The sequence below is a fragment of the Mastigoproctus giganteus genome, chromosome 11, assembly GCF_048544385.1.
Source record: "Mastigoproctus giganteus isolate SK-2022 chromosome 11, ASM4854438v1, whole genome shotgun sequence".
In the NCBI taxonomy this organism is placed as follows: Eukaryota; Metazoa; Arthropoda; class Arachnida; order Uropygi; family Thelyphonidae; genus Mastigoproctus; species Mastigoproctus giganteus.
The window spans coordinates 17,268,292-17,720,997 of NC_143585.1; the positions used below are offsets into that span (position 1 = coordinate 17,268,292).

The 452,706-nt window shown below is 38.6% G+C and overlaps 1 protein-coding gene across 5 annotated transcripts; it reads left to right on the forward strand.

Moving 5' to 3' along the window:
- Positions 1–28,369: 28,369 nt before the first annotated feature.
- Positions 28,370–380,319, forward strand: LOC150077751 (cell adhesion molecule Dscam1-like). Of its 5 annotated transcripts, XM_090385498.1 has the most exons (29): positions 28,370–28,649; positions 91,264–91,593; positions 125,376–125,537; positions 174,176–174,325; positions 198,294–198,411; positions 198,621–198,796; positions 202,510–202,779; positions 203,579–203,986; positions 216,563–216,724; positions 226,429–226,716; positions 233,331–233,450; positions 246,810–246,983; positions 257,884–258,031; positions 267,639–267,787; positions 270,884–271,015; positions 278,375–278,542; positions 281,432–281,502; positions 288,704–288,950; positions 291,139–291,234; positions 297,078–297,263; positions 311,346–311,636; positions 314,476–314,655; positions 323,859–324,011; positions 333,973–334,073; positions 334,685–334,763; positions 357,545–357,682; positions 361,848–362,009; positions 363,896–363,980; positions 379,906–380,319. In XM_090385498.1, the coding sequence occupies exons 1-27, from the start codon at positions 28,535–28,537 to the stop codon at positions 361,922–361,924; spliced, it is 4,689 nt and encodes a 1,562-aa protein (XP_090241624.1). In that variant the 5' UTR covers positions 28,370–28,534; the 3' UTR covers positions 361,925–362,009; positions 363,896–363,980; positions 379,906–380,319. The 5 variants fall into 5 exon arrangements, with proteins under 5 accessions (XP_090241624.1, XP_090241620.1, XP_090241621.1 ...); XM_090385494.1 differs by lacking the exon at positions 361,848–362,009 and having other exon boundaries at positions 28,526–28,649; XM_090385495.1 differs by lacking the exon at positions 357,545–357,682 and having other exon boundaries at positions 28,526–28,649.
- Positions 380,320–452,706: the final 72,387 nt, after the last annotated feature.

The following is a 452,706-nucleotide window of genomic DNA, read 5'->3' on the forward strand; positions in this document are numbered from 1 at the left end:
TGACCATAAATTGCGGAATTCCATCCTCCCCAACAATGGCTGTTGTGGGAAGGGAAGTGATGGCACGTATGAGCTCCTGTTTCGTGATCTGGAAAGTCCCTAGGATATCTGAAGGGTTTTCATAGTTAGGCTGGACAGCTGTAGATGTGACTGTGGTTGTATTTGAAAACCTGGCGATGGCGATGTATTTCAGCCATTCTTGAGGATCGAGCATTTGATTTAATCCACCATGTGGGGGCAGCATAGAATGGCTTTCCTTTCCTCAGAGTGCTGTCAAGATTTACTTGGATTGCAACAGCTTTATTCCGATTAAAGTGGGCCCTGGCACGAGAAAAGGCGATTCTGTCTTGACTGCCATTCGTAAGCTTCCATTTCTTACGTAGGACTTGTTTCTTTTTTGTTTTTGAGGTCAGCAGTCCACCATGATCTGGAACGGGGAGTCACTGTTACTCATTTGTTAGCAGCATAGTCGGTGATGGATTTAATCCAGTTGGACAACAGTGTCACTGCGAGGCTGAGGTCGCAGTCAATGAGGACATCCCAAGGAATTCAGGATGCTATTTCTACACAGAGTTGAGGATTAATGTATTTAGGTGCTGAAACGTATTTTACTATTTTGTTTTCAGGGATGTTGAAGTTTGGTACCGCCAATGACCATATCAAGACTACAGGCTGGTGATCGGACAGGAATAATGCAATGGGATCATTCTCAGCTGTGCATGGTGTTGAAGCAAAAGCGAGATCCAGTAGATTCAATTGCCTGGTGGGGTTATCATTGACCCGTGTCATGTCCATGGATTTGAATAACTTGCAGATCCTGATAAAGTGGTGATGGCGATTTGGAGGCAGATTAAAATCACTGAAAACAAAGTGTTGTGCAGACAGACGAAAATGGTTTAAGAGCCAGTTCCCCAGAACTTCAATTAAATTCAATTTTAGCCCCTGGGAGAATATACGCGGAAGCGATATCAATGTGGCTGAAGTGTAAACGTAGCCAGACTATAATCGCTTCGAAAGCATGTCGTAGTTGAGGTCGAATTCTTATATGAGAATATGGAGGTGTTATACAGTATGGGTATTCCACGCCTATATATTGCTTCTTGGAGCCAGACATGTGGTAACCTGCAATAGCTGAGCAGAACAGTGTGTCCTGATTAGGTTGAAGCCACGTTTCTGCGAGGCAGAAGATGCCTCGCAGAATAGAAGAGAACATTCTAATCAGCAGGTGCTCTACTACTGCTCCCCATATTAAGCTACAAAGTACTCAAAATACACTTGTATTGTAAGGCGATCTCCAGGGTTAACTCTATTTGAAGCAGATGCCTCTCTCCACGGCATATGCCGAAGCCGGAACTTGTGTGAGTGCGTGTATGTTGTGTTGCATGTTCTGTGCCAGCACCTGGTCATTTCGCAGCCAAGAGGAGAGGAACATCTGGTTCCTAGCCCCCCTAACTGCCATCCTTAGCCACCTGGAGATGCATGAGGAACTACAAACTAGGAATGAGACTGTTATTGACATGCCAGGAATAGTGGCATCCGCAATATGGAAAGGATAAAAGGAAATATTAGAGGATAAATATAAGATGAAAGGAGAGAAAAAGAAACAGAAAGTTAGGGGAGGGGTACAGAGATAATGAAGAAGCTACGAAGTTCACCATTGGTATTGGGTTGACGTTGCCATCCCCATTCTTTTATTTCTTCTTCAGCCAACGAAGCACATAAGTCCACCACGGATTTTACATCAGTTGCACGGTTTAGTTACACACTGCAAATTAAAAACTACTCAACAATCATGCTGTTATTCGTTCAACAATCACAGGAAGCCAAAACAATAAATTACACTAAATTCATTATTTCCATTTTGAGGACATCTTTGAGGGGTGTCAGAATGACGTCACAATGGGAACAAATCTTATAAAAAGAACTCGTCATTTACAGAATCTTCAGTTTATCGTTTGATCAGGAATGTATGTAGCTATTGGGATTTATTACTTAGGACTCTGGTTTCAGCCGATTCTACTTATTGAAGATCAGATGATCCGAAAAACGCATACCAATTAGGAGAGGTGAGGTGAGGGGTATGAATTCGGAATTCGGCATACGACACAACTGTGTCGAATTAGTTGACACGACTGTGTCGAATTAGTTAATTGCATACTTTTCCCAGAAGTCGTTTTGAACGTTGAACTCTGCCATCAGCATAGAATTAGTGAATATGTAAATATATCGCGTGTAGGGTGTTGCTTAGGAAACTAGGTTTAGGGAATCTTCTTCACAGATTTGCGTATTATGACATGTTGTCGACAGCGTTCGAGGACTGTCACCGTGCGTTATCTCTGACGAAAATTCAGAAATTAGAATCCTAACGTAAGCGCTTCAACCGATGTGGTTTTACTTATTTTTGAAAACTAATTTTGTTGCAATGAGTTGAGTTGACTTCAATCATTTCACTTTGGGGCTGTATGTTATGCTATACCCCTAATACATATCGCGTCATTATGTATTAGGTAATATGTATTAGGTAATGTGTAATAATATGTTAGCTTGTACTAATCGATATTAACATGTATTAGGGATATTCATTGGCACTGACTTCCATCCACATTTGGTCTCAAATGGACATCTTGTGGGTGCAGTGTGCACGATGAGAAGTCCGAAGAGGTATACAGAGGAGAGGAGTGGCGAGGGACCTCTTATTTCGGCCTTAAATAAAATAAATTCGATTAATAAAAAAGCATGCTCTCAGTCTATTAGTAGAGTTTAGATAATTTAAAAAGAAACTAAATATTTTTCTTTTCCACACCCTTCACGTTAAGGATGCTGATTGGCCGATTTATTTTGCTCTGCTGTCCACGCATTCTGTTTATTTGGAAACAAAAAGCCTGCACGTCGTTTGTTTTATGTATTATACGTTTCATCGGGATTTCATAGAATTCTGGCATTATCTGTTATAATAAACGGCGTGAACGGATTATTCTGTTTATTGGAGGACAGGGTGAAGGTGCTATTGGCCTACTCAGTGGAAGTGATTACGATGTGGATGCTCCTCTTTTTAAATTATCAATACAACGCATTAACTCAGGGGCACTGTAAACGTGACAGGGGAAATTAAAATGTGAAACCAAACCAGTGTTAAGTCCAAGTAATTTCAGTTCATAGCCATCGGAAGCGAGGCCACAACCAGTCGTTGTGCAATTTCTTCATTTAGCAGCCATTTTACCCTGACCTCTGATTTCGCGGAAGTTCACATCTAGATTGATGAAAATCAGGTAGCGGAAGGCAGTTAGCTGGGCCTTTTTGCTAGATTCTAAGGCTAGTTCTTCCAGCAACATCGACCCAGTTGACTGGCTCAACTGGGTTGCTGACAACTTGTTCCTGTTTCTAAATCCGTTATCTTTGTAATAAATAGAAGGGTTATTAATGCAAATTAGCTAGATGTTTACAGATATTTCTTCTTTTAATTCTTTTTATTGCATATTTCCAAATAATGTTATTCCTAATTCAATTGTAATTCCCGACCCATTTTACGATGACATTTTAAAAATAAAAAATCAGCTAAATAAAAAATTCACTGGTTTTGATACTCTCAGAAAAGAAAAGCTAACAAGGAATCATATTGTTAATGATCCATTATCTTAATATTATCATAATCATTTTGTTAATGATCCATTAGTTATGTCATTCGCATAATTTAATTTTTAATAATTGTGTATACAGTTGGGAGAGATTTAATAGAATGAATTCAGATTTGCAATGTGACCTTCCTCAAATAAGGAAATAGATTCATAACAATCAGCTTTCAATAAGATTTGCTAAAACTAGCGCAGGACTCATTGCCTGGCCTCCACTAGCGTTTTACTTGTGAGACCATCTCGAAGCCATTGTTTATTGCACGCCAATCGATAACATTGAAATGCTTCTCCAATGTTTGAAACGAGGCAGTCAGCAAACCCGAAATACACCTTAAACTTTTGAGTGGGTGAGGTCTATGACGAGGCATTTGCCGGCTAGGATTCAGGCGCACGGTGGTCCTTTTGAACGTCTCCTGTAAACGTAAGTAGATAGTTGCTAGAGCATAAAAATGGCAGTAACCCGGAAACAAGGCAAAATCAGACACTTGTTTACATGAACTTTTAGGTCCTAAATCCATCCCTGATGGGTTCGACATGTGATGATACATCCTGTATGTATGAACCTTCAAAATAGGATGCTGTGTTCCATGCACAAGATGCCAGACCTAGAAAAAATGCGCATTAATAATCCATAAAGGGCACAGACTACCATAGCGAGCACCTTTAAAGTCCTAACCATGATAATCTTTGTTTAGATTCCACATGATACTGAAGCACAACGGGCGTGGCCATTTTGCCAGCCACTTGGGCTACATCCCGAAAGACAAGATTGCTTCTCTAGTTTAAGTGATAATTCATTGAGATAAAACTCAACATGACTACGATGGAATTAAAGTGTACGTGAAGAATATGAACCTCTGAAGAAAGTGTGGCTCGGCAGTACTTCGCTTCCCTTTTCAAATGCTACTAGTAATTCGGTCTAGTACAAAAGCCCTCAAAAGGGTCATTATTATGCTTAGTCTGGTCCGCTATCTAGCGGACTGTGGGTCGCTTAGGTGAAATAAATGCATCCGAAAGCATCCTTCGGGCATTCCCCATTATCCTCGGATGTATTCAAACGAAAAACTTTCAAAATTTAACACGCGTCGATTAGGGAAATAATAAAAACTGCCGCGTCACAGAAACTTTGTGGTATCTGTATAATTAAGCGCTTTATTCGCAATAAAATCGCCCTTCGCACTTACGATGGATTTCGCAAATATAAAGAAGTGGAACTCCCTCTTCCGCGAGGGACTTATGCTAATCTTGAACATGAAGAGAACTATTATGGAGTAAAGGAAGAGCTAAGCCTCGGGGATGCGCTGGGCTGCGTTGCATCGCATATACTTTACATAATAAGATTTCTCCTCACATACTACATTTTCTCTGACACGATAAAGAGGGGTTTAGCGCATCCCTTCAGGTGAATTACCGCGTGCAAGATGGATTCGAAAATCAACGAATACAAACGAGTGAAAGAATTTTTATGCAAAGCAGACTCGTGTGTAAACTTTAGTCGGTTCGTGTGGGCGCGCATGCGCCAAAACTCGTTACTCTCGGGAGGATATAACGTATATTTTTACAAGTTCGATCTACGTGCACCACGAACAGAATACAATTCCTAAAAAATATACAAAGTCAAACGTATTTACAAGACAATATGAATGTACACTGAAAGGACAGAATTCATGGGATACTTGGTTCCTGGGCAACGCGACGCTGTCACCCCTCTCGCTACTGGACGAATCCACCACTTGTGAGGTATATAGGCATCACTGCATTCACGTAGACGGTAATTCGATGTCAGTACAGATAAACTTCGTGAGTTAGCCGAATTTCAACGAGGGATGATAGCGGGTGCCCGACGCATGATTCCCCTCTATTGCGGAGGCGGTACAGAAATTGCACTATCCCTCTTCGATAGTATCAAGAGTGTATCGGGAATACACCATTTCCAGAATAACATTTCATTGTGGACAGCGCTGTGGGCGGAGAAAGATAGTGGATGAACGTGGTCGTCTCTCTCGCATTGTTTCCGCCAACCGAAAAGAGCGACAGTGGCAGAAATCACCGCCGACTTCAACGAGGGTAGTGCCAGAAACTTCTCCACCAAGCCAATGAGGCGATCATTAGCCGCAATAGGTTATGGGAGCCGCCCATCCACCAGAGTCCCGTTGCTAACACCACGACACAAGACTCTACGCGTCAAACGGGCGAAAGAACATGGGCACAGTACTTTGGGTGATTACAGACGCATCTCCTGGTACGATGAGTCCCTTTTCCAGTTATTTCGATCGGATGGAAGAGTATCTGAGTGTATCTGGGGGAAACCTCACGAAGCTATGCACACGTCATGTCAACAAGAAACTATTCAGGCAGTTGGATAGTCGGAAATAGTCTGGAGAGTGTTCAACTGGCACGCGTTTGGACCCCTGGTACGTATAGTGGCATCTCTTAGCGTTCCAGGTTACGTGTCCATCTTTGCAGACCATCCGCATCCGTTCATATTCACCGTGCACCCACAGAGCAATGGATTCTTCCAGGGGGACAATGCGTCTCCCCACACAGCCGTGGAAACTAGAACGTGGTTCGAAGAGCATTCAGCAGGGATTTTACTATCATGGAATGGCCTCCCCGTTCACTAGACATGAACCCTGTTGAGCATCTTTGGGATGCTGTAGAGAGGTCCATTCGAGCTTTGGATCCTCCACCCAGGAATGAGACGGAATTATGGACAACGGTGCAGCAAGCATGGATGGAAATACCTGTGGAAGGCTTTCGTGAACTAGTGGACTCAATGTCTCGTTGTGTGACTGCCCTTATCTGGGCGAAAGGTGGGCCTACCCGCACTGTATTAGTAATGGTCATATGGTGCAAGGAAGCACAAGGCTGATGCTGCACCAGCCAAAAAAAAAAAGTAAAATAATAATAAAATAAATAAATAAAATTAATAAATAATAAGAGAAAACGAAATAGACAACCTATTCATTTCCCTCCTCCCGTAGGTAATTATCCAGCTGACCTTTGAATTTTCCAATACTGTCGGCCTCTACCACCCATGATGGCAACTTATTCCAGTAATTTATAACTCGCTGGCTAAAATAAAACTTCCTGCAGTGCAATCTAAACATTTCTCCCCGTAACTTGAATTTATGTCCCCTAGTTCTAGCATCATTTATAAACTTGAAAATTTTGTCCTCATTCATTTTACTGATGCCTCTCAGAGCCTTAAACACCTCAATCAAATCTCCTCTAAGGTGTCTAGTTTCCAAACACTGCAACCCACATATTCGAAGTCCTTCTTCATAAGGACGCCCTTTTGCCGATCTCACCAGGCGATTTATCCGTCTTTGGACCGTTTCAAAAAACTCAGTCTTTCTTTAGGCGCAGCCTCCATACCTGAACACAGTATTCTAAGTGTGGTCTTATATAATGGGATTATCACGTCCCTATCTCTACTTGCAAAAGTTTTTTGCAACCTGTTTACAATGCTCAGAGAATTTCATGTCTGACCGTATTGTAACTCACAAGTCCTCTTCTTCCTCTACTGACCTTAGTTCGACTTCACCAAGTGTATAAGTTTTTCTGGAGTTACTGTTCCCCAGGTGTAATACCTTACACTTTGCTGGATTAATGGATAGCTGCCATTTTTCTGGTCATCTCTGAAGTCCATCTAGGTCACTCTGAAGAAGCTCTGCTAGGCGGTGATCATTAGCTACTCTACCAATCTTTACATCATCTGCAAATTTAGACATCACGCCCTCTATCCCTTCATCAATGTGGTTTATGAAAATTAAAAACAACAGTGGTCCTAATACTGATCCTTGGGGAACCCCACTTCTTACATCAACCCAATCTGAGGAATAGCCATTTATCACAACCCTCTGCCTCCTGACCTGAAGCCATCCTTCTATCCATCTAAGGATTTTCCCAGTGATTCCAACCTGTTCCAGCTTATAAAGCAACCGCTCATGTGGGATGAGTCAAAAGCTTTGCTAAAATTCAAATAAACAATGTCGAAATTATTCCCTAAATCCAGCTCACGAGTGACCCTGTCAAAATAGCTAACCAGATTAGTTAAACATGATTTTTCCTTTACAAATCCATGCTGAATATTCTTCAGAATTCCATTTCTATCAAATGATCCTGAATTCCATCCTTGTTCATTGCCTCCATGATTTTTGGGGTGGGTTAGATCCTAGTTAGATTGATCGATCTGTAATTTCCCACTACAATCTTATCGATACATTGGCACGTCTCTATTCCAACCGAATTCTTTGAAATCAGGAATATTTTATTTTAAAAAAATCAATTTAAAATTTGGAAATATTAAGACACCAATCCGCACTCGGATCAAAGATGACACTTTTCTTAAAGAAACCATTGGAAAAAAGACGTTTTTTTCTTTTCTCTTTATAACATCCTTCCAGTATTATCTCTCGTTTAAACTGTTTTTACGACCAGCAAGAATTCAAATTTAGAGATAATGAAATAGTCTTAATTCTCACAGGAGAATAAACTTTCCTCTTCAGTGAGTTACCCTGGTATTGCACTAATAATAAATATAATCTTTATTGTGTACAAAGGATGTATACAATTTACCCTTCACGGCAGGAATGCCAGGGGCTTCACATTGGCTGGTGTACAAAGGCCTTGAGGACGGGGCCCACATCGAAGTTCGGGTTCATCCCCCAGAGCCAATAATATAATACGTTTCAGTTAAATTATTTACAATATTCATAAAAATGTTATACAGTATTTTTGACATTATATACAATATTATACAGATATCCTATTTAAATTTATTATATTGCGACATTACTGTGCAGTTTGCCTGGTTGGGTGTAGGTCATCAAGGATCTCCCTCCGGTATTTGCGGTCCTTGACAAATTTGTAGAGGTCGCCTTCGATTGCTTGGACTGTGATAAGCATCTGCTTGGGGAGAAAGCGGTCGCTAAGGGCTAGTCTGTTATGGTTGGCTATAAGTGTTGGAGATGATCTCAGTCCGGGTTGAGGGATCCTCCAGCTGCACAGTTCCCATATCCTTGGCTCCGAGATTATTCCAGTGATCATTTTGACAGTTAGGGTGAGGCGTCTTTCCATTATAAGATTTGGCAGTCGGGCAAAGTTCAGTGCGGTTGCCATCGCAGTTGTTCTTTGCTGGGGTGGACGATGATGTTTATGTGTGACCCAACGAAGGAGCCAGTATTCGGAGGAGTACACACGCTTGATATTCGTGGGGGCTGCAGATGCCCATATTTCTGAGGCGTATAACACGACGGAGTATACAGAGGTGTATATGTACCGCCGAGTCACATCCAGATCCTTAACGTGAAGTAGTTGTTGTTTGGTAATCCACCGCATTTTGGAGAATTTTGTTATGAGCTTGTCAATGTGGGGCTTGAAGGTCAGTTTGCAATCGAAAACTACTCCCAAGTCTGTATGTGTATTTACCACTGGAAGGAGAATGCCATTTAGAGAAACTTGGACTTCAGTGGGTTGGTGCTTCAACGAAAAGACAATTTGGGCTGATTTTGCAGGATTAATAAGTAGTCCAAATTGATGGAGATAGGATTCTAAGTCGTGTAGCTTTCGATTGATCTTTTCATTAATTTTTGAGATATGTTCCCCCGGGTTAGTCTGGGTGTGTAACTTAATATCGTCAGCATAGCAAATTATGTCTTCTCTCTCTTGAACAAACGGAATAATGACTGCAGCAAATAATGCTCCGGAGAGCACTCCGCCTTGGGGAATTCCTGCAGTGATTTTTCTTGAGATTATCTCTTGATCTGCTGTAAGAACAATGATTCTGTCTGATAGCAGGGTTGTTATAAACCACAACAAGTCACCTTTTATATGGAAGTAATTTTCTAGGAGGTGAACGAGTGAGGGAATGCTGATTGAGTCGAAATCAGCTTCCAGGTCGACATACGTAGCGGCAAGTTCTGCTTTGGCTTCTAGTGCACTGAGAATGGTGCTGGTTATGGAAGTTAAATTGGTGACTGTGGATCTTCCGGAAATGGCATAGTGAATTTGTGGGGGTTTGTGAGGCATGATTTGATTTGTGATGGTTGAAAGTAATGCCTTCTCCATAAGTTTCAAGAGGCTGGAAGAGCGAGAGATTGGCCTGAACTGTTTAATGAGGGATGCAGATTGGCATTTAGGATGTGGTCTCACAGCATATCTGTTCCAGAGAGGGGGGAAGTAGTGCTGCGTTAAGATACGGTTAAAAATTGAGAGTAGTGGATCGATGATAAACGTGCTGAGACACTTGATCATGAATTGTGGCACAAGGTCAGGGCCTGCGGTTGCGGTGGGTGGCAATCCATTCATAGCAGTTATAAGCTGCTTCCTGGTGATGCTAACGGTGGCGAGCATATCCGTAGGGATGTTGTTGACAGGTAAGTTGGCTGGATATGTCGGGGCCACCTTGTTCGAGAACCGTGCAATGTGGTCCATCCACAGTTCAAGATCCAGTGTTTTAGGGATTCCTGTATGCCGAGAGTCGTAAAATGGTTTGCCTTTTTGTAGGGTTGCTTTTAGATGCTCTTTGATTGCAGATGATTTCTGGCGGTTGAACACTGCCCTTGCTCTGGAGAAGGCAATCCGATCTTGTACAGCGCCTGACTCTTTCCATTTCTTATGCAGATTTTGTTTTTCTTGGAAGGTTTTGTTCAGTGGAGGCGTCCACCAAGCTCTTGAACGGGGAGTGATGTAGACAGTCCTTGTCGCTCCGTAGTTGGCAATGGTCCGGATCCACCTGGTCATGAGGTCCACTGCCAACTGGAGATCGCAATTGTTGAGAGCTTCCCAAGGGATGGAGGATGCGGCTTCGAGACATCGTGATGGATCAATGAATTTGGGTGATGTTATTTCTTTTTTCTTTTTTGGGCCTTGAATATTGAAGTTAGGTGCGGCTAAGTGCAGGAGTATGGCAATGGGTTCGTGATCGGATTGAAAGAGATCGTGAGGGTTGTCTAAGAGGTCGCATGGTGCTGAGGAGAATACCAAATCTAAGAGATTGGGTCCTCTCGTGGGGTGGCAGTTGAGAAGGCTGATACCCATTGACTCCATACTGCTAACGAGTATCCTATTAAGATGTGCGAGAGTAGGTGGAAGATTGAAATCTCCACAAACAATGTGCTTAGCAGAGGCGTGGAGGTGATTCACTAGCCAATGGATTACATCTTCAATGATATCACTGTTTGGACCTGATGGAATATATACTGTTGCTATGTCTATCAAGTAGGTGTTAAGCTTGAGGGACACCATGGCAGCTTCAAATGCAAGGGATTGGCTTACCACAGAATGTACCAATGAAAAGAGGGTGGTATTGTAGAGTATTGCGACTCCCCCTCCTCTACGATCCACTCTAGAGGAGCAGAGCATCTGGTAACCAGCCTGAGGTGCACAGGCAATGGAGTCCTGGCCATTCCCAAGCCACGTTTTAGCGATACAGAGGACATCCAGGGTTTTCGAGAGTAGAAGCTGTTCGACAGTGTTTAGCTTGTTACAGATACTTCTTGCATTTTGAAAGACAATTCGAATGGTGGTAGCCTTAGCAATCGGAGTTCGTACAGGTGGCAGGTTTCTTTTTTGGGGCCGCATTGGTGTACTGTGCGTTGTGATATGTACAGGGATATTAGAGACAGGTTTGCAGCCTTGGGAATTGACATCATAAACGGCTGGTAGTTGGATTGATTGATATTTGGACATGTTGTTTCCTATAGTAGTTTTGTTCTCAGTAGATTCATTTGAATTCTTCTTTGTTTCTATGGCTTGGCAGCTTGGTAGTTTTAATTGCTATTGTATTTGTTGATTATTTTGGTGGTTTATTGCAGTTCTTGGCGTCTGGTCTAGGAAGGGTTTGACGAGAGTTCCAGGGGGCCATAGCCTTGGATCCAACACGAAGCTCATCATCTCTGGGTGGCAGGTAAGGATGAAAGATGCGTAAGTTGGGTACCTAGTTCTTCTCTGTCTCACATCAATATTTATACTGTGACGTTCTGCAAACATGGCCTTAATGCTGCCTGGTTTAGTAGTTGGTTCCAGTCGAGAAACAAAGATTTGCCCGCGGGTCTGGACCGCTGTGATATTGTACGAATATGAGTGATTCCCCTTAATGGAGTGTTGTGTGCCACCTGTTTTTCCCTTTTGTCTTCCACGTTCCATATTCTGATGGGTTGAATATATGATCCCGGTTTCTTTTGAGTGAACCTGTTGATCGGAGAAAAGAGACTTGGGCAGGGAGTGCATGCAGTTTGTAAGCCTTGCTGGTGGGATCTTTTGGATTTTATGATCGTCTTTTTGGCTGGTGACTACTTCTGCCAATGTGGGTATTAATGGACTCTTTCCAGTTTGAATTGTCTGCTCTAACATTTTAGGTTTGGTATTATTTAGGGTCGATACTGTAGAGGGGGCCACTTGAGAGGTCTTTGAGCGGCTATCTCCGGTGATGTTAGATGCAGGTTTGGTAGAGTTATCTTCACTGAAATCTGCATCTTTCCTGTTCAGTTGATTAGTGGGTTGTTCTCTTTTGCTATTTTGAAGGTTGTGTTCTGTGGTAGAAGGCTGGTTCACTACAGTGAATTTATTTGCAACTACTTGTGCCTTGAGTTGTTGTATTTCTTCAAGTAGGCTTGAGTTTTGGGCTTTGATTTGCTTAATCTCATTAATAAGCATATTCAGCTGCGTGTTTATGAGCATTACATAATCATCACTTATCTGCAGGCAGTTTTCCCTGTGCATCAAAGTTGTTACCGTTTGGCAGCACTTTGTGGCCGAGGTAGCTACATCATATATTACTCCTCCAGGGAGTCGTGGAACGGCTGTGCTTTGCAACAGAGACGTGGAGGTAGCGCTGTCATCTGTGGGGGAATGATTGTCGCCATCGGCGATTTGTATCTGCTGATCGGAAGTTTCCGGTGTGGTGCTTATGCTGGGGTGTGGTAGGATGGCTTTATTTTTCTGTGCGGATGATGTAGTTTCGGTTGATGTGCTGGGTATCTCAGTACGTTGGGGAGGTGCCCTTGATGCACCGTTGAGGGAGTCACTGTCAGGTATTTCCTTGCAAGAAAGACATGAAAAATTGCGTCTCCGTTGTTTGTTCATCTTTTTTAAATCAATTTTGAGGCATGATCCACAAAAAGTTTCTCCAAAAAGTTAATTGGCCATTTCTTTAAAAGATGAGACTGTTTCATAACTAACTGTAAGGTGATATGAAGAGATCTGTGGGGGAGCATATTGAAGATTCAGCTCAAAGTTAGAAAGGATAAGGTCTACAAAATGTGAAGTATATCTAAGAAGTGTTTACAGTTGAACTTAAGAAAAATAAGCTCTAAGACAGTTAGGATCGACATGAGTGGGGGCTGGAGTAAAAATGCTTCTTCAAGGTTTAAATCACCAATAATTACAATTCATTGAAAGGAATAAGAAAAGTTGCATATTCATCAGGATAGCGAGAATTTAGGTCGGAGGCTTTTAGATCGATAAGAAAAAAACTCATCAAAGTAAGATTCTGTACCATCTTCTTCAGTAAACAGATTGTTTACTAGTAAGTGCAACAACTGCAATAAGCACACCTTGTAATTCACAATTCATTTTTATAAATAGTACAGTAATGATGTTGAGCTGCCATTCTAAATGCATCTTTGACTGTTTTTCACTCCGAAATTTGCGTGCATTCCTATTCATTTCTTGGATTAGCTTCACGTCACTTGAGGAGTTTGGTTCCGGTTCTTTTTATCTAAGACACGTTGCGAATGTCAGAAAAGATGCTATGTTAGTAAAGTAATTATGTATCTAGTGAAGACAGATAACTGTTCATCCATGCTCTCTTCATGGTTAATAGCAATTTAAAACAAGATTCGCAGTCTGAAGCATTTGCAGATAATTAAGTCTCTCTCAGAACGTTTTGCGAGGCCTTTCTCTGCTTGAATGATGACATGGTACAATTAAGTGATTTTTTTCTTCCTGAATGCTCCTCACATGAATAGAAAACGTCTGGCTAATCTAATGTTTGTCTTCGGATGATAAATGAACCAAAGCCAGCTTGCGTCTGGTTGCAGCTAATGACAAGAATATTGTGCTGGCACATCTAATAATGTTCAAAATACGTACATCCTCATAACAAACGTTGCTGGAAACCCACGTGACCAAACAAGGGAACAGAGTTATTAGCACAATGTCTCTCAAAGGAAGAAATTTGTTGAGAAGGTTGAGTTTAACTTTTCCGTGCTTTCCCATCTACACTTTGGCCATGAAGAATAAATCAACCCACAGGTTTTAGCTATAGTTAAAACCTGTAGATTGATTTCTTCTTCGAGTATATATACACTGATTAGCCAAAAAGTTGGAACTGTTTTCAGTATCCAGTAGGACCACCTTCTGTGAATTACAGCCAGTTTACTTAGTGGCATGGATTCGACGAAGTGTCTGAAGGAGACTAGCTCCATATTTGACCATTCTTTCATCATAATGTTTGTTGGTTGCTGTATTCTGATCAGAACTTGCGAAGCCGAAATGCCCTTTCCAATATAATCCACACATTCTCATTTGGGTTTAAATAGATGTAAGATTTAAGCTTCTAGAATAGATGTTGGAAACTTTGGGAAGGTTCCTTGAACCATTTGGATGCAAATTTTGAGTGGTAGGTACTTGCTTTATAATCTTAAACAAATCCATCATAATCTGGGTTAAAAGGAAGCGAAGCAATGCAAGGCGAAGTTGGTCAGACCCGATTGGAAAATATTCATTGCAGCTAACGCAATTTCTAACGGTATTGCTGCTCGTCACTGATTTCCCATATAGAAAGAACGGACGGATTCAGCTGGAAATCTAGATGCATGGTTGTACCGTATATGGATGAAAACTATTAGACTATCCAGCTTCGTCAGAATCTGGAGAGTCAACATTATAGATCGCCTTCCTGTGAGTCGTGATGCCCCAACAGCAGGACGCTTGTACTATACGTAGAATAGATTCAAATAATCTTGAACTGTCTTAAGAGGAATATTGGATCATTTTCAGCAGAAGAAAAAATTCATCAGTGCATGTTCATAACCATACACACACACGAGGGACGTTTGAAAACTTCGTGGCTTAAGTATGAACGGTTTATTTGAGGAATCGGCTAATATTTTATCTTTAACATAGTCTCCTTTTGGAGTCAATACAATTTTGTCACAGACGCTGCAATGCGTTGATTGCAGCTGCTAAGAGGAGCTTTCTCTTGGGCCTCCAGAAATGCATCTACTGCAGCAATGACGTCGCTGTTGGTGGAAAAATGGATGCCAAACAAGTATATTTTCATATTAGGAAAATAGGTGAAGGTCCGATGGTGCAGGATCTGATAGTCCAAGATGCCAAAGCCGCAGCCATGGCAATGTCAGACTTGTGAGCAGGTAGTTTCACCTGGTTGAACAAGACTCCTTTGCTAAGCTTTCATCTTTGATATTTTTACGCAAACGCTTCACAAGGTCTGCGTAATATGCCCCTGTGACTGTCTGATCTTTCTTATGGTAATACACTAGCAACACGCAAACAGAATTTCAAAAAAAATCGAGGCCATCGCTTTGCCAACAGAAGGAATTGACTTATTTGAAGGAGGAGAACTGTTTCGTCTCTGGCTGAAAGTGATGAACCCGTGTCTCGTCCATGGTCACAAACATTGCAATGAAACTTGCTGTATCTGCTTGAAGATTGCTGTATCTGCTTGAAGATGAAGAAAATGTTCACGCGACAACTCTTGCGCGTTTTTGATCTGCTGTCAACAACTTTGGAACTTATTGTACTGAAACTTTTTTTTTTTTATGGTGAGAGCCTCTGTTATTATGAGGTACCGACAACTTTCGGCGTGCTAGACGTTGTGGGTCTTCCACAGTGCAGGTCATCTTCCAGGCTCTCCCTCCGTCGTTTAAATTCTGCTGCTCACATCTTAATAATTGAACAGGAAGGGGCATACTCCCCCAGCGTTGTAACCATATCCTCAAGAATTGCCTTTGGCGTTAGTCCCTCTTTTCCCAAATATTGGATGAATACACGGTGACTAATTTGGTCCATCTTTCCTCGTTTAGAGAACTTGTTGACTTCAGGACTTGTAATTTAAAAAATGCCTTAATGAAACTTGGTTGGTTGCTATTTGAAGAGTTGCACATTAAGTACAGAAATCCACAGTCCCCCTTCCCTCGTATATAATAAAGTTCAACTCTGCCAACTTATTCTTAGAGCCATTAAGAAGGTTGTTCACCTTTTGTGACAGACAGTGTCTTCTTACTTTGGCTTCTGGGCAAATATTTCGCTGTCATTACCGAGTGTTTAGATCCGTAATATCTTAATGGATCCATTTTCTTCCTGCGACGTTTTATTTCTGAAAATGTGCAGCTCGTCTTTGAGAACGTTTAAGAGACCAAACTGGAGGACAGCTAAAAGCATGCCAGACACTTCGCGACCAAAGATAATTCCCAGATTAGTTAATCATAAAGATTAGAACGCAATCCGTAATAGCCTTTTAATGCATTCTCTGTTAACGAATAAAATCCAAAGGAGTGTCCTCTTACGTCTTTGTAAGAGGACAGTCATTTCAGTTATTTTATTGTTTCACAATGGAAGAACTGAAAATTAATAACTTCTGTTTCTTTAACATAAATTTGAAACTTACTTATATACAGCAATTGCGTTTTTATTATTACGTTCAATTTGAGAGCATTGTCTTAATATACACTACACTTAAAAAAATTAGACAAGAAAGTTAAATAGACACCCAAAATAACATAAATCTCGTTTATGACTACCTTTTTGATATGTTGCGATACCGGTGGTGACGTCACGTTTCAACTTCCTGCTCTGATAACGAGGCTATAATGAAGTCGTTTCGAAGGGTATTTTATTATTATTTTTATGTTCAATTTGAATATTTTCTTAATATACACTCCACGTCAAAATATTAAATGAGGAAGTTAAAACGACACCCAAAAGTAACATCAATCTCGTTTATGACTAACTTTTTGAGATGACGTCACGTTTTAACTTCGCTGCTCTGATAACGAGGCTATAATGAAGTCGATTTAGAGAGTTTTTTGCCGAAGATCTACGGAAAGTAATTGAGGTCAGCTAAATAAAAGTCAGCAAACTGCCAGTTCGCTTGGGGGTGGACGGGACGTTAATCACCGAACAGAAAAGTCCTTACGGCAAAGCCTATTGTTTTACCTACGAACCTAATTTAGGCAATCGGCGAGTTTATTTTTACATTCGATCATTCAAAACGGTTATCTCTACGGTTGCTATGGTTACCAGCACGCTCTCCGCCGTCCTTCCCCCCCCCCCCCTTCCGTTGCGTCTGTTCCGTATCTAAATTGGCGGAGAGATGCTATCGGATAAACCCCCCCTTTGTAATTTAGCTTAAACAGACGATCCTCAAACCTTTCAAATAGCGCTCGACGTTTTATCTCGGCGGGTCCATTCGTTCCGCCGCCGCTAACACCCCGCCATAACCGACTTTTCATGAGCCGTTGCCTGAAGGCGAAGTGACGGTGATGCGAGGACCATCATCTTTCGTGTGCCGTTGTAAAAGACGTCACGTGGCACCCAAATTCCCTACGAAACCATAAAAGCGGAAATTATTGGATGCACGACGAGCATTCGTGAGTCCGGCGAGGAAGTCGCGCATGAAAAATACTTTTAAGTATCGCGCAGCATTTATCAGGCATTTGATTCACAACGACGCGCAGATCATCTCTCTCTGCGTGTGCAGGCTGCTAATGAAACAAAAGCAGTTCGGTGAAACGAGAGATAATAATTGAATTTTTTTTTTTTTTTATCTGATGGGCTGCAATGTAGGCGAAACAGTACCGACAAATGCAACACGGTAAAGGTGATTCACGATAAATTTTGGTCGTGCAATTTCAAGAAAAAACAGCAGGACTATGAGGGCAACCGGGCTAGCCGGGTGGGTAAAGTGCCTGCGTGGCAACCCAAAGGTCGCGGGTTCGAATCCCACCTCGGGCTTGGATCGAAGTAAATGCAAAAACTTTAGGAGGTGCATTATGGCCACAGAAGCCGATGCGCCAACTACTAACAAAAAAAAGGGATCATGAGAGAGAGAGAGAGAAACGTAGAAAGACAGAGAAAGAAAAGAGGAGCAAAAGGTGGAAGACTAAAAGAGGGGAAACATAGAAAGAGAGAATAAAAGGGGAGAGCAACATCGAAAGACTGGGGGAGAGAGAAAGGGAGAGAAGCAGGTGTAAGAGACAGAGAAAGGAAGAGAAACGTGTGAGAGAGAGAGAGAAAGGACAAGAAACATGAGAGAGATAGAGAAATATCTCAGAGAGAAACATGAGAGAGAGGGAAAATTTTTCCTTTACTGAGTGAATTGTAATTCGGAATTAATACCAAGGAAATTGAGGCTACGAGGAAGCCTCTGGACGTAGCCTTCACTTCGTGCGGCAAAACGAGTGCACGCTTGGAGCAGGACGAATGCTTGAGGTTGTCCTTTTCGTGTGTTCTAAGGTCTGTTTGTGTGTTTGCTGAAACTCAGGGCCTTTAGTTGGCCGCGATTTTTCTCATTTCTGCGCATCGCGTAGCAGAAACGAAGCTTCTTCTGGACAAAAACCAGTTGCCGGCCCTTTAAAAGTTAATTAGCTTCACACTTTAGCACGCCATGCGCGCGCAATCTTCATCGTTACAATGAGCCGAGCTGCTTTCAATTATCTAATTACACCGCGGTTGCCCGAAATGCTTAATTTCATTTAATTGTTACGTAATTTGCGTTCATGGTCAGTGCGCGAGCTACTCGTGAGACTCGTGTTGCATCCACATTGCCAGGCCATATCACTCGATAATGTCTACGCCAATGCTCTCGGCCAACAATCGCATTTATGCCCAATTATTTGAGGGCACAGTCGAAGCCACTTTCGGCGTGGTCGTGCCCGGGTTCCGTGATCGAAAAGGGACAGTCGCAAATTAGAGAGTGCTCGTACTACACTTGTCTTTTCGCGGATGGGGGGGGGTCCTCACCAGTTCATTTCATCCAGCAGACCCGGCTGGATGAAAGAGAATCGCTAATCCAGTTATCCTCAGAATTTGAGAAACAGATTATGACGTCATCCACATGACGTCACAAACGGCTAAACATTTAGTTGGAGAGTATTTATTGTTGCCGATAATTCGCGTCGCCTGCAGGCGCGTGCTGGGGCGGATTAAAACGTTGTTTTCGAGCGGATCGACGCGGATGTTGATCGGCTTCTGGCATTTTCCCATCGGAGCTCATCAGGATGCGGAAGATTCCGCCCGCCGAGGGAAAAATTGTCCTCATCCTGATGCGGACAATTTCCTCGTGAGAATTATCCGCGTACTTAGCAGTGATCGTCTGGCAGAGAATCGATGTAAGCGATGTCGCCCGGTAAGTTGGCGCGCTGTAAGGCGACTGCCTCCTGCATCGCTAATGACCATTTGCGTCGAGCACTTGTTAGGGGACTAATAAAGTTCACGCGCTACACACGAGATCGGTGAAATTCGATCGCGGGTTATCGATCGAATTTCGAAAGATAAAAAGATGATTTCCACGATGGGGTTACTCGCGGGAGACAGCGTGCACGAGGACTTGTTGAAGGAGCGCAAATCAATGCAAGACGCAAACTTTAATCTCCAATTGCAACGATTTGTTTGCTGCGAATGCGAAATGGACTTTTAAATGAAGTCATCCTCCCAGAGAAGTACAGAAAGGGAAAGAGAGGGAGAGAGAGAGAGATACGTTGAAGGAGAGAAAGTGAGGGACAGACACGTTGAAAGACAAAGAGAGAGATACGTTGACGTAGCCGAGTGGTCAGGGGCGCGAGTGCAGTAGCACACGCTCTTTGAGTGGACCGGGGTTCAAGCCCGTGACTACTAAATACGATTACCATTTGTATCGATTGATTGATTGATTGATTTATTGTGGACTCCACTGACCTGGTGGCCGTACCGGAGTATAAACAGGAACATTTATTTATTTTAACCAGAGAGAGAAAAGAGATACGTTGAAAGGGGAGAGAAAAGAGATACTGAAGGAGAGAGAGAGAGGGGGGCAGAGATACGTCGAAAGACAAAGAGAGAGAGAGAGAGAGATACGTTGAAGGGGAGAGAAAGAAAGAGAAAAGAGATATCGAAGGACAGACAAAGATACGTTGAAAGAGAGAGAGAGGGACAGAAACGTTGAAAGATAGAAAGAGAGAGAAAAGTGATACGTTGAAAGCGGGAGAGAAAAGAGATGTTGAAGGAGAGAGAGGGGGACAGATACGTTGAAAGACAGAGAGAGAGAGAGAGAAAGAGATACGTTGGAGGAGTGAGAGAGAGAGGAAGAAGTACGTCGAAAGGTACAGAAAGAGAGATACGTCGAAGGAGGAGGGAGAAAAGGAGAGGTACGTTGAAAGGACGACAGGGAGAGATATGTTGAAGGAGATAAAAGAGATACGTAGAAAGAGAAAAACAGAAAGGAGAGAGATATACGTTGAAGGAAAGAGAGAGAGAAAAGAGATGCATTGAAGGAGAGAGAAAAGGATACGTTGGAGGAGAGAGAAAGAATGAGATAGAGAGAGAAAGAAAAGAAACGAGTACAAGGCAGACAGAAAGAGACGGAAACAGAAGAGCAAAAAAGAGAGATAGAGTGAAAGAGAAGAGAAACGTTAGAAAAACGAAGTGAAAATTAGAAAGAAAACTGTAAACGTGAAACAACAGACGAATAAAAAAAAAATAGAGGAGCCCGGAATAGAAAAACAATAGAAAAAAACAGAAGAATGAAGAAAGAAGACAAAATACGAACTGAGAGAGAGAGAGAGAATCTCTTTCTCATCTTGCAGATCTCCACAACTAATGAATACGGAGTATAGTATTAACTCTGTGATCATCGAAAGGTGTGACCAAGTTAACGACTTAGGGATTCTCTTTTCCAGCAGTGCTAAATTCGATGCCCATGTCCTTAAAATCACCAGCAAAGCATTCAAAACACTGGGATTCATCAAACGGAACACATACAAGTTCAAAAACTACAGATATGCGGTTATCCTCTATAAAACTATTGTTCTGCCAATCCTTGAATTCAGTTCACCCATCTGGAATCCTCACACAAAGACTTTAACTAACAAAATTGAAGCAGTCCAAAAAAACTTTATCCGTTACCTTACGTACCGCAATCCTCTATTCTATCACTCAGTGTATTATGAATCGCTGTGTGATTACTTTCATCTAAGGCCTCTGTGCACTAGAAGAGTTACTGCTGACATCGCCCTCCTAGCCAAAGTAATCACTGGAATTTATGAAGCATCTGATATCCTGAGTAAAATAAACTTCAATGCCCCCTGTAGACAAGTCAGAAACCTTACACCGTTTCGCCTTGACTCTGCCAACACGGACTTAATGAAGTTCAGTCCACTGAACAGAATCAGCAAATCAGCAAATGACTCTCGCATTGACTTCTTTGACAACTCCCAATCACTGATGAACTCCATCCACAAGTTTGCCTCTTCACTTAAACTGCAAAGTGACTAGCTCACATCTAATTATTGTAGCTTATTATTTGTTATATTATTTTTCTGTTCTCTAACGGATTAATTATTACTTGTTTTACCGGTAACTTAACTTAATACAATCCTCTTTTGTACATATGCTTCTATTGTTTGAATCTATATCAATGTTTATCGTCCTGTAGGATTTCACATTATTGTTATTATGTTTATTGATCTGATCTCAGATACACTGTTAATGGTTAACTGTTGTGTATCTTTTTATTAATAAAATAAAAAATAAAAAATAAAAATTTAATGTTTGGCCAATGTGTGGGAAATATACGCCCGTGAGGTCCGTTGTGGTACGTTTGGGAAGCCCCTGGTCACCCCCTTCTCTCTTTCTGCGCGCAATAAGCGACGTGTGTCTGTGCAAACCAACTTCGCGTAGCCCCAGGGTCACTCGCTGGAAAGCCACGTGTCTGTGGACTGTCACTGGAACGACTCTGCTCGTTCTCGGCACCCCCGGGCCATTTAGGGCACGATGAAGCCAAATAAAGAAATATCCAAACACACGCGCACCGAAAACCCTCCCCACCGAAGAGAACCAACCCGCGCTGTTCCCCCATAATCGCGATCGCCACAGCTAATGGCAAGGAAGAAATTGAAGTAATTGAAGGAAGAAAGAAAGAAATGAGAATGCACGACAGGAGTAGCAACCCCTTGCCACACAATCGAGCGGTCTGCTGCTTTCCAGCTACCGAAGTGCGCTCGAAATTCCCTCAACTGTTGCCTCCTCCTCCACCCCCGCACCCCCCTCTGCTGACACGTGTTTCTCAGCTTCGTAGACGGACGGTTCAGTAAACACCCTCCCGACGCAAATCGCATCGAGTCCGCGCATCAAACAATAGAAAGTTTGATATTCCCCTCCCCAACTTGCAACAACCCCCCCCCCACCTCCTCCGTGCACTTTCAGAAGTGCCCATGTGTCTCCGATGTGCGCGTGTCGCTGTCGGTCATTCCCAGAAAGAAGTTCACCTCCGTCCGGTATTGCGCGTGTCGCTGTCGGTCATTCCCAGAAAGAAGTTCACCTCCGTCCGGTATTGCGCGCACGTAAATATTCCAGACATGTCAGTCGCCATGCTCGGTGAAGCGAACACCCTCGCGGAACCGGTGGATGGAAAGAAAGAAATATTTATGCATCTGTAAGACATCCGTGTTCGCCTCGTGCGGCATTAGGCTCCCAAGATTTCGAAACACTTCCCGCAGCTTTCTTCCGAACTCGTATTCCAAACGCGCACAAAGCGTTCTGCTTTTCTTTACTTTTGTTTCGTGGAAATCGCATCGTCCCCCGCCCGTCTGTCCGACATCCCCTCTCCATCCTCCGCTTCTCAACCCTTCGTGTGTTTTCCGAAAATAGCTTTAATGTATCGAGTCGGTACTCATCTGAGTAGACAGCAGACGAGAGAGCGAAAGACAGAAAGAAAAAAGTAAAAAAAAATTGGGGGAAAATAATGAGAGATAGAAAAGTAAAAGAAAAACACTGCATTAATTTCAAGCTCGGGATTTTTTTCTTAAAATATTTTTTTTGTAATTTGAATATAACCCTATCTTTAAAAATAAAAACATTATGGAAACAAAGAGAGGGTGAAAGATTGGAGAAGAGAACGAAGGGAAAAAAATGAAAAGCCAGAAATACTTTGTACATTTGAAAATTTAAAAAAATTATCCAGAACGAAAAACAGAAACCAAAACACGAAATCTGACAAATAAGATTTGTCAACAAAAAGAAACAAATACACGCACTGGCCAAAAAATTAGAAACATTTTGCAATCTGTCGTGTGGTATGAAGGTAGGTTCTGTGGTATGAAGTAGGGTACGCTTTCGCGGGCTTCTTAGTCGCTCATGGGGACACAGCTGATCCTTCCGATTTTCAAAAAGCTGTAAACAAAGAGAATCAGTGGTCTATCGAAAGCAACAATCTCTTGTTGGAAAAATTGTGGGCTGAAAGTACGGACTCGACCTCATGAAGCTGTGAATCCAGACTGTCGTGGAAGTAGTACCATGGTTTGAGGTATGTTCTAGTCTTACAGACTGTTTTCTCTCATACCATCAGAAGGTCATCTTACATCCAATGAGTACCTTTCAATCGTATCGGATCAGCTGCATTCTGTGATGCTTTCTTTTTACCCAGATTGTGATGGATTCTTTCAAGAAAACAACGCAACTGTCCACCGGGCCAAAATATATCTGAATGATTCGATGAATTCGCAAGTTTACAATAATCCTGACCGCTTAATTCTTCAGATCTGAATCCATTTGAGAACGTCCAGGACGTGTTGGTAATAGCAGTTTGCCTTCGCAGTTCTCTGCCTACCACAATTCTGCGACTAACAAATAACCTGTTGGAAGAATGGTCAACTGTGGAGTGAGACTCCTTGAAATAGAAAGCAACACAAACCACATTAATAAGCCAACTCTAAACTATTCAGAAAATTCCATTTGATCAATGATGTCCAATATGAATTCCGTTAGTATCAATCCACTGGCTTATGTTAACCATCTGTGACAAGTTCAATGGAAACGTTTGGGGACACTCAAGCAGTTGATCTTGTCATTTCTAGACATTTTTCTTGTTTGTCATAAAGATCTTAGCAAGCTTCCATCTTGCGGATTGCCATCTTTTGTAATTGGGTGTACCTCATTTTCTCTCTAACCGCTACCTACTGGTAGACCTCTGTTTTCTGCCTTTTTCTGCTGTCATCAGCAAAACTATGGATTGGATTTCCGGTCAATGGAAGAAGGTCATTAATATACAAGAATAAAAGAGTGGAGAAAGGTATGAACCTTGTGGAACACCAGCATTAGTGGAGAAGTTCGAGGACAGAGAGCCATCTACCATTATCGCTAATGCTGGTACTCCCTTAGGTTCTGTTCTTTCTCCCACTCTTTCCCCCTCTTGTATTTTAATGGCTGGAAATCCATTTCCATTGACTGGAAATGCTATCCATAGTTTTCATCGTCTGTAGGTCGTTTGAAGTAAAATTAAAATAGAAAACAAAAAATTCAAGTCAGAAAGAAAAGAGAAAAAACTAAGGAAGGACGCTGAGAGATTCAAAGATAATGGCTTAGCAGGAATACGTCTTCTTTCTTAGTTGTTTCGTATCCTGTTCAAGGACCTTCTTGCGTGTAATTAGGAGAGCAAGTGGTCGTTGTTGGTGTTTTTTTCCTCCTCTTCGCTCTCTCCTCCCTCTGTCCATCAAGCGACTCTTTATCGCGTTACCCCAACAAGATTTTCTTGGGCGCTGTTTCGCTACCTCTTTCGTCCCGGGAGGCTTTTCAAACAAATTAAGGAATTTGAATAATTGGAGTGTTAACTTTTATTTACTTTAGAAGGGGCGGGCCGAGCAAAAGAGGGAAGGTGGTCTCATTGTGTCTACTTGTTGAGTGCGAGCATTATGCGCTTAATGGTTTCCCTCTGCCAGCAGAGCGACTTAATGGAACCAATGTTACATTGCAGCTCATAAAAACGCTTTCAGGATGCCCCTCGGGGGATGCTCACGCTGCTGCTGCTGTCTCTTAATGAAAGAGCGTAAATGTTACGCCGTTGTCGGGGCTGTAATTTGAACTCCCGTCAGCCCATCGAACTCTCCGAGTCACCAGTAAATCAGACACTCCCATAAATAACGCACCGCGTGATTAAGATGATCACAGAACTAATTTTCAGTGGAACCAGAACTCGGGTTGGACACCAAAAAAGCAGTAGCACTATTTTAATGCCATCGCAATTCATTGAGAAATGAAATTCGAAGTGAATCGGAGACTAGACAAGCCTTAGTGCTATCTTCAGTTATTCAGATTAAAGTTCGAACCCGGACTGGACACGAAAATGTCGTGGTGATTCCTTAAATATATTTTCATTGAAGATCGAACTCGGAATGGAGCATCACAGAAGCTGTAGGGCTTTCCTTATTTCATTCAAAGCGAAACTCGAACCCAGATGTGATTAGACACCATATAAGAATGGCGTTTGATTAATTGTCAGTGAAGCCGAACCCGGATTTGCGCCATACGTGCCATACATAAGACGCTTTCTTAAACTCTAGCGAACAATTTTCTTTTACAATCTTCCCAAATTGCCCCTTCTCCTCTTAGACTCTGAGAACCTCTTTTGATCTTTCGAATTGATCCTGACGTGGTTTCCATCTAAGAAGTGGAAAGATTTTAATTGGAAATTTCGACTTGGGGGAATTTATGTGCTCGGTCTTATTATCTGTCGACTGGCATCAAAAACGAGGAAGGGCCTTCAGCCATCCCGGGCTATTCTCTCGATGCTTCTCTCCTGAGAGAAATCCAACCCTTTCTGTTACATAATTCAATTTCCTTTTGAGCCCGATTTTTTTCATTCTTTCGTTTTCTTCTCCTCTAAAAATACATCCCAACTCCCACCCAAACTCAATCACTTCTTCTTTGTTTTGCGAGGTTAATCCCGGCTGTTTCACTTCAGAAAGTTTATGATACGCGAATACCATCAGCCATACTAGAATGGAAGAGCCAAATAAAGAGGACAGAAGTGGACAAAATTGTACAGATTTGTGTACTTCTATTTAATAATAAGCTCGTTGATGCTTATTAATTTCGAAGATGTCTGGATCTTCATTAAATTGTCCTAAGTTTTGAAGTTTTCCTTTCGAAGAATGTAAGCTGTCTCTACACCTTACTAATTAGGCGAGAATGCACCGGACCTTCCCTCCCAGACTCTACTCCGTCCCTTAGAATAAAGATACGTGTTTGTACGCATCATTTGGCAGTACAGTGAAAGAGATTAATGGTTTCCTCGCTACAATTAATTAGATTTCCTTTTTCATTTTGACATCGTCAACACTGAGGTAATTAGGGGGCCACAAAGATTCACTCCCCCCAAGTTTGGTGAGAGCCTCCCTATTAGTGAAAAGAGTTGGATGTCCTGTTTACTGCTGAACCTACCATTAATCATAAAATAGGAGGTCATCGATTTCATTCGGGCTATTTGGCAACCTCACGCTGGATAAAAGCCAGCTTCCTTCTTACACTTAAGTGCTAAAATATTTTCGCAAAGCCCAATTTCTTTCTTTGGGATCTTAATGCTGCGTCTATTACTCCCTAACTGCGTGTATTCAAATATTAAAAGGATTCGTGGGATTTGTAGAAGACGTAGAGAACGTTTACAAATCCACTGATTATTCAGTTGCATCTTCTGCAGTTTCTTAATTATTTATTAGGAAGGAAGAAGATGGTATGTGGTCAAAAGAACATGCGTTTGTCTTTCTGGAAGAGTTCTTAGAGTGAAGACTTCATGAAGACTGGACATTAAAATTAGCGTTTTATTTAAACATCAATAAATCCACGAATCTTCGATGAATCCATGAATCTTTTCGTGGAATAAATACGCCACCAGCATTTAGCAGAGTTCCTTCGATGCCCGATTCGAATAACTGATGAAGGTCGGCTGACAGAAGTGGAATCGTCTCGAGTGTAATATTTTAACCACGTGATGCATTCACGTGCGGCGCGATGCTGCCTAACCCTTTTAGCGAGTCCACTAAGTAACACACAGGAGAGAGTAAATGCACGCGCGAAAAAAGGACGAAACCCATTAAGAGTTCGCTGGCGGTGCTGAGGAAAGGAAACTGGGTTTGAAAACATTCCGCAGTTCGCATTACTACTTCCAACGGACATTGTGTGGCCTGCAGGGACTCCACAGAGTAACCCCGCACTAACAGCCCTTTAAATCATGATAATAGTTCTCTCCGACATGTTAATGGCATGTACGGGCAACTATTGAGTAGAGCAGGTTGAATAGCAAAGGAATTATAAGAGTTTTCCATAACTCACTGAGCATCTTCCCCCACCCTCCACCCACCTCCTTCGTGAGTACTCGCCGGAGGGCGCCGCTGTACTGGAATGCCTTATCGTATCGCTATATGGCAACGAGCGAGGATTATCAGCGAACGAACGCTGATTACGTCTTCCTCTGGACATAATTTTTCAGTTCTCAATGTTACCACGTTGCGTGGGCAAAGATAATAAGAGGTTAATTACTCTTGATCGCTTCCAGCTGGCTCAGATGAAGGAATAAAAGATGCTGGATCGTGGACCACCTAAATGTTGACCTGGAACCCACAGTGGAGATATTAAGAATTATGTCTTGACTTGTTTCTTAAAACAGCTTTAAGAAGTTGCCTTCAACACACTAATTGCATTTCTGGTGGTCCATATCCTTTCCCTTTTCGCAGTTTCACCTCAAACGAGAATTAATGAAGGGTCAGATGGAGTTATGTAACCTTCTTTGATAGGCTGTCATCAACCAATTCGTTGTTTTAAAAGTTTATAAACAGAAGCACACCTCAAAATCCCTCCCAGATTTAATAAAAACTTGAGGCTGACTGAGCAAAGTTTAATGGAGTCAACATCCGATGATCGCAGTTCCTCTCATCCACTTCGAGTTCTTTCTCCGGTCAGTTATCTCATACTGGGACTGGTGGTCATGATGATTCAAGACTGCAGTGGGATGCAACGTTTCTGATGTTTTTCTGTCTCTGACCCCTTCGTGGTGGGGATCCAAAAGTGCTCAGATCCTGTCCAGCTTTGCCTCCCAGCCACCGCACTACTCTGGCGCTGCTGTTGCCGGAGAGCGCGTTCTTGCATCGATTTCTTGAGCAGTGGCTTCCACCCTGGCGTACATTCAGTGCCTGTGTCGAGCAGACAGGGAGAGGGAGGTGAAACTGCGCGCTTGTTCTGGAAAGCGGTGATGCGTTAGGCAAGGAGGAACAAGTTAAGCTTACGTTAGCGTTTTCCCGGGACTTTGTCTCCATCCCCTCGGAATTCAGTGCACGAGAAAAATAAAAAAACAAACAAAAAAAAAGTCGGTGGATTCGACGGTGAAGTGCTTTGTGTGTTTTTAGCATGTCGGTGAATGCCCACGGAGAAGTTGTTGGAGCACGTGTTTCAAATCCGTCTTAATCCAGAGCAAGATGTGCGTTTCTGGAGTCTTAGGAAAGAGCAAATCTTCGTTTACGACCCACTTATCTTACCGAGGGCTATGATCCCAAGTAAGGAACTTTTTTCTTGGAATGTGTCCAATATTCGCTTTAATGGAGATTGGGAAAATGGAAACATTTTTTTCTTCTAGTTGAAAAACTTGGCACTGAGTAGCGACATCGGAAAGTTTGGTTTCATTGCCCCCCAGAACTCGCCCATCGATCACTTTTTTTGTTTAGCTTACATTTTTCCACATTCAGCAACCATCGCATTCATCCCACTATCCTCAGAGACATGAACATCTTCCTGGAAACGTCAGATGTCGGTGTAACTTAGCAAACACCCCAGGGCATTGCGCGCGGTCCCACTTTGTGAGAATATCCCAAAAATCAAAAAAAAAAAAAAAAACCAACAGCACAAATTGTAGAATGACTTGGAAACATTTAATCAAATTTGTTTGCTGTGCGATGAGAAAAACTTCCATGTTTGTAGCTATGGTTACGTTTACTCTAATCCTTTCGGAGGTAGTGTGTACAGTACCAGGTAAGGATTTCGTTTATATTTATTTATTCATGCAAATAATATTGCGAAAATGCACTCTGCACTTGAAAATGCCAAAGAAAAGTTTCTTAACTCTCACCAGCGACATTGTTTACCAGAAGTTGATTTCTTTTCGCGAGCGACATTAACAAATGTTGCAGATTTCTCTTTCTCACGTGCTTTATTGTTAACAGAAGCTGCAGATTTCTATTTTCACGAGCGACATTGTTTAACTAAGTTTGTTTCTCTTTTTCACGAGCAACATTCTTTAACAAATTATGTAGATTTATATTTCTCACGAGCAACATTGTTTAACAAATGTTGCAGATTTCTCTTTTTCACATGCTTTGTGTTAACAGAAGTTGCATATTTTCTATTTTCACGAGAGACATTGTTTAACATGTTTCACGAGCGTCATTGTTAAAAACTGTAGATTTCTCTTTTTCACGAGCAACATAGTTTAACAAATTTTGTAGATTTCTCCTTCTCACGAGCAACATGTTTAAGAAATGCTGCAGATTTCTCTTTTTCACGTGCTTTCTGTTAACAGAAGTTGCAGATTTTCTTTTTTTACGAGCGACATTGTTTAACGTAAGTTTATTTCCTTTTTCACGAGCGTCATTGTTAAAAACCAGATTTCTCTTATTCACGAGCAACATGTTTAAGAAATGTTGCAGATTTCTCTCTTTCGCGTGCTTTATTGTTAACAGAAGTTGCAGATTTTTTTGTTTTCACGAGCGACATTGTTTGGCCTCTGTAGCCGAGTGGTCAGGGGCGGGAGTGCAGTAGCACACGCTCTTTGATTAGACCTTGGTTCAAGCCCCTGACTGCTGAATACGGTCGATCTGCCAACCCGCACTGGACCAGCGTGGCAGATTATGCTCTATTTTCCCTCAGCATGAATCGTTGGGGAGGCTTCAATCCTGCCGTGGGTTGATAATGGCTGCACTTTTTTTTTTTTTATTGTTTAACAGCAAAATTGTTTATTTCCTTTTCACGAGCGATATTGTTTAACAAATTTTGCAGATTTCTCTTTCTCACGAGCAACAAATATTGCAGATCTCTTTCTCACTTGCTTTATTGTTAATAGAATTTGCAGATTTCTCTCTTTTGCTTTATTGTTAACAGAAGTGTCACATTTCTCTCTTTCACGTGCTTTATTGTTAACAGAAGTTTCAGATTCTCTCTTTCGCCTGCTTTATTGTTAAAAACTACAGATTTCATAAATTATATATTATTGTATTACTTATCACCGAATTTTAATTAAACAATACACACATTAAAGAATAGTTACATTAATTAGAAATAGAACAACACATGAACGATTTCGTCTTTTTTACCTTGGAGCGCAATACTAAAGTTTCATTGCATTTTAACTTCCGATTGCGACTGTGACTGAGTGGATTCTAACATGTGCATCAACAATGGATTCTAGTCTGCTTTTCCACTGCATGTTTGCACCTGGAAATTAATAGGACCATTGTCGGAACGAGACATTCGCCAAATACCTCGTGAGCCACCCAAAGCGCAAAACTCTTGCAGCAGACGTGGTAACTGTTGTAGGGCAGCGCGTGGCTTTTCACTCGCGATACCAGAAATGTACATTGTTTGATTTTTAGTTACATACGGAACATTGCGTAGAAAGTTCAGACAGGGAAAACGAGAAGTTACTATGGTAATAATCGCACGGCTGGTTGCTATGGTGACGTAGGCAGTTTCGGGAAAGTTAGAAATGTAATTTGTGAGTTTCTCTTAAAGCTGATCATCTCTGTTCAAATGCACGGGAAGGGAGTGAGGCTCTAACAGAAATGCATCAGTAAATAATGAAATTGAATAATAAACTTCGATGCAGCAGTTTTAATAGGTAATGTCAAGTTAATTAATTCACAGAGCGCTAAAGAGGTCGAAACTTCTACAGAATTACGGGAGCATTTCATTATCCTACTTATTTAATATCGAAGAGAAGTGATTGAGCTCAATATCAGTTTAACAGAAGTTGTAGATTTCTCTTCACGCGCTCCATTGTTAACAAACGCTGTAGATGTCTCTTCACGCGCTCCATTGTTAACAGACGCTACAGATTTCTCTTCACGCGCTTCATTGTTAACAGAAGTTGCAGATTTCTCTTCGCGAGCATTATTGAACTAACGTTGTAGATTTCTTTTTTCACGTGCATTGTTGTTAACAGCAGTTAATTTCATACATCTGAAAATCATTTTCAGTAATATAAATAGGGTTTTAAACAGTAATTACGTAGAGAAACGGCTTTTGATTGTCCTCTACGGCCCAAGAGGGTGTGTAGCTTGTTTTTTATCAGGTCATTAGGAACAGATTTTTACTTTCTTGTAAATGGGAGGCAAAAAAAAGACGCAACAATTTGCATAAATTAGTTAAGTAGGTTTTAATCAAGACCTGACTTGTCCTTGCAAAATCAATTTTTTAGTATATTCTGGAACAGCAGATTGTGTTGCTGATAAGAAACACAGTTGCCACCTGGTGTGCAATAATCAGTGTACTTCTCCTTTAGATTTTGGTCCCTCTTTCTCTCTGGTTTCTGCAGGGAATATACACGACATATTATACATTCTTACAGTGTATGTGTGTGTGTGTGCGCGCGGTAGATGTGATTAAACCTATGCTGGTCACGGTTGTTCCTTGGTTATCTGAGTTTTAGGCGTGCCCCTTAAACATCAATAGTAACTCGAGTGGCACACCTGGCATAACATAAATCCTGGTGATCAAGATTTCAATCATTTTTAGCTCACTTTTGACTTTAATGAACTATTCTGGGTAATACCCAATAATTTTTCAGGCATCACTTTCTTTTCGAAAGTTTTGACCGCTTGACAGTAATTGAAACGTATCACTTTGTAATCCTCCAAACCTACTCGCAGCATTAAATTTTATTTACAATTACTATCCATCTTTCTCATTTCCAAATATTGTGTGGGGATCTAACAGCGTGTTGTTAAATAGGCAGTACATGAGTATTTTAGAGGAGAATGGAGCTACTGCAATTCCTTATTCGATTCCCTTGCCCATTATAGTGAAAAAGATTGATCTAAACGTGCGCAAGGAGGGGACGTAACTAGAAAAAAAAAAAATGTGCTGGCATTACTGTCAGTTATTTGATCTTCTTGGTCACACAGAATCTACAATCGCAGACAGAAAGTATTATTAACTGTCACAGATGACCAATCGATTTCAGGAAAAGAGAAAAAAATGAATGGGATTAGACCGCAAAGCCAAAGCGGGGTTTTTCACACTCCCGGAAAAGAAAGAAAGAAAACACCTTAATTGGTATAAATTTCTCCCACAGATCCTATCATCCACTAGATCTCGGATGCTACAGGGATGACTAACGACATACACATCCCATCCTCTGAATTATTTATTCCACTAAGCACCTCCGAGAGATTGCAGTAGCGCTGGGTAGTTCTCCTGGAAGTTGAAGGAGAAATGCTGGCTCTCACGGAAGTTTTACTTTGGTGCCTGGATTGAACCTCCTAACAAATAAATGAAATAAAACATCTTTATCGCACACCATCACAATTGCTGATGTTTTATTTATTTATTTTTTATTTTAAAGTAAATCCAGAACGCTGAGACTTTATCATTCCTGAATTACAGCGATAGATGTTAAATAAAAAATATAATAATAAAATAACAATAACAGCAAGCTTGGCGTCTAAAATAATTGATGATATGAAGTATTTTTAAAATGAAAAGGTGTTTTAGAAATGTATTAATAGTCAGTAAATATTAAAGCCTAAAATTAAAAACTTTAAGCGTTTTAATTAATTTAAATAACTAATTTTTTTTATATAAAAATTTTTACATTAGTTTCATTAAATATTACGTAAAACGCTTTCCCATTTCATTCAAGGTTACGTAGTCAGCAATACAATTTACCAAATACCAAACTACAAAATGGTAACGTTTCTGGATTGTACATTGAAACCTGTGTCTTCAGGCCATTCATAAATAATTAATTCACACTTAAAGAAATCACGTAACGTTCTCCTTCAATCGACATATTCATTACTAAGTAACTAAACTCGGGTTTGGACTTAACCTTTTAAACAAATAAAAATTCCGAAACAAATGCAGTCTTTTCAATGGAGAGGAGCAAATGATTTCAACTGTCTACTTATCTGGAAAGTTAAAAATTTAGCTTAAATAGTGGACGCAGCACGGCGCTCCGAAATGGGGTTCCAGGGCTATTTAAAAAAGTCTGTTAGTAGCAAAGTTCTTCGTGCCATCATCTTTCGGTAAAATCTTTTGAATATGAAAGAGAATATCGTGAAAAATTCACCACAACTACCTACATAAACCTACTTAGTGTGTGTCCGTTATGGGCTCTCATACTTTCTACGAATTTTGTGCTCTTTGCGATACCACGTTGCTTGGCTACACTTTTATTCTACATATGTGATAAGAGATAGTTAATGGACGTACGTTTTTTTTTTTTTTTTTTTTTCCAAAAACAGGTTAACCGCTATCGCGAAGTGCTCCGAGGTAAAACTTTCAATAGATAAAAGAAACCACGGCAAGAAGGCAAAAAAAAACTATTCATGTATCTATGGTGTCTTCTTGCACAGAAATATTACTGCCTTAAAACGGAGTAGCCAACAGGAGGTAAAAATAGTTAGGAAGAAACGATCATTTTATTAGTAGGGAGCATCTGCGCCCCCCTTGCATCATTTTATTAGTGGCGAGCATCTCAGCCTTCCCCCCCCTCTTGTCTGAACACAAAACCAAACTTATAAGTCTTCCTTTAAACCGATAAACACATTTTTCAGAAGTTCTACAACGTAAAGCGAAATACGTTAAACGAATATGAGATTCCCATAGGAAATAATGCAAAAATGCTAATTGCGTTCAAGAAGTTTTATATTAAAGGAAAATGTGCGGTAATGAAGCTAAACAAGGAATTGCACAAGAAAGTGGCCCATTCTTGACAGAAATAAAAGCCAATAAGGGTTGTTTTCCCACTGATTGGTTTCCTGCTACTAATATCGATTTAATATCAGCGAATCTTGCTAACACAATAAACATGATAAATTATTAAACAAAGGTTTGATTAAAGTTTCTAAATAATTAATAGGGAATATATTAACGTGGTAATTAAGGTGTTGACTCGCTGGGCGAGTTGATTTCGTGTATCAGCCCAATTTTGTATAATGAACTTCATTCGCAAAGCGTACGATGGCCAATCCATGCATCAATAATCGGCTGGAAGTAATTAGGATTACGTTAATCCTTACGCAGACTGTTTCCTTCGTTTATTCCGATAAAGTTCCTGAATCGGCGTTCCCGAAATGAGAATCGTAAATACGTTTTGTTTTGTTTTTTTTTTTCGGACAGAAAAACAATGGCCTCCGTGTTTATTTGAACGATTTCTTCCCAACATAAAACTCAATTTTTTCCAATCGATTCGAGTCACGTTCGTGAGTACGTGGAACGTGAGACGGGCCTAATGCGATTTGCGTTCACCTCCCCTAACAACGTATTGTATTGGTGGAAACAGCCACACGGATAAGTCAGAACGACTTTTACAGTAATGCTACCAATGATGGACAAATAAGATGATCCACTGTGACAATCGCTTGCCAGAATGACAAACGATTAATGCTCACCTCTTAGAGGCGTGGCCTGCATATCATTGATTGACGTTTCTTTCTCAAAAAACAAACACTGGAGAAATATTGTCAGAAAATAACTTTTTTATTGCTTAAACCATCAAATATATGCGCACACACTTTTTTTATCCATAGTATATAAAAAACATCGCAATTGCATCAGACAACGTCGCTTAGGACGTTTTTTAAATATTTTCCCGCATAGTACGTTCTCTTGTATTGCGCTAAATCGTTTGGTCCCTTAATTTGTCCATAAAAACGTCTATTTTTCCCCCCCAAGGAAGAAGCAACGCTAAGAAAAACAATATTCCGTATAAACATTCATTTAAGGGGTCGTCTCTACCTCCCTTTCCCTCAATCTCTTTCTGGAAATCATAGAACCATCCAGAAGTCATATTCAGTTGTGCTTCTTTTAATCCGAATTAGTGAGGTTGTGCTACAACGAATTAGCGAGGTTGGGCTATTTTAAGCATTAATAATACTTTTGTAAAGAAGGATATCACTCTTTCCAAACACTACGATTTTAGTCTGGCCTCCAAGCAGAAAAATTCTCTGGCATCCCAGAATTAATGACCAAGAATTGGTTCAACCATTCCTCGCCAATAAGAAAACCTTACTTGACCTTATTGACTTTTACGCCCACTCTTGTAAGTTCGGAAAGGGTTTTATTAGCAAAAAGTAGGAACGCAGAGAGGCAGCTGTCCCCTATAAAGGATGTTACGTCAATAATCCAGATACGTTGGGAATTCTTTGTGGCAGGTAACGAATGTGTTTCTGTTGGTGGCTCCAGCTGATGTATGAAGTCACAGTCGCGGACTCAAGTGCGAGCTGAGAGGGTTTCCGAGCAGTGTTCTGTTACGAAGGTCAATTGATGACTTACCTCCGCTTATAAAGACTCAAGTATCGGGAAGTAAGTTGTTTGAGGCGATTGCTCAGAGGAATGATAAATAGATTTATCCTGTTCTCTATTGACGGAGCTCTTGAACAGTTCCTTCGCTATCCGATACTCCTTGAACTCATATCAGATTAGACGCAGAACTAGATATTGGAAGAATTAGATTTTTCATCGAATCTACCATAATGATGTTTTTGTCCCCAGAATGAGTTTATTCTCATTTTTGATGAATGGCCAGTTAGAAAGAGTTACAGATTATAATCTGGCGCGTGTACATGCATGTGCGCATGCTCTTGCAATTGAATAACGCTCAAGCACGCAGTGGTATTTAGCTGCACGATCTTTGTCATCTAAACCCGGAACTAATCTCCCAATCACCCAACTTTTATTAAAAACCGCCAACTGCTGGGAATCCCGTGCATGGAATGATCAAAGCAGAGTAGAGAATATGTCGTTATGGAAACGGAAGATAATCCAAACGTGTAGCGTCCATTGCAGCGACTCAAGTGAGACGATAGGTCATTTCACGCTCTGTTGGTGCAGATAGGGAAGAAGCCTTACGCTGATATGGATCAGTTACTCCTGGTATTGGTTTCCATATTGGTCTTAAAAATCACGTCTGCCAGTCCCGTTTCTGACTTCATCCCCGGTTTTCATCTCCGCATCCGAGAGAAAAGATTCTGTTCGAGTAAACAGTTGATTCCTTGTGACCTCCCTGATTCGATTTTTTTTTCTAAAGAGCATTTTTGTCTCTTCGAGCAAAATCTATATCTGAACGCATTTGTCACTAAACACTGGTAGCCGGGAACTGCATCCAGGGTCCTTACTTATCAGAGTAAGTGTCCCCGTTCTTCAAATTCAACGCACCCCAGTTGATCCGACTCGTAAATGCTCGCCATCCTCCTCTCCAAACGTCTTATTGGCTCAAGACACAGAGTGAGCTCGCGATGTTTGGCTTACCCGGATGGTCTCTTATCAGACACAAAAACAGACACACATACGAAAGCACGGAGGAGGTGCAATCCCCTTGCTTCGTTCGCCCGATTGTCTCAGGGGATTCTTTGTCTACAACAGTTGACAAATTCTTCTAATGGTGTCTCTAATGGATTTCTTTGCGCGTGTCATTTGGGATGCTGGACTGTCTGCTACCATCAAGCAACCTTATTTAGGCATTCTGTACCGTCCGTGGATTGGGAACACGTGCCCAGTTTCTGTAATGCTGCCGAACAACTGTTTTGTTTTATGGGTCATTTCCATGGCAACATTGCATCCCACTGTATATTTTTTCCCCATATGTACTATGATTTTTGCTTGTGTGTTTGAACTCCTGGAATATTAACCTCCAAACTAAGCTCAGGGTGAAATGTGGTTTATTTACTCTTTTGAACGCCGATGTACCTATCATTGAACAAACGCTTAGATACTGTTATTATGATTAAAAATACACTCCCTCCTAAAAGTTTATAATCTCAGCGTATGACAATATACGGTTTAATATAAAAAAACAACAGGCTACAAAAAATATTTTAAGACTTTTTTATTAATCATTGAAAAATTCGCAGCAAAAAACATACATTGAAATGATTAATATTAACAACCATACGGGTTTTTCATCAAAATATCCTCCACGAGATTTGTCACAGACATTGCATTCTGGCGATTCATTTTATAATAGTGTCTTGACTAACATTATTCTTCTAACGGTCTGTAAGGTCCCCCATAAATTTTGTGAAGATGGGCAAGGACTTGACTACAGTCTAGATGATCTCAGCAACCTCTGTTGGGTTCAAGTCAAGCGATTGTGGTGGCCACACTATAATTTACAATACTCATCCTGTTGTTGTTGCTAAAATGTCCTCGTACAGCTTAACTGTCACGTCATTCGTTGTAATATAAAATTTCTGCCATAAAGTCGAAGTCCAGAGGATATTGCATTATGTTCAAGAATCTTCTTACAGCCTACTTTTTTAAAAATTCCTTCAATTCTGACGGTCACCCATTCCAGAAAAACAGAAGCAACCATAAACCGTTCAGCAACCGTTCTTGAACGAAAAATTTCAAATTTGGATTCATCTGTCCATAACACGTTTTTCCATTCTTCAGTAATCCATTGTTGATGGCTCTTAGTACAAGCTAACCGTTTCTTTTTCCAGTTTTAATAAAGGTTTTCGGACCACTACACGAAGTCCTCTTTGTTTAAGACGGAATTTTATATTGGATGTAGACACCAGAGTTTCTCTGTTCCTATTGAACTCTGCTCAGATTTCAGGTGCTAATAACACTTCTTGTTTCAACTCTCAGTTCCTGGTTTCTTCCCATGTTACGAAATGCAAAACTTGCACAAAACACTCTTTCTGAATGACGGGGTGTTCAGTTTTATAAATTGCAGCTTTTACTCCACAATTTATATCATTGCAAAACACACAGTTGGTACCACAGTTGAGAAACAAAGGAAACCATCGACGTACCAAAAGAAACTATCTCAAAAGTATATAATGAGTGGAAGACAAAAGGAAATTGCAGCTCTAAATGGAAGAAATGCTGCAAGAGTAGGTATTCCATCGACCAGACGCAGCAATTTAAAACGAATTGTGCATCAAAATATAAGGTTCAGTGTGAACAAATTACTGAAAAGTTCAATTCAGACAAAGGAACGCCCATTTCCAACAGAACTATGTGGCGGGAGTTGAATAGTCTGGGATTTGGTAGTAATGCTCCTGTACGAAAGCAACTTCTTTCTGTAAATCAAAGATTCGACTGGAGTAGGTGCCAAGACTGGACTGCAGAGCAGAGGAAAAAGATCATGTGATCTGACGCGTTCCGAATTACACTTTTTTTACACCAATAGTAGGGTGAAAGTGTGGCGTGAACCTCATGAAGCCATCCAGACTCTCATGTCCGTCACGCAAGTGGATGGAGGTGGTATCATGGTGTGGGATAGTTTCTGCTGGTACGAACTGGATCCTCCTATCGGATCAACTTCACCCTGCAGTGCTACATTTATGCCCGGAATTCTAAGGTCTTCTTTCAAGATGATACTGCAACTATCTGGTGCAAAAATTGTATGTGAGTGGTTCGAGGAACATTCCCAAGATTTTCAATATCTACATTGGCTGCCTAATTCTCCAGACCCGAAACCAATTGAGAATATCTGGGATATGTTGGAAGGGCAGTTCGACTTCTCAGTTCTCTACTGAACCCAATACAGCAGCGGACAAATATCCCGATGGAAGAATCGTCAAATCTGAAGCCACACTCCCTCAAATAACATCTAGTGGAACCCATACCAATGAGTGCAGACTGTAATTCAGGCAAAAGATGGCCCTACTAGATTTTAAAAAAAGTTTCTAACTTTTTGGACAGTGATAATATGATGGCATGATAAAAAAAGGTTAATTAAAATTATACAATAACTCAAAGTTAGTATGATTCCTATTCAAAATGATGGCATTAGTCAAAAACAGAACGGGATTCTTTTGATACCAGGCTGGAATGTTTTTAGTGTTTATATTTTTTTGTCTTACTACGCTCCATTTTTAAGATAAGCCCCGCAATAAAAGTTTACTCCACCGATCTTTCTGGCCATTGATACATTCCAGAGTATATTTCATCTAGATATCGTCTTACATCAATCCAATGAGGGTCAGTGTCATCCTGCATGTGATAAACATATTTCCCTTGATTTATGGATAGATAAGAAAAAAAAAAAAAAAGAAAGATTAATGTGCTTACGACCTAGGAGTCTGCAATAATCCTACCATAAAAAGTAGTCCAAAAAATTCCTCAGATATTCTTCCCCAAGCAATAACTCCAGGACAGCTAAATCCTTTTTCAACTTAAATGCTGCCCAATAACGCACGCAATTATAGTTATTAACATGTCTGATGAAAATGAGGAATGCCTCGTCTGACCAAACGATTTGGCTGAAAACAATTTTGTTTATAAAATAGTTTTGTCGCCTCTCATCAAACAAAACTTTTCTGTAAATTCAAATTTGGTCAAGGCCATCTTCAGTAAGGTGGCTTAAAGCACATTCTAATGTGCTTTACGATCAACATTAAGGAAGTTTCATATCCGCAGTTTATTGGAAAGTCCACAGTCAACTTTAATGGAGTTCTTTGTGAAATATTTTGTGGGGGACCGTTCTCAACGTTAAGATCCACCATCTACAGGGACTCTGCAACTACACATAATTAGGCGTTGCATGGGTTAATTTTGTGCTGTCTTTGGTCCTCTCAAAAAATAAGAAATGAAGTTACGAATTCGGGGATAAATAGATAAAATATTCTTATATTTAAAAAAGATTATTATATTTAAAATCTTTTCCCCTTTTATGCAATTCTTGTAGATATTATCCTTCATCATAATAACACAACGAGAACAGAAAAGAACAGCGTGCTTCACTTTTATGCTTACTGATTATGGAATTTTTTTAAGAAAATTAGAAGATCAGAGCAGGATATTTATAGCTAATGGGACGAAGAATCATTTACGATTTTATTTGCAGAATTACAACCATTATTTTGGTAACACTGGGATTATCATGCAAGAAGCAGTTCAAATTACACAGCTGAAATGTATTTGTGAAAGCAGCAGTTTGGCGTTCTCCGTTAAGGGCTTTTTGAGCTGGGTGGATTTAAACTGCCTCATAAATGTAATGGTTGCTCACAGCAGAAAGAACTTTCCCACGTTTCCTTCATATTTCACTAATTTTAAATACATCATTTATAAAAGTAGTGCAATATCTAGGCAACTCACAGGAAAATGCAAAGTTCGTATTATTATTTCTCCTGACGTGAGTTGTTTCCATTGCGTGACAGGTACTGGTACCATGCGTGTGAGGTGGTTGTTGTTTTGTCCGGTTACTATTATTAGTTGAAGAATCCTCTGACTATTCTACGGGTATTCGGGACTGCGCGTTTTTGGAATTCAATGTGGATGTTCTCTGGGAGGCTCTTTGGCACCATGCCTGTGGTTGAAACGGTGATGGGGATGGTCGTTATTTGTTCCTTATGCCACATTTCTTTGACTTCCTGTCTTAGGTCTGAGTATCTCATATGTTTTCAGATCTTGTATGTCATTATGGCACGATCCCAGCATAGTCCGTCAGTAGAAGTCTCTTGTAATACAATAAACTTTCCTCGATCAACTTATAATTTTCGCTAGCTTCTGATGTACTTGGACCAGAGCTTGGAGTTCTGGTCGTGTCTGTGAGTGCATTCCGTCTGCGTGGTAACCCTGAATCCTGCGGTGATGGCTGGATTGTTTCTGGGGCAAAGTGGCATCGACACCATATGTCTTCTGTTACCCCAGGGTCCTTGGCGACGTATTTCCTATAGTTTCTAGTATTAATTACCTGGTCTGATGGCTAGCATGAATCCTTCGGTCTTCGGGAAGAATCTTCTGTTCGCGAGGCCATGCGTTGGAAGCCATGTTATCTGTGTAGTCTTGATGGAAGTCATTGTAGTGTCTGCCATGGGGTGTCTTTTTCGCTCATTTCTCTGACTTTGTTTCTTCTGTCTGTATGGACGTTGTCTCCTTATTGAGGTTGAGGGTTGTGTGCCGTATGTCTGTCTTTCTTATGGCTTGTTAGATTGGTGCTGTGTTTTCCTGGACGTAATCCCGCAGGTTTTTAATCGCCTTCTTCTCTTGTTCAATGAGGTTAGTTAATCCCTCCCTTTTTTTACTGGCCACGGTCAGTCTCTTGATGATTGATTTCTGGTGGTGTTGGTGGCTCTTAATCATCATAATCCTGGCCGATGTCATAACCTCCTCACGCTCAGTGTTGTTCCCATCTATGACCCCGAAAGAGTACATTAGTACTGGGACTGCGTAGTGTTCTGCTGCTCGGCCATCATGTCCTGGCATTCCAGATGGCCAGGGTCTTGAACATTGTTGGAGGACAAGTAATTGGTGTGTACTTTGCCGATTTTTGGTGTCTTTGTTCTTAGCCTTAAGGTAATTGATTCCTTGGGTCTGCAAGTCTGGAATTATGTCAGGGCGTCTTATTATCTGGATGAGCTGCTTTCCTACGTGCTTGTGGGTGCAGCTGAACTCCTTTTGCCATTGGTTGTGGATGTTATCTATTCCTAGGGTTCTCCACTTGTGGGACTTCCTGATCGACTGTTGACTTCTTCCTCCCTAATCTCCCATTCTCATATTTTGTACGTTCCTGGTTTTCTTTCTTTGTAGATCTATCGAGGGTGCACGGCCGTTATGGCTAACTTCGCTTTCCACAGGTTTCCCCAGAGCTCCTCGAGTACCTTCTCCCTTTGTCCGATTTTCCTGTCTGCACGGGTAGCACAGTGGTATCGTCACCGTCCTCCCCACACCGGGTGGAAAAGGCCCGGGTTCGAATCCCGTCGATGACGCGAGGAATTTCAATGGGCTTTTTTCGTTCCGTGGCTGAGTTAGTCGGTCTCAGGCGTAGATAGCAAGGTTTTTCGTCTAGCAAAACAGGCAAATCGACCAAAGAACACAAGCAATTTACAGACACAAATACGGGTTAATGTATTCAATTATGGGCAACCCTAAAATAATAATTTTTTTGTCCGATTTTCCTGTAGAAGGCCCTGGTTTTCATCAAATATACAGTTGTCCGTTTACCTATGGGAACCCTCCCTGTGACGGCGAAGTCGTTTGCTGAGTACCAGGAGTTTCTGCTTGAGGGTGTCAAAAATATTCCTCGATCCTCTGATTATAGGTCTCTTGTTTGCTGCTGTGGATGTTGTCTCTTTTGAGGATGACCTTCACTTTTCTGATCATCTTCTTACTTCTGTTACCCTGTTGGCTCTGGGCCAGTTTTCCTCTTCTCACTTCTCCCTTTTGCTGTAGCCTTCTTTTCCAAGCAGGTGGTTTCTTGTCTTTGCGTTTTGTGTTACGTTTTTCTCTGTTTTTCCTTCCATTCACCCTGGTGGTTGTGAGGATGGTGTTTTGTGTTACTTCGTTGTTGTTAAGATAATCTGGTATTGTTCCCATGTTAAGGTTGTCTGAGTTGCCACAGGATTATTTTGAGTCTGAGCTTTGATGTGATGTGGGTCTTTGTGAGATCCATCCCCTCGAATTCTTCTAGAGCTTTCTTCCACCCTTCTTATATTCTGAATATCGCGATCTCCTTTGTTTCCCCTTCAGCTACTCCAAGTTGTTGTTGGATTTGTTGGTGCCTCAGCAACTTAGACTATAATGCACGCTCTAAGTTGTAGTTCTTGTACTTGCTGTACCTCCTCTAGTTCTGGTTCGGCTGTGTCCGTATTCGTTGTTGCTTGTAGTTGGTCCCTCACATCCTGCTTGATTTTGTCTAAGATTGTAGGAGATGTCAAGTCCTTCTCTGGTCTGCTATTCATTGTCCAGTAACCTGACCAGCCGGGAACCATTCCAACCACTCGGTGTGTAGTTTTGTCCTATACGTTGTCATATCTGTCTCTAGCTTCGTTACTTTGTAGTATGCTCTCAAGATGAATGTATTCATTTGATACTCCATTTCATACAAAAGAAGCTAATCCATTTCATACATTAGCTTCTTTTCCCTTGCTGGGTGGTCCCTAGCGCAGTTGCGCAGGAAGCACTTCCAGTTGCTTGTGCCCGATGATCTTGCCCTTCAGTTGTGGTGGCCATACGGTTGACAGCAACACTCCCTCCACTATTGTCCGCTGGAGATTGTCTCCTTCTCTAACCAACACTTTTGCCTAAAGCTTCAACGCAGGTGACTTTATCCTGTGCCACACTCGATGCAGTATGTTCAGTATTTCTCGTCTTCATCCAGCTATGGAGGTGGGCCTGTTTTGGGAGTCTCCGTATACAGGTAGCGATGGTCCTCTGAGGCAACCTAGTGGGCGCTCGTTTGGAGAGGTTGCGTTCTGATTGCCGTCGAGTTTCAGGTGGATGAGGTAGGGCTTTTCTCTGTGAGTTATTCTGAGCTTTACAGCACATAACATGTACTTAAAGAAAAGAGCACATGCTTGGGAATCTTTAAAACCAATGTTACAGGCAGTTCAACTGCAGTAATGGGAAGCCAGAATGGACAATACGAGTGAACTATCAACCTTTGAAAAATGTCTAATTGTGAATGCACTTCTAGGCCGGGTACTCCACTCAATAGAAAGGGCAAGACATAAAGTGGTTTCTCAAAATCATCCATCTCAAAGGTTTTTAATGACTGGAAAGTAATCGGTTCTTCCATATTTCAAAGGCGTGGCAGAAAAACTACATCAAGATCGAAGCCGTCATACTCTAAGGAAGACTGTACATAAAAATAGGACATCTAGATGCACGCAAATTACATCTGATTTCAACCAAGCCCAGAAATGCCCTATTTGAACCAGTGCCATGCTCAGGGAATTTTAGAAATTGGGTATTGGCACTCGCCTGCCGTTCGGAAGCCACTTTTTTCAGAGAAAAACAGAAAATTCGGCTTGCAGTAGTGCCAAGAAGATTGCAATTAGACAGTGGAACAATGGAAGAAAGTCCATGTGGTCAGACGAATCACGGTACACTTTGTTTTGCGCTGATGGTAGGCAGAGTGAGACGAGAACCACACGAAGCGATGGACCTGCTTGCCTTGTTAAGACAACCAAAGCATCTGGAGGTGGTATCATGGTATGTGATATGTTTTGTTGGCACGGATTGAGTCCATTGATACCGGTGGAAGGGCCTGAATTTTATATAAAATATATTGCACCCTGCAATGTAGCACCTTAATTCCGAAGGTGATGGCCACTTTATGAATGACAATGCAGCAGCGCATCGCGCAAGAATGTTTCGGAGAATATGACTCGGATTTCCAATATCTTCCCTAGTCCTCACACTCACCTGATCTCAATCCTATTGAGAATGTTTGGGATATGCTGGAGAGAATTATTCGGCAAAGAAGTCCTCTTGCTTCAACTTTTTCGCAGCTACGCAATAGTTTGCTGGAAGAATGGTTACAATTACACCAAGATGTATTAAAACACCTTGTAGATTCCATGCCCACTTCTGTTATTCGAAACAAAACAGTCCCAATTCGATACTGAATAAAGGGTTCCTATTTTTTTTGGTCAATGTGCGTATATACACATAGTAACATGACACTTTGGTAATAATCATAATAAATGAACTGGGATTGAATAAAAAGATTTTAAAAATGAAATGCGAGTTCTTGTTTTAATTTAAAAATTATTATATTTTTATTTTCAGTAGTTATTACATAATTTGCATTAAACACCGTATTGTGTTCATCAAACTTCGCATGAGCTGTAAATTAAATGACATCCAGAAGAAAAGGGGACCCATGTCTGTTCAAAAGATTTTCTCCCTCTCATTAAACCTGTGCAACTCAAAAAATCCCGTTGCAGCAGCTCCAAGTTGTCGAATATTGTATCGGTTTGATGTCCCATTATTTTGTCCCTTTATTTTGCTGTTATGGGACACGCATTACTAACACAAAATATAACAGGCGGGTGACAGAAGGCGCGATTCAATTTGCAATTATCGATGTCATTCCAGTCAATGCTTTTTTCGTATGACACGCGAGCCATTTCGCTGGTGTTGCTGCTAATTATCGATCTATCGATTTACCTCCTCAGTTTTCCAATCTCGCATCTCAGAAAGAACAAAAACATCTTTTCTTCTTCTTGCCTTGCTGTTTACCAAGACTGATCATTCAGACAGGGAGGCCTTAGCGTGACAATTGTGGCCACGAGTCGATAGAGAAATATCGTTTCTTCATCCCTCTATCACGAAGCATCGTATTGCTGCTTCTTCCCCAGACTGATGTGCTATAGCTCCATGTTAAAATCTCACGCGATGTCTTGGAAGAATGAAAGGCAATCTGAGATTGCCTTTTCTTCTTCCAAGAATAAAGTTTGAGGTTCGAGTCAAAGAGCTTTCCAGACTGCGCATTCCAACTCGCTCATTAGTGCCATAATATCTTGATGAAAAATATTTTCCTCAGGATATTTTTCAACAGGATTTCCTGGTGAAAAATATTTTATTCTGATAAAGAAACTCCCGAGCTAACTCTCGAAACGTGCTGCAGTTTATGATACCACTGAAACGATTTCTAAAGAGGAAAATATGAGCTACGAAGACATTTTTCTGCCATCCAAGTACGGAGTTAATTGGACTGCAAGAGGTGTTCCGTAGGCCATTTTCAGCATCCCTTTCCATCGACTCTCTTGTATCGATCTTTGTGTGGAATCGTAACTAACTGAGGGAGTGCACGTCTGAGAGTGACATAAGGACTTTGTTTTTGTTTCTCATTCCGGTCTGTTCGGCTGGAAAATATGTGAGGGAGATGGCCCGGACAGCTATTACTGAGCTGGAGTTGGCTCAAGACCTGCCAGAAGAGCGCACGCTCAAAAACAGAGCCGAATGATTCGGGTTAAGTGAAGCATAGCACTAAGATGTAACTTTAAGTGTTCATCGCCCTCAGCTTTGGAAACTTTTAAGCTGTTTTGCTGTCCAAATATCTGTCTGCCTCTTAGAATAATCATCCTTAGAGTAATGCGCAGTACCAATAAACTTGTAATTATTGCCATAGCAACCTCGACTTGGCGACATCTTTTTTGTAAAACAAGCCACATAACAAAACCTAAATGACCCAGTTAATAAACGAATAGAAAGCACTTGAACTACCCCGTCCACTTGCGGCCACCAAATGTGGAACCAACTCCTATACCATGAGTTGCCTTGATATTGCACTCGTCACATCTCTTAAAAAAATATGGCAGACTTAACTTTGGTCAAGTCCGCCATATATTGATGATATCATGTTTGAAAGTAGTGCAATGCTTAGGCAACTCGTGGTTTGGAGTTTTCTATGTTGTACGTGCTAAAACCATTGCAGTATTCTATGCAGTTTAAAATTTTCTGGCTGCAAAAACACATAAGCGGACAGAATACTACAAATGTTTTTTTTTTTTTTTCATATATAAATAATGAAGTAATGCGTGAATGCATTTTACATAAATTTTATACATGTGTATGCATGCGCGTAGGCGTACAGCTGTGACAAGTCACAAGGAAAAAAACGAATACTTAACTAAGTTCTTGTTTCATGTAGTCTTCTCCATAATTGGATTTTGTACTTAGCGTGGGTTCTTTCTTCGTCCATTACGCATGCAAATTACTGAAAGTCTTTTTACAAAACGCCTCACGATGCTGTTTCATTCATTTGTTTTAAAAGAGCAAATTATGGCGCGGAGAAATGTAGTGCCTCTTAAATCAATCCGCAAGATTATCAGTCTGGGTTTTATACGGATTTTATATGGATCACTTCCTTTATCCTTGACCCTCTTCCACACCTCTCTAATCAGATCATGGAAGAGGAAACCAAACCAAGGATAAGGAACCGCTGCTATGTGAGACCAGTGTCCAAATTGAAAAATCCAGAAGAATCTAGAGACTTCAGGCTCATAGCCATTTGCTACTCCCTCCTAAAAATATTTGAAAAATGATACAATCCAGTCTAGCTCAGCACTGTTTCCAGTACAGACCTCCCTACTCGCACACATTTGTCAAGGGCAGATCCACCACCACCAATTTGCTGGATACCTTGCTATGAATTCAACAAAAATCGCAACTGAATATATAAGCTGCTTTTTGATAATTTGGCGATACCTCCTCTACCACATGTTCTCAGAGGATATTTACACATGATGGTTAACCGCTTGACGTCATTAAGGCGGTCATTGGGGCTAGGCACCTCTTAGTCACCCATAAAATCCTCGGCCATCATACACAATTAATAGAGGTGTGTTCCAGGGAGAGGTCCAATCGGCAGCCCTATTTGCGGCTGAGCTAGAACCTTTCTTAGCAATATCTCCAAACTTCGATTCTTATGCAGACGATATGAAATTCTTCAAAACCTCAAAAGATGCTCAGCAAATTCCATACTTACAGGAAAGGGCAAATCACCAAATACAGATGCTTAATTGGTTTTGAGCTTAACCCGATCAAATCAGCCCAACTGGAAGTAACTTAAAAAAGAAAGTAAAACAATACAGAAACCCGAATAGGTGGCATCCTAGTCAAGAAGGCTTCCTCTCACACGTATCTTGGCTTCATTTGGGATAAAAACCTCTCTTTTGGATAGTACTTTGAGTTTGAAGACCCAAACCTAAGCAGCTATGTGGGCAATTAGTCCTCATCTTCTCAAGCACAGCTCAGCAGATTCTATGGACTCTAATATTGGATCCAGATAAGTGTCAAGTGGCTAGCTGGACAACTTCCTTTTGTGATGACAACAGCTACAGGAATCACGCACTCATGAATACTTACCACTTCATTGATATCTATCACCTATCTCTAATCTAGGACAAGCTCCAATTAATTGTGAGGGCCGGCTTTTCTTAAAACTTAGAATAATCCTAACAGACTACCAACGTTAAACATGTAGTGAATCCATTGTGCTGTCAGAAGTGTTAATGAAACTTACATGTTTCCATGATCCCATAAGTGCTCTTTTACATATTTTGGTCTATGTTGCCATACCCTTGCTAAAGTTTGGGCTCATTTCAATGTTTCAACCATATTTTTAAACAATCGACTGCGATTCAAAGTACAGAATTCTGGAGATATGCGATACCTCTTTATGAGTAGCATGATCTCGAAGAATTCTATGAGATGACATAGCAGTAAATCGTACAACCACTTTCTTTCGCTTCATCACTTGTTTATGAGTCACAAAAACCAGTTTATAATGCTCGGGAGCTGTTTTATGCTTCCAACGTAGAAGAAAGTCTGGAGTCTGTAACTGCAAATACTCTGGTGTCTGTAGTAAGAAAACACATTTATGGGTTTTAAAGAAGTAACCCGCGTTTTAAGGGAGGAACTTCAGGGATAGCATCGTCCTTCTCGACAGGACTAAAGGAACAGGAACGCTGTTGGTTTTTTTTACGGCCCACTGGCTTATGAGACCAACTTGAAAATTTCTGATTTTGTATATTGGATAAAACTCGTCTAACCCTTGAAAAGCGTAACACTGATGAAAAGGAGAAAAATATGCAAGTGTGAAGAAATCACAGATCGCCATAGTTGGCCAAAAAAATGCAACGTATAGGAACAAAAAGAAACAAACCTCCGATTTAGACAAGGCAGGAGACCAGAAAAAATTCCCTTTTCAATAGTAACTCCTCTTTCAAGGGAAAGATTATTTTGGACTTTCACCTGAAGATGATCCTCATATTAGCGACAATAATGAACACAACGTCCCGGTTAAAGATGAATCCGTTGCTGGTAGGGTTCAGGATGGGAGTTGTTCAACTCCATCTTGGATGAAATGACCTAGCACAATATACAAGAGGCACTTAAAACATATCCAGGAACTTTTTCAAGACTCAGTCCCAACACAAAAGAGGAAAATGTTTTGTCCTTTTTAAGCGCGTTACAATATATTGTCTTCCACCTGTCCGTCCGTCTGTCTGTTTCTTCTCATGAAATAGAGGGACTCTCAGTTGATGGATGTGCATGAAATTTTATATTTGGCTCCTATGGAAAGATTTGTCGAGACTTGCCAAATTTCATTAAAATCAGACAAATAGAAATCCAGCAATTATTATTTATTTTTTTCCGTACAAATTGTATGGCAAAAAAGGAAAAGATCTCAAGTCGTTGACGCGAGGAATTATATGCCTTCTTCAAAACGTAGCTGAGTTAGTTGTTCTCGTGAGAGGGTAGCATAATTCCTTCCCATGGTGTTTCGTCCAGCAAAGCAGAAAGTTGACCACATGACACACGATTACGGACATGTTATATATGGCCCAATATGGCTTAAGTTGCCGATGCACAATTTAGGCCATAAAACCCCACTACAACCAACCAATAACAGCAGGAGCTAGTGGGGTAATGGACCCAAAATGGATGCCACAGTGTATATTGAAAGATGCTTCTGTTCGATCCCATTGTATGCTTCTGTTATTTGGCTCCACAGCTCAGCAAATTCCATGGATTCGAATACTGAATCCTTACATTGATCAACTGGACAAATGTATGCTAACTCAAAGCTCTTCTCTGCTCTAACCTCGGTCTAACCGTAGTTGGAGTGGAGAATGCAAACCAATCCATCCAACACAATCTCTATACTCCTCTCTCGCCACAAATCTATACTGAAAAGCTATATGTACAGTAAACCCTTGAAAGTGACAGACCAGCTTTGACTGTTGGAGACCACTGTTTTCTATTATTTAAAAGTAGTGTAATACCAATGCAACTCGTTGAGAAAGCAAAGTGTGTTCTGTGGTGAACATAAAGAATTAGAATAGAATGATTCTAGTTACTTAAGCCTTGCTTTTTACAATACTGTTTGTTTTATAATGCTATGTCCCTCACAGATGGAGGGAGGAGACATAGAACAAGCGTCTATAAACAAGGCAACGCGCAATGCCACAGGGCTGGCAGGTTACTAATTGGTTTCAGGAACATGGCCATGAATTCTCCGTCATCCTATGGCCATCCAACGAGGCCAATTTCTACCCAACTGAGCATGTTGGGGACTTACTAGAAAAGGACATTCGATGATGTCTGATTCCCGTCGCCTAAAAGTTAATAATAATAATTTATAGAATAATAATAAGAAGAAGACGCTGAAGATCTGCAAAGTCAATCCGATACTGACACACTTCTTAGAAGCAACCGTGGAGAAATGAAGTACCATCAAAGTCGAGAACAACACAACGAGATTGATCCCCATCAGAAGAGGAATCATTCAGGGAGATGCTCTGAACCCACTGTGGTTCTGTCTAGCACTCAACCCGCTATCCACCATGCTCAACAACAGCAAGTATGGATATAACCTCAAAGAAGGAAGGAATAAATTGTGCTCCCTCACTCACCTGATGTACATCGATAACATCAAGCTCTGCGGGAACCGAGAAACAATTACTCCGGATCATCGAAGAATTCAGCAATTATATCAGAATTAAATTTGGCGTAGACAAATGCAAGACCCACGGATTGCATCAGAGGAAATTAGTCGGCCGAAATGATCAGCTACACACTGGTAAAGAGATCGAAACCATGACAGAGGAGGAGACCTCAAATACCTTGGGATGACGCAGGCTCAGCAGTTAGAGCACAAGAATATCAAGGACTGCCTGACCGAAAAATACCATCAGAGACTCAGAAAGATAGACAAGCGGCATACCCCCACTCAACCTAGGCGAGGATTCCCTTCCCACCCAGACGGCACAGACGAAGCTGGAAAGACGAAAACACACGAGGGATAGAGCACAGGAGAGAGAGAGAGAGAAAGAGAGAGAGATGTGGCTAATGGAACAAGTAATGACCATCCCAATCACCGTGTCAACCACTGGCATGGTACCAAAAAGCCTCCATAAGAACTTATCAGCAATAGGCCTCCCGGCGAACTCTTACATGGAACTCCAGAAATCTGCAGTTGTGGGACAATCAGAGTTCCTCGACCAATAGTAAAAATAATAACCGGACACAACCAACCACCCTATGCACTCGATAGCTGTCTCCGTCATGGGGTGGACCCCAAACTCCAAGAAATTTTTCCGTTTAGGGTTCCTGAAAGGAGACTGCTGTGGCTATCATTAACACAATTAACTCAATCCTATTAGCAGTTCTCAACTAGCAGTTAAAAACAAATTGATAATATACTACCTCGGTTATAACGGCCTCGCTTAAGTCGACTAATTCGACGAAATATTTTCAACAGTACCTGCAACTTTTATCTCGCTATAATAATATATTTTATAAGCCACCCTCCAGATAACGGTCTTCAGATCGTTTGCTTTTATAACAATTTCTCTTTTAAATGGCTTACTTTAGATGGAGGAAGATTAGCTCGCTACCATCTTTATCATACAGCAGATTTTATCTGTAGCGTACGCCAACACAATTCGACTGTGCTCCATAAAACGTGGTGACAATGTGGCGCCACCTGGTAATCGTTAAAATTTTTTGGTTAATATTTTTATCAGATTAAAAATTGTTTTTTTTTTTTTTGGAAACGCTTAATTTACAGCAGTTGGACTACTTGATCGTCCATTTTTGGCGGAAACGTATTTTATGAGGCTAAAAGGAAATTACCATTTCCGTCTGGTTGCCCTGCTGAGATCATAAATAAACGTATCCCTTCATCAGCGATGACACTGGAGCAGAAAACTGCGATCTTTTTTATTGATCCCCAATTCCGTCCCTAACGACGGTGTGTAGGTGTGCGCGCGCGCTCTTGGAAGCGTGCGGGCACGTCGAATGTGGTCAGTCCACTTCGGCGGAAACAAGGTGACCGCTCTCTGGCCGACTCTTTCACTAGGGGGGATTATTTCCTATCTGGGGGAAGCTATTAAAGCTGACAGGCGTTCCATTAATCACTCGAAACAGGACCAGACAGCCTCGTGCGGAACAATGAAGATTTCATGAAGTCAAACTGTATCGGTGCCGGTCCTTGTTAGCCACCTAATATCTCACTTGTTTGATGGGATAATGGAATTCAACAGCTGAAGGAGTTCGAGACTTCGTTGTTACTCCTTGGAATTCTTTTAACAAAATATAAAATCATTCTTTGTTGAAAAGACGCATTTTTAAACATTCGGAAACGTTCAACTATTTTTCTAATATTTAACAATGAATGAAATGTTGCCAACGATGAAATGTTGCAAATTTTTTCAGCTACCAAAAGATAAAAATGCTTTATTTTTATCTGTTGGCAACTGTCAACAATGAAACGTTGCAAATTCGCAGCTGCGAACAGATAAAAATGCTTTGGCAGCTGACAACGAAATTCCAACAATGAAATGTTGCAAATTTGAAACTGCCAACACATAAAATTGCTTTATTTTTGTCTGTTGGCAGCTGCGCATTCATTCGATTGTTTCACGAGCAGTTTAATTCTTGGATCCAACAATTCGTGTCATTTCCATTGTTGGTGCGCAGCAGAAGTGCTCAGTGTCAATAGTTTGCCTGTGTGAGTTTGTGTGTGTGCTTTGTTAATAATGAACCACAACCAAGATAACACGTCGTACCGAGACGGGTATTATCAGAATAACGGTCAATGAGTCGTGAAGTGGGCACAGAGCGTGAAATGGCCAAACTGGCCAATCGGATGAGGGCCCTTGTCCAGTCAGATCTGGGAAGTAACAACCCGTTGTTGGAGAATTAACTGTAGTTCCTTTCCTTTTCTCCCTCTCTGATACGCTCCTTCATTAGTGGCAAAGCTACAGCGTTCTCTGGAGACCGTTGCAACCATTGATGAGCAGCGCATGCGTAGAAAATAACCTAGTATTACCGAAGCATGTTTAGAAAAGGGAAGGTTTCTCCTGCAAAGTTATACACTTCATTTCATGGCAGTATGACGTAGTATAGGATTTTAGAGAACAATCTGACACCAGGGGGCGCGCTTAAAGCCACATCTAGCGCTTGAATAATCTTTACAAATTACCATTTCTGGAACTTTTTTTAAAAACCGCACGAATGGTACTTTCGAATCAAAGCGGCGTTCATCGCTATTATAGCGCCGTTTCCATGGAAACTCCGAAAACAAGAATCCCTTAAATCCTTCCCTGCAAATGTTCCACACACACTGATTATCAGATGAGGGGTTCAGTTAACATTAAGTCCTGCGGGCAGCTTCCTTAGAAAGTGATTACGAGGCAAGTTAGTAACGCTGGGTAATTAGTTAACAGCGCCCAAAGATTTATGGCCTGTCATAACTAAAGGATCAACTTGTAGTAACGAATGGGAAATACTAAATGGGAACACAGTGTGGAAAACTATCCGTCATAGTCTACGAAGATGACTTCACAACTCACAGTTTCTCGGGGGGGGGGGAGGTAGAGGGGAGTGCACTGAGTCATGTTTGAACTTTAAGACTGCTAAAGAAATGAACGAATATTTTTGTTTTGCAGCATTTTATTTTATTATTTGATATGGAGTGTTCGTTGATATCTGAAGAAGAGTCTGAAGTATTTACCGAAACGTCTTACCTCTTTGAAATAGCGATTACAGCCTTAAATCATTTTAAGGCGTGGCACGTGGTCCTCTCGCCTCCTTTTTTTTTTTTTTTTTTAATAAATGAAGCTTAAGTTAATGGACTTGTGGATTGCGAGCAGAACGTGGACTTCATGAACAGCAGGAAAATTAATGGCGGAGGTTAAAATGGGAGAAAGGGGATGCGTATGCGGCTCTTGGGTTTCATCGTAGCTATGTCTGCACCGAGATATCGCAAGAAATAAATCTTTGGCTGTTTTCTCCTCTTTGCGCGGGTTTTTAGGGTGCCATGTGTGCCGTTCAGAGTACATACGATCGTTCAGGGACTCATCCCCTTATTCCTACCCGGTTTTTCCTTTCTCAGTCATCATCCGAGTTGGATAAAGCAGACGGGCAGTATTTGGCTCGCATTTTTCTTGTTATTTCGGATGGAACAATGGAATTATGGCGCGAGAATTAAATTGGCCCTCCTAAGTCGTTTTTCGCGGATTCGAATGCAAAACCAAAGAGGATAAGGGAGGAAAAGAAAACAGAAGGGAATATAACCAAGCGTGAGCTTGTCATAAAACCTTCCTGCCGTGATTTGGCATTGTTTTTTCTGGTGACAGAGTGATGCCAGACAGGCGAAAAAGCGCTGCTCAGTAGTGCTCCCTCTTGCTTACAGGATTTTTCCGCTAGAGTGCACCACTAACCGCTAAATTTCCTTGTCTTACACGTGTTTGATGACACCAAACTCACCAATGACAGATCTGAAATAAATTTAAGAAAGTTAGGTAATCGACTGATATTTGCTTCGTAATCGACCAGTCGATCGCGATCATCCATTTCCCTGCTCTTGATCTAATATATAAAATCAGCAGTCTAATGTTCCAAATTAATGATCTCGTATCCAACGTTTTTGGATTTTCTTTGTACGGAAACTCCCACGGACTACTACCATTGATTATGAGAAAGGAAACATTGATGGGATGGGACGGGATTTATAGCAAACAACAGTGCAGCGATCGCAATTACGGAAAACACATTTCCCATCACAATCAGTGCTTTTTCTTCCAGCACCTCTCAGCGATATTCGGTCCTTCCAATGATATAAAAGGTTAATTGTAAACAGAATTACGTGAATGAAGGTGTATCCCAATTAACTAATTACAGTTATCAGCCGAGCCTGAACCGTTATTTTCTGAGTCACGTGTCAGAAGTGAAGGGGCAACTGAATAGGAAGAGGAGATTTCTTTTTGCACGTGAATCGTAATTAATAATTCACCCTCATCCCGAAGGCAATCAGAGTTCAAGAGCCAAGACATGACTCCAAAGAAAGCTTTCATAATTAATGGAGCATTCCCGAAACAGAAAAGGCGAGGCTCAAGAATTCTCGTGCGTATCGAAATTTGCAAATCTTGTTTCATTGTTGCGTTATTTGCTGTCTACGGAAACTTCCATGGACGACTCCAATTTAAAAAAAATGTGCTTTTCATTGTATATCTTTAAGAATAATCGAAATTGAGTTCGAGAGTTCCTTTGTACGGAAGCCTCACTGGAACACATCCTTCTAAAATGCAACTTAAGTTATTCAGTTAAAACAAAGCTAATGACTGCGGTTTATTGTGTTTAAAAAACAAATTCTTTTCTTAACTTAAGGCTTGTCAATAGGGTAATTATATTAATACCCTTTCGTTTCGCTGGGTAATAACCCACATTAAAAAATTCGAAATTGCTTCATCACACGAATACTTTTATCCACCATCAATCAATATACGAAATAGGGGGGGGGGGGAGGGTGTACGCAAACCTTATGCTGCCCACACCGAGAGACTAATGATTACAAATCGACCACAGAAAAGCGCTGATTTTTTTTTTTTTTCTTCTTTTCTTTAACCAAGAGCAAATCACGCGAACCTCAAACTGCGATTCAGGTTCTCCCATTATTTTGCAATAAAAGAAAGGCTGTGATTCAATATTAGGAACATAGTGAGATATCGTTTTATTACTGACAGCTGCCTAAATCTCTGTAATTCGTGGAGGCGAGCCTGTTCGCCTCACGTTACCTTTCGGAGATGTGAAAACTTTATGAAAGAAATTATTGCCGTTTTACAGAATAAGTATTATCGTGACCAGAAGGCATTTTCGCGTGTGGCTTAAACCATTTTTCTCCAACGATTTGCTTCCAATCGTCTGTTCATCATCTTAACTTTCCCACTTCCCATTTTATCTCTTACGAGCAGAACACTAATAAAAATTCTATCGGAATAAGTTATATCTACGAAGGAAAAGAAATGATGTTGGTAGTGTAGAAGGCGCTGCAATACGCAAACAATTCGAAATACAAGACTGCTTTTTATCTAACTTAAAAGTTAGATAAAGAATATTTCAATTCAATTTTAGATGTGAAAACATCTTTGGCAGCACCTACCTGCTAAATTTTTCGGGCTGAAATTAAACAATTGGTAACGAAAATGCGAGACGGAAATAACGCAAATGACGTCACTTCCTAAATTACGCTAACTCAGTCACTAACGTTGATTCTTGTTATTTTTATTATTTATAGTAAATTAATCATCATTAACCATATATAATGCTAAGTAACATTAAGGAACTGAGTTAGCATTAACAAAGGCACATGATGCAAGAAAGCAAGCTTATATAGCATCAGCAAAAAAAAAAAACCTTCTCATTTCACTCATCCACTCCCTCCAAATGTTTGTCTAGTTTAGCCTTCAACCTATTTAAGCTATCAACCTCCACAAACAACAGCTGGAAGTTTGTTCCAGCAATCAACCACCCGCTGGCTAAAGGCAAACTTCCGCACATCTATCCTACAACTGTCTTTCCTCAATTTGAATTTATTCCCTATCAGCCGATTATTCTGAGCAGGAGGCAGAATCCCATAAGCACTGAGCAGGCTCAAACCATTCCGAGCATTATACAACTCAATCAGATCACTTGGCAGGTGTCAATTCTCCAGACACAGTAATTTGCAAAACTTAAGCCTTTCTTCCTAAGAGTAACCATTTCATCCATTTAGCAATCTGCTTGCACTTCTCTTAAAATGAGGCCTCCACACCTATATCCTGTACACAAGGTGTGGTCTGACCATTTCCTTATACAAGGGGATAATCACCTTCTGAGCCCTGCAAAAAAATTCCTATATGTCATTGCCAAAACACCGTGAGCTACTCTTTCGGACCATCTGCACTGCCCAGAAAACTTGATATCTGACTGCACAATTGCGCCGAGGTCACTTTCACCACCACCACGTAGTTGGTACTTTTCTCTTGGGATATTGTTACTCATATGCAGTGTTTGCATTTGTCAATTTAAACTTCAGTTGCCATTTCTCAGCCCATCTCCACAACTTTACCAAATCTTGTTGCATACTCTCATTACTGTTATTAGCGACCCTACTAACCTTTGTATCACCTGCAAACTTTGATATTAAGCTTAATATACCTTCATCAATATCATTTATAAATACAGAAAACAACAATGGACCTAACATTGAACCCCGGGGGACTCCACTAGTAATATTAGTCCACGATGAGCAGTGTCTATTGATTACCACTCTCTGTCTTTTCCCACTCAACCATCCCTTTATCCATAGCAGCAATTTGCCTCCAATGCCAAATTGCCCCAATTTGTGCAGCAGTCTTCCATGTGCAACAGTATCAAAAGCCTTTACAAGATCCAAGTATATAATATCAAAGCTATTCCCTGCATCCAGTTCTCTTGTGACTACATCGTCATATCCAATCAAATTGGTCAGGCAAGACTTTCCCTTGACAAACCCATGCTGTGTCCGAGCTATAATTGAGGTCTAGTCTAGATGATCCTGCAATGCTTCTTTAACCAGTGCCTCCGTTAATTTCCCCAGAACAGAAGTTAAACTAACAGGTCTGTAATTACCTGTGTCCCCTTTGATCCTCCTTTGTGGATTGGGATCACATTTGCACATCTCCAGTCTATGGGTACTTCCCCTGAGTGCAAGGAAGCTCTCATAATTATGGCGAAGGGTGGCTTACTTCCTTTGCTGCCTCCTTCAGTATAACTCGATAGATCCCATCCACCGCGGGTGCCTTTTTTATGTTTAACTTCAACAATTTATCATCTGGATAGTACCTTCGAGTCAGGGAAGCGCACAGGATGATAAGTTTAATTTCCTTTTCTTTTACTAATTATTATTATTTATTTATTTTATTTTATTATTTTTTTATCATTGTTTTATTCGGTTTTTTTTTTTTTTGGCCGGTGCAGCATAAGCCATAGGCTTTCTTGCACCATGCGGCCATTACTAATACTAATACTAAATTCTCCTCCGCTTTGCTCTAAGTTAATACAAAATCATCTAGCTCCTTGCCAGAGTTTAATTCACCTCTGGCATTCCCCTCACTGAATAACTCCTCATGTGTGAATGTAGATGCAAAATACCCGTTTAGTTTGTTAGCCACCTGAGCAGGATCATGAACAGTTAAACCTTCAATATCCAGTGGACTAATCTGATTCATCCCTTTCCTTCTAGAGTTTACATAAGTAAAGAACTCTTTTCTGTTTTTCTTTGCATCCTTTGCCAAGAATTTCTGATAATCTGCCTTTTCCTGCCTAACCTCCTTTGTGACTTGGTTACAGACCAGCTTATATCTATCATAGGCTTCCATGTCACCCATTAATTTGTATCCATCCCATGCATTTTTCTTCTCCGCTATATGTCTCATTAGTTCATCTGACATCCATTTAGGCCTAAACCTTGAACAATATTTCTTAGTTGTTATGTAAAGCCTAGTATCTTCCAAGATAAGTTCTTTGAACGCTTCCCATTTTGAATTTGCTGTTGGTAACATCGTCAGTTGGTCCCTCTGTATAGAATTTAAATACTGTCTCAGTCCATCGTAGTCGCCTTTACGGAAGCAATAACCCTTCCCTTTACCCCTAATGGTAGTTACCTCTTTGAGTAACTCCCACTTCAGAACACTGTGATCACTGCCACTTAGTGGTTCATTTATCTGCAGATTCTTAATGCATGAAGAATCACTGCTGATAATCAAATCAAGAGTATTCCTCCCTCTAGTTGCCTCCCGAACATGCTGATGTAGAAAACAATCATCCAATAAATCCACAAAAGCTTTGCTAGTGTGTGAGTGACCAGTCCCCCAAATTCCAGTCAATATCTGGGAAATTAAAATCCCCCATTATAAGACTCTCTGATTTACTGGCCCACTCTGTTTCTCTGCTCATTTGCTCATTATACTGTTTAGATTCATTAGGCCTATAACACCCCCTACTGTCATTTTTCCTTTCGCAGTGCTTATGTCACATCAAACAGACTCAACATTGCATTTTCCACCAACATCAACTGGATGCACTTCCTTAGATTTCATGTGTTTCTTAACTAACAGCATAACCCCTCCTCCCTTCCTATCCTGTCTATCCTTTCTGTACACATTGTACTCCACCAATTGCAGTTCTACATTCTTTATATCTGTGTGACACCACGTCTCAGATATCCCAAAAATATCTGCCTTTGATGTCTTGACTAGCACTTCAAGCTCATCGAATTTATTAACTATACTCCTATCTTTGGTGTACATGCAAGAATACATGCACCTGTTTCTACTCTCTTAGTTATCCTAACACAGCCCATGTATTTACTTGTTCCACTATGACTCCCAACAGTCCTGGAAATCTCCATTGCCTTGCTTTCCAGGCTGCTGATCAATTGCATTCCAATAGAAGCAGTGCAAGAATCACTTTCACCTCTGCCAGCGGGTACTGTTAATCTATTAAGCTATGAATCCCCCCAAGCTAGTAGTTTTCCGACCCACCTAACTCTGCCTCGATAGCATCCGCAAACATTCTTGCACCTTTTCTGTCTAAGTTTGTCCCACCCCTGTAGAAGCAGTCTCTCCTGTTAACAAGCACAGACCATGCAGAGAACATTTCTACCCCTTGAGCCTTGCACAATCTCTCCAGGGCTAAATTGATAGACAAGACTCTCATCATATACTCCCTCCTATCGTGTCTGGGCAGAATTGCAGACACTTTCACATTCAACCCTAACTCACGGCTTTTTTCAACATTTACCGCTATTTGTTAAGTAATTCTGCCTGCCTCCTACTCTTAATATCATTAGTGCCAACGTGTACAACAATATCACCTTTTGTGCCCTTCGGTATTTTATTCGGTAGAGTAAGTAGTGGGTGTGAGCATAAAACGTTACCTCGTTCATTCTAAATATTTCGGACTGAAACGAAACCGATTGGTAACGAAAATGCGAGATGCAAATGACATTCTTCCTAAATGACGCTAACTCAGTCACTAATGGTGATTCTGTAAAGTAAGTAGCGGGCGTGATCATAAAACGTTACATCGTTGATAACTTTGGTTATAGTTGTTCAATTTTAAAATGTTTTGATTTTCCTCAAAGATGTTTTCACATAAAATAAAATGTCTTTCGTGAGTATTCATGATGTTTTTTATAAGATATTATTTAAAGTTTAATAAAATCTTGAATTAAAAGATATTTTTTATATTTTCAGAAACAATATATATATTTTATTATTTTACCTTAGAGACTAATCTTAATATTTTATTAGAGTGCTATTTAACAAAATCCTTGGGCTTTTACGACTTTTGTAAAATTTAATGCGCGAAATATTAAATGAAGAGTTTGTAAAACTGAAAATTGAAGCTAAATTTCGTTATGTTCTGAAGAAGAAAAGACTGCATTTTAATAACGTCCCAATTCATTTTAAAGGGTTCTTAGCTTACGCAAATTCTTCATCGCCATAAACAAACTGAGCAAATTACATCTTTGCCCCGCTTTCTCCCATTTGCATCCCAAGCATGGACGTGTAGACTCTCCTCGACAGAAACAATTCTCCGAAGAATTTCAAATTTCGTTTTGATTTTGAAATGCGCTTCTGGCATCTCGAGGTGCATTGGCTCAAAGATTTATTAAAGCGAAATTTAAGGAATTTAATGAATAGAAGTACCCACCGACAGGCAACCCTCGTGCACACTTCGCATCGGAGGGGGAGAAAACTGGGGGTGCAATTTGCGCTGCTCATAGAGAATGTACCGAGAGGGAAATGTTTTTATTTCAATTTAAATGCATTGGTAGTTTCGTAGTTGAATTCCACCGAACATAGGAGTGTAGAAGAAACATTTGTGCTTCAAAATGAACATTTGATCTAACACTGGAGAGAAAATAACGCAATTAACCAACTCTTGTCGTTCTATTTTGATTTCTCCTCTCGCTTCTCTAACTCTTCTTTTCCTCCAGCTCTTCCTCTGTTCTCCTTACACTCGCAGGCTCTTTTATTTCTCTTCTTGTCAATTCTTTTTCTCTTTCATGTATGTGTGATAATAAAAGTCAAGAAAACTAAATGTCAAACTCCAGAAACATGTGTCTTCTTGTGATGTACGAATATACGTGTGTATTACAACGACTTCTTTCTTTCTTTTTTTTGTCGCACGTTCTTGGCATCGACCACCAACCTTCGTCCAGAATCTAATAGGACTATTTGGCTACCATCCAGTTAAATTATTTTGTTGTAAATAGGGGAGTATTTTTCGTTCTGCATCGTGTGAAAAGCCAAATCATGAACTGAATTCTAATGTTACATCTTCAAATATTTTTCTATTTTTTAAACGAGACTTCAGAAAAATGTGACAATTGCTTTGAAGGAAATGAGAAAGGTTGTAACAAGTTAATTAAAATATCAAACAGAATAAAAGATACACAGACTTATTTTGTGTCCAGACCGTGGTTGCAAGTTTTAGCTTTGAGTGCCACCTCCTACTAATTTTAAATACATATGTTTTTCTTTTTACACGCGAAATAGTTTAAAAGATGGTCCTTCTGGCGTCGCGGGAATGATAATGATATGATCGTTTAGGATTGTGGCCAGGTAACTCGGACGATGAGTACAGTTGATGAACCCTATCATCAACTGTCTCTTGAGGTTGCTAAGGACACTGGCAAAAACATTTCCAAACGGACTCAATTCAAGTGGCCTCTTCGCAAGGAAGCCAGTTGTTTGTACCCCACTAAACGCAGAGTTCGTCCAAACTGGTGCCATACATGTAACTTGGAACCCTGACAAATAGGCCTACAGTTCTATTCACTGCTGAGTCCCATATTAGACTACAAACAGATTATACGCGTTATTTCATCTGGAAACAACGAGGAATACGGTCGGTACCATCCCTCCAGAACCACAGAAAGAGACACTTACGGTGGAGGCCGTGTTCTCGTGTGGGGGAATAATAATCAACAGTTGCACCCCTCCATGTTTTTGATAAGGGTACTATAACTGCGCAGAGGTACCGAGAACAGATCCATTAACCCTATATGGGACTGCTTAGGGATACGGTTATCCCAGATTGTCTTTTCATGCATGACAACGCCACTGCACATATCGCTCAAGTGGTGGAGGAATATCCTAAAGCTGAATGTCATTTGGTAAGCTAAGGTCTGCGCTGGCTGAAGAATGGGATATTTTGTCATAGAATCTTATAGAAACCTTTAAATCGAGAATGTCAGCCTCAACCACCCATGAGATAACTTATTCCAGTAACCAACAACTCGCTGGTTAAAAGAAAACTTCCTGCAATCCAGTTTAAATCTCTTCCTTCGTAATTTGAAATTATGGTCCCTAGTTTTGGAATCATTTATAGCAGTGAAAATTCAACCTTCATCCATTTTACTTTCGCCTCTGAGTCTTATACTCTTTAATCAAATATCTTCTGAGGTGCATGGTTGCTAATCTCTGTAGCCCACATATTAGAAATTTTTCTTCAATATGGACACCCTTTCGTCGCTTTCACAAGGCGCGTTGCCCATCTTCGGATCCTTTTAATACTCTCAATGCCTTTTTTAGGGTTAAGGGCTCCAACCCTGGACAGTATTCCAAGTGCCGCTTTGCAATTTCGTTATACTGTGGGATTATGACATCCCTCTACAAGAAAATGCTCGATAAATCATCGATAGGGCACCATGAGTATATCTTGCCGACTGTCTACACTACTAAGAGAACTTCGTGTTCGACAGTATCGAAACTCCCAAATCTCATTCTTCCTCTGTCATTTTTATTTCATGCCCACCAAGTGTTCAAGTCATTAGGTTTGATATTCCCCAAATGTAAAACCTTTCATTAAAACGTAGCTGACACTTTTCTGACCATATTTGTATCCTATCTAAGTCGTCCTAAAGAAGAGTTGCTTGCCACCCACCATTAACCACTCTTCCAATCTTTACATCATCTGCAAATTTTGACATCACGCCTTTTGTCCCTTCGTCGATGTCATTTAAAAAATTAAAAACAGGATTAGTCCCAGTGATTCTCACTTGTTACTTTAGACCAACCTGCAGAATTACCGTTAATTACTGCAGAATTGTGCAGGTAATTCTCTGCCTTCTGCTTTGCAACCATTCTGCAATCCATCTAAAGATTTTTCGTATGTTTCCAACACGTTCCAGATGATACAGTAACCTTTCATGTTGGACTGAGTCTTCCTGAAATTCAACTAAACAATGTCGAAATTATTCAGTCAAAATAGCTTACCAGATTGGTTAAACACGATTTTTCCTTGCAAAACTGTGCTGTCTTTCATTCAGAATTTCATTTCTATCTAAATGATGTAGTACTGCACTACTTGATCATTTCTTCCATGATTTCTCCTACCACTGAAGTCAGACTGACCTTTCAGTAGTTACTCACTTCATTCTCAGAACAGCCTTTATGTATTTGGCGGAATCTTTGCTTTCTAGTCCAAGGGAATCGCTCCAGAATCCAGTGACATCCGCAAAATTAACCTCAATGGTTCAATGCACTCTCTCACCTCTTTCATCGAAATAACTGTGTATGTGCCATCAACTCCAGGAATCTTATTCTCCTTTAGGCGTGAAAGTTTTTTAACACATAACCTTCAGAAAATTCAGTCTCTTCTCTTTCTCCGGAAATCCATTATTTCTTTTTTTTTGTGATTTCTTACTTAAAAGACTTGAACATACTTAACGATAGAGATTCAATTTATCTAGATTTCTTCCGGATAGTCCTGGAAATGCTTCCAGTCAGTAAGTAACCGAATATATCCGACAGGTCAGATTAATGAGATCCTCTAAGGGCAGTGACTGTTTTCGATAGACCTGCAATCGCTCAATAAACGGATTTAATGATGCGTCTTTGGTGCCGTGGAAAGGTAGAAAAGTTGATTAATCCCCTTTTAATGAACTGCATCAAGTCATTGAGATCGAGGACAGTCGGTGTGCGTTGGATAAATGCTAGGATAGTTTTAGTTCACAAAAACAAGAGTTGCCATGCTGTTAATACAGACAATTACAAGCTAATTAGTCTCAAAATCCTGATTTTTGATGGGAAAATGGTGACCAACATTGGTTTCGTTAAAGAAGGTTTAATGAAGAGGTGTAATCCTCTTATAAATCCGAAACAAACGATAAATACATTAATAATCTAGATGTAATTTTTTTATGGTTAGAAAAAAAGTAAAAAAATATTGAGTTTTATTTGTTATTCCAGAAAAAAAATCCATAAATTGTATGATTTATATTGAGCAGAGATATCAGGACAAAATACCTAGAAGACCTCAAAAGCTGACTCTGAAAAGATTGGTCTGCTGGGAAAGCAGGTCGACGTATTCACTGCACATATATGACCTCAGTGAGACGACTGGGACACATGGCTCCATGATATAAGTTACCACGATCGTGCAACCATCCACAAGCTACTAATCACCCCAACTAATGCAAGACACCGACTTGATGTAAGGTAGTCGAACTGTAGACCAATGGAAAATTGTGCTTTGGAGTGACAACTACATGGTCGTCTTTCTCTGGCGAATGCCCAGAGAAAGCTACCTTCTGGACTGTGTCGTCCCAACAATCAGGTTTAGCGGAATCAGCTTGATGGTGTGGACTGTTTTTGATGGTTTGGCCTTAGACCACACTGGTTGTTTTGTTTTAGACAAACTCAATTCTAAAGTTTAACCCAGACGCAATGGACGACAATGCATTATCCATATTGTGGAAGAACGTTGGAGAAGGCCCATATACCTGTACCAGCAGGACTCTCCATGTCATTACTGCTTACGTTGTGAAGGACTGGTTTGAGGACATGAGCGTGGAAAAGTTGAACTCGCTAGCCCAGTTCAACTTTTCCTGACCTCAGCCTTATACAGAACCTCTTGGACGAACTGAATGGTCGACTGCCCAAAAGACAGCACCGAACTAGTCGCCGCTTTACCTCTTCGTTCAACATGACGAATATTGGAGCCTATTTTATTTCGTTGATGTGTACGTAGGAGCTACCATAAATTTAATTTCGACTATAAATATAAGATTTATGTGTGTGAAGTGTGGTTGAAGATGATGGGGGAAGATTAAGAGACGATGTACTTAGAAGAAAATTCTTAAAAATCTAAATAAACCTTAAATTATGATTTTAAGATTTTATATATGCCCCGTGGATTTAATTTAGTAATTCGAATCTGCAGTTCGTTTCCAGACAAATGCATCCAGCTTAGGTGAAAGGGCTCGCGCGATCGAATAACCGGAATGAAAGGGAAGGTGACCTCAAAAGTCTTCGCACCGCTGCCGTAACGCGTGAACAAATTTCGAAGCCGAAGAGAACATAATTAAAGCTGTATGTAAATTATCTGTACCTGACAAAGGTCTTTCATATGCGGCCAGGTATACTTGTTAAGAGACAAGCTCCAGCCAAGGGGAAAGAGCGTATTGCACAGAAAACTTTCTGAGGTAGCCGATGAACACCCTGTGTTTTCGTCAACTGTGTAACACATATCAACGAGGGGCCATCGCCGCTCTTTACGATCGGATCCCCTAGTGGCGAGAGTAATAATTGGGAAGCGCTGAATGGATCGTGTTCTTCCGACGGCTTCAATAAAACAAGTCACTAATAACATAAAGGGATTCCATCAGTGATTTTCTCTTCTTCTTTCCGAGTAACAACGGACCCGATGGTTTGCCGAGATAGGCGACACCTAATTGTTATCGGTACACAGAACACGCCGAGTTCGTAACCATTATTTGACGCCTTAATATCCTCCCATCCAAAGATAACAGGCCAAATGAAACTGCACCAACAAATAGATGGGCAGCAGCAGCGAACGATTCAGAGGAGAAACAAAGGAATGACGACCTCTCTGCGAAAAGAAAGGATGGAGGAAAGTAAGATAAAAACCTCCAAAAAGCATCTCTCTGAAAAGATGAGTCCCTTGGTGTACTCAATAGTTGAATACGGTTTCCTAAATACTCTTACTACTGTGGACATTGATATCAACACGAACACACTACATGAAACCCTCTTTACAATCGAGAAAAAGAAAAGAAAAGAAAAAGAAAGAATAAAACGTAAATTTAATTATCAAAATGATACACAACGAAATCATTATGGACATCATTTTGGCAATGTGAATATATCCTTTCTTTCCAAATACATTTAAAATTACTTCCATCTTGCATCTTTTAATACTATGTGGTATACTTATTAAAATAAATTTTAAATATTTTTCAAAACAATTTTATTAAAATTAAATAAATAAATAAAGTTATTTTTTTATTTAATTTTATATAAAAATTATTATAATTATTTCCAGTTCATCTTTAGGTTAGTTTATTATTTAAAACTTAAAATTTCGAAATCTGCTGTTGTACCTATTATGATTTAAATGAATTGACTAAAAGTAATCAGTTTGGTCGTAGCAACCTGGGCGATCTTGGTCAGCTCTTTTTGTAATGGTTCCTTTCTTCTGAAACTGTTTCCATAGAGACAAAACGACACCGCGTGACACTTTAAGCCAACGGGCCAACTCCGGCTGCTTCAAGTCGTCCAACGCCCGCCATCTCAAAGAATCATCTAAACGACAATGGTTTGCCATCCTGAGCGCCCATTGGCCCTCCATTTCAAAGAATCTTGTAAAGGACAATGACTTACCATCCTGATTGACGTGGCTATCTCACTCAGCAAGCCAAAAAACGAGAATGAAGTGATGCGGTCACAACCCGTGTTTCTATAGGAATGAATAATTTGCATAATGTGCAGTTCTGTAAGGTGGTAGATTGATTTCCATTGGATACTCGGAATGTGCATGCCAGGATGCAGATTATATCAAATATTTGCCTTCGGCGCACTGTTCTCAATAAAATATTCATGAAAAACATTTTGTTCGGTTAATTTTGTCGAATATATATATTATGTAATATTTTTGCATCATGTGAACAAGAGGTACTGGAAGTGATCTCGAAACGTCTTAAATTTAACAATTTTCAGTGAGTAAATAAAACGAAATTGGTTGCTTCTCAGTTGGTGTCGTGATGGTTGACTCCACCATTGAAAGGAATATGGCCGATTGAGAAAGAAACTCGTTTGGAAAATAGACTCCCTTCGACTCTTATAATTTTCTTTGAAGACTCTCCTCGAAATATATATAAAAATATTTTGATGTTTGTTTATTAGATCCGATGGAGAAATAGCATCGTCCAGGCTCAGATAACAGTTTATTTGTTGGTTTATCATTTTCAGAATGTTATTTACACAACAAAAGCTCACTGAGAGGGTCGCTTTTTCCATGTTATCAGAATTTTCGTCATGACTTCTTTATATCCATCTTTCTTCATCTCTATTTCTATCTTCCCCTATTTCTTTTTCTCTCTATTCATTCATCTCTCTCTCTCCTTCTATGTCACCGCCTTATACTGCTCGTTCGTGTCTCAGGGATCAACTAAATCCCTCTAAAGAAGGATTTCCATTGGGGCTGCAAACTCTTTTTAAATCGACATAAGATTGTTGATGAAATGTGAGGACGTTGCAGAGCGAAAATCTGCGCGAGGTGTTCTTCGCCGACTGGCTTTAGAACGCTGGCGAATTTCCTGCTCGAGAGAACATTTTTGAAATTTCCACGACGTCTACTCGAGACAGAGCTTTTGGTCCCTAACAAAAACACGCTAAATTGGGGTAATAAAAAACTCTTTAGACGGAGGTGTTCAATCTTCGGATATCGCCCCTGCACTGACGGCAGGTCACACGAAAAAAAAAGAAAAAAGAATTGTAATCTGATCGCAATGAAGACGTTACGCACGCATCGAAGCGGGCTCGCACGATTAACTCTTCTTGACCTGTAATAGGAAACGTTTAGTAATCTCGACTTGGTGTCATAAAAACGGAGAAACGAAGTTCAAATTTGCTCCGTCTTTATCTGATTGAAGACGCATGAACTTCTTCTTATGAGTTAGAACACTTTATGCAGTTCAATGTGTAACATTGACTGCTAGCTACCCTTATTGCCATAAGGATCTTTCCAATCAGACAAAACTATTGGAATAAACAACAGCACAGCTCCATTGTGTCAATAGGCAGAAGCCAGCCTGCGATAGTCCCCTTTACCTCATCATCCAAGTAAAAGCGATAACCTTTTTCAAGTGTATGGGCATATTGTCTGAAAATAACAGATCAGGGCTGCAGGGCCGAGTTTACAGCCTTCTTACCTGAGATTACTGCAACTGAACCTGAGTATGAAAAGCTGTATGTGGTTCTTTGGGTAAACCGCTGTTCCTCTTTGACCTTCTTTCACCATTGAAATACCATGGTACGTTTCAAACAGTCTGTCTGTACGCTAGACAGTTGAGTCCTCGTGGATAACACACTTGGTATAATCACCGTCTTCTCCACTGCAGGTGGTAAAGATCTGAGTTTGAATCCTGCCAATGACGGGAGGAATTTTTATGGGTCATTTTGAAAACATGGCTGAGTTAATCGGTCTCATATGAGAGTATCATGATTTTTTCTCCGGGAAAATCTTGTTTTTTTGTCCATGAAACAGCAAATCGACCTCAAAACACACCTAATTTACAGACATATGTCGGTAATGATTATGGCCAGAGTTGCTAATGCGCCTACAACGACAACATTCGGAGATGAATGCTCGTTGTTGTTCACTTTCTCAACCCAAAAATTGCACTGCTGAAATTTGAGAACAGATGGATCAGTCCAAGTTGTTTGTATCATGAAAACTACAGCCACTGTTCCTGCCTCTGGTTAATTACCTATATAAATACCCCTGGTTGTAGTAGGGTTAGCAGCTTAGGCCTTATTGTGCCATGTCATATGTCTGTAAATTGCGTGTGTTCTGTGGTCAATTTGCTGTTCGCTGGACAAAAAACCATGCTACCCCCATTCAATGTGTGGACGACCGTGATTATACCAACGGCGCTCCCCAGGAGGGCTATAAATATCCCTCTATCAGGGAGTAGTATCTGTTCCACAGGTCTGTTCATTTCTTCTGCGTATATTCCAAAGTCTATTTCAGTTGAACGACATTTGCATCTTTGCTGGATCTGTGATTAAGCACACTGAGGTCTTTACGATGTCTCGAGAGATCTGCTTAAGCATCTTAATGCAGTCCAACCTCAGTGGTCATGGTCGGGCTGCACTAAATAATAAACTGGATTATTTTTCCTTAGACCTTTGATTAGTCCTCTTTCGCTGGTCCTCTTACACTGACGTTCTTTAAACTTCGATCTTTTGTCATTTTCTCGTAATAATTAAAAATTCCAAAAGCTCTTATCGAAATGGTTCAAGGAAACTCCAGGAGCAACACAACTGACGTTTTATTGGAACATGACACAGCAGAAGCAAAGTACTGTAAGCTTGTAGGAGCATATTTTGTCGCCGCTATGGAGGGACTCTGCACGGAGAGATGCATCCATAAAATCCAGGTATTTAAGAGTAGATGGGAAATCAGTCACCAGTCTTCTGTGAGTGTAGTTTCCAGCTGATTAAGAATTACTGGACAATTCAGAAGATTTTGTCTTCATAAGGCGTCCCAAGCATGCACGATGGGACTCCGATCTGCGGATAGGGTAGGCCAATTAACAAGATAATATCCTCGTTTCAAATTGTTGCCCTCGGGTTGAGCCTTAATTAAATGTGAGGACGTTATATTTCCTTCACCTAAAGCACCAGTATATTTCCTTCACCTCACAGTGTGGAGGTTTTGTATAACACAGAAGTTAATGCGCCATTCCCTTCCCGCATACGAGCAATCCATCTACTCCAAAATGGCTGTATTCTTGTACAGACACAGAGTTGTTTGGGTTCCTTTTTCACTCGGCACCAGGATCTGAAGAGAATCCGACTGCTGACTGTAGGAAGAATGATCTGTGAAAAGCATAGGGCGCCATTCCTTATCAGTCCATTTATAACGTTAGAGTGGCTATACATTCTTCTGGCATTGCGAGGTTGGGCACACAATGGAACATACATCATTGGTCTTCTTGCATAAAGTCAATTCTGTAAAGACTCTTTGGATGGATTGGGTTGACACCCGTTGGTTGGCGTTCAAACATCCAGAGGGGGCAGCCTGATTTTTCCCCAGCCGTTGTTAATAGTTTATGGCCCTAATCTTGTCGTTGTGACCATCTCGCCTCCAGTCCTCCGATGGCCCTCAACTGTCAACCCGGATAAATCAATTTGCGATGGCATTTTCACTCTTCACTACGATTTGCGTGTTATCAGCCTATATTATTATTATTATTATTATTATTATTATTATTATTATTATTATTCAGTTTATTAAGTTTGCTTTTACCTCCATGTTCAGCTGGTTAGCTAGAAGGATGTACATAGAATTTTAAAAATATATATTTTAAATTTATAAAAACATAATTACATAAGCATATACATTAAAAGGACTATTGGGCACTCAATGGAACGTACACCATTGGTCTTCTTGCATAAAGTCAATTCTGTGAATACTATTTGGATGGTTTGGGTTGTTTTACAATGCACTTGACTGAAGTTTGTATAGTTTAAGTATATATATATATATATATTAACATGAGGGAGATAAATTGGGGGATTACCATAAAATGTGAATAAAAGAATGTTTAAAATATACAAGAAAGGTTAAATATACACGAAAAGATGAAATATAAACTGCATTACTCATCACTGCATTTCTTTCAAGAGTCCTGGAAATTGTAATACGATTTCATCTTAACATCACATCCACTGATCAACTTGTGCGAGATATACAATATTCAATTGCATACGCACAGTTCTTGACAGAAATTCACACAACTACTAAGCAACAGTAGCCTCAGCGAACCACACTGCGGTTTGTTTCCTATATTTCGAATCTTCTATGAGCCTTGGTAGGTCAATTCCGATATGTGTTAGGAACTGAATTGATTCTAACTCACCGGCCGGTATAAACCTGTCGGCCATCTTCAGTCTGTTGGTCTTCGTTCTCAAGGATTTTCTGCTTCTTAATGCAGATGGCGGGATGTACCACTCACAAAGCTGCCAGAAGCATGGTGATGATATCATGCCAGTCATCATTTTGATTGTAGTTATTAACCGTTTCCAGGCAATGATGTCTGGTAAACGCTGCAGTTTAAGCTGCTCAGAGAGTTGCCTGGTCCTTAACTGTTGAGGGAGATGGTGCTTATGGTTTGCTCACTTCAGCAGCCAGAATTCACTCGCATATATTCTCCTAATGTGGGTAGGAGTGGCTGACGCCCACAGTTCGGCGCCATACAAAATGGCCGAATACATTGTGGTTCTTAAATATCGTGCGGTTGTTGTAGTCTGTTTCACGTGCAAGAGGTGCTGTTTTGTTGCCCAACGTAAGTAGTTCATTTTCTTTACAATCAGGTCAATATGAGACTTGAACGTAAGTTTAGTATCAAAAGTTACTCCCAGATCGCTATGCTTCTCAACAACTGGGATAGGTTTGCCATTAAGTTTCGGGTGTACGAGTACACCATGATTACAGTCTTCTGTGGATTTAGGGCCAACCCAAATTTGTCTAAGTACACGAATAAGTTCAGAAGCTTATAATTAATCTGGTCACACAATGCCCTATTGGTCATGGACGGTTGGATGGGTGTTATAATCTTAATATCGTCTGCATAAGTGCGTACATCATCCCTACCTTTGCAGAACGGGATCATAATGGCGGTAAAGAGGAATCCAGATAAGACTCCACCCTGTGCAACTCCTGCATGGAGTTAGCGTTGGAGGATCTGACTATCTGTGCGGTTAAAAATGGACCGACAAGTAAGTAGGGCCTGTAGGAATGTCAGCAAATTTCCTTTTATTTGGAAGGCGTGTTGGAGCAGATGAAGTAAGGCATGTACATCCAGACTATCGAACGCTGCTTTTATATCGGTATAAATTATTGCAATTTCCTTTCTGGCTTGAAAAGCATTTAGTATCGCGGCTTGAACAGTGAGGAGGTTAGTAATAGAAGATCTTGCAGTTATTGAATAATGAATTTGTTGAAGCTGCCCAGCCAGTATCTGATTCTACAACTTTGGCAATAGAGCTTTCTCCAGTACTTTTAACAGGGTAGATGCAGTAGATATGGGGCTATAGTGCTCCACAAGGTTAGGCTTTGTAATTTTCGGCATTGGAATTACAGCGTACTTATTCCAGTTCTCAGGGAAAACTCGGCAAGCAAGGATAGAGCTATAAATTGCTTGGAGTGGTTCAATTAGGTAAGGGCTGAGACACTTTACCATGAAGTGGGGGACTCCATCAACTCCAGCTGTGTTAGTTGGCCTGAGGGAGTTAATACTCTGTATTAGTGCTTCTTTAGTGATAAGAACAGACTCCATCTCATTGTCAACTAATTGATCCCACTCAAACTACCTGACTTGAGACTCATGATATATGCTGGGGGAACTGCTGATGTGGTCCATCCACGCTTCTTTGTCAAGCCCCTGATTTGAGTCACTTTTATGTGTGCAACGAGGTAGCTTTTCTCTGTCAAGTGTGTCTTTCATGTATCGGCTGATTGCTCTAGATTTTTCCCTATTAAATATTGCTCTGGCCCTCGAGTAGTTAATTCTATTTTGTGTGCCATTAGACAGTTTCCACTTTCTGTGCAGAGTTTGCTTTAGTTTAAACAATGCAGTTTAGGCTAGAGTTCCACCAGGTTTTAGATTTTGATGACATCCTTATTACTTTGGAAGCCGCAAATTCTGTAATAGAGTTGATCCAACTGATTAAGAGAGTTGTTGCAAATAAGGCATCACATTTGAGTAGACATTCCCACGGGATACAGCTGGCAGCAAATAAGCATTTATTTAGGTCCAGAAAGGCTGGCGAAGTGACAAGCTGGCACTTAAGTTTTTCTTTGGCATTGAAGTCCACATACGGTAGCATTATGAGCATTGCAATTGGGCTATGATCGGATGGAAAGAACATTTCGGGGGGTACATCAATTATACATTTACCAGAAGACAGAATTAGGTCAAGTCTATTTTCACCTCTTGTAGGTTGGTCATTGATAAGAGAGATGGAGCATGGCTGTAGTTTATTTAACATGGTATCCAGTAGGTTATTGAGCTGTAGTGGAAGGTTGAAATCTCCACATACTATATGGGTGGCTGACACATGTAATTTGTTGAGAAGCCAGTCTACTACAGTATTTATCATTTCTAGACTATGGACAGGTGGAATGTAAACGACTGCTATATCTAAGAGTGCTGAGTGGACTTTTAGAGTGACAAGTAATGCCTCATAAAACTCTGAATCTGAGTAGGCGACCGAGATTATTTGAAGTGCTATGTCACGTACAAAGAGGGCTACTCCTCCACCCCTCGCTACAGATCTGGATTTGAAGTAGGCATTGTATCCAGCAGCGTCAGCAGAGACTAGAGACTCTTGATGTGGCTGGAGCCAGGTCTCGGTGAGACAGATAACATCAGCAGACCGTGACAAGAGCATTTGTTCTAATGTGTCCAACTTGTTTCGTAAGCTCCTAACATTCTGATAAAAAATCCTCCCTATGGATAATGGTTTTATCTGTATCCTAGTAAGTCTTCTACGGGACATAGTCTTACTTTGTATCATGTGTCGGGTAGTGACTATTGTAGAAATTCGATTGACATCAGACTGGCGATCCGGTAGAGGTTCATTATCCTGTGTAACTGACGTGGTGCGTATATTCTTCAATGGCCTGGTTTCCTTCTTTTGGCGTCATACTTGTGAGTTTGTGGTTGGCTTACTGGGATATACATAGCGAGGTAGTTTTAATCTCGGCTGGCCGTTGTGATAAAAAGGTCTGATGAGAGCTCCCACTGGCCAGAAAGAAGTGGCGGCAACATTATCAATATCTTTTTCATCACACTCAATTTTGAAGGACGCATATGTGGCTGCCCTCTTCAGTAGGGTGATTCTTACAGTTATATTCATGAGTCGTAGACATTCAGACACAATTTGGTCTGGAGTAGTCTGAGGGGGCGACTCGGAAAACAAAGATGGCTTTAGATTGTTGGATGGGTCTTGTGATCATGGGTTTTATTCGAGAGGAGAATGATGCACCTGACAATCTAGCGCAATTGTTATTGGTAGGTATTGTGTACCAGCTGCCAAAATGGAGTTGTTTCGGCTGTACCAGCTACGACTAGATGAGTATGATGGCACGGGAGGTCTTTGAACAACTTTTCTTTTGAAGAAAATTTCATTTCTGTTCCCATATGATTTGTTATTCAGTCTATTCGGCATAAGGCTACTGAGACAGTGTATAGCATTCTGGATTGGCGGGCAATCCGGCAGACTGGTGCATGAAGTATTAGCTTCTTGATACGGCCACTCAGTAACGTCTTCATTAAGGCAATTTGTCACTGCATTATTCGTTGTGGATCTGTCGATGCATTTTCCCATATGAGTTAATGTGGCACCCACAGTAAAAGTCGAAGTAGTTGGACATTTTTCTAGGCCTACAGAGGTCAGGGTGGTTCTGGTTGTACAAGGTGCCTCGGCAACTGCAGGAGAAACAAGTATTCGCGGAAATGGCAGCTTAGTAGAGTAGCATTTCTGCTGAAGGACTTGCTTTAGATAGGGAGTTGCTTTTTTCCGAAATTCCACACATTCATTAGTTTTCTCTTCTTCACACATATGAGGTGGAGTCACAGTGGAATCAGGCTTACTCCCCAGAGTGGACTCTTCGGAAGAAGTATTGGGAGAAAGATAAGGAGAAGGGTGGTGCAATATTGGTTCCATAAATGAACGTTGACTTGTTGGTAATCCGACTTGACTAACATACTGTTTCAAGTCATGCAGATGTGTTTCTGCGTCATCTAATTTGTCTAATATTACTTTTTTTTTGAGAACTTTGATGTTCATTTTCTATAGTTAGGTTTGCAAGGTTAGTTTTCAGTGGCGACGACAGCTCCCTAATTACTCGTTCTGACCGGCTCTGAGAGCTGTGCGAAGTGAGCAGGACATAGGCAATTATGCAATGGTATTCTTCCCTGGAAGGAGCACTCTGCAGTCGAAAATTGATCTTTGGTGATCCGATCTGTCCCTTGTCGTTTTCAAGGTTTGCTGGCTCTCTTCTAGTGACAGTTCATTAGTCACATCAGTATTGGAGAGATGCTGAAGATTAGCTAATCTTTGTAGGATGATATTGTGGTTTGACCGAGATGAATCAAAGAGATCCGTTATCGCATTGCCTGACAGCTTTATTTTGTTCACGCATAGAGTAAACTTTATCCCTTAGATCTTCTAATTGTGCTCCTAGACGTTTCATCAGAATGGTTAGGTGACTAATACTTTCAGAGTAGGAGCATGTTTCCTCTGGCGGGAGTCTTAGGAAGTTAGAAAGGGCTGAATATAAAGTCATAACTCCAAAAACACGTAGTTCATCAGTAAGTGACCCACACTTACAATATCGTTTGTTCATTAGTTTACTTAAGCCTTCTGTTGGATAACATTGTGGGCTTGTTTGGGCTATCATTTCTCAATCTTAAAGTTGATATTTCTCCTCATCTATTGGTCCTTGGGACCCCGTTATTGGTAGGTGAGGATCTTATAAAAATACTTAATTTTAAGAATTTTTCTGGCGCCCTCAGGCTATTAGGGACTGAGATCTAGACACTGCTTTTCGAAGATTTCAGAACTTCCCTTCCACTTTCCATCCAGCTGGATAAGTGAAATACATATTAAACATAGACATATTGATATAACTCTGCCTTTAGGGTACTAATGAGTATCCTATTAGGATTGAGAAGACAAGTTTAGAACAAGAGGATAGAACAATAGTCGTGTGGTTTTTTTTTTTTTTTTTCCTACACTTATCTGACATGGATACTGACTTGGACCATGACCAAGTTAGGATACTGACACAAGATATTGACATTGAGAATTCTTCTGGATCAGAGTCTACGGATTCATCTAAGAAAAAAAAGGGGTGCAGGGGGAAGAAAACTCCCAAAACTCCTAGAATTACTCAAGCTCGAGGAGATAAAAACATTGTGGTGGAGGAGAGTCCCTCTGTTTCGTTGGCTTCTGAGCCGCCGATGGTCATTGTCGATAGTAACTCGATTCCAACGGAATCTTCTGAAGATCTTTCTCTAACAGAGGGATTGGACCTGGGTGGGTCTTTGAATGCTTCAATTGTATATGCGACGGTTGCCAAAATCAGGAAAGCTCTGGGAGAGTTTCTATCAAAGGATTCTAGCAAGATAACTAAGTCTGCCTCTAACCGCATTCATAGTCTATGGGCAGATCTAGAGGCAGTTACCACCGCAATCTTAATTGACAATGAACGACTTAAGACCAAAGCATCTGAATTGGAAATCAGAGCAGGTCTTTTGGACAAGATGATACAGATCCAACGTGATCTACAGCCTCATAAGACTTTTACGGAAGTTGTTGGTGGTGGTACAAAGCGAAATAGTCAGACTCCTGAAATAACAGAGATTCCACTGCTAACGTCTTCAGTGGAGGTGGCAGCTTCTTCGGGCAGACCAATTGCTGGTGAAGATAGGATGGATTCCGGAAGTGGGATCTCTGATTCCGAAAACATACTAATACTTAGGCCCTCAGCAGAATCTTCCCTGGCGTCTAGCCAGGATATCAGGAAGGCAGTTTCTGAAGTGATTAAAAAAGATCACAAGGACATGAAAATCAAGGGTGTACGTCTTTTGAGAAATAAAGGTGTGTTGTTAGAGACAACAAATCCTGATGATGCCAAGAAGATCTCAAGTGCTTCTGCATTAAAAAAAGCAGGATTATCAATAGAAAAACCCAGATTGTCCGATCCTACAATTTTGATCTACGGTGTCCCGAAGGAATATTCTAAGGAGGATATTTTGGAGGATTTAATTAATAAAAATTTAAAAGACTTTGGTTTTAGCCAGGAGGAAGTTAAGAATGAGATTACATTCAGATTTAACTCTGGCACCGGAACCAGAGTGACCAATTGGGTTATTGGTTTCAGCCCACGCCTTATGGGACACGTGATTCAGAGTGACAAAATTTATCTAGGTTTTACGTCACACAGATTTCGTAAGTTTACACTTGTAAGCAAATGCTTCAGATGTCTGGGATATGGTCACAGTGCGCAGTTCTGTTCCCATAAAGCTGTATCTTGTGGCCACTGCGGGGGTGGAGGCCATGTTTTTTCTGACTGTATTCACAAGGAGGAACCACCTCAGTGTGTAAATTGTAAACGTAGAGGTAGGGATTGTAATCACTCGGTCAGGGATAATAAATGCCCTGAGTATCTTAAAGCTGTTGAATTGACAGACCGAAGAACCAGACATGAATAATACAACGGTAATTGATTCAACAAGTGTTAACCTGCAATACGGCGAAATAAAAATTCTTCAAATTAATGGCCAAAGATCTCGTGCAGCGGCGGACGAGATTAGGAAAGCTGCTGATGATCTGGGGTTTGATATTGTATGCTTGCAAGAACCATATTACTCTTCTCAGGTAGGGGGTTCAGCGTATAAAGTTATAGGATATCCAATTTCGGCGAGGATTATTGCCTCAAGTGACGATCGACCCAAGGCCGCCATAATTATCTTTAACAGTGAACTAGTAATAACAACTATCTCAAGTGAATGTTCTGCTACCACAGTTTGTATCCTGGTTTCCTCCAGGGACCAGTCGTTTTATCTGGTTTCCCAGTATTTTCCTCCTTCAGAAGATATTCAGCCAGCTTTACACAGACTTGACAGGGTATGTAGCAGATTTTCAGCTAAACACTTACTAATTACAGCAGATTTCAACGCTAAGTCTACACTTGGGAACAGCGGCTTTTCTGATGCTCGAGGCGAGCAGTTGGTTGATCTGATCTTGGATCATAATCTCTGTGTAAAGAACTTGCCAAATAAACCATATACATTCTCGACGACAAATGGTGAATCTAATATAGATGCTACTTTAACCTCCATTAATCTGGTGGATAGGGTGCAAAATTGGGACGTCAATCCGTATCTAATTAATAGTGACCATCGAGCAATCACCTTCTCGATTTTACCGGAGGATAGGCAAGTGAATATAACAATAAGGGATTTAAGGCGTTTTCGGATGGACAGGGTGAACTGGACCAAGTTTCGTGAATATCTGAATACAATTTTTAATGGAGATGACAAAGTAATCATTAACACCTTAACAGCAAAAGAATATGTTTTTCTGGTTCAATATCATTTATATCAGGCGATGGCCTACTCGACGAAAAGAAAACAGACAGGAAGAACTTCTGTCCCATGGTGGTCTTCGGCACTAGCTGAATTGAGACAACAAACTCAACAAGCACGAAAAGCATACCAAAGGAATAGGCATCTATCGGACGCAGACACTGAGGCTTTGAAAAATGATTACAGAGACTTGAGGAAGAGGTACCATAAAGCAATTGCTGATAGCAGGCAAAATTGTTGGCAACGTCTGCTGAAGGAAACAGGAAATGCTGACCCTTGGGGTATAATCTATAAGCTTTCAAGAAATAAACTTTTGTGTGGTGAAATTTACAACACGATAATTAGAGAGAATCAAGAAACTTCGGACTGGGAATCTACAGTCGAAGGGATAGTGAGTAGCCTATTTCCGGAAGATTTGCCGTTTATGGACAGCCCTGATCAAGCGGAAATTAGACGCATTAATCGTGAATATAAGGGGACAACCGAAACTGCCATTTTTAATATGCTTGAGCTAGGTGCTGCAGTAGCTAAATTGAACCATAAAAAATGTCCTGGCATTGACCTCATTGAGAATCAAGTAATTGAAAAATTTTATGAATTCTTCCCTGAGATTTTATTAAACTTATTTAATAAATGCTTGCTAGAAGGGCTTTTCCCTCTCGAATGGAAGCTTGCGCTCTTAAAAATCTTGCATAAACCGGGAAAGCCAAAAACAAACCCCAGAGCATACAGGCCAATCTCTTTATTGGCAAATCTTGGCAAATTATTTGAAAGGATGATTGCCCCAAGGATTTTTAAATTACAGAACATAAACTCTCCTCTGATTGCCAGTTTGGATTCAAAAAAGGACGTTCCACTGAGGACGCAATCTCAACCCTGCTGACTTACATTCAGGAGGCAAACAGCAAATATGTTCTTGCTGTTTTTATTGACTTTGAGGGCGCTTTCGATTCCCTTTGGTAGGAGAGTGCTCTCAGGTCACTGCAACTGGCAAAGTGTGATGACTACCTGTTCAGAGTCCTCAGATCTTACTTTAAGGATCGACAAATTAGAGTATGTGCAAAGCATTTATCATACACGACTACCGTTTCAAGAGGATGCCCTCAGGGTTCAGTCTTGGGACCTCTCTTTTGGAATGCAGTGCTAGACCAGTGGCTCACGAAGGATAGCGATGAGTTCATCAAAGTTGCATATGCAGATGACTTGGTGGTGGCGGTGCAGGGAGGATCAAGACAAATTCTCGAACAAAAAATTCAGTCAGTTTTGAATAATTTAGTGGCATGGGCGGGTTTGAATAAACTAAAGATTTCTGTCACCAAGACCAATTTCATGGTGTTTAAACACCACTTCGATTATGGAAGGCCGCCAAAGGTAACCCTATATGGTACTCAAATTCCATATGTACAGAACACCAAGTATTTGGGTTTAACTTTAGATGATCGTCTCAGGTTTCATGTACATGTCACTAAAATCAACGAAAAAATCAAAAAGTTCGTAGCTGCAGTTGTTAGAATTTCCCGCAAGGAATGGGGTTTATCCAAAAAAACTCTGGTATTGTACTACAAGACGATATTTCTTCCCATTGTAGATTATGGTGCTGGTATTTGGTTTGCGGCTGCTACCAAGGTTACAACTAAAGCCAAGCTTCTGTCCCTGCAACGTACAATGTTGCTTACAGTAATACGCGCTCCAAAGACAGTGTCAACAAATGCCTTACAGGTTATTGCAGGTACCATCCCCTTGGATTTACACATTATTTTCCGAGGTATTGTATATAACTTAAAGAAGGGAAGGGCGTTACAAATATTGAATATCACCTCTAATCCAAATAACAACATAAAGGAGGAAAAACGTAGAATTTGGGGCGAGCTTGTGAATTGCTGGCAGCAACGTTGGGATTTCAGTGAGTATGGAACCATTACAAGAGGCTTCATTCCAGCCGTAAGCTTTGCAATGGACAGGAGGGTGTTGTCTTGGTTTGCTCCCACCATGACCACGAGTTACTTAATCACTGGACATGGCTTAAGGGCCAAACTATTTGAAAGAGGATTAGAACCTGACCCCTACTGTTCGTGCGGTGAGGTGGAATCTTGGAGACATGTCATCCTTGAATGCGGGCTGTATACTTCAGACAGGCAGGAATTACTAAATAGGTTGCCAAACCTCACGGAGAATAATTTACCTCTCTTGGTTCAGAGGTGGGACATCTTTGCTTTGCTTCAGGAATTCTCGGCCCAAGTTTTTAAAAGAAGACAGGAGCTACGAAATCTATTGCAGGATACCAATTAAGGGAAGTGCTGCACATTTGACGACAGAACACTTCGTGTAATGTCATCTTTATAGGATGTTTCTTGTTTACAGCGAGATGATCTTCTGCTCCTGGACACCCAATTGCAGGCTTGCATTTGTGGATGAACTCTAAAGTGGAGATAATGTTAATGTTAATGTTAATGTTTCTAAGTGTTAAGTTAATGTCATTCTAAGTGTATGTATTTGCTATTTACATGTAGATAATCGTATAATGTTGCTTTTGTTCAACAAGTGTACATTGTTCTTAGTTGGAAAATTTTTATTTTATTTATTTTTTTATTTTTTATTTTATTTTTTTTTCGCTGGCCTCCAAGTTTGGGCAGCCTTGGGGGCGGGATTGCTGGCACCTACCAGTATAGCACTACTTCCGGTAGGTGCAGGATTTGTGCATTACAGCACACATAGAGAATGGTGGATCCAGGTGTTAGTTAATCCCTGGTGGCGAAATGGCCTGACATAATGCTCTTTTTTTCAGGCCTGTTTTGCAGACGTTCTGAGCTTTCTCAGGAGTAAAAGGTGGAGATGGGCTTGTGTCTAGGAGCCACCCTTCATATAATGACACACACAATCAATGTACAGAAAGACTACAGTATATATAAGAGCTTGTATATAAAATCTGTATATAAATATTGTATATAAATTGATTAATATTGTATATAAATTGATTAAGATATCTTGAGAATGTATATACAGTTCTGTGTTAATAAATAAAAAATAAAAATAAATAAAAATCTAGCAATGTATCAGACCTGTGCACAGGAACCTGCAGTAAATACCGACGCATTAGTTGAGTGCAAAGATTAATTAAGACGTTTGTAATAATATTTACGTGATCACTATAGTTATGCAGAATATTCCCGTCGTCCTTAATTTCATTCTGAGTAAGATCAGGGCTTTTATCTGCGATGGACAGGCCAGGTTGATGGATTTCTGCCATGGCGACTAAAGAGCAGCACCCTCTGGATTGGCTGGTCGCCTTACCAAAAGGCGCACACTACTGTGGACGAGATGGTGATAGTTGAGAGTCAGGCTTTGATTTGGTTGTTGAACCCAAAGCAGTTGGCTCACATACCGATTCACCAACCTTTTCCAGCAGCAGTATGCAGTAAATTTAGACTTAGGTGAGAAAGGCTGGAGCAGCTCTGACAAATTAGGCATTTGCATTTGGAGCATTTTATATATTCTCCTTTGTTTTCATGAAGAATTACTTTTTCGCATAATTTACAGGCATCAGTGATTTTAGGAAAAGTTGCTCCTTCCATGATACAGCAAAATGAATGAAAGGTAAACTTGCTCCAATTCAGAACTGTACGGACGTATCGCATTCCCAAGGGATTATGTAGATGACAAGAGAGTACAGACAAGATAATCCTCGTAATAACAAAAATTTCTCACCCACGTAATCCTTATGCGAAGTTCTTTGAGCTGGTACACTTTTCCGGTGGAAGAAAATATTTTAAACACATTAAAATAACTCAACATTCAGGAGCTCCAGAACACGTGGCTACACTGAATGACGGCCATTAGGTTTGAACATTTATACACAAGAAAATTAAGTTTGCAATATAAATTAAGTTCTACCCTTAAAAAGACAGCCAAAGTCTTCAGTACAGGAGTTCCTGAATGTATACGTCCATAGATGGCATGTAATGGACTTGTAGATGGACTGATATGATCGTGTCAATATTCAGTGTAGGCAAAGGCTTCGATGCAAGTCTTCCAGCATATTCTTCTTCTATTTCTTGTCATCCAATGGTTTGTTGGGGTCAATTTTCAGCTGGTTGAAATGTTCAATAATATTTACTGGGAACGTGTCTCTAAGGCAGACGAGGTTGGCAAGAGTCGACCTATAACATCGATTATGTCGCTCTCTAGGAGGGATAGTTGATGCTGAGATGATTTCTTGGACGTAGGGGGAATCAATCCTATTAGTCAGTAGTTTGGTAAGAGTGGTGAAGTTCTTTTCCAGAATTTTGATTTTCCATGGTGTCATATTCATGTCTGTATGTAGTATAGATCTAGACAAGGTGAATGGGTTTACCATGGATCCTGTTCAATCACCTCAGAGCCCAATATTCAATTGCCAGGAATTTCTTTGCAAAACTTGATGGAGCCAAGCGATGGGCGTGAGGCACCTTTCAATGTATTTGCAAATGAGGGATGGATTCTGACAACCAAGAAGCTCCTGGCGGTGAACTAAACAGTTTACACTAACGGAGATGCCACAGTTGTTTTAACCAGTGTAGATTCAACAGAAGTTAGGACGGATTATTGAGTCGCTGATATTCTGGTATGGCAATATAGTATCAAAAAAGCGGCGTGGCACATTTATTTTCGGATCCATTAGTGAGTAAAATATTACTCATTTCTATCTCTGAACGGGGTTGCTTATATTTTGGTAAAGTGCATTCGTAACTCAAATTGTTGGAAAGAAACAGAGCAGCACGTAGAAGTTCTCAATCCTATTGTAGTCTTTCGGGTAAATGGAATACAATGAAGAGCCCGAAAGCTCTTTCACGCGCTGCAGGTGAACAGGAAGACAACAAAAAGAGAAAGAGATCGCAGCTGCCGTTGGAGAAAAGGAAAGTTCAGATGAAAATCATCAACTGTTCCATTAGTAGCATTTCTGCCGTGGATCGAGTCATCAGCTTCCACGGGGCTCGATCCGAAGCTGTCTTTCACCCAGACGGCCTGTGACATCGTTTGCAGAAACACCCCGGGGCAGCGAAACAAAATGTGCGCTGCTTAGAGAACAGAGAGGGCCCTCACCTTCATTGCTACCTTTTATGTCGGCTCAGGCGGCATTTCTCCAGCTCATAAATGCCGCTTCTTAGGCGACAGCTGACAGCACTTCTCCTTTCTAAGCCCTCCTCTGGTGTTTGCTGTAAAAAAGAGAAGTTTATCATCGAACTGATGCATCTGTGCAGGTGGAATTGAACAAAATTCGTAAATAACCTTAGAATATCGTATATCCGACCTCGGAAATAGGCGCGTGTGTGGAGCGGCGAGAGCGGAATCTAGCGTCTGTTATTAGCCCAATTCATCAGAGCGATCACAGGGCTCCGCGATAATTTACCAGGTGAGGGAAACAGGCTATTATTGGGGAAACCACCGAGGGATCTACGATCTATCAACAACGACTGCGCTTGACCTCATTTCCGCATCCTTTATTACATTTACATTTACATTTATTTACACACACAATTCTATATACATTCTCAAGATTTATATACATCCATTTATATATACATGATACAAGATTTATATACATTCTCACATATATATCCATCGCGACATGTATACAGAAAAAGTGTATTTGTAAGTTATTAGCGGCTTCCAGGGTTCCCCCTATATCCGCCGTTTGTTAGGCTTTTTGCCAAGTTGCCGGCTCAGAAAAGAACTTAAAAGAGCATCAAAATTTCACGTATATATTTAACACAAAAAAAAAAAAAAAAAAAAAAAAAAAAAAAATTTCTTCAAATTTTTTAAGTTTTTGAATTTTGAGAAGAAAAAAAAAAAAAAAAAAATGCATCTGATAGATGAAATATGTAATTAGGTGTGCATTAGTGTTGTGTTTGCGTTGTATGTTAGCCGGCACCTGGCATTTAGCAGTAGGGGGCTGTGGCAGGTTTGTGTCACAGCCCCTCACTCCCATCCCTAGCCACATGGAGGCAGCCAGGATCTACTTTATCTTAAGAGGACACGGACTGATCCAGTCCTGTGGTTAAGTTTTTGGACGTCTGATGTCCCATCAAGTTAATCCTGTGTGGCCGGGTAATGCATCAGGGAAGGTCCCCTCAGAATTACCAGGGCACACTTTTTGGTTTTATTTCCCCTTAGATATGAAATAAAATAAAATAAAATAAAATAAAGTAAAATAAAATAAATAAAACAATTAAAATAAAGTAAAGTAAAATAAAATAAGATAATTAAAATAAATAAAATAAAGTAAAATATATTAAAATAAAATAAATAAAATAAAATAAATTAAACTATAATAATATAAGGACTATCATTTACTTTTCGATATCCCTATACCCCATCTCTCACAGGGCTCAGTCCTGGCCAAGAGTGGGAGGGATGTACTATTCCATCTCTTGCAGGGCTCAATCCTGACCAAGAGTGGGAATGATGTGATCAGTTCATATTGGTACGCAATCTGGCATGGTAGTGTTCATTTCTTCTTGTCTTTCTTTTTCCCCTCTCTTCCATTTTCCTTCTTCTTCTTTCTTCCCTTCTTCCCTCTCTTTTCTTTCCTCCTGGATATGTCCTTGTGTGTACCTTTTCCTATGCAGTCTTAAGCATGGGCACTGGGTATGTTGTTCAGTGTTATGCCCCTTGGTATTAGTCTTTTCTTTCCCTTTTCCTCTTGTTCTTCTTCTTTCCCTTTCCCTCCTTTCCCCTTCTTCCTTCTCTTCCCTTCTTCCTCTTTTCTCCTTCTCTTCCCCTTCCCTTCTTCTTTGTTGTTGTTCATGTCTCAATCTTTGCTTGCTGTCCATGTCATCCTATTGTGACCTGGGAATTTCACCCCATTACCTCTGCTCACTTGATGTGCCTTTGGCTTTGGCAATGTTAGGGTTAACTGGCCTTATTGTGCCTGGTACTGTTGTGAGGTACAAAGTTTTTGGCCCTTGGTGTAATTTGTGATGTCAGTGTTGCAGTCAACCTGCTTTGTTCTCATTGGCACTTAACTGCTTGCAGGGTGAGATGTCTGAGGCATGGGCACTGGGAATGTGATTCAGTGACCTGCCCCTTGATTTTATTCTGTCTCTCTTCTTCCCCTTTTCCTTCTACTCTCTTTCCTTCCCTTTTCTCCCTTCTTGTTGTCTTCTATGCCTCAATCATTCCTTCTTGTTCTTGCAGTGCTACTGTGATCTGGGACAAATATTCACTACTTCCTATACCTACCAGATGAGCCTTGGGCCCAGGCACTGGCAGGGTTAACTGGTCTTAGTGAGCTTGGCACTAATAGTTTGTGGTTCATACTGTGATCTAGGACACTTATTCACTACTACCATGATCTAGGACAATTATTCACTGCTACCTATACCTACCAGATGTGCCCTAGGCCCAGGCACTGACAGGGTTAACTGGTCTGAGTGAGCCTGGTACTGATAATTTGTGGTACATATAAGGTTTATGACCGTTGTTGAGGTTCCCTAGGAAGGTACTATTGTAGTCAACATGTATTTTCTTAATGGTGCTAAACTACTTGTGTGGTAAGTGCACCGTGTTGTCTGAAACATGGGCACTGAGGATGTAGTTCAGTACCATGCCCTTGAATTTATTTTTGTTGATTTCCATGTTGCAATCATTACTTCTTGTTATTGTCATATTTCTGTGGCATAGGGTATACTCTCCATTTGCCTTACTCACTTGTTGTGTCTTAGACTTTTGCCATGTTGGGGTTGACTGGTCTTTTGTTCCTGGTACTGTTTATTATGGTACATGTACAGTTTATGTCCATTGTTATGACTATCTGAAATGACAGTGCTGCAGTCAGCATGTATTCCTTTTTATTGTGGTATTTTTAGCATGGGTACTGAGAATATATATCAGTCCCTTTCCGTAGGTTAGTCTCCATCCATGCTGTGTCCTCTCTCCCAATTTTAGGTATGGGCTTGTGTGTTGCCTCTTGCTTTACTCCGGCATACCGAGGAGGGTTCTTCTTCTTTTGAATGCACTTGTTGCAAAGTTTACTAATGCTTGAAAGTTATCTGGTGATTCCAGCACTTTGGGGAAATCCTCAGTGTGATACACTTCTGTTACAAGCTGGAATGGTTGTCTCAGGTCTGTGTAGTTTATGCATTCGAGCATTATATGTTGTACGGTTTCCAGTGACCCGCATCTGCAGTTGGGGGAATCAGCCAGCCCCAGAGCATGCAGTCTTGCATTTATGCTTCCATGACCCGACAGGAGGAAGGTAGTATATAAATCTGGGCTCAACCAGGGTTTATTGTTTTTATTTATTTCCTGTGCCAGGGGGATGAACTGGTATGTTGTTCTCCCTTTGGTGTCTTCTCTCCATTCTCTTTGCCAGTCTGTAATGAACATTTCTCTTAATCTTCTTTTTTCTTCCTTATCTGTCTCATTTGGATCTGTTGTATATTCTCCTAGGGAATGTGGGGTTCCTTGTCTTCTATAGTATTTTAGATATACCTGTATAATTTCATATGTTATTGGTACTTTACCACATATTATCTGGAGTGCTGATGTAGAGATGGTTCTACATGCTCTGGAGGAGGCCAGCAGGAAAATTCTCTGTGCCTGCATTAAGTATTTTTTTACTAGGCAGTGTTTAATGCTGGGTGCCCAAGCACCTGCTCCGTAGCATATAATGGGTAGGAATAGACATTTGTAATACATTGCCAGTGTAGATGATTTTATGTTCCACTTTTTCCGGGCTATTCTCAATAATTTTCCTGTTAATTGTTGGGTTTTATTTCTTAGATATTTTGCGTGCTCTACAAAGTTTAGTTTCTCATCTAGTATGACTCCTAAATACTTGTAAGTGGATTCCCTACCTATACTCTGTTCATTGATTTTTATTAATGGGGGCCTGTTTCTGTTGAGTTTTCCCTTAAAAAGGACTTGTTTTGTTTTTTCTGCAGACAATTCTAGTTTGTTTGTTGCACACCAGGAGATTAGATCATTTAAGGCCTCTCTTGCTCTGGTTTCCAGCTCAAGCCGTGAGTTACCCTGTAGGAGCAGAACAAGGTCGTCTGCATACCCTATTTTAGTTATTTGGGGGAAATCTTTTGCGAGCCACTCATCAAGGACCATGTTCCAGCACACTGGGCCAAGAACAGATCCCTGTGGGCAGCCGCGGGTCACCGGTCTTGTTACGGAGCATGCTCCACTTGAGACCACAAGGTGCCTGTTTGAGAAGTAGTCTGTAATTAGACGATAGATCGGAATTGAGACCTCTGCCTCTCGAAACCTTGCCAGCACACTTTGCCACCATAAGGTGTCAAAGGCACCTTTAAAGTCTACAAAGAGACCTAGGACATATTTAAATTCCGATGAAGTGATAGTATTAAGAACTTGTTTGATAGCTCCCACAGCTGACTTGCCAGGGGTGAAGCCGAATTGGCAGTGTGAGGAAAGATTTTTTTTGGTATAGTATTGTAGGAATCTGCCTACTATTAGTTTTTCTAGGACTTTGCCTATGACAGGAAGTAGGGCAATGGGGCGGTAGGAGGAAGCTAAGTTGGGGGGCTTATCAGGGTGTTTAATGAGGACTTTAAGGTTTGCTGTTTTCCAGGGGGCAGGAAAGGTGCCCTCATGTAGACATGTGTTGAAGAGGATTTCCAGTACTGTGCTATTTGTTTTCCACAGTCTCTTCATTATTGCTACCTCTATCAGATCTAATCCTGGGCATTTTCCATCTGTGAAGGAGAGTATTGCTGCATTTATTTCCTCATGTGTGAAGTCATCCTCTCTATCTGTTGCTTTGTAAGTCAGGTGCTGAATTCGGATGGTTGTCTGTGTGGGGCTCTCAGGGTTTGTTATGTCCTGCTTTATTAACCCATCCAGGATTTCATTTATTGTCTGTTCCCATGTCAGTGTTTCATTGTTTGGGGAGCTTATGATTGAGGAGAATACTTCTCCCGGGCGTATTTTCTCAAATACCAGCCTATAGACCAGGCCCCATTACATGGTGGTGAACTGCATTCGGCTGTCTCTTGTAAAGACCGAGATGAACAAGAAAGAATTCAAGATCCCCAAGGAAAATACGAAGCAGCCGAAGCATGGTGTGGTAATAAGAGAAGGAAAATAAGAGCCTTTTTCCTTCTTCCATTGCTTATAATTTCCTTACAGTTGAGTTAGGTTTTTTTTTTTTGTGTGTGTGTGTGCATTCAAATTCCATCGCACGCAAAACGGAGAATCTTATTTCAAAAGAGTGGTTCTGTTTACTCACAAAATTTTCTATCTCTGTATTTCATTGTTTCTCCTTTATTCTTTCTTTTCAAGAAGAACAATCTTACTTGTCAAAAAAGATAGTTTGTGTAAATTAATATTGAGTTTATTGATTGGAAACATGTTAGATACTGATACATTCACTCAGTGATAACTAAATTATAACCACCTACCTAATATTTGGGCAACCATTCGCCTAAACATTGACTCCACTAGAAGATGTCCATAAGGATCTGCTGCCATGCTGCCTGAAAAATGCCTCACTTCCCGTTCCAAAACATCCAACTGGTGTTCAACAGGATTTAAGTCAGGAGTATTTGGAGCCCAATCAAGATGGGTGGGGTCTCTACTGTGTTTCTCGAACCACTCATGAAAAGTATGAGCCCGAAGGCACTGGGCATTATCATCTCGGAAGATCTCGTTTCTGTCCTGGAAAAAATGCAACATGGCAGGTTGCACATGGTCTCCAAAGAGCTGACGGTAGACCTAGCCAGTGAAACGTTGGTACATACGCACCAAGGGTTCTAGTTATTGCCATCAAAACATGACACATATTAAGCAACCACCACCATCTGCCTGGATCGTGAGCACCATGCACGATGGATCCACAGACTCCTGTTGCTTGCGCCACTCACGAAAAAATTGAAAAAGATAAAAACATCTGAGTACTGTACCAAATGGCGATGAAAGTTGGCTGTTACAGTGTGAGTCGGAAACTTTAAGACAGGCAATGAAATGGAAGACTAAATAGCAATCGCCCATACCAATAAAGCAAGAATATCAAAAATGAAAACTATGCTTCTTGTTTTCTTCGATATTAAAGGAATTATTATGGCTGAATACGCCCTGCCAAATCACACTGTCACTCCAACATTGAAAAACATTGGAAAAAATTCGAAGAAAGAGAGTTGAATTGTACAAGGATGGTTGGATGCTCCATCACAACAATACTCCGGCACATAACGCGCGCTCTCTGTGACTCTTCGGCCAGTTTTCCAGTTTTGCTTGACGAAAAACCCTGCCTAGCATAATTGAAGGGATTTGAACCCGCATTTTCTAGCAGCTGGGGAGGACGGTGATTATAAGCACAGCTCCACCAAGAGCTGACAGAAAGGAAAAGTTGGAATAAAAACAGGCGTGGGAATAAATGATGTGTGATGTTTACGTAGTAAGGCGAAAGGCGCCTTCGCGAGGAAGGATTCAGCGCAGCAGTTGTCAAAACTCCTTTCTCTTGCCTTTTCTTATCGGCATTAAAAGAAATATTCGGAGCGAAAAATATGAATGAAAAAAAGGAAGGGGAGGTGGATGCGTGTGCACTTTTCGTGGCTTCGGGTCTTTAAAGTCCCATAATAGCAGCGCTGACTGTGCATGCACAGGTACGAGCAGGGAGGGTCGTTAGCAATGTGATGACTCATCCATAAATTGCCGCAGGAAATAAGACCTCCGTCTTGGCTTTTTTTTTTTTTTTGGTGCCTGAGACCGCGCATCGATTTCTGAATTGAGACTTCGCTTGCAGACGCCAAAAAGGAAAAGAATTTTGCCTTTCGCTTTCTCACTCCCGCGAATTACGCGCCTTCCTCTTGGTTTACTAAGATTATCGATAATCCCCGACAAGGATTAAGAATGTCCAAATCCCTGAATCGCCTAAGACAGGTAGGAAAGCGCTGCCCAAGAGCAGATACGAAGCAAAGTGATCGTTAAATGAACCCCGCGCGGCCGACCCAGGTACATCAAGAGGTGGAACGGCACCGAGTGGGTGCTTGGAAGCAGATCTCCGGAGGGGGGGTGGGATGGGGGGATGTCTCGCATCGATACGCTAAGGCGGAAAGCTGGAGATGCTGTTAAGCACAATGTCGGCGAGTGAAAGATTTCTCCTCGTCAGGTAAACCTGAAGGGTCCATTTATGGCACGCGCATTTCGCTACCAAACTAAACGGAAATAGATCGGCGGAGAAATGGGCTCGATGCTGCGGAAAAAAGAATCAGATTCTTTGTTCGTTCGTTCGCTCTTTTCTGTTTCTGACAGACGAAATGTAACGAAATATTCTTTCGGATGTAGGGGCACGTGCACACGCATCTGTCCCGATTTTAGCGTGCAGAATGGAAGGAGAGAAAAAGATAGGAAGAGTTTGTTTTTTTTTTTTTTTTTTTTTTGGATTAGCACCAAGAGGCCGCTCTAAATGTCCTTGTGTTTTAAGGCTTGTTTGGTTCTTTTTTTTGTGAAGCCGAGACCACCTCCTAAAGATACTCCATTTCTTCTTGAGAATACTTGTAGTCTGTGAATAGTCGATGGACTCATGGTAGGTTTCAATAATAACGTCGTTACTTTTTGGTGACCTAATATACATCTATTTTAACCACTCTATAGATGTTTGGAACCTCATCTGACCTACTCACTGCTAATCCAGATGCGCATGTACCATTTTCCCATCCCTTTCCTTTCACAGCCTGTATAACGTGTTATTAACTTCTCGCCGTCCCTGAAGTGCTTCTATTTTGGACCGTGACTCTACAGGGTGTCAACGCCCTTTAAACTTCCCCTCTCTTCATTTTCCAGCGTCGCCTTAGCGGTTATTAATGGCATCGGTGACAAACTTGTTTGTGCAAGATTGATTGGTGGAAGCACACTTTGACGAAAGCAATATTAAACTGACTTCGACTCTGTGGCTTACTTCCTACAAAATAAGATTGAATAGTTTTTTCAATTTACCATGTACTTCCAGATTCATATATGCACAACAAAGTATACTTACCTGCACTGAGTGTCCACTTTATTAGACATACTGCATAAACGCGATTAGGTCCTACTGTGGCAAACTTGTTACAACTCATACAGCACCCCAAAGGAGGTCAATTAAATTGAGATCTGGTGATTGGGGCGGCTAACTCAGTAATGACATACATGCCCTCCTTTTAGTGTATTTAATACAACTCTATGAACAATATTTTTACAATGGTGCGAGTGCACTTCTCGATGTTTTGCTTCAGTCTTGTTTGGTCATTCATTACTGGATGTCTCTTAGTATTCAGACACAAGATAAGTTTTAAATAAACAGACATTCCTTTCGTAAAAACCCATATTACGCACTGCTCTAATAAATGTTGTACTGCTCCTCAAATACTACTACTATCGCAATTGCTTTCTGGTACCTGTCTACAAATATCTCGTTGCATATCCGATAGGATCTTGTGCTCTGTTGTCATAGCTACCTCGATCGATCGTTGGCCAGTGGATTGTCCAATAAGCGGATATTGTCCAATAAGTACGCAACACTTATCGGACACCAGAAAGGAAAATTTACCTCAGGTGCTTAATTACCTCGTATTTAATGTCTTTTGAATGAAGACACTCTTTTAAAATGCAATTCAATAACGAGTCCTGTTAGGATATGTTGTATATAATAAAGTTCAATGTGTGCTTTGTTCTCATTAAACTCAATTTGTCTTGCAGCTCTAGCCAGAACTGCGTCAGTGGAAAGTCAGCAAGGACCCACTTTCCTCCTGGAACCTCCGAGCCATGTTGACTTCAACAACAACACAGGGACGGTCATCCAGTGTTCAGCTCAGGGCAACCCCTCGCCTGTGATCACATGGTCTCACCAAGATGGAACACCCTTACGCGATGTTCCAGGACTCCGGCATGTACGACCCGATGGTTCTCTAGTCTTCCCGCCTTTTTCTCCACAAAAATACCAACAGGATGTCCATGCCGCTGTCTACAAGTGTATCGGCTCCAACACAGTCGGGGTTATCGGGAGTAGAGAGGTCCATGTGCGAGCAGGTGAGTACCTCTTCGAAAAAAGAAATTTTAATTTATAATATACCACAGTTAAATTCCAGGACTGAGTCCATTGCACGTAGGACCATGATGCAGTGCTCTCTATAAACTTACTCAGCTTGGAACTTAACTATCAAACGTTGTAGTATAAGTCCATCCAAAGCAGCTGCAAGAAGTCCCCAAGGTGGAGACAGAAAATTTTAATGAATTTAAATTCATATTTGGGTAACTTTCTCAAACATTTACAAATATTAATTAGGGTTTTATTTTTGAGTCAATTCTGTTCAGTTTTAGTGCGAATTTAATTAATGTGGAACTGCATTCACTCCTAGATGGCTGTTGCGAGATGCCAGATCTTCGTACCTTAAGTGTAGAATAACCGCAGCCGCCGCTGGGATTTAAAATCCCTGGCTTTACCTCTGCAGCCAATCCTTTATCCACTCACGTGGTATTCCCCTTAATATACTAGGAGTTCCCTAATTACTCGTGTATCGCTAATACCTTCTAAATGACTGGAGGCAGGGAAACAGATCCATGGCCATTTATATTGTAGACAGTTGTACGAAGAGTGCTAAGCCCGAACTGGACTTTAATGAGCCCAGCTCAGCCTGGCTCTCATCAATTAGCATACAGCCATGCGGTAAATGTGGTTTAGTAAAAGTCGCATCAGAGAAAGCATTAAGCTCTCATTCGGACTGTCCATAATAATACCAGCGCACTTTAACCACAGCCGAGAGAGACAAATGAATCATCTAATGCTTGTTATCTCCATTGCTTGGAAGCTATCGTTCCCCGCATCATCAATTTATGTAACGGGATGCATTCGGACCAGCGAGAGGTCAAGTTATCGGTGGGGTCACTTTTGATCAAAGAACATTATCTATACGCTTGTAATCTGTGTTTGTAGACACTCAAACCTGAATGCAGCAATTCTGCCTTCAACTCCAATTCTGTTTTCCATTAAAGGGAGTTTCTATTTTGATTTAAACATTTCACGAACCACTGTTCTTCGCATATTATCCCTATAAGTCAAGGGAAAAAGTCTCTTATCAAAGAAAGCGCTTGTAGGCCTAATTGATTCCACAAAACATCTTACAGAATTTCTCTTAATACTTCATGATACGGTCCCTAATTTATACCATATTACTCACACAAGTCCCTTTCATTTCCATTTTTTCAATGATACTCAGTACCCTGAGTGTAGTACCACACAGTTGGTACGTTTCTCTTGGGTTATTGCTACCCATATGCAGTACCTTGCATTTGTCAAAGTTAAACTTCAGTTGCCACTTCTCAGCCCATAGAAGCAGTGCAAAAAATCTTTGTTGATGCTATTGGGGCAGGATTAGGTGGATCGGAAAACTACTAGCTTGGGGAATTCACAGAATAATAGATCAACAGTAGGCGTAGGCAGAGATGAAAGTGATTTTTGCAGTGCTTCTATTGGAATGAGTAGCAGCTTGGACAGCAAGGTGCCAGGGATTTCAAGGCATGTGTTGGTCATCATGGAACATGTAAGTACATGAGCTACGTTAGGATAACTAAGAACAAGAACAGGTGCGTGTACACCAGTGCTAGGACTATAGTAAATAAATTTGATGAATTTGAAGTGCTGGTGAACACATCAAATGCTGGCATTGCTGGGATATCAGAGACGTGGTGTCACATAGATATAAGCAGTGCAGACTTGGAATTTGGGGAGTACAATGTGTACAGAACGGCCTCCGTAGTCGAGTGGGCAAGAGCGGGAGTGCAGTAGCACACGCTCTTTGAGTAGACCGGGGTTCAAGCCCCTGACTGCTGAATACGGTCGATCTGCCAACCCGCACTGGACCAGCGTGGCAGATTATGATCCATTTCCCTCAGCATGAATTGTTGAGGAGGCTTCCATCCTGCAATGGGTTGATAATGGCTGTACTTTACTTTTTTTTTATGTGTACGGAAAGGACAACTAGGATAGGAGGGGGAAGGGATTATGTTCTTAGTTAAGAAGCACATAAAATCTAAGGCAGCACATCCAGTTGACATCGGTAGCCAGTGCAATGTTGAGTCAGTTTTTATGATACTTTTGCACATAAAAGATTGCTGTACACACTGGAACAATGTATCATTAAGGAAAAGTTACTGCTATGGATGAAGGGATGGTTGAGTGGGAGAAGACAGAGCCGTTAACAATGGACACTGCTTTTCGTGGATTAATATTATTAGTGTAGTCCCACAGGGTTCGATCCTGGGCCCATTATTGTTTTCTGTAATTATCAATGATATTGATGAGGGTATATGAGGTTAATGTTTAAGTTTGCAGATGATATAAATGTTGGCAGGGTGGTTAATGACAGTAATGAAGGTATGCTTCTGCAAGAAGGTCTAGAAAAATTAGGAAGATGGGCTGAGCCCATCTGCCTAAGAATTCATGCTTACCATCCGAGGCCAGGTAATCAACACTAGGTACTTCAGGAAATACATCGCCAAGGACTCCGAGTAACAGATGACACATGTTGTTGATGATACAATGGAGCATATGACTGCAGGATGTAGGGTGATCACTCAGACGGAGTACACTCTACCAAGATAATAAAGCAGAAGCTCACCCAAAATGCCAGTTAATCAAAGAAAGTTTACCGTATAACAAGTATGAGTCTCAGGCTGTACTGGAGACCTCTACTCACAGACTATGCTGGGACTGTACTGGGACCAACGGTAATAATAGTAACCGCACACAATCAATCGCTCCATGCATTTTGCACCAGTACTCTTCACGGGCCGGAAAAATCTCATAAATCTCATTTAGATCATAAAGGAGAAAAAAGAGCAGTAGATGAAGGACCGTCTCGATGTTAGGTAGGTGGTCCAATTTTAGTATCTTCTTAGTGTACTGTACGTATTAAAATCATAGTCAGAATGGCGGTTAACATCCCATACCTCTTTGAGGAAAAAATTAACCTGCAAAATTAGAATTTTCCGTGTCTTCTCTTAATTTCTTTTAGACATTCTTCACTGACATTTTCGTTTTATCTAAATCTGTTGTGTTAAGCCTTTTATAATTCTAACACTGTGCATTAACTAAATTAATACTTTCCAAAGAGGCATATTTAAATTTTCTCCCAAATCACATTCGATCTCAAGAGATTTGGTATAAATCTGAGGCCGAATTATGCGTTTTCCACCAATCTTACACAGGTCTAGTGCAAGCCCTTTCTTCCTAACACACGAAAACGTGGAAGTGCAAATTTGTCTCACTTAATATCAAAGGAAAGATTGTTAAGAGGGGAAAATAGCGGAGGAAACTGGTCCCTTTTGGCCAGACCTCTATGAGAAATGCCTCCCTCATTTAAGCTTCATTAATTAGGACCAACGCTGGGGATTCTACGAAGTTAATGAACATTCTGTTGCGAACAGATAACCGAGATGACATTGTACTTTCAAGCATCCCCTCTCTTAGAATCCTCTTTCGCTTTATTAATGAATCAGCATCCCGTAGAGCCGAGGATGACTAGTTGATGATCACGGAAATCCACGATGGCTCAGAATCATCTCCCTCACCCTCCCCTACCAAAGAAAAAGAGAGCCGACGTTGGATTTTCTTACATATGACGCCAATAAGATCGAGAATATTCTGAATGTTTTAAACGCTTGTGGAACATCTAGATATACTACTCTGCCAAAATATTAGCCAATGAAACACCGGCTAAGGAGCTTTGGTTCATGATTTTCATGGCGAGACACAAAAATCATGAAGACCGCATTCCTAAGGAACGGTTAATATGACATTTAAATTAAATATATTTTCCATATCTCATTTTAAGAAGTCTGGCTGTCCTTAATCTTAAAATACGCATTGCTCTAAATCCGGATTCTCTCGTGGTTTCAAAGGAGGTTTTTCGTCTGTTGTTCAAGGACTCTGATTTCTTCTGTCTCTGCTTGCCTCCTGATGCCTCCTTACTGGAAGATTATGTAGGAGCTGGGGAAAATCTAGAATTTTACCACCCTTAATCACCTTGGTTGAAAAGTTAGTTAAGAAGAGGTTTTCTTCTAAATGTTTTGATCTAGTTACGTATTTTTAATACCTAGTACCCGGGATTTATGTACCACCTCTGGTTTTCCCTCAATTTTGTTGGTTATCGGCCAAAATGAAATTTCTTTCAGAAGCGATGCTGCCCTTTTTTGATTCACTCGCCTTATACCGATGTTCTGCAGCTTAATGTAAGAGTGCTTTGGATATTTATTTATTTTAAATCAAAGATATAAAAAAGGCATTCATGACATCATAAGTCCAGTGCCATGAGCAAAATCGCAGAGAGCAAGTAGCTGCAGGATACATCGTCATGTACACGCACATACGAACTGATGGACATCTTAAACATTGAATTCATCCGCCAACCACCTAAACATTTATGTGAAACTCTTTTTTGTCTATAGCCATATCCAGATCAGACGTTTTCATGAGTGACAATGTTCTTTTAAAGGAGTTCCTGGATATTATCTCTAATCTACAGTTACCGATGGGGAATGTAGTCTTCTATCTAGTAGCCATAGCTGGAGCGTGAAGATCAATATGGCATAAAAGATCCGGCTGGTAGGTTGAACTAGTGAGGTTGTGGTACAACAGTTTCAGATCGAAAAACAGTTCGCCGAGTTTCCAAAGGTTGAAACTTGAAGTAAGAACACAGATTCGAGTAGAAATTCGGTGGTAAAACACGGGATTACCTCAGGAAAAATAGAGGATGAATTTCATCTGCGGCGATTCTATTTGCTGTATGAAGTATGCATAGTGTGGGTTCCATATAGGAGAAGCAAACTCCAGTTAAGGGAGTACAGTTGTTTTGAATAAGAGCACAGAGAGTAACTCCCAGATCTCTTACCTTGATGAAATATTGGTTTACTAAAATCTTAGCGTGAAACAAAGTGAAGAAGTCTTATCTAACTTTCAGAGAAAGAATGGTCTTCAATCACCAGTTCTGCAATCAAAAAAAAAAAAAGATATTTTTAATATTCAACGTCCTTTACTCCTACAATAAGGGCCAATCCATTTAAGACGTAGCGATACACTAGTCAAAGCCATTTGAGCAACTGATCACTCCCCTGTTTCTCTGCGATACAAGAATCCTTGCCCTTTGAGTCAGATAACCTCTGCGAAATCCTTGTAAGGCGTTAACCTCAGAAGCATCGGTAAGAACTCGTAATAACTTTCTGGTGGGCTTTTCAAATTGAAAATCCATACGAACACAATGCGACACACACACACACACACACACACACACACACACACACACACAGAGGAAGTAATCAACGGCAGTTGTACGGTAAGCACGATCGATTTCCGTCTTTATCTAACTAAATATCTGTAATTAGAGTGTGTCTGAGGAGGGTGTTAACGGCTGCAAGGTGTTTAGACAGAACTATCCCCTCGTTAAATGCTTCTCATCCATCATTCAGAGACAGGTAACACGCTGCGACTTGGAGGAGGTGACACGGCGCGATCAAATGTTTATTTAAGTCGAGGACGGAGGTGATGAGACCATCCATCACGGCCGATGAAAAATGACTCCAAAAACGTGAAAGGCTACAAAAATTCCACCTTCGCTTTATTAATGGGCGACAAGGAGGACGCTAAAAATCGCCTTTCTTCGAAAACACCGACATGTTTAGCGTCGATAATCCGCGGAGTAAGAGTCATACGATAAGGTGGCACAGCCTCGCTCCCAGAAGCTTTTAGAAAAATTCTCTTCGGAACGCCAGAGTTTTCTTTTTGGACAGTCTTCTCTGAAGAATGCCTGCCTCGATCGTTTCGACAATTTTTGGTTTAAAAAAATTTGCTAATTGGGGGGTCCATAAGAAGATAAACGCGTCTTATTAAACATTCAACGTCCTTCCGATGTCCGAAGCCAATTTCACTGGGAGGACGCGAAGTGGAGCGACTTGCCCATCAACCGCTAATGCGCGCACACACGCTGGGGAGCACGTGCATCTACAGAATACTCTGGAAAAATAAGAAGAAAAAAGACGGGTTTGTTAGAGAAAAGAGACTTCGAATGGACAGACGTGTCACGATGTTTTGACAGACACTGATGACGATGTCAAGCGAAGTCGAGGATGAAATACGGAGCAATCGGCCGTAAGTCGGTTCTCCGCAGAACGCCACATGGGCGTGCTGAAGGTGTGGTCGTCGGTGTTTGGAATGTTGTCTTGGGGGGGGGGGCAAATAATGACGGCGCGAGCTTCGCTGTTGTGTTGTGGCCATCTTGGCGTTCCGTCTTTTGTTCGCTATTGCGCGGCGGCCGAGAAGGTGGCCTCCTGGTGGGCTTTTGCATCTTTAACGACCCCCGTAAGTCTCCCAAATAATGACTGCGTGTGTCGGCGTGTATTAGTCGGGTGAAATGTGATCTGCGTGCAGAGTGACAACCCTCACTTTGCATGGCGAGCGCGGTGGTGATTGTGGCTGTAAATCTTGTCCTCTGCGCTGGTGGCTCGTGCAGTTATTCCCCTCCCCCCAGTCATTTTGCGAAGCTCTGTTTATGCCGTGTTGTTCATCGCAACGCTGTGCTTCTTGCAAATGAGGTCGTCTGAGAAGCACTGAACAAAAAGTATTTGATAAGCAGGTGCGCCGAACCAAAAAAAATTCTAGTTCCTACCAAGTAACTTCAGCTTGACTTCTACTCTACATACACTCACTGCACAGAAACTTAGATACCTTAATTCAACATCTAGTAGAGCCACCTTTCGCCCGTTTTATAGTTCATACACATTGTGGCATGGATTCCACTGGGCGTCTGATTGTCTGGCTGAACATTTGACATTCTTCCATCAGGACGTTTGTCAGTTGCTGTATTGTGGTCGGTAGAGAACTGAAAGCCCTTTCCAACATAACCCAGACTCCTCAGTTGGATTGAGATATGGAATAGATCTTGGAAATTTTGGTGGTGTTTCTCGAACCATTCAGGTACAATTTTTTCAAGGTGGATAGTTGCGCTGTCGTCTTTAAAGAATCCATCGCATTCCAGGTAAAAGTGATGCATTGCAGGGTGAAGTTGGTCTAAAACGACAGAATGATGTTAATTGAAGGTGACATAACCATCTAAAGATATGAGTGGAGCCAGCACGTACCAACAGAAAATACCACTCATCACGATGTCACTTCCTGCCGCTTGAGTAGTGGACAAGACTACATTCACAGCAGACAAAACTACGCAACGAGCTGTCCTTTTATTTATTTTTTTAATAAATAAATGGGCAAGCACGAGAGGTATTAGAACCTATAGTACTTGTACCGTGCATAGGTTGAAGGTTGAGAAGCTGAAAGAAGATAATTGTTGACATTAGACTTGAATTTCTGTAGATTGTAATTTTCATCGAATACGTAAGAAGGAAGGTCGTTCCAGAAAACAGAAAAGAATAAATGTGGAAGAAGAAAAGTTGGCTCTGTGAATTTGAAGTTCGACAGTTAAAGAATGCTCATTGGTCGTGGCACGTTTTCGGACTGGTTTGGAATAGAGAGCGGGAATTACAGAAACCAATTTGGAAGAACAGGGCCCTTGGAAGTATCTGTAGAAAAAGCATGCAGCAGAAACAGATCGTTTATCAGAAAGAGAATGGAGAGACTTCGTTACAGATGGGTCATTAATTAACCTGACTGCCTTCTTTTGAATGGAATCTAGAAGACTGAGAGGTTTTGGGAGCACCACCCCAGATGAGGGAACAATTTTCCATGGTAGATAGAGCGGATTTACGAGTTGCACAGAGTGAGAAGCTGTTTGAAAGAAAAGCAACGCTGGGAGCGAAAGCGAGTTTTTTTGATGCAGAGGCAGAGGCGTAGCTAGGTTTTTGACGCCCTTGGCAAATTCGTGGCTACGCGCCTTTTTACGATAATTAGTAAAACCATCGTACAAAGGCGCGTAAATAAAATTATCATAATAAATAATAATAAGTACAGTCTGACCTTTGTTTAACGAACTTCTTTATACCAGATTTTTCTGTTTAGCGAATTTTTTTGAATTCCCCTTCGCAAATTACATTTAAAATAGTGTTTGTAGAACAGAGAAAATTTTCTATATGAGATTACGTGGTTAATGAATTACGAGAGACTTAACTGGGTATGCGTTGTTCGCTCCTCTCGCCTTCAATAAATTTAAGCAACTGCTGTTGCTAAGCACAATAGTAATCTCTTTGGCTTAAAAGATTACCATCGGCAACTTAGTGGTACCCGTAAAACCTATCAAACTTCTTGTCCCACATTTGATTGGATACTATGATGTGGTCACAAAGGAGCTGGAGGCAAAAAATAATTTTGATGTGATACTCTTGGATTTCAAGAAAGCTTTTGATACTGTTACACATGGGAGACTATTGTACAAATTGGAGCAGTATGGTATTAAGGGCGTATAAGGTTGAGCAGGCTTAATTCTGATGGGATTAAGGGCCTCCTATTGTTCAGATTATGAGCCTGAGGAAGCATAAATTCAAATTGAGAAAGACAGTTATAGAATAAATGTGCGGAAATTTACCTTAGCCAGGGGGTAGTTGATTGTTGGAACAGACTTCCATCTTTTGTTATAGAAATTGATAGTTTAAATAAATTCAAGGAGGAACTCGACAAACTTTTGAAGAGAATGGATGTGTGAAATGGGATTTTTTTTTTTTTTTTTTTTTTTTTTTTTTTGGCTGATGCTGCATAAGCTTGCTTTTTTGTATCACATACCTCTGCTACTACGTACTACATACCGAGAAGTCGAGCTGGTCAACTACTTTCTGTGTATCCATAGCCAGTGGACAGATCAAGGGTATTCCACATTCGGACAATAGGCCTTGGTCAATCTTCTACTGTAAGCACCCTGTTACAGTTTTATGAGAGAGTGGTCTTCCTGTACCCCAACAAAGGGTGATCTATTGTTTCGCTGAAGTGAATGCCTGATATACCTTCATCAATATCATCAGTATCAAAAGCTTTCCTAAGATCCAAGTATATGATATCAAAATAAATTTTTACATCCAATCAAATTGGTCAGACAAGACTTCCCCTTAACAAAACCATGCTGTGTCTGAGCTATAACTGAAGTCTTGTCTAGATGATCGTGCAGTGCTTCTTTAACCAGTGATTCCATTATTTTCCCCGGAAGACAAGTTAAACTAACAGGTCGTTAATTACTCGTGTCACCCTTTGATCCTCCTTTCTGAACTGGGGTCGCATTTGCACATCCTCAGTCCATGGGTACCTTCCCTGAGTCCAAGGAACCTGTCATAATTATGGCTAAGGGTTTACTTACTTCCTTTGCTGCCTCCTTCAATATAACTGGATAGATCCGATGCACTCCAAGTGCCTTTCTTATTTTCATCTTCAACAATTTCTGCTCCATTTGGCTCTCATTTAGCTCATTTCCAGGGTTTAATGCACCTCTGACATTCCCCTCCCAGAATAACTCCTCATTTGTAAATAGAGATCCAAAATACTGATTCAGTTTGTTAGATACCTAAGCAGGATCATCAACAGTTGAACCCTCGACATGAAATGAACCAATCTGATTCATCCCCTTCCTTCTAGAGTTTACATAAGTTACTCTTTGCATATTTTTCCAAAGATTTCTCGTAATCTGCCTTTGACTGCTTAACCTCCCTTTTGACTTGATTACAGATCAGCATATATCTACCATAGGCTTCTGTATCACCTAAATTAAAAATCACAATATTCACGATCATCTGTGTATATAGCGCAAAAGTAGTATATACACATTATTTATAACTTCGAACTTATTCAGTATCTCAGAACGTACACAGTTCTTGAATGGCGAAGTGCTGTGCATTCGAGTATGTACCGATGAAGCGGTCGCCTGATTGGTCCCTTAAAAGTTGCGTTCTGGACGGCAAATATGAACTATTTACTGAGATTTAAGGATACACGCAGGCTTGAATCGCCCTCTGAAAACGCAAAAATTAATTTTCGCCCCGCCCTCTGCTCTCATCCTGATGCGACATCTAAGGGCGCCATTTCGTCAGCTAGCCTCGAATGTCGAAATAGCTTGACACGGACTGATATGGTCTGTCAGTGGTGCCCCTCTGATACCAGCGCCCTTGGCACCTGCCCCAATATCCAGGCGTTCCTACGCCACTGTGCAGAGGAAGCAATATTTGTAATGTGCTTATGTCAAGAGATTAAAAGTCAGGGTAATCCTCAGTAGAGATATATGATCTTGCCTGGAAATCTGAGTGTCATTTAAGATTGGAGCAGAAGAATCTGTTGCAAGATATAAAACAGGACTGAGTTTCAAAGGATTAAAATCAACTGAGTTATGTTTGCTCCACTGGAGATCAGCATTTAAGGAATTTGTAGTGGATATTTGGGAAGTTGAAGCCATTTGAGCATGGCAAGGTATCTCAAACAGGAAAGTGGAATGCAATGTGCTATCATCAGCAAAACTGTGGATAGGATTTCCGGTCAATGAAAGAAGGCCATTAAAATACAAGAGAGAAAGAACTGAACCTTGGGGAACGCTTACATTAGGGGAGAAGTTAGAAGACAGAGATCACCCGCAGAAAAGTGGATACCCAATTACAAAAAACAGTTGGAAAACTATAAAATGGGAGCTCATTTAGGAGACCTTTATGCCAAACACGATCAAATGCCTTTGAAATGCAAGTGCAACTGCTTGAGTTTGATGAAACGTTTCCTTTGAATTTATCTATAGATGAGTAACATAAACCAGAATATCACCAGTGGATCGACACTGACGGAATCCATACTGGCGATCGTTGATCAGGCGGAAGGTTTCTAGGTAGTTTAAGAGTTGGCGGTTAATTGATTTCTCCATTCCTTTAGAAAGAGTACAAGTAATTGCAGTAGGATGATAATACGATGGAACGGTTTTTCACCCTTTTTTTGGAACTGGCTGAATATTAACAAATTTCCAAGCGGAAGGGAAACCACCTTTGGAATAAGAAAGTGAAAAAAGGAGGCAAAGAACAGGAATAACTTCAGCAGCACAGATTTTTACAACAAATGGAGAAATGCCATCAGGAACTGGCCTTGTTATTACACTACTTTCCAACAAACGACATCTCCAAATGATCTCTTGTCTGCTTTTTTCTGTCATTTATTTAAAAGAGGATGCCTGACTTGGGATCAGCGATTCGTAAAAGAGACTATCATATCAGTGTTGCATCTTTTAACTAAACGGCGCATTAACCATTTGTTTGAGAGTAGCGCAATATCAGGGCAACCCAATGCAAAGCTGTTTCGGTTTCTAGAGGAATCGGCAACTAAGTTTAAATCCCCCTAAACGCAGGAACACATGAAAGGGAAAGACAGTCCACCCACTTCAAAAATGCCAAATCACATTAGCTGTTTTATAAGTTTCTCTTTATAAGTCTCTCTCTCTATATATGTATCTGTCTGTCCCTTTCCGTGTCCCATTTCTATTCTCTCTCTCTCTCTTATCCTCTGTGCCATTCTGTCTCTGCTTATTACTTCTTTTTCTCTTTGTCGCTCTGTCTAGTTTTCTGTTTATCTTCTCACTCACTCTGTCTCTCTTCTTATTTTTCTGTCTCTCGTCGTGTTTCCCTCTGTTTCTTCTCCTTTTCTTACGACAGATGCAAATGTCCTTTCGGATTCACCCCACGCGCTCCCCTCCTATTCCACGTAGGCCCCCACTCGCAGTTCGGGCCACCGCACTGCTGGCGGACAGCTGCATCTGCGGAAGCAGTCGCGAAGCGTGCGCGCGTGTTGTTGCAGACCTGACAAGGGATCACTTCCTTAACGCGACCCAAGGTAGCGAGAGGAACACGAAGCGTTGTTAACATTCGACTCACGTGAGGGAACTAATAGAAGGTGACTTGTAACACAGAATCGATTGAAATTCAACACTTCCGTCTGATAGAATTCGGCAAATCCGCGCACTTCTTGGCAGAAACGACTTTGGGAATGCGATTGAGATAAACCGCAAGAATGTCGGCGGGGTTTGTAAGGAAATAAATCAAAGCGAGAATTTACACGGAACTCACTGAAAATTAACCCCTTGGTCCGAATCTCTTTACATCGTATTGTTAAGAAACTGTCAACAGACTTCAGGAAATTCCTCAGTGATTTTTTTATACTTTGAGTTGTTGATTTGGATTTTGGCATTTCCGGTGTTCCTTTATTAATCTTGTTTATTCAACCATTTCTGTTGCAACTGGAAAGTAATCAGTTAAAAAAATAAAAATATCCACAATTATGGACCCTATCACGAGATCTCCATTAGGAAGCTTCGATCCCAGTTAGGAAATCTTATCAGAATCTCCCGATTTAGGGAAATCCTATCCGAAGATCCTCATCGAGTAGATCCAATCAAAAATTCCCCATCCTGAGGGCTTTACTTTATGCACAAAGTAGCTTTCAGTCCGAATCCGTTCCTAGCTCGGTATGCGAAATATTGTATCATCATTCACATATCCGTGAGGGGGGTGGGGTAAACCACGATATCAGTTAGCTGCTCTGGAGAACAGATAATCAATCACATGATGTGTGGAAAACTAAATTGTAGCGTATTGGATTCAAGTACTGTCCAAACAAGATTAACATGGTGTTAAAGAGTTTTGGCTTCAGAAAGCTGCTTGGAAGAAAGGAGAGAGATTACCACATTATCAGCCACACCACAAAACCATATTAGGACAGGAGTATCGCGCTACAAGATCTATAGAACATTGTTGTTCAGATTAGAACAAGTGCCTCAAATTTGTATTTACCTATGAATTAACTGGATTTGCTAAGTGTATCAATCTGATTTTTAGGAGGTACTTCACTACAGGTTGCCTCGGTATGGCACTACTCTAAATAATAAAGCACTGCGTCAGAGGAAGAAGCAAGAGCATCAGCGACTAAGCAATTAATTTTCTGTTTGCTGGATGGAAAACTACCCTACCCTCGCCTGAGACCGACTAACTCGGCCATGTTGTTAAAAAAAAACCGATAAAAATTCCTCCCATCATCTATAGTACTCCAACTGAGGTCTTTTTCATCAAGTGTGTCTGGAGGAAGAATATTCTACCAACTGTGCTACCCACGAGGGCAGAGGGAGACGCATACTGTGGTTCCAGCACTTAAGGTGCTTCCTAGGTACCGTAAAATCACAAGTACGAACATATGTATTACTGTTTTTGTGAAGCTCAAGTTTAACATACAGTATGTTCCAAAATAAAATGCACAGAAATAAAATAGCACTACTAAATTAAGATATTTTGCCGCATATTTTTTGGCACCTACTGTAAAAGCAATTTTATTCATTGTTTAAAATACTCCTTTGTTTTCTTTGCTAATAATTTCTATCAGTTTTTTGTTCCTAAAGAATTCATTTCCTTCTCGGAGTGAATGAGAAAGGTGCAGCTTCACCAAGAAGAGATTCATAAAATGCGATTTATCGTCCAAAAGCCATTCGTAAAAAGCTTTCTTCTGTTTTGGAAAGGCTTTTCATCAACTACTTAATATCTTTCAAGTGCTAACAGCACAGACGTTTATCTCTAACGTGTATGGGATGCGAGATGCTGAAATTTGTCTACTTTCATTAGGAAAATGCATTCTTTTTTGCGAGAACTTTTACTTCGTAAGCTGATCGGTCGAAAATCCTATTAATACTGGCAACGTTGAGAGCATTTGCGCATTCCATGCATGCCACATAAATAATGGGATTATCTAAGAAATATGAACTGTCACTGTTGCAAATAACCTCGATCCAAGATCTGCTCTTTCAATAATTGAACACGCGATAAGCATTTTCTCTTTTTGACAACCAATAATTTCAATCATCTTCCAACTGCACGTACGATAAAGAAACTGAAGTAAAAGTACCCCCTTCCTGTTTCTGTCTATCTTTTTTCTCCTCTTCTTTTCATTGGAGTTCTTCGTCAAATCGTATCAAGGCTACTCTGAATGCTTCGTTAATGAAACTGATCGAAGCTGCCTCGTATTGACAGAATCCTCCGTCACAGACGTGCAAACACAACTTTTGCTTGTTTTTCTACTACAAAGTCTTAGAAGATTTAAAACCGGGACCGATAGTAAGTGTAAATAGAATTGGATTATTTTCATCGTAAATGTCCAAAACAGTTTTCAGCTTTGCTCTGTTACAACAGTACTTTGTGATATTTTTCTGCCATCACCCATTTCGCAAGAGTCCTAAATGGCAAGTTCCTGAAGAAAAGGGGGGGGAAGGGAGAGAAAGAAAAAAGCTTCAAGAAACTTCGATATATTTTGGTCTTCTTTATTTTTTCTTCGAAGCCGTAAAGGCACTACCAAATCCTTTGTTATTTAGTGTTGAAAGAACGAGAATCTCTCTCTCTCTCTCTTTCTCTCTCTCTCTCTTTCTCTCTCTCTCTCTCTGGCCTTTCTTCTCTTGAAAGTGCTTTATATAGGTCGTACCTGCCCTCCAAGCTATAGTTTGGTAAAGAAAGACGAGAAAAAAGCGCAAAAAAAAAGATGCTTTCAATGATCAGTGGTCCCCGTTGTCCTGTGTCTTGCCACGTTCTGTATAGATAGGAGGTCTGAAGTAGCCCCAGGATATAATGTTCCTATTTCCTGCATTTTATTCCTGATGCTCCACAGCGCAACTTTTTCTACGTTCATCGGAGCGAGTTGATCCTTCGAGAAAATGTAGACCCTCTGTTGTTTAGCTCCGACATAAATATCAAACGATTCCAACTTTCTTTCTTTCCTCAACGCTGTCCAATAATGAAAACCTGGCGAGATACTCTAATTTCTCGAATTAATGATTTTATTTTGCGCAGTTTTCTTCATCTTCATTGGTCAGTTGAAACTGTCCAGGTTTAAATCATTAAAGATTAGCGTATGCAATATTCACGCATGAATACCGATAAAACTACCCTACCATTAATATCCGGAAACATGCAAAGCTACAAATAATCTTTATTTAAAAAATATTAAAATTTTATTCATATATATATATGTTCAAAATATTATACATATATATTTTTATATATTTAATCCATAAATATGTAATACATAAATATTAAATATATACATTTAAATATTACAGGCATATTTATTTATTTTAAAATAAACTATAAGTATACAAGACCGCAGGGTGTCTCTTGTAGCGTATTTGTCAAGATTCTCGACACAGTTTCGTACAAACTTTAGCTCCAGAATCACAAAATAAATCATTGAAATCATTCAAGCAAACGGATATAACATTGTTTGCAATTTATGAACTATTTAAATTCAAACTTAACGAGGTGAATACCATCATCGAAGCACCCAAAACACAGCTTTCTACTTTAAATATTAATTATATATTTATACGAAAATATCTCTCTCGCTGGTGAGTTATTTAACGTAGGCCTGAATAAGTTGCAACTGCGCAGAATCCGAAGTTATAAACTTGGAATAAGCGCGGAATAGACTGTGACGTCATGCGAGTGCTGCGCGCGCAGCACTTGTATGACGTCATACAAAGTATATTATCGAGTGAAGAGAATTTTTGCTATTCTACAAAGCGAAATTGGAGAAAATAATACAGTTTATTTATTTATTTTGGAGTAGAAACTACAGTGACCCCTGGTGTGAGTAAAGTTAATGAACTCAGTTAAATAAAAAAATAAATAAATGAACGATTTATGGATGGCTCCTTAGAACAAAAGGTGGCGCCACCTAACGGAATGTTTAATATTCTAACATAAATCATATTTCTACGTTATTCTCTTTGAAGAACTAGAAAAAGTTTCGCGTTCGTCCACTCGAGCAACGGCATCGAGCACGTATGTTCGTAGTCGGGGTCGGTGTGATGCGCGCACGCACACACACGCGTCCGGTACCCTATCGGGAGGGAGGTTCGCAGCCTCGTGACGGTGGGCGCAGATATGACAGCATTATTACAATTTCTGAATGTTTGCCAGAATTTTGTCGCCTGCAGCAACACAAGTGGCGCGTGTTCTCTGTCACGACGCTTGTTCGAGTTCTGTCGGTGCGTTCCCCCGCAGGAGTCTTCCACTCGAACGCACATCTTGGCTCGGTGACGGCTGTGAAGTCGCCACGCAAAGAACTGCGGAGAATAAAAATGTTGAACGGAGGATTCTTTGTACACGTTTTGTTGACAAGTGGATGAAGTGCGGCCACGTCTGTCTACAACGGCACGCGCCTGCAAACAATACAAAAGTCAGCAGAATCGGAGTGCAGATAGCGACCGAGCGAACGAAACAAGGGGTGGCTGCTTGTGACGTATCGTTTGGAGGTGCGCGTGGAAGTCCGAATATTTGATCGTTCATTAAAAACAAGAATTACGAAAATGTGTTTAGTTTCGTTTAATTTTCTTCTTCTTCTACAACCTCTCTCTCTCTCTCTCTCTCTCTCTCTCTCTCGCTCTCTCTCTCTCTCTCACAAACACATCCTGTTTTCCTATTTTTCCTTTCCTTCTTTCTGTTTATTTATCTCTCTGTATCCTTATACTCTTTCTTCTTTCTCTGTTTGTCTCATGCTGTCCATCTGTCTCTTATTCTCTCTTTTCTATTTTTCTTTCTACCTCTCTCTATCTCTTGTCCCTTTTAATTTTCTCTCAATCTCTCTTATATCTTTTATTTCTTATTTATTTCTTTTAATTCTTATCCATTCATTATTTTCTTATTCTTTCTCTTAATGTTTTCCTTCTCGACTTCAACCCCCTTCTTTCTCTCTTTTTCATTTTTCTTTCGTTTCTTCCCGTTTCCTTTGTGTTTATTTAGTATTTCTCTCTCTCTTTATCTCTCTTTCTATTTTTCTCTCACACGCGCGTACACGCTCACCGGATTTGTCACTCTCATTCGCTAAATCCATCATTATTTTTTCTCTCTTGCTTTCTTTTTCACCCTTCCCTTCACTCTGTCGCCTAGTTTATCTCTGTCTCTGTCTCTCACGCTATCTGTCTATTCTCTAATTCTCTCTTTTCAGTTTTTCTTCTTTCTGCCTTTTCTCTTGTCCTTTTTATTTTGCTCTCATTCTCTCTTATTTCTTTCATTTCTTATTCTCTCTTTATTCGTTTCTTAGTTATTACATTTCCTCGTTCTCTCTTACCCCTCTCTACTCCTTGTTTTGCTTTATTTTTCTCAATTTTCCGTTGCTTCTTTTGTTTCTCTCGCTCTCGCTCTATCACTCTCTCTGTTTTCCTTCTTTCTGTTTCTATCTCGCCCTATCACTCATTCTGTTTTGATTCTTTCTGTTCTCTATCTCGATCTATCGTTCTTTGTTTCGCTCTATCTCCCTGTTTTGATTCTTTCAATTTCTCTCTCGTTCTATCACTCTTTCTTTTTGTCTCTCTCTCTCTCTCTCTCTCTCTCTCTCTCTCTCTCTCTCTCTCTCTCTCTCTCTCTTACTCTTTCTGTCCCTCTCGTTCTTTCTATGTGTCTTCTGTATTTCTGCCCCCCCTCTCTATTCCCCTGTCAATCTGCACACAGAAATTGCCATTTTCCTTCTTGCAGCTCAACCCGGAGATATCCTTCAGACGACTGCACGAAACAACCCACTTTAATGCGAAATTCAATAAAAAGCAAATACAGTATTGAGGAGGGTGGAGGCATTTCGAAACAGCCCAAGCTGCTCGCGCATTAGCGAGAATTAAGGCGGCATTAACATTCGAATAACAGCGTCCCTAATAAGAAACGGGCCGAAGTATCGGGATCTGTTGCGCGCATTAATGACCGGCTTTCACGTGAGCCAAAAACCGACTTCGTTGTTTCGTTCTCCACACTCTCCCTCTCCCTCTCTGCAGAAACGTAACGAAATAGCGAAACCGGTCCGACGTAGAAACGTGGACGTAACTACAAATAAAAATAAGGATGGAATGAGAAATAGAAACGGCGCCGAAAAGCGGCTGACATTTTAAATGACCCCAATTTGTAACAGAGCACACGGCGAAACGATCGGAAAGTTGAAATGTAGTTTTCAATTTACAAAAGTGAACATTAGAAGGCCCTGCCGGCAGCAATTTTATTAAAATTTCTGCGTCAAGTAACAAGCAGAAGCGAAACTCAGTTAGTGTGTGTGTGTGTGCGCAACCCTCCAAGTAGCGAGAGGTTTAAGGAGGATTGTGGTGTGGCGTTATAACATGGAAATTAGGCGACTTCCACACGACTTATTAAAACATCACAATCTTGAAGGCAGCCGCAAGTGTTTGCTGCTAAAGTGAAAGGAATGTGGCCGCCTTTATTAGCTTCCACGAATCATTCCGCTCCAACTTCCTTCAAACTTGGTGATAAACACCCGGAGAAGAAGAAAAGAGAGAGAGTGGAAGTTGCAGGCCGAACGAAAGAATGCGTGATATTATAAACACCTATTTTGAGAGATTACAGCGAGTTCCTGTTCTTTTTATTTCTTTCCTTCCCCCTTCCCAGCTCACAACTCTTTGTCGAATGAGTTCTGGATGGGTGGAACTCTTTCTTGCAATGCGCGTGTTTTATTCTGCTTCCGGAACCATTCTTTAAGTTAAAAAACCAAGAAAAACAGAAAAAATGGATTCAACTCAGGTTATTTTGTTAAAGGAAAAGGATACAGTTAGGATATATTACAATGGCCATTCAGTATGAACAGTGGTGATTCCAATATGCAGTGGAGGACGTGACATGTGTGCCACTTTCAGGCGAAGGAATAGAGTCAGCAGTGTACATCGTCTACAAAAGACCTTGCCAGCAAACGGTTTTAATTGAGTGAAGGTATCTTTGGATTGTAGACGTTCAGCCTTGTGGCCAGGAAAGAAAAGATTGTTGGAGGAAGCCAGGGGATGACGAAGGTCTTCGCACTAGGGACAATGATACAGGACATGAACCTAGTCTTCAAGTTGCTCACAGAGAGAGTGAAGTATCAGAAAGGTGGAAGGAAGCAAGCCTAACCCTTATGGAGATAAGTCCGTGAGAAATTAATTTGGAGATAACACTCCCTTGCATGTTAGACCAAAGATCCTGCCTTTGCTGAAGTAGCGTTTTTTTCTTGGTCTTAATATTATTTTGTAGATGAATGGTAATGCTACAATAACTAATTGAAGTTCCATGGATGTAGAAGCAGAGTCTCCTCTAAGCAAGACACAAGTCAAGAGGCATTAACCACCTATAAAGCAGTGGTGGAAACAGTTTGGCAAGCTCGATACAATGCAAGTAGCGTGCTCCTTTGGTTATAGAAAAGCTTATTTTGGATGTCCCTGAAAAGTCTACAGAATTTGCCAGTATGTATCTTCAACTGCTTAATTTAACCAAAGAAAGGAGGTTCCCCAAGGCCTCTTCAGTACCGCTACCTGTACGAAACCAAACTGATTCGAGGATAGTGAGGATTGTTCGGAAAACAAAGTACTATGCCTTGTAGCAATCAATCACTCTAAAGTCTTCCCCAAATTTCGCAGGAGAGTCATCGGATTATATGTTTTTGCTGAAGTAAGCAAGATGTAGGGAATCAATTTAAGAAGAGCTTGCTTCCAAATATTCCGAAAGTTCCCTTCTTCGAAACATTTATTACACAGAGACAATAGAACGGTAGGATAAAGACTGTGGAACTTTTTGATAAATATCCCGTCAAGACGATTTAGACTGGGACAAATTTTGATTTTTGACACTACATAATAACAACAATGATCATCATTTAAAGGCCAAATGAGCCGATGAGAGTCTTGACCAAGAGTTGAATCGTCTGTGGGAAATAAGGGATCCAGAATAATACCAAGAGTATCAAGCCGAGTGATAATTTCTGCCTCGTTGACCATAACAGAGTTGTGTACTTCAGGGTCCGTGAAGCTTGCTCCTACTAAGTTTATGTACAAGACCCCAACGGTCATTGCCAGATGCATGGACAAAATTCTGCAATATTTACTGTCACGAATAGCCTCGATATACCGCTGTTTCAGAGTTCTGTCGATGTCGTTCGAAGGCACGACGAGCACGTAAAACGTCTTGAAGATTCAGGTTATGATTCCACCAGGGCGTCGAACGTTGTACCAAAACCTTCTTCCTAAGAGATGCAAGTGCAAGTGCTGAGAAGGACATCATTTATTAAATTTGCAAAAGCTGTGGCTGTAAAGCCAGATTAGACAGTAAAAGTGATGGCAATTGCAAATGGTTCTAATTTTTTGGCCATTGAGTGTACTATTGCAATAAGGAGCTCCAGAAATAGTTCCTTAAAAGTCAGAAAATCAGAATTCAATCAGGATTTCACTGCTGTTTGTTTGAATATATAAACGCGTTGTCCCACTCATAGGCAGAGGAAATAAGTCAGATATTTCTCTCCATTCAAAAAAAAAAATCGCTCTGTTATAAACTCATTTCTTATTTCTATGTAGGAACTATTACTCTCGGAAGGAGAGATAAGTTTATGTTCAAGTGGCTGGATGCGCAGAAAGGATGCGCAATCGTTCAATTTTATAATTTAAATCAATAAGAGAAATATATTTAAACGTAAAATTACATTTATTATATATATAAAATTATCTCAATTTCTCCAAATTAAAATGACGCTCGCAAGCTTATTACAGAAAGAAAAATGGAAACATTAACTTTGATGACAATATTCTATTGAAGAAATTTTCCTCTTGGTGAGTTTTCCAGCAATGTCATTTATGTTTACCGAAGAAACGTTTTGTTTGTGCGTGTGCGCGTAATTTTTTTTTTTTTTTTTTTTTGCCTTGTATATGTGTGCTTTGTTAAAAAAATAGAAGTTTGAATTATTCATTTTTAATTTGCATGATACGCAGTTTTCGATAGAATACAGGATTTTAATGTAGCCTTCCGAAGTTAAATTTGAATAATAAATCAATTTCGCAAAGTGACAGTAGATGTGCGCATGCGCCTTCCACATCTAACGAGAATCACAAAACAGCTACAAATGGTCTCCTATTTATATTTACATTTAAACACTATAAGTAGCCTTTGTTAAACAATATTTACCTAAAATGCTATATTAAATTATACTTTTATATTTTAACTTTATTATTACACTTAGTTTTGTTAAGCAATGACAGTATTTTTTGGACTAAAGACATTTCTCTGAAGTTTACAAATAACCCTATTTTTAGTTTACATAATTATTCTATCTATTTTCTAACTGTACCTAACGACGATTCTAAATGGTGGCGCTGCTATAGTTTTTGGCGAAATTAGTACACGCGTGTTGCTTCTTGGGTAAGTATTTTATTTTATTTTTTTTTTTTTGTTTGTACCTTTATTCATTTGCGCATGTGTCGTGGATCTCTCTTCCTGGTAAACAGTGAGTTCATATAAAACATCCATTACTCTTCTCTACTAAGAGTTTAAAAATACCATTTTTTATCATTTCGAAAGCCCACACGAACATGCTGTGCAGAAGCCACTATTTCTTCTTCTTCTCTCTATCTTGTCACTCTCGCTTTCTGTCTTTCTACACGCCGAAATAGTTTGCGTGATAAATACAAAACCTCCTTCTTAGTAATAACGTTATCCTTCAAAAACAGCTGTCACTAGCGACCAGGAAATTGCGTAAAAGAGTGAAGGAATATTTAAGCTTTCTATAATTGGATTTTTGGATTTGAATTAAAGCTACCTCGCAACGATACATTTCCTCAAACAGCCCTTTTAAGAGATGAACATTCGATTTAACCCACGGAGAACCCAAGTTGATGTATCTGTTTAATAATGCCCATACATTTCCTCAGATGTATATTAGATGGAGTTTTCTTGTTAAATAGCGGGTTAATTGGTTTATCTTAGGTTTCTAATCTATAAGACTTTATAAGTTTGCCCTCCTAGAAGAGAGTGAAGGGATTTGAGGAAATAATGAAACTCCTTCAAAGCAAAAGAGGAAAAAAGTAATTGAAAATGAAGCAGACGTATCAGCAGAAGACATGATTAAAGATATTTATCTTTCTTTTCGGTTTTCTCCCTTAACTAGACGTATATTGTAAGCCAATCTTCAATAATAAACTCAAGACTAACACGTAATTAAATCTCTCTTATTACTGCAAGAATGTAAACTTCACAATGGATTATAATCGAAGTAAATTAACTTTCCCGGAGAAAAGTTAAACGAACAGATCTACAGAGGACTAACACTATTGACAAACTATTCAGATAATTTTGATTGGTTTAATTAATTTCAACAAAGCGTCCCATTGCTGCTGCGAGATCGACGTGCTGTGTGTGTCTATAGCTGGTTGAAGGACATCCGTGTGGTAATATATTGCCCGAGTTCATTACCCAACAATAGACAAACAGATGCAAGAGTCATGCAGGCTTATTGTTGATTCATCAACAATTGATGAATGCCTGCAGCAGAGCGACCAACAATGGGCGAATCTCGTGACACGAGCCAGCTACGTGCGGTGTGCAGAATCTGTTACAGCGAATTTCTAACCAATACGTCACAACTGTGGGAATTCTATTGCAAATCTATTCAATGTAGTGGAAACTGGAGACAAAACTTTTAATTGCGGCCTTTATGTAATCCTCAATATCTTAAATTGCACCTTTCGGCTTTTCCATTTACATCTGGCTCCATCTTTGTTTCTCCAGCTCTCGCTGTTCTTTCGATGCCGTTTTTATTTCACTTACGATTACCCATGACCATTTTAGGCGCCTCCGTAGCCAGGTGGGAAGGAGCACACGCTTCTTAATTAGACCGGGGTTCGAGCCCGTCACCACCGGATGCGGAAAGGTCAGGGAATGACCACCGCATATTCCCGGAGCAATATGGCCTTAGTTTATTTATTTATTTATTTATTAAATCTGTTTATTGCTCTGCCAAAGATTGCTAATGCTCCTAAAAAAACAAAAAAAAAAAACCCATGACCAGAGGGTCGGGTCCAGACTACATTTTTTGGCGGTACAAAGCGGGACACATTATACACTGTCCAGTAAAAACATTATGACCATCCCATGTTTTAGCAATCGGCCCCTTCCCGCGTACTCGTCGTGGTGAGAACCGATAAATTTCATATTACAGGTTCGTGGCATGCGATCCATGCGAAGTACTTGGTCGACTTGGACAAAGAACGCGATCTGAGGGACTTCGAAAAACAGATGATTGTTCGGTACGGGTGGAAGGGTGGCTGTATTACGAAAACTGCGAATCTTGTGGGCTGTTCGCGGAGTCGCCTGGACAATAGCGAGTCCTCACGCCTCATCGAGGGTGGAACAGAACGATGTACTTTAACCAGGGGATGACCGGTAGTGCTTCCAAGACTACGATCAAACGAACCGTTATGGTTCTCTTGTAGGCACCAATACCAATGGAAGGACGACATACCCGCCATTGGGCAGGTGGTCATGTTTTGACTGGACAGTGTATTTCGTAATATATTAATTTTGAAACTATAGTAGCTTCTCCTCCCCTCCTTGATATGTCAAAAATTCCGAGGTACAAGACTACCTTCTCCAAATAGAAACAACATATCCTGTCCTATCCAATGAAGAATATTTTCGAATGTTTTATGCAAGGTAGGAATAAGTTTAAAAGTGTGAACGGCAAGAAGCTTATGGCGTTTTAATGAGGATTAATTAGCGGATGAACTGCCAACAGCTTGCCACCTACAATCTGTAGGTAGCTGCCCTGTATGGGTTTATCCATGGCATAGCTGAGCGCAAGTCCAAAGATCACACCGACGAACACCACCGCAACCGACATTTTGGTGCATATCGTTCTTGGATCATGAAACATTTCCAATGCGGCAGCGAGTCTGGTTGGGAACGTCATCTACTGTAGCATACTGTGGCCGAATTAAAGTTAGGAGGAAGCTTGATTATGGGTGGAACTGTTTCTCGTGGCTCGGACTCGGACCGTTGATTGTAGTGCTAGAAACTAATTACGAGTTGTACAATGACATCTTGGACAATTCGGTGGTGCCCATCCTCTGGCAGTTATGTGGAAATGGGCTATCTACGTTCCAGGTGATAAAACCTGGTTTGAAGAAAACAAGTCCAACGACTCGTCTGTTCTGCCAAGGGTTCATTTGAATGAAGGTTAGGGAGTGACCAATACGTGCCTCTTTTACAACGGAACTGGTTACATCACTGAAGTCAAAAAGACAGCTGCATGTTACAACAAGGAACTGGTCTAAAGTGCTCTACAACAAATCAATGATATCATTGATTTTTTTTCATTTTTCTTTTCAGAAGAGTACTGGCTTTTTCGAAATAGATTATTCCGCATACTTTTGATAAGGTAATTTATGCTCGGTTGCCGATGACAAACGTTTTCTTAATTTTGTTTTAAATTTTTAAACTTCCTAAAATTTAAAATTTTCGAAAACAGTTTGACATTTCTCCACCGGATGTCGCGCGGGTTAAAATAAAACTAAATACAACGTTTTCTTGGAATATTCTCGAAGAGTTCCCCTTATTAAAAACAGATGGATATCTCAACTGAAGCATAATCCTCTAATTCCTAAGGCTTTCATCTAGAGAAGATTGTAACGATTCGCGATCAATTTAAAGAATTTATGCTGCACCCCCTACTAATCATTCCTAACAAGGTTTCTTAAACAAGCGTACTTTTCCCTAACTGTGCAATCTTTCTACCCGGAAAAATGTAACCGATTAAGACTACAAAAATCCGCTTAAACCAATTTCGTTGCTCGCTAATGAAATCCCCGGATGTTAACGAAGTTAGGGCTAGCAGTTGCAGCAAATAATCATCTATCTGTGGCCTAAATCGGGGGCCCTGGCGGAAGACTGTTTCCGTACATTAAGGACCTTTTTCCGAAGCCATTACTCGGCAGCGCATTTCACATCTGCACTGAATGATGGCAGAAGGGGAGATACTCAAACTTTGACAGTTTCCTGTCACAGGTGTTAGGGCAAAGGCGTGCCTGCCCTGCCGCTTTAAATCTCCGGGATCACGCTAAATCTTGAGAACTAGCGTTGCGTGCACGAGGCGATTACCTCGGCGCGTTTTTCCGGAGAGAGCAGCGTTCCACAAGTCTTGAGAAAGTAATGAGAACTAGCTGTTTCCAACCATAGAGATACTCGCGCTCCCTGCCCCCCTCTTCTCCTCCCTTTGGGCCCTTAATGAGCCGTATCAATCACAGCGTTGTCAACGAGCCTAGCCCGGCAACAGGCTACGTACGACAGCCGCGAATGAACGCGGGAAAATCAATCTGCAACCGGGTTTTCTCATTTTAGAAGATGTCAGGACGTTTTCTGATTTCATCCCGGAGTTAGATGGAGTTCGCCAACCAAGAAAAGTTCCCGGATTTTTATCTGTTATGTTTAGGGAGTGGTGCTGTTTCCACTTGCCTGGTTTTCTTGGGTCGTGTGCGAGATTCGGGAGAAAATAATAAGCGAGATATTGGAGGAAAACTGAAATTAAGTACAAGGAAAAGTCAGAGGTTGCATCGGAGAGAGATTTTCATCGCGCTGGAAAGAGAATACAAAATCGATCTCTGTTTTATATCTAGCTGTCACATCTTTGACTATCTGTCTTTCACTTAACCTGTCACTTTCCTCTTCTTTCTTGTGCTTATACCAATCTCCTATTAGCTATAAATCTACACTTACTGGCCAAAAAATTATAAGCCGTGTACAGTTCGTGTTGGTTTTGCAGTAGGGTTTTTAGGGACATCAGTGACTAAGGCCATATTGCTCCGTATATACTGTCTGTAAAATTGCGGGTGGTATGTGGTCGATTTTCTGTTTGCTGAACTAGAAACTCGAGTTTCCGGGAGAAAAAACCATGTTATGCTCGCATGAGACAGACTAACTCAGCTATGATATTGAGAAAGGCCCATAAAAATTCTCCACTCCATCGACAGGATTCGAACTGAGGTCTTTTCCACCCGATGTGGGAAGGACAGCGATTCTAACAACTGTGCTACCCATGAAGGTGACTGTCTCGTGTGTACCACTCAAGCGACTAGAGATGGTATCGTGGTATAGGGTTTATTCTTTTCTTACGGACTGTGTTCACTCGTACTGTTAAAAGGTTGTGTTATGTCCACTGAATAACTTCTGTCATATCGAACCAACTTCACCCTGCAGTGCATCATTCTTACCTGGATTGGGATGAATTCTTTCAAGATGACAATATAACTATTTACAGTAAAAAATTGTATCTGAATAGTGAGAGCAACGGTCCCAAGATTTCCAGCATCTATCTTGGCCGCCTAATTGTCCATATCTGAATCCTATTGATAATATCTGGGATAAGTTGGGAAGGGCAGTTCGGCTTCGCAGTTCTCTGTCGATCACTTATAGCAGCTGACAAATATACTGATGGAAGAATGGTCAAATCTGAAGTTAGACTATCTCAGACACCAGTGCAATCCATGCTATAACATGTACATGTTGTAATTCGAGAAAAGGTGGCCCTACTAAACACTGAAGGTATACTCAGTGATCACTGAATTATGAAAACGTACCTAATACCGCGTTGGGCCACTGTTCACACGAATGACCGCAGCCATTTGCCTAGGCATTCACTCCACTAGATGTGTAAAGACATCCATGGGGATCTGCAGCCATGATGCCTGCAAGACTTTCTATAGGGTCAGAATAAATGACAGCTGTGTGTCCATACGCCTCACTTCCGGTTCCAAAACATTCCACTGGTATTGAATTGGATTGAGGTTAGACGAATTTTGTGACCAATCAAGATGGGTGATATCTTCACTGTGTTCTTCGAACTACTCGTGAACAGTGAGGGCCCGATAACAAGATTCATTATCGTCTTGGAAGATCCCGTTTCTATCCGAAACAAAATGCAACATCGTAGGGTGCACATGATCTCCTAAGAGCTACCAGTAGATGTCACCAGTGAAACGGTCCTCACGTACCGGGAGTCGTAGTTCTTTCCAGAAAAGCATGCTTCATATTAAGCAACCAAGCAACCGCCGCCACTTGCCTAGATAGTGGGAACCAGGCACATAATCATTTTCAGTTCTGTCGGCAAGAGATGGTTTGACCATTTGACACCATTCTATATACTTTAACCACAGTGGGCCGTGAGCGGCACACAAGACGTGCCGTTTCACATATGGAAGCACCCGACGCACTAGCTCCCACATTCATATTCTTGTCCTTTTGAAACTCCGTAATATCTTTACTACATCCTATAACTGCTACTTTATCATTTTGACTTGCACAACCACATGCAAATTACAACTGCTCGAGCATACGAAGCTGTTGGTCTTTTTATACTGCGAACTATGATTTACCACCACCCCATGAATCCATTAATGATGGGGTGGTGATAATTCAGTGATCACTAAGGTTTCAAATATTTGGCAAGAGAGTGTATCTACCCATATACATAGCAAAATCGCTCTTTTCCACAGGATAATACAATAATACTGCAGTTCCCAAAAGTCCGGGTTTTCCCTCAAGTTCACCAGTTTATCCTATATATCTGCTTCTCTTACCTAACCACTCTTTGCGCACCCTCTTGTTCTAGCTGTTAAGGGTATTTCGTTGTTGCCATTTTCCAACATGCCTTGCAAAGCGTTAATTGGTTACAAGTCACCATTAACAGATTGATCTCAAATTTATCGACTTATAATTGCATGCCCATTACTGTTAGTTTTGGATCGGTATGAATAGACGCTTTCCTCCAATTTCCTCCAGATCCACCAATTGTTTTTTTAATAGTTCCATTCTAATGGATGAATCCTACTGTTTCAGATATCAATGAAGTAGATGTCCATAAAAATATCGCCTTCTCTGTCGGCGAGGTATTTTTAAAAGTACTTCATCTTTATTGAATATTTTGCGAATAGTGTAAATAGTTTAATGCTATCTAACGTACGTATATATGCATGGTTTCCACCAGAGAAGGCAAGCACATCAGGCTGACCTTTATCCAATGGTGAAGCATTCCTGTATTAGAGAGGGAGCCGAAATTTGAGCATTAATGGACGAAATTGAGTCTCTGAGAAAGCAGGTATATGCCCTGGAGAGTAATAAATCTGAGGGACCGGCAGTTAATTGAGTCGCTACTATACCAAGTAATTCTCACCGAGATGATTGGTCCACAGGGATGGATCATCAGGCACAAACTTACAAATTAGGTAATTTTAATGGGGAATTCGGTTCTTCAGGAAACTGGAATATTTTCTGTATTAGAGATGGAGTGAAACAGAACCAATTAGGTCAACCGGGTGCAGCTATCTGTTCTTAAGGATACTAAAGCGTGTGTGGTTATTTACGTGGGAAACGATGACTCAAAACAAAAAGAGAACTTGGGATTTGGTTACAACATATAAAGTCCTGCCGGAAAAATGTACCAGATAAGGTAAAATAATCTTGAGGTCTGCAGTTCTATCCAGATAATATGAGGGTACGATGGTCTTATATGATGATCTTATTAACTTTCTACTCAAGGTAATCTGCAAAGTTTGTGGCAGTATGGTTTCTCAGCCTGGTCTGCTGTAATTTGCATCAGTAATCTGTGTATTTCATATGTCGGAAATATGGAATTCGCTTGAACGGTGGAAATGCAATTGTCTTTGCTAACGCCAAAGAGTGAACCTTAAAGATTCAGGAAAACTGCTAATTGACTATGGGGAGAATCATTGAAGAGATGAAGATTATATAATAATATTCTTATACTACTTCGAACTGTCCTGACCAGACATACACTAACTTGGAAGGGTTAGTACAACACCTGCTGCGAGTTCATATTATCAATGCCACAGGAGCTGGAATTGACTATAGGACTCTCTCTAAGGCTAGGATAAATAATTTTTCTTTAAAAAAAACCCACCGAGCTGATGGACTCTGTCCTGTTATAATGGAAGAAGCGGCTAAGAAGGTTACTAAATCCCTATTTATAATAACGAAGATATCCTTATATTCGGGTAAAGCTCCAGGTGCCAAAATATTGCATGTAAAGGTTAACAGGTGGAAGAAAGAGTGGATAAGAAAGTTAAATGCTCCAAATCGACTCGTACCAATGAGAAATGGCACGCACACGAATCTGGGATTGTCATATACTCTGATATGAAGTTCTCAAGAGTTGGGTTAGGCTGCAAGTCCATGGTAGAAGATCAATGATAAACAGAAATCTGCCAGATCTCATCTCGAATATTGTATACAGCTGAAGGGTGCTTATTTCACGAAAGAACTTATAGTGATAGCCATCTAGTGCAAGGAAGCCACAGGCTTTTTCTGCACTTGGCCGGAAAAAAAAAAGAGTTCATAAGAAAATGCAAATTATTTGCTTACCCCTTTCACATAGGAAACTATCCAGTTGACCTTTCAACTGCATAGTTACCTGTATTGACGAGTCGTTGACCAATCAACGACTCGCTGGTTAAAGAAAACTTCCTACATCTAGCCTAAATCTCTTCCCTGTAATTTGAATTTATTCCCCCGAGTTCTGGAATTCCTCTACAAGCTCTGCAATCCACATATACGGAGCCTTTCCCCATATGGTCGCCCTTTTGCCAATATCATCATGCGAGTTGCCCCTCTTTGGATCCTTTCAAGAAGTTCAATGTCTTTTTTTCAGATGAGATCTCCATGTTTGAACACAGTGTTCCAAATGTGGTCTTCCAATTGCTTTATACAGTGGAACTACGATCTCCATATCTCTACAGCATAATGTTCGATAAATCATCGATAGGGCACCATGGGCTATTCTCGTTGCCTGTTTGCACTGCTCAGAAAACTTCATATCCGCTTCATATTTATTTCAAGAAAGCTATCGGTTTCCTTGAAAGGGTAAAAAAGAAAACAAGATTACTTGTAGATGCAAAGAGATACTTGTACACGAAGCGAAACCAGTTACGTGAGATTAAAAAAATTCCGAAATTTGGATTCTGATTGAAGTCCCAAAGGTCTCAAATGATGGGCGTACACTTTCTCTTTCTAATATGACGGACATGGATTCAAATTAAAGGATCTAGAAAGAATAAAGTGAAGATCTAGATGTAGATTCGGAATGGAGAAAATATTTAACAGATTATAAAATTTGAAAGACGTTGTTTTATCTCATTTTTATTTCATTTTATGACTTCCTTTTTAAGTCAAAACTACATAAACTTTGCTTGCACCGTTGCTCTGCCATCTTAATACTAATACCAATACAGCGTGCTGACAAAAAGAGAATTAAGAATTCATGAAAGCATTTTACTGTCTGTTCATTACACGTACTCACGAAACTGCTGTCATTTCCATGTTTCTGTATTGTAAAATCCCATACATTCTCTCTCACTCTGACTGTACAAGCAAGATTGTAATCATTTCTTTCCTTCCAAAATGAAAAAAAAAAAAGAAAAAAAAACCTCGCCACTAATTTCTCCTTTGGGATTTAATGCACGTTCAAATACCTTCTCCGACTGCAATTAAAGTCAAAGTTCTCCGAACAAAATTCCAAACCTTAGAAATAAACGTGGGGTCGTTTTTTATCATCTCACTTAGCCGTTATTTCGGGTGTCAGATGTTGCAGTCACACAAGCATCTGGGTAATAGCGCTCCGGGAATTCAAAGCTATATACGAAGTATTTTCTAGCTTCCTCTTAACCATCTTTGATTAACTGCTTAATTGCATTCTTGCAGCTACAGCAATTTGCGCCAAAACATTTTTCAAACTTTCTGACAAATGGTTAGCTTTAGCGAACAGTGCAGAGGCCTTGCGGGGAAAGATACATTTACACTATTTATTGATTCCGAGTAAAATAGTTTAGAGATTGCAACGAAGTTTTGAAGAAGTGTAATTTCCGATGCAAAACACTTTTCTGGCACGTGAAAAAGAGCGATCTTTTCCTCTTCAGAGACATCGGTGATGCATTAGACAAGAAACAGCGGGCCCGCTGTAATTTTCAGACCACTTCTGATTTTTGTTGCTCTTTTGAATCACCGAGTAAGTCGCTCTGTCGAAAAATCTCTAATATTCCTAGCCGAAGAATTGATACGATCGCATTTTTAAAAATCATTTTGATGTCCACTGCTTTTATATTTTTATTTAACTTATAAGATGCATTTCTCTTTATATATATGCATATTTATTTTAATTTTAAGTAAATATGAAAATTAGAAAATTATTTTTTATTTTCTATATCTTCTTTACTTAATATTTATGAGAAAGAGACTCTTTGTTCATATCTGATTTGGCTATTCTTTCGGACTTCCTTCGTTTGTCAACAGAGGACACATTTCCACAGTGAAATATTGATATCATTATTATTATTTCTCCCTGATTGGGGATTCCACCTCGTGAAGGGCATTGCTACAAAGAACACAGGGTGGTTGTTGTTATGTCTGATGTTACTGTTGGTCGAGGAACTCTTTGGGGTAATACACGTGGAGTTCCTTGTAGGTGTTCGCTGGGAGACCTATTGCTGCTAGGCTGTTATGTAGGGTCTTTGGCGCCATACCTGTGGTTGACACGACGATAGGGATGGTCGTCACTTGTTGTATATGCCATATCTCTTTGATCCCCTGCCTTAGATTCGTGTACTTCCTGATTTCTGCAGGTTGCAATGTTGAGTACGGCTATGTCAATCAGATAGGTAGTCTTTTCCTTCTTATTCACGAGGGTTATATCCGGTCTGTTGTCCTGGATTGTCTTATCCGTTATTATGGCGCGGTCCCAGTACAGCTTGTGGGTTGAAGTCTCTAGTACTGCTTGGGGGTTCGTATTTGTAGTACGGTACACTTTATTTGATCAACTTTTATTTTCTCGCTTGCATCCTGCAGTGGTGCGTTTGATCGTTTCTGAGGCAAGATGGCATCGTCGATATGTGTCATCGGACACTCCAGGCTCCTTGGCGATATATTTTCTATAGTTATTGGTGTTGATCACCTGGTCTTGGATGGAGAGCATGAATCCTTCAGTCTCGGGGAAGAGCGTCCCGCTCGTGAGCCATGCATTGGAAGCAATTTTATCTATGTGATCCTGATGGAGATCATTGCAGTGCCTACCATGGAGTGTCTTCTCTGCCCATCTTTCTAGCTTCGTTTGTGCCTCCTGGTTGGGAGGGAACTCCTCGCTTAGGTTGAGTGGGGTATACCGCTTGTCTATCTTCCCTATGGCCTGGTGGACTGCGGATGTGTTTTTCTGGAAGTAATTCTTCAGGTTAGCAATCGCTGTTTTCTGCTGCTTGATGAGGTCTACCCCTTCCTCCCTCTTTCCGATCTATTTTCAGTCTCTCTTCACTGACTTCGGGTGATGTTGGCGGCTCTTGGTCATCATTGTCCTTGTCTTTCTCATGATATCCGCCAGTTCGGTGTTAGTCCAATCTGCGATCCCGAAGGAGTATGTTAGCACTGGGACTGCATAGGTGTTTATGGCTTTAACTGTGTTCCCTCCGTTCAGCTCTGCTTTCAGCAGGCTTCTGATTCTTTGATGGTATTATTATTATTATTATTAGCCATATGGTGCAAGGAAGCCTCAGGATTACGCTGCACTAGCCAAAAATAAATATTCTGAGTTACCCTGGGGGTAGAGAGAGAAGGAGAGAGAGTCAGAAGTAGAAGGGAATCATCAAAAAAGAGAAGAATGATGATATCCAGCTCAGGATCCTAGGTGTGCCATGCCCATACTCACCAGATGTGAGCCCCTGGGGTAATACACGTGGAACTTTGATAGCCAATAAAGATTGGTGAAAAATTTGCCTTTGAGATTTTTCTAAATTAATTACTTTGTGCGCCTCTGGTGGTCAAATTTCGAAATAAATTTGTTTAAAAAACTCCACTGTTCTAGTTACAACGTAAAGAAAAACACTTTCAGTAAAACCTATAGTTTTCTAGTTATTAATTTTTAAAAAATGGCTTATTTATCATAAAATAATTATGTACTTCTAATTTTTAATCATTAACATTTATATTTGCACTGAAATATAAAAAAATATATACCAAATCATTTCTTACGATCACTTTTTAAAAATTATTTTTGTTGACTGCTTTTATATTTTTCTTTTACATATAAGATGCATCTCTCTTTCTTTATATGCATATTTATTTTAATTTTAAGTAAATATGCAAATTATAGAATTAATTTTCGTTTTATTTATCTTTTTTTACTTAATACTTGTACAACCCCAGGAGCTCACATCTGGTGAGTATGGGCTTGCTCTCCGCACGCCCAGGATCCTGAGCTGGATATCATCATTTCTCTCTCTCTCTCTCTCTCTCTCTCTCTCTCTCTCTCTCTCTCTCAGGGTAACCCGGGGATTTTTTTTTTTTTTTTTTTTTGGCTGGTGCAGCATAGGGGTTTCCTCGCACCATACAGCTAGTAATAATAATAATAATAATAATAATAATATCTGATTCGGCCATTATTTCAAGCTTCCTACGTTTTTCAAAAGAGGGCGCTCTTCCACAGAGAAATACTGATGTACACGTAGGGCTTTGATAACCAATAATAATTTTGGTGAAAAATTTACCTTTGAGCAATTTTACTAAAATAATTACTTTGTGCGCTTCTAGTAGTCAAGTTTAGAATTAAATTTGTTTTAGAAACTCCACTGCACTAATTATAATGCAAAAAAAAAACATTTTTAAGTAAAAATTAATTTAAATATAAATTAACTAAAAATTAATTAATAATTAAATTAATCATTGATTTGTGCTTGTGACTGAAAGAGAAAAACCAAACAAATATATAAAATGTAAGGGCTTAAATAAATGCAAAATCATTTATCTGCTCGGTTTTTTAAAAATAATTTTGGTGTTGACTGCTTTTCGATATATTTTTTAATATATTAGATTCATTCCTCTTTCTATAAATGCATATTTAATTTAATTTTAAGTAAACATGAAAATTAGGAAAGTAATTTTATAGAAAATTATGTGCTTGTAATTTTTAATCATTAACTTTTATATGTACACTGAAATTTGTGTTTAATGTAACGAAAAGATATTTCTTTATTTAACGTTACTTCTTCTTCTTCCAGTGGTTCAACAACGATACAAGGCTCACGTATACGATGAATTTGTAATCAAAGGCAACACCGCTGTTCTCCGGTGTCATGTTCCTGCCTTCGTCAGGGACTACGTGGCGTTCACATCTTGGCAAAGAGATGACGGTGTCACCATAACACCTACTGGAACACGAGGTGAGTGCCACACTTCCTTCTATAAGATAATTGAAAAGCTCTGATGTCCGTCACGACAACTAATTGCATGTCCGCTTTCATAAACACAGTTGGCACGAAACCAAATGCTTTTATTGCCATTAATGCGATTAGTAAAATTATATTTTTAATGATTACAGATGTCAAATAATGTGGAAAGGCCGATTACTTCATACGCCATTTGATATCTCTCGTATTTTTCCTTTAAATTGCCACTCGTTATGTGGTGCTCATATCCGTAGGTGTCTGCATCAAACCACCCTCATGTTAATTAGAAGAAAGCTATTTTTCATGCTTATTTTAGACAATTATAATGGGTTAATTAATCTATTACCACTCATTGCAGTTCTCCGAAGTACTGTAATGCACGTTTCTCCTGGAATAGATTTAGGAGCGTTTAGGCAATGAATATTTTGTCAACTATAATAGCGGATATATAAACTATCCCCTCCTAGAAGGACGACAGTTTCTATCTGCACCGCTTTGGTAGCTTTTTTTGCTTATTGTCCTTTGGAAGAGGATAATTTTAAACAGTTTTTCTAGGACTAAAGAAAGTTCAGATTTTAACTGATGATCGATCTCAATAAAAAATAGACGCGGTTCTCTGACAATCCTTTCATGTCTTGTCTCAAAAGTGCATGTCCAATGACATTTTACAACTACCAATGAATATGTAAAAATCTGAAACGTATCAGCGACACAGTGTCCTGCCATCTGCCGGCAGTTCTCAGAAACTAAATTGGTTGTCTGCTGGCGCTGCCATTCAACTAATTAAGTGATCAGCCGGTGTACATTATTTGTACCAAATACAGGGTACATCCAATACACTCAGGTGGTCAGTTCCAGTTGTATGATGCTCTGTTCCTCTGTGCTGCAACTTGACAACGTTAGAATAAGAATTTACTCCAAAACTGCTTACTAGACCCTGTTCTTTCGTAAATTAATTGTTTCTTGGACGTTTACCAAATTGATAGCAACCTCTCCAACTCTGATGACCTCCCTCTGAGCCTTTACTGAACATTTAAAAGCCTTTCATCTACTTGGAAGCGTCTAAGGTTACAAGCTGCCAAAAGTGTCACATTTTAAATTATTTAGCTAACCAACCTCGCACGAAGCCTACAGCAAAGAGATCTTTTTTTATTATTCAGGAGGAACTTTTATGTGATTTACGCTACGCTCTCTGCCCTCGGGTCATGTTCTCTATTCTTGCCTGTCTCCTTTTTGTAGGTATATACGAGACTGATTTATGAACAGAGGGATGAAAAATCGCCAGTTAATTCTATTAACCAATCTTCACGTGTAAAAGAAGCTAATTGTTTTAGTACACAGAAACCTAAATATATATATACACCCTACAAATTATTAAATGTATTGATTTTAAATGTTGCTAGGGTGTTGTTCTGGTTTTGTCTTTCTGGATCATCCAGCAAAGAGTATCTGAAAACAATAATCATCGAATGCAGTACATTCCCATCAGATGCTGTCTTTTATCCACTCCGTGTAGGAAAAAAAAAAAAGAATAAAAAAAAAAAAAAACTTTCGCATCAATCCCACTAAAGCCCGAAGATAACAGCGAAGCCTCGTGGTTTTTCTCATTGCAGACGTATCTTTTTATTGAATTATGTGACTTGGAAAAGCGGTATTTGGTCGGATAGCGTCTACAGACCATCAAAGTTTCTGACATCGCATATCTGTAAGAGGAGGCCCCATTTGAAATCGTTAAGAATTTCATTGTTACATCCGCCAAATTTTATTCATAGGAGAGCGTTTTTTCTTCGGCACCACCAGACATTCGGTTGTTTATCACGGTGACAATGGTTGCAGAATGGTGCATCCATTCAGCCGGGCACTGCATAACCCGTTTCGTCTGTCGTGACAGAGAACAAATGACACTCATAGTTTTGTGCCATTCGCAGAAATTGTCATTAACATCACCTACCGAATGTCGCTCATTGTAAATGACTGCGAGGGTTCGCCATTTCTCCTGCTTGTCGTCCGCCGAAGTATTTCACGGGCAACGGACAGAGCGAATAAGTTATTTGCAGTTGCTTTGATGGATGGTCAGAAACATCGATGTCTTACACGAGTGGGTTGGAGTTATTAAAAAGACAGCCGCAATTACAATAAATCTCCTCTTAACAATGAAATCGAAGCGCCAGCTATAACTGATGGGTACACAATAGCAAATGCCCGACATGGATCACAGGCATTCTCATTTACAATAATTTTTTATTCTTCTCTCTCTCTCTCCCCCCCCCCCCCGAGTTGATGGCATATACCCTATAGTTTTGAGGGAGAGCACAAGGGAGTGTATTGAACCACCATTATCATCATCAGCCATTTTCGCTGATGATGATAATGGTGGTCCACCGCACGATGAAGGTCTCTCCAGCAACTTTCCAGTTGCTTCTGTTTTGTGCAATACCATCCATTTACTTACTACCCACGAACTCGTGAATTTCATCTGCCCATCTTCGTTGTTGTTTTCCAGGTTTTCTGCCAGCTACTATTGGATACCATTCTGTTATTTTCTTAGTCCATCTGTCATCATGTCTTCGAGCTGTGTCCTGCCCAAGACCATTTCAGTTCTTTAGTTTTGATACGAATGTCTTTTACTTGAGTTTGATGGATAGCATTCAGGAAATGTGACTATATTTCCTGAATGCTATCCATCCAAAATTTATTCTTCTCTTGACTTCCAGCCGTTTATCATTATTACAGATAATCACATGTCCCAGACGTGTATGAATCCACCTTTTCAATTTCTGCTCCTTCAATGATTATATCCTTTCCTTTGGCATACCTGTTCATCAAACCACAACATGTCACATTTTATGTAGTAGTAGTTTTCTAGGAGGTGAACAAGTGAGGTGATACTGATGGAGTCGAAGGCAGCTTCCAGGTCGATGTAGGTGATGGCCAACTCTGCTTTAGCTTCTAGTGCACTGAGAATGGTGTTGGTTATGGATATTAAATTGGTGACTGTGGCTCTTCCTGGAATGGCATAGTGAATCTATGGGGGTTTGTGAAGCATAATTTCATTGGTGATGGTGGAAAGTAATGTCTTTTCCATAAGCTGGAAGAATGAGAGATTGGCCTGAACTATTTAATGAGGGTTGCAGATTGGCATTTAGGGTGTGGCCTCACAGCATATCTGTTCCAGAGAGGAAGAAAGTAGTTCTGCGTTAAGACACGGTTGAAAATTGATAATAGAGGATCGATGATAAACGAGCTAAGACATTACTTCAATATCATTCACTATAGCTCACCCATTCTACCTTAATTACTCTCTGGTTATCATCTTAGTCAACCCCTTTACCACCCTTAAGTTATTTCAAAATCATTTACATTAATAACAAATTATCTCAACCTTAGTAACTAACTTGCCTAATACAACAGGATTGTTCTTTTTTTAAAGGGACTATCACTGAATTGCTTACAGAGCTAGCTTAATGAGTCCTTGAGTTTAGGATTCGAAAAATAAAATAAACAGGAACAGATTTACGTTCCGGAATGGCCGCTACTTTCACTTTCCTTGCGTTCAGGCTTTCTTCCATTTCTTGGGTATACTGCCTTCCGATGCCAGACCAGGTTTTCTTTCTGTTCTTGGCTCACTTATCTTTAAACTTAACCACCGCCTTCACTGTTCTCTGCTGCCAGACCAGGCTTTCTTTCTTGCACGTTTACCTTAACCTTAAACTTAACCATTGCCTTCTGATGCTGGACAAGGTTCTCTTTTTCTCACGTTTTTTTTTTCTTTTTCTTCTTCATCATGCTACCATGAGATATGAACTCCGACCACCAAAAAAATCTACTCCACGTCAACCCGCAACTCACGACTTTCTCCCCTTAGACTACAGAGAAGTCAGATACAGAGTCGACACTTTCTCAAATTACTCTCCCCGAACTTTAATCTTTCCCTCAAGTTTGGAACGCCTCCCCCAAGGACTCCAACCAATCCCCATACTGTTTATTTTTTTTCATTCCTTCCTATTTGCTGAAACAACTCACCCCAGCTGTCTCCCTAGTGCACAAATCAACCCTTCTCTAGAAATTTCTTATTATTTTTCACACGGGAGTATGACCTTTTCATGTTTGCCAAATCAACTCCAAAACACTCATATTCGTGTTCACACTTCTGCTAAATATATCGAGCTTATCCCAAATTCAGTTGCCCTGATGCCGTTTTCTTTTGAGGGAACACTGGACGTCCACTCATTTCCTGTTTACTTCCTAACGGTGGCTTAGATCAAAAGAGACGCTTCGTAATCGGTCCTATTGTTCTTGCCTCCAGCAACCCCTTCACGCTGTTCTCAAATGGCAGCCTCTACCTAGTCCTGCTGTCCCTGTTTGGTCTCTTACATTACTCGAAAATTTTTGTTTCCATTTAGCCACTATTTTAATTCCCACGTCTAAAACTGTCCATTACTAAATCCAGGGTTGTTCAAACTTTAACCTTATTTACATTCAAACTAAATATGCAATCTTAATACTTACTATCTTTAACTTAATGCTCGTGCATAACGAAACAGGCCTACGCGCTCTGGATTCATTGAGGAATTTTATTGTGGCTTAAACACAGAGCGTACAGATAAAGCAGAAATATATGAGCTTTCGGCTATATGGTAGCCTTCGTCAGAATTAAAATACATGAATGGCAGTTGGAATGAAGATGTGCACTGCCAGGTGCGTGAGACGCGAGGTTTAATTGTTTGTTGACGTCTGTGGCTGTGACGCATGATGACGTGGCCAGCGCTTGTCCAATGACAGAACTACTGACTCTGTGATCGGGTTGACTTGGCAACCACTGTTCCTGTTTAAGGATTTATCCGAAGATTTTATATTTAATGATTCCAACCAGGTACGCTTTAGGTAATGGTGGGATCTGTCTACCACCACGACATCGCGGTGTGGGTCGATGTCGTGGTGGGTTGTCCAGACATGTTCGGCGATAGCTGAGTGTTCTATATCCGCTAAACGGATCGCTCTTTTGTGCTCCGAGAGACGTTTCTCGAGTCGACGTCCAGTCTCTCCGAAGTAGCAGCTAGTGCAGTCACGGCAAGAGATGCGGTAGACTAAACCGCTCTGCAGAAGGGTGGGGACAGGTGTTTTCACGTTGGAAATGAAAGAACGCAGTTTCCTGCCTGGGAGCTGGATGCACTTTATTCCGTGCGTTCTCAGGATTCTACCGATCTGTTGTGACAGGTTGGGGTAGTATGGGATGAATGCCCTTGTGGATGGCTCGTCACTGTTGGTGTTGTAGCTGGTCGTCACAATGTCACGTGTCTGTAGATCACACCTGTCGAGGACGTCAATGGGGTAGCCACACCTCGTAAGGTCTACTTTGACCCTAGTGACCTCTTTGCGTCTTTCATCAGCGGAGCTGGAGTGTGTCCAGGCGCGAGTAAGCAAGGTTCGGGCCGTGGAGAGGAGGTGGCCTCGCGCGTGTGCTGACCGGAAGTTGGTAAACTGGCCAGCACACATGGGCTTACGATAAACTGTAGTCCTCAGGTATGTGCCTTCACGTCGGACAAGTGTGTCTAAGTATGGTAAAGAGTTGTTCGACTCCAGCTCAATCGTGAATTTTATGAAGGGCGATAGTGAGTTGAGGTATGATAGAAGTCGCTGACCTGAGTCTCTAGGGATGACCACGAACACATCGTCAACATAGCGACACCAAAAGGCGATGTGATCAGGTGCGTGTGCAAACGCACGTCCCTCTAACTCCTCCATCACGATGTTTGCTGTGACTGAGCTGACCGGGGAACCCATGGCCGTGCCATGTATCTGCTGGTAGACTGAGTCATTAAATATGATCGCACCCCCTGTTAAGCACAGTCTGAGGGCGGTGGAAATGTCATCGGGTGTGAGACCAGTTCTTTCGTTGAGGGTTCTATCATTGTCCAAGAGTTGTTTTTGCACAAGAAATGGCAAGTTCCACAGGGATGGAGGTAAAGAGCGATATGACGTCGAACGATGCCATAACTTGATTCTGCGAGATGGATACAGTGCGAATCCTCTTTATGAATTCAACACTGTTGGAAACGGTGTGGGTGGTCTTGCCAACCAGAGGAGAAAGAAGTCTCGAGACAAATTTAGACAGCTCGTAAGTCGGTGATCCACAGCAGGATACAATTGGTCTCAGTGGTGTGTCTTCTTTGTGCACTTTCGGTAGGCCGTAAAACCGTGGGATCTGACATCCGGAAGCACGGAGGTGATTACGGGTTGACTGTGTGATCTTCCCTTGTTTCAGCCAACTGTTGACGAGGATATTCACCTCTGATTCCCATCGTTCTAAAACTCTGTTGGGGTTGATGGTCAGGGGTTTGTATACAGTAGTATCCCGTAAAAGTAGTAGTGCTTTCGCCATGTAATCAGTATGATCCATTACAACCGTACGGCGGCCTTTGCTTGCCGGTAGAATGACGATGGACGAATCCTGTTTCAATGCCTTGAGGGCAGAGAACTGTGTACGGTTGAGGTTAGAAGAGACGGGGCGAGCACGGTGTAGAACTGCTGCAGTCTTCAAGCGGATTGTGTTGGCTACATCTTCTGGGAGGCGTGATAAGCTGGCTTCCACACCTAAGGCGATGTCGGTGATCGGCGGTTGCTTAGGAAGAACGGCAAACGTCATGCCAAGAGTCAATAAGTTTACTTGGTCCGCAGATAACTGTTTGCTGCTTAGGTTCAATACGAAGTCCGTGGAATTAGTGAGAGGGGTATTACATTGGCTGCGCAATTGACGGGATTCATTAATCAAATTACAAAACTTACGTTTCTGTCGGGTACAATAAAGATCTGATTCTCTGATGGCCTGGTGACATAAAGTGTTGACCACATCGGTGTAAACGGGATCGGGAATCAGAGTCTTAAGGTCGGCTAGTAGGGTTGCCTTGCTCGTTGAAGCACGTTGTATGTCATGATGGAGGCAGCCGATCCATATACGTAGGGTTTTGAGGCCGAAGTTCCGACAGGCACGTCTCATGCGCTCATTAGAAAACGGTTGTTTGTAGCGAAACCCTTTCGGTATAATCTCGTTAGCTTTGCACCTATGTGCAAACCTCAGGTGTTGTCTACTACGGGCTATGAAGATAAAATCTTTCTGTAGTCTCACGACCATGTCGTATGCTGGTTGGCCAAGAATAGTACGAACATAACGAAACAGGCCTACGCGCTCTGGATTCATTGAGGAATTTTATTGTGGCTTAAACACAGAGCGTACAGATAAAGCAGAAATATATGAGCTTTCGGCTATATGGTAGCCTTCGTCAGAATTAAAATACATGAATGGCAGTTGGAATGAAGATGTGCACTGCCAGGTGCGTGAGACGCGAGGTTTAATTGTTTGTTGACGTCTGTGGCTGTGACGCATGATGACGTGGCCAGCGCTTGTCCAATGACAGAACTACTGACTCTGTGATCGGGTTGACTTGGCAACCACTGTTCCTGTTTAAGGATTTATCCGAAGATTTTATATTTAATGATTCCAACCAGGTACGCTTTAGGTAATGGTGGGATCTGTCTACCACCACGACATCGCGGTGTGGGTCGATGTCGTGGTGGGTTGTCCAGACATGTTCGGCGATAGCTGAGTGTTCTATATCCGCTAAACGGATCGCTCTTTTGTGCTCCGAGAGACGTTTCTCGAGTCGACGTCCAGTCTCTCCGAAGTAGCAGCTAGTGCAGTCACGGCAAGAGATGCGGTAGACTAAACCGCTCTGCAGAAGGGTGGGGACAGGTGTTTTCACGTTGGAAATGAAAGAACGCAGTTTCCTGCCTGGGAGCTGGATGCACTTTATTCCGTGCGTTCTCAGGATTCTACCGATCTGTTGTGACAGGTTGGGGTAGTATGGGATGAATGCCCTTGTGGATGGCTCGTCACTGTTGGTGTTGTAGCTGGTCGTCACGATGTCACGTGTCTGTAGATCACACCTGTCGAGGACGTCAATGGGGTAGCCACACCTCGTAAGGTCTACTTTGACCCTAGTGACCTCTTTGCGTCTTTCATCAGCGGAGCTGGAGTGTGTCCAGGCGCGAGTAAGCAAGGTTCGGGCCGTGGAGAGGAGGTGGCCTCGCGCGTGTGCTGACCGGAAGTTGGTAAACTGGCCAGCACACATGGGCTTACGATAAACTGTAGTCCTCAGGTATGTGCCTTCACGTCGGACAAGTGTGTCTAAGTATGGTAAAGAGTTGTTCGACTCCAGCTCAATCGTGAATTTTATGAAGGGCGATAGTGAGTTGAGGTATGATAGAAGTCGCTGACCTGAGTCTCTAGGGATGACCACGAACACATCGTCAACATAGCGACACCAAAAGGCGATGTGATCAGGTGCGTGTGCAAACACGCACCTGATCATACAGATACATGGCACGGCCAGCAGATACATGGCACGTGCCAGCAGATACATGGCACGGCCATGGGTTCCCCGGTCAGCTCAGTCACAGCAAACATCGTGATGGAGGAGTTAGAGGGACGTGCGTTTGCACACGCACCTGATCACATCGCCTTTTGGTGTCGCTATGTTGACGATGTGTTCGTGGTCATCCCTAGAGACTCAGGTCAGCGACTTCTATCATACCTCAACTCACTATCGCCCTTCATAAAATTCACGATTGAGCTGGAGTCGAACAACTCTTTACCATACTTAGACACACTTGTCCGACGTGAAGGCACATACCTGAGGACTACAGTTTATCGTAAGCCCATGTGTGCTGGCCAGTTTACCAACTTCCGGTCAGCACACGCGCGAGGCCACCTCCTCTCCACGGCCCGAACCTTGCTTACTCGCGCCTGGACACACTCCAGCTCCGCTGATGAAAGACGCAAAGAGGTCACTAGGGTCAAAGTAGACCTTACGAGGTGTGGCTACCCCATTGACGTCCTCGACAGGTGTGATCTACAGACACGTGACATTGTGACGACCAGCTACAACACCAACAGTGACGAGCCATCCACAAGGGCATTCATCCCATACTACCCCAACCTGTCACAACAGATCGGTAGAATCCTGAGAACGCACGGAATAAAGTGCATCCAGCTCCCAGGCAGGAAACTGCGTTCTTTCATTTCCAACGTGAAAACACCTGTCCCCACCCTTCTGCAGAGCGGTTTAGTCTACCGCATCTCTTGCCGTGACTGCACTAGCTGCTACTTCGGAGAGACTGGACGTCGACTCGAGAAACGTCTCTCGGAGCACAAAAGAGCGATCCGTTTAGCGGATATAGAACACTCAGCTATCGCCGAACATGTCTGGACAACCCACCACGACATCGACCCACACCGCGATGTCGTGGTGGTAGACAGATCCCACCATTACCTAAAGCGTACCTGGTTGGAATCATTAAATATAAAATCTTCGGATAAATCCTTAAACAGGAACAGTGGTTGCCAAGTCAACCCGATCACAGAGTCAGTAGTTCTGTCATTGGACAAGCGCTGGCCACGTCATCATGCGTCACAGCCACAGACGTCAACAAACAATTAAACCTCGCGTCTCACGCACCTGGCAGTGCACATCTTCATTCCAACTGCCATTCATGTATTTTAATTCTGACGAAGGCTACCATATAGCCGAAAGCTCATATATTTCTGCTTTATCTGTACGCTCTGTGTTTAAGCCACAATAAAATTCCTTAATGCTCGTGCATTAATGTTCACTCTCCATTGCCTTTCCTGGATATATTTTAGCAAAACAAATATTTCTATTTTAATTTGTAAAGTCTACATCTTACACCATCTTCTTCACTGCTGGTATCATTCCCAGGCTGCTTATATAATTCTCTATAGTAATCCTCTGCTATTTGAGCTATGCCTTCTCTGCTATTTATAAGTACACCATCGCTATTCTTCAGTTTCAGTATCATTTGTCTTTCTGTATTACTGCTCTTGAGTGCTGATTTCAGTTCTTTGTTTTCCCTTAATGCTTGTTCTACTTTTCTTGTGTTAAATCTTCTTATCTCCTCTCTGAGTCTCTTTCTAATGGCTTTGCATAACTCAGTATACTCAATTTTGTCCTTGTCAGTCTTTATTTTGCTCTTCATTTGTCCTCTTCGGTTCATCATGTTTCTTGGCTATTTTTTTCTTCTTTGGATTTCTTTTTATCTATAGGTTTCTTGGGCTTTATCACGTTCAGAAAGTTGTAGTATTCCTAGTCGATATATTTTTTCTGAGAGGTCTGCAGAAGCTCAAACTTGTTCTTAAGTTCCAGTACATACTGCTTTTTCTCCTCTTCTGTTATCTCAAATACCTTTGTATTATTTACTTGAGTTAGTTTTTTCCTTTCTTTTCTTACATCTATATCGAGTGTGCATCTTACCATTCTGTGATCACTTTCAACATTTACCTTGTTCAGGACGGTAACATCATTCACGATATATCTTCTGTTAGTGAGGATGAAGTTAATTTCATTCTTTGTTACTCCATTAGGACTCTTCCATGTCCACTTTCTGTTCACCCATTTCTTGAAAAACTATTCATTACTGACATTCCTCGAGATTCTGCAAATTCCACGAGCCTTTCACCTCTTTCATTTCTTTCACCAATTCCGAAATTTCCTATAGTTCCCCTTTCTGCGCTGTTTTGTCTCTTTCCAACCTTAGCATTGAAATCCCCCCATAATGATGATGTAGTGGGTTTTCTGTTGATCTAGAAAGTAGTCTCTCAAGCTCAGTGCACATTACTTCAACCTCTTCATCAGCATGACTCAATGTTGGTGCATTGATCCTTATAACCTTCAGTTTGTACGTCTTATAAATCCTCGACACCCTTGGTGATGTACCTTTGAATTCCAAAATGTTGTTTTTTATATTTTTATGGACCAGAAAGTCAACTCCACCTTCGCTCTCTTCACTGTTTCAATTGGTGTACAGCAGATTTCCATTTATATTAACTTATAAGTTATTCATTTCTTCTTCTTGTTTCAGTCAAACCGATGATATCCCAATTCACATTTTCTAATTCCTTTACCAGCTCTAATATCCTGTCTTCACCGATCAGCGATCTTACATTGTAGCACAAACATGGCCAGAAAAGTGGCAGCTATGTTTTAATGCTGCTAAATGCAAGGCCTTGCACATGGGGTATAAATTATATGGTGGTGCTGAATTAAAAACAGTGGAGGAGGAAAGAGATCTGGGAGTTACACTACGGACAGATTTGAAATTTTCTGAACAGTGTAAACAGGCAGCCAGGAAAGCCCATGGGATACTATCAATGATTTATGAAAAGCTATCCTGTAGAGATAGGGAGGTCATAGCCCACTGTATAAGGCAATTGTAATACCACATTTAGAAAAGTGTTTTCAAGTATGGTGTCCTCATCTGAAAAAAGACATTGAACTTCTTGAAAGGGCCCAAAGACGGTCAACTCGAATGGAGAGACCGAGGGAAGGACGACCGTATGTGGAAAGACTCCGACCTCGGAAGTAACCTGATTGAGGTTTATAAGCCTCTGTAAGGGATTAGTGAAATGAATGAAGGTGGAATTCTCACTGTTTTAAACAATTCTGGAACTAGTGTCATAAATTCAAAATGCAGGGGTGGAGGTTTAGGTTGGATGGTAGGGAGTTTTGTTTTAGCCAGCGAATCTTTGACTACTGGAACAAGTTGCCCTCTCAGGTAGTTGAAGGTGACAGTTTCAATAAATTCAAAGATCAATTGGTCAGTTACCTGTGTGAGGAGGGAAGCATATATTTGGGTTTTCTTACCTATCTTTCTTTCTTCTTTTCTCACTATCTCATTTACAATCTTTCTCATTGTCCATATACTCTCCTTTCTCTCTCTGTCTTTCATGCCCATAAATTTCTTCCATAAATCTTATAATTCTTTGAAAAATAGAATTATGGTTTCATTCACACGCTTATTCTCTCTCTCTCTCTCCCTCCCTCCTTTCTTCGTCGTTTTGCTCATTTGCTTACTCTCTATATATATTTTTTTCTTTCTATATATTACTCTCTGTTTCATTCTTTTCTCTCCAGGTTGTCTGTCTGTCTTTCCTTATCATCATCGTTTCTCTCATTTTTCCCCTCTCTGGTTCATTAATCACTGACACTTACCTTAACGCTACCTTCTGTCAATGCCCCATCTCTCTCTCTCTTCCTGCGTCATCGCGTTTGAATGTGAATGCCACCCCGGTGTTCCCTATCACTGGATTTCCAAGATAAGAAAGCCAATTACTGCAGCGAGCGTACGAATGAACGAGAAGCCACACCTTTGGACATTGCGGCAGTCCATTAAGGCGGATAATAAAGCGTGCATGTACAATAAAGGGCCGGTCGTTGTGGCAATGTTTCGCAGGAAGCGGTAGTCGCATTGCAAATATGTGCGAAAGGAGGCACCATTGTGTCACCTCTCCGCACCAAAAAATGCCACGCGAGATCCGTCACTCAGACCCCCCTCCCCCTCTGTGATGGATGTTCGGCGCAAAGCCTTCAATGAATGAACGAAAACCTCATTTGAAAAGTTAGAGTTTACAAAACAACGAATTTTTTTAGTGCTTTTCCCCCTTTGTTTTGTTGTCTTCTGTTATTTTTATTTATTATTATTATTTTTTATCTTCCATTCTGAATTTCACAATCTCGCGCAAATTCAAATCCAGCTTATTTCGAGGCATTAAACTTATCACGCAGGGCCGGGCAGCACGCGCTAATTTGCAGAAGATAATCGCACACTGACAACGGGCCCATTCTGCTTAAACCGGAGTGCAAACAAAAGAGCCGAGCGCGTGTTGAAATTCCCCACCGAAAGCAAATGACCCGGAGTGATGTGATGAACGTCATGACCACGATGTTTATGAAGGGTTGAGTGCGAAAAGATGCCGTAAATGATGTCGGCGATTATCATAAGAAATGGGAGATTACGAAGGTGCCCCGGATAAAAGAATGCGTGTCATTAGCAGCTGACAAAGAAAGCAGAGACGAACAATCCCCGATTAAATAAACAAGGGAGAGGGTTTCTTAAGGCGCGGTGTACCTTTCAGATGGAAGCGATTAATTTCTTTGACACCCGCAGAAGAAGTTGTTCTTGTTTTAAGAATCGACTGAAATTATCTAGTATAACGACGTCGGAGCAACGGATTAAACGTGAAAACTTCGCGTGGATTTAAGTTATCGTCGATTATAATTGATAAATAGGGCGAATCATTTATTTTAAGATGGCGGTGAAGGATACTAGTGACAAGATCAGGCAACAGATGAGATGTGAAAAACCTACGCCAGAATTTGGACTTCTTTTAAGCAATATTAAACAAATCTGAAGACCTTCCAAAGAATTTGTTCACATATTTATTTATATATTTTGAAAGTATAATACGAAATGTATATAAAAACGTATTATATTATTCGCGGAGGCCAGGTTTTGATTCATTACTCACTGAGTGGCAAAAAACAAGAAGATATGGCCAATATGGGGTCAGAAATACTAACACTGGACAGCGAAAGATTGGAGAAACGATGCCTTGTGGGACTAATCGCGGATTTCTGTTGGTTCACACTGATGGGAAGAACAGAATATTGCAAAAACAGGATGAGCCCATGCACCTATCTTACCAGTTGTCAACAATGCACGCTGGTGATGGAGGTTTAATGGTGTGGAGAGTGTTTACGTGCACATTGGTGGTACCAGTGTCATAGGTCTTTTGGAAATTGTTCCCACCAAATGTGTCCCATCTTGGCCGCATTAAATCCATCTGCGAATGGGTTCCTCCAATAGGATAATACGCCATGTCACAAGGTCAGAATTCTACAGAACAGGTTACTGGAACGTGCGAGTTAATTCAGCTTACTGCGGTGACCTCTCCAGTCACAGATCGAATGGGATATCTATAGAAACAGTTGAGCCCACATTTATTTTTTGCTGCACCAAAAGCCTTTGGTGCAGCAAAAAATAAAATAAAATAAAATAAAATAAAATAAATAAATAAATTTTCTGTTTATACTCCGGCACGACAACCAAGTCAGTAGAGTTTACAATAAATCGTCAATACAAATATTTATCGTATTTAGTAATCACGGGCTTGAACCCCGGTCCACTCAAAGAACGCGTGCTATGCACTCTCGCTCCTGACCACTGGGCTACGTCAGGCCTGAAGTAGATAAGAAACAAATTATGCACTTCACTCCTCACACAAGTAACTATGTACGAAAGCAACTTGTTCCAGCAATCAACCACTCACTGACTATCAGCAATCAACCCTTGCAGAGCCTTATAAACGTCAATCAAGTCATCTATGAGGCGCCAGGTTGTCGTGATCTATAGTAAATAATCTGTCTTTCCTCATACGGTGGTCCTTCTGCCGATCTCACCATCCAAGTTTCCCGTCTTTGGACCCTTTCAAGAAGCTCAATGTCTTCTTTCAGATGAGGTCTCCATACTTGAACACATTATTCCAAATGTGATTTTACAATTGCCTTATACAGTAGGATTATGACCTCCTTATCTCCACAGGATAGCTTTCGATAAATCCTCGATAGGACGACAAGGGCTTTCCTAGCCGCCTGTTTACACTGCTCAGAAAACTTCATATCTGCCCGTATCATAACTTCCAGATCCCTTTCTTCCTCTATGTTTTAAATTCAACCTGACCAAGTGTACACGTTATTTTAGGGTTGTTCTGGCCAAGTGTAAGCCCTTGCAATTTGCTGCATTAGTTGCCACTTCTCTGACCATCTATGAAGTCTGTTCAAGTCAACCTGAAAAAGCACTGCTTGGTACCGATCACTGATGACTCTCCCAATCTTTACGTATTCTGCAAATTTTGGCATCACATCCTTTATCCCTTCTTCTATACAGTTCATGAAATTCAGAAAAAACAGTGGTCCAAAAGCCGATCCTTGGGGGACCCCACTTCTGGCGTTACACCAGTCTGAAGAATATCCATTAATCACAACCTTCTGCCTTGCAGCTAGTCCATCTTAGAATCTTTCTAGTAATTCAGTAACCTTCTCGCTGTTCAGTATGTACACTTAATAAAGTGCCACTCTCTATATTAACAACGTCGTGTATATACGAGGGAAGACTGTACCAGGAAGGCTCAAATGTTGCGTTCCATGCGGTACCATTTCATTTTAAACTATTCGGTTTTAACGGTTGGCAAATTACAGCCTTAATTATCTGTAACAGCGTGCAATTCCCACAAACAGGCACGCTCGCACGCGAGCCTAAAATATGAGCCGGTCCTTAAAGTTACAGCGACATCTTTTCGCATTTATCAGCATTTTCCCACATCGTAACGGCACCTTTGCCGTAGGGTTACCGGATTATTAGCTCTCTGGCTACCACTTTGACGCGTTCGTGCTCGTGAATGATAAGACAATACTCATTAGAAGGGGGCCCCTTAACGACACAAAAACTGCCATTTCTTTTACTCCTACGAAATAGCGTGACTGTCTTTCGTTAGCGTGCACGCCACCTCTTATCGTCCCCCCCTGCAATTCTCTTGTTTCTCCATCCCATCTGTCTTTCTTATCTTCGACAGTACACGACATAAACTTGAGAAACCACAAAATCAGTAAGAAGGAAAGGGCCGCCAACAAAAAACAAACTGTTCCGAGCTGATCGATGTTCAGCTGGTCGCCTTAAGCACGTTTGCGAAGAAATAACAGTTCGTTAGTTTGAGGCCTTTCTGGGGGTCTCGTTTCTCGTGCTTTACACCGAGGTCATTAGCTGAGACAAAGCTACGAGGGTCACAAGGGATGGGCTGTATTGGACAGCCTTGTAAGAGGATGTTTATTTGTGATGACAACTTGTCGTACGAACGATGCGCCAGATGAAAGGAAAGAAGTCGTTTCTGACTTTGAAAAATTACTCTCTTAACTAATTTTAAGTTTTGCTTCTGTCAGAGGATTCAGTTGGTTCCTTTGCTCTGCTCTCGAGTATCTGGCGTTTATCCAAGGCGTTCTTGAAAGGTAACTCAAGACATGACGTTAATTAGCTTTTCCACACTACTTTTGAAGACATCAAAGAAAGAATTCGTGTACAAAAAGATTTCGTCATAACAAACTCACTCACGCATCTTGACTTCGTGGTAAATCTTAGAAAACTTGAGAATTGCCTAACAGAAATTATCCGAAGTCACTTAGTATATCATTAATGTAAATGATGAAGGAATTTTATTATGGCTGGTACTGGCACGTGATCCGCTGTTTTCTGAGTTGAATAATGGTAGGTTGGAACCAATGTGTCTTTTCAAAGGCTTTTAATAAATGGTGAAGATGTGAATCTCGGTTTGCAGGATAAAAGGGGCAATTTAAAAAAAAAAAAAAGTGTAAGCATATCACTTGGAAATGGCAAAAGGGATATTTAATGGAATATTTCCGAATTTCTCAATGAATGGGAAACTCCTTTAAAGAAGGACCTATGCACTATTTCAAAAGATTCAAAATAAGTATCCTGGTCCAAATGTAACCAAGAGGGAAATACTTTGCTAAATGGTAGAAACTTAGCAATTAGGACATTTGTGTGTAATATCAAAATTACCGAAGAGAACCACTTAATACCATTGAATAACGTACCCTACAAATCCACAGTTGATCCAGATAAATTTTACATTTTCATTTTGAAGATAAGTAGTAGTAGTAGTATTAATGGCAAATGATGCAAGAAAGCAAGCTTATATAGAATCAGCCAGAAAAAAAAAATAATAATAAAATAAATAAATAAAATAAAAGTTCACCCACGTTCTCCCATGAATTTATTCAACCCATCAACTTCCACAACAACAGATGGAAGCCTGTTCCAACAATCAGCCAGCCTCTGGCTGAAGGCAAACTTCCGCACATCTATCCTGCAACCATCCTTCCTCAACTTGAATTTGAGTCCCTTCATGTGTGTAGTCTCAGCAAGTGCAAGAATACCATTAACAATCAGCGTACTCAATCCCGTCAAGGTTTTAAACACTTCAATCAGATCTCCCCGTAGGTTGCTGGTTTCAAGACGCTGCAATTTGCAGAACTGAAGCCTTTCTAGGTAAGGCACCCTTTTGTTTCATTCACCAATCTAGTTTCCCTTCTCCGCACCCGTTCCAGCAGATCTACACCCCTCCTAAAACGAGGCCTCCAGACTTGTATAGAGTACTCAAGCGCGGCCTAAACATGGTCAAACAAAGAAATAATCACTTCCTTATCCCTACTAGCAAAGTTACTGTATATCATTGACAAAATCCAAGAGCTGTCCTGGCAGCCTGTCTGCACTGTCAGAGAATTTCATGTCCGACTGCACAATTACCCCCAGGTCTTTTTCACTCTCCACTTCCCTGAGTATAATAAGTAATTTCAAAGAAGCAGACTTTTCCTACATCTACCAACAAAAAATCTATTATTCATGCCTTCCTCGTTGCCAAAAAAGGGACTATCCAATTCCGCTTTGATTTTTCTCAAACCACCAACCTGACTGTTGCTGGAGGCAGTTCCTTGCAATGGAAACATCGTGAGATCTAGCCTCCTGTTAACTTCTCAAAATTTTGTATTTGTGATACCCTGGTTCTTATTTCCCTCCTATTAGTACAAATATCCCTCCCTCTTTCAATTTAATGATTCCTTTCAGGACCTCATACTTCTCTTTCAGGTCCCCTCTTAGCTGTCTAGTTGCCAAGCTTTAGTGGAAATGCCCAAATCGATATACTCCATTTCAACACTAATGGATACTTGACATTGTATTTCAATAACCGAGGAAACCTACAAATCATCAAACCCATCCTTTTGCCAGACACTTAACTGTTCACCGTTCCAACTTAAAAATTGAATCTAAATACATAGTGTATTGCTTTTAATTGTTGATAAACATGGAGTTAGATGGTAAATATAGAGCAATTTTCCAGAGGTGAGTACGTTTACAAATATAACTTCGTGTTATATCTATGAATTGTCAACTGTGGAGATTACCATATCATTTTATCTCCACACAGCAACCGGTACTGCCACGTGAAAGTAGCAGATATATCGGAGAATGCTTCTCGCGGTAAAGTTGGATAAAAAAAAAGGATGAAATGATGAGCATTGAAGCTAGTAAAGCGGATACACCAAAGTTTTTCAATAAAGTTTCAATAGAAAAGACGGTATCGGAGAACTGAAAGAAAGAATATCCTGCTTTACTCTACAAACAGAGCGGTACCAACTGGGATTGTGGAAATACCCTTTTAGTGTGACACGTATCAAGCTAAAGGAGAGATTATTGGAGACTGTGGAAAGCATAACAGATAAAACGTTAAAACAGATATTCAGGATATTGAGCTGGCGTTTTTCAGAGAAAAGGAAACTGTTACAAATGGGATTTGTATTGCGAAGATGAAATAAAAGGTTCTGGAGAGACAGAAGATAGAACGGTGATTTTATACATATTGAAAAGGCATAGTTGATGGCGTTATCACTTTAATTACTACAAAAGAGATTTTGTAAGACAGAGAAGATTGCGAAAGAGCAGATAGTTTATTAATGTGCTCTTGAAGTCAGATCTCTTCATCGCATGGAAGTGTGGTCAAGGCACAATCTTAGTATACTTATGTGCAAAACTTAAGAACCAACACTATTTCTAAACGTTACAACCACAAAATCTTTACTTAAGGCACTCTTAAGAGTAAATGATGAGAGTAAATTCAGTCTCAGCAGCGATTCTGGACGTCAGCTAATCTGGCGAGAGGTTGGCACACGGTATCACCCCGCAAACATCACTGAAAGGGATCGATATGGCGGTCGAGGTGTTCTCGTCTGGGGAGGCGTTATCTTGGATGGATGAACACAAGTCCAGATACTGGAAGGCGGTACTGTAACCGGTGCACGTTACTGCACTGTACTGAGGTAATCCTTCCCCATGTGCGTCTGTTCCGAGGTGTCATTAGCCTTGAGTTCGTGTTTATTGATGATAACGCCACACCCCATCGCACTGCAGCTGTTGATATGCTTTTGGAAAGTGAGGGCATTGTTCGTACAGATTGGCCTGCCCGTTCTATCGATCTAAATCCCATCGAACACATATGGGACGCTCTGGGGAGACGCCTAGCGGCACGTCCATACCCACCAGAAAATGTTCACCAGCTGAAGATGGCGCTGACAGAGGAATGGACGATGTTACCGCAAAAAAGTTATCAACAACATTGTTCTAAGCATGGACAGGCGGTGCAAAGCCTGCATCGACATTAGGGGTGACCATATCTCTACTGAGAACCACCTCTTCCCTTTGTTCCATCTTTGGCAGTGATGCATCTGTATCATGGCAGTCAGTGCTATGTTGCATTTTTGAATAAAGTCCCTCTGTACCGTTTTGTTTTCGTTGTTGTGTCGGTGTTGCTTCCTTCATCATTTCTGTACCTCACGAGGTTCCTTTGGTATGCTTTTCCCATATCCAGGTCACTCTTATGAGAAGCTACAGGTGAAAACCTCACTGGTCCTTAAATTTTGCACACCAGTGTAGTAGTAGTAATGGCAAATGATGTAAGAAAGCAACCTTATATAGCATTGCTAAAAAAATTCCCCCGTCTGTACCCTCCAAGAATTTGTCTAGTTCTTCCTTGAATTTATTCAACCCATCCACTTCCACAACAACAGATGGAAGCCTGTTCCAACAATCAATCACCCGCTGGATAAAGGAAAAGTTCCACACATCTATCCTGCAAAAATCCTTCCTCAAACTTGAATTTATGCCCCCTCATGCATGTAGTCTCAGCAAGTGGAAAAATACCACTAACATTCAGCTTACTCAATTCGTTCAAGGCTTTAAATACCTAGATCAGATCTCCCCGCAGGTGCCTGGTCTCAAGAAGCTGCAATTTACAGAACTGAAGCCTTTCTATGTAAGGCATCCTTTTATTCCATTCACCAATCTCGTTGCCCTTTTCTGCACCGGTGCGAGCAGATCTACATACTTCCTAAATTGAGGCCTGTAGACCTGTACACAGTACTCAAGATGAGGCCTAACTACGGCCTTATACAAAGAGATAACCGCCTTCTTATTCCTACTAGCAAAGTTTTTGTATATCAATGACAAAAACCTATGAGCTGTTCTGGCCGCATGTCTGCACTGTTCAGAGAATTTCATGTCTGACTGCACAATTACTCCCAGGTTTTTATTATTATTATTATTATCCACTACCCTGAGCGTATCACCAAACAATTGAAGTTACTCTAGTGAAATAATGTGAATAGGGAAATCCTCACGACATCGATGTTTTCTTCTAGCATCTACATTCCAGAATCTGAAGGAACCAGGTACTCCGCCAAGAAAAGTCTACACCACAAGTAGCTGCCTAGAACAGAACTGCCAGCACGAGGAGCTGGAACTCTGTATCACGAACCAGCACAAGGAACTACAGTGACGATCATAACAGTGCTGGTTCGTGATACAGAGTTCCACGAACCAGCACTGTTATGATCGTCACTGTAGTTCCTTGTGCTGGTTCGTGATACAGAGTTCCAGAACCAGCACAAGGAACTACAGTGACGATCATAACAGTGCTGACGTTCATGGTGCATCGATGATCAGGATTTGCAATCTACTTTAACCGAACTGACTGTTCACGTACATTCAACGGATTCTTCGGGTTCCTCTTTCACGCCACACGAAGATCTAACGAGAATCCGACTGTAGCTCGTACCTGGACTCATTTGTGTAGAGCACATCTCACCATTCCTCGCCAGCACAGTTACGATGTTAGAGTAACCACATTATTGTGGCTCTACGATGTACGACACTCGATGGAACACGCGTCATAGGTCTTCTCATATAAAGTCCATGTCCGCGCAGATAATTTATAATAGTTTACCTTCATGTCACTTTTACAAAGCGCCCCAATAGATGGCAAGGAGAAAGAGATAACGATCTTGCCTCGAAGTTGTTGATGGTCTGTAACCCTAACCTGGACTTCTATGACACTTTGATACACACCAAGCCATGCTGCAACTTAGCGTTGTAAGTGTCCTATCCCAGTGTCCCAATGCTCGGCAGACCGAGGAAAATCCGTTTGAGATCACATTTTCACTATGATAATCGAGGCGTACTGTCTTTTCCAGTTACAGTTCTTGAATGAGACCCTTCTGCAACATGGTTGAGTATTTAAGGAAGCGGCTCTACGCCTGAATTTTCATGTTCTCTGCATTGTAGAACTCAACAACAAATACAGGCTGTCATTGCCATGACAATGGATATGGACCCTGTACAGCGATGCCCTGATTGTTTTTACTAGTGTGTTTATGCGCTCTCTGATAACTTCACTTTACCCCTACCTAGGTTTTATACTTTTAGGTTAGTACAGCTCTTTCGCAGCGAAGTTACTTAACGAAAACGCTAAGTGTCTGTTTTGGAGTCACCTGTAATAATCCAACTTCTTTCAACTTGTCCACTCCAGCTACTCATTCCAGTGTTTCGTATATATAAATTGAAGAAGTGAAAAGTGGAGTATACTCTCACTAAAGTGGAACTCATTGCCTGCAATAAGAAGCTCTCGATAAAACTTCAGCAAAAGTATTTGAGTTTCTTCGATAACTTCCACAACATCACCGCATTTGGCTGAATCCGAGAAAATCGCGCACATTTCGCACGGCTCGCTACTTAGATGCTATCTTTATAATAACACACCATGAAGTACGTTTCTCTACAAGGGGGGTTTTCTACCATAGCCATTACCTGCGTTTTTTCCCTTAAATAGATGAATAAGTAGGACGAAAAGGATGAACCATACACGAATTCTATTAATGCTTGCTCGGCGAAGATTCGCAGTCTGTAGCAGATCCTATTTGTATGCGAAAGTTTCAAATTTTTATCACCATTCTCAGCACCTCCTCTTTTATGTCTGAAATGAGTCCTCCGAGAAGTTGGCGCTTTGCCAGCAAGCCTCCCTGTGAAAACATTTCAATAACACTCCACCAAGATTTCGCTTTGATAGATGCAACTCAATACGGTTAGGTAAACATGAAATATCTTAAACAAATGCACTTCGTAAAAACACAAACTGCAGAAGAGAGATAACGAGGGCTTTCGGCTTATTTTCTTGTACGAAGGGTACTAATTCGCAGCGTCCATAAGATTTCCGTTGAATAAACTCGGTTAATTCTGTTTTGACGATGTCGAGTTGGCAAAAGAGAGTTTTCTTCTTCATCCTCTGAAATCAAATACGTAAACATTAGCAGTAATACTGTGCATGTGTCGTACAAAGCTGTGACGTCATACAAATTTTATTATTATTAAAATTAAATCCATTTATTGACCCAATAAATATGGTGTGAACCCCTTACACGGCCATTCAGCCAGGAAGGAAATTTAGGAACAGCTTTTCCGGTGGGAGTAAATGTTATAGCTCCATCCACGTGAAAGTTCCCTGTAGTTTTTCTGATCTGTATACTTTTGAGTCACAGAACTTGTCTACATCAATCGCTAGTCTGTTGATTCTGATGTTTCCAAGGCATCACGTCTAAATTCGAGTAGAGCACCAATCTAGAGATGGTATACTGTTTCCCCTTTGTTTATTTAAGCCATTTAAGAATCCAGTACTCTAGCTCAAGAAATTTGATGAAGAGGGTTTTAGGCGCTGAGGACCAGATGATGGAGGAATATAATGTAATGGGATAAAGGCAGCGTTGGACATATCGGATGATAAGCTGAGGATCACGTATTCCTGTGAGCTCTTAGCGTAGCAGCCACTTTTCTGCATAGGTCTTCGTTTTGGTGATGCTCAGATGCTGTTGAATTGTGAGCTCCTCATCCCACGTTAAGCCCAGGTCCTTATGTGAGATGACTTTTGCTACAGGTTCCCCTGCGATACAGATTTGTATATTGTTCCTTAACCTTTTGTTTGAATCTAGATACAGTCAACTGATTGAATCTAGACGCATTTCTAGTTGTATTTTTTGATTGGACAGTTTACTGATGGCAGCTGCTTGATTAGGGTTAGATGGTGTTATGTAGAATTTAATCTCGTCCGCAGAAGGTCCTGTTGTGATGCAAGGAAGGGTTCAAAGGCTGCAGAAAACAGTAAAGGGGAAAGGACCCCACCCTGTGCTACTCCTCTAGTGACCATGCACCTATATTGATAGTTTTGATGCGTGATTAGAAGCTGTCTAGGTTTTAGAATTGTTTGTAAAATTTGTAGACCATTCTTCATTCTTCTCTTTCTTGGTGATTCCCTCCTACTTCTCTCTCTCTCAGGGTACTCAATTTTTTTTTTTTTTTTTTTTTTTTGGCTGGTATAAACTTTTGGCAGCATAAGCCTCAGGCTTCCTTGCACCATGTAGCTAATAATTATTATTATTAGCTATATGACTTCCGGCATTAAAATTACTGCGCATGTATCGTATAAAGCTGTGACGTCATACAAATTAATGTTAGCCTTCCGGCATTAAAGCTGTATACTGCGCATGTCTCATTTATAGATTACAAAGTGGTGGTAACAACAATTTTCATTTTTTTTTTTAAATTTGATATAATTGTTGGTGTAGAAATATTTTTTGGTTTAATATTTAATCTATTAAGAATTCTTTAAATTTGTTTTATATTTCTTATCTTCTTTTATAACTATTTCTTCTTTTTATTTAAATATTCAAAAAATTATGATAATTTAATGAAAAAATTCCATCGACTTCCCACATTTAGAAGACAGGTTTCTGTTGGCTCAGACTGTGTTATCTGCACGAGTTCCTAAAACCATGGCCCGATCGCACGACGGCAATCGATTTTCGATCGATCTTCGGGACACTTCTGAATGTTTCCTGGAAAAAAAGAAAAAAAGAAAAACAGAAAAGCTCGGCTTACACTCTCTCTCTTTGCCGAAACTCCGACGATATCTCGTTTCGTAATCTTCTGTGATTTTCTCGGCTGAAGTGCGAGGTCTAAATCACAGTTCGGGGAATACGAGAAAAATGATAAGTATCTACCATGCATACTCGCAGCCAAGTTTCGAGGTTGCAGTTACCGCGTTCGCAATGGTTGATGGTCGAGTTCGAAGATGAACCCGACTCCTCCATAATCTCAAAGTTTTCTTATGCGATGATAAGAAGTTGGAAATAATGATCACCAGACTTGGTAAAGTTTCTTCGACACATACAGCTTTGCTTACACCTTAAAAAAAATCCACCAAGGATCGTATTTCAATTTACGTATACACTAACCTAGAAAAAATATTCGGACACCTCGCTCAATTTATAAAACGAGGTGTAGGCGAGGTAGGAACGGATTAAAAGGGCGCAGACGAGCACAATGAGTCACGGTAAGACGCTTATGATGCACTAAAGGAGAACACATAAAGTGAGCTGTCTGCCATAAGGGAGTGCTGGACTTGATTCATAGTGTTGGGTCTAGTGCTCTGGTTAGTTGTTTTTTGTGCTGTGATCAGGAATACTTCTGGATTTTGGGGGCTGGACCTGATTCATTGTGTCTGGTCTGGTGTTCTAGTAGTTCTGTTTTCCATGGTGGGCAGTTGGACAACTGCTGGATTGTATCTTTTTTGGACTTTGATGTTCCAGTGATTGTGGGACAGCAAATGAAGAAATATTCAAATGGAATGTGACTATTGGAGTTTTGTTCTAGGTTTTGGGAGAACCAACTTGAATTGATGCAACACACGCGTATTGCACTACTTCTCGTGGGTGCGGGATTTCATGCGTGAATTGCTCTACACTGATAATAGACCCAGGTCACACAATATACTCTTCCAGGCCTGTTCTGTAGAGATTCTTTACCCTGATTCAAACACACACACACACACACACACACACACACACACACACACACACACACACACACACACACACACACACACACGCGCGCGCGCGCGCTCACGCATGTAAAAAGTTATGTACAGAATGCATTTAAATATATCTTGTATATAATTTGATGGAGGCCATAAGGAACTCGTCATAGTCTTGAGAGAGAAGAGGACTAGAATGGGCTTTTTGCTCCAGGGAACCCCTTACTATCACCCTTTCCTAGTAAGTGGGCTCCTTTGCTCTAGCCCCCCTTTGTCTTCCTCTCCCTCCTTTATCCCACTCTTAATTATCCAGCCCTTTGCCTAGTGGCTAAATCCACCACCCATTTATAATCCCCCCACAACAGGATGGACTTCCTGTTCTAGAGGGTTCCCTATGTCACCCCTTCCCAACAGGGCAAACTCCTCTGCTACAGCCCCCTCTTGTTCTCTTCCCCTTTATTCCACCTCTGTCTATTTCCTATCCAGTAAATTATTATATATATATATTTTTTTTTTTTCATTCTCTGCTATGATCCTAGCCCGCCTCCTCGGGGCAGTGAAGGAAACTGGGGGTGTTCGTGGCTCTCCACGGTCCCCAGGCTAAGTGGCCAGAAGAACAACAGAACCCATACTAATACCTCACAAGAAAGCAGTTACGAGGATATAGTGACGTAGTATTTTTGTCAAGTGGCACCAGGGGTATCCCCCAACTCCGCATTGTTACTCTATGTAGAATACAATACTCTGTATAAAGCTAGGGTGTGTGTGTTAGGGGGAACCCCCGGTGCCGCTAGACAAAAACATCATGTCACTATGTGCTCGCAACTGTTTCCTTGTAGCTGATAAACCAGCGCAACAGTTTATGGTATCTAGGGGTGAGGGGTGTAGGGGGATAAATGCGCCCCCGGCACCCTCATTTTTGCCTTAAATGGCGCCTATGGAAGGGCGCACAATTTCTTGACAGTGAAATAGACCACATTACACAAACAGACATCAAAGCGCCTATTTTGTCATCCTCGCTCTCTCTCTCAAGCAAAAACCTGGGTACTTTTTTTTTTTTTTTTTTTTTTATGAAAACCCCAAACACGAAAGGTATCAAAACCTATAGTACTTAGCACCATGCATGGGTTGAAGGAGAAGTATGGGGGGGGGGGGATGCCGGAAACTTTGCTCTAGAGACTAAACATGGGTTTCACCACTTCAAGCCTCCAATAAGCAAAGTGGTGGTATTTCACCGGTTGATGAAAGTCATCTGCCACCTATTGAACTACGCTGGGTGGGTGCTGCATTATTGGTGTTATAAATACCAATAATCTCTTCACTGTTGCAAGCCAGCAGTGACAGTGTCTGCAAACATTAACTCCGGACCTTGGACAGTGTGTTAATATTTCATTAAAACTCGCGACTTTTTACAAACGTAACGGTGTCCTGGTCCTTTTGGAAGGGTAGTGTATTGCTTTAGTAGTAAGGTTTTAGGAGCACCAACGACTAACATATTGCTCCGTGTAAACTATCTATAAATTGCGAGAGTTCTATGGTCGAGTTTCTGTTCGCTGGATGAAAAACCAGAGTTTCCGGGAGAAAAAGCCATGCTACCCTTGCCTGAGACCGACTAACTCAGTCACGTTGTGCCCTCGTGGATAGCAGAGTTGGTAGGATCGCTGTCCTCCTAACACCGGGTGGAAAAGACCTGAGTTCGAGCCCTGTCAATGACGTGAGGAATTTTTATGGTCCTTTTTTTTACAAAACGTGTCTGTTAAATGCACGTTTTCAATGGTCCGTCTTAATTTTCTGGATGAAAAACGTAAGGAGAAAAATTTGTGAGATTTTTCCGTGGGTAGCGGATTCTCTGGAAAGTCCATGTTTACAGAAATAGTTTTGCCTGGAACGAACTCTTGGACATCCGACGCCATCTGCAAAACTCCTTGACTGCGGCCGAATCCAAAATCGTCGATGAGAAATGTCAATGGAAAGTTGACTCCTCTAACCGAATGAGGAATCCTGTACTGGGGGTTGGAGGAGGGGGAGGCAGCCCTGAGCGAGGACAAAAAAGGCTATTGGTAGATAAAGCAGAGCTGGAATGGAAAACAGATGATGGAGATGAACAAGGAGGAGAAAGAAAAAGTGGCGATGGAAGGAGAAAGATCAGAATCGGTCTTATTGTTATTCGCAGAAAAACAGAGCGAAAAAAGGAGAAGCGGAAAGATAAAGAGAGGTGAGGCGAATGCGAAGGGGTTCTCCATAAACATGAACCACCGACGAACCACTTCCTCCCGGCATCCCTCACGCGCGATCATTACTCACCCCCTCCGCAATCCCCTCGGTGACATCGGAGTGCACACCTGCAAATAGACGCATATTGCAGCCACGGCGACCCCCTTCGTTGCCGCAGATCCCAACTATGACCGCTTGATTTGCACGAGCCGTGGCGGGGATAGGGCGGCGTGATTTAGCGACCCTGTCAGAAAGCGCCATTATGACGGAGATAAGGTGCCGTTACGGAAGGAATAACATAAGCCACCGGTCATTACACGGCGGGCCACCCTGATCTATTGATGACCGGGAATTACGGCCTCGTGCCGCACTCAGCGTTGGAAGGACGGAGCGACACGATCAGCGCGCGGGCTTCGTCTATCAGCGCCATCTCTTGCGAAACAAATGAAATCGATGCTGACGGCCACCTCGCTGTCGTCTGTCTGCTCTCGTTTGCCCACCCCTCGGCTGCCGACAGAACGTCCTGTACTTCTGAATCCCTTTATCTTTCATTCCCCGTAGCGTTGTCTACCTCTCTTTATCTCTCTCTCGCTCAATCCCTCTCATTCTCTTCTCTCTTTTGTTCCTTCATATTTTTCTCTCTGTTTTTCCCATTCTTGTATATTTCTCTTCTCCCCCAAATTTCCATTTTCCTCCTCCTCCTTTCATATTTTATCTTCATTTCCATGTGGGGGTTTTCTTGAAATCCTCCCCCATTTGGCTTACATTCGCTTAGTGTTTTCACATTCTCCCTCTCTCTCGTCTTCTTAATTCCCTCTTTTTCTCACGCTGTCTATTTTTCTTTCTCTTTTTCTTTCTTTCTTCTGCCTCTTAAATATTTTGCTACTCGCCCTTCCACATTCTCTCGTATTATTTCTCTATCTGTCTCTCGTCTCGTTTTCTTTTGCTTTTTCATCTCATTCTCCTCTCTCTCTCTCTCTCTCTCTCTCTCTCTCTCTCTCTCTCTCTCTCTCTCGCTCGCTCGCTCGCTCACTCACTCACTCACGCACGCACACTCCATCCGCTTTCGAGAACACTTTCTCCTATTCTCTCTTTCATATTTTCTCTCCTTTCTCAGTTATCCTCACGTCCATTTTTCTCTCTTTCTGTTTCTCATAATATTCTTTCTTGCTCTCGTACGTTCTTTATCCTATTACTCCTTTTTCTCTTTCAGATTTTTCCAGGTTGTCACTGCTTTATTACCTCTCATTTATTTATTAAATCAGTTTATTTCCCAAGAAACCTTGGGTCACCCTGGGACGGCTCTGTGCCAGAAGGGTGTGAATATTTACAGACTAAGGTGCGAGGAACACATGCACAATAAACAAGAGTACATGCGTGCTCGACCCGAGACATTTACAGGATTAAATATACAATAATATACAAGATATACAGTAATATACAAAAAAAAAAAAAAAAAAAAAAACAGTCTGTCATCCAGGAGCAGGTGAGTATTATAATTTCATAATCTGGTAGCAGTTCTTGAGGATTTCCTTCCTGTAGGGCTTGTCTTCACAGAACCTATCAGGGTGGATCCTAAATTTATTGAAGCTCCGAAGACAATTGACTGGAAACATGTTCCTCAGGGAATCGATGTTTGACAGCATAAGACGTAGAGGGAGACAGGAGTCGGGGTGCTCCCCCTTGCCCTCCTCGGGCCAGACATTAATGTGGATACCGATGGAGCATCAATTCGGCTCGTTATAAGCCGTGCAAGCGTGAGGACATTTTTTGTCATGATGATATGTCTCCAGGGAGTGGTGCCCAGATTTGCTTGTAGGATAGATCTGGAGATAGTTAGGGGGTGGCCTACCACCCTGTTCATCCATCTAAGCAACCAGTACTCTAAACTGAGATACTTCTGAAGGTATGAGGCAGATGACCAAATTTCTGAAGCATAGAGAGGAATCGGCGAAATACACCTCAGGATGTGCCGAACAAGCAGCGCTGGCTGCTTGTTCGGCAAATACACCAACGTCAAGAACACCAACGAGTTCTTGACGCACTGCCGAAAAAGCAGCGTACGTCTTCTGCCTCATCCTGGCAAAGTGAGGCTGAAAAGTGAGTCCAACATCCCAGGTGAGGCCAAGATCAGTATGAGAGGTCACCTTTTGCACCGGTTCCCCACTCACAAAGATTTGGATATCATTTTTGACTTTCTTCTTGGTTATCGTCAGTTGCGCTGATTTGGAAGGGCTCAGATGCAGCCCAATTGTGGCAAGATAACTTTCGAAGCTTAATATCTGCCTAGAAGCTTGTTGGTTGATATGTTGAATCTAATGACTATGATCTGAGCTCAGGTAGAACTTCAGATCGTCGGCATAAGAGACAAAGTTCGGATTCTGAGCAAGGAAAGGCTCCAAAACTGCTGCAAACAGGATAGCTGACAGTACACTTCCTTGTGGAATGCCTCTTGAGACGTCAATAGTTACTTGAAAGTCATTGTGGGTCACAGACAGATGTCTATGAAGTAAAATAGACTTCAAAATTTGAAGTAAGGTATCCGCCAGGCCGAAGTAGTGTTTCAGAAATTTCTCTCTATTTCACTCCCTTCCCTCAAATTCCCTTTTTCTCTGTCTCTCATATTCTCTTTCTCTGGCTCTCTTATTCTCACTTTATCGCTTTCTCTTTTTTCTTCTCTTATTGTATTTTGTATTTATTGCAATCTTTCCCTCATATTTCTCTCTTCCTCTGTTTTTCACTTATCTCGCTCTCTCTCACCCCCCCCCCCCCCAAATCAGTCTTTTCCTCATATTTGCTATTTCTCTCTGCTTTCATCTTTTCTCTCTCTCTCTCTCATATTACCTGTCTTTCTCATACATTAGTTCTTTCTCTTTGTTTTCCCTTCTTTCTCCCCCTCTCGCTATCTGCATGTCTTTCATATTACATTTCTTTCTCTCATATTCGCTCTCTCTCTCTCTCCACCTGTTTTTCACTTACTTCTCTCTCTCTTTCATATCGTATTACCTCTTTTTCTCTTATTCACTCTTTCCTGTTATTCTCTCTCTTTCATATCATATTACCTCTTTTTCTCTTATTCACTCTTTCCTGTTATTCTCTCTCTCTCTGTCTATGTCTCTCACACACACTCGCTATTTTTCCCCTCACTCCTTTTATTGTCTATATATCTATCAGTCTGTCTTTCATATTACTTCTCTTTTTTTCTCACAATCCCTCTCTCTCTCCTTCTTCTTCTTCCATGAGTGATCGCCCTCTGTTTGAATTTTTTTCCACATCTTTCAATGAATATAAGATTAACAGCAAAGCGAAGCCAGTTTTATTAAGAAACACAAGCGTGCGTACAATGAAAGAAAAACAAGGTGGAGGGGGGGGTGTCAAATAATCGGTAACAATTTAAAAGCTAGCTAAATGAAAGAGACAATAGAACGAATGCGGTAGAAATGCGAGCAACATTTATTGGGCCATTTATTTGCACGATCCGCCGAAAACAGTGTCACTCGAACTCCCCCAATGAGTTACGTCAGCTGGCTGAGAAAGGAGCGATCCGACAAATAAATGGTTAAGTGAAGTGGGTTAACGAATGGCAAATGCTTATTAAAAACGTGATTAATCTGCCGGAAAAGTTAAACATTCGCGATGTGCGTCAGCGGAAGCGAACGCAGTTGGTAAACAGCAATTGATTGGTCGCTGCAACATTCATTACAATTCCTTTCTAAACGCTATTTAAATATTAAACGAGCAATTTTAAAAATCGCTGCCATTTCATTCTACTTCTTTCGCTCTCTGGCCAACTCCATTCTCAGTAGGTGTACGTAGCGCCATAACCACCCCCACCTCCTAAAAAAAAAAAAGAAAAGAAAAAGGATTTTTAATAATTTTATTCCTCTTGGAAGTCCAATAATAAGCTCGTTTTCTAGTAGTAAGGGAGCAGCGCCATCTGACGGCCGGAAAGGGAAACCGAAGCAATTTCAACGCGGATAATTTCGTTACTCACACGCTGACAGATGCGTTTAATCGACGCAATCTCGAACAAAGGATACGCCATTTCATCCTCCCAAATCCCGTCTAAATCCCCTCTCTGTGCGTGTTTTATCTTATCTCTAATGTTCCTTCTCATCTGCTGCGGGAATGAAGTATTTGCAGTAACTCGGAAAACGTAACTGTTCGTCTTTTCGTCAGATGGCGCTGCGAAAGGATTTTTTAGTTTGCACGCGAGATCAAAACGGATCATAATAATTCATCCCTCGCTACGATCATAAATGTATTCATAAGGGAACATCTGGGAACGTATGAGATGCGAATATCTTTGGATATATTACTTATTAATGCATTCTCGTTGCATCTTATTGTTTCTAGAAAACTGGTATTCGATAGGTGCACGCCCTCTTCCAGAGCCTCAAGACACAAAGCGAAACATTTTTCTTAATCTTAGCTTTGTCCTGATTTCGTTAACTTATTACTGAGCAATTAGACTGAGACGGGATGCAAAGATCCCATGAATATTTAAACACAGAATAAACTCGGTTAAAGAACACAAACCAGTGAAAGTTAGAATCAAAATACGCATGCGCGAATTCCACTTTTAAACGAAAACCTCTGAGTAAAATCGCAATTTATAATGCTGTAAAAATAACTCTTATTTAAAATAAATAAATATTTTAACTTTGACTCGGTTGCGAATTCGTGAATAAGCAACTCGGGTTCGACCACGCTAGATCCAACTAGACTGCTAATTGTATGTACGTGAGCATTCAAATGAAATTAAATCTTGCGGAAAATAGTTCATTTGAAACGTGCGCGGTTAGGTTAGTCCCAAGGCAGCTCCTGGAGCACGAGCACAAAGTTACGGCCCTGTTAGAGATTAATATGGATGCTTTGGAGAAATAATGGCCTACAATTAGGCCAAACTTAAGCTTCGAAATGCGCCATTAATTCTAGGAGTAGTATGCGTTTACGTGTGTGAAAATCCTTTTACGGGAACTCGATTAGTTCGAAATTGAAGATGAAAGTGGGGAAGCGACCAGCAGCGCCATCGTGCGGACAAAGAAAGATGCTGTTTAAATTCTTTAAATATCGCCTTATTATTAACACACAAAATAAGGTCACTCGAGTTTAATGAAGTTAACGCCAATTTATAGTGTTTTGGCTCGCAGTTTATACTTTATTGGATGAGACTTGAACGCCAGTTAATTGTTTTTCGTTAACTGGAGTTCAGAAACGGCACAGCACTTTGCATTTATTTTTAAACTCTTATCTGGGAAGGTTGATGAAGCAATTCCTTGTCGCATTAGAATAACAAATGATAAATGATGATCTGTGTGTGGCCAATGCCCATTTTATCTCTTAGAATTCGTGGGATGTGTTTCAATTAAGCCTGGAGATCAACATCTTTTTTATGCCACATAATTTGGATCCATTTAAATTCACTGACGGTCATTAGCAAGAAAAATTACTGTCGCTGCACTTGTTTTTTTCCTCCTACTCAGAATCGATGATAACCTCCAAGCAATTGTTAGCTGATATGAAGAGAACCATCATTTCTGGGATATCTATGTCATTACAAGTCTTCTCATCAAGCCATTTTTCTTTTAAAGTTGTTAATCGCCTCTCTGGTGTCTTCGGAGACTTTCTTTCTTTTCAACACGCCAACTAAGAAGTAAATACAAATCTTACAGGCCAATTTTTTCCCCCTTTTGGCTTCTTTTTCTTAACAGAGTGACGATCATTCAACCCAGCACTCTGATTGGATCTCTATTACGCCTTCAGCCGCAAGTGAAGACCCCCCTTAGGTGGTCATCATCTGGTCTAAGCGAGTGAAATAAATACACTTTTCGGAATCAAACACGCAATGATACCAGCGGGGTAGTTGGCTGAGAGCCACAGAATGAAAAGGGCCTGTTCTGAAAGAGGTAATAGACTTTAAAAAAGGGGAAGGAGAAATATCGCTTGAAGACGCACTTGTAGAGTTCAGATCATTCCCAACACTGAGATGATGATGGAGTCATAAAGAATCGACGTCTAATGGGATTATTAGGATAATATTCGTGTATCTTCACCCATTATTACTGACACATTAAAGTTTCCAAAGTCGCATTATGTTGTCAATGTGTCTGCCGTCTTTGAAGCTTAAGGGTTTACAGTGATTTCACTTTCAGTCTATTTTTCTTATTAACGCCACCTGCTGGCGCTTTTCTTATCTGGCGAGATCTGTTGTTTAGAATTTACATTCGGGGATTTCTTTTTCCTGAATGACGAAAATATTTGGTTTAAAATTTAATCTAAAATACACCATACAACCAAAAGTATTCGGACACCCCATTACGAATATTGTGTACCGTGCTACATATCCTCAGCATATGCTTATTGGCTTAGATGTAGAAAAACAAATCTCGTGGACCTGCCTGTGAAGAGGCAGTGCATTAAAAGACAGTAAGATTTGTGGATCGAATCTTTCAATGTACGATTATGGTCGGATGAAGCATCAGTAACCTTTCTCCGAGCGCAAATTCAACTCATCTGTACCTCCCAAAATCTACAGTGGCGGATGTCATTCAAAGATAGAAGACTTTACAATTTTCTGCGCATAGTACGGGTTGTTCTGAGGGCAGTTCTGAGCTTGATTGAAATCAGATGTTATTTCCTGCACACTGGATGTCCTTTTTTTTTCGTACAGTTCTCCTTAGAATTTGACAGCTTCGTTCTTAAAGTAGTATTAAGTTTTTCTGCAGCATTTACGCCTTTGAGACTTGGAAGAACCGTTTACTTTCCAGTCATTGAAAACCTTTGAGATGGATGCTTTTGAGAAACCAGTTATGTCTTTTCATTCATGAATCGTGACTTATGCTAATCGGGCACCTTGATAAGGCTTTTTTTGAAAGTAAAGTGTGATAGATGACATGTTTTCCCCATTCTGGCTTCAGATTACTGCAGTCGAATAGCCTATGTAGTTTTTATACTCAAGGAAGCAACACGTCATCACTCCATGCCACAGTTTTCTTTGCATCTATTTGCATTTATTCGCATTCCTTCCGTCTGTGACTGTCTAGTACAAAGGTTTGTATTTTTTTGGCCAGCGTGTAAACAATAGGCTCATCTTTGCTCTATATGTAAGTCTCGACATTTCTGGGCATACTTTCTACCAACTTCCGGCAGGTGTTGGCCGTAATTCACCTCCATTCCTCTTGAAAAGTAGCTGTTAACTCTGGGTTCGAGGTACACAGTTTTGGCTGCAGACTAATCCATCGATCCAATTCGTCCCATAATATTCGGTGGAATAGAGATCAGTCTGAGTTTTCAATGTCATTGTCCACACAGTCCTATATGACCCTCGTTTTTGGATTTTGATTTTAATGGCGCAAAAAAGGCGAGGGTTATAATGCGCCAGGCAGAGACCTTTGCTGTATGACACGAAGCCTTGTTCCGATACTGACAGGCCCTTTCTGTACTGTCGTCAGTGTATGGGGCACATAATTGTCCAACACGCCCAAGTTGGTCACGGCCATCATGGTTTCAGGCACCATCATTAACGGACCAAGCCCGATCCTGCTAAATCAGCCCCATACTATCAGACTGCCTCCACCAGATTTCATGGCAGAGACACCTGGAAGTTGTCTATAACAAATCCCACACCCAGACACATTTATCTAAATGATACACTGTGTGAAAAGATTAGTTTCTCCGGATTATTATTGTAGAGGTATCACCTCTACAATAATGTCCGCTTCTACAATAATGTCAATCCTTTGATGCCGGTGGAACGTCATCCAGGCAGTACCTGAATTCTTATCAGATCTACTGCACCTTGCAGTATTATACTTTTATCTCGAAGGTGATGGTCACCTGATGGATGGCAATGCAACAGTGCATTGTGCCAGAATTGTGCAAGAATGGTTCGGAGAACATGACACGGATCTTCACTGTCTTCCCTGACTCCACATTCAGCTGATGTGCATCCTATTGAGAACGTGTGGGATATGTTGGAGGTTGCTATTCGGCAACGCCGGCCTCTTTCTTCCACTTCGTTGCAGCTGCGCAACATTTTGCTCGATGGATGGTTACAATTAGACCAAAATGAATAAAGACACCTTGTAAAATCCATGTTGCGCTGCACACTTGCTGTTATTCGAAACAAAAGCGGCCCGATTCAATAATTAACGAGGTATTTTTTTGTTCAGTATGTGTTTATTAAGTTTTTGATTAAAAGCTATTTTTTGCAAATATTTTCCTTGTATTCTATGGTCGGTTTCCTTTTTGTGGGATGAAAAACCCAAGTTAGAACTTGGAATTCGAACTTGGGCCTTTTCCACGCTTTTGTGCAAGAACACCGATTAAAACCACCGTTATAGAGGCAACGGCCCCTCTTTGACGAACAGCTTAGCATATTAAGGACCCTCTTTCGACACGCATTACGGCATCTACTTGATTTTCATCACCGTGCAACAGAAAGTGTTTTATGGATGGGCGAACTGCACTCTTCTGCTGGTGATGCATTCATTATTCTCAAAATTTCCACTCCGACATGAAGAAGTGGATGGTTTTATGAAACCGTAATTATGCAAATTGCCACGTTCCATTTAATTATTATTTTTTTTATTCCGTCACCTAATTTTACTTTATTAGTGAGCTTCGTGCTGCATAAACACCCCTCACTTGCCATTATACAAAAATGGATCGCCAACATTCTCAATAAAAACTGAGCTCTGCCTCTGCTCGCGCGTGCCTGTACACATACCCGCCCGCAGTCAGCGCCGATTTAAAAAAGGGGGGTGGGGGGGATCCTATTATGAATGCAGCACGCAGATCGTGAAGCACGTGCTAATGAGACACGAGAAGACGCAATTACTGACAACTAATAACAATGAAGTGTCGGACAAGCTTAATAAATTACATTCTTTTCCGCTAGATGTCACTTTTTGCCAACTAATTTTCTGCGCTGGATGTAATTAACGTTCATAAGAATTAGCGCGGCGAGTTAAGTAATGGTAACTGCGTCGCCCTCTGGTGTGCTGTTTTATAAGGCGTGGAAGTTTACAATTCGCTTCACATTTTACAATGATCTCGGAACGAAAGAAGGATGAAGTTTATTAAGTTAAAGAGATTTCAGATGAGACTTAATGAAATGGTCTTGACATTCCCATCCAAGAGAGACTGCACGTAGCAATTAGGGAAATGTGTGAACGACGTCATCTGCGCATTGAGAAAATATGAGGGAATTTTCGGTTTCTCTCATTGATATCCATTATTTGTATTCCTTTTTCCCTGCATTTAATTCTTGGGAGATTTTTATCCTTGCAGAAGGGACTTGAATTTTGCACCATCGCGAGGTAACTCTAAAATATAGCCGTTGACAAAAGAAATCGCATAAGAACCTTAAAAGGGTTTCCAATTCAGTAATTCAATCTTTAAGCAATACCGCATGGATTCTACTTAGTGTCTCAGAGAGTCTAGCTCCAGATATGACAATTCTTCCAGCAGAATAGTTGTCAGAGGGTTTATTGTGGTTGGTACAGAATTAAGAAGTCGAACTGTCCTTTCTGTCCTCGGAATCTGTCTCAATCCGAGGAGAGACAGACATTCACTGGAAGTAGCACGACCTTCTAACGGTGTGATAAGAGCTAGCCCATAACAATAGAACCTACCCCATACCAAGATATCACCCCCAGCAGTCTGAGACAAGAGACAGTCAGGATGCATGGCTTTATGAGGATCACGCCACACTTTCACCCTCCCATTGGTTGGGTGAAAGTGTAAATCGAGACCCATCAGACCACTTGAACTTATTGAAACTGTTCCACAGTCCACTCTTGCGGTGGCGGTTACCACCCCCCCAGTCGAATCATTCGAGTTTTTACAGAAAGAAGTGGCTTTCATATAGATACACGACTACCAAATCCCAGATTCTTCAACTGCTGACGCATAGGTCGGGTGAAAAATGGGTCTTTCTTTGCATAAATTGAATCGTTGTCATTTGTTGCACTTCTCTTTTGACGAAAAATTCTATTTAAAGTTTTGCTGCCTTGTTCTTGGACTACCTTTCTTCTCCCACCCATTGTATACTTTTCAGATGGTTTCTTTCAACGCCAGTGATTTCCTTTGTTTTCTCAGTTATGGCTCCCGCTGAACCTGTTCTAACAATAACACCTTTCTGAAAACTGAAAGATCACCTATCTTCCCCATGTCCGAATCGACAAAGAAGCCACAAAATATAAGAAACAATAACCTATTTGAATAAAAAGGAAATATGACATTATATTACCAAAGGTATTCGCACACAGTTAGAAAAAAGAACTTTGAATTCAAAAATTTGACGAATAGCAGGGGGCCACCTTTGGCCAGAATAGCTATTTCTACCATTTGAGTTTATTTTCTACCAACTTCCGCTGTCGGCCAGAATTCGTCCTGTTTCACCTGCAAAGAGCCTCCCCCCCCCTCTCTCTCTCTCTCTGTTTTCCTTCTATATCACGTAACAACAGTTACAATACCTTCCGATGCCTATGGTAGATGTCCAGGAATGTCTGGCACCGCACATGCGCATACACACAAACGCACTATCTCTTCCGTTCCTCGTTAATCACGTGCCTTTCAACTGTACTCCCACCAGACCAAATTAATTAATCGTGCTTTTTCGCAACCCTATCAGCGAGTCCGTGTGCAAACACCATTAAGCGTGCGAACATAGTTTCACACTTCGGTGGTGCATAACCGTTCCCTCCCATTCGTATTCATTCATAAATCACTTCTAATCACGTGACATTTGCAGCGAGACGCGTGCAGAGATTTTCCATCTAAAGAAGCTCAACAAAACCTGCCACAAAGGGACTTTCCCTTCTAAACGAAAATACAGAATCGCTGTAGTTTAGCTGCTCAAACACAAAATAGTTATAAATCCTTAATTACGATCAAGGGATTTTAGGGGATCCCGTGGAAGTTTCGATTTGCTTTGTATTTAATTACAGGAAGACAATTAAATGGGCACGATCGCACAATAGTTGGGTATCTGTTCGCAGATTATTAACCCTGATGAAGTGAATAACATAGCTCCCACGAAACGTCTGTCAGAATTAGCTGATTTAAAATTATAGTGAAGTTATTGAAGTGGATAGCCTGGAGATCAAGAAGAATACTTATTTCCGAGAAAGCAAAATTATAAAATTAGTTGGACTCTTATTGAACCGATTGGCTGAAGGCGCTTAGATGGCACATGCGCAGTCAGAATCCTCGCTGACAGCTGCCATATGAAATTCCTCTAGTTAAAATCGACAGGCACATAAAAAGCAACGAAAGAAAGATAGATAGGCCAAGAAATTGGCGTTGAATTAAGAAAAAAAGGCATTAACTTCCCGTGAGTGATATGTGTAGGCTCGACCTTCCATCTGTCTTAGCCGAAACTGAAGTCAATGGGCCGAGCTGGTTTCTACAAATAAGGAAGGTGATTGATGAGGGGCTGTTAGTCAGGTTCTGAAGGGGGGTGCGTGGGGGTGAGGATAGCGAAAGAAAGAGAAATTTCACAGTGACGAAAAATGTAATGCGGGTCAAGTGAGGAGCCTCCTGCAGGGCGTTCCTCGATATTTAAACTTAAGCGAAAATCTAATTATGTGTGTGTGACAGGAAGTGTTTTCAGATGAACACGTCGTATCGACACTACAATTCTTCGCACCGATTTCCTTTACTTCCACATCGATTGTCGATAGTAAACTCTCACTACTGGAGTGGGACTTCACATCTACACGGTTTTTGCAGGTCGCATTTAAAGGAAACCTGAAGAAGAAATAGAAAAATGATATTTGCAATTAAAAAAAAATCCAAGATATTCAGTATCAACTGTTGAAACGGTAAACCTTTACCGGGTTGAGTTTTTGTGGGAATTCCTTAAAGAAAAACGCGCTTTGACCTTTTTATTTGTTTATTTAATTTCATTGGAAGCTATAACTTCGTCCCTGAACAACAGAATGAATCAGAAAGTAAATAGCGGATTTTTAGGTCATTTTTCACTTCCCGATGACATAAAAAGATAAATTTATTCAACTGCCCAACCGTCATTAACTTTCATCACTTAATCTACTCTGCCCGGCCATTTTATTTGGAGAATTATCCAAATATATTTAAATCGAGGAGGTCACACGCTGTGTAACGTGTGCGAGAAAGCACTATAAAGCGCTTAATCATACCACTGCCGAACTCAATTCACCCAGCAATTGGGAAATGGACAAAATGAGATTGTTGGCAGCCGTTACGCAGCACAGAGGACGGATGCACCTTTTCAGTGTTCAAAGACCGGTTATATGTATTGTCCAATATGCCTCGTGTCCCTTTTCAACACCCTGCTCACTCCATGGAACTTCGTATTGCTAGCAATGATTCCGGCCAATGGTAGTCAAAATCTGTTAGCTCAGTTCTTATTAAAGTGGCCAGGCAGTGTATCTCTACTCGTTCTTGTCACTCTAGAACGAAATACTAAACAAAAGTATGTGAGAAGGTATTAATAAACAATAGATCTATTATTAGCACGCTTAATGTTTAATAGTATTAGTTCATCAATGATGACAAATTAATTTAGCCATATTAATGAAAATGTCTGAATACGTCTAAGAAACCACTTACTCATCAGGAGGCACACATAGCATTAGCGATAAACGAAGTTATCTCTAAAGATTAATAGGACGCGAGAAGATGGTCCATGCCAGAAACCGTACCTTTTGTACGGTTTCTGGCATGGGCCATCTTCTCATGTGACAATTACCTAAAAATCAAGGGTATGGACCATTGATTTTTAGGTAACTGTCACTCTTTACTGCCCTACAGTTCCTCCATTTATATCCGCACACCTTCATATCTGTGCTAAAACCTTCAGTCTCCATGGAACACCCTCCAATAATCCCCGCCATTCGGCCTTCAAAGCGGCGACCAGTTTAGCTCTTTGGGAGGTAGACTCTTCTAACACGCAACCAACAATCCGCTTCATCTCAGAGGTTGTTCATACGATTGTGGTTAGGGCTCTGGGCTGGCTATTCCGATTTTTCGAAGCTCATGTCCTCAAACCCCAGTCCTTCAAAACCGGAGCAGTATGACATGATTGCATGTTGTAGGGTTTTTAGCGGCATTAGCACCTTAGACCATACTGCGCCGTACATGTCCGTAAATTGCATGTGTTCTGTGGTCCATTTGCTGTACGAAAAACCTGAGTTTCAAGGAGAAAAAAAACCATGCTACCCTCACCTGAGACCAACTAACTCAGCCACGTTGTGATGAAAGCCCGTAAAAATTCCTTGCATCATTGACAGGATTCGAACTCAGGTCTTTTCCACCCAGTGTGGGGGAGGGGAGGGAAGAGAAGGTAATTATACCAAGTAGGCCGCCGTAGCCTAGTGGTCAGGCGCGCGGGTGCATAAGTACACGTGCCTTGAGTGACCGGGGTTCAAGCCCGTGACTGCTGAATATGGCGCTGTTTCTTGTATTCAGTCTATCTTGTGAACTCTTCTGACCGTTTGGTCGTCCCGGAGTATAAACAGAAGATTTATTTATTTATTTATTATGACCTGGAGTGTTGTTTTGCTGTTACAGGTGGGCCTTCCTCGACGTGCTGGCCCGATGTTAGGTAACGCATTATTGCCCAGGAAGTCTGGACAGACCACAGCATGCATGGATTTGTTTAAAACAACAAATGATCCCGACCATGAAAATCAGCCCCAGACCATCACTCTGCCAAACATGATCGTTGGTACGATACAGTCTGCAGCTAGCTTTCTCCTGGTATCCACATACCCTTGCACGACCGCCAGACTGGGAGACCATGTATTGCAACTTATCACTCCAAAGCATAGCTTTCTATTGGTCTACGGTCCAAGAACGGTGGCCTTACACAAAGGTAGGGATGTTTAGTGACTTGTGGATGGTTGCACTGCTGTAGTAACCCATATCATGTGTCATCTTGTGCACTGTGCTGCCGATGACATGTCTCACTCGTTTCACTGAGAGCCTGTGTGTGTGTGTGTACTGCGACAACGTCGATCTTCGTTCTGAGTATACGATTCTTTGCACGGCTCAAATTTCCTTCCGCTTCTGAGGGTTTCCAGGTGTTTTCGTTACTGTTTCAGCACCAATCCGCATATTTTTGCAGATCACATCACCAGTCTTCGACCTAGGAATTTTAAGCCTCGTCACCTTGTGGGGGTTGGAAAAAATTTGGTCTTTACTTCTTATGGAGAAGGCATTACTCTCAACCATCACCAATCAAATCATGCCTCACAAACCCCCACAAATTCACTATGCCATTCCCGGAAGATCCACAGTCACCAATTTAACTTCTATAACCAGCACCATTCTCAGTGCACTAGAAGCTAAAGCAGAACTTGCCGTTACGTATGTCGACCTGGAAGCTGCCTTCGACTCAATCAGCATTCCCTCACTCGTTCACCTCCTAGAAAATTACTTCCATATAACAGGCGACTTGTTGTGGTTTATCACAACCCTGCTATCAGACAGAATCATTGTCCTTACAGCGGATCAAAATATAATCTCAAGAAAAATCACTGCAGGAGTTCCCCAAGGCGGAGTCCTCTCCGGAGCATTATTTACTGCAGTCATTATTCCGTTTGTTCAAGAGAGAGAAGACATAATCTGCTATGCTGACGATATTAAGCTACACACCCAGATCAACCCGGAGGAACATATCTCAAAAATTAATGAAAAGATCAATCGAAAGCTACACGACTTAGAATCCTATCTCCATCAATTTGGACTACTTATTAATCCCGCAAAATCAGCCCAAATTGTCTTTTCGTTGAAGCACCAACCCACTGAAGTCCAAGTTTCTCTAAATGGCATTCTCCTTCCAGTGGTAAATACACAAACAGACTTGGGAGTAGTTTTCGATTGCAAACTGACCTTCAAGCCCCACATCGACAAGCTCATAACAAAATTCTGCAAAATGCGGTGGACTACCAAACAACAACTACTTCACGTTAAGGATCTGGATGTGACTCGGCGGTACATATACACCTCTGTATACTCCGTCGTGTTATACGCCTCAGAAATATGGGCATCTGCAGCCCCCACGAATATCAAGCGTGTGTACTCCTCCGAATACTGGCTCCTTCGTTGGGTCACACATAAACATCATCGTCCACCCCAGCAAAGAACAACTGCGATGGCAACCGCACTGAATTTTGCCCGACTGCCAAATCTTATAATGGAAAGACGCCTCGCCCTAACTGTCAAAATGACCACTGGAATAATCTCGGAGCCAAACATATGGGAACTGTGCAGCTGGAGGATCCCTCAACCCGGACTGAGATCAGCTCCGACCCTTATAGCCAACCATAACAGACTAGCCCTCAGCGACCGCTTCCTCCCCAAGCAGATGCTTATCACAGTACAAGCAATCAAAGGCGATCTCTACAAATTTGTCAAGGACCGCAAATACCGGAGGGAGATCCTTGATGACCTACACCCAACCAGGCAAACTGCACAGTAATGTGGCAGTATAATAAATGTAAAAATGATGTCTGTATAATATTGTACATAATGTCAAAAATACTGTATAACATTTTTATGAATATTGTGAATAAGTTAACTGAAACGTATTATATTGTTGGCCCTGGGGGATGAACCCGAACTTCGATGTGGGCCCCGTCCTCAAGGCCTTTGTATACCAGACAATGTGAAGCCCCTGGCATTCCTGCCGTGAAGGGAAAAATTGTATACATCCTTTGTACACAATAAAGATTATTTATTTTATTATTATTTATTTTTGTTGTTTGTTTTTATTTAATGATAATATTAAATATTCCTTATTTTGTTCCCTTATTATATATATAGACCTTTTTTTTTCTTATGCCCCCACTTACACATCTGACTTTGGATTCACAGGAGAATTCCAGATTCAAGGGAACTTCTCAATTACGTATAATTCCCTTCGGAAAGGCTGAGTGTTCAAGAATGACAAAAGCACACATTAATTTATAACATAACATAGTTTATTTGCATATATATATACAACATGATAAAGTGATCAAAACTCAAGCACATACTAATATTATTCAAATTTGCCTATGTAGCATCAGATATATATGCAATTAAGTACACTGGCTTTGCACTAGAAGGGTTATTTCTTTCTACACAACATAATCAATATCCTTACAAAAAACTGCTATAGTTTCTTCTTTCTTCACACATGAACAATACTTACTTAAGAGGTTTAGTTAACACTCTTTCTCCTATGTAAATCAAATTCTTACCTTATAAATTGATTTAGGAATTTCACTCTTAACTTCTGATTTAATTAGTGCTCTTTTTTGTCTTGGGGAATATAAGTTCACAAACTTTCTCTAATCAAGATAAATCATACACTTGACATCAATTTCTGAACTAATGCTTGTCCAAAGGATTAGCTACATTCAGAAGTTCTTTTTCTTTCTCTGTATTTCTCTGCCCTTCCCTTCCAAAATATATCATACATATATGTTAGACAATAACTAATAACAAATATCAATTTCTCTCTTTTGCCTTTCTACATATGTTTAATTATACATTAATCAAAACCCATAACTATCATCTGAATTATCTCTATATTAATGTATATATATTTATATTTTTGTACAACCTTCCCTTAACATCTTTCTAAATTTCTACTAATCTGATATTAGAGTTACTACAGTTCCTACAGTTATAGGTAAGTGAGAATACCTTATAACTAGTCACTTACTTAATTTTACGAATCGGATTTCTCCGTTTTGGGGCCTTCAGCTCCTTGTCTGGGAATGGCATCATCGTTTGCCAAGGGCATTCATCTCAGGGCCTTTCTTTTCTCAATAGGCTGTAGTTTGCACCTGGATAGGGCATCACTGAGTCTCTTAGGAATTTATGGGCTGGTCTTCGATACTACTTAGCCTATGGTTCAGCTATTCTGGCGGGCTGAGGATTACAACTTTACCTTCTCAGCTCACTTATCTGCGCCTTTGCCTTTATCGCTGCCTTCAAATGATGGACTAGGGTTATTTCTCTCCTTGGCCTTTATCACTGCCTACAGATGATGGACTAGGGTTATTCCTCTTCTTACACTACTTATTTTCACGCTGGCCACTTTCACTACCTTCCGATTACGGATTAGGCTTATTTCTCCATACACTTCACTCGTTTACACACGGCCACTTTCTCTACCTTCCAAATACGGACGAGACTTATTTCTCCATACACTTCACTCGTTTGCATACGGGCCACTACCCTTGCCTTCCTCTGATGACGGACTAGACTTATTTGCATACCGGCCACTACCCTTGCCTTCCGATGGCGGACTACTCGACTGTTCTCTTCTATCATGAAACTCATCTAATTTTTCTTAACTTACTGACTGTACTTAAACATATCTAACCTTTCACTACTCCATCTTAACTTTGTCAGATCTTTCTCAACTGGCTGACAGGACAGGACAGGACTTATCTAACCCTACACAACTTATTACTCCATCTTAACTTTGTCAGAACTTTCTCAACTGGCTGACGCTCATGTCGTTATCTAGCCCTACACACTTACTAACTCATTTTCCTACTAACACTGTCAAAAACTCAACTCTGTGTCCCACTAACTCATTTTCATAAACACCCACATAAAAGTCAACTGTGTCCCTTCCTAACTCATATTAAAAGCACCAAAAAAAAATTAACTGTCTTTGACTAACTCATATTTACCGACACCGACAAATATCTCAACTTTCCCTGTCTTTACTAACCCATTTCCACAAACACCGACAAAAAACTGAACTTTGTGTCCCCTCTTGGCTACGCGTGCTCTCTTTTTATTTTCCGAATTTGTGTACCGCCCTTTTGTGTTGGCCCACCTTCGCTTAGAAATTTAACCACTCATACTTCAATATTTAAATTTACATCCCGACTATTCTCTAGCGTGGGTTTCCCATGCTATGTCCATCCCCGCTAGATTCACCTCTCATTTTAATATTTAATATCATTATTCCTTTCCCAGGCAGTCTGTTCTCTTTTGAAAAAGGTTGACATTCCTACAGACACGTGTTACTAGATTCGCACCTACCATAAATTTCTTGGGGACGTGCTATTGCAGACTACCAGACACTAGCCCTATTGTTTTGGACACAGTATTAGTCTTGTACTCACTTCCTGTTTGTCTCCGATCAAAGGGATGTTCCGACTAATTCGGCTCACTTCTCTATTGTTCTCGAGCAACCCCCTTGTTGCCCATTCACCGATGTGCTGTTTCTTGTATTCTGTCTATCTTGTGAACTCCTCTGACCGTTTGGTCGTCCCAGAGTATAAACAGAAAATTTATTTATTTTATTTATTTGTCGGTACTTATAGCTGAGTGTTTATCCATCTGTTGGTAGAAATTTCGTGCAGTAATTCTCACGACTCTCCCTTGCCTTCGATTAGCCCTCTCCTTAATTTAATCTCCCCCATAATTTTTCTACGATCCACTTTGTTCAATTTATTTGATTTGTTATATTTTATTTTACAATATAACTATTCCTGACGCATCCTTTCTTATTAAATTCTCAGTTTGGGAACGACGATCTGTTATCTTCATATACAATTTACTTGTAAGATTTTACATCTTACAACCTACAGACCGATTGCATATGTGGCACCCTATTATCATTCCCTGCTGGAAGTCTGTTAAATCCTGTTATTTCTGATACGTGGTGCTTGAGAAGGATGTGGCCAACTATGAACTGAGGAGTATCCCGATAATGGTAAATCAGTGTCTCGTTTATAATGCATGTGTCAAGAAAGAGAGTTCATGATTCCGTTTATTGCACATTATAAATTAAATTAACCTTTCTTTTAATTTCTTTAAATAGAAAACTATTTTGCATTAAATGCGTTTTTAATGCGTTTTGAAATTCATAAACCTCAGATAGCAGCCATATTTTGTGGCCATTATTTGACCATTACGGCGTGAAAATCTCACAGTCTAATATTTCACTCAGTAAGCACATATGGATATAGTTGCTGCTTCCACTAAGCATTTCAAAAAGAGATTTTCAGAGTTAAATCTGCTCCGATGTGCATAGCAGCTCATTTCTTTGGTGAGTATTGGTGTCAAAAGAAGATAAAAATCAATGTTGTTTGCTTTTTAGATGTTTCTGAACGTAAGGGAAACTCTGAAGATTCGTAAAAGATTGTCAATAAGAATACAAAATAACAAAGTGTTTTATGAAAGCGGTGAGAAGCATCTGCATTCGGGATTACTTTTTGATTACCAACTGACGTGAATGAATTAGGTTGCTTGGATGAAATCCAAACATATCTTTTTTAAAGAAAGATTTTTAAGTTATTTTTAACTGAATGGTTAATAGAATTACCGAAAAATTAATTATATATTTATTAAAGTACTCATTTCTGTTTATTTGTTTTTCTTTTTTTCTTTATAGCCAAATAAAGATTAGACACACAAATGTATAATGAATATCACAAAAATATAAATTATGAATGAAGTAAAAAATTGTAATTTGATTATTTTGCCTGTGTGGTTTAGTTTATTTATATTGTTACTAAATATGTATTTGTACTAAGTTGTTGCTATGGTGATTTTATTAAATAATATGTATTTGTACTAAGTTGTTGCTATGGTGATAAAGTATTGTTAATAAATATGTATTTGTACTAAAATGTTGTACTACACTGTTGGTAAATCAAGTTGTTTTACTAAACTAAAAATAGTTGGAAGCAGTTTTTCTGTAATCTTAATATGACGTGGGAGTTGTAGCAATTGATTTTACTTTTAGTTAAATTTTATTCGGTTACTATGATTAATTCTAATCTGAGCTGCGATTAGTACTAATGGGGCGTACTAATCTCACGTGACCAAGACACCTTTGTGTTTCTTTTCGACAGAAAATAGTTGCCATTAATTCTCAACTGAAGAACTGTTGGTATGGTTACCAATAATGAATCAACTTCGACATAAATCTCGCCTCTGCCATACCTTCATTTCCTTCGTGCTTAACGATTGGTTGGTTAAATCCCGACAACGGACCGCTTATCGCCCGGTTCTTCCTGTGGTTAATGACGTGCTAAATTGTCTTTCTAGAGCTGGTTGAACCTCGCGTTCCAGCATGTCACACTGAAATCGGAGCTTCCATTAGGAGTTGCTGAGTTGCTTTCCGCTGAAGGGGGGGGGGGGTTGTCGGGTGGAGGTTAATGCCTGTTGCCAAGCTACACCGCGCGGGATCTTTGGAGCGTTCCTAAAGACTCGCTGGATACCGTCTAAGTCCCTAATGACCGGCCATAAATAGCGTTAATTACGAACGAGCAATTTTCTACTGGCCACGCTTGGTGATTACCGGACTGGGATAATATTTTATCATCACCTTATTAGTTGGTCGGCTGTTGCAATATTTACGTCCAGTTTTTATTATGTACAATATCATTAGCTGCCCGCCGCCGCTTTGCCGTTCCCAAAATGCCCTCGTTGTTCGTATTATACGGGCGTGTGAGGTCGATGTCCAGGCAGGATCAAAAATTGCTATAAAATTTCGTCTTTTAGTACTAGCTTTGGGTGATTGTTAACAAACTGCCTCTAGCGAATAACACAAGCGCCACCTGTCGTGTAAATTGATGCTAATGAAGAAGTCATGGTTTACGGAAAATAGCTTTGGTGAAGTGTCGAGTTCTGGTAGCACGCATCACTGGTTTTCTCTAAGTTGTTTTAAAGTGTTCAGGACCCACAGATGTCTGAATATTTTGATTACGTGTGTTAACAGTCGAGGCGAGGTCAAACGTGAATGCTTCTACTCCATGGTTTCTAGGTAGATGTCTAAAGAAAGTGTTTCTTTCTGCTCAGTAATAAAAATACATTTACAAATTATAACATTTGTAAATGACTTTTTCTTTTTTTCTCTCTCTCTCATTCCAAAGAAAGAGAAAAAACTTAAACGTGTCACCTTGGATGCATCAAACCATTAATTTCAACGTGAGTAATTGACTTTTTTTTTCTCTAGTCCAGTAAAACTTCCAACGATAACGTCTTCCTTACCAAACAACAAAGAGAAATAATAAAGTACCTCCCAGAAGATACCGGTAGCCACATTTACTAGATAAACACGATGTTTTTTTGCTTGTTCCAGCAACGGAATATCATGTTTTTACATCCTTTCCTAACTACTCATTTCTCGACGAAAAAAAGAAAAAGAGAGAGAGAAAGAAGAAAAGAAAGAAAAACGCGTGAGCTATGTTAAGGGAGAATCGATCCCATTGTCAGGTGCTTTTAACAACGAAACCAAAGAAGGCAGTTTATGCAGATCCCACTGGCGATTCCTGCGATGGTTTTAAAGAAAGATATTTTTATTCCATTGGCGGATTAATCCCTTAATTAAAGTGCGCAAAAATTGGCAGACCATCGACTCGAGAGAGGCATGTATAGACGTACGTTTTTATTTCTATTACCACAAAGGAAAAATATAGATAAATCAATAACTTAATTAATTATAACATTCGCAATCTTAATTTCTGCCGTTGTGTCTATTAAAGACAACATCGACCCGCTGTGTGAAATGAATTTTTATTTTCATCCCGGTGAAAATGTGAAGCTTCTTTTCTTATCCAACTCTCATTAAGGTTGGTTAATTTTCGCTTTGTTGTTATGAACCGCTAACCTTAAAAGAAATTAAACTGAAATAGTGAAATAATTTTTATCTTAAATTCTGGCATCATGTGTGTACCAATAAATATGACAATTTATTTTAATATCCTCTGTTATTTTTATAATGGCCCAGGTGGAAAGTACAGTATTCTGCCCACAGGAGAACTTTATGTCCGGAATGTTAATCAAGCAGATAGTTCCAATAGCTACCGATGTCAAACACGCCATAGGCTCACAGGAGATACGGTAACCAGCGCTACAGCAGGAAGGCTAATAGTTACAGGTATGTGGAATTAAATATTGGCTAATGAACTTTGTGCTGTAGCATACCTATTTGATTTCTCAGTTTCAGCACATGAAATTAATTTCAATATCTGAACACTTCACTTCTGAATTAGGAAATTATAAAATGCTTTAAGATTATTATTAAATATAATACCACCCTTATACCACGTGAAATTAATAATGTAGTTTATTAAGCTATTCGCCTAAACTACTACACCTTAAGGTATAGTTTCAGGTGTCTTACCGATACCCATCACCAGACTGTGCTGTTGACAGACTCCTCCTGATGTGCATACCCTATAGTATTCTGGGTTTCTATACAGCAGTTTCTGGGAGCATCAGCAAGAGGAGTCTGTCAGCGTGCTCTGAGTCATAAGTATCCGTAAGATACCTGAAACGTTGTCTTAATGTATAGTATAGTAATTTGGGCTAATAGCTGATTTTACAATGTGTAAGAGTGGTATTATATTTACCACTATTACACCAATTCATCTTCCATTGACCTGCGCACTGTTTCATTTCAATCGAATCATATTTAAAATGTGGTGTGGCTTATTACTTCTGCTCAGCTATATAATTCTTCAAATTAAAAAAACAAACTTCCTTGCGATTTTAGTAGTTCTATTGAATCCATTTCATTATTTATCTTATATTCATTATTTCCTTAGTGAGTATGCAGTTTCAGAGTTGCGAAGATGACTCCAAATAGTTAAACTACGCCCTCTGGGATTGAAGCGTGAGCTTTATTTAGTGGTTGTGCAGTTTCGTAGGAGCACATTTCAATAAATATTAACCAGAGACAACTGAACTTATTATGACTATCTTGAACTTTCATCTGTCTCACAGTGGTATCGTCAGCGTCCTCTCCACGTCGGGTGGGGAGGACGGTGACGATACCAGCTGATGGATGACGCGAGGAACTTTTATGGGCTTTTCTCACTCCGTGGCCGAGTTAGTCGGTCTGAGGCATAGATAGCAAGACATTTTCAATTTCCCCAGAAAAATTGAGTTTTTTTGTTTAGCAAAGTAATTAAATCGATCAGAGAACAGACGCAATTTACAGACACGATACACATGGATAGTTGAAGTGACGGTCTAAGTGACCCTGATATAATAGTTTTAACTTTTATCTGTACTTGGGGGAAACAGAATTTAAATTGTATATATAATATGATGGTCTTGATTCATTCAGCAGAATAAACTTGAATTTTTAACGAGTTGCTCTGGTACTGCACTACTTTCAACTGATAGCTTTAATTATATTACAACTTAAAAAACTTGATTTCGTAATATCGCATGGCAACTCACATCAAACAGCTTCTTTCAACTACTTTGTCTGCGTGTTGTGACTAGAGACCACCTGCTGGTTGATGAGGGGACTAGTTAATGCGGAAACAGGCTAACACAGCAGTCTCACCTTTATAATAAATGGCCAAAATTGACCTTTCGAGGTGGCAATTTCTTTGAGAGTAGTGCAATATCAGGGCAACTCAATACATTGTAGATTACTCATAAGGAAATACATTTCAAAATTAAATAAAATAAATTAACTGAACATTGATATCAGAAGATATCCTAGCAGATATATTAACGTGATTATTTCCTGTCTCCCTAATCTATAAACTATAGGTTTCTGTCCCTCAATTGCAATTTGGACCTGAGGGATCTTGGTATTGTTAAACGTTAGTTGGCATATTCGAGTCCATACTTGCAAACGGTCCAAATCCTTTGCTGCATAGCTTTGCTGTAATCATTAACCACTCTCTAGCTTTTAAATCGATAGCAGGCTTTGACAGCTTCCCCTATACTGTTTCATCAGAATCATTTACTGGTAGATTTATTTCCTCTGCATACTGGATGAACTCCTTTCTGTTTTCCGACGTCTGGATATATGTGGGCAAATGATTTGAGTGTGAAGATCACTTATCATATTTCTGCCTTTGAAAATTATTTAAAGTTCTTTGTTCTTCCACTGAAAAGGTTCGAGAACCCAATCTTTTCGTTATACATAATTGTATAGTCCGTTCTCGAGACAAGGAGGTTCCTCTTCCATAGCAACTTGCCCAAACCACCTTAAAAATGGCGACTCACGTGATCAAAAAATACGATAAGCATGATCTTCACATTTGATCGAGACTACCTCGCTTTTTTGCTATTGGAGAAGACGGAGTCGTCCAGCAGCCGTACGTTGATGAGACGAAGATAATGACTTCCGAGAACTGGCTGCTCTCTGTGAAAATCAGTGAACACACAAGCCATTAACTTGGCTGAAACGTCGTGTTCTACGTTAGTTCAGCTTGTAGATTCATATCAACGAGGTGAGATAGGTCCTTGGACTTCAGCTGCGTCACGGAAAAAACGTTGACCCGCACAGCCATGTAGAACAGAACATCAAAACCAGTTAGGGAACAACGGCTTCTAGAGAAGGATACTGCTCGTCTTCTATGAGGCTTTGCCACATTTCAATCAAAAATTCTTTGCAAATTGACGGTTTCAACTGCCGGGTCTGTAACAACAGGATTTCAGTCTCGAACTCTGGCTTGTTCAAGCTAATCAGATTCGCAAATTTCTCCGATAACTTTTCAGTACTGAAACTAAGCGGATCTTTCAAGAGCAGAAATTCCGAGTTGAAGCTGTCGAAGTCGGTGACGCACTGTTCAGATTTCGTAGCCAATCCAAGTATTGCTGAAGCTTATCTAATTCTCTGAGAGATTCCACAAACTGCCAATGAACAAGCGTGCTATTGCTGCGCCAGTAATTCGCAATTTCGTTTTCATAAAGTCAAGTGGCATGTCATTCCCAGCCACAGAGACTTTCTTGGTGAAGTATTGTGGGGGGTGGAAAACAAAGATGATTGTTTATATATTTAGTTATTGTTTTATTGTTCTTATTTTTATTTCGTTTTGTTCCCTATTATGTGTTTGTCCACTTTATTCTTATTTCCCCCACTTACGCATCTGACTTTACTTCCTAGGAGAATTCCAGATTCGAGGGAACTTCTCAATTGTGTATAATTCCCTTCGGAAAGGCTGAGTGTTCAGAAATGACAAACAACGCACACATTAATATATAACATAACATAGTTTATTTACACTTATATATACAACATAATATACAATTGAATAAAAAAACATGTAATATGCATACAAGGTTAAGTCAAGGATACCTTGCATATATTATTCTTATATTAACAATCAATATTCTATTTTCATCATTATACTCTGTGTTCTCGCCATTCTGTTACAATACACTGAAGACCAATCTTAACTTTCCTAAAGTCTCTATTTGTTATTAGTCTTTCAGTTGGGCCAACAATTCTTCATTAATACAAACACTATATTCAATTATCTATCCTTAAAACATACAAAGTTTTTTATATAGTTCAATTATCCTTCTAACATATTATAATCATCTGAACAACAATTTAATCTATTACTTATCTTTCGTTTCTCTTGCATTTTACAATAACCTTTTTGAATTAATTAAACTCTGTTAGTATATATATATATATAATTACTTAAGAGATAATTTATCTATCAATTTACTTCTAGTGCTATCTCTGTTTTTCATTAATTAATCACTATACTGTTTCACTAACAGTCCTTGTTAACTTACAGTGCTTACTATTATCTATTTTCTTTCCTTTCCGGGGAGGTTCCAAGCTTTCCTGGCTCTCAGGGTACCTTCTGGGGATCTTTCCCAAGCACCGACAAGAATCTCAACTTTGGGTTCTGACTATCTTATTTTCTAACAAAAAAAAAACTTCAACTGTGTCTCCCCTAACTCATTTCCATACACACCCACATAACTCAACTCGGGGATCTGACTGTGTCTGTCTCCCCCTGTTCACTCACTTTTTGTTCATCTCAATTTCTGTACCGCCTACATATGTCAAAGCCGCCCTAGTTTTTAGTTTAACCAATCTTACTCATTTTATCAACTTCCACTCTCTTCTTATTTGCCCGTTTTATTTTCTCAAGCTGATTCCTTATTGCTCGATCTAACTTCTTATTTTAAGAAGTTTGTAAACTTTCTCAGGCTGTCAGTACCTTTGAAGTCAGCCGCTTATAGTTATACAGTAGCAGACTAATTTCCCACGATCTAAAAACCTGCCATCACTGCCAGCCAGACAGACTTAAATCTAATTCCCAGCATTTGTTCCGTTTTTACCACCTTATTATCCTCTTCCTGTGTCACCGATTAAAGAAATGTCCCGACAACACGTGGTCCACCGCGCTATTGTTTACCAGAGTTGACCCTTCTACTAATAGCAGTTGCTACTAGTTTCTATTGTTTGGTTTGTTTGTGTGAGCTGAGAGTCGAGTTTACCCAAGTTGCTAATAGCTTTTTAGCCTACCGCTCCCCTTGTATAGACGTTGTCTAATTTAATCCCTTGGCTGTAAGGTTCGCTCCCCCATATTGCCATATTATAAGTTTTATTTTAAATAAATCTCACTTTTCTATAAAATAATATTTTTGTACGATTTTACATCTTACAGTATGCTGTGGAAGGATGGCAGGTACTAGAAACTATGCTGCCAAGATCTTTCAAGTTACTTTACAGAAGCGCAACAAATCCAGAATTTTCGCCAGTCATTGATGGGGCTCCATCCGTTGTAATTGAAACAAACTTGGTCAAATCCAAACATATTTCGATAAGTAGCAAATTGCTACTAATTCGAAAATTCAGTTTCCGAACTTTTCTGTGACACTCGTATTTAGAAAAGATCGCTCATTTTTACGAGCATTAGCATATGCGTATAATACACCTATTGTCTTCTCCATGTGCGTCAGTCCGTTTGAATTATTATTATTATTATATTGTATTATTATTATTATTAGCTATATGGTGTAAGGAAGCCTGTGCCTTATGCTGCACCAACCAAAAAAAAAAAATTCCTGAGTTACCCTGAGAGAGAGAGAGAGTCCTGAGTATAAGGAAATCACTAAGAAAGAGAAGAATGATGATATCCGGCTTAGGACCCTGGGTGTGCCAAGCCTATACTCACCAGATGTGAGCTCCTGGGGATTCATGTAACAACTCGACTTTCAGAGAACGGATATTCAAGAAATTGTACATTTCAAACCAGTTCGAAACTAGTTTGAACAATCTCAATGCTGATGGGATTCTTCCTCTTGCTCAGATTACGAACCTGAGGGGGCGTAAATTCAAATTGAGGGAAGATAGTTGAAGAATAGATGTGCGGAAATTTGCCTTTAGCAATCGGCTAGTTGAATGGATGGGTGAAATTGAAGTTTTTTTCTTCTGAAGAAGAAAAACTAGAAACTAGTAGAAGTATACTCAACAAGGACAAATTCATTTTAGCACTGCTATGTTTTATTACTAAACCGCACTTTAGAGCAAACCGACGGAGTTTTTCCAAATCTTAAATGCGTAGATTGAAACACATATTTTAATCTTTTTATTTTATTATTATTTTTTTCAATAAACAGCTTTTTAAGACCTGTCATCCGTAGACCCAAGACCATACAGACAAATTTATAATCGATTAATTAATTTATTTATTTATTTTTAGGTGTAAAAAAAATTAAAATATTTTTCTAATTATCAAATTATATTTAAAAAATATAAGAAAACTGAAGCAATATAAATGTTGAAAATTAGTTATTTAGGAAAAATAAACAAATAGTGAATATAAAATAAACACTACGCATTATAAAAACAAAATACGATTCAAGGACAGTCCATAGCTTCTACTTATCCATGATGTCGGATAAGTCACTTTCTTTGTCACTGTACAATGGCATAATGATCGGGAAGAAACCAGTTGACGAGTAGTTGATTTATGAAAACTGAAGCAAATTGATTATGCTTCACCAGAATAACTCCAGTCAACAGTTCTTCCATGTTTTTTTAAATCTTTCCCTACGATAAGGGACCAATCCAGATTGGGAATGAATTCTTGCGACCAGTCCAGATTTGCAGACAAGGGTCCAGTCCAACTTGAGAATATTGAACCACCTTCATCCAAGTTCCTTTGCGCCTATTGGTAAGAAATTTTTTGTTGGGCCTATTCCTACCGAAAAACGCAGCCACCAAACCAATGAAATTTATGCAAATGTTACTACCTAACTCAGTTAATACTACGATTTTGATTACTATGAAGCTGGCAAACAAGGAGATCGTACCTCTTAACTAACCACTGATCATAGCCTTCGTTTTCTTTCTCATCTTTCATTGTAAGCTTTGGTATACCAAACATTGTTGTGGTGGTATCCGTAACAACTAATGGCTATCCGAGACTGATCTCAGTCTCAGAAACACGTCAGAAAGATATTTTGGCTGCTAAACTTCAGAACAAAACACTGCCCAAAAGTCTGGCAAAAGTTCGTAGCTTGTTTCTGGAGAGACATGATGTCTGCAAGAAGAAAAGCGAAGTCAACAGCACTGACCATAGACTTTATCCCTTGTCTGTTCCCAACATTATTAAGCTTTTGGATAAGCTATCTGTTTGAAAGTAGTGCAATATCAAGCGACTCGTTGCAAAGGTAAGTTTGTTCTGCTGCTATAAAGTGCTGTGCAGGTGGCCTACAGTCTCATTCTGTGCTACCTATGACCAAACTAAATGCTACTGGAATATTGAGGTAACCCTGATTCTTCCTCAATATGAGATCGATGAATTGGATTATATATAGTTTTCTCATACTACGTATAAACTGGGGTTTTTTATTTCCTTGACCTGTACAATAATATTCTATAACTTTTGATATAGAAAGTGAGTTTATTTTTAAATTTTCCCTTTTATAAAGCTATAAGGCATTAGTGTATTGTGCTGTATTTGTATATATTCTTTGGTCGGTTTGTTGGGTGAAAAACCGAAGTTTCAGGGATCAAAAAAATCAGGCACCCTCGCCCGAGACTGAATAACTCAGCCACGTCCCGAAAAATTCCTTACGAGATAATAACAATATGTTAGAAATTAGTGAGTCAGGTTTGTGGGGTTGCGAAGGGCTCTACAGTGCTTGTGATCGGATAGAACGCTGCAGTGCTGTAGGGATCGTCAGGACAGTGTAAATAGTAAGTAGCAACGAAAGCAAAAATATATTCTGAGTGACCAGTTTAATAGGTGCACCTCAACATCCAAAGCATCGAACATTCCCTCACAAACAGTCCTGCGTGTTTGAAGTAATCCGAAGAGACACTAAGGCATTTTTGTGTGCGCGCGCACACATTTTTCTTATCTGCCGCATGAAGACTGGTATTTTTTTTTTTTTTTTTTTTGTACTGCAGACAATTTTTAGTATGAACAGAGTAACAATTGACAAGATTCGGGACATAACTTTCATGAAGATGGTAGGAGTATGCTATTAGTCTTCAACATTGGAACTAAGGATGTCTTTCTTAAGAGTTTTCTGCGTAATGGAAGGGTCGTTGGCTGTTATTTTTTTGTAAATTCGTAACGATCGAAAGATACCCACTGGGAGGTTCCAGATTAGCTAGCTCAGAGCAATATGGCTATTAGATCCTAAAGGCGTAATTTGTAGGAGTTTTGAGCAGGCCAATCGTGGGGGAGAAGGGTGCAGATAAAGGAGATGTTGCACTCTATCGACTTCAATTAGAGCTTATTTAAGATGTGCTTTAGAGGAGCTTTGTTGTATATGTACGTATGTATATTTTTAATTAAAAATAATTACTAATTTATGCATATTTCTATTTGATTTGTTCGATTAATTTGAGAATTAATCGATTAATAGCAGTCCTTCATTCTACTTATTTGTTCTGTTCCCTTATAACTATAGACCTCTATTTCTTACACCCCCACGTACACATCTGACTTTGCTTTACAGGAGAATTCCAGATTCGAGGGAACTTCTCAATTATGTATAATTCCCTTCGGAAAGGCTGAGTGTTCAGGAAAAACAAACTCACAAATTAATAAACAACAAAGTTTATTTACATATATATATACAACATAATATACAATTGAATAAAAAAAACATGTAATATGCATACAAAGTTAAATCAAGGATACCTTGCATAAATTATTCTTATTCCTGTTTCCCTTCACTAGCTAATCTAAGTTGACCATTATATGAAAACACTGATTCATCCTTCTTGCCCTAACTAACTAACTCCTAAGACTTATACACCTTCACCATACCTATTTCACTTACTTCTGGATACAATTGTGTTCCTTATATTAACAATCAATATGCTACTTTCATCATTATACTCTGTGTTCTCTCCATTCTGTTACAATACACTGAAGACCAATCTTTATTTTCCTAATGTCTCTATTTGTTATTAGTCTTTCAGATGAACCAACAATTCTTCATTAATACAAACACTATATTCAATTATCTATCCTTAAAACATAATCAAAACTTCTCATATAATCCTTACTACCCTTCTAACATATTATAATCATTTGAACAACAATTTAATCTATTACTCATCCTTCGTTTCTCTTGCAATTTACAATAACCTTTTTTTTTAACATAATAACTCTGTTAGTATATATATAATTTATTTCAGAGATAATTTATCTATCATTTTACTTCTAGTGCTACCCCCTTTTTTTTAATTAATCACTATACTGTTTCACTAACAGTCCTTGTTAACTTACAGTACTTATTAATATCTCACCTACTGCTATCTTTTTTTCTTTCCTTTCCGGGGAGGTTCCAACCTTCCATTTTAGGCTCTCAGGGTACCTTCTGGGGATCTCCTTCATCAGCTACACCTGAATTTGCTACAGATAATTTTTAGGAACTCTTGGCTGCATGGGACTGGCATTCTTTCTCCACCTTATTCGGGCTACTTCTACCTATTCCATTCGCTGCTTCCTTCCTTCTCATCGAGCTACTAATTCCGCATTTTCGCTCCTTCTCTCGAGCTACTAATTCTGCGGATTTCGCTCCCTTTCTCTCCACCTTATTAAACCTATCACAAGGAAAAACTCATAGGGTATCTCACATTTACTCCATCTCCACTCCACTTTATTAAAACTTATCACAAGGAAAAACTCAGAGTGCTACCCTCGTTTTTACGCTCCACCTATTAAGAACTCTTTCAAGAAGAAAACGTCCCAGGGCGCTACCCTCCTCTTTTCCCACCACGACCAAACACTCAACTGTTAACTGACACACATTTCCTACCACAACAGAACCCTCAACTGTCCATGTTACTAACTCATTTTACTTATATCGACGAAAATCTCGACTGCTGTGTCCGCTGACTATTTCATTTTCCCTAGCACAAACAAAAATCTCAACTTTTGTCTCCCCTAACTCATTTCCATAAACACCCACATGAATCTGTGGGGGGTTGGTTTGTTGGAGGTTATTTATTTATTATTTATTTATTATTTATTTCTTTAATAATAAATCACGTTAACCTTCCAGACCGACCTCTTTTAACTTTGTATTTCTCAATTAAATTTCCCCCTTAATTTACCTCCCCTCCACGTTAACACCTGACTTGTATATTGCACAGAAGATCACAGATTCTGGGGGAATAATAGTTCGTGTATGTCTCCTCTGGACTGGCTGAGTATTCAGAATGACTCAATACTACACATGATAAACATATACAAATTTGTTTATTTCACAGTATATACATTAAAGAATTGTATCATACAACATCAATTGGTATAATGTTAATAACTGGCATTATATGTGTGTGTTAAGATGTAAAATTAATAGCAAATGATATAATATGTCTCTTCGTGTCTTTCTGCTTTTTCTCCTTCTGGTTTAGGTTACATCTCATAACATTATTTTTACTTTCTAACAGTTAAACTTCCCAACTGGAATTACCTCAGTGAGCTTAACACCTCTATGGATATTGTCCTAGATTTATAAATCCCCGCTATAATCTTTCATTAATTTATCCCTTCCAAAATAATTCAATCTTAATATCTTGTAACGTTTCAAGTACATAGAACACCTTTACTTCTTAACTTAGAACATACCAGTCTCAAGTACATGTATCTAAATCTTCCTTGCTTTAACTTATCCTTGAGATAAAGTACATATATCTATGAACCCTTTTCCTCCTTTTATACTAATCAATACCAAATCTACTATCAACTAAATAAACATTTTTCTAAAGTCCTTCTCTTCAAATCTAGCTTAAAATTATTATCTCGTACTTACATATTAACTTAGGGAATCACTCTTTACACTACCTTTTCTCAGTTCAGGGGCGACTCATCATCGACAGCATAGGGCATCATCAGGCTCCAACTGGAATTTTTCATCGGCAAAGTACTGCTGTTCATCTACAGGGATTCTCCTACGTTTAGGAACTCGCTCTTCTTTACATACGGCTATTAAATAAGTTGCTCCGGCCTGCTTTTTGGGCGTCTGATCAGTTCGACGAAACTGGGAAGCATAATAGGATTATCAGGACTCTTCTTACTGCTTTATTAAGAAGCCTGGCTATGTAGCTCTTCCTTATCGTTCTATGGTGAGGCTTTTCGATCCTTTTTACTCAGCTCCAGCATAGGTGTTTCCATCTTTCAAGGATTATCTCCTTCCTATTTCAACAACTCTTAAACAGCATCTCCCACAACTCATTACTCTGGCCGCTACTTTCTGGCGATTCTCCCGGCACTTCTCGGGATTTCTTTCCAGCCGCACATCACTCAGGCATCTCCACAGGAACTCTCCAAACTTCCACACTGCCAAAACTCACAACTCTCCCACAAAAAACCTTCCTCACTCCTTTCTTGCATCTGCCTTTTGTTTCAGCCGCTCATTCTATTTTGATCCAATCGTCGTTCGTTCTCCATCATCTCATTATTCTCATTCGCTCTCTCCCACTTCTTCCGTTTTTCTTGGCCCTTCCCTCTCCTGGGGTAACTTCCTGTTTACAAAATTTCCAGCAACTTCGATGAACTACAGGGCGTCTAGAAATTTCTCGATATTTTCTTGTGATCATTCCCGATTCACTTACCGCCATTAGTCCACTCTTTTTTTTTTTTTTTTTCTACCGCTCCTTGAGATTAATAAGTGCTCAAGGAGTCGGTCTCTTTCATCTAGCGGCTAGCCATTACCACAGGTGTATGTCGCATCCAGGGTCTCCTTCACCCTCTTAGTTCTTAAAATCTTTCTCTCCACAAGGGGGAGTCGGTTCCCTTGTTCTTTCCTTCCAAAGAGCTGCTCACTTTCTGTTTATGCGACCATGAACTGGCCTTACGGTGCTCGCTTTGTACTAGTGTTCCAGTGCTCCCATTGTCTTGTGTACCGTCCTGTTACCCCCCGTTGTTACGTTAATCCTCCCCTACTTGACTGTATGGTACGGAGCGATCGCAATCTGAGCTGAAAATCATCCTATAAATAATATTATTTAATATATACATCTTTTTTTTCTTGTTATGTTATAATATTTATAACATAACATTCGCTAGGATAAGTGTAAGAATTTTGTTCTTACAAATCTCAACTTTGGGTTCTCCCTCTCTCTGCCTGTTCACTCGCTTTTTTCCCATCTCACTACGTACCGACCTTGTTCTGAGTCTTAACCAATCTTTCTCATTTTATCAACTTCCACTCTCTTCTTATTTGTCAATTTTATTTTCTCAAGCTGATTCCTTATTGCTCGATCTAACTTCTTATTTTAAGAAATTTGTAAAATTTCTCAGGCTGTCTGTACCTTTGAAGTCAGCCGCTTATAGTTATACTTTAGCAGACTAATTTCCCACGATCTACCAAACCTGCCATCACCGACAGCCAGACGCCAATCTTAACTCTAATTCCCAGCATTTGTTCCGTATTTACTACCCTGTCTCTTCTCCAAGTATCACCGATTAAAGAAATGTCCCGACAGCACATGGTCCACCGTGCCATTGTTTTCCAGAGTTAACACCTTCTACTAATAGCAGTTGCTACTCGTTTCTATTGTTTGGTTTGTCTGTGTGAGCTGGGAGTCGAAGTGTACCTAGGTTGCTAATAGCTTTTCACTTACCGCTCCCCTTGTATAGACGTTGTCTAATTTAATCCCTTGCGAGTGATCTTAGTAATATTCTTGACTTGTGGGGTTTCGCTCCCCCATATTGCTATATTATAAGTTTTACTTTAAATTAATCTCACTTTTCTATAAAATAATATATTTGTAAGATTTTACATCTTACACTGACCATTGCCTTGTACAAGGGAATAATCACCTCCATATCCCTGCTAGAAAAATTCCTGTATATCATTGGCAAGACACCATGAGCTACTCTTGCAACCCATTGGCACTGCTCAGAGAACTTCATATCTGCCTGCCCCAGGTCCTTTTCATTCTCTACCATTGTCAGTGTAGTACCACAGAGTTGATACGTTGCTCTGGGGTTGCTGTTTCCCATATGTAGTACTTTACATTTGTCAATGTTAAACTTCATTTGCCACCTCTTAGCCTATCTGCTCAACCTTTCCAGATCCTGTTGCAGCAGCATAGTGTCAGTAGTGTCCTTAACAACCCTGCCAACCTTTGTATCGTCTGCAAACTTGGACATTAAGCTTGATATGCCATCATCAATATAATTTATAAATACAGAAAACAATAATGGACCCAATACTGAACCCCGAGGGACTCCACTAATAACATTAGTCCACGATGAGCAGTGTCCATTGATTACCACTCTCTGTCTTCTCCCCCTCAACCACCCCTTTATTCATAGCAGCAATTTGTCTCCAATGCCACACTGCTACAATTTGTGCAGCAGTCTTTCATGAGCAACAGTATCAAAAGACTTTCTAAGATACAAATATATAATATCAAAGTTATTCCCTGCATCCAGTTTTTTTGTGACTGCATCATAGTATCCAATCAAATTGGTCAGGAAAGACTTCCCCTTAACAAAACCATGCTGTGTCCGAGCTATAACTGAAGTCTTGTCTAGATGATCCTGCAGTGCTTCTTTAACCAGTGCCTCCATTAATTTTCCTGGAACAGAATTTAAACTCACAGGTTCATAATTCATAAACTCACAGTGTTCATAATAATAAAATCCTGTTCAAAGTAATGCAATATCAAAGCAACTCATTGCAAAGTCAAACGTACGCTGCTATGAGAGTTAAGACAATTGCATTTCCCATTATCTATGGGCTTTAAATCCTAATGGCTGAAAATCAGAAAAGGACAAGATAATCCTGCAAACATCTTATAAAGAAAATGTCATTCTTTTCTGCATGGATTCTTAAAGACAAATGCGATCCTTGATATGACTGCCGAATTGCTATCTTAATACATCCGCATTGTAAAAGTTGAGATATATATATATATATATATATATATATATATGTATATAAGTGTCATCGATGAAAGTAAAATAAAATAAAATAAAAATAAAAATAAATATAGATGGAGAAGTTATTAAACACAAAATGCCGAGCCTAGTTGAAGAAAAAAGAAAAAAAAAAAGAATGTTAAGAACCTATATAAAATTAAGTAGAATTAAATCTGAATTAATGCCGAATTAACAGGCCAATCATATGTTTTAATTCTAGTTAATTTTATATAGGTTCTTAACATTCTTTTTTTTCTTTTTTCTTCAACTAGGCTCGGCATTTTGTGTTTAATAACTTCTCCATTTATTTTTATTTTATTTTACTTTCATCGATGACACTTATTTATATACATGTATCCTGTTTTGCTGCTTTGCGCATTCAGGTACACGTACTGTTTTTCCTTTTTTTTTTTTCCACTTCTTCGTTTTCATATTTCATATATATGTATATATATACACTCTTTGAGTACACAGGGGTTCTAGACCCTTACTGCTAAATACGGTCGTTCTGCCAACTCGTACTGGACCAGATTATTGTCTGTTCCCCCATCATGACTTGATGAGCAGCATTTTAAAATACGCCGGATTTTAGATTTTATAGAGATTTCTGTAATTGTTTGTTTGCTCCCCCTAACAGGTATTCTTGCATATTCTTGTTTATACTCGGTGACTCTAGGTCATTCCATTTATTTGTACACATAATTATTTACAAATTATATACAAAACTTTCTCATTATACATATATAAGACACTATATTAAATTGAAATCGTGTGTGTGTGTTACCTGTATCGAGGGTGGCTCCTAGGCCTAAACCCATTTCCATCTTGCACGTCTGTGTTGGTGCAGAAACTCTGCAAAGATTTATGTATTAGTGTATGGTGTGTCGCTTGTGTCAGTCCACCTCGCCACCAGGGAGCAGCCAACACCTAGGCAGCCGCTGCCCGCCCCAGGCACAAGGAGCCAAGCCAGGGTCTGCTATTACCTTTAGGGCCTTGTGCACAAATCCCGCACCCACCGGAGATAGTTCAATACCGGTGGGTGCCAGCAATCCCGCTCCCAGGTTGCCCAAACTTGGAAGCCAGCAAAAAAAAAAAAAAAAAACTAGTGGAAAAATATCCAAGCCTCAGCAGATACAAGCCAATATGAAAAATTCCAATAAACTTAGCGAAGTAAATATTTACATTTGTACAAGATACTAGAATTTTAACTTTAATCCTAGAAATACAATTAAATTTACATATCTTACAACAAGTCATTCTGTTTATATTCAATGGGATACAAACACATATATATATATATATATATATATATATTATCAACTTCTCAGCTGCCAGATTTCTATTCGATTTTGAATTTGAGTTCTTAGTTCAAGTCTTTTCTTAAAGGCCGATTCTGCAAAGGTCTGAAAAGTCTTAAAGTTTGTTTTGTTCTCAACTAGTATTTTTACATTCTCCTCATCTAGACCTGGAACCTAATTAAGTAGCAATACTCGATGGTCTGTATACTGCGGACAAAATAGTAAAACATGGATCCTGGCCTCCATTTCACCACAGGTGCTAAAAGGATCCGGCTCCAAACCTCTGTCGAAAAGTTTGGCCCTCAAAGATCCATGGCCTGTTAACAAATACGTCGTAAACATTATTATTATTATTATTATTATTAAATTCCCTGAGAGAGAGAGAGAGAGAGGGGTAGAAAGGAATCACCAAGAAAGAGAAGAATGATGATATCCAGCTCAGGATTCTGGGTTTGCCAAGCCCATACTCACCATATGTGAGTCCCCGGGGTTAACATGCTTGGTGCAAACCATAAAACAGAAGGTTGAGTAGAAGCAAACTCAACATTTTCAATATACTTCTTTGTGACTTCATCATGCTCAGACTCATTCCATCTACTTTGCCATATACTAACCACTTCACTCCATAATATTTACCTTTCTGTCTTCAAGTTACTAACTGGGTCTGTTGTAATTCCCATAATAGATACCTGCAGTCCTTTCTTATGTTTTTTAAATCATGCCACGGTATAAGATAAATAAATCTAATTTATTTCATTTAATCAACTACATTCCATTTAATCAACTACACCTAAGGGCCCCCCTGAGCCGCAGCTCATCTGCCACTTACATCATAATTGTTACATTTGTTACAACCTTTATTTGGTCAATTTTTAATCAACAATTATAATAGTCTAATTTGACTAAACAGATCTAAAACAAGACAGAACAACCTTTAGCCTCGCAGTGGGGACGGCGTCTCCGCCCCATCACAAGTTACCGTCCCCACCACGAGGAGGTAGGTTGCCCTATCCAGGAAACCACGTTTGACAATCAGCCAAACAAATAATAATAAAATTGATCTATATACTTTGTTTTAAACATTACAACTCAAAACAACTCCACCATTCTTATTTACAATATCACTTGAGTCCGATCCCTGTATACCACAACCTCAGCGTCAACTATAACCGACGACCCCCAGTCACCACAAGGAGAAGCCACACATCTGTCTTTAGGAAAACATTTCACACTGCTTGCTTTACATTTCAGTTCGACGTTTGAGAATGTCGACAGCACGCAAATAATCAGGACACGCCAGATCATTTGCGGCATGTGCAGAGGGCAATTTCCTTTTCAGACAGTTAACGCATTGCGGAGTGTCCGCATGCTTACTGCAAGACTTAAATGTATGGCCTCTCCCGGCACAGTGACCGTAGAACTCGTCTGCTTTACAGTGCCGGGCCACATGGCCATACTCCATACATTTAAAACATTGCGTTGGGTTACACAGTTCACGGACTCGATGCAAACTCCACTTCAAGAACACTCTAGAACAATTTACCAATTGTCTTCTTATACGTGGGGAAACCACCACCACATAATTGTACCCTATAGAGTTTCTTGCTTTGTTCCTTGTCACAACCTTTATTTGTGAGTACTTGATCTTTGCTGACACACTCATCAGCCAAGTTCTTTCCCCAAAGCTCATTCTTTAAAATATCTTGACTTACGTCTGGGTCTACATCAAAAATCACAAATCTCGGCAATCGTCGAAGGGTCTTCTCAACCTCCAATTCGAGATTTTGAACTTCTGGACAGTTTTTAATCTTGTCAACATCGGATTCTGATGCAGCCTCAATAATCACTCGCTTTACAGTTTATTATTTTCTCAATGAATACAATCATTAACTGTATTTAGTTTCAACAGCAGTCCACTCAAACAGGGCCGCCGCAAGTGGGTAGGCGAGGTAAGCATCGCTTACGGGCTGCAGTTCAGAAGGGCGCCAAAAAAACTTTTGACATATACAAGTCGGACCTCTGTTTAACGAACTTATTTAAAACGAAAATTTTCTATTTAGCGATATTTTCTGAATTCCCCTTGGTAATTACATTTAAAATAGTTTCCGTAGAAAAGAAAATTTCCATATAACGAACGGATTATTATTAGCCATATGGTGCAAGGAAGCCTGAGGCTTATGCTGCACCAGTCAAAAATAAAATTCCCACGTTACCCTGAGAGCTAGAGATAAAGAGAGAGAGAGAGAAGGGAATCACCAAGAAAGCAAGAAGGAGAATGAGGTTGATGATTACGAGAGGTTTAACTGGGCATTAACAGTTCATACCTCTGGCCTTCAGGCAACTGAGACAATTAGTGCTGCTACTAAGCACGAATTAAGAGTTAAAGAGATTACCATTCTGTAACTTAGTGGTACTCGTAAAACCTATTCAACCGTCTGTTCCACATACCCAGAAGTCGCGCTGGTCATCTGATTGGTTAACGTTTATCAGTATTCAACACGGCAGGCAAATAATTCATTTGAAATAAATTCAGTACATGAAATTGCAGACTTACGGTAATTTTCTTATTTTCCGGATTTGTGTTCAGTACCGGATTTAGGTACGGGCTAGCAGAGCTCTTGCCTGGAGAGCGCCAAAAACAGAAGAACAATGAGATAAAATATATATACTGTACATCCTGCGTAAGGGGCGCCAAAAAATCTTTCTGCCAGGTCACGAAAATGCCTTAGTTCGGCGCTGTCTGTTTTGTATTTCGCAGGGTGATACTCCAGAACATGGTTACAACCCCGTACTTCGGCGAGAAAGATCGGAATAAAGCAGTGACAGGACGTGAAGACAACTCCCACTGACTGCTATCCCCCCTCTCCTCCTCGCCTGCATGTTGATGGGGGATGTCAAGTGATATCACAATATGTCGCAGCTTCTTTTCGATTTCGTAATTGAAGTAGAGATGAAGCTATTCGGGATCCGCAACAAAATTTTAAAATTAATCTTTTTTCTTTCAAATTATGGACACGACAATTTTCTCGTTTTATTAAATCATTGCAATAATTTACATATTAAGTTTTATTATTATTAGCCATATAGTGCAAGAAAGGAAGCGTGAGGCTTATGCTGCACCAGCCAAAAAAAAAAAAAAAAATTCCGAGTTAACTTGAGAGAGAGCGGAATCAACAAGAAAGAGACGGATGATGATATCCACCTCAGAACCCTGGGTGTGCCAAGCCCATACTCACCAGATATGATCCTCCGGGGTTAAGTTAAATGACATTGATGTAATGAGTCCGATATTGATGGTTTAACTTTAGCATAATCTGAAGAACTTAAGAGTACTTCAAATTTATATTAAAGACAATATTACTCCATTTGAAGTTTACAATATATTTTTAAAAACGATTTTACAGATACTTTTCCAAATGTAGCAGTTGCATTAAGAATTTTTCTAACTTTAGCAGTTTCAGTTGTCTCAGGTGAACGGATATTTCAAAATTAATAAAAAATCATTTACCATCGACAATATCTCAACAAGGACTCTCTAATTTGGCAATAATTTCAATATAAAATGATCTTTTGGAATAAGCATAAATGAAATAATTAATGAATTCGTATTTCTTAAAGCAAGAAAACATAAATTTGTATAAATTTTCCTTTTATTGTACGATTACTGTGATTTAGAATTTAAAGTTTATTTCCAAAACTTCAGAATGATTTTGTTATTTTTGTCTGTTGTTTCATTATATTATATGTGAGATATGTTGTTATTCTTTTCTTTTTAAATAAATGATTGATTATTTACGCCTTATTTTATTTTTTAAGGAAAACTGATTTAAAACGTAACATAAACCCTCATGAAGTATAGTGCTGCCCTCTGTTATCGATTATTTACGTTACACCTTTCATGTTGGAAACTCAACGTCAGATTGAGTTGAGAATGGGGTAATAACATGATGTCATGTGCATAAACGTATATCAACACATTATTATTAGCCGTGTGGTGCAAGGAAGCCTGAGGCTTAGGCTGCACCTACCAAAAAAAAAAAAAAAAATTCTGAATTACCCAGAGAGAGAGAATCACCAAGAAAAAGAAGAATGATGATATCCCGCTCAGGTCCCTGGGTATGCCAAGCCCATACTCACTAGATGCCAGCCCCTGGGGCCGTGGGCGTCCGCAGACAGGAGCAAAAGGGACACTTGCCTCCCCCCCCTCGGGATTGAGGATATTCGCCAGGTTTATGTATGATTAGTGTGCACAGGAAGAAATTAGAAGAGGAAGCGGTAAAGAAGAAATTTATTGAAAATGTCATCAATAGGTTTGCAAGCGATAGACGGAGAATTCAATTCTTATACAATACGTGATTATTGAAATTATTATTATTATATATATATATATATATATATTAATTCTTGTTTCCTTTATATTGCAAATTTATATACATTATGTATGTAATTTTGTATTGATGCAATACTGTATTCTATAATCTACATGTGGAAAAAAAATTAAATAATTAAATAAAAATTTATTGATGTAATTATTTGTCTCCAAGCTTTGCCGCCCCCCTGGAAAATTTTCTGTGGACGTCCATGCCTGGGGCTAAATAACACTCCGCAAAATTCGTAATAATTTACAGTGCCCTGTTGCTGTTGCTAGTCTTTACAGAACAAGGAAAGCTAAAGAACATAATATGCAAATCCTCTGAAAATTATTATTATTATTAGCCACATGGTGTAAGGAATCCTGAGGCTTATGTAGCAACCCTATGTGCCACCAGTAAGTGAAATCCAATTTGCCACCACAAAATATTTCAATTAAAAAATAAAATAAGACGTAAATAATTATTATTAATTTATTGAAAAAGAAAAGAATTACAACATATCTCACATATAATATAATGAAACGACAAGCAAAAATAACAGAATCATTCTGAAATTCTGGAAATAAACTTTAAATTCTAAATCACAGTAATCATACTCTATCACAATGATAAAATAAAAGGAAAATTATAATGTTAAAAATAATTTTAAGAGATGCAAATTTATTAATTATTTCATTTATATTTATTTGTTCCAAATGATCATTTTCCATGAAATTATTGCCAAATTAGAGAGTCGTTGTTGTCACGTTGTTGATCATAAATAATTTTTCATTAATTTTAATTTTGAAAAACTCCGTTTGCCTTAGCCAACTGAAACTGAAAAAATTGTCAGAAAATTAACATTAGTAGTGACATATGATGAAAGAAAGTAAGCTTATACAGCATCAGCAATAAAAAAAAAAAAAAATAAAATAAATAAAGGAAAAAAACCCATTCACCTCACCATCAGCTCCAAAAGTTTGTCCAGTTCTTGCTTGAATTTATTTAAGCTATCAACTTCCACAACAACAGATGGAAGTTTGTTCCATATTCAACCACTCGCTGGCTAAATGCAAATTTCTGAACAACTGTTCTACAAGTGTCTTTCCTCAATCTGAATTTATGCTCTCGCAAGTGCGTAATCTGAGCAAGAGGAAGAATCCTATCAACATTGAGCCTGCTCAACCCATTCAAGTCCGTGTACACCTTAATCACATCACCTCGCAGGAACCTAGTCTCCGGAATTTCTGCATTTTGCAGAAATTAAGCCTTTCTTGGTAAGAACAGCTTTGTTCTCTTCATTTGCATAAATTTTTAATGCAACTGCTACATTTGAAAAAGTATCTGTAAAATTGTTTTTAAAAATATATTCTAACACTTCAAATGGAGTAACATTTGTCTTTAATATAAATTTGAAGTACTCTAAGTTCTTCAATAATAAACCATCAATATCAGACTCGTTATGATCAATGTCACTTAATTTATTACATAAATCTTTACAAAGATTTAAGAAATCGTTATTACCATTTTTTTTTTTAATTCAGAAATATTATAAAATATTTTAAATATTGCTACATGTTCTTTCATATTTCTAAACCTTTCAATTAACCATAAAATTGTTGTGTCCATAATTTGAAAGAAAAAATTAATTTTGAAATTTTATTGGATCCCGAATAGCTTCCTCTCTACGTTCCTAATCGAAATGACGTCTTTGCAATGTTTTCCTCACATTGCTTACTTCTGGAAATGAAGCGGCAATGCCAGTGATAGTAGCCATATTATTAATTTTTTCAAATGCTTACTCTGTTCTATTTTCTTGAAAATATTCCATGATTTCCCATTGGTAGGGGTGTAAGGCAAGGATGTTCCATGTCCCCCATACTATTTGATTTATATTCAAAAGAACTTATGAAAGAGTTCAAAGGAGGTGTAAAAGTAGGAAGGGGGAAGATAAAGACAATAAGATTTGCAGATGACTAGATATTGATTGCTAATAATGAAGAATTACAGAGCTCCTTGGACATCTTGAACAGCACAATAAAGGAGTAAAATATGAAAATTAACAGCAATAAAACTAAGGTAATGTTAATTTCAAAGTGGCCAAGAAGAAGAAGAATCAATACAACATTAGATGGAATAATATTGGAACAGGTCGACAGATACAGATACTTGGGAAGCATAACGACAGAAATTGGGAAAAGCCTGGAAGAAATAAAAACAAGAATTACAATGGGAAAGAAGCCCTGAGAGGGCTTCTTTCCCATTGTTCCAATTAAAGATCCCATATCTGTGTTCCAGAAGTTACCATTTTTATTAGGCAAGAATGCAGCAGTATTGTGGGCATGCATACTGGTGCATTTTGTCCCCTCAAAAGAACTATCTCTTATGTACCAAGCCTACTGAGAAAGATTTTCAGTGGCTACTTCACCGAATCTAGATGTGTCCTTTTTAGGATTCCAGAATTTACAATTCTTACTCAGCAACACCACGTGAGTAGCATGCAGACTGGTGCAATCTTGTTCCCTCAGAACATTTATCAAGAATTTACGAATCCTACTGAGAAAGATTTTCAGTGGTGATTTCACAAAATATAGATATGTCATTTGCAGGATTCCAGAAATTACATTCCTATACAGCAAGAACATAGTAGTCATGTGCAATCTGATGAAATTTTTTCCCCTCAGAACAGTTATCTAGAACTTACTAGGCCTAGTCAGAAAGATTTTTGGTGGCAACTTCCTCAATTTTAGATAAGTAATTTCTCATGTTTCCGAAATTACCAGTCTTATTAGACACAAATTCTGGAGTAATGTGTGACTAATGCAATCTTGCCCTCTCAAAACACTTTTCTAGAATCTACCAGGCCTATTAAGAATTTCAGTGTCAGCCTTGTTGATGCTTGAAATATAGATGCTGAATACCATTCTTGCTAGACAAGAAGGCAGCAATACTGTGTGAACTGATGCAATCTTGTCTCCTACAAACATTTATCTAGAACCTACCAGGCCTAGTGAGAAAAAAATTTGGGTGTGGCTTTCTTTCTAGATATGCAAAATAGAGGTTTTTTTCAAAAACTACTATTTCTGCTTTGCAAGAATGCAGCAATAGTATGTGAAGTGATGTAATTTTTCCACCTCAAAACAGTTATCTAGAACTTATCAGGCATAATGAGAAAGATTTTTAGTGGAGTCTTCCCTGATTCTAGATACATCATTTCTTGGTTTACAGAAATTACCAATCCTACTAGGTAAGAATGCTGGAGTAGTGTTTAAGCTGATGCAATCTTGACCCCTCAGAACAGTTATCTACCAGCTACCAGAAGTAAGAATGATTTTTGGTGGTTTCCCCCGATTCTAGATATGTAATTTATAGGGTTCCATAAATTACTTATCCAATTAGGTAAGAATACCCAGTAGCGTGTGAACTGATGTGATTTTTCCCTCTCAGAATCTTTATCTAGAACCTACCAGGTCTAGTGAGAAAGAAATTTTTCAGTAGAAGCTTCTCAGATATTACCATTTCAGAAATTACCATTCCTGCTAGGCAAGAATGTAGCTGTTGTGTGTGTGAACTGATGCAGTCTTGTTCCCTCAAGAGAGTTACCTAAAACTGACCAGGCACAGTGAGAAAGATTTTTTTCTGGTGGCTTAATCAAATATAGATCTGTCATTTACAAGATTCTAGATTTTGCCATTCCTACTCAGCAAGCAGAAATATTGTGTGAACTGATGGAATCTGGTCCCTCTAAGAACAGTTATCTAAAACCTACCAATCTTAGTGAAAATTGGAAGTTGGAAGCTTTGCTGAGTCTAGAAATATACAATTTGGATACCAAACCTTATGTATGAATATTTGATGTCATCTTGTCCCCTCAGAATAGTTATCTAGAACCTGCCAAGCCTAGTAAGAAAAAAATTGTTGATGGCTTCCCCAACTCTAGATATGTAATTTCTAGCTTTACAGAAATTATCAGACCTGCTATACAAAAATACTGAGCAGTGTGGGAACTATTGTGATCTTGTCCTCTCAGAATGGTTAACTAGAACCTACCAAGTCTAGTGAGAAATTTGATTTTTGGTGGCAGCCTTCTCAATTCTAGATATATCATTTCTAGAGTAACAGGCAATGGTCTTAGACAGTTTTTAAATTTATTTCCTTGGGTTCAGCTGATGATGTTACCAGTGCAAATTCTGAATGGGAGGTATTCAGTGAAGTAATCACAGAACTGTTAATGGAAGCAAGTTTAAGGCTGCCGTAGCCTAGTGGTCAGGCGCGCGGGTATGTATGTACACATGCCTTGAGTGATTGGGGTTTAAGCCCGTGACTGCTGAATACGGTGCTGTTTCTTGTATTCTGTCTATCTTGTGAACTCCTCTGACTGTTTGGTCATCCCGGAGTATAAACAAAAAAAATAAATAAATAAAAATTTGGTTAGGTGCAGAGATGAAAAATGCATCAAATAAGGAAAAATTAGCAGGGTAATGAGAACCAACAATAGGTACAAAGTAATCTGCAATCAGGCCACAAGGAAGTTAGGTGAGCTACTCTACAATTATGAGAAGTCCTTCACGGAGAATGCAAAAGAAAGTAGCAAAGAATTCTTTGCTTGTGTTTACACTAGAAGGAAAGGCATGAACAATGTTGGCCCACTAGATATGAATGGCATGACTATTGATAGTTCTGTTCAAAGTGCTGCCAAACTGAATATTTTTCATTTACAATCATGCTTGAAGTTTTTAGGGATGGGAACACCAGAAGCATGCTAAGTTATAACTGGCAGCTAAATGATTTTGTTATAACTGAGAAGAAAGGAAGAGAAGATTTTTCACAAACTCCATAAATATGCAATCACTCCTGTTCATGTATAATTGAAGCTACAGAAATTTTTATGGCGGATAAGAAAAAGAAAACAACTTTCATTCTTAAGAGATTTTTTGAAATATAGAAGTGTTTATTACTACATGTGTATATTCATTTTTTATATAAACAAAATGAAAATCTTTTAATGAATTAATAGAAACTTAACATTGATCAATGTTCATATAGTATACCAGAAAAAAAAAAATTCTCTTCAATAGAACCTCATGGGAACTCAGCTCCAAAGATCACTCAAAGTCATTCAACTATATCAGCCCGTGAGGGAGAGACAGTGGAATTAGCATGTGCTGCCCACGCTTTTCCAGTTCCTGTGTACAAGTAAGCTAGAACTAGTTTTTATTTATTGTGTTTTTAATTGGCTTTGTCAGCAATTACATGTTTGTTATTTTCGAATCATTAACCAACTTATAACTGTTATTTAACTAGTTATATATTGGTTAAATAATGTATAACCAATAATTAACCAAAAAATGTGTTTTTTTTTCTTTTATTTTATGTTATTATTATTATTATTATTATTTACAAAGATGGCTTAAAGAAGAAGAAGGCCAACTAATTCCAGTGCCGGCTGACAACCGTATTACTCAACTAGATGGAACATTGGTGATTCAATATGTGGTAGTTCAGGATGGAGGCAGATATGTTTGTAGTGTCAACAATTCTGTTGGAGAAGAAAAAAGTAGAACTACATTAATTGTGACAGGTAAAATATAAGTTTATTGAACTTTATATTCAATATGTAGTTTTTCTCATGCATCACTGAAAAATTCAAGATGGCTAAGTCAGGAACTTTTTTTTTTTATTATTATTATTATTTTTTTTTTATATAGCTCTAGCCACCCAAATCATCATGCTCTAATATCCACTTTCCCAAATCTATATCACTTCCCCACACAAAATTCTAAAAGGTGACATTTCCTAAAAATTGGAATTAATTTATGAATACTTTTAATGACATAAAAAAAACAATATTGAACAATATTAATAAATCAGGTGATGCAAATTTATAACCAATAACTTATACAATATTACATAATTCAAATCTATCAGAGGTTAATATCATAATTTTCAGTTTGATTATCTTTTATTTACTTATGTGATCTGACCAACATTGACCAAAGCAAGGATTCTCTAGAAATATTGTTCATGTGATCAATGCTCAGTGCAGAAGTACCACAGAATAAATCATAGGCAATCCTCTATTATAAATGGCTATTTTGGTGGGAGAGTGCACTGGAATAGATTCAGAATCTCATTTAAACAGGTGTCATGTGCCAGTTTTAATGGCACATGACACCTTAATGGCACACAACAAAATACAGTATCTGCAGGGATGATCCTAGGTAGCAACTAAAGAGAGGATAGCCCCCCTTAAGATCAAAATAATTTGGATTTTTTTTTATTGCCACATGATTATGATTCCCCAGAACCACCTTTAGCCACCTGCCCTCTGGAAAATTCTGGGATCACCGCTGAGTACCTTGGATACATTTTATCACTATATATATCAATATAGTCAATATATAGGATACATTTTATCACTATATATCAATGAAACTACAGTTGAACCTATTCTGCAAAAGTATATATGAGTCAGAAGCATAAAAGGATACTTTTATGATGGATGAACCCAGTTCTACTAAAGTCAAGGTGGATCTTGCGAGGTGTGGCTATCCCACCAGTACCCTTGACAGGTGTGACCTACAAACACATGACCATGTAGTGACCAACAGGAACATCCAAGGTAATGACTCAACCGCAAGCGCCTTTACCCCATACTACCCAAACCTGTCACAACAGGTTTCTAGGGTCCTAAAATCACATAAGATAAAGTGCGTACAGCTTCCAAGAAGAAAGTTGCGATCCCTCATCTCTAGAGTGAAAACACTGGTTCCCCACCTTATTACAATGTGGTCTAGTCTACCACATCTCTTGCCGTGACTGCACTAGCTGCTACATCGGCGAAACTGGGAGACAGCTCGGCAAATGTCTTTCGGAACACGAAAAAGTCATCTGCTTAGTGGACATAGAACACTCAGCCATTGCCAAACACTTCTAGTCAATCCGCCACGACATTGACCCACACTGTGATGTTGTGATTGTAGATAGGTCCCACCACTACCGGCGATGTGCCTGGTTGGAGTTGTTGAGCATCACATGCTCTAATACTTCAGTCAACAGAAGCAGTGGATGTCGTATCCACCCTATTATTGAAGCAACCAATTTGATGAATGACAAATGTTGGCAACATTCACATATGTCACAGCCACAGGCTTCAACCTCAAACAATTAACTATTAACTATTGCATCACGCAGTTTCATATACATGACTGGCAGTACACGCCCTCATGTTCCACACTCTTAATTGTCAGTTTGACTGATGAAGGTTACCGTAATAACTGAAAGCTTTTATACTGTATGTATTTAAAATATGTGTTTTACAATTAGTATTAAACCTGTCATTATTTATTCTGTCTTCCATTTCACTCTGTGTGACACAATAATGATAATGGTGCCATCTTGCTCTTTCTTGGATGATGCACATAAGGGACATATTTAAGTTGGAAATGATAATTTCCAGCAAATAATTTAGTATTGGAATAAACTTCTATTTGATGTTATCAAATTGAGTAATTAAATAAATTGAAAGAAGGTTTGAAAAAAATTATTAGAAGAGACGGGCAAATGAAGCAGAGGCTTTTTTTTTTAATGGCTGATGTCCTATAAACTTGCTTCCCTGCATCATTTTTCCACTAATAATACTAATACTAAATAGTATTGTACGTGCATTTACAAGGCGTCTGATCTGTTAATTTAATATAATTATTTATGGCATTTATTCTTTGTTTGTGCATTGTCTCGAACAGACATACTTAATTTCTCTGCATTTAGTAAGAAATAAAATGAATAATTGTAAACTTCTCTGACCTAGGGGTGTGCCATAGAACAAAACAGAACATTTTATGATCCTAGCCTTGTCTGACATTGTAGCATTACTTACAATTAGGTTTAAGTGCTTTTTCAGTTAACTGTACTTTTTTGATGTGTAGACATCTTTGGCAGCACCTACTAAATTTTGGATGGTAGTAAATCAATTTGTCACAATTTTGAGACACGGAAATGATGTCATATGATGTCATTTCCATTTCATAACAAAGAAATGGAGTCGGGAGATGAGATCGCGCAAAGGATGTGCTCAGAGCTGGCATAAACCAGCTGGTTGAAGAAAAACATTTATGATTTGTGGCATACCACTTGGGTGGCTTTGGGCTAACCATTGCCACCCATGGCAGAAACCTTTTGGTAAACAGAGAAATGGATATCTTGAGGGCAGTGATCTTGGATGGGCTCAGAGCTGATTTATGCCAGCTCTGAGCACATCCAAGATCATTACATTACAAGTGCTTCAGCCTTACCAGTTGAAGAGCATGTAATGTAAGTGTTACAGTACCCATCTGTGTTACTGAAGCGGTTGTATTTTTCCATCAAGAGGCAAATCATAAACGTTTTTTCGCAACCAGCTGTGCCAGTCAAGAATATATGAATTGGTTCACGATTGGGAGATAACAGACTCCAAATTACATGTATGAGTAGAATTGTTGCTTGTCATTGGCCCTTGGCCATTCTCATTAAGTTGCAGAAGTCCTCATTGGATTTGGCTGAGTCGGCTGAGCGTGGCAAGCCTTTTGTCTTGACACATCGTCTTACATATATCAATCATTTTGCGAATGTCCAAGTCTAATTCATACAATTTACAATCTAGTATGAGCTCTTCATTGTCATCATAGATCTTGACATATTTCATCTCTGACACTATCTGTTTCCTCATTGTGAAATGAAATGTGCAGCATTACCATCACACACTTGTACTTGTTGAGATTCTAAGCCAAGTCATAGTTTCGATAGCTTATTATGTGTAGATACTGTCATTTCTTGTAGATCTCATAGCGCTGAATGTGTAATTTACGACAAAGCATGACAGAATAACATGATCCAACGTGACAGTATGATTGTAACAATACGAATACTTGTATTGTTGCAATCATACTATTCAACAAATGCCTACAATCAAATCGGTAATTAGACTATTAACCTCTTCTAAATGTTGATTTGGTAGAGTAAGCAGTGGATGTGTGTATCCTGTTTATCACTAACATTGATTCGGTAGAGTAAGTAGCAGGCACAAACATAAATTACATCATTTATGATTTCAGTTCTAGCAGTTTTTTGAAATTTAGTAGGTGTCATCAATGATGTTTACACATAAAACATCTTTTGTGCATACAGGGTACACACAATTTTTTTAGTTATCACTCACTTCAATGAAAAAAATTTTATATTAATGCAGATAATATTTTCTCATTTGTAGTAGTTGTCTTCCTAATTAATAACCATTATTGATAATTTGATTTATAGCTCCACTGTCAGCATATATTTATCCACAACGTCAAGTGGTAGATGTGGGAAAACCAGCCACCTTTAATTGTACCATCTCAGGACATCCAGTAAAGTCTGTATCTTGGATAAAGGATAACAAACCTTTACCAAGAGATGCTCGTCTAATGCTTTTGACTAGGGATATCCTTCGTATTTTAGCAGTTGAGAAGGAAGACAAAGGAATGTATCAGTGTTTTGTATATAATGACCTGGAATCTGTGCAAGGAACTTCGGAACTTAGACTGGGAGGTAGGAAATTAGTTTTGTGTATATTGTATTGTTTATTTGTTACAAATGCCATGCTGATTTGAATGAATGCGTTGTGTGCATGTTCTTTTGCACAGTTTATTACCAATATCTCACATTCATCTCTAGTATATAAACTATCCTCAAATGTGTATAAAATGTTATCAAATGTGTTAATAAGCTCAGTTAATAAAAACAAATGAATGAAACCAGTATGTCCTTTTTATAAATCGTTTTTAAATATCATATTTTATGCATGCTAATTCTGAAACTAAAAAATTTAGAGTTAATAATCTCTAGGTTACTGAAGTTGTACAATACTTGTAATGCAAAATCATTATTTTGTATGTGGTGTAAAGGCAAACTAAGTTGCTATTAGCATATCAAAAATTTTATATATGAAGCAGGTAAACACATGCTGTCTCAGTATTAAATTACAAATAAAGCTGTCTAAGGAAATTAATGTTGCTATATATTTGTAAGGAGTACCATTATGCAAATGACTGTTTCAGTCGTGGTGATTTGCTTCACAGTGAATGAGTGGTGTTGCCAAGTTTTGAAATGAGGGGAAGCAAAGGGATAAAATTGTTTGTTTGAATGTCATTTTTTTATAGTTTATGGATAGGATATGGGGAGCATTTGCTCTCTCCCCTGGCTACACCACTGCAGTGAATAACATGTTTCTTGTGTTAGTAGATAACTTAACATAAGTGTGCTATCACTACACTTATGTTAGTGCTACAGTTCCTAAACTTAAAAATAAATAAATAAATAATAATAATAAATTGTTGTTTCATTGCAGATGTCGCTCCTGTGCTTCACTCTTCATTTTCTGAAGAAGTAGTCCAACCTGGAGTTTTCATTTCTTTAAAGTGTTCTGCATCTGGAAATCCTCTTCCTGAAATAACATGGAAACTGGATGATAGGCAAATTGCTGATAGCTATCGACATCGACTAGGAGATTTTGTCATAAGAGATGGCAAGGTAGTCAGTTATGTTAATATAACTGATATTAGAGTAGAAGATGGTGGAGAGTATAGCTGTACAGCAACTAATATTATAGGCAATGTTACATTTGCGGCAAGAATCAATGTGCATGGACCACCTGTGATACGTCCAATGAGGAACATGACAGTTGTTGCTGGACAAGTGATTACCATCCAATGTCCAGTCGCTGGCTATCCAATTGAATCAGTTATTTGGGAAAAAGGTATAATTTACTATTTGATTACAAAAGTTTATTAATAAACATACATTTTACACTACACTATGCTGATTTTGAAAGAAAATTTTGAAGAGCCAATGAAAAACTATATATATACTTACTGACACTATCCAGTCTCCTCTGCAGCTAATACATTCAAAGGTAATACAGATAAAAATAAAATAAATCATAAGTAAAAATTTATATAAAATAGATATAAAAGTTATTTTATTTTCTTTTACAAATTTTCATGATCTTCAAATACAAAGTCCAAGGACATTGTGACTCAGATGGGAATACCTGCAGGCATTTCCAATGTGAGTCATGAGTTTGTCATTTGTATAGCCTGTGGCGTGTATTCTAAGTTTAGCCTGGTAGACAAACCTAGCTCAATTGACGATACTTTCCTTTGAACCGAAGTAAGGCGTGTACTGATCTCGCATTAGAACTTGATGCTTTGCAAGAATTTGAAACACCGAAGAAACGAGTGCTTGCCATAAAAACAAATGTAACTAGGAGCTTATCAGGGACTCAAGTATCTTATCACCTGTCAATTGATGCACCCTGATTTGGAACCCAGATAAGAACAATCATGAGCATACTGCTCTGGTTGAAAGTAATCTAGTTTTATTTGGAGACTATTGTCAGGGAAATGGGTAATATTTTTTGTAATAAAGATAGGTAGACCAGAACCAGAGTGTGTTTTCCAGGATGATGTTACCAACAGATTGTCAAATTTTATAGGGGGGATAAAGAGAGTATTATTATTCACATGAGGATTAATGATATTAAATGAACACGACCTGACCTTGGATAAATACAAGGTCATGCTGAAAAAATGCCACAAGTTCAGAATGAATGTGTATGTGTCTGCAGTTTTGACCAAACACGATAGGAGGGATTATATGCTGAAAGCCTTGTGGATTAACTCAAGACTTGAGGGAATCTGCAAGAGACTTTGGGGGGTGCGGGGGAATTTTTATCAGTGTGGCTCACACTTGTAGATAAAAGGAATCTATTTTGTACAGATGGTATTCATTTGAACAAAGGGGGTGCAAGGATTTTTGTCAGTATTATTGAGGATACCGTAAGAGTTCAGGGGAAATGATCCAGGATTCATTCTAGGTATAGAAAGTGACACTGAATGCCTGCTATGAGTAGAATAAGTTGAAATTTGATGTTATTGCATTAGTAAAAAATTCAGTCACTTCCTGCTTTTTAATTTCAAAAGATTAAATTGTATCTCACAGTGCTACATTTGGCTGTTAAAGTTATCATCTAATTATGATAATAATTTTAACATTTATGTGAACAAATTTAAATTTGCTGAAAATTTGTTTATGCTGGTATTCAACATTTTTCCTCTTCACACTACATAATTTCAGAATATTCCAAGACAGCACAATGACATCCTCCATAGCAGAGATCTCTGTTCCCATATAAAGTAGCAGTAGTTGGTGACTCTTGTCAAGGGAAATAGGAAATATATTATGCAAGAATGGTGGATGCAATAGCACCAAGGTATGTCTGCCATGGGCTAAAGCTAATGACATTGCTCAAAGATGATATTGTTGTACACATTGGTACTAAAATATTAAGATTATGATACTTGAAGGTTTACTTAACAGGTACATGGCAGTGTTGAGAAAAAAGGTTGCAAGTTATGATTAAATTTGAAAGTGTCTATTCGGCCCTGGAGGGATTGTGCAAGGCTCAAGGGGTAGAATTTTTTTCAGCCTGGACTGTACTTGTTAACAGGAGAGATTGCTTCTACAGGGATGGGATACACTTAAATAGAAAGGGTGCAAGAATTTTTGCTGATGCTGTCGAGGCAGTGTTAGGTGGGTCGGAAAACTGCTAGTTGGGGGGGATACAAGGACTAATAGATTAACAGTAGCCACTGGCAGAGGTGGAAGTGATTCTTGCACTGCTTCTATTGAAATGAGCAGAAGCCTGAAAAACAAGATGCAGGATATTTCAGAGACTGCTGGGAGTCATTGCGGTACAAGTAAACACATGGGTTGTGTTAGGGTAGCTAAGAATAGAAACAGGTGCATGTATACCTGCGTGTACACCAATGCTAGGAGCTTGGTAAATAAATTTGATGAATTTGAGGTATTGCTCAAAACATCAAAGGCAGATATTGTTGGGATATCAGAGACGTGGTGTCACACAGATATAAGTAATGCGGAACTGGAATTTGGGGAATACAATGTGTATAGAAAGGATAGACAGGACAGGAGGGGAGGAGGGGTTATGCTATTAATTAAGAACCACATAAAGTTCAAGGAAGTGAAGCCAGTCGACATCGATGGACAGGGCAGTGTCGAGTCAGTTTGGTGTGACATAAGCATAGGGAAATCAAAATTGAGAGTAGGAGTGTGCTATAGGCCTAATGACTCTGATGAGTATAATAAGATATTGTACAGGGAAATAGAGTGGGCCAGTAAATCAGAGAGTCTTATAATGGGGGATTTTAATTTCCCAGATATTGACTGGAATTTGTGGGATGGTCACTCGCACACTAGCAAGGCTTTTGTGGATTTATTGGATGATTGTTTTCTACATCAGCATGTTCGTGAGGCAACAAAGGGAGCAATACTCTTGATCTGATTATCAGTAGTGATTCTTCATGCATTAAGAATCTGCAGATAAATGAACCACTAGGTGGCAGTGATCACAGTGTGTTGAAGTGGGATTTACTCAAGGAGGTAACTACCATCAGAGGTAAAGGGAAGGGTTTTTGTTTTCGTAAAGGCGACTATGATGGTCTGAGACAGTATTTAAATTCTATACAGTGGGACCAACTGATGATGTTACCAACAGCAAACTCAAAATGGGAAGCATTCAAGGAACTAATCTTGGAGGCTACCAGGCTTTACATACCAACTAAGAAATATTATTCAAGGTTTAGGCCTAAATGGTTGTCAGATGGACTAATGAGACATGTGGCAGAGAAGAAAAATGCATGGGATACATACAAATTAATGGGTGACATGGAAGCCTATGATAGATATAAGTTGGTCTGTAACCAAGTCACAAAGGAGATTAGGCAGGCAAAGGCAGACTACGAAAAATCCTTGGCAAAGGATGCAAAGAAAAACAGAAAAGAGTTCTTTACATATTTAAACTCAAGAAGGAAAGGGATGAATCAGATTGGTCCACTGGATATTGATGGTTCAACAGTTGAGGATCCTGCTCAGGTGGCTAACAATCTGAACGAGTATTTTGCATCTACATTCACGCATGAGGAGTTATTCAGGAAGGAAAATGATGTAGTTAAAGTAAACATTGGCAGTGAGCTGGATGATTTTGTAATAACTGAGAGGAAAGTGGAGGAGAGATTGTTGAGGATAAACATAAAAAAGGCACCTGGGGTGGATGGGATCTATCCAGTTATATTAAAGGAGGCAGCAAAGGAAGTAAGCAAACCCCTAGCCATAATTATGAGAGCTTCTTTGGACTCAAGGGAGGTACCCATAGACTGGAGATGTGCAAATGTAACCCCAATTCACAAAGGAGGATCAAAGGCTGACACAAGTAATTATAGACCTGTTAGTTTAACTTCTGTTCCAGGTAAATTAATGGAGGCACTGGTTAAAGAAGCACGGCAGGTTCATCTAGACAAGAATTCAGTTATAGCTCAGACGCAGCATGGTTTTGTTAAGGGCAGGTCTTGCCTGACCAATTTGATTGGATACTATGATGTAGTCACAAAAGAACTGGATGCAGGGAATAACTTTGATATTATATACTTGGATCTTAGAAAGGCTTTTGATACTGTTGCACATGGAAGACTGCTGCACAAATTGGAGCAGTGTGGCATTGGAGGCAAATTGCTGCTATGGATAATGGGATGGTTTAGTGGCAGAAGACAGAGAGTGGTAATCAATGGACACTGCTCAACGTGGACTAATGTTATTAGTGGAGTTCCTCAGGGTTCAGTGTTGGGTCCGTTGTTGTTTTCGGTGTTTATGAATGATATTGATGATGGGATATCAAGTTTAATGTCCAAGTTTGCAGATGATACAAAGGTTGGCAGGGTTGTTAAGGACACTACTGACGCTATGCTGCTGCAACAGGATCTGGAAAGGTTGAACAGATGGGCTGAGAGGTGGCAAATGAAGTTTAACATTGACAAATGTAAAGTACTACATATGGGAAACAGTAACCCCAGAGTAACGTATCAACTCTGCGGTACTACACTGACAGTGGTGGAGAATGAAAAGGACCTGGGGGTAATTGTGCAGGCAGATATGAAGTTCTCTGAGCAGTGCAGACGAGCTGCAAGAGTAGCTCATGGTGTCTTGTCAATGATATACAGGAATTTTTCTAGCAGGGATAAGGAGGTGATTATTCCCTTGTATAAGGCAATGGTTAGGCCACATCTTGAGTACTGTATACAGGTCTGGAGGCCTCATTTCAAGAAGGATGTAGAGCTGCTGGAACGGGTACAGAGAAGGGCAACAAGATTAGTGAATGGAACAAAGGGTTGCTCTTACGAAGAAAGGCTTAAGTTTTGCAAATTACAGAGTCTGGAGACTAGGCACCGGCGAGGTGATCTGATAGAGGTGTATAAGGCTTTGAATGGTTTGAGCATGCTCAATGCCAATGGGATTCTTCATCTTGCTCAGAATAATCAGCTCAGAGGGCATAAATTCAAATTGAGGAAGGACGGATGTCGGATAGATGTGCGGAAATTTGCCTTTGGCCAGTGGGTGGTTGGTTGGTGGAACCGACTTCCATCACTTGTTGTTGAATTTGATAGCCTAAACAAATTTAAAGCTCAACTGGACAGGTATTTCGAACGAACGGAGGGGTGAAATGGGAGTGGTGTGTGTTTTTTTTTTTTTTTTGTTTTTTTTTTGGCTGATGCTGAATAAGCTTGCTTTCTTGCAAGCTTGCTTTCATATGCCTCTACTAATGCTAATGCTAACTCTGCCCAGACGCAATCAGAGGGAATACATGATGGGAGTCTTGTCAATCAGTTTGGCCCAGGAGAGCCTGTGCAAGGTTCATGTGGTAGAATTTTACTCAGCATGGTCTGTGCTTGTTAACAGAAGAGACTCTTTTTACAGGGATGGGATACGCTTAAATAGAAGGGGTGCAAGAATACTTGCTGATGCTATCAAGGCAGTGTTAGGTGGGGGTGGAAAACCGCTAGCTTGGAGTGGGGATACACAGAATAACAGACTAACAGACTAACAGCAACTATTGGCAGAGGGCAAAGTAATTCTTACACAGTTTCTGTTGGAACAAGCAAATACATGGGCTATATTATGGATATTAAGAGTGAAAAACAGTGGCATGTATAAGTGTATGCTAGTTCTAGGAGCATAGTAAATAAATTTGATGACTTTTAAGTACTGATTAAGAAATCAAATGCAGACATTGTAGGGATGTTGGATAAATGGGCCACTCATAAGGAATGAATAATTTGAATATTGGGAGTACATCATATACAGAAAGGACAAATAGAACATGATGAGGCTAGGGGTATGCTCTTAGTTAAAAGCACATCGAATCTAAGGCAGTGCATCCAGTTTATATGGATGACCATTGCGATGCTGAATTAGTTTGGTGTGACATAAGCACTGGAAAAACAGAAAGAGTGTAGGATTGTGTTATAGAAAAGTGTCAGTCATTTTAAGACTTCTGTGGTCTCCATGGAACAAACAAATATATGGGCTGTGTTAGGGTTACTGAGAGTAAAAACAGTGGATATGTACTTTCATGGTCAATTCATCAAATGTTGACATTGTGGAGATATCAGAGACATGGTGTCACTCAGATATGAGGGATTCAAAATTTGAATATAGGAAGTACAAGTGTAAAGTGTATTCATGTCAAACGGCACGAGAGGTTTCCCCCATCTTCACGTCGTATATGTTGTTGTGTGAAACAGAACACTCTTGAGGTCAGAGATTTAAAAGTGTGTGAATACTGTATATATGGTAGTGTTGTGTACCATTGTTCATCTGGCCATTTAGCAGTTGGACACCTGTTGGGACCCACCATTGCCCACATTTAGCCCTGTGGAGGCAGACCAGGTACCAAGTAGTTTTCTATTTTACTCTGGTAGGTGCTTTAACCTAATTTCCTGAGATTTCAGTGGCTTGGGCCTATGGTGAAAAAAAAAAAATGGGGTAGATGCTAGAGGTTTAGATAAGCCCGAGATGGATTTTAAATGAAGATTTGGTTAAATTTTGACGTTGGAGTTTAGCAGCTTTGCATCTGGGACATTCATGGTCGATATAGGTAGAGTGGGGGTGGAACAAGTAGAAGTGTGGGGGAAAAAGAGAAGGTGACACCAGAAGTGTCCGTGGGGTAAGCCCCACCATGGGAAGAAGGGGGCAGGGGGATACAGAGGCCCATCTCATCCTCTCCCTGCCTGGGGATGGGGTTTTAAAAGTGAACTGGGCAAGGGAGCCTAGTTCAGATCACCAGGTGGCATGCTAGCAGCAGAGCTGCTGTGGTCATGTCCAGTCTTACTGGAACAAACTTCCATCTGTCGTCGTGGAAGTTGATAGCTTAAATAAATTCAAGGCAGAACTAGACAAACATTTAGAATGAATGGATGTGTGAAATGGGAAGGTTTTTTTTTTTTTTTTTTGGTTAATGCTGTATAAGCTTGCTTTCTCGCATCATATGCCTCTACTAATTATTATTATTATTACTAGCCATATGGTGCAAGGAAGCTTGAGGCTTATGCTGCACCAGTCAAAAAAAAAAAAAAAATTCTGAATTACCCCAAGAGAGAGAGAGAAAGAGAGAAAAGGAATCACCAAGAAAAAGAAGAATGATTAGCATTAGTAGAGGCATACGATGCAAGAAAGCAAGCTTATGCAGCATCAGCCAAAAAAAAAAAACCCTCCCATTTGTTCCAAATGCCTGTCTAGCTCAGCCTTATTGTTGTTATTTGGTTTTTAGGAGCATTAGCAACTAAGGCCATATTGCTCTGAGAATATGTGGTGATCATTCCATGACCTTTCCGCATCCTCCGTATTTGGTGGTCACGGGCTCGAACACCATTCTAATCAAGAAGCATGTGCTACGCACTGCTGCTCCTGCCCACCTGGCTACGGAGGCGCCAGCTCAGCCTTAAATTTATTTAGGCTATTAGCTTTCACAACAAAAGATGGAAGCTGTTCCACCAATCAACTACCCACTGGCTAAAGGTAAATTTCTGCACATCTATTCTACAACTATCTTTCCTCAATTTGAAACTGTGCTCCCTCAGGTTCTTAGTCTGAGCAAGACAAAGAATCCCATCAGCATTCAGCTAGCTCAACCCATTCAAGGCCTTAAACACCTCAATCAGATCACCTCACAGGTGCCTACTCTCCAGGCACTGCAATTTGCAGAACTATTTGCACAAATCTTGTTGATATCCAGCTCAGGACCATGGGTGTGCCAAGCCCATACTCACCAGATGTAAGTCCCTGGGGTTAATGCTAATGCTAAGGGTAATATAGACATGCATTTAACTGATGATATGGGTCAAAGTAATGCTTACACTCACCTCAAGAAGTCTCATTTGTTGCTGCAACAGCTGATGTTGGCAAGATGTTTTGAGGGTAGCAACGTTTCAAATGAGCAGGATAATACAGATATGGCAACAAGCCTAAATCACTTCAAAGGGGTGTGTCAAGGTAGTAAACTGTAGGATAATAGGAGGGTAGGAGAATGTGCAAGGCTCAAGGGGTAGAATTTTTTTCAGCCCGGACTGTACTTGTTAACAGGAGAGACTGCTTCTACAGGGATGGGATACTCTTAAATAGAAAGGGTGCAAGAATATTTGCTGATGCTGTCGAGGCAGTGTTAGGTGGGTCGGAAAACTAGCTTGGGGGGATACAAAGACTAATAGATTAACAGTAGCCACTGGCAGGGGTGAAAGCGATTCTTGCACTGCTTCTGTTGGAATGAGCAGAAGCCTGAAAAACAAGATGCAGGATATTTCAGAGACTGCTTGGAGTCATTGCAGTACAAGTAAACACATGGGTTGTGTTAGGGTAGCTAAGAATAGAAACAGGTACATGTATACTTGCGTGTACACCAATGCTAAGAGTTTGGTAAATAAATGTGATGAATTTGAGGTGTTGCTCGAGGCATCAAAGGCAGATGATGTTGGGATATCAGAGACGTGGTGTCACACAGATATAAGGAATGCAGAACTGGAATTTGGGGATTACAACGTCTACAGAAAGGATAGACAGGATAGGAAGTGAGGAGGGGTTATGCTACTCGTTAAGAAACACATAAAATCCAAGGAAGTGAAGCCAGTCGACATCGCTGGACATTGCAGTGTCGAGTCAGTTTGGTGTGACATAAGCATTGGGAGATCAAAATTGAGAGTAGGAGTTTGCTATAGGCCTAATGACTCTGATGGGTATAATAAGAAACTGTACAGGGAAATAGTGGGCCAGTAAATCAGAGATCTTCTAATGGGGGATTTTAATTTGCCAAATATTGACTGGAATTTGTGGGTTGGTCACACACACACTAGCAAGGCTGTTGTGGATTTATTGGATGATTGTTTTCTACATTAGCATGTTCGGGAGGCAACTAGAGGGAGTAATACTCTTGATTTGATTATCAGTAGTGATTCTTCATGCATTAAGAATCTGCAGATAAAGGAACCACTAGGTGGCAGTGATCACAGTGTGCTGAAGTGGGATTTACTCAAAGAGGTAACTACCATCAGGGGTAAAGGGAAGGGTTATTGCTTTCGTACAGGCGACTACGATGGACTGAGACAATTTAAATTCTATACAGTCGGACCAACTGAAGATGTTACCAACAGCAAATTCAAAATGAGAAGCATTTAAAGTACTTATCTTGGAAGCTACTAGGCTTTACATATCAACTAAGAAATATTGTTCAAGGTTTCGGCCTAAATGGAAGTCAGATTAACTAATGAGACATATGGCAGAGAAGAAAAATGAATGGGTTACATCTAAATTAACACATGACACAGAAGCCTATGATAGATACAAGTTGATCTGTAACCAAGTTACAAAGGAGGTTAGGCAGGCAGAGGCAGATTACGAGAAACCTTTGGCAAGGGATGCAAAGAAAAACAGCAAAGAGTTCTTTACTTATGCAAACTCTAGAAGGAAGGGGATGAATCAGATTGGTCCACTTGATATCGATGGGTCAACTGTTGATGATCCTGCTCAGGTAGCTAACAAACTAAATGAATATTTTGCATAGACATTCACACATGAAGAGTTATTCAATGAGGAGTATGCCAGAGGTGTATTCAACTCTGGCAGTAAGCTAGAGAATCTTGTAATAACTGAGAGTAAAGTGGAGGAGAAATTGTTGAAGATAAACACAAGAAAGGCACCTGGGGTGGATGGGATCTATCCAGTTATATTAAAGGAGGCAGCAAAGGAAGTAAGCAAATCCTTAGCCATAATTATGAGAGCTTCCTTGGACTCAGGGGAGGTACCCACAGACAATAGATGTGCAAATGTGACCCCGATTCACAAAGGAGATCAAAGGCCAACACAAGTAATTATAGACCTGTGAGTTTAACTTCTGTTCCAGGAAAATTAGTGGAGGCACTGGTTAAAGAAGCACTGCAGGATCATCTAGAGAAGACTTCAGTTATAGCTCTGACACAGCATGGTTTTGTTAAGGGGACGTTTTGCCTGACCAATTTGATTGGATACTATGATGCAGTCACAAAAGAACTGGATGCAGGGAATAACTTTGATATTATATACTTGGATCTTAGAAAGGCTTTTGATCCTGTTGCACATGGAAGACTGCTGCACAAATTGGAGCAGTGTGGCATTGGAGGCAGATTGCTGCTATGGATAAAGGGGTGGTTGAGGGGGAGAAGACAGAGAGTGGTAATCAATGGACACTGCTCATCGTGGACTAATGTTAATAGTGGAGTCCCTCAGGGTTCAGTGTTGGGTCCATTATTGTTTTCTGTATTTATAAATAATATTGATGATGGTATATCAAGCTTAATGTCCAAGTTTGCAGATGATACAAAGGTTGTCAGGGTTGTTAAGGACACTGCTGACGCTATGCTGCTGCAACAGGATCTGGAAAGGTTGAGCAGATGGGCTGAGAGGTGGCAAATGAAGTTTAACATTGACAAATGTAAAGTACTACATATGGGAAACAGGAACTCCAGAGCAACGTATCAGCTCTGTGGTACTACACTGACAGTGGTAGAGAATGAAAAGGACCTGGGGGTAATTGTGCAGGCAAATATGAAGTTCTCTGAGCAGTGCAGACGGGCTGCAAGAGTAGCTCATGGTGTCTTATCAATGATATACAGGAATTTTTCTAGCAGGGATAAGGATATGATTATTCCCTTGTATAAGGCAATGGTCAGGCCACACCTTGAGTACTGTATACAGGTCTGGAGGCCTCATTTCAAGAAGGATGTAGAGCTGATTGAACAAGTACAGAGAAGGGCAACAAGATTAGTGAATGGAACAAAGGGTTGCTCTTACGAAGAAAGCTTAAGTTTTGCAAATTACAGTGTCTGGAGACTAGGCACCGGTGAGGTGATCTGATAGAGGTGTATAAAGCCTTGAATGGTTTAAGCATGCTCAATGCTGATGGGATTCTGCCTCTTGCTCAGAATAATCACCTGAGAGGGCATAAGTTCAAATTGAGGAATGACAGATGTAGGATAGATGTGTGGAAATTTTCCTTTAGCCAGCGGGTAGTTGGTTGGTGGAGCAGACTTCCATCCCTTGTTGTGGAAGTTGATAGCCTAAATAAATTTAAGGCTCAGCTGGACAGGTATTTCGAAAGAACAAAGGGATGAAGTTTTTTTTTTTTTTTTTTTGGCTGATGCTGCATAAACTTGCTTTCTTGCATTATATGCCTCTAGTAATGCTAATGTCAGGTGCTGCATATGGGTAGCAGTAATTCCAGAATAACATACCAATTGGGTTCTACCAAACTCAGGGCAGTGGAAAATGAACAAGAATAAATGAATAATTGATAAGCAATCTGATAAGAAGTTTTCTGAGCAATGCAGACAAGCTGCTAGAGAAGCTCATGGGGTTGTCAGTGATATACAGGAAAATTTTCAGCATGAACAAAGAGATGATTATCCCATTATGTAAGGCAATGGCTAGGTAGCATCTTGAGTACTGCATACCAGTCTGGAAGCCTCATTTTAGTAAGGATGTTGATCTGCTGGAACAGGTGCAGAGAATAGCCAGATTACCAAGAGACACAAAAGGATACTCCTATGAAGAAAGACTTTAATTCTGCAGATTGCAGCACCATGTCAAAAGTGACATAGGAACTGCAATTAAAACAATGTTTTGAGCACATGAATAATAGACCTAAAATTATTAGGTTTAAAACGGAACTACAAGTTGATGGGAAACTGCTATTTTTGGATGTTTTTTTTGGAAAGAGAAAATATTTCATTATTACCCAGGTGTATAAGAAAAAGATGGACTCTGTATATTATGTTAATTTTAATTCAAACCACCAGATGAATATTAAAAAGAGCATTATTAAAATGCTAATGTGCAGAGCAACAAGATGTTTCATCCAAAAAGATTAGAGGGTGAACTTAACACAGCTTTACATCACTTACTAACAATGTGTTTCCATGAGGCATGGCTGACAAAACCATATGCAAATACATGCAAAATTATGGGAATGCTGCTTCACATGAAAATAAAAAAAATGTTGAATAGAGACAAATTCAAAAAAGCAGTCACAGTGCCGTATGTAATAGGAATATGGGAGAAAAATATGAGAATTTGCAATAAATATTGACTTGCAGTATTTAAACCAATAAACAAAATGGGTTATATTTTAACTGATGGCATTCTCCCAACTTGGAGAAGGCATGTTTTATCCAAAAACATGTGCGGTCGAAAGAAAATGTACATTAGCGAGACAGAAGAGATTATTTAAAATGGGAATTGCTAAACATCATAAATATGTAGAGAAGGAAATACTAGTAAATCAAGGAGGAAAGGGACTTTATCAAAAGAAAAAAATCAAAGAAGCTATGTATATAAGAAAATTTAAAGCCAGGATGATAAATAAAACTTGGGAATGGATACTGGTGCATTATATGAATGCATCTATTTGACAACATAATATAAATTTATAAAATAAAATTGCTTCTTTCTTTTTTTTTTTTTTATTTAGAGGTAAGGGATTAAAATCTAAGTCCATAATTACAAGAGAAGCTTTAGAGGGTGGGGTTACTGGGTTTCTCCAATTGACCAGTTAGAGGTCAATCACTCTCTTTTGAAGTCCTTCTCTTTCTTTCCTGGAAATTCTGATCATTGAGAGTAGTACATGTGACCAAATGACTAATAAAAGTTTGAGAACATGATGTTATTAATAAAGTTATTAATTGTGATGCAATGTGATGGTGTAACAATTGGTAGTTATCACTTAAGAGAAATAATCTTTTAATGTTAATGAATGCCCTCATTTTGATCAGAAACATTGGTTGTTGAAATTGTGTGGATTTTAGCCTCCTTATTATTTTCCCTTTTCTTTTTGTAGAATATTACTATCATTTTGAGTGAAAATGAAAAACAGCTCTGTTTTATTACTTCTGTTTTATAGGGAGTTTAACATTGCCTGTTAATCATCGCCAGAAGCTAGAATCACTGGGTAAACTAACTGTGCAAAACATGCAGAGAACAGCAGATGAAGGTGAATATGCTTGTATAGCAAAAGGAAAAGAAGGAGAAATGGCTACTGGAAAACTCTATGTGATTGTACTAGGTAAGTAGTTCTAATTCTGTTTTTTTTTTTTTTTTTTTATTTGAACTGGGAGTGCAGGTGGCCTGGGCAAGGTTGTTACATTTGGGGTGATTTGCTATACACATTTTTAAAGCAATTAGTTATGTGCATGTGCGAAGAGAAATTAGCCTCATACAGTGAAGCTGTTATTAATTATATAGCAAGACTTGTTAATTTATGTAACAAGACTGTTATTTTATAGTGAACTGCTATTAGACAATTAGTAGCATTTTGCTGAGTTGAATTGCCTGCTTTTTATTGAAAAAAAAAAAAAAAAAGTTATATACATATAACAATTGCTTCTTTTTCAGTTACTGCCGCTCTAATGGTAAGCCACATAGCCATTAGTAAAGGGTTTCCAAAGTGGATGTTGTATCAAACTTTTATAGGTCTTTGCATACATTCATCAAAGAAGTATAATTATTTTTTTGTGTGAAAACTACACTAAAACATATTTAATGTTCTGATGCATCCTTTGGATTCACTAATTTCCTTTACATTCACTCCAATACAAGACATTCATGCCCTTCACAAATAATTTTTCTTTACTTATAAAATAAAAAAATACATTTTGGATAAAAATGGACCTAGAAAATAATTTATTATACTGAATTTTTCATAAAAGTATTTAATTTGAATGAAATTATAAAGTCTTGATAACATAGAAGCCATCTTTGATTTGGAACTGTTTTTCTTACAATGAAAGTTCTATGAAAGTGGTATTTTTCATTATAGCATGTTATTGAATTATTTTAACATATCAAAAGCTGTGTGGCCTAGTAAATTAATTAATAAAGTAATGACTGTTATTTCCTTTCATGTATTTTGTGACCAGCAGGATTTAAACTGCCACAAGCAAACAGATTTAATACTCAACATAGAAAACAACTTTTCTTATCCATAAGTTTCCTTGAGAATCATTACTTTATAAACAAATAATATCACTAAAAAGCTATTCTGTTGTCCTCTGTGATAGTATAAGTTTTGTCAATTGTCACATGTTTGGAGTGGTCTGGGTTCAATTCTCATCTACAGTTTTGAATAATTGAATAGTTTGAATAAATTCAAGGAAAAACTAGACAAACTATTGGAGGGTATGGATAGGTGAAGTGGGAATTTTTTTTTTTTTTTTTTTTTTTGACTGATGCTGTATAAGCTTGCTTTCTTGCATCTTTTGCCACTATTAATACTAATATTAAATACCCCCAGGGGCTCACATCTGGTGAGTATGGGCTTGGCATACCCAGGGTCCTGAGCTGGATATCGTCATTCTTCTCTTTCTTGGTGATTCATTTTTCCTTCTCTCTCTTTCTCTCTCTCTCTCTCTCTCTCTCTCTCTCTCTCTCTCTCTCTCTCTCTCTCTCTCTCTCTCTCAGCGTAATAGGGAATTTTTTTTTTTTTTTTGGCCAGTGCAGCATAAGCCTCAGGCTTCCTTGCACCATATGGCTAATAATAATAATAATAAAATGGGAGAATTTCTAAAGTTTTAGTACTGATGTTAGCCATGTAGTGCAAGGAAGTCACAGACTAGCTGCACCAGACAAAAGAAAAAAATTAAAAAGTACATAAGAAAATAGACAAATTATATGGGCGCCTCCGTAGTCAGGTGGGAAGGAGCAGCAGTGCGTAGCACACGCTTCTTGATTAGACCGGGGTTCGAGCCCGTCACCACCAAATACGGAGGATGCGGAAAGGTCAAGGGAATGACCACCGCATATTCCCAGAGCAATATGGCCTTAGTTGCTAATGCTCCAAATAACAAACAAACAAATTATATGCTTCCCTTCTCACATAGATAATTACAGGGGATCCTTGTTATCCGAGGATAATTGTTTCCAGAAAATTCCACTTAAAACGGGGACCAAATTTTCGTAATGTTTATTATGTACTTGTACATATGTATATAAAGTGCTTAGCATCATAATACACAGCCATTTCTGAATAAACAGAAAATTTTTAAGGTGGCATCGTTTTAGGTTATATCTCATATTGTGAATACCTTCACAACGAGTTGCCATGATATTGCACTACTTCGAATAAGTAACGCTTCACCTAAGGAGAAGACTAATGTTACTTATTCTCAGATAGGTACCACCACCCAGACAGCACTGTTTCAGGGCTATTTGGCCCTTCTTCAGTGAGTGGGTAGGTACCCAAGTGATGCAATGATGGCAAAAACAGTTATGAAGTATAACTCCACAATATGAGAGATGCCTGATGGTGTATGATGTATTTAGACTAAGGCGCATTTAGGGCTAGAGCCTCAAGCTGCAAACAAATTTAGACTATGTATATAAAGTGCTTAGCATCATAATACACAGCCATTTCTGAATAAACAAAAAATTTTTAAATTTTTAAGTCTTCTCCTTAGGTGAAGCGTTACTTATTCGAAGTAGTGAAATATCATGGCAACTCGTTGTGAAGGTATTCACAATATGAGATATAACCTAAAACGATGCCACCTTAAAAATTTTCTGTTTATTCAGAAATGGCTGTGTATTATGATGCTAAGCACTTTATATACATAGTCTAAATTTGTTCGCAGCTTGAGGCTCTAGCCCTAAATGCGCCTTAGTCTAAATACATCATACACCATCAGGCATCTCTCATATTGTGGAGTTATACTTCATAACTGTTTTTGCCATCATTGCATCACTTGGGTACCTACCCACTCACTGAAGAAGGGCCAAATAGCCCTGAAACAGTGCTGTCTGGGTGGTGGTACCTATCTGAGAATAAGTAACATTAGTCTTCTCCTTAGGTGAAGCATTACTTATTCGAAGTAGTGCAATATCATGGCAACTCGTTGTGAAGGTATTCACAATATGAGATATAACCTAAAACGATGCCACCTTAAAAATTTTCTGTTTATTCAGAAATGGCTGTGTATTATGATGCTAAGCACTTTATATACATAGTCTAAATTTGTTCGCAGCTTGAGGCTCTAGCCCTAAATGCGCCTTAGTACTTGTACATAGTAAAAAATGGATAAAGGAACTGAAAAATGAGAAAATAATTTTAATAGACATTTTTTATTATAATATGTTGCACAATGCAAAGTTAAGTAAAGTTTATTGAAGTTACACTATTTTTCAGTTGTACAAAATAAAGAATGAATCCAGAGATGTTCATGGGTTTTTTTTTTTTTGCTGTATTTTTTCACATAAAATTATGTCGTAGTAGCGTTTAGTTATGACTTTAACTTTGCACTTAACTTTTGTTACACGATCATGAAGAAGATCATTCTCATGAAAACTATTCTAGTGCTTGGTCAATTTTCTCAAGGGAAAAAGCTTTAATTCTTTAATTTTCAAATCCTTGTAACTGTGGGGACTCGGATAATGAATACTCGTATACTGGGGACCTCCTGTATCTAGTAGACCTTTGAATTTCTACAAATTTTCAGCCTCAACTAACTGCAGAGGCAACATGTTCCAGTAAACTCTTTGGCTGCAAAAAAAAAAATAAAAATTCTGTAGTCTAGTGTAAACCTCTTCCCCTGTAATTTGAATGGAATTCTTTATAACAGCAGAAATTTTGCCTTTATTCATTTTACTAACCCCTCTCAGACCCTTATAAACATCAATCTTGTTCCCTGTAAGATCCTCTGTAGCCCACATAATCAACATCTTTCCTTGTACAGTCATCCTTTTGTCAATATCACTATGTGGGCTGCCCATTCTTGGACCCTTTCAAGAAGCTCAATGTCATTTTTTAGATTAGGTCTCCATACCTGGACACAGTATTCCTAGTGCAATCTTACAGTTGCTTTATACAGGAATTATGACTTCCCTAATCGCTGTTGTTCAATAAATCATTGATATGATACCATGGGATTAGCATTAGCATTAGTAGAGGCATTTGATGCAAGAAAGCAAGCTTATGCAGCATCAGCCAAAAAAAAATAATAAAGTAAAATAAATAAATAAAAAATAAACCACTTCCACTTCACCCCTCTGTTCGTTCGAAATACCTGTCCAGCTGAGCCTTAAACTTATTTAGGCTATCAACTTCCACGACAAGGGATGGAAGTCTGTTCCATATACCAACGACCCGCTGGCTAAAGGCAAATTTCCGCACATCTATGCTACATCTGTCTTTCCTCAATTTGAACTTATGCCCTCTCAGGTGATTATTCTGAGCAGGAGGAAGAATCCCATCAGCATTGAGCATGCTCAAACCATTCAAGGCTTTGTACACCTCTATCAGATCACCTCGCTGGTGCCTAGTCTCCAGACACTGTAATTCGCACAACTTAAGCCTTTCTTCGTGAGAGCACCCCTTTGTTCCATTCACTAATCTTGTTGCTCTTCTCTGTACTCGTTCCAGCAGCTCTACATCCTTCTTGAAATGAGGCCTCCAGACCTGTATACAGTACTCTAGGTGTGGCCTGACCATTGCCTTATACAAGGGAATAATCACCTCCTTATCCCTGCTAGAAAAATTCCTATATATCATTGACAATACACCATGAGCTACTCTTGCAGCCCATCTGCACTGCTCAGAGAACTTCATATCTGCCTGCACAACCACCCCCAGGTCCCTTTCATTCTCTACCACTGTCAGTGTAGTACCACAGAGTTGATACGTTGCTCTGGGGTTGCTGTTTCCCATATGTAGTACTTTACATTTGTCAATGTTAAACTTCATTTGCCACCTCTCAGCCCATCTGCTCAACCTTTCCAGATCCTGTTGCAGCAGCATAGTGTCAGTAGTGTCCTTGACAACCCTGCCAACTTTCGTATCATCTGCAAACTTGGACATTAAGCTTGATATACCATCATCAATATCATTTATAAATACAGAGAACAATAAAGGACCCAATACTGAACCCTGAGGGACTCCACTAATAACATTAGTCCACGATGAGCAGTGTCCATTGATTACCACTCTGTCTTCTCCCCCTCAACCACCCCTTTATCCATAGCAGCAATTTGCCTCCAATGCCACACTGCTCCAATTTGTGCAGCAGTCTTCCATGTGCAACAGTATCAAAAGCCTTTCTAAGATCCAAGTATATAATATCAAAGTTATTCCCTGCATCCAGTTCTTTTGTGACTGCATCATAGTATCCAATCAAATTGGTCAGGCAAAACGTCCCCTTAACAAAACCATGCTGTGTCCGAGCTGTAACTGAAGTCTTGTCTAGATGATCCTGCAGTGCTTCTTGAACCAGTGCCTCCATTAATTTTCTGGGAACAGAAGTTAAACTCACAGGTCTATAATTACTTGTGTCAGCCTTTGATCCTCCCTTGTGAATTGGGGTCACATTTACACATCTCCAGTCCATGGGTACCTCCCCTGAGTCCAAGGAAGCTCTCATAATTATGGCTAAGGGTTTTGCTTACTTCCTTTGCTGCCTCCTTTAATATAACTGGATAGATCCCATCCACCCCAGGTGCCTTTCTTGTGTTTATCTTCAACAATTTCTCCTCCACTTTACTCTCAGTTATTACAAGATTCTCTAGCTTACTGCTAGAGTTGAATACACCTCTTGCATTCCCCTCGCTGAATAACTCCTCATGTGTGAATGTCGATGCAAAATATTCATTTAGTTTGTTAGCTACCTGAGCAGGGTCATCAACAGTTGACCATCGATATCAAGTGGACCAATCTGATTCATCCCCTTCCTTCTAGAGTTTACATAAGTAAAGAACTCTTTGCTGTTTTTCTTCGCATCCCTTGCCAAGGATCCCTCGTAATCTGCCTTTGCCTGCCTAACCTCCTTTGTAACTTGGTTACAGATCAACTTGTATCTATCATAGGCTTCTGTGTCACGTGTTAATTTGTATGTATCCCATGCATTTTTCTTCTCTGCCATATGCCTCATTAGTTCATCTGACATCCATTTAGGCCTAAACCTTGAACAATATTTCTTAGTTGGTATGTAAAGCCTAGTAGCTTGCAAGATAAGTTCTTTGAATGCTTCCCATTTTGAATTTGCTGTTGGTAACATCATCAGTTGATCCCACTGTATAGATAAATACTGTCTCAGTTCATCGTAGTCGCCTTTACGAAAGCAGTACCCCTTCCCTTTACCCCTAATGGTAATTACCTCTTTGAGTAACTCCCACTTCAGAACACTGTGATCACTGCCACCTAGTTTTTCATTTATCTGCAGATTCTTAATGCATGAAGAATCACTACTGATAATCAAATCAAGAGTATTACACCCTCTAGTTGCCTCCCGAACATGCTGATGTAGAAAATAATCATCCAATAAATCCACAAAAGCCTTGCTAGTGTGTGAGTGACCAGCCCCCAAATTCCAGTCAATATCTGGGAAATTAAAATCCCTCATTATAAGACTGTCTGATTTACTGGCCCACCCTATTTCTCTGTACAGTTTCTTATTATACTGATCAGAGTCATTAGGCCTATAGCACACTCCTACTCTCAATTTTGATCTCCCAATGCTTATGTCACACCAAACTGACTCGACACTGCACTGTCCAGCGATGTCGACTGGCTTCACTTCCTTGGATTTTATGTGTTTCTTAACTAATAGCATAACCCCTCCTCCCTTCCTATCCTGTCTATCCTTTCTGTAGACATTGTACTCCCCAAATTCCAGTTCTGCATTCCTTATATCTGTGTGACACCACGTCTCTGAAATCCCAACAGTATCTGCCTTTGATGTTTTGAGCAATAATTCAAATTCATCAAATTTATTTACTAAACTCCTAGCATTGGTGTACACGCAAGTATACATGTACCTGCTCTTCCTCTTAGCCACCCTAACAGAACCCATGTGTTTACTTGTACCCCCATGATTCCCAGCAGTCTCTGTAATATCCTGCATCTTATTTTCCAGGCTTCTGCTCATTCCAATAGAAGCAGTGCAAGAATCACTTTCTCCTCTGCCAGTGGCTACTGTTAATCTATTAGTCCTTGTATCCCCCCAATCTAGCAGTTTTCCGACCCACCTAACACTGCCTCGATAGCATCAGAAAACATTCTTGCACCCTTTCTATTTAAGTGTATCCCATCCCTGTAGAAACAGTCTCTCCTGTTAACAAGTACAGACCAGGCTGAAAAAAATTCTACCCCTTGAGCCCTGCACAGTCTTTCCAGGGCCGAATTGATCGACAGGGCTCTCATCATATACTCCCTCCTATCGTGTCTGGGCAGAATTGCAGACACTTTCAAATTCAGCTCTAATTCACAGCTTTTTTTCATCAGTGACCTGTACTTGTTAAGTAATTCCGCCGGTCTCCTACTCTTAATATCATTAGTGCCAACGTGTACAACTATATCACCTTTTGTGCCCTTAAAAGATGATATCCGCTCTACAACGTCATCAACCTTTGCCCCTGTCAGACATACCCTGGTGCTGTTCCACCTATCCTTTTTACAAAGCATGTTTCCCGTTATGTAAAAAGCATGTTTCCCGCAATGTAAACAAGTGACCAGGATTACCTGGTCCCTTGTTTACATTGCTCAGAGAGTTTCGTATATGCCCATATCATAACTCCCAGATACCTTTTATACTCTACCGTTATCAATTCAACCAAACAAAATGTATCAGTTATATTGGGGTTGCTGTTCCCCAAACATTAAGACCTCACATTTTGATGCATTAAAACATAGCTGCCACTTTCCTGATCATTTTTTAAACCTCTTTAAGTCATTCTGAAGGAACACTGCTTGGTACTGATCATTAACTACTCTTCCAATCTTTACATCATCTGTAATTTTGGCAACATGCACTCTATCCCTTTGTCAGTGTCATTTATAAAAATCAGAAACAACAGTGGTCCAAGAACTGATTCTTAGGGGATTCCACTTCTGATGTTACACCAATCTGAAGAATATCACAAGACTCCGCCTTCTGCCCTCCTACCATCCATCCTACGATCTTTCCAGTAATTCCAACATTTACCAGCTTATACAGTAACCTCTTATGAGAGACTGAGTAAAGTGCCTTGCTGTAATCCATGTAAACTATGTTGAAATTGTTCTCTACATCCAGCTCACCAGTAACTGTGCCAAAATACATAGCTTATCAGGTTATTTAAACATGATTTTTCCTTAATGAAATCAGTGATGTCCTAATAATTACCCTGAATGGTTCATTGCTCTCTGGCTGCCTAACTGGGTATATGTCATCAACTCCTGGAGCCTTACTTGCCTTTAAGCGCAAAGGTTTTTATAATAAACAGGCATCTGTAATTTTTAAATCACTAATTTCATATGTCTCAGTCTCACATGCACAACCTCCCTTCAGCATGAAGAGTTTTTTTGTCAGTAAAGATTGATAATAAGTGCTTACCCAATTCATCAGCAACATCCTAGGTTATCTAAGACTTTCCCACACCCATTACACAGTCCAATCTGATTCATTTTCTACTTATTTATGGCCACCATATGTTTTCTGTGGTACTATTGCAGAACAACTTGTAGCTGTTTGTAAGCTTCAGTACTTTTCATCACTTAGGAAGCTATGAATGCAGAACAACAGTGTTCATGGCTTCTGTGATTATTGCTTTAAATGTATTCCATAATTCTAATATATTCATCTTTCCTCTGCAGTCTGCTCAATTCAGAGATGCCATGTAGCATCTTAAACTGTCATAGTTCCTTTTCTGAAATTAAAACCTTTACCTTTAATTACTGAATCATCCTTCTTCATCCTCCAACTAATTATTGCACGATCACTACCAGCCCTACTTAAATGAGATGAAATGACATGATTCGTGAGTAATAAGTCCAGAAAATTCTTACTACTGGTATTTTCTCTAACTGAAAAATGTTTACCCATAGTTACTTTCCCTGCTGATGCAATAGCTAGCCAGTGTCTAGCATAGGAAGTAGGGTTCCTTCCCCCAATAAATTATTCTAGGTTTTCAACCTGCACAACATGCAAATTGGACTATGAACACACATTTCCACAGACATAATACACAATGGCACAATATGGTCTATGTCACTGAGGTACTTAGAGATCAACAACAGTTAACCTATTCTGTTATTTTTTTAGAATATGATTCACTATTATATATGCCTATTTCAAAAACTTACTTGCTTCTCTCTGGATAGTAGTTGTTCTCGATTAAAACATCTTTGATGAATTCTGTGAATAATGAAAATAGTTTTATGTGAATTTCTATGCTATAAAAAGAAATTAAATATTTGATTATTTTTAATATGGAAAAATTCTGTGGTGTACAATTGTGATGACTGCTATATGCATAGAAGGACAAGGCTACCTTATCCTTCTATGTATATAGCAACCATCACAATTTCACTGTTGCTGTGAATAAATTCTGCAGCCAGTTCAAGGAAATCAAATTTTTTTAATTATACCACATGATAACTCACTTAGAACTTCTTCATTATTCATAAGTTTATAATTTTCTCGATTAGCTAATCGAGACCACTTAGTATATTTGTATGATGAGAGACTATTAAGGTTTGAAACAGGCTATCATAATGATGTTTCATGTTTTAAACAAATAACAGAAACCCGTTTTTGTTTTAAAGTAGTGCTTCTTGAGGCAACTTGTGCATAAGGATGTTTGCATATCTTGATTATTAAGACAATAATGTTTACTCATGACAAATGAAATCCTTCTGTGCACTAGACAGAGGACAAGACTGACAATTTACTGAAGTACTTTTCTGTATTTTTGTAATCATTATTATATTGATTTAATTTTAATACTTGTATTTCATTGCTCCATTAGTTGCTCCCTTAATCGATCCACAGCTACTACCACAAACAAGATATGCAAATGAAGGAATGAAAGTGAAATTAGTTTGTAGCATTCTTCAAGGCGATCCCCCTGTGAGGATATTTTGGACCAAAAATGGACACCACCTTTCACCTGGGAAAGGCATTACCCTTCAGAACTTGGAAGACTCTTCTCTAGTTGTATTCCGTAAAGTGACATACAAAGACAGTGGTAATTATACTTGTATAGCATCAAATTCTGCAGCATCAGTAAACAGAACAACAGCCCTTGTCATAAATGGTAAGTATTTATTTTATTTTTTTATCATATATGAATTATTTTTAAACTTCTGTCATTCATTAAATAGAATTATTCTCATTAGTGATATTTTTTCCTGAAATTATTTCTTACTTCTATACTGATAAACTGTGATCAGATGTCATGAGCGTATCACATAATCACAATTGTTACGGTGAAAACACACTAAAATTTAATGCTAGAAAAACACATGGTGTCTTGTCTTGATTTAAAGAACCTTTGCAAGTAGGGAGAAAGATGTTATTATTCTTTTGTATAAGACTATGGTGAGCCTACATTTGGAATATTCAGGTCTAGAGGTTATACCTTAAAAACATATAGTTTTTAGAGAGTGTTCAAAATAGGGCAATCAGATTGGTGATGGGTACTAGTTTGATGTCCATGTGAAAAATGTGCAGACTGCAAAGCTTAGTAATCTCAAACCCTAGGGTACCAAATTCCACAAGGTAAAATGAACAAATTTAGTGTATTCTTATTTGTAGGAGAAATAAGAATCAGGGGGCAGGATAAATTTAAGAAATTAGAGAGGAACAGAGAGTTGGATCGTGTGAAGTTTTTCAGGCAGCATGTCACAGAATTTTTATAGAATTGGATAGTAAGTTTTTGGCCCTGGGCTAAATATGAATGAGCATGGATTTTTTTTTTTTTTTTTTTTTTTTTTTTGCTGGATTCAGAAAAGGTCTGCTTCCTTGCATCATTTAGATGTTTTAATACTAATAGTAACACAGGGGTATCACATAAAAAAAAACCCGCATGTGTACCCTGTATGCATGAAAGACGTTTTATGTGTAAACATCTTTGACGACACCTACTAAATTTCGAACAGCTAGAACTGAAATCATGAACGATGTAATTTCTGCTCATGCTACTTACTCTACTGAATGATTGTTAGTGATAAATAGGATGCACACACTGGCGCCTCTGTAGCCAGGTGGGAAGGAGCAGCAATGCGTAGCACCCGCTTCTTGATTAGACCGGGGTTCGAGCCCATCCCCACCAAATATGAGGATGCCGAAAGGTCAGGGAATGACCACCGCATATCCCGGAGCAATATGGCCGTAGTTGCTAATGCTCCTAAAACCCAAATAACAAACAAACAAATGATGCACACACCCACTGCTTACTCTACCAAATCAATGCTTGGAAGAGGTTAGGTCAATAGCCTAATTACCCATTTGATTGTAGCCATTTGTTGAATAGTATGTTTGCAACAATACAAGTATTTGTATTGTTACAATCATACTATCGTGTTGGATCATGTTACTCTGTCATGCTTTGTCACAAATTACACATGCAGCGCTAATGAGATCTGCAAGAAATGACAGTATCCATGCATAATACTCTATCAAAACTATGACTTGACTCAGGATCTCAATGAGTACAAGTGAGAGATAGTAATGCTGCACATTCCATTTCACAATGAGGAAACAGAGATACTGTCAGAGATGACATATGTCAAGGTCTACGACAACAATGAAGAGCTCATTCTAGATCTTAAATTGTATGAATCGGACTTGGACATTCACAAAATGATTGAAATATGTCAAGACAACAATGACAGTGACCCAGATGAAGCATGCGATAATGACCTGCATGGCCTTGTAACATGACTGCAAGAAGAACCCTTTTGAAAAACTTTTACAATCATCAAAACAGAGAGATAAATAAGGATCTAAAGCTCACCATGCTCAATGCACTCAGCACAATTTCAAAGAAATATGAAAACTTGATGACCAACGAGGACTTCTGCAACTTCTGCAACAAAAATTCTGTAGACTTTTTTTCAGCCTGGACTGTACTTGTTAACAGGAGAGATTGCTTCTACAGGGATGGGATACACTTAAATAGAAAGGGTGCAAGAATATTTGCTGATGCTATCGAGGCAGTGTTAGGTGGGTCGGAAAACTGCTAGCTTGGGGGGAGACAAAGACCAATAGATTGACAGTAGCCACTGGCAGAGGTGAAAGAGATTCTTGCACTGCTTCTATTAGAATGAGCAGAAGCCTGAAAAACAAGATGCATGGTTTTTCAGAGACTGCTGGGAGCCATTGCGGTACAAGTAAACACATGGGTTGTGTTAGGGTAGCTAAGAATAGAAACAGGTGCAGGTATATTTGCGTGTACACCAATGCTAGGAGTTTAGTAAATAAATTTGATGAATTTGAGGTATTGCTCAAAACATCAAAGGCAGATATTGTTGGGATATCAGAGATGTGGTGTCACACAGATATAAGGGATGCAGAACTGCAATTTGGGGAGTACAACGTCTACAGAAAGGATAGACAGGATAGGAAGGGGGGAGGGGTTATGCTATTAGTTAAGAAACACATAAAAACCAAGGAAGTGAAGCCAGTCGACATCGCCGGACAGTGCAGTGTTGAGCCAGTTTGGTGTGACATAAGCATTGGGAGATCAAAATTGAGAGTAGGAGTGTGCTATAGGCCTAATGACTCTGATGAGTATAATAAGGAACTGTACAGGGAAATAGAGTGGGCCAGTAAATCAGAGAGTCTTATAATGGGAGATTTTAATTTCCCAGATATTGACTGGAATTTGGGGGCTGGTAACTCACACACTAGCAGGGCTTTTGTGGATTTATTGGATGATTGTTTTCTACATCAGCATGTTCGGGAGGCAACTAGAGGGAGTAATACTCTAGATTTGATTATCAGCAGTGATTCTTCATGCATTAAGAATCTGCAGATAAATGAACCACTAGGTGGCAGTGATCACAGTGTGCTGAAGTGGGATTTACTCAAAGAGGTAACTACCATTAAGGGTAAAGGGAAGGGTTATTGCTTCCGTAAAGGCGACTACGATGGACTGAGACAGTATTTAAATTCTATACAGTGGAACCAACTGATGATGTTACCAACAGCAAATTCAAAATGGGAAGCATTCAAAGAACTTATCTTGGAAGCTACTAGGCTTTACATACCAACTAAGAAATATTGTTCAAGGTTTAGGCCAAAATGGATGTCAGATGAACTAATGAGGCATATGGCAGGGAAGAAAAATGCATGGGATACTTACAAATTAACACATGACACAGAAGCCTATGATAGATACAAGTTGATATGCAACCAAGTTACAAAGGAGGTTAGGCAGGCGAAGGCAGATTACGAGAAATCCTTGGCAAGGGATGCAAAGAAAAACAGCAAAGAGTTCTTTACTTATGCAAACTCTAGAAGGAAGGGGATGAATCAGATTGGTCCACTTGATATCGATGGGTCAACTGTTGATGATCCTGCTCAGGTAGCTAACAAACTAAATGAATATTTTGCATAGACATTCACACATGAAGAGTTATTCAATGAGGGGTATGCCAGAGGTGTATTTAACTCTGGCAGTAAGCTAGAGAATCTTGTAATAACTGAGAGTAAAGTGGAGGAGAAATTGTTGAAGATAAACACAAGAAAGGCACCCGGGGTGGATGGGATCTATCCAGTTATATTAAAGGAGGCAGCAAAGGAAGTAAGCAAATCCTTAGCCATAATTATGAGAGCTTCCTTGGACTCAGGGGAGGTACCCACAGACTATAGATGTGCAAATGTGACCCCGATTCACAAAGGAGGATCAAAGGCCAACACAAGTAATTATAGACCTGTGAGTTTAACTTCTGTTCCAGGAAAATTAGTGGAGGCACTGGTTAAAGAAGCACTGCAGGATCATCTAGAGAAGACTTCAGTTATAGCTCTGACACAGCATGGTTTTGTTAAGGGGACGTTTTGCCTGACCAATTTGATTGGATACTATGATGCAGTCACAAAAGAACTGGATGCAGGGAATAACTTTGATATTATATACATGGATCTTAGAAAGGCTTTTGATACTGTTGCACATGGAAGACTGCTACACAAATTGGAGCAGTGTGACATTGGAGGCAAATTGCTGCTATGGATAAAGGGGTGGTTGAGGGGGAGAAGACAGAGAGTGGGAATCAATGGACACTGCTCATCGTGGACTAATGTTATTAGTGGAGTCCCTCAGGGCTCAGTGTTGGATCCATTGTTGTTTTCTGTATTTATAAATGATATTGATGATGGTATATCAAGCTTAATGTCCAAGTTTGCAGATGATACAAAGGTTGGCAGGGTTGTCAAGGACACTACTGACACTATGCTGCTGCAACAGGATCTGGAAAGGTTGAGCAGATGGGCTGAGAGGTGGCAAATGAAGTTTAACATTGACAAATGTAAAGTACTACACATGGGAAACAGCAACCCCAGAGCAACGTATCAACTCTGTGGTACTACACTGACAGTGGTAGAGAATGAAAGGGACTTGGGGATGGTTGTGCAGGCAGATATGAAGTTCTCTGAGCAGTGCAGACGGGCTGCAAGAGTAGCTCATGGAGTATTGTCAATGATATACAGGAATTTTTCCAGCAGGGATAAGGAGGTGATTATTCCATTGTATAAGGCAATGGTCATGCCACACCTAGAGTACTGTATACAGGTCTGGAGGCCTCATTTCAAGAAGGATGTAGAGCTGCTGGAACGAGTACAGAGAAGGGCAACAAGATTAGTGAATGGAGCAAAGGGGTGCTCATACGAAGAAAGGCTTAAGTTTTGCAAATTACAGTGTCTGGAGACTAGGCACCAGCGAGGTGATCTGATAGAGGTGTATAAAGCCTTGAATGGTTTGAGCATGCTCAATGCTGATGGGATTCTTCCTCTAGCTCAGAAAAATCACCTGAGAGGGCATAAATTCAAATTGAGGAAAGATTTTGGCTGATGCTGCATAAACTTGCTTTCTTGCATCAAATGCCTCTACTAATGCTAATGCTAATGCTAAAACTTAACGAGAATGGTCATTACAAGCAAACGATTCTACTCATATATGTATTTTGAAGTCTGTTATCTCCCATTTGTGAACCAATTCAAATATTCTTGATCAGCTCAGCTGGTTGCGAAAATGTTTGTTTTGCCTCTTGATGGAAATATACAACAGTTTCAGTAATACAGGTGAGTACTATAACACTTGCATTACATATGCTTCAACTGGTAAAGCTTAAGCACATGTAATAATGATCTTTGATATGCTCAGAGTTGGCATAAACCAGCTCTGATCACATCCAAGATCACTGCCCTCAAGGTATCCATTTCTTTGGTTACCAAAAGGTTTCTGCCACGGTTGGCAATGGTTAGCCCAAAGCCACCTAAGTGGTATGCCACGAATCATAAATGTTTTTCTGCAACCAGCTGGTTTATGCCAGCTCTGAGCACATCCAAGATCACCTCCCATGATCCTTTGCATGATCTCCTCTCCTGATTCTGTTTTTCTTTGTTATGAAGTGATGTCAAATGACATGATTTCTGCGTCGCAAAATTGCAACAATTTGATTTTACTACTGTCCGAAATTTAGTAGGTGCCACCAAACATGTTTACACATCAAAAATCAGTAGAGTACAGCTTTCTTAAATAGTTTTGGACCAACAAATTACAATGAAATCACATTTTGCAAAGCTTCCTTTCCTGTGAAAAGTTCAGATTTGTTAAACTTGATTTTCCCTTTACAAAACCATGCTGAGTATCCTTGAGAATTTCAGTTCTATCCAAATGATCCTGAATTCCACCCTTGATCATTGCCTCCATGATTTTCCCTACCACTGAAGTCAGACTGACAGGTCGATAATTTCACACTTCCCTCTTAGAACCACCTTTATGTATTGGAGATACATTGGCACTTTTCCAATCCAACGGAATCTCCCCAGAGTCTAGTGATGCTCGCATAATTAGTCTCAATGGTTCAATGCACTCACTTGCCACCTCCCTTAAGATTATAGGGTATATTCCATCAACTCCAGGAGCCTTACTGGCCTGTAGGCTCGAAAGTTTTTTCATTAAATAATCTTGCGAAATTTCAATATCATTAATTACATATTTTAAACTTTGCTCCCACAATTTCCCATTGCCACAAAAGGTTTTTCATTTGTAAATATTGATGCAAAATAACTGAGTTCATCTGCAACGGAAGCTGATGTATTTAATACTATCCCCTTTCCCTTACATAAAGGTCTGATCTGGTTTGTCCTGCTCTTCTTGGCATTTATATATGTGAAGAATTCCTTATCCTTCCTCTTTGCTCTGTGTGCTAGTGATTTCTCATAAACTGCCTTTGCCTGTCGAACCTTTTCTGTGGCTCTATTACAGATAGAGCCACAGAAAAGGTTCATCTTGTAGCTGTTATAGGCTTCAGTACTTTTTGTTGCTCTGTAACCTTTCCATGCCACCTTTTTCTGCTCAAGTAATGTGGCAACTTCACTATTCATCCAACTTGGAACCCTCCTCGTTGAGTATTTTTTTAATGGTAAATACGCATTCAAGGCATCTGTGATTAATGTTTTTAAAGCATACCACAGTTCAATTGTACTCATTCTCTGTGTGATATCTACTCAACTAATAGAGGCTATATAGCACCTTAAGGCATTGTAATTTCCTTTTCTGAAATTAAAATCCATTCCTTTGCCTTTTACTACTTTTACTAGATGATAGATGCAAAATTTAAACTTTATATGTGAATTTTAACTTTCCCACTTTTCCAAAGCCTTTATTGACTTAACAATGAAATTATGTTTTTCTCCTATTTATAGTTCCTCCTAGATGGTCTCTAGAGCCTAAAAATTCTTTTGTTGTGCTTGGACAACATGTTTCTATGGACTGTGCTGCTGATGGTTTCCCTAAACCCAGAGTTTCATGGAAGAAGGCAAGAGGTAAGTTATATTTAAGGATGTGTGTGCATGTACACACATACATAGATATAAATATTTATGTCTAAATACAGGGTGTCCTGCTTAAGCATTTGCTTGGAGTAACTGTAAGTAGAAAAGTTCTTATAAACACAAGTTCTAAAGTGAACCATTTCAGAGTTATGGGTACATTAAAATCTAAGGTAGTCCAGTTACTAAATGAGATTACATAACTAATTAATATGATTTTTTTAAATCTTTGGAATAACATTCTCATTTACTGCCATGTATGTTATTTAAAAATGTGACTAAAAATGACCCCCTTATTATTGATCTACAGTTGGTTGCATCATGTAATTGAATTAACAGCCCTCACCATGATTTTTTTTTGTGCCTCCGTAGCTAGGTGGGCAGGAGCAGCAGTGCGTAGCACATGCTTCTTGATTAGACCGGGGTTCTCCCCCTTGACCACTAAATACAGAGGATGCGGAAAGGTCAGGGAATAACCACCGCATATCCCTGGAGCAATATGGCCTTAGTTGCTAATGCTCCTAAAAACCAAATAACAAAACAAAAAAAACAAAAAAATATATATATATATATATATATGATTTTTTTCACTTTTAATGTGAACAGCATCATCCATTATTTGGTTTGGCAGCTTAACTCTACTATTTGACTTTGCAGCACAGCAGAGAATTTATGTGATCCCAAAGAAAAAAGTCCAAGGTCTACTAGTGATCTTGTAGGCCAAGCAACCAAGTCCTGCCCATCCCATCCAATGGTCTGGAAACCGTCAAGTGAGAAATGCAGTCAGTCACCTCCCTACCAAAATGAGGGGGTGGGTATGCCGATCTTGCTACAGCCATATCTCCTGTCTGGTTTTTAGGGAATATTGTCTAATAGCAGTTTCAGCCTTCCTGTAAAAACAGTAGGTAGTACGTAGGTGTCAAGTGGTCTTCAAATATAAATGACTTGAATAAGTTTTTGAATGGAAATGCATTTCAAACTAACTCAGGCTTGAACTGCATTCTGTGGTTGCTCAAGGAGTCTCGTGAGTCCAGACATGGGCATTTCATAGGTTTGTTATTCCATTTGTGATGAGCAAAGCTTCAACTGTTGTATGTGGGGGGGCTCCAATTTAGTTGGTGACTCTTTGGATACTAGTAGTTGGACCACATTCTGCCATTTCCAGTATTTCTTCCTCCAATTAATTCAGCAGTGTGTCTTTATGGTCTTTCATGCTTTGCTTGCGAGTTGGCACCAATTACTCTGATTCACTAGAGAACATTACTGGACCTATCTGGCAGACTACAATCAGAAAACAATATGTTGTCAATATTCTTCTACCCCTACTGCTTGCACATGCCATCAAAAAAAAAAAAAAAATGTAGTGAATGTTGAAGTATTCTTCATTAAAAAATATAGCAATTGTACTGAGCTGTTGTTTTGACACACTCACAGAAGCAAAGCAGAACTGCATCTAACAGTTAATGTGTACCAGCTCTCATCTGTTACCTTAACTACATATGTTACATGATGTGCACTCTTGTGAAAACTTGGAAAACTGTAGTTGTACCATCAGAAACTTCAATTAACCAATAATTCCAAAGTGGTTCACTGTAGGATATGCATTTATAAGAACTTTTCTACTTGCAGTGACTACAAGAACATGTACTTGAACTATGAACATTGATATCATATATTTGGATTTCAGGAAAGCTTTTGACACTGTTGCACATTAGCATTAGCATTAGCATTAGTAGAGGCATTTGATGCAAGAAAGCAAGCTTATGCAGCATCAGCCAAAAAAAAAAAAAAAAAAAAAAAAAAAAAGTAACATAAATAAATAAAAATAACCACTTCCACTTCACCCCTCTGTTCGTTCGAAATACCTGTCCAGCTGAGCCTTAAACTTATTTAGGCTATCAACTTCCACGACAAGGGATGGAAGTCTGTTCCACCCACCAACCACCCGCTGGCTAAAGGCAAATTTCCGCACATCTATCCTACATCTGTCTTTCCTCAATTTGAATTTATGCCCTCTCAGGTGATTTTTCTGAGCTAGAGGAAGAATCCCATCAGCATTGAGCATGCTCAAACCATTCAAGGCTTTGTACACCTCTATCAGATCACCCCGCTGGTGCCTAGTTTCCAGACACTGTAATTCGCAAAACTTAAGCCTTTCTTCGTAAGAGAACCCCTTTGTCCCATTCACCAATCTAGTTGCCCTTCTCTGTACTCGTTCCAGCAGCTCTACATCCTTCCTGAAATGAGGCCTCCAGGCCTGTATACAGTACTCTAGGTGTGGCCTGACCATTGCCTTATACAAGGGAATAATCACCTCCTTATCCCTGCTAGAAAAATTCCTATATATCATTGACAATACACCATGAGCTACTCTTGCAGCTCGTCTGCACTGCTCAGAGAACTTCATATCTGCCTGCACCACCACCCCCAGGTCCCTTTCATTCTCTACCACTGTCAGTGTAGTACCACAGAGTTGATACGTTGCTCTGGGGTTGCTGTTTCCCATATGTAGTACTTTACATTTGTCAATGTTAAACTTCATTTGCCACCCCGAAGCCCATCTGCTCAACCATGGAAGACTATTGTACAAATTGGAGCAGAATGGTATTAAGGGTAAGTTGCTACAATGGATAAAAGGATGGTTAAGTGCGAGAAAACAGAGGGTGGTAATCAATGGGTGCTGCTCTTCTTGGACTAATGTTATTACTAGAGTCCCACAGGGTTCGGTGTTAGGTCCACTGTTGTTTTGTATATTTATCAATGATATTGATGAAGGTATATCAGGCTTAATGTCGAAGTTTGCAGATGATACAAAGGTTGGCAGGGTTGTTAATGACAGTAATGGCAGTGTGCTACTGCAACAGGATCTAGATAATTTGGGCAGATGGGCTAAGAAGTGGCAACTGAAGTTTAACCTTGACAAATGCAAAGTACTGCATATGGGTAGAAGTAACCCCAGAGAAATGTACCAACTGTGTGGTACTACACTTAAGGTGGTAGAAAATGAAAAAGACCTGGGAGTAATTGTGCAGGCAGATATGAAGTTTTCTGAGCAATGCAGACAGGCTGCCAGGGCAAGTCATGGGGTTTTGTCAATGATATATAGGAAGTTTGCTAGCAGGGAAAAGGAGGTGATTATCCCTCTGTATAAGGCAATAGTCAGGCCACGCCTTGAGTACTGCGTACAGGTCTGGAGGCCTCATTTTAGGAAGGATGTAGATTTACTTGAGCTTGTATAGAGAAGGGCAACAAGATTGGTGAGGGGAATGAAGGGATCGTCTTATCAAGAGAGGCTTAAGTTCTGCAAATTGCAGTGGCTGGAGACTAGGCACCTGCATGGTGATCTGATTAAGGTGTATAAGGCCTTGAATGGGTTCAGCACGCTGAATTCTGATGGGATCCTTCCACTTGTTCAGATTACGAACCTAAGGGGGCATAAATTCAAATTACGAAAGGACAGATGTAGAATAGATGTGCGGAAATTTGCCTTTAGGCAGCGGGTGGTTAATTTCTGGAACAAACTTCCATCTGTCGTTGTGGAAGTTGATAGGTTGAATAAATTTAAGGAGGAACTGGACAGGCATTTGGAGGGAATGGTGTGTTTTTTTTTTTTTTTTTGGCTGATGCTGCATAAGCTCATACATTTGCTTTCTTACATCACATGCCACTACTACTACTACATCCTATTATGGGACACTGTATAAATTTGAATGTACCTATTATTCAATATCATTTTATTAATAGGTAGGGAATACCTTTTTAATAATGAAAATTTACTAGGTTTGCTATTTTGGAGACAATTTTTTAGACAGTATTTTACTCTGAAATTTTTTTAATAAAATTTCAAAAAATCTGCAGAGAAATGCCATATTATGTTCATGTAATTATTAATTTATTACCTATTGAAGTAACTTTTCTCATTTTATTAAACTGATCTTTGAAATTCTAGGCTTTGGGGAGGAGCTCCCTAAATCTTGATTGTTTTTAAAATTGAAATACTTTGCAATGAATCATCAAAAAATTTATAAGGATCAGATAGCATGTAAAAAAGAACATATGTTTCCAATAAGATTAATATGTGTATAAGGATTATTTTAAGATTATCCATACTTTTCTGTATCATAGAATATGCAGATATTTATTTCTCAATTAGTAAGGAGGATTATGTAATATTAAAATATAGAAAAATTATAAATGATAATGAGATAAGTAAGTATTTCAAAACCTCTATGGTGTTTTATTGGAAATTAGCTGTTAACTTATATAAAACTAATTACCATACATAACAGAACAAAAATCAATACATACACAGCAAGTAAGGCCAATTTTATACAAGAATTATTAATTTGTACTCTGTTAGAAATGAATAAATCTACTATTAGTTTACAATTTTAGAGGACTTGCAAAGAAATAGTAATTTCTCATAGACTGTGCCTAGAGATTAAAGAGTTCATATGCTTCTTATAATAAAAGGAAATATCCTGATGATCCAGCTCAAGTCCATACTGATTCACAATTTTTAATTATCACATTATTAAAACTGCTTCACTTTCTCCAATTTCTGAAAGGAACAACAAATAATCGTTTATTGTTTTCTGTATTTATAAATGATATTGCTGATGGTATATCAAGCTTAATGTCCAAGTTTGCAGATGATACAAAGGTTGGCAGGGTTGTCAAGGACACTACTGACACTATGCTACTGCAACAGGATCTGAAAAGGTTGAGCAGATGGGCTGAGAGGTGGCAAATGAAGTTTAACATTGACAAATGTAAAGTACTACATATGGGAAACAGCAACCCCAGAGCAACATATCAACTCTGTGGTACTACACTGACAGTGGTAGAGAATGAAAGAGACCTGGGGGTGGTTGTGCAGGCAGATATGAAGTTTTCTGAGCAGTGCAGACGGGCTGCAAGAGTAGCTCATGGTGTATTGTCGATGATATATAGGAATTTTTCTAGCAGGGATAAGGAGGTGATTATTCTCTTGTATAAGGCAATGGTCAGACCGCACCTAGAGTACTGTATATAGGTGTGGAGGTCTCATTTCAAGAAGGATGTAGAGATGCTGGAACGAGTACAGAGAAGGGCAACAAGATTAGTGAATGGAACAAAGGGATGCTCTTACGAAGAAAGGCTTACGTTTTGCAAATTACAGTGTCTGGAGACTAGGCACCGGCGAGGTGATCTGATAGAGGTGTATAAAGCCTTGAATGGTTTGAGCATGCTCAATGCTGATGGGATTCTTCCTCTTGCTCAGAATAATCACCTGAGAGGGCATAAATTCAAATTGAAGAAAGACAGATGTAGGATAGACGTGAGGAAATTTGCCTTTAGCCAGTGGGTGATTGGTTTCTGGAATAGACTTCCATCCCTTGTCGTGGAAGTTGATAGCCTAAATAAGTTTAAGGCTCAGCTGGACAGGTATTTCGAACGAACAGAGGGGTGAAGTGGAAGTGGTTATTTTTTATTTATTTATTTATTTTATTTTTTTTTTTTTGGCTGATGCTGCATAAGCTTACTTTCTTGCATCAAATGCCTCTACTAATGCTAATGCTAATCATGTCTGAATTTTGAATTTAACTATTTCAGTACATAAAATTTCAGTTCCAGTCATAGAAATCTTTCTGAATAAATGAATTTATTGTTAGGATCCAAACTGTTGTACATGTGGCAATAGAACTGACAACAAAAAAAAAAAAAAAAAGTATGTATGATATCCTTATCATGAATTCTAGCCAAGCCAATTTTAGAAGACAGTGAACTTCCCTAATAATATATTTTTGTACTCTTACTGCATATTCTTGGAATGATAACAGTAACTTTGATTGCTAAAAGTTTTTACTTTTTACTTACCTTTTTAGTCCTTACCTTTTTACTAACCACCCCTTCTACCACCAACTAATACTTTGTATTCCTGTGTAATAATTAAAAAACAATATAACAAGTAGTTCATGGGGTTTATCAATGATACACAGGAATTTTGCTAGCAGGAACAAGGAGATGATTATCCCATTGTATAAGGCAATGGTCACCCTACATCTTGAGACCCGCATACAGGTCTGGAGGCCTCATTTTTAGAAGGATGTAGAGCTGTTGGAATGAATACAGAGAAGGGCAATGAAATTGATGATTAGCATTAGTTGAGGCATATGATGCAAAGAGGGGAACAGAGGGGGGTGCACTTACCAAGAAAGGCTTCATATTGCAAATTGCAGCATTTGGAAAGTAGGCACCTGAGAAGTGATCTGATTGAGATGTTTGAAGCTTTGAATGGATTGAGCAAACTCAATGCTGATGAGATTTTTCCTCTTGCTCAGACTATACCCACATGAGGTGGGTATAGTCTGAGTTGTGGGTATAGTGGTGGGTATAGTGGGTGGTTGATTGCTGGAACAAACTTCCATCTGTTGTTGTGGAAGTTTATTAGTTTAAATAAATTCAAAGACCTTAAACTTAGCAAACTATTGGAGGGAATGAATAGGTAAAATGGAATGTGGCAAGTTTTTTGTTTTTTTTTGTCTGATGCCATATAAGCTTGCTTTCTTGCATCGTTTGCCAATGCTAATGCTAAGTTTTTTTTGGGCATTTGATTTTAACTGATGCTACTCAAATACTTAACAGACTGAAGGGTGGAGACAGAATATTGCTTATTTGAACACTCACCATACACATACTGTATTAAATCATAAAAAAAATTATTTATAATATTCACATTCACAACCCAGAAGATACCTTTTTCATTGAAACTAACCCTCTGTCTTCTTTCCTGGGCTCTACTAAAAGGACAGATGTTACAAACCCAGTTTAACCAAGTAAATACTGATTATATTCATCATTCCCTTTTTCACACCTGTATTTTTACTCGATAATTCTTATTTTTCTACCAGGGATTGAGATCTGATGATTGGGCTGGCCAGAACTGCGGAAATTCTCTAGAAATGATGCAATCATTTTCGAATGTGGAATGCAGCAATTCCTTTACTTGTCGACCACCATCTTGCATGAACACTATGGTCTCCAAGCATTGCCTTTCTTGCAGAGCAGGAATAATGTGATTTTTTAGATGAGCGCAGTACTGTGCACTAGTTACCATACATCTTACGGGGCCATGAGGTGTAGACTCTTCAAAGAAAAATGGTCCGATTATAAACTCTGCTGTGAATCCACACCATACAGTAATGTATGGACTTTGTAGTGGTCTTTCATGCACAGCAGATGGACGAGAAGTTCCCCATATTCGGCTGTTTTGTGCATTTACATGAAGAGTGAAATGTGCCTCATCAGACCACGAGATCATTTGCATCCATATATCATCAAGTTCCATATGAGCCAGAATTCATAAAGCAAAGAATATTCATTGTTGCTGATCACAAGACTTTAGTTCTTGCACTATGTGAATCTTATACGGGAACCAGCATAAAATTATTCGAAGCACTTTACATACAGTAGACCAAGGAAGGTTCAGGTCTCTTGACACACCTCTGGCAGACACTACTGACCGGTAGTGTTTCACATTGTGACCATTGCAACTGCCATTTCATCCACTACCTCCATTCCGATACATGGTCATCCCCTGCCTGGAATTACACCTAACTCTCCGGTCACTTCAAATTTCTTTATTAGTTTTTGAAGCCCCACTGACGTCAAAGGTCCTTTACAGAAACTAAGTTTCTGATATTCACATAGTGTTGCATTAGCATTACTATTATTCTGATAGAACAGATTTACCACAGAGTTTTACTAAAAGAGCACGTTCCTTTTTTGTAAGAGACATAATGGTTATTGACAGTGGCATTGGCCTTTCTGCTTTTATCTAATGGGATGTCATTTGCATAAGCAGCATGTCTTGAAGTAAATTACAACTTTTACATATGTGCAGTGCCATTTTTCCCCTCGTGGCAGAAATTTGAACTATTTTTTTTTCTTCTACAAATCTCTTCCCCATACACTAAATGACATACCCACCGATTTTCACAGTGCTAACTCTAACCATTTTCCTGAATAGGGAAACTTATTTTATAACTACCCTGTATATATAATACATATGCATTTTCTATTTATTACTGTTCTCATACTCTATGGTTGTAGATATCCAAAATGGCTTTTTTTTTTAAATAAATAAATAGGTAATTGATACATTTCAATTTTTTTTTCATTTATTGAGTAAAGCGGCCCCTAGCCAAAAAAATCTGGCAAATCCACCATACATATATTATTACTAACTATATGGTGCAAGGAAGCCTGGCCGACTGGGCTAGCTGGGTGGGTAAAGCGCCTGCCTGGCAAACCAAAGGTCACGGGTTCAAATCCCACCTCGGGCTTGGATCAAAGTACTGCAAAAAAATTGGGAGGTGCATTATGGCCACAGAAGCTGATGCGCCAATAACTATCAAAAAAAAAAAAAGAGGAAGCCTGAGACTTATGCTGCACCAGCTAAGAAAAAATTCCCGAGTTACCCTGAGAGAGAGAGAGAGAGAGAGAGAGAGAGAGAGAGAGAGAGAGAGAGAGAGAGAGAGAGAGAGAGAGAGTCAAAAGGGAATCACTAAGAAGGAGAAAAATGATGATATCCAGCTCAGGACCCTGGGTGTGCCAAGCCCATGCTCACCAGATGTGAGCCCCTGGGGTTAAATATAAAAATAGTATAGTACAGTATACTATTATAGTACAGCATAGTATAGTTAATACAATTATTAACAATACAAATTTCACATTCATGTTACAAATCAACTATACTGTATCAACTATACAAATCAGCTACAGCACAACAACCTGGCAAGTAGCTAGAGCAGAAACCGATGAAGAGACACTGTCCACAGATGAGCACAAGCATCACATCCTAGAGACTGATCATTGCCGGTATTCTCCAAAAGATAGAGTTCAACGAACAGCCATCTACCAGCAGTCAGAAAGCTCAACAGAAGTTACTCATATTAACCAACAAAACCAAGCTAGAAGAAGGTGTTATTGCAGGATCAAATCTAAGAAAAATAACAACTAAGGCTTTTTGCCAACTGCATTGGCAGGAGCAAAAGTCTACACCCACCCATTAATAAAACAGAGCACCAACATCCTGTTGGTTCTCTGTCTGAAATTGCTTCCTAGACTTATTAACCTGTTTTTTCAATAGAGTAAACTGAGGTGTCCACCACTTAACTGGTCTATGTTTTACCTATTTCTATTTCATAGCAGCTACACATGCCACATAGATAAGTTTTTGTAAAAATCCCACAGAGTTCTCTGTTTGCATGCTTAACAGAAAAGTGCTGTAATTGATTCAAGCCAACACTGTTTTCCCTATGTGTATTTATTTCATAATATATCGCACGATGATCACTCAATGCCCAGTCAGATTTGACTCTCCATCCACAGACAAATCTAGCACCAATTGAGTTTGTAAGAGTTACATCTATGTTTTATTACTGTCCAAAAGGTGGACTCCTCCCCAGGTTGATTGTGAACCATAAGCTTCTGCTTCTCTATCATATCATCTAAAGCCTTCCCTCTATCATCAGTAGTGACACTGAACCAAAGTGAACTCTTGACATTAGAATCAATTGCAAACAATACAGGCAAATCTCCTAGCTTATCAAGAACACTATCCATATAAACTAAATATGGCCGAATGTCAGAGTTGTATTTAAAACATATTGAAACAAATACAAATGCACCAACAGTAGACTGAATGTTAACACAAACCACATGACTGCTATATAAGGATTCAATTTGTGTTAATACTAAATCAGGATTAAAAACAATTATTGCAGCTCTCACTTCTGGACAAGGATTATATATGACCCTACAGGAAAGGAGATAACCAACTATCTTATCATTCACATAATAAGGTTCTTTGATGCAAGCAAGATTGATATTTTCTCGTTGACGTACAATTTTTATTTCATCTGCAACAGATCGAGAATGCTGCACATTCAGCTGCATTATTTTCAAACCTTTAAACAAACTTATATTGTGAGTGTACTGATTTGAGTTACAGTAATTTGGACTGTTGGCCATAGTTACAAAAGGAATCAGCTGTACGCAGTTTAATTAGTTTAAGTACTCTTTGATATTCTGGAAATTTTTTGTCATGAACAGAATGGTCTCCTACATGATTTCTAGCAATACAGTTCGAACACGCAGCCTCTTTGTTAATGTCTGTAATTTTTATATGTATGGCCTTTCCCAGCATAATGGCTGCATAAAGGATCTTGTCGTCTACATGTTTTGGTAGTATGCCCAAAACCCTGACAATTGCAACATACAGTCACAAGATAAAAATCGTTTAACCAGTATGACATCAGTCCAACAAACAAGCACTGCTGTTGCATTAAAAGCATTCCAATTCTTTGTGAAACCTCCAAAATGTAGTTTTGGAGTCCACTAGCGTAACTACCCTTTTTCGGACCCAAAGGCAAAGAACATGTTTGGGCCCCTACTTAATTAATGAAAATTGCAAAAACAGGAGACAGCCAAAGATGCCAGGCCCCTAAAGGACCAGGGCCCAGAGGCAGGCCTTGCCTGCCTGCATGGTAGCTATGCCACTGCCGGAATCACTCCTGTTTCTACTTATGAAGCGAACAGTGACCTCAGCAACCATATCCTCTTTTGCCAATCCCAAATGCAAAAGATTTTTCTCATACATGTCACATAGATCATCCTTCTGAACTTCCTTACTTACATCATACACAGTTAACTTCATTCTAGGTCTTTTGGGAAATCCAAAAGCTAATCAAAGCCGTGTCAATAGTTCACACTTTTTTATTTCTACTACATCCTTTTTAGTTTGTGTTTCTAAAACAATGCCACGATCAAATGCTTTTCTTACCTTCCATATCCTGGCCCCTTTCAATGAGTTTCTCATTTCCTTATCTACAGCAATTCGGACATCTTTTCTACTTTCCAGTACAGAGTCATCATTAGCTTGAATTAATAAAACATGCTCATCATCATATGATCTAGCCACTTCATCATCTGAGGAACTCACTTTCAAGCCAACGTCCTTTGCAACAGAAGTCACATCACTCTTAACTACATCACTATAAAGTTCCAGATTTTATCGGTTATCTGTATCTTGCCTATAATTCTGAGTGGATTCATGCATACATTGTATCCGTTCCTTAAATTTCTCATTCTGTATTACAAGTTCCAAAACCATGGCTTCAAGAAGTTCCCATCTAGACAGTATCCCTCTGATTGAACTCCGATTGATAACACTCTCCTTGGAAAAAAGGAAATCTTCCAAATCCTTGCGTAATTTAAATGTTATTTCTGTACAGCTATGAGTATTATCTCCTCCGAAATTGCCATCTGCATGAGGCAGTTTCTCTCCCCAGAAGAAGTCGTGTTTTTGGACAAGTTTTCGTTCCTAATTTCTTTTGAACTCAGTGACAAGATACTCATTTCAGTGTTGTTCCCTATCTCGATTTTAGCTGAAGAATTTTCATTTTTCTCAGCCAAATCCAAATCACTCTGAACATTTTCTTAACTTTACATAATTCCATATCCCAATCATTTTTAGGCGCATTGATCTTGACTTTCCTCTTATTATTTTGTCTTAAAACAGGAAACCTACTGCACGATAAACACAGTGATCCAACTGAACTTTCTTCCCCACCATAGCATATCCACCTTTGAAAACATGTTTTGATGGAATATTCAGGTCTACGTGGTGCCAAAAGTGCAATGTCCTTATCATCCCTATTATCCTCCATATCCAATTCTGCTAACATGATAGCGTTACCCAAGAGAACCTCCTTCCATTCCAACATCTTCTCACCTATACCTTCAGAGATAGAGGCCTCAGAAGATTCTTTGCTTTGACTCAGTGACAATTTACCTTGAGATATTCTTGTATTCTGGAATTCTAGCTTATGCAAAGAATTTCGATTCTTCTTTAATTTACGTTTGAAATTTGCAGACTTAGTGGTCTCTCTACCAACGGTGAGATTAGACTCCTTAGCACTACTTTCAAGATTCATAGAACCTGCAACCTCATTCAATTCAATGCCACAATTTTTTTCACATGTGAGATCAACCCTGTGTGTATCTGACTCCATTTGATAAACAGTTTTTTTTTTTTTTTTTTTATGAGGACACTAATAACCATATAGGGGTGCTACCAGCCTTCTTCCGTCATTAACAATGGCTTTATAGACCTTTACTATATAAATCTAAAATTCTTTAAAATTATATATCTTTTCCACTAAGAAGATATTTTGTTCCAACTTAGATGAAACTAATCAGCCAGATATACCCTTCCACCTATTTGAAGTCCCCTTCATCCATACCTTGCAGATTTAGGTAATTGATACAATAAACTGCTGTATTTGTATAATAATTCAAACAAAATAAACAATATCTAAACTGTAGAAATAGCAAGAACTGTACTGGAAATAGCTGGCAAAAATCTTAATAGCACAATAACATATAGCCTGACCTTTTCATACAAATCCAAAGGACACAATAATGTCATGAAATTTTTAAATATTACTAATCCACTAATTCAGCTATTACTCAAATCAGATAAGCCACTAATCTTGAAGCAATTAATGCACACTAGATATTTTGCCTTTTTTTCCCCACAAAGCTGAAGGCAAAAAATAAAGTAATGTTAGTGATGGTTCTGACAGACCATTTTCATGTGTAATTGTGACAAAACAATAGAAAGATAGTTTGAACCATTAATCTTGAACTAGTGAGCCATAATAACATGCCATGGATATTTCAATGTGGGATCTGTCAGACCAGATGCAAATGAGGAGTTTGTGTCCTATTAATTAATTTATATTATTATGTAATGTAATGATATTACTGTGAGTTAGCAAAAGCCTCAGTTGTGTACTTAGCAAAAAGCAAATATTAAATGTTCAATCTTATACAGTTTAAAGCTGGTCACCAAGAGTTGCCTCAGTGCACTTCAAAAGAACATATTGTTTCCTAAAGGGATAAATATCATTTTGCTATTTATTTGAAATGCATGCCATTATTACCTGGATGGCCTTAGGAAGCAGTTCTTTTTATTTGAAGTGCAGGCTGCGATAGTTCTTGACCTGCTACACAATATGAGATTGACCCATTTTATAGCATACTTTCTTTGCTACTTGCAAAACTGAGATTTTTGCCAAAATGTGTACAGTAATGTTTAATAGCTTTCTTATGCCTGAAGCTTACTTTCTAAATGAACTAAGTTGTAGTATAATTATTATACACATGTATAATGCAAGTTCATATTGCAAGTTTTTATTTATTTTGGATCAAAATAATATCACTACTATACTATTTAATATTTTTAATAAACAGATATATGAAAGTATAATACATGATTTTACTAAAGTTTCTCCTTGGACTTAGGAAGACAGCCAGAAGATTTTCAGGGAATCCATTCAAGTTATCGTAGAAAGGTGTATGATAATGGAACATTATTACTTGTAGAAGCCGAGATTGCTGATGGTGGCTATTACCTTTGCCAAGCAACCAATGGCATTGGTGCTGGATTGAGCAAGGTTGTTTTTCTTACTGTACATAGTAAGTACCAGTGCACTTTTTTTTTTCTATAAAATTATAACTTGAATAATATTTGATCCATGGGCATTGCTAAGAGGTGTGGACTGTCAAGTACAAGTTGACACCCACCCAAAGAATAATATTTAAAGTGCAAGTCCTATAGCTGTGAGTGATGATTCATTTTATTGTTTTATCCTGCTCATTTCCTTTCTCTCATGAAAAAATTTTCTAATGTTGCCCATAATTTAATAATTTAATCATATATTTCTATATTTTTGTGCATGAACAAATGGATTGTTGCTTTTCCTTGACTGTGATTTTATTTTGGTACATTCATTTTTTACAGAAACTCAATACAATCTTTATCCAAGACATTATTAGTTAAAAATATGTCACAGTGATGTCTTTTTTTGTCTATACCTAAAATGATTTCCATTTTTGTTTATTTGATAGGGCTTTTTGTTTTTTTTGAAAACAAACAATTTTTTTATATAACAGATATATAGCCTAATATAGTGATAAAATTATAACAATGTTTTAGAACTATAGAGATAGAGTAAATAACAAATAATTCAAACAAGTTATTAATTTTGTGTATCTAAGAATAATCTTTATTAAAGATGGAAGATTAGGAATGGAAATAAACAACAGAATAAGTAAAGCTGGAAGAGTAGGAAGCCAATTAAAAAAATTCATTTTGAATTTAAAAAAAAAATCAAAAATGGATTGTTCATAACAGATTATGAACAGTCTATTACAGGATGACATACAAAAATAAATTATTATTTTAAATTATTTTTGAACATTTTAAAAAGAAGCAAGTGTTTTTTTTTTTTTTTTTTTTTTTGTATGGTATGTCTGCTAATTGACAAATAAGCACACCTACTGAAGGGTTAAATGAAAACAGATTCATTTGAAATAAAAGAGAAATTAGCAAATAGACAAAATTAGGCAATTGTAAGTAATTATACCCAACTACTGTAAACTTTCCAGTGTCTCAAAGTAGCATTTTTTTGATGAGAATTGATCAGGACCCATTACTTTGCATGGTAATTAAACTTCTTAAACTTATGTAGAAAAATTTTAGTTTAGGCTTCACTGACTTTCACTATGGATTTATTAAGAAATTATGAGTCTGAAGAAAAGGTGTCTGATTTGCATGTTGTTTCTGTGATTTAGAGTGCATAATTTGCGATCACAAAATTTTAATTTATTTGAGTGAGAATGTGGCATATAGCATTAGCATTAATAGAGGCATTTGATGCAAGAAAGCAAGCTTATGCAGCATCAGCCAAAAAAAAAAAAAAAAAACCACTTCCACTTCACCCCTCTGTTCGTTCGAAATACCTGTCCAGCTGAGCCTTAAACTTATTTAGGCTATCAACTTCCACGACAAGGGATGGAAGTCTGTTCCACCAACCAACCACTCGCTGGCTAAAGGCAAATTTCCGCACGCCTATCCTACATCTGTCTTTCCTCAATTTGAATTTATGCCCTCTCTGGTGATTATTCTGAGCGAGAGGAAGAATCCCATCAGCATTGAGCATGCTCAAACCATTCAATGCTTTATACACCTCTATAAGATCACCTCGCTGGTGCCTAGTCTCCAGACACTGTAATTTGCAAAACTTAAGCCTTTCTTCGTAAGAGCACCCCTTTGTTCCATTCACTAATCTTGTTGCCCTTCTCTGTACTCGTTCCAGCAACTCTACATCTTTCTTGAAATGAGGCCTCCAGACCTGTACACAGTACTCTAGGTGTGGCCTGACCATTGCCTTATACAAGGGAATAATCACTTCCCTATCCCTGCTAGAAAAATTCCTTATCATTGACAATACACCATGAGCTACTCTTGCAGCCCATCTGCACTGGTCAGAGAACTTCATATCTGCCTGCACAACCACCCCCAGGTCCCTTTCATTCTCTACCACTGTCAGCGTAGTACCACAGAGTTGATACATTGCTCTGGGGTTGCTGTTTCCCATGTGCAGTACTTTACATTTGTCAATGTCAAACTTCACCTGCCACCCCCCAGCCCATCTGCCCAACCCTTCCAGACCCTGCCGCAGCAGCAGTAGTGTCCCCGACAACCCTGCCCACCCCTGTATCGTCTGCAAACTTCAACACTAAGCCCGACATACCATCATCAATATCATTTATGAATACAGAAAACAACTAATAACATTAGTCCACGATGAGCAGTGTCCACCGACCACCACTCTCCGCCTTCTCCCCCTCAGCCACCCCTTTATCCACAGCAGCAATTTGCCTCCAATGTCACACTGCTCCAATTTGTGCAGCAGCCCTCCTTGCGCAACAGTATCAAAAGCCTCTCCAAGATGCAAGTACATAATATCAAAGTTATACCCTGCATCCAGCTCCCCTGCAACCGCACCATAGTATCTAATCAAACTGGTCAGGCAAGACTTCCCCCCAACAAAACCATGCCGTGTCCGAGCCATAACTGAAGTCCTGTCCAAATGATCCCGCAGTGCCTCTTTAACCAGTGCCTCCATTAATTTTCCCGGAACAGAAGCTAAACCCACAGGTCTATAATTGCTCGCGCCAGCCCCCGATCCTCCTTTGCGAATTGGGACCACATCCGCACATCTCCAGTCCGCGGGTACCTCCCCCGAGTCCAAGGAAGCTCCCACAACTATGGCCAAGGGCCCGCTTACGACCTCTGCTGCCTCCCTCAATACAACTGGATAGATCCCATCCGCCCCGGGTGCCCTTCCCGTGCCCATCCTCAACAATTTCTCCTCCACTCCACTCTCAGTTATTACAAGATTCTCTAGCTTACTGCTAGAGTTGAATACACCTCTGGCTTTCCCCTTGCTAAATAACTCCTCATGTGTGAATGTCGATGCAAAACATTCATTCAGTTTGTTAGCTACCCAAGCAGGATCAGCAACAATTGACCCATCGACACCAAGTGGACCAATCTGATTCATCCCCTCCCTTCCAGAACCTACACAAGTAAAGAACTCTTTGGTGTTTTTCTCTGCATCCCCCGCCAAAGACGTCCCGCAATCTACCTGCGCCTGCCCAACCTCCTCCATAACCTGGTCACAGATCAACCGGCATCTATCACAGGCCTCTGTGTCATGTGTTAATTTGTATGTAACCCATGCATGTTTCCTCTCCGCCACATGCCTCATCAGTTCATCCGACATCCATTCAGGCCCAAACCTTGAACAATATTTCCCAGTTGGTATGTAAAGCCTAGCAGCCTCCAAGACAAGTTCCTTGAATGCCTCCCACTCCGCACTTGCTGCCGGCAACATCATCAGTTGGTCCCACTGTACAGAACTCAAACACTGTCCCAGTCCATCGCAGTCGCCCTTATGAAAGCAACAACCCGTCCCTTCATCCCTAATGGCAGCTACCTCTTTGAGCAAATCCCACCCCAGCACACTGCGATCACTGCCACCCAGTGGCTCATCCATCTGCAGACTCCCAACGCACGAAGAATCACTGCTGATAACCAAATCAAGAGCACTCCTCCCTCTAGCTGCCTCCCGAACACGCTGATGCAGAAAACAATCATCCAACAAATCCACAAAAGCCCCGCTAGTCCTTGAGTGACCAGCCCCCAAACTCCAGTCAACATCCGGGAAACTAAAATCCCCCATTACAAGAGTCTCTGATTCACTGGCCCACTCCGCCTCCCTGTACAGTTTCTTATTATACTCATCAGAGTCACCAGGCCTACAGCACACTCCCACTCTCAATCCTGACCCCTAACGCCTATGCCACACCAAACCGACCCGACACCGCAACGTCCAGCAATGTCCACTGGCTTCACCTCCCTGGATCCCATGTATTTCCCAACCAACAGCATAACCCCTCCCCCCCTCCACCCAGTCTATCCCCCCTGTAGACGCTGCACTCCCCAAACTCCAGCTCTGCACTCCCCACATCTGTGCGACACCAAGTCTCTGACATCCCAACAACATCCGCCCTTGATGCCCCGAGCAACACCTCAAATTCATCAAACCCACCCACAAAACTCCCAGCACTGGCGCACACGCAAGCACACACACACCCATTTCCACTCCTAGCCACCCCAACACAACTCATGTGGCGCCTCCGTAGCCAGGTGGGAAGGAGCAACAGTGCATAGCACAGGCTTCTTGATTAGACCGGGGTTCGAGCCCGTCGCCACCAAATACGGAGGATGTGGAAAGGTCAGGGAATGACCACCGCATATCCCGGAGCAATATGGCCTTAGTTGCTAATGCTCCTAAAAACCAAATAACTAACTAACTAACTAACAACTCATGTGTTCACCTGTACCGCAATGACCCCCAGCAGTCTCTGAAATATCCTGCATCTTGTTTTTCAGGCTTCTGCTCATTCCAATAGAAGCAGTGCAAGAACCCCCCCACCTCTGCCAGCGGCCACTGTCAATCCATTCGTCTCTGTCTCCCCCCAAGCTAGCAGCCCCCCAACCCACCCAACACCGCCTCGACCGCATCAGCAAACACTCCTGCACCCCTCCCACCCAAGTGTATCCCATCTCTGTAGAAGCAATCTCTCCTGCTAACAAGCACAGTCCAGGCCTAAAAAAACTCTACCCCCCGAGCCTCGCACAACCTTTCCAGGGCCGAACTGATCGACAAGGCTCCCATCACACACTTCCCCCCATCGCGCCTGGGCAGAACCGCAGACACCCTCAAATTCAACCCTATTTCACGGCTTTTTTTCCACAGTGATTTCTCCCATCTCCGCGTATGTTCTCTGTATCGGACAAGCCAGAGATTTAAAAGTGTGTGGGATATGTACTGTGTAGTTTGTTGTGCCCATTGTTCATCCGGCCTGTTAGCCGCCGGGCCCCTAGTGAGACTCGATGTTACCAATACCCGCCACAGGGAGGCCGGCCGGGTGTTACCAATATTTGTACTCTGGCTGGTCTTGCCACTTACTTTCCTGGGATTTCAGTGGCTAGGACCAAAAAAAAAATAAAATAAATAAAATAAAATAAAAAATAATTATAATAAATAAATAAATCGAGGTTGATATTAGTGATACTTAGCAAGTTAGTATTAATAGTATGTGACGTGGGGCTGTGCGGTGAAAGTGAGTTTTAAAAACCAAATAGGTTCGGGCAAGAATTTTGATGTTCTCTTTTGATTTTGAAATGTAGGGCTAAACGCTGTGCAAGACAAAAGTTTGGGGGAAGGATGAAGACTGGGGGGAAGAAGTTGGAAATAAGGGGCCGACAGAGTAGATAGCCCCTGCAGGTAGTGAGGCATGCCCATGCCCCACCAGAGTGAGAAAATTGGGGAGGCAAGGAGAGGCAACCCTCTCCTCCCCAGGAGTTTGGAAAGAAAGATCCGCTCAAGAGAGTGCGGATTTGGGTCGCCAATAGGCTGTTCCGGCGGTAGAGTATACAAAAGATAGTGAGAAAGCCATAAGATAGTTGGCCAATTGGATGTGGAAGTTTTCTACCAATCAGTGCAAAAAATGACAATCTCCTGACAGGTGGCTGAGTGACATTTGGTAAAAGAAAACTGCCGCATTGCTCCCGGTCCCAAGCCAAACTGTTATGAGATCTGAGTAATGTTTTTCAAAAAACATGGTATGTGAAATATTCCTAGGCTCAAAATAATACACATTTTAATGAACTTTAAATCTTGCTATATGATTAAAGTTAATGATTAAATATGTAAGAAACAAACAAAAATTATGCAATGGAAGTTTAAAAGCATTTATTACATTGTAAAATGTAATGATGGGCATAGTTGAAAGGTTATAATTGAATAATCAATTATGGTCTCTAAATACATATAGAATGAACAGTAATCAATGCATATTTATTATATGATTTTTTAGCAGCCAAACCTCTTTAGTTCTAACACAATCACTGATGTAGAATGAAAGTGAAAGCTGCACTGAAGGAAGAATAAAATTTGCATTAACATAAGTCTAGTAGCTATTTTAATTTTTAAAGAATTTGCAATATCAGAAGTTTATGAGTCATGGATTCTTATAAATGCCCAGTCAATTAATAGGTTCTGAAAATTGTGTACTGTATTTATTTTCACTCTTTTATCTTTATTTATTTTCACTATATTCACCTTTCTCACTTTTATAAATTTTAATTAACTGAATAATATGCATTTTATGTAGCAAAAGGGAAAAAAAATACAGCAAAACAAATTAAATTGCTATTCCATTTATCAAATGTGCTGTTTAATGAAACCAGCATATTTCTTCAGGTAACTTTTCTTTTCATGCTATCATAATGAAAGCTGAATCCTGTGATAATCTGGGTTATGTTATGCCCTGTATGTGTATACTGATTTTTTTGGGGGCTAATTTTCAAAATTACTTCTGTACAACTGTGAGATACTGATATGGCACATGTTGGTTTAGCCCTGATACAAAGTTCCAATTCATCTCATAGACGTTGTGTAGGGTTCAGACCAGGACTCTGTGCTGGTAGTATGGCATATGACATTATCTTGTTGAAACAGACATGGTCTGTACCAAAGAACAGCTATATTGTATGGAGCAGCATGCTGTGTATAGTGTAGCAGTTGCCCGAACTGTTGAGGGGCATAAGGTCTTAACCAAACAATAAGAAACAGCACCACACCATACACTACCTCCTCTGAATTTCTTTGTTAACACAATGCACTCTGGCAGCAGATCTTTTCCAAGCATCAGCCATTCCTACAACTTCCCATTTGATCAGATGGTTGATTGGTTGGTTGTTTAAGGATTTTCTTGGCACATTATAGCATCTAAGGCTATAATGTGCCAAGTCAAACATTTGATCAGAACAGAGTATAACAAGCTCATCGCTCCACAGAACTGGTTTACCCAGCATTTATTGTGCAATGCAAAATAAAAACAAAGCTGTGGAGCTACATATGCAGTTTGTTCATTCAGACCTCAACCCCTTTTGACATCTTAAACTCCTTGTTGATGTTTAGCAAGCATTTTCTGAAGAGACTGTCTTATGACGTTTGAAGCACACTTGAAGTGCATCTGTAATACATGAAGTACACTTGATGTACATCTGGTCATCTGGAATGAATTGTGCTCTCTTCCTGTGCATTGCTGGATGGTGATTGTACTGTAACAGTTTGATTTCACGATAACATCACCAATGGTCAACTTTGGATGGTGTGGGCTGTCAGCAATTGCACAAATTGACAAGCTAGAAACATGACATCCAGTGACAGCCCCCATCTTTAAATCAGTCAATTTGGCTGCATGTCCCTTGACAAGAACAAGTAGGAGCAACATAAAAAGGTGCCTGGGGTAGATGGGATCTATCTAATTATATTAACAGAGGCAGCAAAGGAGGTAAGCAAAGCCCTTAGCCATAATTATGAGAGGATTTTGGATTCAGGGGAAGTCCTCATGGACTGGAGTTGCATGAATGTATCTCTAATGAAAGACTTCACAAAGTCAGATCAATGGGTGACATAAGATAACAGACCTGTTATCTTAACTCTGTTCCAGGAAAAATAGTCTCTGGTTAAAGATGTAATGCAGGATCATCCAGACAAGAATGCACTTATACTTATAAAGTAAACTGTAAGCAAAATGCCTTGTCTATATAAAACAATATGTAAAGATATTTTAAACAAAAAATATTTACTCTCAGTTTTATTTGTAGATGAACTCCATTCTTCTCTCTTTGCTAGTACTAAAAATATCAATCACTTTTTCGTAGAAATTGTAAGTCGGACTTTGCTCCATTTTAATTAATCTTTCCTTTTCAATGGAAATTAAAGCAAGTGACAAAAGCCTTTCATTTTTCATTCTATTTCTGGTGAGGCTTTTGATTCTTTTCAAAGCTAAAAATGACCTCTCAACAGAAACTGTTGTAGCTGGGATTGTTAATATCAATTGCAGCAGCTTCACCGCTTCAGGGAACATTTGTTCGAGTCCATTTTGAAACACGAAAGCAAGCAAATTTTGAATTGATTTATCCTGTAATGCATTATAAATTCCAGCTATATCAGTTTTGAGTCTTATGACATCGAAGACATCACCATAATTCTTTTCTAAACTTTCTAATGCATCCATATCAATTTGACTAGCTAGTTTTTGAAACTTTTAGTATTGACTAATGAAATAAATCAGAAATTTTTAAACCTTAAGTGCAGTACCACACAGTTGGTACATTTCTCTGGGGTTACTTCTACCCATATGCAGTACTTTGCATTTGTCAATGTTAAACTCCAGTTGCCACTTATGAGCCCATCTGCCCAAATTTTCTAGATCCTGTTGCAGTAGCACACTGTCATCAACAACCCTGCCAACCTTTGTATCACCTGCAACTTTGACACTAAGCCTGATAAATATACAAAACAACAGTGGACCCAACACCAAACCCTGTGGGATTCCACTAATAACTTGCATAGTGCGGTTTCGAACAGCACAGGTTTCTCTATAGCACGGTTTACAAATTGACCTGCCCACACATTTATTGCGAAGCGATGTTGTGCCACATGGGGGCGCACACCATGTGGGTATGCACCCCCCTGTGTGTGCTCCACATGAGCATTGTACTGATTGAATAAACCTTCCCGAGTGAAATAAGCTTCATCCATGAACAAAACATAGGCTGGAAAATTCAAGTCTTGAACACTTTCTTGGAGAAACTACTGCACAAAAGCCACATGTGCAGGATGATCTTGGACGAGCAGTAACTGAACCCTTTGGAGACGAAAGGGGTGTAAGGAATTGTCATGCCAGACACGCTGTACGCTGCAACGAGACACTCCTAAGACAGAGGCAGTGGCACATGTGCTTGTAGTAGGATTATTCTGGACGGAATTCAACACACTTTCTTCCATGGCAGGATTTTGCGTCAAACGTGGTCTGCTCGCACTACTCCTGTTACCTCTAAATGACCCATAATTGCACAAATTTTGATGCACACGTGCAAACAAACGGTGGTCCGGTACCTGTCTGTCTGGGAAGCGTTCTCCATAAATTCGTTGAGTGGCTTGTCCATTGCCCTCTGCTAATTCATACACTAGGTGCATGTCTGCCAGCTCACAGTTTGTATATCGATGCATGCTCTTCGTGCAGCGACTACTGCTTGAATGAGTAAACCAGAAATTTTTCCTCTCGCAAACTGATGAACAGCGCCTTGTACCGACTTATGGTGACGTTTCCAGTTATGGGTTCCTATGCGATTCACATTCCTTTAGATGTTACCTACCTCCCCTAAATGTTTGTACCAATATTTTTGAGACACCCTATATATATACAGGCATACCTCGAATAATGAATAGGATGCGTTCCACGAAATTACTTCGTTAAGTGAAACTTCGTTTTCAGAGGTAAAAATACTATGGCCAGAATAGGGATACGTTCCTATGTAAAGAAAATGAAAAGCTTTTTTTTTCGAACAAAGAAAAGTTTTATTAAATAAACATTCAACTTACAAAGTGAAATCACATTTTAAAATATGAGTCTAAAGTTGATTGCTTATGCTTTTTTTCTCTTTCATTTAACAATTGCCTATACGGAGTTATTGCATTTAACACTGATCGCTTAACAATAAAACGTCTTCCTAAATCAGGATCATTTTCACTAAAAAAATTTAAACGTTTTCAATGTCATTTAAGCAGCTTTTTAAATCTTTGTTTGTTAACACTTTTTCGGCAGGAACTTCTTTAACTTCGTCTTCATTATCTTTGTCTTCGTTGCCAACAAGGTTTTCTAAATCTTCCACTGAAAAACCATCATCTTCTGCATTCAATAAATTTCTAACATCCTCTTCATCGACATTTTCGAAACCTATTGATTGAGCCATCTGGATAACTTAATTTCTAATTTCTTGGATGCTATTTTCTTCTTCTAGTACAACTTCTGGCCATATTTTGCGCCAAACTCCATTTAAGCATTTCTTAGTGACTTCTTTCCAAGAACTATCAATGTTTTCAATTGCCTTTTTAATGGTGTAGGTTTTCCAAAAAGTTTTAACTGTCATTTCCTCTTTATCCTCTAGTTCAGTTAAATTGCTTAATGTTCGACGCAGATAATAAGCTTTAAATGATGCTATCACTCCCTGATCCAATGGTTGAATCAGAGAAGTTGTGTTTGCTGGAAGAAACACAACTTTGACAGGAATGCATGTGTCCAACGTGTTAAGATCAGTAGGATGTCCCGGAGCATTGTCTAACAACAAAAGAGCTTTTTCTTCAAAGTTGTTTTTTTGACAATACCGTTTTACTTCAGGACAAAAGTGGTTAACAAACCAATCAGTAAATAACTCCTTGGTAACCCACGCTTTTCTATTTGCTTTCCATATTACAGGTAAATTCATTTTTATGTTACCTTTTAACGCCCTCGGATTTTCTGAATGGTAAACTAATAACAATTTTAATTTATAATCGCCAGAGGTATTTGATCGAAAGAGTAACATTAAACGGTCTTTGGCTGCTTTGAACCCAGCAGCTGGTTTTTCTTCAATAGAAATGAAACTTTTTGTTGGTAGCCATTTCCAGAACATACCGCTTTCGTCAACACTGAACACCAAATTTGGTGGAAAATTTTCACGTTCAATTATTTCCTTTAGTTTTTCTGAAAACTTATTCGCGGCTTCTCCTGTTAATTTTACACTATGAACCCTGGCCCGTTTTTTAAATTTCTCGAACCAACCACGAGAAGCCCAAAAGGTTTCCGTAATTTCGTCAGTTTGTTTAGATTTCAGGTGATTAAACTGGAATATTTTTTTTTATGTTAAATGGGGCTTGAAATTGCGGACTTCGTTATATCGAAGCTTCGTTATCAGAGGTAACGTTAACCGAGGTATGCCTGTATATATATATGTGTGTGTGTGTGTGTGTTATTTTATAAAAAAATAAGATATAATAATTTCACTTTTATTTTTAAGTAATATTGATTATTTATATATTTAACCGATTCGTTATTCATTTTTAAGTTCCACCAAGGTTAGAAACCAATTTTCTAAGTCAATCTGCAGTGAAAGGAGAGGATATTACATTAAGATGTGAAGCTACAGGTGAACTACCACTTACTGTAAATTGGGAAAAAGATAAACAGTCCTTGGATATCACTACAAATAAAAGGTATGTATCATATCTAAAAATATAACTTCTTGATGTTTTTTTTTAATATAATGTATATATCAAAAATTATACACCTAGACTGTAAATGAAAGTTATTTCAGATGAAATTGAAGTCCTTATAGCACAATATAAAGAAATTTTGAAATTTATCTTACTTTTATTTTTTGATAATCTTATACACGAAAGTTATTAAAACCCTGTAGTACTCTGATAGTATGTGAGGGTTGAGAATATATTAGTTGTGATCAGATTTATTTCTGTAGATTGTAATTTTCAGGAAATACATATAGGAAGGTTGCTGCAAAAATGGTAGTAGTAGAAAGGATAAACGAGGAAGCGGAAAAGTTAGTATTTAGTTTTAATAGTATTAACGGTGCAAGAAAACAAGCAAGCTTATACAGCATCAGTCAAAAAAAAAAAATTTCCATATAATCAATGCATTCCCTCTAATGGTAAGTTTGTCTTGTTCTTCTAGTTTTAAAAGTTCTTTGTTTAATTCTTGAATTTATTCAAACTACGCAACAACAGTCAACTACCTGCTGGTTGAAGGCATACTCCTGCACATCTATCCAGCAACTCTCCTTCTTTAATTTAAATTTATGTAGTCTTAGAAAGAGGAAGAATTCCATCAGACTGTGCTTGCTCAATCCATTTAAAGCCTTAAAGACCTGTCATATCTCTTCACAGGTGCCTAGCCTCCAAACAATTCAGTTTACAGAACTGAAGCCTTTTCCCCCTTACTAATTTCATCGCTCTTCTCTGTACTCATCCCAATGGATCCAAGTCCTCCCTAAAATGAGACTTCTAGACCTGTATGCGATAGTCGAGGTGTGGCCTGACCATTGACTTATACAATGGAACAGTTACCTTCTTTTCGCTGCTAGCAAAATTCCTGTAAATCATCAACAAAACCCCATGAAGTGCCCTGGCTCCTGTCTGCACTGCTCAGAGAACTTCATATCTGGTGGTAGTTCAGTGAGTTTGGAGTTGAACTGTGAATGGATGTTAACTAGTTGATGCCTGTGTCGTGAGTGATTTAAAAAAAGAAGCAAATTTGCAGATTCTAATTCAGAAGAACAGTGCCCATAGAAATATACACAGAAAAGGCATGTAGCAAAAACTGAACATTTGTATAATAGGATGTGGAGTGATCTTGTAAGCAATGGTTACTTAATTAATTAATCTGACTGCTCTCTTTTGGATAGAGTCTAGGAGTTTAAGAGGGTTGTGTTGGAAGCACTACTGCTAGTATGTGGGATGCCATGGGAACAGTATTGCATGATTGAATGAATTTGTGTTGAGTCAGGAGCTCTTTAGAAGAAAAGTAACACACCTACAGAAATAGAGAAATTTGTCAGATGCATTAGCATTAGCATTAGTAGAGGCATTTGATGCAAGAAAGCAAGCTTATGCAGCATCGGCCCAAAAAAAAAAAACACTTCCACTTCACCCCTCTGTTGGTTCAAAATACCTGTCCAGCTGAGCCTTAAACTTATTTAGGCTATCAACTTCCACGACAAGGGATGGAAGTCTGTTCCACCAACCAACCACTCACTGGCTAAAGGCAAATTTCCGCATGTCTATCCTACATCTGTCTTTCCTCAATTTGAATTTATTCCCTCGCAGGTGATTATTCTGAGCGAGAGGAAGAATCCCATCAGCATTGAGCATGCTCAAACCATTCAATGCTTTATACACCTTTATCAGATCACCTCGCTGGTGCCAAGTCCCCAGACACTGTAATTTGCAAAACTTAAGCCTTTCTTCGTAAGAGCACCCCTTTGTTCCATTCACTAATCTTGTTGCCCTTCTCTGTACTTGTTCCAGCAGCTCTACATCCTTCTTGAAATGAGGCCTCCAGACCTGTATACAGTACTGTAGGTGTGGCCTGACCATTGCCTTATACAAGGGAATAATCACCTCCTTATCCCTGCTAGAAAAATTCCTATATATCATTGACAATACACCGTGGGCTACTCTTGCAGCCCGTCTGCACTGTCAGAGAACTTCATATCTGCCTTCACAACCACCCCCAGGTCCCTTTCATTCTCTACCACTGTCAGCGTAGTACCACAGAGTTGATACGTTTCTCTGGGGTTGCTGTTTCCCATGTGTAGTACTTTACATCTGTCAATGTTAAACTTCATTTGCCACCCCTCAGCCCATCTGCTCAGCCTTTCCAGATCCTGTTGCAGCAGCATAGTGTCAGTAGTGTCCTTGACAACCCTGCCTACCTTTGTATCGTCTGCAAACTTCGACATTAAGTTTGATATACCATCATCAATATCATTTATGAATACAGAAAACAATAATGGACCCAACACTGAGCCCTGAGGGACTCCACTAATAACATTAGTCCACGACGAGCAGTGTCCATTGATTGCCACTCTCTGTCTTCTCCCCCTCAGTCACCCCTTTATCCACAGCAGCAATTTGCCTCCAATGTCACACTGCTCCAATCTGTGCAGCAGTCTTCCATGTGCAACAGTATCAAAAGCCTTTCTAAGATCCAAGTATATAATATCAAAGTTATTCCCTGCATCCAGTTCCTTTGTGACTGCATCATAGTATCCAATCAAATTGGTCAGGCAAGACTTCCCCTTAACAAAACCATGCTGTGTCCGAGCTATAACTGAAGTCTTGTCTAAATGATCCTGCAGTGCTTATTTAACTAGTGCCTCCATTAATTTTCCTGGAACAGAAGTTAAACTCACAGGTCTATAATTGCTTGTGTCAGCCTTTGATCCTTCTTTGTGAATTGGGGTCACATTTGCAAATCTCCAGTCTGTGGGTACCTCCCCTGAGTCCAAGGAAGCTCTCATAATTATGGCTAACGGTTTGCTTACTTCCTCTGCTGCCTCCTTTAATATAACTGGATAGATTCCATCCACCCCTGCATTTCTTGTGTTTATATTCAACAATTTCTCCTCCACTTTACTCTCAGTTATTACAAGATTCTCTAGCTTACTGCTAGAGTTGAATACACCTCTGGCTTTCCCCTCACTAAATAACTCCTCATGTGTGAATGTCGATGCAAAATATTCATTTAGTTTGTTAGCTACCTGAGCAGGATCATCAACAGTTGACCCATCGATATCAAGTGGACCAATTTGATTCATCCCCTTCCTTCTAGAGTTTACATAAGTAAAGAACTCTTTGCTGTTTTTCTCTTTGCATCCCTTGCCAAGAATTTCTTGTAATCTGCCTTCGCCTGCCTAACCTCCTTTGTAACTTGGTTACAGATCAACTTGTATCTATCATAGGCTTCTGTGTCATGTGTTAATTTGTATGTATCCCATGCATGTTTCTTCTCTGCCACATGCCTCATCAGTTCATCTGACATCCATTTAGGCCTAAACCTTGAACAATATTTCTTAGTTGGTATGTAAAGCCTAGTAGCTTCCAAGATAAGTTCTTTGAATGCTTCCCATTTTGCATTTGCTGTTGGTAACATCATCAGTTGGTCCCGCTGTATAGAATTTAAATACTGTCTCAGTCCATCATAGTCGCCTTTACGAAAGCAATAACCCTTCCCTTTACCCCTAATGGTAGTTACCTCTTTGAGTAACTCCCACTTCAGAACACTGTGATCACTGCTACCTAGTGGTTCATTTATCTGCAGATTCTTAATGCATGAAGAATCACTACTGATAATCAAATCTAGAGTATTACTCCCTCTAGTTGCCTCCCGAACATGCTGATGTAGAAAACAATCATCCAATAAATCCACAAAAGCCTTGCTAGTGTGTGAGTGACCAGCCCCCAAATTCCAGTCAATATCTGGGAAATTAAAATCTCCCATTATAAGACTCTCTGATTTACTAGCCCACTCTATTTCCCTGTACAGTTTCTTATTATACTCATCAGAGTCATTAGGCCTATAGCACACTCCTACTCAATTTTGATCTCCCAATGCTTATGTCACACCAAACTGACTCGACACTGCACTGTCCAGCAATGTCCACTGGCTTCACTTCCTTGGATTTTATGTATTTCTTAACTAATAGCATAACCCCCCCTCCTCCCTTCGTATCCAGTCTATCCTTTCTGTAGACGTTGTACTCCCCAAATTCCAGTTCTGCATTCCTTATATCTGTGTGACACCAAGTCTCTGATATCTCAACGATATCTGCCTCTGATGTTTTGAGCCATACCTCAAATTCATCAAATTTATTTACTAAACTCCTAGCATTGGTGTACATGCAAGTATACATGCACCTATTTCTATTCTTAGCTACCCTAACACAACCCATGTATTTACTTGTACCGCAATGACTCCCAGCAGTCTCTGAAATATCCTGAATCTTGTTTTTCAGGCTTCTGCTCATTCCAATAGAAGCAGTGCAAGAATCTCTTTCACGTCTGCCAGTGGCTACTGTTAATCTATTCGTCTTTGTATCCCCCCAAGCTAGCAGTTTTCCGACCCACCTAACACTGCCTCGATAGCATCAGCAAATATTCTTGCACCCTTTCTATTTAAGTGTATCCCATCCCTGTAGAAGCAATCTCTCCTGTTAACAAGTACAGTCCAGGCTGAAAAAAATTCTACCCCTTGAGCCTTGCACAATCTTTCCAGGGCCGAATTGATCGACAAGGCTCTCATCATATACTCCCTCCTATCGTGTCTGGGCAGAATTGCAGACACTTTCAAATTCAACCCTATTTCACGGCTTTTTTTCAACAGTGACTTGTACTTGTTAAGCAATTCTGCCTGTCTCCTACTCTTGATATCGTTAGTGCCAACATGTACAACTATATCACCTTGTGTGCCCTTAAAAGATGATATCTGCTCTACAACGTCATCAACCTTTGCCCCTGGCAGACATACCCTGGTCCTGTTCCACCTGTCCTTTTTACAAAGCATGTTCCCCGTTTCCCTGACAATAGAGTCGCCAACAAGTACTAGTTCCTTTGGGACCAGCGCATTCTGCTTTGGGGGTTGCCGCTGTGTTTCACGATGACCAAGTGCAAGCTCTGGCGTTGATGTGGGCAGCTGAGAGCTTGATGGCCCCCTCAATTTAGTTCCTTCGAGGGCATCCACCCTGTCCTTCAAGCTCTCTTATAGGCCCATAAGAACGCTGAGTTGTTGCCTGATTTCGATAGACTCCTTGCATCGCGCACACACACAAAGACATCCCCCATGGCAATATCATGTCCCGTACCTGAGTGCTCCACAAACATCATGCAAGCTGTGCATTTTAGAAGGCTGTGATTCAGAAGGCAACTGCCCCCCTCAGTTCTCCTCTGGGCCACAGCACTTCCATTAGCTTGAGCCTTTTGTTTTGCTGCTCTAGTCTGAGTCATGATTACTTTTAATTTAAATAAAATTTCAATTTCAGTTTATATCCCTAACTTATCTCCCAACACAGTTATAACGGGATATATATATTTTTTGTGTCAAGTATTAATTATCTCCGAGTTCCCTTTATATAACTTCCGTATCAGTTATGTATTAATTAATTATGTTACGTTTGTAATCTAAGTCGGTATATGTATTTAGTTAAAAAGTATTAATTATCTTCGAGTTCCCTTTATATAACTTCCGTATCAGTTATGTATTAATTAATTATATTACGTTTGTAATCTAAGTCGGTATATGTATTTAGTTAAAAGTGCAATTTAAATGCCAGCTAAGTTCAACAAGTTTAATAGATTTTACCGATCGCTGAGATATTTTAACCTATACTATACTAACGCTATCTAGGTTCGATATATAACGATCGTATGACAAAGACAACGGCGGGAAGTTACGAACGGTAATCTATGGACACTTAAGTATTAATTAACTTTCAAATCTCGCTGTCTCAATTCAGAATAAACTAACGATCCTTACTAGGTCTATAAGCTACTTACAAAAAATAATTTGATGTAAAAAATATTCAATAAGCGGCTAAATATGGCTAAAAAACGTCTCGTTCAGCAGAGTTGTAACTTGTAACATGTGGATTTGATACCCTTACCGATACTTTTATGCAATTACAAGGCCGAGTAAAGAATAAATACACCAGATTAATCAGGATATCACAAAATAATGCTATACTACTAAATTTAAATCAAAAGTTTTAGAAAAACAATAATTTCAAATCAATAAATAAGAAAAATCCACTTAGCGGCTTTGAACCCGTCTGTGCTTATGCCAAGAAAGGTTAGAAGTCAAGATTATTCACCTATATAAAATTAATTATATGCATAAACCTTGATTAAAGAACTACTGAGACATTGATTATTATGTCTGTTAATATTAGTATTAGTAGTGGCAAATGATGCAAGAAAGGAAACTTATAAAGCATCATCCAAAAGAAAAAAGAAAAAAAAAACCTTCCCAAGTCACCTGTCCATTCCTCCCATTATTTGTTGGATTGAATTTATTCAAACTACGCACCTCGACAACAACAGAGGAAAGTTTGTTAAACAAACGACCACCCACTGACCGAAGAAAAACTCCCACACATCTAACATTAGCATTAGTAGAGGCATTTGATGCAAGAAAGCAAGCTTATGCAGCATCATCCAAAAAAAAAAAAAAAAAAAACCCACTTCCACTTCACCCCTCTGTTCGTTCAAAATACCTGTCCAGCTGAGCCTTAAACTTATTTAGGCTATCAACCTCCACCACAAGGGATGGCAGTCTGTTCCACCAACCAACCACCCGCTGGCTAAAGGCAAATTTCCGCACGTCTATCCTACATCTGTCTTTCCTCAATTTGAATTTATGCCCTCTCAGGTGATTTTTCTGAGCTAGAGGAAGAATCCCATCAGCATTGAGCATGCTTAAACCATTCAAGGCTTTATACACCTCTATCAGATCACCTCGCTGGTGCCTAGTCTCCAGACACTGTAATTTGCAAAACTTAAGCCTTTCTTCGTAAGAGCACCCCTTTGTTCCATTCACTAATCTTGTTGCCCTTCTCTGTACTCGTTCCAGCAGCTCTACATCCTTCTTGAAATGAGGCCTCCAGACCTGTATACAGTACTCTAGGTGTGGCCTGACCATTGCCTTATACAATGGAATAATCACCTCCTTATCCCTGCTGGAAAAATTCCTGTATATCATTGACAAGACACCATGAGCTACTCTTGCAGCCCGTCTGCACTGCTCAGAGAACTTCATATCTGCCTGCACAATCACCCCCAAGTCCCTTTCATTCTCTACCACTGTCAGTGTAGTACCACAGAGTTGATACGTTGCTCTGGGGTTGCTTTTTCCCATGTGTAGTACTTTACATTTGTCAATGTTAAACTTCATTTGCCACCTCTCAGCCCATCTGCTCAACCTTTCCAGATCCTGTTGCAGCAGCATAGTGTCAGTAGTGTCCTTGACAACCCTGCCAACCTTTGTATCATCTGCAAACTTGGACATTAAGCTTGATATACCATCATCAATATCATTTATAAATACAGAAAACAATAATGGACCCAACACTGAGCCCTGAGGGACTCCACTAATAACATTAGTCCACGATGAGCAGTGTCCATTGATTACCACTCTCTGTCTTCTCCCCCTCAACCACCCCTTTATCCATAGCAGCAATTTGCCTCCAATGTCACACTGCTCCAATTTGTGTAGCAGTCTTCCATGTGCAACAGTATCAAAAGCCTTTCTAAGATCCAAGTATATAATATCAAAGTTATTCCCTGCATCCAGTTCTTTTGTGACTGCATCATAGTATCCAATCAAGTTGGTCAGGCAAGACTTCCCCTTAACAAAACCATGCTGTGTCTGAGCTATAACTGAAGTCTTGTCTAAATGATCCTGCAGTGCTTCTTTAACCAGTGCCTCCATTAATTTTCCTGGAACAGAAGTTAAGCTCACAGGTCTATAATTACTTGTGTCAGCCTTTGATCCTCCTTTGTGAATTGGGGTCACATTTGCACATTTCCAGTCTATGGGTACCTCCCCTGAGTCCAAGGAAGCTCTCATAATTATGGCTAAGGGTTTGCTTACTTCCTTTGCTGCCTCCTTTAATATAACTGGATAGATCCCATCCACCCCGGGTGCCTTTCTTGTGTTTATCTTCAACAGTTTCTCCTCCACTTTACTCCCAGTTATTTCAAGATTCTGTAGCTTACTGCTAGAGTTGAATACACCTCTGGCATTCCCCTTGCTGAATAACTCCTCATGTGTGAATGTCGATGCAAAATATTCATTTAGTTTGTTAGCTACCTGAGCAGGATCATCAACAGTTGACCCATCAATATCAAGTGGACCAATCTGATTCATCCCCTTCCTTCTAGAGTTTACATAAGTAAAGAACTCTTTGCTGTTTTTCTTTGCATCCCTTGCCAAGGATTTCTCGTAATCTGCCTTCGCCTGCCTAACCTCCTTTGTAACTTGGTTGCATATCAACTTGTATCTATCATAGGCTTCTGTGTCATGTGTTAATTTGTAAGTATCCCATGCATTTTTCTTCTCTGCCATATGCCTCATTAGTTCATCTGACATCCATTTTGGCCTAAACCTTGAACAATATTTCTTAGTTGGTATGTAAAGCCTAGTAGCTTCCAAGATAAGTTCTTTGAATGCTTCCCATTTTGAATTTGCTGTTGGTAACATCATCAGTTGGTCCCACTGTATAGAATTTAAATACTGTCTCAGTCCATCGTAGTCGCCTTTACGGAAGCAATAACCCTTCCCTTTACCCCTAATGGTAGTTACCTCTTTCAGTAAATCCCACTTCAGCACACTGTGATCACTGCCACCTAGTGGTCACATGCAACCATCTTTCTTCAATTTGAATTTATGCTCCCTCACATGTGTAGTCTGAGCATGAGGAAGAATGCCATCAGCATTGAGCCCACTCAATCCATTCAAAGCCCTAAATATCACCATCAGATCACCTTGCAGGGCCTAGTCTCTAGATACTGCAATTTGCAGACTTCAGTGGATCTACATCCTTCCTAAAATGAGGCTTCCAGACCTGTATGTTTAACCTAGATGCTGCCAAACCATTGCCTTGTATAGTTGGATAATCACCTTCTTAACACTGCTAGCAAAGTTCCTGTATGTCATTTACAAAACCTCATGAGCTGTCCTGGCTGTGTGTCTGCACTGCTCAGAGAAATTCATATCTCACTGCAAAATTACCTCCAGGTCTTTTTCATTTTCCACTACCTTGAGTGTAGTACCACACAATTCTTTTGTTAATCTGGGATTACTGCTACTCACATGCATTGCCTTGCATTTGTCAATGTTAAACTTTAAATGCTATTTCCCAGCCCATCTACCTAATTTTTATAGATCTTGTTTCAATAGCTTACCCTCATGAACCACCATCATTCCAACTTTGTATCATCTGTAAACTTAGACATAGAAACAACAATGGGCCCAGCACTGAACCCTGGCGGACTCCACTAATACCATTAATCCATAACATATATCCATAGCAGTGTGCATTAATAACCACTCTCTCTCTCTCCCTCCCTCCCCTCCCACTCAACCATCCCTTTATGCAGAGACTAGGTGTAAATGTATCACTGAAGATATCTCATTATGTGATACTCATCATATCTAAGCTCCATTTCATGCAGAATTCTTTAATTTAGGTAGTAGAATTTCAATTCTGAAGTCTTTTGCTTTAATAACTTTTTTTTTTTTTTTTCTGTATAGGTACCATGTGAAGGAAGAGTCTTCACATGGAAAAATATTTTCTCACCTTACTGTCACCTCTACTGGTAGGCATGATTCAGCTCTCTACACATGCACAGTGACTAATAAGTTTGGTGCTGATGAAACAAACATTCAGCTGATTATCCAAGGTAAATTGATTACTGTATTTAATAGGAGCTATAAATTTATGTGTAAAGGAATTATATTTACTGATTACTGTATTTCCTAGTATGGAAGAACAAGACAGAGGATGTATCAACCTTTAATGTAAATATTGATGTATTTTTTCTTTTATATATTCCTCATGTAGAGAATTACAGTATTTACAATTTACATTGCTATTTCTGATTATTACAGTGTTAATACTCTCTGCTTTTAAAGTTTCTGGTCACTTTCATTCTCCACTACCCTGAGTGTAACACCACCCAGCTGGTACATTTGTTTGGGGATACTGTTACCCATATGAAGTACTTTGCATTTGTCAATGTTAAACTTCAGTTGCCACTTCTCAGCCCATGTGCCCAACTTTTCCAGATCCTGTTGCAGCAGCATACTGTTATTAACAACACTGTCAACCTTTGTATCACCTGCGAACTTTGACATTAAGCTTGATTTACCTTCATCAGTATCATTAATAAATACAGAAAACAACAATGGGGACTCCACTAATAACATTAGTCCACAAAGAGCAGTGTCCATTGATTACCAGTCTCTGTCTTCTCCCACTCAACCATCCCTTTATCCAAAGCAGCAATTTGCCTCCAATGCCACACTGCTCCAATTTGTGCAGCAGTTTTCCATGTGCAACAGTATCAAAAGCCTTTCTAAGATCCAAATATATGATATCAAAATTATTCTTTGCATCCAGTTCTTTTGTGACCACATCATAGTATCCAATCAAATTAGTCAGACAACACTTCCCCTTAACAAACCCATACTGTGTCCGAGCTATAACTGAAGTCTTGTCTAGATGATCCTGCAGTGCTTCTTTAACCAGTGACTCCATTATTTTCCCTGGAACAGAAGTCAAACTAGCAGGTCTGTAATTAGTCATGTCACCCTTTTCATTCCCCTTTGTGAATTGGAGATACATTTGCACATCTCCAGTCTGTGGGGACTTCCCCTGGGTCCAAAATTGCTCTCATAATTATGGCTAAGGGTTTGTTTACTTCCTTTGCCATCTCCTTTAATATAACTGGATAGATCCCATCTACCCAGATGTCTTTCTTATGTTTAACTTTAACAATTTCTCCTCCACTTTGCTCTCTCAGTTATTGCAAAATCATTTAACTCCTTGTTAGAGTTTCATAAACATCTGGCCCTCTCCTCATTGAATAACTCCTCAAGTGTGAATGTAGATGCAAAATACTCATTTAGTTTGGCAGCTATCTGAGAATGATCATCTACAGTCAAACCATTGATATCAAGTGGACCAATCTGATTCATCTCCTTCCTATAAGAGTTTATATAAGTAAATCTGTCTTTTCGTGCATTCTTTGCCAAAGATTTCTCATAATCTGCCTTCACTTGCCTAACCTCGTTTGTGATTTGATTACAGACTAGCTTGTATCTAACATAGGCCTCTGTGTTGCCTGATAATTTATATGCATCCCATGCATTTTTCTTCTCTGCCACGAGTCTCATTAGTTCATCTGACATCCATTTGGGCCTAAACCTAGAACAGTATTTCTTAGTTGGAACAAAAATCCTAATAGCTTCCAAAATTACTTCCTTAAATGCTTCCTATTTAGAATTTGCTGTTGGTAACAACATCAGTTGGTCCCATTGTATGCAACTTAAAAAATCTCTGAGACCACTGTATTCACCTTTATGAAAATGAAAAACTCTTCCCTTTGCCCCTGACGGTAGTTACATCTTTATGTAAATCCCACATCAGTACACTGCGATCACTGCTACCTAGTGGTTCCTTTATCTGTACATTCTTAATGCATGAATAATTCCTGCTGATAATCAGATCAAGGGTGTTACTCCCTCTTGTTGCCTCTCTAACATGCTGCTAACATACATTAGAGATACAAATAGTATTAATATTGGCAAAATGATGAAAAGAAACAAAACTTATAGAGTTGCAGAAAAAACAAACCTTTTACTCACTTCATTTGCTCATATATTTTAATAATTTTCCTAAACCTTTAATTTTTTTTAAACTGCCTACTTCCAAAAATAATATGTTAAAGTTTATTCCAGCAAACAATCACACTCTGGCTGAATACAAATTTCCAATGATCTATACTTCAGCCATCCATTTTCAATTTCAATTTCAGCCATCAGTGCCATGAGGAGGTGGGCCACAGCTATAGTCATATCATACCAATGTATGGACAAATCCCCACATCCACCAGAGGTTCTGCTATACTAGTAGATGCCAGCAAAAAGTACCAGAAATATCCCACACCATACAAAACTATGATCTGGAATTATTGCAATCCAAATGCAGCACCTTGCATTTATTAATGTCAAACTCAGGTGCTACTATTAGCCTATCTACCTAATTTATCCAGGTCTTGTTGGGGTATACTCTGATTAATGTCATTAACAATCCTGCTAACTTTTGTATCATCAGCAAACTTAGATATTAAACTTCATATGGCTTCCTAATTATCTTTCGTAAATACTAAAGATGGTAAGAGGTCCAGCACAAAGTCCTTTATGGACTTCACTAATAACATTGATCCACAAAGTTCAGTAGCCATTTATAACTACTGTCTCCTGCTACCCCTTTATCCATAGCATTAACACCAGTTATTGTCATTGAAGAGAAGCAGCAATTTTTGCTGATAAAATTCCTGCATCCCCAATACTTACCTCAAAACAATAAATATTTATCTCAACATAATAAATATATATTTTGTTTATTGATTTATCCTAACTTCAGTTAATACTGAGTATTATAAAATTAAGATTGATTTAATCAAATCCTGGAAAAGCTTTGCCTTCCAAAACTATGCTGCTTTTCATTTCCTTTTTTTTTGTCACAGTTAAGGATCAAATATCCACAATTTAATAAATATTTATTAAAAGTTTAATTTTGAGACTTAATATTTGCAATTCAAGAGCAATTCTTGATGCTCACAATAAGTTTTGATTTCTGCTAATCTCATTAATATATTTTAGATATCAAATTAGGACAACTTAAAAGCATATAAGTAAATGAAAAAAGTTGGCATAATATCAAAACAGTCTTTTGTGTCATGAATTATAATTAAGGAATAATATATTTTTAGAGGCCCCTGCACCCCCTGTTGATCTAAAAGTGAAAGATTTGACAAGTCGCACAGTTACAGTGATGTGGAGTCCTTCTTTCAGTGGAAACAGTCCTATAACAAAGTTTATTCTACAGTACAAGGATAGTACAGGCAAGCTTCTTGTTTTAATAAAGACATCCAACAGAATTTTTAAAATAACATTTATTATGCTCTGTTCAAACAAAGAGTAATTAGGAAATGAATCAAGTAATTACCTGTTTTAATGGAGTTACCTCATTGAAAAAGGTATGGGTTATTAATCCACATTTTTTTTTTTGAAAGTGCTTACTCAGTTGTTGTTTCTGTGTAAATTCATGTCACATTCGGTTCTTATCTCAGGGTCCAAGGAATGTTTCAAGTCTCCAGTGGAATAGACATTGGTACTAGTATTAGTGGATTTCTTAAACACAAGATTGGATTTCCAGAAATAAGCATGTAACTTGTATCCTGACATAACACTCCTATTGCATTCATGTCATTTTTAGTTGATTTTTCAGGTCTTGAAAAAGAGCATAGAATGGCATAGATTGTGCTGTAGTGTGGTTAGTGTAGAATTCTTCGCTATCATTACTTCGATTACTTAGTTTGATAATAGATCATTAACATGTAGGTTAGTGCAAAAGCATCATTTTAACGTAGCCATCTACCAAAGTAGTTAAATTAATTAATTAAATTGGCATCATTTTGGTTATATCTCATATTGTGAATACCTTCACAACGAATTTCCATGGTATTGTACTACCTCGAATAAATAACACTTCACCAGTGGAGAAGACTACTGTTATTTATTCTCAACGGATACCACCACCCAGATGGCACCGTTTCAAAGCTTGTTGGCTTCTCTTCGGTGGGTGGGCAGGTACCCTGGTGTTGCAATAGTGACAACCCAGTTATGAAGTATAACTTCACAATATGAGAGATGCCCGATGGTGTGCAGTGATATAGACTATAAAATATTTTAGGACAAAGGCCTCATGCTATGAGGTAGAATGACTAACATGTAGGTTAGTGCAAAAGCATCATTTTAACGTAGCCATCTACCAAAGTAATTAAATTAATTAATTAAATTGGCATCATTACAAATAGTTGCAAAATGCCATCATTGCAAATTGTCACTATTGCAACACCAGGGCGCCTCCGTAGCCAGGTGGGAAGGAGCAGCAGTGTGTAGCACACGCTTCTTGATTAGACCGCGGTTCGAGCCCGTCACCACCAAATACGGAAAATGCGGAAAGGTCAGAGAATGACCACCGCATATCCCGGAGCAATATGGCCTTAGTTGCTAATGCTCCTAAAAACCAAACAACAACAACAACAGCAACACCAGGGTGCCTGCCCACCCACCGAAGAGAAGCCAACAAGCTTTGAAACGGTGCCTTCTGGGTGGTGGTATCCACTGAGGATAAATAACAGTAGTCTTCTCCACTGGTGAAGTGTTATTTATTTGAGGTAGTACAATACCATGGCAACTCATTGTGAAGGCATTCACAATATGAGATATAACCAAAATGATGCCAATTTAATTAATTAATTTAACTACTTTTGTAGATGGCTACACTAAAATGATGATTTTGCACTTACCTACATGTTAGTCATTCTACCTCGTAGCGTGAGGCCTTTGCCCTTAAATATTTTATAATAGATCATTATTAACTGAAGTACTGTTATTCAGCTTTGCTCTATGCATATCTTTTAACAGTATTGATATAATGATTTGAATATTGCTTCATTATTTCAGAATTTGCTTTCAGTAAATTCTGAAATAATGAAGTTTCTAATAGTTTTTTAAATAAAAGAACAACCCCTACATAAGCTTAAAACCTTTCTTTAGTTAGTTTACTGATTGACATCCAAGGCAGTATTCAAAGTCACAGACTATGAGTTGCAAAGTAGCACGTTAATTACTGTGCTACTGTGATTGAATATTATGTACAGCCTAGTCAGTCCCAGGTAGTGCTAAAGGGGGCTATAGCCCCACCCCTTATGATCAAAATAATATGGATTTTTTTTTTCTTTTTGTTACTAATACATGATGATTAAATCTTAATGATTTACCAGAACCGTGCTTTAACTAATCTCGTTAGAAAATACTAGGACCACCCTTGGTGCAGAGAGTCTGCATTTCCAACTTACAAACTTAAATGATATCCACTGTAAGAAATAATTTATCCAGAAATAAAGCATTTCTGAGTAGGCCATGTATTAAGGAATTTTAAAATTTTAAGATTACTTAATTGCTGTTGTCTGTGAGACAACAGCAATTAAGGAATCCTGTAGGATGCATAGTACATTGGGACTATTTCTAATTCTGAATTGCCCAATTTCACAAAGAAATTGTTATTTATTTAGCACTATTTTACTTTCTTGGTACTCAACAAATCAAGGCTTAAGTGACTTTTAAAATGACATTTGATTGCATATTTCAAAATAAAAATAATTATTTTTGTGCATTTTTCAACTTGAGAGTAGTGGCATTCCCACTGGCCCATCAAATTGTAGTTGAATAATAATAATTTTTCATATAATTTTTTGTCTTATATACTTATTCAGCAAATGATATCTCTTTTTATTTGCAATTGTAATTGCTGTGTTCTCCACAATAGTCCTCTGTGGCAGCTTCATCAGCATAAATATATCTGGCACTCATTTCAAGAGGTCTGGGTTCAATTCCTATCAATAACTGTCTATAGTCCTCTTCAATTGAGGATGTAGTTAGTTGGGTGGAGGGAGTAGGGTTCCCCATGTTCTGAATTTTTCAGCCCACAAAACATGTAATAGCAAGCTCTGGTGCCATCAACATAATTTGAATTTGTGTTTCTTACATTGTGCCGCTGTTAGCATGTTTCAAGATAGATTCAGAGCTGATTCTCCTTTTGCATATTCTAGGGTTGTGTTTTGCACAGCAAACCCTGGTGTTGCACTTTAGATTTTTGAAACACATCATATTTATCAATGGCAAATTAATACACTGCAGTACTGAATTTTAACCACAGAATAAAAGGATATTTAATTTTTAATTTTGTTTTTCTAGGTTGGGTATTCCTTGGGCCATTATTAAAAAATTTTCAAGCAACACATGACTTTATGAATGAAAATAATGTGTGCCTGCCTTTGGATGATATAACCAAGCATCTGCTGTGGCAAATGTTTTAAGCATTCTGCTTAAAAACAGCATATGAAAATACTATGCTTCTAGTTTTGTTGTTCCACTGTGTTTTTGTTCCTTGGAGTTTTTTTTTTCTCAATAATCCCTTGGACAAATTGGTCAAAAATTTTCATGCATTATTCCTTAATTAAGTGAGTTTGTAATTCTAAGCTGTTTTGTATCAGAAATTGTCCATGCTTTTTAGCATATTAGCATTAGCATTAGCATTAGTAGAGGCATTTGATGCAAGAAAGCAAGCTTATGCAGCATCAGCCAAAAAAAAAAAAAAACCCACTTCCACTTCACCCCTCTGTTCGTTCAAAATACCTGTCCAGCTGAGCCGTAAACTTATTTAGGCTATCAACCTCCACTACAAGGGATGGAAATCTGTTCCACCAACCAACCACTCGCTGGCTAAAGGCAAATTTCTGCACGTCTATCCTACATCTGTCTTTCCTCAATTTGAATTTATGCCCTCTCAGGTGATTATTCTGAGCTAGAGGAAGAATCCCATCAGCATTGAGCATGCTCAAACCATTCAAGGCTTTATACACCTCTATCAGATCACCTCGCTGGTGCCTAGTCTCCAGACACTTTTGGATATGAAGCAACTGAAAATTTGGAATATTGACTGTTTACATTTCATGCATGTTAGTATTAGCAAGGGCACATGATGCAAGAAAGAAAGCTTATATAGCATCAGCCAAAAAAAAAAAAAAAAAAAAAAATCCCTTATTTCACCCATCCCCTTGCTCCAAATGTTTGTCAAGTTCTGGCTTGAATCTATCAACTTCTACAACGACAGATGGAAGTTTGTTCTAGCAATCAATCACCTGCTGGCTAAAGGCAAACTTCCACACATCTGTCCTACAACCGCCTTTCCTCAATTTGAATTTTAGCATTAGCATTAGCATTAGCATTAGTAGAGGCATTTGATGCAAGAAAGCAAGCTTATGCAGCATCAGCCAAAAAAAAAAAAAAAAAAAAAAAAGTAACATAAATAAATAAAAATAACCACTTCCACTTCACCCCTCTGTTCGTTCGAAATACCTGTCCAGCTGAGCCTTAAACTTATTTAGGCTATCAACTTCCACGACAAGGGATGGAAGTCTGTTCCACCCACCAACCACCCGCTGGCTAAAGGCAAATTTCCGCACATCTATCCTACATCTGTCTTTCCTCAATTTGAATTTATGCCCTCTCGGGTGATTTTTCTGAGCTAGAGGAAGAATCCCATCAGCATTGAGCATGCTCAAACCATTCAAGGCTTTGTACACCTCTATCAGATCACCCCGCTGGTGCCTAGTTTCCAGACACTGTAATTTGCAAAACTTAAGCCTTTCTTCGTAAGAGAACCCCTTTGTCCCATTCACCAATCTAGTTGCCCTTCTCTGTACTCGTTCCAGCAGCTCTACATCCTTCCTGAAATGAGGCCTCCAGGCCTGTATACAGTACTCTAGGTGTGGCCTGACCATTGCCTTATACAAGGGAATAATCACCTCCTTATCCCTGCTAGAAAAATTCCTATATATCATTGACAATACACCATGAGCTACTCTTGCAGCTCGTCTGCACTGCTCAGAGAACTTCATATCTGCCTGCACCACCACCCCCAGGTCCCTTTCATTCTCTACCACTGTCAGTGTAGTACCACAGAGTTGATACGCTGCTCTGGGGTTGCTGTTTCCCATATGTAGTACTTTACATTTGTCAATGTTAAACTTCATTTGCCACCTCGAAGCCCATCTGCTCAACCTTTCCAAATCCTGTTGCAGCAGCATAGTGTCAGTAGTGTCCTTGACAACCCTGCCAACCTTCGTATATAGGGTAGTTCCTTGTGCTGTTGGTGAAAAGAGGCTCACATCTGAGTATGGGCTTGGCACACCCAGGGTCCTGGACTGGATATCATCATTCTTCTCTTTCTTGGCAACTCCCATCTGCTTCTGACTGTTTTTCTCTCTCAGGATAATTCAGAAATAAATTTTTTTTTTGGCTGGTGCAGCATAAGCCTCAGGCTTCCTTGCACCATGTGGCTAATAATAATAATAACATTTCTACACAGTACTTGAGTCTCTAATTTTAACTGCAGCTGTTTTGCATCAGAAAGTCAGCTGTGCTTGCCCATGTCCAATATGACTGTTATCATGATGGCAAATTTATTTACAGGACTAACTTTTATTCCTATATGATTGTTTTGCATTTCTCTTTTTCGTTCAAGTATGATTTTTGATTTTTTTTAAACTGCCAAGCAATCTTAAAATGAAACTTTTTTTAAGACTACTTAGAGAAAAACACTAATTATCACAAAATAAATGCAGCAAATTAATGCTACAGTTAAGGTTATACTTGGTAAGGTGTGCTACTGAAGTACCAAAATACACTAATATTTAAAATGAAATTAATCATAAAAATAAGAAAAAGGCAAAGCAATGTTTTGCCCTCAGCAGTGCAAATGCATACCTTCTTGCACCCTCACACCTAACAATATATGAATATGCCACTTGCATAATAAATAAATGGAATTACATAAAGACAGGGAACTTGAAAGTACCACCTTTTCAATGGGATGCCACTTGTGAATTCCAGAATGGCTCAAATGAACGGAGGGGTGAAATGGGAGCGTTTTTTTTTGGTTTTTTTTTTGGCTGAAGCTGCATAAGCTTTGCTTTCTTGTATCGTATGCCTATGCTAATGCTAATGTCAATGAATGTCCCTATAGGATCCAAACACAGAAAGGAAAAAAAAAAGAAAAGAAAAGAAAGGCCAAACTAAACCAAAATTGCAAGGTATGCCATAGCTACCACCCTCTATAGGTTAAATAAGCAAAGACAACAAACAAAATGTGAATTTAAATGTCAGCTCAACTAATTGACAGGACTAAGCCAGAAAAAATGCAAAATAATATTAAAAAACTAAATCATATTAAATAGAATTAACATAAATGAATGAGAATCATAATTAATGCAAACCAATAACAGGATATGTTAAAACATACTGAAGAAACCAAGGGTGGTTATGAGCATTCAAACCAAAGGGCAAAGAATGGGATGAAAGAAACACAAATTAAAGAGGAGGGGAGAAGGAAACTAAAAGAAAAGAAAATGCAATGGATTTTTTGGTGATATACACAAGCATGGCCATTCTGAAGATTCATGTAATGACCATAACTTAATTTATAAATAATTTTGATATTAAATTACTTATTGGATGGACTCCACAGATTCCTATGTAATTCTGATGAATGTTTTACTAGATCATGGAAAAACTCTCCACTTAGTATTGCATTTTCTTTTATATGTGTGTTAATTATCATTGCTGAGTCATGTAACATACCTCACAATTTTATTACTTTCATATCAGATAGACAAATTATAGTATATGGAATGTCACAGCAGAGAAAAGATGAATAACCACTGATGTATAAAAAAACTGATTGACAAACCAAAGTTTGTGAACTAGCGTGTTAAAGTTTAAGTATCCACTAAACTATATAATACAAATGAAAAATAAGTAAATAATATACACTTTTATAAGCATTATAAGCATTAGTAGAGGCATATGATGCAAGAAAGCAAGCTTATGTAGCATCAGCCAAAAAAAAAAAAAAAGAATGGTCCCATTTCACCACTCCATTCATTCCAAATACCTGTCCAACTCAGCCTTAAATTTATTTAGGCTATCAACTTCCACAACAAACAAAGGATGGAAGTCTGTTCCACCAACCAACTACCCGCTGGCTAAAGGCAAACTTCCGTACATCTATCCTACATCAGTCTTTCCTCAATTTGAATTTATGCCCTCTCAGGCGATTATTCTGAATAAGAGGAAGAATCCCATCAGCATAGAGCATGCTGAAACCATTCAAGACTTTATACACCTCAATCAGATCACCTCACCAGTGTCTGGTCTCCAGACACTGTAATTTGGAAAATTTAAGCCTTTCTTCATAAGAGCAACCCTTTGTTCCATTCACTAATCTTGTTGCCCTTCTCTGTACTTGTTCCAACAGCTCTACATCCTTCTTAAAATGAGTCCTCCAGACCGGTATACAGTACTCAAGGTGTGGCCGGAATAGTTGCATATATCACCCATAGTAGTTCAAAAAATTTGTAATATTTCTGATCCTTTGCTCAATCCTTCCAATATTTCATATCCCATAATGTTTGATAAATTTTAATGACTTCCATAGTTTTTATTTTATTAAAGTTGAAATTGAAGACATATTTTAACTCAAATTTTCTGGTTTCTCATTGAAGTTATTATAAAAAGTTTGATATTTTTTGACATGTAGTAGACATAATATGACATTTAGATGTTTCCATTAGCTAGCTGGGAAGAAGACCTTTCTCAGTTGGTAATTCCCAGTACTGAAACCACAGCAACTTCAAGGAACCTTCTTCCTGTATCATCATACACCTTTCGAGTGGTAGCCCAGAATGCTTTAGGGAAAAGTGAACCAAGTGATACTGTTAGCGCAACTACGAAAGAGGAAGGTAAAAGGTGCATTCTTTTGTCTCACACATAATTAGTTATAATATTACTCATTGAAAATAAATATTAATAATAATAATAATAATTTATTTATCCCTATTTTATGTTACACTTTTTTGGGAGATAACAGCAAAAAGGAAGGGAGAACACATAAGCCAATGGCTTTTTAGGGGTTGTTCCCTTAAAAAAATTATGAATATACAAATATACAATTGAAAAATGCACAGTTCTAAAATTGTACAGGTAATGTTCAACAGGAAAGACATAAATAAATTGGAGTTTTTTTTCAGCATAGTGGAGAATGAAAGAGACTGGGATAATTGTGCAGTCAGATATGAAGTTTTCTGAGCAGTGCAGACAGACTGCCAGAGTAAATCATGGGGTCCTGTCAATGATATACAGGAATTTTGTGAGCAGGGATAAAGATGTGATTATCCCATTATATAAGGTAATGGTCAGGTCACACCTTGAGTACTGCGTACAGGTCTGGAAGCCTAATTTTGGAAGGATGTAGAGTTGCTAGCATGAGTACAAAGAAGAGCAACAAGACTGGTGAGGAGAACAAAGGGGTGCTCTTATGAAGAAAGGCTTAAGTTCTTCAAATTGCAACTTCTGGAGACTAGGCACTGCGTGGCTATCTGACTGAGGTGTACGACCTTGAATGGATTGAGCAGACTCAATGTTGATGGGATTCTTCCTCTTGCTGACAGTTGTAGAACAGATGTGTGAAAATTTGCCTTTAGCCAATGAGTAGTTGATTGCTGGAACAAACTTCCATCTGTTGTTGTGGAGATCAGCAACTTAAATAAATTCAAGACAGAACTAGACAAACCATTTTGAATGAATGGATCAGTGAAATGGAAAGGGGTTTTTTTTTGTTTTTTATTTGGCTGATGCTGTATAATCTTGCTTTCTTGCATCATATGCCTCTACTAATGCTAATTTTAATGCGAGAACCTACCAGATGCTATTATGAAAGAAGAAAGAATTGATGTGCAGCATCTTGGTTGGGTAACTGAAGAGTGCACAAGGAAGCATGATATACATCAGGGGTGGTCAACGAGTTGATCGCGGATTTAATTTCGGTTGATCACGACGAATTTTAAATATACAGTCATCCCTCGATTTGTGCACCTTGTGCAATGAAATTTTTGAGATGATAGATCACAGCACATTTTGAAGGAAAAAAGTAGATTGCATCACATATTAAGTTGGCCACTCCTGATATACATGAAATTATCCCAAGTCATTCTTAGAATTTTAATAATTTCTCATAGCAATGCTGAGGGACAGAGAATATTCCATCAGGTGAAAAAAAAAAAAGAAAAAACTGAATTCAGGTCTCTTTCTGGTGCAGTCTCATGGCTGTATTTTAAAATGTGTATTTTCTAGTTCAATAGAAAGACTTTGAAAAAATCTTCTTTTTCTCAAAAATATCCTGTTTTTCCTCCTGCTTTTTCTGCAAAGAACTGCCTTTTGAAAAAACCTCTTGTTTTTTTTCTTTTTTAGATAAAAAAAAAAAAACCTCCTGTGTTTCTCCTGCCACAGGGCTGCTGCATGCCATTAGGTGCCTTTATGTAAAATCATATCAGTGCCTTTTCCCAAAAAAAATAATTGTAGACAGTTATTTTTATATATATTTTATAATGATCAGTGAACATATAAGAAAATAAATTTGCAATTAAAAAAAAAAAAAACTACAACCATCCTCTAACACTTTATAACAGAAAAAAAATGTCTTTTATCAAAATGGTATCATATCCTTGCATTAATACATTAATTATTTATGAGGTGATAATAACAAAAAAAAACAAAAAGCAAATAAATTTTGCTTTAACTTAGTATAAGAGAATAAAGCCAACACATTTCACAGTTCAATATATCTTGTTCTGTAAATTTAACACAAAAATAAACATTTTCGAGATTATATTGCAGTATCAGTTTTTTAGTTGTTGTTATTTGGTTTTTAGGAGCATTAAGGCCATATTTCTCTGGGAATATGTAGTGGTCATTCCCTGACCTTTCCGCATCCTCTGTATTTGGTGGTCACGGGCTCGAACCCCGGTCTAATCATGAAGCGTGTGCTATGCACTGCTGCTCCTGGATATGGAGGCGCCTCAGTTTTCAGATGATGAATATCAATAGCTATAAAAAATAAAGTTCCTTCAAAGACTTCATTAGGTGAAAATATTATTAAAATATTTCTGAAAGTGAATACTGAGATTTAGAAGAGTGCAATTAATGTAATTGAAAGCAGGAGGAGAAAGTTCACCAAGACTGGTAGAGGAATATCTGGAATAGGGAAGATAAGGAATCTGTAGAACATTTATTCATGAGATTAGTTTGTATATTTTGCTTGTTGAGAAACTTAGAATAATTCATGGGGAGAGCTTTAAACCTCCATCCCAGGTGTAGGTCCCTTCTACAATAAAACAAATAAGCTTTCTGTCATGTGTTTAACTTCTGCATAAAAACTGACTCCCAGTATTTATATGTACTTGGTGTAATACCTTCTTTAAAAACTAAGATTCATATTGTTCCAAATAATTATTGTTTTATTAAATAAATATTTATTAATTATTGTGAATTTCATGTTTACTTCATTGTTTTATGAAATTCAGTTTCACCTTTAATGTATTTTTGATTTAACAAAAATGAAGTAACATTTTATGTTACTTCATTTTTGAAGTATCATGAAGTAATAATAATATAACTGCCTGTTTTATTTTAATTCTGCTATTAGACAGTTTTATCATAATTATGTGATTTCAGTTTTGCATTAAAAGGAAAATAAATTTCCCATTTGTTTGCCTAGTATATCTATATTAGATATACAGACTTAATTAGTTCAGTTTATCTGTTATGATTCCCTCTTTTCTTCTAATTTACAGCTCCTGGTGGACCTCCTCTGGCTGTTGAAGTCCATCCAGCCGGTTCTCAGTCACTGAAGGTTATGTGGAAGGTAGCCAATTTTATTTTGTTTCAGAAAAATTAAACTCATGTCTGAAAACGTATAGCCATTTCAGGAATCAGTTTTCTAATGTTGTGCATGCCCATAGATAGTTTTTTGTTGAATTTGAAAGTTTGTAAAAAGATGAAAACTACATACATACAGTAAATGCTTTGTAGGAGTAGTAATAGTGGCAAATAATGCAAGAAAGCAAGCTTATACAGCATCAATCAACACTTCAGATTTCACTTGCCCATCCCCTCTAAGTTTATCTAGTTATTCAAAATGTCCACCCCTACAACATCAGATGGGAGTTTGTTTTAACAATCAACCTCTCTAACTGAAGGCAAATTTCTGCATATCCAACCTGCAACTAACCTTCTTCAATTTGAATTTATGTCCTCTCATGTGTATAGTCTGAGCAACAGGAAGGATTTCATCAGCATTGAGCTTACTCATTCCATTCTATTAAATACCTCAATCAGATTTTCTCACAGGTGCCTAGTCTCCAGACACTACAATTTGCAAAATTGTACCCATTCATGTCCAACAGATCCATGTCCTTCCTAAAATGAAGCTTCCTAACCATTACCTCATACAATGGGTAATCACCTCGTTATCCTTGCTGGCAAAATTCCTCTATTTAATTGACAAAACCCAATGAGCTATCCTGTCTGCACTGTTTAAAGAACTTCATGTCCGACTGCATGATTATCCCCAGGTCCTTTTTCATTCTCCACCACCCTGAATGTGGTACTGCACAGCTGGTATGTTGATCTGGGATTACTGCTCCCCATGAAATACCTTACATTTGCCAATATTAAATTTCAGTTGCCACTTCTCAGCCAATCCGCCTGATTTGCTTACATCCTGTTGCAGAAGCACACCCTGATTACTATGTTTAACTGCTCTGCCAATTTTTGTGTCATATGCAAACTACGATATTACACCTCCTTCAAAATCATTAATAAATATAGAAAACAAAGTCCCCACATTGAACCCTAGGGGACTGAACTAATAACATTTATCCAAGAAGTGGACTAATGTTAGTGCAGTGCCCATTGATAATCCCTCTCTGTCATCTTCTGCTCAAACATCCATTTATCCACAGCAGCAACTTGCCCTTAATTTTTATTTAATAATGCAAATTATTAAATACAAATATTATAATATTTTGCAATTTTTTCTGATTTTTGAATCAACAACCCCACATTAGTTAAAATGGCATTATGATTGTTTTTTTTTTAATGAAAATAATTGATTTAAAATTACTGCTTAATTTAGGATCCATTATTCCCTATTTAAATTTTCATCTTTTTTAATTAGCTGTTCACTACTTTCTAATAGAATCACTTTTTCATTTTTAATCCCCTACATATATTTGTGTATTAGTAGATTCAATTTCAAATTCTGTACATAAATACCAGAGAATTTTTTTTTTGTTTTATTTCGTTTTACATAAGCCCCACAACATCTCAACATTTCCATGAGTAAAATAAGTATTTTCAAGGCTACCATGTAATTTGAACAGTACTAAAAGCTTCTACTAGAATATCATTGACTATGGTTACTAATAGACAAACCAACCCAATGAGCATGATGAGGATTAATAGTTTCTAAGGGCAGTGGAATGAAGATAGTCTAGACAGAAGAGTGGAGAGAAATAGAAAGATATTAAGGAGGGAGTAAGGATAAGATGAGATTAGTTAGACAAAAATAGTGAAAGAGAAAGATAAAAAAAATAGAAATAAGAGAGCTACATAAAAGGAGAACAATAGAAGATTGGTCGAAAAAGGGCGGGTGAGAAGAGAGCGAAAGTAAAGGAATGAAAGAGGGAATAATAAAAAATAAGTAAGACAAAAATAGTGAAAAAATAACAAGAGAGACAGATGAGCGAAGAAAGGGAAAAGATTAGTTCAGAACTCATTATGTAGAAAAACAGTAAAAAGGTAGAAAAGTGGGAGTGAGAATAGGAAGAGATTAGTAAGAAAACAACAGTGAAAGAGAAAGATAATAGGAAAAGGGATGTAATTAGTGAAGAGTAGTTATCAGGAGGGAGTATGAAAAATAGAAGGAAGGTAAAGAGGTATAACATGAAGATGACAAGAGAATAGATGGAATGAACATGGCATGTGGTACATGTAACATATAAAAAAGGTGTGAGTGTGTGTATATATATATATATATATATATATATATATAAGGGTCAGCCATAAATTTAAATGTGGTGTAGCATTAAATATGTATATGTATATTTATAATTCCTGCAATATATACATGCCCTATCCAACCACCTACATATGTAAAATAATCTTTATTTACGAGAAAGCTAATCATGTGTGCTTGAAACACATTTAGTGTATGACAGCCTCTAGTCTCCATGGAACACTTTCTTCAAGTAAATGTCCTTCAATATTTATTCTGCCATTTTTCCTTCAAAGCAGTGACCAATTCAGCCCCGTTTTGGATAGTCTTTACTCACATGCACCCAGCAATCCAATTCATCCCAGATGTTCTCTGTTGATTGAGGTCAGGGCTCTAGGCTGGCCAGTTTAACTTTTCAACACTTACGTCCTCAAACCAGTGCAAGCAGTGCAACATGGAGTGTTGTTCTGCTGATACAGGTATGTGCTGTCCTCGACATGCTGTCACAATGTAGGTAATATATTATTATCTAGGACCTTTAGACAGACTTCAGCATTCATGATTTTGTCCAAAACAACCAATGGTCCTATGCAAAACTGAGAAACAGTCCCAGACCATCATGTTGCCTCCATAAAACTTCATTGTTGGGATGATATAATTCAGCAGTTAGCTTTCTCTGGGTATCCACCACACCTAGGCACAACTGTGAGTGGTAGGCCATGTACCATGGCTCATAATTCCAAAGTACAGCTTTGTTGGGCTACAGTCCAAGAATAACAGGCCTTACACCAAGCTAGATGGCATCTGGCAATAATTAGGGTGAGTATTGGCTTGTAGACAACTGTACAACCATAATAACTCATATCATGCAGTGTCCTGTTCACTGTATTGGTGCTGAGATGGGTTCCAATCACCTCACTGAGAGCCTGTGCTTGCTATAACAATGTTGACCTGCATTCTGAGTATACAGTTCTTTGCAGGGCTCTCTTGTGTGTTTTGTCAGCTTTGGAGGGTTTCAGGGTTGTTTTGTGATGTTTTATCACCAGTCTCCTTCCATTTGCAGGTCATATCACCAACCATTGACCTAGAGATCATTGGTGCTATCAAAATGTCACCTAGAGACCAGGCGCCTCCGTAGCTAGGTGGGAAGGAGCAGCAGTGCGTAGCACACGCTTCTTGATTAGACCGGGGTTCGAGCCCGTCACCACCAAATACGGAGAATGCGGAAAGGTCAGGGAATGACCACCACATATCCCGGAGCAATATGGCCTTAGATGCTAATGCTCCTAAAAACCAAATAACAAACAACCTAGAGACCAAATGCTTATGTTATGTCTAATACTATTATCATTCTGTGCTTGAAGTCTATTAACTCTGTTTATTGCAATACCTTGCTTTCACAATCGTACTACTGTCTCCTCAAAGGCTTATGAGCATTCTATTTAGGAGTTTCAACCAGTCGACCCAGAGAGAGAAAGAGATGGAAAATTTTATGTCAGAGAAAGCTGCACATAGTGTCAATTAAAACAATAAATTGGAATTTTAGTAACAAAGGGATTAAGTTGCATTGGATTACTTTGTCCTAAAAGTTGTTGTTCTTGGACAAGAGAGCAGAAGCAATCCATTTAGATTCTGGAATCCCAGTAGAAAGGTTATTGTCCCTTTAGACATATTTCCTGCATCTGCTGATGGCTTTACATGGTGAGTTTACAGAAGGAATGACTTTGGCTCCAAAAAATTTTACAGAACATCACAGTCTGAAGAAAATTTGCTGAGAAATACCATAGTTTTGCCACCTTGAAAGCCTTGCAGCTCAGATCAGAAAGCATAATTTTTTTTTCAGGGAATGCAGTGATTAAATTAAAAAAGAGTTAAACTTTAGAAAAGTAGTATATCCTGAATCTTTAATGCACAGAGTTTGTAGACACTGAGTGATCTATTCTAGTGGACACTATTTAACTACACTCAAGAAGATGTTTCATTTCTATCTTCTGCACTAATAAAAAAAATTGAAAATCAAACAAAACAGTATGGTATGAGTGGCCAAATAAAAAAGTAAGTGCTTTATGCAGTAATAATGGCAAAGGTTGACAGAAAAGGTTGGTATGAATATTTAACTTATGATAGTCCCAACATCAGTATCTTAAATATTATGCTTTGTTAAAATTGTATTGTTATTAGCATTAGCATTAGTAGAGGCATTTGATGCAAGAAAGCAAGCTTATGCAGCATCAGCCAAAAAACAAAAAAAAAAAAAAAAACCCCACTTCCACTTCACCCCTCTGTTCGTTCAAAATACCTGTCCAGCTGAGCCTTAAACTTATTTAGGCTATCAACCTCCACCACAAGGGATGGAAGTCTGTTCCACCAACCAACCACCCGCTGGCTAAAGGCAAATTTCCGCACGTCTATCCTACATCTGTCTTTCCTCAATTTGAATTTATGCCCTCTCAGGTGATTTTTTGAGCTAGAGGAAGAATCCCATCAGCATTGAGCATGCTTAAACCATTCAAGGCTTTATACACCTCTATCAGATCACCTCGCTGGTGCCTAGTCTCCAGACACTGTAATTTGCAAAACTTAAGCCTTTCTTCGTAAGAGCACCCCTTTGTTCCATTCACTAATCTTGTTGCCCTTCTCTGTACTCGTTCCAGCAGCTCTACATCCTTCTTGAAATGAGGCCTCCAGACCTGTATACAGTACTCTAGGTGTGGCCTGACCATCGCCTTATACAATGGAATAATCACCTCCTTATCCCTGCTGGAAAAATTCCTGTATATCATTGACAATACTCCATGAGCTACTCTTGCAGCCCGTCTGCACTGCTCAGAGAACTTCATATCTGCCTGTACAACCACCCCCAAGTCCCTTTCATTCTCTACCACTGTCAGTGTAGTACCACAGAGTTGATACGTTGCTCTGGGGTTGCTGTTTCCCATGTGTAGTACTTTACATTTGTCAATGTTAAACTTCATTTGCCACCTCTCAGCCCATCTGCTCAACCTTTCCAGATCCTGTTGCAGCAGCATAGTGTCAGTAGTGTCCTTGACAACCCTGCCAACCTTTGTATCGTCTGCAAACTTGGACATTAAGCCCGATATACCATCATCAATATCATTTATAAATACAGAAAACAATAATGGACCCAACACTGAGCCCTGAGGGACTCCACTAATAACATGATGTTAATGTTTGAAACTCACTTATTTTAAATGCTCATTTTTGATTGCAATAATATTCATCTTTATGAAAATAAACTCAACAAATTATAATAATCATAATTCTTAAGTGTTAATAAAAGTTTAATTATTGTCATTGTTTTAAAGTATATATATATATATATATACAGGCATACCTCGAATAACGAATAGGATGCGTTCCACGAAATTACTTCGTTAAGCGAAACTTCGTTTTCAGAGGTAAAAATACTATGGCCAGAATAGGGATACGTTCCTACGTAAAGAAAATGAAAAGCTTTTTTTCGAACAAAGAAAAGTTTTATTAAATAAACAGTCAACTTACATACAAAGTGAAATCACATTTTAAAATATGAGTCTAAAGTTGATTGCTTATGCTTTTTTTCTCTTTCATTTAACAATTGCCTATACGGAGTTATTGCGTTTAACACTGATCGCTTAACAATAAAACTTCTTCCTAAATCAGGATCATTTTCACTAAAAAAATTTAAAACGTTTTCAATGTCATTTAAGCACCTTTTTAAATCTTTGGTTGTTAACACTTTTTCGGCAGGAACTTCTTTAACTTCGTCTTCATTATCTTTGTCTTCGTTGCTAACAAGGTTTTCTAAATCTTCCACTGAAAAACCGTCATCTTCTGCATTCAATAAATTTCTAACATCCTCTTCATCGACATTTTCGAAACATATTGATTGAGCCATCTGGATAACTTCATTTCTAATTTCTTGGATGTTATTTTCTTCTTCTAGTACAACTTTTGGCCATATTTTGCGCCAAACTCCATTTAAGCATTTCTTAGTGACTTCTTTCCAAGAACTATCAATGTTTTCAATGGTGTAGTTTTTCCAAAAAGTTTTAACTGTCATTTCCTCTTTATCCTCTAGTTCAGTTAAATTGCTTAATGTTCGACGCAGATAATAAGCTTTAAATGATGTTATTACTCCCTGATCCAATGGTTGAATCAGGGAAGTTGTGTTTGCTGGAAGAAACACAACTTTGACAGGAATGCATGTGTCCAACGTGTTAAGATCAGTAGGATGTCCCGGAGCATTGTCTAACAACAAAAGAGCTTTTTCTTCAAAGTTGTTTTTTTGACAATACCGTTTTACTTCAGGACAAAAGTGGTTAACAAACCAATCAGTAAATAACTCCGTGGTAACCCACGCTTTTCTATTTGCTTTCCATATTACAAAGGTAAATTCATTTTTATGTTACCTTTTAACGCCCTCGGATTTTCTGAATGGTAAATTAATAACAATTTTAATTTATAATCGCCAGAGGCATTTGATCCAAAGAGTAACGTTAAACGGTCTTTGGCTGCTTTGAACCCAGCAGCTGATTTTTCTTCAATAGAAATGAAGCTTTTTGTTGGTAGCCGTTTCCAGAACAAACCGCTTTCGTCAACATTGAACACCAAATTTGGTGGAAAATTTTCACGTTCAATTATTTCCTTTAGTTTTTCTGGAAACTTCTGTTAATTTTACACTATGAATCCTGGCCCGTTTTTTTAAATTTCTCGAACCAACCACGAGAAGCCCCAAATGTTTCCGTAATTTATTCAGTTTGTTTAGATTTCAGGTGATTAAACTGGAATATTTTTTTTATGTTAAATGGGGCTTGAAATTGCGGACTTCGTTATATCGAAGCTTCGTTATCAGAGGTAACGTTAACCGAGGTATGCCTGTATAGTTACATAATTCACATTTCTTTTATTTAAAGTTATTTGAAATTATATAAAAAATCTTTCTTCTGAATCTTTGAAAAGTTAAAAAAAATTAAGACTAAATGATTTTCTTATCTTGCACCATAAATGCATACCTTTGCATATGTTAATGGCTGTAAGAGGTCAAATAGTTTGTTTAAATATGCAGCCTCCCAGAAAGGAAGTTCAGCATGGAGCTATCCAAGGTTATTATGTTGGTTATAAAGTAGCAGAAGCATTGGATCCATATCAGTATAAAAATGTGGAGACTTTAGAAACCTCAGAGGATGAACATCAGATGAGTTATCTTACCAACCTGAAGCGTAACACCAAATATAGTGTTATTGTACAAGCTTATAACAATGCTGGGGCAGGACCACGATCAGATGAGGTGCTCACCACAACTCTAGAAGCTTGTAAGTATGATCATTCAGTTACCAGTATATTTACAAAGTGATATAAATGCATATTACTGAAAGCATAGTAACTAAATGCAGTGAAAAGAAAATAATATCTCCACAGTTGTAAAATAATTTTATGAGGTGTAGGATAGCAAAACAGATTTGCATCTGTTTTGCTATCCAAATCTGTACATATGACAGCTGCTGATACTAAAATGATCATTGCCAGTAATGCTGGAAGTATTTTTAAGGGAGTTAAATATAACAGAACCCTCTACATCCACCGAAAAAAACAAGCATGATACTAATGCGCAATAAAATTTTGTAACACAATTCTTTTGGACTTACTTCCATTTTCATCAGCTTATAGTTTCTAAAAGGGCATAAAAGCAAAAGGGTTGTGCAGAAAAGATTTCATAATGTAGCATTTTGAAATGTATCCTTTTTAAATGGGTAAGAGTGATATTGTAATATAAGAGTAAGGCTATATATATTACCATCTTTGATTACATCTACAAATTTTGCATCTGTTTTTCTCTCCTACAGCTAATCAAGCATCTTTTATAACCAAGTGTATGTGTTTTAAGTGGCTGTTGGCATGTATTTTAAAATCACTGATTAGGCAACAGTAGACTGAGCAAACCACTGCTTTATGCTTCCTTATTAGCATTAGCATTAGTTGAGGCATATGATACAAGAAAGCAAGTTTATATAGCAGGAGTGGCCAACTTAATTTGTGATGTGATCTACTTTTTTCCTTCAAAACGTGCCGCGATCTACCATCTCAAAAATTTCATTGCACAAGGTGCACAAATCGAGGTATGACTGTATATTAAAATTCGTCACGATCGACCGAAATTAAATCTGCGATCAACTGGTAGATCTCGATTGACTCGTTGGCCACCCCTGTTATATAGCATCAGCCAAAAAAAAAAAAAAAAAAACCTTTCCATTTCACCCATACGGTAGTTCAGCCTTAAATTTATTTAAGCTATCAACTTCCACAACAACAGATGGAAGTTTATTCCAGCAATCAACTACCCGCTGGTTGAAGGCAAATTTCCACACATCTATTCTACAACTGCCTTTCCTCAATTTGAATCTATGCCCCCTCAGGTTCTTAATCTGAGCAAATGGAAGAATCTCGTCAGCATTGAGCCTGCTCAAACCATTCAAGACCTTATACACCTCGATCAGATACCTCGCAGGTGCATAGTCTGCAGATGCTGCAACTTGCAGAACTTAAGCCTTTCTTCATAATGCACCCCTTTGTTCCTCTCACCAATCAAAGCACTTATAGCACTTATCAGCTGTCAGCCTCTCATGGTCAATTCAGTAAATCTTGAATTGGAGTCAAATAAATTTATAGTGAATGACCTACTAAGAGAGCTATATAATCATTGTTCTGTTTGTTTCTCTATAATTAATTCTCTTAGTTTTTCATTTCTAGTTATGATATATATATATTTTTTTTATTACAATCTCATTGCTGAACTTTTAGTTCTAAAATGTGATATATGTATAGTTACATCTAAACTCATACTCAGTAGCTTTTTTGTAATTTTATTTTTTTAGGTTGCAATGTTTCCAATTTAATTCATGAGCTGAATATCAGTGTTACTATAGTTACATTATGTTGGCCATTGCAAATGTAGATAAGTGATGATGGGGGAAAATGTAAGAGATGGTGCCTTGGGATTGGAATCATGATATGATTTTTCTTTTCTTGGTTAAGAAAATATTAATTTTAGTAGAGAAAAGATTGAAGGTGGGATATAAATATATTAGTAAGAAAGGAAGAAAAGTTGACATTACTAAAATCCAGTAATGTTTAGAGTTAGGTTTTTAATTTCTAGTAAATGACAATAAATACAATTACTGTGTCAACACATCCACTAAAACTGCATGCAGTCCCTCTTTCACACATACATCTGTGCATATTCAAGAATTCTTCTCCATATATGAAATTTGCTCTTCCTATAAGATTTTTCAGCTCTTAGACCAATTTAAAGTCTTTTTCCTAACCATTTACCATAATTCTATACATCAAGGTTTAAAGAAATTAAGTCCAGAATTGTGTGGTTAAAAATATGGTTTTACCATATTTTATTATTAACTTAATAAACATATTAATTTTGGTAGAGAAAAAAGTTTTAAATAATTTTATTAAAGACATGTTTTTTTTTTTTTTTTTTAAATTTAGCTCCTCCTACCTCTCCAGCCCTTTCTGTGACATCAACAACATTTAATTCTGTTACTGTTCAGTGGGATACAAATCAAGGAGACACCTCTGTAAAAGGTAATAGAAAGTTTCACTCAATTCAAGAGTTATAAATTGTTTCATATAAAATTATAGTTAAATACTTGATAAATAAATCCTCAAAAGGATAATTTGTCTTTTTTGCATCTTATGTAATGTATCTCTGTTAGCTTTTATTCTAAGCTGTGAGTTGGAACTAGATTGTTGTATTTATATAAGCACAAAGGACATATACCATATATTATTTTATTGCCATCTATTCCAGTTCAAGAGCCATACAAGAGAAAAGAAACGTTTTTATGTTTGGAGATTTTTATTTATTCCTGTTTATTTTATTTTATTTTTTTTTTATTTATTAATTATTATTATTTAGTTATTTATTTTATTTATTTTTATTATTTTATTATTTTTTTTTGTTTTTATCATTGTTTTGTTCGGATTTTTTTTTTTTTTTTTTTGGCTGGTGCAGCATAAGCCATAGGCTTTCTTGCACCATGCGGCCGTTACTAATACTAATTTAATTGCTTGAGTTTTTATGTATTTTATTTGTATTCTAACAATGTTCTGAAACATTCATCAGCATTAAAATTTAAAAGCAATGGTTACAATTTAAGACAGACAGAGCTAACAACATTCATCTTTTTTATTATAAAATTATTGTAGCATGCCCTGCTTGGAGACATTTAGCTTTCAAAGTTCTGAATGAATTTCAGAGGAATAAACATAATGCAGATTATATAATGAAAACAATAAAAAGATCATATAATAAAATATGATTTTGTTATATTACGTAGTGAACATTTTAATATAACCTAATAGAGATGACAAGAAGCATCTCTGTTAAAGACAGTTTGAATTTTACAAACTAATACTAATACAAACTAATGCAGATTATATAATGAAAACAATAAAAAGATCATATAATAAAATATGATTTTGTTATATTACGTAGTGAACATTTTAATATAACCTAATAGAGATGACAAGAAGCATCTCTGTTAAAGACAGTTTGAATTTTACAAACATCTGAAAAGTCATTTTTTGGAGTGTGATCAGAAGTTTAGACAAAGCTGAAAGGGCTTCCTGAGGAATATTTTTAATCAGGATGATTGAGACAATGCATAGAGAGGCTTAGTTTTTTAAGATGATCATCTTAGCCAGACTTTGTTACTACAACAACATACTGAAATCACTGAGTTAATGAAAGCATCATGTGTTCAGCTCTCAGGGCTGAACACATGATGGCCGGCTTAAGGCATGATTGAGTGGTTCCCTCGAACAGGGTGCCAAAATTTAGGGGGCACAATATTCTCTGAAAATTCACTGATTTGCTGTAAATTTCAAGTCAGAGGGAGAGAGCGCACCAAACAAATCTCGCACAAGGCGCTGATAGACCTGGAGCCACTTCTGTCAGTTCTTAATGCTTTTTGATGGTTAAGACAAATTTTTGAGCAATTTTCTGGTTACTTTCTGAGTTAGCTGGTCACAGGTTGTGAGTATAAGGCTTTCTCTCTAGGATTGCTCAGTTTTCCCCTCACAAAGAGAGGAACCAACCTCCATGTATAAAAATATGTATACATGGTTACTGACAAAAACATATTGAGTAGGACATTTTCACAGCTTATCTGATGTCAGAAAGAACATTTTTAACTCTACAATTATTGGCAGACCAAAGAAAGTCAGGGAAAAAGAATAATGTTCAGCAAATAAGGAGAAGTAAGTGTTAGCATATTTCATGTAAATGAAATTTGTAAAAAAATAATTAGATAAATGAATGACAGTGGAACCCGTTTAACAAGATCTCTACTTAAACGATTCTCTTGTCTAAATTTATTTTGGTAATTTTATAACCAACATTTTGAAAGCATAATATTTTTATGCTTTCAAAGCACAATATCTACATGCTGAAAATTTCCTATGGATGTTAGATAATGCATATTCTATTCTAGTCTTGTAATCAAAGATCAATATTAGGGAGAAAAAAGTTTTGTAAGAAGGAAACACGGAGTAAAATATATTTAGTTTATTATTATATCTGTAGTAAGTTTATAGACACTAACTCGCAATCCATGTACCTTTCTTACAGTTAACTAATCAGATTTTCACTTCATGTGGAGTTAGCATTTCTTTCACACAATACTTTCTTAAGTTTCTAAATAATTCTTTCTTTCAGTATAGTAAAACAGTTTTCTCTGTAGTGAAAGAGATCTCTAATATGGGGAAATTTCTCCTTTGCAATAAGTTGCCATGGTATTGCACCACTTCAGCCACTTAATTATTAATCAGTGACACAGAAGCTTGTTTACTTGATTACAGAGCACTCTCCACCATCACAATGGATTTATGAATTTCTTCAGAATTACACTACCTTAAACAACACCACTGATGGAGGGAAGTGCTGTTTTAAGTATTAGTATTAGGATAGCTAACTAATTCAAGGAAGCAGTTAGCTATTCTAATAGACTTTTTCTATATCGGCCAAAAAAAAAATATGCCAAACACTAGTACTTTTTACATTGTCAAAGAGTGAAAATACAATTTCACTTTGAACTTTTCAAGGCTCTCCACCTTTGCAGAGTAATTTATTTAAGTAATTTATTTAAGTGATATTTAAGTGATCTAGGGCACACTGTCCAAAAATAAACTTCACGAGATTCAACCATGTGTTACTTCCTTTAATCTTATATAAAACATAAAATTTTATATTTTACCCCTAACTGGTTTTTGTCTCTAGCAGTGAGAATATTGCTGATCCCCTTCAGGACTTCATACATCCCAATAAAATCTTTCCTAAGATATATAGTTGCCAAGCTTTGCAGTCTGCACCTTCTACGGCATGTGGATATTGATTAGCACTGCTTGATAGTCTGGTCACCTTTCTTTGAACTGAGAAGTAGGGTAAGCAACTTACTGTGAAGATGGTGAGTGCACTGTACAAGAGATTCCATTTACAGAAAAAAGTTTTGCATTCTCTTTTCTTAAACAAACATTGGTTTATTCATTTGAAGTAATGTAATGACAAATACCATGCAAATGGAGCTTGCTGCATATGAGAGAGCTGTGTCATTTACAGAAAAAGCTTTTGATTACTTTTTATTTTTGAATAATAGGCTTCTGTTAGCTTAACTTAAGTGACTGGGAAAAAAACTGTGATTGTAATCTTTTAGTAAATGCCTCTGATTTGGTACTCTTGAGTGAGAAACTGGGTGCCTTATCATTCGGGTGAACTGCTCTGCCAGGTGCTTGTGTGTATAAGTGAGCTTCTTGTACCAGTAGTTGTGGACATTATCTATTCCTTGAGTTTGTGAGTTATGAGAGTTCTCCATCGTCTATTTTACTTCTTCTTCTCGAATCTCCCACCCTCTCATTTCTTGTATGTCCTTGGTTTTCTTGCCTTCTAGTTTTATTCAGGGGGCTCGGCTGTTATGTCTTACTTCCCTGCTCCATATGTTTCCCCAGAACTCCTCAATTGTCTTCTGCTTGGGTGGTCCATTCCCTTCTTTCCCATCTCCTCTGAGACTCCTGTAGAAGCCCCTTTGGTCCTCATTGAAGATTCAGTTGTTTAATTTCCTCTGGGAGCTCTCTTTGTATCAGCGTAGTCTCTTGCTGAGTGCAAGGAAGCTCTGCTTCAATGTGTCCAAGTACTCTCCTATTCTCTGATTTTTTTTTGTCTCGTGTTTGCTGTGGACACTGTCTCTCTTGAGGATGCTCTTCACTTTTCCAATTAATTTCTTACTCCTATTGCCCCATTGGTACTGGGTAAATTGGCCTATCTTGATTCTTAATTCTTCAATCTTCTGCTGCTAGTCCCTCATTTCTCTTCCATTAGTCCTCGTGTCTGCTACCACAGCACAATACACGGTTGTGTGGATGGCCTCCAGTGTTGCACCATTGCTGTCGTGGTAATGTGGTATTATGTGCTGATTGAAGTAGTCTGTGACTCTCCACAAAGTTCTATTTGGCCTCTGCTTCTGTATCACGAGTTTTTGTGCAGTCCATTCAAATTCTGTTAGGGCCTCCTTCCACTCGTCCTCTATTCTCGATATCATGACGCCATCTGTTTCCACTTCAGCTGCTGTGGGTTGTATTTCTTCTTGCTCTTCCTCCTCTGGTTTGGTGGTGGTATGTTTTTCCACCTCTCGTTCCATATTCTTTATCCTTTGTACTTGATCGCTCACATCCTGCTTGATTTTTTCCAAGATTGCAGGAGCTATCAGGTTCTTTGTGATGATGGTCCTTCTCTGGTCCACTATTCACTGTTCGGTGACCTGAATATCTGGGAATCATTCCAGCCACTTGGTATGTAGTCTCACCCTGTAAGTGTTCATATCGGTCTCCAGCTTCGTTATTTCATAGTATGCTTACATGATGTATGTATTCATTTCGATCCTCCACTTCATGCATTGGCATTTTCTCCCTTCCTGGGTGGTCACTAGCATAGTTGCACAGGAAGCACTTCCAGTTGGTGGGGCTGGATGGTCTTGCCCTTCTCTTATGGTAGCCATACGGGGGGAGAGTGCCACTGTCTTCCTCGGGAGACTGTCTCTGACTTTTCGAACCAACCTCTCTGCCTAAGTCCTGAATGTGAGTGACTTTATCCTGCGCCACACTCAGTGCAGTATGGTTAATATTTCTCTGCAACATCATCCATCTATGGAGGTGGACCTGTTTAGCTTTGGCTTATGTCCAGTGGTAGTTCTTGGGAGTGACGCCAGATGGCACCACATTGGCCTTAACCGCCACTCCGACCTTGGGGTAAGTAGGCCCCTTAGAGAAACTTTCACGATGTTTATTTATTTATTAATTTTTATTACTATTAATTAATTTATTATTATTATTCTAACTTGTTACTATTATTATACCGATCTCCCACCGTGGTATGGCCACATTTGCTTCTGCCAAGGCGGTACTCGAGCCCGGATCCATCAGGCTGGCAGTCCAGTGTCATAACCACTGGGCCATCGTGCCCATCATTATTAGCCATATAGTGCAAGGAAGCCTGATGCTTATGTTGCACCAGCTAAAAAAAATTTTCAAATTACCTGGAGAGAGAGAGAGAGAGAGAGAGAGGGAGAGAGAGAGAGAGAGAGAGAGAAGTAGAAGGAAATCACGAACTAAGAGAAGAATAATAATATCCAGCTCAGGACCATGGGTGCGCCAATCCCATACTCACCAGATGTCAGCCCCTGGGGTTCTATGCCTTAAGGATGGAAGGCAGAGAGTGGCCATAACTGGGCATTGTTCAGAGTGGACAAAGAAATGTATAATTATACCGAGTTGTTAAAAGTTATTCGTTAATTGATTTTTTTTTAGAATGTAAGTAAAGGTTATTTTAATTCTAAGTGTGCTAAAAAACATCTGCAAAGAGGGGTCAGAATGTATGTATCTCTAAATTTTAAAAATCTTAAAGTCAAATTTAAATATTAATTGTTACCCCAGCTTAAATAAACCATTTTAAAATCAGTAAAATGAAGTGATTCCTCTCAAAGTTAGTGTTTATTCATCCCTGCTTAATAATTTATGATTTTCAAGATCTGCATTTTTTATTTATTATTTTTTTTTTTGTAAACAGACACATTTTTTGTCATACTAAATTTTTTATCAGATAAGACTTTCAAAGTGCTATTAACAGGGAAGTTGTCTAGGACCTGAATATATTTTTATTGCAGTCAAAAGTTTCACTAAAATGATATTTATTGTAATTGAATTGGATTTTCAATTAATATAAATCAATAGATTTCATTCAATGCATAAAGATAATGTATTATTTAAAAATAGTATTAATGTACATGTAAAGAGAGTATATTATTCTTACATTAGTTGGGTTTTTACATTTTATCTTTTACTGTTCTCATGAGGCATGTTTTATGTATTTCTTTTAGAATATGTTCTACATTATAAGGCAGAGGGTGGTGAAGGAGAGAAACAGCATCTTAGTACAAGTAGTGGGAAGTATGAGTTAGAAGGACTGCGCTGTGGGACACGCTACAAATTGCATATGACAGCATCAAATAGTTTAGGTACTGGGGAGCCAAGTGAGTCAGTAACTACACGCACGAAAGGAGCAGGTAGGATGGGAGCTAACATCTTTTGCATATCTACTCCATAATACTTTCAATTACTGCAATGTTTAAACTGTTACTGTTATATACAAATAGATGAGGCAGCAGATTAATTATGCATTTCTTTATGTACTTGTTACTGTTCAGTATTGTTGTCAATTAATTTATGAAATAGTTGGAATTTTGATCTTGTTAAAACTGGAGTTTTTTATGCTTCTGAAATCTCTCTCTCTCTCTCTCTGTGTGCGTGTGTGTGTGTGCATTCGTGGAACTTGTGTTACCTTGCTGCTGTTATTTGAATATGCTTCACATCATTGCAATTCACTTCAAATCCCTTTCCTTTATTATTACATACCATCAGTTTATATTTAGCAAATGTATTAACATTTCAACAGAACCAATACCACAGGAAATCTAGTATGATGGTTTTCTATACATGCCTTGAGCAGAACTTAAATCTTCAGCCAGAATATAATTCATTGTTAGAATAATTTCAATCTGATATTGAAGTGGGTAATTTGAATAAATTTAAAAATGGTTTGGGGAATTGAATTGAGTAAATTAATTTTTTTTTTTTTTACTTTTTGTTTTGTTTTCATTTTGCCAATACTAATATGAAGATTGTGCTAATATACTAATAAGATTGTGCAAGGCTCAAGGGGTAGAATTTTTTTCAGCCTGGCCTCTACTTGTTAACAGGAGAGACTGCTTCTACAGGGTACATGAGATACACTTAAATAGAATGGTGCAAGAATGTTTGCTGATGCTATTGAGGCAGTGTTAGGTGGGTCAGAAAACTGCTAGATTGGGGGGATACAAGGACTAATAGATTAACAGTAGCCACTGGCAGAGGTGAAATTGATTCTTGCACTGCTTCTATTGGAATGAGCAGAGGCTGGAAAATAAGCTGCAGGATATTTCAGAGACTGCTGGGAATCATTGTGGTTCAAGTAAACACATGGGTTGTGTTAGGGTAGCTAAGAAAAAGAACAGGTGCATGTATACTTGCGTGTACACCAATGCTAGGAGTTTAGTAAATAAATTTGATGAATTTGAGGTATTGCTCAAAACATCAAAGGCAGATATTGTTGGGATTTCAGAGACATGGTGTCACACAGATATAAGGAATGCAGAACTGGAATTTGGGGAGTACAACGTCTACAGAAAGGATAGACAGGATAGAAAGGGAGGAGGGGTTATGCTATTAGTTAAGAAATACATAAAATCCAAGGAAGTGAAGCCAGTCGACATCACTGGACAGTGCAGTATCGAGTCAGTTTGGTGTGACATAGGCATTGGGAGATCAAAATTGAGAGTAGGAGTGTGCTATAGGCCTAATGACTCTGATGAGTATAATAAGAAACTGTACAGGGAAATAGAGAGGGCCAGTAAATCAGAGAGTCTTATAACAGGGGATTTTAATTTCCCAGATATTGACTGGAATTTGGGGGCTGGTCACACACACACTAGCAAGGCTTTTGTGGATTTATTGGATGATTGTTTTCTACATCAGCATGTTCGGGAGGCAACTAGAGGGAGTAATACTCTTGATTTGATTATCAGTAGTGATTCTTCATGCATTAAGAATCTGCAGATAAATGAACCACTAGGTGGCAGTGATCACAGTGTGCTGAAGTGGGATTTACTCAAAGAGATAACTACCATTAGGGGTAAAGGGAAGGGTTATTGCTTTCGTAAAGGCGACTACGATGGACTGAGACAGTATTTAAATTCTATACAGTGGGACCAACTGATGATGTTACCAACAGCAAATTCAAAATGGGAGGCATTCAAAGAACTTATCTTGGAAGCTACTAGGCTTTACATACCAACTAAGAAATATTGTTCAAGGTTTAGGCCTAAATGGATGTCAGATGAACTAATGAGGCGTATGGCAGAGAAGAAAAATGCATGGGATACATACAAATTAACACGTGACACAGAAGCCTATGATAGATACAAGTTGATCTGTAACCAAGTTACAAAGGAGGTTAGGCAGGCAAAGGCAGATTACGAGAAATATTTGGCAAGGGATGCAAAGAAAAACAGCAAAGAGTTCTTTACTTATGTAAACTCTAGAAGGAAGGGGATGAATCAGATTGGTCCACTTGATATCGATATGTTAGCTGTTGATGATCCTGCTCAGGTAGCTAACAAACTAAATGAATATTTTGCATCGACATTCACACATGAGGAGTTATTCAGCGAGGGGAATGCCAGAGGTGTATTCAACTCTGGCAGTAAGCTAGAGAATCTTGTAATAACTGAGAGTAAAGTGGAGGATAAATTGTTGAAGATAAGCACAATCATTTATAAATGATATTGATGATGGTATATTAAGCTTAATGTCCATGTTTGCAGATGATATGAAGGTTGGCAGGGTTGTCAAGGACACTGTGCTGCTGCAACAGGATCTGGAAAGGTTGAGCAGATGGGCTGAGAGGTGGCAAATGAAGTTTAATATTGACAAATGTAAAGTACTACATAAGGGAAACAGCAACCCCAGAGCAACATATCAACTCTGTGGTACTACACTGACAGTGGTAGAGAATGAAAAGGATCTGGGGGTAATTGTACAGGCAGATATGAAGTTCTCTGAGCAGTGCAGATGGGCTGCAAGAGTAGCTCATGGTGTATTGTCAATGATATATAGGAAGTTTTCTAGCAGGGATAAGGAGGTGATTATTCCCTCATATAAGGCAATGATCAGGCCACACCTAGAGTACTGTATACAGGCCTGGAGGCCTCATTTCAAGAAGGATGTAGAGCTGCTGGAACGAGTACAGAGAAGGGCAACAGGATTAGTGAATGGAACAAAGGGGTGCTCTTACGAAGAAAGGCTTAAGTTTTGCAAATTACAGTGTCTGGAGACTAGGCACCAGCGAGGTGATCTGATAGAGGTGTATAAAGCCTTGAATGGTTTGAGCATGCTCAATGCTGATGGGATTCTTCCTCTTGCTCAGAATAATGACCTCAGAGGGCATAAATTCAAATTGAGGAAAGACAGATGTAGGATAGACGTGCGAAAATTTGCCTTTAGCCAGTGGGTGGTTGATTGGTGGAACAGACTTCCATCCCTTGTCGTGGAAGTTGATAGCCTAAATAAGTTTAAGGCTCAGCTGTACAGGTATGTCGAACGAACAGAGGGGTGAAGTGGAAGTGGTTATTTTTTATTTATTTATTTTATTTTATTTTTATTTTATTTTTTTTTGGCTGATGCTGCATAAGCTTGCTTTCTTGCATCAAATGCCTCTACTAATGCTAATGCTAAAGATTCTTAAAAAAAACAACCACATGAAACAGTCACAATGGAGAGGTAGCTCAACAACACCACTTGTGAAACAGTTATTAATCAGTTGGAAGTTAATTTTGAGCAGGTTAAGAATAGTACACTTGCTGCTTATCAAATGCTGGTTGAGCATTCTGGTCTCTTGGCAAGGCCACAATATTTGTCTATTAATGCTTTTACCTTTGTCAGAACCTTATCCTTTGTGGCATCCTCAGCCAAAGACAAAGCCAACTTACTTGCATCCTATTTAATTCTAACTCTTTTATTGATGATCTTTGTAAACCACTTTCTGTCATACCTAATCAGCTCTGTTTAATCCCTCCAGTGGTTTTCTCTCAGAAGGATGTTAGAAAAATTCTGAACAGTCTTGATGCTTATAAAGCTACAGACCCTGATAGCATTTGCCCACCTGTTCTCAAAGCCTGTGCTCCTGAGTTGCTCCGTTTCTCTCTTGCTATTTTTCATTTTCTTATTCTACTTGAATTTTCCCTTCTTCTTGCAAATTAGGTCACAATACAGCCAACTCCACAAAACTGAAAAATATCTGCCTTCCAATTATTGCCCTATTGTACTTATCTATACTCTTTCAGTGTCAATCCGCTGGTGATATATCAGCTTGTTTTACTCATCCTTGTAGGAAAAAATGGAGAAATTCAAGCAGTTGCACTTGACATTTCCAAATCTTTTGGACTTGTTTTACCTAAAGGTCTTCTAAGCTTCCATGTTATGGGCTGCATCCTGTATTTTGCAATTGAATATCCAGTTTTCTCTCTGAACACTCACTGTAGGTGATGGTACATGGCATGCTATCTTCTAACTTCTCAACTAATGCTACTGTTCCTCGCATTTCAGTTCTTTCTTCCACTCTTTTCCTCTTGTATATTAATGACCTCCTTCTGAGGATGGGAAATCCTATCGATAGTTTGTTGATGACAGCACACAGTATTCGACCTTCCAATTTGAGAAACCTTGTTCTGCACAAACGGCCTCAACTCTAATATTCACCACCAATTCCTTAAATATGGATCTCAAGATACTTCTCCAATGGACAAAGAAAGCTTAGTTAACTTCAATATTTCTAAAACTCAGTCCTTTGTATTAGTAGTGGCAAATGATGCAAGAAAGTTAGCTTATACAGCATCAATCAAAAGAAAAAGAAAGGAAAAAAAACCTTCCCATTTCACCTATCTATCCCCTTTAACAGTTTGTCTAATTCCTCCTTGAATTTATTCAAGCTATCCACTTCCCCAACATCAAATGGAAGTTTGTTCCAGCAATCAAGCACCTGCTGGCTTAAGGCAAACTTCTGCATATCTATTCTGCAACTATCCTTCCTCAGCTTGAATTTATACCTCCTCATGTGTGGTCTGAGCAAGAGGAAGAATCCCATCAGAAATGAGCTTGCTGGTGGGATGAGCTATTCAAAACCTTAAACACCTCAGTTATTGGTACAGTAATGGCGCCTCCGTAGCCAGGTGGGCAGGAGCAGCAGTGCATAGCATACGCTTCTTGATTAGACCGCGGTTCGAGCCTGTGACCACCAAATACGGAGGATGCGGAAAGGTCAAGGAATGACCACCGCATATCCTGAGCAATATGGCCTTAGTTGCTAATGCTCCTAAAAACCTAACAAACAAACAACAACAAACAAACACCTCAGATCACCCCACAGGTGCCTAGTTTCCAGATGTTGAAATTTGCATAACTGAAGCCTTTCTTGGTAAGAGCACCCCATTGTTCCCTTCACCAATCTCAATAACTTTCTCTGCACCCACTCCAGCAGCTCTACATCCTTCCTAAAATTAGGTCTACAGACCTGTATGCAGTACTCAAGATGTGGCTTGACCAACATCTTGAATAAAAAATTTATTTAATTTACTTTAAAATTTTTATTTAATTTTTTAAATGTGCATTCCATAAATTTAATTTAATTAACTTTAAAATTTTAATTAATTTAATTTAAATTTAAAATTTTATTCCTAAGGAAGCTATGGTCTAGATAGGGAGATGGTAAATTTGCATGTTTCCACACCCATTTAAGGGTCTGGGTCTCTATAGTGAATATATATTCCAGATTAGGGGCAGCAGATGTCCAGGGATTAGCAGTATACATGATTCCAGACATATATAAATATTTATGTATTTTTAAATAGAACTGCATGTTTTTAATTTTTACTAGACAGAAGCTTGTTCATATTCTTTTATTAAGGTACTCGGTGTGAGTTTTGAGAATGAGTTTCAAGTCTGAAAAAAATTCCATGAAACTGAAATTGCAAAACTGCACCTGCAGGTTGGCCTTGGACAAGAATTGTCAGCAGAGAAGACCTTGATGCTAGTGAGAAATTGACATAATGAATTTCAGCTGAATTCAGTTGCTGGTTAGAGCAGGTAAGATGATTATTAAAGATTTCATATGGAAGAAGAGATTTTAATGCCCTTTCTGTAATTACTGATGGGAATATCAGCCTTCAGGGTATAGGCCAAGTAAAGAAGGCAGCACTGAGATGAACAGGGCCAATAAGGAACTATTATGAGGATACCATAAGGAACCCCCTACCATGTCTTGGAATACTTGGTTAATAATTGATTCTCAAATTTGAAGTGAAGTATTCTCTTTGATGAAATGTGCTTAATGAAGGATAGGGCAGGATCTTTGATTGGAAATAATTTTTCAAGAACTGAAAGGAGGTAATAATAGGCAAAAAAAGAATGCTCTTTAAAAGACTGCTTTACAAATTGGAGCAGTGTCGTATTGTGGGTAAGTTACTGTTATGGATGAAGAGATGGTTCAGTGGGAGAAGGACTAATGTTATTAGTGGAGTCAATGCTAGGCCCATTGTTGTTTTCTGTATTTATTAGTGATGTTGCTGAAAGCATATCAGGCTAATGTCTAAGTTTCTAGATGATGTAAAGTTGGCAGGGTGGTTAATTAGTATTAGTATTAATGGTGGCAAATGAGGAAAGAAAGCAAGCTTATACAGCATCAGCCAAAAAAAAATAAAATAAAAATAAAAATAATCCAAATACACCTATCCATTTTTTTACATGGGGAGGGAACCAGCCTCCCGTGCAGCTCCCAACCTGGAGGACCAGTATGTTAATCTTCGTCTGATCCCTACCCTTTGACCTGTATGGCTAGGGTGGCCCTACCGGTAGTCTAACTACTGCCAGCATAGCTCTCTGGGTCATCGGGCTACTCAAGCCTCCTCACCATGACAAGGTGGTAACATTTCAGAAAAAATAAATAAATAAAATAAAAACTCATAAAGCTCAAAGAGGAAAACTGGACGGACAAAGGGATGCGACTCGGACTGGAAAAAGGAAACAAAAAGGAATAACAGACATTTTAAATATTGTAACATGGAACATAAGAGGAGGATTAGGATATAAAGAAGTTGAGCTACTTAAACATTTAAAACAGAAGAAAGTAAATATAGCAGTAATAACAGAAACAAAGAAAAAATTAAAAGGTACAAAAGATTATGATTCTTATACAATGATATACAGTGGAGTAGATCAAAAGGAAAGAGCTAGTGGAGGGGTAGCAATATTAATAGATTGGAAATGGAAAACCAAAATACAGAGCTACACATTTATAAATAATAGAATAATAACAGTAAGATTTAAATTAGACAGAGGTTATTTATGTATAATTAGAATTTATGCTCCAGAAAATGAAAAAGAGGAAGAAACAGATAAATTTTATTTAGAGTTACAAAAACAACTAGATAAGAATATAAAAAAGGACCATGTAGTTATTTTGGGAGATTATAATGCTTGGGTAGGGAAAAGCCAATAAAAAATATTATGGGATGTTATGGAGAAAATAAAGTAAATGGAAATAGATATAAATTAAGAGATTTTGCAACATTTAATAATTTAAAGATAACAAATACATTTTTTTTAGAAAACATGATATACATAAATATACATGGTCGACAAGAGGTACACAATCAATAATAGACTATGTAATAGTAAATCAAAAATTAGCAAAACAATGTTGAGATACTAGGGTGTTTAGAGGATATGATATTAATTCAGATCATTTTTAGTGGCTTCAAAAATATAGTTATGGGCTAAATGGAAGAAGAGAAAAGCTATTAAATAGGGGAAGGAGGAGTTGGGTTATAAAGTATATCTACTTCAAGAAGGAAGTATACAAAATTTATATGAAAAAAGGATTAAAGATGAAATAAGTAAAACATCGGAGAGAGAACAAATAGAAGAAGAATGGAATAATATTTGAAATATAATTCAAAAGACAAAAGAGACACTAGGACAATTCAAGAAACTATAAGAAGAGGGGAGTAAAGATATGGAATGAAGAAATAGCTAAAGCAGTACAAGATAAAAATATCTTAAATATATACAAAACAGGACAAGTGAGAATGAAGAAATATATAAACAAGAACGCAATAAAACTAAAGATATGATAAGGAAGGCTAAAGCAGAGTCATGGCATAGATTTATAAGCACAATAGAACATGATGTTCATGGAAGACAAATTTGGCATATAAAATGATGAAACACTTGAATAGCACAGAGAAAGACACTTCAAGAATAAATATAATAAAGGAAGAACAATGGAAAAAACATTATGAAGAATTGTGGAAAGACCCAACATATCAAACAGAAGAGATACAGTTAGACTCAGATAGTGACATAGATCTGATAGTGAAGAAAGAATTGGAAAAGACATTGAAAGCTACAAAAAATAGGAAAGCAGTAGGAATGGATGGTATAAATGCTGAACTGATCAAGTATGGAAGAAGTTTTTTAAAAGACAGGATACTAAATTTATTTAATAAATGTTGGGAACAATATAAAATACCAGAAAAATGGAAGATAGCAAAAATTATTTCAATATTTAAAAAAAGGAAATAGAAATGATACAAAGAATTATAGAGGGATTAGAGTACTAAATACAGTATATAAAATGTATAGCAAAATAATAAATAATAGAATTAAAATTATCTCTGATGAAATATTAATAGAAGAACAGGCAAGATTCAGAAAAGGAAGGTCATGTACAAATAATATATTTATATTAAAACAAATAATAGAAAAATTGAAAAGAGTTTAATTTAGAAACGCATTTAGCATTTATAGATTATGAAAAAGCATTTGATCGAGTAAACAGACGAAAACTATGGGACATATTGAGTAATAAAGGATACCCAAAGCATCTTACAAAAATAATAGTTTATATTAAGGAACAAAAATAGTAATAGATACAGGTAATAAATTAACAGAAGAAAGTATAATAAATCAAGGAGTTAGACAGGGATGTAGCTTGTGACCAATGCTGTTTAACATATATATTGAGGATATGATATGTAAATGGAAAGAAGAAATTAATACAGGTATATATTTAAATACAAAGAATAGGATTAATACACTGTTATTTGCAGGTGATCAAGTAATTATTCAAGATAGTGATGATAATTTACAAAGAGCAGTATTTAAATTAAACCAAATAACAGAAGAATATAAAGTTAAAATATCAACGATGAAAACTAGAACAATGGCTTTTAAAGGGAAAAATATGGTGAGAACAAAAATAGTTATATACAATAAAATATTAGAACAAGTAAAACATTTTAAATATCTAGGATGTGATATAACATATGATGTCGAAGAAGATATCAACCAGAAATTGACGAAATTTCAAAATATATGTGGAACAATAAAAAGAACTCTGGCTAAGAAAACAAGGAAAGAAACACAATTGAAATTTTACAAAGTAATGGCAATACCAACACTTCTTTATGGTTCTGAAACATGGATACCGAAACAAAGAGACATTAATAGAATACAAGCTGCAGAAATGAAATTTTTAAGATATGTTAAAGGATGTACAAAATTAGATAAAATACCAAACATAAATATTAGAAAGGAATTAAAGATTTATTCAATTAATGGAAAAATTATAGAATATAGACAAAGATGGAAAGAACATGTAGAAAGAATGGAAGATAATAGATTCCCTAAATTAGCTTATACATATAGAGTAAAAGGAAAAAGAGACAGAGGAAGACCAAAGAAAAGATGGGCAGACCTCTTCGAGATCAGAACAGGCGGGTCGCCTAATCCATGAAGGAAGATAAGGTAAGACACATATCCATCCCCTCTAACAGTTTGTCTTGTTCTTCCTTGAATTTATTCAAGCTATTCTCTTTCGCCACATCAGATGGAAGCCTATTACAGCAATCAACCACCCATTGGCTAAAGGCAAACTTCCAGCTCAGAGGTGCTTATTCTCCAGATACTGCAATTTGCAGAACAGAAGCCTTTCTTGGTAAGAGCACTCCCTTTCCCCCTCACCAATCTTGTTGCCATTCTCTGTACTTGCTCCAGCAGCTCTAGATCCTTCCAAAAATGAGGCCTCCAGATCTGTATGCAACTTTCAAGATGTGGCCTAAGTATTGCCTTATACAACAGTATAATGACCTCCTTATCATCGTTGGAAAAATAACTGTATATCATTAACAAACCCCCATGTGTTAGCCTGGCAGCCTTTCTGCACTGTTCAGAGATCATATCTGACTGCACAATTATCCACAGGTCTTTTTCATTTTTCACAATTCTTAGTGTAGTACCACACAGTTGGTACATTAATTTGGGATTACCATTACTCATATACAGTACTTTGAATTTGTCAATGTTAAACCTCAGTTGCCATTTCTCAGCCCAACACCCTAATTTTTCTGGACCTTGTTGCTGTAGCAGCATGCTGTCATTACTGTCATTAACCGTTCTGCCAACCTTCGAATCATCTTCAAACTAAAAATTAAGCCTGATATACCTTCATCAGTATCATAAATAACTACCAACAATCGGCCCAGAACCAAACTCTTAGTCCATAGAGAGCATGACAGTAAAACCATCGATGTCAAGGGGACCAATGTGATTCAATCCCTTCCTTCTATTGTTAATATAAGTAAAGAGGTATTTGTTGCTTTTCTTAGCTTTCTTTACCAGACAGCTTGTAATCTGCTTTGACTTGCCTAACCTCTTTTGTGACTTGACTGCAGACTCATTTATATCTACATACATTAGGCTTCTTTATTACCTGATAATTTATATGCATCCCATGCATTTTTCTTCTCAACTACATATCTCAACAGTTTATCTGACATCCGATTAGATCTAAGTCTTGAACTGTATTTCTAACATGGTATAAAAAGCCCAGTAACTTCCATGATTATTTTCCTGAATTATTATTATTATTATTATCATTAGCTATATGGTGCAAGGAAGCCTGAGGCTTTTGCTGCACCAGCCAAAAAAAAAAAAAAAAAAAAATTCCTGAGTTGCCGAGAGAGAGAGAGAGAGAGAGAGAGAGAGAGAGAGAGGGAGAGAGAAGAATGACGATATCCAGTTCAGGACCTTGGGTGTGCCAAGCTCATACTTACCAGATGTGTGCCCCTGGGGTTGAATGATTATTTCCCATTTAGAATTTGTTAATAACGTCAGCCCTAGGGGCTCACATCTGGTGAGTATGGGCTTGGCACACCTAGGGTCCTGAGCTGGATATCACCATTCTTCTCTTTCTTAGTGCATTCCTTCTACTGCTCTCTTTCTCTCAGGTTTACTCGATTTTTGCCTGGTGCAGCATAAGCCTCAGGCTTCCTTGCACCATATGGCTAATAGTAATAATAATAATTAGTTGGTCCGACTGTAAAGAGTTTAACAGCTGTCTTTGAGACATCTATAGTCTCCTTTAAAAGCAAAATCCCTTCTCTTTACCCTTGATGAAGTAAATCCCACAGTAATACACTGTGATCGCTGCCACCTAGTGGTTCTTTTATCTGCATATCCTTAAAGCATGGAGAATCATTGCTGATGATCATATCAAGATTATTGCTCTCTTTTGTTACCTAAAATGCTGCTATAGAAAACAGTCATCCATTAAATCCACAAAAGTCTTGCTAGTATGTGAGTGACCAATCCACAAGTTCCAATCAATATCTGGAAAGTCAAAAATCCCCATTATAAGACATTATGATTTACTGGACCTCTCAATTTCTCTGTACAGTTGTTCATTGTACTCATCAGAGTCATTAGGCCTATAACACACACACCTGTTCTCATTTTTGTTTTCACAGTGCTTATGTCACACCAAACTGACTCAACATTGCAGTGGCTACTCACATTAACTGGATACTCTCCATATTCAAATTCTGGATCCCTTATATTTTAGTGACACCAAGTCTCTGATATCCTTACAATGTGTGTGCATTTGATGACTTGACCAGCACTTCAAATTCATCAAAAGTATACTTGAACCTGTTCTTACTCTTAGTTACCCTAATACAGTCCCATGTATTTTGACATGTTAATGACAGTAATTAAGGTATGCTACTGCAACAAGATCCAGAAAACTTAGACAGATTGGCTGAGAAATGGTAACTGAAACTTAACCTTGACAAATGCAAGGCACTGCATAGAAGCACCATTAATCCTAGATTCACACACCAACAGTGTGGTGCTATTACTCATAGTGGCAGAAAATGATAAAGGCCTAGGGGTAATTGTGCAACAGATATTAAGTTCCCTGAGAAGTGCACCCAGGATACTGAGACAACTCATGCAGTTTTGTCAATGGCATACAGTTAGTTTACCAACAGGGATAAGGAGGTGGTTATCCTGTTGTATAAGGCAATAGTTAGGCTGCATCTTGAAAATTGCTTACAAATCTGGAGGCTTCATTTTAGGAAGGATGTAGATCTGCTAGAATGGGTGCAGAGAAGGGAATGAAGGGGTGTTTGTACCAAGAGAGGCTTCAATTTTGCAAATTTCTGCAACTTGAGATTAGGCACAAATTGAGTAAGGATGGTTGCAGAATAGATTCAAGGTGGTAGATGACTTTCATCAACCGGTGAAATACCACCACTTTGCTTATTGGAGGCTTGAAGTGGTGAAACCCATGTTTAGTCTCTAGAGCAAAGTTTTCTGGCATCCCCCCCCCCCATACTTCTCCTTCAACCCATGCACAGTACTAAATACTATAGGTTTTGATACCTTTCGTGTTTGGGGTTTTCATAAAAAAAAAAAAAAAAAAAGACGTGCAAAAGTTTGCCTTCAGCCAATGGGTGGTTTATAGCTGGAATAGACTTCCATCTGATGTGGTGGAAATGGATAACATGAGTAAATTCATGGAAGAACATGACAAACTTGGAGGATGGAAGGGTGAAATAGGATTTTTTTTTTTTTTTTTTTGGCTGCTGCTGTCTGTTTGTTTTCTTGCATCACTTGCTATTAGTAATACTAATATTGACTTCAAAAAGCATCATTGACCTTCACATGTTACTGCTCTGCTTGCCATTAAATTAAAGCTGCATTAAAGGAAGTTTTTATTAGCCCAGTGAATTATCTCTTAGCTAGGTGCTAATTCTCAGAAACTTGTAGTTTGCCTTCACAGTTCACCAGAGAAGCTCTATATATATGCACAAATAGAAATGTAAAGAAAAGTGTGATATATATATATTTTATTATTATTTTTTTTTTATTATTTTTTTTTTTTCACACACAAAAGCATATGAGGGAAGCAGCACGACTGTTATAGATAGGGGTTTAGAAAAAAAGATGTGAGTAACCTCATTGAGATATATAGTAGTAATAACGGCAAATTATGCAAGAAAGCAAGCTTTTATAGCTTGCTTTCTTGCTTTCTTGAACCAAAAAAAAAACAAAAAAAAAAAAAAAAAAAAAACAGTTCACCAATCCGTATCCTCCAAGAATTTGCCTAGTTCTCCCTTAAATTTATTCAGCTTATCCACTACGACAACAGATGGAATCCTGTTTTAACAATCACTCCAGTAGCGTAGCTGGGATTTTTTGTCACTAGAAACATTCACAAAAAAAGGTAGCAATTGCCTAATTCTAAAAAGGCACCACAATACCTGATTTTGGGGTCAGTGGGTACAGTGTACCTGCTAACCCTACCCTGGCTATGCCACTGAATCAACCACCCTCTGGCTGAAAGCAAACTTCCACACATCTATCCTGCAACCATCCTTTCTCAATTTGAATTTATATCCCCTCGTGTGTAATCTCAGAAAGTATAAAAATACCATTAACATTCAGATTACTCAATTAAGTCAAGGCTTTAAACACTTCAATAAGATCTCTCTGCAGGTGCCTGGTCTCAAGATGCTGCAATTTGAACAACTGAAGCCTTTCTAGAAGTGCACCCTTCTGTTCCCTTCATCAGTCTGGTTGCCCTTCTCTGCACCCATTCCAGCAGATCTACATCTACAGTGAGGCCTACAGATCTGTATACAGTACTCATGATACAGCCTAACCATGGCCTTATACAATGGGATAATCACCTCCTTATCCCTGCTAGCAAAGTTTCTGTATGTCATTGACAAAACCATGAACTGTCCTGGCAGCATGTCTGCACTGATCAGAGAACTTTATGTTAGACTGCACCCCCAGATCATTTTCATTCTCCACTATCCTGAGTGTAGTACCACACGATTGATAAGCTACTCTGGGGTTACTGCTAACCGTATGCATTTGTCAATGTTAAACTTCAACTGCCATTTCTCAGCCCATTGACCCAGTTTTCCTAGTTCTTGTTGCAGTAGCTCACCCTGATGACTGTCATTAATGGCCCTGCTAGCAAATAAAGATATGGAAGATATTCAAGAGAAAAAATAAAAACTTTAAATTTTTTAGTTTTAATTTCTTGATATAAGACTAGTAATAGTGCTGTACTTTTTTTTAATTATTTAGAAGAGGATGTGAAAGTAGAATTTACTTAGTCGCCTCTTTTTTTATTTCTATTGCAGCACCAGTTTCTCCTCAAAAAGAAGATTTCTTGTTGCCAAATACTACATTTGTGACCTTACACCTTGGTGCCTGGCAGTCTGGTGGTTGCCCAATCAAACATTTTTCCGTCCGTTATCGTTCTAGCTTTAACAGGCAGTGGAAGTTGGTGTCTGATAGAGTAGGAATACAGCAACAGAAATATGATATTCGCCACTTAGTGCCTGCACAGAGTTATAGTCTGAGAGTTAGTGCTCACAGTGATGCAGGTACCACTGAAGCCGAGTACACTTTTAACACATTGAACATAACAGGTATCTTGAAATTTGATTAACTTATTGAATAATAATGATAAAAAAAAAACATGTATATGTCATAAAGAGTTAAATGCAGTCATGTTAATTTAAATTTAATATTTAGTTTTCAGTCGAAGTTTGCCATTTGTAATAAAAGTTCTTGAGATTGCATCTTGTCATTGCAAATCAGGTGCTAAATCGTTTGTGAATATGACCTTGTTTTTTTCCATAATTAATGTAGATACATATAGATGCTTTTTGTAGATATATGCAAATTGAGAAAATGTCAGTTGTGAAGATCCTAATTCAATGGAAATCAGCAGAAGACGGAGAATTCATTTTTTGCAGAATTATGCATTTTTTGCAGAATTATGCATATGCACAGACTGTTTATTATATAAATAATTGTTTTCTGCATACTGAAAATTACATTATTTTATTTGAGATCACAGTATACATAATTAATGTTTTCATACTTTTTAATATTAAATAAGTGTGTCGCTAATTTGAAAGAGACATGTGGTGAAGGTGCCAGGTGGAAATTAAGAAACATTCAAGCATAAAAAAAAAACTCAGTGTTTGCTGAGATGGGCTAACTGTTTTTTACAAGCTTACAGGTCTTACAATGAAAATTATGTGAGCCATAACAATAGAACTTTGAGCAGTAATGAAAAGTTTTTAAGAGATAAGAATAAAATGGTCTAAGGAATACATCAATATAATAACTTAATGAAGTTTTATTGGCTGCAGGAGTCAGAAACCCAAAAATGTCAATTGAGACTGCCTGTCTTCTTACCAACTTAGAGTTCATCACCAATAAATAAGGTCAGATAATTTAAAATGATGCTGCAGTATGTTAACCTTTTCTCTGTGTAGTAGATGACAATACATCTAGTGAGATTTATTCTTCGATCAGTACTGGAAGTTCAAATTGAAAAGGTACCTTCAAAAAGATTCAAACGAGCTTCACCTGCCATAAGCAAGTTACTGATCAGGTCTTCATCTTCATTTTATTAAATGAAAATGGATCAAGAATCTGCTGATAAAAAGTTACTTGAACAATAATGTCACAATTATTCAGTTCATGAATAGCAGTATCCATTCAGATGAATATTTAAATTGTTATTACATGGAAGCACTTGTACTGGATATGTTCATTGTGACTAACAGTGGAATTCTACAGACTTCACTTAACAGCAAGTCTCATACTCATATTATATTATATTATATTATATTATATATAAAATCATTTATTGCCATCCAATAAAGTAAGAGCAATACCCTAGTACAGCTAAGAGGAGTTTACATAAAATTAAGTGATAATAATAACATATAAAATAGGTAAATGTTGCTTTAAAAAAGGAATAAAATAAAAATTTAACAAGCCCAGTAAAACTAGAAATAATAAGTCTGCAGAAGTTAAAACTTAGATATAATATAATCTAAATCACTTTTTCTGTACACCTTGTCATGAATCCAGACATCAGGGTCAAGGTCAAAACAGGTGGCTAGCTTGGAGTTGTTGATGAATGAAGAATTAAATCTGTTTATTCTTGTGAGTTTAGACTGAAGATACAGAGTGGCTCTGTTTGTCTTTGCTGAAATTTGCCACTGAAGAAAGTTCCAGATGTTAAGGAAATATTCAGCTGACGTGGGCTTGAAGGATGGAGTTTGAGAAGAAAGACAGATCGGCAAGATACATAAAATGTATCTTAACATAACTCCAAGTGGTATAAGAGTGGTTTATGATATATATTAATAATTCATAAAAAAGACAAGATTAGCAATGTGTATAGGAAGTGAGGTGAGATATAGATAATAAATTATTTCTTTACGTACAGCATTCAGATTATAAATGAGAGCAAGATCGTACTTCATAAAAATCATACCTCGAGGTTGTACTTCATAAACCAAAATGCTGTTAAAATGATAGACTAAAGCTTTTTTGCAATGGACTGAAAAGAGAAGTTTACAACCCAGATATACTCTTAAGTACCAAGTACCCTAGCTGCTTTTCCCAGAGAATTATTCTTTATTGTGAAAGAAGTTTCTCAGAAGTTCTGAATTCTGAATATTTATGGTTGTTAAAAGATGATACAGATCCATCATAATGAATATTAGAATTCCATATGAATACATGGAGTCAGAAATATAGAATTGTTATTTTTGAAATACACCTCACCAGCAAAAGCATGATGCTTTGGAGTCCAGTGATCCATGATTACTAATACTTCTTAAATACCTACTAAATGCCAAAATTGTATGGGTTTGGCTACCCCACATTCCTACAGTTACTGAAATATTTGATTTTTAAATGTGTCAGATTAATATGGCAGATGCTATATAAAGTTTGTTTAATACTGATGAAAATTATGTACTGAATATAAAGAAAAAATGTATATACCTGGAAAGAAATAAAGGGGGACCTACAACTGAATGTCACTAGATACAACAGTGAGTGAAGGGGGGTTTTAATTCCTTTTTTCCCCTTTCATTGTAAGTTCAACTCCATAAACTGTAATAACTATTTCTCTTGTTTCTGTAGCTGACTTTTCCAAATTTATAAAAAAATTTAATGTTTGTGCATTTTTAAAATTTAATTATTTGCAGCACATGCTACAAATGAAAGAAACAGGTGCTCACTCACGATAGCTTTCCCCTAAACCAACATATAACAACAAGTTAAAATTTGGTGTGCACATGCATAAAAAACTTTATTGTTGTAAGCCCTACTCACAATCCTTTAGCTACTGCTATGCATTCAAGAATTATAAGATTAATCACCAAGCGTTTTTGATCAAATTCTGTATTTTTAATATAATATATTAATATATCTTATATTTTTAATCTTTTTCAGCTCCTACTCCCAGATCTCATCCACCAATGTTTGCACAGGAAAACTCCATGCCTTTTTACAAAAACCTCACTGTTTTACTTCCTGTTGTAATTTCTGCCATTGTTCTCATCATTGTTATTATTACTGTCATTGTGTGTCTCAGGAGGCAGACAGATCTGAGTAGTAGAGGAAGTACCATTGGTAAGTAAAGGTCCACAAAATGTCATATATTTTAAATAGTTAAAATAGCTTTAATAGTTTGTCATTCATGTGATGAAAGTATTGTTTCCTGATATTTCCTTTTCGTGTATTATGTGAAAAATTATCAACATTCATTGTCATGAAAATATCTTTTTTAATAAAATATGCCAAATATGTATATTTCTATATTAATTTAATTCACATATAGTTATCAGTTTCTACTGAGAATTATCTGTATGGTCTAAAATGATGAAACAGGGAGAGAGAGGAAGAAAATGTAAATAATTTTTTCAAGAAATAATTAGTATTATCAATGGAAAAAATATGAATGGATGCAAGCTTATACTGCATCAGTAAGAAAAAAAACAAACTTACCTTGATTTGTCCATCCCTTCCAGTAATTAGCCTAATCCTTCTTTAAATTTATTCAGACTGCCCACTTCCACAATATCATATAGAAGTTTGTTCCAATAAGGGATTATTCTCTGTCTGAAAGCAAATTTTCACACATCTATTCTGCAACCATCCTTTTCCAATTAAAATTTGTTTCCATTGTCCATGTCATCCTAAAAAGAATAAGGATACCACTATAGTTTACTTAATCCATTTAAAACATTGACTAATCTTGTTGCTGTTCTCTGAACCCAATCCAACAGATCCATACCCCATCTAAAATGAAGTTCCAGACTTGTAAGAAGTACTCCAGATGCAGCCTAATCATTAACTTAACAATAGGATATTACCTCCTTGTCCCTGCTGGCATTATTGACAGATCCCTATGAGCTGTCCTAGCAACGTTAGCATTAGCATTAGTTGAGGCATATGATGCAAGAAAGTAACATTATACAGCGTCAACCAAGAAAAAAAAAAAAAAAAAACAACCCATTCCATTTCAACCATCCAGTCACTCCAAATGTTTGTTTAGTTTGGCCTCAAATTTATTTAAGCTATCAACTTCCACAACAACAGATGGAAGTCTGTTCCAGCAATCAACTACCTGCTGGCTAAAGGCAAACTTCTGCACATCTATTCTACAATTGTCTTTCCTCAATTTGAATCTATGCCCCCTCAGGTTCTTAATCTGAGCAAGCAGGAGTAACCCGTCAGCACTGAGCCTGCTCAAACCATACAAGGCCTTATACACCTCAATCAGATCACCTCACAGGTGCCTAGTCTCCAGATGCTGCAGCTTGCAGAACTTAAGCCTTTCTTCATAAGCACACCCCTTTGTTCCTCTCACCAATCTTGTTGCAGTTCTCTGTACTCGTTCTAGCAAGTCTACATCCTTCCTAAAATGAGGCCTCCAGACCTGTATACAGTACTCAAGGTGTGGCCTGACCATTTCCTTATACAAAAGGATAATCATCTCTTTGTCTCTGGTAGTAAAATTCCTATATATCATTGACAAAACTCCATGACCTGCTCTAGCCGCCCATCTGCACTGTTCAGAGAACTTCATATCTGACTGCACAATTACCCCCAGGTCTTTTTCATTCTCCACCTCCCTGAGTGTAGTACCTCACAGTTGGTACCTTTCTCTTGAGTTACTGCCACCCATATACAGTACTTTGCATTTACCAATGTTAAACTTCAGTTGCCACTTGTCAGCACATCTGCCTAACTTTTCTAGATCCTTTTGCAGTAGCATACTGTCCTTATTGTCATTAACAACCCTGCCAATCTTTGTATCATCTGCAAACTTGGACATTAAGCCTGATATACCTTCATTGATAAATATACAAAACAACAATGGACCCAGCACTGAACCCTGGGAGACTCAGCTAATAACATTAGTCCATGTAGAGCAGTGTCCATTTATTACCACTCTCTGCTGTCTCCCGCTTGACCGTCCCTTTATCCATTGCAGTAACTTGCCCTTAATGCCATACTGCTCCAATTTGTACCGCAGTCTTCTGTGTACAATAGTATCAAAAGCTTTCCTGACATCCAAGTATATGATTTAAAAATTATTTTTTGCATCCAGTTGCTTTGTGACCACATCATAGTATCCATTCAAATTGGTCAGACAAGATTTCCCCTTAACAAACTCATGCTGTGTCTGAACTGTTGTTGTTGTTGTTGTTATTTGGTTTTTAGGAGCATTAGCAACTAAGGCCATATTGCTCCGGGATATGCGGTCGTCATTCCCTGACCTTTCCGCATCCTCCGTATTTGGTGGTGACGGGCTCGAACCCCGGTCTAATCAAGAAGCGTGTGCTACGCACTGCTGCTCCTTCCCACCTGGCTACGGAGGCACTGTGTCTGAACTATAACTGCAGTCTTCTCTAGATGATCCTGTATTGCTTCTTTAACCAGTGACTCCATTATTTTTCCCAGAACAGAAGTTAAACTAACAGATTCATAATTACTCGTGTCACCCTGGGATTCTCCTTTGTGAATTGGGGATACATTTGCACATTTCCAATCTGTGGAGACCTTCCCTGAATCCAAGGATGCTCTCATAATTATGGCTAAGGGTTTGCTTACTTCCTTACTGCCTCCTTCATTATAACTGGATAGATTCCATCTGCCCCAGATGCCTTTTTTATGTTTAACTTCAACAATTTCTCTTCCACTTTGCTCTCAGTTATTACAAAATCACTTAGCTCCCTGTTAGAGTTTTATAAACTTCTGGCATTTCCCTCCTTCTTGAATAACTCATGTGTGAATGCAGGTGCAAAATACTCATTCAGTTTATCAGCTACTTGAGCAGGATCATCAATAGTCGAACCATCTATGTCAAGTGGACCAATCTGATTCATCCCCTTCCTTCTAGGATTTACATAAGCAAAGAAGTCCTTGCTGTTTTTCTTTGCGTTCTTTGCCAAAGATTTTGCGTAATCTGTCTTCGCCTGCCTAACCTTCTTTGTGACTTGATTACACACTAGCTTATATCTGCTGTAGGCTTCTGTGTTGCCTGATAATTTATATGCATCCCATGCATTTTTCTTCTCTGCCATGAGCCTCATTAATTCTTCCAACATCCATTTAGGCCTGAACCTTGTCCCTGCTGGCAAAATTCCTGTACATCATTGACAGATCCCTGTGAGCTGTCCTAGCAGCTTGTCTGCACTGCTCAGAGAACTTCATGTCAGATTTACAATTACCCCCATTTTTTTTTTAAATACACTACCTACCTATTATTTTGGGAATATTTCTACCCAGATGCAATTCTTCACATTTATCAATGTTAAACATCCATTGCCACTTTTCAGTCCATCAACATAATTTATCCAGCTCTTTTTTTAGTAGAAAGGGTTTGTGCATAGTATTTTTTTTTTCTCCACTGCAGGAGAAAAAGGTTTTGCAAAAATGGCAGAAAATAAAAGGAGAGGAGACACAGCGGAAGAGACCATATTATAACTTGTTTGTAATAAGGTCCTGGGTTTTTGTTCTTTCACAATAAATAATTTTCTCTTGAAACATCCCATAACTTCCCAATTTTTAGCATGCAAAAAAAAAACATTAGAATTTTTAATCTTATTATATGAAAAATAGTGTAAAATATTAAAAGCAAAAAGTAATGAATAAATAGATGAAAATTTGCATTAGGATATAGTAATAGTAGTATTAATGGAGGCATGTGATGTAAGAAAGCAAGCATATGAGCTTACGTAGCATCAACCAAAAAAAAAAAATTCACACATCTATTTCCTCTAATAGTTAGTTTGTCCAGTTCCACCTTGAATTTATTTAAGCTATCAACTTCCACAACAACAGATGGAAGTTAATGGATGGCAGAACTTAAGCCTTTCTTGGTAAGAGGACCCCTTCATTCCCTTCACTAATCTTGTTGCCCTTCTCTGTACATGCTCAAGCAACTCAACATCCTTCCTAAAATGGGGCCACCAGCCCTGTACACAGTACTCAAGGCTTGGCCTGACCATTGCCTTATACAAAGGCATACCTCCTTTTCCCTACTAGAAAAATTTCTGAATATTATTGACAATACGCCATGACCTGCTCAGGCAGCCTGTCTGCATTGCTCAGAAAACTTCATACCTGACTGCACAATTACTCCAGATCTTTTTCATTTTTTACCACCTTAAGTGTCATACCAAACAGTTGGTACTTTCTCTGGGATTACTTCTATCCATATGCAGTACTTTGCATTTATCAATGTTAATTAAACTTCAGTTACCACTTCTCAGCCCATCTGCCCAACTTTTCTAGCTCCTGTTGCAGCAGCACACTGCCATTACTGTTATTAACAACCCTATCAACCTTTGTATCATCTGCAAACTTGGACATTAAGGCCGATGTATCTTCATCAATATCATTGATAAATATACAAAACAACAGCGGATCCAACACCAAACTCTAGGGGACTCCACTAATACATTAGTCGAAGAAGAGCAGCATCCATTAAGTACCACTCTCTGTCTTCTCCTACTCAACCACCCTTTTATTCATTGTAGCAACTTACCCTTAATACCATACTGCTCCAGTTTGTGCAGTAGTCTTCCATGTGCAACAGTGTCAAAATCTTTCCTGAAATCCAACTATATGATTTAAAAATTATTTTTTGCATCCAGTTCCTTTGTAACCACATCATAGTATCTAATCAAATTTGTCAGACAAGATTTTCCCTTAACAAACCCATGCTGTGTCTGAATTATTACTGCAGTCTTGTCTGGATGATCCTGCAATGCATCTTTAACCATGACTCCATTATTTTCCTCAGAACAGAAGTTAAACTAACTAATCTGTAATTACTCGTGTCACCCTTAGATCCCCCTTTGTGAATTGGGGAGGGATACATTTGCACTTCTCCAGTCTATGGGGACTTCTCCTGAGTCCCAGTATTCTCTCATAATTAGGGCTAAGGGTTTGCTTACTTTCTTTGCTGCCTCCTTTAATATAACTGGATAGATCCCATCGCCATAGGTGCTTTCTTATGTTCAACTTCAACATAAAATCCAACATAACATTCACACATGGGGAGTTATTAAGGGAGGAAATTGCCAGAAGTTTATGAAACTGTAACAGGGTGCTCAGTTATTACAAAATCATTAAGCACTCTGTTACAGTTTGATAAACATCTGGCATTTTCTTAATAACTCCTCATGTGTGAATGTAAATGCAAAATACTCATTCAGATTATCTGAACAGGATCATCAACAGTAGAACCATCAATATCAAGTGGACCAATCTGATTCAGTCCCTTCCTTCTAGAGTTTATATAAGTAAAGAAGGCCTTGCTGTTTTTCTTAGCATCCTTTGCCAAAGATTTCTTGTAATCTGTCTTTGCTTACCTAACTTCCTTTGTGACTTGATTACAGACTAGCTTATATCTGCCATAGGCTTCTGTGTCACCTGATAATTTATATGCATCCCATGCATATTTCTTCTCTGCTACGAGTCTCATTAGTTCATCTGACATACGTTTTGGCCTAAACCTTGAACAATATTTCTTAATCGGTATGAAAAGCCCAATAGTATCCATGATTAGTTCCTTGAATGCTTTCCACTTAGAAGTTGCTGTTGGTAACATCACTTTGTCGCACTGTACAGAATTTAAAAACTGTCTGAAACCACTGTAGTCACCTTTACGGAAGCAGAACCCCTTCCCTTTACCCCTGATGGTAATTATATCTCTCTTTTTTTTTTTTTTTTTTTTTGTTTTTAGGATCATTAGCAACTAAGGCCATATTGCTCCTGGGATATGTGGTGGTCATTCCCTGACCTTTCCGCATCCTCTATATTTGGTGGTCATGGGCTCGAACCCCAGTCTAATCAAGAAGCATGTGCTATGCACTGCTGCTCCTGCCCACCTGGCTATGGAGGTGCCATATCTCTAAGTAAATCCCACATCGGTACACTGCGATCACTGCCACTTGGTAGTTCCTTTATCTGAAATTCTTTATACACGATAATCACTGTTGATAACCAGATCATGAGTATTACCTTCTCTGGTTGCCCCTGAAATGTGCAATAGAATATATGCTGGTGTTCAAAGAAAGTGCATCACCTCTTAAAATTGCAATTGTCATCCAAATAACATAAGTATATGGCAATATTTCTTACAGATTACATCAGATAAGATTGACACGCGTAGGTGATGATATAATATTGCATCAACTGTTACTTTCAGCTGTATAAGCATGCTCTGCATGAGTTGCAGTCATTCCTTGCTTGTGTCAGGATGGTGAGTTATGTGCAGTTGACGCCACAAAGAAAGAGTGCTATTGTTGCTTTACGTGAGGAAGGATGCTCTTCCCGTCATATTGCTTATAGAGTGTCTTGTAATCAGTCGAAAGTGGTATATTTCTTTACAAATTTAAGAATACTGGTTCTGCTGATAGGAAAAAGGAATCGGATGCAAATGAGTCTCTACATCAAAACAGGACCGCATTTTGAAGCGCTTATGCCTTAAAAACCGTAAAGCTTCTTCATCTGAGCTCAAAAGAGAATGGGAAGAACATATAGGAGTGGTAGCAAGTGCAGCAACAGTCAGAAGATGCCTCTTCAAAAATGGACTTGTAGTCCATCTTCCTAAGAAGAAGCCCTTCCTCACACAAAAATTAAAAAGTCCCGATTAATTTGGTGTAAGGAGCATGTCAAATGGACCCCCGAGCAGTGGAAGTCAGTTATTTTCTTGGATGAGAAGAAATTCAACCTGTATGGCTCTGATGGGAGACAAATGATTTGCCGTAGACGTGATGAAGGATACCATCCAGACTGTATGGTGTCTATAGTGAAATTCCCTACCAGCCAAATGATATCGGGGTGCATATCACAGAGTAGGTCACCTGCAGTTTATTAAAGGTTCTGTAAATCCCAACGGATACCTGCCTATATTGGAAGGCAAATTACTGCCAACCATTAGAGACCATTTCAACCTGCCAAGTAACTGCATCTTTCAGGACGACTCTGCTCCTTGCCATTGGGGGAAAGCTCATTTTGAAATATTTTGAGAGCACCTGTCAAATATTACTTAGCTTTGCCTTAACTATTAATAAATATCTTTTGTTTATATTTCTATTTGTGATGCTAGTCATTAATGTAACATACCATTGCAAAAAAAGGGTTAGAAATGTGAAATTCCTAGGTGATGCACTTTCTTTGAACACCAGTTTATCTATTGCATCCTATTTTTGAATTTCTGATTTATTAAAATTTTATATGATATTGCTTTTCTCATAAATAAAATATGCATTTAAAATATTAAATTATACAGTACAGGTAAATCATGTACTGTATAATTATAGCTATTGTGTTTATAGTACATATTTTTATTTATTTATGAGAGTTAGTAAAATAAAGCAGAAATTTCTGTTTCTGTATGTACAAAAATACAAAAGAACTTATTTGAACAAATAATGGCTCTTTTAAAATAAGTTTGAGCAATATTCATTAGCATGAAATTTTAGTACAATGAAATGATTCCTGTTCTCCCCCAGAAAGTTTTTTGTAATGTGATTTTACTCAGTTTTATATACTGAAAATGGATATGTGCTTATTATGATATGACATAAAATGTTATATGGTATGTATTGCACTAGATTCTAATCCAGTTGTGGCAAATGCACTAATTTTTTGAGTGTGTATTCTGTATTCTTTTCAGAGTTGTGTTTACTTATTTTATGCTTTCAAGAAATTATTGACTAGTCATCTATTCACTCTCTTTGACCATTTTTGGCAAATTCCATGTAAAAGTTGGAGAATGCCAAATAATTGCTCTTTTGACTTCAAAGGAATTTGATCACATTTGACATAAACAGCTAAATATTTCCCCCTCTTCTTTGGTCTAATTGGATGGCCAGTCTCACTTCTGGTTTCTCATTTGTGTGATAAAAGACTATCGGTTTTTAAACTTCTCACCATTGCTAATTATAGTATATTTTACTCTGCTTTCCTACTTGACAAACCTTGTGTTGCACCCACTAAAGCTAATAAAATGTCCATCTTAAGCTGCTTTAATGTCAATCTCCAGATCATTCTCCAGTAGGAGCAGATAACTTTGTTAATTTAAAATCCCAACATTGTCTTGTCTGTTTTAAAATGGAATCTGTTCCCTCTGTGCTTACTTTCAATAATACCAAAGTTATTTCAAGAGAATACATGGAATAACTTTAACCACCTTTCTTGGCAACAAACATCAAAATATCTCTTTCTTTTTTGTTCACAATATTATTTTGATTTCCAACAGATATGAACTCTGTGCAAATCTTGTCTTTCCTCAACATGCAATACTGCTCCCACGTTTGGGACAGCATCCTTAAAAACCCCTCTGAAAATCTTGGCTCTGGTCCAAAAGAGAGTGTCAGTCTAAATGGTAATCCATAATTGTCTCACAAATTCACTGTATTTTCTAATACACAATGTTACTTCTACTATTTACTTTTTCTACAGATTTTTATTGGTAAAGTTCTTCTGAACTGGCAACTGTAATTTTACTAATTTATTATAAACATTATAAACCATTATAAACATGTGCAGAAACCAGAAGGCATCTTCACAGTTCAGCATCAGCCTCACTAAACTAGTTTTTATTTATAAATTGATTCATTCATGTCATCTTCTTTTCTGGAATAGACTTCTTCTATGTGTATTACTTGAAAATTTCATTTTATAGAAATTCATTATTGATAAACATTTGTAAAATATTATTCTCATTATGTTTAAATTAGGTTATTCAGTCTTGATCTGCAGGACAGCCAGCAAGCTAGTAGGGCTTTTTCTCTTAAAGTAATTTTAAATATATATATTTTTTAATTACATTGCATACTTAAGTGCTGAGAACTAAATTAATGCAATACAAATTGTCAGATGTATCCAACACAGTGTGCATCATGTTTAATTTTTAATTTATTCACTGCCAATAAGTTTCATCTGACTATGCAACCCTTCACCCATCCATGATATCATGGTGTCACCAATCTTATATCTAGCATCACCATACAAAATAAGAAAATAACTAACTTGGAAACAAATGGTTAATTGCATTGTATATATATATTAGAAAAATAAATAATTATACAAAATAATGAGACCATATCCATCTTTGATAGACTCTTATAATAATAATAATAATAATAATAATAATAATAATAATAATAATAATAATCACGAGAAGAGAAATGAACTGTTATTCAGAAATGAGTTGTTTCATTTTCTGTAGAACAGAATCATATGATTCAATATTTTGTAATGTGCAGTTGTTTCACTTAAGAAAATAAGTTTGAATTTCAAAATATTAGATGCTCAAGGGAGAAAAGGAAGACCTAGTGAAACTGTAGGACTCTCTGATTTTTGTCAAAAAGGAACAAAAGAACAAGAATTATATGGAAAGGCTTCCTATTATTCATCACCTGCCCGCAAACCTTTGGCAGCAGCATCTGTCAGCAACCATAGTAGGTATAAAACAATATTTTTGCCTTTCATTTCTCTCTGATTTTTTTTTATTTCAATTGTAATAGACATTTACACAGTTAAATTCACATACACATTGCAGGGGGGAGAAAAATTTATTGTTATGATTTATTGTATTATTTTTATATTTTGTGTTCTTACTCATCAAGATTATTCCAACCCATGAAGCCACCTGAATTCAGTATATAAAGAAGATATCTGAGGGCTACAAAGGTAAAGTGAGTATAGTAGTATAAAGACATACAGGTTGTACACAGTTATGTACATGTCAATAAGATTTATTCAAACAATTTATAATGAACAATTGTTACATACAGACATGTAGACTAGTCATTTAAATTTAACCTGTATACTAATTGTGTTGCTTCACAATATGAGATTAATGCCTTTAGATTTTACAAATAGTAATAACCACTAGTGCTGCTTCAGCAGAGAGAGATAGAGAGAGAGAAGGTTAAATATGACTGTCAATGAGAGATTATCGAAAAAAAAAAAAAACTCAACAAGGTTGTTTGTTCAGGCATTTTCAAGGAGCCCTGTTTCCATAATAATAATTTTTTTATAGAAACAAGTTACATAGCTACATGGACCTGTCTTGAGAAAGCTGGTTTAAATATCTTAATCCATATACTATGTTTTGTATTAATAGTATACAATGAACAATTACAAATGATATCAAGAAGTTTATTCGAGGTTTTGAGTTGCCTCCAAGGTTGCAGGATGTTATTATTTTTGGAAATCCTTTATTTTTATGTTTTTAAGAAATTCTGTTTGGAAAATGAATGGTTAGTCTAAGAAACAGTTTTGATGCAGGTGACCTAAATCAGTATCAATCAACACTCTTAATAACATGGCCAATTTAAACTTTAAAAAATCATTAACCTATATTTATATATATTAATCATTAAGATATACAGTACATTAAAATTTTAACATGTACTATCTAACATGTATTAAGACAATTAAATGAAAAATATCTTGTTAGAAAAAAGAAGTTTTTAATATAGTGTATGACCCACATGGGTATAATGGCATCAGTTATCCTCTGGGGGATATGTACAAGTTTTTAGTATGTGGTGACTGGGCTTCTTGTTCTGGCTCTCAGTTGGTTTTCTCCAAAAAAGTTCACATGTTATTCTCCTAAAACCGCTATTGTACTGACCGTGCTTTGCGACACAGAATGATGCAGCTCATCTCCAAAGAATTGCCACAATGCAAGTAATGCAGCATTGTTCAAAATGTCATAGATAGCTGCATTCATGGTTTCATTGATGACAACTAATGGACAAAGTCCAAACCACATAAAATAAATGGTACTATCCTACTACCACCACAAAACCTCATTGTTGGTGAAATATTAGTCTGGGTGAGACTTTTCTTTGGGTATGTGCTACTCAGATGCATTCAGCTGATGCTTGGATTATGTAGTTCTGTTCAGCACTCCACATCACATTTTGTCACTGCTGTAATGTCCATTCTCTGCACTAGAATGGGCAGTGATGCACATTGCTGAGAGATTTTGACTTACAAACAGCTGTAAAACCATGGAAACCCATTCTGTGAAATGTTATTTCTGATGCTTGTTGGTCTTACACTTATTCCAATTCTATCAACTGTCTCTCAGGTCTGCTCATTTGTGATTTTTCCTCTCACCATTTGTTTTATCTGATGCCTTTTGTATCCTTATTTTAACTGGCATTGCCATCTACCTGTTATGTGTCATCTAGAATTAAGTATTAGTATTAGCAGTAAAGCAAGTTCATGAAGCATTGGGGAAAAAAATCTTAAGAGTAGCTAATGTCAGTTTTCCTCACTTCATTTCCTATTTCTTTCAAGTATTTATTCAATCCCTCTTTCAGTTTAGATAAATTTTCAACTTCTACAAGAGTAGGTGAAAGTTTATTCCAACATTTAATCACTATTTAAATTAAGGAACATTTTTGTATACTAAATTTTATTACCTATTCTACATTTTTATAATTATGCCCTCTCACCTCTCAATTTAAATTTATGTCCTCTTGTGTATGTTACTCAGTGTAAAGATGCCCTCTGTGTTTAGTTTGTTCATCCCTTTTAAAGCTTTAAATGTCTCTTGAGGACAATATTTTCTTTATAAAATCAATTTTATTTCTATAAAAATACTCCATTATGCTCTTAACCCATCTTTCTAATGTTCACATCTTTGCTAAAATGGTATTTCCAAGCCTGTATGCAATATTTAAGATGCTGCCTAACCATTTCTTTATATAATGGAATAATCACTTCTCTACTAGCAAAGTTCAAATATATCATTGGCAACATCACTACATTGTTTAGAAAACCTCATATCCCATTGCATAGTAACTTCTTTTTCATTATCTACAATCTTGAGTTTGGTACTCTAGTATTAATGCTACTCAGATGCAAGATCTTACATCTTCCAGTATTAAAACTCAATGTTTCTCAGCCCAAATAAATAATTTATCTAGATGTTGTTGAAGTAGCATATCCTGCTTACTGTTATTAACCCACCCTGCTCACCTTTGTATTATCATACAAACTCAGATATTAAACTTGATATACCTACATTGGCGTCAATAAATATTAGGAACAGTAAGAGGCCCAGCAATGAATCTTGTGGAACTCATTCATAATGTTAGCCCACAAAGAGTAGTGGTCATTTATAACTACTTTGTCTCTACCACTTTACTATCCGTTTATCCATAGTAGAAACTTGTCCCTAATACCACAGTGCTCCAGTATATACAACTATCATTCATGTGGGACTGTATCAATACCAAGCTTACTTCTCAGGAGTAGAGTGTCCCAGTTTATGTTGGAGTCTGTACATTTTAATGATTAAAATATACAGCAAATTACAAAAACTTAACTTATATTTTAATCATTAAAATATATATTCAAAAATAATTTAAAATAATTATAAAACTTTTCAAGACTGATTTCAAATCCCTTTACAGTTCACAGATTTAAAAATACTGGCCTAGATGGCAAGTCATATTGAATTATTAAATATAATTATATATACCAGTCAGAACTATAGGTTGGAACTACTTTTGGGTTGTGATGGAAGCCCACGTTATGAATTTTTATAAGTTTTTTTTTTTTTTGTTTGTTTGTTTAATGTTGATTTTCAGGTTGAAGTGCATGAGCCTTTAAATATTGAGCAGGATCATGAATAGTTTTGTAGTAGAATGATATTGAGAAGGAATTTACTAAAGTTTTAGAATAAACTTCCTTTCTGCAGTTGACCACTTCTCTCCTTGCAGAATGCAAATCAGGCATGAACACACATAATACACTAGTGTAATGTGGTCTAAGATGTTGATGTGCCATAAAGCTAACAACATTGTTCGAAAATCTCTATCGAACTTCCCTAATTGTGATTTTAAAAGAGTAATTTCCTTTGCAGGTTAATTCCATTAAGAGAACTACCAACTGATGTACTCTTACACCATGATTAGTACCTTTGTTAACAGCATTGCATTCTGGAATTTCTGCCAGTTAAGTGTGCTACTCTCAGTGATTGGGATATCCAGGAAAGAAAAGGAGGGAGATGATGTTAAAGAAGAGAAATTTAAGAGAGCAATTAAATCACTCTCTTATGATGTCACATTCTTTCCCTTTTTTTTCCTGGACACCATGATCATCAAGAAGAGTAGTGCATGTGATAAAGGCACTGGTATGAGTTCTGGAATATGATGCTGCTAATAAAGGTAATAATTGAAATTAATTGTGTATCAACTGGTAGTTGTCTGTTGGACTTTATGTTTATTTGTCTTTGACCTTCTATCCCTCATGCACCTAAATGGATGAGAGCTATTTGCATGGTCCCCTATTAGTGCCTTTTTTGTTTTTATTTTTTATGAAAATTAACTATTAGGTTTTTTGTTGAATTAGAAATGAACTTTTATTATGATTTACATAATTTGTCTCATTCCTCATTTCTTGAAGTTTTTTGTGTATATGTTTTTTTGCTTGTTATTTTATATTCCACTTCCTTTGATTGTCTAGTTTTTCATCCCACAAATTTACATTCTGAAATGCAAATTTCAATAAAATACAGACAATGGGTATAGTGAACCAAATTAACCAGCTCTATAGTAAAAAAGCATTAGCATTAGCATTAGTAGAGGCATACGATGCAAGAAAGCAAGCTTATTCAGCATCAGCCAAAAAAAAAAAAAAAAAAAAACCCACTCCCATTTCACCCCTCCGTTCGTTCGAAATACCTGTCCAGTTGAGCTTTAAATTTGTTTAGGCTATCAACTTCAACAACAAGTGATGGAAGTCGGTTCCACCAACCAACCACCCGCTGGCCAAAGGCAAATTTCCGCACATCTATCCGACATCCGTCCTTCCTCAATTTGAATTTATGCCCTCTGAGGTGATTATTCTGAGAAAGATGAAGAATCCCATTGGCATTGAGCATGCTCAAACCATTCAAGGCCTTATACACCTCTATCAGATCACCTCGCCGGTGCCTAGTCTCCAGACTCTGTAATTTGCAAAACTTAAGCCTTTCTTCGTAAGAGCAACCCTTTGTTCCATTTACTAATCTTGTTGCCCTTCTCTGTACCCGTTCCAGCAGCTCTACATCCTTCTTGAAATGAGGCCTCCAGACCTGTATACAGTACTCAAGATGTGGCCTAACCATTGCCTTATACAAGGGAATAATCACCTCCTTATCCCTGCTAGAAAAATTCCTGTATATCATTGACAAGACACCATGAGCTACTCTTGCAGCTCGTCTGCACTGCTCAGAGAACTTCATATCTCCCTGCACAATTACCCCCAGGTCCTTTTCATTCTCCACCACTGTCAGTGCAGTACCGCAGAGTTGATACGTTGCTCTGGGGTTACTGTTTCCCATATGTAGTACTTTACATTTGTCAATGTTAAACTTCATTTGCCACCTCTCAGCCCATCTGTTCAACCTTTCCAGATCCTGTTGCAGCAGCATAGCGTCAGTAGTGTCCTTAACGACCCTGCCAACCTTTGTATCATCTGCAAACTTGGACATTAAGCTTGATATCCCATCATCAATATCATTCATAAACACCGAAAACAACAACGGACCCAACACTGAACCTTGAGGAACTCCACTAATAACATTAGTCCACGTTGAGCAGTGTCCATTGATTACCACTCTCTGTCTTCTGCCACTCAACCATCCCCTTATCCATAGTAGCAATTTGCCTCCAATGCCACACTGCTCCAATTTGTGCAGCAGTCTTCCATGTGCAACAGTATCAAAAGCCTTTCTAAGATCCAAATATATAATATCAAAGTTATTCCCTGCATCCAGTTCTTTTGTGACTACATCATAGTATCCAATCAAATTGGTCAGGCAAGACCTGCCCTTAACAAAACCATGCTGCGTCTGAGCTATAACTGAATTCTTGTCTAGATGATCCTGCAGTGCTTCTTTAACCAGTGCCTCCATTAATTTACCTGGAACAGAAGTTAAACTAACAGGTCTATAATTACTTGTGTCAGCCTTTGATCCTCCTTTGTGAATTGGGGTTACATTTGCACATCTCCAGTCTATGGGTACCTCCCCTGAGTCCAAAGAAGCTCTCATAATTATGGCTAGGGGTTTGCATACTTCCTTTGCTGCCTCCTTTAATATAACTGGATAGATCCCATCCACCCCAGGTGCCTTTTTTATGTTTATCCTCAACAATCTCTCCTCCACTTTCCTCTCAGTTATTACAAAATCATCCAGCTCACTGCCAATGTTTACTTTACCTACATCATTCTCCTTCCTGAATAACTCCTCATGCGTGAATGTAGATGCAAAATACTCGTTTAGATTGTTAGCCACCTGAGCAGGATCCTCAACTGTTGAACCATCAATATCCAGTGGACCAATCTGATTCATCCCTTTCCTTCTCGAGTTCAAGTATGTAAAGAACTCTTTTCTGTTTTTCTTTGCATCCTTTGCCAAGGATTTTTCGTAGTCTGCCTTTGCCTGCCTAATCTCCTTTGTGACTTGGTTACAGACCAACTTATATCTATCATAGGCTTCCATGTCACCCATTAATTTATATGTATCCCATGCATTTTTCTTCTCTGCCACATGTCTCATTAGTTCATCTGACAACCATTTAGGCCTAAACCTTGAACAATATTTCTTAGTTGGTATGTAAAGCCTGGTAGCCTCCAAGATTAGTTCCTTGAATGCTTCCCATTTAGAGTTTGCTGTTGGTAACATCATCAGTTGGTCCCACTGTACAGAATTTAAATACTGTCTCAGACCATCATAGTCGCCTTTACGAAAACAAAAACCCTTCCCTTTACCTCTGATGGTAGTTACCTCCTTGAGTAAATCCCACTTCAACACACTGTGATCACTGCCACCTAGTGGTTCATTTATCTGCAGGTTCTTAATGCACGAAGAGTCACTACTGATAATCAGATCAAGAGTATTGCTCCCTCTTGTTGCCTCACGAACATGCTGATGTAGAAAACAATCATCCAATAAATCCACAAAAGCCTTGCTAGTGTGCGAGTGACCAACCCACAAATTCCAGTCAATATCTGGGAAATTAAAATCCCCCATTATAAGACTCTCTGATTTACTGGCCCACTCTATTTCCCTGTACAATATCTTATTATACTCATCAGAGTCATTAGGCCTATAGCACACTCCTACTCTCAATTTTGATTTCCCTATGCTTATGTCACACCAAACTGATTCGGCACTGCCCTGTCCATCGATGTCAACTGGCTTCACTTCCTTGGACTTTATGTGTTTCTTAATTAATAGCATAACCCCTCCTCCCCTCCTGTCCTGTCTATCCTTTCTATACACATTGTATTCCCCAAATTCCAGTTCCGCATTACTTATATCTGTGTGACACCACGTCTCTGATATCCCAACAATATCTGCCTTTGATGTTTTGAGCAATACCTCAAATTCATCAAATTTATTTACCAAACTCCTAGCATTGGTGTACACGCAGGTATACATGCACCTGTTTCTATTCTTTGCTACCCTAACGCAACCCATGTGTTTACTTGTACCGCAATGACTACCAGCAGTCTCTGAAATATCCTGCATCTTGTTTTTCAGACTTCTGCTCATATCAATAGAAGCAGTGCAAGAATCACTTCCACCTCTGCCAGTGGCTACTGTTAATCTATTAGTCCTTGTATCCCCCCCAACTAGCAGTTTTCCGACCCACCTAACACTGCCTCGACAGCATCAGCAAAAATTCTTGCACCCTTTCTATTTAAGTGTATCCCATCCCTGTAGAAGCAATCTCTCCTGTTAACAAGTACAGTCCAGGCTGAAAAAAATTCTACCCCTTGAGCCTTGCACAATCCCTCCAGGGCCGAATTGATCGACAAGGCTCTCATCATATACTCCCTCCTATCGTGTCTGGGCAGAATTGCAGACACTTTCAAGTTCAACCCTAATTCACGGCTTTTTTTCAGCAGTGACCTGTACTTGCTAAGTAATTCCGCCGGTCTCCTACTCTTAATATCATTCGTGCCAACGTGTACAACTATATCACCTTTTGTGCCCTTAAAAGATGATATCCGCTCTACAACGTCATCAACCTTTGCCCCTGGCAGACATACCCTGGTCCTATTCCACCTATCCTTTTTACAAAGCATGTTCCCCGTTTCCCTGACAATAGAGTCACCAACAACTACTAGTTCCTGTGGGACCAGCGCATTCTGCCTAGGGGGCTGCTTCTGTGTTGCCTGATGACCAAGTGCAAGCTCTGGCGTTGATGTGGGCAGCTGAGAGCTTGATGGGCCCCTCAATTTATTTCCTTCGAGGGCATCCACCCTGTCCTTCAAGCTCTCATAAAGGCCCATAACAACGCTGAGTTGTCGCCTGATTTCCTTGCACTCCTTACATCGTGCACACACAAAGACATCCCCCTTGGCAGTATCATGTCCCGTACCCAACTGCTCCGCAAACATCAAGCAAACAGTGCATTTTAATAGACTGTGATTCAGAGGGCAACTGGCCCCCTCAGTTCTCCCCTGAACCACAGCACTCCCATTAGCTTGAGCCTTTTGCTTTGCTGCTCTGGTTAGAGTCATGATTCCAATTTAATTCAATAAAATTAAAACAAAAATTAAATCCTTAAGTTATATTATATATATATATATATTGTTTTTTTTTTTTTTTTTTTCGGTATCTAGTGTTCCCTTTATACAACTTCCGTATCACGTGTAGCACTCTAGTTATGTATTAATTATTTGTTACGATTAAGTCGTTATATATATTTATAGAGTTAAAAATACAATTTAATTGACAATGAAGTTTATCAAGATTAATAGATTTACTGAATAATTGACAATATTATATTATGCACTATACTATACAAAGCTAATGCTATCGAATTCCGGATATGCTGTGTCGCGTTTCAGTAACGAGTGTTATCTACGAAGTCCCTTTATATAACTTCCGTATCAAGTTATGTATTAATTATTTATTTTTACTAATTATTTATGTTCCGTAACCTATGTGGTTATATGTATAGTTAAAAGTACAATTTAATTGCCAATGAAGTTCGACAAGATTAATAGATTTACTGATTAATGTTCACGTAACAATGGCGGCTGTCTATGAACGGTAAACACGTGTATTTGATACCCTTTCCGATACTAAGTAATACCTACAAATCTCTATCTAAGTTACTTTAACTTTAAGTACCGTAAATAGGAATATAAAGCTACTCTAGAAATAAGTTAATATGTCAATTTAAACTAATAAAGCAGAAAATAAATCAGAAAAAACTTCTCTGTTCCAGTAGCGGCAGAAAGGCACGTCCGTACAGGAAACTCTCGCCCTCAAGCTAGTAAAGTAAAGTAAAGTAAAGTGCAGCCATTATCAACCCACTGCAGGATGGAAGCCTCCTCAACAATTCATGTTGAGGGAAATGGACCATAATCTACCACGCTGGTCCAGTGCAGGTTGGTAGATTGACCGTATTCAGCAGTCAGGGGCTTGAACCCCGGTCTACTCAAAGAGCGTGTGCTACTGCACTCCCGCTCCTGCCCACTCGGCAAGTAAAGTAAGCTAGTAAAGTAAAAGTAAAGTAAAGTGCAGCCATTATCAACCCACTGCAGGATGGAAGCCTCCTCAACAATTCATGTTGAGGGAAATGGACCATAATCTACCACGCTGGTCCAGTGCAGGTTGGTAGATTGACCGTATTCAGCAGTCAGGGGCTTGAACCCCGGTCTACTCAAAGAGCGTGTGCTACTGCACTCCCGCTCCTGCCCACTCGGCTACGGAGGCCGTTAGCACAAGGATAATTCAGTTATTCATCTATGATGGGTGGAAGGATGGGTAAATTATGTTTGCTGAATGAGAGATGTTATATATGAATTGATATAAACTCTAATTAGTTACAAAAAAACTATTGATGCCATCATTCATGTGGGATCTGTAAGGTGCTAACTAAACATTTTTTTTTTTGTAATCCATAGTAAGTTGAAACTAAAATAGAAAGTATTGCATCATAATTTTGAGAAAACTGGTAGGAAAGGTATGTATAAGGATATGACCTTACTTCTAAATTCAGAAAAAAGAGAAATGGCACTTTTCAGATGCCATATTATTCATGAAAGGTTAATCAAGGCAGGAAGGCAAACAAAAGGCAAAGTTCATACTTTTGCAATATAAATAAAAACGCACACATTGTTTTTGGAATTCCCTCAGTGTGTAAATGTGCAATGAGAAATGGCACTTGTCAGATGCCATATTATTCATGAAAGGTTAATCAAGGCAGGAAGGCAAACAAAAGGCAAAGTTCATACTTTTGCAATATAAATAAAAACGCACACATTGCTTCTATTTTCGGAATTTCCTAAGTGTGTAAATGTGCAATTTTAAAATTAAAGTACTAGTTAGAAAGTAATATTGTTTATTTTTTTGTTGATGTGTCAAATAATGTGAAACTAATTTATTTTCAGCTCGGGAAGATGCTCACGAGTATGCTGAACCATATGCAGCAATGGGAAATCCAAGGTGTATAGTAGATGAGGGAGACTGCAGAGCATCACTATCTGTTCCAGTGAGTCACAGTTTTTGTTTATATTTATTTAATATGCTGATTTTACATAAGTAAACTAAAACAAAAATAAATATCTGAAACCCATAATATTGCAAATTATTAAGCAATCCGTTACAGTATGGAAAGTATTTTTATAACTAATAATAGGAATATGAGTAATGAAGTTATACAATTACGTTTTGTTTCTCAGACAGTGAGCAGGATTCACTTATTGGTTATTCTAGGTCTGCATAACACGCAAATTTGTTTGTGAATACCACACTTATACAGATATTACACATGATATTCCCAAAACAACTAATCAGCATTTTGTTTAGAGTTATATAGGGTAAATAATTTGAAGTATATTTACAGTTATAATTTTTTCCTATTTGTGTGAATAAGAAAGTGATTTACAGTATTGCACTGGTTCTTGATAATTCTTTTCTTTTTTTTTGTATTGGTTTTCAGGTATCATTAGCAAAATATCTGTAAGACATGCTCATCCCAGTATCATTAGTGAGCCATGGTTATTGTTTTGTTGTGTTAAAAATATTAAGGCTTTTGTAGACATTTGTTTAGGGTGTTTTCTGATTTTATATTTTTCTGTTTTTTTTATGCCTCCACTATAGCCAGACAGCGATCGACCATATGCTACAATAATGAGAAGTCCTGCTCGTCCAGGATCTTATTTAGCAGCATTGGCCCAAGGTATTCATATGCTTATTGTATTCAAAATTTATATTTAGCATAATTACATTACAAACAAAGATATAAAATAATTAATGAAAATCTAATCTGTTCGTAAAAAGTACAGTGCCAATGCACCAAAACTTGGTGATAGCATGTATTCTATGAGATGTTTTTTCTGATACCTTATTTATTGATAATGCAATTTTTTGACTTAATAATATCATCCTTTATTTTCATATAATAAATATAACTATAATTAATAACTTGATGAAAAAAGTTCATATGGGTATTGTTTGGGAAGCACTTCCCTTCTGAGAGTTAACTGTTTTCTTTTTTTTCATACACTTATGGTAGGGACACCTGTCAAATTAGATATTTTTTTATTAAAATAATTAATACACACTACTTATAGTGTGTATTAATTATTTACATCTACAACCGAGCACATGTTCAAAATGGCCTTGAGCAGCAGTACATGTCTCAGACTAGTTCAGAGCATCTTCTCATAGATTGTTGAACAAATTCAAAAATTCCTGGAGTGTTTTGAATTGTTTGACTGCCATATATGATTTGTTCTGAGTAACTTGTACATTACAAACTAGGATAGTATAACAGCCTCAAGGCATCCCATAAGAAGTACAGCAGATTTAAACTGGGAGACTGTGCAGACTTTTCTGTGCAGAAGTACAGCAGATTTAAACTGGGAGACTGTGCAAGCCAGGATGCTAATTGAAAAATTCTTCAGTAATGGGTAAAAAATGTGCTGGAGTCATCTCATGCATTGTACACACTTGATAGTGTATTTCTAACAGAACTATTTTTCAGTAAAACAGGTAGTTTCTCAAAGAAATGCCTGTAATGTTGGCAATTAGCATTGGTGGCAGGAGAAATTTACCAGTCAGGTAGTCACCAATGATATCAGCCCAAATGTTCCAATGAAACTGCTGCTGATGCTGAGACTGGGTGATAATACGAGGATTTTCCTGTATGTATTGGTGATTGTCGTGAAAATTCATAATGCATCTCTTGTGAATTGTAATTCACCTGTGAAAAGTAGACAAAAGGAGAAAACAATGTTTGTATACTACTGCTTGTAGATGAAATTCATCTACAAGCCACTACATCTTCATGTAATCTTTAGAGGTCTGTCCATTACATACATCAGGGTGTTGAACATAGCTTTAAAGGCCTTAGCTTTGATATAGCCAATGATCCATAGAAGGAGAAAGAAAAGCTTTGGGATCACTTAATAGATAGATGCAGTGGAATTTGAACAGAAAGTGCAAAAGATGCTGTTACTCTGAATTTTTTTCCAAATGTAAGAAACATAGCATATAATATGATAAAATGATTTAAACCTAATTTACATCCTTGCTAACTGGCCATGGCTCATTTAATGCAAAACTCAATCAGTTGGGTATTTCTGATAGTACTACATGTTATTGTGACTGGAGGAATCATGGGAGCATGTTATGTGCTACGGTCAAGAATACACAGACCTAAGGCAAGATTTGATCTCTGCAGCCTGTAGTTTAGTCAAACTACAGGAGGGCAATGAGAATTATCTGATTGCAACTGAGGCTGATTTCATTGCATTTCAAACTTATGTTAGGTCAGTATTTCAAAGGCACCGTGTCCTGCTATGTTACATAGAATTCAGGAAAAAATAGAGGTTCAGAATGGAAAAGTAATCATTGGAATAGATATGGATATGTAAACTGCTCTTGTTGGCAGTTTCTTATACTGCACTCTGACTACTGATCTTTCATGTCACTGTTCTGCCTTGTGACTTCTGATTTTTTGTTTTGTATGACTTTTGCTGCAGGATTACTTCATAGAATCTGCCTTGATCTAAGGCAAATTAGCTGATTAATTGCAAATTGTTTATACAGTTTTGTGTTGTGATGTGATGATTTCACTATGTGCAGGTGTGCTGCACCTACCACATGATGTCTGAACTGCTACACTTGTGACACTATTCCTATGACACTTGTGACTGAACTGCTGTTCTGATGTGAGTTACTACAGTGCCATAGTGTAGCTCTCTTTATGCTGCTGACTGACTGAACTACAGCATGATCAAGGGACTTCTTGTGCTAATGACTAAAGAATGTGAGTTACTACAGTGCCATTTACTACAATGCATAATACAGCTCTTTGTGGTGCTGACCGACCGAACTACACTATGATTAATGGACTTCTTGTGCTAATGACCATAGAATAGACTAAACTGAAGCTTTGGGTACCAAAATGAAAGGAGAACAGATTAGGATGGATCATGCATTTCCTTGTTCTGCTTGTGACTGAACTATTACAGTGTTAAGATGTACACTGTGCTGCCACTTTATTAGGTACACCCCTGCTGTGCACACAAATGGTTTGTCCCACAACGTTGCAAGCCACATGACCATAGTTGTGGATATAAATGCAGCAGAACAACCTTTCCTAGTATCAGTTAAGTGTACAAACCGTAGCAAGAATGGGGAAAAGAAGTGATCTAACAGACTTTGAACGTGACATGGTTGTAGTTGCAAGATATGCTGGACAAAGCATCTCTGAAACGGCAGTTCTCCTGAACTTTTCATGCACCACATTTTCAAGGGTGTACTGAGAATGGTGAAATGAACAGAAAACATCCTCTCAACGGCACTCCTGTCGAAGAAAATCACTTGTTGATGAGAGAGGTCAGAGGAGAATGACTAGAATTGTGCAAGCAAACAGACAGGGCACAATGTCGCACATCACGTCAGAATACAACCTTGGTGCGCAGAACAAATCGCAACTGACCACTAGTTGCACTTTGTCGCGAATGGGCTATAACAACTGATGACCGCATTGCGTACCTTTGTTATCAATGAAGAACAAGAGAGCATGCCTCCTGTGGGCACAGCAACACCAGCACTGAACTATCGAGGATTGGAAAACGGTTGCTTGGTCTGACGAGTCGAAGTTCCTGGTGCATCATGTTGATGGAAAGCTCAGAATTTGGCGAAAACAACATGAATCCATGGACCCGTTGTGTCTGACGACTACTGTGCAAGGTTGTGGGGGCAGTGTTAGTGTGGGGAATGTTTTCTTGGCACACACTGGGTCCATTAATACCCATAGATTCACATCTGAATGCCACATCGTACCTAAACATCATTTAGGTATGATGTTAAGTGAATCCATTCATGTTGACAGTTTATCCTCAGTCAGGTGGTTACTTCCAGCAGGATAATGCACCGGTGCACAAAGCCCGAATCACTATGGAATGGTTTCAGGAACATGACAATGACTTTTCTTTGCTGCAGTGGCCCGCTCAGTCTGCGGAACTCAATCCTATTGAACATCTTTGGGATGAGCTGGAAAGGGCTGTTCACTGCAGGCCTACACCTCCATCGAATCTCAAGGAACTGAGTGACACACTCATGTCTGCATGGTACTCCAATCCTGCATAACGTTTTCAGCATCTTGTTCAATCCATGCCTAGACGAATTCAGGCTGTTTTGAAGGCTAAAGGAGGCTCAACACACTACTAGGTAGGTGTACCTAATAAAATGGCAGCACAGTGTAGCTCCCTGTGTTATGCTGTTTGTTATTTGGTTTTTAGGAGCATTGGCAACTAAGGCCATATTGCTCCGGGAAATGCGGTGGTCATTCCCTGACCTTTCCGCATCCTCCGTATTTGGTGGTGACAGGCTCGAATCCCGGTCTAATCAAGAAGCATGTGCTATGCACTGCTGCTCCTTCCCATCTGGCTACAGAGGCACCCCTGTGTTATGCCATGATATGACTGTGTATGCTACTGGCTAACTGATGTGTCCAGTGTGCTACTGGCTAACTGATGTGTCCAGTAGCAGTAACTAATGATATTATTCATCTGAATTGTATGATATTATCTGTACAATATTATAAATAGGTGGCAGGGTTGCCAGAAAAATTGGCTGGGACTGCCTAGTATAAAAAATAAATTTTAAAAAATGTCCATAAATGAATGACTGTTTTCCATTTCAGTATTACAATACTGATTATTCATGATAAAGGTAAAAAATAACATGTGGATTGAAAATAGCAATATGAATGATTCACTTACAGGTAACCTGTAACTTCCAGACAACTCATAAACAGAACAATTGATGACCCACTTTAATAACAGCTACATTTCCCAGGAGTAGACAGAGTTATTCCAAAATTTGCATACATGTGCAGTGATGTCAGATATGCAGATGATTCAGATTTAACTATTTATTTTACTTATTGGCATGCATATGTACTTTCATTCTATGCAAAACACAAAACAGCTATAACTCAGAAGGAAAGTGGCTCTAGACATTCCACATGAATTTTTTTCTTCCCTATGCTCAATAGAACACATTCTCAAAGTTTGATGAAGGCTTTCAAAAACACTGTTTTCTGTTTTCTTAAAATTTGACTTACTAACCCCTTCCTCTAAACTCTAGTTTGGAGGGGTGGAGTTTATTAAGCAACATGGAATATGAAAATATGCAGACTGTACACAGACTTGCAACGTGCATAGCAGTTATCGGAAATAACAAGACTGGATTAGATTTGCATTAAAATAATTACCACTTTTATTATAATCATTTATAATAAAATTGGTAATTATAACACAGATAATTTATTATATAGATTTTTTTTAATCACTACCAATAATTTATATTAAAAAAAAATGTGAAATTATTTATTTTCCACTGAAAGTTCCCATCCTTGTAATTCAAATTCATGTGCCTTGATCAGAATGCAGATAAGGATAGAGATTATTCCTTCTTATGAATTTATTACTACACCTATACATGTTTTGTGAATTCTTTTCTAATGAAATTTTGCTTCTCAGAATCTTATCTTGCTTTTATTTACTACATTTTATAGTAACAGAATATCTGTTTGTTCCTCATTTCTGTTATTCGTTGTAACCCTTATCTCTGTGTGATGTGGTGCACAGAGATATAAGGAATGGAGAATTGGAATTTGGGGGGGGTACAATGTTTACAGAAAGGATAGATAGGATAGGAAGGAAGGAAGGAGGGGTTATGCTGTCAGTTAGGAAACACATAAAATCTAAGGAAGTGCATCCAGTTGACATAGATGGACAGTGTAATGTTGAGTCAGTTTGGTGTGACATAAGCACCAGGAAAGCAAAAAAGAGGGTAGGCATTTTTTATAGGCCTAATGACTCTGATGGGTACAGTGAACAATTATACAGAGAAATAGAGTGAGCCAGTAAATCAGAATGACTTATAATGGGGGATTTTTAACTTCCCGGATATAGACTGGAACTTGTGGGTTGGTCACTTGCACACTAGCAAGGCTTTTGTGGATTTATTGCAGGATTGTTTTATACAGCAGCATATTCGAGGGGCAACCAGAGGGAGTAAAACTCTTGATCTCGTTATCAGCAGTGATTATTCATGCATTAAGAATTTACAGATAATGGAACCACTAGGTGGCAGCGATTACAGGGTGCTGATGTGCGATTTACTTAAAGATGTAACTACCATCAGGGTAAAGGGAAGAGTTTTTGCTTTTGTAAAGGTAACTACAGTGGTCTCAGAGATTTTTAAGTTCTGTACAGTGGGACCAACTGATGATGTTACCAACAGCAAATTCTAAATGGAAAGCATTCAAGGAAGTAATCTTGGAAGCTACTAGGCTCTTTGTTCCAACTAAGAAATACTGTTCTGGGTTTAGGCCCAAATCAATGTCAGATGAACTAATGAGACTTGTTGAAGAGAAGAAAAATGCATGGGATGCATATAAATTATCAGGCGATACAGAAGCCTATGGTATATATAAGCTGGTCTGTAATCAAGTCACAAAGGAGGTTGGTAAGCAAAGACAGATTACGAGAAATCTTTGGCAATGGATGCAAAGAAAAACAGCAAAGACTTCTTTACTTATATGAACCCTAAAAGTAAGAAGATGATCAGATTGGTCCACTTTATATCAATGGTTTGACTGTATATGATCATTCTCAGATAGCTGCCAAACTAAATGAGTATTTCGCATCTACATTCACACATGAGAAGTTATTCAAGGAGAGAGGGCCAGATGTTTATCAAACTCAAACAGGGAGTTAAATAACTTTGTAATAATGGAGAGCAAAGTGGAGGAGAATTTGTTGAAGTTAAAAGGCACCTAGGGTGGATGGGATCTATCCAGTTATATTAAAGGAGGTGGAAAAGAAAGTAAGCATACCATTAGCCATAATTATGAGAGCATCCTTGGACTCAGGGAAAGCCCCCCATGCACTGCAGATGTGAAAATGTATCTCCAATTCATCAGACACATCATGGGTTTGTTAAGAGGAAGTCTTATCTGACCAATTTGATTGGATACTATGATGGCCACAAAGGTACTGGATGCAAAAAATAATTTTGATATCATATACTTGGATTTCAGGAAAGCTTTTGATACTGTTGCACATGGAAGACTACTGTACAAATTGGAGCAGTATGGCATTAAGGACAAGTTGCAACAATGTATAAAAGGATGGTTGAGTGGGAGAAGACAGAGAGTGGTAATAAATGGATACTGCTCTTCGTGGACTAATGTTATTAGTGGTGTCCCCCAGGGTTTGGCATTGGGCCCATTGTTGTTTTGTATATTTATCAGTGATATTGTTGAAGGTATATCAAGCTTAATGTCAAAGTTTGCAGATGATGCAAAGGTTAGGAGGATTGTTAATAACAGTAATGACAGTATGCTGCTGCAACAGGATCTGAAAAAGTTGGTCAGATGACCTGTGAAGTGACAAATGCAAAGTACTGCATATGGGTAGCAGTAACCTCAGAAAAATGTACCAACTGGGTGATGTTACACTCCTTCTAGGGGAGAATGAAAGAGACCTGGGGTTAATTGTGCAGTCAGATATGAAGTTTTCTGAGCAGTGCAGACAGGCACCAGAGTCATGGGATCTTGTGAATGGTATACAGGAATTTTCTATTGCCGATAAGGAGGTGACTATCCCCTTGTATAAGGCAGTGGTCAGGCCACACCTTGGGTACTCATACAGGTCTGGAAGATTCGTTTTAGGAAGGATGTAGTGTTGCTAGATTGAGTGCCGAGAAGGGCAACAAGACTGTTGGGAGAACAAAGAGTGCTCTTACAAAGATAGGCTTAAGTTCTACCAATTGCAATGTCTGGAGACTAGGCACCTGCTAGGTGATCTGATTGAGTTGTATAAGGCCTTGAATGGCTTGAGCAGGTTCATTGCTGATGGGATTCTTCCTCTTGCTCAGATTACAAACCTGATGAGGGGGCATAAACTGAAATTGAGAAAAGACAGTTGTCGAATAGATGTGCAGAAATTTATTTTTAGCCAGCGGGTAGTTGATTGCTGGAACAAACTTCCATCTGTCATTGTGGAAGTTGATAGCTTAAATAAATTCAAGGCAGAACTAGACAGACATTTGGAACAAATGGATGGGTGAAATGGGAAGGGTTTTTTTTTGGCTGATGTTGTTATAAGCTTGCCTTCTTGCATCATATGCCTCTACTAATGCTAACCCCTTTCAGTTTCTGAAAATTTTCAGGTCTTAAAACAAACACGACACTCTCTGCTTTCTTTGCTAACCTAATGGTCTCATGCAGCTTGGCTTCCACAGTTTTCAACAAAGGATAAAATAAGCATACACTTTCTTTTTGCTGCTTCTTTGCTTCCTTCAGCTAACTGAATGGTCTCATACAGCTTTGCTTGCACAATTTTCAGCAAAGGTGATAATAGTTAAATCAGTGCTTATGTAAAATAATATTTTTGCCCAACAACATATAAAATTATAACATAACAGCAGTTAGAATTTATATAGTTTTGATATTGTATACTGCAATTAAGTTCCAAGAAATTCTTGATAAAATAAAACACCCCTTCTTGCTGTAACTTTTGAATGTGTGGATGTATGTATGTGTAATAAACATAAATAGATATAAATAAATGTACAAGGGGACATTTATAAATGTACCTGAGGAGAGTTGGGTTTACAGCTTTCTCCCTACAGGAGTTTTTAGTTCATTGGCTTTAATGGTAAGAGGAGGAGCATCTATATCTGATTATTATTAATAGAAGAATATTGCTCCAAACTGAGTTGAAAAATTATGATCATATTCTCAAGCTACCCTTCAATCTCTGTGAATTTGAAAATATGGTATTCTAGATTGCTATGGTGTTCTTTTAGACAGATAGCCTTTTATGGCCTGGCTCACATATACCTTGTTACATTAGCATGTTAAACAATAAAATTGGACTCTTATTAACAGACATATTATCTGGGAGTGGTGGTGTCGGGGTGGGGGGAATAGTAGTTGAGACATTTCAATTTTTTTGTTGTTCACCATGCAGTAATACCAGTTACTGCATGGTGAACAACATAAGTCACTTTGAAATCAATCAAAACCATTCTCCTCAGGTTTCCAAAAATAAGAAAATAAAAATATAAAAAAAAATTCTACCAGCTGCCTTGAAATAATATTAGCATTAGCAGAGACATGCAATGCAAGAAAGCAAGCTTATGCAGCATCAGCCAAAAAAAAAAAAAAAAAAAACCCTCCCATTACACTCATCCATTCACTCCAAATGCTTATCCAGCTCAGCCTTAAATTTATTTTAGCTATCAACTTCCACAAGAGATGGAAGGCTGTTCCAGCAATCAACTACCCACTGGCTAAAGACAAATTTCTGCACATCTATTCTACAACTGTCTTTCCTCAGTTTGAATCTATGCCCCCTCAGGTTCTTAATCTGAGCAAGAAGAAGAAGAATCCCATCAGCATTGAGCTTGCTCAACCTGTTCAAGGCCTTATATACCTCTATAAGATCACCTCTCGTGTGCCTAGTCTCCAGGCACTGCAATTTTCAGAACTTAAGTCTATCTTGGTAAAAGCACCCTTTGTTCCTCTCACCAATCTTGTTGCCCTTCTTTGTACTTGTTCTAACAACTCTACATCCTTCCTAAAATGAGGCCTCCAGACCTGTACACAGTATTCAAGGTGTGGCCTGGCCATTGCCTTGTACAATGGGATAATCACATCCTTATCCCTGCTAGCAAAATTCCTATATATTATTGACAAGACTCCATGACCTGCTCTGGCACCCGTCTGCACTGCTCAGCAAACTTCATATCTGTCTGCACAATTACCCCCAGGTCTTTTTCACTCTCCACTTCCCTGAGTGTAGTACCATTAATATGTGCATTAACTTTATAATTCTTGCTTATGCTTTAATGCATATTGGCAAGAAATATTGGAGCCTGTTTCATTGACAAAAAATGCAATGAAAATCTTAACCTGCCATGTGGGGTTGATCAGACCTCCCAGACAATATTTCAGCAATTTGTGCTTTTCATCTATTCCATCCACAGTGCTGAAACTCCTAATAGCTGTTTTTGAAAATATTTACTTTGATTTCTCCACTGAAATTCAAGAAATCTCTGTTAATTTTCACACAATTAAGAAAACTTCAGGAATTAAGTTAAAACTAATTTTATGTACATGTTGAGTGGCATCTGTCATGTACAATTACTGAGTTCAAGATGGCATTATTGGTGCATGCTGTCCTCCAATTAGTAATGTTTTCTAGCTTTGTGATATCGATACATTGTCTGGAACTGTTATGCATGTGCTTCATGTTTCATACAGTAGTAATCCTGTTTTTCAATATTTGCATTTTGCTCGCTGACAGGTTTTGAGGAAGTTTTAATTTCAAAAATTAATTAAAATATGTTTTTAATGTAAAAAAGGATTTTTCACAGTTGTGTTCAGAAAAGATTGAAAATGCAAGTTCTACAAGATTAGGTGACAAGTTGTTTCAAGTGTTAACAATTCTTTGGTAGAAATAAGTTTGTGAGTTTTTGAAAGGAAAAAGAATTTCCATTGTTTCATTTACTCAAGATTTTGCAACCTACAAAACTGAAGTTTTTGCTGTATAGAAATACTTCTTTATACCAGTAATTAACGTTATTGGTCTTTGGCTACCTTTTACAGCAGATCTACATCCTTCCTGAAATAGAGATTCGAAATCTGTATACAGTACTCATATTGTTCAGTCTTTGTGACTGAAATATATGGATATTAGCATTAGTATTATTAAGGGCACATGATGCAAGAAAGCAAGCTTATACAGCATCAGCCAAAAAAAAAAAAAAAAAAACCCTCCCATTTCACTGATCCATTCAATCCAAATGTTTGTCTAGTTCTGCCTTGAATTGATAAGCTATCAACTTAAAGGCCTTGAATGGATTGAGCAAGCTGAATGCTGCTGGCATTCTTCCTCTTGCTCAGACTAAGAACCTGAGGGGGCACAGTTTCAAATTGAGGAAAGATAGTTTAGAATAGATGTTCGGAAATTTGCCTTTAGCCAGCGGGTAGTAGAGTGGGTGGAACGGGCTTCCATCTTTTGTTGTGGAAGCTAATAGCCTAAATAAATTTAAGGGTGAGCTGGACAGGTATTTGGAACAAATAGAGGGGTGAAATTGGTGTGTGTTTTTTTTTTTTTTTTTTTTTTTTTGGCTGATGCTGCATAAGCTTGCTTTCTTGCATCATATGTCTCTACTAATGCTAATGCTAACTTCCACAACAGCTGCTGGAAGTTTGTTCCAGCAATCAATTACCTGCTGGCTAAAGGCAAACACTTTTGCACATTTATTCTACAACTACCTTTCCTCAGTTTGAATCTATGCCCCCTCAGGTTTGTCATCTGTGCAAGAGGAAGAATTCCATCAGCATTGAGCCTGCTCAATCCATTCAAGGCCTTATACACCTCAATCAGGTCACCTTGCAGGTGCCCAATCTCCAGAAGCTGCAATTTGTAGAACTTAAGCCTTTCTACATAAGTGCACCCATTTGTTTTCTTCACCAGTCTTGTTGCCCTTCTCTGTACTCATTCTAGAAACTCTAAATCCTTCCTAAAATAAGGCTTCCAGACCTGTATGTAGTACTCAAGGTGTGGCCTGACCACTGCTTTATAAAAGGGGATAATCACCTCCTTATCCCTGCTTGCAAAATTCCTGTATATCATTGACAAGACCCCATGATGTACTCTGGCAGCCTGTCTGCACTGCTCCCAAAACTTCTTATTTCCTAAGGCTTTATATAATGGAATGATTGCACCTTTACTATCTAATTTCCTTTATATCATTGGATGTGCCATCTTGGCATTTGTTTCCACTGTAAAGAGAATTATGTTGGACTGTATAATTATTTTTCATTATCAAAATAACAAACTACATTTAAAATTCTGAAATATATGATTCAGCATCATCAGCAAACTTTGACCTGCTATTCCTTCATCAGTATCATTAACAAATATCAGAAACAACAAGGGATCTACTTGTGATCCCAGTATATTCTTAGTAATAGCTATTCAACCAGTTATAACTAATTTTTGTCTTCTATCATTTAAAGATTTCATTAAAAATAACTACTGTAGATATGAATATGATATTTGACATGCTCAAAGACTAAACTATTCTTTTCTAACAGAAAAAAAAAATTCAATGAGAAATATTTGCGCAGTTCCATGCTGTTTGCTTTTAAATTTGTGGCCAAAAATTCTACTTTCCTTATGAAATTGTTTTTTCAAAAAAAAAGCTGCTATAAATGCAGTATTAAAATGATATATATATATATATATATATATATATATTTTTTTTTTTTTATACAGTCCACAGATTTTTGGTAATCATTGAGGAGAAAATGAATGAGAAATATTGAAAAAATGGGTGTGCCACCATAGTTTAAAATTAGGAAATGATGTACTCCCCAAACCCCTGAGGATGTTATAAAACATACATGCATGCCTAGTGGAGGATTAATTGTAGATTCAATAATTTTCCTGAACAGAGGTTAAACTTTCAGAGGATATATGAGCAGAGCTGCCGCAAAGGTTTCATGCACCCTAGGCAAGACTTAAAATTTGTTCCCCAGTTGTATTCTGTACCATCCATCTGCCTATCTATCCATCACCCTGCCTACCTACAAGCTTATCTATTCCCACCCGTTCATCTATAATATTTATTTGCTTGCTGTATATTACTATGATTTATTTAGAAATAATTATTACCTTATTTAATTTAAATAATATATTTTTTTAACCACTAAAAAAATTACATTTTGTTGGAATGCTCCCCTAGGATCTTTGTGCCCTAGGTGACCACAGAGGTTGGTCTAATGGATGGACCAGCTCTGTATATGAGAGACATTTGCACATCTCCAGTCTGCTAGGACTTCATCTGAATATAGGGGATGCATCAATTATAATAGACAGAACATTGCAATCTGTCCTGCTGCATTCTTTAATATCAGTAAATAAATTTCTTCAGGTCCTTATGCCTTTTTTTTTTCGTATTTAAGCATAATAATTTCTCTTCCAATTTATTTTTAGCATGTTCAACAATTCAGAGCCAGTAGGATATGCACAGGAGTTTGATCATAATTTTCATTTTACTCAGACCAGCATATTTATTGCTGATGCCACCATCAGAGAGTTCTAGGGAGGCATTTTACATCTGAGCAGCCCTTAATTTAGTAATTAATTACAGCTAAGGCACTACATGCAGGACTTGCATAAATTAACTTCATTAGCAGAAAACATCAATGCCAACTATTTAAAATTCAATTTAGAACAGTCACCTTCCACCAGGAAGTATTAATCAGAGCTTCCCAAGATAAAAATGTCATCTTCTTGCTATCAAAGCCAGTGAACTGCCACACCTATATAGAGAAAGCAGCCAACCAGTATGGCTACTCAGCAGTCTGTCAGCTACAATCTTACAGCCACTGCTTTATGCAACAATATAAAAAGTTCTTATAGTTCTTATGACTTCTTATAGTTTTTCTTCTTATGACTTCTTATAGTTTTTCTTCTTATGACGTCTTATAGTTCTTAAAAGTTCTTAATGATTCTTATTGAAAAATTTTATTCAAAAATTGTTATAATTATAGTTATTTCTTATAGTTTGTTATGTTAGTTCTCTCTTATTTCCCATCACTAAGCATCGGTGGAGGATTTATTAAATTCAATAATTAATCTATTGAATTCAGTTTCAGTTCTTGCTTTAGAAGGAAGATATTACTGTTGCTCTCTCTCCTGTGAAGTTTCCAGCTCTCAATGTGCAATAAGCACAAACAGATATTTATGCTTCTTTCATCATCAAGATTACATACCCTCATTAAAAGAAATTTCAGGAATAATTTTTAAGTACTTACAAAATTATGAAAAGTAGGATTCCTTTTACATTCTAGCTTGTCTTTTTTTAGCTGGCAGAGTAAATGCAGTGGCCTTTCCCTTTTAGTGTATTTTTCTTTTTTTGGTTGATTCATCAACCAAATGTAGAAAATCTTAACAATTAAATTATTTGTTACAGTTAACATCAGTGTGAATTTTAATATTCCTCTAGTATGGAATTCACTTTTGACCTGTGTCATTCATTTTATGTAAATTGGAGAAGTATGAGATGTCAAGAGAGATGTCAAGTATAACCATAAAAAATTCATTATAGTTCTGTGTTTACGAGGATGTTTCAAACATTCTTGGCCTGAGTATGAAAGGGCAACGGTACATTATTAAAAATTTCTGAACTTAATCAATAACACTTCAAATAGTAACCTATCAAGTTTCATGTAGATTCAATAAGGTCTGTTTTTTAATTACAGGTCCCAAAGTCAACAGAGTTGGACAAAATCAGTCACCGTGCAGCCATCCACTATTTGGAAAAAAAGGGACTGACATCAAAGGCAGTTCGTGAGGATATGGTTACAGGATTGAGGAAAGATGCCCCTTCCTATTCCATGATTAAGAAGCTGACAATTAAATTTAAATGAGGGAGGGAGAGCCTGGAAAATAAACCATGCCCTGGAAAACCTGCAACATTCATCACTCCAGAAGTTGTTGGCAGTGTGCATGTTCTGGTGATGAGTGATAAACAAGTGACAGTTCAGAACATTGCCAAAATTTTGGGCATTTCTGTCTGAACACGTGTACCACATAATAACAGACATTCTTGCTATGAAAAAGGTGTCAGCACAATGGGTCTCAAAGTTGTTGACAGCAGATCAAAAATGCACGGGAGTTGTCAAGCAAACACTTGCATCATTTTCAAGCAGATACAGCAAATTTCCTTCCATGGATGAGACTAGGGTCTGCCTATTCTATCTTTAAAGACAACAGAGCAGTCTGAACAATGGAAACAGCTCTTCCTCCCCCCCCCCTCCCAAAGAAACCCAGGTTGATTCCTTCTGCTGGCAAGGTGATGGCAGTGGTTTTTCAAGATGTTGATGGATTGTTGCTAGTTTATTACTTTCAGAAAAGCCAGACCATCATAGGGATATATGCAGACATTGTGAGGTGTTTGCATGAAAACATCAAAGACAAATGGTGATGAAAACAGCAAAGGAGTCTTGTTCCACCAGGACCTGCTTACAAGTCCGTTATTGCCATGTTTTTTTTTTTTTTTTTTTTTTATGAAAACCCCAAACACGAAAGGTATCAAAACCTATAGTACTTAGTACCGTGCATGGGTTGAAGGAGAAGTATGGAGGGAGGAGGATGCCGGAAACTTTGCCCTAGAGACTAAACATGGGTTTCACGTTTGCATTGAATAAATGCAGTTTTGAAATCTTGGACCCCATATTCACTAGATCATGGAACCATCAGACTTTCACCTATTTCCTAATTTGAAATAATACCTAGCTGGCATTTGTTTTCTCACTGATAGTGACATCATTGCTCCAATGGACACATTCCTGTAGGCCCAAGAGAAAACTTTCTTCTCAGCTGAAATCAATGTATTGCAGAATTGGTGGCAAAAGTGTATCGACTCCAAAGGGGACTGACTATGTTGGAAAGTAACATTACCTGCCACACTCCTTAAATAAACCCTTCATATTCAGGCTATGAACATTTCAAATGCCTCTCATATGTTGATTTTCTTTAGAGCTTTGGTTTCTGCTTTGATTTCACTCACTGTGCATCACAAGTAAGTTTTTTTGGATAACAAGACTGCTCTTACTAAGATATTGTTTGTTCTTATTATACAATGTAATGTCAGAATAAAGAATGAAATTGAAGCAGTAGTTCTCAAACTATGCTTCCATGGAAATTGGTGTTTTGTGAGCTGGACAGGTTCCACTGCTAAAACTGAATAACAATGATGGTAATCTTTCCTAATTCACAAAAATAAATAAATAAATAATAATAATAAAAAACTTAAGTCATTTGAGAGGATTTTCTTAATTTTAAGTTCTGCTATAAATTTTTCTTAAACCTTTGATACTTGGTCTTATCAGGACTGAATTTATGCTTAGACATATGAAACAATTGTGCAGGACCCATAATTTGGCAGGATTTTTTGCAGCTCTCAACTCAGATTCTGTTTCATTAATTACTTTATCTTTTTAAATTAAGTACATATAACTGGTTGCTTTAGTACAAAATACTGTGTGCTAAGCAGTGTGTGTGTGTGTTACAGCCATTATATAACAAAGTGTAGCACCTGAAACAACTAGGCACCTGCATAACTGAGGAGACTTGATTGAAGTGTTTAAGGCTTTATGCAGATTGAGTAAACTAAATGCTGATGAATGTTCTTACTCTTTCTTGGACAACACACATATAAGGAGACAAATTTAAATTGAAAAAAGATGATTTTAGGATAATTTTAGAATAGTTGTGCAAAAAACAAAAATTTGCTTTCAGGCAGAGAGTGATTGATTGGTGGAACAAATTTCCATTTGGTTTGTGCAAGTGGAGAATTTAAATAAATTTAAACAAGGATTAGATAAACTGTTAGAGGGAATGCACAGATGAGGCAGGTGGTATTTTTTTAGCTGATGCCATTTAATCTTGCTTGCTTACTTGCATTGTTTGCCACTACTAATACTGAAACACAGCCTCAATTAGCATTTTTATTGTCATTATTCAAATTTTCCTCCCAAGTTCTCCTAAAGAGGGAATTTTGGTTTATAAGATTTTCACTTTGCTTTTTTTTTTTTTTTTTTGTTCCTCTGTTTGTTTGTTATTTGATTTTTAGGAGCATTAGCAACTAAGGCTATATTGCTCCGGGAATATGCTGTGGTCATTCCCTGACCTTTCTGCATTCTCCGTATTTGGTGGTGACGGGCTCGAACCCCGGTTTAATCAAGAAGCATGTGCTATACACTGCTGCTCCTTCCCACCTGGCTATGGAGGCGCCGTTCCTCTGACAGCAGTAGTAGATCAGCACTATTGGAAAAGGCACCTCCATAGCCAGATGGGCAGGAGCAGCAGTGCGTAGCACACGCTTCTTGATTAGACTGGGGTTCGAGCCTGTACCCACCAAATACGGAGAATGCAGAAAGGTCATGGAGTGACCACCGCATATCCCCAGAGCAATATGGCCTTAGTTGCTAATGCTCCTAAAAACCAAATAACAAACAAACACTATTGGAAAAGAGAATAGTCTGTCTGCCAGAATTGAGTTGTTGCCTGGTGCACACAATGTATTAAATAATTCCTTGCTTCCCAGAAGGTGCCTCCATAGCCAGGCAGGTAGGAGCAGCAGTGCGTAGCACATGCTTGTTGATTAGACCGGAGTTTGAGCCTGTGCCCACCAAATACAGAGTCAGTGACTTATCCAGAATAGCAGTGCAAAAATTGCCTATTTATCTGCTATCATTGTAAATTAATATGCACCAGATACAAGGTGTTTTGTGCTCCTCTTTCAATTTTAAAATGAGTGATTCTATTAATCACTAAATTTGCATAAACTTTTGCTTCAAATGAGGGAAATGTGCAACAGAAACTCACAATGTTAAAAACAGCTTTTGGAGAATATGCAATGTGTTGTTTAAAGAATTTCTAGTGGTTTGCAAAGTTTAAATAGGACTTCTTATCTGTCAAAGATAATCCTTGCTCTGGCCACCCTTTAACTTCATAAACCAATGATTTTGTCCTTATACACAGATATAAGGAATGCAGAACTGGAATTTGGGGAGTACAATGTGTACAGGTAGGACAGGAAGGGAGGAGGGGTTATGCTATTATTTAAGAAACACATAAAATCCAAGGAAGTAAAGCCAGTCAACATCACCAGACAGTGCAGTGTCGAGTCAGTTTGGTGTGACATAAGTATTGGGAGATCAAAATTGAGAGTAGGAGTGTGTTATAGGCCTAATGAATCTGATGAGTATAATAAGAAGCTGTACAGGGAAATATAGTGGGCCAGTAAATCAAAGAGTCTTATAATGGGGATTTTAATTTCCCAGATATTGACTGGAATTTGTGGGTTGGTCACTCACACACTAGCAAGGCTTTTGTGGATTTATTGGATGATTGTTTTCTATCAGCATATTCAGGAGGCAACTTTTGATCTGATTATCAGTAGTGATTCTTCGTGCATTAAGAATCTACAGATAAAGGAACCACCAGGTGGTAGTGATCACAATGTGCTGAAGTGGGATTTACTCAAAGAGGTAACTAAAATCAGGGGTAAAGGGAAGGGTTTTTTCTTTTGTAAAGGCAACTACGGTGGTTTGAGACAGTATATAAATTGTAAAGGGTGGGACAAACTGATGATGTTACCAACAGCAAATTCAAAATGGGACGCATTCAAAGAATTTATCTTGGAAGCTAGCATTAGTAGAGGCATATGATGCGAGAAAGCAAGCTTATGCAGCATCAGCCAAAAAAAAAAAAAAAAAAAACACTTTCCATTTCATCCCTCCGTTCGTTCGAAATACCTGTCCAGCTGAGCCTTAAATTTCTTTAAGCTATCAACTTCCACAACAAGGGATAGAAGTCTGTTCCACCAACCAACTACCCGCTGGCTAAAGGCAAATTTCCGCACATCTATCCTACATCTGTCTTTCCTCAATCTGCATTTATGCCCTCTCAGGTGATTATTCTGAGCAAGAGGAGGAATCCCATCAGCAAGTTCAAACCATTCAAGGCTTTATATACCTCTATCAGATCACCTCGCCGGCTAGTAAGCTTTTACATACCAACTAAGAAATATTATTCAAGGTTTAGGCCTAAATGGATGTCAGATGAACTAATGAGACATATGGCAGAGAAGAAAAATACATGGGATACATATAAATTAATGGGTGACATGGAAGCCTATGATAGATATAAGCTGGTCTGTAACCAAGTCATATAAGGATACATATAAATTAATGGGTGACATGGAAGCCTATCGTAGATATAAGCTGGTCTGTAACCAAGTCATATAAGGATACATATAAATTAATGGGTGACATGGAAGCCTATCGTAGATATAAGCTGGTCTGTAACCAATTCACAAAGGAGATTAGGCATGCAAAGGCAGATTATGAGAGAGATCTTGGCAAAGGATGCAAAGAAAAACAACAAAGAGTTCTTTACCTATGTAAACTCTAGAAGGAAACGGATGCTTCTTTGGACTGAGGGGAGGTACCTATGGACTGGAGATGTGCAAATGTGACCCCAATTCACAAAGGAGGATCAAAGGGTGACACAAGTAATTATAGACCTGTTAATTTAACTTCTGTTCCAGGAAAATTAATGGAGGCACTGGTTAAAGAAGCACTGCAGGATCATCTAGACAAGACTTCAGTTATAGCTCAAACACAGCATGGTTTTGTTAAGGGAAAGTCTTGCCTGACCAATTTGATTGGATACTATGATGTGGTCACAAAAGAACTGGATGCAGGGAATAACTTTGATATTATATACTTGGATCTTAGAAAGGCTTTTGGATACTGTTGCACATGGAAGACTACTAAACAAATTGGGGCAGTGTGGCATTGGAGGCAAATTGCTGCTATGGATAAAGGGATGGTTGAGTGGGAGAAGACAGAGTGGTAATCAATGGACACTGCTCATCGTGGACTAATATTATTAGTGGAGTCTCTCAGGGTTCGGTGTTGGGTCCATTGTTGTTTTCTGTATTTATAAATGATATTGATGATGTTATATCAAGCTTAATGTTCAAGTTTGCAGATGATACAAAGGTTTGCAGGGGTTCTCAAGGACACTAATGACAGTATGCTGCTGCAACAGGATCTAGAAAAGTTGAGCAGATGGTCTGAGAGGTGGCAAATGAAGTTTAACATTGACAAATGTAAAGTACTACATACGGGAAGCAGTAACTCCAGAGTGACTTATCAACTCTGTGGTACTACATTGGCAGTGGCAGAGAACGAAAAGGACCTGGGGGTAATTGTGCAGGGAGATATGAAGTTTTCTGAGCAGTGCAGATGGTCTGCAAGAGTAGCTCATAGTGTCTTGTCAATGATATACAGGCACCTCCGTAGCCAGGTGGGAAGGAGCAGCAGTGCATAGCACACACTTCTTGATTAGACCGGGGTTCGAGCACATCACCACCAAATACGGAGGATGCGGAAAGATCAGGGAATGACCACCACATATATGACGGAGCAATATGGCCTTAGTTGCTAATGCTCCTAAAAATCAAAAACAACAACAACAATGATATAGAGGAATTTTTCTAGCAGGTACAAGTAGGTGATTATCCCCTTGTATGAGGCAGTAGTTAGGCCACACCTTGAGTACTGTATATAGGTCTGGAGGCCTCATTTTAAGAAGAATGTAGAGCTGTTGGAATGAGTACAGAGAAGGGCAACAAGATTAGTGAATGGAACAAAGGGTTGCTCTTATGAAGAAAGGCTTAAGTTTTGAAAATGACAGTGTCTGGAGACTAAGCACCTGTGAGGTGATCTGATTGAGTTGTATAAAGCCTTGAATGGTTTGAGCATGCTCAATGCTGATGGAATTCTTCCTCTTGCTCAGAATAATCACCTCAGAGGGCATTAATTCAAATTGAGCAAAGATAGATGTGCGGAAGTTTGCCTTTAGCCAGCAGGTAGTTGGTTGGTGGAACAGACTTCCATCCTTTGTTGTGGAAGTTGATAATCTAAATAAATTTAAGGCTAAGCTGGACAGGTATTTGGAAAGAACAGAGGGGTGAAATGGGAGCATTTTTTGTTTTTTTTTTGGCTGATGCTGCATAAGCTTGCTTTCTTGCATCATATGTTACTAACGCTAATGTTCAGTATATAATCACAATTTAAACACAAGTGAGAATGCAACATGTAGCAGCCAAGTTTGTGCCTTGCATCCTTATCAATGATCAGAGAGAGAGAGAGAGAGAGAGAGAGAGAGAGGGAGGGAGGTGAGTACCTACATGTCAGTTGAGTTCTCAAGACTTTCTTGCCAATGCAATCCATCACTCTGTCCCTCATCTGCTACACTCACTGGATGTAGCTTCCTGTGATTTTTCCCCCCCAAGCACAGAGATCCCTTGAGAGGTCACAAATTCACAGTGACTGAGGAAATTATTTAGAACATGACACAAGAACTATTAGCAATTCCAAAAGAAGCCTATCTGGAATGTTTGCAGAAGCATTGGAATCAGTGCATGAAGCATTGAGGAGACTATTTGAAGCTTCATATTTCCTCAAGATTAGTTCAGTTCCCAAACTTTTCTGATCACACCTTGTACATTTCCATAATTATCTGAAGGAAAAGTGATTCCACCAGGACATACAAACAACAAAGAAGAGGTACCAAAGAAGGTGAGACGAAGCTATGACGGGGGACTATGGTTCTTGGTTCAGGATGATCACACTTATGATAAAAGATACACATTCAAATGTATAGTTTTTTAATTAAACTTTTTGATTAAACTTAGGAGGGTTTCTACTTTTTAATTTGTGATTGTTTTTGCTTTTTTTTTTACTCATAGCATAGATTAACACACTATTCTGTACTGGAATCAAGCACTGTTAATAAATCTGATATAGCATTATTGCATGTTTTATTTTATTTCTAAGCTTTCTAAACTTTCTTTCTAAGCAAACCATTGATGCAAAAAAAATACAGTCATATTTAAATAAGCACACCCAAATTCATAAAAAAACAGGCAAGTGGGATGATGCAGATAAACAGAACATTTTTGAAAGTTTGTTACATAGTGTTATGTCTTCAAGCTACAAAAGGAATATTTTTTACATAGTAAAGTACAAAGTTTTCTACAAAAGCATTATATAAGAAGTAAATGATTGCAAGTTGCTTCATTCCTATACTACAAATAAACAATACTACTCAGTAGCATAGCCAGAATTTTTGTCAGCAGGTACATTCACAAAAAAAGGTGCCACTTGCCTAATGCTAAAAAGTGCCACAATACCAGATTTCAGCATCAGGGGGTACAGTGTACCTGCTGACCCTATCCTAGCTGTGCTGGTGGTGGTACTCCTTATAAATATATTCTAATTTCATGGACATTTAGGTTGTCAGGGGTCCGATGTGCAAAGTCAGTACTGTATTCCCCCCTTCCCCACAATAGGCATCTTCCTATGGGTCCTCCATTATTGGGGGTCTCCAACTAGCACCTCATGTACCTGTAGATAAATCTGCCCTGTGATTATTTATAATGTATGTCTAACTTTACTCTGATGACTTTTTTTTTTTTTTTTTTTTTGAGGGATTATCTTTTTGTTGTTGGGTAAGTAAACAGTCATCAGTGTAATATTTCACCACTGAAGCTTTTCTAAATTATTTTGAGTTTGAATACTTTGACATATTGTGAAAATATATTATGATTGTGTTGTTAAATCCTGCACTGATGGGTGCTGAGATACCTTCTGATGAAGGGACAATAATAAGTGAAACAGCCATCATTAATTACAAATTCAAGGCAGGAATTACAAATAAATAGCAGTATACTTCTCTTTAGACAATGGTGCAGTTTATTTGTGGCATGTGACTGAGGCAATTTCTGATGATTAGCTTCATATTATGAGATGTTTGGTGCATTTTTATCGAATTTAGTTTGCTCTTTTGCTGCATACAAAATTGTGGTTTTGCCCTAAACATACATTATTATTACTTTAAGTCAGCAAATTAATGATTTGCTTTATTTATTTCATTAATTTAATTATAAAGAATATTTATTTAAAATAACTCATAATGATGTGGGAATGTATTGCAACATTTTCCCTCAGAAATGCTAAAAGGAGAAATTTAAAAAAGATTTCAATGCAGAAATTTCAGCCTTCATGAAGAAATACACCATATTCAATTTCCAGCAAAAATTACTTAGAGAGAAAATTGTCCTTGATGACAGTGGCTGCTTAGTATGAAGACATTGAAATCTGAATGAAAAGATAATAGAAATTTTGCTTATTGATCTGACTAATATTCCCCTAATAAGTTTTTTGAAATAGTAAATAATGTTTTGAAAATTTTATTAATATCAATGAAACTGCAATTGGATATATGGTGCTTTACATTTGTTTCAATTTGGGAATGTTTCATTGACTTCAAATATTTCATTTGAGAGAACTTATATTTTTGTCACTAATTTCATATGTGGATATGAAATTAGCATTTGATTTAATGGTTTGCATACAATTTAATAGCTAAACCAACTGGCAGTAATTTTTGATTACAGTACGTAATTTACAAAATAATTCCTATATTTAATTTTAAATCAATGAATTTTGATAAATTTTTAAGTCTGCTGAACAAAACCAGACAGTACCATTTTGCTTGTCTGACAAATTTTTTTTGGAAGTTTTCAGATTATCACAGAGTTTATCTATGTAATCTTTTGTGTATTTTTCTCAAACTTTTTTTCAAATATTTTTGAAGCAGAAATACATTTTTTGCAAACATTTTATTTATTTTTTACAATTTGAGCATTTTGAAACAAGAAAAAAATCTGTTTTGAAAAATGATTTAACTCATGCTGATGAAGAAAATTCATTAGTATGAGGGAAAAACAGTAAGAGAATATTCCAGACACAATTTAATCTCCTTAATCAAGGCTTGGATGGAAGAAGTAGCAGACAGATGGCAGCACTAGACAGACAAGATCTCTGCAATAATTCAGGGTCCAGTCAGTCAACCAGTGGAGGACGTCCAAGTAGCCTGTCCAGTGATAATTACAGAGCATATCGGCAAGGTAACTTGCCTACATATTAAAATGTAATATCATCTGTGAAGAAATCATGAAACAGTATATCAAAACTTTCTACTAATTTTTGGCTTATAGAGAAATAATGCAGACTTTAGTTGTGATTATGTTTATATTTCTGAATATAACCTTTTCTAAGTTATATTAAACAAAACTTTTATAAGTTTTATTTAATATATTTTTTTTTATTAACAAGCAGAATGTTTTCTTCTATGTTAGCACAGATATAATGTTTTGCACAATACTTGCCTTTTTTTTTTTTTTGCATTGATACTATTTAGTATGTTTATTTGTATAGTGTGCCCTGTTTATTTACATGTTTTAATTCTTTCACAAAGCTCAATCATTTTGTAAAAGTCTGTTGTTAAACAGTTCAAGTGGAAATGAGAATTAATCAAGGCTAACTCAAGCATGCGCATATTCTGGATATTTCACAGCATATTCAGTAGTTAACAAGCATGTAAAAAAAAAATAATTAAAAAAAATTCCAGAAAAACTTGAGATAAGCAAAACTTGAGGTTAGCTCATGTTGGATGCCCAAATGTCATTACTTGCTCAGAAAAAAATAGTTTTTTCAGAAAATTTAGATATGTTTAAAATAAATTTGAGGTATCCTTTCAGCAATTGTGACTAAGGATAAAATGTGAGTATATCATTTAGTCCCAAATGTCTGTATTAGATATACAAGGATTCACTTCTCCCTTTCTTCCAGCACTCGTTTTCCAGTCAGTGACTTCCCAATTGCAATATTCCAATACCACAGTTATAGTTGTTAATAATGGGGTTAGCTTGGTGATTAACATGGATGAACTGGTGGAGGGTATGCCATTTTTAAGGAAATGGGTATGGATTGCCTGTTGTATTTCAACAGCATGCATAAATTCTTAGCCCACTCACCCATTCATCCACTTTCCATTTCTCCAATGTATTGCTTATGATTTCTAATTATGTTGCCCTCAGCGTTCCAGAGTGCATATCTTCCTAACAACTACTCATAAACAGCTTACTAGGTATGTTTTAGAGAGAGAGAGAGAGAGAGAGAGAGAGAGAGAGAGAGAGAGAGAGAGAGAGCACATACTCTCCTCTTGGCACCAACAATCATCTCTCTTTCAAACTCTAAAAATTTGTGACATTTACCAATTGCTCGCTACAATTACCAGTTCAAAAATGTTGTTTGTAAGCATGTCATGACTACTTATTAATTGGCCCATCTTTATCGTACTAGAATGGTTTATTCTCCATTGTTTTGAAAGTGGCTACTGAGTATATATATAATATCATTCTGGCCATTATTTCTATTGAAATAGGAAATATTAATGTAATAATAATTCAAGAATTTTTATACTATATTGTAACTGTTTGAATATGGAGAGTCGGAGAAAGAAAAAGATGTGAAATGGGCTCTGTTGGAAATAGGCTCCACAACTTCAATGCACTAGAAGATACCTTAATGGATATAAGATTTTGTTCTTATTTGCCTAGTTTTACTTTGTTAATTATTTTTATTATTAATTATATATTTTTTATTTTTTGGTATCTCTTTCTGTCACTTTAAGATTATTTATTTATTTATTTTTTTGTAAAATGTACATTGTCATTTAAATATGTTAAGATTTCAAAGTACAGTAGCATATGGATCAAGAGAAGCAAGACATATTATATGGATATGAGGAACAGAGGGATATGTAGTGTGTGTGTAGGAGTGGTATTAAAAGGATTGAGGGTGGGAGGCATGGAAATAAAGATAGCATCCATAATGGTTAGGTTATCCTCTCGCCCCCTCCTCTCTCTCTGACTTCAAATATTTCAATGAAAACTAACTTTTTTTTTTAACCTGAAAATAAGGGATAAATGGATTCTTTGTTAGTAGTTTCCCACCTTGCACTCAATATTTGATCTTCTCTTTGAGGATGTTTTACAGAAAGAAAGAAGTGCAGAATGTGTATACAATATGTTGGAGTTTACTAGGAAATCCCATGTCCCAGTCTACCTTGAATCATTTTTATTACAAATCTGAATATATAACAAGTTTTTGGATTATGCAATATTTGTAATCTTTAATTTTAAGCCTTTGCAATGCTTTTCTTAGTCATGTCTTGAGAGCCACCTGTAAAAAACAATTGGGAATTTAAAAAAAAGAAGGCACTGCTGCATTTTGAACTCATTTAATTTGATGAATTTAAAAATTATACTGGCACTTTCAATTGATAGCCATACATTTAAAGCAGTTTTTCGTACCATTTCATTAGTGGCCTTATGAATAAAGTTGCATAATTACTATTATTCAAATCAATCAAATAAAGTTGCATAATTACTTTATTTGAATAAAGTAATTATGCACCTTTATTCAACTTTACTTGAATAAACTTTCCTATGCCTCTACTAACTTACATGGCAGAATTATGAAGTTACCTTTTGTGTTGGAAATTAATGAAAGTAGATTAGAGTTAGTCCTTAAGTTCTCTGCATTGTTGTTATGTTTCTGTCTGGATAGAAAATAGAGAAATAAACTCTTAACTCTTATCAGTTAGAAATTAGATGTGGCTATCAGTTAAAAATCCTAGTATTTTAAATTCATCCAAATCAAACAAGTTCAACACAACAAAACATCCTGTTTTTCTAGTGTTGTGTACATTTACAATAACATGCCTTTTACAGAGCTTATCAGTATTTGTTGTGCTGCTCATGACATCCTACTTCACTGATGCAGAATTTAAGAGCTGACAACCCTAAATTATTTTACATACTGAATTCACTTGATATTTTTAATTACATTCATAATAATGTGCCAAATTAGTTCACAAAAACCAATCATTAGACCTTTATTTTCATTCAAATCAAATTTTATTTACTGAAATCTGTTGTTCTATAGCATTTTTATCTGAAAAAAAGAGAGTTAATAGATATATTTCTAATATAAATAAAAAATGCTAATTTGTCAGGTATACAGTATTATGATAGCATTATAGAATTATTTTGGATTAGTGTTATTTTGGTTAAGTTCTATATATCATGTGCATCTTTACTGTTTTCCAGAATTGTTCAGTGCTGATGAGTAGAAGAAAACGGTGATAAATTTAATTATATTTACATAAAATGAGAATTTTTGTTTGATATATTATTTAATAAATTTATTTTAATTATATTTTAAATAGCATTTAAATTTAACTTCAATAAATTTTAAACAAATAATAAAAAGCAGTTATATTAAGATACAGTATATCGAATCTTGCTCACTCATAAGAACTGCTTAAATTTAGTAGAAGATACATTTCTTTAAAAACCTATAGCTAATAAGAACATTATGATTGTTTTCAATATGAAAGTAACTTTCATAATTAACTTTCAATATGAAAGTAATTTTGAATTTTAGTATTCTGAATTATTGAAATAAAAATATATGTACATATATCTCACTGAGTCTAAGGAAAAAAATATTACTGATTAACATTTACCAACTTTCTTGAAGATTAATTCTCTGTCATAGAAAAATTATGCACTGTGACTAGAAAAGAAAACTGTGAAGCAGAAACATTTCATTAGTTATCATAAGGATTTTAAACAGTTTTTTTTTTATTTTGGTAGTTGTTGGTGCATCGGCTTATGTGGCCATAATACACCTCCCAAGGTTTTTGCAGTACTTTGATCCAAGCCCGAGGCGGGATTCAAACCCGCGACCTTTGGGTTGCCAGGCAGGCACTTTACCCACCCAGCTAGCCCGGTCGGCATTTTAAACATATAATTATGTTTAACATAATAACTCTTCTGGGAATATGGCATTATCAGAGATTTATTGGATAGTTTCTTTTGAGGTTTTCTAAGAGAAAATAAATAATTGGGGATGCAGTTATGATTCCACCCAATTATGTTTAGTTACAGAATCCATAAAGTAAATTCCCAAAAAATGTTTTTAAAATAAGGTCTCTGTAATGTTTCTGTTATCCTACTTCATTATCAATAAAAAAGAGAAAAAAAATATGGAGTTCTTTTCATTATACATATCACAGGGCAGCAAAATTTGATGCTAATTAATATCACTTTCAAATTAATTAAAAATAACAAAAATAATTGCATAAACTTATATAATGATGTTTTTTTTTTAATTTAAACCAAGTTATGGTTATAATGAAACTCATTACCTTTCCTCTGCTAGACTACAGCTGTTATCTTCTCCCTGGCCAAACCTCATCCGACATTCTTCCTTCATCTCTCCAGTTCTTCCATCCTTGACAGTATCTGTCGGCCTGCATTTGTGACTTCATGCTCCATTACTTGCAGTTATGTTCTGAAACAGCTGTAGCTTGGCATAGGAAAGGTAATTATTAAAATGAAATGAGAGATTCTGTGAAGTAATTTTAAACTTTTTAAAAATTTCTCTAACTTGCAGACTTTGTGAAATATACTTATTTTTTTTTAAATAATTGAATTAATATTATATAATTAACTTCTTAATTAGAAAACTATTCAGTATAACACTTCCAGAGTGAATTTTTGCAACTGCTCTTTGAAATATATTTTTTTTTTTTCCAAAGAGAACCAAACATGGAAAACTCATAACAATTTTCTCTCTCCCATCTGCCCACTCAATTGTTAACAGAAAAAGAACATGAAAAAATACATAGGCATTAATTATATTAATTTATTTTACATTCTATTTATCTGCGTATTTGTTCTGAAATTTATTGCAATTTGATGCTCATTATGATTCTTTGCATCTGAATTGGCACTCTCATGCTTTGTAGTTTTCACCTAATTTTGACAATACAGTTGGCATACAAATTCTATAAATTCTAACATCTGGGCAGGGCCGGCCCCAAAATTTGCAGTGCCCTGGGGTGCTTTGCAAAACTTATATGGGTTTTTTTTTTTTTTTTAATTTTATTTCTTAACTAAGAAATAATTAAATAATTTTATATTATACTGAACGAAAATTTTAAATATAAATAATATTTAATACATTAATCTACAATATTGTTTAACAATTGCAATCATCTCATAAAAATAGGGCCGACCGGGCTAGCCGAGTGGGTAAAGTACCTGCCCGGCAACCCAAGATCGCGGGTTCGATTCCCGCCTCGGGCTTGGATCAAAGTACTGCAAAAACCTTGGGAGGTGCAATATGGTCATAGAAGCCGATGCGCCAACAACTACCAAATCAAAAAAAAAAAAATAAAAAAATAAAAATAGGAATCAATAGACAGGCTTATTGATAGAAATGCAGAAAAGACATGGATGATATTATTATTTAAAGGCACACTATAGCCCCAGTAGCTTATATGCCATTAAACCTCCATAACACACACACACACACACAAATAATACAGAAGAGAGTGGCTTTGAAGAACAGAACCAAACTTGGAATTATTTGTGAAGTAGACAGTGGATCCCTTAAGTAGTTTAGTAAATATGCATCCCAGTGGCATATTGCCTAGTAGGACTGCATAGGTAAGAGTGAATTGCTTTCAAGATACCCCATAGATGATATCCTTTTGTACGGATGTTCAAGTCAATGACAATAGAACTGTGCAAAACAGCAAGATGAGTTATGGTTGAGCCTGTATCTATTTTTACATGTGCTCTAATGCTTCCAGTATACATAGAGCTTGAATTGGATGATTTTTTGTACTACTTTGATTAGGACATCAGCAGTGGATATGAACAGACATTTTTGTTAAAAACTTTTGTTTTAGTACTGAAATCACTGTTCTTTTAGTATTGCAATATATTTTTTTTAAAACAAGTTCAATGTTTTAGATAAAATCTTATGTAAGTTTAAGTTATTAATCTGTAACATGTTTTGCTTAGACTGACAGACAGTTATGAAGTACTGGATAACCAATTTACTTACATTAATAAAGTTTTAGGATATTTCTCTCTCTCTCTTAAGGTCATGCATCTTCCATCTAAATAATGAGTGAGAACAACCCTAAATTACTAAATTAATACTAATACTAAATAGTGATTATTAATACCAAATTAGTTAACTGCAATAGTTGATATATGATGACCACATGCACTGTACTATGCATCACATACAATGCATTAGTGACAGTTGCTTCTTTAATAAAGGGAGATATAGGATATTGTCAAAGGGTGGTTTCTTTTACAATAACTTATGTGTAAATGGATATTTATTTACTTATTTCTCTCTAGTTGTAAGAAAGGAAGAAATACTGTTACAAAGTTTTAAATCTTTTGCAGAAATTTTATAGCGAAAGGAAAAGGAAATAATCAAAGCCTTTGTGTTATTACCTGTACAGAGTCAAGTAAAGAGCATTCTTTAGAGGTAAGGAGTTCTGGGTTTTATAATGCCTTATATTTTATATTTTATAGTTGCTGCCACTGAATATAATGGAAATAATTTAAATTCAGTTGTAATGTTACTGTAATGTATGATTACATTTAATATAAGATTTGTTGATTTGTTTTTCATTATTGTGTTGCAGGTTTGTGGGTGTTACCTGGCATACCTAGTTATACCTGGTATGCAAGTTTTTTTTTTTTTTTTTGTTGCTGTTTAATAAATTTTCTGTCTGAATAAAATTAGTGATTATTTATATTAGAGCTGGTTAAGTTATAGGCCGAAAGCAGCCAGTTACTTCTACATCGAAGTTCCACACAATCATCTGAATATCTTTGGGGGTGGGGTGGCAAGCAGCCGTCCATTGGGGGATGTATTAACTTTCCCTATTCTTGTTTAAGCTAGTTCGATTTCTTATATTATGAAAGTTTCTATGAATTCCTTCCTATATAATTGTTGCATTCTCACTACACTGTTTGCTTTTATATTGAATGCATGGCTTTCTGAGATAGTGTATATACATTGAAGTTTAACATTGGCAAATGCAAAATACTGCATATGGGTAGCAATAACGTCAGAGAAATGTACCAACTGTGTGGTACTACACTCAGGGTGCTGGAGAATGGAAAGGACCTTTGGGGTAACTGTGCAGTCAGATATCAGGTTTGTCAGCAGTGCAGACAGGCTGCCAGAGCAGCTCATGGGGGTCTTGTCAATGATATACAGGAATTTTGCTGGCAGGGATAAGGAAGTTATTATCCCCTTGCATAAAGCAATGATCAGGCCATGTTTTAGGAAGGATTTAGAGTTGCTACAATGAGTACAGAGAAGGGCAACAAGACTGGTGAGGAAAAAAAAGGAGTGCTCTTACCAAGAAAGGCTTAAATTCTGCAAATTGCAGCATCTGGAGACTAGGCACCTGCAAAGTGATCTGATCAAGGTATATAAGGCCTTGAATGGTTTGATAAGGCTCAGCGCTGATGGGATTCTTTCTCTTGCTCAGATTACGAACCTGAGGGGGCATAAACTGAAATTGAGGAAAGACAGTTGTAGAATAGATGTGCAGAAATTTGCCTTTAGCCAGTTGGTAGTTGATTGCTGGAACAACTTCCATCTGTCATTATAGAAGTTGATAGCTTAAATAAATTCAGAGAAGAACTGGACAAACTTTGGGAGTGAATGGATGGGTGAAATGGGAAGTTTTTTTTTTTTTTTCCCTTTTTTTGGTTAATACTGTGTAAGCTTGCTTTCTTGCATCGTATGCCTCATCTCCATGTTTTCTGACTTAGTGATGCTTTAATGTTCTTCAGGTCTTAATTACTATGTATGTCATATGGCTTTGTACATAGTAAGGATGAGCCAGAATATCTTATTATTTCAAAATTTGTATCCTGAAACTTAAAACTTATTAAATTATTGGCCCATTGTAGTGAAGTATTATTCTTTCAGTGACAGAATAATGCTTCACTGCAATGTTAACTCTTTTTAAATAAAAATAAATAAATTTTGTTTATACTCTACAACCACGTGGTCAAAGTTGCTCACAAGATGCAGAATATAAGAAACCACACCGTACAATAATCATGTGCACTTGAACCATGGTCACTTACAGAATGTGCACCCTCGTGCCTGACCACTCAACTATGGTAGCCTGTCTGTTAAGTGAAAGTATGTTAACTGTTTAGTTAAGAGTGAATGTTACCCTTCACTAAACAGTTTTAGTTTAATAGGAATGAATTTAATAGGAGTGAATCATATATTCAAAGATTTAATTAAAAATTATATACTTGACTACACATTATTTATGCTACTTTAAATAGTTTATTGAGTCCCTGAATTAGGCAAAAGACTTAAACCTATTTCCCAACAAAAGACAAGTTCAATAGACTAAATAATATTGCAATTTTGTTTATGTATCAAATCCACCTTTGGGTGTCCATTATCATATCCAGCAATATAGGTGTCAAGTGTATAATTTTAAAATTTTTGTACATTCATCCATATAATGCAATCACACACAGGATCACTTATTATAATGCTTGACATACAAACATAATCATTTTGCTCATTGGCACAGAATTATTTCTGCATGGCTGTTAAATTTCACCTTGGAAATAATTTAATTCATTAAATTCCTTTAAAGGACAAAAAACATGGGCATCATAACAGACTTGATAACTATTTTGTTTACTAAAATTATGCTATAACTTTATTATGGTTGGTGGTGACCAAAGCTGTTTTTCTTACATTAATGTTGAGCAAATTAAGTTTGCTACTTTGCATTGATTTTATATTGTGGAGGCATCACCGTGCATTCTTCAAATAGGCCGCAGGGCTTAGGAAAGTAGACTCATATGACGCAATTGCATATACCAACTGTATATGACCAAAATGTTATTAAAATTTAAATAAAATAAAATTAAAAGAGGATAAAATTTTATGTAAAAATAAAATACACTGACAACAGTAGAGTTACAAGGGGTAAAATATAGATAAAAGTAAAATATATACAAATGTTTTAGGAATATTAAATTAAAAGTGATAAAAGCATGTTATTTTATCATTTTTATTGCTTTTAATTTATAATATTTCATGTATATTTTAATTTTATATTGAGTACTGTATGCAGAACCAAATGTTAAGTGTAAGGCATGGACTTGAGTATTGCACACAGTAATCAAGGTGTCGCCTGACCATTGCCTCATACAAAGTTGTTGTTGTTGTTGTTTTTTAGGAGCATTAGCAACTAAGGCCATATTGCTCCAGGGATATGCGGTGGTCATTCCCTGACCTTTCTGCATCCTCCATATTTGGTGGTCACGGGCTCGAACCCCGGTATAATCAAAAAGCGTGTGTTACACACTGTTGCTCCTGCCCACCTGGCTATGAAGGCACCTCTCATACAAAGGGATTATCATCTCCTTATCCCTGCTAGCAAAATTCACAAAACACTTCACCCATCCATACCCTACAAGTATTTGTCTAGTTTTCCCTTGAATTTATTCAACCCATCCACTTCGACAACAACAGATGGACGCTTGTTCCAACAATCAACCACCTGCTGGCTGAAAGAAACCTTCTGTACATCTTTTAAAATGCACTACTTGCTTGATGTTTGTGGAGCAATCAGGTATGGGCCATGATATTGCCAAGGAGGATGTCTTTGTGTGTGCGCGCGCGATGTAAGGAGTGTGAGGAAATCAGGCGACAACTCAGCGTTGTTATGGGCCTATATGAGAGCTTGAAGGACAGGGTGGATGCCCTCGAAGGATCTAAATTGAGGGGCCCATCAAGCTTTCAGCTGCCCACATCAACGCCAGAGCTTGCACTTGATCATCACACAACACAGCGGCAACCCCCAGGGCAGAATGTGCTGGTCCCACAGGAACTAGTAGTTGTTGGTGACTCTATTGTCAAGGAAATGGGGAACATGCTATATAAAAAGGATAAGTGGAACAGGACTGGGGTATGTCTGCCAGGGGCAAAGGTTAAGGACATTGTAAAGCAGATATCTTTTAAGGGCACAAAAGGTGATATTGTTGTACATGTTAGCACTAATGATATTAAGATTAGGAGACTGGCAGAATTACTTAACAAGTACAGATCACTATTGAAAAAAAGCCATGAATCAGAGTTGAATTTGAAAATGTCTGCAATTCTGCCCAGACACGATAGGAGGCAGTTTATGATGAGAAACTTGTCGATCAATTCGGCCCTGGAAAGACTGTGCAAGATTCAAGGAGTAGAAATTTTTTCACCTTGGTCGGTACTTGTTACTAGGAAAGACTGCTTCTTCAGGGATGGGATACACTTAAATAGAAAGGGTGCAAGAATATTTGCTGATGCTATCGAGGCAGTGTTAGGTGGGTCAGAAAACTGCTAGCTTGGGGGGATACAAGGACTAATAGATTAACAGTAGCCACTGGCAGAAGTGAAAGTGATTCTTGCACTGCTTCTATTGGAATGGGCAGCAGCCTAGATGCAGGGTATTTCAGAGTCTTCTGGGAGTCATTGCGTTACAAGTAAACACATGGGGTGTGTTAGGGTAGCTAAGAATAGGAACAAGTGCATGTAAACTTGCATGTACACCAATGCTAGGAGTATAGTTAATAAATTTGATGAATTTGAGGTATTGCTCAAAACATCAAAGGCAGATATTGTTGGGATATCAGAGACGTGGTGTCACACAGATATAAGGAATGAAGATAGGGAATTTGGGGAGTACAATGTGTACAGAAAGGATAGACAGGATAAGATGGGAGGAGGGGTTATGCTATTAGTTAAGAAACACATAAAATGCAAGGAAGTGAAGCCAGTCGAAATCGCTGGACAGTGCAGTGTTGAGTCAATTTGGTGTGATATAAGCATTGGGAGATCAAAATGGAGAGTAGGTGTGCATTATAGGCCTAATGACTCTGACTGATGAGTATAATAAGAAACTGTACAGAGAAATAGAGTGGGCCAGTAAATCAGAGAATCTTATAATGGGGGATTTAAATTTCTCAGATATTGACTGGAATTTTTGGGTTATTCACTCACACACTAGGAAGGCATTTGTGGATTGATGGGATGATTGTTTTATACATCAGCATGTTCGGGAGGCAACTAGAAGCAGTAACACTCTTGATCTGATTACCAGTAGTGATTCTTCATGCATTAGGAATCTGCAGATAAAGGAACCACTAGGTGACAGTAATCACAGTGTGCTGAAGTAGGATTTACTCAGAGGTAACTACCATCAGGGGTAAAGGGAAGGGTTTTTGCTTTCGTAAAGGCAACTACAGTGGTCTGAGATAGTATTTAAATTCTGTATGGTGGGACCAACTGATGATGTTACCAACAGCAAATTCAAAATGGGAAGCATTCAAAGAATTTATCTTGGAAGCTACTAGGCTTTACATACCAACTAAGAAATATTGTTCAAGGTTTAGGCCTAAATGGATGTCAGACGACTAATGAGACATATGGCAGAAAAGAAAATGCATGGGATACATATAAATTAATGGGTGACATGAAGCTTATGAGAGATATAAGCTGGTCTGTAACCAAGTCACAATGGAGATTAGGCAGACAAAGGCAGATTATGAGAAATCTTTGGCAAAGGATACAAAAAAAAAACAACAAAGTGTTCTTTACCTATGTAAACTCTAGAAGGAAAGGAATGATTCAGATTGGTCCACTGGATATTGATGGTTCAACTGTTGATGATCCTGCTCAGGTGGCTAACAAACTAAATGAGTATTTTGCATCTACATTCACACATGAGGAATTATTCAGGGAGGGGAATCTAGAAGTGAGTTAAACTCTGGCAGTGAGCTAGATGATTTTGTAATAACTGAGAGGAAAGTAGAGGAGAAATTGTTGAAGATAAATATAAAAAAGGCACCCAGTCTGGATAGGATCTGTCCAGTTATATTAAAGGAGGCAGCAAAGGAAGTAAACAAACCCTTAGCCATAATTATGAGAGCTTCTTTGGATTCCAGGAAGGTACCCATGGACTGGAGATGTGAAATTGCGACCACAATTCACAAAGGAGGATCAAAGGGCGACACAAGTAATTATAGACCTGTTAGTTTAACTTCTGTTCCAGGAAAATGAATGGAGGCACTGGTTAAAGAAGCACTGCAGGATCATCTAGACAAGACCTCAGTTATAGCTCGGACACAGCATGGTTTTGTTAAGGAAAAGTTTTGCCTGACCGATTTGATTGGATACTATGATGTGGTCACAAAGGAACTGGATGCAGGGAATAACTTTGATATCATATATTTGGATCTTAGAAAGGCTTTTGATACTGTTGCACATGGAAGACTGCTCAACAAATTGGAGCATTGTGGCATTAGAGGCAAATTGTTGCTATGGCTAAAGAAATGGTTGAGTGGGAGAAGACAGAGAGTGGTAATCAATGGACACTGCTCATAGTGGACCAATGTTATTAGTGGAGTCTCTCAGGGTTCAGTGCTGGGTCCATTTTCTTTTCTGTATTTATAAGTGATATTAATGATGGTATATCAAGTTTGATATATATCCAAGTTTGCAGATGATATGAAGGTTGGCAGGGTTGTAAAGGACGCTAATGACTGTATGCTGCTGCAACAGGATCTAGAAAAGTTTGAAAAGATGGGCTGAGAGGTGGCAAATGAAGTTTAACATTGACAAATGTAAAGTACTACATATGGGACCCAGTAAACCCAGAGTGACGTATCAACTCTGTGGTACTACACTGGCAGTGGTAGAGAACGAAAAGGACCTGGGGGTAATTGTGCAGGCAGATATGAAGTTTTCTGAGCAGTGCAGATGGTCTGCAAGAGTAGCTCACAGTGTCTTATCAATGATATACAGGAATTTTTATAGCAGGAATAAGGAGGTGATTATCCCCTTGTATAAGGCAATGGTCAGGACACACCTTGAGTACTGCATACAGGTCTAGAGGCCTCATTTTAAGAAGGATGTAAAGCTGTTGGAATGAGTACAGAGAAGGGCAAGAAGATTAGTGAATGGAACAAAGGGTTGCTCTTATGATGAAAGGCTTAAGTTTTGCAAATTACAGTGTCTGGAGACTAGGCACCTGCGAGGTGATCTGATTGAAGTGTATAAAGCCTTGAACGGTTTGACCATGCTCAATGCTGATGGGATTCTTCCTCTTGCTCAGAATAATCACCTGAGAGGACATAAATTCAAATTGAGGAAAGAGATGTAGGATAGATGTGCAGAAGTTTTTGTTTAGCTAGCAGGTAGTTGGTTGGTGGAACAGCCTTCCATCCTCTGTTGTGGAAGCTGATAGCCTAAATAAATTTAAGGTTGAGCTGGACAGGTATTTGGAATGAACAGAGGGGTGAAATGGGAACGTTTTTTTTTTTTTTTTTTTGGCTGATGTTGCATAAATGGAAACAATGTCCATTTCCACTTGCAGTCTGCCAAACCCCATGTACTTTTTCTGACAGAATCTCAGTTATCGGTTGATTCAACTACTGCTCAACTCATATGCCCAAATTATTTGCTGTATGATTCCTTTCACCTCAAAGTTGGTACTGGTGCATATATCCATTCTGATATCCCCTGTCAGAGACTTGGCAATTTGGAATCTACTCTCTTTGATGTTCTCTGGCTTAAAATCTCTCTACCTCATTGTGTAAAATTCATCTGTTGTCTCTACCATTCTCCCAACTCCACTAATAACTTGGAGCTCTTTGACTTCTTCTCTTTTCAACTTGACTTTCTCCAGTCCAACTTTCTTAACAGTGAGGTAATTTTCCTTGGTGATTTTAATTTTCACAACTCCAGCTGGCTTCCGTTTTCTAGTCACACCAACCCAGCTGGTTGAGATGCTGAGGCTTTTGTAATTATTATTATTATTATTATTATTATTAGCCATATAGTGCAAGGAAGCCTGAGGCTTATGCTGCACCAGCCAAAAAAAAAAAAAAAAAAAAATTCTAAATTACCCTGAGAGAGAGAGAGAGAGAGAGAGAGAGAGAGAGAGAGAGAGAATGAGTCAGAAGTAGAAGGGTAGGGAATCACCAAGAAAGAGAAGAATGATGATATCCAGCTCAGAGCCCCTGGGGTTGACCTTGCACAGATTGTTAGTTCATTTACCTACAAGAATACTGGACAATCCTAATCATACAGCCAACACGCTTGATCTTTTTCTCACAAACAACCCTTCTAAGTACATGGTCGAAGTGAGAGGTCCTTTAGGCACTTCAAATCACAACTTGGTGATTGTCTCTTCTCCAATGGAGCCTTTATCTCATGGCTATTCCTAACCTCGTGTTGTTTGGCATTACAAGAATGCAAAATGGGATGACCTGCAAGATTTATTTTCTTCTTCTCCTTGGTCGGATTACTGTTTCAAAACTTCTGATATCGTTTGCTCAGATCGTGTCAGTGAAATTATTCTCTTGCAGGAATGGAATCCTTTATCCCATACTCCACTTTAAAATCTCGTCCTTTATCTAAACCTTGGTTTTCCAATAAATGTGCTAAGGCTGTTCAAGAGAAGAATATTGCATATCGTAATTGGCTTGTTTCTAATTCTTCAGTTTCATTTTCTGCCTACGCCAAAGCTCGCAACAATTGTAAAGCAGTTATTAATCAGTCCAAACTAGAGTTTGAACAGGCTAAGAGTAGAAAACTTGCATCTTGCCATAATGGTAGCCAAGCATTCTGGTCCCTTGCCAAAGCTATTGGCCATAACTTTTGCCCATCTCTGCTCCCACCTCTGTCCAAACCAGATGGTTCTGTTGTCACTTCAGCCAAGGATAAAGCTGACCTGCTAGCATCCCATTTTTCTTCCAACTCATATATTAATGATCTTGGTAAAACACCTCCCACCATTCCCAAAACGCTCCATTCAGTGCCTCTTGTGGTCTTCCGTCAAAAGGATGTTAGAAGGATTTTGACAAATCTTGATGCTAAGAAAGCTCCAGGTCCCGATGGTATTTCTCCACTTGTTCTCAAAACCTGTGCTCCTGAACTTACTCCTATTCTTTGCCGCCTTTTTTCACTTTCTTATTCCAAAGGTGTTTTACCTTCTGCTTGGAAATTTGCTCATATCCAGCCAGTTCCCTAAAAAGGGTAACAAATCCCTCCCATCCAATTATCATCCCATTGCAATTACTTCTACTTTTTCTAAAGTATCGGAGAAATCAATTAACCCCCAACTCTTAAACTACATAGAAACCTTCTGTCTGATCAACGATCACTAGTATGGATTCCGTCAGTGTCGATCCACTGGTGATGTTCTGGCTTATGTTACCCATTTATGGACTAATTCAATGGAAAGGTTCGGTGAAACACAAGTAGTTGCTCTTGACATCTCAAAGGCTTTCGATCATGTTTGGCATAACGGTCTTTTAAACAAGCTTCCATCTTATGGTTTGCCAACTGTTTTTAGTGATTGGTTATCCAGGTTTCTCTCTGATCGCTCACTGAGGGTGATGGTAGATGGCTCTCTGTCTTCTGACTTCTCCACTAATGCTGGTGTCCCCCAAGGTTCAGTTCTTTTTCCCAGTCTTTTCCTCTTGCATATTAATGACCTTCTTCCATTGACTGGAAATCCTATCCATAGTTTTGCCAATGATAGCACATTGCATTCCATTTTCCATTTTGAGAAACCTTGCCCTGTTCAGTCACCTTCATCTTCTCGAAAATCTGCTACCAATTCCTTAAATGCTGATCTTCAGGTAATTCTCCAGTGGGGCAAAGATAGCTTAGTTGATTTCAACCTTTCTAAAACTCAGTCTTGTCTTATATCTTGCAAAAAGGATTCTTCTGCTCCTGTGCTTGTCTTTAGTGACACTCTGATTTCTAGGCAAAATGATGTATCTCTTTTGGGGATTACCCTGACTTTTAATCTCTCTTGGCACAAGCACATTACAAATATTGCTTCCTCTGCATCTAAAAAACTTGGTTTTCTCTTTCGTTCTTGGTGTTACTTTTCTTCCAAACAGCTGCTCACTCTGTATAAATCGCAAATCCACCCTGCCATGGAATATTGTTCCCACATCTGGGGTGGTGCCCCCAAAACCTTTCTCAGGCCTCTTGATTCCATTCAGAAGAGGGCAGCTAGGTTAATTAATGATTCATCTCCAACAGAGTCTCTCCGCTCGCTGTCTCATAGACATACTGTTTCTGCTGCATGGCTCTTCCACAGATACTTCCATGGGCACTGTTCTTCCGAATTGGCTTCTATAATTCCCACTCTCTCTTTCAAAACAGTCCTAATACGTGCGGCCACCAGCCAACATCCATTTACTGTCCAACTTCAAACTCACAGAACCAACTTTTCATCTTCCTCGTTTATTCATTCAATTGCCGTTTTCTGGAACAACCTTCCTTCATTCATATTTCCTGAAAAAAAAGCTTGCTTTCTTGCATCATATGCCTCTGCTAATGCTATTCTCCAACCTTCTTTCCTCAACTTGAATTTATGCCCCCCTCATAGTCTCAGCAAGTGGAAGAATACCATTAACGTTCAGCTTACTCAGTCCAGTCAAGACTTTAAACACCTCAATCAATCTCTCCACAGGTTCCTGGTCTCAAGCATGTAGTACCACACAGTTGATAAGTTACTCTGGTGTTATTGCTACCCATTTGCAGTACCTTGCATTTGTCAATGTTAAACTTGAATTGCCATTTCTAAGCCCATTGACCTAATTTTCCATATCTTTTTGTAGTAGCTCACACTGATGACTCTCATTAACCACCCTACCAACCTTTGTATCATCTTAAAACTCAGACATTAAGCCTGATATATCTTCATCAATATCATTAATAAATATTGTGAACAACAATGGAACTTCCAAACCAGCACTGAATGTTATTAGTGACTCCATTAATAATATTAGCCCATGAACAGCTGTGCCCATTGATAACTACTCTGTCTTCTTCCACTTAACCATCTCTTTATCCATAGCAGTAACTTGCCTTTAATGCTACATCACTCCAGTTTGTACAGCAGTTTTTTATGTGCAGTAGCATCAAAACCTTCCTAAAGTCTAAGTATATGATGTTAAAATTAGTTTTTGCATCCAGTTCCTTGGTCACTACATCATAGTAACTTATCAGATTGGTTAGACAAGACCGGCCCTTGACAAATCCATGCTGTGATTTCCAGGGGCATATTCAGGGTTGGGCAGAAGGGGCATATGGTCCCCCTCAACCAAAAAGTTGAAATTAAAGAAAAAGGATGCAGGGGTCATTCTAAAATAAAATCTGGTCGCTATGTTCCCCCTTACGATGATACCTATATAAGCCACTGGTGGTTGCAGTATAATTGCATGCCTGTCCAGATGATCCTGCATTACTTCTTTAACCAGTGATTACTACATTTTAAAGGAGGAGTCACTGACATTTGTCAGTGACTCCTCCTTTAAAATGTAGGAGTCACTGACATTTGTCAGTGACTCCTACTACTCCTACTCAGGCGGAGTCACTGACATTTGTGACTCCGCCTGAGCTGAATACCAAAATCTGTCTGTATTGTATTTGCATATGCAATGATGCTAGTGTGTTCAATGAGAACGTTTTAACTATTTTAGAACACATTAAAATATAGGAAAATATGAATGGGTATTTAAGATGTCAATAAGAGAAATGAAATTCTCCAGGCACGAGATCTGACAAGACCTGTTGCAAGGGTGCAATAACTTCCAAAGAGATTTTTTTAAGGGCCTGATAACAGGTTGTAAGATCTGGATCTTACATTATGACCCTTATTTTAAATGCTTTGTTCTAGACATCCATCATCTCCAGTGAAGAAAAAATCTATAATTGCCATCTAAAGATCACAAAAAATTATACCCACACTGTTTTGGGATACAGAAGTACCAATTTTGGTTGATTTTTTGTTTTTTTTTTAGAGAAAAGCCAAATTATAAATAAGGAAAGATATCACCAAACACTTAATAATCTTAACAGTGCTATAAGACAAAACAGGAAGAATCTAACAGCACGCCAAATCACATCACAGTGTAATGTGATTTGGTGTGCTGTTATTGTGAAGTGTTTGCCTCATCCTGCATGTAGGTTGGACTTGGATCCATCAAATTTGTTTCTATTTGAGCATATGAAGAGGCATCTTAATGAAAGACACTTTGATTGATGAGGAGCTGAAAATGGCAGTGACATGCTGACTTCAACAGCAGGGTCCATCCTTTTATCACAGTGCATATGTAAGTTGGAAAGAACTATGACAAAAATGTATTGATAAACAAGATGGATACATAGAATAATGTATACATGCTTTCCAGTGTTCGTTTAATAAATAAAATAAATCTGCAGCCATTGTCAACCACTTCAGGATGGAGGCCTCAGAAAATCATGTTAAGGGAATGGACCATAATCTGCTATGCTGGCCCAGTGTGGGTTAGCAGATCAACCGTATTTAGCAGTCAGGGGTTTGAACCCACCCCCTCCGTCTACTCATAGAGCATGTGCTATTGCACTCCTGTTCTTGACCACTCAGCTACCGGTTTGTTTAATAAATGCTATAAGTTTAAACTTATATGATACTTTATACTTTTATGTTTAAACTTTAGCATTTTTACCATTAGCATTAGTAGAGGCATTTGATGCAAGAAAGCAAGCTTATGCAGCATCAGCCAAAAAAAAAAAAAAAAAAAAAAAACCTACTTCCACTTCACCCCTCTGTTCGTTCAAAATACCTGTCCAGCTGAGCCTTAAACTTATTTAGGCTATCAACCTCCACCACAAGGGATGGCAGTCTGTTCCACCAACCAACCACCCGCTGGCTAAAGGCAAATTTCCGCACGTCTATCCTACATCTGTCTTTCCTCAATTTGAATTTATGCCCTCTCAGGTGATTTTTCTGAGCTAGAGGAAGAATCCCATCAGCAATGAGCATGCTTAAACCATTCAAGGCCTTATACACCTCTATCAGATCACCTCGCTGGTGCCTAGTCTCCAGACACTGTAATTTGCAAAACTTAAGCCTTTCTTCGTAAGAGCACCCCTTTGTTCCATTCACTAATCTTGTTGCCCTTCTCTGTACTCGTTCTAGCAGCTCTACATCCTTCTTGAAATGAGGCCTCCAGACCTGTATACAGTACTCTAGGTGTGGCCTGACCATTGCCTTATACAATGGAATAATCACCTCCTTATCCCTGCTGGAAAAATTCCTGTATATCATTGACAATACTCCATGAGCTACTCTTGCAGCCCGTCTGCACTGCTCAGAGAACTTCATATCTGCCTGCACAATCACCCCCAAGTCCCTTTCATTCTCTACCACTGTCAGTGTAGTACCACAGAGTTGATACGTTGCTCTGGGGTTGCTGTTTCCCATGTGTAGTACTTTACATTTGTCAATGTTAAACTTCATTTGCCACCTCTCAGCCCATCTGCTCAACCTTTCCAGATCCTGTTGCAGCAGCATAGTGTCAGTAGTGTCCTTGACAACCCTGCCAACCTTTGTATCATCTGCAAACTTGGACATTAAGCTTGATATACCATCATCAATATCATTTATAAATACAGAAAACAACAATGGACCCAACACTGAGCCCTGAGGGACTCCACTAATAACATCAGTCCACGATGAGCAGTGTCCATTGATTACCACTCTCTGTCTTCTCCCCCTCAACCACCCCTTTATCCATAGCAGCAATTTGCCTCCAATGTCACACTGCTCCAATTTGTGTAGCAGTCTTCCATGTGCAACAGTATCAAAAGCCTTTCTAAGATCCAAGTATATAATATCAAAGTTATTCCCTGCATCCAGCTCTTTTGTGACTGCATCATAGTATCCAATCAAGTTGGTCAGGCAAGACTTCCCCTTAACAAAACCATGCTGTGTCTGAGCTATAACTGAAGTCTTGTCTAAATGATCCTGCAGTGCTTCTTTAACCAGTGCCTCCATTAATTTTCCTGGAACAGAAGTTAAGCTCACAGGTCTATAATTACTTGTTTCAGCCTTTGATCCTCCTTTGTGAATTGGGGTCACATTTGCACATTTCCAGTCCATGGGTACCTCCCCTGAGTCCAAGGAAGCTCTCATAACTATGGCTAAGGGTTTGCTTACTTCCTTTGCTGCCTCCTTTAATATAACTGGATAGATCCCATCCACCCCGGGTGCCTTTCTTGTGTTTATCTTCAACAGTTTCTCTTCCACTTTACTCCCAGTTATTTCAAGATTCTGTAGCTTACTGCTAGAGTTGAATACACCTCTGGCGTTCCCCGCTTTATACTTTTATGACCAAAGAGGCCTTATTTATGGATCTTTGTGTTTTATTGTAACAAATATGGCTTGTTAAGCTAAATAAAACGGTACAGTCTAGAAATAGAATACTGTAAACAGTATTCTATATCTAATAGTAAGTTAATAGTAAGCAATATAAACTTAATCTAATTTTATCTTTATAACATTATTTTCATACATGTGACACTAGTGATGCATTATTACTGGAATTTTTCTTGCCTTGCAGATACTCCAGCCATCCCAACAGTTTCAGTTAAATCACTTTACATTTTATATTTTTACTTTTTTTCCCCTGTATTCTGCTTCACTTTCCTAAAGTAATTAAATTGTTATTTGCTACACTGTTTTTTAATTTTCTTACAGTGTGTTGAAAGGAAATGAATACAAATTCTTTGTTATGGTTTAAGATCCTTTAAACTATGATACGAAATGTGTGACATTCATTGCCAAGTAATTTACATTTTTTTTCATTACAAATTTGATAAAAAGTTGATAAGGCCTATTCTGTGTAGAGTTATTGTCATACTAAGGTAAGTACAAATAACTAATTTTCAGTACCTTTAAGAAATTTTAGAATTTTTCACATCATCTAGTTGTAGGTTCAGTTTTAGAGCATTTGCCAATTATGTACTGTGCCTGAGTACAGTGGCAGTCCCAAGTTGGGGATGAACTGGCTATAGCCCCCCTACCTTGTAATCAAAATAATGTGGATTTTTTTATTGCTACAAGATGATCAAGATGATATCCTGGAACACAGCTTTAACTCCCTGCCCCTAACTGCTATTTTAGTGTTTTGTGATTGTTCTGGCTTTGTTTTTATGTCTATTGCTATCTTATATTTTCAATAATTATTTATTTGCTTGTCAAACAAATAAATAATTTATTTATTTGTTTAAATCAATTAAATGCATTAATTTTATTTTATGTTAATTGCTTATAACTTTCCATTGCTAACATGGTGTGTGACAGATGGCATTTTTTAAAATTTTTCAATTATTTTTTTAATTTCACAAACGAAATCAAATCCTCTTATGTACCTTTGCCCACTAGTATTCTCTAACTGGTCATACAGTATTTACTGTTTTCATTTCAATATACTGTACTACAAAATTATGAACCTTTATTACGAAATACGAATATATATATGACATTTTTTTTACCATTTAACAGATACCAGGTGAGAAAAATTGTTTATCTTTCTTTTAGGTAACTCCCATTCCCATGTGAGATGCTAGCAATATTGTCTAATCTTGCCATTGAGCTTTGATTTTGCTAATGAAATGCAAACAGCTGATAAAAATATAGAAATCATTGCATTACATCTGCTAGACTCCATGCAAGTGCCTGGGTTTCAATCTGGGTATCAATGACCTCAAAAATTGTAAAAAAAATAGGATAAAAACTATATTATTATTGTTGGTTTCTCTCATTTATTTACATTCAATTTTATTTAGCAAATCATAATTAATAGATCACCATTTTCATTTCAATAAAAAAAAAAAAAAAAAGAAATTATATTTAATTATTTTTAGGGAAAAATTATTTTTCCTAAAAATAAATTTTTTTTATAATTAAAACAAAAAAAGAATCGAATCACACAGATGCCATGCAAGTGTCTTTGTTAAAATTGGGTGTACGAGTGATGGAATATTAGGTTCTCCCTGTTTTGAACCCATCTTGACTTTAAAAGTTAGTGTTTTAACACTAAATTTTAAGATAAAGATCTTAAAGCTTTAACAGCAATTTAAATACAGCTCATTGGTCCCTTCATATATTTTACATCCGATCTCATAAACCTTATTGTCATCTGAGTAGTTGATGATACTGAAATCATTCAATATTCTAAATTATTTTAGTTAGATGAGTTCCTTCTGAACAGTTCATAAAAAGCACATCATTATTTAGATATCAAAATGGAAATTACATTAGGCATGCATTAATAAAACTAAAACTCCAATTAGAGCATACTAGATTATTGGGAGAGATGATTTTAACTATTTATATTTATTCTTTATCCCTATTTTGGAGTATCAAACAGTTGGGTAGCATTTAAACTTACTGCTGATTCTTATTACCTATAATGGTTAATTTTTTTTAAGATTTCAATTCGAAGGCAGTAACAGTGGCTGAAATTAGCAAGGTTCTTAGTTAAAATGCTCGCTTACAGTTTTTTGTTTATTTTATTCACAGGTTCTTCAAAAGCCTCTGGTTTGTGCGCCTAGGACTTGGTGACAGTGGCAGGTTGTCTGGGCAAACACATAGTGATGATGCTAGTGTTAAGGTGCCTCGTTTATGGACTTCTGTTAAGTTTTTAACCATAGCAGAGGTTAACACCTATAATATTGTTGAGGAAATTTCTATCTCTGAATGACTTCAAACTTCAAAGTTTTTATGGACCAGAACAAAATGTTTACCTGGAAACTCAAATGGACTCATCTGAGACTTGTTGTCTTAGAAAACTAGATGTTCCAGCTTTCTCACTGTTGGACTTTTACTGTGATGTAATTGTTTCATTTGTAAACTTTCCATTGATTTATGTAGATATTAATTAGTCACACTCTGTTACAAGTATAGAAGGGAGATGGAAAAGAATTCAAGTTGAATAACGGAGAGTAATGTATCATTACTCATTGTATTATTAAAAGCTTACAAATACACTGTTGAAAATTTATTTGATTATAATTTTTCATTTATAATAACAGTTTTAAAGCTGCAAGAAAGAAAGTTTCCCATTTGATAATCAAGGACGTTTTTCTCTCTCTCTCTTTTTTTTTCTTTTGGATATGGATTTGGATTTTTTTTTTAATTTTTATTAAACCAAATACACCTAATTCTGTTTTTGCACAAACTTTTTTTACACGAATTTGATTTAACACGAATTCAAAATAAATATTTGATTCTCTTTTTACGCGAGTCATTTTGATTTAACACGATTTCTAAGGTTTTTTTTTTTTTATTTGTGGCATACTAGTATCATTTCTATATTACACGCACCAATAGATTGGATAACAGCCAGTGTGTGCGTTTTGAAACGCGTGCTTTTGTTTACCAATGTATACGTCTAGGTATCTATGAATCATCAACGTTTTTATTGAATTTGGTGCACATCTACGGTATTCGTGCATTGTATCTTCGGAAGACATTTAGTGGTAAGCTCTATTTCAAAGTGAAAGAATCTTTAGTGAAATTTGTGCACATATAAATTTATTAATTTTGCCAATAGTCAATAAATTGTAAGTTTACAAATTTTTCATACCTTTTTTTTATTAATTATAACTGAGATATTTTTCAGTAGCCCTCATATAATGTCGAATAATTCGCCTATTACCAAAATGAAAAGGAAAGCGATTTCTTTGGAACTTAAAATTCAAATTTTAGATCGTCTTGCAACTGGACAAGGGGCTACGTCTGTAGGAAAGCATTTTGGTGTACATGAAGCTACCGTAAGAACTATTAAGAAAAATGAAGCTGCAATTAGGAAGTCTGTATGTTCTGGAACAAAAGTAAGTGTTAATTCATCATCATATACAAGAGATATTGTCAAAGAAAAAATGGAAAAGGCTCTGGTAATATGGATAGAAGATCAGTCACAAAAAAGTAGATGGAAATGCCATTAAGTACCAGTAGATGGAAATGCCATTAAGCAAACAGCACTAAGAATTTACAGACATATTAAAGAAAAGAAGCCAAGCACTTCATCTCAGTTAAACAGAAAGTATGAATTTTCTGCGAGTACAGGTTGGATGACAGAGTTTCTTAAAAGGAATGCTCTTCATAACATAAAAATTAAAGGTGAAACTACATCTGCAGATGAATCGGCTGCTAAAGTATTCCCGCAGGAACTTGCAAAAATTATTGAAGATGGAGGATACACTCCTGATCAAGTGTGGAATGCAGATGAAACTGGTTTCTTCTGGAAACGAATGCCGAACAGAATGTATGTAGCCAAATCGCAGAAAACTGCTGGTGGTTTTAAGGTAGCTAAGGATCGTGTAACCTTACTATTTTCCTCCAACGCTTCAGGAGATCGTATGTTGAAACCACTGCTGGGAAATCGAGCCCTAAACCCACGTTCAATGAAAGGTGTAGATATCAATAAACTGCCTGTTCACGGGATGGCAAACAAGAAGGCCTGAGTGACCACTGCTATCTTTACAGAATGGTCCAACAAATGTTTCGCCCCAGAAGTCAGACGTTATATGAATTTGAAAGGTCTCGAATTTAAATTTCTTCTGATTCTTGACAATGCACCCGGCCATCCTGTCTTGGAACACCCAAACGTACAAATTTTATTTCTGCCACCTAATACTACATCTTTGATACAACCGCTAGACCAAGGTATAATTGCGACAATTAAAACATACTACGTAAAACGAACATTCCAACACGTTTTGGACAAACTGAATGATGAAACACCAACAGTCGTTGATGTGTGGAAGAAATTCTCAATTATGGATTGTATCAATCAAGTTGGATTAGCGTTAACTGAATTAAAACCAGCAAATTTAAATGCATGTTGGAAAGCGGTTTGGCCACAATGTGTAAAAAGCAAAGATCCCATCATCCCTAATACGACCGAATTTCCCAACATCATTACAATGGCACACAAAATTGGTGGAGAAGGATTCGATGATCTATCGTTTGAAGATATTGATCAATTGTTAACCGACAAAGCTCTAAGCGAAGATGAAATATTAGAGGTTGTCCTTGGGACTCCTTATCCCACAGAACGTAGTGATAATGAAGAAATTGATCCTGTTCTAAATGCAGATTTAATAAAAGAAGGTCTGGAACTGGCCAGAAAATTAGGTAATCATTTTGTCAAACATGACCCTAGTGAGGAACGCGCTGGGAAGTTTCAACGTGAACTGAAGTTGTTGACAGCCTCTTACAGAGAATTATATAACGCCCTAACCAAAACACGAACACAACGATTAATAACTGAATTCGTTCGTAAAACCGGTGAAACATCAGCACCAGAGGAGACTCGTGCTGATTTTGCTCAAGAGATCACAGAAAGAATTTCATTAATAGAGGAAAAAGACGATGTCCACAACATTTCTAGTGACAGCAGTGATATTCCAGTCGTACGCAAACGTATGCGCCGTTTATTATCAGAAAGTGAAAATGAATAAAATCTTGTTATGTGTAAAACAGATTTTTTTTGTTAATGAAGAATTTTTTTCATTTTATATGCATATAAATTTACTTTAATACATTTTCATTACATATTATTACATGTGTATTTTGTTGAAATAAAATAATAAGCTTAAAATGAATATTTTTATGTTTTTTTTAAATTATTTTTACTGATTTTTTAGATCCGGAACCAATCTTCTTTTCTTCCATAAATACAATGTCTTTTTTTACACGAATTTTTTTACACGTATTTTTCAGGAACGTATCTATCGTGTAAAAACAGAATTAGGTGTATTGTAAAATTTTCCTCAAAGCTTCTATGGTTTAATTTTTAGATGACTGTCAGGAAAATCTTCACTATCTCATTTGGGCATGTTTATATTTTTCATTATATGGGAATATCACGATGCATGTTTGTGAACAATCTGTTTCTGTTTGATTTTAACTCAATACTCATATGTTTAAATTTTTTTTTTTTGCAAAATAATTTACAAAAAACACAGCAAATTATTTTGTGTGAATAAAAAATTCACTTGCTATGGCAATAATAAAATAATACCTTGTCACATGATGAAGAGAATAAGGTTATGCTAACCCAGAAACGATTGAACCTTGAGTAAAATCAACATCAGTTGAGAAGTTGGAAAACACAGAGCCATTTACCATCACCTGCAGTAAACAGTCACAGAGGAAACTGGATGGTCAATTGCAAAAAACAGTTACAATTCATAAAATGGAAGCATGATCAGAAGCCTTAGAAGTGTCAAGAGCAACGATTGAGTTTCACCAAACAGTTCCATTAAATTTTCCAAAATGAATAACAGAAACCAATATATTATTGAAACAGCACTGATGGAGTCTATCTTTTTTTTTTGGTAGTTGTTGGCGCATCGGCTTCTGTGGCCATAATGCACCTCCCAAGGTTTTTGCAGTACTTTGATCCAAGCCCAAGGCAGGATTCGAACCCTGCCTGGATTCAACCTTTGGGTTGCCAGGCAGGCACTTTACCCACCTGGCTAGCCTGGTCAGCCCTGGAGTCTATCAGTGTCAATCCAATGGCAAATTGCTAAGATAATGGCAATCATTGATCAGATGGAAGGTTTTAAGAAAATTTAACAGTTGGTAAATCTCTCCATTAGGTTGGAAAGAGTAAAGGTGAGTACAATGGGAAGGAAGGGAGGGATTTGTCACTTTTAGAAACTGGCTGTAAGGAAAACACCAGTGGAATAAGAAAGTGCAGAAAAAGCCACCCAGAAGAGGAACAAGCTCAAGAGCACAGATTTTGAGAACATGTGAAAAAATACCACCAGCACTGGGAACTTTCTTTGCATTAAGATTGCTCAAAATTATTGTAATATCCACCTGTCAGAAGGCCATTGGAAGCACTGAGTGAAGTGTATTCAGTATGGTAGGAAGCAGTTTATCAAGGTTTTCAATACAAAAATTAGAAGAAAATAGGATGCTAGTAAGTTGGCTTTTTCTTTAGCTGAGCATGAAATAGAATCAGGAGAGGTTGAAGTTTACAGTCAGGAGCAGTGCAACATAGGAGCTAAATGGCTATAGCCCCCCATAATCAAAATAATTTGGGTTTTTTACTGCTAAATAATGATTAAAGCTTAATTATTTCTCAGAATACTGCTTTAGCACCTTCCTTTTCAAAAATCCTGGGACTGCCCCTGCCGGTAGCGACTTTATGGAATTTTAAAAAAAAAAAGCCTCTTTACTCTCCAAAGTAAATGTTGGAGGAAATTTTAAAAAAAATCTTATCAATGTGCTTTCTTGACTTAAACGGTTAATTCCATAGTCATTATGTAGTGTCTATGGAATTAATATGGTTCAGTTGATTACTAGATCTACCAATTCAACCAACTAAACCACATAACCTCAAACCTTTATCAATACAGAAGACATTTCTCATCATTGGTGATGAGAAATGTCTTGATGAAACAAATTAACTTGTTGAAAACCTTGGTGCTCTTGTCAGGCTGTTCATCAAAGCTCTATATCTAGAATTATGTCAAATATAAAAATCTTAAAATCTTGTAAATATGGAATGTTCCTTCTTTTTTTCAACAGACAGCAATTAAACTAAATTTCATCTCCTATCAAAATCAAACTACACAGAACTAGTAGTACTTCTTTCCACCTTTGAAAAAATTTACAAGACTCCAAATGCTTTTCTCTAAAATTCCTTTGGATAGAAACAAAAATTGTGCTTCCAGTTCTCATAGTCCTGAGCACAAACACTGAAAAGTTACCTGAGAATACTGGCTGGAATAAACCATGATTACTACTCTTATCAGACTAAAAAATCCATTTACCTATTTCTTATAATAATTTATCAAAACCTTTAAACTTATTCAAACCATCTACTTCCACCACACCAGTTTAAGTTTATTCCAAAAATTAATATGCTCTCTGGCTGAATGTAAATTTCCGTGCATCTGTCCTGTAACCATCCTTTGTCAATTTTAATTTATGTCCCTTTGTGTGTGTGCGTGTGTGTGTGCGCACACTCTGAGAAAGACTAAAGATGCCATCTTAACATTTTTAAAAACTTATACGCCTTAAGTCACCATGCAAATGTCTAGTTTCTAAAGATTTCAATTTACAGATTCTAGTCTTTCTTGGTAAGAATATCCTCTTCTGAATAAATCAGAATATTAGTAAAACGGCATCGTTTTAAGTTATATCTCATATTGTGAATATCTTCACAACGAGTTGCCATGATATTGCACTAAAAACCCGTTTTACTAATATTCTGATTTATTCAGATATAGCTATGTATTTCTGATGTGCTTGCACTATATTCATACTTAGTGATTAATGTTAATTATTTTGCAATTTCTATACCATCCATTAAAATAATTCTTTCAATGAGAAATTAATTTCTTAACAACTTCAAGAGGTCCTCATGTTACAAAAACCCACACTTTCTGATTTCTGTTCACTAGATTTAAAAAAAAAAAAAAAAATTCTTTTCATATTATTGCTGGCAATGATTCATATTTGATTGTCCTTCTGCCTCTTTATAGGAGACATCCAATAAGCATTTATTGATGCCTGCCTCCTCCTGGCAGTAATGGAAACCAGGAATTGACTCCACTGGTAGTTGTCACTTCCAGTTGACATAGCAACCTTTCCCCAACATTACATTACACAAAGAAACATATGACAGAATTACAGGCTTTAACAGCAAGACTGATACTATGCCATGCCATCAACTGTCTCTGAGGTTGCTGTGGCCACAGGTGAAAACATTTCCAACCGGGTTGTGTTAAGAAGGCTCAATTCAAGTGGACTCTATACAAGGAAGCCAGTGATTTGTATCCCATTAACCCCAAACCACCGCAGAGCTCGTTGAAACTGGTGCCATGAGTAATGAGACTTGGAGCCCTCACAAATGGGGTACAGTTCTGTTGTCTGTGAGTTCTGTTTTAGCCTCAAACAGATTCTAGACATAACATTCCTCCAACATCAGAGAAAGGGACACTTACAGTTGCGGTTGTGTTCTAGTATAGGGCAGAATAATGATCAATAGCCACACTACTCTTTATGTTTTTGTTCGGGGTACCATAACTGCATAGAGGTATCGTGAACAGATCCTCGAATCCTATATGCAACTTTGTAGTTGGCCCAGATTTTCTATTTCATGCATGACAATGTTACTGCACACAGAGCTCAAGCAGCAGAGACGTTCCTAGGGAATGTGCCATCTGGGTGCCAATTAAAATTTAGTTCCCCTTTAAAATTTTCTTCGTGTATGTATGTAAGTTTCAGATTTTCAGGCTCCCATTGAAGGTTGCCACTTGGGTGCAGTGAACCCGTCCACCCTCGGGGTTGGTCTACTCCTGTCGAGTGGTGGAGGAATAACTTGAAACTGAAGATATCCAATGACTGTCATGTTCAGCATGATCACCAGACTTAAATCCGATCAAACATATGTAGGATGCCCTTGGATGTTGCGTTGCATGCCAACAGCTAACTCCTCAGTCACTTGGTTAGCTAACGTCTGCACTGGCAGAAGAATGGGATTTGTTGCCACACAATCTAATAGACACCCTTATATTAAGCATGGTTCACCACTGCAAGGCCTGTTTAGCAGTTGAAGGGAATCATATGCTGTGTTGATGGACAGATAAGGAGGTGATTATCCCCTTGTATAAGGCCATGGTCAGGCCACACCTTGAGTACTGTACACAGGTCTGGAGGCCTCATTTTAGGAAGGATGTAAAGCTGATGGAATAAGTGCAGAGAAGGGCAATCAAACTGGCAAAAGGCTTAAGTTCTGCAAATTGTAGTATCTGGAGACTAGGCACCTCCGAGGTAATCTGATTGAGATGTATAAGGCCTTGAATGGTTTGAGCAAGCTCAAAATTAATCGCATTAGGGAAGGTAAATTGAAGAAAGACAGTAGTGGAATAGATGTGTGGAAATTTTCCTTTAGCCAGTGGATGGTTGACTGCTGGAACAAACTTCCATCTGTCTTTGTAGAAGTTGAAAGCTTAAATATTCAAGGCAGAACTAGACAAACATTTGTAATTAATGGCTGGATGAAATGGAAAGGTTTTATCTTTTTTTGTTGATGCTGTTATAAGCTTGCTTTCTTGCATCATATGCCTCTACTAATGATAATACTATTCGACCTATATAAATGTCCTCTACACCTCTCTGAACTTTCTCGCTATCTCCTCATTTCATAGTTATTCTATGGAACACCACCATACCAAATTTTGTACTGCTTTGTTGCAAGCTGCATGAGAAGATCCTGGTTAGGTTTCTATAGTCTGGTTTCTTTTGCAGTTGCTATCCTTGTGTGCAAGAAAAGGAATTGCAATCACTGTTTTAACCCGAAGAGCAAATGTTAATTGTGCCCAAGAAAAACGATCCTTTGTGATGTCCATGGATTAGTCAATATTCAGCGTACAGTCCAATTTTTGATGTATCATCATCAAGGGAGCAAGAGAGAGAAAGAGAAGAGATCCATGTCAAAAGTTTTAAGGATACAATAGATTTGCAGTCCTTTTGAAGGGTTCCAGCAGAAGCTTGGGCCCTAAACTAAGGTCGTGGGGCTCTGAAGTAATTACACCACTGCACTTCAGTAAATATGGTCTTGCTTTTACTAAAAACAAGCTCCTGATATGATGCAATCGATTCAGGCCTTCTTCAGTGTAAGGTTATTTCCAGTATGAAGTAGCCATTGAAACCACCTGACTTGAATCCCATTGAGTATGTATTAGATGCTGTTGGAAGAAGAATTTAGTTTTTAAATTTTTTAATTAAATGAAATTTTTTTAGTTTTTAACCACCCATAAGAACCTTGCCTGAATTACAAACACTGCTGAGCCAAAAGAACGGGCTTTCGAGACATGGGAACCTGTTTGAGTGTTACCCAATTATCAGTGGTGTATCCAGGTAACATTGTCGGGGAGGCATGGTGACCAGGCTTTTGAGGTTTTTTTTTTAGAATGCCTCCTGCCTTCTGTTCCTTTAAGTTTAAATTTTTGGTTAAGGGGGCATACGCCCCATCTCCCACCCCTGAATATGCCCCTCAAGAGCAAGTGACCTTGTTATGGTCACTTGAACTGTCCGAACACTTCATTTTAAAAATTAAATGTCAGATTAGAAGTGGTTATAATCACGATCTTCTATACACCACTCGGAAAAGGCCAGGGTTCGAATGCTCTCAAACTCGAAGAAATTTTATTTGCATCTTTCACACGTGGCTGATTTAGTCAGTCTCAGACGAGGAAGGCAGCCCCCCCCTCCGGGAATCCTGGTGTTCATTACAGTAAGACAGGCAGATTGTACGAGTTCTCTCTCCAGAGAATTCATACAATTGATAGTGGCCTTAATGTGACAGTTTCATGCACGTTACATCAAGACGCCTCATCCAATCATTTAAGGTTAGGATATAAAAGACACGCACATTCCTTCCCAGGAACAGATGTAATTTTTGGTGTATTAGGCCAAGGATTGTGATATTTGATAATAAAAATTGATTTAATTAAGCAGATATATTTTAAGGTTTAGGTACATGCTGGGTGGCAATGATCTTAGAGCGTGCACCACATATTTCCTTATAGACAGCACATTTCCATTTATGAATATTTATATTTCAAAATTACTTTTAGAGCAAAAATCGCACATGCTGTCTCCTCGTGGTGGGGGGAAATACATACGTTTCAAAATTAAAAAGGAAGTGGAATGACTGGGCAGTAAAGTAAAAGATATGCATTATATATCATCCTTAACGTGGACAGTGTGGAAAAAAAAAACTGAGCTTTTGTTTTCAAATGAACTAAACTTCTAATGAGACATAAAAATACTGGTGAAAACTTATATGGATTATTTATGCAAATACACAAACTTGCAATAATCGCTATTAAATCATACAAAAGTGAGTACTGGAATCCTACCTAATAGAGTTCCAGTTATATTTCTTTCACTGGTAAAAAAATTATTAATTCTATTAAACTGTTTGATTATTAGCAAAATTCTTTTAATAATATGTAAAGTGCATTCATTTTCTTAAATACCGAATGTATCGATGGCCAAAATATAAAGTCCCTCGCCACTCCTCTCCTTCGTATACCTCTTCGGACTTCTCATTGTGCACACTGCATCCACAGGACGTTAACCAAATCCAATATGGATGAAAGTCTGCCAATGAATATCCCTAATACATGATACTGTGTTCCTAACAGCTAATACATAATAATACGTATTACCCATCACACAATACATGTATCAGGAGTATAGCATAACGTACTGCTCCCAAAGTGAACTGAATGAGCTGAAGCCAACTCTTTGCAACAAAATTAGCTTTCAAAAATATGTAAATCCACGTCGGTCGAAGCGCATACATTATGGGTCTAATTTATGCGTTTTCTACAGAGCTGACGTACGACGATACACCCCGTACGCCTTGGGCGACAGGACATCGTACAAAGTTCTGACGAAGCGTCTGTAATTTAGATTCCTAAGTGTACGCCAGACAACATATTTACATATTCACTAACTTGTGTTCTGATGGCCCAATTCTTCATTCAAATCTACCTGGAGAAATGTACGTAATTAAGTTATTCGACGCTGTCGTGTCGTATGCCGAATTCCGAATTCATACCCCTCACCACTCCTCTCCGAATGGTATGTGCTTTTCGGATCACCGGTTCTTCAATAGTTGGAACCCTTAATAAAATCCAATTAGCCTCGTTGGTCATCGAACTCTAACCAAAAGGTATACTGAAGAATCCATTAGAGACCGGCGCATTTTATAATATTTTGTTCTTAGTGTGACGTCATTCTTATAATTTCAGTGATGACGTCAAAATGAAAAATAGCTTTGGCTTTCTGTTGTGATAAAATTATTCAAAACTGCCCAACAATTCCATGATTGTTGAGTTATTCTGAAGTTGCACCAAGCAAGTAAATGACTCGGTCGTTGGTGTGTGATCAAAATTCCGTGGATTTTTTGTCCGCTTATGTACTTCGCTGGATGAGCTAAAAAAAAATCGGAAACGGCTACTTTCACCTAAGATCAACAGTGAAGGTTGCAGTCCCTTTGTCCTAAATTTGTATTGTGCCTTTTCGATCATTTTAGTTTAATTTAAATTATTTTTCTTTTAATTTGTGTTAATATATCCACAATTCTGTCTATAAATTTCGTAGTCTACGGCGGTGAAGGATATTGAATTTTTTTTGTGGTATATAGCGAAAGAATTGGAACATTGCAGCTTGTCGCCTATACATAGCATTGACGTTAACTCAATACAGACTCCTTTTGATGAACTGGAAAGCTGAAAGAATGAACAAGATCTTCTTGAGTTCAACAAGACCCTTCTTGAGTTGATTACCACCATTCTTGTACCAGGAATTAGTATATATGGTGCACAGCAGAGTTAAACAGTTTGCATTACAACAAGGTGTTCTAATATGTTCCATTTATGAAAGGTAAATTTCTTGAAATATTTATTTAATTTTATGAAACTAGGGATCTTAGGTACCACGTGATTCAATTTACGCAACCAAAGTTCTCCGAGTTAATTTTTTGATTCACATTGCGAGAGTCGCAACTCTGGTCATCCACATAAGTTCAACAGTTGTAGTTGTGTGTTTATAATTCAGTTACTGAGCAGAAGTGATCATTTTCCCCCAGGAATATCACATCTACATAATTGAACACCCGCAATTAGTAGAATTGTATCTATCAGACAGCTTTAAAGGAGAATAATGCACAAACAAACCTTATGAAAATGGAATCCTCAGTCATTATTATAAATCAAAAGTTCCAATGATAACAAACACTGCATCAATTCTCATCAAGGATCCTTAGTGTGTGTGTGTGTGTGTTACCATTTGGCAATAACTTTTACCACTTAATGGAATCTCTGTTATAATAATAACACTAAAACTGAAGATATAGAATGGGTTGCAGCTTTTTGAATCTCCAAACTCAATCGTCAAATTAAACTATCCCCTTGTTATCGGACACTGATGAAACGATGTATACACTATTCATTTTAGAGTATTGAGACCAAAATTAAAAGTCTATACGTATGTTTCAGTCATGAGTTATTAGCTGAATTATTAAACCAGCTTAATCCGTAACTAAAATGGTAGAATCTATATCGACTGTAATTAAATCTCATCTTATGTAGAAAGTTTGAATAAATGAAATTAATATAAATATATGAAATCATATATTTTATTTCCATACGCGATATAGTAAACGTTTCTTGTTGACTGATTACTGTTAAATGTTCTCCGCACTTAATCTTAACTGAAAACGGTTTGATCCATTTCTTTAATTTAACTACTTTTTGAAGTACAATTTTAATCAATTTAACAAATCTTTAAATATCAACATTACATATTAATGTTGACATTTAAATTTTCATTTGTGTAAAGGTACAATTTCAACAATATATTTTAAAATTGATTTATTTCAGTTTTAAAATATATATACATGCTTCAGGACAGCATATGCTATTTGCGTTTTAAATAATTATTTTAGGAATCCTATGCGAAAATTAGTCTTATACACTGGTGTGCAAAATTTAAGGACCAGTCAGGTTTTCTCCTGTAGCTTCTTATAGGAGTGACCTGGATATGGGAAAAGCATATCAAAGGAACCTCGTGAGGTACGGAAATGATGAAGTAAACAACAACGGAAACAAAACGGTACAAAGGGACTTTATTCAAAAGATGGAACAAAGGGAAGAGGTGGTCCTCAGTAGGAGATATGGCCACTCCTAATGTCGAAGCAGGCTTTTCGCCGCCTGTCCATACTTAGAACAATGTTGTTAAGTTCTTGCGGTAACATCTCCATTCCTCTGTCTGCGCCATCTTCAGCTGGTGAACATTTTCTGGTGGGTGTGGACGTGCCGCTAGGTGTCTCCCCAGTGCGTTCCATATGTGTTAGAGGTGATTTAGCTCGGTGGAACGGGCAGGCCAATCCATACGAACGATGTCCTCACTTTCCAAAAACATACCAACAGCTGCAATGCGATGGAGTGTGGCGTTATCTATAAACACAAACTCGGTGCCAATGGCACCTCGGAACAGACGCACATGTGGAAAGATTACCTCAATAAAGTAGCGTGCATCGGTTACAGTACCGCCTTCCAGTATCTGGAATTGTGTACGTACATCCAAGATAACGCCTCCTCAGACGAGAACACTTCGTTCGCCATATCGATCCCTTTCATTGATGTTTACGAAGTGATACCATGTGCCAACCTCTCGCCATTAGCTGACGTCCAGAATCGCTGCTGAGACTGAATCTACTCTCTTCAGTAAAGAGTAGCTTAAGATTTTGTAACTTTTATGGTTGTAACCTTTTTATTGTGATGCTTTTCAATTTATTACTCCCATTTTTAAATAATTTTGATGTTTAAAGACGAGTGCAGTCGGTTTGGTGACCATTAGTTAATCCCTAGTAAGTTTGTAACTATGGTGCGATTCTTTTGTTCTTATGTGGCAGTCCATGATTATAAACAGAAAATTTTATTTTTAATGCATATTTACTTTTTTTTCACACTCTGATGTTCCTTATTACTTGTAGTGCGATTGCAGATTATTTGTGTGATTTTTACCTTAAAAATATTCTGACTAATCGCCTTTTATAAAAACAATTTTTGACCAATTCGTTTACTATGTTCATTGTGTGAGTCGAAAAGAACAATTGAACTGCTGAACAGTGCAATAGTGCTGTTCAGCAGTTCAACAGCACAATACAGCTGTTCATTGGCACAATGAACACTAGAATAGTGGAAACCAATTCTAAGATTAGAATTGGCTTTTCCCTACCTACCGCTTCGAAAATGCCAGCGTTCCAATGCCCTCAATGACCGGAGGAAATTTTATTGGCATCTTTCACGCGTGGATGAGTTAGTCGGGCTCAGAGGAGGAAGACAGTCTCTCCACCTGGAACCTTAGTTTTATTACTGTAAAACACGCAGAGCAACCAGAAAACTCATACAATTCATAGACATTAATTACACATGGGTACATAACGCTGCCCTCTAGCAACCCTAATGTGACAGTTTGATGGAAGTTACATGAAGCTGCCTCATGCAACCATTTAAGATTAGGATACAAAAAAAAACCCAAATTCCTTACCAGGAACAGATGTAATTATGGTTATCATTAGGCCATTGATCGTGATGTTCGATAATAAAACTTTTGGTTTAAGAAGATTTAATTTAATTTAATGTTTCAGTACGTGCTGGATGGCAGAATTCTTCAAGGTTGCACCACACACTTCATTATAGACACAGCACATTTCCATTTATAAATCTTTAGATTTAAAAATTTCCTTTAGCTCAAAAATTACAGATTCTATCACCTCGTGGTGAGAATAGAATACATCTCAAAATTAAAAATAACTGGAATGTCCGGGCAGTGTAAATTAAGAAGATGCGCGTTCTTCCGTTCTTTGTCATTCTTAATGTGAACAGTGTGGTAAAAAAAAAAAAAAAAAAAAAAAAAAAAAAATCGCAGCTTTTGTTTTAAAATTTCTTCAAATAAGACTTGAAAATACAGATGAAAACTTACATGGTTTATTTATGCAAATAGACAAACAACTTGAAATATTCCCTCTTAAATCATACAAAAGTGAGAGTGCTGGAATCCTACCTAATAGAGTTCCAGTAATATTTCTTTCACATCGTTTTAGAATGATTACTATTAATAAACTGTTTTTTAGCCAAATTCTTTTAATAATAGGTCAAGCGCACTCATTTTCTTAAATACCGAATGTATCGATGGCCAAAATATAAAATCCCTCGCCACCCCTCGCCTTTTGTATACCTCTTCGGGCTTCTCATTGTGCACACTGCATCCACAGGACGTTAACTGACGCCAAATGTAGATGGAAATCAGGGCCAATGAATACCCCCAATACATGATAATGTATTAGTAATAGCTAATACGTAATAATACGTATTACCTAACACATAATCCCACACTGCATGTATCAGGGGTATAGCATAACGTACTGCCCCAAAGTGAACTGAATGAGTTTGCAACAAAATTAGCTTTCAAAATATGTAAATCCACATCGATCGAAGCGCATACGTGAAGAGTAATTTCTGCGTTTTCTACAGAGCTGACGTACGATGATATACCCCATATGCCATCGACAACAGGACATCGTACTAAAGCTCTGACGAAGCGTCTGTAATTTAGATTCCTAAGTGTACGCTACACACGATATATTTACATATTCACTAACTTGTGTGCTGATGGTCCAATTCAACATTCAAATCTACCTGGAGAAATGTACGTAATTAAATAATTCGACGCTGTCGTGTCGTATGCCCAATTCCGAATTCATACCCCTCACCACTCCTCTCCTAATTGGTATGTGCTTTTTGGACCGCTGGTTCTTCAATAGATCTAATCCTTAATAAAATCCAATTAGCCTTGGTGGTCGTGTAACCAAATGGTATACTGAAGTATCCGTGAGAGCCCAGTGCTTTTTATAATATTTTGTTCTTAGTGTGACGTCATTCTGAAAATTTCAGTATGACTTAATAATGAAATAATTTAGATTCGGCTTCGTGTTCTGATAAAATTATTCAAAACATTTCAACAATTCAATGATTGTTGAGTTGGTTTGAAGTTTCGCTATGGAATTCAACGAATCAATCGTTCGCATATGATGATCTAAATTTCGTATTTGTCTTGGTCCGCTTATGTACTTCGCTGGATGAGTAAAAAAGAAAAAAAAATCGGAGATGGCAACTGTCACCTGTGACTAAGTGACACCTTGTTTTTTCCATTATTGTTCTTTTACTTTCAACTGATGTATTCCCAATATGGTCTAAAAATCCCATAATCTCTGGGCTGTGTATTATATTGCAATGTTGCTTTTTATTTTTGAAAACTGGTTCGTTATTTATTTATTACCAATGTTGAGCTAAGTTTCCAGCGTTAATTATATTTTCTATAAAATTAGTCATCAAAGCATGAAGAGCTCTTAGTCACAAAGAGAGTATGGTATTGTAACAGGATATAGAAAAGTTAGGCAGATGGGATGAGATGTTTGTTGTTGTTTGGTTTTTAGGAGCATTAACAACTAAGGCCATATTGCTCCGGCGATATGCGGTGGTCATTCCCTGATCTTTCCGCATCCTCCGTATTTAGTGGTCACAGTATCGAACCCCGGTCTAATCAAGAAGCGTGTGCTACGCACTGCTGCTCCTGCCCACCTGGCTACGGAGGTGCCTCTGATGGGATGAGAGATGGTAATTGAAGTTTAACATTGACAGATGCAAAGTACTGCATATGGGTAGCAATAACCTGAGGAAAATGTACCACCTGGGTAGTGTTACACTCAGGGTAGTGGAGAATGAAAGAGACCTGGGTGTAATTGTGCAGTCAGATATGACGTTTTGTAAGCAGTGCAGACAGGCTGCCAGAGTAGGTTATGGAGTCTTGTCAATGATATACAGGAATTTTGCGAGCAGGGATAAGGAGGTGATTATCTCCTTGTATAACGCAATGGTCAGGCGACACCTTGAGTACCGCGTACAAGTCTGGAAGACTCATTTTAGGAAGGATGTAGAATTGCTAGAACGAGTATAGAGAAGGGCAAGGAGACTGGTGAAGGGAACAAAGGGGTTGTCTTATGAAGAATGGCTTAAGTTCTGCAAATTGCAGCTTCTGGAGACTAGGCACCTGCGAGCCGATCTGATTGAGGCGTATAAGGCCTTGAATGGTTTGTGCATGCTCAATGCCGATGGGATTTTTCCTTTTGCTCAGAATAATCACCTGAGACGGCATACATTCAAATTGAGGAAAGTCGGTTGTAGGATAGATGTCCAGAAGTTTGCCTTTAGCCAGTGGGCGATTGATTGCTGGAACAAACTTCCACCTGTCGTTGTAGAAGTGTATAGATTAAATTCAAGACAGAACTAGAGAAACACTTGAAATGAATGGATCATTGAAATGGGAAGGTTTTTTTTTTCTTTTCTGGCTGATGCTGTATAAGCTTGCTTTCTTGCATCATATGCTTCTACTAATGTTAAAGCTAATTTAAACTAACCCAATAAAGACAGAATGATTCCTGCTAAAACAACTTTCAGGCCAACGCCGTGCCAGGCAACAGGTCACAGAAACTTTATTTGTTTAGAAAACAATATCATGATTTATCCCGCTTCTACTTGCTCTAAAAAGAATAAAGTACTAATAATGTTAATTGTACAATTTATTACATTATAAAACTTAAAATGTTTCTTGATATTTTACTCATAGCAAAAGCAAAATAAAGTTGGATGTCAAGAACGTATTGAAAATTATATTCCAATGGAATGCAATATCTAATGTAAATTGTAATGTCACGTGACAAAGTGCGATTCCCAGTAACGTGCATTTTTGTTTCCCTTTTTTTAAAAATTTGCCGTTTATTTTCCTTCATTTCAACTCTGGCATATTATTTTGTCATGTGACCGTATATCCGGCGATAATGCTACTTTCACCCGTGACGGTATCAAAATCACCCGTGACTCTCATCAGATGAAAATCCAGATGCCACTGTAGAAACAAATCTTCAACGTCGCTTCTCTGTGGTGAGGTATCAACGCAATCAGTTGATTGGGTCTGTTGTGTTACAAAATCGTCTTACACGGCCTATTTAACTAGAATTTATGCAAAACGAATTTCCATTACTATTGGTGGATGTTCCCTTGGCTACAAGGATTGGTATTGTAAGAGTAGATCTTACAAATATAATAGAAATATTCGCTTTATTAAAATGAATCCAGGAAGGGCGATGGAAAGGGTGTACTAAGTTTAAGGATAGTAATTATTAAAATTAGATATTTAGTTTTAATGTAAATAAGGTTAAAGTTTGAAGAAACACTGGATTTGAGGATGGGAAAGTTATAGACGTATACGTTAAATAACGGCTAAATGGAAACAAGTAATTTCGAGTAATACAGAGAGCAAACAGAGACAGCGGTCAGCACTAGAGAAGGGGTTCCATTTGAGAACAAGAGTGAAAGGTTTGCTGAGGGAAAGAACAATAGGACCGTGAAACGGGACTGCAAAGCTTCTCTTTTGATCTAAGCCACCGTTGGGAAGTAAACAGGAAATTAGTGGATGTCCAGTGTTCACGTCAAAAGAAAAGCAGGTCAGGGTGGCTGATATTTGGGTAATTTTGATATATTTAGCAGTGAAGGTGTGAACACGAAAGTGAGTGTTTTGGAGGTAACCGGTAAAAATGAAAGGACATAATGCCGTGTGAAAAAAAAATAAAAAATTAAGAAATTTCTATAGAATAGAAGGGTTGGTTTGTGCGCTAGTGAGACAGGAAGGTCATTTTCCATAGGTATGGGAAATTAAAAGTATGGGGATTGGTTGGAGTTCTTGGGGGAGGTGTTCCAAACTTGAGGAAAAAAAGAAAAGTTCGGGAGGAGAAAAGGGAGCAAGTGTCCACTCTGTATCTGACTTCTCTGTGGTTTAAGGAGAGGAAGGTCCTGAGTTGCGGGTGGAAATGGAAGTAGATTTTTTGGTGGTAGGAGTTTACATCTCGTGATAGCAAGATGAATAAAAAGAAGAAAAAAACGTGAGAGAAAGAAAGCCTTGTCCGGCAGCGGAGGGCAATGATAGGCCGTGAAGGTGGTGGTTAATTTTAATGATAACTGAGCCAAGAAGAGAGAGAGAAAGCCTGGTCCGGCATCGGAAGGCAGTGATAAGCAGTGAAGGCGGTGGTTAAGTTTAAAGATAAGTGAGCCAAGAAGAGAAAGAAATCCAGGTCCGGCATCGGAAGGCAGTGTGCCCAAGAAACGGAAGAAAGCCTGTCTGCCACGAAGGAAGCCTGAGCGGAAGGGAATTGGAAGTAGCGGCCATTTCGGAACATCAGTCTGTTCCTGTTTGTTTTTTCATTTAACCCTGAACTCAAGGACTCATAATCTAGTTCTGTAAGCGATTGAGTGATAATTCTTTAAAAAAAAACAGAATGGAATATTCCTGTTGTATTAGACAAAATGAGTTCCTAAGGTTGAGATAATTTGTTATGAATGTAAATGATTATGAAATAACGTAAAGGTTATAATAGTATAAAGGAAAGTAATAGTATAAAGGAATGAGTAAAGAAATTATATTTATAGAGTTAGTACTGTACGGATATGTTAACCTATACAATTAATTAATTCAGGTAGCAACACAGGATAACATACCACATGAGGTGTAAAAAGAGAGAAATTTTATTAATAGAGAAATCTCATGAATAAAGACGGATGACTAAGATGATAACTAGAGAGTAGTTAAGGTAGAATGAGCGATTTGTAGTTGAACATTACTGAGGTAAGAGGATACCAGTTATAATAAATTTCATGGGCTAAAAGCTAAGAGAAAAAAAAATATATAGAAAGAGTAATAATAGTTGAATGAGTACACTGATGTAAGTGATAAAAATTGGTAATGTAAGAGAATGATGGAGTAATCATCGAGGATTCATAATAAGTAAGTTACAACTGATACAAACTGATGTTAATAATTTGTAAATTGAAAATAGTTGATGAGAGAGATAGTGTATTGTAGTATAGTATGGTTTATAAATATATGGAAATTGGTATGCATGTATATATCTAGTTTTTTTTTAATGTAAATGCCGTATACAATGTTCATTAAAGGTTTGTAAATTTATTGAAAAAATGTGTCTTTGATGTTCTGCTAACACTCGCTTTACACACCCCAGAATCTAGAATTTTCTGGGAATTGCAGTCAGATTTGCGTTTGTGGGGTGGGATTGTGACCTCAGTAGGGTGGGAAAAAAACAGCACACATAAATAATTTTAATAATAGAACAGAGAAGTAGTATCTGAAGAACTTAGATTACCATTTGAAGTTTTAAAATATATTTTTAAAAACGATTTTACAGATACTTTTCCAAACGTAGCAGTTGTAGTAAGAATTTTTCTAACTTTACCAGTTTCAGTTGATTCGGGTGAACCGAGTTTTTCAAAATTAAAATTAATCAAAAATTATTTAGGATTGACAATGTCTCAAAAACGACTCTCTAATTTGGCAATAATTTCACTAGAAAATAATCCTTTGGAAAAAATAACATAAATGAAACAATTGATAAATTCGCACATCTTAAAGCAAGGAAACATAAATTTGTATAATTTTTTCAACATTATGTTTTCCTTATATTTTATTATTGTGAAAGAGTACGAATACCGTGATTTACAATTTAAAGTTTATTTCCAGAATTTTAGAATGATTTTGTTTGTTGTTTTTATTATATTATATGTAAGATATGCTGAAATTATTTTCTTTTTCAATAAATGAATATAATTATTTACGCCTTAATTTATTTTTTAATCCAAATATTTTGGGGAGGCAAATTTGATTTCGCTTACTGGTAGCACATAGGATCGAAGCGACCCTGCAGGAGAGAATATGGCAAAGAACGCGTTGACAAACTTGCCATTTCTAACATGTTTTCCGGTAGTTGCAAAGTGGCCTTAAGTTAAAAGCTGTAAATTTAAACGGTTTTGTGTGCTGCGTAATGGAGGATTTAAAGACTGAGCAACGTTTCGTTATTTTCTATCGTGTTTGACGTGATATGCGTGCAGAAGAGGCTCTGAGAGAAATGCAAGAGGTTTACAGAGACAGGTGTTTGAATAAAACCGCAATTTTCGAGTGATGTACCAGCGCGATCAGGCCACGCCTTGAGTACTGCGTATAGGTCTGGAGGCCTCATTTTAGGAAGGATGCACATTTGCTTGAGCGTGTACAGAGAAGGGCAATAAGATTGGTGAGGGGAATGAAGGGATCCTCTTACCAAGAAAGGCTTAAATTCTGCAAATTGCAGCAGCTGGAGACTAGGCACCTGCGAGGTGATCTGATTGAGGTGTATAAGGCCTTGAATGTGTTGAGCACGCTGAATTCTAACGGGATTCTTCCACTTGTTCAGATTACGAACCTAAGGGGGCATAAATTCAAATTAAGGAAAGACAGATGTAGAATAGATGTGCGGAAATTTGCCTTTAGCCAGCGGGTGGTTAATTTCTGGAACAAACTTCCATCTGTTGTTGTGGAAGTTGATAGGTTAAATAAATTTAAGGAGGAACTGGGCTAACATTTAGAGGAAATGGGTGTGTGAATTTTTTTTTTTTTTTTTTTTTAGCTGATGCTGCATTAGTTCATACGCTTGCTTTTGAATTTATGCCTTCTCAGGTGATTATTCTGAGAAACAGGAAGAATTCCATCCACATTGAGCATGCTCAAACCATTCAAGGCTTTATACACCTCAATCAGATCACCTCGCAGGTGCCTAGTCTCCAGAAAGTGTAATTTGCAAAACTTAAGCCTTTCTTCGTAAGAGCAACCCATTGTTCCATTCACTAATCTTGTTGCCTTTCCTGTACTCGTTTCAACAGCTCTACATCCCTCTTAAAATGAGGTCTCCAGACCTGTATACAGTACTCAAGGTGTGGCCTAACTACTGCCTTATACAAGGGGATAATCACCCCCTTATCCCTGCTAGAAAAATTCATTCCTGTGTATCATTGGCAAGACACCATGAGCTACTCTTGCAGACCGTCTGCACTGCTCAGAAAACTTCATATCTGCCTGCACAACCCCCAGGTCCCTTTCATTCTCTACCACTGTCAGTGTGGTACCACAGAGTTGATACGTTACTCTGGGATTACTGCTTCCCATATATATGTAGTACTTTACATTTGTCAATGTTAAACTTCATTTTTCCCCTCTCAGACCATCTGCTGAACTTTTCTAGATCCTGTTGCAGCAGTGTACTGTCATTAGTGTCATTAACAACCCTGTCAACCTTCGTATCGTCTGCAAACTTGGACATTAAGCCTGATATACCATCATCAATATCATTTATAAATAGAGAAAACAATAATGGACCCAACACTGAACCCTGAGGGACTCCACTAATAACATTAGTCCCCGAAGGGCAGTGTCCATTGATTACCACTCTCTGTCTTCTCTCACCCAACCATCCCTTTATCCATAGCAGCAATTTGCCTCCAATGCCACACTGCTCCAATTTGTGTAGCAGTCTTCCATGTGCAAAAGTATCAAAGGCAAGGCTTCCCCTTAACAAATCCATGCTATGTCCGAGCTATAACTGAAGTCTTGTCTAGATGATCCTGCAATGCTTCTTTAACCAGTGTCTCCATTAATTTCTCTGGAACAGAAGTTAAACTAACAGGTCTGTAATTACCTGTGCCTCCCTTTGTTCCTCCTTTGTGGATTGGGGTCACATTTGCACATCTCCGGTCCATGAGTACTTCCCCTGAGTCCAGGGAAGCTCTCATAATTATGGCTAAGGGTTTGCCTTCTTCCTTTGCCGCCTCTTCTAATATAACTGGATAGATCCCATCCACCCCAGGTGCGTTTCTTGTGTTTATCTTCAACAATTTCTCCTCCACTTTACTCTCAGTTATTACAGGATTATCTAGCTTACTGCCAGAGTTGAATACACCTCTGGCATTCGCCTCCCTGAATAACTCCTCATGTGCGAATATAGATGCAAAGTATTTATTTAGCTTTTGATCACTCTTGTGATCACTTCTTTTGATCACTACGATCACTCTTGATGATTTATCAAGAAATTGCTTCCAGAAGCGTTTCTACGAGTGGGTTTCAATGACGCAAGTGTGTACACTTCGATGGACATTATTTCGAAAGGGAGAGCGTACCTTCAGTCCTCAGTGGTTAAAATTAAAGTATATAGATTTCGCAAATTAAATTATCCACCTGTGTACCATCTAAGTACACAATTATGATTAGATCTACAGCTACGTCAAAGTGTACAGCGTACATCTAAGTATACATGTTCGATCCAGTACTTATGTCAACTTGATATTTATGTTTATTATTATTATTAATATTATTAGCCATATGGTGCAAGGAAGCCTGAAGCTTATGCTGCACCAGCCAAAAAAAAAAAAAGAGAGAGAGAGAGAGAGAGAGAGAGAGAGAGAGAGAGAGAGAGAGAGAGAGAGAGAGAGGGTCAAAAGGAAAGAGAAGAATGATGATATCCAGCTCAGGACCCTGTGTGTGTGCCAAGCCCATACTCATCAGATGTGAGCCCCCGGGGTTATGGTAAGTAATGACAGTCTCTGTACTGTATCATTACTGACCATGAACATGAATCTTTTTGGCCAAAATCAGAGCAATCGTTTCAGTTTTGCCCAATTTGGATTCGTCTACCAAAATGCAAGACTGAAATAATTAACTACATAATTATTTAAGAATTATAAAATATGTTCTCTGAAAACTTCCTTACTACTCGTGACTCTCTTCACAGTATTTTCACCTTTGGTTTTACAAAACTATTTCTCTTATATCCAAATCAGCGCTTTAGCATTCGAACAGGATTGCCAGTACTCAAAGATCAATAATTAATCTTCTTGTGAACATCTCTAATATTCTTCTTCTTTTTCCCCCATTTGCAAATGACAGTAGAAAGTTTGCACATCCATCAAAATTAAAATTACTTTAGTGATTTTCGAAACATAGATCAATACTATATTTCTGGCTGTCTGTTCAAGAAGTTTATTGACTAAGAATAGAAAATCCTGTCTGCGTGCTCAGCATCAAATCTTATACCGGAAAAAACATAAAGATAGGTCTTTCTGCTGATGTCTTTTGTTACGATGTAAATTGAACTCAGTTGCTTTCCGGAAAAAAGATTACCTAGGTACCATATTCTGATATTTAATGGAAACCATTTACTGTACTTCTTATCAAGCGCCTTTGACTCCCGATCTGTTTCCTTCACATTCATATACTGCTACTAGACAACATAATCTCAACGCGGATCCTTACAGAAGGAAAGTTCTTATGTTGCAGCCGCCGTAGCCTAGTGGTCAGGCTCGCGGGTGCATAAGTACACGTGCCTTGAGTGACCGGGGTTCAAGCCCGTGACTACTGAATACGGTGCTGTTTCTTGTATTCTGTCTATTTGTGAACTCCTCTGAGCGTTTGGTCGTCCTGGAGTATAAACAGAAAATTTATTATTATTATTTTAGTAATAGTGTTGTATCACAATCTGTCTTCTATCTTCTCACACAATTAAGTGTTATTGACTGCGAAGGACAAATTACTTTAGCACCGCCTAATAAATTAATGATTTAGCATCCGACAATCAGACCTTCATGGAGTCATTAAGTTTTTTTTTTTTTTTTTGTTTTTCCCTTATTCCTACTGGCAGCGACTAACAAATCTTGTTTTCTCCCAAATTTAGCTCTCAAATCTAATTTTCCTGCACATCTGGCTTGCATCGTACACTGTCCCACATTTGTGTCCCCGTACTTTTAAGACAGAAGAGTGCACTCGGCTCTACGATCATTCATTATTTTCTACGAACAACTAAGAGAGCTCTCCCCCGCACAATGTCATCGGGTGTAGTACAGTTGGTAGGATTGCCGTCCTCCCCACACTGGGTAGAAAAGACCTCAATTCGAGTACCGTTGATGACGAGAGGAATTTTTATGGGCCATTTTCGCAACGTGGTTGAATTAGTCGGTCTCAAGCGAGGGTAGAATCGATTTTGGTCACGGAAACTCGGGTTTTTCATCCAAGAAACAGAAAATAGACCACAGAACATACTAAATTTATAAACAATATACAGGGAGCAATATAGCCTTAGTCGCTGATGCTCCTAAAATCCTATTACAACGATAATAATTCTTAATTGCTTTACTTCATCTGTCTTTTTAATTATAAGCTGTTAACGCACCGTATATTGTTAATCACAAGCCTCCATCAGGTCGAGAAATGCTTGTATAACATATTAAATTTCTCTCGTTGTACAATAAAGACAATTATTTATTTATTCCACTCTTGGAAAGCTGTTTTTTGTTTGAAATAAAAATATTATTTTAATTATAATTACAAAAAAATCTGCTTTGGGCGAGTTTTGTGCGTTGGTTTGTGAAGAAACGGACAAAACAAAAAAAAAAAAAAACAAAAACAAAACGAGATCTATGTGTGGCTCGTGACTGACACTTCTTTCAGCTATTTTGAATGCCACAAGTATGTTCTGGAGTGCTACTTCGCCAGTTCTTCAATCCCACTAAAGGCAAAAATTTATTATTAATTTATAACTTATAATTGAATGAAAAAGTATACCAATTTTAAAGCCCTTCGGAAAATAATGGATAAAATATTTTCTGGAAGTGGAATAATTACGTTAGCACAAGAGCGTCCATTTTAAATGAATTTAAAGAAACTTCCAAAGTTTACTACGCTACAGACATGAGCTGAATTTTTTTCTGATTACATTTAGGAATCTTGTTATTATCAGTAATGCATTTTAATGCTGTCTTTGGAAAAAAAAAATAGTTTTATGAAGAATGTTCAGAGAAGGAAGAGACAGATAATGTAGAATCATTTAAAGCAGAGTTAACAATTTTTAATTTACATGTTCAGACTTCTGAAAATATCTTGTCACAGCAAAGAGGAAAGAGTTTTTTTTAAAATAAATTTCATTAAAACTGGAAAAATTTAAATTCGAAAATTTTGTTGATTTTTATCATAAATATTTATATCAGTGCTGTATAATATAATTACATTCTAATAGATGGCAGCACGATACACTCGCTGCTAAACAAAATTTTAGTACGATATTTCAGAAACCAAATAATTCAACTGAATTTTATGAAATACAATTTGTGTGATTATATCAGTAAATCAGCTTTTTATTCTTTGAATATTAGTATATCTGATAGTCAGAAATATATTCATAAGAAATGGAATAATTTCCCATGTAATATTAGATCTCTCCTTCGTGCAAAGTACCATGTTACACTCACTCTTTATTAATTAAAATTTCACGTGAAACACTGCTTTAAAAAATGTAAAAATAAAATAAATGATTTTATTAATTTGTATTGGCGTTTATTCTCGCCTTAAAATAAATAATTATCTTTGACAAGTATTACTGTGGTGCGCTATATGTCCTTTGGGATTTATAATCAAAAATTGCATATTTCAATAAGTATAATATTAATAAATATAAATTAAATCACGAACTTTAATATGTATTTCTTAATTTAAAATAAATAAAAATTGAAAATATTCTTGATTATTTAAATTAATTTTGATTAGAATCTGGATTTCAGTGAATTTAGATTCATTTAGAAATATATAAAAAAAATAAAATTAAATATAAATTCAAAACTATTTAAAATGCGTGCCCTCGTGAGTAGCACACTTGATGCAATCTCCGTGCTTCTCGAATTCAGGTGGAAAAGATCTAAGTTCGAGTCCAGTCGATGACTTGAGGAATTTTCATGGACCTTTTCACAACGTGGCTGAGTTAGTTGGTCTCAGGCGAGGACAGCATGGTTTTTTCCTCCTGGACACTCTGGTTTTTCCTCCAATAAACAGAAAATCGACCTCAGAACACAAGAAATTTACAGATAGCATATATGTCTTAGTCGCTAATGCTCCTAAAACCCAAACTACTAAAATAAAAATATGTAGATTTAGTAATAGCATTCTCAAAATATAGATAGAAAGAACATTAAACAGCATCAGCCCAAAGACAAAATACTTACCCATTTCATTTTCCCAATCCTAAAAATTTATCCAGTCCTCCTTCAACTTTTTACATTTCCCTGCTATAAAAATTCCTGTATATCATTGACAAAACTTTATGAGCTCTCCTAGCAACCTGTCTGCACTGCTCAGAACGTTCCTTGTCGCACTGTACAATTATCTTTTTCCGTATCAACTACCTTGAATTCGGTGCTACCCAAATAACGCTATTCTTGAGATTACTGCTGTCCAACTGCGGTACCTTGAGTTTATTCATATTATATCTCAATTGCCATTTTTCAGTCCATCTGCATAGTTTCGTTATGTTTTGTTGCAGTAGCACATACCGATTTACTGTCATCTTACCTGCTTTGCCTTCATCAATGTCTTTAATAAACACTGTAAACGGCAAGGGGCCCCAGCACTGAACCCTGAGGGACTCACTAATTACACTACTCCAAAGAGGCAGTTCCCATTTATAACCATCCTCTGTTTTCTGCCACTCAGCCATCCCTTTATCCATACCAGGAACTTTCCCCTAATGTCACACTGCTCCAATTTTTACAGCAGTCTTTCACGTGGAACAGTGTCAAAATCTTTATTGAAATCTAAGCATATGATGTCTAAATTATTTTTCACGTCCAATGCTTTTGTTACTGAGTCATAGTAGCTAATCCATGTAGGGATTGTCGTATAAGTGCATTCCTGTCAAGATGATCTTGCATTACTTCTTTAATCATTAACCCCATTATTTCCCTGGAACAGAAGTCAAGCTAACAGGTCTATAATTACTCAAATTTCTCTTGTATCCATACTTTGTGGATAGGCGAGATATCAGTACATCTCCAGTCTGCAGGGATATCCACTGAATCCAAGGATGCTCTTCGAATTATGGCCAAAGGTTTGGTTACCACTTTTGCTGGTTTTAATATAACTGGATAGATTTCATTCCATTTGTCTTCAGTTTACTTTCAGTTATCATAAAGTTATTTAAGTTAAATCTATAAAGTTGTTTCCAAAAGTATCGGGACACTAGGAGAAAAGACAACGATAGCTTAAAGATCGGATTTTAACAGGACTTGAACGTAACGAGTTCGCACGAACTCCTTTCAATTGAAAATCAACAAACCAGAAACAGGAGCCATTTTGCTGACTGCCCCTCGGAAAACTTTTCGGCGAAATGTTAACTTCGTTTCACTAGTACTCTACAGTTGTGTTTTGTGAAGCATTCGAGAGTTATTGTATTGCTGAACGCTTGGAGCGCTAGTGGTGGGGTGGATTTATCAATTGGAATTATCAGCCTATTACTGTATACTCTTTTTGGGGCAAGATGAGTGGGATATCACGCTAATGAGAGAGAGAGAGAGAGAGAGAGAGAGAGAGAGAGAGAGAGAGAGAGAGAGATAAACAATTCCATCATCCTGATATGTAGCCAGATTACATAGTCTGCTCTTGATTTTATCATCAATGAAAATGAACAAATCTTGCCTTAAGAACGAGTTGTCCCAGTATTGCACTACATTCAAACAAATGGACATCACGAGAAGGTTAATCTACCATTTATTTCCTAGATAAGATGGTGGCTAATTATCAGATTAACGTTTCTTCAAATGTAATTACATCAATAAAACGTTATGTCCGTTAATCACCTGAGACCGAATAACTCGGCCACTTTGTGACCAAAGCCCATAACAGTGATTAAAAAACATTATGTTACCGCGAGGACTTCATTGTGAAGATAGTCGAAATGCTGTAAATTGAGAACTGCCTGCATACCATTTATTCGCATGATACGTCTTTGTATTCTCGTCTTGTTGATTGATTGGGCAGATAATTACTAATTACCGTATTCCTTTAATAATTACGCAACTGTACCTCAAAATCAACAGCTCATTAATAAATTTCAAAAGAATGAAAAAAAGAAAGTTGAAGTTCGAGTATCTACTCTGTTTCCTTACATTGGGGCTTGTTACAAGAAGCAGACAGGTATCACATGCTTTGGTAGCCGAGAAGGTAACACTAATATGCCTCCAGGGTATTAAATAGCTACGATCTCACTTTCTGCTTCAGCGAACTGTGACTTTGGCTTGCATTATGTCCATTAGCAAGAGCAGCATCCTTAATGTACCCATATTTCATCAGTGCTCTTCCATTATTTCTAATCTGCTGCAGGAATAAACGCTTCGCCCGCCGCGTGCAAGCAAAAGATTCCCTCACTTTTATATTAATGCAACTTTTTTATTTCTGTTTATATTTTGTTTCTGTGTCATGCAAGAAGTGCTAAGATTTGTTGCCATTTACAATCTGTTTCGATGCAATTTTAAAAGTTCCCGACGCAAGCCAGAATGATGAAACGCGTTATTAATGCAACGATTGTGTGTGGGTTTCTAGAACTGTTAGGAGAAGGATTTATTTTTAAGTAACGCGTAGCATCTTGGCTTTTATTTATTTATTTTTATAGCGACGTAATGTGTTTAAAGAAAAGTCTAAATATTTCCTATTTCTGAGAACATTTAAAACATTTGCTTCCTGATGGACAAAAAATCGTATTTGGACTACAGATTCAATCTGGATATTTGTGGGAAGATAACTGTCTTCCCTTATCTTGTCTTGTGTGATCTTCTCCGATTTTGAAAGCAATTCTTAAGACTCAGACCTCTTCAGATATTCTCCTTTCGTTGCTGCTCCTCTTGAAATGGATTTGTTGGCCTGCATTTGGGACTTCATGCCCCATTACGTCCCGTTGTCTTGAAACAGCTGTGGCCCGCGGCATGACACGAAGTTAATCAACGCGAAATGATAGCGTCTGTGAAGATTAAAAGGTTCTTAACTTTCTCAGATGGTTCTTAGTTATGTTTGATGTGGAATATCCAAAGTAAAAGGTTCCTATGGTAGATTAAGTTTTCTTCCGTGCCAATAATAGAAAATCACATTGAAGTGAATTAGTTAAATTAATACACTGCTCGACAAAATTAACTGAGCACGTAGAGAACGTGGTGTAACTCGTACAGTTTGCGATGAAGCGGGACAAAATTGGTACCTTTGCACGGTTATGGTACCCGCATCAAAAAGATGAAGAGGGGTGCGACCATTGATCATTATTCCGCCGAACACTAGATGCAAAAAAAAAAAAAAAAAAATCCACAGAAGTCGGTGATTTGGAGTTAATGGGATACAAACTGGCTTCCTTGCGTAGAGTCTACTTCAATTAAGCCTTCTTAACGCAGTCCGGTTGGAAATGTTTTCTCCTGTGGCCGAAGCAACCTCGAGAAACAGTTGATGACATGGCATCGTAGGGTTCAGTCCTGCTGTTAGAACCAGATAGAGGACTGTTCTAGTTGACGTAGCCCTCGAGCGGCCTTGGCTAACTCTTCTTATAACGGTTCCTGTTTCCTGAAACTGCTTGCCGATTGCTGAGACGACACCACGTGACACATCAAGCTAAAATGCCACCTCTGCCTGCTACTGCGAGCTTCAAGTGGTCCAATGGCCCTCCATCTGAAATAATCAACTAAACGACGATGACTTGCCATCCTGAGTACTGGAGATGTGAGCATGACACTGAACAAGCCAAAAAAAAAAAGGGAATGAAGTGATATGGTCGCAACCTATGTTTTTATAGGCATGAATAATTTGCATAATACGCGGCCCTGTAAGTTGGATGGAATTCTATTGGATATTCAGAATTGCATGCAATATGTTCAAATTATAACAAATATTATATTAAATATTCGCCTTTGGCAACACCGTTCACAATAAAATATTAATGAAGAACATTCTGTTCTGTTAATTTTGCCCAGCAGTGTACTAATAATAATTCTACTAAGTGATTCTACCGTCATTAACGAGCTGCTCGCATTGTCAGTAATGCTTAAGGCATGCTCAGCTTCCCAGAAAATATACCAGTATAAACTCAGTTCTCATCCATTGCAAGATACCACTAAGGTGCTCTACATTCTCTGGAGACAAAAACGTCTGCCTTGTGAATTAAGGAGCACTTTAAAATTCGTGACCTACTTTTCCTGAACATCTCTGCCTTTCGAGTCACTTCCAATAATTTCAGTGGGGTGGAGCGCTGACCATTAAAGTGATTAGCAAAATCTTGACTTCAATGGAAAGACAGCTTGCAGATAACAGTAATTTTAAATTGAAGTATTTTATGAGCAGTGCTCGTAGATCTACAGCATTCAACATACTATTTATTTTCTTTGGATTTTTGAAAGCTTTCAGTTTTTCGTACCAACAACATTATTCTGTAGAGAAAGGTTTGGAGATTGAGCTGTCAACGTTGAACACTCTCAGGATTTGTTCTGGAGATCCTGGATACAATTTTTGACAACAAGATGATGTCAAACTTCCACCTTGAGGTGCATGCATAGGACTGGAGTTGCTTCCAATATCACCTTATTAAACCCATGTGATTTTATTCTGGGATTATCTCAAAGACATAGAGTATTGCAGAAGAATTCATGTTCCGGAAAACCTCAGAAGCTCATGGAACGTGACAGGAGAGCCCTGCAAAGAATCATCCTCTCGGACTGCCTGATGGCTCTAACTGTTTTTCGTGATTTGGCTTGGGACGATTTATTGTTTTGGATGAAACCATGAATACTGAAATCTATCTAGGCGTCCTGGACAATAATGCGTTAACTACGTTGTGAGAACCAATACATGCATCAGTAGGATAATGCTCCACGTCATACTGATCGCGCTGTAACGGACTGTCTTGAGTGCATGAGCGACAAAAAGTTGGACCGACCTCATTCTTATTGAGAACCGTGGATTGAATTGAATCGTTGGGTGCGTGAGAGGAGAGACCATCCAAAAAGCAGAGCCGAACTGGTTCCCTCTTTGAAGGCTAAATGGCGGAAAATATCGGAAGACATTTACAAGAAACTGTTGCAGAATGTTCTGCAGAGACTAGAGGCTGTCAGAAAGGCTGAAGGTTTCAACAAACGTTATTAGTTTGTTATAGATGTCCAGATATTATTGGTAGAGTAGTATACAGTTCAGAAGTTAATTTATGTTTCTAAACAATATTTTATGTTGTTCAGATGAATAAAATAGTATGATGAATAAATAATTACCCTGTAGTTGTTGACTAAAGCTGAACCTGAGCAGGTATATGGACTTTACTTCGTTACAGTTTTCATATAAGACGTAAATATCTACAAAGAGCAAAGAATTCCGAAATTCCTCTCATCGATAAGAAGAAGAGAGCCCTTTGATAGAAATTAAGAATTGCGAGCGAGCTCTCTAAATATTCTACCCATTTTCCGGTTAATGGACGTCCTGCTTTGATCTCGGTTTGTAATACAACAGGAAGTGCATTTTAATGACTTAGGGGACGCTTTTACGTGAAGCGCATAATTGTTACTGCTAGTACACTACTTTAAACAAAAACATTGGTTCATCAATGTAAGATCAGGCTTTAAAATAACAAACAATGAAAGTTTTGAAACTTTTAGAGTTATATAGTACAGTTTTTACAAAAAGTATAAGGTTAACACCCCCCCTTCCCCGAAATTGTGACTTTTTATCTCCTTTAATTGGAATTGTCAAAGCGCGGTGATATTTTTTGGTACGCCCTGTACTTGCAAATTACAGGGCGTATTAAATTACATGTAATCGTATATTTAGGTTTTCACTGAATATTAAATTAATGTATTAACTGCATTAATTAATTTAATGTAGACGTAGTTTAATTAGAGTCTAAACTCGAGTTCACCACTTTTGTAATGTATTAGGGATATTTTACCATCTTTATCGCTTCCTGGAAGAGGCCAAGACGATACGTATTACATAAGTATTATAGGAAATACATTATATGAAAAAAGTACTAGGACACCTCTTGAGAAACATTGCTCGCTGAGGTTGAAACCTCCCGAGCATGCGCATCTGCTCAGACGCACCAGCATTAGCATTAACAGTGGCATATGAGGCAAGAAAGCAAGCTTATGAGCATCAGCTAAAAAAAGAGAAAAAAACCCAATTCCCATTTCACCTATCCATTCCATCCAATAGTTTGTCTGGTTCTTCCTTGAACGACAGATGGAAGTTTGTTCCAACAATCAACCACCTGGCTAAAGTTTGTTCCAGCAACAACGCTGGCTAAAGGCAAATTTCTGCACATCTATTCGACTGTCTTTCCTCAATTTGAATTTATGTCTCCTCAGGTTTGTAATCTGAGCATGAGGAAGAATCCCATCGGCATTGAGCTTGCTCAAACCATTCAAAGCTTGAGACATCTTAATGAGATCACCTCGCAGGGAGCTAGTCTCCAGACGTTGCAATTTGCAGAACTGAAACCTTCTTGGTAGAGCATCCCTTTTTTCCGCTCACCAATCTGGTTGCCCTTCTCTGTACTCTTTCCAGCAGCTCCACTTCTTTCCCAAAATGAGGCCTCCAGTCCCGTATGCTGTACTCAAGCTGTGGCCCTGACCATTGCCTTATACAATGGGACAATCACCTCCTTATCCCTGCTAGAAAAATTCCTGTATATCTTTGACAAAAAAAAAGTCCCATTAGCTGTCTTTGGCAGCATATCTACACTGCTCAGAAAATTCATATCTGACTGCCCAATTACCGCAGGTCTTTTTCATTTTCCACTACCATGAGGGTAGTACCACACAGTTGTTATGTTAATCTGAGGTTACTGCCACCGATATCCAGTACTTTGCATTTGTAAATGTTAAACTTGAGTTACCATTTCTCAGCTCATCTTGCTAACTTTTCTAGGTCTTGTTGCAGTAGCTCACCTTGATGACTGTGGTTAACCACCCTGCCAACCTTTTTATCATCTGCAAACTTGGTCATTAAACCTGATATGCCTTCATGAATATCATTAATAAATATAGATTAATAAAAATATCTGCATGCATTGTTTTACATCCTCGGTCTCAGATAAGCACTACGCTTTTCTGGAGCTTCTTGGTAGAACGGTTATGTGAAGACAGGTGATCTTTCCAATTTTTAGAAAGGTGTAATTGTTGCGGTACGTTTAGCAGTAGCCAAAACAAAGGAAATCTGTAGTGTTTCGAAAGCAGCCATCTCAAAAGAATACAATGAGTGGAAGACGAAAAGAGAATGCAGCTCTAAAAGGAAGAAATACGGCAGAATGTCGGTACTCCAAGAACGAGATCAAAGGAATTTAAAGCGAATTGTGCGTCTGAACAGAAGGTCGAGTGTGCAGCGAATGATTTAAATTAAATTTGGTATAATGAGCGCACTCATCATCCAATATAAGCGTGCTTCGAAATTGGCGATGTCTTAAAGCATTTACTCCATAAAGTTAACGATTGCAATAATTTTGTCCAAAGTATTGCTCAATGTGGAGGATTTAGCGCAAAGGTTTTATTGGTGTAATATACAGTGGAACGAAATTAACTTTTCTAAATTGGGCTTTTCTTTTTTTAACGATGAAACGAATCCTCACTTTCCTCTCATAGAAGGTGCACCATCGGTGCATACACTCACCAGGTTACCAAGGTTTAGTCCTCTCTAAGACACATTTCTTTAAAGTTGTTAAAAATATCAATTCCACGAGTCCTTCCAGTGAGCGTACCCAAAGCCAGTAGTTCCGCGTAACGATGAAAATCTTCAGTTATAGCACGAATAAAATATAATATTTGAGCAGAATCATTTCTATCAGTGGTTTCATCTAACGCTATTGAAAAATATACATCTTTAGAGTGAATTATTACCTGAAGTTGTTCTCCTACATTCTGAGCTAATTCGTGTTGTCTATTAGTTATAGTTTTTCTTGAGACAGGTAATTGTTTGTATTTGTCAACTTTTGTATGTAACATCGGTTGCAGAAGTTCCTCGCTTAATAAAAGCACCAAAAGCCTTTTCCTGGTGCTGTTTTTTTTTTCTTCATTTTTTGAAGTGCAGACAGCACCAGGAAAAGGCTGTTTTTTTTTTCTTCATTTTTTGAAGTGCAGATTTGCAAGCTTCTCCTTCTAATTTTACATATTTATGGTCCTTGTGAGATAGATAATATTGATTTGCATTGCATTTTTTAATGTTGTAGGTGCTGTATTACATATCAAACAAACCATTTTGTCTTTCACAGAAATAAGAAAACACTGCATCTCCCAATCATCTTTAAACGTTCTGTTTTCTTCATTCAACTTCCTTTTAACTTTTTTGGAGACGATGGGCAATCTAAAAATTAAGCAATTGTGAAATCAAACGTAAGAAATTACAAAATTCGAGACAAGAATACATACGGTTGTCAAAATATTCGCAGTGACCAATATGCACTTAAAGCAACAGATAAAAATTCACGATGTCACAATTTAAATTTTAAAATAAAAAACTATTTTCGTCAAATTATTAATTTGACGAAATATTAATAATTAATTAGGCGCAAATTAATAATTAATTTGCGCCTAATTCTCCAGAACTAAACTGAAAATGTATCGTCCAAGAAGTGCATGAACTGCAGCATTTGCACGCGTAAGAACCGATCGCATAACTTTAACCGATTTGGGGTGGCTTAAAGGACTGGATTGGCTCGAATGCTTGGTACTGGGATTCTCCATCCGCAGTTACCCTAGAAGTCCGGTTCCGAAATAATGCCAATCATCATTTTTACAGCAAAGACGAGTCTTCTTTCATGGATAATGGCAGGAAGACATCTGATGTTTACAGCTGCATCAAGGACCGCCATCTGGATCGTCCTTGGTGCAGGAAGAAGTCGAAATTTACATATGGCCAATCAGGATTGATAGTCGCAAAAATTGGCCCACGAAAATCCGTCTCAGATTCGTTGTGGCAGTTGAGGTCCAGACTTCTGCACCATAAAGTATGACTGGATAGACACATGTTTTAATATATCCGCACCCAACCGCCTGATCATGGACATGCATAAGTTGTTGCTTAAGCATTCACCGGAGTCGAGAGAACTTTATTTGCAAGTGGTCTATGTGTGGTAGAAAGGAGAGGTTCTGATTAAAAATAACGCCCAGATCGATGTGTTGCTGAACAGCAGAAACTGCGGATCCTCTTAGATTGGGTTGCACCATTATTGGTTCCGTTTGAGCGAGAAAGTCAACTCTTTAAACTTCTTAAGATTGATGTGACGGCCAAAACGAGAAGACGGCCTCGAGGTTCTGGATTTTCTCTAGGATTAAGGCATTTGTGTAGTCAGCAGTGTTTCCAGGGTTGACAGCAGTGTACAGCTTTATATCATCAGCAAAGGTGATAATATCAATTCAGCACCTAAGCCCAATGTTACAGTCACCAATCATGGTCACCTTGAAGTATGGTGGAGATGATCCGATGGTATGGGACTATCCAGCTGTTTCAGATTTGCTGCATTGGTGGTAATGGCTGAAACAAGAACACTCCATTTTATTTTTCAATTAGTTGGATTGGCCGAGTCGGGGCATGGATTTCAATTCCATTGAATATGGGGATGAATTGGAGCAATGGATTTGGTTGCAGTCGAAACCATCTTCTGAACTAGCTGTGGCAGATGCTTTGAAGCAGGATGGAAGGGAATTCCTACGTCACCTTGGTCACCTTGAAGTATGGTGGAGATGATCTGAATATATGGGACTGTCCAGCTGTTTCAGATTTGCTGCACTGGTGGTAATGGCTGAAACGAGAACACCCCGTATTATACAGCAAAGATAATAGAGAACTGTTTGTGAACAATGAGATCAAATAGTTGGACTGGTCGGATCGGGGCATGGACCTCAATTCCATTGAATATTGGGATGAATCGGATCACTGGATTAGGCTGCAGTCCAAACCATCTTCAAAACTAGCCGTGGCAGCTGCTTTGAAGCAGGATGGAGCGGAATTCCTGGTCGGTACGTACCCGAAGTTGGTAGAAAGCAAACCCAGCAGTGTTCAGGATGTCATGCGGGTCGGGGTGTGCCTTCTATTTGAATAAGAAGCCCATTTTGCAACTATCTGTGTGTGTGTTCGAATACTTTTGGTGAAACAGTGTATGTATTATAATAGATATGCATTATGCGTTACGTTAAGTAATAAAAACAAAAGGCGTATTCCCTAATTCGGCGAATTACCATTTTGTGCTCGTGCAATCCCAAAATGGTACTTTCAATGTATTACAAATGTAAAACTCTCGACAACAGCGAGCCACAGAGGACAAAAACCGCGTCTAATTTGCGCGTCTGTTCAACACCTTGCGAGGATGTGTACGAATGACGTGGGGGATGTTTACACAATGTTCGGAAGTTCTAACGACGCCGATGTATTTTCCAAGAGCGGCACTCCAGCAAGGGGACCATAAACTAGACGAACACGCGCGCCAGAAAGACCCCATAAACAGAGGATGGGGATGTCCATTGAAGCCTCGGAGCAGCGATTCAATTTTCCATTAACATTAATTAAATCTCCCCTCGGCTGGGCTACTTGCCCGGCTGATGAGCAACCCCTGCTGACTACTGTTTCCGTAATTAGATATTTAACGCTGCGCAGCGAACGGCTGCCGCTGCTTCGTGGATGGCAATGTACACCTGGGTGTCCAACGCGTAAACAACCTCCGACAAACTCGCGGTACGTTCCGAATAAAGTGCCCTCTTCTGGTAATTAGACGCAGGCGCACTGAAGACACGCGACCTGAATTATTGCTCGCGTTTAATCAGCGGGGTTCTTCCTGTAGAATGTTCGCTATCATTGCGATTCCGAGTGGAGGGAGGGGGTCTGGTTGCCCCCCGTTTCTTCCGGGTGTGGTAATCCATGTTGTGACGTCTTCAAAAAGATGCCAGGTGCTGGTAATGGGCGTCTTGGTGCTCAAACGTTTCTCTCACTCCCGATAACTTCATTTTTAGCAAGTTTATCACTAATTAGTCCATCTGCATTATTCCTGACTCTGCTTCTGGACAGCGTGACACCTATACTCAGTGATCACTGAATTAGGACCACCCCTTGCGTAATGGACACGCTGCTTTGATACTGGAACACTGGAAACGAGTGTGCCGGTCGGATGAGTCCAAATACTTGGTGCAACGGGCCGATGGAGGGTTTCGTGTGTGGCTCAAGCAACACGAGTCCATGGACCCATCGTACATGGTGCCCACTATTCAGGCAGGTGGCTGTGGTTGCTTAATATGGGGCATGAGTTGCTGGCAAGAAGTGGACGTTCACTGTTGAGGTCTACTGCAAACTCTTAGGAGACCATGTGCACCCTGTTACGTTGCATTTTTTGACGGACAGAAAAGGGATCTTCCAGTACGCCAAGTCATTGGATCCACATTGTGCGCGAGTGGTTCGAGGAAACTAGTGAATAATATCACCCGTCTTGATTGGTCTCCAAATTCGCCTTACCTCAATCCAAATGAACAACTGTGGGATGTTTTGGATCGGGAAATGAGGCATAAAGACCATCTAGTCCGACACTGTGGAAAGATTTGCAGGAAACATGGCTGCAGATCCACATGGATGTCTTCAGACATCTAGTGCAGGCAATGCCTAGTAGAATAGGGGCGGTTATCCGTGCGAAAGGTAGCCCAACACGATATTAGGTAAATGGTCACAATTCAGTGATCACTGAGTCTAAGTATCTGTTTATCCACATATCCCATGGAAAAGAAAATATGGCAGAGTATAAAAATATGAATTAAGATTCAAATAGGATTGTGGATTCAAGAAGGCTACCTTCCTTTTTAAACTCTTCACTTCCAAAACAATATGCAGTTATTTCTCTTCAGTATTCAATAAATCAAGTTTTAAATTTGAGAACTTGACGTATTTGGATATCAATCACACGAAGGTCCAACTTCTGTCTTCCCTTGTTTCTTTTGTTCGATCACAAGTAAGCCATGTTAGAGTTGAGATGCAAGTCTGTTCCAGAAGTCGCCAATGGTGGAAAGAGGAGGAGCAACAGATGTTGCTTCGCAACAACAGTGCCCTTATACGTATAAAACACAACGGCTGAAACAGAACATCTGTGTGATAGGAAGTGGAGTGAGTTTGTGAGATATATTGATTAACCTGGCTTTTCTCTGTATCTCTGCAAATTGCGTGTGTCGTATGGTAGATTTGCTGTTTGCTGGATGAAAAACCGGAGTTTCCAATACAAAAATGCTATGCTATCCTCGCCCGAGACAGACTAATTCAGCTACATTGTGAAAAAGATCCTAAAAGTTCTTCACGTCATTGACGGGATTCAAACCTAGGTCTTTTATACCCGGTATAGGAAGGATGGCGATCTATATAAACTGGGCAACACACGTGGGCACACGCCGGGATATATATTCCCTACTTGTCAGGGCATGCAGATGTACGGTTACTTTTGGCAGTATAGTGTATATTGCTTTATTTACTTTGCTCAGTTCATTGGCTTCTTTTTAAATAAATACGGCGAAGGAAACCGCATTGGGGACCACTTCGACCAAAATTGTGTATCCACCACACTCCGAACAAGTTGAGCGTTAAGCAAATTCATTTTCTTTCTTTTCAGGTGGAAAATTCTGAACGCGAAAGGGACAATTTGTTTGAGGGGAAAAAAGGGGGGGGGATACGAAAGTGTTTTGCTCGTTCAATAATTCGCACCACCTCGTAACACATCTCCAAGGCTCAATAGGACCGGCGTAAACGAGTTTTATGTTTCATCTTTGCACACAAAGTGGACGACAGAGGAACTTTCCTTCTCCATCTCTCGACAATTGCTTCCTTTTCAAAGCAAAAGATTTCTTAACGTTTTTTGCTTTGAAAAAGGGCCGGCCCATAACAAAAGGTATTCCGCATGTGAGAGAAGTAGATAAACAGTATTCGTTTACAAGTGAAAGCCCAAATTACGGCCCTAAAAGTGTCAGACACGTACCAAGTCGGAATTTAGGGGGATCAGAGGTTATTGAACGCCGCGGAGGACGCCGCTCTCCAATAAGTGCGCCGAGATCATGAGAGAACTTTAAACAACTATCGATTTCCGTATCTGCGTGCCACTTAAAGCCCTGGTGTGCTGGCAACTCTATATTTCATGTTCTATCGCCGCCCTGAGTATCGCCGCAATCTCGAATGTCCCGCGCGCTACTACGGCAACAATTACAATGGAAATCGACACGATTTCGGCACGTGCAGACCCACAAAACGTGCGGGTGGTTTTGGTGGAGCCGTAGTGCGGCTACCACCAGCCCAAAGAACATCCAGTCGATATTTCAGACGGCGCTGAAACACGAGAGTTTAGTGGTTTCTTAATGCATTAAACATTTAAAGTACATCGTGCGCGGTCCTCGAAGAAAGACCCTCCGCGGAACGCTGTTGGGGGAATAAAACTTAATTAAATTATGTATTCGGAAGGTTTTGAATATTAAAAAGACGAAAGCGAGTTGCGTGTTACAAAGAGTTTTCATTAAGAAACTTTGTGAGGGTAAAATGTGGGTAGGTGTGATTTGTGTCCAGCTGACCTTTGAAATTACTCAAACTGTCAGCCTCTACCACCCATGAATGTAACTTATTCCAGGAATATACAACTATAATAAAACTTCCTGCAATCCAGCTAAACATCTTCCACCCTAACTTGGATTTAAGGTTCATAGTTTAAGAACCATTTATAATCGTGAAAATTTGGTCCTCATTGATTTTACTTTTGCCTCTCAGACTTAACAACTCATCATTAAACACCTCAATCAGGTCTTCTCGAAGGTGTCTAGTTTCCAAGCTCTGCAACCCACATATTCGAAGTCTTTCCTCACACAGACGCCCTTTTGCCGATCTCACCAGGCGAGTCACCCGTCTTTAGCCCCTTTCAAGAAGAACAATGTCTTTCTTTAGGTGCATCCTCCATACTTGAACACAGTATTCCACGTATGGTCCAACAATAGTCTTATATAATGGGATTCTGACGTTCTTATCTCTACTAGCAATTGTTCGATAAATCATCGATAGAATACCATGGGCCTTCCTCGCAACTTGTTTACAATGCTCAGAGAACTTCATATCTAAACGTATCATAACACCCAAGTTCCATTCCTCCACTATGTTTTAATTCAACTCCATCAAGTGTACAAGTTATTTTGGGGTTTCTGTTCCCCAGATGTAAGACCTTGCACTTTGCTGGATTAAAGCAAAGCTGCCACTTCTCTCACCATCCCTGAAGTCTACGTAGGTCATTCTGAAGAAGCTCTGCTTGGTGACGATCATTAACTACTCTACCAATCTTTTCATAATCTGCAAATTTAGACACCACGCCTTCTATCCCTTCATCGATGTCATTTACGAAAATCAAAAACAACAGTGGTCTTAATACTGATCCTTGCGGAACCCCACTTCTTATATCAACCCAATCTGAGGAATAACCATTTATGACAACCCTCTGCCTCCTACCCTGAAGCCATCCGGCTATCCATCTAAGGATTTTCCCTGTGATTGCAACCTGTTCCTGCTTATAAAGTAATTGCTCATGTGGGACTGAGTCAAATGCTTTGCTGAAATCCAAATAAACAATGCCAAAATTATTCTCTAAATTCAGCTCACAAGTGACCGTGTTAAAATGGCTAACAAGATTCGTTAAACATGATTTTCCCTTTACAAAACCACCCCAGTATCCTTCAGTATTCTGCTTCTATCTAAATGATCCCGAATTCCACCCTTGATCAATGCCTCAATGATTTACTCTACTACTGAAGTTAGATTGATGTGGGCAAGTGTAACCAAGACGCTGCCATCTAACTGGCCAATAATCGATGGTGTTCTATACCCACTGCAGGTGGAGGTCTCGATGACGGTTGATCAACATGGGCACATGAACAGGTCACCTACTCCGTAGGCATATCCGCAAGAGCATCTGCTGGATAGTGTGCTCGTAAACGTTTCTCTGTAATCCCTGGTTGTAGCGTGTCGTGAATTGAGGGATTGTGAGCCGTTTTTTAGACCAGGATGGCACATGCCAACCGCATTTTACCTTCAATGTTAACCAATGGTGATCTCCTCATCCTGGCATGTTGGGTGGTTGTGTGTCCCTCTTCAGACCATTCCACCACACCATTACTACAGCGGGCTTCGAACATTCGACAATGCCTGTGGTTATTGAGATGCTAGGCCCCGCATTCGTAGTGCCGCGAAATCATTTCCAGTTTAAACTCTGCCAGGTACTTCTATTTCTCCATTTCATGGGTTTCATATTGACGAAGTGACAGGCACTACACGTGCCATCACTGTATAGGCTGCGCCGGTCGGTGACGCCACTCCTAGGTTCTGTGTCCACTCGCTGTGACAGCGTGATCGTAATATTTTGGCTCATGAGTGTACAATGAAGGTGATTCAAAGATAGTAAAAAAAAAAAAAAACGGTGTTTTTGTATACTGGACGATAAAGCAACACTTGGAGGCACATCTGAATGGTAAAGCAATGTCATACATGGTGTATTATGTTGTTATCAAAATCAGCATCTGCACAGTTCAGGACGGCAAGCATCTGCATGGGGAGAAACATGTCAGTGAGTGCAAGCCTATTGTGGTGAGCCACAAGTGCAGGTGACGATCTTTGGCTTGGGGATCCTCCAATTGCAGGCGTTCCAAATGTTTGGAGATGATATCTGGCCAGTGAAGAGTTTGGCCGTGAAGACTAAACTCTTTTACATTGGCCTGACGTAGCCGAGTGGTCAGGAGCGAGAGTGCATGGCACACGTTTCTTGAGTGTACCGGGATTCAAGCCAGTGACTACTAAATACGATAAATATTTATCTTGACGATTTATTGTAAACTCTACTGGCTTGGTTGTCGTGCCGGAGTATAAACAGAAAAATCAGGGACTTCACCCTCGGGATTTCCAGTACTTGTGCCATTATGGTGGTTGTGGTAGCGTGAGGCAGACGAAGCTTGGTATTGGCCCATTTCAGTAACCAGTATTCAACGGCGTATACTCGTTTAAAGTTTGTGGGCGCGGCTGAGACCCATATTTTTACAGCATAGATAATGGTGGTGGAGAGCGTGGAGATGACGAATCTTTTAACAATGAGGGGATGTCGAACATGTAGCAGCTGATGCTTTGAGATACATCTAAGGCGAGAAAATTTCAATCTGGTTGACAAAGGAGATCTTTTGGTCAAATAGAATGCCAAGGTCTGTTTGCGAGAGCACATTTGGATTTCGTACCACTCCTGGTGAAACGTTGAGTAGTGTTGGAACGGATTTTAGGGAAAATATAACCGGCACAGACTTGTTGATTTGAAGGTTGTAGCTTGAAAGGTACGATTCAAGATTCCTAATCTGAGAATTGATCCTGTCGCTGAACTGAGTAGAGTTATCCTCAGGGTGCCAGCAGTTGAGGTCATCAGCGTAGCACAAGAGGCCCTTCATGGAGGCAATGATGGGAACAATAATAGCTGTGAACAGAACACCAGATAGGACACCTCCCTGCGGAACTCTAGCAGTAATATCACAGGATAGGGTATATTGTTCCCAATGGAGAATAAGCGTTCTGTGATTGAGCAGAGATTCGAGAAAGCATAACATATCGCCTTAAATGTGAAATTTTTCTTCAAGTAGGAGGATTTTCACTTATGCCGAAATATGTAATTGCTCTTTGTCCGAATGCTGAGAGGATGCGTTCAGTGGTAGCTGCCAAGTTTTTGTGATTTTTCTAGGATGGCACAGTGGATGTCAAGTGGTTTTGTCTGTAGGATTTGCTGAGTAATTAATTGTGGATAGCAAGGCCTTTTCGAGGGTGTTTAGCAGACTGGAGGAAACAGAGATGGGTCTTAACTGGCTGACGTGTGTGGCAAATCAGTTTTTAGGGATGGGGTGCAGTTTGTACTTATTCCATTGGGGTGGGAAGTAATGATCAGCGAGGCATCAGTTGTAGATTGAGAGAAGGGGGTGATGATAAATGTGCTCAAACATTTGGTCATAAATTGCGGCATTTCATCCTCCCAGCGGTGGCTGTTGTTGGAAGTGGACTGTATGGGCTGCTGCTTCGTAATCTGGACGGTCACTAGGACATCTGAAAGGAGTTCATAGTCATACTGGATAGTTGTAGACGGGACAGTTGTTGTATTTGAGAACTTGGGGATGTGTTTGAGCCATTTTCGAAGGCCCAGTCATTTGACTGGCTTCGCAATGTGGAGCAACACAGAATTGCTTTTGTTTTCTCAGAGTGCTTTCTAAGTTTTCTTGGATTGCTGCAGCTTTTTTTCGATTAAAGTGGGCCCTGGCACGAGAAAAGGCAATGTTGTCTTGTCTGTCATTCGAAAGCTTCCATTTCTTATGTAGCAAATGTTTTTCTTTGAAGCTGTTGTTGAGGTTGGGAGTTCACCACCTTCTGGAGCGAGGAGTCATTGTTACTCGTTTGCTGGCAGCATAGTCGGTGACGAATTTGATCCAGTTGGACATAAGTGTCACTGCAAGGCTGAGGTCGCAGTCAATGAGGACATCCCAGGGAATGCAGGATGCTGCTTTCACACAGAGTTGAGGATTAAGGTATTTTGGTGCTGTAAGGTATTTGACTATTTTGTTGTCAGGGATGTTGAAGTTAGGTACCTTCAATTACCATGTCAAGACTATAGGCTGGTGAACGGACTGAAATAATGCGATCGGATGGTCATCAGCTGTGCTTGTTGTCGAAGCAAAAGCGAGATCCAGTAGGTTCAATCCCCTGGTGGGATTCTCATTGACCCGTGTCATGTCAATAGATTTAAAGAACTCACAGAGCCTGACAAAGAGGTGATGGCAGTTTGGAGGGGGGTTAAAATCGCCGCAAACAAAGTGTTGTGCAGATGGACGAAGATAATTAAGGAGCCAGTTCCCCAGATCTTCAATGATTTCAGTTGTTGTTCCTGGGGGAATACAAACAGAAGAGATATCTATGTGGCTGGAGTGGAAAGATAGCGAAACTATTATCGCGTCAAAAGCTTGAGTTGTAGTTGAAGTTGAGTGTTCATAGGAGAATATGGAGGTGTTATAGAGCATGGCTACTCCGCCGCCTCTAGCTGGTGGCAGACAGCATGTGGCAACCAGCAACAGTAAAGCAGAAAAGTGTGATCTGTTCAGCGTCATCTAGTTTGTTCCTAATGGACCTGATATTTTGGATGTACACTCTAATAACAGGTGTTCGTCGAACTTCCATTCTGACTTGTGTTTACCACTTTCTTTCTATTCATAAGGGGGATTCAAACGGTTCTCAGGGTTTGCACATATGGCGTTTTTACTGATTAAACCGAGGACAGTAGTTTGATTTCCACCTCCTCCATTTTGTTCCTCCCCTTAACGACTTCCTTTCCCAAGAAATGCGAAAAAAGGCGAAACAACTATCATTCTACTTAACTATTTATGTCAAAACATACAGACCCATCCAACGATCTGACATAGCGCCCCCTATAATAGAATACGCATCACATTTCCGGGGGTTGCTAAACTCCAATAAATCCCCTTTAATTCGTTCCCCAGAGAGACTCTCCCTCTTCGTTTCTTTGGCAACCAAATGCAGCCGAACCCATCTGGCATCGAGATCTAAAAGGACACATCTCATTGGCGGGGTTCAATCGCACTGTTCGATAGAGCATTCCCCGTTTAGCAGATGTGACCTTTAGCGGGCTCCACCCGCATCGAGGAGGTCAGCGATTCCGACGAGAGTGCCTCTAATGATGTTATTTCCAGACGCGAGATATTTTTCTGACTCGCCTTAATATTTAAACACTAACTTTTGGGTCCATTAAGGAAGAAATGTAACTCTTAAACTTAATCCCGCTTCTCTGCGAACCCCCCTTCCTTACTCTGTCGACCTCCGCCCTCCCCGCTCTGCCGTCATTACTTAGATTGCTGAGGAATTCGGTGCTCCCAGTGCACGTGTGCAGAGAATCATCATTAGTATACGTAATTTGATGTAGGTTAGTTTCATATAACCCCCGAACGCGCCGCAAACATTTATTTATTTACAATGCACGCCGGGAAGGATATTAACATGCCTTCATATTTAATGACGCGAAAGTGCAAACGAAAATGAAAATTTCATTTGCATTGAAAATTTGAACAGGTAATGCGCGCTTGTGAATTAGAAATGCGCATCTTTTGGAGGAAGAGGAGAATCTTCTTTAATCTAGGGCCCCTTTAAGGGGTTTATTTTTAACTGATCGTTCCTGATTCGGATTACGGCCCTCATTTTTCTACGAGCAAATTTCGCATTCTCGCAAAACGCCTAAATTGGCGAAATGCCAAGAAAAGCAACGCGGATGAAAATGACTGGAATTTGTCACGTGGCTTGCAGACGAACAATTTTCCGAATGCCAAGCGAGTCGGGCACGTGCGGTCAACAATGCAGTTTCGCGTGACATTATCATTTTTTTTTCCGCTTTTTTTTTTTTTTTTTTTTCTGTCGTTTGGCGTAATTTCTAAACTTGGCGGGTCGTTTGGCGTAATTTCTAAACTTGGCGGGTCGTTTGGCTAGAATCGTAGCCGTAACAATACGCATATTTACGCGTTCGATTGCGGTTGGCAAAACGCCAAAAAGCAATCGTCTGGTAAATGAAATTTATTCAAATTAGGTACGCGGAAGGAATACAGTACACTTAATGCCCGTAAAGAGAGGGGTTCGCCGAAATTGTTTCGCCTCAATCTCGACTTACGTTAAGAAATATCCGACGGTGTTTCTCCTTCGCCCGTAACAGGTGCCCGCAGGTTTTTGCGTTGTCCATCAACGTTATTTGGGGACAATTACGTTGAGTGCGGGATTTGATACGACAAATTTCGAAGGGAAGTAAATGGACGCTGCTCGGAGAGAGTCGGAAGGGGGCTCGAAATGAAGCCGGCCGTGTAATCCGAAGAGCTGAGGGTGTGATTGACAGATGGTATTAAACGGATGACACCGGAGCTCGCGAAAGCGATTTGTTTTGTGTCGGGAGCTATTTATCACTCCGGATTTGCACGATTGGAGGGGACACCTCTTTCTTCGGAGTTTGTCTTCTGCTCGTTGCTGAGTTCCTTCTCGCCGACACATCGAGCGGCAGTACGTGACCTGCGCCGATGTCCCGTCCGATTATAACTTTGCCGGATTTGTTAACTTTGTTCAAGGGGGGCGGGAGTTCAGCGAGAAGCTGTCGTAGAAACAATTTGTGAAATGAAAACGATTGAGCAAAAGGAGTCTGCTCACGTTCGCCATTTTGTTCTTGTATTTCAAGCAAATTGTCGTTGTGCTTTTTAAGTGCTAATGGTTTCTTCTTTACTTCTCTTCTCTCTCAATCTGTCTTTCTCTCGCCTTTCTTTCTGTTCATCAATATCTGTCTTTTACACTTCTATTCTTTCTTTCTCATATCTCTCTTTCTTTTTATTTTCTGCATATTTCTCTTCCTGCTCTCCTCTCTCTGCATATCTTTCTTTCTCTCCCTCTGCAAATCTCTCTTTCTCTTTTTCGCTGCATATTTCTCTCTCTCTCTCTTTATATATTTCTCTCTCTCTCTCTCTCTTTATATATTTCTCTCTCTCTTTCTCTCTCTCTCTCTCTTTATATATTTCTCTCTCTCTCTCTCTCTCTGTCTTTCTGTTACTTTTACCCCTCTATCTGTTTGCTTTGCCTTTGTTGCTCTCTATCTTTTCTGTGTCTCATTTTCTTCCTCAGTTATTTTACTGTTTCGGTTCGGCCCTTTACTTTCTTTCTGTTTGCTCTTTTGTTTGTAACTTTCCTTCTTTCTTTCTGTTCTCATTCTTTTGTTTGTTTGTTTCTTTCTCTCTCTTTCCTCTTCTTTCCTTTTCTCTCTCTATATCTTTCTCTTTCTTTCTGTCTATGTTAGTCTCTTCGCATCTAATTATGTCTCTCTCTGCCTTTCTTTCTTTAATTCTTTTCTTCTACCTGTCTATATTCTCTTTCTTTTATTCTCTATTTATTTCCCTCTGCTGTTCTCTCTCTCTCTCTCTCTCTCTTTCTCTCTCTCTCTCTCTCTCTCTCTTCTCATTTTGTCTCTCTACATCACTCTTTCTTTCTATCTAGGTTTTTCCCTCCGCTGTTCTTTCTATCTGTCATTTTTTACCTATTTTCTGTACAACTCTCACTTTATTTTCTGATTTTATCTATTTTATCATAAATTTTCTATTTAGTTATTCATTCGCTCTCTTTCAGCTTCCATCTGTCTGTCTGCCGTTCTCTTTCCTTTGTTCCCTCTTTCGCTCTCTCTTTTCTCATTTTCTAAATCTCCACCACTATTCTCTCTCTCTCTCTCTCTTTTGTCTTTCTACCCTTCTGTTTTCTTTCTCTTGCCACATCTATCGCTCTCTCTATTTTATTTTATCTATCAATCCTTCTTTTTTTTCCGTCCTCTTCACTCTTCACCAATCTCTCTTTTCTCCCAATTTGTCTTTCGCTCACTCAATTTCTTTCGTTTACTATTCTCGCTCTCTTCCATCGGTCTTTCCACCCTTTTCTGTCCCCCCTCAGTCTCTGTCTCTAATTTATCTTCCGTCCCTCTCTACCTGTTGGCTACCCGGCCCTGCTTTGCACTATACGAACAAACACCTCGTGACACGCGCATATGCGAGTTCGCCTCGTGCTGTTCAAACGCGTTGAGGGCCGGCTAACAGGCACTTGTGAGCGCGCGAATTTTATCAAATTAGGTGCAGAGGCAATCCGACCACGGAATCTGCACCCCATCCGTAATCTTCGGTTTGTATCTGAAGCGCGATACACGAGGTCGTTAGCGAGGGAGTGATTTAGCTTCGTCGGTTCGTCCCTGAAGCTGCGCAGTACAAATTGCCCGTTAGATACCGCGCCGGGGAAATTACTCCACTTAAAGCGGCCTCTGGAGGATCGCGTGTCACTACTTGCGGTGTCACAATTAATAATGGCTCTTTAAAAGTTTGCCATCATCAAAACGCCAGCAGTTCCTTAAAGAGCGGCCATCGAAGCAGAAGTGAAAGAGACGCGTCTGCTTTTCGCTTTTGTACAACTTCTGTATTCGCTTCTTTGTGGTAAGTTTGTTTACTTCGCTGTACTGTGCCCCTGATGCCATCTGTTGGCCGAAATATCTGTGACGTACTGATTTAAAGTGGAAGGGCCAGTTCATTTTGATTTTAGTCTGATTAATATATTTTGTAGAAGTTTAAATTGAAATAAAAACTTTTTAAACCATATAAATTAAACGTTCTATTAAATGTCTGTACAATATGTACTTGATATCTGACAGCACTAAAGTGCACACACATAATTTGTACTAAAGTATACACAAAACACGTTTATGCGTTAGTGTACATAGTTTAGAGGGTGCATACTGTATATGTAGCGTACACATATTATGTACATAGGGTACATATAGTATATATGTACTGTACACAGTATACGCAGTTTAGTGTGCTTATGTTCCGTCTGTGCGCCAAAATGCACATACATATTTGGTACAAGTTTTGTGCGAACGTGTACGAAATAAAGCGTATAATACTCTCTACGTAGTGTACACACATTGTATACGTTGCGTACAAATATTGTATATGTTGTGTACCCTTACTGTACTGTACATAGTTTAGTGTGCTTATGTTATGTTTCAGTGCTGAAATGTACAAAAATATGTGTATACTTCACTATGCACATATTCTGTACACGTTTTGTACGTACGTGTACATAATGTTATATGTCGCGTAGATATATTCTATACATAGTGTACACATATCGTATATGTACTGTACACGGTATACGCATTTAGTGTGCACCGAAGCGTACACAACATATGTGTTTCCTTCAGTATAAACATAATTCATACATGTATAAAATGTAAATATAAAATGTATGGCGTACATTATACAAATTCTGTACATACTATACACCTATTGTATATGTGCTGTAAAAGTATACACAGTTTAGTGTGCACATGTTTTGTTTGTGCGCCGAAGTGTACCCAATTACGTGTATACTTTAGTATAAACGTATTTTCTACCCATTTCGTGTGAATGTGTACAAAATATATGTAGCCTACACATATTCTATACGTAATGTGCACATATTATATATATCTGTACACATACTGTATGTATCTGTACACTGTATACACAATCTAGAGTCCGCATCTTTGTTTGTGCGCCGAAGTGAACGCAAAATATGTGCATACTTCATTATACGCACTTTTGTACACGTTTTTTGTGAACGTGTATACATTGTTATACGTAGCGTACGCATTCCATACCTAGTGTACACATATTCTATATGTACTGTACGTAGTTTATACTGTATAATTTAGTGTCCGCATGTTTTGTTTGTGCGCCGAAGTGTACACAAAAATGTACGCACTGTACTTTGACAGTACATTAATAATCCCAAATTAATATAAAACTGTAAAAAAAGCTACATTTTTAATTAAATTAATTTTTTGTACGATTTCCATATGTATTGTTTCGAAGCAGAGTCTAAAATCATACTTCAAATTCAATTTATGTGGAGAAAATATTTAAAGGGGGTAGATTATACATTGGCTTCTCGTATTCTGCTCCCCCTTACGGGGAGTACACTGTTTGTACACTTGTGCCCTTGTACTCGTGTGCGCTACCATTAATATTCATTAATATGCATTTATTTGTAAATTGCTATATTAATAATTTATCATAAATTTATAATATCTGTACAAGTACCTAAGTAAACTACTACGAAGTTGGCATCAGACCTCCACAGGCGCCATTTTCAAATTGGAACCGGTTTCAGTTCACTTTAAAATCGTTTGGACACCTCATTTATGGATTTTTTTTTCATCTTTGTTAAAAAAAAAAGTGGGGGCGGTAGGAAGAAGAAAGTCATGAGCGCTAGTAGTGAGTGAAAAAAAAAAATCAAAAAAGTCTTTCATCGCTCTCGGATATCAATTTAGTTACTATGGCAACATGTACGCGATGCCAGGGTTCTTTATTGTTCTGGTGTGTTTTTCCATTACGATTCCATTATAGTTCAAATATTGCTGGCTTATGAACTCCGGCTGATGGCCTTGTCGGGTGCACGATGCCGGAAGGTTATTACGAGGCGAACATCATTCCGGATATTGTACTTTTCTTACCAACTTGTATTTATCCGCAATACCCTTATAAACTAATTGTTTCGGAGAAGAAGGGCCTCAGCCGAAGGATTTATTCCACGCTCTGTTGGACCACTTGCTGATCAAAGAAATTTTCCACATCGTAATGCGCTCACCAGTAACCAATCCGATAACCGAACTGTTGCGATATAATTAGGACTGCCAAAAAATCCCGCGTCTGGTAGGCTTTTCTCCTTACCGATCACACCACTTAAGAGTAATCCCTGTATTATTGGATGGATTAGGCAGGATTACGCCGATATGATTATTTGTCTATTTTTTTGTTTATTATCTTTGTGCACTGATTGTTAGTTTTCACTTTTTTGTCTTTCTCTATTTCCTGGACATGCAACAAGGGCTGTTTAGAAAGTAAAGGAGCATTTGGAATGAGAAATCGTGTCTTTTTCTAGTAGTGAAACGTCACATGAATAAAAGCATATGTAACGTGGTTTGCTTCTTCTTATAGGTCGTTGCTATGAACCTTTGTTGACATTAGGTTACTAATCTAAAATGGCTCTCATCTTTCAAACATGGAAAGTGCGTGCATTTCAAACAGTTATTTCCAAGAAATGAGTTTTATTCCACCCACCACACAGTTCTGACTTAGCCCCATCTGACTTTCATCTATTTGTGTTTAAAAAATCTTGCGAAAGATTTTTTAAACACTTCAGTGGTTTTAAACACTAAATTCAGATAAATTTTCTGTTAATACTCCGATACAATCACGTTAGATCAGAGAATTCAGCTGAGAGACAATTCCAGAACATTACCATGTTTGGTAGCCACATAGACTTGAACTGCTGTCCCTCACACGCCTATATTTTTGTACACTTGTGCTTGACCACTCGATCTCAATTGAACAAACTAGAATCTCCCTATTCATCATTCTTTACCACAATGCTCAAAGATAAAGAGCGTGACAAAAAGACGGACGGACAGACAGATCTTCACATTATTTCCTGATTTACTTCGACATTGCAAAGTAAACGGGCAGATTTATACTCGATAAAAAGGATTCCCACTTCCGGTTTTGTTACGTATTTCCGGTATTAAAAGTACGTAACCTTATGCAGAACTTAATTTTATATGTAACGTGGTTTGCTTCTTCTTCTTCGTCTTCTTATAAGAAGAAGAACAAATTCATAGTAGAAGCTATAGCTTCTGCTATGAACCTTTGTTGACATTAGGTTACTAAGCTAAAATGATTGTCATCTTTCGAACATGGAAAACTGAGTGCATTTCAAACAGTTATATCCAATACGTGTTTTATTCCACCCGCAACCCAGTCCTGACCTTGCCCCACACGACTTTCATCTGTTTGGGCTTAAAAAAATCTTGAGAAAAAACAGATTCGATGGCGAATAAATACAAACACAGTATACTAGCTCCTCTTGGCCTTAGCTGCCTTACTGCTTATCGAAATAACATACGCACAAAACGACTGTTGCCTTGTTTTAAACAGCCCTCGTATGTAACCTCTTTTCGTTGTTTAAATTCAGTGATTGAAATTCAAGATACATTTTCTGTTAACACTCACTCCGAGACAATCATGTTTGATCAGAGAAGTTCAGAAAATAGAGAGAATTCCAGAACATCACCATGTTTGGTAGTTACATGGCTTGAACTGCTGTTACTCACTCGCCTATATTTTTGTACACTTGTGCTTGACCACTCGATCTCAATTGAACAAACTAGAATCTCCCTATTCATCATTCTTTACCACACTGCTCAAAGATAAAGAGCGTGACAAAAAGACGGACGGACAGACAGATCTTCACATTATTTCCTGATTTACTTCGACATTGCAAAGTAAACGGGCAGATTTATACTCGATAAAAAGGATTCCCACTTCCGGTTTTGTTACGTATTTCCGGTATTAAAAGTACGTAACCTTATGCAGAACTTAATTTTATATGTAACGTGGTTTGCTTCTTCTTCTTCGTCTTCTTATAAGAAGAAGAACAAATTCATAGTAGAAGCTATAGCTTCTGCTATGAACCTTTGTTGACATTAGGTTACTAAGCTAAAATGATTGTCATCTTTCGAACATGGAAAACTGAGTGCATTTCAAACAGTTATATCCAATACGTGTTTTATTCCACCCGCAACCCAGTCCTGACCTTGCCCCACACGACTTTCATCTGTTTGGTTTTTATCGAATAGATTTCTATTCGATAAAAAAAAAAAAAAAAAGATTTCCACTTCGGGTTTTGTTGCGTGTTTCCGGTATTAAAAGTATGTAATCTTATGCAGAACTTAATTTTATATGTAACGTGGTTTGCTTCTTCTTCTTCGTCTTCTTATAAGAAGAAGAAGAACAAATTCATAGTAGAAGCTACAGCTTCTGCTATGAACCTTTGTTGACATTAAGTTACTAAGCTAAAATGGGTCTTATCTTTCAAACATGGAAAAGTGCGCGCATTTCAAACAGTTATATCCAAGAAATGAGTTTTATTCCACCAACCACACAGTCCTGACCGTTCCCCATCTGTTTGTGCTTAAAAAATCTTGAGAAAAACCGATTCGATGGCGAATAAATACAGACACAGTATACTAGCTCATCATGGCCTTATCTGCCTTGTTGCTTATCGAAATAACGTACGCACAAAGCTACTGTTGCCTTACTTGTCAAACAGCCCTCGTATGACGTAACCTCTTTTCGTTGTATAAATTCAGATAAATTTTCTGTTAATACAACTTCGAGAAAACCAAGTTCGATCAGAGAAGTTCAGAAGATAGAGAGACAATTCCAGAACATCGCCATGTTTGGCAGTCACATAGAGTTGAACCGCTGTCACTCACACGCTTATAATTTTGTACCCTTGTGCTTGACCACTCAATATCAATTGAACAAACTAGAATCTCCCTATTCATCATTCTGTACCTTACTTTTTAAAGACAAAGAGCGTGACAAAAATCCGGACGGACAGACAGACCTTCACATTGCTTCCTGGTTCACTTTTCTGGGCAGATTTCTACTCGATAAAAAAAGGATGTGCACTTCCGGTTTTCTTACGTGTTTCCGGTATTAAAGATATGTAATCTTATGCGGAACTTAATTGGAATTCAGTGTGCCGAAAGAAATTATGCAAATCTCTCCACGTTTTATGACTGTTTGCCGAAGTAGCTGCGAGTTAGGCAAACTGTTAGGAGGATCTTCTGTGAGCAAAATTATTCTTTTCACGTTCTGTTGGATTTCGCATTAAAAGACGACCGTCTGAGGACCCCCAAAAAAGTGATTTTATAATGACGAAAGTATTCTCATTTCTTTCCTCCCAACACACACTTTAAGTCCATCGTGGTGTTTATATTAAGGTAATCGATTACTGCGAACAGTGAGAAAAATTAAAGCCAGTCGCCAGAGTGGCTCTTTGTTGCTCTGGCATCACCACCAAGGCTAAATCATCCGGAAAAGCCACAAAGTTAGTTTTTCTTCTGCTCTGATGGCTCCAACGTTTCCAGAAAGGAATTAAAAGAAAGCATAGTCTCACATCGCTTGGTTCTCGATCCCTCCGAAGACTGGGGAGGCTCTAATTTAGTGTTTTAAGTATTTTTATCTTTCGGATCGATGGATATTATCTTAATGATGCTGCTCTGTTTATCAACTCACTCGTGAGTATTCCCGGTCCAAGTATAAAGCGGACGTAATGTTCGACTGAAACATTTGAGCTCTCTCCCTCTCTCTCTGTTGTCAGTGTCTTCTTTTCCTCTTTTTTCTTTTCTCATTTCGAGTATTAATCATTCTTGAGAGTTCTCCATTACAAAGATGTGCTCAGTGATCTGAATTACAGTCGGTTTGCTTCTGAAAACTATTCGCTTGTGTTAACTCGCTACGCCCAAGTAATCCGTTTTTCTAGCTTTACTTAAACGCTCTGTAGTGTCTCTCCTCAAGTATTCGACCACCCCCTGCGTCTGAAGGAATTCGTGCATCCTTTTAACACTCGTCTTAGCAAATAGAAAAAAGAAGTCGCCGACCATTTGCCAGATTATCCCGAGACAGAAGTTTGTTTTTTTAAATACCAATTCACAGTCTGTTGCCAACGTCATTGTGACTGTTAATTTACTATCCACGTCTGAGCAAATCCTAATCACCGCTCATCCAGTCATGCGCATGCTTATGGCAAGCTCTTTCCTGGTTATTCTGTCATCAAGAATTATCTCTTGTAGCAACTGTAGGATGTGCATGCGGACAGAGCGCATTTGTAACTAATAGGTGGAGATTTCTGTGAACTATAAATAAACGCATGCGTACTGGTTCCACCTGTTCTTTTGAGACACGAAAGGCCACCAACTTTCTTGAGAAAGACTGCCCGTCACTTTAAATAGTCAATACGTAGAAGGACTTGACAGAAGCGGCTGTTTTTCCTTTGCACGTTTTCGATAGTTTCTTTGCATTATCAGATCTGAATAAATCACTTCTTCTAACATCAGTGTCAATGGTGCCACCTGCTGACTTTTTTTTTTTTTTTGGAAAGTGGAACAATCCACTTTCGATGTCCCTTTACTTTTTTTTATAAATTACATTCGAAAAGACTACGTTTGTGTTCATTCTCTATTTACACCACATTATAACAAATTAAATTTTATATATACACTGATGTTTAAAAGTTAAGGAAATTATTCGTTTTCTGTCCTTTGAGAAACAATGTTGAAAACTGAAAGAAACTTATTTCATATACCCTATGTTATCAAATGTATTGAGCTCTGGAATTTGAGAAAAATGAACCAAACTCCAATCCACTGTCGGGATGTAAGCGATAAGAAATGAGTCGAGGAGTTGATCTGTTCTTCGTACTCTATTGGGCTCCCTTTTCTGTTTCAGCGACTGCTGCTTCGAACTAGTTCAACGTGCCCACAATCAGTTGCTGAGTTTATCTTAGTGATGATGAAGGAATGGACCAAAATACTGTTTTTCTCTTATCAAAAATTGGTTCTCAACAACCAAATTTCACGTACCATCTAGATATAGGGTTGGACGATATTTTTCACTCTTAGTTCTGCTAAGCGAGAGAAATTATCTGATAGGTTTCTTCTAAAGGATTGAACAACATGACAAGGACAAGCCATCTGGAAGGATAGAGGTCGTTGCAACATATTCGGAAGTTGCTAGTTTCTTCAGTGCGTTCGAAGATGTCATCTTTAGGTTATGAATGTAATTCCGGGAAATATAAATAGGAAAAATGTACTCACAGGAACCTTCGAAGGTAACTAATATCTGCACTTAACGGAGCTCTGAAATTGGAACGTTGGACAGTGAAGCCATGTTCAGGATTAAGCTGAATCCTGAATTATCAGAAGGGCAGTTTGGCCGTTGAGGAATAAAGGTATAGGGAGGCATTGCCAATAATGTCTGCACATCTTTCCATTATATCTGAGGACGGAACCGTTGGCTTTGAGTTCCTTTTTATGGATCACAGCGCATTTCCACATGTGGTTCAAATTCCCAGACGACAATTTCAAGCGTGGAATGCTTTTCGGGAGGAAAATTGTAAGTCGCTACGCTGTCCAAAAAATCCGAAATGAGCTTAAATGTATGCTTAAAGAGGAATGGAATTTATCGCCCACTGGCTGAATAACCTTTCTTAAATAGCATCTACGCTCGGTGCGAGGGTTGTACAACAGATGGAATCAGAACTGAATCAGAATCGGAGGGATCAGTGCTAACTCTGCTCCTGTTTCTGATTTTCTTAAATGATGGCATCGAAAGAATAATTCTTCGATGCCATTTAAGAAAGATCGGGATGTAAAAAATTGCAGATGGTGTGAAGATCGGGTGACTGGTTAATGACCACCGTCAAGTAGCACTCCAGGATAACTTGGTTAGGTTTCAAGGATCGTCGGATAAGTGGCAATTGAACTATCCTACCTAAAGTCATAGGGCATTTATAGTTATAAATAAAACATTAATTTATTAAAAGAAATAAGCAGCGTTTTTGGCCCGTTATGATAACTTCAGTCCATCGTGAAAGTCTTTCTACTAATTTCTGCTAGAGGGCTGATGATATTATTTTCCATCCTTGCCATCACGCATTGGTGAGCTCCATCGAAGAGGGCTGTCTTGGTCACTCATCTTCCGCAAATTCTGAGTTATAATTCATTCCAATGATACTCCTCATATTACAATACCGGCCACTGCATTACTCTGGAATGTTGTCTTTTTGGAAGATATAAGAAAAGCATCTTGTTTGGCTTATGTATCAAAAGCAAGCTTTGCTTGCATCGTATGACCAATATGAATAGTAAATCTAATAACTTGTTTCATCCACATTAGACTTATTTTATGGTAATTTGTCATAGACTGATTAATCCTCGAACCTAATGATCATGGTAAAATCCGTAAACTACCGTCGATCTAAAAAGTAATTTAGCATATAATGTCCAAAGATTTTTGGCAGTACGGTGTGTCTTTAATGCTTATTTTAATATAAAGAAATGGGGCGCTCTTTCGAGGCAGGTTATTTCAAAAATCGAAATATTTCCTTAGAATAACATTTCTCTGCCTTATGTTTCTCAGTCGACCGTCTGGGGACGCTGCTGTCCTTCCAGTGACAGTGACAACGCTTGTGCTTAGACTCATTATCATCATCGGCCATTGCAGGATGAAGGCTTCTCCAGCAACTTTCCAGTTCCTTCTGTTTTGTGCAATGTCCATCCATTTAGTGCCCACGAACTGTTGAATTTCATCTGTCCATCTCCGTTATTGTCTTCCTGGTTTTCTTTGAGTTCTCCTTGGGTACTGTTCTGTTATTTTCTTGGTCCATCTGTCATCATGTCTTCGAGCTATGTGTCCTGCCCAAGACCATTCACGTAGTTAACACATACCGATCACAGTCGTGCCTCAAGTTTTTTATTGTATAACGAATTCGTGTTGAATGACAATGTAGATAAATGTAGTCATTTCTAAAGAGTCTGAGCCCAAGTGCTGTCACTGGAGGGACGACGTAGTCCTGAGAGGGTCGACTGAAAAATATAACGAGCTGGGTTATTTTAAGAAACTATTTGATGGCCGTTTTTTCGGTCTTGGAGCGAACTTTGCCTTCATTCGCTGGTATGTATACCTCTGGAAATAAAGATTTAATTTATCGATTTTTTTGTTTATTGTAATGTCGTGCCACAGAATAAAGCGTTATAATTATCGATCGGCGTTTTCGAGTCGAGGCAGAAGTTTCCTTTTCTTGATTAGTTCGATTAACGTAACGTGTTTATAAAGTTTTCACTTCCTACAAAATTCGTAGTTTGTTTACTCTGCCCTCACGAGTGGACTCCACTTTCCAAGAAGAAATACAAAGCGTTGAAACCAATTTTCTCCGGCGTGATAAATGCGCCCGGAACTCTTTCTTCACACTTTTAAACATTCTGCAGGTTTAGAGCACTTTGAGTTATGTGTGCAAAGTGGTGTATCCTCTTTTTGTTCCTTCCCTCCCTCCTTCCCATCCTTTGACCAAGAACACCGGGATAAGTTAACGAACTTTAATTAAGGCTGTTTGCGTAGGGAGCAGACGTGTTTGACTGATAACATGGCATCAGTTGAAGGCGTGGCTATTCATTAGTATAATGGGATTTAAGATTAGGCTAATTAGCGCTGACATTGCCGTAAAAGCTAGCAATCAGAGATCACCTGACTGTTGGCATGGGTTGGTAGGAAAACCCTTCTAATGAGATCAGCGTTTTGTACAAAAGAAAACTGGGATTTACTTTTGCACTTACGGATCGCATTAATGTTATTTATCTTTGGGTGATTTTTTAATAGATAACTTGAACAGGATTTAGCAACAGAAACGAATAATCTTTAACACGTGGAGGCGTAGGAAAATGATTTGCATGTCAAGGAAAGTTAACTGCGTGCCTCGAACAATTACATTGTGCTCGGTGCTATCTGTTTTATGTTTGACAGTTGGTCGATCTTCCAAATGCAACTTAATTAGATTGTGGAGTCAAGATTCTGGTAAGACATGAAAACATCACTTCATTAAGTATCATAATATACTTAATAAGTCACCAGGTTATTAACTACAAGTTAATTCTGCTTTCAGTATTCTGTCTTTGCAAATATCTAGCGGATAGCATGATTTTTCTCCCGGAAACTCGGGTTTTTCATCCAGCAAACGGAAAATCGACTTCAGACCACACGCAATTTACAGACAATATACAGGGGAAACATGGTCTTAGTCGCCGATGCTCATAAAATCCAACAACAACAACAACAATAAATATCTACTCAGTTCTCTTCATCATATCGGACTCATCCTAATAAAATCCAGTGCAGAAGCTTCTTCTCTTTAGAAGTTGGATATCATTTAACGCCTCATCTGGAACTTTATTGATTTATTTTTTATTTTTTATTTTAGAATTTTAAAAAAATGCAAAATTTTTCCAAAATGCGAATTTTTATTTTGAGCGACTCCATAAGTTGCCACCTTTTGAAAGTAAAATGAACTAGAATTGAAAATGCTCTTAACATATACACTGTGCTGCCACTTTATTAGATACACCTACATAGTAGTGTGTTGAGCCTCCTTTAGCCTTCAAAACAGCCTGAATTTGTCTAGGCATGGATTGAACAAGATGCTGAAAACGTTGTGCAGGAAGGGAGTACCATGCAGACATGAGTGTGTCACGCAGTTCCTTGAGATTCGACGGAGGTGTAGGCCTGCAGCGAACAGCCCTTTTCCAGCTCATCCCAAAGTTGTTCAATAGAATTGAGATCCTCGGACTGAGCGGATCAATGCAGCAAAGAAAAGTCATTGTCATGTTTCTGGAACCATTCCATAATGAGTTGGGCATTGTGCACTGGCGCATTATCCTGCTGGAAGTAACCATCTGACTGAGGATGAACTGTCAACATGAACGGATGCACTTGGTCAGCACGATGTTAGATACGATATATCATTCAGACTGAATCTATGGGTATCAATGGACCCAACGTGTGCCAAGAAAACATTCCCCACACCATAACACTGTCCCCACCACCTTGCATAGTAGTCGTCAGACATGACGGATCCATGGATTCATGTTGTTTTCACTAAATTCTGAGCCTTCCATCAAATGATGCACCAGGAACGTCGACTCGTCAGACCAAGCAACTTTTTTCCAATCATCAATAGTCCAGTGCTGGTGTTGCTGTGCCCACAGGAGGCGTGCTCTATTGTTCTTCATTGATAACAAAAGTACGCGTTGTGGTCATCGGCTGTTTTAGTCCATTCGCGACAAAGTGCGACTAGTGGTCCGTTGCGATATTTTGTTCTGCGCACCAAGGTTGTATTCTGACGTGATGTGCGACATTTTGGCCCGTCTGTGTGCTTGCACAATTCTAGCCATCCTCCTCTGACCTCTCTCATCAACAAGCGATTTTCTTCCACAGGAGTGCCGTTGAGAGGATGTTTTCTGTTCGTTGCACCATTCTCGATACACCCTTGAAACTGTGGGGGGTGAAAAGTTCAGGAGAACTGCCGTTTCAGAGATGCTTTGTCCAGCACGTCTTGCACCTACAACCATGCTACGTTTGAAGTCCGTTAGATCACTCCTTTTCCCCATTTTTGCTACGGTTTGTACGCTTAACTGATACTAGAAAGGTTGTTCTGCTGCGTTTATATCCACAACTGTGGTCATGTAACTTGCAACGTTTGGGACAAACCATTTGTGTGAACAGTAGGGATGTACCTAATAAAGTGACAGCAGTGTATGTAAGAGTATTTAATGGTGGTCAGTACAGCTACTGATACGGGCGTGTTGGCATAGTTCGAAGCTGACATTCCAGTTTATCCCAAAATTGTTCGGTATGGTTAAGGCTGGGCTCTAGGCAGAACAATGGAGATTTTGCACGCTCATCAATTATTATTTTTTTTAAATCACGAGAACTGTTCTCAGATAGTGACAACACTTAGGAATATTAACAATAATAGTAATAATAACAGTGAGAATTCCATCTTCATTCATTTTACTAATCCCTCTCAGAGCCTTATAAACTTCAATCAGTTCACCTGTGAGGTGCCTGGTTGCCAAGAAGCTCTGTAGCCCACATAATTGGAGTATTTCCTCATACCGTAGTCCTGCCGATCTCACCATCCAAGTTGCCCGTCTGTGGACCCTTTCATGAAGCTCAATGTCTTTTTTCAGATGAGGTCTCCATACTTGAATACAGTGTTCAAAATGTGGTCTTACAATTGCCTTATACAGTGCGATTATGACCTCCCTGTTTCCACAGGATAACGTTGGATAAATCAACGCTATGACACCATGGACTTTCCTGACTGACTGTTTACACTATTCAGAAAACTTCATATCTGACCATATTGTAACTCCTAAATTCATTTCCTTCTCCACTGTTTTTAATTCAGCCCCAACAAGTGTATAATTTATTTGTTGGTTGCTGTTCCCCAAGTAAAATCCTGCATTTAGCAGCATTAAAACATAGCTGCCACTTCTCTGACCATCTTTGAAGTCTCTTCAATTCATCCTGTAGGAATGCTGCTTGGCACTTATCATTAACGACGCTATCTTTACATCATCTGCAATTGTTGACATCACGCCTTCTATCCCTTCGGCTATGTCATTTATGAAAATAGGAAACAACAGTGGTCCCACAATGGTCCTTGAGGTATCTCACTTCTGATGTTACACCAATATGAAAAATATCCATTACTCACAACTTTGTGCCCTGCAGCCACCCAACAATCCATCTTAGAATCTTACCAGTAATCTCAACCTGTTCAAGCTTATATAGTAACCTCTCATGAGGGACCGAGTCAAATTCTTTGCTAAAATCAAATAAACCACGTCGAAATTATTTCATAAATCCAGCACATGAGTAACTGTGTCCAACTAGCCTACTAAGTTAGTTAAACAGAATTTTCCGTTAATAAATCCATGTTGTGTGTCCTCCTGAATTCCATATCTATCTAAATGTCACTGGATTGCACTCTTAATTATTGCATCTAAGATTTTCCCTAGCACTGAAATCAGACTTACCTGTCTGTAGCTACCAACTTCACTCTTGGAACCACTTTTATGTATTGGCGATACATTGGCACTTCTCCAATCCAAAGGAATCTCCCCTGTGTCCAAAGATGCCCTCATAATTAACTTCAGTGGTTCAATGTACTGTTGATATATGGTGTTGCAGTTTGTTTCAATGGCATGAACAGATCGATTACTAATATAACATCCTCTGTCCATCTATTTTGTTGTTTCTTTGATCTGGATTCTTCTAGTGTGATGTCTTTGCTTTTATACCTGTTCCTGTCATGTGGCCAGTGGGTATTATTCATTTTTCCAACAGATACATTTGGCAATGTGGTATATATCGGACATGCATATTTAGTACACAAACTGACCAAAAAAATACGAACCTTTATTCAGTATCGAATCGGGCCGCCTTTGTTTTGAAAAACTGCAAGTATGCAGTGCAGCATGGATTCTAGAAGGTGCTTTAGTGCATTGTGGTCTAATTGTAATCCCAAGTAACAAAGTTTAAGGAAGAGGACTTCGTTTCTGAACAGTTCTCTCCAGCATATCCCACACATTTTCAAAAGGATTGAGATCAGTTGAATGCGAAGGCCAGGGAAGACTGAAAATTAGTGTCATGTTCTCAGGGTCCACCACCCTCGGATAAAAGTGTAACATTGAAGAATGCAGTAGATCTGATCCAAAATTCAACTACTATCTGGATAATATTCGACCTTCTACGGACCTAGTCTGTACCAACAAAATATTACCCATAATACCACCTCCAGATGCTTGTGTTGTTTTAACAAAGCAAGCAGGGTCCATTGCTTCGTGAGTTTCTTGCCACACTTTTTTGTTACCATCAGTGCAAAACAAAATGATTCGTCTGAACACATGACTTTCTTCCATCTTTCCACTGTCCAATCACGATATTCTCGGCATCATTGCAAGTGGATTTACCAAATACCCAATTTCTTCAATTCCCTGCTCATGCTGCTGGTTAAAACAGGGCAGTTCTGGGTTTGGTTGAATTCGGATGTTATTTTCTGCACACTGGACGTCCTATTTTTCTGTATAGTCCTCCTTAGAGTACGAAGGCTTCGCCCTCTTGAAGTATTGTTTTTCTGCCACATTCACACCCTTGAGGGGTTGAAGGACCGGTTGCTTTTCCGTTATTAAAAAAACATTTGAGGGGATGCTTTAGAGAAACCAGTTATGTCTTTCATTTTTTGAATGGTAGCTCCTGCTAAACGTTGTGGAGTCTTTATACTCAACGAGGCAACACGTCGCCATCCTACGTCACAATTTTCTTTGTCTCTATTTGCATTTATTCGCATTTCTTCTGTTTGGGACTATCTTAATACAAAAGTTCATATATTTTTTTCCGTGCGTGTACATTAATTTATTACTGTATTATTTATAGTTATAAGGCCTCCGTAGTCGCGGATTCAGGACTGGAAGTGCCGTAGCACACGCTCTTTGAGTGGACCAGGGTTAAAGCCCCTGACTGCTAAATATGGTCGATCAGCCAACCCATACTGGATCAGCATGGATGATTATGGCCCATGATCCTCTACATAAATCGTTGAGAAAGCTTCCATCCTGCAGTGGATTCATAATGACTGCAGTTTACCTTTTCTTTTTACCTTATCGAAAAGTAAAATTATCACCATCAGAAAATTTTAGGAAAAGAAATATATTAAAAATATTTAAAATAAATATAAGACAGGATGTCAAATGCACTAAGTAACCTTCTTGGGTAATACAGTTGGTAGAATCATCGTCCTCACCCCACCGGCTGGAAAAGACCTGAGTTCGAAACCTGTCAATGACGTCAGAAAATCTGATGGGCATTTTCGCAACGTGGCTAAGTTAGTCGGTCTCAAGGAGGGTAGCATGGTTTTCCTTCCCGGTTTTTCGTCCAACAAGCAGCAAATCGACCACAGAATATTTTCAATTTACAAAGATTATGATCCTCATTGGCTTTAGAAGCGCCCTCTCTCGAACTATATGCATCGTAAATAAATTTATTTCTAGAATTAAAAATACCGCATCATTTTTCAACATTGTCTGATTTTATAAGCTGTAATAATTAAATTATTAATTAAAATTTTTATCATTTGGTAATGTCCTTTTCGGAATATTTCTGTGCTGTCGATTTTAAAGAAGGAGGGATTTTTCATCGTTGATGGATTAAAGATCACAGGAATAAAGATCACAGAGCTTCTTCGACACAAAAGCCACCTCTCTTTGCATAATTCGCGCTTTATCTCGAGGCTGTCCACTACTTAATTCTCTGGAGGATAGATAGAGATTTCGGAACAATAATTCAGTTCTCCCGAATCAGTGGGTATCTGCTGTAATTACGTCTTGCATCAAGAAAATTGGCCATTAGGCTTTTGCCTGACTTCACCACCGATAACATCCAGCTTGTGAAAAATAACGCCAGGATTCTCTAATCTTATCATGGCACGGGGAAAGGAAAACTTTCGCACGTGATAAGACTCTGCATTATCGAATAAGAGATGCAGGGAGAGAAGCGTTATCGATTGCTATGTCGCTACCGAACACTCTACAGCAATGGCCTGTAATGGTGTTTCGTAGTTTGGCATCCAGGAGGGGGGATTGTGGGTAATATATTCCGTTGTTCCGTAGCAAGGCGATGAATTACGGCAAGAAAAAACAACCAATAAACGCACCCTTTGCGTTTAAGGGGATGAGTCCAGAATAAGAACCTTAGTAGTGTTCTCAGTGACTTCGCTGGGTCGATGGATACCAAATATTGGCAATTTTAAAGGATCTGTGAGAAAATTCGTTTTCACTTTCCACGCTTGCAAAGTTTCGCGAAACTTTCTAAGTGCCAAAAAGTATTGGGACCGAAGGCAGGGGGTGGGTGCAAAATTTTTGCAACAATATGCCCGAACTATATTTCTTGTGTTTCACCTCCTAATATTGAATTCCAGGCGATTTCAGCTGGAGATCAAATTATCGAAACCATTTCATATTTCTGAAAACCTCCTTGGGGAATCTATTCGCTCTACTGTTGTCTGTCTACAGCTATTCCTCAAAGAAAATTTACGATTACTTCTAAATCTATTTTTAAAAATGAAAGGAAGTTTCCAGATCATCGTGTGTATGTGTTCCTAAAAACTCCTGTGTTTATTTATAGTTCGATTCAAGTGACATTTACAGTACACATAAAAGAGATATTTTCAATTCTATCCGCCATATTGAAACAAGATGGCTGCCATTGTAATAACTGATTAGTGTCCTATACAAGAGTGATTTATTATTTGGTTTGGATTGTGTCAGTCGCAAAACCACTGATAAAACTTTCTATTGGTGTAGAACAACAGATCCGGTTTTGTCTAAGAATGGAACTGGTGAAGAAATAACTTCAGATAAACCGAGGCGCATAATAATCGGTTTTAATGCAGTAAACCGGATTTATGTGTGTAAATCCGGTTTACTTCATTAACTCAGAACTATATGGTTCCAATAGCAAGCTACGGATAAGGAGCAGTTTTGGTACTTTGAAGCAGATTAAGTTTTGAAATGTATAAAAAGTTTTTCACGTAGTTTATCAAATGTTCCACTGGATGGAGAGAATACGGTTAAAGCCATAAACACCTATGCAGTCCCAGTGCTAACATACTCTTTTTGGATCATAGAATGGACTAACACCGAGCTGGGAGAGATCTTGAGAGAGATAAAGGACAATGATGATCAAGAGCTGCCAACACCCCCTCCCCCCGAAGTCGACCGTGGAGAGACTGACCATAGCTCGGAAAGAAGGAAGAAGAGGGGTTGACAGACTTCATTGAGCAACAGAAGAAAGCGATTAAGAATCTGAAGAATTACTTCCAGAAAAACACAACGCACTCTACCACAGGCCATAAGGAAGATACCCCCAATCTAAGCGAGGAGATATAATATAAAGACTCCATGGCAGACAGTACCATGACCTCCATCAAGACCATATAGATAAAAGGGCTTCCAATGCATGGCTCACGAGAGCGATATTCTTCACAAGACTGAAGGATTCATGCTCCCCATCCAAGACCAGGTAATCATGACCAGATAGCATCGGCGACACATGTTGCCGATGCTATCTGGCCATAGAAACAATCCAGCAGATCACCGTAGAATGCAGGGTGATTACCCAGACGGAGTACACTCATAGATGCGACCAAGTTGCCAATTAAAGGAAGTGTGTCGTATTACAAGTATGAACCACGTGCTGTACTAGAGTCCCTCAATCAACAAGCTGTACTGGGACCGCGCCTTAATAACAGACCGGACATAATCCTCGTACACGAGAAGAAAATGCTGCCTGTCTGATCGACATAATGGTGCCCAACATTAGCACACTCCACAAAACCTATGATAAAAAAATCAAGAAGTACACAGAACTAAGCTAGGAGGTCAAAGAGATGTGGCATATAGAACAAGTAACGATCATCCCGATCACCGTATCAACCAACGACATGGTGTCAGACACTCCACACAAGAGCCTAGCAGCAATAGGCCTCCCAGAGAATACCTACATGGAATTCTAGAAAGCCGCAATCCTGAACACCTGTAGGATAGTTAGAGAGTTCCTCGACCAATAGTAATAATAGCCGGACATAACAACCACCCTATGCACTTGGTACTAGTACCCGTCATGGGGTGGGAATCTCCATATTAGGGAAATGATAATTATTATTATAGTATCGGTTGCAAATACTCTCACGTAGCCTTCCAAAACAGAAGGTCAATTCCATGGATAAATCCGTTATTTTTGTCGACGCAATGACGACTGTAAGCGGTATTTAATTCTTACTGTTTGCTCTTTGCATATCATGTATTCATTAAGGGAAGAGGAACTGTTTTCAAATCGGGGTTCTGGATCTACGAAAAAAACCGATATTTACAAACCGCAGATAAAACCGCTCTCGTGCTCAGCTATTTAACTATTGTAGTCATATTTTACATGGATTATTAATTCAGTTATTCTGAGTTCCTTTCAACTTTCATAAACTTTGCAACTATTCAAACTGTGGTTCGAAAAGATTTCACTGGATCCCCGGGTATGTCCGAAATTTATTATAAATACAGGGTGATCCCCGATACCTCTGTTGAACTAAGAACTGAGTGCTGATTGCATTAAAATTTGGAATACATATGTTTTAAAGGATGCAGAAGAAGATTATTTGAGAAGTTAGAAATATTTTTAGTTCCAGGACTCTCCATCTGAAAAGTTGCTTATCAAATTCTTCACAAGTATCGTAGTAGAATATCACAAACGTTAAAGAAATACAGAAGGAAGAAACAAGAGAGACAAGATTCTTTGATGTCAAAGGGGTTTTCTGAAAGATGTAATATTTGAGACAAGGAGAACCTAGGTCTTTAAAAAGGATTAGAACGCATTAATCCAAATATGACTTGAATAGCTATTGTCTTTAAACTGAGCAACAGTACTTTTTCCCTCTGGTAGCGAGCTTTGGAATTAATATACCCTCCCCTCTGAGACTGTCTCGTCTGCATCCTTTGAAACACATAAATTCAAAATTCGAATGCACTTCGCCCGTTACTTAGTTCACCAGAGGTATCAGAGTATTGGAACTTAGTCATAGGGACGTACAAGGGTAAAATTTCAGGAATAATACCCCGAAAAGACCAAAACGGCTGTATATCTTATAATACTGAATTAGAACCTCCCAAAATTTATAGAAGAAAATATATTTAGCAGCTGCCTGTGAATTAGCAATTACTAATTCGATCACTGATATTGTATTCGGGATGGTGTCTTTAAAATTTCTGAATTTTTCCTTCAATGCTAAATCTATCTCGCAAACAACCATGTATCGTTTAAATTCCCCTTTAGAACCAGAATAGAGTTTAATTTACAAAGCAAACAGAGCCCACTGGCATGCTACAACAACCCTCACACCAAACCACGCGAGCAGTGTTGGGTTTCTGCGCTAATTAAGGGGTCATTTCAAAGACACGTGGTATAAAATAAAGACGCGGATTAATTACGTTGATGAAGTTCCAGAGAATGCTTTTAAATGACGCCTGAGAAAGCGTCGATGGTCCATAGCGTCTTAAATGTATGCGTCCTCTTTCGATCCTGTTTTGAGCGTTGTCGTATTTCACGAGAAGGAACTCGCAAGTTGCCAAAGTAAACACCCTCAGGCAGTGTGTGGAATTTGGAAATTTTATTAACTCGAGCCTGCTCACAAGTAGTTTTAATAAAACGTAAGTTTTAACTAAGTCATGTTGGGTAATGGAGTACTTTAGAAAGAGCATTTCTGCATAAAGCTAACATGGTTGAAGGACAAGTAACGTTCCGATTTTTATAGCAAAAACCTTCAGCAAGGGAAAATTTATTTTGAAGCGACCAAAAAGACATTGGACTCATCTCCAATCGATGAACAATGTGGTAATTATTTCGATGATCAGATCTGAGAGTCGTACATTTATTAACAGTTATTTCCTCAGTTCTGCTTCTTTTCTTTTTTTTTATTACTCGGCATGCTTAATTTTAATATCAGAGAAGATTCTAAAAGTTTATGGGCGAAATTCCCTTTAATTTATTTATTATTTTTTTTTTTCTGAGCGAGTTGCAACTTCATCACCACATATCACAGAAGAGCGTGACTTTTATTTGATTTTTTATTAACTCATAAAAGAGTTCGGCGAATCCATTAGTAAATTAATCCAACAGGCTTTTCACTTCGTAGTCAAAGTACTCACCAAACCTACAAATACATGAAAAGAACGCTTTTACTTCCGAAACTCATTTACCATTAATCCACCGGAGCAGAACTTTTCCCGGATATGAAGCACTTTTCACAATCACCAATGTTTCCTGCACTGTTGGATTTATTTTACAGAGCAGAGAAAATACCGAGATCTAAAGCTGGCCTTTGTGTGAACCTCATGAAATTAAACACACGCAGAAAATTATTTTTCCCTCCCTTTTTTTATTGAAAAATCCCATAAAATAATCCACGAAATGACTTCCATCTTTCAAACGTGCCTACACTATTCAATTTTAATACATTTTTAATAAACTGCGTATTAATATTTTAATTATCATTCATCATCTGGGATACCTTTAAACTTATTTCTTAGATGATCTACTTTATATTAATACATTCGTGTACAAAAAATTAAAAAGGGGCTTTTAGCCTCTGAAGGCAACTGAGGAGTAAATTCCTGGTGGTTGAAGTTTAATCAGTAACTTCTGCTTCTTAACTGACTTTAGGGTCACCCCAGGTTACAAATGTAATTTCTTTCTGATGATTCCAAATCTATAACTATAACCTTCCCATATATACTGCCCTACCATTAATATCCAGACACCTCTCCATGGATGGGGAAACAGGTCCTATGCATGCAACACGTCACAGAACCTGCTATAAATATGCACACTGGGCTTCGAACAGACAATTGCAAAAGTGGGCAGGCAAGAAGACACGTTCAACAGAATTACCTCAACAGAACTGATCACCTCAACAAATGCTAGACGCCGATTAACTTGTGTAAAGAGCACGAATCCTGGACTGTAGAGCAGTGGAAAACAGTCCTATGGACAGACGAGTCGAGGTTCGCACTATACTTGTCTGATGGCCGTTCCTGGGTGTGGCAAATGCCAGGGGAACAGTTCCTTCCTGATTGTATCCTTCCAACAATGAAATTTGGTGGAGGCAGTGTCATCGTATGGGGCTCCTTTCGTGGTTTGACTTAGGCTGATTAGTTGTTATCGACAAAACCATGATGCTGTGCAATACCAGGATAGCCTGAACAATTATGAACTTCCAACATTATGGCAATACTTCGGAGAAGGCTAATACCTGTATCAGCAAGACAACGCGCCATGCCATACTGCTCGGGTCGTAACAGAGTGGTTTGAGAACATGGGTTTGGAAAAGTTGGATTGACCAGCCCAGAGTGGTGATCGGAACCCAATCGAGCATCTATGGAATGTATTGAATCGTTGGGTACGTGAACGTTGTGATCACCCAAAGAACAAGGCCGAACTGGTGGCTACGTTAAAGTCCGAGTGGAGGACCATACACCTGACATTTATATAAAGCTGGTTGAGAGTATGCTGCGAAGTTTGAAGGCCGTCATAAAAGCAAAAGGTTTCAGCACAAAATATTAAATGGCACAATAAAAGCTCTTTTTTTGTCTAAAGGCAGGTGCCCGTATATTAATGGTAGGGCAGTGTATACAGTATATTAGAAAACGTATGCGGACACTTGCATGTTTCAAAGAATCTCTTTTTGATACCATATTTAATAACGTGTCAGTCCACCTTTGTCATTTACACATGATGATCTCTTCGGCAGAATCCGAACCGACATTTATATCTATTCTTGGCATGTGTTTGGTGAGTATTGTTATTTTTTTCCAAATCCTAGCTATGTCCGCATACTTTTTGGCAATATAGTGTATATACTCTTTAATATTTTATGATTTAAGATGCTCAATGTTCTTGGAAAGATCTTATTGCTTCTGTATAAAATCCCTGTATAGCTGATTATAGGCAATCAGCTATACAAGGATATCAGCTTTATTCACGATGAGCTGATCATAACATGATCAGATCATCATGAATAAAGTGTGAAGCATAAGCTAATATCCAGTGCCGCATCAAACTCGGGCTCTCATTTTGAATTCCAACTTCCATGCTTTATCTCCAGTGGTCTTGACGAGTTGAATTCTACCATCTATTTTCTATCTCTTTTATTTTCGCTCTTACAGGTGTTGGATTTATGTATAAGTCAAATCAGCCATAGCTTAAGGTCGCGCTATCCAAAGGAGCCCTGATATTTCCTTTGTGAGGAGAAAAATCTATAATTACATACACAGATGAGCCAAAACATTATGACCAGCGAGTCGTTATGCAAATCGAAACTACTGCGGGTCAGGACACTGTATAAAAAACACCTGATACTGATCTCCGTTAATCAGTGTTACTTTTGTTCTTCAGATGGAAAAGGCAGCGGACTTAAGTGAGTTTGACAAAGGCCAGACGACTGGGTCAGAGCATATCCGCAACGGCATGGCTGGTGGAATGCTCACGGTCAGCCGTAATTAGTACCTACTGAAAGTGGTCCGAGGAGGGGGAACCCACGAACTGCCGGCGAAGTGTTGGACAACCACGGCTCATCGATGCTCGAGTTGAACAAATGCTCTCTCGGATGGTACGTGGCAATATAAGGGAGACTGTGGCGTAACTCGCCGGAAATTGGAATGCTGGTGACGGGAGTAATGTGTCACAACACACACAGGACATCGAACCCTGCTGAAAATGGGGCTGCGTAGCGGCAGGCCGCTCGGAGTGTCCATGCTAACTACGGTTCACCGGCGACAGCGCCTACAATGGGCACGCGAGCATCAAAACTGGACCTTGAGTGATTGGAAGAAGGTCATCTGGTCCGATGAATCACGTTTCCTGTTGCATCATTTCCCCACGTACCCGGCCGTCCACATGGGACAAAAACAAGTCGGTGGCGGCGGTGTCATGCTTTGGGCGATGTTCTGCTGGAATACCCTGGGTGCAGTCATCCATGTACCGGGCACTCCGACGTTTACAACCTACCTAAACATCATTGCTGACCAGGTACACCCTTTTATGGCAGCGGTCTTCCCCTCTGGCTGTGCCATTTTCAGCAGGATAATGCGCCATGCCATACCACCCGGATTGTTCGAGACTGGTTCGCGGAACACCAAGAAGACTTCCAGGTATTGTCCTGGCCTCCAAATTCCCCAGACATCAATCCCATCGAGCATCTGTGGTTTGCGACGTTTCAACCACGGACCTTACAGGAGTTAAAGAATCTGCTGGTTACGTGTTGGTACCAGATACCACAAGACATATTTAGAAATCTTGTAGCGCCCATGCCTCGCCGGGTACGAGCTGTTTTGGTTGCAAGTAAAGGACCAACATCATATTAGGTAGGTGGTCATAATGTTTTGGTTCATCGGTGTGTATATAGTTATTCTTTTATAAGTGCGAAAAGGTGAGAGAGTTTTATTAAGAGATTTCTGAGAGTAAAAACAAAATGTCTGAATCCAAAGATGATTATTATTTAAAACAAAAACATATTTTCAGTAAAAACAAAAAAGCTACTAAAAGTAAATGAAATAGGAGGAGAAATATTATTTTATTATTTTTTTTAAACGTAATTTAGGTGAAAATTAATGTGAAAGAATCAATAAAGAAAGAAAATAAAAGAGAGTGGCAAACAATATTTAATACTTGATTAGAAGGTGAACAGAAGGATTAAGGAGATTGAATTTAGAAAGAAGGAAAAAAAAGAAAGAAAGAAAATTGTATTTTATTTATTTACCTTACGACAGAAAAGATATTTTTTAATTCGTATTTTTTAAATTTGTTACTAAAAGCTTGTCGACCCCAATTAAAACTGTTAATGTTTCCTTGTGATCACACACAATCCTAAAATTAATATCACAAAAATTCCTTAACGTCAGAGTTAAAACATTTTATTTTAAACATTTCTTTGAACATCCAATAACACATACTTTTTTTCTCCATAAACAAAGAATTCATGGACTGTTTTATTAGAAAAAAATTTATTCGAACAAAATTTCCATGAATAGCCAACAATGTTTCAATTTGTACACTAGGTGGCGCTGCGGTGATGACGAGAAGCTCTAAATCGATATTTACCTCTTGGAACCAATTTCAAATAACCTACCCGAAACCAGTTTAACTGCACTTCGGGTTGCTTTTCCACACGAAACATCATCCACACAATCCTGCTTCAATATTTACTAAAAAATCTTGCTGAATTAATATTGTTAAAAGATTAATATTGTTAAAAAGAATTCCACAGAACGCATAGAGCACTTAATTAAAATTCTAAAAATAATAATAAATAAATAATACATTATGCATCAAAAAACAAAATGAGATATGAAAAAATATATATATATATTTAAAATAAAATAATATATATTTAAAATGAAAATAATAAATAAAAATAGTGTCATATATATTTAAAATCAAATAAAACTAAATTAATAAAAATAGAGGGAAGAAATTGGAATAATCTATATATAAAATCATAAGTTTAATTAACTAATAAATTTAATAATTTTACTAATAAATAATTTTCCATTAAGACCAGTATTAATAGTCGAATGTCTATTAAATTCACAGTTTAGTTATTATTAAAATTATCGATTTCATATATAACTTTTACTTCAATATATTTACTTGTGTATTTTTTTAAATATTGCTTATATTATTAATTCAATTTTAATTTAATAAAAGTTTTATAATTATTTATTTATTTCTGTTAAAATTATACTCAAGTCGTTTCTAAATAATTATATAACGGTTTTCTTCTAACATGTTATTTCGATGTGTTTATAGATAAAGTATAAAAGATGGATACGAAGTTCTGAGCTTTGCTATTAGTCCGATAGGGGGTGGGAGCGATAATTATTTTATTAAAAACCTTTGATTAGTTATATTCTGCAAGTTAGGTCAGTAAAGTAACTGGAATATTATCAAATAAAATAAAAAATGGGAAGTAGTGAATCTTAAGTAATTAGTTATAAGGAATAATCAGATAAAATAAGGAGATGATTTCATATTCGAGGAACTGAACTGAGTTTGAATGTTTTTAGTTAACTTAAAAAAAAAAAAAAAACGAAAAAACAATTGGAACTTCGTATCCAAAATAAAAAAATAAAAAAAAAAAAACTGCCACAGATTATTTTACGAAATTTAACTTATTCCTAATGATTTTAAGGGAACAAATAACGCCTAGATAGATATTCATATAAAATGCATATTTGGCTCGATAGATTTATGGGTGACTTTACAATTCTCCTCTTCACAGTAGTTGGCACCAAAGCTCTTGTCTTCTGATGTAACTGCAGCAAATAATCGTGGAAGA

Excerpts from the sequence above, each read along its gene's own strand:
- LOC150077751 (XM_090385498.1), top strand. The coding sequence starts at position 28,535 with ATGACTTGGAAACATTTAATCAAATTTGTTTGCTGTGCGATGAGAAAA. Across the intron at positions 28,650-91,263 it reads GGTAGTGTGTACAGTACCAG|CTCTAGCCAGAACTGCGTCA; the intron begins GTAAGGATTTCG and ends TTTGTCTTGCAG. Across the intron at positions 198,797-202,509 it reads AACTACATTAATTGTGACAG|CTCCACTGTCAGCATATATT; the intron begins GTAAAATATAAG and ends TTTGATTTATAG.